The sequence below is a fragment of the Acanthochromis polyacanthus genome, chromosome 17, assembly GCF_021347895.1.
Source record: "Acanthochromis polyacanthus isolate Apoly-LR-REF ecotype Palm Island chromosome 17, KAUST_Apoly_ChrSc, whole genome shotgun sequence".
In the NCBI taxonomy this organism is placed as follows: domain Eukaryota; kingdom Metazoa; phylum Chordata; class Actinopteri; family Pomacentridae; genus Acanthochromis; species Acanthochromis polyacanthus.
In genome coordinates, this window is record NC_067129.1 from 2,724,855 (window position 1) to 3,269,105 (window position 544,251).

Genomic DNA, 544,251 nt, shown 5'->3' on the forward strand with positions numbered 1-544,251 from the left:
TTATTCACTGCTATGCCATGCAGTGACTCAGCAAAGTGACTCAATCATGTTATTCACTTCTTTTCTCGATACTAGGCTGTGAAAAATATACATCACTGTCATATGATCTGGAAAACATTTTAAAAGGCTGCTGAGGAAGTGTCAGATTTGTCCACTTCAGTGTGAAAATAGCCTGAGTCAAAGTTCCTGAGGAGGAGGTTAGTAGTTCAGATGACGGCAAAGTGAAAGTGTGAGGTTTAAACATCCTGACGACAGACGTCTGTGGACTGGTGCTCAGGACAAAAACTGGAGCAAACGACGAAGAGACGCAGATTAAAAAGACAGAAAGGAAGCAAAATAGACAGACAGCTAATGAAAGCTGGTAGCTGTGGTGTAATGCTGCAAGGCCTAAAAGAACAGTAATTATACGGTGTACCGAGTGTATTTATTACCCTCTGTGTTCAAAAGAGAGCATTAGAAAAATCTAATCCTGAGTGTGAAATCGCACAGAGCCGAGTCAGACACGTCGTACATGTCTTCTGTCGGCCATGAAAGCGACGGAGGCTCGACTGTTTCGTGTGTTTAAAACGAACACGAAGGCGGCAGCTGCTGCTCCGCTCATGGCTCAGTGACAGCTGAAGGTTTGGGGTTCGATTCCAGAGCAAACATACAGCAGATTACAAGGAAAATACAGCGTCAGTGCACATCTTACTGCAGTTTGTTTTAGAAGAAGCTAAAGTAAGAGGTGCTGCTAAATGTGCAAGATTCAAGATAAACTTGGTTAAATGATTATTTTTACACATTTAAGCTGTAACTATGTGCGTCTTTCCACTGTTAGCAGCCAAGTAAAACCTTTTCCTCACACTATATTCACAGAAAATCTCATTACTATTTGTAATTTTAACTCTCTGATATGAGTTTTTAAGGCTGCAAAAATTTGCAGAATTATACACTAGTGGTCAAAGAAAATGTCTTACCCCTTAGAATTAGAAATGTGGTCTGAATAACCTGATTTATGTTAATATTTCTTACACATTGATAAGTAGATGATGTAACAGCTGTCAGTTTCACGTATTTCCTATTTAAGGATGGTTTCTGGTGAATTTTTCATTATTATTCCATTTTAAATGATAAATGGAAGCAACATTTCCTTCATAAATGTTCTCTTTGTTATATAAAGGTTGTAAATGCTCATTTAGATTGTTTTTAGGGGATCTGTCAAATATTAGTCAGCTTTACCTTTTTGTTCATGCATGTATTTGTAATGAAAGTCATTATTGAATCCACCATCACAAAGTAAAGTGTTACAAATGTGAAATTTACTTTCTTTGAACATCGGTGCATATCTATAATAGTGTATGCTAATATTCAAACTTTTAATTTGAGATATTAAGATAATTAAATATTGTTTAATTACTGTGCCACAATGGATGGAAGAGCTTTAAGCCCCTTTACATTAGAGGTGGCTTTTATGTACATTTAATGTTGTAAATCTGATTTATGGGTCTGCAGTGACACTATTGTCGCCATTTGTGCTGAAGTTTGGTCACAGCTGTGGTGAAAGGTGAGGCTGGAACACGCCCATCATATGTAAACTCTCTGAGCCTTTCTTCCTCTCTCATCCATCCTGCTCTTAGACGGCTAACGGAGCGTGAAGCTCACAGGTGAACCGTCTGTAACGGCCTGGAACCGGGTGGGAAACCAGCGAGCAGAAAAACACTTTCAGAATCAGTTTGGTCCTGTTTTATACTCTCCTTAAAGGCATTATGGAGGATGTTTTTTTTTTTGTTTAATTTGTCTGATTCACATAAAATGAATATACTGACCTTTAGTGGACTTGTATGTATGGTCTCTAAAAGAATAAAAAAAAAAATATATATAACTGGACATGGCAGGACCTGAAAAACATCAGCCAATCAACGCAGTCGGACCGAGGCGTTTGGTTTGCTCCCTTTCCTGTCAATCAAATCTTCCGTCTCAGGCCTAGTTACGTAGATTACGTACGCCTTGGACTTACGTGTTTTCTGTATGTGTTGCTTTGGTATAGCTTCGTAGTTAGCTGGAGACTTGTTTTGCTCATCTTTTTTTACATAATGGCAGATAAAGATCCAGGGGGACCCAGCCGTAAAAGACAACTTCACGAGTCCTACGCAAGTTTCTGGAGGGGGGCGTTTCTTCGTAAATGTTAAGAGGGGGGTGAGGGAGAGGTTGTACGTTCACATGCTACGTTCAAAGTCGTAGGAAATTAAATCTCCTCTAATGCCTTTAAGTCCTCTTTAACCCTCATGTTGTCTTTATTTACAGGAACCATGTAAATAAATGTTTCCTTGTCTGAAAAAATCCAAAAATTCAGCAAAAAAAATCCCCAAATTTCTGAAAATTGGCAAAACTTTCAGGAAGAAAATTCCAAGAATTCTTTAAGTTTGATTTTTTTTTAAAAAAAACAAACAAATTTGGCAAGAAAATTCTTGCAAGCATTTTCAAAATATTTGTAAAAATCGTCCCCCCAAAAATCCTAAAATATCTAAAGTGATTCCATATATATCAGTAAAACTTCTAATATTTTCTTTAAGAACATTCCCATAAAAATCAACCAAAATCCAATGAAATTTGCTGGATTTTGGTTGACTTTTTTGTGGATGTTCTTAAACATTTTTAACATTTCTTTTTTTCCCACAAAAAAAATGTTCCAAAAATTTCCCATAAATGTTAAAAATGTGGACATCAGAAGTTTCACTGTGAAAATATTTTTTTTTCTGTAAATTTAGGACGACATGAGGGTTAAAGCAAACCAACCAGTCGTCCTCATGCTGTCTCTGGATCCATATCTCAGTCCTCTGTGATAGAAAGTCTTTAATTATCCACAAGAAAATGACTGAACAATTTACTCCTGTTTATGTACGGACTGCTAAAAGCTCCAGCTGTTTGAGGAAATTACTGAGCGCTTTTTTTTTTTTTTTTTAAAGATGAAACTGCACACGTGAGTAGTTTTTAAAGATTTACATCTGTGTAAAGAACAGAGACGTAAATCATGGACAGGATGTTGATTTGGGTTTTTTTTTTTTTTTCGGAATTTGCCAGCAGCAAGATCCTTTTCCTTTTACAGTTTTCCCTGTGTTTGGTTATTATTCCCAGTTTCAGCTGGCAGCCACTGCCAGTGTTGTGACTCAGTGGGAAAGCAAAGATAATTTAATTTGCTCTTAAGTTGAAGCTGTTAGTGTAAAGAAAGATATGGTTTTAAGATGAAGTGAACGAACGTGCAAATCTGTGTAGATATTCACATAAAGCATCAACCACTGATAAATTAACACTTTACCAAGATTTAACAGTTCCCAAATGACAAAAACTTACATGAACATGTGTCATTTCAAACCTGACGTCCCCTCATGTGTTTTTATTTAACGCTCTGATTTCTCCTCCTGCCTCCAGTTCTGATGTTGATGTCTGCTGTTGACATGTGTTGTGTTCAGGTGCTCCCTCTGCCCTCCCGTTAATTTAAACGCATGTTTGTGCCCCGTCAGCTGCTATCAGCCCAGCCTGCAGCCACTGATTGTCTGCAGCTGTTTGAACCGGCTGCTTATCAAAGAGGGCACGTGTTCCTGTGATGTGGCCCTTCAGGCCGCTATCAGCCGAGGAGGGTCGGCCCCGAGACGGCCTCTAGGTGGGCAGCTTTATCAGGCAGGGCTCAGGAGGAAGAGGAGGAGGAGGAGGGAGCGTTTGAACTGAACTACATCTTTTATTCTGTGTTGACTTCACGTTCATTTTCTAAAACAGGTTTGTGACATTTGAACTTGTTCATGGAGACCCAAAGACTCCAAGCTGGTCTAGATAGAAGTGGAACTGCAAACATATGATGCCCTGAAATGTGAAGTTTATCACTTTGTTTGGGAGTTCTGCTGCCTCATGCAGTCCCTATGGAAAGTATGAACCTCTCTTGGAAGTTCTCCATTCATCCATCCATTGTCTAAACACCACTTAATCCTAATTAAGGAGGCTGGAGTCTATCCCAGATTACTTAGGGTGAAGGTAGGGGACACCTGGACAGGTAACAGTCTATTACGCTGACATTCACACCTACAGTCAGTTTAGAATCGCCAATTAACCTCAGCATGTGTGTGTGAATATTCAGCGTCCACATCGTGTCTTCTGGATGCAACAGAAGAAAACGCTCATTCCAGTAGAATCAGCTATGAAAGGCTTTTTTGTTTTAATATGAGATCCTAACAGATCCATGACACACATTCTGACTTATTTTAGAGGCAGTTGGAGCCGTGATATGCTGATGTAGACAAATGGTTGTCTGGACTGTTTTTTATTTTTATTTTACCATAGAAAAGCTGAAAATGTGTTGGATATTTAAACAGATTATACAGAGTGAGAGAAAAAATGGTTTAAGTCAAATCTGGGGTTATAGTGACAGAAATAGTTGTGGTTTTATCTGCTTTTCCTAAAAAAAATTCTCAGCTACATGTTCAGGCTAATGACGGATCACAGTGGGAGGAAGCTGGAGTATCTGTAGAATACAGGGAGAACATACAAACTCCATGCAGAAAGATCCCAGGAAGGCCGTGATGACCGGGGATCTTCTATCTGCAAGTCAAAAGTGCCAACTACCATGCCACTGTGCAGGAAGTTCTCCCCTTTTATATAATACAACATATAAGGGAAAATAAGTGATTGGATTCACCCACATTACTGACCACGTGACTTTCTACCCCATTGGATGTTAACAGGAGCTACGATATGTTGCTTCCAGCTGTTTAGGACTCTTCCCTCTGAGTTTATTAAACATCTGCAGCATCAGACCGCTCCAGTGTTGATATCTTTGATGTCTGGCATGTGAAATGACAAATCAAACTGATGGAAAACACTAGCCTAGCCGCGCTAGACAACCCACGGCAACAAATTTAATTCTCTGCCAGGGTGGGTCTAGTTACCCTCCATAAGGCTCGAGGTTGGATTCTCCTAAAACTGGCCGGACCAATCACCATGAAGTGTAGAGTCAGAAGGCGGGCGTAACAAAGTGACGACAGAGGCGTGACGATTCTGACAGAAACAACCGGCGCACAATAAACAGTTATCTTTCGACTCGGCTTTGGCCACAGCCCTTAAAGATTTGAAGCTAAAATTCAACTTGAAAGATAAACAAAGGACGGCACTGAAGTGTTTCATTGAGAAGAAAGACTTATTTGGACTTATGCCGACGGGATATGGCAAATCCTTAATATACCAGTTGGCTCCGCTGGTTGGGAAGCTAATGGGACTTAGCCACAATCCGCCGGCGCTCTAGAAACTACGTCAGCCTATTCGTTGCGCTGATTGGTTGTATACCTACCCAATTGCTGCAGAGTGATTTGAAAGACAACCTTTTAGCCCGCCTCCCTCCCTGTCGAGTGTGCCTAGACCCTTGTGCCTTCAGAACATGGGGCTAGCGCGGCTAGGCTAGGAAAACACAACTCTCACCCAGTTATGTGAAGCAGTGAAGAAAACACTGGCAGATTGAGTTTCTGTACCTTCAAAGAGAACAAACTGATCGTATCCATCAACTTTACTTTTTAAGAAGCTCGATAAGCAGATGTTTGCTCTAAAACTCACCTGTGAGGAGTTAAAGAGGAGAAGTTTAACTGTAACTGCATTGTATTCTGCTCTGCTTTAGATAACAGTGTGGACATGAGTTATTGGCCGGTCCTCCACAGGAAAAAGAAAAATTCATCACAAGAGGATGATCCAGATATGTCATATAAACTTTTCTGACTCCACAGGTTTAATCTCCTTTCAGTTACAGGAGTTTTGTTCCGCTGTTGCTTCTTCCCATTGATAAATCTGAGCCAGCAGGGTGAGAAACACACCAGGAAGAGGCCTGCGACTCCCAGAGATAAGCCGTGGTATGTCCAGCTCTGATAGCACTCTGCTCTTTGATGTGGATCCTGGAGGGAAGAAAGAGAAAAGGATGACTGAGTGGGAGGGAAACTGAGGGAGATTACAGGAATAGCTTCAGGGACGTCGTTTTGTCCCATGCTGACCACACACACATAATTTCAATCCTTATCAGTCTCCGTCCCTTTCAGGTAGAAAACGACAAATGGCTGCTTTGGACTGATTTTGTGCTGACGATGTTTTGTGGCCAAAGGACAGAAATGAGTGCGGTGTCAGACAATTCTCCTCATTTTCTGTATTTCTATTTGGTTTTGGTGCTTTTGCCGCTTCAGGACTCTAAACACCAGAACATCCAGCTTCTTCCCTCATCAGCAATAAATCATAAAATCATTAGAGACTCCTGGTTCAACACCAGAACAATATCCAGCACATGGATAATCCTTCAACCTCGTGCAATATTGTGATTTAAATCATATTCTAATTTATTACCCTGGTCTTGTTTTACACAGTACTTCTTATACTTTTTACCTATCACATTTTTATTTAGAATTTCTAAGATTAAGTTTTTCATATTTATTCTTTTACTGTCTGTCGTTGTTGCTGAGTACTCTAACTCCGTACACTGTCAGATTCATGGTGTACGAAGTCACTAACAATAAAAGCTTTTCTGATTTTTGTTTAGAAACAGCTTTAAACAGAAAAAAAAAATCCTGGGACCTGCCTCTCACTTTGTCATTTGAGTAAAATCATTCATGATTGTCAGTTTTTACATCTCTGCAGAAGACCTTCATTCCCGTCGTGCTGCATTCCCAAGAGTTTCATCCTTCCTACAGGATGTTATGCTGTGAAATTTGAGCATAGACTTGAGGAAGAAAAGGTGTGTGTGTTTACTGCCTGTAGGATGTCACACTGACCTCTGAGGATGAACCTGGAGTGAATGTGGAGCTCTTCACTGCATCCTGATGCTAATAAGACGCCTCCGTTTGTCTTCAGTGTGTGTGTGAGGAAACCCCGATAAGCGTGTTCGTGTCCGTCTGTGTGTCTGAAGTGTTCTGATAAACAAACGTCTCCTTGAAACTCTGGACAAGCGGCTCTTGGTGCTCGAGTGGAAGGAAGTCCTTCAGCAGACTGATAGCATGTGTGAGGGTGTAGAGGAGACTGTAGCTGGTTCAAAGACATCCAGAGGCAACAATATCCTCATTTTTACATCCACAAACATTCAGAGATATTCAGTTAGCTGCAGTGTTTTCCAGCACACTTTATCCAGAATTTTTCCTCAAACAGCTGTGCAGACGAAGTGTAACACAAGTTTACTTCACTGTTCTGCAGATATCTGAAAGAAAAAAACTATTACAGTTGTGAAAAAAAAGTTTTAAAAAATGTAAAGACAATGCATGTCATGGCAGTCTTGAGTTTCCAGTGACTCTACACGCGTGTGCGTTTTGGTTCTGTCAAACATTTCAGTTTGACAACAGGAAACTTTCCTACCTCATGGAAATCTGCACATGTAATTCCCCCGCATATAGGAGCCTCAAGAGATGACATGATTATCGCCCGAACTCCAAACTGCCCTGCTTAGCAAAAGTGATGGAATCACTGGTAAGCAATAAACTAAAGTCATTCCTCTCAACCTACTCTGTAGTTAGCTCGCACCGGTCTGGTTTCAGAACAAATCACAGCACAATTGGTCACAAATCACATATCAGCAGTGGATAAGAAGCAACACTGCAGCAGTTTGTGGATCTATCCAAGGCCTTTGCTACAGTGGATCATGACATGCTGTTAGTAAACTGTTCAACAAAGGACTGAGTGAAAGTGCATGTGCCTGGTTTCATTACTATTTGTCTGAGAGGCGTCAGTGTATTAAATCAGGTGACACCAAATCAGACTACTTGTTTATCAATAAGGGTGTGCCGCAAGGCTCCGTTTTGGGCCCTGTACTCTTCTATTTATATTAATGATATTGTCCTCTTTTCGACCTGTCCAGGGTGTCCCCTGCCTTCGCCCGGGTCAGCTGGGATAGACTCCAGCACCCCCCGCGACCATAATGAGGATAAAGCGGTGTATGGAGAATGGATGGATGGATATTGTCCTCTTTTAAGTGGTTGCCATGCTCATTTCTATGCAGATGACACCACTGTTTATTGTATTGCAGATTCTGTACAGCTCGCCATCAACAATTTGCAACTTGCTTTTAATCAGCTTCAAAAACCTCTTAAATCTTGAAACCTCTTTTAAATGTTATGCTGTTCTCCAGAGGCAGAAATCCTAACCATGAAACTTTGAATTTGGTTACTATAGAAGGCTCCAGAATTGGAAGAATTAGTTTTTGTGACAACGATGTGAGGATTCATGGAGGAGAGGGAAAGAAAAGATGGAGAAGCGGTTGTAGACAGAATGAGTAATGTCGAGAAACCTGCTTTTGGCCAGTTTAAGGGGATAGAGGAGGAAGAGGAGGAGAACAGCAGCAGCAGCAGCAACACATGGTCCCAATTTCACGGTTGTGGATGGAGGAGTGCCGGCGGATGCGGGGACAGGAACAAGGGTTGCAATCTGGAGACATTAAAACCTCAGTAATAGTCACATTCACTTCCACAACCAGGAAACTGCTCTGGACCTGCCTAAACCTATCTTTGTGAGGACCAATTACAGCTCTGGGCTTCTGGAGGTGAAGAAATTATGACCCGGTTTCAGGGCTGAGGTTGGAGTTACATTTAGGTGTTTAACTGTGGCGGTTCAGGTCGTTGTGGGTACGAGTGGAGTCGTCTTCTGTGCTTTTCTGCTCTAAAACACACCAGGTTTCACTCCTTCGCTCTGACACACACACGCTGAGACAGAGCAGACCATAACAGAGCAGTAAATGCAGCAGGGGAAAGCAGGACAGCGAGAACTTCACTTCCTGAGCTCTTAATGAGACCGTTACAGTAAACCACCACCTCCGCTCTCTGACCAGCTCATCTCCGTCAGACTTCCATCCACCTCCTCTTGCTCTTTTCTTCTCCATCCTCCTCTTTTCTTCTCCATCCTCCTCTTCACTCTTACTTTTGCATTTTGAGCACAATCGGCTCGCTGTGTGTTGTTTAAAGTGGATTTGATGTTGTTAGTCATCCTTTCACTGACTCACAGCATCAGTTTCTTCATTTAATCCATTTGCTTGCTTTAGTGCAGATCCAGCCTTTGGATGTCTTCAGGGATGTTTGCAGGGGAGAAAATAGTTCCTAAACCTTTTTGTAACTTAAGGAATTCATTCCTACCACTTTATTAAATGCATAAGTGCAGTATAGGAGTTTTATTTTACTGGTTTCACTACATTTTGAAGTTGCAAACATGATTTTAATAGGTTCAGTTGACATTTCTGCATTGATTTAAAACTAAAGGTAAGTGAATGAAATTAGCTTGACAACTTGATTTCAGAAACCCTCCCTAAACATGCCTATAATCTGATAAAGGGACATCACACTGAATATTAAGTCTTTTACAAATAAATTCCACTAAAGCAATGAATTCCAAAAGTTTAATAACCCACAATTTTGTTCTTGAAAGTTTCTAAGTGAACAAAAAATATGAAAAACCTGAAAGCTACTTAAGAAAATCTAAACGGAGCAGCTTAATTTTATAAATGTTTGCCAACTTAAAGGCTGAAGTTCATGATTATGTTCATCAAGTATTTCATTCTTTTAAGTAGCATTAAAATACTTGTTGCAACATTTTTATTCCCATGAATAAACAATGAAAAACTGTCGGATCCGACGCTGCAATGAAAACAGAAAAGCTGAAAGAGCCAATTAGGGGCCGTCTCTGTACATACAGATGTAGTGAAAGAGGTCTAAAATGATCCTTTGAGAACAGATTTCTGTTTTTGCACTTGAGCAATAATTTAATTATTAATGCTGGAGTCAGGACAGACCTAATGAGGCAGAATGATAGAAATAAATGTGCCATATTTACTTGAAACGAGAAATAAGTGAAACTGTATCTGAACACTCAGTAGCTCCACTGCTTCTTTCTTTAAAGTCTCTGGTGGAAACAAAGGATTTAAAACGGCAAATAGAAACACAGAATGTTCCTCTAATCAGACTCTTTTTCCAGATATAATGTCGGACGTACGCCGTGTTCCAAACAAACTGAGCACAGATTCAAACTTTCATACGTCAAACAGGCCTCTGTTCGTAGACGGACTTTTTAAAAAACTACTTAGCGGTGAACAGAGACGCACACACGGACTCCTGGTTCTCGGTCAACACTCTCAGCTCTGTGTGTTTAACTGCAGCTCCTGGACTCCACTGGAGGCGTTTCATCAAATGTCAGCGCCGGTTTGAAAACGTCCTCTGCTGGGCCACACTGAAGAAAAGAGCCTCAGACCCGAAGAGCTGCTGAAAGAGACTCTTAGTGCATCAACAGACTGAGAAAAGAGGTAAAGATGGAGGGAGAGAACTGTATGTGAACGGAAAGTAAATCTGATAACGGCAAAAAACTGTGCTTTATCTTCTGCTGCATGAATACACACTCCTCAGTTTCTGTTCAATAAAGTCAGTTTTAATTTGTAATATGCAGCTGAAAAAAAGCGTAATTGCACTAAATTAGACCATGTCTGTGGTGGAGGTGAAGTTTATTAACATAAATATATTTAAGATCATTAAAAAGAATCCCATTCTTTGCATAGGAGTTTATTAGTTGTGCAGCTTTTTCCTGCAGTGGGGAGAGGGAGATGGAGTCACGTAGAGAAAAATACCATCATTAGTCATCTCACAGTATACACTATAACACTACAAAGGTATTCCTGCTTTTAATATTTTAAAGATAATTCTGCTCCATGATGGATCAAAATAACCGTAGATGGCAAACTGTCCCTGATGCAGTTTAAACATCATCATTCCAGGCAGCTAGTTTCTGTTTACTGTTGGTCAGAAATGATTAATCACTACTTTGGAAGGATTTGAGAGGCCTCCACTCTTCACTTTCAGTAAAAACAGTGTAAACTATCATGACTTTCAGCAGAGCTTCAGTTTTTCACTTTTACAGTGGTCAAAAACCTTTAGGAAGCTTTAATTCATCATTATCTCAAATAAAAAGTTGGAAAAAACAAGTGAAAAGTAGCTGCTGCTTCCTGTTTGCTTTGTTTGTTGGTTTTGCTTTACGGCAGTTTGCTAAAAGAAAGTTCTGATCTTTGAGTTAAAGTGGGTAAAGTTTAGGATATTATGCCACAGCACTCCTACGGTAAAGAAAAGAACAGCATACATGCTCGTATTACTCTTTAAGTTGGTAATAAATTGGACTCACACAGGAATCATACATCGGTAATAGTCTATTTTAAGATGTTCAATGATGGTTAAAACACAGACAAATGTGTGGCAAAAATGGTATTAAAATGTCACCAATCATGTTTCCTCCGTCATTTATTCACATTTTATTGCCGTTTTGTGCAACTGCTTGTTTTCCACAAAATAATCTACAAAAATTGTGAATTTACACGTCTAACATAAAATAAGATCAAAAACGTAACTGTGAATAATCATTACATTTCCATATGTGTTCATTCACACTGTTGATGCCTGTAATGAGAATCTACAAAGTAAATAGTCATGAAAATAAAGGAAAAGTGTGTCCAAACTAAATCAGAACCTCTGAGTCTGAGGCCCTCATTCTGTACCAAAAACCAGTGGATTGCTTCCTCTTGTTTGGGGAGTTGTTTCCTCAAGCGAAAGAGTTCAAGTATCTCTGGATCTTGTTCATGAGTGACGATAAATGGAGTGTGATGATGGACAGTTGGATTGGTGTGGAGTCAGCAGTAATGAGGGCGTTGTATCGAACCATCGTGGTGAAGAGGGATCGATTTATCGTCCATCTATGCTCCAACTTTCACCTATGGTCATGAGCTCTGGGTAGTGACTGAAAGAACGAGATCGTGGATAAAGCGTCTAAAATGAGCTTCCTCTGTAGGGTGTCTGGACTCAGCCTTAGAGATAGAAGATCAGACATCTGGAGGGAGCTCAGTACAGCTGCTGATCCTTCACCTCTAAAGGAACCAGTTGAGGTGGTTTGGACATCTGATTCAGACGCCTCCAAGGAGACTTCTTTGGAGGTTTTCCAAACTGGGAGGAGACCTCAGGCTAGACCCAGAACCAACTGGAGGGATTTTATCTCCTCTGGCCTGGGAACGCCTCGGGATCCCCCCGGAAGAACTGGGAAGTGTTGCTGGGAAGAGGAACATCTGGAACGACCTGCTTCAGTATGAACCACCCAGACCACTCAGGTCATCTAGATCAGGTCTTCTAGTAGTTCCTAGAGTAAAAACCAAACACGGAGAAGCTGCATTCAGCTTCTATGCCCCATATACATATATATATATATATATATATATGGAACAAACTCCCAGCACATTTAAGTCCATTCTGAAGACGTACCCGTTCTCAGCTGCTTTTGATTAAATTACTTTATTTTAAATCTTATTTTAAACAGCCCTTGTTTTCTGACTTCTGTTTTTGATCTTTTTACTGTTCTGACCTTTTTTTTTAATGATTTCATAAATGTTTTCTTTTGTTTTTCTTTAAATAATTGTTGTCATCTTCTGTCTTAATGTCTTTGTAAAGCACTTTGAATCGCCTCGTTGTTGAAATGTGCTATATAAATAAATTTGCCTTGCATTCATCTGCTGCCTCCATGACCCGACCCCGGATAAGAAGAAGACGATGGATGGACTGTCATGCCTCCACTGTAACACCTCAAATAAAAACTGCCTCATTTTTCTCCTCTCTGACTTTTGTTACATCCCACCATTGGCCAGTTAGACTGCAGTAGTACTTATGTTCATCAAGAATACAAACTGCCAGATTACTGCAAGTCATGGTTTTCCAAAGAAAGATCTACAAACAGCAAAGTAAGAAACAAAATGAACAAAAGATTGTTTCTAGGAGACCACATTGGCCAGTTACGTCTGTGATGACAGTTAAAGCATTAGGATCACTTTGTGTTATAACTTAACGTTTTAAAGCCCCCCCACCCTCCTCCAACCACATGTGTTCAGATCTCTGTGTGCTGCAGCTGCATCAGTCCGGGTCCGCATGGCGTCCTGAACGCTGCCGCTTCAAACCACAAAACACACACACTGTTCAATAGCTGCCCTTTAATCGAAGGAACCGGCGGACAAACACACCCACGGCACTCGTGGGCCTTTAATGATGAAAATAACCTCCGAACACGGAGCAGAGGAGAGGCCGGCGGTGGGAGACGAGCTCTGAAGTTGTTTTCACGCTTCGGTTCGGTCGCAGAGTGCAACCAAGGATAACATTTGGAGCTTTTTTACATTTAAGAGTTTGATCTGGGCATTAATGAACAAACCAATGAGCAGCCTGGAGGTGTCACAGCTGTGGAAAACAAACGACAAACTACCAGAGCATTAAGGTGTTTCGATATACAACCGACCAGTCTTAAAACGGTCGTACCAGACTTGAATTTCTGGAGGAAACTTGTGCAACTATGTACATTCTTGTAGTGGTTTTATCCACCTGAACATCAAGGGGAAAGCATTTATCAGTGTATCTTGTATTCTTGTTATAAACTTGGATAATCATTGATTTTTACATCAGTAAATACCCTTCATTAAATAATAAAAACACCAAAAAATACACGTTATTTCATGTAGAAAATGGGTTAGCACCTTTTTCCAAGTGCCCACAGATGTTAACAATACTGGAAAAATAGTGATGGTACATTCTACAGATATTTTAATTTGTTTCCATACTAGGCTCCTATGCTCAACACAGCCTGTAGTTCAGCCAAAAAGTCTGAGTATTTATCATGTAACTGCTGGCTACAGCCAATTTGTTAACGGCTTCTCGGTTGCACGAAGTAATGCAGAATTTATGCATAATTTGGTTCAAGAAAATGTTTTGTTTTGGGGAGAATGTGAAAAAGAAAAATGTAGAATATAGTGATGATGAAATATCCCAATTATATCACACATAATTAGTTCAAGGACTGTTGCTCAATTAGTTCAGTGGAAAGTTGAAAGCCTAAAGATTCTTTGTCTGTGCAGCTTCTGGCTCCTAAAAATGTTTATTCTGGAGGTTTTTTAAAAATTTAACAAAACTTTCCAACGAAATTATTCCTTTAGGGTGAAAAACGTTCCAATCAAAACATTAATTCTTGGTTTTATTGAACCAGAAACGCTGAAATTATGCAGAAGAAGAGCATAAGTTTGCATCAAGGTTTCAAAACATAAACTCCACATAGGTATATAAATCCCTCTGGAATTCCTCGATAAGGATCGCATCACGTTGAGAGGAGACGTTGTTGAGCTTCACTCCTCCAGCTGAAGGAGGATCTCTGTATTGACTGACCGTCCCCGTTTCCTCTTAAAGCAAACTCAGAGGTTGTCAGGGGTCGTTAAGGACAGACCGGAGTACAGTCGGGCCTCTATGGAGCTGACACGCTCGCAAACATCACAGCAAGATTTGTAGGTCCGACCTGAAAGCCCTGCTGTCTGTGTGGCTCTCAGAGTGAGGAAAGTAAGCCGCCTTTAACCTCTCACAGTCTGAAGAACCATCTATTTATTTATCTATCAAACAGCTGAGTGTTCAGAGAGGAGGAGCGATTTAAAAGAAAAGGGGCTGTTTGGGGAAGACGTCTGGCTCTAATTTATGGCGCTAATAAATCCCCTCTCTTTACCCTCTAACCCCTGAACCAGCCAGGCAGCTCCCTAAAATCTTAATCGCTCCCCTGCTGGCCCCTTCCATATCCTCACGGGGCGACAGAGAAAGGAAAGAGGGCGAACAGTGGCCATATTATTCTGCTGTAAAACCCAATGGCGTCCTTGTAATCACCCGTCAGCCAGACGGCCAGCGAAGCAGCCGGCCACTGAGACAGTCGGTTATTCAGGGACTCTTACAATCGGGGTTGAGTTATAGACGTCCTTCTGGCTTACGCACAGATTTATCAGCAGTACAGTCTCACTGGAAGAAATCTGAAAAGGCTTTCCCTTCTTTAAAACAGAACTTTTTATTGTGAGTCTGTCTTGGGTCGAGAGGGAGACATGGAGTCTCAGCTTTCTTCAGATTTGCTCTTAAATTTGCACTAAATACGTCCAGACTGGGCAGTTTTTTTTGCACAGTTGGTTCACTTTTTAATAGATTTGTTGTGTCAGAATGGTTCAGAGAACCTTGTGATGATTGAGGCTGGCATTAGGGCAGGTTTTAGCTCCTTATCTCCTCAGTTAGCATAGACGTTTCAATGATCTTGACAGGATGTTAAGATCAATGATCTCACCATACAATGACATTAATCTTATCCAGAGAAGTTGCCTGACAGAACTAATGTCTGTTTTAAGACTCGTATTCAAAAGTCAAGGAAGGATTTTTAAGCAAACCCGACCACACGCAGGAGGTCCTCAGTTCCTCGAATTACATCAGAGTTGATTACCAGTCCTCTGTTTAAGGTACGGGATTTTGTCCTAATGTTGGAACTAGCTGGCGAGAGGAGCGGATGAATACTGTATGTCCGGTCGTCACGCGGCGCTATAAGATGGTTTTGTTTACGTTTGCCGCCACATTGGATTATGCTACATTCACTAACTTCATTATGGCTTTTTTTTAAGACTTGTTTTATTTGCTGTGAACTTCAAACTGTATTTTCCAGCACCTACAGGACTGACTTTTTCACGTCGTTCTGCTCTGCTGCTGTTGACAGTAAAAGCTCCTGAATAAGTCCCTTACTCGCTGGTTTTTCCTCTGACTGACCAGCCGGCGTCCTGAATCCTGCCGTCTGGTTGGCTGTCAGTCTGACTGACTGGTTTGTTTCCTGGCTGGCAGAGCCGTCGTGTCAGAGCAGATTTATGTCGCCTGGCTGCGGTGATAACTCATTTCAGACACACTGAGCTCCCCGTGGGGCAGCAATAAAACCACTCAGTGTGTTAACCTGTTCTCCCCTGAATCCAGTCAAAACACTGGGTCCACTGTCGAGGCCTGTTGGTGTTTACATTCTCAAGATGCCTCAGCACATACAGAAATGACAAACGGTCACGTTAAAGTGTGTCTAGAAGGCATGATTCAACATTTTATAGGATTTTTCTAGATCCTGAAGTGTCAACGCCTCATCTCAAACCAAAGGAAAAAAAAAATCTTTTTAGTCCCAACTTTTGAAGTTCAAACTTCAAATTTAGCAGCACTATCAAAGTCTCTTCATGTCATATTTTCTCATGTTAATTCCAACATTTCAAGATGGAACTAACTGAAACTTTTCAAATTTGAGGGTGAAATTTAGTGTTTTTATTGCTATGATGTTGGAAAAACACTTTTTGCAGACATGTTCATTCTCAGAATTTTGTGACTTGATGTTTAACGTTTTTATAGAAAGAAAACATATTTGCTGCCACAAACTAGTTCTGTACAAGCTCCATTTCGAAGTGACTGGTTTGTGTTAGGGCTGCACGGTGGTTAGTGGTTAACACTTTCGCCTTGAAGCAAGAAGATCCACGGTTCAAATCCCGGCCTGGGTCTGGGATCTTTCTGCATGGAGTTTGCATGTTCTCCCTGTGCATGCGTGGGTTTTCTCCGGCTTCCTCCCACAGTCCAAAAACATGCTGAGGTAAATTGGTTACTCTAAATTGTCCGTAGGTGTGAATGTGAGTGTGATTGTGTGTCTGTATATGTAGCCCTGTGACAGACTGGTGACCTGTCCAGGGTGTCCCCTGCCTTCACCCGAGTCAGCTGGGATAGACTCCAGCACCCCCCATGACCCTAATGAGGATAAAGCGGTGTATAGAGGATGGATGGTTTGTGTTATGATGTGGACAGGAATGGTAAAAATCACATCACATCACAGCATCTTCCTACTAAAGTAGATCAACTCTTTCTTGAGGAAAAACTGCTGAGTAAATTGAACTGAGGTTTGATTGACTGATTGCTGACGGTTCTCGGTTCAGGAATTTATCACTCTTTAATATAATTAGAAATAAGTGGAGATGAGCAGCAGGTGGTCGGACGTGTTCAGTGCATCTCTGAGCTTCTTCCTGCCAGCAGCTTGAGACTTTCAAGGACAAACACACAAAGGATGGAGGCATTTAAGAGTGTGGTGTCTGAGAGACACTCAGTGGAGAGGAAACCGCAGCTGTAAAGACAAAAGAGGAACCCAGAGGTCTCATAAATCACTTTTTAAAAATGCAGCACTCACACCCTCTTTCCTCAACAACAACGACCACTTCCTCCGAGGAGACCACATGTGCCAATAACAGGATTCTTTAAAAAAGAGACGGATGTTTGTGTCATCTGCAGACCGTCCAGAGGGTGGACGAGGCACCGGCATCAGCAGAGTTACAGATCCGATACCTTAAAGTGTCAAAACTACTCTGATTACATTCACAGACACCCTGAAAACAGAGAAGATAAATGCTGATGTTTACAAGAAAGATGGATTCCTTTGTTTGCCTCTTCCTGTTAATTACCTCCGCCAAGGAGGTTATGTGACACCTGGTGTTTGTGTGTCCGTCCGTCTGTTAGCAAGATAACTCAAAAATGCCTGGGCAGATTCACATGAAATTTTGGGGGGATGTAGACTATGGTAAGAGGAAGAGCTGATTTAATTTTGGTGGCAATCCGGAAAGGATCCTGGATCACTTTGAATTTTTTAGTATATTTATGTATGTGGTCCAAAATATGACAAAAACTATGTCGTCCAACAAATTGGAGCAAGGTGTCCAGATAGCTCAACTGGTTAAGAAGGTGATTCATAAGCAGAACTGTGTCAGAGACGCAGGTTTGATTCCAGCTCATGATCCTTTACTGTATGGGTTTCCTGTTTTCCTCTCTATCCTTTGCGGAGGTCTGCACTCTGAGGGCTTTTCTAGTTGCTTCACTGGGTTCAAAATGCATCACAGTGGTTTGTTTTTGTGTTTCTCTGTGCATAAATTAAATCATATATACATTAAAATGACTAAAGTCATTTATACAGGTGGCCTGTCATGTTTCAGATACTTGCTCTTTTGTGTTTGTGCTCAAATATCAGAAATTTTAAACAATTTCTGTGAATCTGAACGTTCACTGCAAGAATGACAGCAGCTGCAGCCTCAGTGAGCTCAAATAAAACAAAAACAAGAGCTGCAGCTTACTGATTAAAAAGTAAAATGTCTGAATGTAATTTAAATTAAAAGACTAAAACCAAAACTAAATCAAAAGCAGGAGCCAAAATAAACAGCACTGTTTTCATTACATCAGTTTGGTGTTGGAACTCATTCATTCATTCATTCATTGTTGCTGCTTGTTGTTTCATTTATGATTTTAAATCACAATCACATCAGTGGAGCACAAACAACAACATATACGTATAAAGTACAATAAATGTAACTTGTAATGATTTAAATAGAACCTTAGCATCCGCTTTTGTCTATAATTCATCACAGTCACCCCTCAGTGATGACGGACCACAAACAAGCAAACACAAAGAGGGACACCAGGAAGAACTGATTACAAACACCAGCCACCAAGACTGAGAGCTTTTTTTGCAGATATATTCAATTCAATTCATCCAATATCCATACATTACTTAATCCTCATTAGGGTTGTGTGGGGCTGGAGTCTATCCCAGCTGACTGAGGGTGAAGGTTCACCTGGACAGGTAACAGTCCTTCACAGGACTATAGACAGAGACAAACACATTCATACCAATGGACAGTTTAGAACCACCAGTTAACCTCAGCATGTTTCTGGACTGTGGGAGGAAGCTGGAGAACGTGGAGAAACCCCACATATGTACAGGGAGAACATGCAAACTTCATGTAGAAATATCCCAGGAAAGCCATGAGACGAACCGGGGATCTTCTAGCTGCAAGGCGACACCAAGCCGCTGTGCAGCCTCAGTTCAGTTCAATTGAAATAACTTTATTGTCCTCAAGGACCGCTTTAGAAAGGGACAACCAAACAAGACACAGTTACATTAAAAAGAACATTTAAGTGCATTTTGTTCCTGATGTCTGAGACAGTAAGGTGCTCTGTTTGTTTTGAAAGTTTATTTTGAACATTTCAACATGAAAAGAAAACAATGAATAAGTTGCTCAAAAAGGAATGGGAAGAAGTCAAAGCTTATCTAATCCCACCCCTTCTCCTTCCACAGTGATGCAAATGTATTCATTCTGCTTCTTCAAAATACTACCTTTTATAAGCAATAATAATAATAATATCAGTGTACATGATTTACAATGAATATACACCAACGTTTGTTTACATTCAGACAAAAAGGACCTAACAGCAAAACAACAAAGAAAAGACCCAAATAATAATACGCATAAATAAAGGAAAATTACTCCTTCTTAATTACTATGTTCAAAGAATGTATGTATTAAAATACGTTCTCCAGGTGTGGTGACGGCTGCTCCTGATTGGCTGAAGGTGGAAGAGAGCTGGATGGCGCCCAATCAGGACCCCCAAAGACAAAGCGCACGGTAAGAACATCTGCAGTCAGACTAACCAATTTTCATATCAGGAAATGTAACGTCACATTCTAGGGGTTCAGTAAATGAAAGTGCAGCTCATTTTAAAAACGGCCCCTTCCTTCCTTTAATAATATGCAGAAGTGTCATTTAGAAACGGGCTGTCTGGGCTTTTTACAGACTCGTTACTCAGCTGATGTGAACGATTACTGCCAGCTGCAGGCCTGTAATCGTTCATGCACGCAGGCCGAGGATGTGACTGATTGGACGTCATTAAGCTGAATGTGCGTCAACAGACGAGCGGATTACAGTCCAACTCCTGCTCAACACTTTCTCCTCAGAGGCAGCTAATGGAGCCCAGCGTCCAGCTAGCAATTTAAGATTTAAACGCTTCCTACTGTAAGACTCAAACACACACAGACGGTGTAAAACTAGGAGGGGTTCATTCTCTCTAGATGAAATGTTGTAGATGCACAGAGTAGAAATTTTTACCCATAAATCGTTTTCTTTTTACTCATGCATCTTTGTCAGTTTGGGGACACCTTTTAAAGACATTTCTTAATGTAATTTTATAAAAAGGCAGCTTTATATTTGTTTATTTATATTAAAGACAGCAGACTCACATTGCTTCTAGTATTTTCTCATTCTGGACAAATAATTCTGAATAAATGAATTCCAAACTTTAGATAATTCATTGGATGTCATGCAGTAAAAACGGATAAAATCAGCACATCAGCGTAAAGCTGAAGGGTCAGAAAGCGCAATACCGTTGAAATGGACCACATATTGAACAAGAAACAGACTAAAAAGTAAAGACCCAAATAATAAAAATAAAGACATTAACACTGCTTTCAATGGACGTGAGAGAAATTGAAGCAAAAATTTGGATCATTTGGTTAAAAAACTAGTTTCCCATGAACATGTTGGAAACAAAACCATTTGGTCTGATAGGGAGGAAATTAGTGTAATTTTCTTCAGTAACCTGCACTGAGCTGATTGTGCAACGAGTATCAGTATTTCCGTGACTTTAAGGCAGATCGTGGCAGCAGGTTTCACGCCGTGCTGCATTCAGGTGCTGCGGTGCGTGAAGAGTTCTCACAGCCTCCTGTAGACCAGAAAACCGACTCCGAGGCTCCAAACACAAATGAACCAGTCAAGATTTTAACTCTGCTTTTCAGATTTGTGGGCGATTTTGCGTCAATCTGTGGTGACTTGATTTAACTCTGCGATATCATTTCTGTTTTGCAACATAAACCCTTAATTCTGCTGGAATTGCTGAGATGCATTTTTGTCTGCTCCACTCCTAATTCGTCTGCATTGTTTGGAAACCCCAGTTCCAGGCTGAGAAGGCGGCGTTGGTGTGATTTATGGGTGCGGTCGTGTTTGTGGTTTATCTCTGGTGTATTGGAATTAAAAACACGTTCAAAGACGACCGACTTCTGCAGAGTTTTACAGCGCCGTGACTGCGTGAGACGCTTTTATGGTTCAGCTTTACAGCACGAACCGAACACAACAAAGAGCAACGAGTAGGACTGTATGTGAACCAGAGAAACCCTGCACCACTTTCTTCCTTTATGAACAACAACATTACACAGCTTTTATCTTCATTACAAACGTCTGGAACCAGCAGCTATAAGAGGCTTTAACCTCTGGTTCTGGTGTGAAAGTGGGTGAAGATTGTCGGTTTCAGGAAGCTACATGTTCTGAACAACTCTATAAATCATTAAATTCTCCTTGTTTTTGCATTTCAACTGTAGGATTCTATGAAAATTCTTTTTTTTTAGCCTATTTTGTATGGGATTGAACATGAGGATTTCATATTACAACAACTTGTGCATATTTAGAGAGAAATTCAGCAAATAGTTAATTAAAAATGATCAAAATAATCTGATTTCTACTGTAAGGTATCAGCATAAGAGAGGGTTTGATAATTGACTTCAACTATATTTATTTTTATACTTTATTGTGAGGTTATGGCTTCATAATTGACTATTTTACCGCTCTGAGGAAATGTCGGTTAATTTTTACCTTTCAGAATATCTAACGTTGATTATCCAATAAACGTTTATTGCAACAAAAAGGACAGTGTGCCGGATCTTTTTTGCCTTTTATGACTACTATTTCCTCGTACACGCCTGTCTGGAAGAGTCGTGGACGTGCACACGTTCATCTTTGATATTTTGCTCGTAATTTATAAAGTTAATTTACTAAAAATGTGAATATTCACAGATTTAAATATTATTAGTGTTTACACATTTGTGTTGACACATTAGGCAAATAACTTTATTTTCCATTGCATATTTACATGTTTAATTTGTTATGTTTGTTAAAGAGAGTTGCATTTATTTAATCACAGGACGAGGAAGTGGCTGAAAATTGTTGTTAAGAAGCTGAACAGTAAATGCGCTAAATTTGTGCTGCTTCTTTTTAGCAAAGTGATCAAAGCACCACATATCAGGTCCACCTGTTACAGCACTAATATTTAAAACAGAACAACAATAAATGCACTTCTATTCTGTCAATAATCATTTATGGATTGTTCCACAACTGGGGGACATTTGGGCATCAAAATGTTTGAAAAAAAATCAACCTTCTCTTTTCCAGTTTTCTGCTCCACATTCATCAATAATAGATAATAAACCATCAAAGGCTTGTTGGACTCAGCTTACACATCAACGGTAGCATTTTTATTCCGTGTTTTCTGTGTTGTTTGCTAACCTTATTCTAATCCATGCTAATGTGATCTTTTTCTCAGCAGTAGAAGCTAGATATTTAGCTAGCTGTTACCAAGAGGACAAACTGACTGATGGAAAACAGTCCGAAGAATGAGTCTGATCCTGATAATGAGGCAGAGAGAGACATTCAATCAAAGCTGACAATGGGATTAATTCTTTCAAATAATGGGCAGTACATCCGAGAAGCTAGGGGTAAATTCATTAAATACAAAATTCTTAATAGATACGATTATACCCCATCCAGACTCTATAAGAGGGTATTAGTGGAAATGATCCATGTTGGAAATGCCAAAGAGCTCCAGGTACTTTGATTCATGCCCTGTTGTTTCTCCAATTTGGGACAATGTCTTAAGTTCTATGCAGGGATGGGTACATGGCAATCTGCCCAAATCATCTAGACTCTGTTTACTGGGAGACAGAAGTGAGGTACCACAGCTAAACAAATAAGCTTTTTTCTGAGTGTTATGTACAGCTTTGGTGACATGTGCTCGCCTCATTTTGAAACTGTGGAAGGACCCCCACGCCCCAACACTTAAACTGTGGAAAGAAAATATGACTGAAAATGTGAGAAGATGCTGGGAAGATTACAGTGTAAGAATGAAGCTGCACTGGAACAATGGGACAATTTTTCTAAGTATCTGTCTACAGCTTGATTTGATCTTCTTTGACTTTTTAACCTCAAGGACTTTTTGTTTTTTTGGGGGGGGTATTTTGTTTTTTTGTTTTTTTTTTGTATGTGTTCATCAAATACAAAATTCAATAAAAGCTGACAATTGGATGAAAACATGGAAAATAGAAGAGAGGACATAGCTTTGCTCTGCCAGAATTTAATTCAGTTTTCTTTTTCTTCTGCCATGATAAAAGTTATAACATGTTGTGGGACATGTTCCATGCACAACAAATAGTTAAAATGATGTTGATTAAATAAAATGTTCCCACAATTACAAGAGACGGTCAGAAAAATAACTCCCCCCCCCCCCCCCCCCCCCCAAAAAAAAAAAAAAAGGGGGGGATTTAAATTTCGTTATAACTGATCAGAGATTCAGTTTGGTCCTCAGGTGGGTGGGAGAAGAGAAAAATGGCATTTTACAAACATTTCTAGACATTCTCCTATATAATTTTTTTAGGTTTAGTCTGAGGACAAGAACATTTACACAATTCCATTCAGGTCGCACCAAAGGAGACACACGGGTGAAATTACAGTTTTGAAGTTGATTAAACTCCCAGAACAGACAGAAAGTTCTTGTCCAGGCTGGAAGTTAAAACCACAAGCAGAACAATCAGGCCTTCAGCTGCGGACAGAAGATGTTTTTTTTTATTATTATTAGTTTCACTGCAAACTGGGACAGTTAAAAGAGTTACTGCATGAGTGAAATGCCCCTTTAAGCCCCGAGAGCCTCTGTGGGGCACATGGAAAAAAAAGAACGAACACAGAGGAAAAACAAAGAAGAAGAATAAGGCTGTCATCATCTGCTGTTCAGCCTTCATCAGTCAAATATGTAATTATGAGTCCGGAAGAGCAGCTCTCCTCCTGTTTAGGTTCTCCTCTTTCCTCTGTGAATGTGTGTGCGTTTGTTTTCTCAGACGCCTTACAATCTTTCACACAAGTTCATAAACACACACCTCTGATCCTCTGAGCCGCCTGCTTTGTCAGGTTTTTTCTTTTAATCGCAAAAGAACAAAAAGTGGCATAAAGAATCCTCCCAACCATGACCGCCTCATCCCTCCGACTCCCACATTAATCAGAATCCACTTTATTTTCCCTCCACCGTCTAACAACAAGCCGGACAGATTTCAGGCTCTGGCTTTGTGGGAAACCTCACACATGACTTCTTCCAAGCCCTGCTGGGAGTGAAATGTTGCGACAGATACTGGTTGGATTGTCATAAAATGCTGTAGATGTTCACGTTGTTCCACCAGCAGGTCAAAGTTTGCAACATTTGTTTATTTGATTGCCACAACTTGGTCCTAAATCGATGAATCTTGACTTTCCACACTTTGATAGTTTCACTTAGCAGACCTTTTTATCCAAACACCTGAGATCCAACACAAGCAAAGATCTATTCAGGAGAAAACAACCCGGATAAGAGTCAGAAAACAAGTTCACGTGTGATAACAGGTCCGTGGTGTCTTAAGATTAAACCTCCACCAAATGTAGACACTTTTAAATCATGTTTACGTTGTGTTTTCTCACGTGCCTATGCATGAAATCTGCAGTGTCTTTAACTTATCTAGAATGTTTACTTTTAAGAATCAAGAATCTTTGTCATTGTGTTTCCACACAGCCAAATTATGATCGTCTTGGACATGAAGTATCTTCTTCTTTTCCTTTCGGCTTTTCCCTTCAGGGGTCACCACAGCGAATCAATTGCCTCCATCTAACCCTGTCTGCTGCATCCTCTTCTCTCACACCAACTACCTTCATGTCCTCTTTAACCACATCCATAAACCTCCTCTTTGGTCTTCCTCTGGGCCTCCTGCCTGGCAGTGGGAAACTCGGCATCCTTCTACCAATATATGAAGTATGCTATACAAATAAACTTGACTTTTGAATTTTATCCAGGCAGTAACTGGAAGCTCTTTACACCAGATACCCGTTGCTGTTTGGTCTGTTCAGTTATTCTGGGTGAAGTGAAAGATGCTACAAATGGACTTGAGTTTTTCCAATCAGGTCAGACTTGCTATCTACTGGTTCTTGTAGTTTTTACCAGGCTGCAGTTAGGTGACCTTTCAACTTGTTAAGTGCTGCAGATCCACTTCCAGATGTGGTCCGGCTCATTGAGCGACATCTTATCACGATTCATTCCACATTCTTTCACATTAACACGCTTCTCCTCATTCAGCTGTCGGGTTTCTCGCTCATATGCTTCACGTCTTGTCGCTAATCTAAAACAAATATTTACAAAACCGGCCCCTGATTGTCTGAGTAACAGAGAGTCATTTCTTTTAGCAGATACTGTAGATGAAGAGCTTGTAAGCCACACACTGCTCGATCCAAACCTGCCAAGACTGATGGGAAACTCTTCAGAAACTGTTTACCAAAGAGGCAAACAAACAAAGCTAACAGCATCCATTGTGGAATGGACAGACTTGAAAACAGCGTTGTGTTTGCGTGCCCTCAGTAAGTCAAACATGTTGCATTCAAGTCACCTGTGTTACAGGATCCAGGAGATAAGAACCTCCCAGGAGTCAGGACTCCTGCCGGGAACCAGAGGGAGCATCTGACTGGTCCGTGGAGAAGGACATTTGCATTTTGTTTTTGCTGGGAAACATTGACTCTGACACATCGTGGATCATGTATGTAAGCAGAGATCCAGACTGGAGGCTTCCCTTCTTCTCCACCTCCTGAGGAGAAAATGGCAGAAGCAGCTTCAACCTTCAACAGCAGGAGGTTAATTAAAACAAACTGCTGTCGTACTGAGATGGAGGTGAAACAACTGGAGTCTCTGCTGCCGGTAATAAGGCCACATCCAGACTAATGTGAAGAACACATCTGAAAATATCATTTGTGTGGCTCATTTTGGTTTATTAAAGGAATAGTCCGACTTATTTTTGCCTTTATTGAATATCATTTGAAGGTCACTCATTAAAACGGCTGTTCAGACAAAATGAGTTTGTGGGTTTGTCTGAAAAATCCTGAGCCTTCATGTTAAACAGAGTCACCTGGCAGTAACTGGTTTTGGTGTATTCAATTTACAAAAACAAAAGAAACAGCCAAAGAAAATTCCCCAATATCAGCTGCAAATATTCCACTTTCAGCACCAGCTGGTTGGAAAGCCGGACCCGTGTTTCACATCAGAGTGAACTGATTTAAAGCAAACTTTTGAAGTGTTGCCAAAAAAAAGATGTAAATCCCTCCAATAATGACAACTTCCCCCATTAAAAACTATTCTTGAGGACATCTTTTTCTAGTAGAGGCCCCAGTTTTGTTTCTTGAGTGTCTTTAGTTGACGGAAACGAGCCACAATTGAATTTTCCTTTGAAAAAAAAAGTTTGCTTCAAATTCAGTTAAATAGAAAGATGACTTGATCTCCTGACGGCTCTACATTGGTAAGTGCTTCAGGAAAACATCTCAGTGAAGAAGGAACTAAAATGCTGACAGAAATTGACTTTAAATCCATCGATAGCAGTGCTGACCTGAACAAACTGTGATAACGTCTGATGGAGGTTCGACTCTGATCTCTGGTTTGTCAGCGTTTGTCCTGCTGATGACGAAGCACCGCTCCTCCTCCTCCTGTTTGGTTGCTTTGTTTGTTTTTCCTTTCATCCACAAACCTCCAGAACAAGACAAGAAGCAGCTGTTCTGACCAGAGGAGGAAGATGAAGGCAGAGAAAGTGAACTAATGCCCTCACAGATCAGCCAGGAGGTCGCAGTTCTTCCAGAGTTAAGTTTGTTCCTGCAAACTTCTACCAATCATCTCCACTGAGACCACTGATGAAGACAAGACGGTACAATATATGACTGAACAATTAAATGCACTAACTGGTGCTGTTTAATGTTGAAATCTGTCCTCTAAGCACACGGTCATATTAAGAATGAGCAAAAGAATGGAAGATTTACAGGGATTGGTGAGAGCTGTTCAATAAAATGTGCTGCTAAAATCTGAAGCTAATTCAGTTTTTTTAATCATCTGATGGAGGAAAAACAAAAAAGGTTTAAACCAACTGATTGAGATTAAAAAGCAAAACGTACGCTTCATTTTCATTGATTGGCTGGTGACACCATTTTATTAATTCCATTGTAACTGATGTTCCCGGTCTTTAAACATCTTCCCACATATGTCAGATTTGGAACTCTGTAGGCTTTATCATTAGAATAGTTTTTGTCCTAGTTCAGTAGGACATTTTTTCCCTTACAGATGGTAGCAGCAATGAGGGGAAAGTTTCATCTTTGAAAGATGAGCATGAAATTCAGACTTTCATATTTGCTCGCCCCTTTTTAAAGACAGCAGCACTCAAGCTGTAAACCTGATGAGTCATGTCATCCCAGCATGGTATGAAAACGTTCCAGAAAGCTTCTTATCACGTCATGTTTGGTTTTATCAGCGGATGTTCAGTGGGGTCGATGTCAGGTGACCGAGGAGAAAAGTCCATGATGGTCGGCACATGTTGGCCGTCAAATCAGAGCTTGCTATGAGGGCTAAAGCTAGCAGGATGTGCTGCTAGAACCAAACGCTACAGGGCTAGCAGTAAGAAAAGGCTATGGAGCGAACTGCTAAAGCTAAAGAGTCACATATGGGGCAACAACATGAATTAGCTAACAAGGAGAACATAAAGTGGCAGGAAACTAGACTGACTAGTGAGGTAGGGAACAGGTCAGTGGAACTAAGTCAACACAAATAGAAAGTACACAAACAAACAGAAAACTCTCCCACTGGGCCTGAACAGACTGACTGAGGTCCAGGCCAACAGTCTGGCAGAGAATGAAGGTTTGATCTGTGGTTTTATGGAGCAGAGATGTAATTGGAGACAGGTGAGCTCCTCCTGAACAGGTGACATCACTCCTGTTGATCAGAGAGTCAATCATATAAACCTGAAAACACCAAACAGAAGAAGAAAGACACTAAACAGAGGCAGGAACCATGTCGCTAAGTTCAGTGTCAGTGTTTCCTCTGCTCAATCCTTCACTCTGGTGATGGAGGAGCTCTGAGGAGATACGCTTGATCTTCAAAGTCTTTTCCACACCCGAGAAGCTAAAGAGGCATTTACAACACTGATCCAAACATGCTCCGCTCTTAATTTGTAGGTTATGTTTTTCCGTGCTCTGCTACACTTCATCGCATGTGTTAAAATGATAAAAGTTTGACAAATGTACAATTTTGTCACATCTGACCTCATTGTGAACTGATTTCTAAGTCAACGTACACGTAGGATCTCACAAACACTGTTCTGCTCATCTGACAAGTCATAAAATACACTGGAAGGTTAAAACAAGACAATGGACCGCTGATACAACTAAACCACGTGTTAGAAGAGTGGAGGGTGTACAAGCTGAGAAACAGGAAGGAAGGCTTACATGAGTATATTAGTACATCTACCTTTGTTGTTGTTTAAGGCTCTCTACACAAAGCTTACACTCAAATAACACATCTTAGTGACCAGAAATGTTTTACACATGTAGGTGAAAGGCCCAATCTTAGATATGTGTGTTTTTAAGGCCTTGGATTAATTCTTCTTCCTAAGAAGTGGTTTTAAGAGAAACAGAAATGAAACAATCAGGATGTGCCTTAAGTACAGACTTTCAGCTTTAAATTGAGGGTATTTACATTCAAATCAGGTGAACTGTGGAGGAATTACAACGCATTTCCCCCTTTTAAAGGGACCTAAAGCGATTGGATAATTGGCTGCTCAGGTGTTCCATGTCCAGGTGTGTGTTATTCCCTCATTATTTCATTCACAAGGAGCAGATAAAAGGTGTAGTGTTCATTTAAAATGTGGTGTTTGGAATCTGGTGATGTTAACTCTCAATATGAAGTCTAAGGAGCCGTCATTAGACTGAAAAATCAAAACAAATCAGCTGTGTGGGACATTCTTGTAAAGAAACACCAAAATATTTATGGACCTGACTATTCATACTTTTTAGTCTCTCCTTTCTGTCTCTATCAAATGAAGGCCTTTACATCTAAGTTGATGCCTTAGCATTTAGTCATCTCTAAATAACAGGATGAGGATAAAGGCACAAATTCTGTGAGCAGCACTTTTTTCCTCGAGGCCGATGCACTTAAACGCTCCCGAAACAGCCACAAAAGCAGCAACTTTATCTTTGATCCCGTCTGTCTCCAGGCTGAAGCCAGCGCTGTGGGGGGAGACAGTCTGGCGAGAGCCCCGGTGACCGGGAGGCTCGGCCAGCCTGACCACACAGCTACGGGTCAGTCTGCAGAGACAGACCAGCAGCTGTCCTCCAGGAGACGTTAATGATCCAGAGACAAAGAAACAGGCTGACAGAAACACCCTGCTGCTGCTGGAGGCTGCAGAGTCGACAACTGCAAATTAAATATCTAATATTATCTGACTCATGACCAACAGATATCAGAGAACTTTGGTAAAACATGAACTCTGATGTGTGATTATGAGCAGAGATCTTTACAAAAAAATCAAAGTTTGCTCCTCTACAACCCAAGAAAAAATTAAGTTGTGTTCTATTTTGGCACAAAAAAACTTCAGGAAAAATCTATTTATTGTTCATTTAAACTTAAATGTCATTTTTTAAGATGCAGTTATTTGTATACACTTTAATCCACCAGCCTTTTCCATCCTGTGTGTGTTGATCGGATGATGTGATCACCAGAAGCAGCAGAAAATAGCTTTTTCACACCGTCTACTTCACTACTTACTGTAGCTAAAATTAGACACTGCTGGCCAGCGGCCTCGTTTATAAACTCATAAATCACAATAGAAATGAGCAGAACAGGTAAGTTCCTGCTCAGCATGGAAACTCGGGCAGACAGAGGCCTTTCTGTCTGAGCTGCAAGGGAGGAAACGCAGGCGTCATGCAGCGCCGCGACGTCCTGACAGGTCGCTCTGAGCAATTAAAAGGTGAGAGGAGAGGAAGAGCAGGATGTCAGCAGCCGAGGCCCAAACACTGGGCTTACTGTACCACTCAGACTGGAGCGTTTGATTTCACCGGCCTTCATTTAACAGAGCCTAGTGTGGGACGGATTTATTTCAATTGTCTACAGTTTTTCCTCAACCACCTTTCAAATCCAGTGCGTCATTCAGCATTAAAATCTGGCAGTTTAATAAAGAATCACGCAATTAATGCACAATGTAGAGTTTCTGCTGGGAGAGTGAAAGGTCAGCTGGTTGTTAAAGCAGGTGGATGAAAACCTTTCAGATGTGCAGAAAATACAGGGATTTTATTAAGACTCAATATAAACACAGAATAAAAATAAATTTGATCTACATATAGCAAAATCTGACACACATACAGTGTTAGTGCTAACATGCTAATATAATAATACTATGACGCTATGACATGCTGATGTCTAACCGCTAAAATCTTACCATCTCAACAATTTCTGGGCATTTCTTGCTTCTTTAACATTGTCATATTAACAAAACATTGATACATGTACCAAAATCTGTCAAATATACAGCGTGAAATAAGCCAGTGTTTGTGCAAACGTGCTAATATGACTATGCTATGACACTGTGCTGGTGTCTAACAGCTATAATCTACCGTCTTAGTTTGGCTTGTTAGCATGCCAACCTGCAAAACCCCAAACAGTTTCTGAGCAATTTTTATTTATTTATTTATTTTTGCTTCAGGGCATTTCTAGCATTGTCATGCTAGCAAAACACTGATCTACATATTGCAAAATCTGACAAATACACACAGTGTAATAAGCCAGTTTTAGTGCTAACATGCTAATTTAAAAATGGTTTGACGTGCTGGTGTCTAACAGCTGTAATCTTTACCATTTCGGTTTAGCATCTTAGCAAGTTAACCTGCTAAACCCCAAACAATTGCTGGGCATTTCTGACTTCTTTAGCATTGTCATATTAGCAAAACATTGATCTACATATAAAAAAATCTGGCAAATATATACAGTGATGTAAGCTGTAAGATGTTTTAGTGCTAACATGCTAATATGACAATGCTAAAAACGCAAAGAAGCAAAAAAAATGCCCAAAAACTGTTTGGGGTTTAGCCGGCTAACATGCTAAACTGAGACAGTAAAGATTATAGCTGCAAGACATCAGCACGTCATAGCATTGTCATATTAGCATGTTAGCACTAAAATTGGCTGTTTTTTTTAATGAGACATGTACAAAAAAGAGATTTTGATGCAATATCATAGGGTTAATATGAGTAGAAATGTTTAAGACTCACAAAAAGCTATGATGACTATCCATAGAAATTTGCATTACTATTCCTTAAATAGTTGTATTTATTCACATTTGAACCAAAGTGTTTGAGAGACCAAACACTGTATGAAAAGAGTTGAGAACGTTTGCATCAAAACAGCCTCTTAACCTAACCGTGCATCTCACTATTAGATCATCATAGGAGGTGGAAGAGGAGCAGAAAACAGCATCAGAGGTGTTAAAAAATGAAGCATCAAAACCACAGCGGCTTCCAGGCAAACCAGCCACATTTGATGCGTGTTTGTGAAGCGTGGAAAGAGTTATTTATTGCCTTGTAAATGTGGTGTTTTGCTGTTTGTGGGTTTTATTTAGTCATTCTGATGAAACACATCAAACCCACCTCCAGTTCTAGAAATACCTCCCAAGAAAAAGCCTGTACTGATGTGTTTTAATGTGGTTCATCACCACTGTTAGTCCTTATTCATGAGCTGTGACCATTTTGACCCTGAGCTCTGCATCTTTGAGGGATTGTTTGGGTAATTATTTGTTGTTTTTGTCATTCCTATCTAAGGTTTTACTGATCAGCATCAAGGTTCCACGTTGGGTCAGGTCAGACTACAGCCTGCAGGGAAATTTCAGCGTTTCAGATCTTGATATGTATCAGCTAAAAGTCCGGATGTTTACCCAAACACACCTCTAAACTGCTGCTGTTGGTTGAACACTTCATGGATTTCATTTTTGCTGAGGATGAGAGAAGTCGGAGTAAATAAACGGCTGACATAAAGGTCAGGAGGTGAAATAATAGAAGGAAAAACATGAGGCAGGATGTCTTAATGCAAAAGTATTAAGAAGTATCCTTCACAGAATCACAGGAATGATGGAGTCCAGCTGACATTAAGCGATAACCACTGATAACCAGATGCAGTCAGTTTATAATCTCCATTTAAGCTGCTCTGCATGTTTTAAGACTGCAGGAGATCAGAACATCCACAGGAAACCTACTCAGGTGAAGCGAAAACAGCCGACAGTTTGCTCCAACCGGTGACCTGCAGCAAACCCATCATCAGTTAGAAGTCCAGAGCAAGTTTGCCACAGATGTAATTTACACAGTTGCAGCAACATTGCGAAAGACTGACCACAAACATCTTCTAAAAACCATTACTGCCAGTAAGACTATCTCTGGCAACCATATACCGGCATGTTTGCGGCTAATGTCAAACTCGCCAGAAGTTTAGTTTGAAGCTATTCATTATTGCCGGCTTGTTTCAGGAAGTTTGGCAAACTTGTGGCGACAGCTTCTGGAAAACTAATGGTTTTGCTGCAAATCAACCACAAGTTTGCTGCAAATCTGTTGCAAACATTTAGCTGTTTTTGGGAAACATCTCCTCTGCCTTGTGTATGTATATAAATATAAAAGAAATAAAGTTTAATGTAGAACAGTACGACACATGTGACACAATCTCAAACATTATCATGAATTATTTGTGTTTTTGTGTTTCAAAAGGCATGGCTGCAATAGACAGGCGTAAACAAATACAAATGATTTTTTTGTTTTGTTTATTGTTTACAAGAAAAACTAGCAAAACTAAATTCTACCAAAATGACCCAATACGCAGAATTTCACATTTTTAGAGAATCAACTGTAAGGTTTCAATGACTTTATTTTTAGGATTTCTTTAGTATTATGGCTGTGATTGTACTAAAAGAAAATGCACTTGAAGACCTAAGAGTGATTCTTAATGCAATATTTCACAAATGTATGGGATGTCCGAAAACTTTTTTTTCCATCACCGTATTATTGTTAGAAAGGAAGGAGAGTGAAAGTCAAATACTGATAAAAGTAGCAGAAAAATGCCATTTCTGGGAGGAGAGATATGCATAACTTGGTTTAATATTTTATTTAACACATTCTAAATAAAATAGACACTAAAATGTTGAGCTTGAAAGAGGAGAAATTCAGCTAAAACATCATTAAATAAACTGAGCACGCAGATCAGTGGCATGAAAGTACATTAACATCAGTCAGAGCGAGGTATAATAACCGTCCTTTCTTTGGCGTTTCGTGGACGTTCAGCTGCGTGGTTCTGTGAGGTCTGGCAGGTCCAGCGGTGATCTGACGGTTTGGGGGTTTTCGGGACAGAAGAGACACTAAAGAGGCTCGCGGTCGTCTTTTTGATGAGGCCAGATGAGACCTTCAGCCACATTCCTCGTCAGTCTCCTGGGCTGCCGCTCGCCACATTACTGCCTGCTGTCCAAACAAACAGGGCCGGTCTCACAGGGCCTCCTGAGCCGTGCCAAGCCGAGCCGGGACAAACCGCCCACCTCTGACGGTCCTAAAATATAGATTCTCCGTTTTTAACTCTGGCAACAAGAAGCTTTCTGAGCTGTTCCACATGCAGGCTGTTGTTCTGACGTCCAGACGCTGTAGGTGTTCCTGGAAGACATTCATCTGAACGGCACCAGGCTCTCTTTTCTGTTGTAGAAAGTGTGGACAAGTTAACTTAACAGACTGTTTGCTAAATCCTTTACCTGAACAATGACACAATAAGCAGTACATAATCAAACAGATTCAGACCCAGTCAACTGATCTGACGGCATCTCAATGTGTCAGATTTATTTGATCTTCGGTAAAAGTTGTAAAAGAAGGCTTACCGAGTTGAACTAGTAAAGTTCTCTATCACAACTACAGCACAAATCTGAATTGCATGCAGTTATATTAATGGATAGGCAAACAAAAGATCATGATATAACTGAGTTTTGTGTGATTTGATGAAGGCTTTTTCCACATTTAAGCACCAGAATTTGTCCATAAACATCACAGAGAGCTAAAGACACAGTTTAGGTGTCAAAATCATAAAACACATCTTCTATTTCAATTTCTAACGATTAGAAATGGAAATGTCCACAGAAAGGAAACTACACTGCAATAAAGATCTGGTTGAATCAATGAGACTCATCAATATTAGTAAAGGTCCAGATTTTAAATTCAGGTTTCCACAAAATGTTGAAGTTTGAGGTTCGTCTCAGGTCTTTCCTCTGAGTTTATTAAACACCCGTAACATCAAACAGCAGGTTGAGTCCTGATCTTCGCCACAGCTGTAGGAATACTTTCATTTACTAGTTTATTGTCTGCAAAGGGCTACTGACATGATGCTACAATCCAATCTGTAGGTAGTTGCTGTATTTCACTGCAGTATCCTCCAAGTCAGGCGTTCAGTCAGATCCAGAGCAGTCGTTGTGTTTTCTTGTATTAGCAAACCAACAAACACCTATTTTGTTGTGTGAATATTTCTGCCTGTGTTCTAAATCCACATTAACCAACAGATGCAGAAACCATGAAGACCCTACAGTGGTCTTCATGGGGTCTGGACAACAACTTAATTAGAATTAGTTAGAATTTCCATCCCTATTATGAAAGGAATCTCCATCATTCATGGATGGATCATTATTTCCCAAGACATCAGAAATCAGCTCCAAACGATCAAACTAAAGGTTAATTTAAGGTTCTATAATCAGATCCTAAAGTTCTGTTCATGCTCTGTGATACTAAAAAGTTGGTCAATATTGTACCCACACAAATGTGATAAGTTCATGGGAAGCAGGTCATATGTAAGCCAGCCTTGCAGGAAACGTTTTGGTCACTTCTTTTAGTCATCTATGGACCCTGGGAGATCCATCCATCCATTATCTCTACACCGCTTAATCCTCATTAGGGTCACGGGGGGCTGAAGTCTATCCCTGCTGACTTAAGGTGAAGGTTCACCTGCACAGGTCACCAGTTTATCACAGGGCTACAGATACAAACAATCACACTCACATTCACACCTACGGAGAATTTAGAATCACTAAATAACGACAAGTAATTTAAAATCACTTGTGCTCTCGATTTAATATTGCAATAAATGAGGATTCACTGTTGGTAGGAAAACAGTGTCTTTAATGTCAATAAATCACCAAAGACTTTAAAATACAACTCAATAATCACATTAAAAGGGAGGAACCCAATGATGGAAGTTCAGAAACCTTCACCAGGACAATCAGTAGCTTCCATTAAGTTCTAAACGCTTAAACCTGCACACAAGGCAAGACTACAAGTTTAAACCACTCTAAGAGGCGACGCCTTCAACTGGAGGCCCCGCAACCCGAACAAACCTATTAAAACAAATACACAAGTATTAATTTTATAAGAAAAGGTTTTAAAAGTTCACTTTACTTGCTTGGCTAGGAGTTAACTGAAGAATAAGGCATAAAATAGAGTTTCCAAAGTTAATCATCAAAGTAAAACCACAAAGTCCATGTAGACAACAGTTCATGCAAGACAAGACTGTGGAACATTCAGAGAAGCTGAGTGTCAAAATTAAAACAATGAGCTTCAGTTTTACTTTCACATCTTCAGCAGAAAGAGACCAGTTGACTGTTTTCTAGCCTCAGACTTGTTTGAACCCTCTTGGAGGTCACGGTCCGATGGAGCAAAGAGAGCCGCATCGTCAGCAAAAAGTCAGACTTCCTCTGCTTCAACATTGTTGTTGTTGTTAATGGCAAAAAGCAAGAACCAGCAGAGTGAAACAGGCGAGCAAACATGTTTCCTGAAAGGGAATGCACTGATTGCATCTTCAGCAAATGGTTTCTTGATGCTTAATTTGCAGTTTTTCAGACGGCGAGGGGCAGGTGGCGACATAAACGGCTTCACCCGCTGGCCTCCCTCCACCTATCACACCATCTCTTTGTCTGCCTCCGTCTCCCAGAGTTCAGCTCCGGACCAGATTCATTGTTCTCCCTGATGACTTGACGTCTCTGTCTGTCACCAAGATGCAGACACAAAGACGACGCACAATAAGACGCAGCGCTGCCTCCGGTGGCGGCCTGGCATCCTGACAGGGTCTCTTTCAAAGGTTACGTGTCAATCCGATCTGACAGCCGTGATAAAGACTTTGGGATTCGGGGCAGGAATTCAGCATCACATGAATGTTGTGAAACGGCACCAAGTTGTGCAAAACCAAGTTATTATTGCAACTTGTTGAACTTGTTTCCTCGTCTTAGTGTTGCAACCTGACACCAAATGTGCCGTTACTGAACATAAACACTGTAAAAGTACAAAGAGACGGTGGTTTTTTAGAAACTCTGTGTTTCTGCGAGGTTGAAGTGTTATTGTCCCTCAGTTTCAATGGGATACAGTAAACTTTGTACACATTCTGAACCTCTAACTGTCACCAGTATGCCTTTCAATGTGAATATTTGGATTTGTTGAGTTTTGGATTATTTTGTTGGGTATGAACCATTATTTTTGAAAAATACTCAAATTTGGAAGGTTAATCTTTTTCAGATTTTCTTTTTTTTAGTATGAAAAAGTATTCATAACATATTGGTCCTTTTACATGGTCTCAATATTGCTGCTGCAAGTGGATTTACATTATGTACGCCTAAAATAAAATATACTGCGATAAGTTTGGAAGCCGTTTTACCCACTGGGTTTCCAGAGGAATCATTTCATAGGATTTTCTAAACAACTTAAAATTAAACATGTTGGAAAACTTTAAAATAGTAATATTCATAATAAATACATAAATAAAGAAATAATTAATAAAAAGTGAGCTACTAGATGCAATAAAGCAATACAGACCACGCTATACTGTCACTCAATTATTATATTAAATCAGCCAAAGTCTGACCCAACGGTTTCAATGTGTTCTGTCCATTTAGTCCAAATCTGGAAACATCTTTTTTAGTTTGGACTTTTGGGGCCAATCTTTCAAAAACATATATTTCATGCATTATCTTTGTCTAACTCACTGATCGTGGGTTTCTCTAATTTTAGCCACTTTCTGATACCACCAATCTACCACGTATTTATCAATGGTTTTCTAGATTTTTAAAGAGATGCCATCCAGAATCACATCTGAAAGGAATTTCGACTCCAGATACGTTATTAATATCTTTAAGCATTCTTTGATAAAAATGTGTAGGTACGCTACTGTTCAGAGTTTGAGGTCACTTAGAAATGTCGTTATTTTTGAAAGAAAAGCGTTTTTTTACTTTGAAGATGACATTAAATGAATGATAAATCCAGTGTAGACATAGTTAATGTGGTAAATGACTGTTCTAGCTGTAAACGGTTGATTTTTAATGGAACATCTCCATAGGGATACAGAGGAACATTTCCAGCAACCATCACTCCTGTGTTCTAATGCTACATTGTGTTAGCTAATGGTGCTGAAAGGCTCATTGATGATTAGAAAACCCTTGTTCAGTTATGTTAGCACATGGATAAAAGTGGGAGTTTTTTTATGGAAAACATGGAATTGTCTGGATGACCCCAACCTTTTGAACAGTAGTGTAGATGAAACAGCCCTAATGATTCATATTTAAACCATTTTGCTACTTAATTAGTGTGTTAACCAATCAGAAATGAACTGATTAATTAAAATATGTCCATCAAATATTATAAACCTGGTTATTTAAGGCCGTCGTCACATCCTTTGTTGTCTTCACAGTCTTGGTACGGAGAAACCAAGACATTAGTTCTTACCAAACATCAGATCTGATCGTTTACACAACAGGACTGGACTTCTCTTCAGTCGCCACTGATCTCCTGTTTGTCTGTCTGCTGTCTGCTTGTGTCTGCTTTCATGTAAATAACATCGTTTGTTTAAAATGTAAAATCCAGCCCATCCATTTGAGATTCAAAGCTGGCTGAGAGGAGCTGCTGGAAACAGAGAAGGAAGAAGATTTGCATGAGTCAGGTGACGTTTCCAGACCTCACCGTGGACAGTTTTCATTAGATCTCAGTCCTGGAAGTGGAGATCCTGAAACCTCTGTGAGTAAAATGGAAACTATGAGCAGCTCTTTGGCTTCTTCTGTCGCCTCAAAACAAGATAACAACTCCAGATCCTCTCAAACAGCGAAGCCCTTCTTTAATATTTCATCCCTGATTCACACTTTCCAGCTGCTTCCTAAAACCCAACGTGACTGATTGTTGTTTAGTCTCCGTCAGGCTGCGGTCAGACTTTTCAGGAAATCAGGAAAAACTGTTTTGTGCTGATTCAGAATCCTGTGGTTTGTGTTTACGGCTGTTTTCTGCCTCTGTTAGATTTAAACGGCGGCCCACACACAGACACAGACCTGTTTTCAAACCATAAATGTATTTAAAGCGACAGAAAAAATAAATGTTCTGGATGTTTTTCTGTCAGCTGAGATGAATTCATGTCAACATGTTTCACTTCACGCTGAGTTTTCTTCATAAGGTCCAGCCATTGTTACGTTTAAAACACACTGAAAACCAGTAGAAAACATAGATTAATGTTATAAACTTGATCGACAAGTTCAAATATTGAAGTGAAGACTTTAAAACATGACTCACAATTATATAAAATGACAACATTATATGAAATACAGTAAGATGAGGGTGAAGTGTTGGACTAGATGAGGCATTTTACAGATATTATTGTTATATTTTGTACTTATTTTACCAAAAAAAATCTTTTTATTTCACTCATTTAAAATACTGCAAAACCACAACCATGAAGAGATACTTCCATTATTTCCTGGTCAATAGTTCACATCATAACATCTCTAATGGTGTGTTTCACTGCATTACTTTGTAAATATTTAAATGGACCAAACTCTGCCGTTAAACTGGAATGGAATGCAGTTTGTACGTTTAATGTCTGTCATGCTTTGGTCTGTTTCATCTCCTGTCTGATTCATCGCTGAATATCTTTGATTTTTCCAGACAGTTTGATTTGATTCTGTCATAAACAACAAACACTGAAGAACTTTGTCTGAAAAATGGGCAAAACCACAACAAAACCTACAGATTTGATCCAGCTGGGGATTAGAAGATAGAAAAAGTCAGAATAAACGTCTCAGGTCTGGTTGACAACTAAAGACTGCAGCATCTCTGCTACATTACAGACTTAAGTAAGAGTTTCTTCATATTGATTCTGCAGAAATGTGGTCGTTCTGAAGCTCTTTTTGTTCCTTAAACTTATCAACAGCGACGGCCAGCCCTCCTGCTCAACACGTTGTATTAGCTGCTAATTAATCTGTGCTTGTTTGTGGTGCTTTTCTATGAGGTGTTGATTCTTTTTTCCTCCCTCCGGCCCTGATTGGTCCGGCCCGTCTGCTGCCCGGGCGCCATGGGGGAGGCATTATGGGCCGGCGGGGGAGTCACTCAGAGCTGAGGGGGGAGAAAAGGGAGGGAGCTGCTGTAGCATTAGGTCATCCCCTCCCCTCTGACAGCTCCCATCATCCAGAGGACCTGCCGGGCAGATTGACAACTCAATGAGGCGACCAGCGCCGGGCTTTTACAAGCACCATTTCACGGCTTCACTCTTTGTATGACCAACCCCCTGCACCACCCAATACACCCTCCACCGCCTCCCCCAGACTCTGTTTATTCCCCCTCTGTCCAATCTTTTCTTTCCCTGCACCGCCTCCTCCCTGTCTGACCGTTTGAGGTGGGATGCAGCAGCTCCAGTCCGCTGGTTATTACTGAAAGTCAAACTGACATCTTCAGAAAAGTGTTTTCACGCAGCGACAGAAAGGATTTAGACTGAGATCAACCTCTGAGAAAGACAAATAAAGTTATTTTCTTCTTTTTGGTGTTCACAAGCTGTGATTTCATGACATATTGGAAGTATTTCAGTCGAAAAATTTCATAGAAAGAGCTAAATCTGACCCCAGTTTTTGCACATTATGCTGTTTTAAAAAATAATTCATGCACCTAATAGCAAATAGACACGCCTTTTTCAAATAACAGCTGACATTTAGGTTAATAAGTTATTGTTTTTGCCTCCAGATATCATGAAACCTGTTTGATAGAAGCTGATATGAAAGAAAAACGACAACTTTCCAGGTTGAAAACAATATATGAAGACTTTTCTCCAATATTCTCTCAGAAACAGTCACAGTTTTGTTGGTTTATTTTTCTATTAGAGCATTTTATTTGGTTTCTGGTTTCTTCTACTGTTACCCACCTGTTATCTGCTGTTTATTACAGCCAGGTGTAACTTATCCAATGCTGTCACCTTCTGACAAAACCATGCGCCGTAGTTTACTGCTTCCAAAGCAGTAAATAGAACAAAAAAAATTACATTTTCTTTCTGTTTACTCCAAATCCGCTCCACTATTATATAGAAATGTGGCTATTATAGAGTTAAAATGCAGGTTATGATGTGGAAATTTAAAAATAATGGCGACTTTTTGTGTCCAATTCCTACAATTTTAAAACATTGACAGTGTCATGTTAAATGGAGCAGAGGTGACTGGTGGTGATGTCAGATTTGCCACACATCTATTGCAGTAATTTCTTGCTATAGGAGTCAATGGATTATTTTTAATACAAATATTGATAATTAGCAATCCACGAGAGTGATAATAGACATTTGGAACTGATATCTTTTTGAAATAAATAAATCCAGGCTTCAAATTTTAGAATAACACAAACTCCAACACAAAACTTAATCAAAATGCCTTTTTTTTATGTATGCGCTACGTACGATATATTTAATTAAAGAGAACTTTTAAGCATTTATCATGTATTTATTTAGGTCATAAAGTGACTACAGATTGACAGTTGGCTACATCAGAGCTAATACGATGCATTTTTAGATGTAAAGTGCCAATAATTAGAAAAATTGGAGGAATACCAGATCCGATAATTGGTCGACCCCAACTTTTGCTAGATCTTGAGGTGAAAACTCGTCTGGTGTAGACGTGATTAAAATGCACTGAAGTCAGGAGCAGAAGGATGAAAAGCTGAAGTTCATCAAAGAGCCACCAGTGGATCAAGAAACTGACAATTTAAAACATCTTCTTTAAAAGTTAAAGTTAAATACTGTCTGCAGGACGTTCAGGTTTTATTAGTTTGTCTATTTTACTTCATGTTGCAGATGTTAAGTTTTGTTTGCTCTCCAGTGGTGCTACTAAAACCCAAATCAAAGCTTCAAACCGTCTCTTCAGAGGACTGGGTGGCACCATAATGATTCATTCAGATTTTCCAATGTGCATGGACAGAAATTGGAAATATTCCATGCAAGGAAACCAAGGAAGGAAGGAAGCAGTTATTAGAAAAATGGGGATTATCAGATCCAATAATCCAACTTTAGCTAAATCTGTGGTGAAATCAGAGGCAGAAGGATGAAAGAAAACAAGCATCTAAAGCTGCAGTTCATCAAACAGCCACCAGGAGTCAATTTAAACTGTCTTCTTTAAAGGTTCAAGGTGAATATTTTTCGCAGGAAGTTCTGGTTTTAGTAGTTTATTTTACTTCATGTTGAAGATGTTAAAGTTTTGTTTGCTCGTCAGTGGTGCTGGAAAAAAAAACAAATCAAAGCTTCAAATTTACCCTTCTGAGGACTTTTGGTGGCAGAAATTGGAAATATTCCATGCAAGGAAACCAAGCAAAGTGAAGGAAAGAAGGAAGGAAGGAAGCGAGGAGGAGAGGGAACGAAGAAAGGAGGGAAAGTGGGAGGCATGGAGGGGAGGGGATACCGTTACGCTTTGGTGCCTCTCAATTGAAGTCTGTACAGCGGCCACAAAACCGGCTCGCTCCATATACCTCATCTTTGCATGTGAAAGGACGCCTCCATTGTCGAGGCCTAACTGCACATTTAACCTGTCTGGAGTGAAAGAAAAGGGAAATTTCTCTGCCTGTCTCTCCCCTCGCAGCCTCTCTCGTCTTAACAAACCAATTAGCCGGACATTTCTCCTGCAAAGACGACTTCTTTACACTCCTGCTAAATAGCGAACAAGCGGCTCTCGGATGTTTAATTTTTAGCCGCAGGGGGAAAGCAGAACTTCTCCAGCTTCGCCTCTTGTTTTGTGCTCAATGTGGGGCTCGAGGATCTCTGAGGCGTTTGTTCAGGAGGATGTGTGTTGGATGCGATCGGTGCAGGACACCCAGTCAGACAGCCATGTCCTGAGTGGTCATCAGATCTGCTGGTTTTGGTTTGACACAGATTTACTTTCAGCTCCACAAAGAAAAACACATGAAGCATATTTCCATTTTGCACCACTTTTTGGTCACGTTTTACAGCTTCTGTTAGTAATATTTGTTAAAATGATGATAAAACTTTACTCACGTGGACATAATTCATCCAATGTTCATTGTAATTACTGCTGAACTGTATTAAAAACAGAAACTTGAGACACCAGGTTGTTTTTGACCAATATTGGGCTCATTTGCCCAGACTAAAGTAAGGTATGGTTGCAAACACTATTTAGATTTTAAATACCATGTGCACATCTTGGTGAAAACGACGACTGTCCATCTACATTTTAGCCCAGAGATTTTGAGAAAACCAGCATTTTACAAGTACATAAATACAGACGTTGCTGTCCTTTGTAATATGACGACACATTTCATTATTCTGCTGGAAGGTAAACAACTTTTTTTTTTGAAGATTCTCACAAGTTTTCATGCAAACATTCGCCCAAAGTTGTGAAATGCAGCCATTTGTGTGCTGAACAGTTAAGTGAAAGCTTAATTTTTTCCTCCAGAGGACCATAATGATCCCAAGCTATTGGCGTCCACAGAGGAGCTCGGCTCACGCTGAGACGCAGAGTGGGGATCGTTTTTTTCTGCCAAAGCCTCCGGCTGTGCTTTGGGTTGAACAAGGAGGCTTGTTTGGCTCCGAAACACACAATCCTGCTCAAAGCCAAGCAGGCCGAGGGTGTGTGTTCCCATTCAGTCGTTATTAAGGAGTTTCTGGTTTATCATTAATCATCACTAAACACTCTGTTGATGCTTTATAGATCTGGGCTTTCAGGATGCCAGTTTGGTGGTAAATATCCTCCTCCAGCAGGACTGTTTGGGATGTTTTGTCTTTTTTATCTAGTTCAGTTTAGATAGATAGATAGATAGATAGATACTTTATTAATCCCGAGGGAAATTCAAGTATTCAGCAGCTTCCATATAACAGAAATAACGAAAAGACCAGACAGGCAGTAACATTAAAGGTTAGAGTAAACTCTAAAAAACTTGTCGTAGTTTCTCTGATGTTCAAGATGTGCAGGTGGAGAAGAAATGTTCATTGACACTGACTTGCTTAATAATAAGTTTATTACAAGGAAGAACAGCATCGACAGACGGAGAGACTGTGTGGGAGAATCCGGCCAAACGAATCTCCCCGAACAGCAATCGGAGATCATATTTATATGTTTTGGACAAGTATGAGGTCACAATATATGTTTCCTAATTAGAAGACATCTGGTCATGGAACAAGACCCTACAGATCAACCCCCTATCATTAAGACACCCAAAGAGTCGTCAGGGAACCAAGGAACAGTTCTATAAAAAATAAAGAATCTGAATCAGATTTATTGGCCGAGTATGTGACTGAATCCAGTGTTTTGTTTGCGACTGAAAATGTGAGTTAAACTACTACGTCCAACTATAGATGTGAGTAAAGAGCATCTGTAAGGTAAAAACAATGAGCATAATTCTCCTTTGATGGTCACTTTTGTGTTCCCATACAAATTTTAAGAGGCAGCAGGTATAGAAGAACAAACAATTTTCCATGCACTTTTCAATCCCTGGTAGTTTTTATCCAGAGCTGTTTGTCAGTCTAAGAGTTAAATCAGTTTAATGTGGGTCTGCACACACACTAGAACTCCTCCAAACCAGAGGTCAGTCGAGGCTGAGACACTGTAAGCGTCCGTGGACGTGGCTGTCAGAGAAACAGATGTGAATGAAGTGTTGAAAGGAGAAGCAGCGGCTCCCCGACGGTCCTCCATGAATGCCGGCTTCCTGAGGAGCCGAGTCCCTGAGAGAGGACGCCGTCTCTGTACCTGTGAAGCCGTCAAGCAGCCCACTGGGGTTTGTTTGTGTCGTCGATCGAGTCGAACCTCAGCAAGAGCTCTCCCAACACAATGTCCGGAGCCCCAACCCGAGGCTGGGCCGAGGGGCCGGCTGTAAGAGCGTCCCAGCCGGGGGCCCGGGGCCGGAGCGGGTCCAAAGGCCTGGTGCTGGGAGGCTCTGACAGGGGCAGCTGCATCCCAGTGGCCCCTCAACGCCCCGCTCATTCTTCTAATTAGACACTTGGAGAATTAACTCCCGCAAAGGCGAGATCGGCCTCCAGTCTCCTGCAGCCAGAGCCGAGTGGAACAACAACAGTGTTCGCTCCAAAAGATGAGCTCTTCAGTCTGGAAGATGTTCATTTCACTAAATAAAGGCTTCAGAGCGTTGGAGGGTTTCAGTGCCTTTAGTTTACTACAGATGATCAGATTCATTCGGTCCTTTTAGAGATGAAGATTAAAAAGCAGTGACTCTCATCAGTTGAATCTGGTTGATTCTCATCAGAGTTAACAGAAAACTGGTTCCAAAACTTTGGTGAAGAAGTCTGAGGTTCTTCTACAATTCTACAGTTTCATTTAGCAGAAGCTTTTATCCAAAGCGGCGTACATCTGGGAGTAGATGCAACACAAGCAAGGATCTAGTCAGGAGACAACAACCTGGATAAGAGCCAGAAAACAAGTTCAAGAGTCATAATAGGACCATGGTGTCTACAGACAGTGCAGGCTTCATGAAGGATTTGGAGCAGAGTTCTGCCCCGGGGTAAAACTGGAACCCCAATGTGTGGTTTTCATACCTGATCTGACTGAGCTCAACTGCTACAGACAGAAATTTAAGACCAAAGACTTTATTTTGTTTAATTCTCCTTCAAATACAAAATGATGCCTTCAAGAGCAGAAAACTGCCCATCAGTACAAAACTTAGAGTATAAAACACACTGCAGCCAACTCCAGCATGGAATCCAGTGAATCTTTACCGATCAGTAGTCTGTGTTTGGTAAACTTTAAACTTCTTTCCTAGCTGAGGTTGATGACGGTCCACAAAGTTCTAACAGCAGAGCAGCATTGTGGAGGAGAGTTGGAGGGCTTCATCTGTTGCTGTTGGCTGAGACTTAAATAAGTTCCTCTTTACTTGACAGAGTAACACCACACATTGACTACACAACGATGAAAAACACATAAATTAATACATTTACCTCGTCTTAATACCTACATAAGCTGCTGAGGTCAGACTTTAGAGTGAACAGAGGATTATCAGATGGAGAACCTCCACCAGCATCCACACGCTCCCCAACGTTAACTCCGTTAGGCTGCTTTGAATGCATGAGGTTGTGGTGTTTTTAGACCATGAAGCTCTTCTGGCAAGGACAAGAGTTTAACGGCTGCAGCATCCACTAGAGGGGGATGGTTTAGGAAACCTGCACAGAAATCAACAGAAATAACAACACAGGTCTAAATGTATACGTGTAGTTTATATGTTCTAACAACCAGAGTTTGAAACTATTGATGATCGGCGTACGTGAATCCGTCCATTAACAACATTACTCAAAAACAGACTGAAGGATTTGGATGAAATTTTCAGGGAAGGTCAGAAATGACACCAAGACCAAATGATTAGATTTTGGCAGTGATGCAGCTTATAGTTTGGATCCACGGATTTGTTAAAGATTTCTGTATCATTGCCAGATAGCATCACGGCGTCACTGTAACCATGACAACCAGTGAACACTACATCAGCTGACTGTGATTCTACTAAAAATCCATCGCTGAGGACTTATCAGGACTTATCCATCAGAAATGATCCAAGGAACAACTGATTAAATTGTGAGGGTGTTTCTGAGCCACCCGCTACATATTTAGATCACATGATTTGGTATCCGTACATAACGTACACGTGCAGAACACATGCCTGGGCTCACCACAAGATAATTACTCTGCCAAGGAACGGTGGAGAGTATCCAGCTTTAGACTGAATAAATAGTTTCTTTTGAGTTAAATTTTTTACCTAATGTTGACAGTCATCATAGTCAGACAGATGAATAGACTGTTAGATCATTTCTTTTTCCAAATTCTTGTCACTCAGTATCTGTGCAAAAGTTAAAGTTTTCAGTGACCAGGAGAAGAGAAGAAGTTTCACAAACACATTAGAAGTCAAAAAAGTTTGCAGAGAAATGAACGGAGCTGTGTGGAAAACAAGACTTGACTGTGCTGTTGTTGTCATGCAGGAATATTATAGAAAACATTTGAACATAGAAAAAAATAATCAAAGAATATGATTGGGTTTTTGTTGTTGCTGTTTTTTAGCTTAATTGACCGTCATTGTGTATTTTGTGTCATCTCACATCACACACTGTGGACCAGCATCCAAACAACATGGAAAGGGAGTGGCATGGGTTTGAGGAAAGTTTGTGATTATACTGTTGTTAAAATGTGTTTCGTATAACGTGATAATCTTAAAATCCAAGTAATATTAGTGTGTTTAGTTTGTCTTCCTACAGGACAATAAACCTAACACATCCCATTTCAAACTTGTTTTCGTGCTGTATTTCTGTGAGGAGAGCTGATGCTGGCTCATGTCTTGTGTTTTTCTCTAAACTCATTGTGTGTGAACATTTTATCGGCCGGTGTTCCCGTCTGACACTCATCGCTGTGAAAGCGCCGCGTCTTAATTAGCGTGGACGGGATGCTGCTTGTAAGGGCAGGTGCAGCTTTAAATGACTTGTTGACATTTTTTGCAGTGTGCAGAAGGTGGCAGGTTGTGATCCCACAACCCTCATCTCATATACATAATCCAGCAGGCAGGCAGACCCCTGCTCCCGTTGAATGGGGGATTCTCCTTCCTCTGGGGACGTTTCAGGGCTGAAAGAGAACCCTCACCACCCGGCTACCGGGGGCCCGTGGGCGCAGTGAGAAAATGAAGACCTCTGCGCCCCTCTAAATCCCCAGGAATTTCTCATTAAGCGCAGGTCCCGGTCTGCCGAGGACCCTCTGGGCCCTCACCCACCCCCCGTGAGGGGTCTCCCTCTCTGGCAGGGAGAATGGAGCTCTCCACTCCACTTTGTGCTGGCTGCCGGCTACCAGGGCCTGTTATTCACCTTTTCCTTTCTCACCAGCACAAGAGCTTTCTCCCAATCATGCTTTCAAAGCCCTCAGGACTTCCTCTTCCTTTCATTCACTTTTTACACAAGTGTGTGTGTGTGTGTGTGTGTGTGTGTGTGTGTGTGTGTGTGTGTGTGTGTGTGTGTGTGTGTGTGTGTGTGTGTGTGTGTGTGTGTGTGTGTGTGTGCGCGTGTGTGTGTGCGTGTGTGCGTGTGTGTGTGTGTGTCCTAAAAGAGAGAAAGGCATAATTGAATTTGACATTTTTTAATGGTCTCCTGAGATATTTTTGTCTTGAGGCGCCAAAGCTGGAATGAAGCGGATTCTCATTTCAAAGAGTTTTTTTTCCCTATTTTTTTTCCACACGTTGTTCGTGAGTACAAGTAGGATTAATGAGGATTATGTATATGAGGAGAGGTAATGAGTTTTGATGAGAGTAGAGAGGATATTTAGTGTAAGATTTCAAAACATCCCAGTGAGTCGGGGCTTGGCAGCATCAGCTCGTGACTTTTCCTGTTTCTGTTGTGGCGTCACTAAAATACACAAGAATAAACGGAGTGAAATTCAAAACTGAAATGACAGTGATGTGTTTTCCAGATCAAAAAATGCAAAAATCAGTTGAAGAAACACGTCTTGTTTCTTTGATTCATGTGAAAAGCTTCTGCTACAACCAGACTTGTGTGTTTGTATAAATATATGTATCTATCTGTAAAAATTTCAAAGCAATATTTTAATAAACATTCTGCATTTCACCATTTCATATTCAAAACTCTAAATATACACTTTTAAAAACATTTTACTGTGTTTTATCATCATTTTAAAAGGATGAATATGCTCATCATATTGGAATTAAATCTATGTTTTGGTGTGATGATGCATTATAGTTCATTTTGTGTAGCACTAAAGTAATATTTCTTACTTTGTCTGCACTTAAACATTGTTTTAACGCTTAAAAAACAACTTTACCATAAATCAGCTATGTAGCTACTTTAATTTCTGAGCTACCTTTTCATTTATTCCCATTTTTTTTAGAGAAAGCACTTGTAATTTCAGTTTCTCATTAGATTTTTATTCTATTATGTGAGAACTGTAACGGGTTCAGCTTTCAGTGACTGTGTAGTGCTTAGTTTTGGTCCCATTTCAGCCCTTTTTGTCCACATGAAGACACTGAATATGACTGAATTATGAGTCCTCTCGGCGTTGTTCGGCTGCTCTGGTCTCTGCAGTTCATCCATCAGCTGTGCGTGTTTGTGAGTCCGTGGGGAAGAGTTGGAACGATCGGCCGACACTCATTACCTCCGCTCTGTCAGCGTATCGGCGCAGGAGAAGCTCCATATGGTTCCTCACTCAGATCAGATGATGGACGTGCAGCCTGACCTTACAGCCTGGTTCCCGTCTCCTCGGTGAGAAGATGATTCAGCATCTGGAGCTGTTGGTCAGCAGTGACTCAGCTCCAGGTGCCGAGATTTCTGGATGTTTGTAGCCCTGAAGAAATGTGCTTTTCCTCTGGTGGCGCGTCCTCGTTTGGTCCTCCCTGAGTGATGCTGTTTTGGGTCTGCAAAGGGAAATTATAACAAGTAGAATGGAAGAATCCGTTGGTTTGAAAAGCTGTACTGTTAAATTATTCTGCAGTTAAAGATGCTGTAGAATAGAGCAGAAATTTGTGTTGCTGATAAGAATAGAAAATATTACTTCTTCATTTTGTTCTGCACGTTAACAAACAGCAGAACATGCATCCTGAAGAACTTCTGTTTCTCTAAACTCTTTTCAATCTGATGTAAAAGTAGTCAGGCTCAACTAACGTGTAATGGTGACATACAGTTATAAGACAGTTCATATTTCAGCTTCATGAAACGTCATGATGAATATGTGATGCTTATACTGCTATTACAGACAGAGTCAATGTGTGTGGAGACTTTCTTAACATATATGCATCAGAAAATAAAGCAAGAAGAACTGTTTGTTTGTTGTATTTGGATGAAGAACACGCAAAAGTCAAGGAAACAAAATGATGTGTGCTACTGCCGAATACGTGGAACAAGTAAGGGGAAAAAAGCAACACATACAAACTTACTTGTTGCAGGTAGAGAATCTACATAGAAAGAAATGTTTACTGGCGCTGTGATGACACAAAGCAATGCTGCCTCTTACAGTTTGTATTAATAAACTGTCAGTTTGCAACAGCAAATACGGCAAAATTTTGAAGTAATCTAAATATTTTAATGAACGTATGTGTGGATGGATCTGCAAACTTGCTAAAGTGACCCATGAAACATATCTTCACAATGTTCGCTGATACATTTCCTACAGTAACAGGTAAAATATCCATCCATCCATCCATCCATCCTGTAGCTACATATGCTGTATCCTGTAGAGGTATAAATCTGCTATTAGCTGCTCATTTCAGTCACTTTTATCCTCGATTTCTGCTGTGCACTTCATGATGGAAAACCACAACAAGAACCTTCAAGCAGCAACCAGCCACACTGGAAATGTAACATTTGGAAACAATTTGGATCGTGCAGTGAGGCAGCACCTGTTTCCAGATCCAGCATCACATTCATTTTCTATGTGAAATGCATCGTGTTGCATGTTGGTCTGCTTGCGGTGTGTTTCGAGCTGCGGTATGGTGCATCTCCCCAGAGCGGGCCAGAGCTCATTTGCATAAAGTAAACTCAGCTTCTACTTTATGCAAATTCGATGCGACTTGTGGACGTCCGACGCGTTTCGAAACTTTCATCAAACGTCTAAACTGGCCGTCACTGACCTAAAACGAGGACAGATTCAGCTACTGCACAGGTATCTTCTCCCCTCAAATGCTTTCAGAAATATTTTTTGCTGAACTGTTTGCAAAATAAAAGGGAAAATTTGCTGCCATGTTGGTCTGACGCATTTGCTGTACTCAAGCTGAAAGCGCTGTCATGTGACCACTAGTGGCCCTCTAGTGACCACCAACCATGCGGGCGATTTTCAGATGCAGGAAAAGCATGTAGGACAAACGCATCTGGTGGACACGAAGCTTTAGAGAGAGCTGATACAAAAAGGAGCCTAATGTGGGATCTAATGCAAAAGACAATGAAATACTATGCTGGCCATGGTGGCAGTGCTGGAAGGCTCCATGACATGATTCGTGAAGGCACCATTGAAGGAACACGTGCAAGAGGAGTGATGACATCAAGAGGTGGAGTGTAACACAGTCCTACACTGAAGCAAAGAAAGCTGAGGAGAATAGACACGAATGGAGATCTGTGGTGGCCAAGCTTCAGAACGAAGACGGCACATGATGATGATGATGAAGAACAACCATACACTGTATATATAGTGGACGTAGCATCTGGCTCCAAAAATGAAGCCCACCTGGAAGTGTCAAAAACTTGCAATATCCCGCCGTCCGCTAGGGTTGGCTCCAAAAAGCTTTTTCTCCATAGACCCCAATTCATTTTTGGAAAAAATAAAATTTGATAGACTGATGTTCTACAGCTCAGGATTTTTTTCCCGTTAGTTTTCATGGTCAAAATGAGAGATCAGGTGGCCGATCTTAAAATAAATCGATACTGAATTTTAAATAAATCGTTAAAGTTGGCGCAGCCAGGGGGCGTGGCTATACTTGATTGACAGTCCCATAGACTGGTCCTGCCCCTAGTTGCTCTCCGGTCCAGCCTGTTTGATGCTTTTTACATCACTGGCTCCAAAAAATCCAAAATGGCGACCAGGAAGTAGCAAAATCCGGGCTTCATTTTCTGCATTGAAACCAACGGGTGATGTCATGGTTAGTTCACGCCTGTGAACAACGGTAGTAATTTCTTTGCTGCAGTACCACTAGTGGCCACCGGATTAGCAGTGAGGCTGATCGTTGCTCCACATCCAACCCTCTTATCAGATCCAGGAGATAGACAGAGAGAGAGAGAGCTGTAAGCATGCAGGCCAGGACAGCTGACAGCTGGGTTCAGCAGAGGTCAGAGGTCGTGGATTGGCAGCAGTGGGGGAGTGAAGTGGAATCTAAAACAACAGGAAGACACACACACACACACACACACACACACACACACACACGAACAATCTTTCCGGGGGAGGAGAAAAGCGTGGGCCTCCGGATCTCTCTCGCTTTCTCGTGTGACGGACAGTTGATTAAAACTTCATACATCAGGAGCTTTCACTGACATGAATCTGTTTACACAGTCACACTCTGGGGCCCGCCTCCATTTTAGGGACAAAAAACTCCCACGTCCCCCACAAGTAAATCATTATGCTTCAGTATGAGGCCGTGGTTTAATGTTGGGACTGTGGGAGTTCTGGTTACAGTCAGGGTTAGTCATGACCAACCCATTAACATCCCTGAAGAGATATGTTAATATTTAATATACCACCTACTGAGACCTTCATAAAGAGGTATTTTATGGCTCTTATCCGGGTTGTTTTCTCCTGTCTAGATCCTTGCTTGTGTCGTATCTACTCTGACGGATTTAAGCGTCTGCTAAATGAAATTGGAGAACTGTAGAAACATCATAAAACGGAATAAAGAAAAACTGACAGTGTAAAAGCTTCATAAAAAGCAGAATTTCTGACAGAACTGGGAAACTGGATCATGTATCATTGCACAAGTGATGCTGCATGCCATCCTCCTCTTAGCCTATATGCTAAGTTTGTCTCTTTAAAAACTTAATTTAATGAGTTGAATGAACTCACAGCAGCAGACTGAGCTCTCGTTCTGAAGTAGCTGACAAATAGAAATCTGAATAAACTTGGAAATTACAGACAGTGACACGTGGAAAATGCTTTTTGAGCTGCAGTGGATAATAAAATATATAAAAAGCCGGTGAGTCTACATCAAGCAAAGCTGGTTAATATCAATAAATGATAAACTAAATGCTGAGGAAGTAGGGCACATATTATCTTTATTTTTTAAAACTTCTATGAATGATTTAGAGCAGGGAGACCATACGTCCTGTGCTGGCTGTCCTGGTTGGTTTTTATAAATTGATGAAAATGTCCTGGTTTTCATTGGGTCACTTAATTAAACTAAAACTAACTAACAAATATTTTTACTAGTTAGTTTTTGTACATTTGTGAGAGCTATTTCTGTTGTAGTTGGATTGCTAATATAGCACAGGTATTTTTAGTTTGTTTTTTTCTAATACAGAAGAGGCATTATTTCTATCACTATTTCATTTGTTATTTTTGAAACTCATCATAATAAAACATGTTGAGTAACCTCTGAGAAGCCTGCAGGAGGCATACTTTAAATTATAAGGCATGTTTGAGTGAACTTTGAGTGTCTAATCGCTGGGCCGAGTGTCCTAGTTTTTGGTAATCAAATTATGGTCTCTCTCATTTAGATGCATTTCTATTTTTTTAATGAGCATGATGACATTGTTTATATGTAAATTATGTTTTTGCTGACATCATTCTCCATTAAATTCTGGTTCCACTGGGGCTTGAACCCAGGACCTTCTGCATGTAAAGCAGACGTGATAACCGCTACACTATGGAACCCACACACTTTACTTCAGACATGCTACTCACTTGCTAGGAAGGTGCGGTTTCATACTTAGCTCATCCATAAAGTTAATTTCTCCCTGCAGCATCTATAATTTCTTCACATGTGAAACAAGTTGCTCATTTAAACATGTATAAAGTGTCTCAGCTCACTGACAGACACCTGCTTTAGTCACATTCATGACACTCATCCTGAACCTCCTCATGTTGTGTGCTGTGCTGCTGCCCCCTAGTGAACAGGTCAAGTCATTACAAAGGATTTTTACAGACTGATGAAGAACACAAAGGGCTTCCATCAAACGAAAAGGTTTTATTCTGAAATGATTAGTTTTACAGTGTGAAAGTTCACTTAACTCTATTAAAATCTCATTAACAAACTATTCTCAGTGGTGGATAAACTGAAAGTGGCACAACAGAATAAAAACAGTCCATTACAAGTCCAAAACTTAAAATCTTAATTTAATGAAAGCATCATGAGCAAAATGTACCTAAAGTATTAAAGTAAAACATAAGGTTTTATGGGACATGTTATCGCTGATGCATTGTTGAATAAGCAGTGTTTTATAGTTGAAGTTAGTCCAGGTTTTTCTGGCATTAACCTGACTTTTACAAATATTAAAGTGCTTAATTAGCTTTATCAAAGTTGCAATATGGCCAAATGCAATATATCGAAATCACAGCAGTTTTTTTGATCAAAAGTTAAGTGTAAAGTCTGAACCAGGCTTAAATATCAGAGGGTGGATGATTGAAAGCAGCTGACTCCACTCCTGAAGTCAGATTTCATTCAGTCACAACCAGAGAGACAGAAAGAGAGAGGAAGAAAGAGAGGTGCCACCATCATACCTGGCCACTAAATATGAAGCTAACTGAGCCAAGCATATGGACAGGAAGGTCTCCTGTCTTTGCTATGCTAAGTCAGCTAACTGCAGCTTTAAGTACGCACATGAACTAGCATGAAGCCGCAACTAACTTAGCCTAACATACACACTGGAAGGCCTCCTCTCTTTGCTATGCTAAGTTAGCCAAATGCTGGATTTAGCTTTAAATATATATATATATATATATATATATATATGAAGTAACATGAAGCTACAGCTAACTTAGCTTAGCATACGGACTGGAAGGCCTGTTCTCTCTACTAGCTAAGTTAGCTAACTACTGGTTTTAGCTTTACATACACACATGAACTAACACAACGCTCCAGCTACGTTAGCCAAACATACAGACTGGAAGGCCTCTTCTCTTTGCTATGCTAAGTTAGCTAACTGCTAGATTTAGCTTTACATACACATACGACCTAACATGAAGCTATACTACAGCTGACTTTGGTTAGACAAAGGCCTCTTTTTATTACTCAGCTTGTTTGGCTAACTGCTGGCTTAGCTTAAATGCAAATATGGACTAACATGAAGTTACAGCTAACTTAGCCTAGCACACGGACTGGAAAGCCTTTTCTCTTTACTGTACTCAGTCAGCTAACTGCTGTTTTTCTTATAATGCACATATGAATTAACGTGAAGCTACAGCTAACTTAGCCTAGCATATGGACTGGAAGGCCTCTAACACACTAAGCTAAGTTAGCTAGCTGCTAGCTTTAATTACAAATATGAACTAATTCTCTGCAAGAACGCACCAAATGTTCCTTGAAAATAGCACTGATGAAAAAGAAGGAAAATATTACTACTAACATTAAACTAATACTAATTGGAGTATTTCTCCCGTTTTCTCTCTTTAGACAAGCTAACTGCTGATCTTTCAGTTGAAAGTGACTTTACACTCAACATAGGTCACCTGTAAGATATGAAGAAGAAAAACTGGTGGAAGATGAGGACTGTGCTAAACCAGAGGTAAGATGTACTTTTTATACTACTTTTGAATAATGTTAAACCAAGGTATGGAAGTTTGGTCACTGGAGCTGGCTTAGCTAAGGAGGTAGTTAGCTTAGGCTTGCTAGCTAGCTAACAGTGTAGCCCAGCTTTTCAAAGGTGAACGTATGTTTCCATGTTTCGTTGTTTGGTTTTGTGACAGACAACACAAACATGCTCTTCAGGTAGGAATATCATGTGTAGTGTCTATTTAATATTGTATTAGTATTAAATATGGTATAATGTTCCTAGTCGGTCTGCAGGTGTTTCTCCTGGTTGTGAATTGTCTGCAAAACACCATTTAATGGTTGTTGCTAAATTTAGTTTTCGGGCAGCTGCAAATCATAATAATGGCAATATCATCTTTGTATTTATATTTATCCTTTTAAAAGCAAAGGTTTATGAAGTTCTTTGACAGACCAAGCAAAACTATCAACAGGAAGCCAGTGACTTCCAACAAAACAAGATGAAATTATGATTGAGTTAAAACAAGAGGGCAAAAATACAATTAAATACAAAATATATTATCTCATAATTTATAAATAAAATAACATAGCAGTACAAACCTCAGTATGAAATTAAAGTATTTACAACCAAATCTATGAAAAAAAATGTTTTAAATAGTTACTTAACAGAAATCAGAAGAGGAAACATTGATCCTTAATGGTACTGATATGGTTTACAATTATGCTGATATCATTCCTGTTTGTTTTAGTTACATGTGCATAGAAATCAGTGATGGACTCAAGAGTGGAATTAGAAAATCTACCATTAATGTACATGCTGGATCACAGTGAAAATTACAACATGGTGGCGAAAAAGCACCCTCAGATTCAATATGACTCAAGATCGATGACTGATGATGGAAATGACCAATAAATTATGGTGTATGGAAAGTGTGCTTGACCTTGTGGTGATGGGAAACGTTTACCAGAATGTATCAGAAGATTATTTAGCAGCTTGTGTTCTCCCTTCAAACAGATGAGTGATTGTGTTACTGAACACCAAACGTCTTCCCTGTAAGGTATCACTAAAATGTTAAATGATTCACAACTGTTGGGTATTTGAGCTTCTGTATAATTCAAAATAAAGAAGCCAGAAGCAACAGACACAAATACACCCTTAATTATTGATGCTCTGTGCTTTTATTTTGTGGTGTTTTGTATGTGTAAATGTATTTCCAGTGACGGATTTGATGCTCAGATGGATTATAACTGTCCTGCACAAATATATGGAAACATGTTACGAGGTGAGAATTTAGTTGTGTACTGTCGATATAGACCTGCGTGTTTGTGTTTGTGTACACATGCAAAGCCAAATGTATGTGAAAATGCATACGTTTTAGTTTATTGTACATGTAATAACTTTATTTTCTAATAACTTTATTCATACAACATTCACAAAGTGCTTTGACAGCTATTATATAGCCAGAGCAGTCAAGTAAAATAAATAGTAAAAATGGCCATACATTAAATGAATAATTAGCTAGATTAGCATGCAACTCAAATAAAGGAACTAGGCAGTTTGAAAATGAAAGAACAAGATTGCGGTTAAAAATTAAAAGTAAAAAAAAACAGAGAATTAAAGAATTAAGAGACGACATCACCGAAGAACCAGGCAGCTAAAAGTAAAACAAAACCAGAGAGAACATCTAAAACAGACAGGATATATTACAGAGCAAAGCACTAAAACTAAGTAAAACTAAAAGTAAACCTCACATACAGGTAAGTCTATAAAATACATACGTATATAATGTGTACACTACCTGCTTATTGTACTTTTTTTAATCTAATGTATTCCAACTTATTTGTTTTTCAGTCATTCAAATGCTTTGAGGCCAAATTTTCCTTCTCATGAATTGTAAATGCAGAAACGGCTACATTGCATATCTGAGCATAAAATAATGGTAATTTATTCTCTGTTTAAACATATAGTCTAGAATGTAGAGAAAAGATAAGACTTTGTTGATGCCGAGGGGCAAAATATGCAAGAAATTACCCGAGATAGAGCTGCGTGTTTTAACTTTCATACAAAGATAAATTATACTCAAATTTTTATATATATATATATATATATATACATATATATATATATATATATATATATATATATATATATATATATATATATATATATATATATATAATGTAAATGTAATAAACATAATAATCAGATATTAGATATTATCCAGTTATTATCCTCCTAAGACCCAAGCTTTGGTTTGGTTTGTATTTTAGTTTTTTCTACTTACTTAGAATAAGGAGTAACCAATAAATATAATAACTCTATAATATCTAATATCTGATTATTATGTTTATTACATTTACATTATATATATATATTTTTTTTTTTACTAGATTTACATTGTTATTACTATTATTATTAGTAGTAGTAGTAGTAGTAGTAGTAGTAGAAGCAGTAATATTAGCATTATTATTAGTATTAACAATATGCCCTTTTGGAAAAAAAAAAATCAAAAAACAAAAACATGTCCACATATGTGGACGGCAGGTCTTAAGAGGTTAAATTTATTGGTTACTCCTTATCCCAAGTAAGTAGAAAAAAACTCAAATACAAACCAAACCAAAGCTCGGGTCTTAGGAGGTTAAATTTAACAGGAATTAGCAAGGGAGTATAATGTCAAAAAAACATTGATTTTATCTAAATGGAAACAAGCTCTTTTATTTTTAATCTTAAAAGCTAGCAGAGCAGAGGACAGCCTCGTCCTGTTACTGAACCAGCGTGTTGAATGTCAGCAGGAGGAGGAGAGAGAAAACATGTGAGATCTCTCCATCTCTCTGCAGAAAGAATGAAGCCTTGTGCTCGATCCTCAGCAGTAAAAAGGCAAAGGAGGGCATCTGTTTAATATCTGCACTCGGTTTGTCAACAAGCTGCACGTTGGGACATCATGAACCATTTAGTCTTGAAGTTCTGACTGCAGGTTCTAGTTCAGAGCAGAAAACATCCACACCACAGATTTTCCTCTGGAATAATTTGACCCTTTGGAAAATATTTATTCTTTTGCTTGTGGAGAGAAAGATGAGATATTATTCTCATATCTGTGAGCCAGATATAAAGCCACAGTTAGCTTAGCTTAGCACAAAGACTGGAAACAGAGGGATAAAGCTAGCCTGGATCTGTGTAAAGGCTATAAAATTAGCTTTTATTAGCACCAGTGTGCGTCAGTGCAACAGTAAAGTTATAGTTTTAAAGGTGGAGTTTTTTGAATGGATCAGACAAGGAAATATTATCCTTTATTTGTCTTTTTATGTTTTGAGCTTCCAGCAATGATTCAGGAATCCAGTAACCAAAAAATTCAGCACACCGTCTAAAATTCAAAGATAAATTTAAAAGTGTTTCAGTGCTAGAAGAGAGAAGCCATCTCAAACAGGGAGTGACTCTAACTTTGGCATTGAATGAACATACTTGGCATACACTAGGGGTTGTTCAATGCCAACAGAAAAATCACAATTCCGAGATTCAAGACTTTTATTTATCATAAACACAATTATATAGAGTATAACACGCAGTGCACCAGTTCCAGACCAAAACAGTACTAATAAGAAGAAGAATAAAGAAAGAAATGTAAAATATATATATATATTTAATGTGTCAAATGGTGCAAAAATATATTTAAGGTGAAAAGTGAACAGGACAGTGCACAGAATTTGCAGGTTAATTGTCTATTTAGTTTGTTGTTCCAGCAGATGGACAGCCTGTGGGAACAAGCTACTCCTCATTTTCTTGAATCTGTCTGTCTGTGGTGCAGGTGTAGAAGTTCCTGAACACCTTGAGATGGAGCTTAAAGTCCTTCAGGTGTCTGAGATGATAGGGATGCTGTGGAGTTTTCTTCAGGGTGCTGGTGTTACAGGACCACGTCAGGTCCTGGTGATGTTAACACTCGGGTACCTAAAGCTTTCCGCTCTCTGATACTAAGTGGGTGGTTTACCCTCTGCTGCTTCCTGCTGTAATCCACAATCAGCTTCTTGGTCTTTTTCAGCACCATATAGGACATTAGAAACATAAATATTAAACAGAGAATCATAAATATTACAACAAATTAGTTTGCGTTGGTAAAATGCTACGATAGAAATGCAGAAAGTCTGCTGCACTCCCAAAGGGACCTAGACTTGTAATTCCTTCCATCCATCCATCCATCCATCCATCCATCCATCCATCCTCTATACACCACTTTATCCTCACTAGGGTCATGGGGGGTGCTGGAGTCTATCCCAGCTGACTCTGGTGAAGGCAGGGGACACCCTGGACAGGTCACCAGTCTGTCACAGGGCTACATATACAGACACACAATCACACTCACATTCACACCTACGGGCAATTTAGAGTAACCAATTAACCTCAGCATGTTTTTGGACTGTGGGAGGAAGCCGGAGTACCCGGAGAAAACCCACTCATGCTCAGGGAGAACATGCAAACTCCATGCAGAAAGATCCCAGACCCAGGCCAGGATTTGAATCAGGGATTTTCTTGCTGCAAGGCGAAAGTGCTAACCACTACCCCACTGTGCAGCCCTAGACTTGTAGGTTCTGAATGAAAATGAGCTTCAAGAAATACCAAAAAAAAAACCAACAACACATAATTCTAGGAGAGAAGAGGTGATCATCTGCTTTAAAACAACACAGTAATGTATTTACTCAGACTCTCCTCTTGTCTAAAATGCAGAACATGTGACACAGTAGCTGAAGTTTCTAATATCCTTCATTTATATTTACTTTGATTCAAAGTGTGTTCTTTAGACTACAGTCTTCTACAGTCATACAGAACTATAAGAAGGTAAAAATGGATGAAGAAACAATCAAATCAGAAGATCAGTTAGAAGACGGAGCAGCGATGACTGTGCGAGCTCTGAGTTATTTGTCAGTTCAGCTGAGTCATGTGAAGCTGTGTCATGGTGCTGTGTGTGGCTTTAGTCACTTAAATGACTCATTGCTACTTTTTTAGCAATCTGAAACTTCTGAATGGCGCGAAAACAAGCCGAGGTGGGACTTTCCTCACTCTTGACCGCTTAAAACCTTGTTCTGATCTAAAGTAGTTCTTATAAATACTTTATATAAACTCTGAAGGGTCACAAAATACACCTGAGATGAATAATAGGAAAGAAAATGCAGCATTAGTGTGAAGACTAGTGGTTTGGAATGTTGGAAAGTTGAATTTCTTTGGATTAGAACTGTTATTTAATTAAAACTTTGAGAGTTTAGATGAAAATCACAATCATAGATCTATGTTGTTGTTTTTTGAGGAGTCCCAGGACAATTAGATGTCTTAATTACTGGCTTAATCCTTAATAAAGCTATTTTAAAGTGGCTATTTTTTGCTCATGGAAGAGTCTGTGCAGTGTCAGTGTGTTTCTAGATATAGAATAACCATGTGCAATAATGTTAATATCTTACATTTAGAGAGCTCTGTGCTGTATCAACAGTATTTACATGTATTTCTTGTTTTTACTGATGTTTTCTGTTCTTTTACAGGACTCCATTTGCTGCTATAGCGCTGCAAATTTCTCCACTGTGGGAAAAGATTATGATATTGTAAGTTTAATGTAAATTTTTAATGATATTAAAGGCAACATGTGAAGTGAAAACAATTTGTATCACCTCATTTTTTAGCTCTCTATCGCCTAACTTTATCGCTCTGGTTCACTTTGTGCTCTCAGTATTATTTTCAGCCACAGTTTATAGAGAGAAAGCTCTAAAAAAAACAGATCTGCACCAAATAGTGAACAGGGAGAATTACCAGACAGCAGGTGAGCATGGTGGTGCATTTAGCGCTTCTTCAGGAGTTGGTAGAGACCAGAAATGGAGTTAAAAGTGACTAAATACTTGTCTTATTTTCATCAAATGGCCACAAACATGATTTAAAAGACTGATAATGCTGCTCTGTAACCAAGCAACTGTTCCTGCTGTGGTTCCTCATATCAGTTTCAAAGATAGTTAATATAGTTTTAATGTAAACTCTAAACGAAAAACTAACTATAGCTTTAAAATAGCAAGTATGTTCCCCTCTGAAATGTGGCAGATGAGCCAGAATACTGAAGTGAAGTGCCTTAAAGCTGTACTGAAGTACACATCCAGTTCCTTCCCACCTCTGCAATGTTCAGGCCTCCAGACTGTAATGAAAACTCAGATTTCCAGGCTGATATCTGTTCTGGTTGGACAGGTTTTAAACAGGCAACTCTCTGACACACTGCAGTGTGAGGATGAAGTTTCCAAGAGGTGGAAAATGAGCTGAAAATAAATACCAGAATATATTATAATACAGCTCTGTGTTTGTACACAATCTGAGATGAGAAGTAATTATTACGCTACAGTATACAGTTTAGGGTTGGAAGTGGACGGTTAAAGGCTTATAGGAATAAATTTCTGAGGAAACACAGTGTTTAGAACACCTGCCTCTGTTCCCTACTTCCAATAAAAACACACAGATTCAAAAAGTCCCCCCTAAAAAGACATTAAAGATGACAGCAGAGTAAATCCTGCTTATATATGTGAAAGAATAACAGAAAAACTGATCTGATTGTGAAGTAGCACAGAATGCCTGCATTATATTCCACTATAGTTTGTGTTTTCCTTCATGCCAACCAACATTTTTACCATGAAAAAAGGTACAAAGTGGTTCGTAAAAATTCACTACGCTGCAGAAAATTCAATGTTTGATGTTCTATATTTTCTGTGGATGACACCAAGACCCAAAATTTAATGTATGCTCAAATGAAACCTATAATAATGGTAAAAGATAGGCTAGAGTAGGTGTTTTACAGAGGTTTTGGCTACTTATATGACCTCTGTTTAACTGTATTGCCTTATGCAGTGAGGTGTTCCTATTATTTAGCCTACCAGACTACAAAATAAAAGCACCAGAAGCTGCAGTTTTTTTGAGGAAATTGACCAATATAACCCTATATATAAAATTATATATAACCTTATATTGCAGGACTGGACTTGTAAATGAGGGTTTAATAATGCATTGTTGCACTTTTTAAAAAAACATTTTGGGGTCATTTAACCCTGCAAAACCCAAATATAGAAAAAATAAATAATATCTATCTATCTATCTATCACAATATATATGTATATAATATACAGATTATGTATATAATGTGTAAAACCCAAAGAAAAAAATAGCAAAATATATATAAGATTTTCATAAAATTTAATAAATAAAATTAGCAAAAATAATATATACATATATAATAAATAATGTAATATAAATATATATATATACATATTTACAGATTATATATATGTTACAGATTATGTATTAAAAACAGAAAAACACTTGCAAAAATATAAATATATTTTTTAAATAAAATCTAATATATAATAGCAAAATTACATATATAATAAATAATATATAGTGAAAGATCATATATATATATATATATATATATATATATATATATATATAACTCAGTGGTGCAAAAATACATCCGTTTTATTATATATATATATATATATAATAAAACGGATGTATTTTTGCACCACTGGGTTTTAAAAGGTTAATGCATTCTTGCATGTCATGTGGCAGATAAAGAGTGCATTAAATGTTTAATCAACGTTATTTTAGCTGATTACATTCATTTTTTTTATAATATGGAGGCTAATAATTTGCCTCATGACGCCTGGTGTTAGAAACTCCACTTGATAATGAAACCACGTTAATGGTAAAGATGACGGAGAAAGATGCGCAGCGCTGCCGACCCGCGGCGCTGTTTTGCGCTGCGCAAACCCGCAGCAGGCCCCGTCCTGTCCGCCTGTCTTTCTCTCCGTCTCCTCTCCTGTCTGTCTTCAAGTGTCTTTCTTTCCCACCAAACCCCTCCTGCCAAGATCGAGGCTGAAAAGGCAAACAAAAAAAAAGCGCATCAGAAATCATCGGTGTCTGAAAAGGGAAAGTGAGCCGATATTCTTTCTGTGTGTGTGGATGCAGAAAATATCCACGCTCGTGTTTTTGTCCCTTTCTGTGGGCTCGACAATGACCCCGTCGAGCTTTCTGCTGCTCTTCTTTCACTTCATTAGTGAATCCACCCAGTGTTTTCCGGAGGAGGGTTGCTTTTCTGCGGCCATGTCGGTTGAACGCCGTTTCCCCACATCGCCTCTCGCTGAATGTGTGTGTGTTTGTACATGTGTGTGTACATGCGTTGTGTTACCGAGGGGGTATTTTTAACACCTGAAAAAGCCCCCTGCTCGCCACCTTTATCCACACTGACACATCGGCTCCAAATCATCAAAATCTGGACGCACAAAACCCTAAAAAAAACGCGCAGAGATCTCGCAGCTGATCACCGGCCGACACTCAGCTGCAGCTCTGCTCCGTGTTTTCTCCTCTTTATGTGCAACTAAACCCGGTCGGCGGTTAAAGTGCATTAAAATGTTGTGTTTTCTTGCAATCAGACGTGCGTTGGGCACACACACTCGTGCAGCAGAGGATCAGTGTGCCTCAGTCTCCCCCCTGTCGTGGCAGAACCAGAAGAAGACAGTGACTTTGGGGAGGCAGAACATGTACAGAGAAAATGTTCCTGCTTTGAGGAAAGAAACCCTCCACAGCTGAGCAGAGGTGCGCTTTGAGGCTCAGTCCCTCCGTGGCTGGATGAACTTTATATCGAACATATATTAACACTTTGTGGCCTGTGTTTTTTTTTCCTCCTCTAAAGGCTGGAGGACTCCATTTTGAAGGGACCGGGTGAGCAGCAAAGAGAGAGAGAGAGAGAGAGAGACTGCACAGCAACTCGTCTCAGGGAAGGAAACCCATCTGTTTTTTCCGGGTACCAGCATTTCACTGCTCCTCAGACGTGCCAGTGGACATTTTTGGGTGAATTCTTGTCGTCCAGGCGCTGCCCCTCCACCTCTGTGCGTCTCGGAAAAGGGAGGATGATGCCAGTTGTTTGGCACAAGTTTGGCATGTGACATGTCAGTGGTGATGGCAGCTTTGGGTAATAATTGATGCTTGTAATTAAGCAGCAGGGGCGGGGCGTTTCATCTGGAGGTGTCGTGTGGTCATCCGCTGGCTGTCAAGCTGATTTTTTTGTATTTTTTTAGAGCGAGATCCACGGCCCCCTCTGTGGTGGACGCAGTGGTGACGCCTGGCAGTGCGCACAGCAGAGAGAAAAGAGTTTTTTTTCAAGGGGCAGGCAAAGAGAGTGTGCAGGCGGGAAACAGAGGAAAGCAAACAGGCACAAGACGGAGAATTTATAAAGTTGTAGTGATCACAAAGCAAGGAGGAGGGGGGGGAGTGTCGCTAGAAGAGCACAACACGCCTGGATTTGTGATCCGGGGGCCGCTGGACCAGGCGTTTTAGCGCATGTAGGGAGCAGGCAGGGAGGGAGGAGGGAGGCGGTAGAGGAGGAGGTGGAGGGGGGAGAGAGTGAGTACGTTTCACAGGATCCAGGCCTAGTAGTGTTGCCGCTGGGACTCTCCTCATCCGCTTTCAAAAAATTGGAAATTGGCACATTTAGACTCCAAAATGAGCAGGTTGAGGGTCATGTTCGCGGTGCGCGACACCGGAATGGTAAGATTCTCGCGACAGATCCCGTGTCATGTGGCGTTTTCTCCGTGATTTTTTGTTGTTTGATGCACACAGCCTGCATCTGTCGGAGGGAAGCCCGTGGAAGTGTGTGTGTGTGTCTCACTGTGTGTTCGTGAACTTGTTGTGTGTCGTCGTCTTTTTTTGCATGCTACGGTGGCGTTTGTGTTGCCGTCTCTCGTGCAATCATTTGGAGGCACAACACAACACGCGCACACACTCATGCAGCTGCAACACACCTTTACATACACCCGCCCGTGCACACGCGCGTCGGACTCACACGCGCACGCACGAGCGGGTCCATTTTAATTTTCAGCGCCGGCGTGTTTGATGTTAACATGACGCGCCGAGCCGCCACCGCTGGCGTTACCGGCCGCATCCATGTATATTTATTTCCGTGCATGTGTGTGGAGTTTACAGGCTGACCTTAACGTTGCTTGATGTCATTTTCATCATATCGCGATAACATTCCTGAAAGGATTTTACAGCCTCGGCTGCGGCGTTTGCGCAGAATCTCTCCCCCAAATAATGTCACATTAGGTCGATCCGCTCGTCGCCAGTGAGTCTGTTTTTATTTTGACACCATATGAAGGCAGGTTGTGTTTGTCTGAGCTCTGTCACTTTTAAAAATATCTCATTAGCAGCTGCCTGGGATAACTTTAGATAAGCTGCAGCAGCACGGTGACATTTTATTGAATGAAAGGAAGGTTGTAGAAACATGCTGCCAAAACATGGGATTTACTGCAGGATTAAATGTGATATAAAATAAGCATGTTATAGCAGTGTTCATGATTTGCTGATTGTCTTCTTCTGTTTCAGGGAGGAATCATGCCAGCATGAGTGGGCCTTACTCCGGCCCTGGCAGGGACCCCCATCAGTCCAGCTGCCCTCTGACCCCTGGCCGTGACCTCTCCACCCCCTCCTCCAGAAGACATGACCACAGGGTCGGGCTAACCATGTCTGCAGCCTCCTCCCTCAAGCATGCGTCCGTCTACGGGTTCACACAAAGGGACCACTCCTCCTCCTCGTCCTCCTCTTCGTCCTACAGCCCTCTCAGGAGGCTGCAGCATCTCACCACCATGGTGAGCCAGCCGGACCTGGTGCTGCCGGTGAGGGAGCCGGAGAGGAGCTGGGACTGGAGGTCGCACAGGAAGGACCGGGACTCCTGGGCGGATCGCACTGGCAGGGATTACTCTGGCAGCCAGATTACAGGCCGAGAGGAGAGCTTCAGCGGCTCCTCTCCTGCACAGAAACCACCAGAGGTCCAAAGTGGAAGTAGAGACACACCTGCAGCCAGTTCAGAGAAAAAGACTGAAGGCTGCTTCTCAAACCCACCCAGTCCGGCCTTCTCTCTCGACAGCAACAGCCCCTTTGCCAACGGCTTGCTGCACTTTGAATCCTCTTTGTTTGAGGACGACGATGAAGAGCGAGGGACCGTGTCGCCCATCAGAGCGGTGCAGAACCAACACGAAAGGCCGGGGAATGTCCTCCAATCCACACCTGGAGATAACAGTGTGAACTCCAAGGATGCTAACCCGTCTTCAGCCAAGGTTGTCACCCGTTCCCAGTCCTCAGGCCAACGCAGGAGATACTGGGACGGCTCGGAGGACGAGTGGGAGAGCGGCAGCGAGCTGTTGCTGTTTGAAGATAGCCTCTCAAGCCTTTCCGTGGCAAGTTTTATCCTCATTACCCTAAGCTAGCTTGTCACCATACATCAGGTTTTCATTTTTTTTAAGCCAAAACATCACTTTTAGATAAAAACACAACTTTGTTTTTGCTGTAGAGACGTCAAAAATGGCCAAAGAAGAGCTGACATTCACCTTGATAGGAAATACTTTTCTATTTACACAATTTTTCCACACACAAGCCATGAACATGACATAACATACTGAACAGCTCACTTCCACTGATCTGTTATAACAAAAACTAGTCATTGTAAATATTCAGTTGACACAAAGATGCAGCTCCACGGTTGTTAGTAATCTAGTTGTTTTGGTTTGAAGAAAACCTCCTGCGGTTTTCAGACCGTCAGGCGAGTTTAAGGGAGGGCGGTGGAGGGAGAAACATGAAACTAAAATACTCCACGAGGTGAAACGGGCCGCTGCATGCCGGTGGCTAACTGATTTGCCTTGCTTATTTAGATCGTCTGCAGTTCCAGCAGCAGCAGCAGAGGCCGTGATTCATGCCCCATGGAGACAAAGTACCCTAAAACCCTCAGTGTTCGAGTGTCCATTTTATGTCAGAAATCACATTTGAGTCGGTTAAATAATTCTAAATCTCCTGAGAACTCCAGAAGTTGCCTGAGAATCGTCAAGTTTTTAAAATTGTATTAAAATTCCAAGTAGTACAGTTGGGGTTGTCAGTACATCAATGGGTATGTTGCTAACAGGACCTGCTAACAGGTAATTCAACATGGTTTTGATGACGCCTGCTTTCAAAAATGTAAACAAATAAGAAAGGGGGCTTAAACTGTAGCCTACAGCTAACTTTGTGGTCCAGTCCCAGTCTTTATACATGCGTACTTTTGGGCACAATCCTTCTCAGTACTTGAGGGTTTAGGTTTGTCCTGCTCTGCTGCAGATCTTTCTAGGAGCTCACATATCTCCAGACTTTCCTGAAGGAATTCATGTAGTTCTTTGGTTGTCCTGTTCCCCACAAAATGCACACCTTCCAAGTGTTGATGATGAACAGAAGAAATGTGCAAAGACGTTTATTAAGTGACGGCACCTACCTGCACATTGTTGGGGTTATTTATTGCAGTTGTGCCTATTTTCACTCAAACGTCCACATATGATTTACAGATGTTCATAGCTTCCGTAGGTTTCTAAAACAGGCCAGCTAACCAGACTGCGAATGAAACTCGAGTCCACATTCACTGATGTCAGTGACGATTCTGTGTTTGTTGCTAAGTCTGGAAGGGTCTAGTACTTAGTGCTTCAGACTGAGATTAAATTCATACTACTGTCCTATATAGTGTGCCAGAAGCAGGCTTTGTCTCTCTCAGTACACACTATGCTAAAACACCAGGATGTCTTACTGCATCCAGTCTCACTTTGCAGCATGTTTTATTTGCCATTCTGACCCACAATCCTCTGTGCAATTACATCACATGTGGCGGTGCCTCATGCACGTATAAACAAGCTTGAACTGCTAAAGACAATAGCTCATTTCCCACCACAGACTCCAATAGCTACACAAGGAAGACTCGTCATTATATCAAAGTAGTATGTCCTAATTGTACGCATGGTACATCAAATGGTATGTACGGAAAGTTAAAAGTGACTGTATGTGATCTGTAATTTGGCCCATGACACCATTATACTTCCTGTCTGCATCTCTAAGAGCATTGTGGGAACTGTAGAAAGTAGTAGAACATGAGTTGAAATGGAAGCATCTGTAAATGAACGTGTATCCAGATCAGAACGCTGTTGTTTTTTATTGTTTTTTCTCTGCTGGCCAAGGCCCATCAGTTTTAATTTCATCAATGGGACTGAACTGATGCAGTCATTCTGGTTTTGCATGTATGAATCTACATGTATGGCCTTGTTCAGGGTGACATTAACTATGTATGACAGCGAGCCAGCAATAGTTTTATTATTTGCATCCATGCTGTTCCTGCTGTTACATGACAAAATGTCTTTAGTTGCAAATAATTTATGGAGTCTCAGGAAAATCATTTATTTAGATGTAGGTCACCAAGGGAGCACATTTAATGGATATTTATAGGTGGTAATTGCAAGTTTACAAGATGATTGCATTGTTTAGTAATTTAGCTTTAATTTAGCTTCCTACAGCTGAAAGTGTTGTCCTTGTCCATACTTCAGTCAGCATGCTACGAAAGGCTAATAACGTCCTGGCTCATTTTTACACTCTGCAAATTAACAATTTACTCCTTTGCCAGTGTCAGGAAGGTCATTTGTGTAAATTTATGTCACCGAGGAAGCTATTTTATTGGACATTTCTAGGTATTGATGACAAGCTGACATTAACACCATGCTGTTTGGAAATTTAGCTTCAATTTAGCTTACTACAGCTGAAAGTATCGTCCTCATCGCAAACTGCAAAAAACTTGTCAAAAGGTTAGTTTGAGGCCTGTGGGTTTTTTTTGACTACAGCTGCTCATTTTTGTTTGTTTATGGATTGTACAAACACAATATAGTGTGTTTCCAGATTTAGAAGTGCTATTAGCTGGGTTTCTTTAAGACTATGGGGCAGAGGCAGGCTAACTGTTTCGCTCTGCTTCTGTTAGCATGCTAGGCTGGGCTAATCATGTCCCGGCTTTAGCTTTATATGACGCAAATTACCAATGCACTCCTTCAAAAGTGTCAGGAATGTCATTTGTGTACATTTCTGTCACTGAGGAAGCTAATTTATTGGACATTTATAGGTGTTGACATTACAAACTGAAATTAATAAAATGTTGTCTAATAATTTTGCTTCAATTTAGCTTCGTCCTCACGTCAAACTGCAGAATAACCTGTGTCAAGAAGTACATTTGATGGCTGTAGTTTATTTACTCACAGTAAAGCCACAACTTCTCATTTTTGTTTGTTTATGGATTATAAAAACACAATATAGTGTGTTTCTATTTTTTTTTAGAAGTGCTGTTGGCTGGATTTCTTTAAGACTTTGGAGCAGAGCCAGACTAACTGTTTACCTCTGGTTTCAGTCAGCATGCTAGGCTCGGCTAATCATGTCCTGGCTTTAGCTGTATACCCTGTAAATTAGCAATGCACGCCTTTAACAGTGTCTGGAAAGTCATTTGCGTAAATTTATGTCACAGAGGAAGCTAATTTATTGGATATTTATGGGTAGTAATTGCAAGCTTACAAGAACATTGTATTGTTTAGTAATTTAGCTTCAAATTAGCTTGTTACAGCTGAAAGTGTCGTCCACACCTCAAACAGCAAACTGCAGAAAAACCTGTCAAGAGGTTAGTTGGAGGCCTGTGGTTGTTTTTACTCACAGTAAAACCACAACTTTTTATTCTCTTGTTTATGGATTAACAAACAAGATATAATGGTTTTCCAGCTTCAGCTTTTTTTTAAAAAAAAATTTTGGGCAAGAGCGAGTCTAGCCGTTTACCCCTCCTCCATACTTTAGTCAGCATCCTAGGCTAGGCTAATCGCTCCCCTTTACCTTTATACCCTGTAAATTCGCAATGCCCTCCTTTAACAGTGTCAGGAAGGTCATTTGTGTCAATTTTTGTCACTGAGGAAACAAATTTATTGCACGTTTCTCGGTGTGACATGACAAGTTCACATTAACACCGTGTTGTTTGGTAATTTAGCTTCAATTTAGCTTTGTCCTCACCTCAAACTGCAAAAAAACCTGCATCAAGAGGTTGCTGTAAAACCACAGCTTCTTGTTTTTGTTTGTTTACGGATTAAACAAACAGGATATCATGTGTTTACAGCTTCTGAAGTGCTGTTTTTTGTAAACTTTGGGGTAGAGCCAGGCTAACTGTTCACTTCTGCTTTCAGTTAGCATGCTACGCTAGGCTAATCATGATTTAACTTCGTACCCTGCAGATTTGCAATGCACCCTTTTCACAGTGACGAGTTCAGGATGAGCATAATGGACGTTATGTAGCCCACAATAAATGTCAACCATAGACAGTTCAGTCATAGTAGGAAAAGCACAGGTAATAATTTTAACATAAACGGTGTCCCAGTTTTGCCCCGTTTTTTTCCCAGTAAGCCATAATAGTTTGACTGTGCCCTTGCATTAATTTTTTTTTCATTTGCACCCGTGCTTTTCTGATTGTGACGTACCAGATTATCTTTTATAGAATCTTAGGAGGGTCATTCATGTCAAAGTAAGACACTAGGAAGCAATGAGCATTTTATTGGACATTTATAGGCTTTGATGACAAGCTAGCAAGAGTGCCATGTACTTCAGTTACTTGGGAAAAACCTGTGGTAAGAGGTGGGTTGGGTGGTGGTGTTTAACCTAAAGTAAACCAATCCATTTTATTGTGTTTTGCGAAGTAAAAGCTCTGAGAATATAAAGCTGCTTACTACGGCTATTGCTCTAGACCTCCCCACAACTAAATAGTCTCCCAGCTTTACTAGACCATATGAAATCCATTCACTGTCTACATCGAAACTAGTTGACAAATACGTGTTGAGCTAAAAATTTGCAGAATTCTGGCCCCCCCGATGCTCGAAGAGAAGGGACTACCTTGCAATCCACAAGGTTTATTTACTTTCTAGAGTTGTTTCTGCAAACTCTAAAATGTCTCAGCCACAAGCAAAACACACCAAATGTTCTGCTGTTGGCAGTTAGAGTGAACACGAGAGTCCTCATGCTCGCCCAACATCTGAGGAACTGAACACCCAGTGGATTACTTTAGGTTTTGATGGCAATGTCGCCACAACAGAAAAATCCTTAGTGATGCTAATGTGGCTAATGGTACCATTAGCTTTGACCGTATGCCTGCAGGTCAGAGCTCTGTGGAAACTGTAAAGCTGGATCCTTGTTTATTGAAACCAATAAACAAGGATCTAGTGGGTTACTATGTTTTTATGTCACATATTGTGCTTTAACGAAACCTAAACCCAGCTGGTTTTTACATCATCAGAGAGAAAGTTGGAACCAAGTCCTGATATCACAAACTCGATTTCAGCTGCCATGTGGTCAGTTTTTTTGCTTAATTTTGTCGGCCACAGAGTCTTTTTCCTGAAAGGGGGTATTGGGACAACACCAGTTTAGCTGCATTTAAAGCTACAGACAGTTCAAATACCTTTTTTTATAGCAGGACTAAAACCAGGAGTTACATTGCCATGGTAAAATGAACCATCTTTGCAGTGTTTGCCTGATAAATCGAAAGAACACATTCTGAAGACATCTGAGACTTTGAATAATTTGCTGAACGAGACCACAAAACGGGACCTTTCATTTTATACCACCCACATGTCGATGCAAAACTGCAAGGAAGCATTTAGCATCTTATTAGACATTCACAGGCATTAATGGCATACTCACAGCAACACCGTGTTAGTCATAAACTCAGTTTAGCCTCCTATAGCTCTTCCTGACCTCAAACAGCTACCTGGAAAAAAACTTTCTTTCTGTTAATTTACGGTAAAACCCTAATCTTCTCATTGTTTTGTTTATTTATGGATTATACAAAAAAGATGTGTGGTTATGACTTCAGAGGAGCTGGGTTTTAAGCTTTGGGCAGAGCCAAATTAGCTTCCCCCCCTTTACTTTCAGTCCTTATCCTAAGCTTGGCTAATCGTCACCTGGCTTTAGCATTGCACTCCTGAAACATTGTTGAGCTTAAGATGAACTTAATGGATGGGATTTTATTCCCTGTACGCCTAAACCACTGACAACTCAGTCTGAGATTAATGCCTGTTGCTAATGTAGCCTCAAGCCACTTTACAGATCTGATATTTTCACTTCTTATTAACGAAGCTTGTTGTCTTTGGTAGTAACTGTTTATGTGATTGCGCAGCTTCTCTCCAGCCACTAAAGGGCTTTTATAGAACCGTTTCCTCAGACCTGTTAACGGTCTTTGATCTTAATCGGCATTGTTTGCCTTTAAGAGACGCATACAAGAGAGACATTAACTTTATCATCCAGCTCTGCAATAAAGCAAAGAAGCGCAGTTCCCAAAGCGTTGGACTTTTCCTTTAAAATGCCTAGGCAGGATTACGTCATAGCAGCAGCCAGCGTCGGCCCTCTGGCCAGCATGAATACATGCCAGGCATAACTCAGGCCTGCTCACGAACCCGCCACTCCACTCAGTTTTTTTGCAATCTACACAAAGAGTGCTGCTTGTGCTGCTAGACTGTCACTGAACAGGAGGCAACAAGCTAAGATTTAACTGCAGGAAAAGCCAGAAGAGCTCACTGTTGGTCAGAAATGTTTGACTCATAAAGTAATGTGAAAGAACTTAATTCTCGCATTTTATCTTTATACACACATATATCTCTGTGCTATTCCATTGAGTAAAACATAATTTTTTCATTGTCCTGATTTCAGCAGCAGAACAGTGTCAAGAAAAAGTCGCTGCCGCCTGTGAAGTTTGTCGAGGGCGAAGTTGTTTGGGCAAAGTTCAACCGGAGACCTTGGTGGCCCTGCGAGGTGACTGTTGACCCCGTACAGGGAAGCTTCCACAGAGTGAAAGGTGGGCCTGAAGCACTGTTGACGCACTGATAAACTAGATGTGTTCTCTGGATTGTTTTGGTCACTAGTTATCTGGCAACTGAGCTGCAGCTGACTAGTATTTTCATTGTTTGTAATTTTTAAATTAGTATTTGTTTGCAGTATAAAATGCCAAAAAGCTGGGAACAAATGACGATCAGTGTTTCCCAAAGCCTTCGAGGACGTCCTCGTGGACTTGTTTTGTCCACAACCCAAACATTTTTACCTCCCTGTCGTAGAGAAGTAAAGAAAGCAGGAAAACTTTCACATTTAAAAAATGTCAAATAAGTTAACCCCTTAAACTTCAGTGTACCACCTGCGGTACACCGACTAATTTGCATAGGAATTTCAAGAATGTCCGACGGCTGCAAACGCGATTATACAAACACTATACGCCGATGGAAAGCTTAGATTCTCATGAATCCGCCGGTATAAACCACTTTCAGATGTGATTACCACAGCGGGTGAGAAAAACACATTTGTCCGACAAAAACGAATATCCATCCATCCGTTCTCGACTTCAACGCACACAGCGCGACTCACATTTCCGGGTTCATTATTACACACAGAAAAAAAGATTCCACAAAAAACGGCCATAATCCAACCTTTTACATCCAGACGACACAAGCCAGTAAACTATTTTGTCCAAAACATGTCCTGAAGTCGGTATAAAATCCACGAATCGGTCGTTTTCAAGGAAATGCACCTTGCGATGGGCGTCCAATATTCCCTGTATTTTTCGTCATTTTTTTTAATTTAAAAATAGAATATTAGCGATTTTTTTTGTACTGAAAACGGCTGGAATTGACTGCAGCTTAAAGGGTTAACTACCAAAATAGTAGTAAATTTATTGATTTTTGACCACTAATAAAAGAATCATTGCTGGTTTGTTTGACAACTCTGGCTGGTTAGGATGAATGGAGATGAACAATTCTTCAAGACGTTGATGTTAAGGCTGTTTATTGTAAACGTAGTGTACAATCATGCATTTTCCTTCTGTTTCTGCTGCTTTATAAATCATAAATACACATTTAAGGACTAAAGATGTAACAGTCCCAGGTGTATTAGTTCCAGTATTGTTGGTTTGGATGAATGAAATTTTCTAATTGTGATTGTTCTGACAGATGGTGTGAATTGATTTGTCTGTTAATTTTTTTTGAAGTCAAGCTTTGTTTTGCTATTCACTGTGCAATGAATTCAAAAACATTATGAAATATAACCACAAGACACCATCAACCATGGATGGCTTAAATTTGTAAAACTATTGGTCAAACAGTTTAAACCTCGGCTCAGACGTGCTGCAAAACGACAGCACTGGGCTTCTCTGTACATGTTGGGCAGCATAAACAACCCCTGAAAGCTGAAATCTACTCAAATTAAATCAAATTTTTATTCCAGAATCATTCTTAGAATCTAATAGCCACACTTTGTACCGCCTTTATGGTTTGCCAATTTCATAGTTTTAAAGCGCAGGTTCGATTTTGAAAACAATTCATTTTCAGCCATAATTCTTTATCAAATTTTAGAGCAAAAATAAATGTATTTTAGCGTAACTTCCTGCATTTACCGTTATCTAATTTTATCTTATTTTAACAGATTGAATGAGAGTAGCATACTAAGTTGCTTATGTTATCTTAAACATGTTTACCTTTGTGAACATTGTGTGTGGAGCATTCACAAACAACTGCAGTAACATCAGGATGGACTCTGTAAAGGTAGATATCTGAGGTGCTTAGATAAGTTTGAGATGTTTCCTCCTTTCGATCCTTTGCTTGTCTCTTGTCCTTTGTCCCCAAACATCTGACTCAGACAAAAAATGTGCCTGTACACAACTCTTGGTGAGTTTTTATTTGCCACAAGTCACACTGGGCCATGCCACTGCCATTCCATATTAAGGCCCAACTGATATGGATTTTTTTTGAGGCCGATACCGATATTTGGCAGACAAAAATACCGATAACCTATGAATTGGTACGGATAGTACCGATAAATTTTAGAAATGTATAATGAATAAGATAACTTATTTTTTGGTCCCTTAACGCTTACAACAACAAAGATATGAATTACAGGCAGAACATTTTACTGTTTATAATACTTTGTCCTTTAGTCCTTTTTTAAACTTTACAACAGAGAGGAATTTTCAAGTACAAAAACATGAAACAAAGAATTAGACCTTAAAAAATAGTCCATCTACAAATGAGTCAAGAAATACATTTTGTCTTGTACTTCTTGTTGCTGCAAATTAGAGGTAGGTAAACAGGTAATTGTGAGAGGAATTTATCTTTAGATTTAGGCCATAGGTGTGTTCTATATATAAGCAACTTAATGGGGAACTTACTAGCAAAACATTATTTATGTAGCCCTCTGATGCTTCCCTTTATTAGCTTTAAATCACATTTTCACACACCAATGGTCACATTTGATTGTAACTTTTTAGAAAGCTCAGCATTTAAAGCTTCCTTTGCTTAGTTGATATGCTGTCTGTGCAGGATGACGTATATAGTTGTAACTTGCCAATGTTGTCGTCTCAGAGCCCAGCGACCGGCCCTGTCGGCTCTACCATGTCAGGACCTTCGGGGAGCCCGTGGAGCTGGTCTGGGTGGAGGAAAAATCAACTCACACTTTTCACGGAGGCTTTGAATTTGAACAGCTCCACCTACAGCACCGGAGGGGGAAGCAAAGGGAGCAGAACAACAAATGCACCGTAATTATACTCATATGAAAAGCAGTTTGTGTGCAGAAATAACTAACTATCCAGTGAGCTGATATGTGTGCAAAGGTTGAATTGTGTTTGTCTTTTTGTCTGTCTGCAGATTGCGAAGCGTTTTCAGGACTCATGGAAATCCAGTGTGGCAGAAGCTGAAGCTGTTCTCCGTGAGAGAACCAAAATGGCTTCCTCCCTCTCTCTGTCAATAGATGACGGCTTCCACGACAGTTCGACACTGGAGAGAGAAAACAAGGCTCATCCAACATTTCCTCCTTCTATTTCACCTGTTCCAGCACTTCCTGAAAAATCGCACATAACTAATGGATCCTTCTCATCCCCAATTACAACTCCAACAAAACCAAGCACTTTAAGGAAATCTCCTGGCAAGAAGAAACAGAGTAAATCATCAAAAGACACGAGTAGTAAACACTCTAAAAATACGCTGCAGAATAGCCCTGACCAATCAGATAGAGACAATGGAGAGTGTCCATACTCTGACCTCGACTCTGTCCCGAAGATTTTGTGTCCTAAAGCACTTGAACGTCACCCGAAGTTAGTTCCGACTGTCACAGTTGTCAAAGAGGTGAAGAAGCAGCCCGAGCTTCAGAGTGGGCTTTGGTTTAGCAAATCATGCAAAGACAGGCGACCCAAAACAACCAGTCCGATGCCGGATCGCACTCTGTTCGGCAAGGTGCCCTGCAAGAAAAAGAACTCATCTGTTGTTAGTAAAAAGACGCTGGCTCCTTGTGGCTCTAGTTCGTCCGGTGGTGGCACCAGTGACCAGTCAGAGTTGTCAGACAAGCATAAACCTCTAGTACCTGCTGAAAGCACTCTGCCGTCTGAACCGTCAGGACATTTGAAGTGTAAAAACGCAGCGACTGCTAGTAGGTCTTTAGCTACAACTTGGAGTCCTGCTGACCAGAGATCTATACTCACTGTTGAGAGTGAGTGTTCAAAGAGTCAGCAACTAGCCAGTAATTCAACTGATACAGTTTCTGGCTCATTGTCTGGTCAATTAAGCAGCTCAGATGTTAAAAAGGCCTCAGAGCCCACCGTGAAAGTCAGTGTCAGTGACCAGTCCAGGTGTTTGGAGAGCGTTAAGAGCGTCAACCGAACTGAGCCTTCTGACCTGCTGGACACTAAAAAGCTTCCGGTAACTGAACAAGAAAACGAAAGGAGCAAAACTCCAGCATCCACTCTAAAAGCTGACACTACTGACTCTTTAGCCAGGCTAGAAAAGCAAAGAAGTCTGGTCTCTAAGTGCAGGCTGCCCTTTGTGAAATTAATACGCAAGGACATCAAAGATAAGAAGTTCCTGAACTCCATGGTAACTTTACATCCCACTGAACAACCCGGATGCACAAAGAAAGAGAAAACACTAGACACTAATGCAATTACAACATCCTCCAAACAGTTAGAGTGGATGGATGACAAGAAACTCACCTCCATAGTCAGTTTACAATCCATAAAGGTTTCAGTTAAGAAGTTAAAGGCGAGTGGTGCGTCCGGTATGCTTTGTCTGTCATCAGAATCATCACACGGGGATGATGTTGTGGTTTCCAGTGTGTCCGTTGATGAATCAGGCGGCCGAGAAGCAGAGAAGATCCCAAATGTAAGTCCAAGCAGTGTGACTTACTCCTCCTGTAACCAGTCAGATCGGTCAGAAGGTCAAAAGACTTCTGCCTCTGATCTAACAAGCAACTCCTCTGAACAGCGAGGCACTCCAGAGCAAGAAATTACATCTGTCACAGCTTGTACTACAACTGTTCAGCCTTCTGAGCGGCAGGAGAGCTCAGTCTGTAGCAATCCTCTGGTGCCCGAAGGCCCGTCTCCTGAGAAGTCCAAGAAGGTTGTCCACAAATCAAAGCAGGTTTTAGTTGAAGTAAATAAAGTCCTACAGGAACAACCTGCCCACCTCCCGGCCAGCAACCGGCTGATGACCAGAGCGCTGAAGGCCATGCACGAGGCGGAGCAGAAGAAGCGTGAAAAATCTCGAAAGGGGGCCGAACAGAAAAAACTCTTGACTCCATTCAGAAAGTCTGAGGACGTCTCATGGAATCCTGAGGCCAAAGCAGACTTTTGCACTAAAACAAAATCTCTGAAGTCTCGATATAAAGACAATGGTGAGTATGATCGGGACAGTTTGTCTAGCTGTAGCACCCCCACTTTGATGCTTTCTGATTCCAATGACTTTGATGTCAAGAGTGAAGATGAAGACCTCTCGATATCTTCCACTCCACCCATGGACTTCATACCTCTTACTTCTAGAGTAAAGGCAGAGAAGAACGGTCATTCCTCCTCTTCTTCACCATCCTCACCGTTTTCTTTTATGAACGCCTTCAAAAACGTGGAGGAGGTCTCCTTTCAGTCCCTAACAAATGAAAGCGATGGGAAACCAGTTTCTTTCAAGCCAAATGCCAACTACAAGTTCAGCACTTTTCTGATGATGCTGAAGGACTTGCATGACACTAGAGAGCGAGAGGGGGCGCCTTTAGAGCTGGAGATTGGCCCACCAAGTGCACATGTTAAAGAGGAACCCTTAGTGATGCCGGGGGAGACTACACCCGCAGGACAAGATCAACAAATTAAATATGTTCACGGTAATTCAGTTTCAAGTCTAAACAAAGCTATTGTCACACACAGTAAAGACGGCTCAATTCAGATGTCCAAGAGGCCCTACAACAGAAGGGGAAGCTCCACCGGGGTGAGAAAGAAATCCAACCGCAGAGTGCCTTGTCGTCCTGCCAGGTCTGGACCTGGTTTCCCAGGACTGGATTCCCTGTCAGGAATGAAATCCTTGCCAGCAATGGACTCTTCATCAAGAGTGCATTGCTCGTCCAGAGTGCTGGGGTTGCAGAGCAGCAGCTGGGAGGGGCAGGCTGGAGGTGGAGTGGTCAGGATGGAGGAGGAGGAAAGGTGGAGCAGAGTAAAGGAGAAGCTCCAGAACATGGTGCCTTTGGAGCAGAGGGAGTGTGATGCTACGCTGGGTTTGCAGCCACCCAACGGCCTTGTTTCCAACTGCATGAAGAGTAACTTGATGTACAGCGCTGGGGGAGGCGACAAGACTACAGGTGAGGCACACACAGAGGCTGATCTGAGGCAGTGGGGGCTTGATAGATGATTTCCAGAAATAAAAAATAACAAAAATGATTATAAATAGCATAATAAGCCACAGTTGCTCCAAGTTAATCTAAACACAAGACACTTGTGCTCCAAACAAGAAAGATGCGCACTCAATGAAGGACCTAGGATCCCTAAACCATCACTATACACACCAGTGATTCCTAACACATCTCTGGGGGTCATCGGGTGGAAAACTCCTTTCAACGGTGTTTGCCTATTTAGTCCCACAACACCTCCAGGAGGCTAGGAATTGAACTCTGGCGCCCCAGATTCCACATTCAGCTGACCCAGGCCCGTTAAGGAGATGCTCCAGGTGGTGACCAGTGCCGATGCTACCGTTTAGCTAGTGCAAGATGCTGAATATAGTGCCAACTGCTAAAAAATTACAAAGAATCTATACACATAGATCCTCCAAACCTGCTAGTCCTAACTCTAAATGTTAATGCTAGCTACAAGACTACTACCATGTCCAGAGCAAACTTACCACTGACAAAGAAACTACACAAGCCAGCTCACCAAACTTGCTAGTGCTACATGCTAATTCTAGCTGCTAATTGCTAAAATATTTCACTACTTCTTCCAAGCTCACAACAGAGACTATCCATAATTTATTTATGCTATTATAGATAAATATAATAGTAATCAAATGCTGCTGATACAGCTAAACGCCACCTGCTGCTGTCATATACTGAATGTGTACTCAGTACTGCAGTTTACACATGGAGATTACTGTGACGGGCGCATTCTGCTACAAGCCTGTAATAAAGCACTATAAAATGATATTATGTTTGCTAGGCTAAAGTGTTCTTTTGTGCTATTGTCAGTCCATGTTTGGATAAGCCTGTCGGTGTGTCAGCACAGCTGTGCACAATATTTGTATGCTTCATTCACCTCTGGGTATAGTGGAGGTTGCAAGTGTTCGCCATCGTTACGCCTCATCTAAAGGAGACTGCAGCAGGAAGCAGCAATGGAATAGTTAAGCATCCCATAGCATGATCCACTTTATAACTACAGTAGTGTAAAAACGTGTTTGGATGCCTCACACATTTGTGAAATATTGCATTAAGAGTCACTTTTAGGTCTTCAGGTGTAATTTCTTTTAGTACAATCACAGCCATAATATTAAACAAAACCTAGAAAAAGATATTAAAAACTTAGTTAGGGCTCGCCCAAATAGCAATTTCTGGGCTGCAGCTATTCGGCCCCAATAATGATGAATATTCAAATGTTTGGATCTCAAAATTAATACTCGGATATCACCATAAAAACCAAATATTCGGCTATTCGGGTCCAGCCCTACTTAAAATTGATTGGTTCCACAAAAATAAGAAATTTTGAGTATTGGGTCATTTTGGTACAATTTAGTTTTGTTAGTTTTTCTTGTAAACAATAAACAAAAAAATGTAATTCATATTTGTTTGTGTCTGTGTACAGCCACACCTTTTGAAACACAAAAATGATTTTAAGAGTGTCCAAAAACTTTTTTCCACCACTATATGCTCATAGTTTACACCACAGGATCCAAACAGAGTGGCACCCACCTGGGGAGATAAACCAGAGTCCCACAGTTTATTTTTAAAGACAACACAATCAATTCTTCAAACTAAAGCATGATACATTCATGGTCTTTACAAATGTGTAGAAACTTTTGTTTTCAACTGTATTTTTAGATGTAGTGCAAAGAAAAAAAACATGACTCTTGATGATTGCTTTGTTGTGTCACACACAAAGAGTACATTTTGGTTCCATCTGCTGAGTTATGCAACTGTTTGTACCTACTGCCCTGTGGCCCCTAACAGAAATACCTCATTCTCTCTAGATTAAACATTAAGCACATCACACCTCGCCGGTTACTCGGATTGCAAGGACAAACAAAGGCTGAGGAGCAAATATCTCCTAAACACATTTGACTTAAAGGACGTATTTACCAAATAAATCCAGCGTAATAAGAGGACGCAACCCCATGATTCTTAGTTATATGGTTGTATATAGATAACAGACAGATAAATTATGGCATAAATCAACTTGAACAACAGTTAAATTAATGTAACACATTGATTCAAACCCTATGACAGACATGTCGTGTGGTCATGGAAAATCTGTGTTTGAAGATCTATTTATAGTTTATCCACAACAGTGCGCATAGTAAACTCCAGGTATCCATAGCAACAATACTTTCTTCCGTTTCTAAATCTTGCAGTCAAAATAAATCTCACCTCTGAGGTGGTGCTGTTTAAGTTTTCTACGGATAAACTTTTAATGAAAACACTGACGGCTTGAAGCCATGATATATAGCATCGTGAAAAAGTATTTGCCCCCTTCTCAAATTTTACATTTTTTTTTGCATATTTTCCCCACTCTAATGTTTAAAATCATCAAACATACGTAAATATCAGACAGAGATAACGCAAGTAACAAAAAAGAACTATTCAAAGCTACCTGGCCCTGTGTGAAAAAGTAATTGCCCCCTAAACCTAGTAACTGGATAGGCCACCCTCAGCAGCAGCAACTGCAGTCAAGCATTTTCTGTAACTGGAAATAAGTCTTTCACATCTCTGTGGAGATATTTTGCCCCACTCTTCTTTGCAGAATTGTTTTAATTCAGCAACACTGGAGGATTTTCCAGCATGAACAGCCTTTTTAAGGTCATATCGCCGTATTTAATCAGACTCAAATCCAGACTTTGACGAGGCCACTCCAAAACCTTCATTTAGTTTTTTTTTTTTTAAGCCGTTCAGAAGTTGACTTGCTGGTGTGTTTTGGATCATTTTACTGCTGCAGAACCCAAGTGAGCTTCAGCTTGAGATCACGAACTGATGGCCGAACATTCCGCTTCAGGATTTTCTGGTAGAGGGCAGAATTCATGGTTCCATCAATCACAGAAAGCCGTCCAGGTCCTTATAGATCATCACACTACCACCACCAGGTTGGAGTGTTGGCATGATGTCCTTTTTCCTGATGTAACGAGACACACACCTTCAAAAAAGTTCAGCTTTCGTCTGGTCAGTCCGTAGAATATTTTCCCAAAAGTCTTGGGGATCATTCAGATATTTGTTTCCTTTATGTTTTTGTTGGTCATCAGTGGTTTTCTCTTGGAACTCTGCTGTTGATGCCATTTTTGCCCAGTCTCTTCCTTATTGTTGAGTCATGAACAATAAGTCATGAACAAGGGAGGCCTGCAGTTGTCCTTTGTGACCTTCTGGATGAGTCGTCACTGTGCTCTTTGGGTCATCTTGGTCGGCCGGCCAGTCCGAGAAAGGTTCACCACTGTTCCATGTTTCCTGCATTGGTGGATAATGGCTCTCACCATGGTTCTCTGGAGTCCTAAAGCTTCAGAAATGGCTTTGTAACCCTTCCTAGACTGATAGATGTCAACTGTTCTTGAATTTCTTTGTATCGATTCGAGGCATTTTGTTGCATCTTTTTGAGATCTTTTGTCTGACTTCATTTAGTCAGACAGGTTCTATTTTAGGGATTTCTTGATTGAACAGATCTGGAGGTAATCAGGCCGCAGGTGTAGTCAGTGAAGTTGAACTCGCTTTCCAAAAAATGTTCTTAGCCACAGTTGATTCATGATTTAACAAGGGGGCAGTTACTTTTTCACGCAGGTTTGGATAGCTTTTTTCCCTTAAAACTTTAAATTATCATTTAAAAACTGCATTTTGCATTCACTTTGGTTATCTTTGTCTAATATTTAGATTTGTTTGATGGTCTTAAATACTTAAGTAGGGGAAATATTCAAAAAATAAGAATTCGAGAAGGGGGCAAATACTTTTCACTGCACTGTAAGTGTGATAATATCAAGTATAACAACATCACTGTTTGTTTCACGCAGTATTAAAAATCTAGTGTCTTTTCCTGTCTTTATCAGCACATAAACGAATAAGAAAGCCAAGCAAGAGGCTGATTGAATGGACTGAAGAATACGACCAGATTTTCTCCACGAGGAAGAAAACCAAAAAGCCTCTCCAGTCGATTGGAAAGGTAAAAATCCTACAAAGTAAGCTCTGCTGTAGTTTTGCTATTACATCTTGTTTAATGTGCATAACTCTCTATGCTATTAAGCAGCCAGTATAACTGTGCGTAGCTGCGTTTGATACTCATTCAGCTTGTTTTCTCAGGCCTCTCAACCCGTTACCTCCGTGTCTGAGTCCTCGGGGTCGGACAAGAACGCACACGACCACCCATCCTTGAATTTACTTCCTGAAATACAGACGCCGCCACCAGAGGAAATCGTTGCGCCGACGCCATCGGAGCTACACATTCCCAGCACTGAAAACCCAAGTCCCCAAGATGCACCTGTGCTCTCCATCGACACGCTGACACCTCCACCTGAAGTAGAACCTTCGCTGTCAGAAGGCCTCGTCAAAGACAACGGTGAGTTTGTGTGGATGAACCCCAGGAGTCATGGTGGGATAATTATTCACTGCAATACAGCCATGGCCATAAGTTTGGACACAAGTACCATGACGCTTGTGAATCTTAGAAAATACCACAAAATTGTCACTTACAATATAAATACCAGTCATAGCCATCAACCAAAATGAAATATATTTCATTTTAGTAGTCATAGCCATCAACCAAAATGAAATATATTTCATTTTAGTTGATGGCTATGACTGGTATTTATATTGTAAGTGACAATTTTGTGGTATTTTCTAAGATTCACAAGCGTCATGGTACTTGTGTCCAAACTTATGGCCATGGCTGTACTTGTCTACTGTCTGCTCTGTATTGACAGAGTTCAACAGTTCAGCCCAGTATGGCTGAAAAGTCCATGAATTTTTGTTACGTGATTGCTTACTAATGCTGTCAGTTGTACCAAGGACAGAAGAAACTTGAGTCTTTTATAGAATCAAGAATAACCAATCAAATATTCAATTTCAAGCTTAGATTTGGTTGATATCCCAACAAAACTGAAATTCACGCTATCAGAAAGTTGAAAATGCAGCAATTCTTTCTGTTTTTAGTTTTGGCCTCTGATACAGGATACCATTTTGTTGATTTTTCAAACTTTCAAACCTGTCGTTGGGCATTGGAATACAGTTAATTAACATAGCAGCATTCAGAAACACTCAGAACATGAGAAAGAACACCTTATTGCCAAAAGTATGTGGACACCAGAACAAAGCTTGCACCCAAACATGACACACATGTTGCTGTTGATAACTTGTGGACATTAATATGCAGCAGTAGCATCAGCTAAACGGTATTTTGAGGTTGGCCATTGATGTAAGTTGATCTGGCCTGGATCATAGTCAGCGTTCAGATTCATCCCAAAGCAGGTCAGGGCTTTGTGGAGACCTGGTTGTGTGCACAAGGGGCATGATTCATGGAAATATGGCCTTCAGCAAACTGTTACCACAAAGCAGGAAAACTTCCCTTTATTGTAACCGAGACTCCCAAACTGTGACTAACAGCCACAAACTGAAAGTATACACAGGTGTGTGGTTGGACAGCGCTTTAGTCATATAGCGTTTACTGCATTGTGTGTGCAGCTATTTGGAGTCTTAGTGAGATATTCAGTCACCATGTGCCAACAGAACAGCTTATACACATCTTGGCAGCGATTCTACGAGTCTTTGAACTCTACTGAAGGGATGAATGGTGGTCTTCTAACAAATGTTCCATCTTTTGTTGTTTCGATGATGAAGGTAGAGAGTGCTGCTTAACATGTTGGTCAAAAGCTTATATATGTGTTTAATTCAGTTGAAATCTGGTGATTGTGACATCTGTAACATACACTGAACATACCAAAAAAAGTTGAAGATTTTATATTGGTGACGGGAGAGTTGGACCGCTGCATAATGTCTTCTCCAGAACATCCCAAAGATTCTCAGTGGTTCTGAAGTCTGGACTCTGTAGAGGACAATCCATCTCATGCTCCCTGATCCAATCATTCTTAATGTGAGCCCCATGAATCCTGGTATCATCATCTTGGAACATGTCCATACCATCAGAGAAGAAAACCTGCATTGATGGAAAGACCTGGTCATTCTTTGGACACATAATGTTGTTGAACCGAGACCTGACCAGCTGCAGCAACCCCAGATCATAACCCTAACCCCCACAGGCTGGTAGGCACTAGCCATGATGTGTTCATCACTTCATCTTCCTCTCTTCTTACCCTGATGCCCCCATCACTTTGGAATAGGGTAAATCTGGGCTCAGATCGCATGACTTTCTTTCTTTGATCCAAAGTCTTATCTTAACGCTACCTACCAAACTAAAGCCTTTTTTTTCTGATTAGCTTCACTGATCAGTGGTTTTCCTAGAGCTACAGTTGTTTAGTCCCAATCTTTAGAGTTCCCTTTGCATTCTGGAAATGCTCTTACTTTCATGTTAAACATAGCCATGAGTTCTGCATTGATTTTGTTGTGGCATTTTAAGATTGAACAAATGATAAAATTAGACAAATAGGATTCAGAGCAAACAGTGATAAGATTGGAAGACCTAAATGTCTACTGAAGTTATGAATCCACTAAATAATCCTGTGGACGGCAACAACCGAACAGAAGCCCATGGACGCCTGATGGTTTCTGGCCTTCCAGAACAAAGACGAGTGTTTAGAAGAAATTTGCATAGGTATAAAAGATGAGGTAATGCTTTGTGTAGTCAGCTAAAATCTGGAGATTTTGCTCATACTTGTTCTTACAGCCTCTGTATTGAATAAGCATTATTTGTATCAGACTGAAGACTCTTTGATTATTCCAACTTTTGATCCAGGATTGATTTTTGACCACATGTTTGACAAAGCTGGCTGATCATCACTGGTCTTTAGCTGACAGACTGAGTCACAACAATGTCCTACGATCATCTAAGAGTTTGTTCCTGGAAGATGATGGTTCTCCACTATCCTTCAGGTTTTAATGATGCGTTGGACGGTTCTTAACCTGATTTTAGTACTTTCATATCCTTAGTTGTTTTCTCTGTTTGATGCAGGCCAATAATTTGACCCTTCTGAGACAGATTAACATCCTTTCCATGACCACAGGATAAGTCTTCCAACATGGTTGTTTAAGAAATGAGAAGCTCCTCACTGCATCAGCTCGGGTTAAAGAAGTTGTTGTCATCACTGCAGTAATTATCCAATGGAAGGATCTTACCCATTTACTTAGTTAAATCCAAGTGGTGACTTTTATTTTGCGTATAATTCACATGGTTTTCATAACATCAAACTGTTCAGTTAGCACTCATTCTCTTGGAGAGGACCGATCCCGTCAGAAGAGAAATGTTTCGTCATTGGATAAACCCAACTGTGGCGTCTGATTTACAGGAAGTGCTCCTGTACTGGAAAAGAAGCGTAAGAGGAAACCCACTCAGAAGATCCTGGAGTACTGCCTGGAGGCTGAAGCATCGACGGGCCCCAAGAAGAAGGTACAACACGGACATCTGCTGTGTGTGCATTAGCTCATGTGTGCATTTATACCGTGAGATACCAGTTTAGACTTGTTCAATCCAGCTCTATTCAGGGCAGGAGCTCCAATGAATCCAGTCTGTGAGGTTTTTTGCACAGTTTTTGTCAAAGCTGCTGCTCCTACAGACCGTCTGTGTTTTACTCTGATGTGTTCTACTATTTAGTGTTTGACGTTTTCATCTTTCAACCACCTCCAGGGATGGTTAGGGTCATATTTTGGTTGTCGGGGGGGCTGAAAAGTTTTGGATTCAGTGGTTGTAAATGTTAACAGTAGTAGTAGTTTGCAGCTCCTCCTCCTTGTAAAGATCTTAACCTTCTTTAAGTGGACCATCTATTGTAGCATCAAGGATGTCTTCATTTAGACTGTTTTCAATAAGACGGATTTATCGTCCTTTAGCCTTGAGTTTGACCTCAAAAGAAAATACTGCAGCCAAGTGCAAACAAGGAAATCAAACAAAAAAAGCATCAGAAACACTTTCAGAAGGTTGTTTATCCTCGTTACTTTCTGGTCGTTTACCTTTTATTTTGTCTTTATTTGCTTGTTTTGTGGGTGTATTTGATGTTTTTTCCATTGAAGCACTTTTAACCGCATTGGAATTATTTGAAAAGTGGCAAATACAAAAATGTCTATATGTTCTTCCCAGTGACGGTTTGATGATCTTTTTTCTGATGATCTTTTTCCTCAGGTCAAAACACTGAAGAACAGTTCAAATCCTGCTCCTCAATCCGGTCAGTGAAGCGTCCATTTTACCATGGTGTATCTGTTAAAATATTAGACATTGCTTTGTGCATCTACTTAATTTTTAAACTTTAATCTAACTTTAATGTTATAAAGCCGAACTTTGGAAACTTACTGAACACCATCCGTAAGAATATTTGCTTTGTGTATGAAAAAATGTGATCCAAAATGACTTTAAACGGAGAATTGCTTCATTTTTAAAATATGTTGATGCATCTCATGAGCCTTCTTTAGTTTTTACATCTCGTCTGAGGTACCTGCTTCTAAAACCGCTTTCTTATCCCCAGATTCTGCCCCACCGTTGTTAAAATCAAAGACTAAACCGCTCACAGCCTCCACTCCCACTACAGTCTCTGAGATTTCCACCAATCCGCCCACAAACACTGTCCAGGCCGATCACAGCACTCCGGCTCCCTCCACCCAACCACCGGCTTCACCTGAACCCAACCAAGAGGAGACGACGCCAGCAGACGATGACACTCCTCAACCAGACGACGGTAAAACTCAGGAGGTCAAGAAGGACGCAGCAGAGTCAGAGGTCAGCCATCTTTACTTTTATTGTTCTGTTTAAATATAAGTTCTATACAACCATGCATATTTGATTTGTCTCTGCAGGGTGAACCGTCCAGCCTGGACCACAGCTTCTCCTCCATGAAGGACGAGTTGTCGCTGTGTGACGAAACACTTTTACCCGCCAGGAAGATCATCGGCGACCGAGGAGGTCCTGCCTCCATGAAGGAGAACATCTGTCAGGTGGGCTTTCAACAATGTACGGATGGAAGAAGAGCATTAGAGCTGCACCCAGATGGTTTTATTTTACACTGAAGACTGGTGACACGAGGTTTGTTTTAGAATTTATTCGTCATGAGAACTTCTCAAACAACCACTCATGCGTCTGGTGTTTGGCACTGAGCTACACATTTAAACGAAATGTTTGTCACATCCATTGGATCATTTTTTTAGATCACCAAAAAAAGCAAAAACAAAAAAAGGTGGCAAATACTGCGGTGTCACTATCATCTACTTTTTAGAACCCCTTTTCTTGTGAATACAAAAACTGCATTGTATCTTGTTATTATAACTCAACATAGGTATTTAGGGAATTATTCCTTCCTGAAAAATAGGTTTGTTTAAATAATAATTACTTTATAAAAACAGAGTTTTTCAAAAAGCTTTAGAGCCAGGCTGACAAATGGAGGATCCTCAGAACTCCAGTGAGGCCAAACAGAAAGGAAAAAATCACCAGATATGACATTAAAGAAAAGGAATTATGGAAATAAGAAAATTATGGTACAATCATAAAAACAAGAGTCAAAAAATCTAAATTGTGTTTTTAAATAAAGTTTTCATTGCTGCTCGTTTACGCAAAGATCCCACAAAACAGATGCAAATAATTTTATTTAAAACTCCAAAAACTGGAGAGAAATATAGGCAAACGCTTTAAAAAATATAAAATGCACAATACAGAATTTCAGTGTAAATAATTGATGCAATAATTGTCAAAAAACGTAAACATCACCAGAAATTCAACATCACATTAATACAAAAGAATAAAATGAAATAAAGTAGAAAGAAAAATGTGATAAAACCATTAAAACAAGGGTAAAAAAATGTAATTAATACATTTGTTTTCAGTGCCGTTTGTCTCTAATCTGGTTTAAACCAAATGAACAGGCTCGGATGTGGATATTTCTCTGTAAAATTGTGTGATACGACATCAGCCAAGTTTCCCTCTAGTCGCTTTAAAAAGTAACAGCAGCAGAAAAACTATATTTCACTGCGTGATGGTTAAACTTTCCATTAAAGCCACGGTTCGCATTAATATCAAACCCTGGACCAAGATCCTTCAACTAGAGTCTTTTACTCACCTGCAGTCGGTGCTTTTCCGACCACTAATGTGCTGAAATAACAAAGAAACACTTGTGAGAAAATAGCTCCTCAGTGTAAGAGTTGCTCTTCATTCCAACAGCGTTTTATTGAGCGTTGAAACCAATCCAGTGTCCTTGTCCAGGAGCAGAACGGAGGGCAGCAGATCTCAGAGTGTTGGTTAATTTTTCATATTCAGCGTAATGTTAGCACTGAAATAGATTCTATTATATCTTTACATGTCTTTCAGTCTGTTATTTCTTATTAAACTCGAGTCTGTGCAGCCACATCTGTCATCATCAGTGATTAAACAAATAACATGATCTGATCTGGACATGTGGCAGCTTGTGTTTATGTATTTTTATGACTGTGACCTGCTTTTATATACCGTTGTGTTTTTTTCTTCCTTGAATTTCATGTCAGATAAAATCAGTGATTGTCAACAGCGAGACTAGAACTTATCGCAGGTGTTATCTGATAAAATCTGACGTTTCCTGTCCTCCCACCTCTGAGTCCACTGACAAGTTGTTGACATCGTCTCGAACAATTCATTTTCTCAATTTAATGTGATGTTTTTTAGCTTAATACAGGGAGCCCGTTCCATTCGTATGGATCAATGCAAGTCGATTTTCTACAAAGAAACAAAAGGTATCTGGAACTAAATGATAATATTTTACTTTATGATCAAAACGGCAAAAGTCAGACAAAAAGAGACAAAAAAACTACAAAAACAAGACAAAATATTACAAAAACGAGATGCAAAACGACAAAAAAATGGACAAACGACACAAGCAAGACAAAAAAGAACGAATAAAGCAAAACACAAAATGACAAAAGTAAGACAAAAAACACAAGCGAGACTAAAAGGAAACAAAACGACAAAAACGTGAGACAAACGGCAAGTCAGACAAAAAGAGACAAAACAACAAAGACAAGACAAAATATTACAAAAGCCAGAAAAAAATGACAAAAAGTAAGAGAAATGACATGAAACAAAAGACCAAAAATTTGATAAAATGGTTACAAAATGACAAACAATTGGTCAAAAATGAGACAAAAAAAATAAATGTGACCAAAAAAACACAAAAGGACACAAATGATACACAAAACAACGAATAAAGCAAAACACAAAATGACAAATACGTGAGACAAAAGTCAGAAAAAAAACATCAAAAACAAGACAAAATATCACAAAAATGAGACAATGAACAATCTAGTATTTTATGATCAGAATAACTTGTCTGGAAATGATTTTAAATTTATAGTTTTACTAATTTACAATCTACAGTTAATGTCTTCTCTGTAATTTTTACACTTTGAGGGCCGGATTGGACCCTCTGGAGGACCGGCTTTGGCCCGCAGACCTCATGTTGGACACCCCTGCTTTAAAGCATCCTGTGTTTTTATCTCAGGTGTGTGAGAAGACAGGTGAGCTGCTGCTCTGTGAGGGTCAGTGTTGTGGAGCTTTCCATCTGCCCTGCATCTCTCTGGCCGAGGCGCCGAAGGGGAAGTTTGTCTGTCCGGAGTGTAAATCAGGTGAATCTGTTTAAACCTCACAGCTTTTAATTTTCCATTTTAATTCTCGCTACAGAAGTCTTACACGAAGAGACGTCTGTTCTTAAACATTCACTGACGGTGAAAAACGCTAGTTGTGATCGATCTGTTGTATAAATCTGAATTAAAACGTGTCTGATAGCTGCTGATTTGTTCTAATAATGTCAAACCTCTGCTGCGTTCAGGCGTCCACACCTGCTTTGTGTGTAAGAAGCGCAGCGAGGACGTACGACGCTGCATGATCCCCGTCTGTGGGAAGTTTTACCACGGAGAATGCATCGCCAACTACGCTCCGACTGCCCCGGTGAACCGAGGCTTCCGCTGCTCCATCCACGTCTGCCTCACCTGCTTCATCGCCAACCCCAACGGCTCCAACATCTCTAAAGGTGACCAGAGGCCCTCAGATGTCATTTTCCCTGTGGTTACCTGTGTGATCTGACTCTTTGTTTGTCTGCAGGTCGTCTGGTGCGGTGCGTTCGCTGCCCGGTAGCTTATCATGCCACAGACCTCTGCATGGCCGCCGGCAGCGTCGTCCTCTCCAACAACAGCATCGTCTGTCCCAACCATTTCGCTCCTCGCCGCGGCGTCAAGAACCACGAACACGTCAACGTCAGCTGGTGCTTCGTCTGCACTGAAGGTACCGAAGTCCAATCTGAGCTTTTGTCTTTCTGCTGGGAGGAAGGCAAACTACCTGGCTTCTGTCAGTTTAGATTTTAATTTGGAGTCTTGTTCAACTAGAGGAAAGTGCTGTGTCATATTCACTCTTCTTTGTGCTGACGTTTGATCATCTGAATCAGGAGCTGCTAAATGTTTCATTTTTCTGTCTCCTTGCTGGCTGTGTCCGTTTCTTAACCCTGTAGAGCCCAGTGTGGCGCTACGACCTCATTTTCATTTTTGATTGGTGGTAGATTTGAAACCAGATTAGATAAATCGATCATTCTTTTTGCATATAACATCTGGGGAGTTGCATGAACGTTTCACTCATTCTCCAGGTCTCAGAGCGCTTTTTGGTTGCAGTGATGGGTTTGTAAAAATACACAATAAAGAGCACATAACAAAAATCCTTATAAATGAGACATTTACAGATATGACGGATACGGCTCTGCAATTTCTGTATTTTGAAATATATGTGAAGAAAACAAAAATGTTTCTTTTTTAGGTTTATTGCACTTTCACGTAGGAATTTCATTTATACTGATAACCGATATGCCGATATCGTCCAACTCTCAAATTCCGATATCTACCGATACTGCTATATGTGGGCTATTTAACTACTTTTAGGTAACACTGCATATCTTCTGTCGTGGAATTATCACATCATGACTCATTTTATTGTGATGCCCCACTGGATGTATTCTCAGATGTAACAAGGCTTTAAAATGTAAATATTGTCTGTGCAAAATAAGAGAACTACTTCAACTTATGTTATGGAAAAGTACCTTTTTTTAAAAAATCGTCTCAAACAACACTTCACACCTTCCGTCCCTCTATGAGTCCGATAAATGTCGGCAAAATCCAGGCATTATTTTATCGGTTTTCATGATAGGCAAAAAACCGATAACGATATTGACCGATAATTCATTTTTATGCCGATATTGGTCCAGCATCCCTATTTTTAAGCAATTTGTTGCAGTAGTTAAAACATAAGTCAATACATATCATTCAATCTTGGGTTGTAAGGGTTATATTGATGCATAGCAAATAAAAAGACTCCAAAAAATGGCACTACAGTAGGTAAAAATGTAAGAATATGTCCAGGCGGATGGTGGGTCTTAAAAGGTTAAACCAAGTCAGTGTTGCAGAATGAGAAAGCAATGAGCCGAAAGAGGCTCTAAGAGAATCATAAAGTGACGTCGCCTGTATTTTACTGACTAAAAATGGAGTTTTAGTGTTACTTTATCGCTGAAAACTACTATATATGGCAGTAAATGAAGCTCTCAGCGAACGTTATTGACCCAAACTTGCTCCTGGTCCTGCAGGTGGCAGCCTGCTGTGCTGTGAATCCTGTCCGGCTGCATTTCACCGCGAGTGTCTGAACATCGAGATGCCTAAAGGCAGCTGGTACTGCAACGACTGCAAGGCCGGCAAGAAGCCTCGCTACAAAGACATCCTCTGGGTGAAGGTCGGCCGCTACAGGTCAGTGATGAGGAACTGCAGACGCGTGAAATGAAACGTCAGAGCTCCTGGAGCATTTGTCTGCCACTGCTGATGTGGAAATTTGCTGTCATGCAACTCAGAAAACACAAAACTCTTTGCAGTGTCTCAGTTTTGGTTGAGTTTTACAGCGACATGGCACCTCTCAGATGAGTAGTTCAAAGACTGGTGGAAAATTGAACATGCAATGGTTCTTTCACCCAAAAGTGGTGTGACTTGGGTAATTAAAACACCAACAATCTGGTGTTCAGAGGGATGAATCCTTTGTTTTTCATTGTTGTTCATTGTGTTTTTTCTGCTCTTTAAAGGTGGTGGCCGGCGGAGGTCAGCCATCCCAAAACAATCCCAGAAAACATCCAGCGAATGAGGCACGATGTCGGGGAGTTCCCGGTTCATTTCTTCGGCTCCAACGACTACCTGTGGACCTACCAGGCCAGAGTCTTCCCCTACATGGATGTGGACGCCAACAGCAAGGAGAAGATGGGGAAAGGTGTCGATGCAACGTACAAGAAAGGTGAAACCATCGTTTAATCAGTGGTTGGTCGTTTCTGCTTGTGAAGATAACTCGACATTACTGAGTTTCTGACTGTTGGTTTCCTCCTCAGCTCTGGAGGAGGCGGCTGTGAGGTTTCGTGAGCTGCAGGCAGAGAAGGAGCTTCGGCAGCTTCAAGAAGACCGAAAGAACGACAGGAAACCGCCTCCATACAAACACATTAAGGTCAGGGAAAAGGCTGGGCTTCACGTCTTTGTTTGGCCCAAAATGCTTCAGTCTGCAGGTTTCTTCAAAAGTAAAGTTTTGTCCACTGAGTTCCAGTTTTGATCTTTAATTATAGCTTTAGCTTTCACGGCACATAGCTGGGTTTTATCCTCAGACTCACTGAAGTCCATCCAAACAGGCCAGTTGGCTGTGTTTAAACTGGAACATCTCCACTGTCCACCTCTGTGAGGCTGTTGTTCTCCGTTTTATTCACTCATTCATGTCTATTATTAACCCAAGCATCGTCAGCTGTCACATAAATGCTAGTATTAGAATAACGGCTTAAACGAAAGCTAAATTTACTCTAATATAAATGTTACAGAGCTATTTCTGTTTGTGCCACATTTTACCATCTGCAGTAGTAAACTGCTAATATTTCAACTCTGCAAGTTGCTTGTACATTCAGTCTGTGGTTGATTATTTTAATACATTTAACTTTTGAAATAGGCCTAAATTATGCACATGAACATTACACACACTACCGTTCAAAGGTTTGGAGTCATCCAGACAATTCCATGAACTTTTATCCATGTGCTAACATAACTACAAGGGTTTCTAATCATCAATGAGCCTTTCATCACCATTAGCTAACACAATGTAGCATTAGAACACAGGAGTGATGGTTGCTGGAAATGTTCCTCTGTACCCCTATGGAGATATCCCATTAAACATTTCCAGCTAGAATATTCATTTACCACATTAACAATGTCTACACTGGATTTATCATTCATTTAATGTTTTCTTCATTGGAAAAAATTATTTGTTTCAAATTAGAAAATGATTCTGACACTGAGCATCAGTATAATGTAAACAATTTAACGTAAGACCATGACAAAAAAGACAAAATCATTGATGTGTAATAAAATATACAAATAAATAATTACTTGAAATATAATTTTTCTGACTACTTCAGGTGAATCGACCAATCGGAAAGGTTCAGATCTTCACGGCCGACCTATCGGAGATCCCGCGCTGCAACTGCAAGGCGACGGATGAGAGTCCGTGTGGGATGGACTCTGAGTGCATCAACCGGATGCTGCTGTACGAATGTCACCCGCAGGTACCTGAACGCCTCCTTAACGCTCTGTAGAGGCTCATAGGTGGTGCGTTTGTGTGTGAGAGATGATTCGACCCAAATATTTTCTGCTTTCACCCACATGTGTCTGTATGTTACCTTTGGAAAAGTGCTGCACCAAATCTCTTGACATTTTTAAACATTTTCCAAGAAAATTAAACATAAAAAGTGCAAAGTTGGATCAATTTGGAGAAGGTTGTGTGGACTGGTTAGAATAGATGCAGTTGATGCGTTTTCGTTTCTCTTGTGTCAAACTTTGTAAAGTTGACAATTGTTAGAACTGGTTTAAAAAAAGCAGTTTTTCTTTTTTAAATTTAGGATTTTGATAATGCTTAAGTTGGAATTGTGATTTCTTTTTTTAGTTTTGCCTCTACAGTTGTGGGAGTGTTACTGACTGAATTTGGCATTTTTTCAGGCATAAATGAAAAAAAAAATGTCTACAACCTTCCAAGTTTCTGTATCAGTGCTGTTGTGGAATCTTTTCCTTGTCCGTGCAGTTTGCAATCAGACAGTTCCTTTAATGATCGATTCTTCTGAGGAATAAACACTTAATAAAGGTCTTTGAAGTTTTGTTTTATCGTTCGTCCTTATCGAGGAGAAGAGCAGGCCTTTCCATACATCAACTAAATATCGTCACAAGTCTCAGCATCATGCTGCTTTCTGATTCATGTTCAAAAATTCTCCGTCTTGCTTTAAAAAGTGACATTTCGAGGTTACGTGACGTCACCTTATCCCAGAGTACGATCCTGTCTCCTCCACAGATGATTTCAGCCACTTGTTGGGAAGATGTCGCACACGTAGAAGCTGTAAAAACAGTTATTGTCTCTGAAAACCGAATGAATAGAATTCACTGTCTAGTTGTCTGTACTGACGTCTGAGAGAAAGATAATCTTGTTAGCAGCTAAAATGCTTCATTACAGCAACAAAAAGTTAGTTTTAAGCAGAAAAAAACACTTTGTCCTTTCCCCATGAGCTGAGGTTTCACATTCTTGTTTGGATGCAAACAGTTTGTCAGATTAAAATGTAAGTGCGAGGCTCGTTTAAATGCCAGTAAATCAGAGCTTTTAGTAAATAATTCTGCCTCCTCGTGCTGCTGCTGCTGCTGCTCTGTCAACTCTCCAACCCTAATGGTGAAACTGACATCTGGCCTCGTCCACGGTTCCTGGAAAACGTTTTCCTGCTAATGAAATAAGCTAAAGATAATTCAGTTCATTGGGCTGCACAGTGGGCTAATGGTTAGCACTTTTGCCTTGCAGCAAGAAGATCCCCGGTTCAAATCACGGCCTGGGTCTGGGATCTTTCTGCATGGAGTTTGCATGTTCTCCCTGTGCATGCGTGGGTTTTCTCCGGGTACTCCGGCTTCCTCCCACAGTCCAAAAATATGCTGAGGTTAATTGGTTACTCTAAATTGTCCGTAGGTGTGAATGTGAGTGTGATTGTGTGTCTGTATATGTAGCCCTGTGACAGACTGGTGACCTGTCCAGGGTGTCCCCTGCCTTCAGTCAGCTGGGATAGACTCCAGCACCCCCCATGACCCTAATGAGGATAAAGCGGTGTATAGAGAATGGATGGATAATTCAATTCATTTTTGTCTTCATGACTTCAACCCTCTGGACTCTGAGCGCTTTCCTGGCTGTTTTTTTTTGTTGCTCCGGTCACATTTGCACTCACTGTGGGTTCATTTTTCACTGCAGTATAAAATCCTGCACCTTTATGGAAACAGGACAACCATGAATAGAAGTTAAAGGAACTCAGGAATGTCTAAATAAAGTCATAATGACATTAATCATTTTTAAAAAGTACAATCTACATGGACAACATTTGTGTTACCTGTGGTGTAAATAACTGGGTGCTCCTTATGCTACAGATCAACTGTTTAAACTTTACAGCCTCTCCAAACCACTCTGCACCTCAGCTCTAGAAAGAAGTTTCACCGTGCTGAATGTATCCTCCAACAACTTACTTTGCATTTTTGAAACCTGCTGCATTTATTCTATTGATTGAAGAATGTTTGTTTCCTCTCCTCCCTTGTGTTGTTTCTCGTACCTATTTTCTGTAAACTTTAGCAACTTTAACTCATTTAGAACAACTTTAACTCATTTTAAAGCAAGTTTAACTGATTTTAGAGCAAACTGAACTCATTTTAAAATGACTTTAATTCATATAGAGCGACTTTAACTCATTTTAGAGCAAACGTAACTAATTTTAAAACAACTGTAACTCATTTAGAGCAACTTTAACTATTATAGAGTTGAAGTTTCTGTACATTAGTTAAAGTTGCTTTGTGTCTGGTGACCCCAAACCTTTGAACCGTCATGCAGGTCAACTTTAACTGATATAGAGCAACTTTATGTTTTTGGCGAGGTCTTGAGTGTGACATGTAGGATAGAGTGGTTTTGGATGAAATCTAACAAGTTTAAGTTCAGATTTGGACATTTTTTTTCACATATCGTAAATAAATGGACCCTGTGAACTTCCAGGTTTGCCCGGCTGGTGAGCGCTGCCTCAACCAGGCGTTCACCAAGCGTCAGTACAGCCAGGTGGAGATCTTCAGGACGCTGTCTCGAGGCTGGGGGCTCCGCTGTGTCCACGACATCAAGAAGGTAACTGTGGTTCTGCCATCGCTGGTTCTCTGCTCGTTTCCCACCAGAAGCTGTGTCTAAACCACGCATGTTTCCTGTGTTTTTCCCTCAGGGTCACTTTGTGAGCGAGTACGTTGGGGAGGTGATCGACGAGGAGGAGTGCAGGTCGAGGATCAGACATGCTCAGGAGAATGACATCTGTAACTTCTACATGTTAACTCTGGACAAGGTAGAGCTCAGAGCTTCAACAACATCTGGAATCAATTCATTTAATCTCAGAAATACAAAAAAAATGGTCAAAATTGTTTGATTGAGGATGTAGAATAGAAAAGGACCGTTTTTATCTTGATCAGAGGTGATTTTGGACTCCAGAGAGATTCGACAGGAATCAGAACAAGAGCCAAATGAAAGTCAGCAGAATCACCTGTTTTTTGTTTTTGTTGGGTTTTTTTTTAGCTTCAATCTACAAACATATATCTGCTCTCCAGAATACCAGATACTTTCTTTGCACTTCTTAATTTGAACCTCCCACCTGGACATGCTTCATTTCCAGACAGGACAAGCAAAGCAAATTTGAAGTTCCAGCTTCTCAAAGTGTTACTAAAGACACGAAGATTGAGGCCTTAAATGTGTCCTACTGTATTCTTCATACAAACTCTACCGTTCCAAAGTTCAGGGTCACTTAGAAATGTCCTTATTTTTGAAAGAAAAGCAGTTTTTTTTCCAATGAAGATACCATTAAATGAATGATAAATCCAGTGTAGACACTGTTAATGTGGTAAATGACTATTGTAGCTGTAAACAGCTGATGTTTAATGGAATATCTCCATAGGGGTACAGAGGAACATTTCCAGCAACCATCACTCCTGTGTTCTAATGCTACATTGTGTTAGCTAATGGTGCTGAAAGGCTCTTTGATGATTAGAAAACCCTTGTGCAGTTATGATAGAACATGGATAAAAGTGGGAGTTTTACTGGAAAACAGGGAATTGTCTGGATGACGACAAACTTTAGAACAGTAGCGTACAGACACAGTTAAGTAACTTCCTGGAATACAAAGCAGAAATCTAGCTAGAAGTTTTTATCATCATTTGTTTGTTTTTCAGGACCGGATCATCGATGCCGGGCCGAAGGGGAACGAGGCTCGTTTCATGAACCACTGCTGTCAGCCCAACTGTGAGACCCAGAAGTGGACGGTGAGCGGAGACACCAGGGTGGGGCTGTTCGCTCTGGTCGACATCTCTGCAGGTACGCTGCTTCTTTTCACATGGAACATAAAGACAGACACTAAAATCCCAGAGTTTGTTTACATCTGCAGCTGCTGTAGTGTGTGAGGAAACGGTCAGTTTAACGGAAAAACGTACATTTATAGACATTAAAACTCTTCCTTTTGTATGTTTTGCAGTATAAACTTAAAAAACACATTTGAAGTTAAAGGATTAATGTGATTTTTTTTTTTTTTACTTCTTTTTCTACACCATAAATATATTTAGTTGCTGTATTTGCGAATCAAATTGTCTTACGATTGTCAGATTTACAGTCCTGTTCCGTCTAAAAGTGCTTTCCAAAGCATCAGCTGTATGTTTTTGACCTTTCAGGCACAGAACTCACCTTCAACTACAACCTGGAGTGTTTGGGAAACGGGAAGACGGTCTGTAAATGTGGAGCACCGAACTGCAGCGGCTTCCTGGGCGTCAGGCCAAAGGTGAGGCAAACGATGCTCAGTTATTAAATAAAAGTTTATTAGTACAGCACATCTTCAAACGTCATGTGTTCACCAAAGTGCTGAACATGTTTCAACAAAAAAATATGTGCAAAAAGACAGAAAACAGGATAAAAACCTGAAAAAAATTAACCCGGTGCGCTTCAGTGTCCCGCCGGCGGTACACCTACTAATTTGCATAGGAATTTAAAGAATGTCCGACGGCTGCAAACGCGATTATACAAACACTATACACCGATGGAAAGCTTAGATTCTCATGAATCCGCCGGTATAAACCACTTTCAGATGTGATTACCACAGCGGGTGAGAAAAACACATTTGTCCGACAAAAACAAATATTCATCCATCCGTTCTCTATACACGGCTTCAAAGCACACAGCGCGACTCACATTTCCGGGTTTATTATTACACACAGATGAAAATATTCCACAAAAAACGGCCATAATCCAATCTTTTACATCCAGACGACACAAGCCAGTAAACTATTTTGTCCAAAACATGTCCTGAAGTCGGTATAAAATCCCCGAATCGGTCATTTTCAAGGAAATGCACCTCGCGATGCCCGTCTAATATTCCCTGTATTTCTCATCATATTTTTATTTACAAATAGAATATTAGTGATTTTTTTTGTCCTGAAAATGGCTGGAATTGACTGCAGCTTAAAGGGTTAAACCAAAATAAATAAAAGAAACTAGAATATGAAGACCACTAAGAGCAACCAGGAGCCATAAAAACATGTTTTTCTCTAAAGTCTCGGTGGAGGAGGAACATTTGACTGAAAGAGGAACGCTTACATGTCATTTTGAAGTGCAGAAGTTTTTCTCAAAGCCACAATAAATAAAAAGCTTGGCTTCTCTCTCTTGTCCAAACCAGAACAACCCTCCATCTGACGACAAAGGCCGGAAGCTGAAGCGGAGAGGCCACGGCAAGAGGAAGAAGAAGGTGGTGCTGACCAAAGAAAGGGAGGACGAGTGTTTCAGCTGCGGAGACGGAGGACAGATGGTTTCCTGTAAAAGACCCGGATGTCCCAAAGTTTACCACGCAGACTGTCTGAACCTCACCAAGAGACCTGCAGGTCAGTGTCTGATCCACCAGAACCACGGTGTTCAGTTTGTTCGTCTGTGTCCTGCTTCATTCTGTTACTCCTCTCTCAACACCAACTGGTAGTTTGTGACCTTAATGTTCTTATTTATTGACCTAAAACTCTTACTTTTATAAACTCCACCGTTTGTTGTGGTCCTTGAACTGGTTTGTGACGATTGTTACTGATGTGTTAGAAGCATTTTCTGTTTGGTTTTATATACACAGCACCAATTCACCACATGTTAAATCAAAGTACTTCAGAAAAATGATTTGCAGTGCCTTTTAGCAAGGCAACCAAATACTGGTCTTATGTTGTAGTCGGTCAAATTCAAGTTAATTACTCCGCCAAGGAACACGGCGGAGTTATGACGACTGGCGTGAATCCTTCCTTCAGTCTGTGCACAACATTACTCAAAAACAGACTGAAGGATTTGTTGGCTGTTTTTGTGGTAGTTTAGTGTCACATTTTGGTTGTTTTATGACAGTTGGTGGTCTTTGTTTGACATTTTGGCCATTTTGCATCTTTTTACGTCCCGGTTTGGTTGTTTTTCATCATTTTTTTGTTGTTTGGGGCCATACTTTGGTCATTTTATGTCTTTATGAGTTCATTTGGTGTCTCATGTTGGCTGTTTTACATCATACTGTGGTAGTTTGGCGTCACATTTTGGTTGTTTAATGTCATTTTGTGATTAGATTGTGGCAGTGATGCGGCTTACAGTCCGGATCCACGGATTTGTTGAAGATTTCTGTATCATTGTGAGATAGCAGCACGGCGTCACTGTAACCATGACAACCAGTGAACACTACATCAGCTGATTGTGATCCTACTACAAATCCACCGCTGAGGACTTATCGGTCAGAAATGATACAAGGAACAGCTGATTAGATTGTGGGGGTGTTTCTGAGTCCCATCAGTTCCCACCTCCTGCTACATATTTAGGTCACGTGATTCGGTATCCGTACATAACGTGCACATGCAGAACACACGCCTGTGCTCAGTGCAAGGTCACGGAATGGACAGCCGTGGTGGAGTACTGCGCTCTCTGAGTGCTTTTCTTGTTTTAATGTTGTGATTATTTGTGCATCTTCTCTTTAATTTCACTCTAAAGTTTATTCTTCTGTGTTTGCCGCTGCCGTTCTTGTTCTTTGCTGCAGGTCGGTGGGAGTGTCCATGGCATCAGTGCGATATCTGCGGTAAGGAGGCGGCGTCCTTCTGTGAGATGTGCCCGAGCTCCTACTGCTCCCAGCACCGTGAGGGTCTGCTCTTCATCTCCAAACTGGATGGAAAGCTGTCCTGCAGCGAACACGACCCCTGTGGCCCGGAGCCGCTGGAGCCGGGGGAGATCCGGGAGTACGCACCCGAAGCCAGAGCCCTCCCCTCGGGGCTGGGGATGGCTGTCATCCCCCCCACCGCCTCCAGCGCCACCAGCAGCCAGACTCCCGCCTCCAGGAGGACCCAGGAGGTCGGCTCCGGCGCCGGCACGAGTACTTCCGAGTCATTTCCCGCCTTTTCCATCCCGGTTCCCATCACCATCCCCGTCGCCGCTCCCGCCTCCTCGCCTCCGCCCAGCAGCTCTGACGCCCCCAGCAGCCCTCATGTGTTCGACCTCCCGCACTACTCACCCATCTCCTCGTACGAAGAGGAGAGGGACGTCTTGGAGGAGGACGAGGAGGAGCTGCTAGCCGAGGAAGACGAGGAAGAGGAGGAGGAGGAGGAGGAGGAGGAAGAAGAGCTGGTGGAAGAGGGCGAAGTAGGGAGGCAGAAATCAGACACTCAACAAGAAGACGGAGAGGAGGAGGAGGAGGAGGATGTGGGGCTGGAATACCTGGAGCTTAAAGACGAAGAGGAGGACGATGATGATGATGAAGAGGAAGAGGAAGAAGAGGAGGAAGAGGAGGAGTGATATTTACAGTCACTGCAGATGAACGAGTCGGTCACTGTCTTCAAATCATCAGCTGGATTTCTGGAGAGGTTTATAGGACAAAACATAAATAAACTGTGAGGTTTATAAATAAGTAAACAGCATCAATACTGTATAGATTTATACATGCATATATACACACTGATACATATTCAGCAGTGTCACCGTTTATTTATTCTTGTCCTAGTAATCACTCCCTCAGCCTCATGAAACCACACATTTCACTTTGATGCGCTTCTTTTCTCACTTCTGCTCCGTTTGTCCTTCAGGTGTCACAAAGTTCACCTGCAGGAGGTTCAGAACAGTCGTTTTATGCTAGAAAAGACTCCAAGTGCATCCTCTTTAGGACCAACAGAGTCACGGTGGTGCTCAGCCTCACACTTCTACTGGCTTCTGTTTCAATCAAACCATGTTTACATCGCTGCAGTTGGAGGGCGACTGACTACAAAAAGTACCAGAAACGATATTTGTATTTGTCTGTAATTACACCGGTTGAGTTTGTTTATGCTGAACGAAACACAAGCCTCCACTGGACTTCAGTACACATTCAACGTCCATCCAGGACCTGAAACACAGGAGTCGTTTCTTCCGTTAAATCCAGTCTCTCCTCCCGTTTCCGTTGTCGGTCGGTGCTTCAGGATCAGTGCAGATATGCTCGAGGAGCGGCTGCCTGGAGTAGCCTGAACCACACAAACTGACTCTTTGTTGATCAATCATGCAGTTTTAATGAAATTAATTTGTTTTTAATAGATAGGGATAGACTTGAGTTGCGGCTGCTGCTTGGCAACTCACAGGAAAACTCTAGATTTGAACATTTCATGCCAAAAAAGACCCCAGAGAGTTTAGTGTTGTACTAGTAGTGGTCGTCGTGTCAGGGTGGCAGTGAAAGCGTTTCTGCCACCGTAGGACAATCTCATAGGCTAGTTAGCAGCTCCACGAGTCAGTCTGTGTTCAGTTGGACTGCAGTTTCCACAGACGGACTCTCCTGAAGGTCACATCCTCCGTTATCTGACGTGGGGCGACACCAAATGGACGCTCGGCCTCGGCCTGTGTGGCGGTCAGACGTAGCACTCCGTTGGCTCCAGCGTGTATTCTGTGCTCTGTAGTCATTATTTATATGCTGTTCTGTGACGCACAAATGGTCAGGAGGGAGGGCCGTGGCGTCGGCGCTGCCTCTCCTCACTCTTGACTTTCCACTGAGGGGGAAACTAAAAGTCTCTGATGGGAAACAAGACGCTTGAAACGACGGACTCCTGCGATGATGCTTGCACTTCAGTATGTGTTCTTGCCACGTGTGTTTCGCTCTGTCTTCAAGCTTAATATCGTCTGTGTGTTATCTGCCAATGCCTTAGAGTGTATTTCTTTGGAGATATTTTTAAGGAATGGTTTGGCGCCTGTGAAAGCCAAGTTTCCCTACTAATGCCTTTTTACAGTCGCCCAAACGAGTAATGTTTCATTCCAGTGTAATTATGACCTCTAGGATCTCAACCATTGACCTGTTAAAACAACTGCTATATAAATATATAAGAAGAAGAAGTTATGAATTAAGCACCTTGTATGTGGTATCTTCTTTTTTTTAAATTTTAGTCTCACATGAAGCTTGATAGCTAAAATTAAAACCACAAAGACAATTTTAAATCCTATTATGCGTCTTTAAATGTATATAATTAAAAGAAATTACATAATCCAACAGTCCAAATACAGTTATTTTACCTCTCAAGTGGTGTTTGTCCAACAACAGCAGCTCCCACAACTTTATTCTAATACTAAATGCTAATTAACTTTTATGGTTTAGCACAGAAAACGGGCACAAAACTCCAGGACAACTGATTGGCATGCTAAATGCTAATCCGCCACGATAGGTAAGTTGTTGTTAAATGTCAACAAAAGCATTGCTGGTGTACCATTGTGAAAATGAGTGTTGACAATTAATTGACCAGTGTAGTAGTAAAGACACATTTATTTCAGAATATGAACAGTAAACTGCTAAAACATTAATTGCGTTAATTGTGTCCAAAGCTAATTAGCCTCACTGGTTGTAGGTTGTTAAATGCTAAGAGAATAATCACTGTATTAGAAAACTGTGTGACGCTTACATTAACTGGTGCTAACAACAGCCTTATTGTTTTATCTTGGCCAAAACCATGTTGTTTTGATGTTTATTTTGCCAGTACAGTAGTAAAAACCCATTTGTCTTAGTATATGGACAGAAAGCTCTCGAAAAATGTTTAATAGCATTAGCATGTCAGTTGCTATTTAACCTGACAGGAAGTATGTTGTTAAACACACAAAAATAGTTTCAGAATATTTACATATAGTTTTTTTCTTTCTTTTTTATTTTTTTGCATTTAACTGAACCGAACAGTAATAAAAATCTGTTAAACTTACAACATGGACAGAACACTCCAGAAAAATGTTCAGCTTGTAGCATGTCTAATTAGCATTAGCATGTCAGTTGTTACCTAACCTCACAGGAAGTATGTTAAACATACACAGAAAGTATTTGTATAATATTTATATATAGTTTTGCATATTTAACTGAACCAGACAGCAATAAAAATCTGTTAAACTTACAACATGGACAGAAAATCCCAGAAACATGATTGGAACAACTGATTAGCAATCAAATGCCCCGTGTGCCCCCCCAAAATTTTCTTTCGATTTTCAACAATTTTCGTTGTTGTTTCTCCAATTGCCGACGCTCCTAAATGCATCTTCGTTGTCCGACTGCACTTGAATGCACCAATGACGTTAGTTTGATCTTTTCATTGTGTTTCGTTTGGATTTGAAGAAGCTTTGAAGACGTTTCCTGATGCTGGAGGAGAAGACGAGCAGCTTTGGACCTTTGCAGTAAGAAGACTGTGGCCGTTTCTCAGTATGTAACTGTCTGTACTACCTGGTTCTCACGTACTCATGAAACGTCATCAGCGAGACTGCATCGGACCAGACTAGTGAGTGTAGATATGTATCAGCAGATAGGACCATAGATATGAATCAGTAGATAGATCTCTGTGGCTGCAGCTCGCAGTGAACAGGAGGGTTTTATTAGAGGAAGTCAGACAGTCACACAGAGAAACTTTAGAGCTCACACTGAAACGGAGCTACAGCTCTGTCTTGGACAGGATTTATTTTCAAATCTACATGTGTGACGGTAATAATCAACCAGAGCAGACCTCATTAGCACTTCCACTGGGTCGGCTAACTTCCGGTCACTCCATGGATGCTGTTGTCGGTAATGCAGCCAGAATGTGGATTAATTTTCATTTGGGCTTGACAAAGACAAGAAAAAAAATATTTAGAGCAAGTGGAGCAGCTAGCTAACGCTTATTACAGTTTGATTTACGTTTTCAAAGTCACATTTTTGAAATCATGTCATTTTTCCATAAAACAAATCACGGCTTTTATTTTGTCAGAGAACCCTGGAAACGTTGTTTATCCGTAATTCCACTAATGACTGAACGTGGGCTGCAGTTCCCGTTATTTAAACATCAATATGATGAATAAATGCAGATGGACGTCATATATTTCACTATGCAGGCATTTTTATTGATGTCCAGTTTATTTTTAGACATAAACAAATTTGATAGAAATATTACAAATTGATTTCAGTTTCCTCATAATAATTGAGTTAATGCCATTAAATGTTCATCAGTGATTCATGTTTAGTGTGAAACTTTTACTTTGCAGCTATATTTTTAAAAATGTTGGTCATTTTAAGGTAAGACATTAAAGGATGGTTTTCTTAGGTAAATGAATTTAAGGTTTAACTGACTGAAATCTTTCAGTCAATGTTGTGTTTCTTTCAATTTGAAATATCTGGATTGAATTAATACAGCTCAGTCAGTTCCATTTTATATTATTAAGAATTTTTATCCAGTTTAACACTAGATGATGCATCAGTTCATTGAGTATTTCAGAGCCACTTTTATTTTATTTTCAATTATCTGGATTTAAAGTGATATTATTAAAATATAATTGAAATGAAACAGCAGCAACATAAGAAACGACCAAATATACAAAGGAAGTGCAGCTATTTAATATAAATAATGATCTATCAGAACATGGTGAAAGTGCAGCTAAAGTTAAGTTAGCAAAACTACTAGTAAGCAATGTTTCCTTTTACTTCTAGAAAATAAAAGCCTCATATTTGCTGTTTATTAAAAAATCACTAAAAGCAACAGTTCCAGTTTGTTTTAGTTTGTTGGTATTCATCAGTGGAGCAGCAGCACATTTTCCACACACAGTTTTACTGTCCGTTGTCTTGTTTTTATCAGCTTTCAGTTCAGCAATTCAGTCCTTTGGCTGATTGGACCAACAGACACTGAAGGACTAATAAAATAATAAATGATAATTTACTGATCGGTGCTGGTTTTAATGAACTTTATGTTCAAGTTCAGAGTCAGATATAATGTGAGCAGTGAACCACAGGAGTTGGTGGAGTTTATTTGTGTGTGTTGACCAGAGAAGAGAGTTAGCATCCAGTGAATATTAGCTTTAATGTGAATTAGCGATGCTAACCGAGCTAGCTGAGCAGTCCTGATTAGCAGCTAAATGTAGCATCAAGCTAACGATGTTTGTGTTGTTTCTTGTCAGCAGCTGAAGTGTGTCGTGTTCCTGTGATGTGGTTCATTAAGTTCATTAAACTGTGGCTGGTTGACGTTAATGTAACGTTTAGGAAACTTAAATGTGATTAAAACAGTAACGTTAATGTTCTAGTTGTCAGGAATCAGCTTTAATTTGACACTAAAACAGACTGTGATAGTTTTAAATGACATCAGTTTCATGAATTTGTTGAAAATGGTTTCATTTGTTGTTGTGATGTTGCTGCTGATTCATTAAAACCAGATGATCCGTGTTGAAGACACGTTTAGTTCTAGTATCAGAAGTACAAGAAGGAAAATGGAAGTTTAGTTCTGCTATGTCAAAGATTTCAGGAATAAAATGACTAAATGAGTCTTTATGCCTCCAACTTTATTTTACAATAATGAAATAATCACAGATAATAAAAATATAAACTGTAGAGAAAACCTGAGAGAATCATTTTCCTGAAAAGTCTGTGAAGGAAAAGCAGCTTTTTCTCCTGAAAGATCAGAATCAGCTCCAACATCTGCACCTGACAGCATCAAGTCAACCAGAAAGAAAAGAAAAGAGAAAATGACTTCTTTCTGCTCACATTCTTCACCTTTATAGTCCACTTTTAAAAGTTCAGCAGACAGGTGCTCTGCTTTGGAGTGTGACGATGTGGAGACTGAAGTTTCTGTTTCACCCACAGCGAGCTTTAGGACACCCGGGTCGGATTTAACTGTCTGCAGTTCTGTTTTGATGGATGTTAAATTTTCACTCAAAGCCTCCAGGAGCTGAGTTTTTAAAATAACCGCCGTCTGGTTACAGAGTGAAAGCAGCAGTTCCTCCTTAAGGTCAGAGATTGCAGCATCTGAGGGCCTCTTCAGAAGAAGACGTAGTTGATGAAGATGTTCTGGAGCAGGAAGACCACGACCAAGCAGCCTGGAGATCTGAGGCAGCGTCTCCCTCAGGTGGGTGTCAGCGGTGTTCACGGTCAGGTCTGTGGTAATCCTGTCAAAAAAAACAAAACAGAATAAAATCCAGATTATAAATCAACATGTAACAAAATCATTCTGTGTATAACACCATAGTATGGGATGTAGTTCAGAAAATGTCAAAGTATAGTTTACTTTTCAAGAATAACATAGTATGGCCTGTAGTTCATAGTGTAGCACGTCAGCAAAAAAAACACAGATTATTATGTGGTTCAAAAAGCACAAAATGATAGGATGTTTCCTAAAACTGTCATGTATGATGTGTGGTTCAATAAATATCATAGTGCAGTTTATTGTCAAAATAGTATGTTATTCAAGAAAACATCGGAGTATAATATGTGGTCTAAAAAATGCCATAGAATAAATAGTTCATTGCACAAGTAAAAGTATAGTCATTTTTAAAACTGTTCAAATTCATATATGTTGCTAAAAAACAACAAAAAACTAAAACAAAAAAGCCATCATCGTAATATGTCAATTAAAAAAGCCTGTAGTATAGCAGAGTTTAGCCTTTTTTGCTTCAGGACTTTTATTGTTTAGTTGCTGATGTGGTCAACTTGAAGCTGTGGAGCGCATTAAAATCCTCCAAGACAAATGTTACAAAGTGGTTGCTGGAGTGATTTCAATTATGCAGATATTTATGGAAAATACTGAAATGTGTCGTGCTCATCCAGCCACAGAACTTTCATCCATATTTTACCTGAAGAACCGTTTTCAATACTGCCTGCCCTTCTTCTGTTTTTTTTTTAAGCTCAATGTTTTTTTTTATTATTATTGTCCCTTAATGTTATCTCTATTATAAGATCTTAACAGGCAAAATGCTCTTACATTACACTAGAATGCAGGAAATAGGATCAATAATTTTCAGAGCCAACATACCCCCCTATCAGCATCCCACACAAAACCAACCAATCTCACTCTAAGGCTGGCAGCCCTGTTGGTTAGTCTGTGGCTGTGCTGGTACGGAGTCGTCCACAGGTGTTCAGGTTGGGGCTGTTGCTCGCTCAGCTGGTAGCTCAGGTGTTGTGATTCACCTTTAAAGTGGAATTTAAAGGATTCTGAGAGCAGCAGGATGAATGTTCTCTGATCTGATGTGGCTGAACTGATTTCCAACATACTTTTTACTCTTCCTTTATTGTATTCAGCTCCACTAATATGTTTTGCGTAGATTGTATATTCAGTCTGTAGTTTTTACCTACAGGAAAGTCTTGCCACTCTGCAGCCGTTTTGTTCTCGCTCCGATGGGGATGGAGCCACAACTGCAATTTTAATGATCATGAGACATAAAACCTGCATGTTGCACAAATCAGATTTAAAAAATACTCTCAAAGTTTGGTGACTTTGCCCCAAAATAACGTCCAGTCAGCATTCAGTGGATGCCTCAGCCGTCATGTCAAAAACTGGAAGTTCTGTTGATATCAGTTTATCTACTTCGTCTGCAGCTGCTTTTAACTGGTCACAGCGTGCAAACACACATAACTGATACTAGTTCATAACTAATATCTGTGGTGATAGCAAAGCTGTGTCTTTGTGAGATTTTTTGTAATCTGATAATCGTGACCAAAGAAATGTTGGCAGTTTATGGTGTAATTTACCCACGAGTTTTAAATTATAGGCAATACTTTGGTATTCTATGTGTTTGGTATGTCTAACATCCATATTTATACTCAGAAATTAGACTTAGGAACACGCTTAGGGCCAGAATCAAGTCGTTTTCATGCATTAATAACATTTAACAGCAATTTAGTGGCATTTTAAAGACATAATTCAGAAGAGATCATTCCTGTATGTCTATTTGACCCAGATAAAAGCAGCTGGATATAAACTGGAGCAGTCATGCAGACTGCCATTTGTTTTTGGTTTGACAGGTGATTGTTTTTTATGGTGGAAGGCTAGTACTCTATGAAGACTTAAAATCTCTGGTTTGACCCCAGAATGGCTGTTAGAATCAGGCTTCTGCATTTATACATGTAATGACTACAAGTGAGCCTTTATATTGCAATTATCCACCTTGAAAGCACAAAAAGATCAAATACACACAAAGTTAATACAACTGAAGATCTATCAGTTTTCAGACATTCTTGGAAGAAGCTCTTTATTTTACAGAACGTATTTGGACACCAATCTCTCTTTGATAGCCTCCATAAAAATACTGTGCATCAAAATATCAACACATCGAACGTCAACACACCGAAGCAGCGACAAGGAGGAAACCGTTGATTTCCCCGAATGTCCGTCTGGCAGCACAACTTAAAAGGCAATAAATTAGAGACTCGAGTCTTAAATATAGCTGTAGATACTGCTCTGAGAACACTGAGAGATGACAGTTTAACCCATATTACGACATTTTCCCATGAGGCTTTTTCCTGTCGGTGAAATCCTTTTGTCACCACAGCGGAGGGGAACGTTTTTTTTTCCAATGCTCGACGTTTGATGCTTGAAACAACTGAAGATTTGACAATCACATTTTCATTTAGGATTACAAAACTGAAAACTAAATGTAGAAAAGTACTTCTCCCTCAAATTTTCCTTGCCATGCAGCTTATTGATCTCAGAAATCTGGGCATCATAGGAACCAACGTAAAATCATCTTATTTTTCTAAACTTTGACAAAATCATAGCTTATGGTGCAAAAACGGAAACGATCGGATATGTGCCATCACCATGGATGTATAAGACTTGTTCTGCTCATGTGCATTAGTGTTACTCCTGCTGTATATCACCACTCTGATCATAGATGTTACTTTGAGATGGTTTGAGTGCTTAAAATGAGATTTTCTGGGCTTTGGGAAAACTTTACAAATATCAAACATTCACATTTTAAAAATTCATAATCATATTTCATCTTGTTGGTCTTTGGGGATTTTTTGTTGTAGTATCACAAGTGGCCACTGGGGGATTCTATAGACCGTATATAAAAGATGAATTCAGCGACCAGCACCTCTTGGTTTGTGGGCGATGAATTTGAAGGCTCAAGGTTGGCATTTGGCCGGCGACATCTTGCTCTTTTGAAACCAGCTAAAGCTGCTTTGTTGTTTGTTTTCCTTAAAATGGGACCATAACTTACTAAATAGTCATCATGCTGTATTAGTGGAGACTTGAATCGAGCGGTTGAAACCATAACATCATTAGGAAAATGTTTACTGAGGTAACAAATTAAGTGAGAAGGAGCTTAATTTTCTTATAAACTTCTATAAATCAAACTTCAGAGGAGTCTCCCCCTGCTGGCTGTTGGAATGAATGTAATTTTAGATATTATTCCAAATTGGCTTCACTTGTTTTAGGCTACATCCATCTTTTCTATACAGTCTATAGTCAGAGCAAGGCCGAGTGGTGGAGGCGTATTCGACTCTTTAAACACATCCATGGCTGTCACAGCTAAAGTCGTGGTAAACACCAAAGAGCTGAAGCTCAAGAACATAAACAAGCACAATCCTGCCATTTGTCCTGTTGGTATGAAGGCCTCTATGAAGATGACGGCTAGCATTTCATTCATGTGTTCATCCAGCAAAGTGTTTCATTTGGGTTACGTAGTGGGTGTCTCGTTCTTTGACACACATCTCAGCTTTTCTCCATGACGTGCAGGCTTCCACAACAGGGTTAAATACAGTTGGAGGTAAACAAAATGAACAGCTGTAAACAAAAGATTCATCTTCTTGAACAGCGTTGCTGCCAGTCTGGGTTCAGTGGGATCCCTGTTTTCTGCCAGCACTGTTTAAACCTCTTCACTGCTGCAGGTCGTCTTTCAGACCGACTGTTTGACTGCAGCTTCCCTGTGAGTGACAGAACAGTGACCGCTTGATATGAAAAGTCTTTAAATCCCTCCCCACCCAGCTGCAGTCATAGTAAATCCTTTTCCACAGAGTCTTGCAGCCCTCAGGTCTTTATGGCACAAAAGAAACTAACATATGTAAAAGGTATAAACAGCGCTGTCTGATTCTGAGTCACAGCCGTCCAGCATATCCAGGTCTGACTCCAGCCGAGGGAAGGCCACCGCTTTGGTTTCCCCTCCTGTTGCGCAGCATCAGTTGTTATGGCAGCAGGAGTAGAAATATGAGTCTTTCTTCTGGCCCAAGTCGACACCTGGTTCCTCTGCTGGAACAAAGACGGCAACATGAAACCTTTGAATGTTGAATGTGGCAGCTCTGAGATCAGTTTAGGGACATTAACACGTTACTTTGAACACTTCAAACAAATAAGACAGAACAAAATGTTCCTTAGTGAGCTTTACAAGTTTGACAACAGTCACTGTGCTAAAGCTAACCTCACCAGCTGCAGGTCATAGCTTCATATTGACCAGTATGAGTGGTTTTGATATAATCATCCAAATCTCAGCAACAAAGTGAACAAGCATCTTTCCCCAGCTGTTTAAATCTTCATTTAAGTTCCTGTTTTTGATCTGTTAGTGCTCAGAATAGCTTGTTTCCGATGCATTTAGAGGAGCTTCTACCACATCTGCTAAACCTTATCGGTGGTGTTCCCCAGGGATCAATGTTAGGACCACCGGCCAAAAAAAAAGAAAAAAAAAGTCGCTAATATTTTTGTTGGACCGCCTTTAGCTCTGAGTACGGCACTCATTCACTGTGGCATCGTTTCCATAAGCTTCTGCAACGTCACAGCCTTTATTTTTCACCAAGATCTTCTATCGATGATGGGAAAGTCGGACAAAGTCTTCTACAGAACATCCCAACCCCCCTTTTTATTTAATTCTTCACACAACTACTTCTGCCACTTTTGCACAACATCATGAATGCCTTCAAGGATAAAAATGTGACTCTTAACACCTACAGCCTTTCTATCCTGAACACCTACAAACCCTTTGGCCTTCTGACATGTTTGGAGTGAACATATCATTTGTTTCAGTCTTCACTATCTTGTAGAAAACTCCGTAGCGATCCCGTAACGCCTCAACCCAACTACAAACCAGACGTAACACTACAACGAACAGACTGTACGTAAACTCACCTGTCATGTACTGGAAGGCAGTGCTGTTGTAATCCTCTGCAACTTTCTGAAACAGCTCATCTGGAAGGCAGAGGAAGAATGAGGTCTGTCAGCTTCCATCAGTTCAAAAACAGGTCCTCTCACATTCACAATGCCTGCTTTACAACACATAGTAATTATGTAACAACCGATGAGGCTCAAAACCTGCCTCCATTAATCCAGCAGCTCTTTCACCATAATAACAACCAAGACCCTGTACGTCTTCTCATGTAGAAACCAAGAAGACTTTAGTGTGTTTTAGTGCCACACTGTGTCCCAATTAATCAATTACACCTTCTTTGTTCTCGTAAAATGGAAAGAAATCTCAGGTTCCAGCATCTTAAAAGTGAATATTTCATGTTATTCTTTGTATCAAAGTAACTAAATATGTTTGGGTGTTTACTAATCATCCAATACAACAAGCATCTGTTGTATTTACCGCTTCAGGTTCTGAGAAGTTACAGGTTATTTTAAATCAACGTAACATTATAAGTTATAATATATCACATTCACATACAAAAAGAAAGAAAATTACACAAAAAATCACCAGAAAGTGGGTGTATTTAAGTGTAAGGATAACAAACTTTAGCATAACAAAGCAGGTCTGGACTTTTATGTAGAGAAAAAAAGTGTAAATATGAAAAGATTCTGATGAAAGGGGATGCTAAAAAAATACGTTAACTATCTTTAAGTGTGTATGTTTGTGTTTCCTGACGTGTGAAGCTTAAAACAGGTTATAACAGGTTGTGATTTGCTGTTTGCTGCTGGTCGATTGTTTGTCTCTAATCTTGTTGTTACGACTCTTCGGGCTGAATTGTTCTGATTACTTTTCTGCCCGTCCTGACCTGCTACTTCTTAGCATCTTAACTGTACCTGCCGTGTTTCTGACAATCATCTATTTCTCCGGCACGTTTCTGTACCCACATTTTCCCACATTACGCCTCATTTCCTCAGTCAACAAAGCGTGAATAAATAAATCCGTGATCCGTGTTAAATGTGGTCTGCAGATGATGGAAGAGGGAACTCACCCACGTTGCTTCCTGTTTTACTTGAAGTCTCAAAATGCTGTGCACCGATCTCTGTGAACACAACGGTTAGGTTAGACATCAGGAGCTACAAACTTGCGTAAAAGGAGTTTTGCTTGTGTTGCAATTAACTCTAGTAGAAGTCAAACATTTCTTAACATCCTTTAGCCACATCCAGCGTGTCAGAAATGATCGTGGAAATGGATAATCCGTTTTTTCTCAGATTGAATAACTAGTTTCATGATAAGTTTCACATGAGAAAGACGAGAGAAGAAAGAGTCCTCGTAGGATTAAAAGCTAAAGTGTGATTAAGTTAAATAAAACTTAAACTCAACCTCTAATCTAGAACTAGGATTATTTCCATGACTGAAACATGTGCAGTCGTCCCTCACCTTATCACTGTATCGCCGATTTTTAAATTGTATTTGGTATCGCAGATCTTTTTTTGCAAGCTATATAGGTATTTTTATATATTTTGCCATAATAGGCACGTTCTAGCCTCAAAAAATTGAAAACAATATAAAAAATAAGATATTAATAACATATTAAATCGAAATAAAATGCTTAGCGTACAGCGCTGCGTAGGTTTGTGACTGTAGAAAGTGTTTCAGAGCATAGGAAGTGTTTGTAAGACTGTGCTGAGGGTTTATAAAGCCTTAAAATATATATAAATAATAAAATAAATATGGTCCCTACTTCGCAGATTTACGGCTGGAACGTAACCCCCGCTACAGACAAGAGACCGCTGTGTTTATAATTCAACCAAACATGCACATTGAGAAAAAAAAAAAAGACAGATTTACAGCTTAGGGAGCTATTTGTGTCCGACACTTCGTCAGACATTAAACACAGATGGTTTGTGACGGTTAAACAGAATGAACAGCACCCAACCCCTAAAATAACACGGGAAACGTCCGACCGTCTGCCTACTAAGGCACGCAGAGAAAGTCAAAGACGACCGGCTGAACATTTACAGGCAGCTAAAACGGTTATTTGTTGTCCTGTGAGAGCTGTGATTGTGAATATGTTACTTTAGGCTCGAGGGATCTAAATCTAAACTTGGCACCTAATATTACGACACTGTTTTCTACAAAAAAAAAACATGCACGGAAACAAATGTGTTACCAAAATGATCAGCTGTCAGCACACCTCTGATCAGGCCACCTTGTCCACTGACTGTTGAGAGAATATATCAGCATGTGATCTAGAGCTAAACTCACCTTCAGCAAAGTCCTGAGCGTCGTGGTAGTCGATTTGACGCAGGCTTCGGTCTCCTTCGATCAGGTCGTTCTTGGTGCCACACAGGTAGATCTTACAGTGCTACAGGACACAATACGAACATGCAACTTTGAATTTTGGCAGTTTCCTGTGAGTCCTAATGAATGTGTTGTGTGAAAAGCCAGAAATGCAGCCATATGTGGGGATATAAACAACACAGAATCTGCAGACCACGCTGAAACAGCAAAGAAACCTTCATGGTTGTGCTCAGACATTTAGAATTAGCATTTTTTTTTATGGTAAAGTAATTTTGAGGAAATATGACAACTTTAAGCTCAACTTTAGTCCAGTTTTCTGATGGAACGGCGTGAGTAGTTCAAGGAGCGTTGGAATCCAGAGAATCCAGCAGCTCTCTTTGTGTTCCCAGTTTGCAGCGATGAAAAATGTTGTTATTTTGGCTTTTTTTTTTTTAAAGTAACATGGCTTTTAAACACTCAGATACAAACATATTGTCCTTTACAGGCTGCAGTACAGTACTGCTGAAAAGTTTGGGTCACCCAGGCAATTTCATGTTTAGTTAAAGTTGCTCAAAAATAAGTTAAAGTTGCTGTATATTAGTCTAAAAATGAGTTAAAGTTGCTCTATATGATTTAAAGTTGCTCTAAAAATGACTTAAAGTTGCTCTATATTAGCTGAAGTTGCTCTATATGATTTAAAGTTGCTCTAAAATGAGTCAAAGTTGCTCTAAAATGAGATAAAGTTGCTCTATAATGAGTTGAAGTTGCTCTAGATTAGCTAAAGTTACTCTAAAATGAGTCAAAGTTGCTGTAAAATGAGATAAAGTTGCTCTCTCTATTATTGTATCTTATTTTCAGTTAAAAACTGCTTTTCTTTCAAAAATAAGGACATTTCTAAGTGAGCCCAAACTTTCGAACAGTAGTGAACTTTTAAGGAAAGTTCTTGTAAAACTGCTTGTGTTCACAGGACATTTAACATCTGGGAAATGTTTCTCTGTGGACGACAAAGTTTTATATTTCTCTCAATAAGGCACTAAAATCATGGTGACTACGTACACAGATTTGCAAACAGGACAACTAAACAAAATGGGGCCACACACGCTTAATGCTCCTTTTATTAATTACAAGTAAGAAGATAGATTATTGTGATTATTAGACACAAACCTCCTCACAGTTCTGCAGCTCTTTCACCCAGAAGCGAGCTCTCTGGAAGCTGCTGCTGTCGGTCAGATCTAAAAGACAAAAGTTACAAAAACAACCCCGTTTAGTCGCCAGAAGCAGTCTGACTCTGTGTTCAGGCTTTTTAGTATTCCACATTCTCCTCAGGATGTACAGCTGTGTAATATTATAGCAGACAGTGGAACAGACCACCAGGAAATGCTGGAATAAAAGCACCAATGTTTAGCAAACAGGATATTGTGGTTTGTACTCAGAGGTGAAATAAAATCTACAGAAAGATGGAAGTCAAAGAAGAAGACAGACAGCCGGTGTTAAATAAAACATGACAGCAATCTGAGTAATCCACTGGAAAATACCATCACACAAGTTCCCCAAAGTAAAACAGAGAAAGAGAGAAGCTGCATGGAGCTTCATCTGTTTTACTGTGATCAGATCCACAAGACGAACATTTGAATGGCTTCACTGAAACCCATTGTCTTTCTCTCCTTTATGCTCTCATTGTTCGTCTCGTCCTTCCTCTGGTCTTAGCTCGACTCGTTCTTGTTGCTTTATGTTGATCTTACAGCAGCAGCTCTGACGTTCTGTGAGAGCTGGGATGGAAAAGTGATTCTCTGACTCTTCAGAGTAACATCAGATGGGCTCAAGTTTGCCGTTACATCATCAGTACTTTCCGAATGTACGGATTTTACTTTTGGGTGCAAGAACGTGATCTGGAATGTTTATTAGTTGGGTTTTTTGGGATTTGTGAACTTTGTATTCACATTTTTACCACTTTGGCAGAGAATGGACATTTCAGCCATGTGTCTTTCTTTAGCTTTTGTGCTTCACTGTTTTTACTTGGTTTCAATTTAGGCAAGTGGAGTTAGAAGGTTGGCTAGATATGTGTACGATCACACCAATTAACCCCAAGTGCTTAAGTAGAAGGTAGCTGGAGTTCTTCTTGGTTCTTTAAGATGTTTTGTTTCTCAGGCTTGCTCAGTTCTGACTGATTGATGGAAGGACCCCGATATTTTTTGGAGCCACATGTGGGTCATTACTCACTTTAGTCGATGGTTAATTAGAGACCAGAGACTCATGGGATTTAAGGTGTGAATGGTGGTGAGAAATCTCAGGACATAAGTACCTGATAAGTGATGCAATAGACCCCCTCCTCTATTTAGATATGGCTGTTCCAGTTTAACATAGGTGGTCTCCTTAACTTCTCTCTTAAAACTTAAATCTGTCTTCTCTCTCTTGAACATGTCTGTCCGACAAGTAGCGTCTTTTATCATTACGATTAGATCCTTTAGGTAAATTAGCTGAGTTACTCAACTGTCTTGCAGGTTTTTGTCTGGCAGCTACAGAAATATCCCATCCATCCATCCATCCATCCATCCATCCATCCATCCATCGTCTTCCTCTTATCCGGGGTAGGGTCATGGAGGCAGCAGATGAAGCAGTTCATTCCAGATGTTCCTCCTCCCAGCAACACTTTCCAGCTCTTCCTGGAGGATCCTGAGGTGTTCCCAGGCCAGATGAGACACATAATCCCTCCAGCGGGTTCTGGGTCTACCCTGGGGTCTCCTCCCAGGCGGACGTGTTCAGAAAACCTCCAAAGAAAGTGTAACTGGAGGCATCCGAATCAAATGTCCAAACCGGACGCCCTCCTCACCTCGGCTGCACCTTGAGATCCTGTCCATGAAGACCACGAACAAGATCGGAGGGGCAGCCAACACCCACAGGTGACATGTCTGACTTTGACTGAGCAGAGTCTCTTCACAAAAACACTCTTTACTGTAGCTTCAGATAAATTTACTGTAGCTACAAACCAATTAGCTCTCTATCAGCCTCACAGGATCCACCGTACAAAATGAATTCAGCTGGGATGAGTTTCAGCGACGCAGAGTTCACAGCACAGACAGCTACCTTGAGCAGTTCAGATCTTTAAGTTCTCCATGTGGTGAACCTCTTGGTTTCTAAAAGCAGCCAGCTGTTCTCAGCTGTCGTCGCCGTATTTTAAATGACTCACCGTAGCAGACGATGGCGGCTCGAGCTCCTCTGTAGTAGATTCTGCTCATGGCTTCGTAGCGCTCGGATCCAGCCGTGTCCTGAACCAGAGACGGAAGAGAAACAAACTGAGACCAAACTCATTTTTGTTCAAGGTCACATTCAGCCCAGTTAGATCTCCAGTGGGCTAGAGCAGTAAAATCAAAGCATAATAACCTATAAATAACCACAACTCTAAATGTTTCCCTTTGTTTTAGTGCAAAAAAGTAAAAACATGCTCCTTTTAGACTCCTTTCTGTTAATCTGATGTCATCTGAGCGTGTCGCTTTATGTCTGAATGAACATAAATTATCTAACCATCTTTCCAGGTCAGACCTCGTAACATTTCCGTATCACTTCTGTAACAACACAAATCTGAACCGTGCAGTCGCATTAACAGATAGACACGCACAGAAGACATATTCCAACTTGTCTGAATCAGTTTTACTCACATTTTAGCACAAATATTGGTCAAAAAACCCAAACACTATTATCCCTCACTCATTCAACACAACTTCACTTCAATTACAAACTAAAATTTCCACCAAAAAATCCAACTTTACTGCAGGTCTGGTTCTTAAAACCCTACAATGATGCTAAACAAGACAAAAGATTAACAAGAGCTGAAGTTTAAGTTGTTCTTCCAGCTGTTCAGAGGAGTCTTTTCTCTCAGTTTATTAAATAGGACCTTAGACAGAAAAGTGACCTATATGTGAATGATGTCAGTGCAGAGAAGCAGCAACGCTACACATCTCATGTCTGAAAAGGGCTTAATGTCTGACTTTACAATGCTACACAGTCAGCATTCCTACAACCCCCATCGCAGATTTAAACGCTGTGTAATCCCCAGCAGGAAAAGCTCCACCGGCCAATTTCCCCTCAGTACTATCACACACTGCCATTCCACAAGTCAAACTTACAATCATTTCTCACATTTCTCCTGTTTCCAAAGTCCATTCAAGACACAAGTAAAGAGAAGCAGAGAAAAAACAGGCTGGGCCCTCAACCCTCTGTTAGGGCTGGACCCGAATATCCGAATATTCGTTCGCTACGGCGGTATCTAGATATTAATTTTTGTATCCGAATATTCGCCCCCCTCGTCTATGTGATCACCCCTTCCTCCCACCAGATGAAAATATTTGGAGCTCGTCTCTTCCCTTCGGCTCATCCCGTCGTGTTCGGCTCATCTCGGCTCCTCCGTTCATGTTTCTTACCACCTGAATGTCCGGGTTGCTGCAGACTCTGACGTTACGCTTCACTTCGTTCATAAACACAAGACAAGATGCTGAAGACCTCCGCTGTTTGGGAATTCTTCAGTTTAGCTGAAGACAAAACGAAGGCAAAATTTGGATCCGGGAGACCAGACGAACGGATCCGAATATTCGGGCCGTCTCCGCCACAAGACTCCCCACCCCCCACCCCGTCTGACGTTATGGGGCGGAACCATTGGCGTCACTTTAGCGGGGGACGGTGGGGATGTGTCCCCCCCCACTTTTTGTCAGGGGTCATTTTGTCTCCAACACATTCAAATTCTTCACATGTAAGCCGTTGTAAACCCAGTTATTTTCAGCAGTATAGAAAATTCCGACGCTCCTGAACGCACCATCCGCACTCGGCAGAGAGTTGCACAGACATGCAGCACACCTTCGTGAGGTTATAAACAACCGTGCAGATGCTAAATTTGCGCCCGTGCCAAGTGGAAGCTCCAACCAGAGGCGTGCAGGGGCAAAATTTCGGCCCGGGAGAATTAGTACTATAGCGGCCCACAGACCCCTCTACCTGCATGTACCGATAGCTCAACAGGTTGAGCTTCTGCCTTTGGTGCGGTGGTTGTGAGTTTGAACCCAGCTTGCGGCATTTTGCCGCCATTCTTCGACATTTTCTCAAAGTGCTGTGGTCTCCATCCCCCCCCCACCCACTTTTAAAAACAAACTGACGCCCTTGGGCGGAACAAATATTCGGATATTCGTCTTTAATAGGACCCGAATATCCGGAGACCAGAAACCACTATTCAGGCCAGCCCTACCCTCTGTATCTATTTGGTAGTTAATTATTTATCTCCTCTCACAGGTTTTAAACACCGGGATCATCCGTTAGCGTCTTATACTGCTGGCAGAACTCCAAACCACCTTTTCTCTGAATAATTAAATTCTGTTGTGTCTGCAGCATCCTAACTGTACGCCAACAGGACTAATGCAACCTTCTGATGAGGTCATTTTTTTTAAAAAAATGCAAAGTATTAATATTAGAAACTAACTAAGGAGTTCAGTCTGTCCCAGCACGTAAAACCATAATAAAGTGGTACAGTCATACATTATTACTATATTTCAGTAAATTCCAGACATTATTGTGGTTCTAATTTACTGATTTTTAGTAGTTTTTTGGAGGAAACTGCACTCTGTTTTTAAATGTGATGTGTCTAACTCACCCATATTCCCAGCGTTATCACTTTCTCTCCCACCTGGATTGGTTTGGCAACAAAAGCAGCACCGATGGTCTGTCAGGAAGAGAAAACAGGAGCAGTTAAACTCAGATTTCATGGCTCAAAACGTTCCTGTGGGCTCAGTAGTCTGAACGCTCACGGGCCACAGCATAAATGGACACTAATGGGAGCTCAGATAAATCCACGTCAGACTGGATATCTGGATTAAAATCAGTTGTTGGAGCGAGTTAACGTGTTTAAACCGTGCAATCGAGTTGTTTTCTTTTACATTTTGCGAGAAAAAGTGTCGTGAAATGTTAGCGAATGTTAGCGAATCGGCACACAAGCCACAAAAACAAATCAAAATGTTCAAAACATCAACAAAACAAACAAACAACAAAACAAAGCAACAAATAATAACCCAACATGTCCAAAAACAAAAACTCCTTCTGCATCCCACAGTTATTTATGGACATATTTACAAACAAAATAGAAAATAAATAACAGAAATAAAAGCCTCTCCTCCTCCATGTACCTCATGAAAACCAGATTTTTGTTCCGCTTTTTCAACCGGCTGCTTTAACAGACAAAATGACTTTAATGTTGTGTGAAATCTTCCATGTTTTCATTTGAAATCCCCCCGTCCATTATAACTAGCTCTGAATATTTACAGGAAGTTGGTCGTTTATAGCTTCGTACGTCATTTGTGCTGTTTGAAAACAAACCAGGTCGGTTAATTTTAGTATTTCTGATTCTAAGAAGAGTGAATTTGTGTGATCTCTAGAAGGATCTCATGAAGGATCCCTACTGCTCTTTTTTCTAGTGTTGACAGTGACTGTAGTGAACATTTCCTGCACAGTAACTTAGATGTGCTAAAACCAGTGAACAGTTTTCAAATTTCTGGCTTGAAATGCTAAAACCACAAGCTCCAACTCTAACCCTAAAACGCTCACACATGACCTCTGGATATTCTAACAACAACAACTTCTTATTTTTTGTTTTTAATGTAAGTAAGCAGTAAAATATTTCACATCTGATAGGAATTCTGACCGTACATTTTAACTGTGTCGCTGTGGATTGTTTAAAAGGTCAAACGGTCTGAACATTTTACGCAACAGTTCGATTTCTAAAGATTTTAGACAAGACACAAGACAGACATGTGAGAATCTGTGTTGAAATTTATGCTTCTCTAATGCAGCAGCTCCTTAACCCTCCTGTTGTCTTCATTTACGGGCACAAAAAAATATAGTTTCCCTGTCTGAAGAAAATCCAAAAATTCAGCAAAAAAAATCCCTAAATTTCTGAAAAATTGCAAAACCTTCAGGAAGAAAATTCCAATAATTCCTTAAAAGTTTCCCTTAAAAGTTGTGTTTAAAAAATCCCAAAATTTGGCAGGAAAGTTCTTGTATATATTTTTAAAAGATGAGTAAAAATCTTCCAAAAAATCCTAAAAATATCTAAAGTGATTACACCTATATTAGTATATTTTCCAAAAGAACATTCACAAAAAAAATCCAGTGAATTTTGCTGGGTTTTGGTTGATTTTTTTGTGAATGCTCTTTAAGAAACATTTTTAAAATTTCTTTTTTTTTCCCACCAAAAAATGTTCATTAGAAGTTTCACTGTGAAAATACTTTTTTTTTCCCTCCACATTTTCAAATTTTAAACCGGATTAATTTTGAACCGCAGGACAACACGAGGGTTAATGAAACTTAGGAAGTTTCTATCAGAGGTTTTTTTTGCATTAAGACGATCACAGACTTGAGCTTTTATCAGATTAACCTTCCTGAAGGCTAAATACAGAAATAACGGCTTTCACTTCAGGCGTCGTGGAAACTGCTGCTGACACTCACGTTCTGGTACGGGCCGACCAGGAAGCGGTGATGAACGTATCTCTCCACCAGGCTGGTCTTCCCGACGCTCTCCTTTCCCAGCATCACCACTTTGGCATCGACACGCATCGCGCTCATAGCGACGGCTGGAGAAGCCCAGGAGGAGACGGCAGCAGCAAACAGCGAACAGGAGGGGGAGGTGATTTATCAGGCAGGGAGCTGTGTGGTAAAAACACAGCAGAACAGTTAGAACTGTCCTACAGGAGAAACTGAACTAAACACCAAGCTCTACCCTTTTTATTCCCTCTTAACATCTAGAATTCATCAGTTCCCAACTATTAAATTTAATGCCAAATATTTAGACAATCAATAAAACCCTTTGTTGCATTTTTTTTAATAAAAATGGCAAAAATCTCTAAATCCAGCTTCTTAAATGTGAATATTTTCTTATTTTTTTTGCACCTCTATGAGAGTATGTTGACCTGAAACACATTATGGAACATTTTTGTTCAGTTAATATAATTTCCACCTCTTTTTTGTAGGCAATATACTATTTAGAGCTACTGTTGACTAAATAAACATAAAAACACGGTTAAAATACTCAAAGTGGATGGTCAGTCCACTCTGAGTGAGTAAAGACAAAAAAACATGAAATTCTCACATTTAAAAAGCTGGAACCAGATCATGTTTTCCTCTTTTTCTAATGAAAAACATCTGACCAAGTTCCTGTCCAAGGATTAATTAATTACTGCAGTTTTATCAGTCCTACAGGGTGCTGCTACTGAAACATTCTGTGAAAATGTTTAAATCAAAAGTGAAAATGTCAGATAGTTGCAGCCCTACTTCAAAAAAATTTAAGATCTTCATACATGAAAGTGAAACTATTCTGTCCTACCTGAGTCATAACAAACAGAACTGCACCCAAAGGACTCACTTTAAAAGCATGTAGCTGTCAGTACACTGCAAAAAGAGTTGTTGTTGTTTTTAAGGTAAAATTCCGGCAGAATGCTACTGTAAAATTTTACAGTACAGAAACATATCGATATTGTTGATTTTAGGGTCAAAAACATGCTTCATTCCATATTTTACTGTTAAAAAAAAAACAAGTTTTTACCTTAAAGATTTTGAAAATTAACATGCAAATGCCATATAAAATAAAGGTTGTGTGAGATATAAATATTATGACACTGCTCCATTATCAGCACAACAGTTAGTGTATTTAACATTAAAATTATGGTTAAAGCTGTTGTAAATATTAAAGCATATGTCCGTACATCAATTTGACCGGCACAAACTGTAGTTTTTACGTGTAATACATGCACAAATTGGCATGTCATAAATATTACAAAATGTTTCCACTACATTTTACAGGGAAAAACTGTATTATTTTTGAGAATTATTACGGCATTTTTCTGTTAAACTGTGCAGAAGTTGGGAAATTTTTTTCAAGAGGAAAACTATCTGAAAAACACAGTTTTCTCCTGCTTAACCTATTTATGGTGATTCACTGTTACACTTCTTTTTTTTTACAGTGTAGAGCTGCTGTTTTGTACTGGTCTGCTTTAACCAGGCCAGTTTAGGAGGTTTTACTATTATTGTACAAGGGTGAATTAACTATAAATCCCCTAGGAAGCAGCTAGCTTGAGTTTCCACTACATTAGACTGGATTTAAATATAAAAATAAAATGTTAAAAGGTGCATTTTTAATCGAGTTTGAGCTCTCCAAAAGTTTTACAGCAAGAGAGAGGTGGATTACATGCTAGCTTATATGATGTGTCTGTAGATTGGTGTGTTTTCGTTTAATAAAAGACATAAAATGAGGTTTAATTGGATTACATGAAGCTATAAATCGTCACGTTGGACTGACATGACACAGCAGCAGCAGCAGCAGCAGTCCGGTACAAACAGTCCTAGTCTGTTAGCTTAGCTGCCTCAAGCCGCGTTAAAAAAAAAACCCAAAACACAACACTAAAGCTCACCTGCTAGCTTGACCCAAAAAAATCCTCCCTGTCCGAGCAGCAGACACACCAGGACCGACAGCCGTCTACCGAAGCTGTTTATAGGCGGACACGGTAACGGGCAGCTCGGTTGTCATCTCTGGAGCGGAGCCGGGCGGAGCTGGATGGCAGCTAGCTCCCTTAACGTTGCTGCCAATGTTGCGCAACGACAGAAAATACTGGCGAAACAATCAGCTAGCGAACCGTAGGACACCCACCGGCATCGTCTCCGGTTAACGGGAGGTCTGTCCGCTCAGAGCAGGCTGGACGCCGAGCGGTGGAACGTTTCTGCGGGTAAAAAAAACCTCCAGCTGAGCTTTGTTTGTTTGGGTGGAACCAAAGAGCAGCACGAGCCGTTTCCACCAGAAGGAGGGGACTGAATTACATGAGGCAACCGCCGGATGTTAGGGAAGCATAATATTTTTTCCCCCCACATGTTGGATAAAGTTCACGTCAACTGTGACATTACTTCATCACAACCCAACCAACAGCACGATAACTATGAATAAAATACACAAACAACTTAAACTGATGAGCACAATAAACAATTATATAAAGCAAAATAGATTAATAATTACAATAACTACAAGCATCACAGCTTCATCTGTAAAATGTCCCAGAAAGAGGCACAAAAAAGACCAAAGCACAGTTAAAATGACCACAACAGACACAAAATAACAATGATGAAACTAAAACTGACCCACAGTACATACAATTATTAGTCTCGGTTGTTTTATATGTCTTAGTGGTAATTTTTGTCAGTTTGTGGTCATTACTTAGATCAGTGTTGATGACTAAAGGCTGATAATCAGAGATAATGTAATCGGTGGGTGTTCAAACAAGAACATTGCAGGTTAGAGTTCACTGCATTAATTAGTTATAACTGTTTAACTGGCAAATAAGTTAATCAATCAGTCAACAAAATCAATAAACAATCAGACAGTTAGTGAACTCTTTTCAGTGTTTTGATTTTGTTTATTAATCAAATAAACAAGTTACATAAAATAACAAACTCATTTATCATATGTAGTGTCACTTAAACGTATCACGCATTTCTAAGAAGCTGATTGGTCCAAACAGAAAACGTAAAGTGATGCTGATCGCTGATTGGCTGAGGATTCCTGAACTCTACCGACACACTGACACGGCCTGGTCAGACAGAGAGACGAACATGGCCGAAGTGGACGGAAGCGAGCTGACTTCGGGAGGAATCTTCCAGGAGATCTTCACCTCTCCGCTCAACCTGACGCTGCTCAGCCTCTGCCTCTTCCTGCTCTACAAGATCTTCCGCGGGGACAAACCTCCGGAGTTCGACGAGGCGGAGAAGCCGCTGCCCAAGCTGAAGAAGAGGGACTTCACCGTGGCCGAGCTGAAGCCCTACGACGGACTGCAGAACCCGCGGATCCTCATGGCCGTTAACGGCAAAGTGTTCGACGTGACGCGGGGGAAGAAGTTCTACGGACCAGGTAACGTTTACCGTGAGGCTGGCTGTCCGGCTCTCCTGATGTGAAGTCCAGTTAAAGCGACCGTTAGTTTGGTGTGAACGGTAACAGGCTAGCTACTTTAGAGACTTTATTCGTTAAAATAAATAGTTTTTTTCCGGTTCTCCTGTTCTCCTGAGTCCACTGGCCGCCGCCACACCCCCTCCGGTTCCTCAGATCTCGTTTCATAACAGAGGGAACCAGAGATCGTCTCTGGAGAAGAGCAGCTCTCCGGGAAAAATAACTCGACCAAACCTCAGTCCCTCCAGGACAATTTATTCAGAACTTCAATTTACATTAAAGGAGCTCTGAAGACTTTAATTTCATTCTTAAATTTACATCACAAATACCACAAAAGACACAAAATTACAATGAGGAGACTCAGAATGACCCACAACACATACACAATGACTGCAAAGACACATAACGTCCCAAACCAGACTTAAAATCACCAAAACAACAACCACTGAAAGACAAAAAATGACCCGAAGCAGACACGCTTTGGCTGCAATTTTTAAAATGGCCACCAAAGCGTGATCTCACTTGTGTCTTAGGATAAATTTACTTGTATGAACCTAAGGTACTTCCATACCAAAGGAGACCTTTGCATCATAATGAAGTCAAAAGTCACTTAACCTCCCTACTATAACTGCAGGAAGTTTTTAGGTAAAGTTGCAACCGATAAGAATCAATCGATCAATCAAAGTTTATTTGTAATGCCCTTTACAACAGCCCAAAGAGTGACCAAAGGGCAAAAGAGTATCTTCATTGTCGATTATTATAATTATTCATTCAGTCATTTAGTCTCTGAAACTTCTTAAAAACATTTCAAAACTCTCGTCAACTCAACAGATACTCAGTTTGCTAAAGCGTTAAGACAAGAAAAGGCAGAATTTCTTCATATCTGAGAGGCTGGAACGTCAGATGTTTGGCTTTTTTTTCCTGGAAAACTGTTGTTAATTTATTTTCTGTCCACTAATTATTGCAGCAGATGAAAATCCCACTCATAAAGTCTGAAAACAACATTAATAAATAAATAAACGACACCTTCTGCTGCCGTCTTCCTGTCCTTTCCTGATTCTGTCATGATCCAGAATAAGTCGAGCATTTCTCTTCCAGGAACCTGTTGAAACTGTTATCAGCAAAGTCACGTCAGGTCATGGTGTCTGTAGAGCAGCTCTATGTTCTCAGGCCTCAGAAATTAAAGGTCAAATCAAACGCAGACAAGTTAAACAAAAACCATCTGATCACAGTCTGAAAGTAATGATTTCATGAGCTCAGTGACTTCACTAGAAGAGTCCTCGTCTGAAGTAAGAATCTGACCCGTGAGGCTTCACAGTTACATTTCTGTCATCTAGAAACAGAAGTAGAGTTTGACCTCTCTGTTTTTACACTGAAAGTTTCCACAAAAAGACACAAAATAACAATGAAGAGACTCTAAAGCACTTACACAGCACATAGAAAACAACTGCAAACACGCAAAATGTCCAAAACAGGCTTACGATCACAAAAAACACAACCACTAAGAGACTAAAAATGACCAAAAACAGACACAAAATCACTGCAGAGACATAAAACATCCAAAACGGGGTTAAAATGCCACAATGAGACACAAATTGTCCAAAGACGTACTAGAAACGAGACAAAACGAAACGGTAGACTTACATAGACCAAAAAAGAGACAAAATGACTGCAAAGAGAGACAAAACAGACTTAAAATCATCAAAAAACAACCACTACGGGACTAAAAATGACCAAAAAGGTACAAAATTTCCACAACAGACACAAAACATCGAAAACCAGACTTTAAATCACAAAAAAACAACCACTAAGTGACCTAAAATGGCCAAAAACTGACACAAAACAACTACAGAGAGACTTAAAACAACCAAAATAGGCTTGAAATGCCACCATGAGACACTATTTGACCAAATATGTACTTGAAATGACCACAGAGACAAAACACTAGCTTTAGAGAGGCCAAAAAATACACAAAATGACTGCAAAGAGACAAAAAGAATGGAAAAAAATCTACCTAAAAAGACCTCAGAAAGACAAACACAAAGGGACTGAAAGCAACAAAACTGAAATCAAATTGACAGCAGAGACCAACTGAAAGAGACTGAATAAAAACAAGACATGAAATTATCCAAAAAGACATAAAAACAGCTTTATAGAGACTTTAGACGATCACACAGACACTGAACAACCAAACTCAGAAAGACCATATCTGATTATTAGATCACTTTGTGTTTGATTTTCATCACTTTGAAAACATTCTCTGCAGTTAGTTTATATTGTTTTGTTGTTGTGTGTGACCATTTTGCATCTTGTTGTGGTTATTTAGTGTGTTTTTGTGGTAGTTCCAGAGGCTTCATGGTTCCACTTCCGTCGTGTGAATCAGCAGCAGAGTGGGACCTCTGTGTTTTTATCTAATCTCAGACTGTAACCTCTGTTTCGTGTAACCTCTGCCCAACATGATAGCTCTCTGACATGCAAACATTCTCCTGCTCTGCATACCGAAGCCCTGAAGCCCCAGATCCTCAGTTTACTTTCAGCCAGAGCTCATTTTCACGTCAGACCGCTCAGCTTCAGGTCAGAGCGTCGGCAGAACGTCCTGAACGTTCTGGTCTGATGTCTGGAGGCTCTGGGTGTGAACTAAAGTTCTGCAGCTGAAGCTCTGATGCAGATAAAATAACTTTTCAATGTTACATCCTAGAATAGTTGTCCTTGTTTCTCAAAGCGTTTATTTTTGCATTTAAGAACTTATTGTATTTCCATCTGTCCATGTTTGTTATGGAGTTGCAGCATTGGAAGCAGTTAAACAGCTTTATTATATTTTTCTATTTTTAGCCACATAGTCACAGTTTAAGGTTCCTCTCTTTTAGGCTAACCAGCCAGTAATCTATTAGTGACTTTGCTAATAGTTAGCTGGTGAACGTTGCTAATGGTTAGCTGGTGAACGTTGCTAATGGTTAGCTGGTGAACGTTGCTAATGGTTAGCTGGTGAACGTTGCTAATGGTTAGCTGGTGAACGTTGCTAATAGTTAGCTGGTGAACGTTGCTAATGGTTAGCTGGTGGACTTTGCTAATGGTTAGCTGGTGAACGTTGCTAATGGTTAGCTGGTGAACGTTGCTAATGGTTAGCTGGTGGACTTTGCTAATAGTTAGCTGGTGAACTTTGCTAATGGTTAGCTGGTGAACTTTGCTAATGGTTAGCTGGTGAACTTTGCTAATGGTTAGCTGGTGAACTTTGCTAATGGTTAGCTGGTGAACTTTGCTCTGGTAGATCATCTGGTTGTCAGTGACTCTGCTTTGACCACAAACACCTTTCACCTGGAAAAGGTTCAGGCGTGACTTAATGAGGGTAAAGTTAGTTTAGTGTGGCAGCACGACTCAGATGTTTTTAACATTACAGCCACCTGCGGGAAAACACCTGGTTTTCTCTGCATTCTGACTTTTTTGAGCAGGAGTGTAGGTCAACTAGAGCTAATATAGAGCGACTTTAACTCATCTTAGAACGACTTTAACTCATCTTAGAGCGACTTTAACTCATCTTAGAGCGACTTTAACTCATCTTAGAGCGACTTTAACTCATCTTAGAACAACTTTGACCCCAAACTTTTCAACAGTAGCATGTAATATCCACTGGAAAATGCTGAGCTGATGCACAAAATATCCAAAAATGCTCTAATAACGATACAGATACTCATCATTTAGGCATGAATAATGTGACATCATACTCATCATGCTTCCTGTTTTAGTGTATTTTGGGTGAAACAGCAGAAGAATGTCAGAGGAATGTATGCAGGTAAATGGAGATTAGATTAAACCTTTATTGATCTGGCAGTGGGGAAATTTACAGCAAAGACAGAAGAAACAGCAGCACAGATATAAACAGATACTTTCTCCTTTAAGAGAAGAAATCTAAATGTTTGTAGTAATAAATATATGGTCATGTTATTAAACACATCAGGTTAGTGTCTTCTATCTTACATTCTGAGATATTTCCACTGAAACATGTTACGTTGACCTTTAAATGACTATTATTGGACTTCTACATGCAGGTTACTTTGCATTTATTGTGTTTCATGAGCTACAAAAGCTTTAAAGCCTGTTTTGACTCCATAGAGGTGAAGATGAGAGCAGAGTGTCGGCGATAAATAACACCTTTAGTTCCTCTGCTTGAATCCACCTCATGGTGTGTGTTCTCCGTCTTTCAGAGGGACCTTATGGAGTGTTTGCGGGCAGAGACGCGTCCAGAGGTTTGGCTACCTTCTGTCTGGAGAAAGAGGCTCTGAAAGACGAACCCGACGACCTGTCGGACCTGAACGCCATGCAGCAGGAGAGTCTGTCTGAGTGGGAGGCTCAGTTCACCTGTAAGTGCAGACACAAGATCAAACTATCACTGCAGGGGATGTTCATCCATCAAACTGCTTTTAAAAGTGTGATGTAGCACAAAAAGCTGTCTAAAAACTAAATGTGTGAATTCTAGCAGTTTCTACTATTAATTACTGAGAGCTGTGACTGTTGTTACTTCTGGGTCTCTGATTTTTGATATTTTACAAACTAAACAATCAATTAATTCCCCAAATGAGCAAAATCGATCTTCCAGTTCCTGCATTTTAATCCTTAACCTTTAGATGCTGCAGTGATTGGACCTGACACTCTTCTGTAAGCGGATCAAAGTGACCCGTTTAACGGTCAATTAACAGTTTTTATACCATTTTGGTTCAGAGTAATTATTTGTATTATTGCTTTTATTATATTTTGGCAACACAAGAATGCTTTCATGTTTGAAATATGTTTATTTTTCACTTTATAGCAGATTCTGAACATTTTGATGATTGAAAAGAATTTTACACAGAACAGCAGCAGAAGAATGTCTGCATCCGTTCTGTGACATTTTTCACTCTTTTCCTCCAAGTTTGTGCTCATCACCTTTTCTAATATTATCAGTGATAGAAACAGTGTGATATTACAATTTCTTTGAAGTATAAAAGGGAACTTACAAATTTTAAAGGGATGATATAAGAAACATGATTTTTGATTAGCAGCTGGAATATGAAATGATAAAAGAGATATTGTAAGAAAAACTGATGCATCTAAGGGGTCATAAACACGAGCACAAAAAAAGTAAAAATCTAATTAATTAGAGGCTTTGTAATTAATCAATTATGACGGATCACATTTTTGTCAAACAGCAACATTTGACACAATAAGTAAAGTTTTTCAGCTCAAACCATTTTTGGTTGGCAGGTGAATACATGTGTTTGTAATTTAAAATTTACACAATTATAAAATGGGACATATGGAAAAAAATGATTTTGATTATTTAAAGCCTGGATTTAGTTTAGTTTTTCCGCTCTACGGCACATAAAAGAAAAATAAGTAGTTCAAGGACCTTGAAAAAGTAGAAAATCCACAAATTCATTCTGTTTTCATAGTTTCTGGGTCGGATAAATAATGTCATTTTCATGGTTCTTTTTTAGGAATATAAATTTTTATTTATAAAAAATCATTTTATAAAGTAAGAGTTTATAGTTAAGCTATTAAAAGACACTTATTGTCACATAACTAATGACATAAACATAAAAATGTTAGTTTTCTTTCTATTTATCTGCGTCTTTCATCTGTCGGCTACATTCACAGATTACTGCAAACTGAAAATGCAATTATAGTGATTATATTCAACATTTTGATACTTTTTTATAAACTTATAAACAAGCTGTCATCTGGAAGGTTTTTAAAAGCTCAGTGCGTCTCGTCTTCACTGCAGACCATAGACTGCTGCAGACAGACTTTAGGTTCATTAGCGCCGCCTACTGGTCTGGAGTGTTCATCAGCTGAGAAAGGGGGGGATTAAATGAGTTATTTTTTTACTCGGTTTTTTTTCTGTAAATAATTAATCTAAATTAACGCGTTAATGTCCCAGCCTTAGTGAGAACAAACAGTACAAACACATGGTCTGTTTTCTGAGGGCTTCTGTGATTCATCTGCTTCCTTCTTCCTTCCAGTTAAGTACGATTACGTCGGCAAACTCCTGAAGCCCGGAGAGGAGCCCAGCGAGTACACCGACGACGACGAGGCAAAGGACAAGAAGACGGACTAGAAAAGGAAAAAGCAACTCTGAAGGGGAGAAATTAAGAAATGCCTTAATGTTTGTAATTTGATTCCTGTTGCCTCCTTCTAGGACGATTCAGAGAAAACGCTTTCGGACCAATCCTGGATTTTATACGTCGACTGAAGTCCGTTTATTTCTGCAGACGGCATTAACAGCTGATGTAGAGCTGGGTAGTTTGGTAGAGTTTAGGTGTTAAAAACCAGCCGTGGCTGCATTTCCGATCCTCTTCTTATCTCTGCTGTTGTTTTTTTTTGTGATGCCGCCTGAAAAAATAACAGAAATAACATTAATCTTTCATCTGAGGACCTCAGGCGTCGCTTTTCATTTCATAAAAATATATCAAAGTTCTGCGGCTAGAAGCAAATTTAAAGGAAAGTTCTGGTATTTTTTTGTGTGAAAACATCTACGACAGCCGCTTCAACTACAGTCCAGAGGAGTCATTCCTACATTTTAGGTTCAACATTTCTAAAGCTTTTCAAAATAAAAGCTGTTTTTAAAACCAGAATTTACTTTAAAGAGGAGAGTGAATGCAGTCGAACACGGATGAGCCGAAGTGAAGTTTTTTTTAGAAATAAACACAGCTACAGATCTGCTTTAACTGCTTCTTTGTGCCGAAATGCATTTAATTTCCATCAAACAGCCAAATGTTTGATTCCTTTTTTCCACAAACTGCACAGATGTTTGTGACATTCCCACACATCAGTTTGTTCTGACTGTAACGTTCACGGTGACAATCCAGATGTTTGCTTTGTTTTCTTTTATCTCAACCGTCTCCTCTAATCTCATTGAAATACAGTCAATAAAACATAACCCAGTTCAGTCATCAGTACATTTTTAGTGCGATCTACGGTTTCAGCTTCACAAATTTAAGGATTTTCTTTGCAATTTCTTTTGGGTTTTCGACTGCAGGTCAGACAAAATAAGTAATGTGCGATGATTCTGTGACAAAACAAACAGAAAAAGTGCTAAAATGTGGTGTTTTTAATGTTGATTGCTGGAGGAAAGTGTTCAAGTACAAAACATGGCTTTGTATTTAAACACTGATGCTGCTGGCAAACCGCCGTTTTAAAGATGAAAACACAAGAAATCATATTTAATTTCCCCATTCAGGTGATGATTGTTTACATTCTCATTAACACTAATTGATGGCACTAATCAGCAGCAAACTAACGGTTAATCTCTGGTTTTCCAACTCAAATCACCACATTTTCCTGCGTAAATAAAACGATGAACGTTAAGCTTTTCTTCTTAAATTTGTCCCATCCTGCAGAAACACGTTAATTTATAATCCAGAAGGTTAAATGTAAGGAGGTGGTGTTTTTCCGACTGTTGAAAAATACGTTCCACTAATGTTTTTCATTTTCCGTCACCTCTGTAACTTTCCATATGAACAGATTGAACGTTTTCAGTATGTTTGTACATAATCCTCATAATACTGTCATACTGGTGTAATCCTCAAATGATATTTTGATTTAATAAAAAATACGACAAAATGAAGACTGCATCTCTTTATTTTCATGTCATTGTAAGATTTTTATAGAATCAAATGAGACAGCATGACCTGTTGATCTTAAGAAGAAGAAATGATGTACCTGTTATGCATAAACATTTAGTTAAGGTGGACTGTATTTAAAGTATTGAGGCTTTTTACTCCCTCCAATAAATAATTTTTTGCTAAAAATGCATGCTGGTGTGCTTGAATTCCCTGTTTTCCCTCTATTTTCATTTTTCCTCTTTCTTGTTAGTTCAAATAAATAAAAGTGGCATCTAGCTCAACTACAATTAATTTAAAACTCAGCAGCATGTTTATTAAGACCAGAAAGAGGGCACACATAATATACGTTTGGAGATACACAAGATTTCTTCTTTTATATGCTCATCAGTCTGCTTCAGAATTGATTTTAGAATCATTCCTAAGATTCTCAGTGATCTTGATTGTACCTATTTATCCGATTTGCTTTTGTGGTCTGATTTTTTTTTTGTTTTTGTACAATTACACCGGGTTTCTGCCCTCGTTTTGATTGAACACAATCAAGAGGATAAAAGGTGGGTGTTGTTTTTAGTGTTTTTTCTTTTTGTTCTGTGCTATATTCTGTTTTCATAAAGATTGCTACACAAATAATGTCAAAATACTTTATTAATACAAAAATAACAGTGCATTATTGAATGATAAATGCAACATAATGCCTTGTATGCGTATTTTCAATTAAATTTTTATTTTAGCTTTATAATTTTTGCTTAAATATTTATGAAATAAAACACAAAACGGACCATAACTGACAAACTAGTTGCAATACATACAATTTATAATAAAAAAGCAAATCAGAAATGCTAACATGTTAGCTGCACTAATAAATGCATCAAGCTCATTGTACTTCTGTAGGATTCTTAATGCAGACGTATTATAATCAACTAAGATACTACCACAGTTTATTTGTTGCAGTTAGTTATTTAGTTTTCCTTTTTAGGCAGGAAAAGGTATGTGTCAGAAGTGGGATTCGAACCCACGCCTCCATTCGGAGACCAGAAGTCCCGTCTCAGCGGAAGGAGCTTATCCTTGAGTCTGGCGCCTTAGACCACTCGGCCATCCTGACACGGTGCTAATATATGAACTAACTTGGAATTTTATTTGGCACAAAGCGTACCAAATGAGACGTTGGTCGTAGATTGTATTTGTTGTTTTTACACTTCAGAATAACTACTAATTTTTTTGTATCGCTTGTGCTCCTTGTGTTCTATTAAAGTGTGACTTTGTCCTCCATTTTCATGTTTAAACGTTAAGTATTGTCGGCGCATGCTCACATTGGCAAATGAAATGATGCTACATTCAGAAACATGGGAAGAAGAATTGAACGGAAGAACTTTTGAGCCTTATTATGGTATTATTCAATGATGATAAGCCCGTACTCTGTTATATTTTGCATTTAAAACGATTTTAGAACGGATTTTTGAAACATGTGTCGTATTTTTTACCAATTACCCTGGCAGAAGTGATCTTCGAGTTCTCGCCTAAATTATTTACATATTTATCATGAATGCAACATAACTTCCGGTTGGGTCTACGTGCAGCGGCCATATTATACTTCCGTTCTTCAAGGGTATCAGAAGACACCAGAAGAGGCAACATGTACCGGTTTGCTAAAGCTGCAGTCAACATCAGCAGTAAGGAAACTGTTTTATTATCAGGCTGTGTTGTCTGCATTTATTTAGAGCCAGTGACAGTTAAATATTAGTCGGCACAATGTGTGAAAGTCTGTTTCGTCAGTGACCGCGGCCAATGTGTTAGCTGCTGTTAGCATGCTAACATTAGCATCTCGTTCAGAGTCAAAATATGCTATAAAACACTGTTAATCTTAAAATGAAATACCCTGAATCTTATTTCGTAAGTTAAAATAGTTATTATGGTCTAGTAGACTTGTTAATGTGCTGTTTTTGTCCTCAAGATTCCGTTGCCCGAACTTCTGACCTGTGTGCCTTTATTACAGTTAACTTACTCGTTTGTAATGTTTATTATTTTATTAAATAGTTATGGTTGTTTACTTTATTTATTCTAAATCGCAGGCTACGGTAAACGGTCTAGATAATGTCCATGCATTTTGACTGTGAGATTAATTTATTTGCAAGGGCAAATAAGGACAGTCTGTATTTAGCATCTAGCAGCTGCTGAAATCGTATGTGAAAGGCAGATTTGTTTTCTATATTAGAGTGTCACTATAAAGAAAATGTCTATTATGATCATTAAGTGCTGGAGAACTTGTTTTTTGGAAAGCAATGTAGGGGCAAACATCAACTTACATCTCGATATGGTATTGCCTTTTTAATGCATAAGTCTTGTTTTATAGCCAACCCTTAAGTCTCTTCACTTCCTTTTCACTGAAAGGTTGAATTTAAAAGGGGTGATTTAAGGCCGTCCTGAGTTCACTTTATAACCTGCTGTGTAACTTAATATCCGAGTTTTACTTTACACTAAGGCTGAACATAATGATCATTTTCATTGTTATTTAATGCTGCTCTATAACATGTCAAATGTCAGATCAGTGAGTCTCAAAGCCCAAGATGATGTCCTCAAATGTCTGGTTTAGTCCACAACCCAAACATAATCAGTGTACTCGTATGGAGAATTAAAGTAAACAAAGATATATAAAAAGCTAAGAAGCTGTAATAGAAAAAAGATCAACAGTTAAAAACTCAAAACTATTCAGCCACTTGTCATGTATGATAAAGAAAAGCATAACTCATCAGAGCAACAAATCATGGGCATCTTTGGCGTAAAAACAAAACTGGAATTAGTGATCAATCCCTAAAATAGCTTCAAATGTTAGTTTTCAGTTGATTGAATAATCATTGCAGCTCTTCTTTCATTTAGCCAATTCTGCTTCATTAATTTTCTCTAAAAAGTCATTCTTGTGGCTCTATGACCAGTTTATCTTCGTAGCTCTAAATGTATCATTTATAAGTATATAACAACACAGCTCTGGAAAGCTAAGTTATGGATGTGAATGCTCGAGACGACAACTTAGGACTGAGGACAGTTAGAGACGTTTATGATGCTGTTCAAAGCTTTATTTCATGTAACTTGTAACCAAGTTGCTGCCTGTGATCGACAAGTTGTGCAGAAAAGAGAACGCCTCATCATCTATAAACTATGAAGAGTTTATTTAAAGAAAACTTTAAAAACAGTCAATGATAGTCATAACAGTTGGAGATTATTTTACTGGTCATTAATGACCAAGATAATGATCAGAAAATCCTTCAGAATATACAGAATATAACCTAAAACCTTAACTTAATGCTGCAGTTCAGTGTCTCCCATGAAATCTGTCGTGTGTTTTTCAGGTCAGGCTGCGAGGCAGGTGAGGAATGGATCCACCGTTCCTCAGGACTTCCACTCCAAGTACGGCACAGGTCTGATGGTCGGTGGAGGCGTCTTCTGCACAGCTGTCTGGGCTTACGTAAGTTACATACCGTCACATTTAATGATCATGTGTATAAACTAAACAGACGGCTAGATTTTAATGTGGCGTTTTCAGAAAATGTGACCTGTACCTGGGGTATCAGTGTAGGAGGAATGTCAAAGTGTCAAAATTCTAGAAGGATTACTGAGCAGCTCTATCAACCACTCACTGCCCCTCCAGTGACCTCCTGAACTGAGTTTGCCTTCGGTCACAGTATTGTCCGGTTACAGCTGGATTACATAAACAGTACTGAGTCAGATATCTCAATGTTCTGAGCACAGAAATGGATCAAAACAACTGCTGAGTTCAACAGGAAGGTCAGATTTGGAATAAAGAGCATCTTAAACATAAGAAAAGTGAAAATGTTACATTATTTTTCCAGCGACCACCCACATATTTTATAATCACTAGGAGAGGATAATATTACAAATATTATGTCTGAATTATTTTTTAATCACATCAGCATCTTTACTTATATGATGTAATTGATTTACTTTGCAAAAACAATCTAAAAACTGGCTCCATTTTTCAAAAAGAGTGTTAATATTTGGATTGCAGAAAGCAGTTGGAGTCCTCTTTAAGCCACTGATGGAGTGTGGGTTTGTTTGTGTGTGTTGTGTGTTGTGTTGGGTCTGTTGTTGTCTTTTGGAAGCATTTTAGATCTTCTGTTTGAAAAAGAGTCAAACTATCGACGAGGAAATAGTTGGTTTGATTACCAATGAAATCAGAATAATGAACATAGAAACGCTGCCCGACTTTTTTTCTCTTTCACTGACAGGGTTTGTTATTATAGATCCAGTTATAATTTAGTTTCATCAAAAGACACACAAGACACAACGAACATGTATGTTGGCACGTGTGCTGCTGCAGGAACACGGCTGCTTATTTAATGAAACCTCAGTAGTTGGCTTTGACCACTGGAGGGCGATCAGAGCTCGATAAATGTGAGAGTGTTTCATTATTTTACCACATTAAGGGACTGAAATATCCTCAAAGATCTTTGAAATATAAAAGGTGTGAAATGATTTTAAGATTAAATCTGAAACATAACCTTACTCTTGCAGCTATGAATAAATTTGTCCAAAAAAACCCCCAAAATTATTTGACAGAAAGCAAGTAGAGGAATTTATTAAAATGAACAATTAAAGGTAAGACAGAAAGGCAGAATGACTTCATGAACATTTATTTTGTTTTATGAGCCTAAGACAGAGGTGTCAAACTCCTCTTAGTTCAGGGACCAGACCAGTAAAATCATGACTTAATAATCCATAAATAACCACAACTCCAAATGTTTCCTTTGTTTTATCCCAAAAAATTACTTTCTGAAAATGTTCACATTTAAGAATTATCTTTTTACAAAACATCGTGAACAAACTGAAATTTCTTAAGAAAAGTAAGTTCAATTTCAGTAATAAATGACAAAAGTCAGACAAAAAAACAACAAAAACAAGACAAAATGCTACAAAAATAAGACACAAAATGACAAAGAATTAGACAAGCGACACAAAACAAAACAAAAAGAGGCAAAAAACTAGACAAAAAGTTACAAATGAGCGAAAAATTACACAAATGACAAAGCAGTACACAAACAACAGAAGCGAGACAAAAAACAAAACAAATGATACACAAAACAACAAATAAAGCAAAACACAAGCAAGACATAAAGGAAACACAAAACGAGAAACAAAATGATAAGTCAGAGAAAGAACAAAAACAAGACAAAGCAATCTGGTATTTTACTTTATGATCAAACAACTTGTCATGGTCTAGAAATGATTCTAAATTTATAGTTTTACTAATTTACAATCTGCAGTTAATGTCTTCTCTATAATTTTTACACTTTGGGGGCCGGATTGGACCCTCTGGAGGACCGGTTTTGGCCCGCAGACCTCATGTTTGACACCCCTGGTCTAAGGCGTTATTTTCGATAAATACCTCCACTTTTTTTTTTTGGTGGCTTCTGGTGTGAAAATAGCTTTTCTTTCCGTTAACCTGAAGGTTCTAAAGTACAGTGTCCCTCTTAAATAAAATAACTTTCCTGTCGTCGTTCAGGTCCTGACTCAGACCGGAATCACCTGGAACCTGTCGCCGGTCGGAAAGGTGCAGCCCAAACCGTGGAGAGAAGCTGAGGAGGAGTAAAGAGCCGCCATGACTGACCTGCGTCCATCAGAGAAACGCTCTGGTTGTACAGATGAATAATGAATATCTGCGTGTTCAGATGGCGAATGCCTGTGTTTATTCCAACGTGTTGCTTTGTCCAAATAAATTAATTGTGATTCTACTGAGTGCCTGTGTGTGAATTAATGGCCAGAGAGTGTCAAATCACTACAGATAATGTAAAAAAAAAAAAGATAAAAGATGAACTTCCTGCCTTCTGTCTGTACCTTCACAATATCTGAGGATGAATGAATGAATGAATGAATGAATGGTTTATTTTTCGGTTACAAAAATTACAGCAAACAAAATTACTATTATTATTATTTTTCCTTTCCTGCCTTTTCTTCTCTTACTCTTTCCTCATCCCCTACTCCTCTCAAAAAAAAGATGAAAAAAGAAAAGAAAGAAACAAAAAAATCCCAAACCTCCAGAAATATATATATATATATGTATATACAATAAGATTTTTTTACACGTTCAGTAACCGAAAGAGGAATAGGCAGAAGCCGAAGCTTATTTTGCCTATCCTATACAATCCCTAGAATCACCGAGCATTACAGTAATACATGAAATAGAATGTGGATGAAGGAACATTTAAAACATTTAAAGAAAATATTCTAGTACTACTAAGAGTCCTGCATTGGTTGATTCAAAATCCTAAAAGCATAGTGTTGGTAGCAGAGTGTGTACATATGACCACAAACACAAGTGTTTGACAGTAGATTTGTGATGTATATTGTCATGAGTTGTCCTAATTTTACTGTTTTGCCATCACTTAAGTTGCCTCAGTCTTATGATGCTAATGTCAAAACAACATATGTTTCCACGTTCAACGATGCTCCTTAATTGTGTTAATTGATCAGTTTCTACTGAGGAAATGCTAAATGGGGCGTCTGGTTGATCTTACCACTGGTACCAAAATTAGTGTCAAATAGAGGCCTAGGGTCACATACATATATGTGCTTGTGCAGTAGCATAGTCGCTAAATGATGGTTAGGTTTGCATTTTTATTAGTTCTATTTATACTGAGCAACTTTTACTCATCTTATAGTGTAGTAGAATGAAAAAACAATCAGAATCGGCTTTAATGACCAAGTATGTGCACAACACATAAGGAATTTGGTTTCGACTTTCGGTGTCATCCTAGGAATATAGAAAGAGAACAAATAAAATGAAGGAAACTATAAAAAGAAGAACAGGAAGAAAAACAGTAATAAAAATAAATATAACACAACATATACAGATATTTACAAGCTTGAAGGACTATATAAACACACTAGTGCAAAGTGATAATTGCTACATGATGATACAGTACAATATGTCCCTCTGCCGTGTACTTAAGCAATACTATAAAGTTGCTCAACATTAACGTAAAGTATTTTGAAACAGCAGCAGTACTTGAGTAAAAGTGCTTTAGAGATTTGAATGGAGTTCAGCTGGTGAAGTAATTAAAAGAGGTACGTCAAAGGAATGGCAGCACTCACGCCCAATCAGAGCACACGCTTTCCTCCTGTCTCTGCCAATCAGCAGCCGGGAGGTGTGCTCGGCCCCGCCCCGCCGCAGTTCCTCCGCGCTGCGTTAAGGTCACCGCTGTCATTTGGTAGCTAACAGCCGGAGGAGGCGGAGGAGACCCAGCCAGGAAGGTGCAGGAAAGAACCAGCGAAACACAGCAACATGTCTCTGTCTAACAAACTCACCCTGGACAAGGTGGACGTCAATGGGAAGCGGGTCATTATGAGGTGAGCGTTCATTAGCAGCTAGCCGTTAGCTTCTGCTAATCAGAAATGGGATTATTTGACGTTAGCTTGTTAGCTGACATCTCCGAAATGTAATATCCTCCCCCTTCCTACGGTAATAAACAGTTTGATAATTATAATTCCTCGTGTTGAGACGCAGAAGGGATGGTTAACGGTTTCTGAGTCACTTCAGAGCAGCGGGTAGAGGACAGGAAGTGAACTTGTTGCCCGTCATCCATGTTACGTGCCTGTGTGAAGATGCTGCATGGATGGACCCTGCATCTGAGGTGTAGCTGGAGTCACGTCCTTAGACTAAAACACACCTTCAGCATCATCTTTACACCAATCCAGCCTCGTTTCCTCTCATAAAATATCCTACCTTTACTGTGCTATGTGTTCAGATGTTTAATTTTTGATTCAAGTGTCGATAATGTGATTAGAAAGTCTGAAAACCTGTTGAAAATGATGATAAATGTCCATTGCTTAAACTCTAAAGGCAGTCTTGAAATTTAGCATCGACTGAGGTCATTATTTGGTCATTATTTAATGAAACGTAGCGTCTGGGACCACCCCAAGTTGTTATTAATCATAATTTTTACCTTATTGATTATTAAATGGGATATTTCCGTGATTATTCAATGAAAAAAGTCAACATTTGACATCTTACTCATGCCTATTTGCCTCACCAACACTCCAAATCTGAGAAATATTTAGTTTACTATAGGGGTCCATTGATAAGTACTTTTCTAGGGTTGATATCAACCAATTATGATCAATCAAGAAGATGGAGAAGGAGTATTGGTAGCCAAATAAAAACCTTTGCGGTGAAAATGAGAATCTGATTGTAAAAAAAAAAAAAATGGAATAATACCAAGCTTTTGTTGAAATTACCTTTTATAAAATGTTGTTTTGCATATTTTTGGTTAATAGAGACCTTCTCTGCAGTAGTCCTTAAAGGCTATTATTATTATTACAGGGAGGACATTGCTCAAGATCTTATACTGGTGATTATAGATGGAGAAACCTATTGGTAATTGAAAATATAGTGAATATTGGCTCTGATAATTAACCTGTGATATAAAACACAGAAAAGAGAAGCTGTATGTAGACAGTTGAAGGTGTTTTGGATGCGAACAAATGAAAACTGGAAGAATTTAACTAATTTAATTAGCGAATAGTTACTGCTTACATTTATTTCATCATTTCTACTTGGTGAACTTCTAAACGTGTAGATTACCTTTTCAAGATTAATCCAAAGTGCAGTCATGTTGCTTTGTTTCCAAATATTATTTGGCTTTTCTCTGCATGTTTCTCCACTTTGTGAAGGCCAGTGGTCATGGAGGTGCACTGGAAACCGACACCCTGTGTGGAAATGTCAGCGGTCCATGTGGGTTTGCTCGGTTTGGTGATGCAACGTTAGGAGGGATAGGACAAGGTTCACTCTCAGCCTGGTCTGCTCGGCGTTAGAAGGTCAAACTTCACCTCATGTGAAGTTAATCTGTATCTGGAGCAACAACATGCTGCTCTGAGACAACGAGTTTCCTCACATCACACCCTGGACCTGTCGTAGCACGTCGCCTGGAGGTGTTTTATGAACTTCCGCTTCACATGGAGACAAAGAGCAGGCGGCAGATTTAGAATTTAAAAGAGGAAGAGCAGGATGTTGTTTTGGAAATCTGTGCAGACGCCAAGAAATGACTTCCACACCATTTATTTTATCACATACCTCTTGAAATACAGAGTTTCTTCAGCATTAAAGATTAAATATGTACAACCTTTTAAGAAATGCAGGCTTTAGTTAGTCTCTGGGAATATTTTTCTGTTAAAATTAGTGTGAAACCCAGTGGAAATGATAAGAAGTAAGAGGAGAGTGAACATCATGTTTTCCATTCATTGTATCCTTTAGCGCTCTGCAGCAACTTGAGTTTATTTAGAGTTTAAAATGTAAATGTACAAGCATTTCTTAGAGCTGTTTAGACCTATTTAGTCAGCTGTATAGAGAAAATTACAGGATACGAGATTCTTCTTCGTGGTTTCAGTTTGCCATCACCTAACAGAGGGACATAATTCACTCCTCTGTTGTTTGCAAGTTTGACTGATCAATACTAAACCAATACATGCAGCTTATCTGCACATTTCTAGCTTTAATTAATTGTGAAACATGATGTTCTCACGGTTAAGTGGCTTCATTCACTGAGTTTTAACTCCTCCAGTGAGCTTATTTCTGCCTCTGAAGCAGCTTTGCCTTTTGGGAGTCCTAACATACGGAGTCACATTCTGAAGCAACAGGTGGAACAAAACGAGAGCAGAAAACGACTGCAGTTGTGGCTGAGCGCCGCCGGCACACGGCTGCCTGCTGTTGAGCCTCTGAATTGCTGACCGTTGGGTTTCAGGCTAAGACTACAATGGGGTGTGTTCAGGCTGATTATGTGTGTCGGTGCATCAGACGGAGGGAGGGGAGGTGGTGATGTAACGGACTACGAGGGATGCAGCATGTTCTCAGCTGCTGCCTGCGTGCATCGCTGCACGGTGGACGTTTAACGGAGAAACACACGGCGATAGCGATGCTGTTGTTGAAGGGAGATCTTGTACAAAGCTGCAGCTACTGATTGTTTTTAGTGTCATCTAACCTGTTTATTTATGTTTATAGATGTAAAAAATGTCAAGGCAACGTCCTCAAATGTCTTGTTTTTGTCACCAACTCAAAGGTATTCAGTTTACCGCCATAGAGGAGGGAAGAACCTGAAAATGTTAGGCTTTAAGAAGCTGGACTCTAATTTATTATCCCCCGCCTCCACGAAGTGGAAAAGGGGGATATAGGTTTGGCCTCCGTCCGTCCATCCGACATGAAGGGGACAGCTTTCTCGGAAACTATTACAGCTAGGATTACGAAATTTAGTGTGTAGCTTCACACCATGGACACCTTGATCAAGTTTGAAAATGATACCTGTGCAATAATATTTAACAGAGTTATGGCCCTTTATCACTATTTTGGATATAGACTCATAGACATCACCTGTGGCAGGGGATATTGATGACCATGTCGTCTTGTTTTGACTTTTTTTTTCTTAAAAATCCTTCTCAAAGCAATTGCAGTAGTTGACAAGTAATTAAGGCCACTCTTCTTTTAAACCCTAATGTTAAATCTTCTGATATATCATAATTGTTTAGCTTTGATTCACTCTGACCGCTCTAAGCTCGCTGCCATTTTCAGCAAAAACTAAGTTTAGAAAATCATCCACCTGAAAAAATTAAACTCAGTTGACCGTTGAGCAGCTAAAGATTCAGAAAGTTTGCTTCCAGTTCCCATCTTTCTTCACCATCCATGTTATTGTCATTGGATTCATGTTGTAGTGCTTTATATATTTTTTGAAATCAGCCCTTTTTTATTCTTTCTCAGTAGATGACATGAGCAGCTCGTCAGCCGTGGCTGGATCTTTGCTTATTCTTTCCCATTCGCTGTGTTTCTGGAGATGATGCCTCTGTTCTTGGTTGTTTTTGTAGTTTTACTGTTGGAGCATCTTAATGCATTTCTCAGCTTTTGTCAACTGGAACAGCCTCAGTTGAATGCCAGTTGGTGTCTTGTTTAATTTATCCATCAGACATGAGCCGCCATCGCTAAAATCCCTGTTTCTTCTGTTTCAGAGTCGACTTCAACGTTCCAATGAAGGACAAGCAGATCACAAACAACCAGAGGTAAAGTTCTTATCATTCTGCAGCTTCTTTTCTCTTCTCTCAGTAAAAGCAAACATTATTTCTTCAATGCTGCAGGCAAATCTGTGTTTATATTCTGACAAAGCAATAAAACAATCAACATTTCAGTCACCTTGTTGTCTTTAAGGCAATAAGGGCCGTGATAGAAATGAGGAAAATGAGTTAATGGGTTGTGGTTGTTTCTTAGGATCAAGGCGGCCGTTCCCAGCATCCAGCACTGCCTGGACAACGGGGCCAAATCTGTGGTTCTGATGAGCCATTTGGGCCGCCCTGATGGAAACTTTATGCCTGAGAAATACTCTCTGGAGCCCGTCGCTGCTGAGCTCAAGACCCTGCTGGGGAGGTGAGTAGATGGACTAAATGACCAGTTTTTAGCATATACAGGTGGTTTTAAACATCTTAAAAAGAAGGAAGGGCTTTCAGTAGTCATGGAAACGGTGGAAATCACTAACAAATTCCTATAAAACATATAAAACACACTAAATAGACTGAATGACTAGTGTAGAAATAGTAGATTCAAAAAGAGGCTTGATTTAATGACAATCTGAGGAAGTTAAGTTTTAAATTCAGTGTTTGTTGCTCACTAAACAAAAATTAACTCTCTAAAATAATCTGAATCTGACAACAAAAAGTGCCAGAACAAAATCTGTAATATAGATTTAAAAAAAAGATAATTAACCATGATTAATCAGAATTAATCCAAAGGAACCCTGTGATTAATCAGAAAATTTGAATCGTTGCTTCCCTGAACATATTTCTGTCCAACAACTCCAACAAAAGTACGTAACCAAACACTGCTGGGATCGCAGCATCATTCTTAAAGGACGAGTGGACAACGTTTCGTCTGTGTAGGTCGTAGAATAAATGAGAAAATCCTCCTGACTCGTCCTCTGGCTCTCTGCAGGGACGTCACCTTCCTGAAGGACTGTGTGGGTGCCGAGGTGGAAGCTGCCTGCGCTAACCCCAACGCCGGATCCGTCATCCTGCTGGAGAACCTCCGCTTCCACGTCGCCGAGGAGGGAAAAGGCAAAGACGCCTCTGGGAACAAGGTGAGCCTCCCAGCAGATGTTTTCTTTAGGCTCATGTCCTGTAAATATTCCAGTTTGAATCTCGAATCTTTCTAATGAACCACTTTAGTGACATGACTCAGCAAAACGACCCTCATCTGTTAGTGTGGAGAAAAAGCTAAACTAAAAGCCCTTTTAATGGTAAAACCAGGAGTCCAGGATGAAGCATTTCCTGTGTTTCCTGCTGATTTAACACTTCAGATTGGATTTTAATCTTTGCTAAACTACAGAATAGTCTGTCAGAGGCCTTAAAATGCAGCAGGACAAAGCAAAACAGAAAGCCTATAAAGGTGAACAAAGCTGTCCAGAAATGACAAACAAAAGCTGCTTCAGAACTCGCTCTAGTTTCATTAATATCAGACTAATTTTCTCAGAGGAAAACATACAGTGGCTTCAGCTGCAGTGTCTCCTGAAAAAGCTGCGTCACCGTCTGATGACGTCCAGACAGAAGTGGTGCAGAGACTTTATGTCCTCCAGAACACACTGTCCATTTAATTCAACCACTGGATGGTGCTGTTAAATTTACCTCAGTGATGATAAACCACAGATATGTGTTAGATCTGTGGGAAAAAAGCCACAAAAGGATGTGACTTCATGTGTCAAAATATCCCCATATGCACCGCAGACTATAGAGGAACTAGTGACTAGTTTTATGCAGGAAATCAGAAGTGGGAGAGCATTTACTTCACATTTCAAGGTTTTTAGTGCAGAGAGCATCTCTAAATGAAATGCCATTGTGTAAATTAGGGCTGGACCAGAATGTCCGAATGTTCGCGACGGCAGTATCCTGATATTAATTTTGGTATCCGAATACTTGCGCCCCCGCGCCGGTCTGACGTTACCGGGCAGAACGAATATTCGGCGTTACTGTCTTCCCTCTGCGTTCGTCTCACATCGGCTCATCCCGTCATGTGATCACATAAACATATCCACGTATGTCTATGTGATCACCCCCTCCTCCTCAGACGAAAATAGGAATACTCGGAGCTCATCTCTTCCCTTCTCCTTCGGCCCACTTCGGCTCTTCCATTTGTGTTTCTTGCCACCACCCGAATGGCCGGGTTGCTGCCGACTCTGACGTCACGCTTCACTTTGTTGCATACACACAAGACAAGATGCTGAAGACCTCCGCTGTTTGGGAATTCTTCAGTTTAACTGAAGGCAAAATTTGGACCCGGGAGACCAGACGAATGGATCCGAATATTAGGGCCGTCTCCGCCACAGTTCGCCACATCCCCCCCCCCCCCCCCTTTATCTAGGCTACTGTGGGCCGTAACCAACGCCAGAATAACTAGAAAAACCCCATAACTTAGCTCCAGAATAACTAGAAAAATCCATTACTTGGCTCCAGAATAACTAGAAAAATCCCATATCTTGGCTCCAGAATAACTAGAAAAATCCATAACTTAGCTCCAGAATTAGCCGCTGTCCCCAGCTCTCTCTACTGCTGACTGTCAGCCAATCAGAGGTGAGCTAACTAAACATGGCACGTTCACTGACATCAGGTAAATCTGGAACTGAACAATAAACATTGAAGCCTCAACATTAACAACAATAATCTGTTTTTTTCTTGTAAAATGATTCATACATGCATGAAAGTTGTTGATATTCATGACTTTTATGAAGAACTGATCAATATCATGATGCACGGAACGGCTTTGTTTACGTTTTTGTTTACGTTTTTGTTCCAACTGAGGGCGAAAATTGGCTTACATCAAACTGTAGGAACTCTGATGTAAGTTGAGGACACCCCATAATACAAATCAGCAACACAGCTAACATCATCTAAACCCACATAAAGAGGAGAATTTCAAATTTAGTTTAAAGAGAAGTTAAATTAAAGAGCAACAAGGGGTTATGAAACGTGTAAAAATTCACAATCCAGACACAATACATCTCCCCCAGCCTGTCAAATGTGTAAAATCTAATTAAAATAAGCAATAATGGGAGCCCATAAATTCATAAAGGAACCTAAGTTCAAATGGAGCTTTGCCGTTTTTTTTTTTTTTTTTTTTTTTTTTGTCAGTTCTAATCATGTTGGTGCTAAAACTTCTTTAGTGGTTGCAAAAAATGCATCAATACAACAACAAAAACCCCAAACTAAACCACTTAATCTGACCTCTAGAATCAACACAGACTGGACTTCCTCAGCATAACCTCCTCCTTCATGCTGAGATGGTAAAACATGAGTTCAGATCCAGACGGTGGACGATCCTCAGACGTTTGAACGTCGGTCCGTCCTGCAGCAGATCAGCTGTGTTGACCTGCTGACATTTATGCTGAAGGTCAGCGGGCTTTTCCTGTCCTGAGGCCTGGTTGGAATGCTGGTCGGTTCCTACTGTACTGCTGCACTGTATCACACGGGACCTTTTTATTTTTAGTCCTTTATAGAAACTTTATTCATAAACGCAGCTGAATCGATCTCACTCAGCCTGTTGGAACAGTCTGTATTCTGTTTTCTGTGACTCTGAAAGTCTGTTAAGGTTTTCTAAGATTGGATTTAAAGGTGTGATTAATTAAAAAAAATAGGCTTTGAACTGCATTACTGTAATTGTATGATGTAAATTTAAAGTTTAACCCACGATAGGGTCCAAAATCCATCAGTTTAACATTTTTAGCCGTTTTAAGGAAGTGCAATGTTACTATAAAGTGGGAGCAATCAATCAGATAGTTTAATTAATAATAAAATTAACCTTCAAACATTTTGATGATCAGTTTTTCAGGGAAATTATTCCTTGATTGCTGCTTTGCTTTTCCTTATGTAAAAGCAACCAAAATATTTGTGTGTTTTTACTTTTTTCCTGACAAAAATGTCCCCAAACTGAACTCAGGATTCCAGTAAACTGTATGATAAGTCTTTTTATCGCCCACCTCCACTGAGTGGAAAAGGGGGGATATAGGTTTGGCCTCTGTCTGTCCGTCCGACATGAAGGGGACAGCTTTTCTTGGAAACTATTACAGCTAGGATTACGAAATTTACTGTGTAGCTTCACACCATGGACACCTTGATCAAGTTTGAAAATGAGACCTGTGCGATAATATTTAACAGAGTTATGGCCCTTGATCACTATTTTGGATATAGACTCATAGACATCACATGTGGTGGGGGATATTGATGACCATGTCGTCTTTTTTTTTTTTTTTTTTTTTTAGTCAGAAGCTAATCTTTTGTTCCTAATTCTGTTGTCCTGATCTGGTCTTTCTTCACAAAGCGTTGGTTTATCTGGTTGAATAAAGGTTTGAAAAGCCTTTTAACCATGTTTTAGGACATTGTGAAGGACATTTTCTCTCTTCAGTCATTTTATAGACTGAACAACCAAATAATTGGGGGATTAATTGATGGAAATATTTATTTAGTGGCGGCTGAGTGTCCTAACGTTCAAAGTATGGATTAATTTGCCTCAAGAGGCTTTACAGTTTACACAGAATACAACATCATCTGTACTTTGGATTAAGAAAAACTCCCACAAGACTCAAAAGTCAACTCTATTTCTAGGTTTTCATGCTGAGTTAATTTTTATGGATTTTTTTCCTGTGTAAGCTGCTATTTTTAAGTGTTTAATGTAGTTAATTTCCACTTTGGAATGGTGTTATGTAGGGCTGGACCTGAATATTCGTTTGCTACGGCGGTATCCGGATATTAATTTTGGTAGCCGAATATTTGCGCACCCCCACCCCTGTCGGACGTTACCGGGCGGAAAGAATATGCAGCGTTACGGTCTTCCCTCCGGCTCCTCCCGTCCTGTGATCACATAAACATATGTCTATGTGATCACCCCCTCCTCCCCCAGACGAAAATATTTGGAGCTCGTCTCTTCCCTTCGCCTTCGGCTCATACTGTCGTGTTCGGCTCATCTCAGCTCCTCCATTCGTGTTTGTAAACACCACTTGAATGGCCGGGTGGCTGCAGACTCTGACGTCACGCTTCACTTCGTTGCACAAGAAAAGATGCTGATGACCTCTGCTGTTTAGGAATTCTTCAGTTTAACTGAAGACAAAACGAAAGCAAAATTTGCCTTACCAAATGAACGGATCCCAATATTCGGGCTGTCTCCACCACAAGCCCCCCCCCTCCGTCGGATGTTACGGGGCGGAACGAATATTCGGATATTCTTCTTTAATAGGGCCCAAATATTCAGAGGCCAGAAACCACTATTCAGGCCAGCCCTAGTGCTATGTAAACAAGCACTACTAAAGTAGGTCAGAACATGTTTTTGCAGGATGAGGTGAGGATTATTATCATTATTATTTGTTTCTAAGTTAAATCTGTCCTGCAGCTCAGAGGGGTGAATGTAGGAAGCAGTGACTGGACTGTAATCCGACTGTGTGACATTTGCTTGACCTTTTTCTGCCCTCCAGTCTCACAGTCATGACCTTTGTTAAAGTGCAGCAGAAACCTGATCCACAATGTAGGAGCTGAATCGTGATGGAGAAATTTACCCATTTGATCAGTGGCCAGATAAGTGGAGATTCTATGAGGATCGTAGCGAGCATGACGGTGTTTGCAGCCACAGATAAACAAACGGCCTCTAATGTGCTGAAAGTGATGCAGCTTAATTCATTGTTTCTGTGTTTGTCTTCTCATTTTTAATCCCTCAGACTAAGGCCTCCCAGGAGCAGATCGACTCCTTCAGGGCGTCTCTGTCCAAACTAGGAGACGTTTACGTCAACGATGCCTTCGGTACAGCTCACAGAGCTCACAGGTGAGAGGAGGAAGTGATGATCAGTGAGCAATCTGTAAACGCTCGTACATCATGTTTTATTCTATAACAGGAGTTTGCACCTTGTTTTTGGAGATTAATCCATAAGAATGACTGTTTCCGTTGACGCTGATGGTCTTCGATAAAGCTTTCAGACTGAAACGGTTTTCTTTTGCTGAATTCCTTGTCCTCATTTCCAGCTCCATGGTGGGAGTCAACCTGCCTCAGAAGGCAGCTGGTTTCCTCATGAAGAAGGAGCTCGACTACTTTGCCATGGCTCTGGAGAAACCTCAGAGGCCCTTCCTGGCCATCCTTGGAGGGTGAGAACAGATCGTTTTAATAATTCAGGTGTGAATGTGCTATGGAGGTTCAGGCTGCAAACTTTACTGCAGGAAAATCCTTCAAGAAGCTCAGTTTCCCCAGAAAGTCGAGTATGAGCAACAGAATCTTGAATTTTAAGACTTTTCTATTCAGCGGTTTCAGTACTTACACACAGGACATTTCAGGTTCTACAATAATAGACCAGTAATGTATGCTTGCACGTATCTGACTTTGCAGGACAGATGCACATTTTTTGACATCTTCAGGGCTAAGGTTTGCCTTTATAGTGATACGGGAACGTTTCAGCCCCACTCAACATTAATTCAGAACCTCCCAAATTGTGTGGCAGCTGGATGGATTAAAATCACAAACCCTGAGGGTGTTGCCGTGTGTCTGAAGCTAGAACAGTTCAGTTTCTACTCGTAATTCCTCCTCAGAGTTATGGAGCTGAATCGACAATCGCAGCAAACATGAAACGACTCAGTTTCAGACACACGAAAGAAGTTTAAATGCATTCGGAGCTTGTTTTTCCTCTCATAACATGAAAATATTTAAACTTTTAAGACCTGAGCTCTGGTTGGGCTTCCACTTTAGATTTCTTCTACTTATTTGGGACAATCGGTAACAAATAAATATAATAATCTGATATCTATCTAGTCTCTCATTATATCTTATTGTATTTCTATTATTAGGAGGTTAACAGGTAGCAGCATGAATACCACATTGTAGCAGAGAAAAACTCATCTATCCTGCTTATTATTTATGTTTAAGCTGATTCCAGTCATTAAGATGAATTTTACAGACTTCCTAAAGGCTCATCTTTGGCTTTAGGAAACACTGATGGGCATTTATTGACATTTAAAATTCTGTTTTGTTAAGTTTCTGGAAACCAAATGATTAATCCGTTGACCTAGAATGAAAAATAATTGTTAGTTGAAGCCCTAAAATGGTAGAAAAATGGCTCTTAATGTGTGCGCATTAATTATTTATTGTTGACATTGAGATGGAAGTAAAATAAAAAGCTCAGCTGATTTGTTTCAGTCTTTTTAATGTAGTTTGCATCTAGTTTAGTGGACAATTGCATGTTAAAATAAAATTAAAGACGAGTTTTTAGTCTGCAGGGGCAGCATCTGGGCATGAATGAATGACATCATATTTATAATAATTACACATACATGAGAGCGTTGGAGTACTGATGCACAATGCAACGGGGGGGGGGGTGGCATTCGGATACCAAAATTAATATTTGGATGCCTCCGTAGCAAAAGAATATTCGGGTTCAGCCCTAAAAAACAGCAATAAATCTTTTAGAAATTTGATTTTAAATGATGTCTGCTGGATCTGATGCTCTCCCTCTGCTGCAGTTCAGCCTCTTTAAAATAGCCGCCGGTCCATCCAGGAATAGAGAATAAGCTCATTAAATCTGTAATCTGTGGTGCTGCTGCTTTGTTAAAGACACTATTACTGCTCAGAGAGGTGACAGAGGTCAGAAGTCACACGTATGTTGTTGGAATGTTGCATTAAAGTGTCGGATTGAAATGTTACTTCATGGTCACAGGAATGTTTTAGGATATTCAGACTTTTTGTTTGAACTTTCGGTACATTAACTGCTTTATGCATTAACACTAAAAGGCAGTTTTGGTTCATTTTACAATGCAGATGGCTGTGAATCTGCAGCTGGTGTTTATCATCACGCAAAGACACAAGTTTCCCTGCAGAAATGTGCCTCATATTATCGTGTTTTATCACACAGAATCAATCACAGCAACAGAAAGGAGTTAAACACGTTTTAAATCAGGTTGGCTGTTAAATTCTGTCTTTTAAAAGCCTGTAAGAGAAGGTCACAAACTATTTAACTAGTGTAAAGTGTGATTTCTTCAGCAGTCTAGTTAGCAATGTGTTTATAACGTTTTCATATTTAGAAGCAACAAGGACGAAATCAGAAAAAAATATTAAAGTTGTGCCTGATTAGTATTTTCAGCAGGTGATGAGTTAACCAACAGTCCCTGAACGCACCACGAGCTAACACCACCCTGCTTCCTGTTGGTTTGTGTCTCTGTGTTGTTTCAGGTAGTTTTTTTTTTATTATTATTTAATTCAATGTTTCCTCTTCAGCAGGATGACTGAAGAGGAAACGGTGCTTCGCTTAGCTGCTTTTGGCCTCGTGTCAGAGTCCGTTTTAGCCTTTTAGTTCATTGTGCAACTCGCAGTCTGCACCGATCCGTCCTCCAATCACCTCCTCACAAATGGAGGACATCCACCGTTGGCGTGTAATGATCAGCTAGACGGCAGGAAATGCTCGTCAGTTATTTGTCGACGTCTTCAGTGAGTAGTGGGAGTTTTTGTCCGAATGGTTCGTCACAAGAAAGTTAAAAAACCAACTAAATAAATAAATCCCCTCTGTGTGGAGGAGTTGCTTCAGATGGCAGTAAAGTGATGAAATAAAACCCATAAGTCTAGTTTGAGTTGCACATTAATGCAGCTGAGAGGTTTTATAACAGAGACAGATTTTACAAGTCTGAAAAGTTTTAACCGCGGCATCTGTTTCATCTGTTTCATCTTTAGAGCTGCATATTGATTGATTAGTCCACCGTTCTGATAATCAGGCAATCCTTTGTTGTTTTCAGAAAGTAAAGTTGCCTGATTATGTTTCTTATTATAGGGTAAACTAGATATCTTTCTTTTCTGAAGACCAAATGATTAATCGGTTTGCCAAAACTGTAAAAAAAAGTGTTTTTACAGTAAAATTCCGATTTACGGTAAAGAAACGTATTGATATCATTGATTTTAGGGTTGAAAAACATGCTTCATTCCATTTTACTGTAAAAAAGAAAAGTTTAACCTTTAAAAATGTGAAAATTTACATGAAAATACTGTCTAAAATACAGTTTGTGTGATCTATTATAAATATTACATAAATATTTCCATTATCAGCACAGCAGTTGGTGTATTTATCATTAAATGTGTTTTTAGCAAAAATTGTGGTTAAAGCTCTCATAATACTGAAGCATATGTCTGTTGTTAACACAAAAGTACATTAATTTGACTGATACAAACTATAGTTTTTACATGTAATAAATACAGAAATTGTTCTTATAAATATTGCTGCATGTTTCGATTACTAGTACAACAATAGGTGCATTTAATTCTCAAAATAATTTTGAGAATTAAATGCAAAAACTACAGTATTTTTACACACTACGGCATTTTTCATGAAAAACTGTGCAGGAGGAGAAAATAATTGTCAGTTGAAGCCGTAAAATGGTAGAAAAACAGCATTATTATTGAAAAGTAGTCGACCAGGACTGTGTGTTCTCGGGGGGGGGAAAAACATTTCAAGCATCACAGGAGATCAAAATATCCATTTTAAAACCACAGACTTTAACCGTTTTATTTCCCTAGTGAACATTCATGAACACATGAATGAAGCTCTGGCGTGTTTTCTGCTCTCTTCTGTCCACTTTTGCATTTCTTATCTGTACTGATGTTCTGTGTCGGTGTTTCAGAGCGAAGGTGAAAGATAAGATCCAGCTGATCAACAACATGCTGGATAAGGTCGACGAGATGATCATCGGCGGCGGAATGGCCTTCACCTTCCTCAAAGTCCTCAACAACATGGAGGTGAGGAAGACGACACGGAGAACACGAGAACAGAACAACATTAAAATCAGTCACTGAGATGTACATAGATTTAAAGGATCTCTGTCTTTAACCGTATAGCTCATTAATACCAAAATGTGAAAAGGCTCCTTTGTAGGGAGTTTCAGCTCATTGTTTAGTTTCTAACTGTGACTTTCCTCTTTTGTTTGACTCTCATTGCTCTCAAAAAACCTCTAAAAACCCACTTTATGTGACTCGTTAAGCACTAAACAGCGTAGAGACGAAGCATTAGCAGCCAAAGAAGGTGGTGGAGACCAAAACAGGAGCTAAAAAAAAGACAAAATGTTGAACTTAACTTCACCGAGTCGACAGAACTCGACTCCAAATTAAAGCTAACGTTGCTCCGTCTCTGCTGGATGTGTTAAAAAGCAACTTTTTTCTTACAGATTCGAGTTGTGAATGCATTTTAAAGAAACGGAATTACGCATATTTATCTTCAGTAATTCTTCAGTATCTCTTAAAGTAGGAGGTAATTAGCAAATACAGCTAACTGTTAGCTTCCACACCTCTCTTATGTGTGCTGTTCGAGTGACAAGAACAAAACAGACCAAAACCACATTTCCTTTCATTTTACCTGATGAAATCTAAACCTTTCTAGTATGATGCTTTTACATTTAGCTACCAATAAACTACATTCATCTGTGGTTTTTATGCAGGAGGAGCAACGAAAATTAAATGTTTGACATATTTTTAGCATCGAAGAAGAAATAAATGAACAATTAGCAAAACAACACAGGACTGGAACTTGGAAAACGCTTTTTTTTTTTTTTTTTTTTTTTTTAATGTTCAGCGAAATATAAACAATTTATCTTGTAGAAGCAACACTCTTTACAGCTCAAGTGTATTCACTCAGAAGTTTAGGCAGCCGCCATCATCCTCATAAGTGGAGCTACAGGCTAAAATCAAAACCGCCAACGTGGCAGTTTGTTTGACATCATGCCTTGGGCTCAGAAATATTGTCAAATACATATTTCAAAAGCACAAGAGTCATCAAATTAATGCTTGGACACAAAACGAAGGGGATTTTTCAATGGCGGCGATGTCAACCTTTAAATTTATCCAGTTTTTCTGCTTTGTCTCAGCGGAAATCGGCAACAAATTCAACTTTGTACGAATGTTTAGAATCAGTCTGGTGGTTGGTACTTACTCACTATTAAAGCAGATTTTATATTTCTATGACGTTGGTGTGAAAAGTTGTCTAGAAGGAACTGTAGTGTTTAATTTCAGAAGTTTCATGGAGTTGAGAACTTTCTGTTGAACGTTGGTGTTTGAACAGACTTGTGAAACTACTTTGTCGCCACAGAGGTTCAGAATCTTAACCTAAGTTTGACCTCTAAGAGAAAGATTTTGAAAGAGCAGCTTTTGTTTAATGTTTGCCATTATCCAAAGTCAACAGAACAGGTTTGGTTTTACTTGCACAATGGTCACAATGAAAAGATTGCATTTAAGAGTTCATCAGCTTCTGTTTGAGCTCTGGGTTTTCAAACTGAGGTAAAAAAAAAGTAGGAGTGTGGATGGAGATGAAGTGTGTCCATGTGAGCTGAGATTATTTCTGAAAGCAATCGAAAAGCTTGTGTTAAAATGAAAATCTGTTGGTGTTGATGAAGCTTTAAGTTTGATGCAACTTTGAGGTTTGTTATTATCTCTGATTCATGCATTAAAGCTACATAACCATAGCCTAGCCGTGCTAGACCCAGCTCTTAAGACACAAGGGTCTAGGAACGCTTGACAGGGAAGGAGGCGGGCTAAAAGGTTGTCTTTCAAATCACTCTGCAGCAATTGGGTAGGTATACAACCAATCAGCGCAACGAATAGGCTGACATAGTTCGTAGAGCGCCGGATTGTGGCCCATTAGCTTCCCAACCAGCGGAGCCAACTGGTATATTAAGGATTTGCCATATCCAGTCAGCATAAGTCCAAATACGTCTTTCTTCTCAATGAAACACTTCAGTGCCGTCCTTTGTTTGTCTTTCAAGTTGAATTTTAGCTTCAAATCTTTAAGGGCTGTGGCCAAAGCCGAGTCGAAAGATAACTGTTTATTGTGCGCCGGTTGTTTCTGTCAGAATCGTCCGCCTCTGTCGTCACTTAGTTACGCCCGCCTTCTGACTCTACACTTCATGGTGATTGGTCCGGCCAGTTTTAGGAGAATCCAGCCTCGAGCCTTATGGAGGGTAACTAGACCCACCCTGGCAGAGAATTAAATTCGTTGCCGTGAGTTGTCTAGCGCGGCTAGGCTAACATAGCCATGAATATGTTAAGAAATCAAAAAGACAAGACAAGTTTCTGATTATTTTTAGTCACTAATATACACATTGTCTGTATTCAGTCTGAGCAGAGAAGAAATTGAACAATTACTGTTGTTTACAGACAAATTACCTCGTTTAAATCATCTTTGTGTTCCATCAGAAGCTGCCAGACGTTCATGAAACTTCGTAGTCTGTTTAGTTGACGCTGAACCTCTCCATCAGGAAAACTTTCGAACGTTTTTCGTGAATCCAGTTACTCAACTTGGATCTTCTTGAATCCACAGTTCTGTTTTTAGCTTCAGAAGACTCTCGCTTGATAGAATAGTTGGCGTCTGACTTTCACCTGCAGAACTTGCTTGAAGTATCGTGATTTTTACTTTACTTCTTTTCTGTAAAAAATTGATCCAATCGCAGCCGTTTTACTTGAGTAGATGCTAAATGCTAACGGTGGATTCAACATAAGTTAAATGGCGCTAGTTGGTCAAAATATAAACGAGATAAGCCTCTGATGAATCCTGTTCTTACAGAAGTCTGCTCAATCTTGTAAATGTCTTTTGTTTCTTCCCCAAGTCTGTTCCATTCACCTCCATTCTCTTTGAGAGGAAGCAGGAATCTGTCAGAACAAAACTATCTGCAGAGCTTCATAAACTCTTTTGTAATTTAAATAAACTTTTTCAGAACCTTTTTGTCAAGTGTCGGGGTAAAGGTGAGGTTATGAATGTGAATCGTGAACTAACAAAGCAGCTTCAGGAGTCTGTTTGAACACCACCACGGTTCCATTGTACCTCAGAGTTTAACCGTGAACTCTTGGACCACCTCTAGTATTTCTACATGAAGGAAAATACCACTTTTCTGTCAACTGGAAGTGAAATGTGATGTCTGATGTTTTTAATGTCCCTCTAGAATGCAGCTTTACGTCGTGTAATGTCTTTCTTTTCTTTGTGGTTTCCTTCTCTCCCTCGTCAGATCGGTACCTCCCTGTTCGACGAGGAGGGTGCTGGCATCGTCAAAGACCTGATGGCCAAAGCCGAGAAGAACGGCGTCAAGATCACGCTGCCCGTCGACTTCATCACCGCCGACAAGTTCGACGAGAAAGCCGCCACCGGCACCGCGACCGTCGCCGCCGGCATCCCGGCCGGCTGGATGGTGAGAAAAGAAGATATTTTGATTTGTAACTGCAAAAATTCAGGCTTCAAACTCCCTAAAGCTCCTAAAATTCTACTGTCTTAATGCGTTTCCTCTGTAGGGTTTGGACTGTGGACCAGAGAGCTCCAAGGCCTACGCCGAGGCCATCTCCAGGGCCAAGCAGATCGTCTGGAACGGTCCAGTCGGTGTGTTTGAGTTTGACAACTTTGCCCAAGGAACCAAGAACATGATGGACAAAGTGGTGGAGGTGACCAAAGCCGGCTGCATCACAATCATCGGTAAGAAAGACAAGAAGAGGGGAGCTTTTTTCCTTTTTGTTTGTTAGTAGCAGTTCATTCACTGTTAGCTTGGTTTAAGCTTCTCCTTTAAAATAGGGGTGTCCAACATGAGGCCCGTGGGCCAAAACTGGTCCTCCAGAGGGTCCAATCCGGTAAAACCATAAATTTAAAATCATTTCGAGACCATGACAAGTTGTTTTGATCTGAGATTGCGTGTCGATTGAAATGTTGAAATATTTGTTAGATTTGTTTGTTGCATTTGTACAGATACAGGATTACATATTTTCATGAACTGCACCTTTTAAAACCCGAGGTAACGTCAATGAAGATGAAGAAGGATACTCAGGAAGAACACTGAACAACAGAATACTTATATCACCACATATATCAATATATTTTGGTGAAAATGTGTAAAATAACCTTTAGATGATCTTTACAGAGATCAGTGGAGTACGTTGAGTTATTTGAAGCCGTTTTCTTAACTCATGTGACTGTTGCATGTTCTGTCCAGGTGGGGGCGACACCGCAACCTGCTGCGCCAAGTGGAACACAGAAGACAAAGTTAGCCACGTTAGCACAGGAGGAGGCGCCAGTCTGGAGCTGCTGGAGGGTAAGTGAAGAAAGAAACACAAAGATCACTCCCAGCTGTTTTAGTTTAGACCGTGATGCTGATGAAACTCTGTGTGTCTTCAGGTAAAGTCCTGCCCGGAGTCGACGCCCTGAGCAGCGTCTAAACCCCCCATCAGCCGGAGTGTGTGTCGGTGTGCGATTGTGTGTATGAGAGGTGGGTAGCTGCTCGGCCAGACTCCTGTTTCCTCCTGAAACATCCCACAAGTGGAAAAAAAAAAACACACACACCACCTTTTTCCTGCAGCCTTTCCATCCTCAGTCTTTGTTTTTTCAAAATAATGTGACTTAAAGGAGAATAACTTCCTTCATCTCAGATCTAGAGCAGTCTGCTTTATTTAAACACGCTTCTACAAGTCCAGCTGGTCTTTAATGGTTCATTTTTAACCTCTAACATGATAAAAGATCACGCTTATTGATTGAAGTGGAATCGGTGGAAACGCTTCCCGTAGTTTTTCTTCACGTTCCTTTAAAACAAGACGAGGATCCGTCACCCCTGAGAAACTCGATCTCTGGCTCTTGTGTGTGTCTGTGTGTTTTTCTGCGTCACTTTTGCATAGCGACACTGGGATCGTCACTGCACCGCCCTGAGTGTGTGAACCTGCAGTATATATATCTATATATATGTATAGAAACGGTTAACGTGGTGCGTGTCTACATGTTACATTTTTTCTGTTGGGCTCTGGTCGTCTGTCGGCTTCGGGCTGAGACGTCTCTAACGGCTAATAAAACCGTCTCTGTGGAAAAACTCTCCTGTGGCTGACTCCTCATTTAACGGCATCATGACTGCTGGGTGTCTGCAGATCGGTGTTTACAGGTCGGAGGGTAACTCATGTCAAAATGGTGGCTAATAATTACACGTTCTTCTGTGATATCTGCACGAAAAATAACTTTATTTGAATAGCACTTTTAGCCCTGTAAAACCCAGTGTTGTAGAAATTCATCATTTTACTATTTTTTTTTTTTACGATTTATAGAGAATTTTTGCTAATTTTTCCATATATACCTCTGTATATGGGTAGATATGTGTATGCATGTATACTCAAATATATATATAAAAAAAAGCAAAAATCGCTTTTTTTTTTTCTATAGAATCAAGAATCTTTCTTGTCATTGTTTCCACACAGCGAAATTATGATTGGTGACCCCCAGCCATGGATAAAAAAAGTTAAAAAAGGCACACTATATATACAAATATGTAAAGAAAATACTTAAGAGATGTAAATATGTAAACAGAGTTGGTGCACATGAGCTGTGAAAGAGGAACTAAAATAAGCATGTTTTACTGTTTTCTTAGCGGAGCCTGTGAGTGGTTCCATGGTTGTTGTTTTTCTTTACTAATGATGCTTTATAGGTAAATATCATCCACACTCTGGATGTGCACAATGATACTGGAAGTATCGTAAATATCTGCTTATAAAGTCAAAAAGTTACATAAAACTACAGATTGTTATACTAGAACTGGTTTAATTAAATGTTTCTAAATGCTATTATTACCATTTTGAGACTTAAAATGCATTTTGTTGGGATTATGTGTGTATTTTGACTGACCTCAGCTGACAGTTCAGGCTTCTATTTTGGTGGAGAACGTTTTAAAATCTGATATTTTTATTCTTACTTCCATTACAGGAGTACAATGTTACTATAATGTAAAGGTAAGTGAGTTGTTCTAAAGATGAACAAACTATTTTTTTTTTCCCATTTCAAGTCCATAATCGCAGAGAAAATGTGACTCTTAAATGTAAATTTCAACATTAAAGCAGCACATTGTTGCTCATTAATCACATGAAGGCAGTCATTTAGTCAACATCCTCTTTAATACTCAAAGTCACAAAGAATCCTTCAACATTTAAAGTATTCAGAGAGAAAAACTTGCGCAGACAATCTTTTGTACACAGCGTTTTAAAGTGGCGTCGTTTCACCACTAGATGGCAGCTTGAGTTTTTACAGCTGAAACACGATGGAGGTTCATTTATACACACAGCTGTCCACATAATCTGCTCATCACAGGTTTACAAAAACGGCTTTTTACTTCAGTTTTGCAGAAAGAACTGAGCGGTGCCGGCTGAATAAATCCACCCACTGATGATGTGTTCAGTGGTACTCTGTTTCGTTCACGTAATCCGGCTCACCTGTTGTTTTAAAAGGGAAAAAAAAAAAAAAAAGGTGAGGAAGAGTTAATGTTGGAAACAGAAAATGTGGAGGTGTTGTTGATGGTTTATATAGCAGCTTAGGTAAAAAGAAGCAACTTAAACAGCTGCCTGATGTTTGGAGATGTACTGTATATTTATTATGATCTGTCGTCTCTAAAACTGAATTTGTTTATAGGTCCATTAATCTCACAGTAGAGATTAAAAAAACAGTGCTTCTATACACACCACATAGCACAGCAAGGACACACAAAATGACAACTACTAACGCAAAACAGCCACAAAGACGCAACTTAAAATTAACAAAATATTCCAACATTGTCTCAAATACACATTAAAATGCAAAAACATGCAAACTCACTTTATCAAGATGCAAATGGATGAACAACAAAGAGACAAAAACACCCCATAAAGATGGAAAACAGCCAGAAAGAGATGCAAAAATCAACAAAAAATGCTGCTAATTCAACACCAATGGACGTAAAACCACATCAAAGACGCACAGAAGGACCACTACTAGATGCAAACTGGCTGCAAAACAAGTGTAAAGGCGTCTAAACTAATAAAAACAAATGCAAAATGACCACAAAGGCATAGAAGCTGGCTGAACAACGGATGTAAAATCAACGTCGGCAGAAACAAACACCAGCAAAGATATTAAACCTGACTAAAGGAGATACTGATTCAATGCAAACAGATTAAATTGTCACTATTGGATGCAAAATGGCCGGAAGGGGCACAAAACGAGACCAGGAAGGGATGCAAACTGACTGAAAAGAACTACAAAGAGACACCAAAGGACTACAAAATGCAACCAGACAGAGACAAACCAATGGAAATGAGGTGCAAAATGAACATAAATAGGCGCTAATTCAATGCAAACTGATTAAACCACCTCTAAGATACACTGAAGGACCACTACTAGATGCAAAACAACCCTGAAGAGACTCAGGAACTACTTCAAATAAATCCAAACTAATAAAAACAGACACAAAACTAACAGAAGCAAAACGGATGCAAACAGACCAGAACAAAGACACACAACAAACACATCAGCTCACAAAAAGTCCTTGAGGATGGTAAATAAAAGCCTTAAATGTGACTTACTGTCCTCCAGCTGCTCCTTAACTTGGTTCAGGTATTGAGAGTTTTCGTAGTCGTCCTCGTCTGTTTGGTGAAACAACCGTTAAATGAGTCGACTTCTTATCTCGAACCGAATCAGACTTTAGAAAACTTTACCAACCTTCTGCTATCGGCAACGATGAGAAAACGTTCTCATAGTCTGGTGGAGTCTGGTTATTATCTGGGAAAATGTGACACAGATGTAGTAAATGTTCGAAGCTTTCTTTGGAGATATTGGTGATTAGATGTAGAAACCCTCACCGGCCGTCACGTCTTCGATCAGCTCATTGGCGTACACGGATACAGCGATCGGTGCTCTGGAAAACAAACAAATACGACATTTTTTACTCATCAATGGACTCATGTTCTAGCAAAGTCTTTATCTAACAAAGATTGGTTTAATAACTGAAAGACTTGTCCAGTTTATTATTATTTTGACCTCCACAAACTGCTCTTAGCACTACTCACGGTGCCGCTTAATTTAAGTTATGTAGTCCTCTGTATGTTTGTTTTCAGACCACCTTCACTTTATGTTTTAAATGTAATTACTAATTGATAAAACTGCCATTTTTCGATCAATCTACACAGTAAACCATGATAACATAAAAATCAGTTGTGTTTTTTCTAAGGCTTTACAGTCTCTCATTTGCAGAAGTATTCACCCCCTTTGGTAATGGTTACAGCTTCCTGTCCTCTAAGCCTCGACAGACTGTTCAAACGGATTGAAACAGTCTGTTTAGTGCTTTGAGAAGATCTTCTCAAGCTTTCATTAGGTTTACAGTATCGGTGAACTGTCATTTAGGTCTTTCTACGGATGCTTTATGTGGTTAAAGTTCAGGCTTTATCTAGGTCACTGAGGAGCTTCACTCTTTCGTTGTCTCGGCTGAACGCTTTTGTTTGCCGTGGATCTCTAATGTAGCCTCAAGGCTCTGTACTATTGACCTTTTTTGTATTTGCATTCATCCTACTTTTAGTTCTGATCACTCTAAATGTTCCTGCTGCTGAGAGGTAGCCTCATAGCATGATGCTGCCACCACCATGCTTAACTGTAGGGGTGCTATTAGCAGTGCCTGGTGTTCAATTCATAGTACACGTGGTGAAGTTTTGCCTCATCAGACCAACATCCTATTCCTTGCGCCTTTATAAACTTTTAAATGCTGAAAAATAGCCGTAGCATGATGCTGCCACCACCATGCTTCACTGTAGGAATGCTATCTGTAGTATGTGGTGTTCAATTCATAGTGCAAGAGGTCACATTTTGTCTCATCAGACCAGTATTTTATTCTTTGTGCCTTAAGAGTCCTTGCAATGCTGAAAAATGGGCATAGCATGATGCTGCCACCACCATGCTTCCCTGTAGGAATGCTGTTAGCAGTGCCTGATGTTCAGTTCATAGTACAAGAGGTCAAATTCTGACTCACCAGCGTCTGACCAGTATCTCATTTCTCACACTTTGAGTTCTTTAAATGTTGTTTGATAAACTGCAAACAGGCTGTGGTGCGTCTTTCTCTAGCTGCTCTACCGTAAACGTTGGATTCCTGCAGAGCTTCTGAGATGATCGTCCTCCTCTTACAGTGACTGCTGTGGTCTTGGTCACCTCTCTGATGATCGACTTTCTTGCTCAGTTACTTTGTTTTTCCAGACGGCCGACTCTCAGAAGAGCCCCACTGGTTCCAAATTTCTTCAGTTATTGAGGCCACAGTTCTCCTGGGAACATTTAGAGCTTCAGAAATAGTTCCATGCCCTTGCCCTGATCTTTGCCTTGTTGCAGTTTTATCACAGAAGTCTGCAAAGAGTTTTTTGGTCTTCCTGGCTCAGTTTGTGACCTCAGATTCAGTATGAACTGATGGATCCTACATACTCAGGTGGAGCTTTCTAAACTTTGTACAGTAGACTGTCTAAGGGGAAGACTTCAGTCGACTTGAAAATGTTTGCAAATGAGAGATTTCAGTTTTGGTTTGTTTGATCAGTTTGTCAATTGAATGCAGCTTGATGAGAACAAAATGAAAATTAGACTGTGTGCAGCAACTAAAAGGGTTTCAATACTTTATGAAGTGGCTGTATATCTGTGTCACTGCAGGTTTAAAAAAGTAAATAACATTTCTATTCTGTGCTGTTGTATTCTATTTAAAAGAGGCTGAAGGTGTTACTATGACAAAGTTGAGTCTAAGTGGAGCTTTCACGTAAAACATAAAAAGTATATTTCCGTTAAGTATGTGTTGCTTTTTCTGTATTTTGGTCTTTGAAAAAAGAAAGTAAATGACAAGAGTCTCAGCACACTTACACATAAGTGTGTTCCAGACTCGAACTGACTGTTTGATCTGCAGAAAACACACAATGAAGCTGTTACATGAAGGCGGACGCAGAAATATGCAGTTATACATCTGATAAAACTACAAATACTTTTTTACTGATAATTTCATAATAATTAAACTTAAACCTCGTGTGATGATTCGATCACATCAGTAATCAGTTTGTGCAGAAACACTACCATTCAGAAGTTTAGGGTCACTTAGAAATGTCCTTATTTATGAAAGAAAATCAGTTTTTCAATGAAGATAACATTAAATGAATGATGAATCCAGTGTAGACGTTAATGTGGTAAATGACTATTGTAGCTGTAAACGGCTGATTTTTAATGGAGTATCTCCACAGGGGTACAGAGGAACATTTCCAGCAACCATCACTCCTGTGTTCTAATGCTACATTGTGTTAGCTAATGCTGCTGAAAGGCTCACTGATGATTAGAAAACCCTTGTTCAGTTATGTTAGCACATGGATAAAAGTGGGAGTTTTCATGGAAAACATGGAGTTGTCTGGATGACTCCAGACTTTTGAACAGTAATGTATATTAGTCTTCCTTTTTTTGTTTTTAATGAAACGTGTCAAAAACACATGAAGCTTACCTCCTGGAGTTGCAAATTCATCTGGACTTTCACTGAAAAACATTTGAAATGTTGTCTGTAACGCCACATTTGAGTTTATTTTGGATAATGTGCAACAGAGACACAGAACTGCATTCACATTTTAATCAGATTTTTTGAGGAAACTGACAATTATTTGCTTCTTTTTTGTGAGTTTGACAGATAAACTGCTATTTTCCAGGTCTAGTACAACGTTGTCCCTCTGCATTTGCTAATGCTAACTCTACCTGCAGCTGTGTGGCACAAACTGAGGCTGCTGGCAGTCGATGTTCTGCTCTTTATAGCTGGTATCAACATGCGGAATCAACAGTCTTAATTAGTCACTGGTAGGACCTGAGAATGAACTTTCATGTCCTGTCAGATGCAATTCTGAACAGAAAAGTCACATTATTATCTATTACAACACAATCTCCTCCTGTGACCAAATACACTCTACAACTACTGTATAAATGCGACAACACAACATGCAGACTAATATTAGTATGCTGCTGTAATAAAGGTCAGTCATTAAACTCGTACGTACGCTGTGGTTGAAGTCATCTGATTGACTCTGGTGACTGTAAAAATAAAGCAGAAACAAATGTGAGATATTTTTTAACTTATGAGCTACAGACAGAATGTGAGGCTGAGCTGTCGTTGGTTCACTTTACCTGTTTTTGATTGCATCACTGCAAATTTACTTCCCCCACGTTGGCTGTTAGGACAGAATATTAATGTCAAAATGAAAGAATTTTAGCAAAACTTTCAGCTCTATCCGTCTATCCATCCTTCCATCTGTCCATCCATCCATCCATCCATCCGTCCGTCTGTCTGTCAGTCCAACCATTCGTCCATCCGTCCGTCCGTCCATCCATCCATCCGTCCATCCATTCATCCATCCTTCCATCCGTCCATCCATCCGTCCGTCCATCCATCCGTCCATCCATCAATCCATCCATCCGTCCGTCCATCCATCCGTCCATCCATCAATCCATCCATCCATCCGTCCATCCATCCATCCGTCCATCCATCCATCCATCCATCCGTCAGTCCATCCATCCGTCCGTCCATCCATCCGTCCATCAATCCACCCATCCGTTCATCCATCCACCCATCCGTTCATCCATCCATCCATCCATCCGTCCACCCATCCACCCATCCGTTCATCCATCCATCCATCCATCCATCCATACCAATCTTATAGATAACAAACATATGATCTTATAAATAATATCAAGTCATCAAAACCCCAAAAAGGGTTTTTAAAACAAATTTTAACACTCACAATGTCTGTGGGTCGTATATCTGACGCTCCACCTCTTTGATCTCTGAAACAAATGAAATAACAGGAGCTCAAAGTTGAAATCAGATAACATATGTGTGATATGTGATGTTTTCTAAAGCAACTTACGATACAGAAAACAGAAGAGCAGCAGTAACTGGGCTTCAGTTCACCTCAGAACTGACTGAGGATAAAGGTGCAGATCGATGAAAGCGTAACAAAGTGCATTTTAAGCAGACCGAATGACTAAATTATTTCCTACATAAAGGGGCAACGGATGAGGTTTGATTGAAGTTAACTTTTAGTCCAGACAGAAAACGTTTCAGCCACGTATTTTTAGTCGTCCGTCTCACAGATACGAGTGTTCAGGTTGGCCTCAAGCCGTTGTTTGTTGTGAAAAACTTTAACGAGCTTTTTATGTGGCTGTCGCTCAACACGCTGCAGCTAAAACACTGCATTAGTATGATGAGTTAAAGGTCAGTAAGGGGAAGAAATGTGTCTTTTTGAGTCTTAGTAGGTACAGGTGGGTGTAAGTATCAGGTTTTTTGCATTACTCACAAAACAAAGACGCATAACAAAGTCAATTTCTGTGTTAATTCAATGTAAATTTCCAGAAACGTCCCGTAGCTTTGACTTCCTTTAGTGATATATCTGTACAAACCTGGATGTACGTTTCAGTAATTCTGCTATCAGCTCTGTGAAAGCAAACGGAGGCTGAACTTCTGTCTCACGCTTTTATGTTTCGTTATTTCTTCACTCGACGGCTTTTCACAACTTTTCACGCTAGAGCTGCTCAGAGGAGAGTTTCTGAGAACGTTTGTCCTCAACGGTCATTTCTACCATTAACTGACTCTCAAGCTTTTTAAAAAATAGATTTATAAGCAGAACAAAATGCTCAACTTTCAATGTCTGATCATACATCTTAGAAGTAAAAGAGCTTCAAGGAACCTTTTGTGGAGTTAATGGTTCCATTTTAAAAAAAAATTTTTTAATGTGGGAGTTTTTTTAACCGACAAACATAATAAATACGTTTATGTTTTTTAAAAATTTGCAGATGTTCCTAAATCTAATAAAATTAGGAGATTTTTTTTTTACATGTAGGGAAAATAGGAACTTTGACATTAGTGGTGAAAGTCTAGAAAGATCCATAATTTGCCCAAATGTACAAACCAGTCTCTAAAACATGCATTTAATAGGTAACAGCTTCAACATTGTTCAAAAGAGTCTTTAATCCCAAAACACTTAAAATAATTCCCTAGTATGGTTCTCACTATGTTTAATATTTGACTATATTTAAATATTATAATACTGTGAGATTTGTTATTCCTTTATCATAAAATAAAACATTTTATATACTGGTGCAGTATACAGTCAAACTAAGATTTAACCCTGTAAGACCCAAATGTAGAAAAAAATTAAATAAACCCAAATGTAGAAGAAAAAGAGCAAAAAAATAGATTTTTTAGTAACTTCTTAATATTATAGAATATACAGGCTCTGTATATTTTCTACTGAGGCCTAACTCATGATGAGGTTTCATGACAAGCAAGTAAAACTAAAAAATGTCCAATATTATCGGCCCGATATTGGCATAAAAATACAATATCAGTCAATGTCGTTATCTGGGATTTTTTTCCTGTCATGAAAACCGATTTTAAAAAATGCCTGGATTTCGCCGGCATTTACTCATAGAGGGAGGGGGAGTGTGAACTGTTGTTTGAGACAATTAATATATATATATATATATATATACATATGGCATTCTTTCCACAACTTTAAGTTGAAATAGTTTTATTTTGCCGACAATGTTTAAATTTGAGGATGCATCCAATGGGGCATCACAATAAAATCAGACATGATGTGTTAATTCCACCACAGGGGATCTGTGATGTTACCTAAAATTAGTTAATTAGCCCACATATATTGGAATCGGAGCTGCACAGTGGAGTAGTGGTTAGCACTTTCGCCTTGCAGCAAGAAGATCCCTGATTCAAATCCCGGCCTGGGATCTTTCTGCATGGAGTTTGCATGTTCTCCCTGTGCATGCGTGGGTTTTCTCCAGGTACTCCGGCTTCCTCCCACAGTCCAAAAATATGCTGAGGTTAACTGGTTACTCTAAATTGTCCGTAGGTGTGAATGTGTGTCTGTATATGTAGCCCTGTGACAGACTGGTGACCTGTCCAGGGTGTCCCCTGCCTTCACCCGAGTCAGCTGGGATAGACTCCAGCACCCCCCATGACCCTAGTGAGGATAAATAATAATAATAATAATGCATCAAATTTATATAGCGCTTTTTTGGTCACTCAAAGACGCTTTACAAGAGTAATAATGGTTACATTTATATAGCGCTTTTCAAGACACCCAAAGCACTTTACAATGAATCCATTATTCATTCACTCACACATTCTCACTCTGGTGGTGGTAAGCTACATTTGTAGCCACAGCTGCCCTGGGGCAGACTGACGGAAGCGTGGCTGCCAATCTGCGCCTACGGCCCCTCCGACCACCACCATCATTCACACGCATTCATACACCAGTGAAGAGCACTGGAGGCAAGGTGGGTAAAGTGTCTTACCCAAGGACACACAGCACATGACTAGGCGAGAGCGGGAATCGAACCGCCGACCATTGGACGACCCGCTCTACCACCTGAGCCACAGGTGTATAGAGAATGGATGCATGGATATTGGAATCGGTTGATATCAGAAATTGAGAGTTGAACAATATCGGCATATCGGTTATTGGCAAAAACGCCAATATCAGACATCCCTACCTAACCATACTAAGGATTGTTTTCTGGCGTTAAATCATAGAGCTCATATAGACTTTTGAGACTGATCTTGTGTTTTTTGGTGAATTAAGATCTCGTCCCTTCATTTTATTTGGAAACAACAAAAAAAATCATAATAATAATAATAAGTTCAAAATGGAGCCTCAAACTCTACAAAATGAGTCCTTTAACAACATTTCCGACAGGTGATGAAGCCCAGACAGCTCCTTGAGGCTCTTCTAGATCTAACAACATGATCTAAAGCTACGGAGGAGATATTTTCTTGACCTAAAAGCTCCGTGTGAGAAGCTTCCTGCAGACTTTATGTGGTTGAACGAGCAGAAGGAGGCCACATGTAACTCGGTTGTTCTTATTTACTGCGGCCACGACAGCCTCTGAGATACGATCAAACGATCAAATGCTGGTCTGAGAAGCTCACTTACTGGATTTCCTTTTGCATCGCAGACACATCAGCGACAGCAGACTCAGAAACGCCACTGAGGCCACAGTCAGGACGACCACCAGCAGACTGGAGCTCACTGTCATACCTGGAACAGATATAACTGACCTCAGAGCAGCAGAAGAACAGCCTGCCTGGTGTTTGTTCTGTTAACTGGTCAGCAGTAATCCATCAGGCTGAAGCTGCTGCGGGTTTCCTGTTAACAGTCAGAGAATCAGAGGATGTGGTCGGACAAAACAAAACTGAAACTAGTGTCTGTGACTCACACCAACATGTGCAGCCAGAAATCAGTAAAACCACTCAAACAACGGAAAGTTCATCTAAACTCATCTTAGTTCAGGTTAGGTTTTAATGAATTATCTTTTTACATCTGAGCAGATGAAAATGGCATGTGGAGTACCTCAGGGATCCATCCTGGGGCTTCTCCTATTCAACATCTACATGCTCCGCTCAGGTCAGATAATAATAATAATAATAATAATAATTATTATTATTATTATTAATTTAAATTTTATGTCATTTTATTTTTTGCTCGTTTTGTTGTATATATACATATATTTTTTTAAATTTTTTGCTCTTTTCTCTATACATTATTATTATTTTTATTAACCTATTTATTCTTTAATGTTTTGTGTTTTTTTAGAGGATTTTTTTGCTCATTTTTTGACAGAATTGTTTTTTTGGGGGGATTTTGTTTTTTTCACAAGTTTTTTCTCATTTTTTCTGTGCATTTTTTTTTCTTTTAGGGTTTTGGGTTTTTCCTGGTCAGAGTCTTTCTGAAGACGTTGTTTCACCAAACCAGACCAACAGCCGCGTCTAAGACGGTGGATAAAACTACTGCAGATGTAATCAGGCTGTGAGAAGCTAAATGTTTCAAGAAGGTTTTCGAAAGCAGGAAAGCTAATCTGTGCAGCTCCACACTGGGTTTAATTATTAAACGCTACATGTATTATTTACAGCGACGTGTCGATACGTTTATTATTTTATAAATTACATCAGATTCCCAGGTAATAAAGTGCTTGAAGGCGCCTGGGCTGCATGTAAAGATAATTTCTTACAAACAAAAGTAAATTATCGAGAAGAAAAACATGTTTTTATTTACATGAAGAAGCTAAATATTATTTAGGAGCACAAACCTGCTTCATCTGGAGTAAAAAATATGATACAAGACATTTGTCTCGTGTTGAGTTACATGTTTTACTTTAGTCTTCTTACAAAATGTGATGTGAATTTTTTTCATGAAAAACGTGTAAAAATGGAACCTGAAAGAATATTACAGTCCGTAATATAGATTTTAATCAACAGATTCATTAAATTATCAACTAATAATCATTTTCCTTCATGTTTTCCTTGATTATTATTTTCTAAAACTGCTCATTTTTGGAGAAATTTTGAACATAGAGCTTGGAAAATTGATCTGTGCAAATATAAATAGTTAAAATTGATCAACTAGGTGCACAAATTCTATTGTCAATCAATAATAAATGGTTAAAATCCAAACATTTACTGCAGCTTGACCACAGACAGCAAAATGTAAAGACTCCAGTGATATTTGGTGCAGTTTTCTGTTGTGGTTTTTATGTGATATATATTTTTTTACTCTCCTAAACCATATGAACCCGGCTGGCTGTGTTATTTATTCAGCTCTTAGTTTAATTTTTCCCCTTTCTCTGGGTGTCGGTGGTGGTCTCAGTGGAAAGTCCAGTAGGCGGTTTGGTTTCCATCAGACTGCAGCTCTTTTTCCTTCATGCTGCAGCAGAAAAACATTTCATAGAAGAAATGTTGTCTGTTTGTGTTTAGAAGAAACGTTTCTGTGGGTGAAGCTGCGATCGATGAAGATTCACTCGACAGCATGAATCCTGCAGCGTTTAGACACCAGACTGAGCTTTCTTTGAGGCCTCCTCACTGAGAAACGACGGTAAAGTTGAATTAAAATGAAGGTAAAGTTGAATTAAAATGAAGGTAAAGTTGAATTAAAACGTCCTTGAAGGCAGCAGGACTGTAAGGTTGGACTTTAGGTGGAAATTATTTCATTATGACGACTTACAAATGTGACTTATTCTCATCAAAAAGTTGTGAAAATCTGGCAGCAATTATGCAAAAAATGTTTTTAAAACAGTAGAAAACCGTAACGTTCAAATACTGGGGAAAAAATGGAAATTAATGGCAGAAATCTTGAAATAATGATATTTTTATCTGATTTAAATACAGTAAAACAGTTTAACTTTACCATCAAATTTTGATCTGGATGTTTTTTGTTTTTTTTCCCCGGGCTGCTCAGTGGAGTAGTGGTTAGCACTTTCGCCTTGCAGCAAAAAGATCCCTGGTTCGACTCCCGGGGTGGGCCTGGGATCTTTCTGCATGGAGTTTGCATGTTCTCCCTGAGCATGCGTGGGTTTTCTCCAGGTACTCCGGCTTCCTCCCACAGTCCAAAAACATGCTGAGGTTAATTGGTTACTCTAAATTGTCCGTAGGTGTGAATGCGAGTGTGAGTGTTTGTCTGTATATGTAGCCCTGTGACAGACTGGTGACCTGTCCAGGGTGTCCCCTGCCTTCACCAGAGTCAGCTGGGATAGGCTCCAGCACCCCCTGCGACCCTAATGAGGATAAAGCGGTGTATAGAGGATGGATGGATGGATGGATGTTTTTTTCCCACTTCTGGCCTGTTTTTTGTTGTTGTTTTTACTTTTTGTTGCAGATTACATGTAAATTAATATTTTTCCTAAAATATTACCGTCTGTAAATCAACAAAGCATGTCAAATCTGTGAGATAACAGTTAGAAAAACTATTTCAAGAATCAAGTCTTTATTGTCATTTTGTTTTTGCAGCAAAATCTCAATTGTTGACTCCCAGCAATAGATAAAAAGTAAATTATTTTTCATTATATTTTTGATATTTGCCATATATTTATAACTTCATTTTATTTTTTTCTGCTGGTGTAAATGCAATAAAAACAGATTATGATTAAACATTCATTAATGCTGATGTCGTCAACGGTTTTTGCTTTTTTGGTATTTAAAAATATTCATTGCTACTATTTAAAGAATATTGCCGTGCCGTTGTCAGACATGTGCTTGTTGTTTTTTAAATTATTTTATTTTATATTATTTTTTCATTTTTTAAAAATGTGTTATTCATTTATTTACTATTTTTGAATGTATTTTAATTCTAACTTATTTTTAAATTTTTTTTGGTATTTATTGCTTCTGTTTTACATCTCTGACACCTTTTTTATCGACTTTCTTTCTCTTGCTCTTTTTTTATTGCGCTGCTCTTCGCCTACCTAATCGCCCCTCATGAATAAATGATGTTTTTTTTCTGATTCTGATGATTTTACATATATTTTAACTGCTTATTTTGGATATTTCTTCTTCTAATTCTGGTTTTTACTCTAACACTCACTCGTTTCTGTTTCCTACCTTCCAGTCTGGACTCCATTTGGCCGAACGTTTTCAACAAACACGTCACAGATTTAGGCTCTGAAGGCTGAATCATCTTAAAATAAACTTCATTCTTAGACTGTACTAGACGTCAAGCTTCTTTTTCAAACTGTGCCTGAGCCATTTGTCTGTTTATCATCATTTTTATTAAACTGGGCGTTGGCATCTAAACTTCCAGAGTTTGTCCTGCACTTCCTGGTTGAACATTTATGAAGTTAAAAAGTTCCTTTTCTCTTCTTCCCTTTTGTTCCCTCAACTTCCTCCTTTCTGTACACTTCTGTAACACTTCTCTAATACGTGCGGGTGTTTGTGGTGCAGTTTGAAGCATTGCCAAATAACTTTCAGGTTCCATAAAAACACAGAAATTGCTCTGAATTTATCGCCTCTTTAAAATCAGAACTAATAAAATGAAGAACTTTGATTTGTCTGTTCTGTTTTACGTTTTACATGAGTGAAAACAGATGAAATCCTCCTGCATGGTTTTATGTGCACCTCTTAGCTGCTGGAGATGCAGAAAACTTTAACTATGCCAGCTCTTGAACCGTTTTAAGTCTTCTTTTTATGAGCTGGTCACATGTTTTCTGTGCCAAATCTTAAAATGTCAGAAGTAAAAGTGATTTTTACGTTTAAATGTAGTGAAGCAAAAGCGTAAAATTAACATAAGTACAAATAAATGTGCTTCATCTTAACTTAAAGAACAGATTTTGCTGCTTTTGTCTGATTTTCTTTGAACACCTCAACACAAGTTCTCACATTAAAGGCACAAATAATGAGGTGGATTTGTCACTAATCTAAATAAAAGGCGTCTTTGTGTGATGCGTTACCTTCAGCGGTCCGGCCGTCTTCATTCTTCTACAGCTTCTCAGCAGCAGAGCGACTCTGAGCCGGGCTTCCTCTTACAACACCTCCCCACATCCGTCAAACACTCGTCTGTAACCTCCGTGTGGTTAGAGGTGGACAAACACTCACAGAATCAGGCTCATCAGCAGCTCGCCTCAGCGTGTTAAACGGCACAACAAACTGCTTCCACCTGCTCACATCTGATATTTCTGGTCCAAACGGAGCTAAGATCACTATCTGATGCACGTTGCTGCCTCACGTCTCTGCTTTTTACTGTCAGATAAAGACTCAAACATACTGCAGCAGTAAACAGCTGATTCTAAAGGACTGAAGTCAGACAAAAGAGAGAGAATCTCACTGAACTAGATGCTCTTCTGCTTTGTCTGATAAAGAACAGCTGTTAGAGAATCATTTATTAGAGCTTTATCTGAACAGATAAGATCCGCAAATGTAAGAAGAAAACCAGGAGCAGTTCGAGATCTGAATAGAATAGAATAGAATAGAAAGGTTTATAATAGAATAACATAATAAAATAGAACAGAATAGAATAGAATTGTCTATGATAGAATAGAATAGAATAGAATAGAATAGAACAGTCTAGAATAGAATAGAATAGAATAGAATAGAATAGTCTATAATAGAATAGAACAGAATAGAACAGAATAGAATAGAATAGAATAGAATAGAATAGAATAGAATAGAATAGAATAGAACAGTCTAGAATAGAATAGAATAGTCTATAATAGAATAGAACAGAATAGAACAGAATAGAATAGAATAGAATAGAATGGCCACTTTACTGTCATTCCTAACATATACTAGCTGGTGCACATTTGATGGGAATTTCGGTGCATTTATTCACCATCAGGTTGGTAAATAATAATAAGTACAATTAATTGTGCTTCATCTCTCTGTGACGTATTTGTTTTGACATGAAGGACAGATTTAGATTTTTTAAAACAGTTCAACCGTAAAAATATATATGGATAAAATATCACAATATATAAAATGTAAAAATGTAGGTGAAGTAATATGCTAGGTATATAACGTATGTTAAACATGATACTAGATCTTATTATTGTGTTAAGAAAGCTAAAGTTCGGTGCACGGCCTAAAAACAAAGCTCAGGTAGACTACTGCTCAAAGCTTTGGGGTCACCCACACAACCTCATGTAAAAATAAATCTGTAAAATGTATTTTAATGATGGAAACTGCTGTATTTTTATGAACGAATTACTTTCTGTACTTGTAACTGTAACAGACTTTCATAGTTTTTATTTTTAACTTGTTTTCATCCAGCAGCTGCTGAACCAAACATTTGCTGGTTTCAGGCCTTTAAATAGAACAAACTGCAAACTGGAGTCCTTCACACCTTCAGTGGTGCCAAAACTTTATTACTGAACACTTTTATAACTCCTGTAGCTGCTTTTATCAGCATTATTTATGTATTCATTACACAACTTTTACACAAATGCAATAGCTCACTTTTTTTTCTAAATTTTCTTCTTTTTTATGAACTAAACTAAACTAAATAAGGTGAATGTCTGGAACTGTGTCTGTGAACATGATTTCAATTAGTAAGTATAAATATATCTTCCTTTTATATCTACACTATCGTTCAAAAAAATAGGGTCACTTAGAAGTGTCCTTATTTTAAAAAGAAAGCAGTTTTTTCACTGAAGATACTTCTTCAGTCTAGTCTAGTTAATAAAAAAGAAGAAAATGTACTAAAAGTCTGTGACATACTGCATTTGTGTAAAAGTTGTGTAATGAATCAATAAATAGCGTTGATAAAAGCAGCTACAGGAGTTATAAAAGCGTTAAATAATAAAGTTTTGACACCACTGAAGGTGTGAAGGACTCCAGTTTGCAGTTTGTTCTATTTAAAGGCCTGAAACCAGCAAATGTTTGGTTCAGCCGCTGCTGGATGAAAACAAGTTAAAAATAAAAACTACGAAAGTCTGTTACAATTACAAATACAGAAAGTAATTCATTCATAAAAATCCAGCAGTTTCCATCATTAAAGCACATTTTATAGATTTACTTTTACATGAGATTGTGTGTATTTTTTGGCGGGTTATAACCTTTAGTTAAGGATATTTACATTTCTAAAAAACAATAAAATGACTTGTTATATAAAATAAGATTAATTACATACAGTATATATAGTATATATAAAAAACTATATTGTGAAAAACCACCAATGCTTGGAGATATTCTACGCTGCTTAAACTCACTCATTCAACATTTTTTTTGATCTGCTTATGTAAAATTATAGAAAAAATACTTAAATTTCTGCTAAATGTCACAAATTATATCTACTTTTAGACATTTATTTCCAACATTTAACTTGAATGAATTGTTACAGTTTTATGTATTCCTTAAATATTGAATAAAACTAAAATTACAATACAAATACAAAAGTATTAATATATAATTTTATAGTTATTTAAGTTATGATTAAGGTTTTCAAAATAGTTTTACATTAGATATGTAAATTCAGTCTAATTTTCTAAACTAATTTACATTTTTTGTGATTTTCAGTGGAATAAAAACTAAATTATCCATCCATGTACGGTATATTGACATAAACTGAATTCACAGATTTATCTATTCATTAAATATTAAATGTTTATAAAATTACAACACATCTACAAAAGTATGAATATGCAGAGAAAATTGATTTAAAAAGAAATTAATTTTAGAGTCATTATATATATATTTGTGATATATGTTTGAAAATATCTATATAATGTAGCCGTAAGGGGACACAAGCCAGTGTCTTATTGTGCCGGTCCCAAGCCCGGATAAATACAGAGGGTTGTGTCAGGAAGGGCATCCGACATAAAACTTTGGCCAAATCAAACATGCGAATCAAATGTATGACTTCCATACCGGATCAGTCGAGGCCCGGGTTAACGACCGCCATCGGTGCTGTCGACCTACAGGGTGCCGGTGGAAAATGGACGACTGTTGGTCGAAGAAGGAGGGGAGGAAGGTGTGTTCGTAGGAAGAGAGAGAAGAGGAACACCAAGAGTCTAGGACTGAGAGTAGGGACTTTGAATGTTGGAACTATGACAGGAAAAGGTAGAGAGCTGGTTGACATGATGCAGAGGAGGAAGGTGGACATACTGTGTGTCCAGGAGACCAGGTGGAAAGGTAGTAAAGCTAGAAGTCTAGGAGCAGGGTTCAAGTTGTTCTATCATGGTGTAGATAGGAAGAGAAATGGAGTAGGAGTTATCTTGAAGGAGGAGTTTGTTAGGAATGTCCTGGAGGTAAAAAGAGTGTCAGATCGAGTGATGAGCCTGAAGCTAGAAATCGAAGGTGTGATGTTCAATGTTGTTAGTGGGTATGCTCCACAGGTAGGATGTGAGCTGGAGGAGAAGCAGAAATGAGGGAGTCGTCATTGGTGCAGACTTCAATGGACATGTTGGTGCAGGAAACAGAGATGATGAGGAGGTCATGGGCAGGTTTGGTATCCAGGAGAGGAACGCAGAAGGACAGATGGTGGTTGACTTTGCAAAAAGGATGGAAATGGCTGTCGTGAATACTTTCTTCCAGAAGAGGCAGGAACATAGGGTGACCTATAAGAGTGGAGGTAGGAGCACACAGGTAGACTACATCTTGTGTAGACGGTGTAATCTGAAGGAGATCAGTGACTGCAAAGTAGTGGTAGGTGAGAGTGTAGCCAGACAGCATAGGATGGTGGTGTGTAGGATGACCCTGGTGGTGAAGAAGATGAAGAGGGCAAAGGCAGAGCAGAGGACCAAATGGCGGAAGCTGAAAAAGGAAGAGTGTTGTATGACTTTCAGGAAAGAGTTGAGGCCGGCTTTGAATGGTCAGGAGGTGCTTCCAGATGACTGGACAACTACAGCAAATGTGATCAGGGAGACAGGTCGGAGAGTACTTGGTGTGTCATCTGGAAGGAAAGGAGATAAGGAGACTTGGTGGTGGAATGAGGAGGTGCAGGAGTGGATCCAGAGAAAGAGGTTAGCTAAGAAGAAGTGGGACACTGAGAGGACTGAAGAGAGTAGACAGGAGTACAGGGAGATGCAGCGTAAGGTGAAAGTAGAGGTGGCAAAGGCCAAACAAGGGGCTTACGATGACTTGTATGCTAGGTCGGACAGTAAGGAGGGAGAGACTGATCTGTATAGGTTGGCAAGGCAGAGAGACAGAGATGGGAAGGACGTGCAGCAGGTCAGGGTGATAAAGGATAAGGATGGAAGTGTGTTGACAGGTGCCAATAGTGTGATGGGAAGATGGAAAGAGTACTTTGAAGAGTTGATGAATGAGGAAAATGAGAGAGAACGAAGAGTAGAAGAGGTGACTGTTGTGGACCAGGAAGTAGCAAAGATTAGTAAGGATGAAGTGAGGAGGGCATTGAAGAGGATGAAGAGTGGAAAGGCACTTGGTCCTGATGATATACCTGTGGAGGTATGGAAGTGTCTCGAAGAGGTAGCAGTAGAGTTTCTGACTGGGCTGTTCAACAGGATCTTAGATAGTGAGAAGATGCCCGAGGAACGGAGGAGAAGTGTGCTGGTGACCATCTTTAAGAACAAGGGAGATGTGCAGAGTTATGGCAACTACAGAGGAATAAAGCTGATGAGCCACACGATGAAGCTATGGGAAAGAGTAGTTGAAGCTAGACTAAGGACAGAGGTGAACATCTGTGAGCAGCAGTATGGTTTCATGCCAAGAAAGAGTACAACACATGCAATATTTGCTTTGAGGATGTTGATAGAGAGGTACAGAGAAGGCTGCACAGTGGTCTAGTGGTTTGCACTTTTGCCTTGCAGCAAGAAGATCCCCGGTTCAAATCCCGGCCTGGGATCTTTCTGCATGTTCTCCCTGTGCATGCGTGGGTTTTCTCCAGGTGCTCCGGCTTCCTCCCACAGTCCAAAAATATTCTGAGGTTAATTGGTTACTCTAAATTGCCCATAGGAGTGAATGTGAGTGTGATTGTGTGTCTGTATATGTAGCCCTGCAACAGACTGGTGACCTGTCCAGGGTGTCCCCTGCCTTCACCCGAGTCAGCTGAGATAGGCTCCAGCACCCCCCGTGACCCTAGTGAGGATAAAGGGGTATATAGAGAATGGATGGATTGTTGATAAAACTGTTTGTCTGCAGATGTGAACTCAGCTTGGTTCATGTAGTCGCTGGGTTTCAACAAAAGGAAGATAAAATTAGCTGAATTTACCATAAAAGTCTCAATCTCTTTGTCTAATTTTACAGCTATTCAATTATTCTTTGTTATTTATTTTAGTTTTGTGCGTTGCTGTAAAACCTGTGAATCCTTTCTGATCCTCTATGTTTTACTTCCACAGAGTTCCAGTCAACAGACCTGAACCCAGCAGCTTCTCAGAGCGATCACTTCTTTTTCACGGGCCTCGTTTATAACGGCCGGACAGCTTGATGCATAATGAAATTCACTCTATCGACCAGGGAGATCTCACACTCTGTTTACTTATATTTATATATATTTTGTTTTCCCACTACAGGCAAACAGGCATGATGAACGGATGGCCCTGCTGGGACACAGAGCTGGTCTGAGATCAGGCAACTTCCAGCCTCTACTGTAAAGTCTGGAGAGGGAACATTTTATTCCGTTTTATCTCAATGTGACAAATAAAGGCTCTTTTCTTTAAAGTGCAATCTGCAGATGGGAAGAATGTGTTAATTTCTTTGCAAAATAAGGTGTTAAAACGTGCAAAGTCACATGTTTTGCTACAGACACAGCTTAGGTTGTGAGCTGTGGCAGGGCTCTCTCCTCCTCGGCCTTGCTCTCTCTCTCCTACAGGTGTGTGCGTGCTGGTGAGGAGTCCAGGTGTGTGTCATCTGTCATCAGCAGATCATGTGCAGGTGGAGGCCAGCTAATCAGGGTGTCCTATAAGAACCATCAGTCGTGGTTTGATGCTGGACAGTCTTTGTCCCTCCATGCTGACCTCTGCTTGCTTTTGGTTACCTGACTCCTCCGGCTCCTTGGTCTGCTCCTGGTCTTCTGTGGATTCTGCTGGGTCAAGGAAAATTGTATGTTTATATACGATCCAGGCCAAACGTGGGGAAGCTGGATCACATTTATGCCCAAAAAAATGATCATACCTTCACTGGTAGAGCAAAAGAAACATGATTATGATATGAAGGATTGCTCATCTGAATACATCTCTACTGTCACCGTCAGGTACCTAGCTGTCGGTCGGTAGCTGTCGGTGTCGCTCCACGCTGACACCTGCTGGCTCTTAAAATCATTACAGGTAAAATTTAAATTTAATTAAATAATTTTTAAAATTTAAGTGTAAAATTTAATTATAATAATATATAATTGTAGTAAAAAAGCCAGCAAAAATGGTTGTCATCATTTTCCCAGAACAGAATACTGCAACCAGAATGAGTGCAATCAAAAAGAATAAAGTGACTGGTAAATGGAGGTTATTTAATGGTTCATAAATCCGACAGCTGAGGGGAAGAAATTGATTTTGTGGCGGGAGGTTCTGGTCGGTATGTACCATAGCCTCCTGACAGAGGGAAGTGGCTTGAAATGTTTGTGTCCGGATGATGAAAATTTATCACAATGCTACGCAAAGATCTGAGGGCGTGGAAATGGCGATCACTGGAATTTGACAATTCCCCACGAATTCGCCATGAAACAGGAAATGCTGTATAACTGCCCTGAACATGCTCTAATCTGCCTGAAACTTTACATGTATGATCACAGTCCTTCCCTGATGACGTTTACATGCTGATATACAGTCTCAGTCATAGCACCACCTAGTGGATGGAAAGAAATGCTCTGTAACTAGCCTGTACATGCTTTGATCTGCTTGAAACTTTACATGTGTGATCAGAGTCCAATCCTGATCAGATCCATAGGTCAATGTACAGTTACAGTCATAGCACCACCTACTGGATGGACAGGAAAAGCTCTATAACTAGCCTAAACATGCTCTAATCTGCCTGAAATTTTGCATGTGTGATCACAGTCCAGTCTTGATGACATCCATAGGCCACAATACACTCTTGGTCCCAGCGCCAACTGGTGGACATGCATGGATTCGTTGACCAGCAAGGATGCAAGGACCCATCAAACACTGCTTGCAGCTTTAATTATTTGCTATATATTTAGGGGGAAAATGGAAAAGAGAAATGTATTTTTTTCAAGCCTCAAACACTTAATAAAACGGAACAAGTTTTCTGTGGGATATTTGTTGCTGTCAGTAAATTGGGTTGAATAATATATTTAAATTTTTCAATTATTATATATGTTATTTATTATTTATATATTATTTTTGCTCATTTTTTTCTAAATTTGAGTTTTACTGATTTTAAATATGTTAAATATATATTATGTATATGTTACTTTTGCTAACTTTTTTCTCCTTATATTTGGGTTTTACGGAGCTAGACTTTTACTACTTCTCGCTTCAAACTTGACGTGATGACGCAACACGTCAGAGCACGTACGTCCCAAGCACCTCACGGCACCAGCTAACGTTAGCCAGCCTGCTAACACCCGTTTCAAATGTCCAACGTTCACTAGCTGCCGTGTGCTCACGGTTCCATCCCCGGAGGCGGAGCTCCACTGCCCCCGCTGCGGCCCCGGTGAGAGGCGGGCTGAGCTCCGGCGGCCGCGGCTCGAGCCACACCCTCCTCCGCTTGTTGTTGTCGTTCTCACCGACAGCCGCGCGCCGTGTGGCTCGTGCGATCCTCCCCTTCGTCTCGCGCGGAGAGCCGGGCCCGCCGCGCGCATGCAGCAGAATGGCTCGAGCGGCTCCAACGGTTCGGACGGCTGTAGCGGCGGCGGCAGCGGTGGCGGAGGCAGGGACCGACAGGCGCTGTCCTTCAGCCCCCTGCCCGCCGCCACGACGAGGGTGAGACGGTTCATTCAGGAGAGACGGACACTGCCGCTGCCCAGAGTGATGGTGGTTTTCTCGGCGGCGGGGGACACCGAGAAACCGAGCGATGCCATGTCCAGCTCGGAGTCTGCGGAGGATGAGTTCCGAAAGCCGGCCTCCCCGACACCGAACCTCGCCCTGAGCAAGCCGCTCCGGCCCCCGCTGGGCAGCCAGGAGCAGGAGGTAGGCCGCTTTAAACCGGGGAAAAAATTCGTTAAACCACTTTTACAAGCTAGCAAACAACACAGAGGTAATATTTAGCTCCAAACAGAAAAAAAAACCCGTTAATACTGTAAACCCACATTTAAACTAGTTCATAGCCAGTTAGTCAGACTTGCCTAAAGAAATAAGCTAAAAGATAATGTTTTTATTATAAGCTTTTTATCTTTTTGTCAAATTTTTGTACTGTGTAATTAAGAGCCCAGTTACTGACAAGTGTTGAAATTAATTGAGATTCAGTTAAAGAGCCTCCAAAAAAAAAAAAAATCACTTTTACAAGTTAGCAAACAACACAGAGATAAAATTTGGCTTCACATTTCCACGTTTAGACTACTTTATAGTTAGTTAGTTATACAGATGCAAGTGTTTGCTAAAGGCAGAGCTAGTCATTTTATAAATATATGAATACAGACTCTCAACATGATCTAAACTGGAGTTGTGTTTAAGGGCACACACAGATATAATATTTATCTCTACACAGAGAAGTTTACGTGTTAGATTGAGAGTCATGTAAACTAACTGTTGGTGTTATTTTATTTATATGCATCACAATTATTATATTTTACAAGCAGTGTTTGTTCTACTTCCATGTTTGGGATGTAATATGGTTTTCTGAGACTGTACTGTGATTGAAAAAGCCCAACTACTGACTGCTAGCAAGAGCTTTAAACTTTCAACGTGCTCTTAGGTATAGTTATGTTTAACTGCACCTACAACAAACATGACAAACTGCTTTTACAAGCTTGCAAATGGTACAAACAGAAAGGCTTTAACACCCAATATCCAAGTTTGTATGAGTTGATAGTTAGCTGCATCTTCGCTATCAAATAAAAAATAAACTAAAATAGAGAAACTGCAAATACGCACTAACTAAATTGGTTCATCTGTTGATGCTTCCATTAATTATGACCTTAAAACATAGTATTACTACCCAATATTTGCACTGGCTGCTCTGTAGGGGTATTTTCAGAGGTCAGAGGTTGGTTGAGCTGCTGAGTCCTGATTGGCTGACAGCTGTCACATGACTTCTGTTAATGAGTGCGCATAGGATGGATTTAAAGATGGCTACAGAGGGTTTATCCTCTTATTTCTGCAGCCTGTCACAATAAACACTCAGCCGCCCCTCGCACAGAGCAAAGACCTGTGAAATATCGTTTTTGTTTAAAGTGTGCTCTAGTGATCTAGGTCGTTAAACTGCAAAGGGGCCATGGACCCCCAGAGATCCCAACAGTCACTCCATATTATTTAGGTCTGTGTCAGTGGAGGAATCACGGATTTGTCACCAGTTTGAACCACAGTGTCGGCTTTGACAGGCTGTCCATTATCAGTCTTTTAGAGGGACACTGTCAGAACCAGGTTTAGGAAGTTGTTTTAGGTAGTTCTGAGCTCATTCGTTAAATATGCTTTTATCGGACAAACAGAACAAACACATCAGCCAAGGTAGTATTAGTCAAACAAAGGAAAAATGAAAGGTTTAACCCAGCAAAAACAGACTGATAATGCCTCAAAAAAGCAATTGACTGTATATCTACAGTATCAGTCTTCATGTCCTAGAGCAGAGGAGTCAGACTCATTTTATTTCATTAGCCACATTCAGCCCAATTTGTTCTCAAGTGGACCGGACCTGTAAAACCACAGCAGAAAAACCTATAAATGCAACCAACCTAGAAATAACCACAACTCAAAAATGTTCCATTGTTTTAGTGCAAAAAAGTAAATCCTGAAAAGATTTACATTTAAGGAACTATATTTTCATACTGCGTTATGAACAAGCTGACAAAATTTGTTTTTATGGTGTCTGGAAAACATCAGTTTCACATGTTCGTCCGTTTTAAAGTTTCCAGAGGTGATCTCTCTCAATGTCGGGGGAACGTACTTCACCACTCGCCTGTCCACGCTGCGGCGCTACGAGGACACCATGCTGGCGGCCATGTTCAGCGGGCGTCATTACATCCCACGTGATGCTGAGGGGCGCTACTTCATCGATCGGGATGGAGCGTATTTTGGGTGAGTAGCACTGGGAGCAGCTAGAACATCCAATATCAACATTTTATTTATCCAAAATCAAAAGCTGAACCTGATTTAAATTTGGCCACATTCCCCTTCTGGTAGTTTGTTTGTGCAGGTGAACACAGCTCCCAGAGCTCCTGTAACACTTCTGTCATTCCCTGGAAGTCCTTTTAAGAACTTCCAACTTCCCACTGAAACGGCAGCAACAGCCGTAAAAGTCTACGAAAATAATGACCATGAATTGTTTCCTGTTTTTTAACGTAGAGGAGAACAGATTTTTCAGTGTCTCCCCAATGAACAAAAGCTGCTCTCAAAGCTGTTTTGGAAAACTTTGACAGTGAGGGACTGAATTTTGACCTTTTACATTTGGTATTGACCTGGGCACATTTGTGAGTATTTGAATGAGTATTTGAGAATTGATAGCAGTCTTTTCGCTTGAAGTGGATGACATTCCACATTTGGGGTCATTTGAGTGTCAAAACCCAGAAATCGATCAGGTTCAGGTAGTGATTTAAACAGGGAGGATATCGAATGCGGTGTTAAAAATCAGCTCTCATCCGTGGCTTTTATCATTTGGAGATTTTCAGATAATAGTGTGGATATAAACTTTGAACTTCCATTATTCTATATTTACCAAAACAAACCAAAGATCTCCAATATTGTCCAAGCAAGCAGCTGTAAAATAAATCTGCCAAAGTAGCTTAAATAGCAAAATTTGGTTTAAATCAGGAACTAACTCGTCAAAGAACAGGTAATTTGTTTTCATAACCACACATTTGATGCTAGCTTTCAAGACTTTGTACCAAAAATGTTGCTTTTGATGCTCTTATCAAGAATTGAAATGGATTTGTGCTCTGTTGGTGTAGTTTTATCTTGGTTAGTAACCAAAAGGCTCTTCATGGAACTGTTTCTTTGTTCAGTCTTTACACTTATGCATTTTTGTGAGATTTTAACAATCTTGTACGTCCACAGCTCGCAACGCTGTACGACATGAATCTAATAATCTTTGGGCACAACGTGAAGTTTGCTCTGTTCAGACTGGCGATGAAAACGCAGCTGAATCTCAGCCTGCGATGAACGTGAGTGAATACGCAAGAATAAAACGTCATCAGCGTGCGCCGTCCATCCATGAAAAATAAACAACAAAAGCATAAACGGAGCTCCTACAATCACAGGGAAACTAGAGGAACATGAACGAAGCCCTCGCCCGGCTGACATTTATGTGTTTGGAGAGAAATCCCAAAATAAGGAGACTAACCTGGGAGCTTCTGTATCCTTCCATGCTTTGTCCTTTTTTGTCCAGTTGTGATAAAAGCTGAAGGACACATCTAAAGGGCTTCTGCTGCCACAACTCTACTAGGCTGTCTTCTCTGTTTAAATCCCACATACTTGTTTTGATGCGTTTTGTCTCCACAAACATCTGTTTGGGTTTAGCGCTGATCATCACGTCATTTTATCCTGCATTTCTGTGGTTGGTTAGTTGTAGGTCCAGCAGCATCACACTGTGAGACGATCACCCCAAATTTCTGACACTTTGAGAATTTTATCATCACAGCCGTCCTTGAACCTGTCTCTCAGTGTGATGTAGGAGCACCGATTTAGAGACAAGGCCAAAGATGTCACCACCATTCTCTCATGATTGTTGTCTTTCGTCTGGGACGGTTGAAAATCAGTGTTTCATGGCCTTTACACGCATGAAACACCGTCTGTGAACAATCCCACAACTTTTTGCTCACTCCTCGTATTCCATTAGTGGAAATGCAAAGGAGTACATCATCATTATTCTCATGATTGCTATTTAAAATATGTACAGCGCTGCTTTCTCATGAGTATGGCAGAAAGGCGTAGAGGAGGGTTATGTGTGGGAGGAGGAAGTTTGTAAATGGCAGCATAATGAAGGACAAACTTTTAGTTTCTGAAAAGGTTCACGCTCTGCAATCTGAAAGAGGTTTTCAAGCAGCTGAAGGCAGCTCATTATATTCTGATAGGTATCCATGAATTAGGTATTCTGTCAAACAAATTGTTCTCTTCTGCCAGCACTCTGAGCTTATTTACATATCTATTTCTGCTCTGCTGCTTCGTCTTATTTGTTGCTTTTGCCGTGGTGGAATAAAAATTGGCGCCCGTGTCTGAACGACGACACAGTGACCTTTAGTTTTATTCTGTAGCTCTGTCATTCTGCATTACAGAGGACAGGAAAGTTATCCTCAAAGCCGATGGAAACGCACTGAAAAGATGCAGCTAATTAAAAATAATAAGTTGTGTGGGTAGTTGTGCAGCCGTCTCTCATTTCACCAACGGCATCAAAGTTTAACAAAGTTTATGTCAGACCTGTAAACGCTGTCAGTCCACAATGCAACAAATACTCAACCCAGGAGGATACTTTTTTTAATTAGTGCTATACAACAAACTAAACACTATCTAAGCATTACAACACAAAAGGGCTAAAAATTACACTGTACAGTAATAAAAAGCAGGGGTGTCCAACATGTGGCCTGTGGGCCAGAGCCGGTCATCAAAGTGTAAAAATTCCAGAGAAGACATTAACTGTAGATTGTAAATTAGTAAAACTATAAATTTAAAATAATTTCTAGACCATGACAAGTTGTTTTGATCATAAAGTAAAATACTAGATTGTTCATTGTTCTTTTGTGTCTCATTTTTGTCATATTTTGTCTTGTTTTTGTTGTTTATTATAGAGAAACAAAATGCAATCGTCTGAACCAAATTTCAGTCCTCAAGACATAAATACTTTTAATCAAAACGATAAATGTCAGCCTCATAGTCGTGCTTGATTAAATAAATAAAGGGATCACCTACAGAAAGATCTATCAGTCTGTGGACGGCATCATCCCCAGAGCCACGCCACTAGAGCGGCTAGAAATGAAAAGCAAATAGCTTTAAATATGGATGTGATGGCAAACAGAGTAGATTATTGACTTATGTAAGGAGTGGGCTGGTCTGAGGTCAGTGTGAGGGGGTGTAATTAAAGATTAAACAACAAGGATCCAGAAAGATGAGCTGGAACATATGGAGCTGAGTAAAAGAATTTAAAAACTTCCGACTCTCTGCAGGCTTTTTCATTTGGGATGTTTTTAGCCAGCGCTGTGTTTTAGAATCTATTGTCTTAGAAGAAGAATAAATCTTCTTCATTGTTGTTGTTGTCTTGTGCAATGCAGCAAATTTCCCTCCAGGAGATGTTTGTGTTTTTCTGCATTTATTTTATCCACTTCTGTTTACAAGCCCTCTGGGTTCAGCTGCAGAGAAACAGAAGTCAGCTTTAGTGGCCAAATATGCCAATAAGTACAAATGTTTGGAGTCAGGAGCTCTCAGTAGATCTACGGTCAGTGCTGAGATTTATGATTAAAGTATAGCCACAAAATTAAGGATATGAATATGTAGCCAGTGTTTACAGGCCAAAGATCAAAGTCAGTGCTTTTTAAACATGATAAACATTTTTCATATCATGATATCGTCCATATTCCTGCATGTCTGTGTCAAGACTTCATCTAGCAGCAGCATACCTGGATAAAAAGTGAAATTAATATGTGATATTTTTCCTCAGCCGTGGATGATTTAGTAGCAGAAGTTCCATCCCGTTGATTCCCAGCCATAATTACTAGATTTATCATAATTTATGAAGCAAAATTTGTCTGATTTCACCCGGCTCTCTGTGATTGATTGATCACATTAAAGGTTTTTCACTCACATCTGGTGGGATTGTTGCTGAAGTAAAGCTGCATTTCTGCCACAAGAAGCGAATCCAGCGACGAGGAACCTGTAGAGGATGTCAGCAGGTGTCTTTCCACTGTAGGAACCCAGGGCAGATGTGAAGCGGTGCAAATGTTTCCAAGAACATCCTCCTAATCCGCCCTTTCAGCCTTTTTTTGAGCCAACAGCTTAACTCTGAGCGTCCCAAAACAACGACAAGAAATTACTCGACATAACTCCAGAGAGTTCGGAAAATGATGTCTTCAGTGTCTTTTATGAGTTTAGCTAATCAGGAGTTGTTCCAGGACTGTTCAGAAGTTTTTACCTTGGAGAAAGGACTTTTTTCTCTCCAGAAAACAGTCCTGAAAGAGGTTCTTCATGGGGGTTTAATGCCGTAGAAGCAAAGGTTCGATCACCTACGGTTTCCCACAGTGGAAAAACGCTTCATGCATTTTCATCACAGAGATCAGGATCTAATTCCAGGCTTGAAAAATCAACATCAGCACAACTTTAACCTTCTTCATGCTTCCTGTTGTTGCCTGTCCCTCATTTTATACAGTGTCGTTGTTGTGTTGTCATCTCCATCACCACCGCCTGCTAGACTGTTGCAGTTTGTTTTCTGCATAGATGACACGTAGAAACAGCCGTCACTATCAACACAATATGTTTGGGTTTTTGGAATGTTGGTAATTTTTGATAACAAAAATGGAGGAAAATGCATCATCTGGCTGCTGCGTTTATGAAGTTTCAGGGTTTGTTTTCTGATAATCTTCCATCGATGCATCTTAATAAAGCTCAGATCCAACACCACCGGCCCTCCTGACATCAGAGCAGACTTGTTTAAAGTATGATTTATCAGCTGGAACTCCAACTCTCCTCCCTCTGTTTCGATCCAAAGGGACATCCTGAACTTCCTCAGGGAAGGAGAGCTTCCTCACCGGGACCGAGTCAGAGCGGTGCACAGAGAGGCTCAGTACTACGCCATCGGCCCGCTGCTGGACAGCCTGGAGGACATCCAGCCGCTCACAGGGGAGAAGGTCCGACAAGCATTCCTCGATCTGCTGCCCTACTACAAAGGTAACGGCCTGCATGACGGAAACCAGCACAGTGCAGACAGAAAGGAGGAAACTGACCGTAAAGGCGTCACTTTGCTGGGATTATTACAAGATTACAAGATGTGATCTAAAGCAGTGCAAAATGACACGTAGTTGTGCCGCATTATTTAGTTGGAAAGCCTTCTGACTCAAATAATTAGCCCAGTAAGCACAGAGTAGTCCAGTTTTATTTTGCATTTTCATATGGAAGCATCACCTGGCAGTTTGCTGAACCACATTAACTCGACTCTCACAGTGAGAGCTGAAGAGCTGAAGAGCTGCCAGTGTCATTCAGATAGACGTGTGTTGGCGGCTTCGATAGAATTTAGTGAAGTCTCAGTCGGCTTTTTGTAGCCAAAAGTAAAAATAAATCAAACATTAAATTTAGACAACAGTATAAAATGAAAAAAAAAAAACTCTAGTAGAAACTACTTGATGTGTGGATATTCATTAATAAAAAGATTGGTTTCATATAAAGAGAATGTAAATTAAAGTTTTGATTTAAAAAACATACAAAAGATGAAACCGTAGAGACGACATAATGTTTGCAGGAAGAGAGCTGCAGGGTGACAACCTGTACAGAACACAGTGTTTTATTTAGAGATGACAGAAACATCTAGACTCTGTGTTCTGATTTCACCGTAAATAATTAAGTCAAGATTTGATGCAATTTTCTTTCCTTGTTTTATTCAAATAAATATTTATATTAAAAGTGGTGCCTGAAGCTCTTTACAGACCTGCATCATAAGAAGAATAAAGTCGATGCTGAGCAATAGCCCAGAATAAAATGACAACAAAACAAAAAACAGACACAGAACGGTTGTTATAAAGCAGAAGAAAAACAGGGACTTTGAAGATTCATTTTGAAAAGACAAAGGAAAAGGACGTGAAACTTTTCCAGAGTTGTGGAGCAGCAGTGGAGAACGCTCAGTCACCGGGTAAGTGAACAGCACGAATAAGTGTGGAAACATCTAAAACTGCATTCATAAATCCAGCTGTTTTCATTGCAGACAATCTGGAGCGCATTGTGGAGATTGCCAAACTGAGGGCGATGCAGAAAAAGGCCAGATTTGCAAAGCTAAAGATCTGCGTCTACAAGGAGGAGATGCCCATCACGCCGTACGAGCGTCCTCTCTTTAACTCTCTGCGCTTTGAGCGCTCGGACAGCGAGGCCAAACTCTTTGAGCATCACTGCGAGGTGGACGTCACCTTCGGGCCGTGGGAGGCGGTGGCAGACGTCTACGACCTGCTGCACTGCATCGTCAGCGACCTGGCCGAGCGAGGCATCGCCGCCGAGCAGCAGTGCATCGGCGTCTGCGACAAACACCTCATCAACCATTACTACTGCAAGAGGCCCATCTACGAGTTTAAGATCACGTGGTGGTGAAGCTCCAGGAGACGGTCGCAGCAGATCGGACCAAAAAGCAAACAGAGGGACGTCTCACTTTTACTGCAGCTCGGCCGATATTGGTTTTGTATCGACGTTGCCAATATTTTGTGCTGATGTCTTAAATGTGACCCTTTAAATCACGCTGTAAGTATTTTCTGTTTCTCCCAAATATTTTTCTTTTCCTTCCCGTTAAAGCGACAGAACCTCTGAAGGAAACAATTTAAACCCTTCATAGTGAATCCAGGGTAATAAAAACTCTGCTGCTACTTTACAGAGCAGCTGAACTAAACGTCCTGTTTCTGCTGACCTCCACAGGTTTAACTGCTCACCTCGATGCAATGATGTACAGGTGTCCTCAGGTGCCTCATGACATCACTGTTAGGTGTAGTTAGAGGTCAACTTCCTGCACCCATTCGTCATGAAGGAGCTTTCAGTTGGAGAGGTCAGACAGTCTCTGCTGTTCAGCCTGCCAGTAAGTTATTTTATTTTAAATGAGGACACATGATTTAACTACCTTTAAGTCCAGCTGTGTTTCTCAGTCTCCACAGGAAGCATTCAGCCACAGTACTGTTCATAGAAGTAATCAGTAGTTATGCATGAAAAGGCTATAAGATAATATATATGCATCAAGTTTCAGCTTTGCACTTACAGCAAAAATAAAATTCAGCTTCTGTGACTGGTTTGATGAAAACCGAAGCTCTTCTGTTCTGTCAGACACACATGAAACTCACAAATTAAAAATCTGACAGAGAGACGGTGGAGCAGGAGGCGTTTTTGGTGTCTGACCATCTTCACTTTAAATCAAAACAGCGTTTGAAGTAAAGACTTTACCCCTTTGATGCACATTATGGGTCAAAAGATCCCCACATTCAATGGAATATTCAATGGAATATGGGGATCTTTTGACCCGTGTTGTGAAAACTGAAAGTTCTAGGTTCTTTGGTGCAACTGTGAAGCTTTTAGTGACCAACAGTCACATGGCAAGAATTCAGGAGCTTTTCAGCTGAACTGCAGGCAGTGTTTACACAGAGCAGACAGGAGACAAGTCTGGAAACGCGTTAAAAGTGGTGATTTTGTTGTAGGATTTATGGCGTTTTCAGTGTATCGTAGAGTACAGCCAAAAGCAGGTTTGAAAGACGTGTTATCTTTTTAAAAAATGTCAGAAATTGCAGCATTTATCAGCAACAGAAACTGTAATAAATAGAGAGAATTGTCTAGAGTCCAACTGTTGGGGAAATCTGCCAAATTTAAACTTAAAATTGTGATATTTTGTAAAAATCACCTTGTCCTACTCATCTTGTTTTTAACAAATGCCAAAAATGAGCAATATGCGTCAGCCAGATTGTGCAGAAAGAATCAAGATTTTAGATTTTCTGACGAGTGTAACCAATCTAAAATCACTTTAGTACAATATGTCTTTGTATTGACCCTTGTTGAGCATCAGAAGGTTAAATGAGGCTGTTTAACTTTTACAGAACAGCAGCTAGCGAGTAAAATGACTGATGTCAGTTTTCTATCTGTGTTGTTTAGCGAAGATTAACCACCGTAAGCTGCCAAAATGTTTTACTTCTGTTTTCATTTAACTGTATTTTCTCCAGTTTCAGAAGTTACATAGTCCAGTTTAGAGGCTGTAACCTCAAACCAAAATGTGTTTTTGGGCTTGAAATCCATGTAGTTTCAGCTTTGGCATGTAACTTTGGTCATTTCTGTCTGATTCCAGAGCTTTACTGTGGCTGAAAGCATCGATGAGGGACTGAAACTACAGCTGATAGCGTTAAATTAAACATCTGAATGTAAGAATTGTGCAAAAAATCGGAAGTGGGTGACATGACTGTATCTCTACTTTAAAAGCCATTTCAGCCCATTTCCCTTTCCATCCTTCATATATTATTGTTTCTTCATGTCTGATTTATCAGTGTAAGTGTAGCTTCGCCCTGATGTGGATGGATTGATGGATTCACCACATTTCCAGAACTTCACTTGAAGAAACCACCTTGTAGTAAATATTGAATATTGTATAAGTAAGTAAACTGAAGTAAAATCTGTATATTTTAGGACTAAGTTTTGTTTCAGAAGTAACCGTGAGAGTATATTTTCCTTATGCAGCCTCGTATGAAGCGTGTTTTTACAGAGAGTAGCTCAGCTGTGGAGGACTGAAGGAAGCCGGACTCGTTGCACACTAATGAATATTTACAGTCGTCTGAGGAAAACATGACGTTTTTTTATCGTCACTGTCAGAGATCTTTAATCTAAAGTCATTATTTTTCCACCTCTTTGGACATTACTTCTCCTACTGTACTTGATAAAGCCTGAGCACCTTGTGTTTGCAGCAGAGATGTTTTATTTGTGCAGTGATCGTTCCAGGTGTGACCCTCAGTGGTAAGAATCACTTTTCTTCACTAAGAAGCCGTCATGCTTATTTTGTTCACGTTTCTTTGATCAGATGATGCAAAAGAGACGCTGCCGCCTTCCTCCGGAGCGCTCTCGATTATTTACGATGTTATGTTTGCGTTGTTTCTAAAGTTTTTATATGGTTATTTATCTGTTTGTGTTAGCTTCTAGGAAGCTCTAGTTCTATAGTTGTCTTCAGTTTGTTTGTAGTGACGAAGCAACGTGTCGTTTTTATTATTTATGGTAAAATTAAAACTGTTGAAAGCACCCTCAGTGTGTTGATCCTTTATTTATCTAGTGAATGTTGTTGATACTTTATTAATCCCAAGGGAAATTCAACAGTCTTAACCCTCCTCTTAGATTCAGGAAAAAAATGTTCCTGGATCATGTTTAATTATCAGAAGTGTCAGAAGCCAAAAATCTCCATAAACATTGTTTATATCTAATTATTTACTCCTTTATTAATAATTTCTATCAGTATTTAGTGCAGTGGTGTTCTTTACCTCTCACAGATCATGAGGATAATTCACTGATTTTTCCGTTAAAAAATGCATGTTAAAGCTTTCTAATATACGTACACTGGAAAGATTTTTTTAAATTATTTTACATTAGATTTTTTTTCTTTTCATAGAGTTGATAAATAAACACAAAACATCTCTTCTGTTCAGGGTGGGTCTCTAAATATGTGAAATGAACCATACGCCAACCAGAAGTCTCACACTGAAAAAATAATTTCCACAATTTATTTTATTGACCTTTTTTTTTACTTTAAAATGAGTCAATCTGACCTGCAACATAACAGGAGGGTTAAAGTTTCATTTTTCTTTTCTTGTCAGCCTGTTTTGATTTTGAAATTTGATTTTCTTTGTTTTTTTGTTTGTTTTTACGGTAAAATCATTCTGTTGACCACTACAGTGGACGTGCTGGAAAATCTAAAATTCTTTTTTTTTTTATTGTGAGTTGTGGTTTTAGCTCCAAAAAGGCAGGACATCGCAAAAAAAAAATCGAATAGAAAGATCCTTTTTTTCCTCGGTTATCAGGAGGATTTTAGTGAAGGTTGGTGATGCATATTCTGCATTCAAGTCCATTAAAATCCTAATAAAAAATAAGCCCTGGGACAGACAAGCTGCTTTAAATACATCCTAAATTATCCTAAGTTAAGTCTATGCTGTTTGCTAACTGCATTGTTTCAGATTGCCAGCAGCACGTGTCCTCGCTGAATAAATAAAGTCTGAAAAGTGAGTCTGAAAATGACACTGTGAAGAAGTGGAGTTAAGAAGAAGGTGGTTTCTCTGCAGCTCCTCATCTGTGCTTCAGGTTATGGACCTGCTGCAGCTACAGAGCAATGATCACATTTATAGAGCGGCTTTTAACCTCAAACAGGTTCTACAAGAACACGGAGGATTTGTTTCATAAATCCGGGTCAAAGTGCTTCATGTTTACTTCAGCTACTGGAGGGAGCTGCTGTCTGGTTCTCAACACTTTACATCTTTAGTGTCTTCTTAGAAACTGGAAATATTCGTTTTAATAAATGGCTCTTCGATGCTACTGTAATGGAATGATAAATAATGTCTAAATGCTTCGTTATGGATGAAGTTCACAACGACCAATTACGAAATGTTAAAAAATTATCATCAATCTGCTTTGGGGCTGCACAGTGATGTAGTGGTTAGCACTATTGCCTTGCAGCAAGAAGATCCCCGGTTCAAATCCCGGCCTGGGCCTGGGATCTTTCTGCATGGAGTTTGCATGTTCTCCCTGTGCATGCGTGGGTTTTCTCCGGGCACTCCGGCTTCCTCCCACAGTCCAAAAATATGCTGAGGTTAATTGGTTACTCTAAATTGCCCGTAGGTGTGAATGTGTGCGTGATTGTCTGTATATGTAGCCCTGTGACAGACTGGTGACCTGTCCAGGGTGTCCCCTGCCTTCGCCCAAGTCAGCTGAGATAGACTCCAGCACCCCCCGTGACCCTAGTGAGGATAAAGCGGTGTATAGAGGATGGATGGATCTGCTTTGTTCCCATCATTCACATCATGTAAACGTTAAATGATCTGCACTTATTTAGCACCTTTCGACTCTACAAAATGCTTTACAATCTGTATTTATTCATCCATGCACACATAGCGATGGTGTCAGAGCTGCTAATTTGCTCAGACTTGAGGTTCGATGCTTTTTCTGGGGATTCTTTAACACTTAGAGGAGTCTGGGATCAAACAGCCAACACTGCAATTAGCGGACAACCCATCCGAATATTTGGATCTCAAAATAAATACTCGGATCCCACCGTCACGACCGAATATTTGGATTTTCAGGTCCAGCCCTGTAAGTCACTTGATTTCTTTTGTGGTAGTCTGGTGTCCCATTTGGTAATCTTACGTCTTTTTATGTCCCACTTTTGGTCGTGCTGATCTCCTGTCCAACATTTATTCTCTTTTGTACTGAACTGTATACATCTTTCCTCTTTTGCATATGTTGGAATTCTTATTATAGTTATTATTTATTGTTGTTAGCTTGTTTCAATGCACCGTCCAGAGGTAGCTACTTCATCATACTCCCATGTATGATGACTATAAAGCTATTCTAATTCTGATTTTTAGAGTAGAACTATGACTTTTTCTGCAGTAAACATTTTGCATTTCTGTTTCTAACATCATCCACACTTTGCACACATCCTCTTTCTTTGTCTTGCCAGAATTTAACTCCAACATGAGACAGTAACAGATTCCTTTGTGCTGATTATTGCCGGTCGGTTGGATTTGCATCTCGGATCGATTTATGGGTCTCACTGTGGGAAATGTAGGCGCCTCAAACCACCGGATGCCACTTGAGTCATAACAGACAAACTGTGAGTTATATGAAGAGGTCAGAGCTTGCCGCTGACGCATCTCTGACCTGGAAACCGCAGAGATTCTACGATAACTTCCTTACAGATCGGAGATGTCTGGAGCTTCCCACTGATGTGCAGAGATTCAGGTTCAGCACCACGGAGAGCACCGAGGCTCATTTCCTGTCTGTGGAGAGAACCAGAGACAGAAAACACCGGGTTTTATACGGGTTTAGTTTGTTCTGGAGGTCAAACAGTCACTCCCTCTTATCATTTGCACGACAGACAATACTGCCATGTCACAGCTCGAATACAGTATAATAACCCAAATCTTAAATGGCTGCCTACTTACTTAAACTGTCATTAAATCTCATAAGATATTTCCAGTTTTAAAGACATACATGAGATTCTTATGTCTAAATGTCCATGTTCTGTTCAGGATGTCCATCCAGCTGAGACGTCCATTCTGTTGTGTCTCCTTACGTACTGTAGGGTCTTAATCTTAATGTTTATTTTAGTGGTAAAGTTGTATTTTATAGAATATTGTAGAATCTAAACCATAGTAGAGACTTTAGACATTAAACTGTCTGTTCAGGATGTTGTCTCCTAAAAAGATTTTTCTCCTCTCTCTCCCTCTTTCCTTTATGTCTCCCTCTCTTTCTTTCCGTCCCCCACTCTCTATGCCTCTCTCTCTCTCCTCTTTCTCTGCTCCCTCCCTCTCTGTATATGGCTGTCTCCCTCCTTCTCTCTTTCTCACCCTTCTCCCCCTCTCTTTCCCTCCCTCTCTCCCCTTTCTCTCTCTCCTTTTCTCAACCCTTCATTCTCTCTTCCCTCCCTCCTCTCTTCTTCCATCTCCTCTCTCCTCCTTTTCTCTCTCTCTCACCTCCCTCCCTCCTTCTCTCTCCCACCTTTCTCCTCTCCCCTCCCTCTCTCTCTTTCTCTGCCCCCCTCCCTCCCTCCTTCTGTCCCTCCCTCTCTCTCTTCTCCTTTTTTCTCTCCTCCTTCTCTCTCCTCCCCTCCCTGTCTCCTCCCTCGTTCTCTCTCTCCCTCTCTCTTCTTTTTTTCTCTCCCTCTCCCCTCCCTCCCTCTCCCTCTCTCCTTCTCTCTCTCCCTCCTCCCCTTCCTCTATCCACCTTTTTTCTCTCTCTCTCTCCTTCTCTCTCTCCCTCTCTCTCTTCTCCTTTTTCTCTCCTCCCTCTCCCTCTCTCTCTCTATTCTCTCTCCTCCCTCCCTCCTCCCCTCCTTCTATCTTCTCCCTCCTCCTCCTCTCTCTCTCTCTCTCTCTCTCTCTCTCTCTCTCTCTCTCTCTCTCTCTCCCAGCTGAGGGGTGGAGGCTGACGGCCGCTGGCTGCTGTGAGGAGAGGATGGAGGAAAAGGGGATTTAGCGTCTCTTCTTCTATCGGTCTTCGCAGAAGCGTCTCGATAATCAGCGGCTCCGGACTCAGCGGAGCTTTTTCATGGAACAAACCGGTTTAAAATGACCTGGGAGGAGCTCAAAGATCTGCACCAGGTGAGAACCTCCGTCTTTCTATTCCTTTTTCCTTTCAGCGCCGCTTGTTGCGATCCCGCTGAAGGCTCGTTAAAAGCACTCGTGTTGTATGGGGGGCGGTGGGGGTGGATAGTTACATAACAGAGCAGCCACACATTAATTAAGACAATAATCAGCATGATGAGGATGAGGAGGATGATAATGATGGGGGGGAAAGGCGCATGTGGATGTTGCGCTTTTAACGCTGGAAGATCTCCGCTTCTCTCCGGTGACGAGATGCGGGAAAAGCAGCCGGTTATAGACGGAAGGAAAGTGGAAGGTGTTGGAGGAAATGTTCCAGGCTGTGGGAGCCTGCAGGCCCGGCGGCCTCACGGCACCACGGGACACGGAGGAGGCTAATAAACGACCGCTCTGCTGCATATGAAGGCAGAAAATGAAGCGACATTAAGAGGCTATTATTATTATCTGGATCACCCCCATCTCCATGACAACGGGAGATCTCCAGCCCGGTAGTTTGCCCTCTCCTCCTCCTGCAGATGCACCTGATCCCAACAAAAATCATTTAGCCTAGCCTGCTCCACAACAAAACCCTGCTGCTGCAGTTAACCTGTATTCTAGGTAAATCTGAGCTGCTTCTCCTCCAACCAGCTGAGAAAAGTTGTTTTCAGATAAAGGCAGATGCTCCATTTGTCTGAATTATGTGCACAAAAATGGCTCTTTTGGGGGTAAAAAATCTTATCTAGTTGTCCACAGGTCAATGACATAAATCCACTAAATTAGTAAATGAAGCTTAATTTAATGAGGCGGATCCTTATCAAGAAATATTAATAATACTGAGCACTATTCTACAGCCAGAATAATACGTGATAAAAACATATTGTTTCTTTTAATCTTATGTAATCCAATATTTCAATAAGAAATGTTAGAGATAACTTTTCATAAACTGGGCTTAGCACATTATGAAGCTGATTATTGGTCATAAGAATCACTAAAGTAGGTAAAGAAATGTAAGTTTCAGTAAAATCATGTACAGATATGAACCTGAAATGGCTTCAGGTCGTCACATAAAGGCACTTCAATAATTTATTAAACTTCATTTCATAAGACAGTCTCATTAAAATTGAGGTCTCTGTCCAGGATTCTGCTCAAACAGATGTACAGCTGGACGGCTACAATCCACAATCAGTTGATTAAAACAGCTGTAAAGGTAAAATATATTTTAATTTTCTTCTAATTGTATGTGAATCCATTATTTAGGGAAGGATTGTGAGTCATAACTGCTCAAAAACAGGGCTCAAGGTGACAAAATATGGAAATGATTATTGGTATGAGATGTGTCATTCAGTCACAGATCACAGTTCATGATCTAATTAATTCATTAAACTTCATCTAATGAGACGCTCAGATTGAGCTCTTTGTCCAGAAATATTTATAATTTATAAACAGATGTACTGCCAGACGACCAGAAATGACAAATAAGTGATAAAAACAATTGCCAAAGTCACAAATATATATATATATATATTTATGTCTATATGTATATTTATATATCTAATATTTCGAGAAGCCTGTTACTGGTAACCTCTTGTAAACTGGACTGGGGATAGGTGATAAAAGTGACAATAATTAATTGATCATTGGAGATAATAGTTATATCTTAGTATTTTTGTAAATTAACAATAATCCCACATTTCATCATTACTGGATATTTATGTTCACGTATTAAACTGGCAATAAATTGCTTTAATTAACTATTTTAACTTAAGAAATATTCAGAATTCTGCAAACCAGCATGCAGACAACCACAGTTAATCATAAACTGATTTAAAAAACGACAAAAGTCAAATGTATTTTTGTTTTCTTCTAACCTTATGTACGTCCAACATTCAGAGATGTAATGGAAGTGGAAACGTCTCGCAAACTGGGCTTGAGATGCACAAACAGGGTGACAAAATCTGGAACTTTTAATTGACTCATCTGATAAAAATTGTCAAGTATTCTGATAAGCGATCAGTCAGTTTGAAAAAGAGTAAAAAGTCTTAATTCTCTGACAGCAGCTCCTTAAATGTAAATATGTTTTAGCTGTTTTTACTCCTCTGTGGCAGTAAACTGATCATTTAGTTCAGAAAACAGATTATCGAACAATGAAAACAATCATGAAAAAGCATACTGTTTGGTTTGTGGCGCTTCAGCACAATAACGTTCACCCATAAAACCGAAATTAATCGGTTCAATTAATTATTTAAGCCTCATTTAATCAGGTAACATTCAGAATCCTCCATAACCGGCATCCAGACAACCGCAAATGACAAAGAATTTGATAAAAACCAATTAGAAAACATCAGATAATAAAGCTTTTGAACGCGTCCAACTTGGGGGCAGATCGCAGCTAATGCCATTGAAAAGGTGCTTATTACCTGAAACTAGCACATATGAGATGTCAGAGGATAAACGGTTATTAGATTTTACTGTATTAAGGTGTAAATGAGAGGAGAGGAGTTTGGAAGCTCATAATAACCAGCAGCTTGTGTCTGTCTATGAAATACCTGATTATTAGTGTGAAAGGGATGTTTTCCTTTAGGATTAGAGATTGTTTATTCAGTCAGATTAGTCAGTGTGGGCTGTAATCTCTTGTAAATACAGTTAATCTCCAATGAAACCAGTAATTCTGATAAAATGAGTTGTTTTTATCTCAAACCAGATGTAATTTAACTCTATATCTGGTAATAAAAGCAGATTTTTTTCCGATAAAACCTGCTAGAGCGCAACAAAAGATGGCTGGCTCTTTAACAAAGCACAGTTGTTGGATTTAGGAGTTCTTAAATCAGACCAACAGAGGTCAGTTTTGGTGCTTTGTTCTGATACCTGAAGCTGTTCAAAGGTTGAGTCCTAAAGGTAACATGATCCAACGTTGGTCTTCCTCAGTTTCATTGCGTTTTTCCGAGTCGTGAACCAGTAGCAGCCGTTTTAAGGTTAACTGGAGCCTCTGAGTGCGTTTGTTTGGAGAAAATTTGGTTTGATGGCTGGAAGCGGTGCCGTTTCCGCTGGGGATGGAGGATATAAACCCCCCTTTCCTCTCTTCTCAAAGTCCTATTTTGGTCCCGTCACTCTCACAGGCTAATTGTAGGCCACTACAGTCCCAGTTAGGGATGTCCAGATACCAGAAATACCAATACGAATTTTGGCAGGCGTCGACTTTGTGCAGAAGTATGGCTTCTTGTGGCTTCCCTCGTCCCCCTCAGCTGTTTGAGTTCAAATTAGACAACTTATAGTGGATACTTATGCATCTTTAAATTATAACTAGTCGCACCAGTACAAGTATTTACGGCTTTTAGCATTCCATAAATACCTTAAATTTGATGCTAAGGTTCTTCCTAAGCAGCCATTATATCTATCTAAACCCTTTGATGCACAACATTGGTCAAGAAATGCTTATTTTCAATTGAATATGGGTCAGTTTTGGCACATGTTGTGCATCAAAGTGTAAACTAAACATCCAATAATTACAGTTTTAGAGGCAAAAAGTTGTATAGTTTATAAATGTAGCTTTGTTTACATTATGCCTGCATACACTGAGAAATGTATTTCAGAGCTAGCATTATTCATACAATAATTAGAGCTAAATATCTGATGCTACTTAAAGGCATTATGGAGGATGGGTTTTTTTTTGTTTAATTTGTCTGATTCACATAAAATGAATATACTGACCTTTAGTGGACTTGTATGTATGGTCTCTAAAAGAATAAAAAAATAAATAAATAACTGTGGACATGGCAGGACCTGAAAAACATCAGCCAATCAATGTGCTCGGACCGAGGCGTTTGCTTTGCTCCCTTTCCTGTCAATCAAAAATCTTCCGGCTCAGGCCTAGTTACGTAGATTACGTACGCCTTGGACTTACGTGTTTTCTGTATGTGTTGCTTTGGTATAGCTTCGTAGTTAGCTGGCGACTTGTTTTGTCATCTTTTTTACATAATGGCAGATAAAGATCCAGGGGGACCCAGCCGTAAAAGACAACTTCACGAGTCCTACGCAAGTTTCTGGAGGGGGGCGTTTCTTCGTAAATGTTAAGAGGGGGGAGGTTAGAGGGGGGTGAGGGAGAGGTTATATGTGCGCATGCTACGTTCAAAGTCGTAGGAAATTAAATCTCCTCTAATGTCTTTAATCAAACGTTCCTAGCATAACATTTTATAGTTTCAGGTATGTTCTGTTATCTGTTATAAGTCTTCAAAATATACGATTATTAAACAACATTTATCAAAGTTTAGGTCGTATTATTTGTGAGCATTTTATCTTTTTAGCCAGCAAACATTAGCGTTGTCAGATAAGTGTTTCAGGGTGTGTTTCTCCGTGTAGAACTTGTTTGCATAGTTAATTTATGGTGTGTAAATTCCACATGGTCAAAAAACTAGCTTACAAACAAACGATAGAAATACTAAATGAACACATTAAGTTCATCTGATTGCTGTCGCTGTTCCTGAGCACAAAGCAGTCACCTAAATGGCAGCAAAAAGTGCTATTTTTGCCCTACGTTTTGCCTCTCAGGTAGCATACTACTATATAATCTTTGTTTTTCAGTTACTTCCAGGCAAACTTTGCGAGGATTTTGCCATGTTGTCCTAACCACATTGCCATAACTTCCATGTTTATCATGTGATGCACATTGAATGTTTTTCTGATTTCACGAACTTTATGAGCTCATCTTTTGATTTTCCAAATTTAATTCTCAGTCCATGTTCTTCTGGAAAGTCAAGAAAAGACGTATGATTACTTTAGTTTGTTGCTTTCATGCAGGCCAGCAGAAGGTCAATCTCCTCCTAGCCAAAAAACCACATTAGTATGAGGAAGTCTGTTGAAATGTGGCAGACATTTTCTGGAGTATGTTCTATTAACCAACAGGAATGAATCAGGCTCCATCTTTGAGAGCAGAATCTATTGTTGTTCTTTTAAATACATCCAGAGGCTTCTAGCCTGAAAGAAATACCTGAACTCACAAGAGAGAGAAAGACCCGAGAAAGTTTTTTTGAAAAGTGCTTTGTGCTCAGGAACAGCGACAGCAATCTGAACATCAAAGATCAAACAGCAAAACAGTAGAGCTATCTGTTGTAAAGATGAATATCCACAGGGTTCATCATTTTAACAATAAATAACTGAGTCTGACTGTCCGGAATTTACATTGCTGATATCAAAAACGTCCTTTTTGCTCTGTGACTAGTCAGGGTTTTCATTCAAGGTGGTCTCAGACAACATCATGACTAGTACGAACCGTTGTGCTACTCGTTGAATGTTGACATAGCAGAACATTTCAACAGCTTTAGAACAAGTAATGGCAGCTGCTGTACTGGATAAAAAAAGCCATGAAATAGGAAAAACTCATCAGCATGGAGTTTGTGCAGAAGAAGAACTTCATTCCTCAGAGACTCGTGGTCAAAGTTTACTAGAACTTCGGCCTCAGGCTTTGACATAAAACATCTTCTGTGGTCACAGTTGCCGTATATATGTTTAAAAAGTAAGCAGCCTCCACCTTTGTCTGTCTTTTGCCGTACTTTGTGATGTAATTATAGAATCTGAAGCATCATTTCACTCAGCCAAAACTCAAATTCAAGATTTCTGTCGGTATATTTTGACTACACAGACTAGCAGTTTGAGATACGTACCATTTAATTCCGACTAATTCAAGCTTAATTTAAAATATCTACAAGGACATGATAGATATTCTGATTTTAGGTGAAGCAAAAGATCTAAAGTTATGAGTGAATTAGCAACTAGAATTAAAGTAATTAGAATTAAACTGTGTCTGAAATTGGAATTACAATTAGTTATGATTCAGTTGTATTTATTGTCGATATCTGTAATGAGAAACCCAATTGGCATGAATGGTCAAAGCGATGTCATTTGCCTCAAGAAAAATGTTCCTTTTAATTAGGAACAAGCAAATTATGGATATCTGCTTTACATATCCAATCATATATTCATATCCATATTTATAGATAGGATTAATGCATAACAAGACAGATATTTATAGCTATAACAAGGCATTGAGCCATTATTATTCTAATGATTAAACACAAACATTAAGATTTACACTACATACATGTGGTGAATTTTATTGTGGGACTTTATGACTCACCTTGTTATAAGTCAGTAAACAGCAGAAGCTCCATGGATTAGCAAACCCATTAACAACGAGATTGTAAACTCCATTTCGAAGGTGATTACTCACCATGTAGTTCTTTAAATCAGTGTGGAGACCCTGAGTCCTCAAATGTCCTCTCCAAAGTCAGCTCATCAATGATAAATAAAGCCATTAGCCTTGATTAACGACTTTCTAACAATCACTGAAGACCTGATGAGTTACTTCGGTGTGATAAACTCGATCCCTTTTATTGAGAATTTACTAAGCAGGCCTGTCTTTCCTCGTGACTCGACCAAAACACATGAGATTAGTTGAGGAGAAAAGCTGTGAAAAGATGTGGAAATTAATTTGTATGTGACATCTACGGCGCCTGTGCTCAGCTGTTCGGATGCCTAAAAATAGCTTTCGTCCCCATGCGGCCTCAGCTTGACTTTGGGCACATCTGGATCCGGCTACCTGGTCAACAACGCAGCAGAGAGGCTAAAAAAGAGCCAAAATCTGGATCCCAAACAGACATTTACACGTGTCGTCAGACTTCAGCCTTGGAGCTGACGTTCATCCTACGCCATACGTCTTCATGCGCCACATCCTGCTGCAGGCCAGATCTGCTTTCCAGCGCTTGTGTAACCATCAGTGGAACGGACCATCTTATATGCAGTAACCTCCGGTGATTCTGATTGTAAATTTATGAGGGAGCTGGTTTCCGCTTTTGGATATAAAAGTCCTATTGGTTTACTTATAAACAGTGTTGCATGACCTCCTGTTGGAACATTTGTATGGCTTGGACAAACATAAAACTCCCCCAGTTAAAACATTAGTATGAAAAATTAAGAACTGTGTCAGAAATACTGTGTCAGGTAGAAGCTGTGTAGACGTTTGAAATTCTGTTGTGGCGGGAGAAAGTAATGTTATGAACTGAAAACACAATCAGCAGAATGCACCAATTAATTGTTAATTTCTGAGTGAATTAAGCAACTGTACCGATGAAGCATTTTGAATTTGCAGCTGCAGGGATCCTTGCTTTTGACTGACCTCTTTTCATGGCAGCAGCACCTGAGGCTCATGTCTAATGTAATGTCTAGACTCGTCCTCATGCCAAATTAACGGATAAAACATGATCGAGCAGAAACGATGCCAAACAAAAAATGGAATTACCAAAAAAACTTAAATGCGCCGTGTCTGATTGGTTTTTCCATTCCATCTGACACTTGAATAGTTATTTTCTCTTCTTTATTTTCTTCAACCAAGGAACATAAATCTGTTTTTGTTAATGAATTGGAAATATAGAATTGGAAAATCCCACCAGCCGCCCCACACATCTCTAACTGTTCATAGCTTAGCTGTGAATGCTTTAAGGTATTTAAGCTCTAAAAAAAATCATTGTTCTCTGTTTAAAGCTTTTTGATTGTTGTTTTTATTTTTATCTTTTTCAAAAAACGGCAGAACACCAACAAAATTTTAAAGAAAACATTAAAATTAGGCCCGTTTGCCTCATTGTTAGCTGCTAATGCTAGCATGCTAACTAGCTTACTGCTACTCGTTGAAAGCCAACCTTTCTTCTCTAACCAGCAGTTAGCATATTGCTAGATTAGTACATTTTTTTGTAGTTTTACAGTATGTAGGCAAAATAACTGTCTTTTAGGACAATAGCATGACTTTCTGAAGTGAACTGTAGATGCTAATTTAGCAGAGATTAGGCTAACGTTAGCAGCAGCTTTGTCTGGCTGTTTATTAGTTTCCCACTAGCTTGCACTTATATCTTTTCTTTTTTTGAAAGTGACGGTTACTGAGAAAACAAACAATTTAACTTCTGCAGTGCTTTTTAATCCATGATCTTTCAGAATATTAGTTTTGTTTATACTTTCTCTGTGGATCTGATGAAGATGCTAACTTTGCACTGAGGATGTTTAACTGTAGGCTCAATATTTAACCATAATATCACATAATAGCATAGCTGTTAAATGTGTTTTTAGACCTTTTCTTCTTTTACATGTTTCTTGTTTTTTAAAAGAAAGTCAAACCAACTCGTTACTTAGCATTAGCCAACTAGCTGCAAGCACTAAACTCAATGGTCAGTGGCTTAAAATGAGAAGTTGCCTTTGGTTTCCTTCTGTATGAAATTAACAACCTATTGTTTTAAAAGTGAACATGAATTTTGAGTGGTAATTTTGCCTATGTGATAACTAGAAACTCCACATTTAATTAAAAAGCTTTTTATGTCACCAGATGCTCCTTCTTCTTACGTCTTGGAGCATAGTTCTGAGACAAATACAGAGACTTCAGTTGTTTTGAGAAGATGGAACCAGAAATTTTGACTTCTTTTCTTCCATTTTATTACATATTGGAGGACATAGACGTTACATATAACCTTTAGCCACTAAAGTTACAGTTGTGGAGCTCCTAACCATCATCAGCGTTTTGTAATCCGGATTTGAAAGAAAATTACAAATGTGATGGCCTTCGGTCTTTGAATGCAGTCTTAGAAGGATGTAGTCCCTAAATTGTGCCCAAACCATACATTTTAACTGCAAAGACCTTCTAAAATATGTGGGCTTCCAATGCTAAAGGAGTTCCACCAGTATAGTAGTACTTAATTCTGTGGTTTACAACGCCACCACTGCTTTTTTTCAATTGATATCCATATATTTATGATGATCATAAAGAGTTTTTCTTCTTCTGTTTGTATGCTCATCTACTTTAAAGTTCAGGTAGTGAAAGTTTGGTATCTTACTATAGTTACCCGTGACTATCTGACACAAAACTAGCCTCACTGGGTTGAGAATATTTGGTGCAGGTGGTCTAAGGTGGTTTTTGTAGAACCTCCTTTGCTAAAAATCAAAGGAGGCGTCAAGAAACAGTACATTTCACTGCACATTATACTATGTATAATTGTGTTTGTGATAAATAAAGGTCTTAAATCTTGAATCTTCAATGAACCAGAAAGGTAAAGTTGCCGGTTGTGGAACCAAAACAAAAAGCTGAGAGACGCTACAGCAGTTTATGGAGCTGGAGAGGAACTGCAGTCGAGTGATAATTATCTATTTGCTGGAAGACTCATTTTTCACATGTAATTGTCATCAATATATGAATACGAACTATGCAAATTCAATTAAACGTGAAAGAATAAATGTGAGAGTTAGCAGCACTAGTTCAGATTACAAACATCCTCTTGGCAGGCCTGTGTTGTAGCATTTTAATTCACAGATATTCAGTATTAGGGAAAAACAGCTGTTCCATGAATGGCAGCTCCACACACAAAGCACATCCAGTACATTGTTCTTCCTCGGGCCCGCTGAAACAAGATGAAACAGACAAATGTTATCCAACGCCGTGGCCTCATCCAGCACATTCCTGCTATATTGTGAGCACTTGGTAGACTGAGCTGTGCGTTGCCATGGAAACCAGCGCTGCTCAAGCTCATAATATTCCCCCGTGAATGGAGAGCAGAACGGCTTGAACACAGCCATTTGTTCCAGTGGTAGAAACACTGATGGTGGCTTAGGAACAGCAGAGGAAATCTGCTCTGATCTCAGGTCAGTCCACCGCACAGCCGGAGGGGACTAAGGAAAAAAAAACAACTACTTTTAATGTGACAGCCACAACAGAACGATCACGTAACAGTTTTTTACTCTGTGGTGTCTGGATCGGCTCCACATGCACTATAAAGGAGCATTCAGTGGTTTACGTCCTCCTCAATATTTACAACATATGTGTTTGTTCCCCCGATAAAAGCATGATTAAAAAACAAAATCGTGTTACTAATAGATGCAATCATGACCTAGACAGTGGCTGATCTTTTCTCTTTCGCACCTGGTCTTTTTTTACCGTCAAAATATGAATTATGAGCTGTTCAACCACTGAATCTATTGTCGAAAATTTAATTAGATCCTTCTGTATTCCAAAGGGATGTTAATAATTAACAGTTAATCAAGTAATTACCATTTAATAATTTCGCTGCAGAGCACAAAGAAATATATCATAGATTAGCTGTAGGTCCTGATTGCACCACCAGGTGGAGCTTTTATACTGTAGTGACCTGTGGAGCCGCCATGATGAAGTCTTCTGTGATGTTTAATGCCTCCCGATCAGATCATCAGTTATTCTAAACAAATCTGTTAGCATCCTACAGCCCGATGGAACGTAAAACCAAACCGTATGCATGTCTGTTATCAAACATTATCACATCAGCATATGGAATTATAGTCACTTTACTGAGTCTGTGTTCTGTTTTAACTGATTATAGGTTACGGAAATGTTTCAAAATTTGCATCCTTGATGTTCGGTTATATTTTGAATTGTCACTTGGTGCCTGCAATTAGTGATTTTCTTTACAAAAAAGCCACTAAAACTTCTAATAACTGCAGGTACCTTTAAAATAGTGATATTATTCATTCAGTGTCTGTCTGCCTGTCTGTCTGTCTGTCTGTTAGCAACATTACTCAAAAACAGAATAACGGATGTGGATGAAAATTTCAGTGAAGCTCAGAAATGACACAAGGACCAAGTGATCAGATTTTGGCAGTGATGCGGCTTCTAATCTGGATCCACGGATTTGTTCAAGATTTCTGTATCATTGTGAGATAGCAGCACAGCGTCACTGTAACCATGACAACAAGTGAACACTACGTGATCACATGATTATGATCCTACAAATCTACCGCTGAGGACTTATCAGGACTTATCCATCAGAAATGATACCAGGAACAACTGGTTAAATTGTGGGAGTGTTTCTGAGTCGCCCGCTACATATTTAGGTCACGTGATTCGGTATCTGTACATAACGTACACGTGCAGAACACATGCCTGAGCTCAGCACAAGATCATGTTGTTTGTAGGTACATTTATACTAAATGGTCACATTCTATGTTGTCGTGATTTCTGCCACTAATTTTTTCAAGATTTAGCCATCGGAAATGATATGACTGAGCCGCCTTGGAGGAGTACTGCGCTTTCTGAGTGCTTTTCTTGTTGCTAATTTAAATACGATAAAAATTATGTAATATTAGAGTCAACCACTGTAAATGAACAAAATGTCATTGGTTAAAAAAAACAGACTTTTGAAGTACACATTATTTATAGTGTCCTTTTCCGGTTTAACATGTAAATGAATACCTTTTTTCTGTGATTTTACTGGGGAACGTGCAGTAAATTTGCTTTAAATAATTGTCTTGCTGTGTGTTGTATAGAATAGTACTGTATGTTGCTTTTTTTTACCTTTCTTATTCTTCCAGTTTAAGCATTTATTGTCTTTTCTTGTCCACAATTCTTCCAAAGCACTTACAGTGAATGTTATATGAATATTTTATCATTGCAGAACTGTAGTGTTCTTGCTTTGAGTCCAGCCTGGGACCTTTGTTACACCCATGACTCCTTCCATGTTCACGATTAGTGGCCAATAATAAAATAATAACAGGCGGAAAATGCCCAAATTATAATGTAAATAGAGAAGTAAATCCTTACAACAGGCTATGAAAGCAGCATCTGTAACCAGGACTGAACAGTTAATCCATTAAAAATCATCAAGCTTTCGATGGTATCTCGCCTCGTAGTGCTTCATCAAATGTTTTAATCAAACAAGACGACATGGTCATCAATATCCCCCGCCACATGTGATGTCTATGAGTCTATATCCAAAATAGTGATCAAGGGCCATAACTCTGTTAAATATTATCGCACAGGTCTCATTTTCGAACTTGATCAAGGTGTCCATGATGTGAAGCTACACTCTAAATTTCGTAATCCTAGCTGTAATAGTTTCCGAGAAAAGCTGTCCCCTTCATCTCGGACGGAGGCACGGAAGCACGGACGGACGGACGGAAGCCAAACCTATATCCCCCTTTTCGACTTCGTGGAGGCGGGGGATAATAAACATTAAATATTGAACTGAAGCTTGACCCAGATCGTTGGGCCGTATCCAAAAACCCAAAACGTCCAAATGCACATCAGTTTAAAGCACAAAGCCTCACGATTCAACCTATTTTATGACGCCAACACCGCAGCAGGAGTAGTTCTCCACTCCGTCGGTTGCATGAATCACTATTTGCTGAACAAATGCTCCCAAGTTTTTAGTCTTTAATAGTGAAACATGTAGTGGATGTAAAGGGGCTGAGAAATGTGATGCTTTAAAGATGGATTTGAGGGTTTTGTACAATAAAGAGGTTGTTTAAAACCCGTTCGACCCTCTGACACAGACTAAACAGTACAGGAAGCTGTAAGGAAAGCTAACTTATCGAGGGATAGTGTGGGTGGTGGAGAGAGAAGCTGCAGAGTGTCGTTGCATTTAGTGACCTCTTACTTAAACTAAAACTGAGTTGAAATTTTAGATTTCAGGAGAAACAGCAGCAGCTCATAGAAAGTCCCAATCTGACTCTCCGGACAGAAAGCGAGTTAAACGCAGAAGTGGATGCGGTTCAGGTGACTCTGCTGTTATTCGTCTTTGTGATCACCTCACGCCATGGCTTCCCCGTGGGTGCTGAGGAGCTCCCGTTCACCCACGAAGCATTACAACCTTAATTCGCTGTTACACACTCGCTCTGTGCTGCATGAGCCGCCGTGACAAAGTGTAGTTTGCTGTTTTTCGCGGCGTGGGTGTCGACACGTTTTCCCTCGGCAGCGAACCGTAGCTGCACAGTTTCATGCCGAGACTGTTTAGTACTACTGCTGGAGAATCTGCGTACTGGACTTCAAACAATGGCAGAGTAGGAGGTCTATTGTTTATGATATTATCTGCATGCGTGTCTTGTTTGCGTGGATGCCAGTCAGTCTGAGAAAAGCCGGTTAAATGTGCACACCTTCCAGACTTAAACATCTTTCCTCACTTCAAAACAGAGCTTTAACGAGACGGTTTGTTAGTAAAAATGCAGAAACAAGCTTGTGAACGGGCTGTCTGCTAGTACTGAGGCTGAAGTGAATGTAGGATTCTTTGTGCTTCGTTTCTGTTGCATCAAATTTGGTAGAATTTTTAGCACAGGTTCAATAACGTTGGTTTCACTGACTCATTGTTGTACGGCTGTTATTTGCTCCTCGAGTGTTTTTTTTTTCTTTCCAATCTTTCAGGCCTGGTGTTGGATACGGGAGATATTCTGGCGTCACAGCTGTGGATGCCGTTGTTTGATGCTGAATTTAGGTGTTTTTACAGGCACAACTTCCCAAAATTGCCTCGGGCTTATGTGGTTGAATGTCGATAAACCGAACCCACACTGCAGCTGTTCCTGTAAACCTGAATTTTCAGTTTCGTTGGGGGACGCTGTGCTTATGAAATGAGGATTTTATCACTGCAGCAGCTTGGGAATGAGGTTTTTTCCTTCGCTCCTGTTTCATTTTTATTCACTGAGAGCTCATTTTTCACTGCAATATGAAGTCGTGCAGCTCCATTTAAACAGCAAACACAAGCAGAAGAACTCAAACGAGTCTTTTATGCAGTATTTCACAGTTATAATGTTATAAATCATTAATAATTCAATAAGGAACATTACTATTTATTATTTATTCTACAAAAATAACAACTCTGTAACCAACATGTTCAGAATTTTTTTCCAAAAAGGTGTTAATGATACTTAAAAAAAGAAAAAAATACTATAAATATTCGACTATTTACATTTGAATTTGTTTCCCTGCTTGTCTCATTTCTGCTCGGTGTAAACACTGCCTGCAGTTCAGTTCAGATCAACTCAAAAAAAAAAAAGAACACAACACACAGTCAAAACTATTTCTGAATAAACTCATTTTATTATTGTTTTGTTCACTAGAAGGTGGTTAGTATTAAATTCGTTGACATTTTAGTGATATCCAGTCATTTTTGTTAATAAGGGATTGTTTCCATAATAAATAATTATGGAATTTGTAAAGACATGATCATAATGAGCGAAAAGTTATAGACTGACCCGGATCACGTTGCAACCATAGAACTAAAATGCAGTCAGTCTGGCAGCGTTACGCCTGAAAAAAGGGTGAAGAAGAAGAGGCGTAGAAGTTTTCATGTTGTTCAGTTCTTCAGACTGTTGGCAGAGGTCTCCATAAACACAGTTGGGATGTGATAATTATGAACCCAGAATGAGTTTATTGTGTATTATTGTGCTCAGTGGTGCAATAAAACTTAAAATGAAAACTGATGATTCTGAACAAACTAAGAACCTTTAATCAGCATTAATGCACAAACAGCACAACGTGACGGTTATTGAATATCTAAAATATAATGCATATTTATTGGTATAAATACTTTAATATCTACTTCTGAGCTGAGTGACTTTTTTCACATCTGGTTTGTTTTTTAATACTAGAAATCTGATGTCAGTATGAATAAAGGCCTGGTCCTTGAACTCGAAGGCAGCTTCTGGGTCGTTGGGTCTATTACATACAGAGTATAGCAAAATAATAAAATGATGAAAAAAAGGAAAGTTGAATTTCTTCGATGATTGTCTTGCAAACATTTCACTTTGACGAGATCAACAGGCACAAGTCCTGGAGTTTTTTTGTCGTGTGGCTGTTGGTTACAGCTGAGTTAATGCCAAATTATTTTTACAGAATCTGGTTGGGGCAAATGGTATTTTTTGATAAAAGTTTTAATAGGACGTGTAGAATGAAATGATTTAGAAGTACTATAACAAGTTTAAGCATAGGCATAGGTTTCTTCAACACGTCACTCAAGATTAGGTCACAGATTGTGAAAAAGTTACAGATACAATGATTTTTTTCTTCTGTTTCTGCAGTTTATGGTTGAAATAAATGGTATAAATGTTGGGAATTTTTAAATAAAACATGCCTTTCAAACTTGCTGGGATGCTTTGGAGTACAAAAAAAGTAGTATTGGTCTTTTTAATGCATGATTTTCATTTTATAATAACAATCATACATGAAAGTCAGACATATGCTACCATTCAAAAGTTTAGGGTCACTTAGAAGTTCTTATTTTTGTAAGAAAAGCATTTTTTTTCAATGAAAATGCCATTAAATGAATGATCAATCCAGTGTAGACATTGTTAAAGTGGTAAATGACTATTCTAGCTGGAAATGACTGATTTTTAATGGAATATCTCCATAGGGGTACAGAGGAACATTTCCAGCAACCATCACTCCTGTGTTCTAATGCTACACTGTGTTAGCTAATGGTGTTAAAAGGCTCATTGATGGTTAGAAAACCCTTGTGCAGTTATGTTAGCACATGAATAAAAGTGGGAGTTTTACTTGAAAACATGAAATTGTCTGGATGACCCCAAACTTTTGAACGGTAGTGTCATTATTTTATTGTGTTAAATTGCATTTCTTTGAGGGATATTTTAATTAAATAGTGATGAAATTATCATAACCTGTATCTCTGACCCTAAAGTCTGATCATCTGAACTTACCCTAACAGGATTCCTGAGCTTGCTGTTGCTCACAGTCACTTTCCTTTTTCTGCTCCGACAGGCTTGAATCCACCCAGAAACCCCATGGAGCAGGATGTGGAGAGCCCAGCCGTCATCAGAAAGCCCAAGCTGCCGAAGCAGGCCCGGGAGGACCTGCCCAAACAGCTGGCAGAGGTGGACCGGGCCAAGAGGATCCAGCGGTACGTCCAGAAAGACGGGAAGTGCAACGTCCACCACGGGAACGTCAGGGAGACGTACCGCTACCTGACGGACATCTTCACCACGCTGGTCGACCTCAAATGGAGGTTCAACCTGTTCATCTTCGTGTTGGTGTACACGGTGACTTGGCTCTTCTTCGGCTTCATGTGGTGGCTTATTGCGTACCTGCGGGGCGACCTGGACCACTTAGCAGACAACCATTGGACTCCGTGCGTCGATAACCTCAACGGGTTTGTATCAGCCTTTCTGTTCTCCATTGAGACGGAGACCACCATTGGTTACGGATACAGAGTCATCACGGACAAATGCCCCGAGGGGATAGTTCTGCTTTTAGTCCAGTCAGTGCTGGGATCTATCGTCAATGCCTTCATGGTGGGCTGCATGTTTGTTAAGATCTCGCAGCCCAAGAAACGAGCTGAGACACTAGTGTTTTCCACCAATGCGGTCATCTCCATGCGAGATGGACGGCTGTGCCTGATGTTCAGAGTCGGAGACCTCCGAAACTCGCACATCGTCGAGGCTTCAATCAGGGCCAAGCTTATCAAGTCTAAGCAGACCAAGGAGGGGGAGTTCATCCCTCTGAACCAGACGGACATAAACGTGGGCTACAACACGGGAGACGACCGGCTCTTCCTGGTATCGCCGCTCATTATCTGCCACGAGATAAACCAGAACAGCCCCTTCTGGGAGATCTCGCAGGCCCACCTGGCCAAAGAGGAGCTGGAGATAGTTGTGATCCTGGAGGGAATGGTGGAGGCCACAGGTGAGTCGACACGTCCATGAAGTCAGAGGCGATGATGGTGTTATTGTGAACAGAGTGATTTAAAGTTGCTCCAAGATTCTTAAAGTTCATCCCACATGAGCCTTCACACACATAAATTACTGTAAAATATGAGAAAAATAACAGAATGTAGCCTTTTAAAAGACAGCTTGTTCATTAATTTCATTCAGTTTAACAAACAATACAGTTATATAGTCACAATATTTCTATCCAAGCTAAAAGCACGGCTCTAAAGGGTTTTTTTCTCTACATCTCTGTGGTTCCAATCAAAGGAAAAAAAAAACTGCTATCATACGATAATTAAGCCAACTGTATACTGTATGATCAGTAATTCCAAATATTCCTAAATGTGCAATGATTTCAACACTTTATTTGTTTAGTTTAAAAATGTTTTTTTTCTGTGAACGTCTAATGAAAAAGAGCTGAATTGGAACCAGGCAGATTTTTTTCACTCAACATCAGTCTTGGCAGTAAAGTATCGTTGAAAATATTTAAATTATTTAAGCCAACTTTAACTGCTGTGATGTGGTTGAAAGCTCTGAAGAACTTTGATTTTACCATCGGACTTTTTCATTAGCGCCATCATATAAAGTCCAGTATTTTGGTTAAACAAATAGCTTCAATGCTTTATCCATACTTTTTGTTTTTAATGATAATCAGCCAATGTTAATGTGAGAATGTTTGTTCATTTTTTGAGACAGAAGACAAACTACTTCTCTCACATTAAGCTGTTTATTGTTTAAAATCAGTGTCTCAACATAGTCTTGATCAAGGACCTTTTCTGTTTGGAACATTCTTCTAGAAAAGGATAAAGTCTGATATGAGCACAGCATTTTATACAGTATGGTGAAATGTGATTGGCTAAAGGTGGGGACAAACTGTGGTTTGGACTTTTTTCTCCCTATGGTTGGTGCTCAGATATGTCCTTTTTTCTTGGCGCACGAGTCATCCAATCTTCAAGAACCGCACACTGTAAAAAAAAAACTCCTAGAACCTCTTCCTGTTCTCTAACTGTTAGTCCTTTGTTAGCTGTGACGTGATGCAGCTACTGAGGATTATTGTGGTTTCCACCCTTTAAACAACCTTATGTTTGCAGTTTCAGTGGAATTAGCTGTTACTTTATAACCTCCTGAGAATCAAGGGGAAAAAGTACCTTTCAATTAAACTTTTTTGTGATTTTCTGCCGCTTTTGAAGCTAAAAGAACAACCCACAGTTTAGAATTTTATTGAAAATATTTTTAATTTAGATATTACAGCATATCCACTGTAGTGAACAACAAAATGATTTTACTGTAAAAAAAAAAAAAGCAAAACAGCGGCACTTCAGCATCAACATAAGCCGACAAGAAAACAAGAATGTCAGTCTGTTTTCTCATGAAACTTTAAGAGACTAAATTAAATAACAACAGTGTAAAATTTACGAGGTTGAATGAAACATGGTTATAAAAATAATTACATTACATACATTGTTTATTGCCCCACAAAGAAATGTGTTTTGGGGCAGAAATTTGAACGTAAACAAAGAACTAGCATGCTAGCTAGTTAGCTTTTAGCTAACCCCATTAAATGGTTTTGGTGTCTGTAACAGTTAACATTCATAAAGAGGCTATAGGTTTCACTAAACTCTGACTACAATTTATAATTCCTGACATGTTCCTGAACAAGATAACATTTGATTACTACAGGTAAAACAAAGATCTTTTAACAATATTTGATCTAATTTTTCTCTTTTCCTGACCTTTTTGTCTCAGCATGAAAACAAAGTTCCCTCGTCCCATCCAATCATGAGATATCATTAGAGAGACCAGGATGTCCTCTATTAAACACATCAGGATTTAGTACGGCAGCTAAAATTAGTGACCAAATGTTGATAAAAAACAAATGTCCATTACAGAGGACATACCTGAATGGGCTGGGTCTCTGGAGGATAAGGGAACAGGAATATACTGTAAAGCAAAGCCTAATCTCTCTATCTTTTTGATGTGAAAACTATCCAGCTTGACCTGTCCCTGGTTGTTGTATTTATCATGTATTCATTCCTGCAGAGCCTGGGGTTAATACTTGAATCTCTCCCTTAAATTAATATCAATATTTTACCACTCATATGTGATATCAGTTTAAGTGTTAAGCTAGCAGCGCCTTTGAATAAATAAATCCTAACATCAGCACCCTGAACTAAGATGATGAAACTTGTAACCACCGTACCTCCTAAATATGAGCTGCACCTGGACTCTCTTTGATTCATTTATCTTCACCACCATCTAGCAGCTTCTACAGAAACAACATTCACACATTCTCGCTTCCATAAATGTCCTCCAGAGGGAATGTACAAACAAGAAAAGAGAGCTTTACGTTGTACAATTGTCAAGGACAGCGGGTCTGGACTCGAGCAGGGAACCACGCCACCGAGGCAAGATATCGGAGAGAATCTGGTTTATTTGACAGTGGGATGGATGGATATGGACTGGGAGATGATCCGGGGGAGCAGCAGCGACGGTGGAGTGATCCGGCTGCTGAGGTGGGAGGGAGCCGGGGGATCGGCGGCTGTGGAGGGCTCCAGGGGGGAGCAGAGTGTGGCGGCAGGACAACGGATCCCTGGCGGCTGTGGATTGTAGGTAGTACTCGGCGGGCAGGATTCGGAGCGGTCAAGACGGGTCCAGGGAGGCACTAGGAGGTGATGAGGGTAGGGGGGAACCAAGGAGGGAAAATCTTCGGGTGACGCAGTTTGGTTCTGGGAGGGAGCAAGGCACGGAGTCCGGACAGCAGATCTGGGTAGGCAGAGGAAAAAAACCACGTTAGCTGATTGCAATACACGGCAGAACAAAAGCTTAGGCAAGACAGCAACTGACTGTAGAGTCTAGCGCAATAATCTGGCGGAGAATGGACAGGTGAGCCGGTCTTTTATTGTTGAGGTGGTGATTAGTGGAATCATCATCAGCTCTCCGGACTCCACAGACACTGATTGCGCAATGGAGAGCAGCTGATGGCTGTGTTCTGCGTCAAGCCCTGCAGGTGAGAGAGTGAGGAGAGGGAAAAAGGAGGAAGAGAAAAAGAGGGAGAAATGAAGGGAGGAATAAAGGAGGGAGAGGGGGTCTTGGGATGCCAGGTGGGAGAGGGTGAGGAGGGAGCCCTGACAACAATAGCTCGACCAGAACAAAAAGTGAACTACAAACTACATGAATAAATAAAATATTCCAAGATATTGTAGTTGGAGTCACAAATTATTCATAAAACACGGCGTCCAGCTGCACACAAACCTGTCGGTGTTCACAGATTAAGGCAGGAAAGTTTTTAAAAATGCATCTCTGAAATGTAAAAATGTTAACCCTTGTTTAAAGCAAATTAAAATAAGCAGAGCAAGAAAGATGTGTCTGTTCCTCAGAGAATCTAACACAGAACATGCCCTTCTATGGAAAGATGTTTTTAATTTTGACACCTGCAAAAACACAAAAGCAGCATTATTAAGAGTATAAAATAAAGTATAAAACCACAAACAAAATAAAAATCTCTGCTTCACTTATTTACTGCAGAGCTCCAGTCTTTCCTTTACACCATTCATGATTTAGATGGTTTTCTAAAGACTAAAACAGGCTTTAGCTGCTATCTAAGAACTTTGGTAACACTTTATAATAAGGGTACAAATCTTATACTTAGCGCATGATGAAGCATTAATTAATGTAGGAAGTTTCATAAATTCTTATTGCTCACTGTTGCAAATGAAGTTATTCTGATTTCATGAGATTAACAGATCATTAGATGCGGTTTATTTTCATTTACTGACATACAGCCAGATCAGCTTGATTTATATCAAACTATTCATTCTGTTATGTTTATTTTGTAAATGTTTGCATCGATTGAGAGGTTGGAAAAGCTCACTGTTCTGCTTTCAGAGAAGCCGAGCACATACAGGGGCTTGAAATAAAGTTTTATGTAACTGAAATCTACTTATAGTTTACTTGTCAGCAGTGTGAACCTGGAAAGGTGAGCACAAAGAAAGAAAACATACAGTTTGAGCTCCAGACATTTAGAAAGAGCCAAATTCAATTCAATTCAGTTCAATTTTATTTATATAGCGTCAATTACAGTCAAATCGTCTCAAGACGCTTTACAGAACCCATATGCCTGACCCCCAGAGCAAGCCCAAAGGCGACAGTGGCAGGAAAACACCCTTTTAACAGGGAAGAAACCTCGAGCAGAACCCGGCTCTATATAGGGGGGACCCATCTGCCTGCTGGCCGGGCGGGTTGAGAGGGACAGAGGAGGGCAAGGGGGAGGGATGGGAGAAGAGGGAGGGGTGGGAAAGCAAGGAAAACACAACACACATTTGGATACATGTATGACAGGATATGTGACACAAACAAAGTATAAGCTAACATTGAAAACTGACTCATAGTTTACTCTGACATTAAACATACTCCATATATAGCTAGCAGTAAAATTCAAGCAGTATGTAGATTAGCATAACAAGTATAGTGAAGGCGATGCAGAGTTGACTGGTGGAAAAAGGGGAGTTGGAAGCAGAGGGCTGGAGGAAGGTCAGCAGCAGCATCCCACAGTGGACATGATGGAGACAGATGCTAACCTGTACATGCTGTAAGCCCCCCAAACCACTCCTGCTGAAATATGCTATGCAGATTGCTCAACAAATACAATGTTGTCTGACAGTTTCTAAATACTTCAGACCAGAACTGTACATTTGTAAAAGTTCAACATTTCTGGGTTTACAACAGGGCTCAAAACTTTCCATACACTTGTAAAGACCCAGTATATCATAACAGTCCTTCTACAACTCTTAATTTACTGGGATGGAATCATTGAAACCCACAAATCAGTGTCACAAAGACCATCATGCATTTGGTGTCTTTCATAGATTTATTAAAGGTTATGGATGGATGGATGGATGATGAATGGATGGATGGATGATGGATGGATTGATGATAATGGATGGATGGATGAATGGCTGGGTGGATGGATGGATGGATGGATGGATGAGAATGAATGGATGGATGGATGGATGGATGGATGGGTGGCTGGATGCATGATAATGGATGGATGGATGGGTGGCTGGATGCATGATAATGGATGGATGGATGGGTGGCTGGATGGATGAATGGATGGATGTTGGATGGAGGGATGGATGATAATGGATAGATGATGAATGGATGTTGGATGGATGGTAGGTGGGTGGATGGATGGATGGATGGATGGATGGATGGATGTTGGATGGAGGGATGGATGATAATGGATAGATGATGAATGGATGTTGAATGGATGGATGGATGGATGGATGGATGGATGGATGGATGGATGTTGGATGGATGGATGGATGGGTGGGTGGATGGATGGTTGGGTGGATGATGGATGGATGGATGGATGTTGGATGGAGGGATTGATGATAATGAATAGATGATGGATGGATGGATGATGGTCCTGATCAGAATGATAGCGGCTGCAGAATGAAGGAGTTTTAACTGAAACAAAGTCAAACGCTTAAAGTCCTGATCTACAGAGCACAGCTGTAGCAGGATGACCAAACATCTGGAAGGTCAACAGCAGACATGTGGGAGGTTCTCAGTACACCGTCCTCAAACTACCAGATCAAACTACGTGCTGATAGACCAGACCAGACGTTGCTGAGATGGTTTTGTGTTAGAATCTATCAGCCTGGACAAAATGAAATGAACCAATTACATAACGGTGAGTGACGTGTTCTGCAGCAGCTGCTGGAGGCTCACAGAGGACTCTGTCTCCTGCAGACAGCTGAGCCAACGAGCTCGCTGATAAATAGGAAAACACAAGTAAACGCCGTTGGAAAGTGATTACACTTTGATGGTTCCAGTTAACCGACTGTGGAGGAAATGTGCTCAGATTAGCGACGATGGAGAGACGGCAGCGAGCTCTGATGAACTCATGTTCATGGATGTCTTACAGGAGGAGACAGAGGACGGCGTGGTTAATTTCACTTCTTGAAATTTGGTTATTGGGAACATGATACGGGAGAACGTTTAGACGCACGACTTATTTAACTCTAGTTCTGCTTTTTTTACTCACTGTGGTGTCATTTTTCACTGCAGTATAAAATCCTGCACCTCTGTGGAAAAAACACAACCATGAATTAAAGCATTCAGAACGAAAAACTGTCTTTTGTGCAGAATAACAAATTTAGAAAGTCATGAATCATAAAAACAGAGAAAAAAGATTTAATTTCTTTGATTATTTATTACTAATCCTAACCCTTAATCCATACAGAAACAGGCTTTACCAAAAACAGTGACTGTACTTCCTATAAATACTTAAATTCTTGTATTTTTACAGCCTCTACAGACCTTTTCTCTGTGTACTGTTCATGAGCCATGCTGCATTTATTTTTTTGATCAAATATGTTTTATTTTCCTCTTAATTGCTTTCATTTGTTTGCATACTTTTGCTTAAGCACAGCCTGCAGTTCAGCCCAGTAACCCCTCAGTGTTTGTTGGTCCCATCTGAATGCAAAATTTTTAGTTTTTTTAGAGAATTTATTGCAGATTGTTCATTTTAATAGTGGTTTTTAATAAAATATTACAAGCTTTAGCTTAGTTCGTGACAGTTCAATGAGATGTTTTAGCTTCACGGTTGTACAATGGGAGTAAGTGGTGGTACGTCATCGGTCTTTATGTTGATGCTCTGAATTCATATCCATTTATAAGTTTGAGAATATCATAAAGAAAACAGTGAAAGAGGAATGTCAGTGTTTTTCTTGAGAGGTCACTGTCCTTGAATAGTTGTCGATCTGTTTAATTGTTTAACCGTTTACTGTTTATTCACGCTTCATGTATCTGTTTTATATGACTTTTTCAAATTTCGTACGGCTGCTACCTTGGCCAGGTCTCCCTGCAAAAGAGATTTTTAATCTCAATGGGACTTCCTGGTTCTTTCTATCTATATATCTACAGTGGATACGGAAAGTATTCAGACCATTGAAACCTTTCACTCTCTGTGTCATTGCAGCCATTTGCCAAAATCAAAAAAGTTCAGTTTATTTCTCATTAATGTACACTCAGCACCCCATCTTGACAGAAAAAAACAGAAATGTAGAAATTTTTGCAAATTAATTAAAAAAGAAAAACTGAAATATCACATGGTCAGAAATATTCAGAGCCTTTACAGCGACATTCATATTTAACTCACATGCTGTCCATTTCTTCTGATCCTCCTCGAGATGGTTCTGCTTCTTTATTGGAGTCCAGCTGTGTTTAATTAAACTGATTGGACTTGATTAGGAAAGGCACACACCTGTCTATATAAGACCTTACAGCTCACAGTGCATGTCAGAGCAAATGAGAATCATGAGGTGGAAGGAACTGCCCAAGGAGCTCAGAGACAGAATTGTGGCAAAGCACAGATCTGGACAAGGTTACAAAAGAATTTCTGCAGCACTCAAGGTTCCTCAGAGCACAGTGGCCTCCAGAATCCTCAAATGGAAGAAGTTTGGGACGACCACAACTCTTCCTAGACCTGGCCATCCAGGAAAACTGAGCAATGGTGGGAGAAGAGCCTTGGTGAGAGAGGTAAAGAAGAAGCCAAAGATCACTGTGGCTGAGCTCCAGAGATGCAGTCGGGAGATAGGAGAAAGTTCCACAAAGTCAACTATCACTGCAGCCCTCCACCAGTCGGGGCTTTATGGCAGAGTGGCCCGACGGAAGCCTCTCCTCAGTGCAAGACACATGAAAGCCTCATAGAGTTTGAAAAAACACATGAAGGACTCCCAGACTATGAGAAATAAGATTCTCTGGTCTGATGAGACCAAGATTGAACTGTTTGGTGTTAATTCTAAGCGGTATGTGTGGAGAAAAGCAGGCACTGCTCATCACCTGCCCAATACAATCCCTACAGTGAAACATGGTGGTGGGAGCATCGTGTTGTGGGGGGGTGTTTTTCAGCTGCAGGGACAGGACGACTGGTTGCAATTGAAGGAAGGATGAATGTGGCCAAGTACAGAGATATCCTGGAGGAAAACCTCTTCCAGAGTGCTCAGGACCTCAGACTGGGCCGAAGGTTCACCTTTCAACAGGACAATGACCCTAAGCACACAGCTAAAATAACAAAGGAGAGGCTTCACAACAACTCCGTGACCGTTCTTGACTGGCCCAGCCAGAGCCCTGACCTAAACCCAATTGAGCATCTCTGGAGAGACCTCAAAATGTCTGTCCACCAACGTTCACCATCCAACCTGACAGAACTGGAGAGGATCTTCAAGGAAGAATGGCGGAGGATCCCCAAATCCAGGTGTGAAAAACTTGTTGCGTCATTCCCAAGAAGACTCATGGCTGTACGAGCTGAAAAGGGAGCTTCTACTCAATACTGAGCACAGGGTCTGAATACTTCTGACCATGTCATATTTCAGTTTTTCTTTTTTAATAAATTTGCAAACATTTCTACTCTTCTGTTTTTTTTCTGTCAAGATGGGGTGCTGAGTGTACATTAATGAGAAATAAAATGAACTTTTTTGATTTTGGCAAATGGCTGCAATGACACAGAGTGAGAAAACTTTCAAGAGGTCTGAAAACTTTCCGTATCCACTCTATCTATCTATCTATATAATAAATTGAGTCTATGGTTCTTGTGGACACTTTAAGAACAAACTTTAATAATTGTAAACTTCTTCAGAGCAAATTAAACTTCCTCATGTATCCGGTAGCACAGCTTCTATTTACCTTCATCATCTTTAAGTGCATCCTTTTGTCATAAATACAGCAGAGAGAGACTTCTAATTAGCTGCAGCGCTGCTTCTACGTGAATGCTAACACGCTAATTTGTACAGTATTCATAATCTTCGTTTACTTTTCACCACTTAGGAGTGCAGCTAATTAGCACCAAACTCAAAGCTGAAGAAGTGAGGATGTGTTTAGATTTACAGGGATTTAGTGTTTGTTGGATGAGAAGGCAGAGCAGCAGACAGGAAACAAAGAGAAAAGAGAAAGTCCTTGGCTGCAGCGCCAAAATGTTGACCTGAAGATGTTGTTGGATGAAAAGTCTGAAGATAATTAAAGCTGTTAAAATTCATCCTGTAGGAGGCATTAAGCATTTCACAGCGAACCAGCAGCTTTATTAGAGCAACTCATGGAATAAACAGCGTCGGTGACCGGCTTTGGAGAAACCTTTCCACCTGAGAAATGATTGTTCTGCCTGAGGAGGCAGAGAACAGGGCTGAGCTGTCATCTCTGTACAGCCGGCTGCCTGAAAACTTGAAATGCTGCTGATTATTTCCACCGAGGAGTTGAAGCGAGGTGAAAGGTGGAGGCATCAGCGAGTTAGTTATTTCACTTCAGTTTGACGACTCGTAATGTTGTTTAAAAGCGCCTGATTGCAGAGATTTGAAAGTTGAGGATAAAATGCGTGAGGGGGATAATGGATCAGAGTGAAGGATGGACCTCTGATCCCCAGGAGACCCTTAGAGAGGACGAGGGAGGGTAGATGGACAGCAAGAACGACCAGGCGTTCAGTGCAAGAAGGGGTTCAAAGACGTACGACAGGAAGAGAAGCTCAGCTGAAATCTATCCGTCTCTCCGATGTGTGTCACGATCACACCTCTCCTCTGAGTCACAACTCGGTCACGTCGTTTAGATTCAGTGTGATTTACGCTTCCAGAGGATCTCGTTTACTCTCAGATGTCAAACAAACACTCAGCACAGGAATCTGCTGAGTGATCGAAGGAAAAACGAAGATCCTCGTAGCTGCAGGACTTCCAAGAGAATCATCTTGTTTTTAAAGTTTTTTGTCAAGATGAAAGGAAAACAGGAATACTTGTTTCTACAGAGATGAAAAAGGGAGATGCTGAGAGCTTACTGAGTAATAATGGTGCAAAAATGTGAATAAATACAGACTAAAAACAAAACCTCATGGGCAATGTCAGGGTTGGGTTATTTAGCTAACTGTAGTCGGCACAGATTACACTGGAAAGAAGAGTTTAGGTTACAGTTTGTCAAGAATTATTCAGTTGTATGCGATTATATTTTTAAGATATGGCCAAAAATATGTCACTTTTTCATCAATAGACATTTTCAGGCTGCCAGCTTTGTAAATGGAGACTTAACTAATGTTTGTTTTTTTATGGAAATGTTAGATGAACATACTCAGTGCAACATCTCCATGTGGCCTCTGAAGCCCAGAACCCACCAGCAGGTTTTAAAGACTTGTTGTCTTTTTTTGTAAATCACCAAAATTACACCATTGATCAGAGCCAGAAAGCAAACTGTGAAATCAGAACAGATCAGCAGATTTCAACTTTCAAGACGTCCTTGAGCGACTCTTCTGTGGTGTGAAGTTCTGGCATAAAGATCCACCAAATCTAAACTTAAAATTGTGAGATTTTATTAAAGTCATTTATTCTACACTTAAAAACAGTTTGATCTAATCTGATTCTTTGATAAACAAAAAAATATTCTGATTCCTCAACAAAACCGTGAAGCCATCAGAGACCAACAGTCTCCATCCATCCATCCATCCATCCATCCATCCATCCATCCATCCATACATACATACATACATACATACATACATACATACATGCATCCATCCATCCATACATACATACATACATACATACATACATACATACATACATACATACATACATACATATATGCATACATCCATCCATTTATCCATATATCCATACATACATACATACATACATATATGCATACATCCATACATCCATCCATACATCCGTCCATACATCATCTATCCATCCATCCATACATCCATCTATCCATCCATACATCCATCTATCCATCCATCCATACATCCATCCATCCATCCATCCATCCATACATACATACATCTATCCATACATACATACATACATACATACGTCTATAACCTCTTCCTCCTGTCTTCTCCACAGGTATGACATGTCAGGCCAGGAGTTCGTACGTCAGCAGGGAGATAAAGTGGGGTTACCGCTTCACGCCCGTCCTGACGCTGGAGGACGGCTTCTACGAGGTCGACTACAACAGCTTCCACGACATCTACGAGACCAACACACCCACCTGCAGTGCCAAAGAGCTGGCCGACATGGCCAACCGAGCCCGCCTGCCCCTCACCTGGTCGCTGGCCAGCAAGCTGAGCCAGCAGGGGCTGCCGGAGTCCGAGCAGGAGGGTCAGGAGACCAAGACCGGCCTGGACCCCCAGAGCAAGAGCCAGCAGACCGAGAGGAACGGGGACATTGCCAACATAGAGAGCGAGTCCAAAGTGTAGCCAGTAGGAGGTCCGTTGGAGGTCACCGGACTGGACTGTAGGTCTCCTGCTGGGGGGGGAACCGCACAATGAGGACCAACGAGCACAGTAGACCAAGAACCCCTGCACCAAGAACCGCTTTTTCTCAGTGATCCACCCCAAAAACAACTCAACACGTAGACATGCGGCCCACCGCTGGACTCCAAACCCTCTGCGGCAAGTGCATGTTTCAATCTAATGTGATGTCCTCCTGATGAGATTCCTATTATTTTTTCTATTAAGATATTCCTAGGGGCATTTGCATAAGTATTTTTGTATATACTATAAAACGTTTTGAATTCTTTGTTTTGTTGCCGTGTGAATATTTGACAGATGTTTGATACTACTTCCTTTAGGTTAGTCCTGTATATATTCTCTGCCTTACTGTATGTATAAAGCTTTCATTATTTGTTTTTCAGAAATATATAAGCATGTATAAACATTACCTGCAGTTACTTTATCTTGTATTGTGTATATACTGTACGACGATAACGCTACAAGGAAAACGTACATCTCAATGGATGCAAACTCTAGTTTAAACCAATGACAAATACTTCCCCAAATGCTAAATGTTTGTTTAAAGTAGAACTACAGGAAGCCATGACTCGCTGTTTACAGCCGACTGACTTCAGACTATGGCCCTTTAAAACTGCATTTTGTCACTTTTGCACACTGGAGGCCTCTGGTGGAGAAAGTTAGTCGCTATTTCGGTCTCCAGGAATCCCTCACATGTCACCTAACAGTATCTACAATAAATAAACAGTAAGTTGCTTATTATGCACTCCATGAGACTTTTGTTTTTTTTCTTCTTTTCTGAAGTTGCCACGTCACTTTTTACACCACTGGACCAGACATTTATTTAAGTATAATTTCAAGGTATTTCCATTTTTGGTTGATAAAACTGTTAAACTTTTTGCCTCCGATTCCATTCATTTGACGGTTATAGTTGCCTTTTTAAGCAAAGGTTATGGTACCTCAAGTTTTTTGCAACCTTTTAACGTTTGAAAACGAACAAAAAAGTTGTGAAGATTTATTTTTTATTTAATCTTCTAGCTTTTCCTCTTTATATATATTTACATATTTATTCTTTATTTTTAACAGATTTATATTTTTTGTTTTTTATTTATCTCTCTCTTATTTCCACATTTATTTCTTGTTTTTTAAACATTTATTTTTTTACTTTTTTAAATGTATTCTTCTTTATATTTACAAATGTATTTCTTTATTTTTTCACAGATTTACTTTTTAATTTTTTTATTTATTCCTCTTCATATTTACACATTTATTTCCTTATTTTTCCTTATTTAGCTTTTATTATGGCACTCCTGTGATTCCATGTGTGCAATGTAAATAGTCCAAACTCCAATAAGTACACAAAAAACACTACAACAAACCATAAATAAGAAGCTTTTGCCCCAGTGCATTCTGGGATAGTTCCAAATACAGCAACATGCTCCGTATTTCAGCTCTCTGCTCAGTTTGTTTTTATGTTAAATTGAAGATAACTTCATCTGGGAGCTACAAATAAATCCTCAGACTGCTTTCATGCCTCCAGATCAGCTGGATGAATGCTTGAAGGATTATTTTAGCTTCATATTAGCATGTTAGCCTGATGAGTGGAGACACATCTACAGAAGAGGCCAATCATCGGAGCTGATCAGGTACTGTTTCTGTCTCTAAACACTAAAGCAGGGCTGTAGGTGATGAGTATTTTCCTCTGTTTGTCTCTAAAATGTCTGATGATTTTCTAAACAGTGTCTTTAAATGTCTGCTTTAACAAAAGTCTGCTGTGAAATCTGATGTTCTGGGATCAAAACAGGTCAGCGAGACAAAACTAGAGGCTGGTTCTAGCTTTTATTTCATGTTCAAAGAGCCATTTGAGTCTTGTTTCCTGACTGCCAGGTGGAACTCGTTGCCCAGGTGTTTCTTTCTGCACACATAAAAGGACGGAGGGTGTTGAGGCTTCACTTCAGTCCATCTTTTCATGTGTCCAGACTGGAACTGGAGCCAGAAAGCAACGAGAAGAGCAGAGGGCTGACAGTAAGAGCAGCTCATCTGTAAGAAGAAAAGAAAACACTGAGATCCGACACAGGAAGAAGTGGAGCAGAGTGGAAAGTTCTGAGGATAAAAGAAACGCAGGACAGGTTGAACACAGGTTGATGACAGAAAGAACCTAAAAATGAAGAGTGGTGGAGGGAAACGATCACAATCCAGAGAGTTACGGAGGTTAGAGTGGGAGAAAAGTGATAGAAAACCTGAAAAACATGAAGATTCCCTGATCCAAACAAATCCAGCTCATTAGTAAAACACTGGAGGTCAATTCTGACTTCTGGAACCGATGACATCTGCAGGGTGAATTCAGAAACATACGGACGAATCTCGTTTGGTTCTAAACTACAGGCTAAACGTTTGGAAGCAGGATTAAATTTGTACAAAAAAAAAATCAGAATTTCATTGGTGTATTTTACAGCAAAAATAAACATGATTATTATATAAAGAGTCGCCCATCAGAATACATTTTTACTGTAATTATCAGGTATTTGTACTCTTGTTTCTTTATCAGCTGGTTCTTTCTGTGGTACTTATAGAGATTTGGACACAGCTGAGATTTATTGGGATTTTTTTCCTGCAAACTCTCAAAAGCCAAAGAGCTAAAGTGAAGAATGTCAACCGTGATTTGTTTTTTACTTTTGCTCTGAAGTCTTGTACGATCTTCTCAACCCTAAAGCTAAGGTCTTCAGCGTTTATCTGGTAACATCATTATATACCTGAAGATAAACAGAGGAAAATGGTGCACATCAATGAAAGCAAAGTCTGATCATGCAGTAAAAACATCCCAGATATCCATAAGTTTTATTTTTACCTTTTAAGAAAGACGCTGTGAACAGAAAGTTCAGAATGAAGTTGCTTCCAAGTGTTTGGCCTTTAGTGTTTCTGTACAAATCACTAAATTAATCTCTCTGTAGGGACCTTTAATGATCCCAAACCACCTGTTAGCCCTGAACGATTTGGAGAAAACATCTGATTGAAATTTTTCTGACAGCTACCGTAATTTGAGTTGCTATAGTCTAGTTTCTGTTCAGTAGTCATTAGAACATTTAACCCTGTAAAGCCTGAATAATCAAAAAATAACCAAGAAATTCAATTTTTTTTGGAGCTGAAATGTTAAATAACCCTTTTAACAAAATCCCCCATAAAAACAAACAAAAAAAACCTGCCATATCATTTTGCTCGTGATTTACTTTTGTATCACATTGGGCTGTTTTGGCACCTTTTTGCTCACAAACATGTTGACTTTCTGAGTAGTTCTGTCCTGTTAATTTAACTATTTCTCATGATGATAAGATGGAGGTCTCAGAAACTCACGTAGCAAATACGATACAAATGGTTTTATAGGGGGCTGCACAGTGGGGTAGTGATTCGCAAAAGGCGAAAGTAATGTTGCTTATATTAACTTTGCTGGATTCAGAATGGCTGCCAGCATTGTATTTCAATCTGAAAGCAATTAATTGTTCAACTTTCCTGGCTGATTTTACCTGCTGAAGACAGAGAATGAAGCAGCTCTGGAGGCCTGAAAGATGCTAAACATTAAGTTATGTTTGTTGGTTTTAGATTAAATTCAGTTGCTCAATCAAAGAGTTGTGCAATTTTCCTTTTCTTTGACATTTGCACCTATAAAACACAAAAAATGACTCTTAGTATAGAATAGCAAAGTATTGGTGCATGTAAAAAAGAAATACAAGCTAAAATCAGTCTTTACTTGGGTCCAGTTCTCTAATTTTTCGTTCAAATTCAGTTTCCTAAAGAAGTACAGCTATCGACTTTCACCCTCTTGCTCACTTAGTTTGTATATTTGTGTAAAACAGATAAAATACTCTGTAATAATAAGCTGTAAAAGGGAGGCATTTTCAGTCATGCTTAAAAAAAGGATCAAAATAATACATTATCTCCCTGTCCATCCACTAATTGATTAATTTACAGCCGATTAAAGCTTTAAAAAAATATATATATATATATTCATGCGGGATTTTAGTGTCTTTATTTCACTCAACTTAAAAATTCACTTATTATTTACATAATTTTACATCAGTTAGCATCATCCACCACAGCAACCTTTAATCTGTGTTAATTTGTTTGTAAATCATAGAAGGCCAAACATTTTATTGGCATTTTTAAAAATGAACATTTAAATCATTCAGTGTTAACTGGCATGAAGACCGTTTTGTAGTTCTGTCAGAATTTGCTTAGTTTCTTATTTCACATTTCTGAAAACATTTGGAAAATATTCTGTATTTTTGTTACACACTTAAGCTGTTTCTTAAGACATAAATCAATAACATTTTTTTTAAAACGAGACATTTTCATAACAGTTGGGCACTGTAGTTTTTGGCAAATGTTACTCAGACAGAAGTAAACAGTGTATTTGGTTGGGGACTATTTTCAGTGCGGATTAATCCACATTTGGTGCTACCTAAGGAGCTCTGTGGCAAACGGTATCAAAATATATTTGACCAAAACTTTTAAAAGGATCAATGAAGTGTCAGTTTTGACCTCAGGAGGAAAAATGCCGAATATCAACAAACATTTTCTTTAATGTGGTTCCTTAATTTGAATTATCAACTAGCAAAACGTCAAGTTCTGCTAATTAGCACCTGTTATCTAATTGGAGCGCACACGACAAACGGAACTCTTTAAGTTTACATTCATCAAACATCTGCAAAGCTTTTTTATGTGACGTCGCTTCTCTGCAAGTTTGTGGAAGAATAGAAATGTTATTGAATTTGAAATGACTCTAAAGTAAAAACAGTTTCAACAGTCAACACCAGCCTGTTTTACAGTACAAATACAGTACATAGTACAGTACATCACAAAATGACAAAACAAATCAAGATTTACAACACATTATTCAGTATTTTTTCTGAGCAGTGGATCAGGTGGTAGAGCGGGTCGTCCAATGATCGAAGGGTCGGCGGTTCGATTCCCGCTCTCGCCTAGTCATGTGCTGTGTGTCCTTGGGCAAGACACTTTACCCACCTTGCCTCCAGTGCTGCTCTCACACTGGTGTATGAATGCGTGTGAATGTTGGTGGTGGTCGGAGGGGCCGTTGGCGCGATTGGCAGCAACGCTGCCGTCAATCTGCCCCAGGGCAACTGTGGCTACAAATGTAGCTTACCACCACCAGAGTGAGAATGTGTGAGCAAATAAATAATGATGGATTCATTGTAAAGCGCTTTGGGTGTCTTGAAAAGCGCTATATAAATGTAACCATTATTATTATTATTATTATTAAATCCTGTGCATATTTCTACACTGATTCATTATTGAGGTCAGTGTGCAGAAAGGCTGCCAAAATACAGTAAATTCAAAAAACACAGAACAATGTTAAAACATTAAAAAAAACTTTTAAAAAATGAAGTGTTTTTTCAAGTTTCATGTATGACAATGACAAGACAATGTGTCAAAGTGGTTCTGTTGTTTAAAGGATTGAATTTCTGCTCTGCATAAATATTTAAAGCAGCACAAAGTTAGATTATGTTGTTATTAATTTTTAGGTCAAACTGGCCTCAGACAAAAACCCAAACCACCTTTATTCAGTGCCAGATTTGTGAGGTACCTACAAAAATCTGAAAACCATAAAGGCCCGCTCACACCGACAATGGTAATCTAATAATCAATCTCCTTTATGTGTTACTAGATAAAACTGCATTTACAATAAAAATAAAATCTCCCAAAACTGCACAGAGTGAAATCTATTGATGGAAACTTAGCAGACAGAATTTTATCCTATGTTTAATAGCCTGGCTCTACCCTACATTAGCATTTAAACATTAGCAAACAGGAGCAACATCCCATCTAAAACTAGCATTAAATGCTAGTCAGCTTGTTGTATATGTTGACTTTGTGTTTCTCAATTAAATTTAATGAGTACATTTTATGTATATGTTTAGAAGGCAGAGTGAAGACACTTTTTAGAGGCTCTACTATAATCTGTTCTACATGGTTTTATAGGGGCTAACGAACGTTAGCTTCTCACACAGCTAGCATCATTTGCGTTACAAGTACTCATAACATGATTGTATTTATCAAGAAAGAAATTTGATAATTCTATTTAGTATCTAAATGGTATAAGACAGTATTTCTTTCACATATAACAAATAACAATAAAGAAATATTTGTCGAGTTTATTACAGCTAGACCTTTTGTGTGCTAATTAACAAACTACTAGTGAGCTAGCTAACTTGCTAGCATCACTTACATTAGCTTTCCTGGCTTCAGATGATTAATGCTAACCTGCTAGCATGACTTATATTAGCTGTCCCGCTTAAGATCATAGACAGTATTATAAATCTTTATTATACAGTCTATGCTTCAGATGAATGATGCTAACTTGCTAGTGTCACATATATTGGCTTTCCTGGCTTCCGATGAGTAATACTAACTTGCTAGCATCACTTTTAGCTTTCCAACATTCAGTTGAATAATGCTAACTTGCTAGCATCACTTATATTAGCTTTCCCCCCTTCACTTGAGTAATGCTAACTTGCTAGCATCACTTACATTAGTCTTTCATCTTCAAATCTTTTTATTTTTTTAAGAGTTGTTTAAGAGGGAAAAGTAATTTGAGCATCTAAAAAGCTTTTATCTTTTTACAGACGATAAGTAAAAGTGTTTAGGTGAAAACTGTGCATAAGCTTCAATAGCATCTTCCATTTGGGCCTGTAGATTTATTTTTTAAATGCACTGATTAAACTGACATCACAGTGATATTTAATAGGGTAAATGTTGGTGTGAGCAGGTCTTTGAGGTGCAGAAGCTCAAAACTACTCAGGAGATTTTGTGTTAAACTCAGGCAATAAGCTGACCTTTTAAAGTAGGAGTGCTTTTGCTTTATGTGAAATGTGTTTCCCCCTTTGTTTGGCTCCTCTACCCAGCGAACACCTGGGGCGTGAGGGGCGGCGGCAGGTTCTCATTGTCCATGTTGTTGGCGTCAATAGCAGACACGGTGCAGGGCATGATCTCCAGAGGATACTTCTCCAGGATGTCCTGAACTTCCCGCTGCACCGTCTCGGGCCAAGAGAGCAGGTCGGCCTGGAGGCTCTGAGCCGCCTCCATCAGCGTCTCCTGCCGGCCGCTGAGCTCCGACAGCAGCTCCAGGTTGTTGTTCAGCTGAGCCAGGACCGGGTTGGTGGTGGCCGCCGGTCCTGATCCGGAGCTGGGCCAGTCGCCCTCAGAGCTGCTGTAACGAGGTGAAGCTTGGCCCGACATGTAGCGCTCAAACTCCTCCGGGGAAAGATTGAGAGACTGAGCATCCAGCTTCTCGATGAAGGTCACTGCACAGCACTGAAGAACAACAAAAACACACCAGGTAGAAGTCAGGTCTGAGAATCTGACTGCAGATTCACATCAGACTGAGTCCAGATGGCTTCACTGGAAAAGGAATATTTTGGGAAATATTGTGGGAAATGGTTCTGACGTTATGTCAACCTGAAGTGAGCTAAATGTTGAGTCTTTTCAGAATGCAAGTCCAAAACAGAGATGTAAACAAACATAAACACACTGTATTCAGGCACAAACAAACATCATATCAATACGTCCGAGCACGTTTACCCACATGAACTCTGGAGATAAACAACTCCAACCTCAGATCTTATATTAGTTTATTAAAAGACAGCTGCCAGGCTTTAGCTTAGCTTAGCATAAAGACTGAAACAGAGAAACAACTCTCTGAAGGTCATTTACCAGCACCTTTATAGCTCACAAATTCATATTATTATTACTATGGCTCATTTCTTTTAATATTTGTACAAAAACTGAACAGTTTTAAAGCAAGTTTTATGTCAAAGAAAATACTTTCATTTTAAAGCTCCTGAAATCAAATTCTAAACATTAGTTTGACAAAAAATTTCTGACTCAATAAAGTAACAAGGACGAAGAACTGTTTTATATTATTTCTTAAGCGTTTAGCAAACAGAAACTATTATAAACAATTATTCTCAATCTCATTTTATGAATGAATCTGTTTGCCGATGAAATGTCAAAAAAATGTAAAAATTGCCAGTTAGAATTTTCCATAGTCCAAGATTATTAATTCATAGTGGTTGTTAATAATCACCATGTCCAAAATGCAAAAATATAATCAGATATGGCAAATAAAAGCATCCATCCATCCTCTATACACCGCTTTATCCTCATTAGGGTCGCGGGGGGTGCTGGAGTCTATCCCAGCTGACTTGAGCGAAGGCAGGGGACACCCTGGACAGGTCACCAGTCTGTCACAGGGCTACATATACAGACAGACAATCACACTCACATTCACACCTACGGACAATTTAGAGTGATCAATTAACCTCAGCATATTTTTGGACTGTGGGAGGAAGCCGGAGTACCCTGAGAAAACCCACACATGCACAGGGAGAACATGCAAACTCCATGCAGAAAGATCCCAGGCCCAACCCGGGATTCGAACCGGGATCTTCTTGCTGCAAGGCGAAAGTGCTAACCATGACGCCGCTGTGCAGCCCGCGAATAAAAGCATTATATTTAATTGTTTTCTAATTTTAGAGGCCTTAACTGGCAAATGTTTTAAATCTTTACTTGATTATTGATTGAAATATGAAATCAATGATCATTATCCACCACGAGTCTGATTCAAAAGTCATTAAAATACATTAAATCACGGTTTTTCAAGTGAAATACTCAGATTTATCAAATGGAACAACCACATGAGAGACCAGCTGTTCCCATTAGACAGATTTCAGTCGGCAGCTGCAGGTAAATGTTTGATTTTCTGGAGGTAAATATACGTGAGTCTACAGATAGGAAAAGTTAAACTACAGCAGAAAGATCCACACAGTTGATTAAACACGAGGCTCAAACCGGCTTTTAACGAGAAATGGACTGACCAGGTTGGTGAAGTAGTATCCATCCTCTCCGGTCATCAGCCGGCTCGGGTTACAGAAGCGGGTGATGTACTGGATGTTGGACTGAATCCTCGGAGGGTTCGCCTTGAGCACGATGTAGATGAGCGCAGGCAGGAAGTCATCAGCGGAGGCCGGCTCGTTCTTCGTGATCCTGATCGCGCTGAAGATATGTTTGCTGCAGCGAGTGATGCAGGCCAGTTTGTCCCGAGGAACCCTCTTGGAGTCCATCTCAATGACGTCTGCAATGGAAACACAGGAAGACAATTAGAGGCTGCACAGATCAGTGGAGTACACTCCCAATCGAAGTTTTAAAACCACTAGAAAAATTGCAAGAAAATGTATTTTGCACCGTTGGAGCTTAAGAAGGTTTGCGGTAGAGCTTCAACATGCCAAATGAAGAAATGGGAGTGAGAGAAAAAAAATTGGAGCATTTAAAATCAAACATGCTTTTGTCAGTTGATCAAAAGTTTAAGATCACAGCCTTAAAAAGCCAAAATCTGCACAAACATTTAGATTCCATGTTATTTCCTGTCAGGTATTCACAGTCATGACCTCCTGATGGCAAAGCTTTCTGTCTTTGAAGGTGGTAGGATTGTTGAGGCCTCTCCAACGCTGAGGGTGGACACAGTAGGACGGTCATTTTGAATTTCATGAAAGATCTTGAGGGTTATGGAGCAAATAAAGTCAAGGTAGACCCAAAAAAGTTCACCAGTGCTGAACTGGAGGATCTGATTGGCGGTCAGTCAAGACAAGATGATCCTGGACCCAGATTGAGGTCCTTACTCGTGCTGACTAAGGCCCAATAACCATCAGACAGCATCTGGGTGGGAAGGGCTTAAAAAATAAAAAATATCTTCAACGTCTACATCTCTGTCAGCGCCACTAAACTGTCTGTTTGGACTTTCCAAGGAGCACCAAACATGGGACACTGAAAGGTGGAAGAAAGTTTTGTTCTCTGACCAGAATGAATGTAACTTTGAAGGTCCTGATTGGATTCCAGTGTTACTGGATGACCAGGAGATCCACTGGAGATGTTTTCTACATGGCACAATGGAGGGGTACTATCATTCACGGATGGATGGATGGATGGATGGATGGATGGATGGATGGATGGATGGATGGATGGATGGATGGATGGATGGATGGATGGATGGATGGGTGGATGGAATGATGGATGGATGGATGGATAGGTAGATATTGTATTAATAATGATCTGGGAGCTTTTTCCATCAATGGAACAATGGAACTTCAGGTTGTGCAGGGCTTCAAACAGCAGCTGAAGATGTTGAACCTGGTATCCCTCAAGAGGACCTCGTCTGTCGATGATGTCTGGGTCTTTCATGTCTAGGTCTTCATCAGGACAATGCTGCAGTTCACAGTTCACGACACTAGCCTGATGAAAGACTTCTTCCAGGAGAATAACATCACTCTTTTGGACCATCCTGCATGTTCTCCTGATCTAAATCCAGTTGAGAACATTTGGGGCAAGGGAAGTCTACAAAAATGGACGTCAGTTCCAGACAGTGGATGTCCTTTGTGAAGCATCTTCACCACTTAGAGCAACGTTCCCACCAGCCTAATGGAAACATCAAGCATGGCTCAACAGCGATCCACAAGAACGGTGGAGCTCCTCACTGAGTTCTATTCTGACACTTGTGTTTCTGTTTTGAGGGTTTTGTAGGTTTTTTGAGCTATGGTCTTGGGCATTCTGAAGTTCTAATTAGAACCTTCTTAAGATCCAACAGTGCAAACTGCAACTTTTCAACTGGTCTTAAGACTTTCATCAGCATTGTCTAAACCATATGGACCACTGAATGTGTCCTAGACCTGAAACAATTAATTAATGGATATTTTTAACCAAAGAATGACACTCACTGGATTTCTTTGGTGTTGGACTGTGTGGATTAATAATTAAATCATGACGTTTATCGATTAGACAAGAAAACAACAAGCAGATGAATTAGTAATGAAAATAAGTGCGTGTGGTGAATGCTGATACTTGTGGTTTTGTCTCGCTGAGATGTCTGCCTTTTGTTCTGCTCTGAAATGAAAATATATGAGCTGAGACGACTTCCAAATGATTCAGACTGCCTGGCACTTACAGAACATTTTCTATTCACAGTGGAGCTTCTGTCTTCACCACCTGCAGCAACAGAAGTCTCCCAGTGCTGCCAGTTTCTCTGCAAGTTTGACTAATTTCTACACTCAAGGGAAGTTTTGAGGTTTAGTCGTGAATGATGTAATGTTTTATTTTTAGTGTTTTTAAGTTAAAATCTGAAATGTTTCTGATTCGGTAACTTTGGTCCTGGTACTGGATTGGAATTTAATACCTTTTTAACAGTTATACCAGTGAAAAGTTTAGCATGTTTAGCTAATTTCTACATTCAATCCAGGTTTAGTCATGAACATTTATTGGTATTATTGAGGTTTGATGTTTCTTTTCGATGTCTTTTGTTAGTAGTGCTAAAGAACAAGAAACAAGATGGCGTCTAACTGGACCAAAGTGACGATCACAGATACGTTTACAAGCTATCACAGTTAGTTTTAGTTCCTGTTTGAAAGTCACATAGATCAGTTTCAAAAAAAAAAAACTCTCCAAAGACAAGCTAAACTTTTCCAAAAACATACAAAATGACTTCTCAAACGAGAACACGTTTACAGAGATTCACAGATAAACAGATTTTAGCTGGACTTTTTCAGATTTTTCTGGGTGCTTGGGAACAAACAGCTGCCTGGAAAATTCCAGTATTTACCCTCTTTAAGCTCCTTCTTTGGTCTCTACCAAAAAAATGAGCCACAACAGTAAAGTTGTTGACCAGAGAGCTGAACAATGAATAAAAAGCTGCCATCGACTCACGTAAAACCAAAGGAAGCTCCAGTTTTTCTGTAGGTTTCACCACGACAAGCGACTGCTTTCATAACAGCTTCAGACTGTGTTAAAATATTGATTATAGCTGCTTTAAATCAGCTCCACTGTAAGTCGGAGTTCTCTCTGACCTGTTATTGCTTTGACAACATTCTCAGAGACTTCAGGGATTTCTTCATCCATGGAAACACAGAGCATCTGGATGGTCACCCAGTGGAGAGCCCTGAAACAGAGTCAACGTTCACTGGAGTGAGTCTGAAGCTTTTTGTTTCTGTCTCCTCTTTATACATAGATAGATATGTAAGAAAAACACTAAAACTAATCTAAAAATAGCCGTTGTGTCATCAACTGCACAGACAGACGTTTTCACAGACGGTTGAAGGTTTTAGACGAATGTTGTGCAGTGAAGCTTTCTGAAGAACTCAATAAGACACGTTTCCACCAGACTCTCTGCTGATTACCCAAAATATAAATGACTTCACCTTATCCTGTTCTGCGTGGCCAAGTCCTTCTTCTCATCGTCGGTGGTTTCAGGACAGAAAACGCTCTTGTACAGACGGGTCATGATGTACTTCTCCACCTGGTCCATCACCTGCTCCACGCTCTCTGAGGAACCTGTTGATCAGACGTTCATCAGAGTTACTGCTTCTGCTGCCATCTGGTGGCTCCTGCGTTCTGTTTGATGTCAGACTTAGAAATAATTGTTAGATCCTCTGAACAGACCTTTATAGTGGCTCATCAGGCGGTCGGCCATGCCCTGGTAGAAGTCCTGAACGCACTCCGACAGCTCATCAGCGCTCAGGTCCTGTCAGGAGAAGAAGTTAGAGAGTCAGAAAGTGATCAGAATATTGATCAGATGGGTGGAGCATGACGTTAGACTGCTGGTTTAGAGCAGGGGTGTCAAACATAAGGCCTGTGGGTCAAAACCGGCCAATCCGGCCCTCAAAGTATAAAAATTACAGAAAATATTTAGACACTGAACATCGTGTGACATGATGTGAGTCAGCAGCTTCAGTAGACAGAGTTTGGTTTGGTTGAACGCTGTCATTGATGCACCGCCACAACTTTTCTGCATTTTTGTGTATACATTTTAGACATTTACAAGGCAGGGGGATAACTTAACATTCTTCCTTAATAGTTCCTTCGTTAGTTTGAGAAGTTTGAAAATTTAAAATCATTTCTGGATCTTGACATGTTGTGAAATACTTCGTCACTCAGTTCCAGATAAGTGTGACTAAATGTTGTGTTCCTTTGTAAACACTCTGTAAACAAGTTGCAATGGGAAATGATAAAGTGAGGTATAAGGTTGTTGAAATTGCACTTATTTTTCCTTTAAAAACTTCAGGTTGTTCATAATATTTTGTAAAATTGGTAGTTCATTAAATGTGAACATTTCTAGGATGTACTTTTTTTGCACTAAAACAAATAAAACATTAGGTGGTGTTATCTTATGATTTCACTGGTCCGGCCCACTTGAGGTCATATTAGGCTGAATGTTTCCCTTGAGCTAAGATGAGTTTGACGCCCCCCTGGTTTAGTGAATCTAAGTCAGACTTTTTAATGTCATAACCCTTTAGATCGCCATGGCAACTGATGCTGCTCAGTTAACCTGCTCTGGACGTTCTGTTCAGAGGTTTAGATTTAAATCTGCTGTAACAAGCTTCTCTCTTTCACCAGTTCTTCTACGAGCGATAGCTTCTCATCTGAGGGAACACATTAGCTATTTATGCAAACCTGTTGCTCATCTGTAAGTTAGTAGTGCCCCTGAATGAAGCCGTGCAGTCACAGTCAGCAAACCGTACGCATGCATTAAGTTTTACTACAGAAGATGCAAAAATTTGTGTTGAACGTCCTTGATCCTAATCACTTTTTATTGCTTGTATTGTTGCTAATAGAACACGATAGAAAATTGTAGCCTAGCCGCGCTAGACAACCCACGGCAACGAATTTAATTCTCTGCCAGGGTGGGTCTAGTTACCCTCCATAAGGCTCGAGGCTGGATTCTCCTAAAACTGGCCGACGAATCACCATGAAGAGTAGAGTCAGAAGGCGGGCGTAACTAAGTGACGACAGAGGCATGACGATTCTGACAGAAACAACCTGCGCACAATAAACAGTTATCTTTCGACTCGGCTTTGGCCACAGCCCTTAAAGATTTGAAGCTAAAATTCAACTTGAAAGATAAACAAAGGACGGCACTGAAGTGTTTCATTGAGAAGAAAGACGTATTTGGACTTATGCCGACGGGATATGGTAAATCCTTAATATACCAGTTGGCTCCGCTGGTTGGGAAGCTAATTGGACTTAGCCACAATCCGGCTCTCTCGGAACTACGTCAGCCTATTCGTTGCGCTGATTGGTTGTATACCTCCCCAACTGCTGCAGAGTGATTTGAAAGACAACCTTTTAGCCCGCCTCCCTCCCTGTCGAGCGTTCGTAGACCCTTGTGTCTTAAGAGCTGGGTCTAGCGCGACGAGGCTAAGAAAATTGATCACCTTTTAATATTTATTACACAGAATATTCCATCAATAACGTTAATTTTGCCATTTCTAAATGTCCTTTCATTGTGGGACAGACCTGAATTCACTTCTTGTGACAGTTTAAGAGCTGAGAGTGCACAGAGTGGTAAAATAAATATATTAACTTACACAATTATCACTTCTTCTACCGGCATTTCTCTCGCCTTACCGCCACTTTTTGCCGTCTTTACATTCTTCATAACTCTCCCTTATCACAACCTGTCCTCCTGATTAAAGCCATCCATCGTTTTTGTGCAGAAGAAGAGGAAAATGATTCGTTAAATGCCCCCTATTATGAGAGAGTCAGCTCATTAACAAATTCTAAAGGCTTCAGTAGAAGGTTTTCGGTTTGTGGAGACAGATAATGTTCAAAGCTGAAAAAGAAAGAACCAAAAAGTCCAATTGAGTTTTTCTGAAGCTTTTAGGATTATTATGACCTGGATGACTGGGACAGACTTACAGGTTTTCTGATTGGGGTTTTGGGTTTTTGTGAAGAAGTCCTTGCTGTGCTTCCAAACACTCCATAACCTATTATTAGTATTTAACAGCTAGATGTCTAATCGACTCCTGGCTGAAACACACCTTCTTGCTCGACATGTTCACAATAAAAGCTCGGCTCTGCTTGTGGATCTCCCTGCCGGTTTTCTGCAGGTTTTTCAAGAAGTCCACAAAGTCCTTGGAGACCTGGTCTGTCTCGAAGCTGGCGTGGCGGCTGATGGACGGGCTGGGCGTCTTACCCTCCTGGGTTTCTGATGAGGAAGAAGCACATTTGGAAAAAAAAAATAGTGACACTTCTGGCTTCCCTCCTTTTCCACAGTCTGCATTTAGCTGCTTCCACGTAAATCCCCACAGACCTAATAATCCCACTACGAAACCCCCTAAAGATGATATTTTTACATTAATAAACAGATTAACTCTCAAACTAATGGGTTGTTTACATTCCTAGCAACCCGACACTGAGCAGATACGAGGCAGATGAAGCTATATTTTAAAATCCTGTTGCTTGTAATCTTCATAGAACGTAGTATTAACATTAACAAACACTCAGGGTTATATCAGTGTCAGGTTTTTACATTTATGAGTGCTTCTCCGTGTAGACAAACACATTACATGTTTATAGTGTCTTAACCATCTGCTGTGACTTCTTATTAGTCAGTAGGGATAGATAGATAGATAGATAGATAGCTGGGTAGATAGACTATAGATAGATAGACTATAGATCGATCTGTCTGTAGCTTCTGGAAGTTGTGGCTGCAGCATCTGAATGTCAGTGTTTTCCAGTGAGCTCTTCTGCCTTCCCAAGTTAAACTAGTCCTAGAAAATGATTTGTGTGTTTGTGGGAGCAGCATGGAGGCAGCTGAGCTAACTGTAGAGCGTTTCCTCGTCAGGCCTACCGTCTCTCGGAGCTGCTAATCTGACGTACTTTGACGTGTGACGGATGTTTTGTCATTTTCATGCTCCACTTCTGCTTTTAAATGATCTGACTGATGACTGGTCATCAGCAGTGGCCTCCAGTAGATGTGTAATTTGCAGAGATGCAGTGATCAAACCCTCCAACGTCAAACAAAATGCTGCTCTGAAGCAAACTTTAAACTCTGCTGCGGCTGCTGCAGATTTCTATTTGTTTTAATAAACAGTGAGCACAGTCCAGTGCACCTTTCTTAGAAGCAGTGCGTGATGACGGGCTGAAGAACTTCTTCACGGTGGTCACTTTCCTCGTCTTCTCGTTGGTCTTCTTCTCCTCAAACTTGGAGAAGGGTCCCAGAGAGGCGTGTCCCGGCTGCTGCGGAGGCGTCGAGGCCTGAGAGTGGGACTGGGTCTGCTGTCCGTGGCTGCTGGCAAACGCTGCCTCCTCCTCCCTCTGCAGCCTGAAGCCCAGGAAAGATGACAAAGTGGACCAACAATGAGTTATACCGAGCAAAAAGCTGCAATGAGCATCTCTGGATAGCTCACAGTGTGACTGATGAAGCTGTTTGTGGAGTATTTGGTGTAAATGTTGGGCAGAAACAACATTTTTACCGCAGCTAATTGTCAGTCTAACTGTTTAAGTGGTACTATGAGATGACTTCAGCTGGGTTTTTTTTCTTCCAGTATGAAATCCTGCACCTCTTTGGAAACAGAACATCCACAACTAGAACTTACAGATATTTTTGTGCAGTATAATAGGGTTATAATGCCATAAATCATAGAAAAAATGAAAAAAAAAACCATTCAATTTCTTTAATTATTCATTATACATTGATTAAAAAACCTGGAATCAGCATGTACTAAATTTTTCCAAGCATCCAAATGTGCAACCAGTACTGGAAAAAACCCAACGGCTTTACATACTATAGAAATGACTGCTAATATATTTTAAATAGTTTTCCTATCTCTGCAGTTCAGCCCAGTTTAGTCAAAAACTCCCTGAATTTTGGCTGCATGACTGTTAGTTACAGCTGAGTCACTGATGACTTCTCAGTTGCGCCGAGCAGAGCAGAATTTTTTGCTTTTTACAGAATCTGCTCAGCGCAAATGGTTTCTTTTTGTGATTTATTGAGAAATGTAGAATTAAGTGACTGAGATAAAGCATCTTGATTTTAAACTTAATGGTAGATTTGGTTTCATTTCCCAATCAGAGTTGAAAAATTCGAACAATTTCTCTTGTTTTTACAGTTTCTGGCTTTGTAAGCAGTTTAATTTTGCCATTTAAAAAAAACCCAAATAGCTTCCTTTCAAACTTCCTTTCAAACGATTAAAATATCGTACTTCACAGAATAAAACGTATTGGAAGAAAATTCTAAAAAGGGCTGAAACACCCTAAAAGATGCTGTCTACCATATTCAAAGCTGAAGTTTCTGTTTTAGATGCACAAAAGCTGACATGTAGGAGCTTTGTTTTAGTTGCTTTTCCTCTGGAGATGTTTCAGGAAGTCAGGAGCAGCTGGATTTAATTTTTATTTCTATTTTTGCAGGCCTGTAGACGTCTTACTTTTCTGCCAGGGCCCAGTCGTCCTGGATCTGCTTCTGCCGTACCCGCTGGTACTCCTCCCTCCAGCACTTGGAGCACAGGCCCTGCCATGCCGCGTTGCCATAGTAACCGCATCCCTTTTTGCACAGCAGATCCGATTGGTCCACGTGGATCCCCCGCCGCTCCGTCCGCTGACTCATGGTGCCGGACGACCTGGAATGAAAAATTCATCGTCTGATTCGTCGGTGCGTCTGTTTGTGTGCTGCTGCCTGATGACGACGTTCAGGTTATCACACAGTTCATGAGCACTAAAGCAGACTTTCAGCAACATCTCAGTCACTGGAATTAAAACTAAACCAATAAAAGAACCCTCCAGGTATAAATTATTGCTCTTTTATAACATTTACAGACAGATCATTAGAAGCTAGGTGATAACAGAGCCACCACTAGCTGAAATATCACCAGAATCAGTCGAGTTCCTGCTACATTTGGACTTCATTTTTGTCTTTTCCAGTTTTTGAATGCATCCAAGTTACCTTAACTGCACCCAAATTTCCCTCACTTGTCTTTTTTTGTGTCTTGTTCCATCCAAATTAAGACATGAAGACGGATCCAAGGAAGAGATTCAACTTCACCTGAAGCTGTCGGTCAGATTTTAGCATCTTGTGGTGACTTTTACCAGCATATAGTTTCTATCTACCATAACAGCCACTGTCTAAATGCTAATGAATTAGCACAGAGTTGTTTTTAATTTTCTTTTATGTTTAAAATGTTTAAACCACTTGACAAACCTTTACACTACTCTGTATTTATACTGTTCTCAGATCAGTCAACAGCAAGTAAATTCATCCATCTGCAACGATAATTTATGATATTCTGCCTGTAAATTAATTATTTTCCCATCAGTTTATCATTTAAATATTTGGCCACAGGTAATTCAGTTGAGTCTAATATAATTCATGATACAGATTTACAGTGGAAATAGAAGTCAGTCAGATCTACAAACACACGTTTTAAAAAACTAAATAGTAGGTCTGAAAACAAAATCTTGGTTTTAATCCTCTTGATTTGGTTCTGTTTTTTGTTGTCCACTGGTTCTCCGGTTTCAGTCTAACAACTAGAGTTAAACCAAAGTGCAATTAAAGTAAAATTAAAATAGATTGCCATAAGATGCAATATAACATAATGAGTAAAGGACAAATGTGAATAAAACAATTAAATATATTATTAAGAGGAAGTTACAATGCTATAAAACGTAAAAACAAACCCTAAAATCTAAAAATCATCCAGAAACAGACAGATCAGACCACATCAGATTTCTCACCGTAAAAACTTCTGCGAAGGATGGTCTTTTGTGTTCTTGCTCCTCGGACCAGAAATAAATTGAAATGGAACAATTTCCATGTCAAATGAGGAACACTCAGTTAAGAAAAATGCCCTTAACCTCATTTATAATGCACATTGTCTGTTGTAAACTTGCAGTCCCTAAGCTCATGTTGGAAAAACCCTGATGGCATCACTCTGACATTTCTTGTTCTTGATGAAGCTCCTCCAGAACCACAGAACACATTATATGTTACATTAACACTTTCACAAGCTGCCACCAGAGAAGTTACATAAACAAGATGGTGTTCAGACATCATCCTCGTTTGATATTTTAACCTGCATATGAACTCATTTGTTGACTATGAGGGCAACAGAAACAAGCTGCTCATTTCACCTTTTAAATAGTTAATAAAAAAGTTACTTATTGATGCTTGTTTGCTCCCAAACTGTGTAAACAAGCAACAGATTGCTATTAAGATGACATGTTAATATTACAGCTTAATAGAGACAAAAAACAGAGCAAAAAAAAAAGGAAATATAAGACTTACATTCAGTAGATGGACTGTAATTAATATTGTTGCTACATAACAGCTTAAATGAGTTTCTGTTTGCTAATAAAGTTCCCATATTAACTTGAAAAAATTGTGATTTGATGCCGCTAAACTTTCATAAATTGCCATTAGGTACTGGTAGTGACCAAAAACAGAGCAATTATTAGACTCATACTCTATGGTTGGACACAAACACGACACCAAATGAATAATGTTGCTTCACAACTGTTTAGATCTCTAGCTTTGCTAACAAATTTACCATATTAACTTAAAAGATAATACAGATAAAGATTCTGATATTTTTTGATCAACAGTTGGTAGAGACCAAAAACAGCAAAAAAAGGAATAAACATTGGACTTAAATTCAGCAAATGCACACAAAAATGACTCTAAATTACAGTTAATTTTGCAGTTAAAGAGACAGATGTGTCCTTTAGGAGTTGGTAGAGTCCAAAACTGAGTTAAAAGAAACGGAATATTATGTACATAGTTACAGAGTATTATTACTCATTTAAAGTCTATTTATGTCCACATACTGAATTTAAGTGCAATATTCACTTTCTTTAGCTCAGTTTTGGCCTCTACCAACTCCTAATGGTCATTTTTTGTCTCTTTACCTGCAACATTAACATATTCTATTTTTTAAAGTTAATACGCAAATGTATTAGCAAAAACCTGCTTATTTACACAGTTACAGAGCGTCACTCATGTTCAGTATATGGACATAAATATGACTTTAAATAAACAATAATACTCTGTAACTGTGTAAATAAGCAACAAATTCACCATGTTAGCAGAAAGAATGATTATCTTAGTGTTGCTTTCCATTGTTGCCAAACAGTGAATAACTGCAAGCGTAATACTCTTAAATGACCTGTTTACTACATAGTAATTGCACTGTTATTTCCACCTTAAATGTCCCGCAGAAACACTCCCAGTTGCTTACCTTTCCCAGATAGTAATCCAGCTGCTTTTAGAAGATCTGATAACAACTATTAGTAATAAGGTGGAGCCTCCAGATCAGCTTGAGTGCTTCTGCAGTCTCTCTGATCACACCCTCAAGCTCCACTGAAGTGTTACACACATTTCTAATTTAAAAAAAACTCATTTCGTGTTTTGTAATAGTGATACAGATCTCTCTAACGCCTAAATCTGCCATAGATGATCGATTCAGTTGAGATCTGGTGACTGTTAAGGCCACAGCATGTGATCCACATGATTTAAAGGTGAATTAAACCACCCAGTAAGCCTCTCCTGCTATGTGCTGATGTATCTGACTATTAAATAGTCTTTACTTGTGTGCATTTATTCAGATTTTCCTCTAATTTGTCGCCAGTCTGGAGGTCATGGAGCTAAATATGTAGCTATGTTTTATTAGCTATCAGGGATGTAAGCTAGCCATAAAAACAACAGCACTACACTGCCAGAGCAATCACCTGCAGCAGGTTGTTTTTAGGAACAAGTGCTGCACCTCCTGTAAGCCTTTGTTACTCACCTATTGTGTTTTGAGCGATCAGAAGCAGGAACAAACCTCCTCCTCCGTGTTTCTGCCCGGTGTGGTCACCTTACGTCAAAGGTGCCGACAGTGACGTCTACCAACAAAAACACGGAAGTTCGGCGGTAGCATTAATATCTAAAAAATAGAACTTGTTATGACACCAAAGCGAAACCAAAATTATTTTTCGGACAAAATTTTCAACCAGACGGGATTTATTTATTTATTTATTTGCCAAAGAATGTTAGATTATGTCATTATTCGATTCACTTCCGTATCGAGGACAGATTTTAAAGGTTCGGTTAACTTCGTCAGGATGCCCAGTCGAAGGTCATGTGACTGACGGAAAATGCCGAACGTGTTTATAACTACATAGAGAAACTGCACTGAAGAATCATATACAGAAATGACACTCTGTATAAACATTGTACATATAAGCTATACTGTATATAACGGCTATATACAGAAATTGCATAGCATATAAATATTATGTACCAATTCTGTACTCTGTATAAAGATTATATACCAAAACTATACTCTATATAAGGATTATATATATAAACTATACTGTATATAAAGACCATATACAGAAACTACATATTTTCTAAAAATCATAAACATAATCCACACTATATCAAAGGATTACAGTGGTGGAAAAAAATTTCCGGACGCCCTTAAAATTCTCAAATATCATTAAATATTTGTGGAAAAATCTTTTTTGTGTTTCAAAAGATGCATTAGACAGACACATACAAATACAAATGATATTTTTTGTTTATTGTTTGTAAGAAAAACTAACAAAACTAACTTCAACCAAAATGACCCAATATTCAAAATTTCCAATTTTAATGGAACCAATTTTAAGTTTTCAATGGCTTTTTTTTAAAGGATTTGTTTAGTATTATGGCTGTGATTGTAGTAAAATAAATTGCACTTGAAGACCTAAGAGCGATTCTTAATGCAAACTACGTGCAAATATATGGGGCGTCTGAAAACTTTTTCCACCTCTGTATATAAAGAAACATGACTTTGTCTGACAACTATGTACAGAAATCAAACTGTGTATAAAGATTATATAAAAAATACACAGTGTAAAGATAAAATACAGATATAAGACAATATATAAAGTGCATTTTTTTAACTGCATCACATTCTTTGTTTTCTATTTTAAGCCATAACACAAAAGAAAATTATACTATAGTGTATATTGTATTAAAAACATCATGTAATCTAATAATTCTTATTGCTGTGAACTGCTGAAAGTAGTCAATGGGGCCCATTCTGCTGTTAACGTAATCTGTAATATGCAATACTGTAATATAGTAATAATACAGTTACGTAAGTGTTATGATTACATAATGCAGTGTAATCCAGTGTTCACGCTTTAACAGCAGTACTAAAGTAATAACAGTGATATAAAATCAGTAATGAGTTATGGCAGTTTTGCATGTGGACTATGAACTCTGTTTATAGTCACAATTATTGAAGGTATTACTCATATTTGAAATGTTACCAAAGAGACCAACAGCAGAGTTTTCTAAAGAGCAGCATCTTAAATTTTTCAGTGAACCGACTGCTCCTTTGTTGACATTAAGGTCAGAGTTCAGTAGCCGTGTTCAAACAACAGTCTGATATTAAAAATGCTGTGATTTCTATTTTATTTATTGCCCAAAATTGGTGGTTGTTCATTCTGTTGTGGAGATGGCGCTTTTTTTAAACAAGAAAAAGTTATTTTTAACTAAGTTTATTATATTACAAGCTGTAGTTGTGTTTTTGGTCAGTAACATAATGCTCTAAGACTTAATGTCACGTAAAATAAACAAAAATATTTAGTTTAATTGCTTGAAAGACAAATTTATAATAATTACTGAACTTCTCATTTCTATCTCCTGCCAAAAATAAAAAAAAATTGAAATGAAAAGCCATTTAAGTCATATATTAGTCATATTAACACACAGACTGGAGGCTTGTGCAGTAAAATGACGTCCAGCCTGGTAAAGCAGAATTTCACTCACTCAGACTCGGGTTCCAGATCATTCCTCCTCAGTTCTTCAGAGCTTGGGGTAAATTTAAAGACCTCTACACACACCACACTATGAGCTTAAACAGATGTGAAACTTTCAACCAGAGGAGGAAGTGACCTTTTCAGCCTGTTGCACCTTTCCTCTTTAAAGACACAGAAAACTGGATTATAAATGAAAAAAAAATCATGCTACAACTGTGAGACAAACTCCATTTTAAACTGCCAACCATCTGCATTTGTTCTCCCAAATTTACACCAGCAGAGAAACAAGTTTGTTTTCATGCAATTTTGTGTTTTACTTGAGCAAATGGGTCATGTATTTGTATTCATAAGATTTTCTATCAATTTACATGAAAATACACTGAATTCTGTTAGTGGTCACTGGAAACCACAATATAGGACATGTATGTATATACATAAAATCAAATATGTAAGGAATAGGGTCAATATATAATTGAGGGACGTTTGAAGTCCATGGGATATATCTTGCATACATCTAGGTTCAGTCCAGGCTTCTATGTGCTGTTAGGGTTAGAAGTGAGGGCCACAGGTCTGAAGTGGTTTGGCTCCCTACGGTTCTTTGTCTTTGTCGTTGTTTCTCTCTCTGGTGTCCATGATGTGCAGGTGAAGGAGAAAATGTCCGTGACACTGACTTTCTTTAAAAGTATTTTATTAAAAGAAAGAGCAGCATCAGTACAGACAGAACCTGCCTGGAAGGAGTCGGCCAGTTGAATCCTCCTTGCTGGACAATGACCAGCAATCACTTTTATAGGTTTTCAGCATATAGGAGGGGTCAAAACAAATGGTTTTTTATTGCCTACCATATGGGGAAAGCAGAGAGCATCCCCAAACAACTCCCCCTTGTCTACAACAGCTGAAGAATCCCTAAATCAGTGTTTTGAACAGAAGAACCCTCATAAAAACACCTCCAGCAGGGCTCTGTAATCAGGAGAACACTTTCCCATGACATGGGTAGAATTAGTCACACATCTAATGCAGGTTCCATCTGTGGTCAGAGACACCAGAACAGACACTACATATAACAAGCAACTCATATCAAATACTAGAACAAACAAAACAGATTCTATACTACTAACTTATTAGGTAATACATGTAACAGATCAGATACCACATCTTTAAGACAGGAACCACACAGGAAGTCTTCCATATCACAGGAATCTTCTCCAGACTCAGGCTCAGGTTGAAAATCTGCAGGAGAACCTGACAGAGCTGATCTGTATGGTCTTTAAGGAGTCTGGAGCTGATTCCATCTGGACCTGGGGCCTTTCTGGTCTTGATCTTTTTTAGCTCACTTCTCACCCGATGAGCTGTTATGGAAAGGTGGTGGAGGAGGGTGAGAGGAAGTGGGGTGATGGTGGTGGAGGAGGGTGAGAGGAAGTGGGGTGATGGTGGTGGAGGAGGGTGAGAGGAAGTGGGGTGATGGTGGTGGAGGAGGGTGAGAGGAAGTGGGGTGGTGTTGGTGGTATAGAGCTAAGGTGTGAAGAAGGAGCTGGTTGGTCAGTCTGTGGTCTCAAAGCAGTCCTGCAGCACCTCATCAGACCACTTCTTCACATGGTGGGGGGTTGTTCCTTCACCATAGGTATGTAAATAACTGCAGTCTCACCTGGTTGTGATCTCCTCCCCCCTCGGAACTGTTTGCCATTTTTTTTGCCTCTTTGTGGCCATTTTCAGTCTGTTTGTGGTCATTTTAGGTGTTTCGTGGTCATTTTGTGTGTCTCTGTGGTCATTCTGCAACTTTTTGTAGTTATTTTGTGTGTCTCATGATTTTGTATCTTGATAATTAAATTTCTCATTGAGTCATTTTGTGTTTTTCTGTGGTCTTTTTGATCATTTTGTGTTTCTTTGTCAGTTTGTGTCTCTCTGTGGTCATTTTTTGGTCATTATCAGTCTGTTTGTGGTCGTTTTGTCTTTTTATGATCTTTTTGTGTCTCATTGAGCCTTTTTTGTTTTTCTGTGGTCATTTTTGTCATTTTATAACACAAACTAAGTAACCGTATCTGTGTCCGACAAATCCCTTTCAACTAAGTTCCCCGTTCCAAAAACACCTCTCCAAGAAGTGTGTTAATTCCAGATCACATGACCTGCTCCACATGATGTCATTTCCTTCTGAAGAAAAGACTGGAAGACTCCAAGGCTTTCTGACTTATTTAATATAAAGTAGTCAACAGGTTTACTACAATAGCTTTATAAACAACTTTTAATTTCAAATTTATTCAGTTGTATATATAATATTTAGAAGAATCTTTCTCTAAAAATGCCACGTGGTGTTTGGTTTTAGTTGATTTTAGGCCTGAAAACAGCAAACGTCAACTATGATACAAAAAGTCCCACAATTATGTATTGACTTAGTAAGTAATAAGTCCACTGGTGTTTCGGTGAACTGTTGATAACGTCTGTCTGCCTGGGGTAAATAAACCCACAGAGGGGTACAAACACAGATAACGCTCTGCTTCGACAGACAGATCCAGCCATGATCCTGACGGGTCGCAGCTTGTGTCTTCCTTCTCCAGCCACCGTCCAGGAGCTTTTCTCCGCTGCTCGAGATGCCAGCATCATCCCTGACATCTCCTTGGATCCCGTCCTCACCACCTTCCTGTCGCTGGACTCCTCTGCAGCGCTGCAGCATCAGTATGACTTCTTGCAGCGGAGCATGAGCCGGGAGCAGCAGGCGGCGTTCGGCCTCAACCTGACTGCAGAGCTGGGCGGCAGCAGGGTCACATATGGAGGAGTCGGGGTCGTTGCTCTGGCTCTGTCTCTGCTTTTTGACCAGGTTGCCCGACAAGTAGGTAAAACCGTTGAGTTTTGTCTATTATTTCTGTTGCATTATTTCACTTTTATGTTGGTGGATTGTTTCTGCAGCCTTTCTTTTCTATCATAAAGCATTAAAATGTGAACAAAACTGAGGTTCATGCATTCCAAATTTGCCGTTTTACTGCCAGATCCGAGCGCAAGACTCGGCAGACGGGCCTGTATCAGCTCACAGATCCCAGCCTGCTATGATTTTTGGCATCAGGACTTCTTCCAGGATCGGCTGGATTATCCACAGCTACCTCGGCCTCGTCCCTGGAATCGCCAACAGCCAGGAGAAGATGGGTGAGACGACGGAGCTCTACGACAGCTGGCTGAAGCTGGAGCTGCTCGACCATTACGAGAGGATGACCACCAAGAAGAGGATGAGTTCGGTGTCCATGCAGCAGTGGCTGGCCGGAGCTGCGTTTCATCTGCACCTGAGGATCCACCAGGTCAGGACAAAAGCGTAAAGTCCAGATGGAGTCACATCACGTGTCTAAATACCAGGCGAAACAGCTGCAAAACTCAGTCAATTAAAATAACTAGTTAAAATAATAATAAATGAATAATTAGTTAGGTTAGCACTCATATCAAATAATGGAACTAGGCAGTTGTGAGGGTTATTTTGAGAATTAAAGAATTAGAGAGATGACATCACACCAAAGAATCAGGCAGCTAAAATTAAAATAAAATGAGAGAACATCGAAAATAAACTGTCAAGAAAGGTAATCAGCATCCGTCTAATCATGCTATGTCTGAACAAAAGAACTCAAAACTACTGTATCAACAAGAAGACATGATGAACGTTTTTGAGCTGACATCCCACAGACGCTCAACAAGATCTGGATCTGGGGAATGTGAACCTTGGGTTAACAGTTGTGTCCTCTGGGCCACTTTTTTAAAAGCAATTTTTAGAGTGTATCGGTGTAATTTGTCCTGCTGAGGATGGGAACTGGCGTCAAGGACTGCTGTTGCCACCGGGGGTTGGGGGTTTGCTTGACCTGCAATGTTTAGGTGGGTGGTCAAACATCCACATGAATGTAGATGGATGGATGGATGTCTAGATGGATGGCTGATAAATGGATGGATGGATGGATGTCTAGATGGATGGATGATAGATGGATGGATGGATGGATGTCTAGATGGATGGATGATAGATGGATGGATGGATGTCTAGATGGATGGATGATGGATGGATGGATGTCTAGATGGATGGATGATGGATGGATGGATGTCTAGATGGATGGATGATAGATGGATGGATGATAGATGGATGGATGATGGGGTTGTTTTTTTTTACCTGCAATGTTTAGGTGGGTAGTACATGTCAAAGATGCAAATGAATGTCAGGACTCAAGGTTTCCCAGAAGAATGTTGCATCGTGACAAGATGATCGATGTTCTTCACTTCACCTGCCAGTGGTCATAATGTTGTGACTGATTGGTGGAGAACATGGATGTATCTGCTATGTGTTGGGTGCTGATGTCACAGCACTTTTCTTCTTCTTTCATCAGGTTCGTCTTAACTCTGTACCGTCAGGATCAGCTGAGTCGCTGCGTTTGTCCTACAAGTCAGGGTTGGGTCTCCTGATTCAGGGCTACACAGCTTATCTACGCAGAAACATCCAGGAGACCGAAGCTCCAGGACCAAAAAAACCCAGAACCGGAGCAGCCGACAAGCCGAGACAAACATCTAGCGTGACAAACGTCACCTGCTCTGGTATCTCTGCTGATAAGTTTAATGACTCCGCCTCACCCAACTCAACCGCAGGATTCAGTGGAAGCTGTAAAACAAACAGATCCAATGAGGACTTTGGTCTCAGTGTGGTGAAAGGAAGCAATGACACCAGTGAAGATGGGATCAGCAGAAACACACTGAACACATCTAGTGGATATAAAGGGGAGGAGGAGGCCAGCGAGCTTGGTCTGTTGGTCATCGAGCCTTTGAGGAACGTGAGTCACAACGTCCAGCATCATCCATGTCAGTCTCCAGCCATCCAGCAAGCTTTAGTGACTCGTATTATAAACGCTCTGGACCTGGAGCGGAACCGAGACTTTTTTCTTTACTCTAATAGAGTCTTTTACAGCCTGCTCAGACAGAAGAATGACTTTGAGCTGAAGAGCAATTAGACAAATGTGCAATCCAAATCATGAACAAAACACAGTGTTACCTTCAGATAGCTACCAATTCATTACGTATTTTATTATTCTCTGTCGGTCAGCAGGAAAATGGGTTCTATTCCCCTTTAAATGACCACAGATATTCTCTAAGGTTTCTATAAGGTTACCACCATTTTCATATTTGTGCACTAAATTTGAAGCTGCATCCACAAGCTATTTAGCTTAGCTTAGCTTAGACTTGAAACAAAAGGAAACACCTGTCTGGCTCTATTCAAATGTAGCAAAATTTGCGGAATATTTACTCATTTACACTTTACATTTTGTCCGGGGACAGAAGGTATGCTATCAGGCAATAAATACACCACATAAAACAACATAATACCTAAAACTGTGTGAGATCATGAATAAAATGAGAAACTACAGTAAATAAAAAGCAATAATTGGTGTTGACAATTTGTCTCTAATGTTTGTGTGTATGGAAGTCCACTTATGCACCTATGGAATGTTTTTTTTAAACTTATGTCAACTAGTTTAACTAACTAGCTAAATGGATGGATGGAAGGATGGATGGATGGAGGGATAGTCCCATGAAATAAATAAAAATAGTAATGATTTTTTTAATGATAGTAAATCTAGAAATAAATGTCATAATTAAATATACTATAATTTTGTAATGTCTCGTTTATTTGTATAAGATTATGTTTAGTTGTTTTATTGATGAATAAAACGGCATTTTCTTGCTTCAACTGAGAAATATATAATACAAACGTGTATATAAATTAAAAATTGATTTACCAACGCCATGTGTCTGACAGTAGGGGGCGCACTCCAATCTGCCACCTGAAGTCTACCACAGAAGAAGAAGCAGAATAAGTAGAAGCCCCTCCTCTTCTTTACGCATCTCTGCAGCGCATCGTGCGTGGCCAGCTCCAAACTTCCGCACTCTAATATGAACAACACAAGCGAAGACAACAGCTGAGCTTTAACTCGACACTTATCTAAAGGTTGGTGTTTTCTAACTGCGTTTTATTTCACTTTAAACCTCCGTAGCATCTGCTAGCTGAGCTACACTCTCGGCTGTGATTGGATTTCGCGCTGAAACAAAGTAGGAAGAAAGTGTCGTAACGAGGCTGGACATGGAATAAAGTGCCTCCACATTATTGGAACAGTATTTATTTATAATATAACTGTGCTGCATTAACAATACAGCACTTTAATTCGGCTCCCGGGTGGACTAACTTTGCTTTTTGAGCGACTACGCAGGTTAGCTGTTAGGCTAGGATGCTAACATTGTTATGAGATCTGGAGGAGCGGCCACAGCCAGCTTCCTGACACGTTATGTTTCACCTAAAACACTCCCTTCTTTTCCGCCTTTTGTTCAAGGACTTTGCCCAGTCACGATCTAGTCCAGATAAAAGCTCCGCATCCACTTAGTGTTGCTGTAACTGCACATTATCAGATACAGCGTCATTGTAAGTATTTGCTAGCTCATCCTATTGTCCTGATTCCAGTTAAAGTCTGGAGTAATGTTCCAGAAATGAAGTCATACTCGTCCAATAAGTTTCGATTCACCACACCCACATGCAGGTAAAACACGGGGGCAGATCTGTGAAACAACTGGAGCATTCATAGCTGAGACCCAAAGCACAAAATCTTGTTGCAAAAATGTTGTTTGTTTTGTTTTTCTTAATTATTTCCATATATGTTTAAAATGTGTGTAATCCAGAAGTAGGAACTAAAGTTAGGCAATGAAGATGCTGGTAAGGAACCAAACCAGGGATTTGAGACAGAACTAGTACAATATAATAACATTACAGTGTACAAGAGTAGAATAAAAGGGCTAGGTGATATATATCTGAACATTACTTCATTATAAAATACTTATTACAGTCAGTATAGTTAATTATTGGTTGTTTTTTATTAACCCAGTTTTCATAAGGATCAGCAGCGCTTAGAATTCACCCACGTAAGCATTTCTTATTCAGAGTAGCAGGTAATAATTTGACAAAATACACACAAATAAATACTTTTATACACAGAAATAGAAGTGAATAAGGTATAATATCTGCTTGAAACTCGTAAGACAAAGAGACTCCATTCTATAGGGATACATGATGCACTTTTTATGACCCAGAGAGGAAGTCGGCGTGTGGTTTCTTAATGCAGCTGAACTTTGTGTTTTTGTTCTGTGCTCTCACAGTGGTTGGCATCTAATGCAGTTAAGAGAAACTATTGATCATTGTATCTGACTGTTTTCTTATTGATTAAGTGTTTATCGCGGGTGCATACTGGTATTATGCCGTCATCCAGGTCTCATAATAAATTAAGCTTTTAGAGGACTATGTTGTTTGGATCAGCTGGTAGAATATAAACAATATAATATAAAGAAGGGGTTGACTGTTAGTCTTAGTAGTTGATATTTGACATTATGCAAAAAAGAAATCACATTATGATTATTTTGCCTGATGGTGTGAGTCATGAATTTAGTTTAATTGGCAGTTTGTGCATTTGTTTTACACCTAAACAGTCGCAGTATTCCATCTTACCGTTTCAATAATCTGTCGAATAATTGTTCAGCAACATCTGGAATTTATACACATTTGAAATAAAAACCTAAAATCTGTGTGTCAAAATTTAAAATAACATAAACTGGCTGGAATGCTTTTGTTTACCAGTCAAAAGTCTGGACACACCTTCTCATTCGATACTTTTTATCTGTTTGTATTATTTGCTCCATTGTAGATTAAACTGAAGATTAACACTGTTTTGTTTACAACAGAATTCCACATGTGTTCTTTTATAGTTCTGATGTCGTCGGTATGAAATGAGAAGGTGTGTCCAGACTTTTGACCAGTAGTGTTTGTGTTTTAAACATGAATACACGTTTAACTTTCAGTGAACTTTTCAACATTTATCTTTCTGCCTGCTGTGAATATTAAGTTCCTGACACTTGAGACAGGCTGATCCGTAACAGAGTTCTGCTTCTGTCTGTTCTGTAATTATAGTGCTGTAAAATAATACAACAACAGTAAAGTAACTGTAATAAAACCAGCAGTGTTTGCTGAAATAGATTCAGAAGCTGATTTTTCGCTAAAACCAATTCAAATCAACAGAAACCTGTAAAATGTACTGAATGCAAATGCTATTTTATTTTATTTTTTACAGAGTTGGACAAAATGTCGGATTCAGACTCTGGTTCTGACCAGAAAAGTTATAGAAAAATGGTGAGTTATTAGCCACTCAATCAAACTAGGATTATTTGTTTGTAAATTGTCACTTATTAACTGTTTTCTTTTTCTTTTGGCCTTTCAGAAAGACGATAACGTCATCACATTTCGACCTTCAGGTAAGGAGCATTTAAATTATTAATACTACTAGAGTTACTATGGTAGCTTTAATTTAAATATTATTCAAATCTTTACTGAACAAACTTCATTTAGTCATTGAAACATTAACGTCAGTGTGGAAAGGGAACTGTAGTCAGCCTGACATGTAAGTATGAGGAACCTTGATGCTGATACTAGTAATATCTCAGTTTAATTTGCATGTTGCACTTTTTCCAGACCCCTGTGCATTTGCACTCTGAAAGTGTGGAACAAAACAGTCAGTCACGACTTGAATGACTTCAGTTCTGTAATTCGATCACAATAAAATCCTTCCGGTCTTCATTGATGGGAAGCTTTTAATGTGAAGCAGCAGCAGCAGGAAGTGTTGGGTTTGCATTTAGAGTGAAAGAAAGCAGCTCCAGTTCAGATGTTTGAGAGTGAATCAAATAAAAGAAGAACTTTAGAGTGGTGGAGAAACATTTAAAGTAATGACTATAAATGAGTTAAAGGCAGACAAGCTGAGCCTTAAATAAGCAGTGAAAATCTCACACAAATGGATTTCACAACACAATCCTCAACCACTGGTGTTTCGTCTTTATGTCGGAACTCATTACGTGGAACTGGTTAACGAGTGCAGCGGATGAATACGTTGTCACGCGTCGCTATCAGATGGCTTTGTTTCCCAGGGTATCCGCGGGGCAGTAAAAGGTAGTAAATGAAATGAGCTCAAATTAAGGCCAGTAAAAGGTAACAAATGCAGTTTCACTTGGTAGTAATTTTTTCATCACCTTTTTTAATATATAATGACATTTCCATTGATTCTGGTTCATTCGTTTAGTTAATATGTGTGTATATGTGTGTGTGTGTATATATATGAAAAAGAAACATACGTGCGAGCAGTGGTCACTCTGATCAGGTCTGATCTGCGCAAAACCGAGGACACAAGACGCGTAGTTGGAACGTAACAGAGCGCAGGACGGCGCATTTTAGAGTGAGAAAACTAACCATGCTGAGAGGTCTGGTCAACGCTGACAAAGTACTTTGTCAAATAATGGCTTACTCATATTCTGAAGAGGAATATTCATCCTCTGATGAAGATGTTCAATCGTCCAGTGAAACAGAAAGTGCCGCTGCGTCTGTGCGTAACGGCAGCAGGTCGGTGCGCCATGACAGCCACAAGCAGCACATACTGGAGCCGAAGCTTTGCTTCACCGGTCCGGGGTGACAGGAGGAGACGTGGTGGGTGTAGCTGGGGTGGTCAGAACACCGCTAATAATGAGAGGGATAGCGGGGGTTGAAAAAAAACGTGGAAATGGCAGCAGACGCTGGAGAAAATGCACTGATAATAACGGTGGAGGCTGCAGTGGCGTTCATGGCCCCGTCGTAAATGACGATGATGATGGCTGGGTTTGCGTGACAGATGAGGAAGAGTATCACAAGTGGATCAGACATTTTGATGAGCCTGTTGGATATCGTGGAGACAGAGATCTGACAAATTCTGAGCCAAACAATGCCATCTTGATCAATAAACATCAATAAAGTTATGTAATCCATATGTCCGCCGCCTGGTGACGTCATAATATGCAAATTAGATGAGTGAATTTACTCCCATCACAAACGTTGGGTCATACAGATGTTTTTTTTTTCATTTACAGTTTGCCTTTATCTCTAACCATTTTCAAGTTACAACCTTTTGAAAAAATGATACCAAAACTGAACATTTTACTGAAAAAACTCTGGCGCCTAAAGGGTTAAGACTCCTCTCTTAACTCATTGGCTGCCAGCTGTTTTCAGAGCAAAGAGCCCCCTACTGCCAGAGTTTTTAAGAATTTTGACAGATTTTGCAAGATCTACAGAATATCAAGTTTTAAGACTACATAAACATTGAAACTACCGAAAGAAAGTGTAGATTCTCTTCTTTCATCAGGAAAAAAAAGTTTGTTTCTAGCATTTTCGGTTCTAAAGTTATCGGCAGCAGAACATAGGGTCGTTTCAGCAAAAACACCTGTTTTTGACCTAAAGACAGAGATAACGAGCTTTTTGTACAGAGAGGCACATCAATCACTTTGATGCCAATATTTTTTGGTTTAGTGACATCCCACACAACTGAACAGTTGTTTACTCACATGAAACAACAAAAACAACTCGGAAAAAGCATTTTGAGGTCAACTTTTTAACCTTTTGTTAGCTAAATCATTTATTTACAAACAAACAACACAAGTCAACATTTTGATTCGGAACAATACATCTTACAAAATATAAACAATCTATTTCTATGTGTGTGTGTGTGTGTTCGTCTAAACTCATCTGACTCGGCTTCGTCAGATGAGCTCAAGAGAGCGGTGGTGGCGAAACCGAAAACTAGCGGCAGCCAGCGGCTGTTGGCAACGGCACTTTTTGCTGTCGCCCCACCATGGTCACTGTCTTTGTCATTCTTTTGGCCCACCGCAACACTGTCACGTTCCAAAACTCCAGGATTTTCACCGACAAGCTCTGACAGACTATCCTGCAGCCCCCCCAGTCAAAAAACATGATTGACGTCTATAGACGTCATTGACAGCGAACGTTCGGATTTTAATTGACGTCTATAGACGTCAATGGCAGCGAATGAGTTAAAATGGAAATGTAACGTAATTTATATTTTGGAGCATGTTCATTCTGCCATTTGATGTTGGTGCTGTTGATGTTATTTAATGTTACTTTACTTTGATGTTGGTTTTAGATGCAAAATGTTTTCCCTAGCCTAGCCGCGCTAGACAACCCACGGCAACGAATTTAATTCTCTGCCAGGGTGGGTCTAGTTACCCTCCATAAGACTCGAGGCTGGATGCTCCTAAAACTGGCCGGACGAATCACCATGAAGTGTAGAGTCAGAAGGCGGGCGTAACTAAGTGATGACAGAGGCGCGACGATTCTGACAGAAACAACCGGAAACAACTAGCCTAGCCGCGCTAGACAACCCACAGCAACAAATTTAATTCTCTGCCAGGGTCGACAACAAAAACGACAACAGTCGTTGAGCTTCATTAGCACCGACTCTGAATGATCTTTCTGTTAACATGTCTGTAATATACTTGAGCTTCACCCATTGACTGTATAAATAAGGCTTCACCGAACTCCCGCATCCTCTGATTTCCGGCGCTCTAGGAGCCTATTCATTGCGCTGATTGGTTGTATACCTACCCAATTGCTGCAGAGTGATTGGATAGACAACCTTTTAGCCCGCCTCCCTGCCTGTCGAGCGGCCCTAGACCTTTGTGTCTTCAGAGCATGGGTCTAGTGCGGGTAGGCTATGTTTTCCCAGCTCTCTTTTCAAAATTGGTTGAATCCATGTCTGAAATATGCATTTTGTGGATAAACTAGCAAAATTGCAATAAAAACTGCCTCATAAAATTCAGAAGTCATTGCATTTTGTTTATATCCCTTGAACAAACAAATATCCTATTTCATCTGGAAGCAGGTTTGAATATTCGTGACATGTCTGATGTCTTGGTCAAAACAGGGTGCACTTATATTTTCAAGTGTTTTGTCTTGGGTGAGAACCCCCCCTCCCCCCCGCCACACACACACACACACACACACACACACACACACACACACACACACACACACACACACACACACACACACACACAAGCCGCTGTTCAATGTCATGTTGGTAGTAAAAATGTTTTGGAGGTAGTAAAATAGTTGTGAAAGGTAGTAAATTCAGATCTTGAATTCCTGCATAAACCCTGTTTCCATTCTTTGGTTGTACTCCACCTTGGATTGTGCTACATTCTCTAACTTTTTGCCCTTTATTATGACTACCAAGCGTAAGTCAGACTCTTCTGATGCTTGGAAGAAAAGGAAAGCCGTCTCCATGGAAGTGAAATTGGACAGAATAAAACACTGGGAACATAAACACCGACCAACATGGGTCAAGTTATAAAAACAGGCCAACATATTGTAGTGACCCTCTGTGATGAATGAGTGAGACTTTATCTGGTTCTCTGCTGGTTTGTTGAAGCCAGAATAACTAGAAAAGCCCCATTACTTAGCTCCAGAATAACTCGAAAATCCCCATAACTTAGCTCCAGAATAACTAGAAAATCCCCATAACTTAGCTCCAGAATTATCCGCCATTCCCAGCTCTCTCTACTGCTGACTCTCAGCCAATCAGAGGTGAGCCAACTAAACGTGGCACGTTCACTGACATTAGGTAAATCTGGAACTGAACAATAAACATTGAAGCCTCAACATCAACAACAATATCAGTCCGTTACAACATTCTGTTATCTTCTAATACAGGGGTCGGCAACCCGCGGCTTCGGAGCCACATGCGGCTCTCTCAACCCTCTGTTGTGGCTCCCTGTAACATTGGAAAATAAATTGTTCTGCTTTTCAGGTGCGTTTCAATGCATTTTAATATAGAGAGTTTTATTGTGAAATTACCGCTCTTATTTTGACGTGTCACTCCACCGGATGTGCTGCTGGGGTTTTCCCCTGGGACACAGCGCAAAGTTGATGCAGAGAGACAACACGGAGCTCCCGATTCCCACACGTTTCGTGCCTTAAAGCTCCACTCCAAGAAAGACACATCTTGTCTTTGAGTCAAAAGTACTCATGAGTACTAGGGTAAACTACAAATAATTGTCTTGCTCAGTATCTACTCTTTGATAGGGTAATACACGTTACTCGCAAGAACACGGCTTGATGTCACGTCCAACATTCAGGCAGCAGGTCAGAGAGTCAGAGGAGTGTCGTCTTGGAAAATAGGGCAGCGACTTACCGGAGAAAAGTTATTAGCTTAAGATAAATAGATAAATAGATTTTACAAGTTAAATAGACATTCGCAAAATATTGATTTCCAGCTAACATTATGTAACATATGAGGTCCAGGAGCAAAAAATGACATTAACCAAGTAAGATAAATATTAGTGGAAGGACACAATAAAAAAATGGATCTATCTAATTAGAGGCTTTGTAATTAATTAATCACGACTGATTAACAAGGGCATAGAGGTAAAAAAGAGATATATGCAGTGATGTCTTCATTTTAAATGCCAAAAGGATTTTGCGGCTCCCGGTGTTTTCTTTTCTGTGGGAAACGGGTCAAAATGGCTCTTTGAGTGTTAAAGGTTGCCGACCCCTGTTCTAGTAAAATGATTCATACATGCATGAAAGTCGTTGGTATTCATGACTTTATGAAGAACTGATCGATGTCGTGATGCACGGAACGGATTTGTTTACATTTTCTTGCGGTGAAAATCGTCTTGCATCACACCGTAGGAACGTAACCTGGACCCCTTTTATTAATGTAGTCTTTTAAGTCATTCTTTAGTGTCTCATGTCTGCTGTTAGTTCACATTCGACATTGTTTTTTAAATGTGTTTTCTGCTTGTTTTTTCATTTTTTTTTTAGATGTGATTTTTGAAAAATGGAACAACCTTCCTCTTTCAATCAAAATAGAAGCTGTTCAGCGGATGAAAATCTGCTCTTTCTGGCTTCCTATTATACTGCAGCGCGAAGATTCCCCCATAGCAGCCTGGGCTGTAGAAATAGGCCTCGTCAACCCAAAGTAAGACTCCTTTTTAATCACCAGCAGTTAAAAAACACTTTACACCCTCAATGTTTCCACTGAGTTTCCTGTATTGTCTCCGCAGGGACACCGAGGATCTAAGTCTGAAGCAGCTGCGGAAAATAGAATGCGTGGAAACGATCATCAGAGCGTTGGAGAGGGGAACTGTAAGTTGAATTAACAGCTTCATGTGTGACCAGTATGTAGTCACGCCCCGTTTTATTGTCCAGGCTAGCTGACAGTTGGATACGGTGAACGAATGAAAGGGGCAAAGTCAATGCCGCCACAAATATTTTTAGAGAGAAATCAACGTAGCAGGAATTTTCTAAGATGCCAGATCAATAAAGAATTAAAAAAAAGTGAATTTTAAATATACCACAGGGTTAAAAGGTTTAGTTTTGTGGGTTGTTTTGGGACATATTCAGACTGTAAATGTGTCTATACCGGTGTAACAGGTCAGTTTGACACACAAAGATTAAGCATGTTAAACTCTTAACTTCTGAAGAAGAAGAACTACGAGCACACGAGGGCTCAGTGACGTCTGTGCATTTCAACGACCCCCACCGATACATCGACCATCGTTGAGTAGTCAGACGAGTCTTGGTATTGGTCGTTGGAATAATAGCCCTGAACATGCTTCACAGAGGTTCAACTCTAGGAATTCCAGCCCTGAGCCCTTTGGCACATATATCTCTGTACCCCAGAGAAGAGCCACTTGGCAGTATTCCCTGGTTTACAGACGCTTTTGTTATGACAACGAGGCACTACTGTGTGCATTACCACTTGAAACCTGGGATTTCAAGTGTTGATCACCAGCCATTATCATGGACAATACTCACATTCCTCAGAAATGGTCCTCATTTCAAAATGAATAGATAGTAGCCAGAGCCATCTGGCACAGTTCTGGGAGTAAAAAAAAACATGGCAAAACCTGGGATTTCAAGTGTTAAAAGCTGAGGCAAAACCAACCACCACCACAACTGAAGAAGCGTCTTGGATGAGAGGTGAAACGTCTTCAAGGAACTTTCTTAAAGTCCAGTGGAAGCTGGAGAAAGCCTACATGCACAAGATGAACATGGAAAGTCCAAGCAGAAAGATCCCAGGAAGGCCGGGATGCAAACCGCAGATCTTCTAGCTGCAAGGCGACAGTGCTAACTGCTGTGCAGCCCTATCTTGCCTAAAAATTTGATGTAATTTCATTGATTTGTCCTTAAATTAAGATGAAATTAATTTTATTGATGTAATCACATATTACATGGGATGTATTTTAGCCTGGAAGGGTTGATTCTGGGCTATTTCAGCCCCCGGGTATAAACTGGGCTGAGCTTAAGTATACTCTGGCCTGTTACACACAGATCTAGTCAATCTTCGTTTAAGCACAAATCAAAGTCAATACAAAGAGGTATTCTACTCAAATCTGTTTTACAGAAACAATAGAAAGCAACACCAGCTGATATGGACTTTCTTTCATAATGTTTTGCTTAAATTTCGATGGTTTTCAATTCAGTTTTTCCTGTAATTCAAACTTTTTTCATTGTAATTATCTTAGGAACATTCTATTTATAGTCTTTCATAATGACTAGCTCTAGACCTCTTTGTAAAAAAAAAAACTTAAAGAACTTAACAGTCAAGATTTTCCCATGCTTCTCTTTATGTGTCAGCAGGTATAAACATGCCTAGGCCAGCATATACCCCGGGATATACTCTGACCCGGGGTCAAGCTGGCCTCTTACACCGGTTTTGTGTCGGGTTTAATAATATGGGAAAACCTACAGAAGACTGAAGAGAATAATTTAACTTATTGTTCCTGCTTTGGTTTTGTCCTGAACTGCTTGTTCTCTTTTCCAGATCTTAAAGAACCAACCAAGACACGTTCTCGCAATAAGCAACAGATTTAATCTGGTAAGTCTGAGAGAAACGAGTTTTAAACAGGCATTGGGTTGCCAGGCAGTAAGAATAAAGGTACAAAAATAGTGGTGTGGCTGTCTTTAATAGCCTAATAATATTATAATAATGATGCACTTTATTTGTGTGGCACTATTTATACATACAACACAGCTGTAGGGGTGGCAATAAAACATGATGATGTCATTAAAAAGGGACAGAAATGGAGGAATCAAACCTCAAGTCAGATTAAATTAAATAAACACCTAAAAAATTAAAGAACTGTCCATAAACTACAATTCCAGGTGAGATGGGATGTCGGTGTAAAGCTGTAAAAATAGGCATGGTGTGCTTTCTTGCTTATTGGGTTGTTTTATTTTGGAAATATGCCTGTATTTTTGGTCATAACTTTGGTCATTTTCGCAGCATAATTGAAAGTTAAAATAACACAAAAAGTGTGAACAACTAAAATGTGGTCTGTCTTTTACAGTTTCACTATTTCACAGTCCCGATAATAATTATTTATTATCCATTACACTTCAAAAAGCCTTTGGTGAAATTCAGTTTATTTATCTGTGGAGTGATTTGCCTTTATTTTAAAAACTACATGTAGCGAGCCTCAGATTAGTGTCTGCCAAATAGGGATGTAACAGAATTTTTATTTGTATTTATTGATTTACCATTATTTAAATTAACTTTATTTCATTTTTTATTAACTAATTTGTTTACGTGATGTTTAAAAATACCGTTTGTCCCCAAAAAGTTAGCATTCCGTTAGCTCTGGTGCTAACAGCTGCACGTTTTACATTGAGGTAATCAGAAATCTCTTTGTTCTACAATTTCAACACAACCAGACTTTTATCCAAGCTAACATCAGGAAGCTTTTTAAAAGAAAACTTTCCTCCCAACAAACTCAGTACTGTCTCGTCTTCTTTCACCAGACTCTCTTGACGTCACTCAGTTCGTACTCTGGACCTTCTTCACGGCTTTAAAAACAGACTTTAGGTTCATTAGCGCCACCTACTGGGCTGGAGTGCTCATCAGAGTTACCGGTGTGGCAGAAATTACCTAAGCCAGGCTAAACTCCTCATATTCCAGCATATTAAATAACTCTTCCTTTGATAAATCTACATTCTGGACACCAGCTGAATGATTCATTCATCAAATATTGATATCAATATTGCAATAAGAGACTAGATATATGTAAGGACTCGGGATGGGAATTTCGACTAATTTCCAAACCGACTAGTCGCTAATTTTATTGGCGACTAGTCGGTTCGGAAAACTTGCAATTTAACCCTTTAAGCGCTAAAGTCGCAATATTGCGACAAGCAACATTGCTGAACATAACAAGCCATGGCTTCAAATATACTGCCTCGTGTGCCTCATGTACTGTACACCAGGAGATGGCGGACATCTGGAACTTCAATCTGAGCATCAGTTGTGGGCGTGTTTTCATTCAAAGTTTTGGAGTTTACAGAGTTTGAAAACCGAGGAGACGAGACTCGCCGTCGGAGCGTATCAGAGCGCAAGACGGCACATTTTAGAGTGAGAAAACTCACCGTACCGAGAGGTCTGGTCAACGCTGACAAAGTACTTTGTCAAGTATTGGCTTACTCATATTCTGAAGAGGAATATTCACAGTCTGATGAAGATGTTCAGTCGTCCACTGAGACAGAAAGTGCCGCTGCGTCTGTGCGTAACGGCAGCGGGTCGGTGTGCCATGACAGTCCACGAGCAGCACATACTGGAACCGATGCTTTGCTTCGGGGTGGCAGGAAGGGACGTGGTGGGTGTAGCTGGAGTGGTCAAAACACCGCTAATGATGAGGGGGATAGCGGGGGTTGAAAGAAGAGACAAGCATATGCTACTGGCAGGATCAACCAGGTAGTCCAGACAGGATGAGCGTGCAGCGCACGCCCGAGCATAGAGCTGCACGGCGGCGCCCGGTCAGGGTGTGAGGGCACACTAGTGTTTAACCGACTAGTAAAATACTAAACGTTTAATAAATGAGTAGGCGGTTAAACGATTAAACGACTAGTCCGCACATCCCTAGTAAAGATATTTAAATATATAATCCAATCTAGGATTTTTGGTTTTCATACATTATGATTTAATTTAAACACTTGTCTTTTCCAGGTTTTAAATTCTGCACAGTTTTCTGAACTTTTTGTGAGAAATGAACTTATTTAGGAAACTGCAAGAAGACATGATGAATGTTTTTGAGCCAGAATTAGGGAACTGAGGAAGGTGTGATCAAATGTGTTATTATTTTGTAATTAATTAATTGAAATTAACACGTCCCAGCCCTAATAAAAACAAATGTAAAATGTAAGGAGTGTCATCCAGGTGAACCAGTCTGTGTGTGTCAGGACAGAGAACTTAACGTGACTTTGTTCCGTCAGCGTCGTCTGGAGGTTATGGACGATGCTTTGAGGTGGTTGGAGGGAACAGAAGAACCTGCGATCCGCCAGCGACTGGAGGAGTTGGGTCATGAAACGACCCGCTTCTCGGCCCTCCGTCTGATCTTCACAGAGTGTAAGTTAGAGTCGCTCTGCTTCTGTGAACTCACAGTGCATCTCAGAGCTGTTTTAGAAAGCGTCTGAAGCTTTTAGCACGTGTTTCCTTCTGGTTTTAATGGTGATGCCGTAACAGTCGTCATTCGTTTTCCTTTCAGTCGCTAAGTTTGTTCAGGAAATGGGCGGCAGCTACGAGAAGACGATGAAGACGCTGTTCTTTGAACCGCTGGACTACCAAGTAGAGGTAGGACTCAAACACCATCTCCTCTCCGTTATATCTGCGTATTAGTGTAGATGTTTGTGTAAGTGAGTGATGGTATGTGTTTTCTCTGGCCTCTAAGAATGTAAGGGAGAATGAAAAACCATATGTTAAATGTTTATTCTAGCTGAGTATGGCGCCAGTAAGTCGAGACTTGGGGCCCTCTCTCCATGTGTCTTAATGTAAACCATATGTAGGTGGGTCCAAAAGACCTATATAAGCTTACTCAGAAGAACATCCATTGTCCATTTACTGCATGATGTCTGGATCACGAGCAGTGAGGATCTGAGCTTCCTGATACATCGAGTAACTCTTAATTCTAACATCTGTGAAACGGACTACAGATGTTATTTCTGACTGTGGAGCGTTTTGCCTATGAGAGGGCACTTCAACCATCGTTTATTTTTATCAGCTCATCTGCAAGTGAATTTACTTTCCTCTACACGTCTGCCTTGTAACGGCGGAAATAAACATTGTGGTTTGTTCTGTTCCTCTTTCAGAAAAGTAATGAGATGAAGAGGAAAGGAAATGAGAGCTTTCAGAAACAAGAGTATGAAGAAGCTGTAAAGTTTTATTCCAAAGCCATCAAATTTTAGTAAGTAACACTGCTGCGCTACCTCTAAAAGTGTCTCTGTTTTGGGTTTGTTTTTATGTTTTGCTGCATGTTTACGTCCAGTTTGAGTAACCAGTTTATTCATGACACAGAAGTATTTTCATATTTGTTGAAGCTGTAAAAACGATTATTTTAGAGGATTCACTGGAGGTTTATTGTGTTCTAGTTTTACCTAATAAACTGGTAAATCTGTGTACTTTTGTTACTGAAGTTAATGTGTTTTCTTTCCAGCCCTGACAACCACTTTCTGTACGGTAACCGAGCCCTGTGTTATATCCGATCTAAAAACTATCTGTAAGTACCAGTCATTATATTATTAATCTATAGATAGCAGAAGTGCAAATAATTTGTGGTAAATCTGTTAAACAAATCAAACATTCGAATGAGTTTAATGTTCTGATGTAATGATGTCTAACATGGAAAGAACGGAAACCCATTTCCGCTCTTATGAGTGTTCAGTCTGTTTTCGTAGACTTGTGTGTTGTGACGAGTTTCACATTTGAGCAGATGAGCTGTGGCAAGAACTCTGCTGGTGTTTGTTCAAGAAATGTTCTGACCCACTTTTTTTTTTTTTTTTTCTGTTTTGCAGAAAAGCGGTTGGTGATGGGAAACGTGCTATTCTGATTAAACCACTCTGGGCAAAGGTACGAGACTCTACTATACACACTGTAAAACAAAGTGAGACTGAGGTAGAAGATGAAAATGGACAAAAAACAGGAGATTAAAGGAGAAATTGAAGAATAGAAGAGAAGAGGAAAGAACAGAGAAGAAACTGAAAGAAAGGAAAGATTTAAAAAGATGGAAAATGGCCAAGTTGAGGGAAAGAAAGACAAGATAGAAGGATAGAACATAGAACTTTAACTCATTTTGGAACAACTTTAACTCATTTTAGAGCAACTTTAATGTAGAGCAACTTGAACTCATTTACACTACTGTTCAAAAGTTTGGGGTCACTTAGAAATATCCGTATTTTTGAAAGAAAAGCATTTTTTTCAATGAAGAAAACATTAAATGAATGCTAAATCCAGTGTAGACATTGTTAATGTGGTAAATGACTATTGCAGCTGGAAACGGCTGATTTTTAATGGAATATCTCCATAGGGGTACAGAGGAACATTTCCAGCAACCATCACTCCTGTGTTCTAATGCTACATTGTGTTAGCTAATGGTGCTGAAAGGCTCATTGATGGTTAGAAAACCCTTGTGCAGTTATGTTAGCACATGGATAAAAGTGGGAGTTTTCATGGAAAACGTGAAATTATCTGGGTGACAAACTTTTGAACGGTCGTGTATGATTACAGGGCAGCCACCAAGAGACTTTATCTTTTAGCCGTCCCAGCTGGTTGAACTAGTCTGGAGTTCAGTCTTCCTGGTTTTGCCAAAATGTTTTAATAGAGCTTTCTTTGTTCTGCAAACTGTGGCTTCTCAGACCTTTTTTGTGTCGACTTATCATCCTTACTTCTCTCTAAAACCGGATTCTCAGCATTTATATTTACAAGAGAGAAAAGATAAGACCTCCTCTGCACTGAGGTCTTTTAGCACAAACTAATGGTAGATAAGAGACAAACCTTCACATGAAACAGCAGATGTTTATTATATAAAACACCGAACACTGATGTAGTTTTAGAGCGTTGTCACCGAGTCAGACGGAAAGACTCGTAGCTAATCCTGTGATTGAAGCTCCACCTCAGTCTGTTTATTCAGTGACTCTCCTGAGTCAGTCTGACGCCTCTTCACCCAACAAACCACCAGCGTGTTGGTGGAAACTTTGATCCATGTTAAAACAAAATCTCTCATCCATTGGCTAAACATTGTGCACCAACATGCCTGGTTTGCAGAATTCATCCTCTGTTGCACTGTCATCTTCACATGAGTCTTTTATTGTGATACTTCATGCAGCTGTTGGTGAACTTTAGATGAACTGAAATAACTTCAATCCTCAAACTTCTTATCTAGTGGCATTAGCGTGTTAGCGTTGATATTGTGAGAACATTTGTGGTCTCAAGTGCAAAACTTTTGCATATAATAAAAAGTTTATTTGTATAGCACCTACAAAGTGCTTTTCAGATGACGCAAAAAAGAAAAGAAGGATACCCAGGAAGAACATTGAACATTTAGTTTATACATTTTTTTAATATTTTGCAGCAAATCTGCATTTTCCATCCTGATTCAGGATGTCTGTCTTTGACCTATTTGCATAAATTGAAGGTGTTTTCTCCGTTTTATTCAAAGTCCTTCATAACACAGTTTACTTCTGACTTTTGGGTGTCTATAATTTAACTTGTGTCCAGTCCTCCAATGTGTTCATATATGTGTCTTGGGGTTAGCCTAGCCGCGCTAGACAATCCACGGCAACAAATTTAATTCTCTGCCAGGGTCGACAACAAAAACGACAACAGTCGTTGAGCTCCATTAGCACCGACTCTGAATAATCTTTCTGTTAACATGTCTGTAATATACTTGAGCTTCACCCATTGACTGTATAAATAAAGCTTCACCGAACTCCCGCATCCTCTGATTTCCGGCGCTCTAGGAACTCCGTCAGCCTATTCGTTGCGCTGATTGGTTGTATACCTACCCAGTTGCTGCAGAGTGATTTGAAAGACAACCTTGTAGCCCGCCTCCCTCCCTGTCGAGAGTTCCTAGACCCTTGTGTCTTCAGACCTGGGTCTAGCGCGGCGGTTGTTTTTCCCACACATTCACAAAAAAATCAACCAAAATCCAGTGAAATTCACTGGATTTTGGTTGTTTTTTGTGTGAATGTTCTTAAAGAAAATAATAGTTTTACTGATATATATTTAATAATTTTAGATATTTTTCAGATTTTTTGGAAGATTTTTACTCATTTTTTGAAAATATTTACAAGAATTTTCTTGCCAAATTTGGGGGATTTTTTTAAATAAAACTTTTAAGGGAAACCTTTAAGGAACTATTGGAATTTTATTCCTGAAAGTTTAGCAAATTTTCAAAAAATTTGGGGAATTTTTTTGCTGAATTTTTTGATTTTTTCAGACCAAGGAAAAAATATTTTTTGGTGCCCGTAAATGAGGACAACGGATCTTAAAGATCTTCAAAAAAATCACCAGAAGCCAGAATTCGAGGGCAGCAGGATTTATTGTGGACAGAATCCAAGAGTTGTTCTTAGCAGTGATTTTAACCTCCCAAGAAAAGGCAAAGATACTGAGCTGTGCGTCGTCTTTTGGACAGTTTTGAGGCAGTTATACCTTTCTAAATCCAGCAGTCAGATCTTGTCGTATCATACTTCATACTTGTTAGATTGCACCCTATAGAGGACATGTTTAGACATATTATGCCTTTATGCGTTGTCATGGTTTTGATACACTGCTTTTAAAAATTATATTGCCTTAAGATTACTTGGGCTGGACCCGAATATCCGAATATTCGTTCGCTACGGTGGTATCCGGATATTAATTTTGGTATCCGAATATTCGTGCCCCCCCACCCCCCCGGTCGGACGTTACCGGGCGGAACGAATATTCGACGTTACTGTCTTCCCTCCGTCTTCGGCCCACATCGCCTCATATCGGCTCATCCCGTCGTGTGATCATATAAACATATACGCATATGTCTATGTGATCACCCCCTCCTCCCCCCAGATGAAAATACGAATATTCGGAGCTCGTCTCGTCCCTTCGCCTTCGGCCCACTTCGGCTCATCTCGGCTCCTCCATTCGTGTTTGTTACCACCACCCAAATGGCCGGGTTGCTGCCAACTCTGACGTCACGCTTCACTTTGTTGCATAAACACAAGACAAGGTGCCGAAGACCTCCGCTGTTTGGGAATTCCTCAGTTTAACTGAAGACAAAATGAAGGCAGTGTGCAAAATTTGCGCCCGGGAGACCAGACGAATGGATCCGAATATTCGAGCCGTCTCCGCCACATCCGCCAGACTCCACCCCCGTCTGACGTTACGTGGCGGAATGAATATTCGGATATTCGTCTTTAATAGGGCCCGAATATCCGGAGACCAGAAACCACTATTCGGGCCAGCCCTAGTTCATACACATCTTGGCTTTATTCTTCAGTTTAGTAGCATTTGCCAGAATTATATCCTCTTTTCCTTTTCGTATATCGCCACAAATGGTATGACCCGACACCTGCAGATGTAAAGGAGCTAAAACTCGTTGGCTAAATCGTCTCGTCTGTTTGTTTGCAGGGTCACTATCGTTACTGCGAAGCATTGTTCTTAATGGGAGAGATTCGCATGGCTCTGGAAGGGAACCGTTTGGCCCAGTCGTTGTGTGACCCCGGGAGCGATGGAATGAGAGACCTGGAGCTGCAGCACGAGAAATTCAAGATGTCAGGAGGCAAGGGTATTTTATATCTTCAGTCCATCTGGAACTAGGTTCTTCTGTGTTGACTGGCTTTAAATGTCAAGAAAAGTAAAGATGTTGGCTGTTTACACATGTAAAAGTTTTTAACATCTGTCCCCTTGAATTTTTTCTTGTCATAAATAGAAGTAACCTATTTATTCATAATCTTTTACAGTTTGTTGTTCTTCAAAGCTCAAACTGGCATTTCTGTGTTTTTCTTTCAACAGGATTTGTAAGGGGAACTTGTATTAAAAAGTAAGTATGCGATGCCTCACACACCTTTACAAAAACATGATTGATTACTGCAGATGAACTCTTGTTTAATCTATTTTTGTTTATTTTAGCCCTGGCACTCATTTTAAAGCCGGCTTAGTGATGGAACGACCGCAACCTAAAGCTGCAAAAGCCATTAGTAAGAACAATCCAGCAACAAGCTCAGCTTCAAAGGTTAGTAACGGTTTATTCACATTAAAATATTTATTTTTTGAGTTAAACATGAGATCTCCAGGTTGTTTTGTTTCAGATCTAAGATGTTTGATAGATTTAGTTAATTGAGAAATTAAAAGTTAGCAACAATTTTTATGCTTCATCAGTCACTGAAACCATTTTTTTTTCTTCCAACCCCACAGTTTTGGAGATTTGCTGCTTTTTTTTGTATTATTGTGATCGTAGACTGAATCTGTAGACGTTGGTTGAACAAGAATTATTTGAACGATACCATCTTGGACTGCCGATACTTGTAAAATGTGACACAATTTCACAAAATCTCAAGTTTTCAGTCTAAACTGTGGAGGAGAACTTTACCCAGAACTCAAATAAAAGAGCAAATGGCAACTAAATTTAATTAAAAAATGAACATAGAAGGAGAAGAATTGTCTTTGACTTTCACATGTTTACATTTCAGTGTCCGGTTTTAAATTCTGCTTTTTGTGTTTAACATTCATTTTTGATTTTTTTTAGATATCTAAAATCCAGAGTGTCTAAATTTTATTTATTCGCCATTTTCTCTTGTAATTTAATTTAACATGCCATCAGTGTCTGATGATCCTGAGATATAAAGATGGTTTATTTTCCCTTTTAAATTGTTGTAGAAACAAAAAATAACCCCAATAATGAAAGAAATCGTTAGTTGCGGCTCTGTTTCAGTCAGTGTGAGAAGCTGCAGGCTATAATAACGTGTAAAAGGCCCTGACAGATGTGTTTGTGTACTTTGTTTTTGTGCCTTCGGTTGATGTTTTTCTGGAGCTTGGAGTTGATGATTAACTTGTGTGTTGACAGGTCTCACAGGGTAAAACGGAGAAGCACTCAGGTGAGTTTTATCACATGTCAGATCCTTATGTTTGTTTCCCAACATTTACAGGTTGCCATTTAAGGCTCGGGCTTAAATTTTGAACATTCCAATAATAATAAAAGAAAACAACAAAAGACAATGAATAACTTGCTCAAAATGGAGTGGGAAGAAGCTGAATCTTATCTAAACCCAACCCTTTCTCCTTACACTAACTTTATGTTCTTGTTTAAAACATCGCATTGTGCTCTGATCAGGTCTCTCTGGAAGTTTTTATGCATCTCCTTCACTTTTTTTTTGGTTTCTGTGTGTCTCAGTTTGTACATTTTGCGCGTGTTTGAGCAAAAATAATCAAATAAAATCTTGGTGTTTTTTGGCCACCAGTAGATTTGTGGAATAGTATGAAAACAGAGACTCCACTGTGGATCTTTTAACGCTTAATGGTCTCTTGTTTGGTTTGTTTTATTATCTATTAGCCCATACTTGTTATATTCGAACCACTCAAAGTTGCTCAGATTAAACAGGATAGATAAAGACACAACAGAAGGTTTGTTTACATCAAGCTGCTGTGAAAGACCAAGGTTTTTTTCCTCCCAATTTAGTCTTTAAAATGCACTGAATTATATTTTGTATTTTAAATTAAGAGTTGTTTTGGGATTTTGGGAATTGTAAGGGACTCATCTCACTATTTTGTGACATTTTTAAGAGTTTTTTCTCTGTTGATTATTAAAGTAGTTTTTGAAAACTTTTTTGATTTTCTCTCTGCAGGAAAAAATGAAAAACATGCACAGAAAGAGAGCAGCGCTAAAGACACTAAATCATCGAAAAGGTTGGTGGAAATACTTTTATTCATGTTTATTCACATTCTGTCAATTTGTAAAGACCTGCTGCTGCTGTTCAGTGTTGTTTTAAAAAATAAATGGAAAGTGAACAAGCACTGAAGACTGAAATGAATAATGTTGTATTTTTAGTCTGTTGGGAGATAAATCCATGTTCCTGCTGCTGTATTCAGTTGCTAGTTCACTTTAAATCTGTTTGTTCTTGCAACAAAATCAAGTTATTTGAGAAATATAAGCGATTAAAAAAGAAAGAAGCCAGTAAATATAACAGTAAATATAGAGGAGAGCCAGTTAACGTTAGCATGAAGCCCACAGTGAGGGGTTTTCTAATCATTGCTGATAATAAATCTGAGTGATAAACCGCTGCATAGAGTACCACCATAATCCAGCACTGATAGAAAAGTTGCTTTAATCTGTTTCTTTTTATAGCACAGAGGAAAGGATTATTTATTAAACTGAGGACCTCCTGTATCATAATGTCTATATAATATGAAAATGAGTAACATAAAAGTAACAATTACCCCGAGTGACTGAAAGGAACACACGAGGCCCCATGATTGAACCTTGTGGGACACCTTTTGCCATTTGCACTAAATAAGATTTAAGGTTTTTAAATCAAAAGAAAGACCTGTAGGTAGTGGTGTGATGGATGGTTTGGCTGCATTTAAGACTGAGAATTCTGTGCTTCCAGTGACATTTCTTCAAAGAACAGTAAAGGGGAAAACCACAGTGCAGTGAAAAAGAAACCAATGAACAGAAACAGTCCGACTAGAGAAGAGGTAAGGCTCATGAGTGTGATGTTCAGACTAGTTTACGTTTTATTGTGTCCAGATTAGCTTTATAATCTTAACGGCATCTGTAGATGAAACGACTGACCTGCTGTGGTTTTTCTTCTGCTCAGAACCAGAAAAAAGCTGAAAGTAAATCAGATGTTTGTGGAAAGTTGAGGTCTTTGGTTCAGGACGCCCACAGCGCCCTGACTGACCAACGCAGCCGCAACGCAGAGCAGGCATTCAGCCAAGCGCTGGCCTCACTGGAAGAACTCACAGCAAAAGTAATCACACACAACACACACCATAAATTATCATTGTTCTACTTAAAACATCCTGACATCCACGTTTTAGCCACAATATTTGTAGTAGCTGGGTTTAGTTCTGCAATTTATAACACTGTATTAGTGAAATTGAAACATAAACATTAACTGTGTAAGGACTATAATCAAGTAAAATAATATTTTATATCATTTTTGTTGGGTTTAATTTCTAATATGTGTAGTACAGATGTATAATCACATCTACAATAACACTACAGGGTCTTAACTGCTATGTTTAGTCTTGTTCTGGACATGCTTTATGAAAACACTGCCTTAATTTGGCTTATTTTATATTGCATATTGGCAATCTTGCATATTTGTTTCCATTATTTGTCTGATTTTGTTTTATTGCAGTGCACTTCATAACTTTGTTTTGCTGTTGTTTTTATTGTTTGCTTCCTCAGGAATTCGGGCTTTCCACGCTGGACGTGTTGTTGTTACTTTTTGGTCGCGTGTCAGCCCTGACAGATATCGGGCAGCCTGAGGTAACTCACAGGAAATGGTAGTCTAGTTGTCAAACCTAAATCTAATCTAATTTATCTGTGTAGCACATTTAAAACGAACTGAGCTAAGCTAAGTGTTGTACGTGTTATCAGACAGGCATTCAAAAAATTATGTGAAAAACATTTAGATGGGATAAAACTGGTAAAATGCTACATTTTTAAATAAGGTAAAAGAGAATAAAGTATTGAAGCAGGTAAAGAAAAATAGCCAAAAGCCACTGAAGACATGTACATCATGAGGTTTTTTGTAAATAAATAAATGAAATATTTTAGCACGAAAATAAAACGGAAGCGTATTGAAAGTTTGCACACAGCTAAATGATAATTCCATCTTTTACTATCCCAAATTTCACCAACCTTTAACATGAAAAACTCATGTTTAAACTGCATCAATAAAACTAGGAAGGCCTTAAAATGATGATTAAAGCTGCGTTTGTCCTGCAGGGCGGTTGATGATAACTTTAATTCATAGATCTGCTTCCACTGTGTGATGTTGGGTTATCGACTTTTATTGTTGTTGTAAAACCACAAAACAGTTTGAGGGTTAAAAGATAAGGTTGGCCTTGTGTTTTTAATGGAAAGCTGGAACTTTAATTCACCTCTCAGTGCTCCCAGACTCCTCCACACGCTGATCGATTAACTATTTAGTGAACTCCCAACTATTTGAGTCATCGATTAATCAGTTTGAGCCATTTTTAAAAGAAAAAAAAGTCCAAATTCAGGGATTCCAGCTTCTTAAATCTGAATATTTTGTGTTTTCTTTTTTCAAATCTCACCATAAATTCACTCTCTTTTAGGGATGTCCAATAATATCGGCCCGATATTGGCATAAAAATGTAATATCAGTCAATATCGTTCTAGTTTGGGGTTTTTTTTGCCTCATGAAAACCGATTAAATAATGATTGGATTTCGCTGGTATTTACCAGTTTGATGAAATCATCAAACTACTTCCAATGGGATATTGCAATGAAATTAGGCATGATGTGTTAATTAAACGACAGCAGATATCCCTCAAATTAGTTAAATAGTCCACATATTTCGGTATCCGTTGATATCGGAATCAGAAATTGAGAGTTGGACAATTTCGGCATATCAGTCACTGGCAAAAAAGGTCAATATTGGACATCCCTAGTGTCTTTGGGTGGTGTACAAAACAAGACATTTAAAGATGCTATATTGGGAAATGCATATGGACAATTTTCACCATTTTCTGATGTTTTATTGACCAAACAGTCGCAGCCCTACTAGCTGGTGTGTAGCCTTTTGGTTCTGCTCCAAACAGTTCAAGAATATAAACTTTAATCTACTAAAACAGTTAAATACAGTAGTTCTTAACAAAAGCTGCTCAGTCAGGACTAATTGATGCTTTTGTCCTCAACTGTAAATAAATATTAAGAACTGTGTCTTCATGTCTGTTTGCTTTTTCAAACGCAGGAACTTACAGAAGCTCAGAAAGTCTTGGAGAAGATGAAGTCCTACGAGGAGAGGACGTTTCAGTGTCTGGTTTACTACTCCATCGGCAGAGTTTATCTCAGAGAAAACAGGTACTAAACAAGAAAAGAGACAAAAAATTGGACAAAAAAGTTACAAAGTGACCAAATAATGTACACTGACAAAACAAAAAATGACAAAAAAGGAACAAAACTAGACACAGAAATAGACAAACACCCCAAGTGAGCCAGAAGGAAACACAAAACAACAAAAACGAGAAACAAAATGAGAAAAACATGCTAGACTCTAGACTACAAAAGTCAAGCAAAATAAGGCAATCAACAAAAACTAGAAAACATCAGAAAAACGAGACACAAAAGAACCATGAACAATCTAAAACAACTTGTCATGGTCTACAATTTATTTTAAATTTATAGTGTACAGAAGTATAAATTTTCTGTAGTATTTTTGGTCACAACTTCAGATTTCAGGCTAAAAGAACGACGTTTAGGCTGTTTTTACTGCTGTCAGATGTCAAAACGGGTCAGATTTGACCCAGATGGTTTATAAATGTTGAACTCTTCTTTTTGTCCTTTCAAACCGTTTAACGAGTGTTTCTCGTCTTCATGCAGGTTTTCATTTGCTCTGCAGCAGTTTTCAGATGCCCTGCAGATGATGAAGAATCAAATAACTCCTGGTAAACTGACCTGGCCGTTAACCAAAGAGATTGTCAGAGAAACACAGGCAGACTATTTTAAGGTATGTTGGAGGTTTGAGTTTGTGTCTGGCAGCTAATTTAAATACATTTTATTCATTATTGATGTTTTGTCTTGTTTTTGTTGTTGCACACTGTACATTAACTTGTGGACAGTCGGTTCCTGCTTGGTCTGACTGGTTTAAACTGATTGTTTAACTGGATTTCTGCCGGTCTTTTCCCCCATTTGTTTTGCGTGTTGTCCTGCAATATAACCGTTTAATAATGTTTTGGTCTTTTGTGGATGAAAATACAAGTAAAAGTGAATGGTTTACTTTAAAATAAAAAGTCTCAGGCTCTGCATAGATTTAAACACATTTACCTGTATCAGTGAAGTGTAAGTTTCGTGTTCGGGTTTTCGTCCGGTTGACTGACTTGAATTCTGCCTTTTCTAGGAGATTCTAGAGGGCGCTATAGAGCTGTGCAGGTTCCCTCCTCCTCCTGATGCCGTCTGTCGCCTTGAGAAATGCCACAGTGCCGTCAAAGCTGAAATTTTCTTCAGGGATCCGGATTTTAAGGTAAATCGGAGCCAGTTTCACCGTTTAGGCATCAGAAAGTTGAAAGCGCTGTTGGGTTTTAAACGCTTCTTTCTGCAGGGCTTCATTCAGTTCTGCTGCTGTCAGAGCTGCAAGGTTGAATTTCACATCGCCTGTTGGAAAACCCTGAAGACGTCGGCCTTCTCCGACAAGAATGAAAAGGTACATTTAGCCTGAACAACAACATGTCTCGGTGTATTTCTTGCTTTTAAATCATTATTACAAAGTTAAATGTGCAGCGAACAGACCTTCAGTTTAAATTCTTTGTGCTGTTTTTATAGGATTTACTGCAGGAAGCGTGTTTGACTCCAGACTGTGTCGGTCAAATCTGTAGCATTAAAATCTACGGTCCTACAGGTCTGGTGAAATGTAAGGTGAGTAAACCTCCTGAGGTGAGGTGAGGGGAGCTTCTTCATAAAACACGTTCAGTTTGGAGTTGAGTGTTTTTCCTTTTTCCAGTTTGAAGCTACAATTCCCAAACTACCGACTCCAAAGGTGCCCAAATTGAATCAGAAGTGTACGAGGTGAGTTAAATTTCATTCGTGTGGTTGTTTCTGTTTCTGGGAACTTTAAAAAAAAATGACCTGCTTTCATATTTGGGTCATTTTAAGATGAACTGCAATAACAACACTGGTTATTTGTGGGTATTTAGAAGTTGAGCTCATCCCGTGGCAGAAAAACTCCAACACACCGTACAGTTAAAGCCAAAAACTTTTCCCTTCCAACCAAACTTTTGAACTCCAGATTCTGGTCATTAAAAGCAGTCGGAGCCATTGTGGTGTTTTCTGCCACTGATTAGTTTTGGCATCTGGATTAAGTAATTCTAGGACTTTTTAATGACCCTGTAATAATCTGTTTTATTCTGTACACTTAGAAGTAACTAAATATCTGCCTTTTGTCTTTTTTTGTTTTCAGTCAGAAGAAATTAAAGTCAAAGGAGGAGCGTAGGCTGAAGAGGAAGCAGCACAAACAGTCATTTCAGGGTAACCAGACGATCAATGAGGAGATTCTGCAGCAGGAACAAAACACGGCGACTCAAAGTCAGCAGAAAGGTACCGTACTGTTTTACTAATACGTTTCTGAAACTGTTTCTAAGTGGCATCAATTAAATCTTTACTGCGGGTTCTTGTTGCTTGTTCAGCGAGATGAGGCCCCGTTTAGACGACAACCTTTCACCTGAAAAGACAAAAGCATTTCCTTTGCTTGACGTCAGCGTTTTTACTGAAAACTCCAGCTGCTCGTTCACATGCTGATGGCAGCTGTTGTGTTTTAGAAAAAATCCACTCTGGAGGTCGTATTCTCAAAACCTTTCATCCTAAAACCGTTGTTGTGTTTAAAATATGAGCCACACTGAAGACTGAACTATTTTAGTGTTTGTTGTTTTTACATCTTAAACTAGTAAAGCACTCAGAGAGCAGCACTCCTCCAAGGCTGCTCAGTCTTAGTGTGATTTCTGACGGATAGGTCCTCGGCGGTGGATTTCTAGTAGGATCACAATCATGTGATCGTCAGCAGCCAGCTGACCTCGTGTTCACTTGTTGTCATGGTTACAGTGACGCCGTGCTGCTATCTGATACAGAATCTTTATCAAATCTCCACATTTGTCTAAAATTATTAGAACTGTGTCCAAAACTTCCTCAAAAAAATCCTCTATTGCTGTTGGCAATCTGTCCAAAATGAGTTAAACATCTAGGATGGCTTAGAAGGTTCCAAAAATGACTAAAAGCTATAAACACGTCCAAAGTGACTTATAAAATAAGTGTGTTCTCAAAATTTGTCAAAGATGACCCAAAGTATGTGCAAAAGGACTAGAAATTACTCAAATGTGTCCCGAACTTGTTCAATAAATCCTTAACTGTCCAAAATGAGTTAATGGTCTAGGATGGCTGAGAAGGGTTGGAAAAAAGTACTAAAAATTGATCCAGAAGAACTTAGAGTGTCCTTCCTTGGTGGTGTAATTAACCTGTAGTAATTCTTTGCCAGGGCTGGCCCGAATAGTGGGATCTGGTCTCCGGACATTCGGGCCCTATTAAAGACGAATATCCGAATATTCGTTCCGCCCCATAACGTCCAAGGGGAGGGGGACGCAAATATTCGGATACCAAAATTAATATCCGGATACCGCCGTAGCGAGCGAATATTTGGATATTCGGGTTCAGCCCTATTCTTTACCAAACTCTAAACACTGGCAAACAGCAGCTCTAACTCATCTTTCCACAGCTGCATTTGAACTTTGTCTCAGCCACATGTCGATCCGTCACCTCTTGTTTCTGCTGCCTTCTCAGCCTGGCTGCTCTTCAGGGACCGAGTTCTCCTGCAGATCAGCCAGCACATGGAGCTGCTGAGGGAGGAGAAGGGCCTCCAGGTTTCTGCTCTGACCAGCGGTCTGAAGCCGTGGCTGCAGCTGGACTCGTCCAGAGGGAACCCGCTGGCCGGCAGGATGCTGAACTGGCAGCAGGAGCAGCTGCAGACTCTGGGTCAGGCTGTGGAGCTGCTGCTGGAGAGGAGGAACCGGGTCTGGGCTCGGGTTTTTATCCAGCAACTGAGTATCTGTGAGGAAGTGAATCCCAAACTGAACAGCTGGGCGTGTCAGCTCAACGATGCAGGTCAGCATCCAGGAGGTTACTGCTGTTTGCATTTATATCAGCAGAGTTCAGGTGACTGAACTTCAGCTGGTTACAAGTGAATATCTGTAGGTTTATGTTCTGTAAAACTGAGGAATTTTAGATTTCAGAACACCTTTAATGGCTGTCACTCTCGGCATAAGGAAAGAGTGTAATTAAAACAAATTATATAAAGAAGAACAGTCAGAATACATCATAATTTTTGTGTTTTACATTCAGGAAAGTTTGTTTTTATTTATTTGATTTATTCAGACAAATCACAGCATCATAAAGGCAAAAGAGAAAATGAAAAACAAACTAAACTAAAGAAAAAAAAACAACCAAACCAAACTGAAAACCTACAGTAATGTCTGAAAACGAGCAGGATGAAGTTTAACTTTCTTCATTTTCTGCACATCTTGTATCTGACTGTTTCCTGTGTGCATTAAATGTTTTACTTTTATACCTCTTCAAAAGCCCCAAACACACATTTATTGTTCCCCGTTATTAGATTTTTCAAACAATGTTTCTATTTTTGTGTGTTTTCTTAGTGTTTTCTTATTGTGCTCATGTTGAGATGATCCTGCAGACGTTTCTATCAGTTTACTCCACTAATAACTACAGATTTTTAAAATTAATTCGTAGATTCTCCTGAGAAGTTGTTTGTTCTCAGGGAGTATTTTGTTTGTAACCGTCTGAAGCCTGACCGACTCCTTCCTGCTCTGTTTAGGTCTGAACGCTGCCAGAACCTTCATCGAGCGCTACTCAGGACACCTGGAGGAGCTGGACTTGGCTCATCTGCTCGGCTTTGGCCCGTTACAGGAGATAATTGTAGAGAAACTTGGCACTAGGCCGGAGTTTTTATCAAGCATTGGCTTGACGGTGACTGAATTCCTAAAACAGGCACCGCCGCATGACATGAGACTGTTTATCTGGACTCTGGAGGAGCATAGAGATGACTATGTCTCCTGCCATACTATACTGGATGAGTATTTTGAAGTGATGGGTGCGTATTCTGGAGCCGCACCGACGTTTGATTTGAAGGCCTTTCCTGTTGCAGCGTGATTTTAATTTGTTCTTTGTTTTTCAGACGGACATTGTTCAGTCTTAAAAAAGTCTGATGAAAATCAAAATGTAAGTTCTTGGAAACCTAATAGTTGTTTTCCTGGGTTGGTATTAGACAGTTGGACATTTTTAGAAATCTTTGATCCTTTAGACTTGTGAAATTTTTGAGCAAAAAGTATGAAAATAATACTTTTTAACCATATCAGTGAGGTGTACAAACAGTCGCCCAAGAGTAAAATTATGTCCAAAATATGCCAATTAAGTCATTCAAAAAACTTACTGATGCATTAAATTAGAATTAGAATCTAAACACCAGCACTCAGTCATTCATTAAGTAAACACGAGACATTTTCTGCGTTATATGGTCAAGAAATCAAAATATTAATTAAAATGAAGTTGGAAATTTTCAGTGTTTTATCAACTTTAGACAGCAATTAAAACAATAACTGTACTTCAGTGACTTCTTTTAATTGCCGATATATAATCAGTAATTGAATTTTCTATTAGCTAGCTTTTCATTAGCTTTAATTAGCAATAGCTTCTCTCCCCCCCCCCCCCCCCCCCCCCCTGCTTCTTTCTCTCTCCTGCTCAGTGTTTTTTCTGCTTTTCTCGGTAACGAAAAGGAGGCGACACTAAACCAAAGTTTCCGAGTTTAACGCTCATTAAACTTGTTTTCTTTGCAGAATTCTCCTTTGAAGACTAAGAGTCGAGGCCGAAAAAAGAAACAGAAAGAGCCAAAGGTCAGAAGATGGATTTGTTGTTGTTGTTGTTTTTTTTTTCTTTTAAACGAAGACGGTTTCATTGCATCAAACTAAACCGTTTCTTCCCTCCAGGGCATTATTGTTTTGTCTGGGATGAGAAGTGGAACTCCAAGAGACGAGAGGGACCAGGACTTTTTTGAAGATGACCCTTTGTAAGTCGCATTCGTATCGTTATTGTTGTAGCTGTGTATATTATCGTGTTGCTGACGACGAGCTTTCTGTCGCAGATCATTCTTTGAGCCTGCTGATCCGTTCAGTGTTCCGAGTCATCTTCGAGAGCAAGTGGCTGATTTTGAGGACCAATACAACGGAACCGGACACGGAGGTCTCTATAAAAACATTTTGGACAACAACCCCGACCCAACAAAAGAGAGTTTGTACGAGTAAGTGGCAGCAACACTTCAGCGTGTTTACATGATTCTGTTCACCGCGTTAAAAGGAAGAAAATAGCAGAAATGATCAGTCAGGTTCAATGATCAGCCACAGCATTATGACCAAAGACGGGTGACGTGAATAGCATCGATCATCTTGGTTCTATGTGACGTTCTGCTGGAAAGCGTTGGATTTTGCCGTCCATGTTGATGAGACTTCAGTCAGTCCAGTGCCTTTCCATTCAGCGATCGTTTCCCTCCATCTAATCTGATCTTTTGTTGATTGTTCCATGATGTCAGTCCGTCTATCATCTTCATTCTGTCTGCCTCGTCCTCTCTTCCCGTTAATTCATCCAGTTGTGATGATATATTCCAGGGTGTCTTTCCTCGTGATGCATTCAAGAAACGTTGCTTGCCGTTTCCTAATTTTGTTCAGCAGCGTATAATTTAATAACTGGCCAATAATTCACAATTAATTGGGAAAACGACAAATATCGGCCACAATAATTGGCCAGGCCTTTAATCGAATGCAAACTTCATGTACAGCTCCATTAGGTAGTGACTTGGAAATGAGTGTGATATTTTAAGAACTGTTTAATAACTTTCTTTAGCATGTGCGTGCTGTAATTTGATGTTGTTTATCTGTTTATATTTAATATTTGCATTTTGCCCGTCCCGCTGCAGCTACTTTGCTCAGATCCTGGATGAACACGGTCCGCTGGTGGCTGAGGACCCCCTGCTGGTGGGTGAACTGGTAAATTTCCCTCCCGTCGCCCAGCAGAAGATCCAGGACGCGGGCGGCTTCGAGTGCTTCCTCCTGGAGTCCCTTCGCTTCATAAAGATGGGCCGGTGCATCGGATTGGCTCAACACGCCGTTTCCCTGCAGCAGGCCGGACACGGAGCCAGTCTGGACGACCTGGACGACATCTCGGACTCTCTCGATAACTCCCCACCTTCTGATATGCTTGTGGATTTTGAGACTGGTTTCCCTGCCTACGATTTTTCGTCCACGCAGCCCGACATCTATCCCATCCTCCCAAATCCATACGCGTTTGGCTTCCAGATGGACGCTGACTCCCTCACACATTGGTCTAGCGGCGACAGTGAGCAAGCCGCTTACTATTTACCCGAGCATTACGAGGACTTTTACCCCTCTGAGGCTGATGGAGTTTTTGGAAGTCGTCCAGGAGAAGTCACTTTAATGGCAACTGATGAAAACTTTTTGAAGAGAGACGCAGAAGTACAGGTAAACATCAACACTTTATCACATTTAAAGCAAGAAAAGCAACATATTTTGGTAACACTTTATAATAACTATACACTATTAAGCATTAGTTAAGCATTGGTTAAGCATAATTTCAGCATTAGTTAATCCTTAAATCCTCATGAACTCATCATGAATTCACCATTAGTAATGCATTACAAAGCATGAGTAAAGACAGTTTTAAATGTTCAACCAACACATTATTAAGCATTAGTTGAACATTAGTAAAGTGCTTAATTCATCGTTAACTCATCATTTGTAACTAATTAGTTATACGTGCATAATTAATCATGAATTCATGATCTGTATGGCATTTATTATGCATTACTAAGCACTTAATAAATCCGGTTAAAATGTTTTGTTGCTCATTGATAATCTCAGTTGTTAATACTTTATAAAGGGTTAGCAACTGTGTTAGTATATGATTTACAAACACATATTCATCCTCAATGAATAACTTATTAATGTGGTTACTACTCATTAGTTCAGTATATTCCGTGAGCCCATCTAAAGTGAGGACTATCTATGCTTTATAAAGCATTTATAAATGACACAGAAGCAAAGATATACAAAGTGTCAGTTTTATTGGTCCCAAACAATACAAGCTCTTTTAAATACACACTTTAAACAAATACAATCTATAAAATTTCAAGTAAACTTGACAAACATCTTCAAATAACAACAGTCTGTGATCGTATAAAATAGAAAAATAAAATACAAGCTCTTTTAAATACACACTTTGCAATCCTTAACATTTCAAGTAAACTGGTGAACTATCTCTTCAGGGCACACACACATCAGAGGTAAGTGGCTGCCTGATTCTGGGATTCCGCCAGTGCATTTCAGTGGTGTGCCCTTGAAGTGCACAAAGTGCTTTACAGTAAAACAAATATACCGTTTTCAAATATTGCAAGATAACACTAGATAATTTCTGCAACCTGTTTGCCTCTACGATCAGCTGCCATCTCCCCAGCGTGATATGGCTCTCTCTCCGACTTCCGCATTTCAGAAAAATTAAAAAAACCCGCGCGGTCTCGCTCTCCAGAACCGCGGAGGAGCTGGGACTGGTAGGACTCTGGGACGTGTAGGACGCTACTGCGCATGCTTTTACCATCAAAAATGCTAGTGCGCATGCTCCAAAATCCCAGAGAGTCCTACCAGTCCCAGCCTCCTCCGCGGTTCTGGAGAGCGAGACCGCGCGGGTTTTTTTAATTTTTCTGAAATGCGGAAGTCGGAGAGAGAGCCATATCACGCTGGGGAGATGGCAGCTGATCGTAGAGGCAAACAGGTTGCAGAAATTATCTAGTGTTATCTTGCAATATTTGAAAACGGTATATTTGTTTTACTGTAAAGCACTTTGTGCACTTCAAGGGCACACCACTGAAATGCACTGGCGGAATCCCAGAATCAGGCAGCCACTTACCTCTGGTGTGTGTGCCCTGAAGAGATAGTTCACCAGTTAACTTGAAATGTTAAGGATTGCAAAGTGTGTATTTAAAGAGCTTGTATTTTATTTTTCTATTTTATACGATCACAGACTGTTGTTATTTGAAGATGTTTGTCAAGTTTACTTGAAATTTTATAGATTGTATTTGTTTAAAGTGTGTATTTAAAAGAGCTTGTATTGTTTGGGACCAATAAAACTGACACTTTGTATATCTTTGCTTCTGTGTCATTTATAAATGCTTTATAAAGCATAGATAGTCCTCACTTTAGATGGGCTCACGGAATATACTGAACTAATGAGTAGTAACCGCATTAATAAGTTATTCATTGAGGATGAATATGTGTTTGTAAATCATATACTAACACAGTTGCTAACCCTTTATAAAGTATTAACAACTGAGATTATCAATGAGCAACAAAACATTTTAACCGGATTTATTAAGTGCTTAGTAATGCATAATAAATGCCATACAGATCATGAATTCATGATTAATTATGCACGTATAACTAATTAGTTACAAATGATGAGTTAACGATGAATTAAGCACTTTACTAATGTTCAACTAATGCTTAATAATGTGTTGGTTGAACATTTAAAACTGTCTTTACTAATGCTTTGTAATGTATTACTAATGGTGAATTCATGATGAGTTCATGAGGATTTAAGGATTAACTAATGCTGAAATTATGCTTAACCAATGCTTAACTAATGCTTAATAGTGTATAGTTATTATAAAGTGTTACCCATATTTTTATTAGTTAATGATGATCAGAAATCACAGTAACATTTAATATAGATGTACCCACAAATGCTGAGCCCAGGCGTGTGTTCTGCATGTGTACGTTATGTACAGATACCGAATGATGTTACCTAAATATGTAGCGGGAATTGATGGGACTCAGAAACACCCCCACAATTTAATCAGTTGTTCCTTGGATCATTTCCGACAGATAAGTCCTCAGTGATCGTCAGCAGGCAGCTGATTAGGGCTGGCCCGAATAGTGGTTTCTGGTCTCCGGATATTCGGGACCTATTAAAGACAAATATCCCAATATTCGTTCTGCCCCATAACGTCCGAAGGGGGGCTGAATATTCGGATAAATTCGTCTGGTCTCTCGGACCGGAGGAGACCCACCTGAGTATTCGGATCCATTCGTCTGGTCTCCCGGACGCAAATTTTACACACTGCCTTTATTTTGGCTTCAGTTAAACTGAAGAATTCCCAAACAGTGGAGGTCTTCAGCATCTTGTCTTGTGTTTATGCAACGAAGTGAAGCGTGACGTCAGAGTCGGCAGCAACCCGGCCATTCGGGTGGTGTTTATAAACACGAATGGAGGAGCCGAGAAGAGCTGAACAGGATGGGATGAGCTGACGTGGGCCGGGGGAGGGGGGAGGGGGGGTCGGTCGTTCCGAAGATTCGGATACCAAAATGTATATCCAGGTACCGCCGTAGCGAACAAATATTCGGATATTCAGGTCCAGCCCTACAGCTGCTGTAGTGTTCACTTGTTGTCATGGCTACAGTGCCGCTATCTCGCAGTGATACAGAAATCTTTAACTAATCCGTGCATCCAGACTATAAGCCGCATCACTGCCAAAATCTAATCACTTGGTCCTTGTGTCATTTTTGACCTTTGCAAAAAATTTCATCCAAATCCTTTAGTCTGTTTTTGAGTATTGTTGCTGACAGACAGACCAACGCTGATCATCATGTATATCCGCTGTGTTCCTTGGAGGAGTAATAAATCAGATAGAATGTGTAGAGCATGTGCTTAAGTGTGTTTGTTTTGTTCGTGTAGACGTGTCCGGAGGCCATGAGGAGCGTAGCTGTAAATACTGAGCTTAATGAGCGTTTTGAGAGCTGCCAGGTGAGTCACATTATTTAATCACACAAATATGTTTTTAGCATCACCACACATTAATGTTTCACACAGATATCCCAGGATACTGTAAGTTATTTTACATTTAACTTTAGTGAAACCAAGATACACATTCTTTGGGATGTTTGACTGTGTACTAGTGAGAAATGACACTAACGATGTTCTCATTTAATTTGAAAAATGAAATTCCTACAATAGAAAAGACTGTAGAGGATGTCCAGCAATGATTTAAAGTACAACCAGAGACTTTCTTAGCTGTTTGGTGATTTCTAACCAACAGCAACCCCTGAAAGTTTTATTCCATGTTTAAGTAACGACTGGCAGCAGCTTCACAAATCGGATAACAAACGTAGCGACATCAAGGTCCAATCAGGAAGCCATCAAAGGCGAATTTTCAAACTAAAATAGAGCTAGCAGCTTCAAAAAGTCTCTGTTTTGGGTAGTTTTGTGTTTGAATGAAAGCAAAATGACAAATAATAATAAAAAGCAGCAAAAACATCAGTTCATCTCCACTGTTGACGGAGCTTTGAGGGCTGCTGATAAATCCAACGATACGACGACCTTATTCATCGTTTAAGCTCAACATTTAGGCTGTTGATCTCTTCTCCAGGGCGACATCAACAAACTGGAGAAGGACAACCGGAAGCTGGAGAAGCAGATCAAGAAAATGTCCAACGGCTGCAACAAAGTCAGTCTAAGTAACAGAGAAGACATCAGTTTACTGGAGGAGGACATTCGGAAGATCACCGTCAACATACAGGTAGGTCCACGACAGAATTGTATTTATTTAGTACTATTTTTACACTTGTTTTCATGGTTTTGCCCTCTTTTATTCTTAATTTTGGTGGTTTTATTCTTCTATTTCCATCCATTAGTATCTGATGTATTGATTTATTTAGTAAATCTTGTACTTTTGCTGCTGTTCTTCTGTTTCTTGACTGACTTTTTGTTGTTTTGTGGTCTTCCTGAGTGTCATTTCTTCTCTATAAAGTTCTTTGATCTGAATGACTGAAGCGTTTCTGGGTGTTTTCTCTCATCAAGGTGACCAACAAAGAGCTGGTGCTGTTCCAGCAGAAGTTGGAGGAGGAGGTGAGGAAGGACCAGAGGGAGAAGAAAGCAAACCAGGAGGCCCTGAAGGCCCTGAAGCTGGAGATTGAAGATCTGGTGGAGCAGCAGGGGAGGTAAGGACAGGAATCACCTTTAGACATCTCTGTCTGATGTTTTCCCTCCTCTCAGGTCGTTCATTCAGGCCTTTGTACTGATTGTCGTCTGACTCACTGGATGCAGATGTAATCAAAAACCACACACTCAATAAAGCAGAACTGTTTGTTTTTGCTTAATAGCTGTATAAAGAAAATGTTTCCATCGTTTGTTTAAAGGCTGCAGTATTTGGGACAAAAATAAAGAGCTGTTTATTAATCTCAGTGATGTTAATGAGTCCAGTGAGCTCCTGCAGAGATAAAATAAAAGCCTGATGGGCACCAATGATCAAAATGTGTTTGTTATATTTGTGGTTTTTTTCCATCTAGTCTCGCTCGCAGCATCCGAGAGAAGAAATCCAGCTATGACACCAAACTGAATGATTTCCTAGAGCAGGGGTAAGTGGTGAAAACTAGGAAGTGAAACATAAACTATGAACGCACAAGATTGTTTCCCTCACTTCATTTCCATCGTTCCTGCAGAAATCAGTCAGAAGCTGAGAAGTTGAGCCTGGAGGATGAGATTAAACGCTGTAAAGCCTTGTTATCTTCAGCCAAAAGGAGGTCTCAGACAGCGAAGGTAGGTCCTACACCTACAACCTAATTAGACAAGTTCTGATCCAGCAACGTCATTCTGCTTTAATAGGACAGGATCACACTTTTCCAGCTGAAAATTTAATTGTGTACATCTCAAAGCACATAAAGGAAAGGATTTCTTCCAGCCCAGTGTGAGCAGAGGGTTGATAACGTTGTAAATGATTGTTTTAAGAGTTGAAACTGGTGAAGCATCCTGTAGCTCTGCTTGTTTCTGTCCTGCAGCTGCTGGTAATGGAGAGCAACCACGACCAGGGTTTGTACGGACTCTACAGAGAGCAGGCCGACGCCAAGGCTCTACTCACCAAACTGGATGAAGCAAAACACAGGTGAGAGTCAAATTAAAAGAAAATACATGAAGTTGTTCCTGAGTTAAGAAAAACTCTTACGATAGATACTTTTTTTTTAATTCCAAGGGAAATTCAAACCAGATCTACTGCATCCCCACACTTCATATTAGATCTCTACCATTAAATATGATCTGTAGTTTCTACAATTTCATTTAGCAGACACTTTTGTCCAAAGCGACGTACAACACAAACAAGAATTCAGACGTAAGGAAAAACCTGCAGTAAGTGCAAAAAGTGCTTCAAGTGTGATTTTTTTTTTTTTTTTATTTTGTCAGCGCTAAATAAGTGCTGGGTTTTGGACCACCTGACTTATTCTACCACTAAGGTGGAGTCAGATTAAGTGCCTAGGTGTTCTCTGAACAATTGAGTCTTCAGTTGTCTCTTGAAGGCATGGCTCAGTGGGTAGAGTGGCCGTCTTGTAACCAGAGGGTTGCGGTTCGATCCTCGGCCCGTTGTGCTCGTGTCGAGGTGTCCCTGAGCAAGACACCTAACCCCTAATTGCTCCTGATGGGTCGTGGTTAGGGCCTTGCATGGCAGCTTCTGCCATCAGTGTGTGAATGTGTGACTGTGATGTATCTTGTAAAGCGCTTTGGGTACCTTGGAGGTATAGTAAAAGCGCTGTATAAATACAGACTATTAACCATTTAAAAGTAGAAAGGGACTCAGCAGAACGCACAGAGTTTGGTAGATTGTTCCACCATTTGGGAACAACAGAGGAGAAGAGTTTCAGATAACTTTACAGTGTAACTATAGAAACGGTGTAACTTCAGTTCCCTCATCCACCAGCATGGTTCTAATCAGCTCCATTCAGTCTCATGTCAGTGTTTGGTTGATCTTCAGGACACTCCTCTATGAATTGTGATCAACTGGATTCTGACTCCAGGGAGCATTTCTGAATGTTACAGAACCTTTAACCCTTTACGCTTCAGTGCGTCGTAGGTGTACCACCGGCGGTACACCTACTAATTTGCATAGGAATTTCAAGAATGTCCGACGGCTGCAAACACGATTATACAAACACTATACGCCGATGGAAAGCTTAGATTCTCATGAATCCGCCGGTATAAACCACTTTCAGATGCGATTACCACAGCGGGTGAGAAAAACACATTTGTCCGACAAAAACAAATATTCATCCATCCGTTCTCTATACACGACTTCAACGCACACAGCGCGACTCACATTTCCGGGTTCATTATTACACACAAAAAAAAGATTCCACAAAAAACGGCCATAATCCAACCTTTTACATCCAGACAACACAAGCCAGTAAACTATTTTGTCCAAAACATGTCCTGAAGTCGGTATAAAATCCCCGAATCGGTCGTTTTCAAGGAAATGCACCTCGTGATGCCCGTCCAATATTCCCTGTATTTTTCGTAATTTTTTTTATTTAAAAATAGAATATTAGCGATTTTTTTTGTACTGAAAACGGCTGGAATTGACTGAAGCTTAAAGGGTTAAGAAGATCCTCAGATTTAGAAACTTTTTGTGCCATTTACGAAAAACTGCCAGTTCTAAAAAAACGATCATTTGTGAACGAGACTACAGATGGTTTAACGTTCATTTGTGATGTCCTTCATCTTTGCAGACACCCAAACCAGGATCTGGATTTAACCAGGAACAGCTGCAGAGCCAACATTGAGGAGATAGAAAAGAAAATCTCCACCGCTGAGGTAAATGAACCTGAAACACAATTAGGCAGCTCAGGATTCATGCAGGAACCTAATCAATAGATCTTTAGCACACTGTGAGGAACATGTAGAACTGTTACTGTCTGAACTGACATTTCTCCACATTATGATGTTAAACTGAGAATATTTGTTGTTTTTAGTGTGGAAACTACATTAAATGAACCAAAAAGCTTGTAGCACCAATGGTTTAATGTGGTTTGAATCCAAAGTACTGCAGTGACGGTCTGACTACGTTCAATCTGCACTCTTTGGTTTTATTGAAACTTTCTCATAAAATGATTCCACACCCCAGCAGTAAGATTTGTTTTCCTGTTTCACAGCGGCTCTACAAGCAGCAGATAGAACAAGTGAAGAACGGCAGAAGAACCAATGAGACGCCTCCAGTTAGCAACCAGCCTGAACCTGCAGCTTCACCAGTAAGACCAGAGCAGCTCGTTAGCTTGTTTATAGCATTAAAAACAAAGATGTGCCGCTTTTAGACTTGATATTACTGTAGATTTAACCTTTGTTGTTTTTTAGATTCAGTTTATTACTAAAGTGGAAGATCATAATGTTGGAATGATCTAAGATGGATATTTTTACTAAATATACTAAAACAGTTGGTGATCTGAAGGTCATAAAATAATAATATGAATACGAAACACGACGACTGAAGTGAAAGTTAAACATTAAAGATTAACTGCAGAAAGAAACTCGTCTTCTAATAGATTTTGTCTCCTAGAAAGTAGATAAAGCAGAAACATCAGCTGTAAAGTAGTGATGTTTTAACCCTGAAAAAGCCGGGTCAGAGTATACTCGTTACCGTTTACTCGTACGCACAGCCGAAACCGAACATTCTCGGCTCAACACGTGTGACTTGTTTATGATTGCTAAGTAACATAAAATATGCACACTCCAGTATGTTTGGTAAGAAATAAACATTGGCCCCAAATTTGCTGATTTCAAACAATAAAGCCGTGTGAGCCGTTATAACGAAGCTGCAATTAAGAAGCTCTTATCGGGGCGCGTAGCGGCCGAAATTCATTATGGCGAACGTCTGACAATGCGACCTCCCAAGACTTGATCAATATTTTTATGGATTAGGTCAGGGGTGTCGAAATCCGTTCCTGGAGGGCCACTATCCTGCATGTTTTAGATGTTTCCCTCCGACACACCTGATTCAAATGATCAGGCTCGTTATCAGGCTTCTGCTGAGCTTGATGATAAGCTAATCATTTGAATCAGGTGTGTTGGAAGAAGGAAACATCTAGAACATGCAGGATAGTGGACCTCCAGGAAATGAGTTTGACACCCCTGGATTAGGTGGTTTTAGTATGTTTTAGTAGATGTACTTCTCCACAAACATGGCCCTGTAAGGGTTAAGCATTTCCTGGCATCATATCCAGACTAATGTGGGCGTATTTAGAAGGATTAGTTTCAGCTAAAATGTGTTTCTATCAGGCTCTGCAATGACTAATGAAAACCAGCCTGTTGTCTGCTTAAACTACTGCCTCAGAGAAGTTGTGTTTTTTTGTCATTAACAGATTGGTGCTTCTTTTCTCTTGTTGCTTGTGTTTTATTCTCCTTTTAATCAAGAGTTATTTCAGTGCTCAGACACACATTTACCAACATTTAGGTATCAGACTGGACAAAGTACCTGCAGATATCAGTAATAATCGACATTGAACCTTCATCAGGACATCCCTGGTGGTTCCTTGTAATCACTAAATGTATTGATGTAAACTGCTGCTGTTATGTGTGATTGTTGCAGCTTTCTGCCGCTGCTAAAGAGTTTACTCCTCATTTTTCGGCTCAGACGTCCCGCGGCGCCTCCTCACCCGTCCAGAAACCTGCTCCACCTGCAGCTCAGGCCCCGACTGTCCAACGTAAACCTCCACCCAGAACCACTGAGCCTCCTCGCAGCACCGTGTTTGAGAAAGCCATGGGGAGCCTGGCCACCATGTTCCCCGACTACACAAGGTAACGCTGCAGTGGTACTGCTGTGAGTTAACTAGCTGCTCAACGGGCGCTTCTTTGAAGGTTCTGATGCCTCAAATCAACCAGAAAGTCACCTGTGGACGACGACTGGAAGGAAGGCCAGGGAACACTGAGCCCTGAGAATTCAAACCATGTCCTGTGTTTGTTTTCAGGCCAGACCTGATGAGGTTTGTTCAGGAGCTGCGTTCAACCAGCGGAGGAAATCTGAGCAGCATGACGTTACAGGATGTTGTTGGTGGAGCCACTCAGCTGATCCTGGACCACCAGGTGAACTTTCTACTTATTCATTATTAGAGAAAGGTTTCTACACATGTAAATGTTAGAGAACTAATCACAAGGTCAAATGGACTAAAGATTTCTGTTTTAATGTTCATTTCCATCCATAAATACAAAATAATAATAATAATACTCTTGAGCTGCAACCAAGTCAGAGATAATATCTCATTATTTAATGAATAAATTAAATGGTTAATAAAGAGGTAATAACACCATCATACCACTGAAACGGTTCAAAGTGATCCAGAATGTGGTTGAATCTTCAATGAACAGAACATCAGCAGCAGTGAAATACTCATCCAGGAATGAAACGGCAACAATACGGGTTTGATGTCAAAAAACATGATTATTTTTTGTTCTCCTGTGAAGATGTTGGTTTGATTATAAGATGAACTTCTATCTTCTGACTGATGCTCTGATTGGATAGATCGTCCTCATTAGTGATGATGTGAATTTTGACTAAATCAAACTATAAATTCTACATTTGTGCAGCTGCTTGTGCTGCTAAACGTATCTGCTGTGAAGTTCTGGTTGACTTCCATTTTTAAGCTCCTTGATACTTTTTGGTGATGGATAGATTGATAGCCTATAGATAAATAGATACTTTATTAATCCTGAGGGAAATTTAAAGTATTCAGCAGTTTACATACAACAAGAATAAGACAAAGACAAAACAGACATTAAAGGTTTGTGTAAACTCTAAAAAAAACTTTCTCTACAATACTCTAAACAAAACGCTTCTAATTTTAAAATCTATAGAAATTCTAATTGTATTAAAAGCCAATGAACAGTATTTACACCTTTCAGTTCATTTAAAGTGATTTAAGTGGTGATCAGCAGATTCATTCATCTTTAAAACAGCTTAAATAGAAAGATTAAGTTAGAAGTCAAAAAGACAGTGTGACTGTCTAACATACAGGTGGTGCAAATGAACTGGTAGAGTCCAGTTTAAGTGTTCTTTTAGCACTTACTAAGCAAAGGATGTTTCATTATTAACTAATAGTTCTATTGTGAACAGAATTGTTTGTTATTCACACATGAATGCTGTCTTGTCTCTGCAACAGAATCCTTTCATATTTGAACTGATGGTTCAGTCTTCTAGAAGTAACTGTGGCGACTTTTCTTTACTTTCAGGAGCGGCTTAATTCTGCCAGATCCAACATTGTGGGTCGTGGGAGTCCAGCTCAGTGTGCGACCCCCCCACTGCTGAACCCAGTCTGGCAGCCCCTCGGATCCCAGAGAGCCCCGAACCCCAACGCAGTGAGTCCAGCATCATCCTCCATCGGCTGCACCGACACGAACACGTTGGGCGTGAAGCAGCACGGTGCTGCATCCTAAATGTTCTGAAAAAACATCAGCTTCATCATTGAACTGCTGTTTGTAACGATCTGCGACGGCTCAGAGTACAATGATGTGACTCAGGCTACGTTTACACGAGGACCATCTTAACAGAAAACGCAAAAGTGGCGTCCTGTCATTTCACGTTTAGACGAGCGGTTTTGAAGGAAATCTGCGTCTATACGGTGACTCTATAGTGTGTGGAATTCGATTGGATATGCATGCCAGGCAGCTGGGTGGCGCTGTGATAAAACTCCGCCATGTCTACGTGCATGCTTACTATCTCCCTTTTCGATCTCCGCCGTGGTAAATGTTCATGAGTGGAATCTGTACAGATTCTGTACGTTTGTTGGTACGACTCCTGTAATGTACATAGAGCTGCCAGAGCTGCTTGAAGGTACGAAGGATGGAAATAATCACACATCTTTGTTTACTTCCTTGTACCGGCCGGCAAACCAAAGCACCGGCGCACGTATGTGACGTAATCGCGTACGCAACGTGGTCAGATCTCGGCAAAGTTTTGCGTTTTGCTGTTTAGACGGAAACGTAACGGCGGAGCGTTTTCTACTTTTCCACTCTGGAGGCCGGTTTCAAATTTTTGCGTTTTTAGGCCCCCCCCTCGTATAAACGGTAGGGTGTTTTGTTGAAATATTTTGACGTTCTTACCTGCAAGCGTCCTCGTGTAAACGGCCCCTCAGTCTACAAAGCGTAACAAATGGATGAAGCATTTCCATAACAATTTAACAGAATCAGCTCTAAATGAAATCCTCACCTCAGTTTTTACATTTAATCCTGAACATCTGGACTAAACTTTTATGGCCAAACAGCGAACATCTTTAGGAGGCGAAAAACTTTCATCCTGTGGGTCTGAAAGTTTGAGAATGTGGGGAAAAAATATTTTCACAGTGAAAACTTCCACATTTTCAACATTTCTGAACATTTTTGGTGGGAAAAAGAAATTTTTAAAAAAAAAATGTTTCTTTAGAACATTCCCAAAAAAATCAAAGAAAATCCAGCGAATTTCACTGGATTTTGTTTGATTTTTATGTGAATGTTCTTAAAGAAAATATTTAAAGCTTTACTGATATGTAATCACTTTAGATATTTCTACAACTTTTGGGGAAGATTTTTACTTATTTTTTTGTAAAATATTGACAAGAATTTGGTGGATTTTTTTTTTTGCAAAATTTTTAAGGGAAACTTTTAAGGAATTATTGGAATTTTCTTCCTATGGTTTTGCCAATTTTCAGAAATTTGGGGTATTTTTGTGCAGAATTTTTGGATTTTTTTCAGACAAGGAAACATTATTTTTTTGGTGTCCGTACATGAGGACAGCAGGAGGATTAAATATTCGGTCTGTCGTCTCCTAATCATGTGACCTTTAGAACGTCAAATATTTAGCTTTGTGACTGTAAATTATCAATAAACAGGAAGAAATAGTGCGTCGTTGGGGCCCGTTTGCTTTTTCTGTATTTGCATGCCACCAGCTAACTAAAGGCAGTATAACTAGTGTGTGTTCTGACTGTGTGTGTCGATTGCAGCTGAACATGGAGGATCCGTGCATCATCTGTCATGAGGACATGGTTCCAGAGGAGACCTGTGTGCTGGAGTGCAGACACAGCTTCCATGAAGAGGTGAGCAGGAATCCCATAATGCACCTGAGCATCTTCCATCCATCCAGTGTCCACAAAAAGAAGAATGTTTGTAAATGAGGGTTTAAGTTTAATGCTAACTTTGAAAGGCATGCGTGATAGTGAACGTGATGTATTGTACACATACAGTAAAGTACAGGGGTACAGCTCAGACTTTACCTCACAACAGTCAGAGTTGAGGAAGAATACACAGAGAACTTTTAACAGTTAATTCATGATGAGCTGCAGAGTGAATCCTACATGTACAAGAAGTCGCCTTCAGTTGTAACCTGCTGCTGAAGTGAAACAAAACGGTTTTAAAGTGTCGTGTTCTTTCTCTTTGTGTTCAGTGCATCAAGTCGTGGCTGAAAGAGCAGAGCACCTGTCCCACCTGCAGAAATCACGCTTTGCTGCCTGAAGATTTCCCTGTGCTGCCCGGCAGGAGACGCCCCTGATGTCTTAGCGTTCTTCACTAACCTTTACCGACCTTACATTTATGTTTTAATATTTTATCTTTCTTTGAAAATGTTGACCTGTGCAGAGAGTCACCAGTTTATATAACGAGGAAATAAAACTGTCCTGTGTTTGAACTTGTTTCTTGTGTTTGTGTCACACAAAACTCCCAGTAACCCGAACAAGACTACGTTACTTTTGGACAATGATTACGCTAATATATCAAGAGGATGAATATCAGGTATTGTACATGTAGGGTACCCCAGTACTGTACTACACATGTACGATATGTGACATTTTGAACGACAATAAACCATTTTAGTCCAATTTTGGATGACATAGTAAACTATGATGTTTTTAGTCCACTTTTGGACAACATACCAAACTATGACATTTTTACTTTACGTTTGATGATTTCTGTGTAGAAATCTTTATTTACAGTTGAATCTATTTATTTTTCATAGTTTCTTATCTCCAAGTAGTTGAAGAAAGACGGCGACAAATTAGCATTTTTTTGCATTGATATATCAAACTGATGACGTAGTGCTGTACTTTGTCTCTTTTTGTAAGCCTAAAATGCTTTGCTTGGTTGGGGGGTACTTGAATGAAAAAACAGTACACAGGGGGTACGTCACTGAAAAAAGACTGAGAATGTCATTTTTTCAACATGTCGTAAAAACATGCCATATGATGAAATAATGTAAAATGGGCTGTGAAAAACACTATAGAGCAGTTGTCTTTAAAAGAGAAATCATTGGGCACCCGTATAGCTCAACGAGTTAAACAGGTGACCCAATTACAGGGGCTTTTCCTGATGCAGCGTCCTGGGTTCGATTCCTGCTTCTGGTCCCTTGATGTATGTCTTGCCCAGATGCAACTCCCCAACTTCCAATCTCTATTTCATTATGCCTATAAATAAAGAGCTGAAGAAAAGCTGAAAAAACAATCATCATGAATTTTGTCCAAAAAAAACCGCCATACTATATACTATGTGGAAAAAAATGTGATTTTTTTCAACATGTCATAAAAACATGCCATATGATGAAATAATGTAAAGCAAGCCGTGAAAAACACTATAGAGCAGTTTTCTTGGAAAAAAACAATCATCATGAATTTTGTCCAAAAAAAACGCCATGTCGAAAAAAATGTCAATTTTCAACATGTCTTAAAAACATGTCATATGATGAAATAATGTAAAGTCGGCCGTGAAAAACACTATAGAGGGCATATCTGGGAAAAAAACAATCATCATGAATTTTGTCCAAAAAAACGCCATACTATACTATGTCGAAAAAAAAGCCATTTTTTTCAACATGTCGTTAAAAACATGTCATACGATGAAATAATGTAAAATGGGCCGTGAAAAACACTATAGAGCAGTTCTCTTTGAAAAGGAACTCATCAGGCACCTGTATAGCTCAACGAATTAAGCAGGCGACCCATTTACAGGGGCTTATCCTGATGCGGTGTCCTGGGTTCGATTCCTGCTTCTGGCCCCTTGATGCATGTCTTGCCCACAGTCTACTCCCGAACTTCCAATCTCTCCTTCATTATGCCTATAAATAAAGAGCTGAAGAAAAGCCAAAAAAATAATATATGAAAAAAAAATCATATTATTATAAAATGTTGAAAAAAATGTCACTTTTTCAGCATGTCGTAAAAACATGTCATATGATGAAATAATGTAAAGCAGGCCGTGAAAAACACTCTAGAGCAGTTTTCTTGGGAAAAAAAAATCATCATGAATTTTGTCCAAAAATATAACACCATACTATACTATGTCGAAAAAAGGCCATTTTTTCAACATGTTGTAAAAACATGCCATATGATGAAATAATGTAAAGTAGGCCATGAAAAACACTATAGAGGGCATATGTGGGAAAAAAACCATCATCATGAATTTTGTCCAAAAAAACGCCATACTATACTATGTTGAAAAAAATGTGATTTTTCAACATGTCGTAAAAACATGTCATACGATGAAATAATGTAAAATGGGCCGTGAAAAACACTATAGAGCAGTTGTCTTTAAAAGAGAAATCATTGGGCACCCGTATAGCTCAACGAGTTAAACAGGTGACCCAATTACAGGGGCTTTTCCTGATGCAGCGTCCTGGGTTCGATTCCTGCTTCTGGCCCCTTGATGTATGTCTTGCCCAGACGCTACTCCCCAACTTCCAATCTCTATTTCGTTATGCCTATAAATAAAGAGCTGAAGAAAAGCCGAAAAAACAATCATTATGAATTTTGTCCAAAAAAACGCCATACTACATACTATGTGGAAAAAAACGTCATTTTTTCAACATGTCGTAAAAACATGCCATATGATGAAATAATGTAAAGCAGGCCGTGAAAAACACCCCAGAGCACTTTTCTTTGAAAAAAAAAAATCATGAATTTTGTCCAAAAAAAACGCCATACTATACTGTCAAAAAAAATGTCATTTTTTCAACATGTCGTAAAAACATGCCATAAGATGAAATAATGTAAAGTAGGCCGTGAAAAACACAATAGAGCAGTTTTCTTTGAAAAAAAAAACTCATGAATTTTGTCCAAAAAAACGCCATAGTATACTATGTCGAAAAAAATGTCATATTTTACAACATGTCGTAAAAACATGCCATATGATGAAATAATGTAAAGTAGGCCGTGAAAAACACAATAGAGCAGTTTTCTTTGAAAAAAAAACTCATGAATTTTGTCCAAAAAACGCCATACTACTACGTCGAAAAAAATGTCATTTTTTACAACATGTCATAAAAACATGCCATACGATGAAATAATGTAAAGTAGGCCGTGAAAAACACTATAGAGGACATATCTGGGAAAAAAACAATCATGAATTTTGTCCAAAAAAACGCCATACTATACTATGTCGAAAAAAAAGCCATTTTTTTCAACATGTCGTTAAAAACATGTCATACGATGAAATAATGTAAAATGGGCCGTGAAAAACACTATAGAGCAGTTGTCTTTAAAAGAGAAATCATTGGGCACCCGTATAGCTCAACGAGTTAAACAGGTGACCCAATTACAGGGGCTTATCCTGATGCAGCGTCCTGGGTTCGATTCCCGCTTCTGGCCCCTTGATGTATGTCTTGCCCAGACGCTACTCCCCAACTTCCAATCTCTATTTCATTATGCCTATAAATAAAGAGCTGAAGAAAAGCCGAAAAAACAATCATTATGAATTAAGTCAAAAAAAAACGCCATACTATATACTATGTGGAAAAAAATGTCATTTTTTCAACATGTCGTAAAAACATGTCATATGATGAAATAATGTAAAGCAGGCCGTGAAAAACACAATAGAGCAGTTTTCTTTGAAAAAAAAAAAATCATGAATTTTGTCCAAAAAAACGCCATACTATATATACTACGTCGAAAAAAATGTCATTTTTTACAACATGTCGTAAAAACATGTCATATGATGAAATAATGTAAAGCAGGCCGTGAAAAACACCCCAGAGCAGTTTTCTTGGAAAAAAACAATCATCATGAATTTTGTCCAAAAAAAACGCCATACTACACTACGTCGAAAAAAATGTCATTTTTTACAACATGTCGTAAAAACATGCCATACGATGAAATAATGTAAAGTAGTCCGTGAAAAACACTATAGAGGACATATCTGGGAAAAAAACAATCATCATGAATTTTGTCCAAAAAAACGCCATACTATACTATGTCGAAAAAAAAGCCATTTTTTTCAACATGTCGTTAAAAACATGTCATACGATGAAATAATGTAAAATGGGCCGTGAAAAACACTATAGAGCAGTTGTCTTTAAAAGAGAAATCATTGGGCACCCGTATAGCTCAACGAGTTAAACAGGTGACCCAATTACAGGGGCTTTTCCTGATGCAGCGTCCTGGGTTCGATTCCCGCTTCTGGCCCCTTGATGTATGTCTTGCCCAGACGCTACTCCCCAACTTCCAATCTCTATTTCATTATGCCTATAAATAAAGAGCTGAAGAAAAGCCGAAAAAACAATCATTATGAATTTTGTCCAAAAAAACGCCATACTACATACTATGTGGAAAAAAACGTCATTTTTTCAACATGTCATAAAAACATGCCATATGATGAAATAATGTAAAGCAAGCCGTGAAAAACACTATAGAGCAGTTTTCTTGGAAAAAAACAATCATCATGAATTTTGTCCAAAAAAACGCCATGTCGAAAAAAATGTCAATTTTCAACATGTCTTAAAAACATGTCATATGATGAAATAATGTAAAGTCGGCCGTGAAAAACACTATAGAGGGCATATCTGGGAAAAAAACAATCATCATGAATTTTGTCCAAAAAAACGCCATACTATACTATGTCGAAAAAAAAGCCATTTTTTTCAACATGTCGTTAAAAACATGTCATACGATGAAATAATGTAAAATGGGCCGTGAAAAACACTATAGAGCAGTTCTCTTTGAAAAGGAACTCATCAGGCACCTGTATAGCTCAACGAATTAAGCAGGCGACCCATTTACAGGGGCTTATCCTGATGCGGTGTCCTGGGTTCGATTCCTGCTTCTGGCCCCTTGATGCATGTCTTGCCCACAGTCTACTCCCGAACTTCCAATCTCTCCTTCATTATGCCTATAAATAAAGAGCTGAAGAAAAGCCAAAAAAATAATATATGAAAAAAAAATCATATTATTATAAAATGTTGAAAAAAATGTCACTTTTTCAGCATGTCGTAAAAACATGTCATATGATGAAATAATGTAAAGCAGGCCGTGAAAAACACTCTAGAGCAGTTTTCTTGGGAAAAAAAAATCATCATGAATTTTGTCCAAAAATATAACACCATACTATACTATGTCGAAAAAAAGGCCATTTTTTCAACATGTTGTAAAAACATGCCATATGATGAAATAATGTAAAGTAGGCCATGAAAAACACTATAGAGGGCATATGTGGGAAAAAAACCATCATCATGAATTTTGTCCAAAAAAACGCCATACTATACTATGTCGAAAAAAATGTGATTTTTCAACATGTCGTAAAAACATGTCATACGATGAAATAATGTAAAATGGGCCGTGAAAAACACTATAGAGCAGTTGTCTTTAAAAGAGAAATCATTGGGCACCCGTACAGCTCAACGAGTTAAACAGGTGACCCAATTACAGGGGCTTTTCCTGATGCAGCGTCCTGGGTTCGATTCCTGCTTCTGGCCCCTTGATGTATGTCTTGCCCAGACGCTACTCCCCAACTTCCAATCTCTATTTCATTGTGCCTATAAATAAAGAGCTGAAGAAAAGCCGAAAAAACAATCAGTATGAATTAAGTAAAAAAAAAACGCCATACTATATACTATGTGGAAAAAAATGTCATTTTTTCAGCATGTCGTAAAAACATGTCATATGATGAAATAATGTAAAGCAGGCCGTGAAAAACACTACTGAGCAGTTGTCTTTAAAAGAGAACTCATCGGGCACCTGTATAGCTCAATGAGTTAAGCAGGCAACCCATGTACAGGGGCTTGTCCCGATGCAGCGTTCTGGGTTCGACTCCTGCTTCTGGCCCCTTGCTGCATGTTTTCCCCACACTCGACTCCCCAACTTCTAATCTCTCCTTTATTATGCCTATCAATAAAGACCTGAAGAAAAGCCAAAAAAATAATATATGAAAAAAAAATCATCATGAATTTTGTCCAAAAAAACGCCATACTATATACTATGTGGAAAAAAAGGCCATTTTTTTCAACATATCTTAAAAACATGCCATATGATGAAATAATGTAAAGTATGCCGTGAAAAACACAATAGAGCAGTTTTCTTTGAAAAAAACAATCATCATGAATTTTGTCCAAAAAAACGCCATAGTATACTATGTCGAAAAAAATGTCATTTTTTTCAACATGTCGTTAAAAACATGTCATACGATGAAATAATGTAAAATGGGCCGTGAAAAACACTATAGAGCAGTTGTCTTTAAAAGAGAAATCATTGGGCACCCGTATAGCTCAACGAGTTAAACAGGCGACCCATTTACAGGGGCTTATCCGGATGCAGCGTCCTGGGTTCGATTCCTGCTTCTGGTCCCTTGATGTATGTCTTGCCCAGATGCTACTCCCCAACTTCCAATCTCTATTTCATTATGCCTATAAATAAAGAGCTGAAGAAAAGCCAAAAAAACAATCATTATGAATTAAGTTAAAAAAAAACGCCATACTATATACTATGTGGAAAAAAACGTCATTTTTTCAACATGTCGTAAAAACATGCCATATGATGAAATAATGTAAAGCAGGCCGTGAAAAACACCCCAGAGCAGTTTTCTTGGAAAAAAACAATCATCATGAATTTTGTCCAAAAAAAACGCCATACTACACTACGTCGAAAAAAATGTCATTTTTTACAACATGTCGTAAAAACATGCCATACGATGAAATAATGTAAAGTAGTCCGTGAAAAACACTATAGAGGACATATCTGGGAAAAAAACAATCATCATGAATTTTGTCCAAAAAAACGCCATACTATACTATGTCGAAAAAAAGCCATTTTTTTCAACATGTCGTTAAAAACATGTCATACGATGAAATAATGTAAAATGGGCCGTGAAAAACACTATAGAGCAGTTGTCTTTAAAAGAGAAATCATTGGGCACCCGTATAGCTCAACGAGTTAAACAGGTGACCCAATTACAGGGGCTTATCCTGATGCAGCGTCCTGGGTTCGATTCCCGCTTCTGGCCCCTTGATGTATGTCTTGCCCAGACGCTACTCCCCAACTTCCAATCTCTATTTCATTATGCCTATAAATAAAGAGCTGAAGAAAAGCCGAAAAAACAATCATTATGAATTAAGTCAAAAAAAACGCCATACTATATACTATGTGGAAAAAATGTCATTTTTTCAACATGTCGTAAAAACATGTCATATGATGAAATAATGTAAAGTCGGCCGTGAAAAACACAATAGAGCAGTTTTCTTTGAAAAAAAAAAAATCATGAATTTTGTCCAAAAAAACGCCATACTATATATACTACGTCGAAAAAAATGTCATTTTTTACAACATGTCGTAAAAACATGCCATACGATGAAATAATGTAAAGTCGGCCGTGAAAAACACTATAGAGGGCATATCTGGGAAAAAAACAATCATCATGAATTTTGTCCAAAAAAACGCCATACTATACTATGTCGAAAAAAAAGCCATTTTTTTCAACATGTCGTTAAAAACATGTCATACGATGAAATAATGTAAAATGGGCCGTGAAAAACACTATAGAGCAGTTCTCTTTGAAAAGGAACTCATCAGGCACCTGTATAGCTCAACGAATTAAGCAGGCGACCCATTTACAGGGGCTTATCCTGATGCGGTGTCCTGGGTTCGATTCCTGCTTCTGGCCCCTTGATGCATGTCTTGCCCACAGTCTACTCCCGAACTTCCAATCTCTCCTTCATTATGCCTATAAATAAAGAGCTGAAGAAAAGCCAAAAAATAATATATGAAAAAAAATCATATTATTATAAAATGTTGAAAAAAATGTCACTTTTTCAGCATGTCGTAAAAACATGTCATATGATGAAATAATGTAAAGCAGGCCGTGAAAAACACTCTAGAGCAGTTTTCTTGGGAAAAAAAAATCATCATGAATTTTGTCCAAAAATATAACACCATACTATACTATGTCGAAAAAAAGGCCATTTTTTCAACATGTTGTAAAAACATGCTATATGATGAAATAATGTAAAGTAGGCCATGAAAAACACTATAGAGGGCATATGTGGGAAAAAAACCATCATCATGAATTTTGTCCAAAAAAACGCCATACTATACTATGTCGAAAAAAATGTGATTTTTCAACATGTCGTAAAAACATGTCATACGATGAAATAATGTAAAATGGGCCGTGAAAAACACTATAGAGCAGTTGTCTTTAAAAGAGAAATCATTGGGCACCCGTATAGCTCAACGAGTTAAACAGGTGACCCAATTACAGGGGCTTTTCCTGATGCAGCGTCCTGGGTTCGATTCCTGCTTCTGGCCCCTTGATGTATGTCTTGCCCAGACGCTACTCCCCAACTTCCAATCTCTATTTCATTGTGCCTATAAATAAAGAGCTGAAGAAAAGCCGAAAAAACAATCAGTATGAATTAAGTAAAAAAAAAACGCCATACTATATACTATGTGGAAAAAACGTCATTTTTTCAACATGTCGTAAAAACATGTCATATGATGAAATAATGTAAAGCAGGCCGTGAAAAACACTACTGAGCAGTTGTCTTTAAAAGAGAACTCATCGGGCACCTGTATAGCTCAATGAGTTAAGCAGGCAACCCATGTACAGGGGCTTGTCCCGATGCAGCGTTCTGGGTTCGACTCCTGCTTCTGGCCCCTTGCTGCATGTTTTCCCCACACTCGACTCCCCAACTTCTAATCTCTCCTTTATTATGCCTATCAATAAAGACCTGAAGAAAAGCCAAAAAAATAATATATGAAAAAAAATCATCATGAATTTTGTCCAAAAAAACGCCATACTATATACTATGTGGAAAAAAAGGCCATTTTTTCAACATGTCTTAAAAACATGCCATATGATGAAATAATGTAAAGTATGCCGTGAAAAACACAATAGAGCAGTTTTCTTTGAAAAAAACAATCATCATGAATTTTGTCCAAAAAAAACGCCATAGTATACTATGTCGAAAAAATGTCATTTTTTTCAACATGTCGTTAAAAACATGTCATACGATGAAATAATGTAAAATGGGCCGTGAAAAACACTATAGAGCAGTTGTCTTTAAAAGAGAAATCATTGGGCACCCGTATAGCTCAACGAGTTAAACAGGCGATCCATTTACAGGGGCTTATCCTGATGCAGCGTCCTGGGTTTGATTCCTGCTTCTGGTCCCTTGATGTATGTCTTGCCCAGATGCTACTCCCCAACTTCCAATCTCTATTTCATTATGCCTATAAATAAAGAGCTGAAGAAAAGCCAAAAAAACAATCATTATGAATTAAGTCAAAAAAAACGCCATACTATATACTATGTGGAAAAAAACGTCATTTTTTCAACATGTCGTAAAAACATGCCATATGATGAAATAATGTAAAGTAGGCCGTGAAAAACACAATAGAGCAGTTTTCTTTGAAAAAAAAAAATCATGAATTTTGTCCAAAAAAACGCCATAGTATACTATGTCGAAAAAAATGTCATTTTTTACAACATGTCGTAAAAACATACCATACGATGAAATAATGTAAAGTAGGCCGTGAAAAACACTATAGAGGGCATATCTGGGAAAAAAACAATCATCATGAATTTTGTCCAAAAAAACGCCATACTATACTATGTCGAAAAAAAAGCCATTTTTTTCAACATGTCGTTAAAAACATGTCATACGATGAAATAATGTAAAATGGGCCGTGAAAAACACTATAGAGCAGTTGTCTTTAAAAGAGAAATCATTGGGCACCCGTATAGCTCAACGAGTTAAACAGGTGACCCAATTTCAGGGGCTTATCCTGATGCAGCGTCCTGGGTTCGATTCCCGCTTCTGGCCCCTTGATGTATGTCTTGCCCAGACGCTACTCCCCAACTTCCAATCTCTATTTCATTATGCCTATAAATAAAGAGCTGAAGAAAAGCCGAAAAAACAATCATTATGAATTAAGTCAAAAAAAAACGCCATACTATATACTATGTGGAAAAAAATGTCATTTTTTCAACATGTCGTAAAAACATGTCATATGATGAAATAATGTAAAGTCGGCCGTGAAAAACACAATAGAGCAGTTTTCTTTGAAAAAAAAAATCATGAATTTTGTCCAAAAAAACGCCATAGTATATATACTACGTCGAAAAAAATGTCATTTTTTACAACATGTCGTAAAAACATGTCATATGATGAAATAATGTAAAGTCGGCCGTGAAAAACACTATAGAGGGCATATCTGGGAAAAAAACAATCATGAATTTTGTCCAAAAAAACGCCATACTATACTATGTCGAAAAAAAAGCCATTTTTTTCAACATGTCGTTAAAAACATGTCATACGATGAAATAATGTAAAATGGGCCGTGAAAAACACTATAGAGCAGTTCTCTTTGAAAAGGAACTCATCAGGCACCTGTATAGCTCAACGAATTAAGCAGGCGACCCATTTACAGGGGCTTATCCTGATGCGGTGTCCTGGGTTCGATTCCTGCTTCTGGCCCCTTGATGCATGTCTTGCCCACAGTCTACTCCCCAACTTCCAATCTCTCCTTCATTATGCCTATAAATAAAGAGCTGAAGAAAAGCCAAAAAAATAATATATGAAAAAAATCATATTATTATAAAATGTTGAAAAAAATGTCACTTTTTCAGCATGTCGTAAAAACATGTCATATGATGAAATAATGTAAAGCAGGCCGTGAAAAACACTCTAGAGCAGTTTTCTTGGAAAAAAACAATCATCATGAATTTTGTCCAAAAATATAACACCATACTATACTATGTCGAAAAAAAGGCCATTTTTTCAACATGTTGTAAAAACATGCCATATGATGAAATAATGTAAAGCAGGCCGTGAAAAACACTATAGAGCAGTTTTCTTGGAAAAAAACAATCATCATGAATTTTGTCCAAAAAAAAAAAACGCCATACTATACTATGTCGAAAAAAAAGCCATTTTTTCAACATGTTGTAAAAACATGCCATATGATGAAATAATGTAAAGTAGGCCATGAAAAACACTATAGAGGGCATATGTGGGAAAAAAACCATCATCATGAATTTTGTCCAAAAAAACGCCATACTATACTATGTCGAAAAAAATGTGATTTTTCAACATGTCGTAAAAACATGTCATACGATGAAATAATGTAAAGTAGGCCATGAAAAACACTATGGAGGACATATCTGGGAAAAAAAACAATCATGAATTTTGTCCAAAAAAATGTCCATTTTTGGTAGTCATGAACCTGAACATTACCTGTTATGCATATTTAGTGTGCATATTTATGCTGGTGTGTACGAATGGAGTTAGAAAAATAACTTCCACATTTTTGAGATAACTTGTAAGGGCTGAATTGTGCCCACTGAACTTCTGAATTTAATAGAATAAACATACATACTTTCATTCAAGAAATTACAGAACAAATCATTTCACCTCGAAAATTTCCTGGACATACCTTATCTTGAAGAACAAAACTCTTTCAAGCCCTATGTCACTACATAGGCAAGTATAATTACATTTAAAATACCTGCAATCAACTTTTTATAGAACACAGGATGAATTAAAGATACTATCATAAGGAGCAGGCCAGTAATGGGGTAAAACTGAGCATGATGCAGTGATGGTTAGAAGTTTGGACTTTGCATGGCTACAGTAAGAGGATAGAAGAGTTTCTGTGCAAATTTGCAGATCTCTACCATCTGTGCTACATTGACTTCAGGGTCCTTGAAAATGAGGCGCCTTTCATGGGGGGCAATGTTCAGCAGTCCATATCTCTCTAAATAATGAGCCTGGAGGGCTCCCCCTGTATCAGTTATAAGCCAGTCTGGTCTAGAGCAATACTAAATGGTGCTAAGACATTAATCTGTAAGATTTCTGGTATTTTTTAACACCCTTAACCCTACTTGCTCGTGGTTTTTACAAATAATTTATACATTTTGGGCAAGCCCCCCTGCTCTGTCGAGACTTCTGAGTGTGTGTGTTGTTTGTAGGACATCACCAACATGTAGAGAGCTTGGAGAAAAGATTCCAAGTCTCTGTGATACCCAGAAGCAGAGATATAAGCATTTTAAAACCTAAAAATTCCAGGCGAGGATTGGGGGGGGAGGGCATTTCGGCCTCAATTATTAAAATTTGAAAATGCCATAACTCAAAAATTATTGGGAGTATAAGCCTGTGATTTTGCACACAAAGCTTTTTTATCATGATCTTCCACCACCAGCACCCACAGTAAAACTGAAGATGGTGCTGCAACCACCTTCCTGAATATCTGGTGTTTTGAGATGGAATAAGCCAGTTAGGATGCCACTAATAACAATCACCAGCTGTAAGAAATAGAAAATTCTGAATGCACTTTCAAAAAAGGGATTTTTTTTTAATCATCAAATTGAAATATAACTTACAAAACACACTTTTGGTCACATTTATCTACATTTATGAAGAAAAATCTGCTTGTTTTCCTTTAGAATGTACTTAGTGGAGTCACTCGAGTGTCATTTCTTTGTCCGACTTTCAACAGAAGCACAATCGAGTCTTCTGCTGTTGAAAACTCTCAGTCCTGAAGCAGGAACACGTCAAAGTCAGAAGGTCTCTAGTGAACTTATCTCAGCAGGTTCAGACTCTGCAGAGCTTCAGAGGGAAGTTCTCTGTGATCAGATGATCATCATGAAGAACGATGACGACGTTGACTTCAAACTCTGAAGGACAGAAACAAAAACAGGAGCACTTCAGTTCCTACAGGGCAGGAATACAGCAGCAGTAGTGTAAATAACACCTGCAAGCACTAATGAAGAGGGTAATGCTACTGTTTTATAAGACAGAACCTAAAACTTTTGAATATTTTCAAACTCCTCTTTCTTAAATAACCCAAATTACCCTTTAAGGTTTAACAACATCACATAATTCGATGGAGGCCTCTGTGCATTAGAGCTGGAACAAATAACTGATTAGTTTGAGTATTAGGTTATTTATAGGTTATTGTGCTGTGATTTTACAGGTCCGGTCCACTTGAGATCAAACTGGGCTGAATGTGGAACCTGAACTAAAATGAATCTGACACCCCTGTTCTATAACAAACGATATTTTTGTCTAAAACACCTCAATGAGCAACACTGTATTTGTTGAAGAGAAAAAAAAGTTTTAAATTCTTTGATTTGAGCTTCCTAAATTGGAATATTTTCTAGTTTATTCACTCCTCTATGACACTAAACTGAATGTTTTTGGGTTGTGGACACTTGAGGACGTCATCTTGAGTTCTGATTGACATTATTCATCTTTTTTTTCACATTCTACAGACAAACGATCAATCAGTTAACTGAGAAAATAACCTTCAGGTGATAAACGTAACTGTAGACGAGGCGCTACCAACTGACTGGACGGTTTCACTGACCGACTTTAAAGTTGGTGGTCTCCAGCGTGGGGCAGGTGAACAGTCGGGGAAACACCATGTAGATGGGGATAGGCAGGCCGTGGCAGACGTCGCCTTCAGCTATCTGGATGTTCTGGATCTCGGTGGCATCTCTGGCGTAACCTTCAGCACAACCTGAACACACGAGACACTTAGAGCAGCAGAACCAACGGGAGAAAGACTGAACTATGTCAGATGTAATCTCTAGGAGGAGTTCAGTTGTTCAGCTGCTTTGGTTTGTCGCTTCTAAAAATTAAGGAAAATCCAAAGGAGGTCAAGAGACGTAGAAAGAAAACTCACTAAAAAGTCACTAAAAGAGGCTGTCAGGCTGTCAGAAACATCAAACAAACTTCTACCTGCGTGAGTGGAACCTAAACAAACTCTGCTCCCCTAAAAGACCGACTGATCTCAGTGTTTAACTTTCTTTAACTTCTTCAATTTTTACAAAGTGCTCAGTAAAAACATCTTTTGTATGTTAGTTTCAACAACCTGCCAATGCTTAAACCCTCGTGTCGTCCTGTGGTTCAAATTGACTTGTTTTAAAATTTGAAAATGTGGGAAAAAAATGTATTTTCACAGTGAATCTTCTGATGTCCACATTTGAAACATTTTTGGGAAATCTTTGAACATTTCTTGGTGGAAAAAAGAAATGTTAAAAATGTTTCTTTAAGAACATTCACAAAAAAAATCAACCAAAATCCAGTGAATTTCACAGGATTTTGGGTGATTTTTTTTTGTGAATGTTCTTAAAGAAAATATTAGAAGTTTTACTGATATGTATGTCATCACTTTAGATTTTTTTAAGGATTTTTTTGAAAGATTTTTACTCATTTTTTGAAAATATTTACAACAATTTTCTTACCAAATTTGGGGGATTTTTTAAAGAAAACTTTTAAGGGAAAGCTTTAAGGAATTACTGAAATTTTCTCCTGAAGGTTTTGCAAATTTTCAGAATTTTTTGGATTTTTTTTCAGACAAGGAAACATTGTTTTTGGTGCCTGTATAAATGAGGACAACATGAAGGCTAAAACACTCATTGTAAATTAGATGAGGGTACTCAGTGTTAAAAAAAAGAAAAAAAGTAAAAATCTGTCAGAAAAAAATGGTTTTTTTTAAAAGTAAAAATTGTAGAAATACTGACGAATCATGAGATTTTTTTTTCCAGTTTTAAACATAAAATAGTGTATTCTTACGGTCACACGCTGTAAAAGAACAAAACATTTTCTGTAAAAATGCAGGTTTTTGATGGGAATATTATTTACTGGCTTGAAAAATACAAAAACACAGTTGAAAACAGTCTTTTTTTAACTTGAAAAAATGCCAGACAGATTTTTAACGCTTAGAAAACCTAGAAAATGTCATTTAATGTAACGATGTGAGGGTCTGAACTCACCACACGTCTCCACTCGTACCAGCTGCAGTTCGATGCTCTTGATGGCGACGTCTGAGTTCTCCACCACCACCTCTCCGGTCAGCGGCTGGCTGATCACACAGTTGGTGGCGTCCAGATGGCCTCGGATCAGAAACTTTGGCAGCACGTTCCTCTGAAGAAAGAGAGAAAGTTCACACTCTCAGTACGGCTCTAAAGTAAACAAAATCAAGAAACAGAATGAAGAATAAATGTTTCTCACTTCGCGGTTGTTCTGCAGGGTGTCTGGAGTGATGGTGAAGTTGACCGGAGTGGGAACAACTTTAGCTTTCTGTGGCTGGAAATCAAACAACGGAAGATTTCACACAGATCAACACGGCAAAGCTCAAACTAAAGAGCTTGTAGAAGATGGCAACTTATGATTGATGGATGGATGGATGGATGGATGGATGGATGGATGGATGGATGGATGGATGGATGGATGGATGGATGGATGGATGGACGGACGGATGATGGATGGATGATGAATGGATGGATGGATGGATGGACGGATGATGAATGGATGGATGGATGATGGATGGATGATGGATGGATGGACAGATGAATGGATGGATGGATGGACAATGGATGGATGGATGGATGGACAATGGATAGATGGATGGATGGACGGATGATGGACGGATGGATTTGTTGAGAACGAAAAATGTCCTCATTCTGACTACTTTAACGCTCTGACAGTTTGGTTTGAACTTTGATATAATTACACAAATCCTGCTATAATATGCTGCTATATGACTGAAACAAAAAAAGTTCTTATTTACACGATTGTATTTATTTATGTACCGTGTTTCCCTCACCTGACAGTGAACGATGAACTCACAGTTCCTGGTCAGGTCTTTAGCCAGCAGAGAGCGTTTCATGTCACAGCGGAGGGTGTACTGAGGAGAAACAGACGCTAAGTTTACTAGAAGAAAGAACGATGATTCTTTACAAACACAACACCATAAAACATGAATTTTACTAAAGTCAAAGTACAGATGTATTACTAGTAAACTACTCATTCTGCAGTGATGTGGCCACTGGGACTAATTTCAGGGTAATTCCACTTTTACTTTGTTCAATCTAAAAACTTTCCACACTGCTGTATCTTTTTATTTTGCATCGTCACAACAGTCCAAATGATCAAGCTCTTCCATTGTTTGCTATGATAATACTTGTACATTTTATACCAAGGAAAAAGTATGCTGTAATATGACATTTTCATTGCATTTCTTTATTTATTTGGATGGGACAGTGCATATTAATGAACAAACAATCTCATAGTTTTACACAAGACTGCAGTCAATAAGCCGGTGGTAGCACAAGGCCAATTTCCATCCGTTGTCCCAAACATAAAAGAAAAACATACTCACTTTGGCTTCCACATGTGGGTCCATAAAACATTAACGATGCAGGAGAATTTCCCTAAAACTGTCCAATCAACAGAGTTTTTGTCTTTTTCTTTGGTCACGTCGGTTCATTTCTAAAACCTCAGTGTGAACAGAAATTAGACTACAACTAAAATGCGACATTATATTCTGGTTTTCTTGGTCCAGACCAAACAAACTGAACTCCAGGTGTTAAAGCTTCCGGTGCCCAAGAACAAATAGAGTTTACTCCTTACACTTTAAATCCAGGATGTGTCTACCTGCAGGTTCCACATGAGATTCAGACTCACCTGAATGTTGACGAACACTCCGTGGTAGGTCTCGTACAGGATTTTGTTTCCTTTTGTGAGCAGAGGAAACTCAAAGGGGATCTCGGTCTTTCCTCCTGGGATTTTTCCTGCTTTGGCCACTTCGATGTTGCTGCTGATCAGCTGGATGGGCTGAAACAGGGAACAGTTTAAACAATATCAGCAACGATCTGCAGCGTATTTTAAATATCCGTACAGAGCTGTCTGGTTTACTGTGATTTGGATTCTGGATGATCAGAATTTAAGATCCTAAAGGGTCTGATTTTCTCATCTAATCATCACAAAGGCACCCAAACATTCTCTCAGACAGAAGAATCACTAAACTCCAGGTGTTTCATTCTGTAGTTTACCTTGACGGAGTTGTAGAAAGCCTCGAAGACGCCGACGCTCTTGGAGCTCAGCTGCAGGTTGACCAGGCCCTCCATGCTCAGAGAGATGCCGTGGTGCTGCAGCGCCTCCTTACACACCAGAACGATGACTCCAGTCACTGCTTCCTGCAGACAAAACAACACAATGAGAACCTGTCTGCTGCTGGAGGTCAGCGGGAAACAGTTTGCTCTCCAAAATTCATAATTAATGCTGCTGTTTTTGCCCTGCAGACACCATGAGCAACAATGACATCTGTAAATAACTGGCATCTGTTAGGAATTCCGGCTCCACTGCTAATGGTTTATTGTGATTTTTTTTGCCACAGATATTGTGATTTGATTTGTAAAATTATTTCTAAAAGTCAAGCTTCAGTCTAGTATTCGCTCAAACTGCACCCAGCTGAGGGATTTCTCAGAACAAGCATTCATCTTTGGATGTTTCAGAACATATATTAGCTTTATCTAACATAAACACATCATGAACGCAACATTCTGACACAAACATAGTGGTTGTGGTAGATACAATTGCAACAGTAGTGACAGTAGTGTGAATATTTTACTAGTAGTAGCAGGAAAAGTGACAATAGAGCCAGCAGATGGAGTTATTCTAACAGTTATAGGTCTTTTATTGGCATTGACACTAGTTATAGGAGCAAAATAATCAGCAGAAGTGACAATACTGCTAGTAGATGGAGGTTTTCTAACAGTTATAGGTATTTGACTGGTAGTAGCCCCAGTTATAGCAGCAATTGCAGCATTAGAAGTGACAACAGTGCCAGTAGATGGAGGTTTTTATGTATTAATGAGCATTTTATTGTTTTTTCCTACAATAATAGGTATTTTAACAGGCATTTTACTGTTAGCAACAGTACATTTAGTAGTATTAGCACACATTAGCAGTGCCAATAGTGCCAGTAGGTGGAGGTTTTCTCACAGTACGAGGTATTTCACTGGTAGTGACACTAGTTATACGAGCAAAATAATCAGCATAAGTGACAATACTGCCAGTAGATGGAGGTTTCTTATAGTAATGAGAATTTTATTGTTTTTTTTTAACAGTAATAAGCATTTTATTAGTAGTAGCCCCAGTTATGGTAGCAAAATAAACAGCAGAAATGACAATAGTGCCAGTAGATAAACTTTTTCTAACAGTAATATGTATTTTACTAGCATTAGCATTAGGTAAAGGAGCATTAGCAGCAGGGCGAGCAATACTAGTGTCCATCACAGCAGTTTCTGTAACAGTAGTAGGTATTTCACTGGTAGTAGAGCTAGTTATAGTAGCAAAATAAGCAGCAAGAGTGACAATAGTGACACTAGATGGAGCTTTTGAATCAGTAAGAGGCATTTTGCAGTCAGTAGCAATAAATGTCATAATGATAGTATGCATCAGAAATGACAACAGTGCCAGTAGATGGATGTTTTCTCATTGTAATGAGCATTTTACTGGTTTTTCTAACAGTATTAGGTATTTTACTGGTATTAGCACTAGTTATAATAGCAAAATAAGCAACAGAAGTGACTATAGTGCCAGTAGATGGAGGTGTTTTACTTTAGGAAATGGGTATTTTGCTGTTTGTAAGACTAGTTTAGCAGTAAAATAAGCAGCAGAAGTGAGAATAATGCCACGAGATGATGTTTTTCTAACAGTAACAGGTATTTCACTGCTAGCAGCCTAAGTTATAGAAGTAACAGCAGCTGTAGAACTGACAATACGTGGAGCTTTTTCAAGTAATTGGCATTTTACTGAGAGCATAAACACCTATAGTAGTAAAAGAAGCAGCAGAAGAAAAAACAATCCCAGTAGCACCAATTTTTCTAACAGAAACAGGTATTTTGCTGGTAGTAGCATCAGTTATAACATTAACAGCAGCAGTAGACGTAACAATAATCCCAGTAAACTGAGCTAATAACAGCAGCAGTTCAACTTTTAGTATCAGCAATAGTACAAGAAGTGACAATTGCAGTATTAGTATCTCAAACGGTATCAGCTATGACAGCAGTTGTTTTATGTTTTTACGATGTTCACACCGTATAATAGCTGTTACCTCACATGCTGATAACTGCAATATTAATAACTGATAAGCAGAAATGCCACGATCAGTGTTTTTCCAGCAGCTAATTGACTGGAGGAGCAAGCTCTGACAGGTGACGGATTTAGCCGTTACACCTCCTGAACCAGCGGCTGATTCAGTGGAGGAAGAAAATCCGACAGGTGACGGATTTAGCGAATACACCTCCTGAACCAGCGACTGATTCAGTGGAGGAACAGAATGTGATAGGTGACGGATGTAGCTGTTACACCTCCCGAACCAGCCGTTGAATCATTCTAGGAAGAGAATCTGACAGGTGACGGATTTAGCTGTTACACCTCTCGAACCAGCCGTTGAATCATTTTAGGAAGAGAATCTGACAGGTGACGGATTTAGCCGCTACACCTCCCGAACCAGCCGCTGGTCATGTGACGTGAAGCTAACGAGCTAGCAAGCTAATTAGCCAACAAGCTAGCTAGTTAGCTTGCTAGTTTGGCTATAATTCACTGGTTTACTGACAGTTGTGTTGGCAATAAACACACAGAAGTCACTGTTATCATTATCTGAGCATGCTAAAGCAGCTGTTCGCTAGCTGATTGTGTTAAAGGACGGACTCACCCCTTCATGATAAACTTTGTTGGCTCTTTTCAGTCTAATATCCAAAGTAACGCTCATGTCGGACACTTTAATGGATGTTCTGCTGCTCCAGGCTCCTTATTTATTAACCAACAAACAAACAAACAAACCAGCGTTAGTTTTTACATCTACATTAGCTTGGTTTCTGCCCTGCTTGCAGCAACAACTACCGGACGGAATCCTTCACAATAAAACGTAAGTTCATCTCCTTCAAAGTAAAAGTCGACAAAAGGGAAAGCAAGTCAACCGCTTTAGAAAATAATATTTTTCAAGAACATTCAATAACATTATATCAATCTACATTAAAGTGTCTGTTTTCTACAAAATACAAAAATAATATGGCTATAATAGTACTAATATGAGAACATTTACACAGTTATTACTTTAAGCCAAAAACATTTTTAAAAACTTTGGAAAATTCCCTAGTAGTTTAGCAAGATCTGTATGCATCAGAGAGGTTTCTATACAATAATATGAAAAAATAACAGATATATATTATCTCTCTGTTGGTGTCTGGAAATGAACTGGTTTGTTTTTGTGTTCTCAGGTTTTAACACAGTACAATAAAGACAAATAAAAAAATAAAATAAAATAATTAATTAAATAAATCCACCCACCTGGCTTATATGTTTTCATCTTGTCTGAATGTGAAGGAATAAGAAAATATTTTAGGAATATGTGGCTCACAGAGTTAATAAAAATATAAATCACTGGTGTAATTATTATATGTTATGTTCTGACATCAGGAGTTAATTTTAATAGTTTCTAGTAAAGTTCCAGCTGATCAAAATGTCCCCTCTTTGTCTCGGACATTAAAGATCAGCAGCTTAGAGACTGTTTGGACCAGATACAATCATAGTGTTGCCACAACACAAGCTGACATCTAACAGCTGAGACAGTAGAGCTGCTGGTAGTCTGCAACTTCAAGTCTTCTCTCTGTAGCCACATATTCCTGTGGAGAGGCGGATAATTCTAATTTTACGAATTACAACAGTGATTATTACTGATGAGAACTGCAGTGATTAAACATTAGTTGGGAACGAGTCATTCATTACAGACAATTTTGATGCTGATTAATCAGTTTCAGTAATTTCTTTGAAGAATGAAAAATCTCAATTTTGTCATTCTAGCTTCTTAAATCTGAATATTTCCTAGTTTCCTTTTCTATGACAGTAAAGGTAATATCACACAAAATATTTGAGGACGTCATCTTGGGCTTTTGGAAAACACAGATCAGCATGCTAAGCTATGCTAAGCTAACCAGTTCCTTGTTCCAGCTCCACACTGAACATACAGATGTGAAAGAAGCATCAATTTTACCATCAGACCTGCAAGAAATGAGACGCAGACAAGCATATTTCATAAAAATATTTATTTAAATATTCAATTATCAGAACACTGAAACTAAAAAAAAAGTAATTTGGAGACATCTTTACCAAGCACCCGCTATATTCTGGTAAAAAAAGTAAAAAAATAATGTCACTCGTAGGTTTCAGACACAAACCCTCCTTATCTTGGACCCTTTATTAAAACCCCAACCAAAAATAATAAAAAGGGTTATCAGCCCCTCAATGTAAAGCCTTATGTTAGAAGATAACTAAATTAGGATCTGTTAAATTATTCTAAAAACACATGAGAGTGTTTTGCTCTGATGGAGAAGTGATTATGGCACATTATGGCTGAACAGTGACTCTCAACTCATATTTCACTTTGTTTCCATTATTTATCTACAAACAAACAACATCAGAATGATTAAATGAGTAAATGCAGAGAAAGTATCTTCATGTCAGGTTTCCAGTCTGTCTGAAAATGTGATTTCTGATAGACAACGGAATCAGACTTTTACATCATGTGACACAAAGCAGTGTCTGAATCAGGGTTCATGTCTGTGAGGAAACTCTGAGTCTCACATCAAACAGCATTCATGATGAGATCCTGATGAGTCTTTTATTCCTTCTTATAGTCATCCTCCAGTTTCAGCTTCTCTGTGTTGCTGAGTAAAGCTGCGTCGTTGCTCACCTGCACTTTGTCAAAAAAGTTGAAATCGGCCACATAGCGCCCCCCCTTGGTGCTGAACAGCACCGGCTTGAACTCGTGGCCCCACAGGATCTCCTGGGGGACGTAGGAGGTCCGACTCTGACACGTGGCCGCCGTCGACTCCATGGTGGCATTGAGCGTGACGAGCAGCTCGAAGTCTCTGGTCAAGAGGTTTTCTGCGGTGAGTCCAGCCAGAGGACTGTGTTTGTCCAGGACGTGGTAGAAGGTCAGAGGCAGGATGAGGAAGGGACACTCGCTGCTGGAGTCCATGTAGAAGTCCACTGAGCTCTGGTTGATGAGAGTCTTCTCTCCTTCTTCTGTCATGTTAGAGTGGAGCAGCTTCCCGGTCAGCTGGCACTGGATTAGGAGGCTCTTCCTCATGTTGGCCACTCTCACCATCAGACACAGCTTCCCCTGGCGGCGGCAGATCACCGCCAGCTGACTGAACTTGATGGTCTCCGCTCGCTTCTTGGGCCGAGCCAGTTTGGCCAGAAAGGCGCCAGTGACAAAGATCTCAGCCAGGCCGGTGATGACGAGCTGAGCCACCAGGGTGAAGATAGCCAGAGGACACTCTTCCGAGATGTAACGGAAACCATAACCGATGGTGGTCTGGGACTCCAGAGAGAACAGGAAGGCTCCGGTCAGCGTCTGGACATTGGTCACACAGGGGGTGTGGTTGGAGCTCAGACCGGGCTCGTAGTCTCCGTTACCCATTCCGATGAAGTAGAAGAAGACCCCGAAGATGAACCAGGTCATGACGAAGGTGGAGGCAAACAGGGTGAGTTTGTAGCGCCACTTCATGTCCACCACGGTGGTCCAGATGTCGTGGAGGTACAGTTTGACCATTCCCTCCACATTGTCGATCCGTACGTTGTTGTGGCCGTCCTTGGACACGATCCGCCTCTGGACCTCAGACTTCTTGTTGGCCATGTTGCTCCGATCAATTAAAACTGATTTCTAAATGTCAGGTTTTCCTTTATAGCATTGCCAACAGATGAGCTGATGAAAGAGAAACACAAGGATATGATTAGTATCTTACCTGGATCCACAGTCAAAGGGTGAACACACCTGATCATTTGAAGGGTTCTACAAACTTTAGTAACGTAAAGGTCTGATACCAAAAAAGTTAGTATATACTAACCTTTAATTTTAATTTAAAAACCTGCCTGTCCTGTCTTTTTGTTATGATGTTGTATGTGAACTGCTGAATACTTGAATTTCCCTCGGGTTTAATGAAGTATCTATCTATCTATCTATCTATCTATCTATCTATCTATCTATCTATCTATCTATCTATCTATCTATCTATCTATCTATCTATCTATCTATCTATCTATCTATCTCCATTGTTGATTAATCAATTAATTTCTTGGTCTAAAATGGTGGAAAATGTTCAAAAATATTGATTATTTTACTCAAAGCCCAACATGATGTCCTCAAATGTTAGTTTTTCCACAGCCCAAAGACTAAGTTCAAAGAGATCAGTAGATTGACCTTCATTTCATAACATCAGCTTCAATGTCGGTCAGTAAAACCATCCAGTCAGTTTTAAACACTCAACTAAAATGTTTTCACTTCTTTCTACAATTAAAATGTCCATAATTTCTTTGCATGAATTGGTGCTCACTGTGGTAGGGTTTCAGTTAACAACTGTTTGATTGCGATCAGTCTGTCAACCATTTTTGCATAAGAAGTGGTGGAAGAAAATGTGACTCAATCCTTCATTAGATCCTGTATTAGAAGTTAAATGTACATAAAATGTGAAACCTGGGTCTTTCAATAGTTTTAGGCATGTAAAGTTGACAGCTGCTTTAGGTCAAGCCTGATCTGACAATTGTTCTTAGACAGAAAATGAGTTTTATGTACAGAAATGCATGAAAAAACTCATATTGCCAATGTTGTAGATGTTATCATACTTGCTAGGAAAAGTCTTTGAACTCCTACTGCAACACTTGTCAGTGTGACATTACATAATCAGTCATTAAGGAACAATGAAACAGTTTATTTATGACATGTAGATAGTATTTCATGCATAAACTAGCTGTGAGTTTACATCCAAACTCTCACCAATTGGAAAAACAGCGGAAAAACTCTTAAACTTTGGTAAATTCCCTTGAAGTTAAGTAAGATCTGTATGCATCAGAGAAGTTTTGACACAATAATCTGACAAAATACAGACTTAATGAATGAAATATTGCACATAAACCCTACAGTGTCCACATACAGAGAGCTTAATAAAGTTGAAAGTTAACCTCGTAGTAAACCATTGCAGAGGTCCGAGAACACTCGTCGTAACTTTAAATAATCATTTATTTCTCAATAAATCTGCATTATACTCACATCCTGCAGTGCTGCTTCCCTGAATAGTCTCAGATATTCACTCGTCTCAGGATAACAAACAAAATGTGAAAGATGAAGCTGCCCGAGAACATCTAGTCCAGTGTCTTCTTTCTGCTATTGTCCTGAGTTGTGAGCTCTGAACTTTGGCACACTGGTATTCAGGTTAGTACAGAGATGAGGGACAAAGTTGGGCTGTAAACTCTCATCTACATGTGGGTTGGCTTTTATTCCTCCGCCTCCTCTACCTGTCCGCAGGTGGTAACAACAACACCGAACACTTTGCTTTGTTTGGCTGCTTGTGAGGCTGTTGTTGCTTAAAACACACACCCACATTTACAGCTTCCAGTACCTCTCTGAAGGACATTATAAACTCTGTTGGTGCTAATAAACCTGGTGTGACTCTGTTTATTGTAGCTGAAACTAGAAGGAGTTTAGGAGATGTATTTGTGACTTGGCAGTAATGTCTGAAGTCAATGATAAACATATTAAAGGAAAAACAGGAAAAAGTTGATTAAATGGTTTAAAAACTGAATTGTTGACATGAGTTAAAGTGTAACTGCTCAGCTGGGGGAAGATAAAGTGTTAAGTGCTGATTAAGTGCTGAGTACAGAAGTTAAAGCTGGTTTTAAATTAGCTAACGTATAATCTAAAATATATAATCTTCATTTAAGTAAAAGCAGTGAAAGGAGCTTAAGTGTCGGCTGAAATTTACATCAAATAAGAGGAGGTATGCAGATGGAAAACACATAGAAGCCTAGCACCTCATTATGGATTCCTTACCATTCACATACTCCTTGATCTGAATGTGGCTTTTGACACAATCTCTCACAATCTATTATTCCATCTTCCTCAATAGACTGTCCTCCATTGGCATCACTGGACCACTGAACTTTTTTCATTCATATCTCTCAGGACACACTCAGTTCATCCAACTCAAGTCCTTATGTTCCCAGCCCTCCCCCGTCTCTTCAGGTGTTCCCCAGGGCTCTTTCCTGGGGTCCCTTCTGTTCATCATCTACCTCCTTTCCCTTGACAAAATCTTCCGTAAATACAACATTAATTTTCCTTGTTACAGATGACACCTACCAATCCAGTAAACCCAACTCCACACTCCCACCTTCCTCCCTCACCAAGTACCTGTCTGAAATAAAATCCTAGTTCACCTCAACCTCTTAAAACTAAACAGTGACAAAACAGAGATTCTTCTCATTGGATCTAAATCAACACTATCCAGAACTGTCAGTTTCTCCTTCACCACTGACAGTGCCTCAGTTCAGGCCCGGGACAATTCCTGGTGGGCCGGTCTGATGTTTGGGCCGGTGTTGAGTCATGCTCTGGGTTGATCATTCTGCTGCTTACAGCTGTTCCTGGCTGCCTCCACTGGCAGCTTTTTTTTTTTTTTTTTTTTGCAGACGCGGCATGACGTAACACGTCCGTGCACACGGTCAGAGGGGTTTGAAAGATGGAAAACAGGAAGAGCAAGGGTGGTGCGGACCAGGCAAGAATTAAAAAAGAGGAAAGCTCTGGAAACAGACGCAGCCAAATGTGCAGAAATTGGAAAATTTTTCACTAAAGCTCGTGGTTTGAAACGACAAATGAGGATGAGGAAACAGATATGGACTTTGTTGAACTTTTCAAACCACCGTTCAAGTTAATTATCAAATCAATTGAGTGTCATTGTGGCATAAAACATAACGTTATATAATGTAAATAATAGTATGATGCGACCACATAACTGGGAAACTTTGTCCTGTAGCCCCTCAGAGTCAAAAGAAGATCCAGAAACAAGCAGCAGCCAGAGCCACAAGTCCAGAGTGGGAGGTAGGATTGTTCATTGAATGTATATTATTAGAATGAATAAAATAAAAGAGTCTGGTGTAGACCTGCTCTGTATGAGAAGATAATTCCGCACTGCATTCATGAAACTGACCTGACGGCCTTGTAAAAAAGTAGAGATTTGTGCTGAGAATTTTGACCATTTTAAAATGTGATTTAGTTTCAGAGGCAGAGCCAGTAGTGATGAGGAGATTACTGCTGTCAGTATGAAGGAACAGGTGAGCTGTTGGAACAGAGTGAACAAGCAAGCATCAGTTCCAGTACTTTCTATGCCCAAACCATAGCAGTGACCCATTTTATTTTTTATCATTAAAGATAGTAAATACACAAAGCCCACAACTGAAAGGGAATAGGATGAGATAAAAACATTTACTTTCATTATTGATGTTGTCCAGTTTTAATAAAGTTCATGCTGCTTTTATAAAATGATGAAAGTGAATAAATTGTATTTCTGTGATCTGTGTTTGATTTCTGTCCTTTCTCCTCACCCAGATGTTCAGAGGGAGCTGATGCCACATCTGGTCCAGCTGATGGAAGGTGTTGAAGTTCTCTGACTGGCCACGACTGAAGATGGTCCTCTGACTGGATTTAACCCTTTATCGGGCAAGGAACCATATATGGTAACTTCTTTGACTTTGATTTGCAGCCTAAATCTGAAACTTTTTTAAAAGTCAAAAAAGAAAAATGTCCTCTTATATCCACCAATAACACTCCAGGATTGAAATTTTAAATTTCTAAGTATTTCAATGAGTGCCCTATAAAGGGTTAAGGTTCATATGCTCAGGAACAAACTCCACCAATGAGCCAACAGGGAAGCTTTAGGATTATTAAATGTTGCTATGAAGCATGAAGACTAAAACCTGCACAAGGATCCAAAATAAATTGGCTTTGTACATGAGAGCTTTAGTTATTCTTCATCTACTGTCTGAAAAGTTTGGTCAATAAAAAAGACAAAAACTAATATTTTCAGCTGAACTAAAGACAGACTGTGATTTTTCTGCTCACATGTTGTGTTGTTATAAACTTAATCTTTCAAATAAATAGCCTCCTAACCCCCTAAAATTTCCTTCACTAAGCCAGCCCTCTGGACTTCCAGTAACCTGTGTTCCTATTGGCTGTCCAGGTGGCTGCTTGGTGTTATCAGGAACACCTGAGCAGCTCAGTGTCTTCCTGCTTTATGTCTGCAGTCAAACATTTCCTCTGCTTCTCTTCACTGAACCGGGTTTGGTTCTGTTGCTTTAGTTTGTTCTTTAGGCGTTGGCTTGCAGCTTCCAGCAGCAAAATCCTCTTTAATGTGTTTCTTGGTGTGTTTAGGGCTTTGTAATGGATAGTTGTCTTGGTAAATGTGTTCTTTAGCCACAGTTAGCACATGGTGCTAATGTGTGCAGTGATTAGTGGGTTTGGTGCAGCTGAGTTGTGTCTTTATCTTGGCTGTAGTGAGTCTTTAGAGGTTTTTGGTTGTTTGTGAACCAACGTTGGTTGTCCAGAAGGTAAGAGTTCCTGTCCTGATTCTGTTTAAAGAGCTTCTCTGGTAGGCTGCAGGAGACTTTAGCGTTTGGGTTGTGCTCGTTTGGTTTTTGTACGGTTTCATTTGGACGACTATCTTGAGGCCCCTCCATGTGTTTAGTGAGGTTTCTGGAACAGTTCTACAACCTGCAACCTGCAGCAGAAGAGACTTTGAGAGTTTTTAGGAAGTTCTGGAGACCAGACTTTAGAGCAGCACAAACATTTGTCAGCAGTTTGAGCAGGAGAAGGTGAGCTTCAGAGTAGAAATGAGAAGGAAACCTTCAATGACCCGTGTGGTGAGGTCCTGTACCAAGAGTTTGAGCAGGTTGTGAAGAGTCTGTAGTTCTTTGGTCTGAAAGCAGCAGAAGAGCCGACTCATTGAAAGCAAAGGAAGGAGTTTGAAAGAAGTTCAACAGTTGACAGGCATAAAAATCAGTGGAATTGTGAGACTTGAATGAGTTAAATGTCCATGGTGTTTTTAACTCTTACAGCAGCTGTTTAATGTTCCTTCAACTCAAAGAGCTTTATGACCTTGAATCAGTGTTCTTAGCTTTGTTATTAACCTCATGGGTATGATCCACATTCCTGAGGGCAAAGTGTGTGTGTGTGTGTGTGTGTGTGTGTGTGTGTGTGTGTGTGTGTGTGTGTGTGTGTGTGTGTGTGTGTGTGTGTGTGTGTGTGTGTGTGTGTGTGTGTGTGTGTGTGTGTGTGTGTGTGTGTGTTGTGTTCACTTCCGTGTTCCTTGTATTTGTTCTGGACTAAATTTATGGACATAAGCAGAAAGAAAATGTTCCTCCTCACCTGTTGTCATATGTACAAGAGATGATTGGATACAACAGCTTCCCATTTTGTTTCTATAACTAAAACACAGGAATAAAATCTACTTTCAGTACCAACAATGAAAGTAAAATGTTCTCTGTAACTGATTTCTGCTGCTTCAGTGTGTCAGCAGCACTTTAGACTCAATGAAGCAGTCAGGTGGTTTCCAAACTACGGCCCTTCAAAGGTCAAAAATTAAGTTTGTCAGGGCAAAGAGATGATTAATAGTTGAGGATAAAGAAAACAAAGTTCTGATACAGTAAAGCCTCAAAAAAGTTGTTTAAAGTCCCTCTCTGGGCACTGATTAAACCTTTAAGATACATCTGTACGTATACACTACCGTTCAAAGTTTGGCTTCTTCTTAGAAATGTCCTTATTTTTAAAAGAAAAGCATTTTTTTTGTTCATTGAAAATACATTAAATGAATGATAAATCCAGTGTAGTCATGTTAATGTGGTAAATGACTATTGTAGCTGTAAATGTTAATGGAATATCTCCACAGGGGTACAGAGGAAACATTTCCAGCAACCATCACTCCTGTGTTCTAATGCTACATTGTGTTAGCTAATGGTGTGAAAGGCTCATTGATGATTAGAAAACCCTTGTTCAGTTATGTTAGCACATGGATAAAGTTACTACTTGACATTACATAGTGAACCTGAAGGTAATACTGGAGGAATTGAGCCGCACGAAGTGGAAACCGATTCTATAGAAGAAAAATGATCCGGGAAGCCTCACTCTGCAAGCGGACAGAACTGCTTCCTTATTGTTTGTTATGTATGGAAACCATAGAAGTTCGAATCTGTTTGTGAGACTCTCAGTTTCAGGGTGGAAATACTGAGCCATGACTTTAACTGATCATTTAAAGTCAAGAAATGTTGCAACCACAAAATGTAAAGTTTATAGAGTTTTATAATTCATGTTCTAGAAGCTTCACTGTGATTTTTTAAGAACAGAAAAGTGCATTTTATGTCCTACATTTTCATGAAAAGCATAAGTAATCTATACTCATAAATTTAATAGCACAAGCGGCTTCTTCCATATAAACCATTAATGGTGGTTCTATTAAATTACATGTGAAATTATGGCACACTGAACGTGCAATCTGCATGAAGATTAGAGTCCAACTCCATCTAGTGGGTGAAAATATAACAACTGTCTTAGAGGGAATCATAAGTTCTATCAATGAAAAACGGACATCAATGCCTTCTCAAGTGTACCGGACTACGGTCATGTTCACAGATACAAAACTACTGGTCTACCGTGGTCAAAGACTTGTATCTTCAATATAAACATTCCTCTGGATCCCAGATTTCTTCTTCTGGGCCTTGCGGACTCACGCATTCCCTCAAGGCACAAGCGACTATTCAATTTGTTGACTTTTACTGCCAGAAAGGAATATTATTATACTTTTGGATCAAAGACTCTGCTCCCACCAGAGATCATGGCACAATCTCACTATGGAATGTATTCCCAGTGAATACATCACATGTTTGCTTAATTCTTCCACAGATGCTTTTTTCCTCAACTGGGGATCCCTATCTGAAATTCATTGGACCAGTCTTGGCTTCTCGTGTACTTAAAGGATTTCCCTCTAAGTGTGTGGGGTTTTTTGTTGATTTTTTTTCTTCCTTTGGCTGACACTTTATTTATCCATTTTGTAACAATGTCCCTGTGTTTATCTGAGCAATATGTTTGTTCAATTTCTAATTTTAAAAAAAAAAAAAAGTGTACCGCGACTACATTCACACACTTCAGTATTGTAAACGTTAAATCAGGGGTTGTCCAAACATGGAGGCCTGTGGGCCAAAAGTGGTCCTCCAGAGGGTCCGATCCGGCCTCAAAGTGTAAAAATTACAGAGAAGACATTAACTGCAGATTGTAAATTAGTAAAAACTGTAATTTTAAAAGAATTTCTAGACAAGTTGTTTTGATCATAAAGTAAAATACTGGATCGTTCAGCTCCAGATATCTGTGACTAAAATGTTGTCTTCCTTTGTAGACACTCTGTGATCTGGAAGTTTTAATGTGGAAATGATAAACTGAGGATGAATGTTGCTGCAATTTAACCTAATTTAAATTTCAGTTTGTTCATAAATGGTTTGTAAAAAGATACTTTGTTAAAATGTAAACATGTTCAGAACGTACAATTTGCACTAAAATAAAGGAAACGTTGAGTTGTGGTTATTTCTAGCTTATTATGCTGTGATTTTACTGCTCACTTGAGGTCAAATTGGGGCTGATGTGGAACCTGAACGCGACACCTCTGATCTAAATCAGAGAAAAACAAAGCACAAAAAAACTAAGAGAATGACAAAGTTGTTTTTATTTACAGGAACATGTTCCACTCAGGATCCAGGTGTGTTAAATCTACAGTGCATCCGGAAGTATTCACAGCGCGTACCTTTTCCACATTTTGTTATGTTTACAGTCTTATATCCAAACGGATTCAATTCATTTTTCCCTTAAAATTCTACACACAACGACCCCATAATGACAACATGAAAAAAGTTTTTTTGAGATTCTTGAAAATTTATTAAAAATAAAAAACTAAGAGACCACATGTACATAAGTATTCACAGCCTTTGCTTAATACTTTGTTGATGCACCTGTGGCAGCAATTACAGCCTCAAGTCTTTTTGAATATGATGCCACAAGCTTGGCACACCTATCTTTGGGCAGTTTTGCCCATTCCTCTTTGCAACACCTCTCAAGCTCCATCAAGTTGGATGGGGAGCGCCGGTGCACAGCCATTTTCAGATCTCTCCAGAGATGCTCAATTGGATTCAAGTCCGGGCTCTGGCTGGGCCACTCAAGGACATTCACAGAGTTGTCCTGAAGCCACTTCTTTGCTATCTTGGCTGTGTGCTTAGGGTCGTTGTCCTGCTGAAAGATGAACCGCCGCCCCAGTTTGAGGTCAAGAGCGCTCTGGAGCAGGTTTTCATCCAGGATGTCTCTGTACATTGCTGCATTCATCTTCCCCTCTATCTTGACTAGTTTCCCAGTTCCTGCTGCTGAAAAACATCCCCACAGCATGATGCTACCGCCACCATGCTTCACTGTAGGGATGGTATTGGCCTGGTGATGAGCAGTGCCTGGTTTCCTCCAAACAAAACGCCTAGCATTCACACCAAAGAGTTCAATCTTTGTCTCATCAGACCAGAGAATTTTTTTGCTGATGGTCTGAGAGTCCTTCAGGTGCCTTTTGGCAAACTCCAGGCGGGCTGCCATGTGCCTTTTACTAAGAAGTGGCTTCCGTCTGGCCACTCTACCAAACAGGCCTGATTTGTGGATTGCTGCAGAGATGGTTGTCCTTCTGGAAGGTTCTCCTCTCTCCACAGAGGAACGCTGGAGCTCTGACAAAGTGACCATGGGGTTCTTAGTCACCTCTCTGACTAAGGCCCTTCTCCCCCGATTGCTCAGTTTAGATGGCCGGCCGGCTCTAGGAAGAGTCCTGGTGGTTCCAAATGTCTTCCATTTACGGATGATGGAGGCCACCGTGCTCATTGGGACCTTCAAAGCAGCAGAAATTTTTTTGTACCCTTCCCCAGACTTGTGCCTCGTCACAATCCTGTTTCGGAGGTCTACAGACAATTCCTTTGACTTCATGCTGGGTTTATGCTCTGACATGCACTGCCAACTGTGGAACCTTATATAGACAGGTGTGTGCCTTTCCAAATCATGTCCAATCAACTGAATTTGCCACAGGTGGACTCCAATTAAGCAGTAGAAGCGTCTCAAGGATGATCAGTGGAAACAGGATGCACATGAGCTCAATTTAGAGCTTCATGGCAAAGGCTGTGAATACTTATGTACATGTAATTTCTTTGTTTTTTATTTTTAATAAATTTGCAAGACTCTCAAAAAAACTTTTTTCATTTTGTCATTATGGGGTGTTATGTGTAGAATTTTAAGGGAAAAAAAATAATTGAATCCGATTTGGAATAAGGCTGTAACATAACAAAATGTGGAAAAAGTGAAACGCTGTGAATACTTTCTGGATGCACTGTAAGTGCTGCAGACGGATCTGAGTGAGCAGGGTGGGCTGTGATAACTGTATAAACGGCGCACGAAGCAAAACAAAACAGCCAAACTCAGCTGTAACGTTCATCTCACTGTTGCTGACTTCATCGGTTCAACCTGCAGGAAACACGACATCTGAAGGAGCACAGGTTCAGGAAGATGATCGCTGGTCTTGAGCGCCTCCATCAGGGGACCAGAGATGCATTTCCAGCCGGATGTAACACCATCTGAACCGACTTCAGGTGTTTTAAAGGATTTTAATTTCCAAACATCCAGGAAGTTTCCTCGAAGGGCTAAAAGTCTTTCCAGCGCTCCAACGCTCCGGAATGGTTGTGGAATCTGTTGTCTTTTTGTCATCCACAAACTGCACGTAAATGTGACTGCAGATTAATTTTAAACTTTGTGTGTAGCTCTGCGTAGGAAACCTATCAGATGTTTAATGCTGCCACCCAACAGCAGGGGCATTTTTAGGGGGCAAAACAGTCACAACTAAATTTAAAGCTGCAGTAATATTTTGGTGTCATCGGGTCAAAATAAAATAAAATAAAAAAACACAGAATTGTGTTAATTCATGTGTTTTTAGTGGAAACTAGACTTCAGCATTTCCTGTTTTTACAGAATCAAGCTCATGACGGGACTTCAGACAATCTTTTTACTGACAGGAGGTGAAAAAGTACAAAGAGCAGCAGAAGAAAGCCTCTGGTGGAAAAAGATGTGATGGGATAAAGACAAAGGAGCAGATTTAGATCGACAGTTTCCAGATGTTTGAATCCTCGAATCAAGGCGGTGAAAATCCAGACACTAAATGTGTAAAACTGAACATCTTTTTATCTCCCTGACTCCCTGCAGGTGACTGGATTCGCTCTGTCCGCCAAATAAATGCAGACAAAGGTGATTATTTGGGGGAAAAACCTGCAAAACTACAAGCAGGAGTCATCCACGAGTGTTAAACTGCAGCCTGTTGGGGTCTGAAAGAAGACAGAGGATGCATGAAACGCTCAAGTTAAATGTGAGGAACCAGAAAAAGCAGCCGAATGAATGAACTTCCACACAGAGGAATGATATTTGTTCAAATATGAGGAAGCGTTTTCAGTCTCTCCTGGATTCATTCAATGTGTCGGAGTGCTTTAGAGACACGACAGAAGTAGTCAAAACTCTACGTTCTGCTTGAATCTCACCTCAGTTGGAATTGGTCTGTCAGCTGTTGGACCATCTGACCGGCTCTTCTGAAGCCACGGTGTCCACGTCGCCTCAAAGTGTCAGAACAAACGTCTCTCCGATGCTTTTACTGTCCTCTGAGCTACAAAGTTAAAGTTTAATGGCACTTCAGGATGGCTCCGTCCTCTGCGGAGCTTTAATTTGCTCTAAAGGTCGCCGGAATCAGCAGGACTGAGGAGCAGCCGCGGCTCCTTTAATGGAATCCAACCATCGCCACAAACTGAATCCTGTCACGCGTAGGTGGGAATAAATAAGGCGGGCTGAGCTCACTGTGGCGGGGGGTTAGCGGTGGCGGCCTTCAGGATGCCTCGCAGCACCTTGTAGTTGCTGAGCGGCTGGTTCTCTTTGGGGGGTAGCAGGGGCCGCGCTCCGTCGCGTACGAGTAAGGAAACCTCAGAACCAAAGGCCATCAGGAGGCAAAACGATTTCAGTCTGCTCTGGGTGGAAGACGGGGCAGGGAGGAGGACCGGGCTGCACCTGGAGGAAGAAAACACAGATTCTTAGTAGAAACACACCCAGATCCTCCTGAGAACCCCCCCCTTCATTTACGTCCTCTGTACTGGACGTCTGTTGTTGATCGGTATCTTTTGAGCGACCCGACTGAATCATGACGTGTTTAACCCTCGTGTCGTCCTGCGGGTTAAAGTTTGAAAATGTGGAAAAAAAAAAAATCTATTTTCACAGTAAAACTTCTGACGTCCACATTTTCAACATTTTTGGGAAGACTTTGAACATTTTTCATGGAAAAATGAAATAAACGTTAAAAATGTTTCTTAGGAACGTTCATTGTGAACGTTCGAGCAAATGTTTGCAAATGTTTGGATTTTAGAATGAAGCTTCTTTTTCGGATGAAAAACACAAAGAACCGTAAACCGGCTGCTCAAAACACAAAAACAAATCCAGAGAAGCAGAAGAAGAGTCTGAATGACAGTCTGATTCGACCATCAGCTTTTTTTTGTGAAAAAATCAATGAAAAGAAAGTTTAAAACAACAACAACAAAAAGACAATAATTCCTGCATTTCTAATAGAAATAAATGCTTCATTAATTCAGACACACGAATAATGAGCTGAAAACCTGAATGTTATCTTTAGTTTCAATCATCTGAAAACCTCAGGAAAAGCACGTCTCTGCAGAAAACGATCGATGGATCAACAGAATTCAAACCACCAAGACAATGTGCATTGATGTCACCGTATTAATCAAAAATATACCCTAATTAAGCTGAGCTTTAATCAGTTCATTGACTGTAAATGTTTGAACGACAGCAAACAAACTGAGCTGTACTAATGATAGAAGGAGCTCCAACCATCATTGTTATAAATAAAAACGGGTTTAAAATCTGGCAGCAGTGTTTAAATAACCAGTGATCTCAGAGCTGAAACAGCACTAAAAACCATAAACAGCTGCACAAAAACAGCTCCTACAACGTGTTTGACGAGGAAGAAGGCTCGTCTTTGCTAAAATTCTGAAATCCTCGTTAGAGTTTGTTTGTTCGACGGATTTTAAGACAAAATGCTGATGTGCTGCTTTTAAATGCAGATTTAGTGTTTTATTCTTGTTGTTTTTGTTTTAAAACATCAAACTCATCATACCTGCGATGACTGGTCAAAAAAGTTCAGGATAATCTCCTCCCACTCAGCGCAATATTCAGTACAGACACAGTATTTAACCTCATATGCAATACTGTAATTTAAATAATTTTCTAATTTATTAACCTGGTTTAAGCAAATTTGTCTTTTTTTTCCACAGTACTTTTATACTTGTAGCAGTTTTTATTCAGAATTCCTCAGACTCAGATTTTTGTTTATTCTTTTACTGTCTGTTGTTGCTGAGTGCTCTAACTCTGTACAAATAAATTCCTTGTGTGAACTCACTTGGCAATAAAGGCTTTTCTGATTCCGATTCTATAAATCCAAAAAGTCCAACTAAACTAGATTTTACATTTTCCTAGTTGGAGCGGTCGTGTAAGTCAAGACTCAATTCTACAGCAGGGACCTGTATTTGTATTATTTAGATGGAATTATGGGTAAATTATCAACTAGTGCCTCTGATGAGAGTATTCTTGTTAAACATCAAGTGTCAGAATCCAGGATTTGGCCCTCGAGGACAATTAAACCCTAGAAATAGACAGAATTGACAACAAGCTTCCCTCAGTGTTCTCTGACATTTAAAAAGCCAAACAGACAGTCGTCGTTTAACTGATGAAGCGACCATCAGGTTAACTCTTTACTACCTGAGGTTGAGCGTCACCTCCAGTGGGGTGTCAGGCACTACGATAAAAAGGCGAGCCAGCTGGGCGAAGTGGGGCTTCAGGCCTCGGCCCTGAGAGGGGGACGGGATGTAGAGCGGCATGTCGGCGTTCAGCACCCTGGTGGCCGGATCTTTGGCGCCTCCGGGTCCCAGAACCTTCACTATTTTATCCGGACCGCAGCTGATGAAGCGCCTGCCCCGGCCGTCTTCATACTCGAAGCCCACGAACACGCGAGCCATGTCGTCCCTCCTCCGGCTCCTGCCGAGTCCCCGGTGCTCCCTCGCTTCCCAACCAGGGCCTTGTTGGGCGCCGGCCAGGAGGAGGTGCTTCCGTCCAGAGGCTCCGTCAGCCCCGTGTCCTCCTCCGACCGGGAGCGGATCACCAAGTCCCACGGCAGCAGGAAGGAGGATCCTTGGAGGAAGCCCGGCTGCTCCAGGCCGGTGTGGCAGTTGTAGGACTTTGCCGGGCCCAGTTTGACCAGAGACCAGCTGGAGAACTTGGGGAGGAGACCTTTGGAGCAGCCGGAGTGCATCATACCGGGGAGGTACTCCACGGTGGAGGGCTGCCGGTCGATCAGACTCGGCCTCTTCTGCTGGACCTGTGCGTCGGGGCCGTCTCCCTCCCCGTAGGGCCCCAGGCTGTCGGTGGACTGGCCCAGGCTGAGGGCCAGGCTCAGGCTGGTGTCTCCAGGAGTGTGGCTCTGGGCGGTGCTGCCCTCCTTCAGCCTCACGGGCTCTCCGGCCCCGAGGACTCACCGGGGAGCCGCTGGGCCTGGTTGGAGGCCGGCGCCGGGTCAGGAGTGCTGGGCTGGAACACCGGAAACTCAATCTTCTCCAGCTTCCCGCAGCATTTCTCCTCCAGCATCTGTCCAGGAAAAACACAGTTAGAGAATCACAGAAAGCTCCTCACTCTGAAGCCTTCATATGTCTGGTCACTGCTGCTTACTCCCCGTTTCTGTCTTTATGCTAAGCTAACTGCCCACTTCCTGTCATTTTATATTTGGTTTACAGGCATGAAGATGTTCATACAAGAATTTTTACTCCTAAAAAAAGTGTTTGCTAAGTTGGCACAGCGATACAAACTTCACAACACGTCGTCTGCTTAGAGCTGCACATGTGAGACTATGTGATCTGACAGCCTCTGCTCTGCTGTGGTGTGAATCCTGACCTGGTAAAAGTCATAATTAGCTGCCTGGACGTCGAACGGATCCTCGCGAGGAGCCTGTTTCCTGCCACAGTTGCAGGAGCTGGTGGAGCGCCCCCTTGTTGTGGTTCAGGATGGGCGGGTTACGATCCATGTCCGGCTTCTCTCCTGCAGAAATCAGGGTCAGAGGTTACTGCTTTTAGCTGCAACTGTTAGTTTATTCATCGATCAACTGATTGGCAGAATCGCTAAACACTTTGATAATCAGTTAATTGCTGTAGTTATTTTTTAAGCAAAAAATCTCAAACATATTATTGGTTTCTAGCTTGTCAGATTAAGGGACTTTGTTTTCTTTTTCTCATGTTTTCACTCTTTTCTCACATTTCATAGACAAACCAAAAAGTGATTGTTCAAAACAGTAACTGGCAAGAAAGACTGTTAGTTGTAGCACCAAGAGATAAGAACCAGTAAAATCTACGCATGTTTACTCATCACAACCTTATCCCTCCTTCCTCCCTTCATTGTCTTTACATCCATCCTTTCCTTCTTTCATCCTTCCTTCCTTCAACCATCCTTTCCTTATTTCATCCATCCTTCCTTTTTATATATGTGTATAAATGTCATCTACCAGTGTTTTGTTTATGTCTTATCGTCACGGATTAAATGAAGCAGAGGAAAACTAGGAGTCGTTCTGCCTCAAATCACCACATTTTTAGAGCGACTTCTGATTTTACAAAATAAAATATAAGTACTCAAACAGCTATTTGTGAAATGTCAGATTGATAAATGAAACATTTACCAAGATAATTATTGTTAACATTTTTTAAATTTGCCTGTTTTTTTTTCACACAGAAACGTGACGCTCTGTCTGAACGACTTCTCAGGAAAGGTTAAAGCTAAACGTTCACCTGGCTGAGGCAGCAGGTGGAACTTGTGGACACAGTGTTGGTCTGTCAGGCTTCGCTCCTCACACAGCTGGTGTCCGTTGCTCCAGAACTTGTAGCAGTCCTCGTGGAGCTGCAGGGCGTAGCGCTGGAAGGCCACTCCTCGGGCGTGCTGGCTGTAAACCCGCAGACCCTGAGCCAGCTGGTTTTTGTGCACCGTGGTGGTTAGTTATGGGGAGGTTGGACTGGTAGGCGCTGTGAGCAGAGCAGCGCTTTCTGACATCGGTTCTCGGAGAACTTTGTGTCGGCGTCAAGAAAACCCTCCAGAACCTTCACCTGGCTCTGCACTTTGGCGGCCAGCTCGGCCATGTCGTCGTCTGAGTTGCTGATGAGGACCTGATGGAGTCTGGAAGCCACCTGGACCCACTTGGTGTAGGTCGGCAGCTCAAAGTGTGAAGGCTGCGGGTTGCGGCCGACGCTGTCATCGAAGCCTTTCTTGGTCAGAACCAGCTCAACGTGCTGCCAGAGGAACTCCTTCAAGCTGCAGTCCACCAGCTGACCGCCCATCAACATGCCGCTCAGCTCCCCGCTGCTGCCGGGCTGCCGAGCCGAACGTCGCATCTGCTGATAACGCCTCGGCCCTGAAACCGTCGGCGTGGAGTCCTGGTCCCCAAGATGCAGTTTGACCTCAGCTGGCCGAGCAAAGCGCCCACCGGGTCCTCGTCTGTGGACGGGATCACGTACACGAACGCCTGGTTGGCGGGAACGGTGAACAAACAGTTGCTGCTCTGGTTGGTCAGAACTCTGCTTTTAACGGAAGATCCGATAAATCTGTCTCCAGGGCGTGCTGCAGCCGCCTCCTGGGAGAGTGTTTTTAGGTTTGTCTGGGTTCCTCCAGACTCTGAGCTGCTCCCAGGGAGCTGTGGAACAACAACAAAAGAGGCATCATTTTTATTCAAATATAGATTTAACAGCTTAACAGATCTGTCACTAATGAGAACCCGTTCAAACATTTTAATGAAAACATGATTGTTGGTTTTCTTCCAGAGACTGAAATGAAAATAACAGGACTACTCGCATATCTATCCTGTTTGTGTCAAAGTCTCAAAAAAGAAATCAACCAAAACCGTCCATATACAGTTTGCTAAAATACAACAGGTACATGAGCAACATGTTTCTCAGACCACCAAATAAACAAAATAATCTGCTGATATTTTAATTCCCCTGTTCATTCTATATAAAATGTCTGTGGGGTTCAATGAGCCCATTTTATCATTTAAGACTTTTTTAATACAGCGTGAAATATAATTTAATATATTATACTTCAACATACAATATTCTATTTATGTTCAATCATCACAATCCATAGTGACAAATAGGGAAGAATGATTCATCTTATATCACAGTTTTTAATAATCACTATATATTAATCATCCTAATGAATAGATAGAAGCTACAACTCTTGGCATTTTGGATGATATTTAACCACTAAATAAAGTTGAACTGTATCTATCTAGTCTTAATAAAGTATTTGTTTGTGGCTGTGCATTGGAGGAAGCACTCTCTTATCCAATACATTTAAAAAAGCAACTACTTGAGAGGTAATATTTTGAAATTTCCCTCTGGATTAATAAAGTATAAGTAATCTATCTATATTTAAGTGACATGTCTCACTACTACTTGTAGAGTCTAAATGGACATTACTGGACAGATGTTGACTCCAACCAGACCTTCAGGGTTCCGTTCATTCTGGAAGACGAACAGCAGCCGTGGAGGACAGGGTCTGCAGTTCAGCTTCCACTCTTTGGACACCGGGCAGTCCTTGATGGCAGCCCGGATCAGAGGGCAGGACCTTCTGCCGCAGGGCGTCCAGGGCCCTGAAGAGCCGGTCGTAGGTCACGTCAAAGGTGTGGGTTGGGGTGTACGAGCAGCAGGACGTGGCACACGGAGGAACATGTAGAGCAGGTGGAGGCAGTGCTGCCGGTCCAGGCCCTTCCAGAAGTCGTGGGCGTCCGAGTGGGTGGTGGCGGGCGCTCAGGGGACTGGCAGGCCCGCAGCAGCTGCCGGCTGTCACACACGGAGGACAGCAACAGGTAGAGGACCCGGTTCTCCTGGTTGTAGAAAGCCTGGATGTTGCTGTCCGCCGAGCCGCCGTCCTCCGGCCCGCCGAGCAGAGAGAAGATGTTTTTGTCGGCCAGAGTGTTGACCAGAGAGTCCTTTCAGCGGCCCGGGCTGCATGTTGCTCTTACCGAAGATACCGACCACACACAGGCCGTCGTCCCGGTAAGCAGGGTCCTCCAGGAGGTCCGCCTGCAGCAGCAGAGCCCCCATACTGACGGAGAGAGCCATGGTGGCCTCCTTCATGGTGGAGGAGCAGGGGAGGATAAACAACGACGCACTCACTTCCGGCTCTCGTCCTGTTCGTTGCAGTAAAACGTCCGAGTAGCTGCAAGTCCAGCTTTAACCCATAGTTATATATCTATGCTTTAACCGTCCTGCGGGTCAAAATCGGCACGTTTTAATGTTTGAAAATGTGAAAAACTATATATTTTCACAGTGAAACTTCTGATGTCCACATTTTCAACATTTTTGGGAATATTTGAACATTTTTTGGTGGAAAAAAGAAATGTTAAAAAATTTCTTTAAGAACATTCACATAAAAATCAGCGAAATTTGCTGGATTTGGTTGATTTTTTAGTGAATGTTCTTTAAAGAAAATATTAGAAGTTTTACTGATTTAAGTGGAATCACTTTAGATATTTTTAGGATTTTTTAAAAATATTTTTGGTCATTTTTAAAAATATTTACAAGAATTTCCCTGCCAGATTTTTTAAAAAGGGAAACTTTTAAGGAATTATTAGAATTTTCTTCCTAAAGGTTTTGCAAATTTTCAGAAATTTGGGGATTTTTTGCTGAATTTTTGGATTTTTTTTCAGACGAGGAAATTGTATTTTTTGGTGCCTGTAAATGAGCACAACAGGAGGGGTTAAACATGATATATTTTGTGTTCAGGTATGCGCGAGGAAAAACATCACGGCTGCTTCCATTCAGTCACATTTAACTTCCGTCCCACTGGGATGGATTTCAATGTTTTTGAAACGAGAGAGGAGAAGCTGCCAGTGTTGATAAAAACTTTCACTTGAGCCACAGACAGAAAATCTGATCTTCTCCAATTTCAGAAATAACATAAGAATCCTGCAGCCAAGACGTCTCTGAGAGGAAAGGGGGAGTACTTTTGACTCGATTAGGGGCTGTTAAGGCAGTAAAGCGGATTATGTTGGTTTGCTTGGAAGTCATTTTAACCCCTTCCTCAGAGACACCGATCTGAGGTGATGGATCAGAGTCAGATATAGAATCACCAACAAAAGATTAGTATAAAATCTCAGTAAGTCCAGAACATGAGCGTTTCCTTTCCTCTGTGGTAGCTTCTATTGTCTGTGCTCTTAAACCAGGTGGATGTTCTCTATCTGACAACAAGCATCTCTATAATCACAGCTTTCTTTCTTTCTTTCTTTCTTTCTTTCTTTCTTTTCTTTCTTTCTTTCTTTCTTTCTTTCTTTCTTTCTTCCTTCCTTTCCTTCCTTCCTTCCTTCCTTCCTTCCTTCCTTCCCTCCCTTCCTCCTCCCTCCCTCCCTCCCTCCCTCCCTCCCTCCCTTCCTTCCTTCCTTCCTTGCTTGCTTGCTTCCTTCCTTCCTTCCTTGCTTCTTTCCTTGCTTGCTTGCTTCCTTCCTTCCTTGCTTCCTTCCTTCCTTCCTTCCTTCCTTCCGCATGGTAAAAACTTCTGAGAACTTGACTCAGTCAAAATGTGGGACATTTTCTCCAATATTTGGGACAAAGGATAAAAATGCATAAAGTGGGGACACCTGATCAGTGTAGGTGGAGAAGATTTCTAAGCAGCCGCCTCCAGAAGATCAAACTACTTATTAGAAATGGTTTAGATAAAAATATTCCTGGACATCATGGGAGAGCCTCCTCTAGAAAATTCACTAGGACACATCTAGAAGCAAACTACAGTCTGTCTATCTATCTATCTATCTATCTATCTATCTATCTATCTATCTATCTATCTGTCTGTCTGTCCTGTCTGTCTGTCTGTCTGTCTGTCTGTTCTGTCTGTCTGTCTGTCTGTCTGTCTGTCGTCTGTCTGTCTGTCTGTCCACTCCGGTTTAGTTTAACAAACACTGACAGGCCTGAACACTGTGCAGAGACCAGAAGGAACAGAGACTGTAGAAGTATCAGCCCTGCTGGAGGTTTAACCTTTAAGGACAAGAATTTACCAAAAAAAAAAAAGTTCTGGTTTGGATTGATGATCTACTGCGCAAATATATCCTAAATTATACCCATAATATGCTTCAATGATCACAAAGATCCAAAGATCAACTTTAAAATCTAACACCACAGAGTCCTCTAGACGAGAATCACAGGAGATTTATGGGATGTTTTATACTCAGGGAAAAAACATAAAACAGTTTTCGACCACATAATCAATAATGGAGGGTAAAATGGAGCTATAACACCCCCCTGTGGGCCAAAACACGACTCTGGAATTCAAACCACAAGAGCTCAGAATTTATCAATAACATCAGAGATTCATGGACTGAGAAGGACAGACTGACTGGCAGAGACAGCGACCTCTCTTGACCTGTCTGGTTTATCTGTGTTTCTGTTTACAGGTCAGGCCAAATGTTAAATCATATGATGGCCTAAGCTGCTCCATCGCCCTTTAATGGACTGGATCATCTCTGCCCCACCGGAGGATTATTATCAGGAAGAGAGTAAAAACTATCGACAGGAAACCGAAGGACGGACGGAGGGAGGAGAGACATTTAAGGACAAAGATGTGTTTTTGGACAAAGTGAGGGAAAATACTTACAAAAAGCATTTTTAATCTAAAATTCAGAAAAGGTCCAGGACCTACAGGGCTGCAAAAGACCATACCACAAGATGACAAGATTGTGTCTCCAAACCTGAAATATTCACTTTTTAGGGGGACTTTTCTGTATTTTTTGAGGTTTCTGTCCACCTGTTACTTCATCCACTGCAGCAGATATGAGCGCCATCAACACTATAAAAGGGAGAGAGGTTAAAAAAATAAAATTTAGATCATTCTTTTGTTTGCTTTAATGCTGATGTTATCAAAGATTCTACTTTATTTTACGATTATGAACTGAAAAAACATAAATGTAGCACATAACCTTTTAACCCTCGTGTCATCCTGCGGGTCAAAATTGATCCGTTTCATAGTTTGACAACGAGGGGAAAAACATTTTCACAGTGAAACTTCTGATGTCCACATTTTCAACATTTCTGGGAAATCTTTGAACATTTTTTGGTGGAAAAAGGAAATTTTAAAAATGCTTTCTAAGAACATTCACACAAAAAAATCTACCAAATTCACTGGATTTTGGTTTGATTTTTTTTGTGAATGTTTGAAAAGAAAATATTAGAAGTTCTACTGATATATATGTAATCACTTTAGATATCTTTAGGACTTGGGAAGATTTTTACTAATTTTTAAAAAATATTACAAGAATTTTCTTGCCAAATTTGGGGGATTTTTTAAAACAAAACTTTTAAAGCAAACTTTCAATGAATTATTGGAATTTTCTTCCTGAAGGTTTTGCACATTTTCAGAAATTTGGGGGATTTTTTAGCTGAATTTTGGGATTTTTTTTCAGACAAGGAAACAATATTTTTGGCATCCATAAATGAAGACAACAGGAAGGTTAATGTTTATCTTCTCAGTCTAAAAAAAAACAAATAGTGACTGTTGCTGTGACATCTCTACAATAGAATGGATGTCAAATATGAAACAAGTCTGCACTATGTTAGAATGATACTGGGCAGCTCAAAAGTGGAATCATAGACTAGACTGTGGAGACAAATTCAGTGTAAAAAAAAAAAGTTGTTTGTACGGTAACAGCTGTGGTTTCCAGAATGCTACTCTACAATTACAGTAAAAAAAAGTATCGATATTGTTGATTTTAGGGTTAAAAACATGTTTCAGTCCATATTTCACTGTAAAAAGTTTTAACCTTTTAAAAATGTGAAAATTTACATGAAAATACTGTATAAAATAAAATATGTGAAACTTATAAATATTACAGCATTTTTCCATCATCAAGACAACAGTTTGTGTATTTAACCATTAATATTGTTGTTGTTTTAGCAAAAATTGCAGTTGAATTTGTCATAAATATTAAAGCATAGGTCTGTTATTAACTCAAAAGTACATCAATTTGACTGGTAACAAACTGTATTTTTTTTTTTACAAATAATAAATGTATAAATTACCGTGTTATAAATATTGCAGCATTTTTCCATTATCAGCACAACAATATGTACATTAAATGTACATTAAATTGGAAAAAGTGTATTCTTTTGAGAATTAAATGAAAAAATTACAGTATTTTTATACATATTAGGACATTTTTCCATTAAAAACTGCACAGGAGTCAGGGAATGTATTTTTAATGACACCCTTTTTCCTGATTAACCTATTTACACTGATTTATTGTTATATAAACTGCATCAAGCTGTGTTAGAGTTCACAGATTTCTACTGTCATGGTTTGATGTTTTTTCATTGTAAAATGTACAAACATTTTTTACAGTGTGGAGTTAATAAAGTTGCCGATGCTGCTGGAGGAATACTGTCCCGCTTTTCCTGAAGGACTGGGAGAAGTCGGTGGACATTTTCTCATTCAGAGCGTCTGAAACGATTCCTTCAACAACAGCTGAGGACATTCATGTGTCTGATTTCAGCTCTAATTTTTACATGACGGCATCCTGCGTGCCAACAGCTCATTCCTGTTTTTCCTTTCTCATCTGTGGCCTGCTGTTATTTGAATAAAGTTACAATTATAAGGCGGTTGTTTACAGTCGCTGGTCAAAGGAGTGTCTGGTCATGCTCTCTGACCAGGGTTTGGATAACCCTGAAAACCCCACAGCCTGCCAGTGGGTGTGAAAAGCTTGTTTATTTGTATTATTATTAGTTCAAATCAACAAAATGACACTATTTTTCAGAGTCAGAAACTGTAGAGTCAGAAAAAAAATCATAAAATTTATCTCTGACCTACCATTATATCATTAAAATAACAAAATCTAGGCATAAAATTGTGAAAAGTTCATCTAAATCACTTTATTTACAATTATAATTTTAAAAAATATATATAAAAAATGAAAGTATTGGTGCAAAACAAATTGTATAAAAACAAAAAAATTGTGTGGTACTTCACAGAATCAGGAAGACATTAGTAGCTCAGCCGTGACCAACAGATTTCTAAAGAAATTTCGGGATCTTTGGGATGAACTGCAGGCAGTGTTTTATACAGAACAGATAGGAGACAAGTCCAGAAACAAACTGAAACAAACTATAGCACGTAGAGTCACCATCTTTTAGAGTGTTGGTAATGTCAGTGTGCACTTGAAAAATTGTTATACATGTCATTCCATTATTTTTTTTTTACATTTTTTGTAAAACAAAAAAGCTAAACGACACCCTCAGCTGCCTCAACAATCGTAATGATGCATGACGAGAGTTAAGGAAAACTGCACCTATATAAAAAAAGCAAAAAACATTCTCAAGATTCAAATTTGGAAACTATCTCTGTTAAAGTAGTCTCCTTATGCGCTGACACACTGCTCCAAGTGTTCATGCAACATTTGAAATGCTCCCTGGAAAGCCTTAGGCTGGCTACCACCAGCCTGAATCTCAAGTGAGATACAGGCTGGGTACCTGCTATTCATTTTCTTGTAGGGGTGGAGCAGTTTAAAATTTTCCACAGCCGTTGATTGGGCGCTGCATATGTCAGTCAGTCTGGGGCAGTTGAAGCTCACAGCCAATCGTGTCACTGCTAGCCGCTGACGTAAATGCAGAGCGACGGCAGCACCACGAAAAAGAATCATTGCTGTGTTTGCTCATGTGTTTGCTTCTTTCGCCATGTCGCCGGACGATTCTTGCCGTTTATGTAAAGTAAACATGAGGGAAAGTGGACCCCGTGTTTATGCACACTCCACAGATATGTTTGTGTCAAAAACAACGCCGACCATATCAGATAGGTTAGCGATGATGGACCTGATAGTCACCCCGGAGCCGGAGCAGTCAAACAGATGCTGCCAGCGCTGCACCTCCACACTCGGTCGGCTTGAAAAAGACTTTCCTTTATTCAGGCAATGGGAAGAGAACGTCCGGTTAAGCAGCGTATCGAAAAGACAACGTGAACCCACCCCGTCCAAGACACCGAGGACTTTGAAAAAGACCTGCCCAAACCCACCGAGTCCACTAGCTTGTTCCTTCGGAAACACGACAACAAAGGTAACGCTTCTTCTCAAACAACCCATCATGCATTGCGCGTAGTCGCTTAGTGTGCGTCATCGTCTAACTGTCCCTCCCCGTCCTGTGATTGGATCCCTGACTCAGGGACAAATTCAACCCCAGGTCGCCAGACTGCCTAGTAAACGAAATGACAATGAGTGCACAGGCAGTCTGGGTATTCCCAGACTAGGAAAGCCTATTATGAAAACGTATTTTTTGAAAATTGTCACTAGCTGAGCAGCTAAATTTTTGTGCTCAACTGGTTATATTTCACAATTTCCTATTCATAACAATAAGATAAGATCTACTTTATTTATCCTGGAGAAAATTATTTTGCCAGAGTACAATACAATAAACAAAGATTAGTGCAATATACACAATTACACAGAGGTTAGTAGTAAAATATTATTAACAAGGAATAAAAAGCACAAAATGCAAAGTGTCTAAAAGTGTTTGTGTGAAGTGCATTTCTATAATTTATATTTCTATAATTTATATATACATTTATATGATACTAATTTATTTTTAGTATGTGTCTTATGGCTTGTTTTATGATGTTCCTCTGTATTAATGTTTGCTGATTTGATAAGTGTACCAAAAGAGCACTGTGAAAAGCATTTTACAAATAAAATCTGCTATTATGATTATTTTTTTTAGCTTTGTCTCTCTGTCAATAAAGAGGATTATTTTCATATTTGTGCTCCAGGTGCTTTGTCGTGCTACATGCGGTACTTCCACCGGGTCCAGGGTGTTTTCCCCATAGATATGGTTTGTCCAGTGAGCTCTCGTCTCTTTTTGAGGCCACTTCTGTGACGACATCTCCACATTCGGCTCCAGACGTCAAGAGGCAGAGCTGCGTGCGCGCCCCCACCCGGCGCCGTCGTCTCTCTGACGTCACCGCCCTGTGATCATCCGAAATCCCTGATAACGCGGCGCGCGCTCCCGCTCGGCTGTGAATGGGGGCTCAGTCCAGCCTGTGACAGCTCGTCCAGCGGTACGAACCTCGGTCCCGCTGCTCCTGTCGGCTCCGCTGCGCTCAGACTCCCCCCCGCTAGCGAACGGCGCCGCTCCTCCGGTAGTCCCCGTCCGTTCAGGTAGTATGACAGCACTGACAGTCCCACCGGTTCGGTTCGTGTTCTCACTCTTCTTCTCCCCAGCACCGGTTTCAAGTTGGTGTCACTGACGGACGGAGCTGTGTCTGTGTGTCCAGGAATGAGAAATGATGGCCGGCTCTGCAGCAGAGGAGAAAACCTTCCGCCGGTTCCTGGAGCTCTTCCTCCGGGAGATGAGAACGCCTCTGCAGGAGAGCGACCCGCTGCCGCTGCGCCCCTTGACGGACCTGGTATCTGAGGACGAAGTGGAGGGGGAATGCCTCGACCTGTGTCTGCAGCACCTCTACAAATAGTTAAGTGTGCACTTTCTCCCGCTCTGTGTGTGTATGTGCGTGCGTGTGCGTGTGACCGTGCGCCCCGGCCGGGTCTCCATCTATCAGGTACCTGCTTCACATGGCGCTGGGTGTGTCCGGCTGCAAGTTCACACAAGTGTTTACACCAGAGGAGGAATTAGAGGTTAGGAGCTGTGTGCTGCTTCTCTGAACCTGTTGCGGTGTTTGTGCTTCAGGGCTTCAGAGCTGGAGGTCCACAAAAGGTGAACCCCTGGTTTTTGCGTAACAGCGCGACGTCATCGTGGCGTAGGAGGGGGAGGAAGCCATGGCTGCTGAGCGCATCTTCACGAGGGCTAAAAATAACCCCACCGGTTACGTTATTAGCCTCGATGTTCAAATCTAAAGACCAGCACTGAATGAATGATCACAGAAGGAAATGAGGACCATGAATGCAGGGAGAATCTGCCATTTATCCTCCTCCTGATCATCTAAAGGAAAGTCCAGATGCTCCTCTGCAGCATGCATGACTTTAACCCTCATGTAGTCCATATGGGTCAAACTGACCCGGTTTAAAGTTTGAAAATGTGGGGAAAAAAATCACAGTGCAACTGCTGATGTCCACATTTTCAACATTTTTGGTAATTTTTGAACATTTTTTTGGTGGAAAAAAAATGTTAAAAAAATGTTAAACAATATTCACAAATAAATCAACCAAAATCCAGACAATTTTGCTGGATTTTGCTTGATTTTTTGTGTGAATGTTCTTAAAGGAAATATTAGAAGTTTTACTGATATATATATGTAATTACTGATATATGTATATATAATCACTTCAGATGTTTTAAAGATTTTTTTGGGAAGAATTTTAGTCCTTTTTTGAAAATATTTACAAGAACTTTCTTGCCAAATTTGGGGGATTTTTTTAAGTAAAACTTTTAAAGGAAACTTTTAAGGAATTATTGGAATTTTCTTCCTGACGGTTTTGCAAATTTTCAAAAAAAAATTTTGGCAGAATTTTTTTGATTTTTTTCATACAAGGAAACAATATTTTTTGGTGCCTGTAAATGAAGACAACAGGAGGGTTAATTTGACTCGATAATCCAGCGTTTTGGGCAAAACTTGGCGGAAGCAGTGAAACAGAGAGTGGAGCTGCCCTGAGCTCTGCTGCCTGGCCTGGTTTTGAATCCAAAATAGGTGCAGAAAGTGTGCTGGGAAGAGCAGGGTGGAAGGACTCATCTAGGGCAGCGAGTGGCAGGGGGACTGCTACTGCTGGCCGGTCTGCATGAACACGCTGCATGCTTTAACCCGAGTGTTGTCCTCATTTACAGGCACCAAAAATTATCGTTTCCTTGTCTGAAAAAAATCCAAAAATTCAGCAAAAAAATCCCCCAAAATTTCTGAAAATTTGCAAAACCTTCAGGAAGAAAATTCCAATAATTAATTAAAAGTTTCCCTTGAAAGTTATATTAAAAAACCAAACAAATTTGGCAAGAAAATTCTTGTAAATATTTTCAAAAAATGAGTAAAATTCTTCCAAAGAAACCCTAAAAATATCTAAAGTTATTACATATATATCAGCAAAACTTCTAATATTTTCTTTAAGAACATTCACAAAAAAATCTTTTGGTTGATTTTTTTGTGAATTGTCTTAAGAATTTTTTTTTAGCATTTCTTTTGTTCCACCAAAAAATGTTCAAAGATTTCCCAAAAATGTTGAAAATGTGGACATCAGAAGTTTTACTGTGAAAATATGTTTTTTTTCTTTCCACATTTTCAAACTTTAAAACGGGTCAGTTTTGACCCGCAGGACGACACGAGGGTTAAAACATGCGTGTGTGAGGTCAGGATGCTCTCCAGTGACAGGGAACATATGTCAGGTGTTCTCAGTGTGTTTAACCTGCCAGAACACGGATCAATATTAGTTCACTCCACACGGATAGAAGGTCACTGAGCTTCCTACAGCCTTCCTCCTCCATCTTCACACGTCTGTTTACCGTGAGAGACAAAGAGCAGAAATTAACAACTGCAGCTCCTCGTGAAGGTAGCGTGTCTGTGTGAGACTCGTGGGAGCTGTAGTGTTTAAATATTAAATCACATGTTATCAGCAGGTACAACAGACGTCCATTTAGCTTTAAGGAGCACTCTGAGAGTCAGGCTTTCTTTCAAAGCTTTCACACATGAGCAGAGATGGAAGCAGTGAGATTACGACAGAGGGAGACACCAACACCTCTATAGATCACCATTTAGTGATCGACTGGTTAATAGCTACATAATTTTAGTCTCTTTGTGCACAGACACTCTGCTCCTAGTGCTCCTGCAACATGTAGAATGTCTATTATGTGAATTTTGTTTTGGGAAACTTAAAGAAAAGGTAAAAATTCTCAGATTCCAAAGCTTTCAAATGTGAGCAAAGTGGAAGCAGTTAGATTAGCTCTTCATTAAAGGGGAACTTCAGTTTTTTTTCAACCTGGGGTCTGTTTTCATGTCATTTCATACATGTGAGTGATGGAGAAATGAATTTTCGACATAGCTCCAGTATTTAGCCAGGCAGGCAGCTTAGCAGCTCAGCTAGCAGCTCAGCTAGTGAAAAGTATGGGGCAACTTGCCCCCCCGCGTCAAAGTCCGCCCTAACGTGCTTTTTCCCCACACTGACCGGCTCAGATAGTCTCAACGAATGTCCCACAACACACTAGAGATGAGAAGTGAACGAAAACCTCCACATTACCTGGTGATCGCTCTTTGTTGTGGTCTGTATCCAAATCTCAGGACGCTAGAAAGCAAATCTCGTTCCGAGCTCGCGAAATCGCGCGATAGCTCGCGCCATGTGGGGGAAAAAAGCACGTTAGGGCGGACTTTGACGCGGGGGGGGGGTGTAAGTTGCCCCATACTTTTTGCTAGCTGAGCTGCTAAGCTGCCTGCCTGGCTAAATACTGGAGCTATGTCGAAAATTCATTTCTCCATCACTCACATGTATGAAATGACATGAAAACAGACCCCAGGTTGAAAAAAACCGAAGTTCCCCAATAAGACAGAAGGAAACACCAACACCTCTAAAGATCATCATTTAGTAATCAGCTGGTTATCAATGACTAAATTAATCGGCAACTCACTCCTCTATGAGCTGCAACAGTTAATCGATTAGCTGTCATAACGTACTAACTGCTAAAATTAACAGTTTTTTGACCCAATTAATAAGTGGGAGTCATTTTATCTCTGTCAAAGTAGTCTCCTTGTGCAGTGCGCTGATACTCTGCAGTTAAATAATACAGATAATGACTGAAACATGGAGCATAATCATTCCTTTTTTTGCATTTTGATGATACTTCAGGAAAGATTTAAGAGTTATTATTTCACTCCTGAAATATACATTACCGCAATTGACAATACTGACGTAGAACTGAAGCTAAAACGAGGGAGAAGGGTAAGAGCTGGCTGTTATATATTTACTGCATACAGCAAATGAAGCCCACAAGTTAGATTGATGTGTACTTCCTGTCAGTGCTGCCGACCAGCTTTGACTGAAAGCTGAAGTTGGTGCAGTAATTTAAATGGAGTCCGTCCAGTCTGGATGTGAGAAACATCTATTAGCCAAACTCACCAAAATAACAGCAGCTCACTGCCTCGGCTCGCTCTGTGAAATATCCTCCTGTCTGCTTCCTGGCAGAGGTAGTTTCTTATACATTTGGCTTGTTAGAGTCGATGAATCACTCATTGGCTAGTTTCCACGGAGCAGTTTATCCTACGAGACGAATATAAAGAGCTGTGAAGGTCAACGGGGCCGCTCGTTTTTGCTGTTTTATGTACAGAAAGTGCAGCTTTTCAGACGCAAATTTATGATATGACGCTGGAGGAAAGGTCAGCGGTTCACTGCAATCATGAGAAATCATCTGGTGTGAATATCCTCTGGAGAAAAACAAGAGCATCAGTCCTTTCAGCCAACTGCCAAAAGGTATGCTTTCAGAAATAATGACTCTTGTCCATCGGGAGCAGAAGAGGAAGTAGTTTATTACAGAGCCATGAAGTCTGGTTAACGTCGTGAAGAGGTCGGGGTTGATGGTTGGGCCGACAAAACATGAGACTAGCTGAGAAGATAGTCGTTCATTTTCCGTTTTTCACTCAGCTTTGATTTTATTTCAACCAAAACCATGATTGTACCCAAATCTCAATCATCCGTCCGTTAGCGATATCTGCTACATGCTTTAGAGCAGGGGTGTCAAGCTCATCTTTGCTCAGGTTCTACATTCAGCCCAATTTGATCTCCAGTAGACCGGACCAGTAAAATCACAGCATGATAACCTATAAAAAACCACAACTCCTAATTTTCCTTTTGTTTTAGTGCAAGATGTACATTCTGAAATTTAATGAATTACCTTTTTACAAGAAATTATGAACAAACTGAAATCTGTTAAGAAAAATAAGTTCAATTTCAACGACATTCAGCCTCAGTTTATCATTCACACATTACAACTTCCAGATCACAGAGTGTCGACAAAGGAACACAACATTTAGTCACAGCTATCTGGAACTGAACGATATAGTAATTTACTTAAAAAAACATGAAAAACAACAAAAACAAGACAAGATGTTCCAAAAATGAGACACAAAACGACAAAAGCAAGAAGCAAACTGACAAAAAAATGAGCCAAATGACACGAAACAAAACAAAAAAAGGCAAAAAAATCAGACAAAAAAGCTACAAAGCGACACAAGAATGGACAAACGACACAAACAAGACAAAAAATGGCAAAAGCATGAAACAGAACGACAAATATGATACACAAAAAGATGGATAAAGCAAAACACAAAATGACAAAAATGAGACACAAGTCGACAAAAGTGAGAAACAAAATGACAAAAAATGAGACACAAGTCGACAAAAGTGAGAAACAAAATGACAAAAATGAGACACAAGTCGACAAAAGTGAGAAACGAAATGACAAAAATGAGACACAAGTCGACAAAAGTGAGAAACGAACTGACAAAAAATGAGACAAACGACACAAAAAACCAAGAAAGAGACAAAAAATTAGACAAAAAAGTTACAAAGTGACAAAACAATGAACAAACGACACAAACAAGACAAAAAAATGACAAAAGCGTGAAACAAAACGACAAAAACGATACACAAAACAACGAATAAAGCAAAAAACAAAATGACAGAAATAAGGCAAAAAACCACAAGCGAGACAAAAAGGAAACACAAACAATAAAAACATGAGACAAACGACAAAAGTCAGACAAAAAACAACAAAAACATAGCAAAATATAACAAAAATGAGACATAAAATGACAAAAGAACAATCTAGTATTTCACTTTATGATCACAACAACTCGTCATGGTCTAGAAATTATTTTAAATTTGTAGTTTTACAAATTTACAATCTACAGTTAATGTCTTCTGTGTAATTTTTACACTTTGAGGGCCGGATCGGACCCTCTGGAGGACCGGTTTTGGCCTGCAGGCCTCATCTTTGACACCCCTGCTTTAGTGGGTTGCGGGGGCTGGAGTCTGTTCCAGCTGATGTTGGATGAGAGGCGGAGAACAGCCTGGACAGGTCAACAGTCCATCACAGAGCTAACACAAAGAGATAACCGTGCACACTCACATCTACGGCTGATTTAAATCTCTAATTAACCAAACATGAGGGTCTTTAGACTGGGAGGAAGCCGGAGAATCCACAGAAAACCCACACAAACCTCAACCAGATGACAGCGAAGGACCTTTAGCCCCAGTAAAGTAGTTATTTAACCCAAACCACAGTGTTTCACAACCTTAAATGGCTGTAATGAATAATCCTAAATAACAGTGTGCATGTATTGGTGAGCCTACAATGAATCATCACCCGAATATGCAGCTGCCCTCAGCTTTATGGAGCTTTACGCAGGATTTCATGTCATTGTTCAGCTGTCTGGCTGCCACTGTACCGTTTCAGCTCGTCTCTTTGCACTCACAGTGTTGTTTTTGGCAGCTACAGGCAGAAAAATACCTCTGAAACCCACTGTACACTACCTGCCCAGCACCAAATGATAGAGAGAAAGAGTTTCTGCTACTAGCTGGTGAATATAGTGAAGCTTTTAGTAGCTAAAAAAGAGCCAAATGTTTCTTTCAATAGGTGGTTGAGACCAAAACTGGAGCTAAAAGAGTGAATATTTTACTTTAATATACACAACTGGTAGAAACACAAACAAATAATACACAGAACAAGGTGTAGCAACTGGCTGATGAACATAATAAAGCTTTTAGAAGCTAAATATAGTCAGGTATTACCCTCATGAATTGGTTGAGAACAAAGCTAGAGCTAAAAGACAGTGAATATTTGACTTTAATGTACACGGTTGGTAAGTACAGGAATAAAGTATGGACAGAAAAATTTTAGCAACTAAATGGGGGAACATAGCTTCTAGTAGCTAAAAAGAAGCAATTCTTTCATGGGTTGGTTGAGGCCAAATCTAGAGCTCAAAGAGAGGGAATATTTGACCTTAATGTGCACAGTTGGTAGCCCAGCCGTGCTAGACCCAGCTCTGAAGACACAAGGGTCTAGGACCGCTCGACAGGGAGGGAGGCGGGCTAAAAGGTTGTCTTTCAAATCACTCTGCAGCATTTGGGTAGGTATACAACCAATCAGCGCAACAAATAGGCTGACGTAGTTCCTAGAGCACCGGAAATCAGAGGATGAGGGAGTTTGGTGAAGCCTCATTTATACAGTCAATGGGTGAAGCTCAAGTATATTACAGACATGTTAACAGAAAGATTATTCAGAGTCGGTGCTAATGGAGCTCAACGACTGTTATCGACCCTGGCAGAGAATTAAATTCGTTGCTGTGGGTTGTCTAGCGCGGCTAGGCTAGTTGTTTCCGGTTGTTTCTGTCAGAATCGTCGCACCTCTGTCGTCACTTAGTTACGCCCGCCTTCTGACTCTACACTTCATGGTGATTCGTCGGCCAGTTTTAGGAGCATCCAACCTCGAGGCTTATGGAGAGTAACTAGACCCACCCTGACAGAGAATTAAATTCGTTGCCATGGGTTGTCTAGCGCTGCTAGGCTACACAGTTGGTAGAAACACAAACAAATAATAGTCAGAACAAGTTTTAGCAACTAGCTGGTGAACATAGTGAAGCTTTTAGTCGCTAAAAAGAGTCAAGGGTTTCTTTCAATAGGTGGTTGAGACCAAAACTGGAGCTAAAAGAGTGAATATTTTACTTTAATGTGCACATTTGGTAGAAACTTGATCACATAAGACAGAAAGAGTTCTACCAACTAGATTGTGAACACAGGGTGGCTTTAGCAACTAAAAAGAGTGGTTGAGACCAAAACTAGCAATATAATATTTGACTTTAATGTACACGGTTGGTAGAAACACAAATGTAAATGAATAATAATGTTTATTTGTTACTAGTGGATGCAATAAGCAACTGTTTTCAGGCAGGTTCAGCATGTAAACTTAAAAGTCAGTTTTGTTTTTACCTCCAAGTGTCCAAAAAAAAATCTGTCATTTTACCTTAAAGCCTGATATTTTCCTCACCATCCTGGTTTGAAGTGTTAAAAGGAGCTTTGTTTGCAATCCGTCCTGCAGACTCCTTCGCTGCTAGGAGTTACAGAGCACACAGATCGTGTATCAAACTCTCATTCAGTGCCGACACATGATCTAATGTATCACTTAAGCTCCCATTAACGGCGGCCGCGGTCACTTAAAACGGCGATCTTGTGCGCTCGGACTCGCAGTGAAAATGCACAACATTTGTTTGACACTTCTTTACATCATATACGGCAGTTGTCATAGTAACAGCCCAGGCATCCTCGCACAGAGTAATAACGGTCAGTCTGAATACAGCAGGCAGCACCAGAGAGGCTGGCAGCGATTCAGTCGAGCGTCTTTGCATGTGGAGTTTGATAACAGCGCCTCAGGCAACAACACAACCAATCAGTACAACAGCTTCTTTGGACTCTAACTCTGCTATTTAGCTGTTTATGCTTGGGGAAGTTGGGAAACATATAGTATCTTTACTGTCTGGTCAGTGTCGGACAGCGTGAGCAAATCAGTTACTACTTTAAGGCAGTGACGGTTTTAAAACACATGGCTGGGTGTCTTTAAAAGTGCAGAATGTGGCTTTTGAGTTTCAGTAGGTTCATATTTTACTTTAGGAAACCAAACTCTTAAATCAACAGAAGATTTGTTTTGTCCTTGTCTCTATAGAATGATGCAGTAGGTAGAGGAAAAGGAATGAGAGGAAAGAGACAGAAAGAAGAAATTAAAGGTTCATTAAAGCATTCTTGCTGAAAACAGCTGTAAGAAAAAAAACCTTTATTCTGACCTTGTGTTCATGTAATATTCCAGCCTAAATTAGCTGCTTCTGTTGTGTTAGGGCAGTTATTATTCTTCCTATAGAATGAATTGATTGTATTAGTGTTAATAGTGTTTTTTATTTTTATTTTTTTAGCAAGTTCAAAGCTGCAGATTAGAAAACCAAAAACAATGAGCTGAAAGAGGCTAAAATGCTCCAAAAATAGCCATTAGCATTGTTTCAGAAACACATTATTACAGTATTGCAATAGAAATAAATTTTATTACAGCGACTAGAACATGTTATTGGCATTAAACGGACAGCACTGGACTGGTTTAAATCCTACTTATCAGACAGGTTCCAGTTTATGCATGTCAACAATGATTCTTCTGAGCATACTAAAGTTAATCATGGAGTTCCTCAGGGTTCTGTCTTAGGACCGATGCTGTTCGTGTCATACATGCTTCCTTTAGGCAATATTATTAGGAAGCTATGTATTAATTTCCATTGTTACGCTGACGACACTCAGTTGTATTTATCTATGAAGCCAGATGAAACTAATCAGCTTGCCAGACTGAAAGATTGTCTTAAGGACATAAAGACATAAAGAGTCAGGTTCTGCTGAAGGTTTCGTCCCGTTAAAAGGGTGTTTTTCTTGCCACTGTCTCCTTAGGGCTGCTCTGGGGGTTCATATGGGTTCTGTAAAGCATCTTGAGACAATCTGACTGTAATTGGAGCTATATAAATAAAATTTAATTGAAATTGAATTTATGAAAATAAAAAATATCGAATATTTTTTCCAATATTGCGAAGAACCGGTTTCTGAGTTTGATTTTCTGTTTTTGCTTCTGTCCTTTTGTTCGTCTCTAGACTGCATGAAACGGGATCAATGCCAGCTGACGTAAAAGCATAATCACAACTTCTCAGATTGAAAACAATTTCTGAAGACTTCTCTGCATTTTTTCCTCATAGTCGCCAAAGTTTACTTTTTCTTTTTCGAGTGTTTTTCTGCCATGCTATTTACCAGGCGCTTTTTATCCAAAGCGTCGTACATCTGACAGTAGTTTTGATTGTCTTTGTGGCATCTTCTGCTCTGTTTATTCCAGCCATTTGTGATGTTGCCTATGGGGCCACCTTCTATGGATGATCCTAGTTTATTTGCTTTAAGTGGTTAATGGAAATAAGCAGGTTTGTTTTGCGGCATGTCAAAAAATTTGCTTCACATTCACTTGACACTTAACATCTTAAATGTTAGCTCTCCCTTTATCTAAATTAAGACCAAAAGATGTTCTGGCCACTTTGCACAAGAAGAAAAAGCTATAAATGCAACGCTGAGAAACGTCATTTTATGATATACCATCCAACATAATGATTCATTTTGAGCTCCAGTCGACCTGACACGTCTTTTAGCTCTGTTTTTGGTCTCCACCACTCCTCAGGGGAAATATCTGGATCTTTAGCTGCCAAATACTCTCAACTTTATATAACTCTTTTCCCAAATCTAAATTGTGTTTACCTCAATGCCTGGGTAATTTAATGTACGGTACCACGGGGCCATAAAAACTGGCTCAGGATGTGAGCTGAATATTGTGAAGAGGGTGGAGTGGTCACGTCTTGCTGATACCCGATCTGTTGGACAACAATTAGCTGTTAGAAAGTTCTGTAGAGTTAAAGTGAACTACAGCATCTCCATCATGATGAGTTAACCTCAAGATAATGATTCATGCGGCTTTAAATCAGCAACTGTTGCATCAAAGAAGGAATAAAGAAGATTATGAATCAGACAGATTTTGATATTTGCTGCCACGGACACATTTTGGTTCGTTTCCAACAAGTACTGAGGATAAATACGCAGTTGGAGATGACAGAAGTAAAACAATGGGCATTAGCTGAGTCCGGATTTGCTCGTGTCGGACGCGTGGCCTCGGCGGCTAATGGATGAGAACTTTCAGCTGCAGTTGCCGAAGCAGACTGACGGTGTGAGTGTGTTTATATTTGTGTGGTGGCCAGCATCCTACATGGCTGTCTACTGTAGCGATGCTGCGAGTGTAATGATAGTCGGAGGCAGCAGCTCTGGTGATTCATCCCAACGTGTCATTAGTTTGTCTCTGGGTTGAACAGCTAATAATAGACTTCTGCAAGAAGAGAGATCCCCTCTGTGTGTGAGTGTGTGTTCATGGGGGGCGGGTGAAGCACTTGGTGTGCTAGAACGAGTCTGAAGGTGTGGACAGAGCTCGTGTGTGCGTTAAAATGACGCCAGTTAATCCGTTTTCCTCCCGGCAGCTGGGAGTCGCATCTGAAAAGGAGGGGATGCAGTTTGCTCCCTCTAAACACAGTGTGATTTGTGTGTGTGTGTGTTTGGACGGTTCACTCCCAAGTATGACTAAAATTACGCTGGTGTGTGAATAAAACGAGCCACAAATTTAGACAAATCCAGGTTGTAGGCAGAAGTACGTCAGTCCTGCGATGACACCTCATTTGCAAATAATGTGCGTAAAGGATTTTGCTTTCTGGCTTCTTTTGCCAAAAAATCTCGTCATTTAGTATTCAGCTCTTTAACGTAAGCACAAGTACTAACACTCCAAATAAAAATCCTTCACTGAAAAGGCTACTTAAGTGAGAATATGCACTCATGACCAGAATAAAAAAATCACTGCTACAAGTAAAAGTGCTTCATGCAGAGAAACGTGACTGTGGAACACTGATTTGGTCACACTTGAGCAGGATTTTATTGTTAATTTGAACTGTTATAAGTCAGATTATTCTAAGTATGATTATATTCATGATTGGTTCAGAAATGAACAACAACTGCCCATCATCTATATAATGGTTGGTACAATTCTGGACAATTCCGAGGCCTTTGGGGCAACTTTGGGGTCATCCTGGACAATCTTTAACAGATTTTAAACAATCTCATCGTCCTTTACAAGATATTTTTGTCATTTCTGACAGTTTTTGAGTTATTGTGGACAAATATAATCTTATTTTTGATATTTCTTTGTCTTTTGAAAACATTTTTTTGTAACTTTGGGCAATTTTTACCTCAATATGCACAATTTTTGGGTCCGTGTGGACAGCTGTAAATTCATTTTAGACCATTTTTGGGTTATTTTGGAAAAGCCATTTAAATTGAATCTCAAAGCTCCATGAATTGATGCCTCAACAGTTTTAGGTGAGTAGCTTCTGTTTCATTTTAGTCACGCTATGAAGATTTTGGACAAGTTTTTGTCACTGGGTAGACGTTTTGAGTAAATCCCTACACTTAAAAAGCTGGAACTCTAAAATGTTTTAGCTTAAAAATCAAGTCTAAGTAATTTTCTGTCAATAGACTTTGATAATTTAATAGTTCTACTAATTTAAGCTGTCATATAAAGACAGTGTAATAAAAAGTACCTCAAATTTGTCTCCACCACTAAAAAATATAGATATAAATAGTTATTTAAATAAAGGTTATAATCTAATATAATAAAACAAAGGTAGCCCAGTTGTAACCGACATAATTTCTGCTTCAAAAACAAAGTAAAAGTCATGCGCAGGTGTTCCATAAAATTAATTTTACTGTCATGATTCTCCATTCTGAGCTGTGTGCTATAATGTTTCCTGGTCAAAGTAGTTTTAATATTTTGATTAAACCTGCAGTACAGAAGCTTTACTCCCCTATCTGACAGTAACTACAAACACCATCAGCATGTACTGATGTTACATTCGATTGCTGTCTTAATTAGACTGTAGTCTTTCTTCTCAACGCCAACTTTGTGTCTTTTCTTGGATGCTTTCTAGAGATTTCCAACCGTCTTCAGTCCTGACAAATCAATCAGTGCAAGTTTATGTAAAATGTATTCGTACCAGTGGCCCGGTGCTGGAATGTTGTCGCAGAAACCAGATAAAAAAAACAATCAGCAGTCATGAATGTAACAGGCATTCATTTATATGTCACTTATAAGTCCTGCAGTCCAGTTTTACATGATGAATTTCCTCTCATTATAAAGCAAAGAATTGTGGATTGAATCCTCAGTGGTTTGTGATAATTTCAACACCTAATTAGGTCCATTATACGGCTGTTATCATCGCACATAATTTCCATACGTATGAACCAGCAGGGACCTTCTCCACCTTCTAATGGGCCAGAAGACGTCTTTTCATCCTTCATGATTATTTATAAGCGCAAAGTAAAGTCGATAAAGTCAGTGATCGTGTAAAATCAGTGGTGGAGTCGTCAACCTGAAGCTGTATAAAATTGAATTCTGTAAGGATGAACTGATTATCGGCCTGTTTGATTATTGTGGCTGATATTTGGCCTTTTTCCAGATTATCTGTATCAATATTTTTATCGTCAGATTATTGATAAATTCAATGCGCTACTTCAGGTCTCATGTAGCCTTCTCTTTCTGTCTGTCGTCGCCCTGTTTTGTCAGAAATGTTTCTCAAACAGAGACGGAAAAACTGAATAAGAAACATAAGCTTTTGTCTCAAACCATGAAACTAGCTCCTCTCACAGCGGTTCAGGCTACGCTAACGGCTAATGGTTAGCTCGTGGTTATGAGCTAGCGGCTGCGGGCTAGCAGCGACGTTAGAAGCTAGCTACAGATTAAGCTGAAGCAGTCTGGAAAACAATAATTAATTTAAGATCTGGATCTCAGCAGGCAAAAACGTGATGAAAGTGAAAGAAAATAGAGGAGAAAAGCAGAAGAAACTGCAGGAGAAACTGATCAATCTGAGTCGATCCCACATAAACAAATGAGCTAATTGAATCACTCCTATTTCTATTTTACATGTGCAGTTAAAGCCACCCTTATTAATTAAAAGCCTAATTATTATTGTCAAATTCTCTGCTATTACATGCCGTTAAAACATTACATTTCTTATCCTTAGAGTTCTGTATTGAGAGGAGGGAATATTTTAACCCAAAGCGTGATCCTTTTTCAAACTTAGCCGAGTAGTTTTGGTGCTTAAACTTATCTGAAAACTTCCTGAAACTGCAAGTGAACACTGAGAGAAAAACAGTGAGCGAACACAAAAAGTCAAAATGAGACCCAAGTCCAAAAATAATCCTGTAATAACAGTCAGACACGACAAACTCCAGTCTCCTGGGTGAAACTCTGCTGACTCACGCCGTCACCCCACCAACCTCCAAACTTTTGTTCCTCTGGTGAGTGCAAAATTGTGGTTCCGCAACTACTAAATGAGATGATAATAGTCCTCGGAGCCCACTAGAAGGTGCAGGAGGTCCCTACTGCCACATATGTAGAGGATTGATCCGACATTTTAATGGTCTGGAGATGTAAACCGTAAACTGGGGACGTAAGATGCTGATTGCTGAGTCACTTTCTTTGCCACAGCCTGTCTCTCATTTCCTATCGCTTCTGTGCTGCCGACCGTCTAATAACGAGGAGAAATCCCCTGTTTTTTTTAATAATTTACTTATCTTTTTCTGACACCAAACAGGAAACGAACGATGCGATGTGACTGGTCGTTTTGAACTGAAACATACAGTAGATACTGACGCACCGTTTGGTCGATCCAGACTAAAGCCACCAGGCAGTAATCTTACATCACGGTCTGTGTGTACTGACTGCTGATGAATTGATGATGACTTTAAGAGAAGAGGGGGAGTTAAATGACACACACACACGCACACACACACACACACACGCACACACACACACTCTGAGCTGATAGATAGTAATTGAGGGGAGAGCCTTTCTAGACCTCATTAAACACAAACGTCTCCCACAGCTGTAAAGAACTAGGGGGTAGATCCGGCTTCCTCCTGCACATATGACACACTCTAGCATGTTCACACACACACACACACACATACATGCACGCACACACAAACACACACAATTAGAGGAGTGGGTGGTGTTAGAGGAGCTGCTGGTGACGGGTTATTAAAGGATAAACCACAGACTGTATGATGGAGCTGCTGTGTTCGGTTCATGACGGTCTCAGCGACATATCATCTGCTTTATGCTACATGTAGTTTTATTGTTGTCCCACATTTCTTCTCTTCACCCTGTTTGGCTTCAACCTTTATTAGTTCGGACCGGCTCCACCTCGGTTGTTACATAAGACGATACTGAAATTGTTGTGTAACGGAGGATAACATCGAAGCTGCAACCGAGGCTAAATGTAACTAAACTCACCTTCACATTACGATTTATGACTACTTTAACTTATTTAACTTATCAGCTGATCAAGAGAACATGAATTTTCATATTCAGTTAATTGTTTTAGTCATTTAAATGCCAAACATGAGCTGCTGCTGTTTTACTTTAACGTGCATGACAGGCAAAACAAGGTATTTGAAGATGCCATCTTAGGTTCTGGACACTTATAAACGCCATTTTAGTGGACAAAATTTTGAAATGACTAATCAAGAAAATAAGCCGCAGATGAATTAATAATGGAAATACACCCTCTTTGCAGCCCACATGACTGACAGTCTTATTTTTAGGAGGTAAATGCGTCAATCAAGTCTCTGTTTAACATGTTTGTGTTTGCTGTCTTCAATAAAACCACATAGAGGAACATCATTAACCTCACTTCCATTTTCTGCTTATTATTATTGTTTAAAAGTCAACATTAGCTGCATTTCCACTAAAAACATCCAAAAGCTTTTAATTATATCTGGAAAGTTTCCAAGGAAATAAAGGTTTCTTCAGTCCTTCACTGTATTTCCATTGTTGTCTGTTTTTCAATAAAGACAAAAAAACAAGACTAAAGCAGACATCTGTCTTACTATACGGTGTTTTAATATATAACAGAGTTGTAAGGACGTCTTTCTCTGCATTAATCTGCATCGATGTCGTCATATAAAAACACAATGAACAGAAACTTTTTTGCAGTTTTTAAAAATGCAAAAGCAATTGCTAATGTTGCACCAATGCATGGCTGACTCCAAAACTACCTGAACGTAAAACCTCCTTTTTGACAGGTTATGCTACCAAACTAGAACTCAAGTAGCCGGTTAGCTTAGGTTAGACTGGTAATGTGGAAACAATGAGTCTAGGTCCGTCCAAAGGCAACTAAACTGCCTTCCTAATTCAAACAAATGCTTGATTTATCACCACAAACAAAGTTTAGGAGAGATGGTTGTGCTGGACTGTTTTTCGAGTAGCCAGCAAAACACCGTTAAGTTACTGGTTCCAACCAACAAACAATCGTCCAACTTGCATGAGATGGTAGAAAACGATGACATCCTTAATGACATTTAGTCTCCTCTGCATAAATTCGCAGTTGTGTTGTTGTGTCGAAGCACAATAAACAAACCAAAAATGAGCTGGGTTGCAGTACTTCGCCAATCAGTGCTGCGGCCGGAACCTGATAGTTTCTGAACATCCAGAAAGTCCAGCCCCAGGACCAGGGAGTAAAAATGTCAATATCCATACGACTTTACTAAATAGTATATTAGATAGAATATAGTATGCCCCTATAGTTAGGATGTGAAGTTCAGTAAGCCATAAATAAAAGTCTGACTACATCTGGTTGGATTTTGCGGTTTTTAAGTCAGCGTGCACTTCTGACCCACAACTCTCTTCATAGTTACGTCACATAAGTTACACAATACGATTCCAACGGTCAAAGTTTGAGGCCCAATGTTATGTTGAAGTAGTATGTTCCAGTTGTATACATACTGCATGAAACAGTGTGTACTTTGTGAAGGCAGCTGTCGTACATTTATTTAAAAGATCACATATGGGTGCCTAGATATTCAACTGGTTGAGCAGGCAGCTCATAAACAGGGTGTATAATCCCCAACACAGTGACCCGGGGTTGATTCCAGCTCAGGCCTTTTGCCACAGGTCTTCCCCCTGATTCTTCTCCCTACTTTCCTGTCTGGTTCTCTGGTGACCTGTCAAATAAAGCCAAAAAATTTACTTTAAAAACCCCCAAAAAGACCAAGCATGCGACTGGGAATGCAGCCTGTAACTTCACATAGACTCTGGTTCCTGCTGCAGCCGGTTGGTTCCTTCTCCGTTAACACACCTCTGTCTGTCCTCGGCTTGTTTTTAGTGGAAGCTAGTTTACACTCATCCTCCTGCCAACTCAGCTGTCGATCAAACAGGAACACTTTCCCGCCCACACTGAGGCTTCAGTGTTTCTGATGCATCTCCAAAGACCACTATTCTTCCTTTCTGCAGTAAAAGCTAATGTGAACGTAAATAATTAAAAGATTTAAAAGCAATGCGTTTTGAAATCTTCCTTCTTCTTTTTTTTATTCGGACTCTGAGCCGCCACCCTGCTACGCTGTTATTAAGCTGATCAACATTCAGCGGGTGACATTCCCCTGCTTCAGGCCGGGCAAACCTCAGCCATTATGAGTCACGTCCTCCGGTTCAAGGACGAGCTCGCTTTGTTTGGAACAATCAAACCCCTCAAGGGCTTTATTAATGAGGACTTCCCTCAGGCCGTCCTGCATAAGTAGGATGCTGCACAGGAGAGAGGAAACACTGCCAGTACATGAGCGTACAGCAGCACTGATGTCCACCTGCCCACACAGTATTATCACTCCTACGCTCCAGGGGCCGTGTTCACACATCGCCGGTGCTTCTCAAAAATTACTGACCTTTTCATGTGTAGTAACGCACGGCGATCCGAACAGAATAAAAACAGTCAAATCAACGAGCGTTAAATCTGGCCACAAACGAAAACATTCTGTGCAAAGCTGATTAATGATGAAAAACATCAAGGATCTTATCAAAGGATGAAAGATTTATTCCTCGACTATCAAGTGATTTTAATCCTGTCTGGAACAAAATCAAAATCACAGCGTCACATGTGTACGCATTCTACATCACACTTGTTGATCCTCCAGCCTTTAGCATCATCTTCATGTCATCTGTGCACACACAGAGTTTACAGTGAATTTACTCTGTGCACAAATTGTCTTCAGACTGTAATGAAAGAACACACATACTGTGGTTTTATGAGCAGCAGACTGGGGATTGTCTCGTCTCCTGTGAACCATCTTCATTTCATTTGGAGCTGGCTGGCGTGCCTCCGTGTTTTATCACCGGAATTTTAATCATCTCTTGTGCACCACTTGAAATTGTCATTATTTATGATTCTGTTGTGACAATAGATGGTCCTGTGTAGGAGGACGGTGTAGGAAAGACTACTTACAAATCATCCTGTTCGTCAAGACAGCTTAATGTCTGATGTGACGACTGATCGAGTCTCCCAGATAGGAAAAAAACGGCTGCACTGGAGGAAACTAGGTCTGAATAAATCCTAATTTCAGTCCTAAATGCACAGGAAGAGCAGACAAGTGTGAAGTAGAGAGCATTTAGAGACCAATGTTTGGCGACATAAAGCGAGCAGGTATAGAGTGAAACTAATCTCCACTTTGAAGCGACACAACGTTTGGTAAAGTTCTCTTCCAGCATAAAACCTACAACTGCAAACGAGCTCATATTTAATGCCTTGACACACCAACAGAGATGCCGATTTATGCAAAGAAAACTTCCTCAGAATGTCTTCTTGTAGCACTCAGAATAGACTGGCCGATTGGTTAAGTTGTCTTGCATTTTTAAAAACCTACAACTGCAAACGAGTTTAATTGGATTTTGTTTGTTGTGCTTCGACACAACAACCTAAGTGCAAATTTATGCAGAGGAGACGTCCTCACAATTTCGTTAAAGTCTCATGCAAAGTAGATGGTTTTTTCTTGGCTGCAACCAGGAACTACCTGGTGTTTCTGATGGTTACTTGGCAACTGCCGAGAGCCAAAAAATGGTCTGGCACCAATGTCAAATGTTGGAAATGTTGGAAGCATCAAAGCTGACTGATCCTTCTCACCTGCACATTTCACGGAGGACGGAGGCTTTAACCGGAGACTCGAGTTTTATCCACAAGACTGAAGGTCACATCCTGCCATGGACTGATGTTGTTTACTTTCAGTTTTCACTCGCTTTTTGGTTCAGTTGAGGCTCCGAAACTATGTGGTTTGGTTGAGGAAAATATCACGATAGATGGATAGATGGATAGATGGATGGATGGATGGATGGATGGATGGATGGATAGATGGATAGATAGATGGACAGATAGATAATAATAATAATAATAATGGATTTTATTTATAAAGCACATTACATTTGTGGACAAATCTCAATGTGCACAATCAAGAAGACAATAAAAACAATGATAATAACCATATAATATAATTTAAAAGTTTAAATACAGTAAACGCAATCAACAATAAAAATCAATCAGAGAAGACAGTACCAAATAAAAAGGTTTTCAGCCCTTTTTTAAATAGATAGATACTTTATTAATCCAGAGGGAAATTCAAGATGTTTCGTTTAGACACTTTTATACGTTGGAATCTTGGTAAAGGTGAAAACTTGGAAAAATATCATGGGTTTGGGTTAAAATACGACCTTTTCGCTACATGTTCGATGTTCCTCCTCCATTTTTCTGGGTTACCTTGGTGATAAGGTCAAGCCAATCTAACATATAATTGGTCAGCTGAAAAGGAGCGGCAGCAAAGCATTGAAATAAATAGCATGGATATGTTGATTTGTGCATGGATATTTGTGATGTGACTGCAGTTTAGTTGTATAAAGGAGGGTTGTAGTGAACCTGGAAGGTGATGTTTTCTTTCTTGAGTGTCTTTTGGGAACATTTTGTGATCTTTATTAGAGAGTCGTGAGTAGAAACCTGACGGGAAATGAGGATAGAGACGTACAAAACAACTCCCTGACATTGTAGGAGGACATTGTGGTTCATAGTAGGGCAACCTGAGCTTTTCATTTAATGGAAAAAGGTCCATTAGCCTTCAGCCAGCAGGATGAGGCTGTATTCAAGGCACAGGCTCTTGAGCGTTTCTGACAATATGTTCCTCTTTCTGCTTTAATTAGAACATCAAAGGTCAGAGCCACAGCAGCAAGCGGCTTCAATAGCGAGCTCCTGCAATGCCATGAAGGAATGTATTGTGAGTATTACCATAGCAATGATCCACGACTGAGCTGCAGTCGAGACCGAAAAGTGGATTTCATCAGCAGTGAGCAAACGTTAGACGATTTTGTCACTTTACAGCAGACAAATCAGACCATCCAGCGAAGTCCCACAAGCACTGTCTCAGAATGAAGTGACCTCCTTTTGAGCTGAACTAGTTTCAGAGACAATGGACACCCAGCCTAAAACAACATCAGGCGCCCCCACGACGCCACTTAAAGCTGCTGCTGCCCGTTAAAAGCATCGTTGTTTGCAGGTTTAGACGAAAGTCAACAAATGTTCTTCGAGCGGAGAAAGTACGTTTGCATGGAATATTTTGAAAGTCCTACTTTTTCACGCTGCCATCTGTCTGTCCGCTGGCTTCTCACTGTTTAATCAGAGCAATACGAAGCCAGGAGATTTGATCCCCCTGGAGATGTTCATCCTCCGAGGCTTCTGGGAAGTAACTGTATGGCTTTCTAGAGCAGCGCTAAAAATTGACGCTGTTTTTTAGGCTCTGTCAGCGTCCGTCTCTCCTTTAAAGGGGGTTTTTCTGTGACTTTGAGGCATCCTGTCTTGGAAAAACACCGGCCTGGTTGTGCAGACGCCACAAAGTGAGAGTGACCGGCGCTCATCTTCAGCACATTTTTTCGTGTTTTGAATCCGTCCACGCATCCTCAGCCTTGGTTCGTCATACGACTTCCTCTCCTCCCACTCGTTTCCCTCCGAGCTCCGGTCTGGTCTATCCCGGCCTTTGAAATTAGTTTCAGGAGTAATCCCTTAATCAGAGTGTCTCGCTGGGATTACCACCGAGGGCAGCCTCAGTTACTGCCCTCCACCACCACTGGCAATTGTTGAGCCTGCAGTATTTGGTGCGGCCGTGAAGCAGCGATGGTAAACACTTTGTACTAATGTGACCTTGCCTTCTGGAAAGTCCATATAATGAGTCTTTGTTTTGTACCTGGAAGCCATTAGAACAGACTGAGTTTCCTTCATAAATAAAGCCTCTTAATGTCAGACGGTCTGCTCATGTTATTTATTAATTGATGCATTCATAGCAGCGGTCTGGGTAGCTGTGTTGGGGGACAATAAATGCCTCTGTTTGTACCACATTAGTTTTAATACCAGCTCATTGCTTCAGATGGATTTCATTTATCCACATTAATTAATTGCTAATGTAGCTAATCGCTAATATTCTTCTGCTCTCATTACAGTCTGGTGTTAATATTAACAGCCGTTTTCTTCATTAAAGTCTCATTATGCCTTTCTGTTTGTTTTATTAATCTCTTCTTTGGTGAAAACAGATGAATTAACATCAATTGTTGTTGCTCGGTTAATAGATGAATTGACTATTTGTCAACTATTTATTATTTAATTGGTTAAAGTACATTTTTAAACACAAAATACTTCTAAATTTTTCTCAATAAACATATTGTATATCCCTCTGGATTAATAAAGTATCCATCCATCCATCCATCCGTCCGTCCATCCATCCGTCCGTCCATCCATCCATCCATCCATCCATCCGTCCGTCCATCCATCCATCCATCCATCCGTCCATCCATCCGTCCATCCATCCGTCCATCCATCCATGGTTGTATTTAATGTCAGTATTTTCAGGTTTCTTTACTCCAGTAAACTGAATACCTTTAGATTGTGGAGAAAACAAGACTTTGATTTATCATCCTGGACTTTGGGAGACACTGATCAATATTTTTCATCCTTTTCCGACGTTTTAAAGACAAAATGTAAAAGTGAGGAAATGTTTTTCGACACACTAGTTGTAAGTGACTGCTGGCTGGGTGGATGTTTGGTGACCGTTTGTGCAGCTGTCTGCCCACTCTGATGGCTTTTTATCTCTCTAGCACCACCTGATAAAGACAAATATTGGATCAATTCTTGTAAAATTAGTTTCAGACCTTCACAGCATCGTCAAGTTGAAGGTTTAATTTGTTGTCTTAGACCAAAAAACCTGCAAAACTAGTTTTAATTTTAGCTTACTAGTTCTTTGGTGTGATGTCTTTAATTCTTAATTTGGGATTTTTGATTAGTTGCTTTGTTTGACATGCATCCTAATCTAGATAATATTCATTTAACTTATTCATTTGAATTGACTGCTCTGCCTTGTCTCCTTACGTCTTGGTTGATTATCTCAGTGTCGCATGTTTTGACAGTCAAAGCACCTTGTGACCTTGTAACCTTGTGAAGTTATTATTATCATTTTAATCCCTAGTCATGAGTCATTACGGTTATTTGTAATATAAATAATGTTTTCCCAACTTTAATATTGAAATTTGACAGGTAAATTTGTTATGTAAAATGTTGATGCCAGGAATTCACTATTTAGCTCATCAGCTAACTTTGCTACATAAATAACTGTGATTTTACTATTCTAATATTGACATTTTGCATTTTGACATCTTTTATTTTCTCATGTTAGAGTTATCTTTAATGTTCTGGTGCCTTCTGGGCAACCTGAATTTACCGTCCGTTAAAGGACCTTTAAACCCTTTGTTCTAAAAGTTCTATATATGTAAGTTTATCATTGTATTAGCCGTACGTTGTAATTTGCGCCGAATATCAATATCAACTCGTACCTCTGCACCGACGGCTAATTTCTGTTTTCAGTGTATCATCATACCGAAGCACAACCCTGATTAAAAGCTGTTAGTCCAAGACGCTTTGTTCCACCTCTAACGGCATCTTCACATATGGTTAGGGGTGTGAAAAGCCGCTTTGTTTTGCTATTTGTCTTCCAAAGAGAGAGTTTTTGTTTGTTTAACAGTTTTGAAATAATTGTAAAAATATATTCCATATTTCCCATTTCAACACATTTTCTCACTGATATTCAGTTAAAGGCTCTACATACCTACACAAATACCCTATGAACTGTTCTTATCTTTGACCTGTTAAACTTTATTATTGCTTTTACTAATGACCACCGGTATTACTATGATATTTGAACATGTGCCCAACTAAAGTCTACAGTCAACTAAAATTAAAAGCAAAAGGTTATTTGTAACACTAGATCAGAAATCAAGTAATTTGCGCCGATTAGCAAATGTTAGCATGAACTAACATGCTAAATAATATCCTTTATGCCTTTAAAGATGTTTCCATGGCGTACTTTCATGCACATTTGGAGGTATCACATTAGCAAATGTTCATGGAAATGGCAAAAGTCAAACAAACTTCCCCAATTTTACAAAACAGTATAAAAATAAAAGTGTAACGGAGCCTGTACTGCCACTTTCTGATGGCATGCCGCCTCCAGTTTATCCGCTTCAAAGCAGTCAGTGAGAATGATTTTCTGACATTTCTTAAGCTCACTTGACAATTCAAGCAGAGTGATTTCAGAACATTACTGCTGAATACTGAACACAGCCTGTGGATTTATTAGCATAACTACAGACTCTTTAGCACAACAGTATAACAGTAAATACAACAGAAAACCACATTAGTTCTACTGGTGATTCATGTCTAAAAGAAGTAAACTCAGTATATGACAGTAAAGTGTTTAATCTGCTGACATATTGGGGACAGACTGGGGTGGTTCAGACTTTCCCAGCATGCACTGGGGCGACACACAGTCACGAACATGAGTGCCGGTCGGAGCTGTGGGAGGAAGGCAGAGCACCAATAGGCAAACCATGCAAATATGGAAGCAGCATGCAAACTCCACACGGACAGAACCGGGAGTCCTGCTGACACCTGCTTCAACCAGACACGCAATGTTTCTTTTAGCAGCTGCTCAGAGGGACGTTTATCATCACAGCAGTGGAGTCTGTTCCTGAAGTTTACTTTTCACCAAATGAGTCCACTACAGACTGGCTAAAAGAAACTGGAAGTTTTACGATTTTAGCAAACAATGACTCCTTTGTGGGCACAGAAAAAAATCTACAATTATGAAAAAATAAATAAAAATAAAAAATGATATTTTATGAATTTTTTTACTATATTTTTATTACATTTTACTGTACTTTTTCCTATATTTTTTACAATGTTTTTAAAGTATTATTTTTCACTATATTTTAGTATTTTTTTTAATATATTTTACTATATTTTTTTTACTGTATTTTAAACATATTTTACAATTTCTTTTACTCGATTTTTCCTGCATTTTTACTAGATTTTTAAAAAAATATTTTTATTTTGATTTATTGTACTTTATTACACTACCGTTTAAAAGTTTAGGGTCACTTTAGAAAGGTCCTCATTTTGAAAGAAAACCACTTTTTCCCAATGAAGATAACATGGATGAGAGAGAAATTGTGTTTGTTAAAGGCTGCGAATAACGTTGACGATATTAGATCCTTTTCATCGCACTTATTTGAACTTGTCAGTGGGATTTTAGTTTTTTTTTTTTTTACTTCTGGAACACAGCCCAGAAGCTCTGGTGTCACTCTGCATCATGGGATATGTAGGATTCTGTATTTTTGGAACTTGATTCATGCCAGTGACTAAAATTTACTAGAACTTTTGCACCTTGTGGACTGAGATAACTTGTTATCAGTGAGCTAATCGTGCTGTTTTTCATCACTGCTTGACCTTACTATTGCATTGTTAAATAATAACTGCATTTGTACCTGTATAAATGATCTAAATAATGACATTTGATTAACAGATCTCATGTTTTCCTTTATCCAGATGGGTTATCTTGCCTGTTAATGCTCATTTACAGCAGCAAGCATGCTAATCATCTGATCTGCGAATTGGTTTGTCGTTTTAGTAACTTTTTTTATTAAAAGAGCTCAAATTTCTGTGTTTGCATCAGTTTTTTGTCATCTTAACATAGCAAATTTAGTATATTTTGGATTTTGGACAGATGAAACAAAACATCTGATGACATTTCCAACTTTTTTTGTTTTCTGATGTTCCATTGAGAAAGCAAACATAAGAAAAAAATATACAGATGATTTTTATTTAGTTTTAAATGTTCTTACCATATGTAAAAGACTGTCTACAAGATGTGTGTGCGGTATGTGCTACAGTAAGACGTTTATTATCGCTATAATCTCTGCGTTTGTTTAAAACCTTTTATATAATTGCATTTGTGCCGTACAATGGAAGCAATCTGTGGATAGATTTTAGTAACATTTGCGGGAGGATTAGTAGCAGCTGCGGTCTGTATTATGATGATTCGTGGCTCAGCGGCAGTAATGTTGCATGTGGAGTTGCACAAATTACCACAATTGTATTTATTGCTTTTGTTAAAAAGTGAATGAATGAATGAGAGCCAAAACAGCAGCAGCGACTTTTACTTACAGTCCAGTTTCACAGGTTCACGGTTTGTGGCCTCGTAACACCGGACCGTACAGAATGGAGACCAGCCGTGGCTCACATTCATGTCTCTAAAACAGGCGCTTTAATTAATTTCAGCTCTGGAGAGGCCCCATTTTTGGAAGTGCAATGACCTTCAAAACTGTGCAGTGTCCTCCTTTTTCCTCTCGCAGCGTTATGGACACTTTTGCAGAAGCTCTTCCACTCTGCCGCTGCTCGAAAGTGCTGTCTTTGTTCATGCAAGGTTCCCATAATTCAAATGATGAGTCATATGTCTGTGGCAGATGAACTGAATGCAAAGCAGCTCAGCCCACGCTGTGGTCCAGAATCCCTGCTGTCTGACCTTGAGAAATGCATCTTAAAGGTGCTGAATGGGTGAACGAATTAGTGGAAAGCCGCCCTACAAAGAGAGGTTAATTTATTTAAATCTGAAGCAGCACCTGCAGAAGACACAACAAGGTCATGAAGCCAAAGGGTTAAACGCAAACATATTAATACAACTAATGCTTATTCTGCAAATTTATATATACAGTGATGGAAAAAAATTATTAGACAACCCTGGTTTTCTTCAATTTCTTGTTGATTTCAATCAAGAATCAAGAAACACAAAGACAACAAAGATTCTTGATTCTTGATTGAGTTCAATGCCTGGTACCACTAAAGGTAAATTACCTGAAGAATACAATGAACTCGACAAAAAATACTTTATGTCCCGTTTGACATGCTGAAGCTTCATTGTATTTCCAGAGTATATAAGATGTCATTTCATGTCATCATCAGCACTGCACATGTAAAGGTCTAGAGTGGTTTCCTGCTGACATTCAAACCGTAGCACAACTCAGAAGTTGTCAGCTCTCACATAATGCCTAAAACTAAAGACTTATGTGAAGCTGCAAAGGCAGCCATCTTGGCACTGCTGGAATTTAGCATGAGTGAGAGACAGGTAGCGAAAAAACTGAAGATCTCAAGACTGCTGTTCACTACACCAAGAAAAATCAGTCCCTACATGGTTCTACCAAACTGGTAGCTGCTCAGGAAACATCTTTCTACCCACCAGATGACCGTTACTCATCTGTTCCTGTGTCAGGAATCGTCCTCAGACCTCCAGGGACCTTAAAAATGAGTTTGATGACTTGTTCAGTAAGGACAGTTGGAAAGCGACTTGTTGAAGCTGGTCTGAAGTCACACAGGGCAGGAAGAAGCCCTTCATCAAGGAAAGGCAGAGGAAAGCCTGGTTACTCTTTGCTGGGATCACAAGGATTGGACTGTTGATGATTGTTCTAAGGTTCTCTTCAGGGATGGATCCAGTTTTCAGCTGATGTTCACTCCAGCCAACTTACTGGTTAGGAGGAAACCTGGAGAAGCTACAAACCAGACTGTCTGCCCCTACAGTAAAACATGGGGGTGGATCAGAGACCATCTGGGGTAGTTTCAGTCTGGGTGGAACAGGGACAATGAACCAGGTCATGTACAGGACTACTCTAGAAAACAGTCTTCTTCCATCAGCTGGAAAACTCTTTCCTGCCTCCAATGACTGGATTTTCCAACGAGACAAGGTCAGTTAAAGCCTGGATGGAGAACCAGAACACTGGAACCATGCCTTGGCTGCTCAGTCACCAGATCTAAATCCAACTGAAAACCTGTGGAAAATCATCAAACACTAAATAAAGAACCACAAGCCCAAAAGCAAAGCAAATGAGTTAGAATTAGTACAAAAGGAATGGGCTGCTGTGATCAGAAGCTGGTGGAGAGCATGAAGAGACATCAGAAACAGTGGTTATGGATCAGTACTAACTCCTGTGTGGGATCATGGGACTAAAACAGACAGAAAAGAAAACATGGAATCATAAAAGCTGTTTTTGACAGAACAGTGCTACAGCTACTGATGGAAGAACTGAAGAGATTTTGGTTATTATCAAGAAAAACATGGAAAATGTCTGATATCAGCTCTGAAATTAAACTCTTAAGAGATATTTTTGTTGTTATCATTCATTATATTTATCCAAACAAATAGACCTTCAGTTGTAGCAGGCATTAAAATGAACAAGAAATTGAAGAAAACGAGAGTGGTTTAATCATTTTTTCCATGACTGTACATCTACTTTAATCATGGGATCTGTTAAAATGCTATTTGACTGTGGAAAATACCCATCACTATTTCTTTCATAACCAAAATGTGAGAAATAAACTGAGAATTGCTGCAAATATTCACATTTTAGAGGAAGAAAGATCGGCTTCAATAATTAAGAAACGATCATTAATTACTTAAATGTTTCAGCACCACTTGTTATGCAAATGTGTGCATCAATTTTTCAGTACTTATGAATTATCAATTTAATTAAGGTGAATATTAATTTGGAGCAGAGATGACATTTTGACCCGCACCTCAGGAGGAGAGTCAGTTTGATATCGCTTCCGTTAGAATGGAAATTTTGGCCTCGTTACGCCACCGAAAAATGTCAGGGGAGGTCACCGAATACGAGAGCGTCGACTCTCCGCGGACCTCCAGCAGCCGCAGCTGATTTCATGGAAATGTGATGAACCACAGCGTCGGCCTCAGAGTAAAGGTCGCTGCTCTGTTTCCGACCTTTGGAACATTTATTTCTTTGTGTCAGCACACAGGTAAGACAAGAAAACATTGAAGAAGCAGTTTAAAAACACAGAAAATTAGACTAACATGTCATAAATGGAAACAAAAGCTTACAGACAGTCGGGATGAGATGAAGTCAGCATGCCGAGGCTTGAAGTTACATTTCTTTTTGCATTTCTTCTTTAACATCCCTGAAGGAACTTTGTACTGTGTCAAAGTACGATGGACGCAATTAATGGGAAAATGTCAAAATGTTGGTTGTTTTTTCCAAACATGCGACAGAGCAGATAAAGAGGCTGAGGGACTTTCTATTTACTGTCAGTAAGTCCTTCAAAAATCACCAAAACCAACAGCGGAGGATTCCTACTAACAGGAAAATATCCCCAACACTATTTACTCCTGCTAAAAACCACATGGCCCTTTACTGTTGTGGAGAAATAAGTATAATTGTGAGCTGTTTTTTAAGCATCTATCATCAACAGACCTGACAACGTGTAATTAAAGAGGTCACTAGAAGACGCAAAATGACAGAAACAAGACACAAAATGAAAGAAACAAGACACAAAAGACAAAAACAAGACATAAAAACAAAAACAAGACAAAAAACGACAGAAACGAGACACAAAATGAAAGAAACAAGACACGAAAGACAAAAACAAGACATAAAAAACAAAAACAGAACACAAAACGACAGAAACAAGACATAAAAGACAAAAACAAGACACAATATGACAAAAAAGACAAGACAACAGAAACGAGACATAAAAAAAACGGGACACAAGATGACAGAAATGAGATATAAAATGTCAAAAAATGGCACAAAACGACAGAAACAAGACATAAAAGACAAAAACAAGACACAAAATGACAGAAACAAGACATACAAAACAAAAACATGACACAAAATGACAAAAAAGACAAAACGACAGAAACGAGACATAAAAAACAAAAACAGGACATAAAATGACAGAAATGAGACATAAAATGACAAAAATGAGACAAAAAAGGACACAAAACGACAAAAACGAGACACAAAATCACAGAAATGAGACATAAAAGACAGAAATGGGACGCAAAACGACAGAAACGATGCATAAAATCACAAAAAAGCCACAAAACGACAGAAACGAGGCACAAAACAACAAAAACAAGACATAAAATGACAAAATATTCTCCAACACTATTTACTCCTGCGAAAAACCACGGTGCCCTTTACTGTTTTGGAGAAATAAGTACATTTGTCAGCCGTTTTTTAAGCATCTATCATCAACAGACCTGACAACATGTAATTAAAGAGGTCGCTAGAAGGGAAGAGCCCACACACTTGGTGTGTATAATGTAGAAACAGGGAGTTATCATTATTCCCATAGAGAACATGAAATAACTCGCAGTGGAAGAGCTTCTACTGTCCTAGTCCAACCGTCAGTCCAAGGAAGATTAACAGCAGCACTAGAAAACATCTGCTGCTTTCATAAAAAGTTCACTGACGGCGGCCAGAAGCCAAAAAAAAATCACATTGTTGAGGAAAATACAAACACAAACTGCAGCTGAACTCCACTCAGTTTGGAATTCTGGATCGGTGGATTTCACGAGTGTGGCATCATGTTTTGTTCTCAACTCCGCTGCCATGAAGTGTTTGGAGTTGCTTTAATTCACGTCTCTGACTGGCTTCTTCTCCATGGCAACATGTGTTTGTTTGCTCAGACCCTCATTAGCTGCAGCCATTCTTCCTGCTCAGGGTCACGAGCGTCGCAGCTTTTAAAGCTTACAGACGAAACGACGATGGAGTAAAGAAAACCGGTAGCCGTGACACGAACCTGGAGGGTTGTTAGGTAATTTGGGAGAGTTCCGCTTTTTTAATGTTACGTAACACTGGGGATATTGTTCATAGAAAACATTTAAACGGAAATACAAAACAGGGGAAGACCTAGCTGTCCTTCCAGTCTGCAGTTGTTTTCATCTGTCAGCCTCTTTAAGACGTGAACTATTCTCTAGTATTCTGACGGCGTCCAAACGTGTTGGCTTCATGTCTGAATGGGAAAGTAGTGAAGCCAGTTTTACTTCAATGTCAAACAATTCCAGCTTTAAAGTTTAAAATTCTACGATTTTATTTAGCAGACGCTTTTATCCAAAGCGACGGACATCTGAGAGTAGCTCCAACACAAGCAAGGATCTAGTCAAGAGAAAACAATGTGGAAAAGAGCCATAAAACAACGAGTCTGAAGTCTAAACTACAGTAATGGATGGGCTTACATAAGCAGCAACACTTGGAGTCGTGTGAAATGATTTAGAAGAAGTGTTGTCCACATTCCTGCACCAATGTTGCTCCAAAAACAGTTTGGACGTCTTTCTCGCTCTTTTTGCTGTACCATATTCCCATCTTACAACCTGAAATATGCAGAAAACTTCACAGAGAAGAAGACAAATCAGATTAAAGATAATCACCAATAATCAATGTAATTCAGGTTTTGATTAAAGGTTAATAATAGCTGATGTTTAGTTTGTTGCTTTCAGCTGTTTGTAGGAGTTTTTCCTCTGAGTTTGTTAAAAACTGGCAGCAGGATCCATATCAAAGTCAAACAGTTTTCTGCTTTATATTAATCAATAATAGGTAATGAATTATCAAAGGCTTGATTGGCTCAGCTTACACATCAATGGTAGCATTTTTATTCCATGTTGTATGTGTTGTTGCTAACCCTACTCTAATCACAGTAACAGGGTTGCTAATCCATGCTAATGTTAGCTTTTTCTCAGCAGTAGAAGCTAGATATTTAGCTAGCTGTTACTGCTGACCAAGAGGACAAACTGACTGATGGAAAACAGTCCAAAGAATGAGTCTGATCCTGATAATATGAGGTAGAGTGAGACATTCAATCAAGGCTGACAGTGGAATGAGAGACACTCAATCAAGGCTGACAATGGGATGAAAATATGAAAAATAGCCGAGAGGACACAGCTTTGCTCCACCCATTCTTTAGGACAACTCTTTGATGATGTAAATGACAAAAACAAGACACAAAATGACAAAAACAAGACAGGAAACCACAGAAATGAGACAAAACGACACACAAAACGACAGAAATGAGAAATAAAATGAAAAAAAAGACACAAAACGACAAAAAAGAAACAGAAAACACCAAAACCAACAGCAGAGGATACCTCCTGGCAGGAAAATATTCCCCACCACTATTCAGAGAAAGTTAATAATCGTAAAAAGTAACTGCAGATATGACTGTTAGTTTGAAAAAGGAGCAGATATTGAAATGCCAGTGAATCAGTCTTGGCGCAACACTTAATTTCTCACTTCACTCACGCAGACGACACCATTGTTTATGAGATCCTGCTTGAATTAGAGGAGCTTCCAGAGATAGTTCAGGTCAGGACATGATGTGGCTCCCCTATAGGCTCTCACCGATCCACCAATGATCCAGCTGGTGCATTACATAACACCGCCTTAAGGCTTTGTGCAGAGCAGCGCCGGGCCTGCTCAAAAATCTCACAGGGAATTACATGTAAGTTCCCCAGTCTTTCTGTGGAGGCTGAGCAGAGGCTGGAGGCTTATCTGCAAACCGACTACACTTAGCTACAACGGATACACAACCTTCTTCAGATGCATGACACACGCGGAGCTGCACGGCTCGCTTCTTCCCCTGCAGTGTGTCACCTTTAAGTCTCCACTTGCTGTCATGTCTTGTTGGAATAGTAGCCCCGCCGCCTGCACAGCGGTCCCAGATGTACCGAGGGCTGTTAGGAGTCTTGTGGCTCTGGAGGTTTTTTTTTTCTAATTTTATGACAGATTAGACACGCCTCTCTGCAGCCAACATGGTGCACTTCGTCGTAAGTGGAACGTGGCATTGCGAATGCATGGAGCAGAACTCTGTGACGTCCGCAGTCACAGTTGCTCCATCATTTCCACGCTGTTTGAAGCATCAGCAGGGCCTGGAAACAACCAGAGGTGCACTCAGGTTAGGAGGTGGAGCTGCTGAGAGGGCAAAAGCGCCGCACATTTTTTGTCGACATCTGCTAGTCGTGAGCCGTCGGCAAAATCGCAGCGCTCAGGTTTTTACCGTTTGCTGCAACACATTTGCACGAAATCACCTCTGCTCCTCAGTCAGCAGAGTCGTGGCTCATTTCATGCTCAGAATCAAAAGTTGTCATTTTGTCAGTAGATATGTTGTTATTAAAGAGCAACTCTCATGATAATCTGTGTTTTTCTTATTGTTGGCAAATGTTGACGCTCCTAACAAGCATTGTCTCTGCAGCCAAAGCCTCATTCTTCCCTGCCAGAGAGCTCCTTTGTTGTTGGACAAAAGCACATCAGTGAGCCGTACTGTTGCTCTGGTTGACACGTTCCTTCATCGCATACATTCTAGTTTATTTCCAGTCGGTCTCACATGCATCATTCCGCTGCTGCCAAATGAACAAAACTTGCTGTACGAACACCTGACAGAAACGTACATAGGCGCTGTTTTTTTTTTCTCTAGATTTATGAAAAGTAAAGACAAAGTATGGCAGAAATGGATGCTGGTGATGTTATTCGCAATATATGTGGTATCAAGAACCCGCCTCCTTCCTAAAATGGAGGCGCACACCTTTAATACTTAGCATTGCCGACACACACAATCTTGTTGGACAGTTGTAGAGGCTTGCTGTAGGCTAGTTGTCTCATTAGCTTGTTAAATATCAACTGTTTTTTCCTAAGTGTCAACTTCTGGAGCTGAAAAATGAAGCCAATGCAGAAGTTTTGTTTATAATTGGTAAGGACTGTACCTCACTATGCTAAGCTAGCTTACAGCTAGAAGAGCCTTCCTGGCCTTCCTGGAATCTTTCTGCATGGAGTTTGCATGTTTTCCCTTTGCATGTGTGGGTTTTCTCCAAGTACTCTGGCTTCCTCCTACAGTCCACAAACATGTCGAGGTTAACTGTTAACTCTAAACTCTCCGTAGATGTGAGTGTAATTGTTTGTCTCTATGTGTAGCCCTGTGACAGGCTGCTACCTGTCCAGGTATCCTCCTGTCTACACCCTAAGTTATAGGATGTACCTAATTTGACAGAAACCATTTTTTTAGTTTGGGGAACCTTCAACATAAAGTGGGCGGGGTTAATTACCTGTTCTGCCACCAGCCACCAGGGGGCGACTGAAAAATGTTGACTACACTTTTGTACACATTCTTCATATATAGTCTCACAATTTGTCGACAAAAATGACAGCTCAAAGACGACATGTGCCAACTACCAGCTGTAACTAAAGAAAGTAAAGAAGCAGAGAAAGTATTGAAACATCATTACAGAGGCACGGAGGGAGGAGGTCGGGGCGGATGAAGGGTCTTCATGACTTTAACACAGAAGGCCACTGTTCACTGGCTGTTTGAATGGACTTGCTCTTATATAGTGCTTTACTACTCATCAGAGTACTCAAAGCACTTATACAACAATTGCTTCCGTTCAACCATACGCTCACACATTCTCACTCTGGGGCGGACGGAAGCGTGGCTGCCAATCCACGCCTACAGCCCCTCCAACCACCACCAACATTCACACACCAGTGAAGAGCACTGGAGGCAAGGTGGGTAAAGTGTCTTGCCCAAGGACACAACAGCACATGACTAGGCCAGAGCGGGAATCGAACCGCCGACCCTTCGATCATTGGACGACCCGCTCTACCACCTGATCACAGCCGTCCCATGTTGCTGTTTCCATCTGATAGTCGGTTTAGTTTCTTTTACCCGTGGCCACAATTATTCCCTATGATTTCCTAACCGCAACCAAGTGTTCGTTGTTGTAACCATGACAACAAAGCTCCCTCAACCTAAAGTGAAACCTTGATATTTCCACGACTTTAACCGAGCTGTATCTGTGCTGAAACCAAAGCAAACCTGAGCCACGGCGCGGTCGCATCACGAAGCAGATTCATTTAACAGCAGTGGTTTGTAAGAAAACACTCTGACATTAAATATTAATCACTCTGGGATAACATGTAGACGCGTGTGAAGTACGTGTGACGTGTCGTGGCACATTTTGTTTATGTGATGCATAGATCTGGCCTCTGGTTTGCTTCTGTAAATACTACAGGACCAAATGCTCCTCATTTGCCAGCTGACTGTGGTTTGCAACAAAAGCAGACTTTAACCCATTTAGCAACGTGTCGATTAGGAAATTATGAAGCGATTTGTCCAATGAAACTAAACATTTCTAATAAAGAAAGTGCACCAGCTTTATCTGTCAGTACATTGCATTTAGATACAGATATAGAAATAGTACAGAAAACTGATCAGCATGGTAATTTGAGTAAGAGATGAAAAAAATTACATGAGATTTGGAAAGTGATTTTTATTTTAATGTCTGAATGAAAACGAAAAACAAAAGGTTCTGCCCTCGGTTGGGCAGAGAAACATGTACCAAAGGCTTATTTTTTTTGATTTCCAGCCGTTCAGATGCAGCATCAGTGGATTCCTGCTTCTCACCATCAAATGCCAGAAAACCCGGTAACAGACTAAAGCGCCACATGGTGTGTGTGGACCGAGGAGACAAATTAATTCATCAAAGTCATTTGAAAGCCATCTTAAGGGAGAAGCAGCAGTAAAATGCCACGATTTAAGTCTTCCTGGCACACATTGTGTTACGTAATCCTGTTATGCCCTCTTGAGAATACTGTGTTCACATAACCGTAGTTGTTAGGAACGCGCTAATTCAACATTTCGCTTGGAAATGCGGATAAAAAAAAGAATACCAAAGTGAGGCCGGTAACAGCCTGAGGATTTTCTCTGTGCTGCTAGAGAAGGCAGTGCCGTCTTCCAGGTTTAATGTGAGGGATGCCGGCTAGCAGGGACCGATGCCCAAACCAGAACATATCGATGGAGCCCAGCGAGTTCCCGTAGATCTCCACTCTCACCTCCACTTGGCACAGAAAAGGCTCAATATTTAGAATAATGAAGTGGGAGATTATTCTGTGGGTTTGGCAGCGGGACGACTGACACCATTAACTGTCAGTCACTTGCTTCTGCGTTGCTATGGAAACAACCTTGTTGCTCCACTCCGGGGCTAATTCTGTAGAAAAAGAAAAAAAGCTTGTAGAAGAAAAAAAATAAAAGAAAAAGAGAGAGAAAAAACCCCCACCACGGCTGCACGCATGAGTCATCTGCTAACACATACACCCAGAGCTCTCCGGTTTTATCACAGCGAGCCGCCTGTCAGAGCGCCCTGCATGGCTGTAGCTAAACACAGACCACACCGGAGAACAAAAGCAACCACAGACTGAGCCCAGGTCCGCGGGAGAAGCAGTAATCACCTCTGACTCAAGCATACCGCCAAACCCAGCTGCACATTTCAGACCAACGCTCTGAGCTTTCATTTCTAACTGAGGTCCACCAGCGGCTAGTACGATCAGTGAACAGCTAAAGTCACGTTTAAGCACATTACCGGCTATTCCCAAGTGTCTGGTGATTTTTAAGAACTTATTTCTGTTGTAAAAGGAACATATTCCTAAACACACCTATCGTCCCCTAGAAATGTGTTTTTTTGGAGTTTCTAATGTTTTGTCCGCCTCATTTATTAACAACAGAAACACAGTCCAGTACAGCAGCACAGCTATTTACATCTACCAAAGTACCTCATGTACACATTAATACTCAACATACAATGGTTAATCAATTAAATGCCAAGTATTATATTCATCAGCAACTTGATTGAGCAACAAGTCCTCAAACTCATACGACCACACAGGTCGTATGTACGTGCCCCTGAATGCGACCCATGAGAGCGTATTTACGTTAGTGCCCCTACGAGGGACAGGAAGGCATTACGGGATTTAATTCGCGAAACGGCTTTTCCCTCGCGAAACGGCTTTTCCCTCACTTTTGCACGACAGGTTTAAGGTTATGGTTATGGTTAGGGTTAGGTCAAAGTTTGTTCATGGTCACGTTTCAGCTGAGACACCGGAGTGTCGATATTTACTCAACCGCTAGAGGTCGCTTAACTTCAAAACGTAACACTCGGTCGTAATAAGGGCGTGTACAGACGACCTATGTGATTGTTTTTTCAAGGAGGACAGTCTCTGATTAAGAATCATTTAATCGGTTTGTTATGAAAAGAGGTCAGAACCCTCTAAATTTTAGCTTCTGAAATTTGAATATATTGTTGTTTATTTACTACTCTGTGACAGTAAACTGGATATCTGCAAATATTGAGGACAAAATTAGACAATGAGGACGTCATATCGGGTGTTAGGAAACACTGATCGATATTTTCCACTGACATTTTCCTGAACAAACAACTGATCAGTTAACTGACAAATAAATCAACAACAAAAACAAGTGGTAGTTACAGCTTTAATTAGTACCTCTGTTGAAGGTTGAATTTATGGCTCAAGTGACTGCATTACAAGTCTTAAACTGTAGAAGATGATCTGACCAAGTTAAAACACAATATTAAGAGAAGTTTATAATCATTTTTTCGTGCTTTTGGTTTCAAAATGTTTTCCTCAAGTCGTCAGCGACAAAAAAAATCCTAAAATTTGCAGCACAAGGAGTAAAAGCTTGAACAGAATAAAATGAGTCTTTGGTCTCACTGGAGAATAAGTCCAGTTATTTACACTGTAGCTCTTCAGTTTATTTCATTACTTTTAGGGACTTTTTCATTTCAGCTGACTTGGTATTCACAAGGCAATTAAAAAGCTGTAACAGTAAGATTATTTCCAAATCATAGCCTGCATCCAAACCCATCCCCAGGTCACTGCAGGTCTCAGGCCTTGAATAAACCAGAAGTGAGCTGGTCTTATGTCAAAGTCTGATCCCTCTTCAGATAGTGTTTACCTCATGCTAGAATTATGTTTCCCACTGTGCTGTTCTGCTGTTGGAAAAAGCCAAAAACAAGACAAAAAATGACAAAAAAGAGAAACAAAACAACAAAAAAGTAGACAAACGATACACAAAACAGTGTACAATACACTTCAGCGTCTTTGAGTTGCTTGTAAAGCGCTTTATAAATAAATTGATTATTATTAAAACAGCAAATAAAGTAAAGCACAAAATGACAAAAATGAGACAACAAACACAAGAGAGACGAAAAGGAAACACAAAACCACAAACAGAAACAAAACGACAAAAACGTGAGACAAAATTCAGACAACAAAAACAACAAAAACAAGACAAAATATCAAAAACATGAGACAACAAATGACAAAAGAACAATGAGTAATCTGGTATTTTACTTTATGATCAAAACAACCTACCAAGGTCTAGAAATAATTTTAAATTTATAATTTTACGAATTTCCAATCTGCAGTTAATGTCTTCTGTGTAATTTTTACACTTTGAGGACCTGATTGGACCCTCTGGAGGACCTTTTCTGGCCCGTGGGCCTCATGTTTGACACCCCTGGTCTGTATGGTAAAATAGGAAACACAAACAGCAATTTAGAATCACAGCGAATTAGTGAAACGAGATAAGTAAATAAGATAATTGCAGTAACTTTACAAATAAACTGTATATTATTGACCTCTCAGCCTTTAGTGCCTCTCAGAGCTGCAGACTCTCAGTGAGTTTGTTTCGTCCTGGTTGTGGAGGAGTTCCACGTATTTCAACACTATGACTCCAGCTTTTGTTTTCTTTCGGCCTCTTTTGCGTCTCAAACCCGACAGTTTGTTTATTTGGACAAATAAAATGTGGTCAGGATGATTGTGCTCCTCTACAAAGAGCTCTGAGGACACAATCCAGAAAACACACCGAACACCTCAGACACATGAAACACAGCTGAATGTTTGGTCTCATGTGTGTCTTATTGGTTCAGAAACGAGCTGTAAAATAGAGCAGATTGAAATTATTTTTTTTAAAAAGCACTGCTGTGGGTTTATGATTCTGGAGCCCAGTAGAGCCAGTAGAACCAGTAGAAGCAGCAAAACCATCAGCCGTGCAGTCGGTCGTGTCGGTGCAGTGTGATGGTTTGAACTGAGATTAAGCTCCCTTTAATCCTCCTCCGCTCCACATGACCTCACTGTGATGCACGAGCCACGGGGAGCCGCCATTGGTGCGTCACGTCCTATCAGCGCGGCCGGCGGCCAATCGGAGCGGCCCGGCGCAGCATCCTCCCCCCACCGGGACGCCGTGGTGGAGGAGGAGAGGGGAGGAGAGTGTAGTAGGTTTCTATGAATGGAAACATGGAGGAGAGGAGGAGGTGAAGGAACCCAAACAGCTCGTCTCCATCTTCTCCTCACGCTGTAGTCGTCTGGTAATTATCAGAGCAGGAGTTGTAATCTAGTAAACCGAGGTGGAAAGTAACTAAGTACATTTACTCGAGTACTGTGCTGAAGTCCATGTATTTAATGTCTGCTCCACGACATTTACATTTACAGATTCTGCATTAAAACATTATTTAAAAAAATATTAAAACAAAACAATGTTTGGTTCATTAACTGTTAAATTGCATTTAACTTAATTTGGCACGTTAAACGTTGGTAAATTATATTTTTCAAAACAGTTTTTAGCTAATATTTTTGAACAATTTACTGTTATTTTGGTTTTTTTTCCTGTAAAGTAGTAAAATTACAGAAAAATTATTTTAATTTAGATGTTAATCATAAGATACAGGTTAAAACTGTCATTTTTATTGACCATAAAATTACAAAATTTTTACTTCAGTAATTTTTAAATCAGTAAAAGTCTATTATATTGTAATTATTATAATCATTCATAATAAAATGATTGACACATCTGACATTATATGAAAGAAAAATCATGTATATTTAGGATGGAAAAATGGTAAATCATTTTTAAAAATTGTTATTTTACAGATTTTTTCAGTCTTGTTAGAATAAAATAATATCTAGTAAAATCACAGAAAAAAAATAAATTAAAAATGACATGTCAACTGTAGAACAACAGGCTACAATCATATTTTTATTATAATGTTTGAAATTTTTTTCTGCAGCAATCGATCATAAAATTATATTTTTTATTGTTATTAAATCAGTAAAAATGTCATTATTTACACATATCTGTCATTATTTGAAAAATAAAAAAATAGGTATATTTAAGACGGAAAAATGGAAAATAATTTTTAAAAATGGTTATTTTACAGATTTTTCCAGTTTTGTTTTAATACAAATAATATCTTGAAAATTGTCATTTTATTTTTGTAATTCACTCGTTCCACAGTGTAACTGCATTTAAATCATCTAAAAATGTAATTATTTTATAAATACTTGCCACTATTCACAGTTGTTGAACGTTACAGTATTCGGGCATCCTTGCTGCCAGAGTTTCACTTTTTTTTTTTTTTACAGTTTTTCTAGTGTGTCTAATATTACAGGGTCTTACCTTTGATATTTAAATGAATCAAGTAAATTTGTACATCAAATAACACTGTAGAGTCCTAACCCTAATATTTAAACTCGTTAGGTAAATCTAAAACGTTTATCTTCTTCCTCCTTTGATTCCTCTTCTGTTCTTGACCTGTTCGTCAGCCGGTTCTTCTCTAAACTTTGAAGGTGATTTCATTTAGTTTGATGCATTTTTTGCCTTTAGGAATCTGAATCAACATCTTTTCAGGTTAACAGAACACTTAATTCAATCAAGCTGTGCTGTTTTTTTCAGGTGGTAATGGGTGATTTATCATAAATCTGATTATTGTGTTTGGATAAATGTGTTTTTAAAGGCTCCAGGGCAGAGTCCTTGAATATTAATCAACCCAAACTTAATTTGATTCAGGAGGAAAATGCTGCAAGCAGCTAGAACAACATTAAAAGTATTTGGTGATGTTGACTGAAGCTGAAGGTTGGTAGGATGTTTCTGCTTAACTGTGATGAAGTGAATGAAAATATGTGAAGTAGAGGGTTTGAGTTACATGTATATGTGGTGGTACTTCGTTTTTTACATACATTAATGTTCTTCTGCTGTTTTTGTTGCGAGATGTGTTTGTTTTTATGTGATATTTGCTGTTTTTTGCTGGAGGATTGATAACTGTCATTTAATTTCTTTCTTTTAAATGACAATAAGAACTTTTTAAGGCCCAGTGAGGTTGAATTATTCTATAATTCGTTATTCTATAACGTCAAAACATAAAGAATAAAAACACGGACTGGAAGGAACGTACAAAACTAGATTCTCCTCACATCGCTGAAACACTGCTGACCCTCTAATAATCAGTATTAATCAATTTATGTCATATATCATCATATTAGTCACACAAATCATTTTACTGCACAGCTGCTTCCTGATAAAGCTTCTCTACTTTGACTTGAATAGGAAATTATTTCACTAAAGAAAGACTAACTTCTTGTTTTGTGTTTAAAGTAAATGTGTGGCTCAGTTCAAATACTGCTACTAAAACTACAAAGCTAAAAAAATAAACCATTGAGATGGGAGTTGGGAAATATTTACTATCTATCTATAGGTCAGGTAGTGACTTTGCCGTCAGATTTTTACTCAGTTTGTCTTGTCAGTGTCGGTATATTCTGTGATATTTATATATTCTGTACATCTCTAGAGTGACATCGAGATATTCCACCAATACAACGGCCACCTTCTCAAGGAGAGCTTCACCCAGGAGGCTATAATGGTTCCTGCTTATGGGGCCACGCTTTAACTCCTCTGTTCCTCACGTCTCCAGACCTTGACCCAGTTTGAGAAAAGAATCTGCTACATCAGAGTGGATGTAAACGGTCATTTAGAAACGCAGCTGGAAGCAGACTGGACCATCGTTCTTTTCCCACCTCTACAATGACTGAACAGCAGTTTTCCAAACAACTACACAGAAACGACAAGCTCCAGAATAAGTGTAAAATAATACAGCGTGGCACCACTTCTTCTTCATGAGATCACAAACAGCGGCAGCAAAACAAACGATTGTCACTCACTGACGTTGCAAGCATGTTGTTTGTTTTGAAACATGTCAAAAAGGAAATTATCTCACGTTGCAAACATGATGAAAGATCTTATTTTGAGGAAGGAAGAGATGTGAGCTCAACCTGCACTTCTGTGTTCGTACATTTTCTACTTGCCTTTTTCTAAGTGTTTATTGATGAAGCCCACAGGCAGCAGCGCCGCGGGAGGCTAACATGCAGCTGTGGGGGAAAACCTCAGCTTTTCTCTGTTTATTGGCTGTAGAAGTGTTCAGTGGTACCACACACGTCTTCATGCAGACTCTGGAGGTGAGAGGATGCCCGCTACTGTGAAATGAAACACCATGTTAGTGTCGCCTCACCCTGCACCCCCCAGAGGAGTTTTCTGGCTATTTTCTTGACCTCTAATGTCCCGTGTTTTCTCAAAAGGCTGCCAGCATTGCATGTTGGGATCCAATCATAATGTAGGTAGAATGAAAACTGCGAAAATACAAATTAACCTCTTAACAGCAGGCCATTTATTTTTGCTTGAATGGAAACGGTTATTCCAGGGGAACTATGAGGATAAAATGCTCTTATAAGTCTCGATTTTAAGCTTAGCATGTGGCTAAAACAGCCTCGACTACTAGTTCAAACAAAGTGCTTTTCTGTCTTTGCTTGGAAAGATTCAAATTAGAAGAACAACCACTGGGATGTGCTTTATGTCAGATTCCTGCAGACCACCACACTGTAGATCCTGGCAACCACACTTGAATGAAAGTCAAGACTTCTAGGCCTGAGTCAATGTATAACTGAAGGAGTTTAGACATCCGTGGGATAAATCTTGCACACATTTTTATTTAAAGTAAAAAAAAAAATGTTTCTCATGTTATGTTATGGAGAATTTGTCCATAACACAACATAACACATAACAGAATAATATGAAATTTGTCCTAAATGACTTGAAATGTATCCCAAAGACACAAAAATGATCCAAAATGACGAGAAAAGATCCAAGTTGCCATAAAACTTAACAGACAAGAAAATTGTCCAAAATGACTCAGAACTTGTCCAAAATCACTCGAAAATTGTCCAAAATGACTTGAAAATGATTCATAATTACAGAAAATTAGTTCAGAATGACATGAAATTTGCCCTAAATGACTTGAAAATTGTCCCAAAGACACACAAATGATCCAAAATGATGAGAAACAATAAAAGTTGACATAAGACTTGTTGAAAATGAAAAGAAAATTGTCCTGGTCAATATATAATTGAAGGGCTTTTGAAGTTCTTGGGATATTTGATTGTGTTGTTTTTATTAAGTTGAGATAACCATGACAGATATTTCTTTTTTGGCAATATATCAAATTTTAGATGGAAAACAACAAATTATATTACTTTCCACTAAGTTCCCCGTTCCAAAAACACCTCTCCAGGAAGTGTGTTAATTCCAGATCACACGACCTGCTCCACATGATGTCATTTCCTCCTGAAGAAAAGACTGGAAAGACTCCAAGGCTTTCTGAGTTATTTGATATAAAATAGTCAACAGGTTTACTACAATATCTTTAGAAATGTCTTTCAATTTCCTTTTCACTCAGTTGTATATATAACATTTAGAAGAATCTTTCTCTAAAATGCCATGTGGTGTTTGGTTATAGGCGGCCATGTTGGTTTTAGGACTGAAAACAGCAAAAATGTCAACTGTGATACAAAAAGTCCCACAATTATATACTGACCCGCCTAACTTATGGTTGCTTGGGACGTTCTATGAAATGAAACAGATGTGTACTGTGATGTCCACATTGATAAAGGTTTAAACATTATTTGCAAATATGGGACCAATAACTGAACTCACCACCCACCCCTGCAGTCTCAGGTAGACTCTTTGAATAAATGAAAATGAGTAAGATATGCTTGATGTAATAAACTAAAGAAAGGCAAAAAAAACAAAACAACGAAAAGCAAAACCAGTTTGTGTGGTTTGGATGGATACTCAACCCCAGATGTGTCGTGTGCCAATTACTTCCTAATTTTCCACACATTCTCCAAAAACACATTGTCAGTCGTAGCATGAGCTGGAGTTAGCAGAATATTACTGATACAAACCCCAGGAGATGCCTGTATATGTCAGCCACAGTCTGGTATTAATGTCAGAGAAATTAAATATATTAAGCCTCTAAAGCACTTAGTTAAAGATCACAGTTCCAACTAATTGAAAGGCGAACGTTAACAGCGGATCGACATTAAACCTCACTATGTAAAGGTCAGTCTACTGCCAGAGTTAAACGTCGATGCTCGTTGTAAATCTGAGGAGGGAAAGTGACCAATAAGACAAATATAAAGTGTAAACTGTGTCTCTTTATCGATGTAAAGGTCATGAGATTCAAGCCAGTGGATAGAAAACACATCACAGTCTGGATACGTTTTGGTGAAAAGGAGTAATACGTTGCCTTTTTAATACATTTCACAATATCGGTGAGATGATCGTCAGTGGAGTTATTTGCAGTTTCTGTGGTTGCCATGGAGAAGGGAACATTTCGTCGTGTTTCAACTTTCTCCGACGCTATAATATAGTGAGAGAGCGAAAGGAAGAGAAAGGAGAGGCAGGAGCAGAGAATGACTGCAAGTATGAAAGGGGAAGCATTACATGGCGTTGACAACAGTAGAAGCAAAGAAAGGCTCTAGTAGACCTCTAACTGCATGGATGAATGTCTACATGGTGTACTAACAAGATATATGTTTAAGATTATTCCAGTCTGAAGCGGCGTGGCAGCTGCTGATGTAATTCTGTGAGATTTCAGTACAGTCGTGTTGATCCAGGTGAGACTTTTGATTGTACTTATTTCTGATGCTGCCTAAAATATCACCATAATTAGGATCCTATTGGAATGCAAGGAATTATTATATTTTCTTTGTCGGATGGAAGAAACGCATCAGCAACCAGACAAAAAAAAAAAGATATTTTACGGGACTCACATATGTGGTAAAATGGCTCAATAGCGCCACCTGGAAAGTTATGAAAATTCAACAAAGGGATTATTCATTAAAGCATTCAGCAGTTGTTTAATTTTACAAACCTGCCCTTTGGCTAACTTCAGGGAAAAACACTTCCTGGTTTGATCAAACATGTCCATTACACAACAAACAACTGAGCTGTACTTGAACCATAAAAATCCCTAACTGCTTGACAAACTGCTTGACAAACTTCTCACTTCAACTTCAGCTAAATCATTTTAACCTCTGGGCTGCATGTGAGCAAACACACACCAGTGTTGTCCACATGTGTGCTTCATTTATACTCCTGCACCAATCGCAATACAAAGCCACAAATCTATTTCACCCCGGTGACAGTGTAAATAAACCAGAGCTACAACGAACAATTATTTTCATACTTGAATAATTTCATGATTAGTTTTTTGAAAAAATGCCCGTAGAATATCGTCAGTGCTCAGAAATTTGTTTTCAGAAGCCTGTCCAACAGTCTAAAACCTCATAATATTCAGTTTTCTGTCATGCGTGACCAAGAAAAGCATTATCGACTCATCAGCAGCTCTAATAAAAACCACTTCATCCATGAAAAAAAGTAAAAGGATTTAAACTTATCAACGTAACTGGATGGGGCCAGGACAAGATGATATTAAATGCTTTGAGGGGGAATCTGATTTCTTATCCTCTGGTAGGAGATCAGCTCTGAGAGTCTGATCCTCCAATAAACAACAAACTCTAACACAAACATGAGAAGACTTCTGAGAGGATGATCACAGCAAACTACTGAAGAGACTGTGTAATCACCGAGAGTCCAGAGGTTCTGTGAGGAAACTTTACTGAGGAACAAAGTTGAGGTTGTGTGTGGAGGTTTGCATGTGTCTGTGCCGACAGTATTTTCAATTAAAACAGAAATACAGCCAATACATAAATTTGAAGCCACTTAAAAAGCTTGTAACATGCTAATATTAAATGTGGACATAATGACACAACAAGCTTTCAGTTGAAGGAAAAATCTCTCTGAATACAGCACAATTAAACACCAGCCCTGCACAGGTGGAAGCCAGCGCCACAAACATTCACTTACATCTTAATTGGACTCAATTAGCATGGCTAGCGGATGAATAGAGCAGCAATTATCGGCACAAAAGAGGAATGTACATGAAATTCTAAACTGTTTTCCACTGCAGGAACTTTCAGACTGTTTGATTGTGTAGAACTAAGAAAACTGACCCTGGAGAACCTCTCTCAGAGCAAATACTCACTGAACGACCCTGAAAAAGTGCAGCCTGAGTCTCGACACTGGTTGGTTACATTCATAGAGGGATTGATTAAACTTGGAGAAGACCATTGCTTTCAACTCTCTTAATATCCTTGCTGAGTAATACACTAAAACTACCAAGAACAATGCAAAAATCACCATATAGGTTAACATAACATCTATGATTCTGTTTCATGTTCACAGAATTGGAGTTATGGCCAGTATCTACTATTTGTCTTTGTTTAGTTTGACATCTTGTTGCTTCCCCAAGCAAAGGAGTTCAAATATCTCAGGATCTTGTTCATGACTGATGGAAAAATGGAGCATGAGATGGGCAGCCGGATTGGTGTGGCGTCAGCAGTAATGTGGGCGTTGTATCAAACCGTCATGGTGAAGAAGGAGCTGAGTCACAAGGTGAAGCTCTCGATTTACCATCCATCTACATTCCAACTCTCACCTATAGTCATGGGCTCTTGGTAGTGACCAAATGAATGAGATCATGGATACAAGCGTCTGAAATGAGCTTCCTCCATAGGGTGTCTGGGCTCAGCCTTAGAGATAGGGTGAGAAGCTCGGACATGCGGACGGAGCTCGGAGTACAGCTGCTGTTCCTTCGCGTTAGTTGAGGTGGTTTGGACATCTGATTCGGACTTCCTTTGGAGTTTTTCCAAACACATCCACCTGGGAGGAGACCCCGGGTAGACTCAGAACTCACTGGAGGGATTATGTATCTCGTCTAGCCTGGGAACACCTCGGCAATCCGGGCCCGGATAAGCGGAAGAGAATGGATGGACGGGTGGATGGATGGATGGATGGATGGATGGATGGATGGATGGATGGATGGATGGATGGATGGATGGATGGATGGATGGATGGATGGATGGATGGATGGATGGATGGATGGATGGATGGACTGACGGGTGGACAGACGGACGGGTGGATGGATGAATGGATGGATGGATAGTTTGACATCGAGGTCAATGCTGTTGGATCTTACACCACAAAGGGAACCCAGAGGTTGAACCATCATGTAAATACTGGCGCTACCTCATACCTTCTGTAGAAAGCTACCTTATAATAATGTGTGACTTAAAGTAACTACAGTTCCATAGGTGCAAGACAAATAAATAACTGCCATAATAGAGCTCAACTAGCTGCTGGATCTCACAACAAAAACTTTCCTGGACAACATTTTCATACACCGAGAGGGATGAGTTGAAATAATCCAAGCCGTACTGGACTTTTTAATATTCACACTACAAGTTGTTGAGATGTGGGAACTACAACACCATCTCTGTGTTGGTTCATTTACAGAAGTCTCCCCAACTTGAAAATGCCAACTAATAATAAAGCATGTACTACAGCAGACACTATAAAACAAGATTATGTAGGTAAAAAAGATTTAATTCTTGAATACGCAGGTGAACAGATAAATAGACCAGTGTGCAACTCACCCCCTATTTAATGGGTATTTGTCTATACCAAGCAGCAACCTTTGGAGCTGAAAAATGAAGGCAATGTCAAAGTGCAGTTCCTCAAAAGTGAGAAGTGAGTCCATCCTCATAGTGCCTCATGTTAAAATGCCAACTTTACAAGGCAAATAAACATGCTTACAGCCTGGTACAAAAAACAGTTTTGGTCTCTATAGGTAGTTTTTACTCTCACGACAACCGTTCAGTGGATGAATTTTTATATAATTCAAAAAATTTGTGCCTAATTAAAGGTGTAACTGCTTTGAGAGACAGCTGGGTGCTGTTATATACGGTCGATGGACCAAAATATAGTTTGTTGGTGCATCAAAGACCACAGTTTTATGATGCACAGAAACAAGTTGGTTGGGTTGAGGGAAATAGAAGTGCTTGTTTGTAAGGTTAGAGGACAAGATGTCAAGGTTATAGAACTGTTGTGGTCATACATTAAAACAATATTAAAGTGCTGGATGTAAACAGGAAACTAACAGCAGTCGCCTACATTGAAGTCAGATGTTTTGCTGACCCGATCATCCACCCTGACCTCCTCCATTTCAGACTGTGCGTCTAAAATAAGTTCAGCTGACCTCTCAGCTTCGGACTTTGTGCCTCTATAATAAGGTCACCCGACCTCCTACCGCCGTTGCCCTCGTCGTAATTACTGCTCTGTCACTTCACAGTAAATATAATTGTTTTGGGACACAGCGACGGTGGCGGCGAACGTTTTAATTACTTCTTCTCTCATCTTTGTGGAAAAGGCCACATGTCCGTCTGCATCAGTTAACAAGCGTTCGGATGCTACATGAAAATGAGCTCATTTCTCTGCTAGCGAGAGCAGAGCTGGATTCATCAGAGATGTTGAGGCTGGCTGCTGTTGGCTTGAGTTTTCATTGATTAAATTCCTGCTATTTGACATACGAGCCACAGAGGCCCTTTCGCACTGAATTCAGAGTATTTAATTGTACAATATGTCCCTGCGTTGTACTCAGCCATCCCCAGCTCATTTGTTAGGGGGAAATTAAATGCAGTGCAAAGACTACTGTGTTTCTAGTGTCCAACAGAGAGAACCCTGACGATTCATTGGACCCGCTGCTACATTTTCAATTAGTATGAACCAGTATGAACTGTATGTTAAAATACGTGGTGCTCTGAGGAAAATCACAGCTGAGTGTGGCCTAACAATCTGAAGAAGCAATGAACAGCAGTGATTACTGAGGGTTTGAATGGATTAGATCATTGTTAAGAAGTGGGGAAACATTTAGATGAACACTTTTCTGTCATGTGAAGTCATTTGATTTGGAGATTTTTCAGTTTCAACAGGATATTTGCATTAGTGGTGTTATTAGGAGTATGGATGCGTTCCCGTAAATTCATATGCAGAGGGTGACCTAAACATTAAAATAATTACTAAAATGTGGCAACAGATTGCCCAGTAATTAAGTAAAATTAATTCAATTTTCTGTAGTTGGACACATTACCATCACAAATAGAACTTTTAGTGAAATCATAAGGAAACTAGACTATTGGGGAACTTTCTGTTAGTTTAGAGTCAGTCTTTTGTTTATTTATGCATTATTATGCAGCATTTTATATCACTGGATGTTCTAACCTTTTGTCTTTCCATCACTGGGGTGGTTTTGTCTGATTTAAACAGAGAGGAGCATTAATATTAAAAATGACCGATGTCTGAAGCACATAATGCCGCCACTTTAACACACTGATTAAGCAGCAAAAGCTACATATTGCATGTCTGAGTATTAGCACAGTACTCTACAGTCTTCTTGTCTTCTCCATGTTGTCAAATTAATGCACAGACTCAGGTATTGTCTCCTGATCTGAAACTTGATTGTGACCTGCTTACCTTTAAACTTGCCAGTTTTTTAATGTCTTCGTGAACAAACCATGAAACCAAAATCAAAACTCCACATCGCTCCTTCCTGAAGTTTACTCTTCTGTGCATTAATGTTCTAAAGTTTGGGGTCACCCAGACAATTTCATGTTTTCTATGAAAACTCCCACTTTTATCCATGTGCTAACATAACTGCACAAGGGTTTTCTGATCATCAATGAGCCTTTCAACACCATTAGCTAACACAATGTAGCATTAGAACACAGGAGTGATGGTTGCTGAAAATGTTCCTCTGTACCCCTATGGAGATATTCCATTAAAAATTTCCAGATAGAATAGTCATTCACCACGTTAACAATGTCTACACTGGATTTATCATTCATTTAATGGTATATTCACTGAAAAAAACTGCTTTTCTTTCAAAAATAAGTGCATTTCTAAGTGATCCCAAACTTTTGAACGGTAGTGTACATGCAGTCGTATAAAGGGTTTGAGGTGTAACTGGCTGCAGATCATCAGATCACATTAGTCCAGGACAGATATAAGAAATAAAGAATCTGACAGCTCTTTCATTCGCTTTTTTCACGGCGCTGAAGTGAACCTTTGCCCTCACTCCTTCATTAAGAACCCGTAAAGCTAGCATCGGCTCAGTTCGGGTTTATTTTAAACTTAATTTGAGTGTGATGGAGAACATTCAGACGCTGGGTTACCATGGTTACCTGCATCTGGAGGTGGCCTAGTTATGTTGGTGACTCATGTACAGCGAGCCTTCAGTCCTTCAAACGACCCCCTCTTCCTCCTCCTCCTCCTCCTCTTCCTCCTCCCCAACTCCTGTTAACCTTAAGAACAGCGCACCTCCTCCAGCTCGCACACATCTGGCCAGATGTTGTGATGCGCTGCTGCACTGAACACAGCTCTGTGTTTGATCATTTTAGCGTTCTCCAAGGCAGATGCTGGCTCACATATGGTATCTGAGGCCCACGTTAAAATCAGAACAGTTTAAAGTTCATAATGTAGCGTGCAGTGATTAAAGGCCTCATGTATGGGTGCAAGTCAAGTAATCTTTTCCCAGGGATATTATTTGTATTGAAACAGCCCTGTTTTCAGCTTTGGTGTGGCTATCCTCCTGTGGACTTTCTTATGCCAAAATTTCCACTTGCATGCAAGATGCTATAAAATAAATCTACAGATATTCAAATTTCACCATGCTAGCTGTAGGAAGCACAAAACATGCTGCTATGCTGGTGCTTTGCAGACACGTCTACTAGCTGTAGCTGTCTGGTCCCATTTCAGGGCACAAATATATGGAACAGCCAGAAATCTAGGCTAGTCTTGTTTGTGTTGTTTGTCCTTCTGTAAGTCACTGCCTGAAGGGTAAATGTTGAAAAAGCTGTTTTGTTTAAACATATAGAAAACATAAATAGAGGCATTTCAACAAATTCTTCATAAATTTTGACACCAAGACTTCCAGAAGTTCCAGATATCCATTATTAGCATTAGACATAGACTGATTATTGTAGCAGATATTTAGCATTTTTCCTATTATCAGAATTGGTATTTTATTGATCAGTGATTGATAAATGAGCTACTTTGGGTCTAATGCAGCCTCCTCTCTGCCTGTTGTCCCTCTGTGGTCTCAGAAATTACTCTCAAGCAGAGAAAACTGAACAAGAAACACAAACCGATAAATTAGCTTCTCTCATAGTGGCTAGGGCTACGCTAACGGCTAGCAGCTAAGCTAGAAGGCTGCCACAGATTAACCTGAAACACAATCTGGAACTGGGCTGCTGTAACAGCAGGACAATGTCAGAATCTGGTGGAGAGCATGCCAAGACGCTGCAGTCATCAGAAACAATGGTTATGAATCAGTATTAACTCCTGTGTGGATCATGGGACTAAAACAGACAGAAAAGAAAACATGGAATCATAAAAGCTGTTTTTAGCAGAACAATGCCACAGCTACTGATGGAAGAACTGAAGCTATTTGGGTTATTATGAAGAAAACCATGAAAAATGTCTGATATCAGCTCTGAAATCAAACTGTTGTGCGCTATTTTTGCTGTTTTCATTATATTCGTCCAAAGAAATGGACCTTTAGTGGTACCAGGCATTAAAATGAACAAGAAATTGAAGAAAACAAGGGTGGTCTGATCAGTTTTTCAATGACTGTATATAGGGAATATATACATATATATTCCCTATATTCTTGATTCTGTTTGAAACACAGTTATTATAGATAAAAATGAATCATATGTAATCGTGATTAATCGAAATTAATCCACAGCAGCCATGTGATTAATCAGATTAAATTTTTTAATCGTTTGACAGCACTAAAAAAAAAGATAATTGTGCCAGTACTGACACCTGTGATGAGCTAAAACTATCTGCCAGAACTTGTTTGTGTAAAGGCTCTAAGAATAGTGAAGCCACCAGTGTTCTGTTTGTTCCATCCAACACGTCGACACCGGTGACCTACTGTTATCATCCCTGAATGCATTTTCTGTTCAACCTAGATCCTGCTGTCAGTCAAGCACACTGGATGAATGATGGGCGCTGTCCACAGAGGATTACAGTAAGATGATTCTTCTCTCTGACCCATTCATAACCGTGTCGTCTTTGCCCTCCACAGTAACTGCCCCTGCTCCCTGGCTGCTGCCCTGGCCCGGGCCACTGCAGACAGCATCCTGCAGACCGACCTCTCCATCCACCACCTCAACAAAACCGTGGAAGATGGAGCCGACCCGTTACCACGTGAGTCCTCGGGGAGCCCACGAGACCGCTCCCTCACACAAATTAGGTCTCTCTCTCGCTTCATCCCACACATATACGCAGGCATGTAACCACCAGGGCTTTGTCCCAGTTCTCCCCCGCAAACCTGCATCAAGTGGTGTTTGACCGCTAGAGGGCAGAGAGTCGACTTCAAAGCACCGCTCACAGCTGGGAGCCGGGATATACTACCACCACCACCAACACCACCAGATTTACATTAACATGGTCACCGAGCTATGTCTGATCTATTCTGGGTGAAGAAATCTGCAGATAATACATCAGCAAACAGAATGTACTCAGCAGTCAACATCTGATAAAGCTTCACTTACTGTTAGGGTCTGAGCACCAACGGTCTTATACTTCTATTTCAGACGAAAGAAATCCATTTTTGAGGCCCTAAAAGTACCTTAAAACACCTCAAAAGTGTTAGATTTTGGGGGAATGGCAAAATGGCTCATTAGCGCCTCTTGCAATATTATAAAAATTCAGCCCCCGAACCACGTTTCACCTACAGCTATGAAATTTGGTACACATCTGTAGCACATCAGGACGCACAAAAAAGCCTCTGGCAAATACATCCAAAACCAAACAGGAAGTCGGCCATATTGGAAACCCACGGATTTTCTGCCACATTTTAATACACTATGGGCTCATTTTTCACTTTAACGTAAAGTCCTGCAGCTCTATGGGAACAACATAACTATGGCTGGAAGTAGAGAGAACTCAAGTATGTCTGTTGTGCAGGATAACAAAGTTATGATGCAAAAATGGGAAAAAATAAATGGAATAAGTTCCCACAGATGTTACTAATGGTAGAAAGAATGGAGTCTGTACCTGCTATAGATATGTTGTTATTTTATGTTCAAAATTAGTTCAATTCAGTAGAAAAATCACTTTTTTTTGGTCATGTGACTGCTGGTAATGGTTACGGCAATAATGGTTACTCGCTTGAGCTGCAGAAATTGACAATTCTTTTTGTTTACACTGTGCCTGGCTCTGAAAAATCGTGTAATTTTGGGAAGTTTTTAAAAGATAACATACCTTTTAAACCCACTACCAGGTTTTGGGTTTCCACAGGTTATAACTGAATGTCTGTATTTGTGACCTGATTTTAAAGATCATGTCAGGGATCACCGCTCTTTAGGTCCACTGCCAGTCAATGTGAGAAACACCTACACTTCCAATCTTTTTCATCCAGGTGATGAGTCTAAAATAAATCATAAATGCTTTTAGTTTCACAGGCACTCAATGCAGAGTACAAACCATGGCTCTGCATCAGGAGCAGAGGCATAAATTTGTTCACAATAACAAAAATATAAAATACTGCCAGCCGTGTCCCTCGAGCGAGGCCAAATGCAGAGGAAGAATCTCCTCTGTGAATCATGAATTATAATTTATTTTGACTCACCATCATAAACTGAAAGCCAGACACTGAATTTGTAGAGTGAATTAATTAAAAACACGGCGCACCGCTCTGTTCCCTCACATCGTGCTGCAGCCTCCTCTGGTTATCTTGCTTTATTAAGGACAGAAACATATGCTGGACTAACGCATGGTGCGCTGAAGTAGACCTGTGCCACATGTTTCTGCTTCGACAGGCTTGAAGCTCTGACTGTTGTGTGTCTGTCTGTGTGTGTGTTTTCTCAAAGTTCTTGCGTTGTGTAACGGCCGATCGCATCCTGTTTGATGCTGCTTCACTGCACTCTGCTGTTTTCTTCGGCTATTTGCAAGGTGTTATGAGCAGCCCTCCATGCCAGACGCAGCTCCGAAGCGTCTCCATTTGGAGAGAGACGAGGGCAAAGTGCAGTTTAGTACTGGGACGCTGGGTTTGATGTACTTTTAAAAGGTGGAGTGAAGGCAGGAAATGGGACAGGCTGGTCTCTCTGAGTCCATATTTGGAGAGCAGAGCGACAGCGAGAAGCAAACACAGGAGAGACTATTATACCTGCAGCGAGCATTAGTAGGTCAGACTCTCTCGGCCGACGTCGTGGTCGGAGCGCTGATGCCGCTGATGGGCTTCGCTTCGGCTCCACTAACTCATTCCACTGACTGCTTCTTATATTTGCCTTTCTGAAAAAGTAAAACAGGCCCCCGGGGTTTTCTGTCCACAAGGGTGAAGCTTTAAGAGTTTTACAATTCTGATTTTTGACACAGCAGAAAAATGCAGTGTGAGAGGAAGATCTACAGGAGACACCCGGAGCTGAAAGAAAATAATTTCCTCTGCATGTTTTTGGGTCAAGATATTTATATATACAGACAAATTAAAGGAAAGCCAACATTAAGTAAGGCATTGGGCGTTCATATGCTTCCAACAGCTTCAGTGCAAACACCATGATTCCAAAAGGCATTTCCTTTATTTGGGGTTTTAATGATCTCTCTCTCAGGATAGCGAACATAGCATGGAGCTGTATCGATTTGCTTCCCTCAAAAGGGACAACTGAACCCAAGCATGCCCCCTACAGTAAAAAAGAGCCACCAGATTTTCTCACTGTAGGGGTGAAGGATTCAAGCTTTTACTTTAATTTGTCACCCGACTGTATATCTTCTTAAACGGACTAAAATAAGGCAGCAAGAGAAAAGGCTTTTTGTAGTAAAAGTACGACAACAAAAGTAGCAGGTCTACAAATGAAATTAAGGTCATGATAGAGTGCGCAAATAGTGCAGCTATTTCCATTCTGATTCTGTTATTTATTTCTACCTTTATTATGAAAAGCACCAGAATAATTGAATAGTGGTTGGTTATATTGAGGTTGACGAATATGTAAAAACACGCATGAAGCAGCATTAACCTCTGACTTCATTTTGTCTCACCAAAGTGCTGTGCAGCCAAATATATTAAACATTATACCAGAGTACAAAGGTTCTGCTGTAAACTAGACATATGGAGTAAATAGATTAACATAAATTTAAGTATGTTTATGTTACAAGGCTGGATTCTTTAGGGGATACTCTAATTTCTCAGGTTTAAACCCACTGTAAGAGTGACAGCCACTATCCTTCTGACAGCTTTAAGAGCCATGTTTTAGAACTACAACGGTTTTGTTTGATGCTAAAAATATAGTGAAGAAATTAAGAAATTTGTCGTCTCTCCATCCTGGAAGTCTGAACGCTCAATGACCCTTCACTGTTTCACCAACAACAAGACTAAAAGGCGACCTTAGGAAACCAAACGAGCCAAACAGGACGCAGAGAGACTGATTGGTTCTCTGTTTGTGTTCGTCTGTTAGAGTTGGAATCTGTGAAACTCGCCCGGCTGGTGTTCAACAGCCTCTTCGAGATGTGCTGCCTCTGGATGAAGGAGCTGCCGTTCCACCGCCGTCCACAGCCGTACTACGAGACGTCCATCCACGCCATCAAGAACATGAGGCGCAAGATGGAGGACAAGCACGTCATCATCCCCGACTTCAACACGCTGTTCAACGTTCAGGTTGGTACAGCAAAGAAGCTGTTTGAGCACCGAATGTGAAGTGCCGTTTGAACAGATTTCTGAACATTTGTTGTTCGGAAAAGGTCTTGTCTCCTTCCGGAACATTTTTAAATAAATGTCAAGCCAAACAAAATTATTCATAAATGTTGCTCCTCCAAACACCATTTCAGAAAAAGATGGAAACTGCAGAAACATTAACAAAATGTCACTCATCTGTTGTAAGTTATTCGTAAAGATTTGCTAACTTTACTTCATATTTGAAAACTTTGGCTTCACAATCTCCAGTAACTTTAATTCTGCTCATTTTCTAATCAATCTATTGATCATTCTTGGCAAATACCATAAGTTTCCTTGAATGCCAGGGCCCCATTCTCATCTTAGAAGTAGAAGTACACTGCAGACGAACTATTAGCAAAACACAAACAGCGTCTGGCTTCAGGGGGAACACCTGAGCTCAAGATACATAACTTATGAGAAGCAACAACATGCTGCAGTTTCCCAAATCCATTCTCATCTGAGATGCTGCTCATTAATATTGATTCCTCCCAGATGATACAAGACATCCACTCAGACAGTCGGACGCAGGATTCCTCTACTGAGATGTAAAGATGCTTTTATGCAAGCAGGACTTCCTCTCCTCATTAAGAGCTGACCAAATTAGCAATTAGCAGGAGTTCTGCATCAGGGTAAAGTTTGAGTAAAGTGTTCTGTTGTAGTCAGCCAAAAACCATGCATGAGCTAATAGAAGAAGCGCCAAAACAATATTAAAACATGTGGGAAATATACTTAAGATGATGCAGCTCATACACAAGTATTTTAAAGTATTACCACTTTTGGCAACAAAGCTACAACAATGTGACAAGAAATGCAGTCAGCTGCTACACAAAGCTGTTTTTGGAGTAATGCAAACAAGAAAAGTCCTCAGAGAGCAGTACTCCGCTAAGACTGCTTAGTCTTTGTATGATTTCCGATTAAGAATGACCATGCGCTAAGCCCAGGCGTGTGTTATGCATGTGCACGTTATGTACGGATACCGAATCACGTGACCTAAATATGTAGCGGACGACAGGAAGTGATGGGACTCAGAAACACCCCTACAATTTAATCAGTTGTTCCTTGGATCATTTCTGATGGATAAGTCCCGATAAGTCCTCAGTGATTGATTTGTAGTAGGATCACAATCATGTGATCATCAGCAGGCAGTGAACTACTTGTTGTCATGGTTACAGTGATGCCATGCTGCTATCTGGCAATGATACAGAAATCTTTAACAAATCCGTGGATCCAGACGATAAGCTGCATCACTGCCAACATCTAACCACTTGGTCCTTGTGTCTTTTCTGACCGTCCCTGACAATTTCATCCAAATCTGTTTGTCCGTTTTTGAGTAATGCTGTACACAGACAGATTAACAGACGGAGAAACATACGCCGATCGTCACGTAACTCCGCCGCACTGCTTGGCAGAGTAATCAATACAAACAGTTTAGTGTATATGCAGAGATTCATCATTATAATAGCAAACCAAACAACCGATGGTACCACATCATTTACAAGACACGTACCAAAAAAAATCATGATCTTCAAAAATAAGATCTGAACTTGAACCGGCAACAGAGGCTAAACTAGTTGAGGAGTATCTAGAGGCCTTTAAGATGAGGCTTGTATGACATAGCTGCAGGGTTCAAAGGACCGTTTGCCCTTGAAAGTCCTCTGACCTTTTTTAAGTTATTTTCTTGGCTTTATTAGACAGGTTAGTAAAGAGGCAGACAGGAAAGTAGGGAGAAGAATTGGGTGAAGACCTGCAGCAAAGGACCAAGAGCTGGAATCGAACCCAGGCCACTACGTCAGGGACTATAGCGAGGGCTGTTCATGGGTCGCCCAGTTCCGTTATCTGGGCACCAGTCTCTGACCTTCTTAACTGCTTCTATAGAAGGTAACAGAACATCTCTTTGTGGTTCTTGAAGGTGTTTCAGCTTACTTTAAGAGGCTTCTACCTTCTAACTGTTGAAGAATCCCAGGTATTTGTTTTTAAAATGCAAGACTCATGTGTCTTGGGTTGTGAATAACTGTGAAACCTCCATGAAAGGGACGATTCAAGGTGTCACTAGTGGTAAAACTGTCTGAGGAGGGATCTCAGGAAGTACCTGATAAATGGTGTTGTAAACCTGCTCCTCTGTTTGGATGGGTGTTCCAGTTCCTTCCTTCCTCTATCGAACAATCTGCCTTCTTTGTCGAGAATATGATAACTGCTGCCTTCAGACAAGTGTGTAACTGAGGAATCCACTTAGACGAGAGGTGAAACGTCTTCAACAACCAAAAAAGAAGTCCAGTTGTCTTCTGCTGAAGCACTTAGGATTGCCATGACTACAGACAAAACTTTGTAAAAGTAAAACCAATGGCAGAGCTGTTGTATGGAACTAAATTATGTGAATCTACACAGATGCCACTTTGACCTTGTTTTCAGACCATCAAGGATATAATAAAGCCCAAAAAGGCTAAAAAAAAAAAGTCTTCACAAAATAGATTCTTTAAGTGCCTTCACCCACTGTTGCTTGGTTGAGACAGAAAGATTGTTGTCTAGAGGTGAGATGGGTTTGTTTTGTAATTCACTCTCCTACAGTCAGTACAATAAGTCACCGTTTTGCATGTATTTAATGATCCCTTTTATCATGTCTATATTTCTTTTTGATTGTCTCTGGTCTGTTCCATAGGATCAGGAAGAACAAGCCTTCTTTGCTGTGTTCGACGGTCATGGTGGGGTGGATGCTGCCGTTTACGCTGCCAACCATCTGCACGTCAACTTAGTTCGACAGGAATCGTTCAGCCAGGACCCCAGCGAGGCGCTCTACAGAGCCTTCAGACTCACAGACGAATGCTTCGTGAAGAAGGCTTCACGAGAGGTAACCGCCAACAACGAACCCCCTTACTTTATTCACAGTAGGCAACACGGAGTACTAGAAGAGTGTGAAGGAACAATCCACCAGGCTAACTAAAATGTTGTAATTTACTAGAATATATTATGACGATGCAGTAAAACAGGAACACGGTTGAAGTGTCGTGTTGCTGTCTGCTAAGTATTGTAGCACATGTGTGTGTTTGGCAGAGCCTGCGTTGTGGCACAACAGGCGTGGTGACGTTCCTCCGGGGTCGGACGTTGTACGTGGCCTGGCTGGGCGACTCTCAGGTCATTCTGGTCAGGAGAGGGCAGGTGGTGGAGCTGATGAAACCACACAAACCAGACAGAGAGGTGAGACGCACACATCTTCTGTCACTGAGACTGAATGCATGCTTAACTGACATGATAAACAATCCCTGTATTTGCATAAAAGTCAATAAAATAAACAAATTAATGAATATGGATGATAAATTCTTTGCAGCTGGTCCAAAAAACAGGTCACTTTATATGTTGGTGCATCGAACCGTGTTGGAACGTACGCTTGAGATGAAGCATCCCACACTTGATTACAAAGTATTATTACTTTTAGCTTCAGCAACAAGGCGAGAACAACATAACCGGACATTAATTCAACTGTCAGAGGAACCCGACAACACCCCCACAATATAATCAGTTGTTGCTTGTATGTTTTCTGACGGATAAGTCCTGATAAGTCCTCAGTGGTGGATTTGTAGTAGGATCACAATCATGTGATCATGTAGTGTTCACTTGTTGTCATGGTTACAGTGACACCGTGCTGCTATCTCACAATGATACGGAAATCTTTAACAAATCTCCACATTTGTCCAAAATTATTAGAAATTTGTCCAGAACTTGCTCAAAAAAATCCTCTTTTGCTGTTGACAATCTGTCCAAAATGAGTTAAACATCTAGGACGACAGAAGGGTTCCAAAAATGACTAACAAGAAAAACATATCCAAAATTACTCAAATTTGACCTCATAAAATAAGTATGTTGTCAAAAGTTGTCAAAAATGACCTGAAAGATGTGCAAAATGACTAGAAATAACTCAAATTTGTCCAGAACCAGCTCAAAAAATCCTCAACCGTTCAAAATCTGTCCAAAATGAGTTTATCGTCTAGGATGACTGAGAAGGGTCAAAAAATGACTAAAAATTGGTCCAAAATGACTTTAAAATGTCTTCAAACTATTAAAATGTTCTTCAAAAAGTAGGAATTATTCACAGTTACAGTTTTATAAACATTTGTGGTCCTCAGCGGTGGATTTGTAGTAGGATCATGTAGTGTTCACTTGTTGTCATGGTTACAGTGATGCTATCTCACAATGATACAGAAACCTTTAACAAATCCGTGGATCCAGACTATAAGCCGCATCACTGCCAAAATCTAATCACTTGGTCCTTTTGTCATTTCTGACCTTCCCTGAAAATTTCATCCAAATCCTTTAGTCTGTCTTTGAGTAATGTTACACACAGACAGACAAACAGACAAACATACGCCGATCGTCATACAACTCCAACACGTTCCTTGGTGGAGTAATAAATACACATGAAGCAGATGGGTCTTTGCAGGTCAATGCATACTTAACCAGCATGAACCATCGCTGTACGTGCATGGAAGTTGGAATGATGAGGAACTCTTTGCAGCTCAACAAAACGAAAACAACAAAAAACCTGTGTCTTTATATGTTGTTGCATTTTAATTCCTAAGGTTTAAATGAACCATATCTGCACCTGTATTATGTAACGCAACAGTTAGTGTTTATTAAAGCTGTGGTTTAATCAGCAAAAAGAAGCGAAGTGTAAAAATTTGACATTTTACCGAGGGGAATGTGGCAAAATGTTTTTTGGCTCGGAGTAGTTGCCAGGCAACAGACGAAGGCGCCAGAAAATCACTGGTCGCAGCCAAAAAAAATATTCTGGCACGTAATCTCCAGCTAAACTGCAAAACGTTATTCTGTATTTGTTTTTTGTTTTTGAATGAATGAAACAAATGAGGTGCAAACTGTTAATTAGTGACATTTAGAGGTCCCATTTCTAATATTTGTGCTCAGCTAAGCCAAATAAAAGAGCAGTATACTCCCCCTTTTCACAAAATTTTCAACCATTCCTAGAAGATGTACAGCTATTAATTTCCACAAACCAAACTCCTTCCAAACTGTGTGTAGTGTCGCTGTTTTGTCCTAAATTCTGCATCACTAGAAGAAGCATTCAACATTATTTCTCACTACTACCACAAACAGCTAACAGCGTGGCGTAACATCCTTCATTGTTGTGTCCCGGCGTGCTTCCTGCTGTTTTTTAAGTGTGTGCTTCACATTTTCAGTCCAAAAACAGAACCGGTGTTACTCATTTGGAGTGAACTGTCATTTTAAAGTGCACAGCAAAGGCAGGTGAAGTGCAGCACTGAGTCATTTGCCGAGATTATGACTATCGCCGTGTGTTTGCAGGATGAGAAGAAGAGGATCGAAGCTCTGGGAGGTTGTGTGATCTGGTTCGGCACATGGAGGGTCAACGGCAGCCTGTCGGTATCCAGAGCGATAGGTACGGTGGTTGAGATGGACACCCTGATTACCGCATGTATACTACACACATATTCATACACTGAACCAGGGGTGTCAAACTCATTTTAGTTCAGGGGCCACATTCAGCCCAATTTGATCCTAAGTGGGCCAGAGCAGGAAAATCACAGCATAATAGAGAAACAAAATGAGACAAATGACACGAAACGAAGCAAACAAGTGAAAAAAATGGACAAAAAAGACAAAAAAAAAAAAAATCACACAAATGAGACAAAAATGACAAAAAAAGAAACAAAATGGCAAAAACATGAGACAACTAAAACAGGACAAAAAAGACAAAAACAAAAAAGACAAAAATGACAAATATAAGGAACAAAAGACAAAATAGAGAAATAATTTGACAAAAAAATGAGACAAATGACACAAAACAAAACAAAAAAAGAGGCAAAAAAAATTTCACTGAAAACTTACAAAATTTCAAAAAGTGAACAAAAACAAGACAAGAAGACAAAAAATGACAAAAAAAGAAACAGAACAACAAAAAAATAGTCAAACTACACAAGTAAGACAAAAAAACATCAAACAACTCACAAAATAACAGATAAAGCAAAACAAAAAATGGCAAAAAAAAGACAACAGAAAACACAAGCGAGACAAAAAGGAATCACACGACAAAAATGAGAATCAGAACGACAAAAACATGAGACAAACGAATAAAGTCAGACTAAAAAAAACAACAAAAACAAGGCAAAATATTACAAAAGTGAGACACAAAAGAACAATGAGCAATATAGTATTGCACTTTATGATTAAAACAACTTATCAAGGTGAAGAAATTATTTTAAATTTGCAGTTTTACAAATTTATTATTTTTACTCTTTACAAAGCGGTCCCACATGTTTGACGCCCCTGCACTAGACTCTTATATTTGGTCTTTCTGTGTGTGTTTTGATGTGTTTCCTGCCAAAAGTGCCATTAAATTATACATTTCTGAGAGGCTAAATATCATATGAGGCCTCTTGTTGTCCAAACTAAATACAAGATGTGTTTGAATATTTGCTGTCAGGACTTTGAAGTTCTGTAACATCCTTCCTCAGCTCGTCTCATATCCTTAGCTGAGTTCTTTTCAGTGACTAAGTGAAACACTTTGTGAACATTTTGCATATCCAGGCTTTTAGTAATTCCCTGCTGGCCTCGATGTTCTGTCTTTCTGTCTTATTTCAGAACTTTTATTGTTCCAGTAGTGCTTCATTGCTTTTCTAATCTACGCCGTATTAAAATTAATTGATTTTTAATAGTTTCAGAGTCATTTTAATTTGTAATTTGCTGTACAAGTGAAGGTATGATTACTATTATATAAAATGCTAACTGTATAAATATCGAGGCATGCTAAAGTATTCACTCTGAGAGTTTATCACTGCACCATTAATCAGCAGCTGAGTCAGCCTTGCATTTGGCCGACATGCTTTCAAATTCACATCTACAAAATAAGGAACAGACTTGCTGCTGACGGACAATCGACTCATTCCACTCAGATCAGCTGCAAAGTTGCGCAATTCTGCTGTCGTGAATGTCGGTCTGAGCGTCTCCTAACAGACTGACTTCTTATCTGTGCTGGCAGGCGACTCGGAGCACAAGCCCTACATCTGTGGAGATGCAGACCATAGTATCTTCCCATTGGACGGCTCAGAAGACTACCTGATCCTGGCCTGTGACGGCTTCTGGGACACCGTGGGTCCAGACGAGGCGGTGCGGGTGGTCAGCGACCATCTCCAGGAGAACGCCGGAGACACCACCATGGTGGCCCACAAGCTGGTGGCCTCGGCCCGAGATGCGGGCTCCAGTGATAACATCACCGTCATAGTGGTCTTCTTGCGGGACCCTCGCTCTCCGCTGCCCACCAGCACTGAGGAGGAAGAGGAGGGTGTGATGGAGGGGGAGGTGGAGGCAGAGGAGGTGGCAGAGGTGGAGGAGGAGGAGCAGGAAGAGGAGGAGGAGGAGGAGGAAGATGAAGCAGTCAGGGTGGAGCGTGATGGCGGTGAGGGAGGCAGCACTGCGGACATCGGGGGGAAGGGCCGCGGAGGTTGGCCCCTGCAGCAGTGCTCGGCCCCCGCTGACCTCAGCTACGAAGACCGAACGGACTCGTTGACGGACAGAACGAGCCTCAGCCTGCTGGGGCCGTCGCTGGAGGGTCGCATCTCCCTGATCCGGGGTAACAGGAAGCCCTGCTTCAACTTCAGCCCCGACCTCTTCACGGCCTCCCACATCTACCGAGAAGAACGCCCCCTGAAGCGCACGTCCTGTATCCCTTTTCAGGAGCCCAGCACCTCTAGCTTCACGGACCCACTGTGGCCCCAGACAGCCATGCTGTTAGGCCAGGCAGTGAGGCGAAGCCACAGGCCTGGTTATGGTGGTCGCCGGTGGCGCCGGCGGTGGCCAGACAGGTCCAGGGAGCTGCTAGGCCTGTCACCATCCGGCCCCTTGCTGCCCTTCATGCAGCACTACTCCAACCGGAGGCCTGGCGTCGCCGCGCCCCACGATGTCACCATCTGAAGAGGTGACCCAAACCAAACCATCTCCTTCATTTCTTCAGCCCTGCTCCCTGCCCCTCCGCCCCCCAACCCACCCACCTTTGCCTTCAACAACACATCTTTCTTTGATAGTTGGTAGTTGTGGCTCCTGCAGTTGTCGTGTGATTATTGAATCTCTGTTGGAGGAGTGGTGCTCTCTATCCTAAGCCGAAACATTTCCAAATGTAAGCTGGCCCACTAAACACAAGCCCTGCTCCTTAGTGCTGTAGGTAAAACGCAAAACTGCATCCTCTCCATGGTGACCACGGATCAGTCATCATGAAACCAGAGCTGGAAGCGCAGGTTACTGAGATGTGTTCAGACTGAATGTGAAATGCATCTTTGAAGCAGCAAACAGTTTGATGAAAGGACAAGAAGAAACAGGTTATACTAGTGTGAACTGTGCAACTAAACCTAAATAAAAGAGAGTTTACAGGCAAATAACAGAAACAGGCAGAGTCACAGGTACGTTTTAAAATCAATTGGCTGGACTCGCATTGTTAGCTAGCTGAAGCTTAATTCTGCGCTGAACAATGAAAGCTCTTCAGTGCACTTCCATTCAGTCTGTACACACATTTAAGTTTAATTTATGGCCTTGGTCGCTCAGCACTCTTTACACAGATGTTATCCATTTTGGAAAGAAAGAAAAAGTAAAATGCTACAAGTTCTGATGCTCTCTGGTACATACAATACACTACTCAGCCAAAAGTATGTAGACACCTGAAAATTAGACGAATATGTTGAGGATTTGTTCCATTCAGTCACAGCAAGTCGCATGAACTTCAGCTGTTTTTTAGGGTAGAATTGATAGAAGTATTTTCTATACAAATATCTACTGGATAAACAAACTGTTCCTCATGACCTCAGACATATTTTTGGTGTTCCATACTGTAATTTCCTGTTACTTGTTGGATGATATATATGTCCACCACCACCCAGATGCAAATATTAAGGTAATATTAACAGAATATTGGCTCTGAAGATGATTTGTTCATGAACTGTTCCTACAAACTGGAAAAGACATTCTTATCATCCATCACTATAGCTGGACAGTAGTAGTAGTAGACTGAAACTAAACAATCTTGGAGAACAAACACACAAAATACCATTTAAATGGACTATCAACACACATTTTCCTGCGCCCAAGAAAGAAAGTATAAAGAGTTTGACTGTGTGATCGCTTCTCTTTCTTCCCATTTGAAGTCACCTAGGGTTAGGTGACACACATCGTCTTTTGTCTTGAGACAGCTGTCGAGAATGTCGAGCGACCGAGCATTAAATTAAGCTCTAATGGCCCTGTCTGCCTCTTTGTCCCCTCAGCAATCCTTTGGTGGCGGATGAATAACATCCATAGAGGAGGCTGGAACAATTGTTGCTGCTGGTTTCTGGGGCTGAAGGCACATGGTGTTCTGCCCCCTCCTATACAGTCAGTGACCCTAGCCATTATCCAGCCACAATTTGTCTACAGATAAAAGCATTTAGCACAGGATTATAAAAGATTAGCAGTCACCTACCTGAATAAATGCTTCATGTATTCCAGTATTTCAGATGGGGATGTGCTCCTGGGATAATGGGTTTTTTTGGGGGGGAGGGGGAGGGGTATTTAAAAATATATTTTTGTTATAGTTGTTGTTGGGCCTCATAGTTATTGCAAGTATTCCAATTGTATTTCCTTTCACACAAGACCCCTGGAACAGAAATATTTCCCAGCAGGCTTGCGAAGTCCACAACTATTCAATGTTGGGCCAGGATAGTTGAAAGCTGCAGAACACGTGCCTTCCATATGTGTTACCAAGGCCTACTTCCTTCACATTTACCGATCACTAATTACTAGAATCATGTGTTGACATCACCACTGAGGACAAGTCCGGCTTGTACCGGCAGACAAGTCATACTATGACTTTGTGAAAGTTAAAAGGAATAGTTTTGGCTGATTTACTCTTGTGTTCATAGTTTCTTGAGGAAATTAATACCACTCTCATATCTGTCTGTCATAAAAATATGAAACTACAACAAGCATTAGCTTAAATGTTTGATACATGGATGATGATGCCGCAACGCAAAGCTGTGGCTAATTATCCACCAAAGGGTATCAATCAAGATGGGAGGTTCATCTACAAACAAAATAATTATAATTCACAGATTTTGAAGCTGTTTGGTTGGGTATAAATGCCAGAAATGGTTATGTCATACAGGGCATTTGCTTAAACTACAATTTGGTAACATGTACACTCACCTGTCACTTTATTAGGTACAGCTGTGAAATATAATGCAATATGTGATATTGAGGAGGACACCACAGTCCAGTATGACCACAATGTGAAGTGGAATTCTTTGGCAGTCGTGACAAAGAAATCCTAAGTGCTTCAGTGAAAGGCAACTAGACTTCTCTTTGTGGATCTTGAAGATGTTTCACTCATCCAAAATGCTTCTTCAGTTCTACCTTGGTGACAGGAAGTACACCCTAAATAACAAGGCTACTGAGCCTTTAATGATCCAAGATTACTATGTCTAAAAAACTAAGGAAAACCTTTTTTTTCGAACAGCAACATTCACATTTTGGACAGTGAAGATAGACGGTTGGAGAGATGAAGTAAAGGAAACCATCAACGAAAAACTGGAACAGAAATCTCTCAACAGGCGAGGGGGTCTACAACACCATTTATACTTAGAATAGAGACAGTTTTACAGCCATTAACACTTCAAGTTGATCTTGGGTTATTAACAAGCCATTAACCATGTGTTCTGGAGGTGAGACTAAATACCTGAGAGTCTCCATCAGCTGGTTAGAACTGAGGAAACCTTTTGGTTGAGAGATGAAACATCTTCAAGAACCAAGCAGAGAGGTCTATTTTCCTTAAACTGAAGCATTTAGCTTTACTTTTTCCTGGATGGCTGAGAATCCACACAGATAAACTTTGTAAAAGAAGTCTTTATGGCAAAGCTTTTGTATTGGATTGCATTAGACCTCACAGATGTGCTTAATAAAGTGTCCAGTGACTATAATATTTAACATGTACGTATCCTTTGCAATCTATTTCCAAGTATAAGGAAATAAACAAAGACTCAGGCAATGAAAAAGAACTAGAACAAACACTTGTCAGTCCTAGAGTTATGGACAACTGAAAGTAAATGAAATAGTATATTGCTATTATACCAATACAAAGCACTTTTCCTCATCTGGAAGTTACAGCTGTGCTTACAGTCACTGTTAGATTAGGTGAGAGATTGCTTACTGTTTTATATCAAACAAAAAATCACAAACTATAAAGTATTTTAAAACTGTAAACTATTTGAAACGTTATTCTCCTGTGCTTGGTTTTAGCACTTCTTTCATTCGGAGAGCCAAAGGCAGCAAAAATGTGACATTTTCTTCTATTTCAGAGACACATTAGCTTGGATTAGATTAGTGCAAAGATAGCTAGCACAGCTCTATCAAAAGCTAAAACAATAAAATTAACTTCTCCCTCTGTCTTTTAGCATGATGTGTGTATCTACAACTGCACTTGTAAGACTTTTACCAACACATTTAAATGAGACCTTTTTTCATATCAGCCTGACAGTTAGCAAAACAAGCTAGCTAGGGATTTGCGAGCAACAGTTATATAGCTTAAAGACTGTAAGCGGGTGGAAACTGCTAGATTGGTCAGAGGGTTAAAAAACTGCCAACAATTTGTCATTATTTTATATGTTTGTGTATATTTTAAATAAACAGTAAATAATGTGTTAGAATTTGTGGATTTTGCTAGATTTTCACAAAGCCATGCAAGCTGTTTCCTCCTGCTTTCTGTCTCTATGCTAAGTTAAGCTAACGGGCTGGTGGTGGTGTTGCAGTAGCTTCGTATATAAGTTGGTGTACAGATATGAGAATGGTGTTAAACTTTTCATGAAGACGATGAACAAGAGTATTTCCCAACAGCATACAGGAGAAACTGCACATTTTGTGCCTCGGTAGCCTGCGGAAAGAGAGTTATCATGTGTAAATAGACTTGTGGTATTAGCAATCCCTGCGCAGCAACACCACACAGCAAACATCCCTGCAAGATATCTCCCACCATCACAGGATTCCACTGAGGCTGCCCCACGGCCCCACACAGCCTTTATAATTGGATCTGTGTCTGATCTGATACAGATTCTGCATCAGAGTGCCCCTGCTCTGCTGTCTAACATGCTGCATTTCAGCTATCAGGTCAATAGAAATGTTCAAACTCAGTTTTCTGCCGCCTTTCGTAAGGCTAAGACACAAAAGCCATATGTAACCCCAAATATCTACTCTTCTGAGTTCCTTATTAATGTTAAATTATTATTATGATTAACAAACAACTATGTAACCTCCAAATAATAATCCTCCTGCTGATTTATATGACACTATAATGAAAAGTTTCATATTAGACTCATATTAATCCCTTTCTAATAAGTCTAACAGCACTCGTACCCAGTTAACTTGGCGAGTCTAATCTGTGGAGACACTTCTGTCACATTGCATTTAACATGTAACCTCCTGTATCTAACCATGCTTGATGACTGTAACCGAACTATACTGCAAATTTACTATGAAAACTACTATAAAAACCACAGGCAAACACATCAACTTCATAACTGTCAATCCCTTTCACATTTGAAGTCCTAAAATGACACCTGTGACCTCATGTAGTGGAGTTTATCATTATATATGCCACAAAAAAACACAATATTGACTCCATTCCTACACCTTTCTCTTGTGTTTTGGGGTTTGAAAAGGCTATTGAGCAGATTATTATTGTTAGCTATCGTTTACCAGTTTGACTGCCATTTGAACACGTTATTTACTTCTGCAAACTGTAACCCCACTTTTTTGTTTGATGCCGTGAATTTCCAAATGTTGGTGATATTCAGGTTCTGTAAACTGTGCCTCCACTTTCCTGGCCCCCCAAGAATTTCAGATAATAGTCATAAGCGGGTTCCCAGCATCACTTCCCCTTTCAGTCTTGCTGGTAGTTCTCCTGAAACCATCCTGTGGACTGACGTCGGTGAAGCAGAATGTACCTCCTGTCCTAGAATGTCCTCAGAGACTCTGGGAAGCTTTGTGAGGTGGCGTTTCTCTTTGTTTTTAGGAGACATTCGTCTTTCTAGGGAGCATCTAGCTATGAGGAATGTATTGTTGGGACACTCAACAAACTCAAGTCACTGGATCCCTTTGTGGAAGTATCGCCACAGTGTTTGTCTCAAGAAGATGGAAGGAAATCACAGTCATATCAAATATTCCCTTAGGCACGGATGTGTATGTATATTATGAGTACTAAATGTGAGTTGAGCAAGTGCTGGAGGAGTGTACATAGAATAATTCTGTCTTGTAAATCAGTGGTTTTGATCCATGCTCCATAAGGCCCCAAAGCTGGGTCAGATATATACTTTAAAACAGTCAGATGGTGGACTTTCTAAAAGTCGCATCACCGGGCTGAGGTGGCGGTGAACATGCGATGTTATTGAGAAGCTGGTCGAGAATATAAAAGTGTTGAACCAGTCTGGCTTTCACTGGAGAGTCATAGTGTCCTATTGTGGCTTAGCTGCCATTTCACCCGGCTTTCTCACCTGACAGCCTGGGAAAAACACACCTTTTGATTATCAGCTTAAAATTCTGTGCTACCTGTCTGCAATCATTTTGATTTAAAAACAAATTATCAGCCTTAAAAAAAAAACACCTTGCCAATCAAATTATCATTAGTTGGTAGGTTGTCATTCCAGTTCTGCCGGTGTAGGCTGATTAGAGATGAGGAACACATGGAGCTGTTGCACAGTTTTGGCCTCATTTAGAGCCACAAATCAAGTCTTTAACTCGGCCAGAAACTCTAGTGAAGCAGAGCTGGCATTGGAGAACAGAGTTTTGTTATAATGACAAGGTTTTTTTTAAGCAAAACAGACCAAATGTTCAGCAGTTGGCTACGCAAGTTTAAATAATGGCAACGACACCACAACAAAATCCACAAAATCCTTGGTGTTAGCATATTGTGTGGCTAATGTGGCTAATGTTAGCTGTGATTCTATGTCCACTGGTCATTGGTAGTCATGACTTTTCCGAAGAACTGATCGATATCGTGATGCACGTGACAACTTTGTTTACATTTTTGTCGGAGTTCCGACTTGCGGCGAAAATCAACTTGCGTCAGGCCGTAGGAACGGAACTCCAATTTCAGTCGAGGACCCCCTGTATTTTATTTCCATATTTCAGATTGACTGGAATTCCGCGAGTTCTTCTGATAAATACAGGCTTTGTCATTATAACAAGATCTTGTTCTGTCGGCGCGGTGGTTTTGGTAGCTGGTAGCAGTCCTGTTCAGCTTTAGGAACCTGCTCTGTGCAGACAGAAACACTGAAGCAAGTTGTACTTGTGGCCTCCCCTCCTGTGCAGCGCAGCAGCACTTTTCTGTTCTCTGTGATTCAGTTGATTTTGTCAAACCACTGATGTAGTTTCACAGCACCGACATGAAGCTCAGCGCTGCACCGTCTGCACTCTGGAGGGAGAAACGAACCACAACAGAACTCAGTGACAAGGATCGACGGGTCGCATTCACCAAAACCTTCACTAAACCCCTGTGAATTAGTTCTGCGGCGTTACTCATCGTACTAAAAATCCACAGAAGTCGTCACTGTATGAGCAATAAAAGCGTTTGCCATCATTCGTTGTGGTGAATCCTCCACTTTAGCTCAACAAACCCACATCCCCTCCCCCGCTCACGCTCTGCTTGCACTATAAAGTTCCTCTGAGTCGGATGTTTCCCTCCCCTCATGATGAAAGTAAGCAGACGTTCGGTTCTGCTCTCCATGATCACTGTCCAACCGTAAGGCCCTCCATGAATCTGCACTGTGTCTATGTACACGAAAAGCTTCTTCTTTTTCTCTGTAAGCAATAATGACGTTGCATTAAAAGGCTCTCTGCGGGTTTGTCTTCTGCTGAAGGATGCAGCAAAATGTAGTTCTGTCAGCCATACTTGAAAGAGTGTAAATGCTGAGTTCCTGAAGTCAATTTCCCATTCATTTTTCCCATAGAGCACAGGAGTTCTAAAAATACGTCTCTGGATCAGAAGTCTGCTAGTTTTTCAGTTCATTGATGGAAAAAACGAATGTGAAGCTTTCTTCTTTAGAGCGGAGCTCTGATAAAGGAGGCAGGACATTTCAGTTGTATCGGCATTCCTCAGCAGTTTGGACATTTGTGTGCATTTGAAAAGGAGTTAGGACTTCTTGGACCGATGCACGGTTCAATTGTAGATTAGCAGATAATGTGGTAAGAAGGGGGGGTACTTCCTGTCCTCCAGGTGTGAAGACAAACCCCATGATTGGCTCTTCTTCAACATGCAGGTTAGGTAAAGAAGAAAATGTAAAAAAATAGAATAAAAAATAAAACAGCAAAACACGTTGAGTACCTGTATTATCTGTGTTCCTGTAGTATATAAATATGTGTACTGTAACTGGTGACTAATTATGTATATAAAGATTAGACCAAGTCTTTGGCTGATGCTTTTTCTTTCCTGAAATAATGTGATTGTTGTGAAATTGAGCGGTTTGGTTTCTCTCGCAAATTAATCCACCAGAAAAAGTCAAATACCATGCCGCTTTTAGCTAGAATAGTCATTTACCACATTAACAATGTCTACACTGGATTTATCACTCATTTAATGTTATCTTCATTGAAAAAAAAAATTCAAAAATAAGGAAATTTCTAAGAGACCATAACTTCTGAACGATAGTGTGTGTCTGACATCTTAATGTAGTCGCTTATTGAGCCGCTTATTTGTCGACTTATTTAAAGCATCATGAGTTTTAAAGTCTTGATTGTTCTTTTAGCTGAGTAACAGTAACATAGAACTCTATTGGACGTTTTCACCATCAGACCTGCTCAATGATTGCTCAAATATTGGACATGAATGCAAAACTTGTAATTGTATTTCTATATTTTCCCCTCAAAGTGCTCCTGACTGGCCTCATACTCTACATGCTTAAAGCTTCCATTGCTGCCAGTGATCACATAAACAATGTCTGGACTGGATTTATCATTTATTTAATGTTCTCTTCATTGATAAAACAATGTTTTGTTTCAAAAATAAGGAAAGATAAGTGACCCCAAACTTGTGAACAGTAGTGTATATTCCAACCCTACATATGAGGGCTGTGGAAGCAGAGTGGTCTAATCTACTTTCTGCTGTTTTAGAGAAAAATGGGTTCAAAATTTTATGTTTTCAAGAAAAATTATCAAGTCTATGTGAGTTAGTATCCATCCATTACCTATACACCGCTTAGTCCTCATCAGGGTGGCAAGGAGTTGGAGTCTATCTCAGCTGACTCAAAGGATGGGTCGTCAGTCTACCACAGGACTACATATAGAGACAAACAATCACACTGACATAGACACCTACAGACAATTTAGAATCATCAAATAACCCCAGTAACGAGTACCCGGAGAAAACCCACACACAGGGAGAACATGCAAACTCCATGCAGAAATATCCCGGGAAGGCCTGGACCAGGGATCTTCTAGCTGCAAGGTGACGGTGGTAACCACTGATCCACTGTACAGCCCTGTGAGTTAATACATGTCGACAAAAACACTTTCAAGGTAAGAGATTTGAGCATTCCAATCACTCATTTCCCAAAACCCTCTGAAAATGCTCGAGGGTCCATCTTCACTCACTTGAATCTATCCTCAATTTCCCTCAGGATTAATAAAGTATCTATCCATCTTTCAGCGGGCAGTGAAAACTGTCCCTGATCTGTTTTGCCTCGACTTTCCTCTCCTCGCCAGATTTAGTCTTAGTAAAATACTCTTTCCTTGGTTTCTATCTGTTTGTCTTTTCTTCCTGACCAGTTTACACAATTTGGGACTCTTTTCGAGATTTATTAACAGGATTCAACTGGTTAGACCACTCTGCCAGTGAACGGTCAAGCAAAAATCAAGATCTAACATTTAAAACACCACTGTAACATATATCAGGGGGTCGTCAACTTAAGTCAGAGTTCCAGTTTTCATCATAAGTCAGAACTCCAGCAAAAATGTAAACAAAGTCGTTACATGCATCACAATATCAAGCAGATCTTCAGAAAAGTCATATCGACTTTCATGCATGTATGAATCATTTCACAAGAAGATAACAGAACATATTGACCTGTTCTTACAATTTAATCTACTTGATCAAGCTTGAGAGCCATAATGAAGGGCAAAAAGTTAGTGAACGTAGCACAATCCAAGGTACAACTGGAGAATGTCAAGAAAGCCGTCTTATAGTGCCGTGTGACGACGTATTCGTCCACTCTGCTCGCCAACTAGTTTCACGTAACCAGTAACGATGGAACACCGTAACTCGAGGACCCCCTGTCTTAGAGTTGTGGTTAGATCACTTTGCCACTAAAATCTAAACCATACACCATTTCAGAAATTATACAGAACTCAATTTCGTATTGTTTGTGGGTTAGACCAGTGGTTTCCAATCATTCTGCACCACGTACCGTCTCAAGAAAGACAGTCATCATGCACATAAAAAATAATCCTGTCCTAAATGAGTAAAATTGCTTTTTATGACTAAATACACATTTACTTCATACTTACTTCTGTCTCACCCTCTCCCTCCTTGTAAAGAAACTGTCTAGAAACTTTTTTTATTAATTGTGGCAGATTGATGGCTGCATTTAATGGTCGGACATAAATCAAGCACAGACGGAAGTAACGGGAAGCTAATCTAGTCACTTCTCAAAATAAATCACCATGTAGACTCCACAAGAACTAAGATAAGAAAATAATATGTTTCTATTATTTCTGTGCAGCCCGGTACCGGTCCACGATCCAGTGGTTGGGGACCGTTGGGTTAGACCTCTCTGCTTCTAACCCCATCGTATAATCTTGGAAAAACACATCAGTACCTACTAGTTTTTCTAGGTTTCAGATGAGTTTTGTCATTAACTGTTCAAGGTCCATACAGGTCACATTATCCAATATTTATTTCACAAAAGCAAAGGTTGATTTTTTTTCCTTTCCATCTCCTCATAAATCATCTCACACCTCTCCAGGTTTATCTTGTGGCCCTCCTGAGATGGAAACAACGGGGATTTTCTGTCTCCGGTTACTGACTAAGTGGTAAATCCTCAAACATCCCTTCAGTCTCCTGCGTTTGACGTCACACGAGCTCCATCTTAAAATTTAAAACCGAGAGGCAGCCGGTCAGAAAGGCGAGATCGCTGTGACCACCACCGGTCAAACAGGCCCCCGGGGTTATAAGAAGGGGTGATTTTTGTTCAGTTGTAGCGGGTGATAAGGGGAAAACCTGCACAAACTGGGTTCTTCCAGCGGCAGCAGTGTGAAATGCCAGAAGCCACAGTGTGAGGAGATGTGATGCTGTAACAGGGCTTTCATGTGGAACAGTGCTGTCTGCTGTTACATAAACAGCTTTACAAAAGTGAGCAGTCCTCCACATTCTTTCTATAAAAAGACTCATTTCAGCGCACTCATAATCTGGCTTTATTCTCTCCATTCCGCTAGAAATACAGGAAAAAAGGGAAAGAACGTGACGGTTCTTCCTCTGGTGTGGAAACGAGGAAGGAGACGGGTTTTACTGGAACCAGTAGTGAAGGCACAATGAGCGAGGAAAATGAGTTTAAATGTCTTATTAACTGAATAGCTTCATTATAAGTCCATGTAATACATTAATAACATATTTACTGTGAACTAATTGACAGTACAATCCAAAAAGCTTCTATTGGGAACCTCAAACAACCAAGACTCTACGCCTGCCTAAAAGTCTTGAAATGTGGGGTCATTTATGTGTTAGTGGTCATTTTGTGTTATTTTTATCTGTTTTGAGTTTCATTTTAGTTGTTCTGCCACCATTGGCAGTCATTTTGTGTCTCTTTGTGGCCATTTTGCGGCTCGAGTTTGAAGACTTTGCATATTAGCTTAGTTCTTTAGTATCTTGTTCTGCTATTATTTGCTACCTTGTGTGTCTTTCAGTGGCCACTTTGTTTTGTTTTTGGGGTTATTCAGTGACTGTGTTCATTTTGTTTGTATTTGTGGTTAATTTTTTGTCTTCGTGGCCATTCTGCATCTCCTTTAAGGTGTTTCATGGTCTCTAGTGGTCTTACTGCCCTTTGTTTCCTTGTATTTGTGGCCTTTGTCCTTGTTTTGCATCTCGTCTTAGTTACGCTTATTTTGTAGCTAGTTGTGTCGTTTTGTGGCCATTTTTCTTGTATTTGTAGAGATTTAGTGACACTCTTTGTTTTATTTTATTACTTTGTGGTCCCTTTACACTCCTCTTTCTTGTATTTGTCATATTTGTCCTTGTTTTAGTTGTTTTTTTGTCATCTTGTGGTGCTTTTTGCTTGTTTTTGGTTTTACTTCTACTACCCTTCAGCCCCCCCGTCTTCATTTGCATCTCTTTTTAAGTCCAGTTAATTCCTTTGGTACATTTCTAGTTATTTTGCGTCTTTTTTTAGTTTGGATTCTCTGAGGTCTTTGGTCCTGTTTGTGGTTGTTCTGTATCGTGTTGTGAGGTTCTGTGATCGCTATGTTCCTTCAGAGTTTTAGCTTGTCTTTTTTTTTCCCTTCTGTGTTGGTTTTTCTCAAGCTTAACTACAGTCTAATTACTGGCTGTGGTTCAGTCCCCAAAGAAGGGCATTTGGCTCCACAGGACAGCCGTTAGAGACATCTGCTAACATATCAATACCTAGAATCCAATAAGCTAGCACGAAATGTTCTTAAATGGGCCATTTTGCATGATTAGCGCTGTCATTTCTGGTACTTTACTTCAATGCTAACATGTTTATTGTGTTACTTAAAACATTTTGAATGCAGGGCTTCTGCTGCTCTACTTTTCTGCGTAAAAGATCTGAATATTTCTTTCACCACTGCAGGAAACTGGAGCAGTAAGAAGATCAGAAAACAAATCTCTACAACAGACATTTAAAGAGAAAACAAAGGGATATAACATACCGTCTGCTGGAAACATCCATCATAAAACTTACAAACAGAAAGCAAATCTCTGCCTAGACCAAAAATAATATTAAATCTCAGGTAAACCCACTTTGTACCGATATAAATTCTATATTTCTACAGACACTGTGATGATGCAGCATCTGTTATTCAAGTAACATCAGACAGAAGACACGAGAATGTGCTCTGTTGGAATATCGTAAAACATTTTATTTATTACACAAAAAGGAAATGTACACATCAAAACATACCCAGTGCATCCTGGGAACACTCAGAAGAAAAGCAGCTTTTGACACAAGCACAGATGAGAGGAAAGGTCGTCAGGCGGCGAGAGTTCGACCGCCGTTTCCCAAGTGTCGGTCGTGTCCGTGAACAGCGACGGCAACAGAGCAGACGGATCACGTAATCGGCTGGACTGGACTCGTTGAGGTGAAGAATAATTCAAACAACAACGTCTAGAGGTCAGTCTTGGTGAGAACAAGACGTCTGTCCTCCTCCAGATCAGCCAATAAAGCCATGCACTGTCAGGCACATGTACAAGCCGCACAGCAAGCTTAAATACGGACATATTTACAGTGTAAACTAATGACTGTAGACAACATGTTAAGATTAAGTGTCTTTTAGAGGAAGTTATGGCTCAAGGAACAGGAAAGAGTCAGTCAACAGTCGTACAAAGTGCAGAGAAATGTAAAAAGCTGCTCCACTTCCAAACATGTTTGTTTCCTCCCAGTAACTGACTTGTGCAGCTCTGACTTGTGTTTGCTCCGTTTGTCGGGAGCATCGAGGTGAGAAAGAATAAATCCATGAAGAAAAGCCAGCAGCGCAGCAGCGCACACATTACGTAATTACACTGAGGCTTATTAAGCTTCGCTGTCAAGTTCTCTGAGAATTAAAAATGACCTGGAATGCAGAACAACTTAAAGGGTCAGTTCACCCAAATCATGAGGCCATTTCCTCTCTGCAGACGGTTTTAGTCGTTTTTGTCCAAATGGGGGTAAATCCACGGGGCAATCTGTCCCGTTTTCTGTTTAAATAGTCCCACATATTCCCGTCAAAACGATTCTGTGGATTATCTACAGCAGCTACAAAAGGCAGCTTCCATTTACCCAGAAGTGTAAATGTGGTTAATGTGAATAAATATTTAGAATTCAAATCACTGGTGCTGGAATATTTTGAAGAAGGCAAAATGAAGGGTTGTGGTGCTACAGCCTGGACGTTATAACCTCCAGATGTAAGGCAACAAGTCTATTTGGTGCAGACTGCAGCAAAAATAACATTAATTTCAGATGATTCCCTCTGAAAACAAGCCCAATATTGCAAAATCTGTCACATTAATCAGGATATGATGTTTTTAGCCCTAATAAAAAGGTTTCCCGCTTCTTCTTCTTCTTCTTCTTTTAGAGGATTTACTGAGAAGATAAATCAACTCCGGCCCTACATTCACCTCATGAATAGAAAGCTTTCTGTAATTTAGGTGAGCTGACCCATTAAAAAGCAGAATTTGTTCTGCTGATGGAGCGCTAAATACAAACCAGGTATGGAGGTTTTACAGCAGGCAGGTGTTACTACAATAAAGCTGCTTCAGTTTCAAGTTTTCTGCCACCATAAAAAGTCTAAATGTCTGTTTTGAAAAAGGCATTCTTATCTTTTATCTGAAAGTTTCCACCTTTACAGAGCAGCAGTTTGAGAAACTTGGCCTCTATGACAAAGGAAGGGGAGCAGATGGGAGTTTTGTTGCTGTTGCTTTCCTATTTCCAGTCTTTATGCTAAGCTAAGCTAAGCTCTCCAATTGCAGGCTGAATTTTGACTGCACCTACACAGAAAGCAGAGAGGCACCAATCGGCTCATTTCAGTCTCAAACTATTCCTTGGTAAATGTTCAGCTGTGCAGGACATAAAGTGCAGCAACTTTCTGGGGGTGAAACATGTTTCCGTCGTATCTACAGCGACGTTAGAGTTAAAACCTTCATTCTGAGGTCCGCAGCGCGTTTCAAAGTTTCAGCCCACAGACGCTCCCACAGTCCAGCAGCAGTTTTATAATCCAGGTGATTCAGTGATTATTTAGCCTTTTCAAATGTCAGATAAAGACAGACATCCTGCTGCTGCTGTTATTAAGACGGGAGACATTTGCATAAATTACCGGTAAAAACGAGAAAGAAAGACACACAAGGAGCTGAAGCTGCTGACAAGCTGCAGTGTCACTAAAGCGACGTTTTAGCGTTCAGGCTGCAGGGGCACAGGTGAAGGATGTGGAGCAGGAGCCGACCGACTGAACGTATTATAAAACACTCTTATTGACAGGATACAGCTGATGTACATGTGTTTGCTGCAGACTTACAGAAGCCTCGACACACACAGAAGTTAACGGATAAAGTGACTAAATGTCCACGGACCATTCTAGGAAAAGTGAACAGTTTTTATGCCTTAAAGATTTTCAGATTAAATAGTTGTGTTTATCTGTGATGTATAGACTGAACTGATCATGAAATAATGTCCAATTCTAGCATAAAACTGTGACATTTCACTGTATCTACACAATATTACCTCTACAGGTTGCTGTCGTTACCATTAAATCTATGATCGTTCAATTCTGAAAATATCCAGAGCACAAAGAGAAGCGTCTTCATGTCCGGACAAACAGGCAGGTTGTTGCAGTGTCTTCACTTCATGCATAACAAGCAGCGTCTACTCTACAGATCTGTGTTACGAGCTCATGTGTCGTCTCCGGCCGTTATTGCGTCGCTGTGAGGCCTTTGAGGGCAGAACATCGGTCTGACAGAGGAAATCACCTGTCAGCAGGCAGACTCATGTCATCAGACAGAAGCTGCTCTCCTGGAAGAAGGAAGAGGACAAATAACAAGCGGTGCTGCAGAGACGCTCCATCAGTGTGAGCTGGGGTTGAAAAACGCACATCCACACACTAAAAGCATCTGAAAAAGACACGCAAACACCTGCAAGCTCCTAAATATTTCACTAATAATTATTCTTTAATGAACAAAAGCTATTTTTAGATTGAAGAACTTGAATTTAATGCCATGAAAGAGCAACAAACTCACAGAGAATCATCACCAAACTCGGCTCTGAGGAGCTTTTTAGCACGTTTCGACTTCATCCCATTTGTTTTTATGCAAACTTTCAGTCAAAATAAAAAAGTGAGAGCAAATGATGCAAAGTGAGAACAGAAATATTATTCTGCTAAGCTGGAGAATGCGGTGCGTTATCACCAGTAAAATGAAAAACCACAACGGAAAGCAAAAGTAAAATGGAAGAGCAGCGAATGACAACAAAGACTGCAATGTTCTTTAAATGAAATGAACATCAGTGACACGTTTACAGCACAGGTTCAACATCTTCTCAGCTTGGTAGGGAATGAAACGCTGCCTCTTCATGTGCGTTTGTTTCCTGTTTTTCTAGATTTAGTTAAAGGTGGCACCACAGAAACAAATCTGCAACCAGTCAGGGAACAGAGCAGCGCTGAGGAGTCAAATACGTTCCTCAGGATTTAGTGAAACAGAGCTAAAGGAAGAATTAAGGCTGAACAACTCCACATTAATGATGCTGCTGCTACGTAACCGTTTGATGAATGTAGTAAATAATTTCTTAAAGGTGATGATATGACGCAACACTCACAGCTGGTTTCTGCTCTTCTCTGCTTTAGTGGATCAGTCACTGAACCAGCTGATCTGATGAGTTCCAATAACTGACATCCCAGAGAGGTTTCTTATTTCTGTGAAGGTCAGTAAGATGTGGAACAGTCCTCTACTCTCCATAACGTTAGCGACCTCAAAAACTCACCTTAAACAGCTGAAAGTGAACCACTGACCTTTAACTTCTTTGTCTACTTTTTGTTATGTGCTTTTATTGTGAATCTTCAGAGATTTCACCAGGTTTGTCTGAATATTTTCCCGTTTTAACTTGAATCGCCCAAGATGAAACAGTGAAGACGGTCTTAAACGGCTGATGCCTGACCTCTGCTGTGGGTTATCGTTGTGCGTGTTTGCTGTTATTGTGTGTCTTTGCTACCTGTGCAGGGAGGAGTGTGGTTGTCGTAGCGAGAGTTGTTGCTCTGCAGGGCCTCGTCCTCGGTGTCGCTGTCGCTGCTCGTCGCCGTCACAAGAACAGACGGCGACTGATCTGCAGACAACGAGAAAGGAGCCCATCAAAAATGGAAAAGCGTCCTCATATTTGTCAAATGAAAGTCGAACTGTCCAAACGTCTTTGTCTGCAGGCAACAGTGAAATGTGCAGCGAGGGTGAGGAAATTATTATACTTAAGAAATAATCTGTCTCTTAAAATATGTGCTACTTTGCTTTAAGGTGCCGTGTCATGGCAAACTACACGCTGTTAGACAAAATTAGTTGGACACATTATAAGTAAACAAACCCTGGAATAAGAGGACGAGGCAGACAGTGAATGAAGACGATAGACGGACTGACATCACGGCTACACATGGAATCATCAGCAGTCACAATTCAGAAAGCAGAAGATCGGATTAGAAGGAGGGAAATGAGAACATCAATGACTTCCAAGACGAGCAAAATGCAGCCACTAAATATTCATCAAAAAGATCCCAAACTGCAACAAACTAAACGTATACTTAAACAAGAAGTTTTACCAAACTTGGACTGCCGGGGGCAAAGATGACCCCTGTGACCTTGAAAATGAGGTCAAGGTCATCAAATGCGAACTTGACCTGTATCTTATTATGGTACACCTGTGTGCCAAATATGGTGAGGCTACATCAATATTTTATGGACTTATCGTGCGGAAACCAAATTGTTACAGACAAACAAGCAAGACCATGCAGCTAAAAACAATACCTTCCGGAAAACAGAGTTTTTCCGGGCGGTAAAAATATTACTTTGAAGCTGTTTGTAAAAGGTGGCAGGTCATTCAGTTTAGGGCTGTAGCTGCCGATTATTTTAGGAATCGAGTATTCTGGGTGGATTAAACGAAGCCTCGAGTCAGAGAATTTTAATAATCGAATAACTCGAGGAATTGTTTCAGGCCTGATTCAGTTTAGAGCAGCACTGATCCAACGTGTAAATGTGAACCACAGTCGTCCACAGAAAGCCGTGGCTGTATTTAGAAGGGTTTGGAACTGAACGTTAAATACTGTCGATAGGTTTGTTCAGGTCTCTACACCTTCACAGGATTACTCTGGCAGATATTTCAGAGGCCACACAGGCTGTTCCTCATCATCAGAGGCGTGTCGCTGCACATGCTAAACACACAACACACCAAACACAAGCTCCTCAGGGAGGCAGCTACACGGTGAACCAACCTTCATTTGACTGCTGCTGTGCAGAGGGAGCCTCCAGCAAGGACTGATGGGAGTTTCCTGAGCTTTCAGATTCACAGTCCAACATGGCTGCCCTGAGGTGGGACGAAACAGAAGAGTTATGAGTCACCGTTTACGCTGAAGGTGCACATTTCCTGTTTATGATGAGTTCCTGAGTCGCACCCCAGGGCCCTGCTGCCACAGCTCTTGCTGGCAGTCACATAGCTCGGCCCTCCCAAGGAGAAGATGTCGTCCCTGGAGCCCGAGGCCCCGTACAGCTGCTGCTCCACAGAGTACTGCTGCTTGGAGGTGGAGGCCTGCTCTGATGAGGAGCCCAGAGACACCAGGGGCCCCTGGATGCAGTCAGCCTTCAGTACGCCTGGAGCAGAGAACAGCAGCAAAGTCACACAACGGAAAAACACAGGTCTGCTTTTATTTTCTGTTGTTCTGCAGCATAATCCAGGAAAACAAATCCAGGAGGGACCAAACACAGCCGAGTTCAGAAAACACAGAGAGGAGGCGTGTTGGGTCATAAAATACATCCATCAAGTCAGGAGTAGAACTGTAGATTCATGTGCCTGAAGGTTTGTCAGACGTATAGATCCAACACACACTCGTACAACTGAATGAATAAGCTTTATTTTTTGTACTTGGTGCTGTAGTTATTCTGAGCAGAACACCACCTACCACATCCTAGAGGACACAATAGTTATTATACCCACAATGTCACTGAACCAGCATCCTGTCAGCCAAGATTCTGCATGGATATTATTCTAGAAAAATATTTCCGCTCTAAATTAAAAAAAAAAAAAAAAAGAAGAAAAAAGCTTCACATTGTTTTACAAACTACCGAGACGACAACTGCTCCAGCAACCAACGCTGCTGACCCAGTATGACTGCACACAGAGGGGTTTGTGTGCAGGTGAAGCTGTAAAACTAACTGATTTTATTCATCAAATGGAAAGAAACTGGTTTTGTTGTTGGTGTTTCAGGCACATCCTCATAATAGAGCAACAACAAACATGCAAGCATTGAGGCGTTTTACTTGTAGAAGCAGATAAAAACAAACCAAAGCTTTTAAAAATCTTTACTTCTGAAGGTTTTTGAATAAGAAAAGTCTCACATGTGGCTGATGAGGCCAAACCCTGGAGGAAAACATTTGTTCTGTAAAAATATTTCAAAATACAGGGACAGGACCAAACAAAATCCAGTGAATTTCGCTGGATTTTGGTTGATTTTTTTGTGAATGTTCTTAAACATTTTTAACATTTCTTTTTTCCCACCAAAAATATTGAAAAATTCCCAGAAATGTTGAAAATGTGGACATCAGAAGCTTCACTGTGAAAGTATATATTTTTCCACATTTTCAAACGGGTCAATCTGACCTTCAGGACGACACGAGGGTCAGAGTAAGATAAGCTAGAAAACCACCGACCTTCTGCTCCTCCCATCCCGTCTTTAGGATGCAGACTGAGCTCTGCAGCAGCTTCTGCTCCTCTCAGGTCTTTCTCCATCTCCTCTGGACTCCTCCTCTTCACAACCAGAGAGCCGCTGCTGTCCAGGACGGGGGACAGAGATTTCCTGGCTGCAACGAGAAGGAATAAACACATACGCAAATATGTAGTTTAAAAAAATATACTGACTCTGCCAGCAGGAGTCCTGAGAGCCTTTCTGTCTGGAGTCTGGTCTAAATACAGTCACTGAGGAGATCCTGCCTCGTCGTCTCAGGATAAATGCAGAGATAACTCTGAAGATCATGCCAAAAACAGAAACTGTATCATTTTGAACCAAAGTACCACAGACACCAAAGATAAATAGGCTCCAAAAGCCCCCATGAGCTCATTTTAAAGTATGAAAAAGGGCCTGAAATCATCCACTGATGATCCAAATATGAAGAGCTGACTTCTCTTATGTCAGGTGAAGCTTGATTTATGAAGCGATGTGCTGAATCTGACCTTCAGGATCACAGAAACAGAACTACACGATGAAAGGAGACCAAAGCAGCTGTGATTGGTCTACTTTGTGTAATAATATCGATTTGCACACGCATCATATTTCACGTAATATATACCAGGCTGTAATCTATCCCACTAGCCGTTTTCTCATTTTCAAAGCTCTGCCAATCTGACTCGGTCGGTTCTGACGTCTTCTCTGGTTTCTGTATCGCAGCGATTTCAGGAAGAATAACTGTAGTTGGACATTTATTAGCTTCACCACGACAGGATCTGCTCTGTTTCAGCTGTGATGGTTTGAAGTAGAACAACAAAATCCAACCGCTGACTAGACTTTTGGTATAACTGCAAGGAGATGCAGACACATGGTACACAAGTATAACTGCTAATAATGGGACACTAACTGTAGATAGAAAACAGCCCTTTTATCACAAAAAGAGATGCAGGAGGTTGCACTGATGTGGCCATTTTGCTTCACGTGTATCAAACAAGCCTGCTGCGTCGGCTCTAAGGCAGACATGTCAAATTCATTTAGTTCAGGGGTCACATTCTGCTCAATTTCATCTCAAGTGGGTCGAACCAGTAAAATAGCATTCTACTTTATGATCAGAGCAACAAAATTCAGACGAAAACAAGACAAAATATTACCAAAATGAGACAAAATGACAAAAGCGAGAAACAAAATGACAAAAAAATGAGACAAACGACATGAAACAAAACAAAAAAGTTACAGAGACAAAAACTAGACAAAAGACAAACAAAACGACAGAAAAGATACACAAAACAACGAATAAAGCAAAACATAAAATGACAAAAATAAGACAGAAAACGAGACAAAACGGAAACTCAAAACGACAAAAAAACGAGACAATCGACAAGTTAGACAAAAAAAGACAAAATACAACAAAACAACAATCTAGTATTTTACTTTATGATCAAAACAACTTTTCATGGTCCAGAAATTATCTTAAATTTCTAGTTTTACTAATTTACAATCTGCAGTTAATGTCTTCTCTGTGATTTTTACACGTTGAGGACCGGATTGGACCCTCTGGAGGACCGGTTTTGGTTGTCCTCATGCTGGACAACCCTGCTCTAAGGAGTCTAAATCAAGCTTTACTCGTTTCTCTAGAAGCAGCAAATAAAGAAAGACCTTCAGTTTTGCTTTTGGAAAAAAAAGAGAAGTGGAAAGAGCTGGAACAGGAAACGACTGCATGAGGTCTGACTGTCAGACAGGACTGGAGTCAACTCTGAGGATACACATCAGAATTTAAACAAAATCACACAAACAGCAAAGTCATTTAGAATTTACTGATTCCTGGAGGAGGGTTGTAACATTTTTAAAACGTTACAGTATTTTCTGAACACTATACATTGTCTTATTATTGATTAACTAACCCAGCTAATGAATGTGGGACTAAGACTGAGGTGAACCGTATATTTTGTATTTAGATTTAGATCACAGTCGTGACTTTGACTCTTAAAATGCGATGTATCTGAGACAGCTGGTAGAGGGTTAAACCACACAGATCATTCTAAGCAGCCTCACATTTCCATCCTTTGTCCGTACTAATGCAACATTTTCCACCAGCACAAGCTGTTCTGGAACTAAAAGCTTCAAGGTTTCGCTCAGATTGTCGTTTTCGAGGCTTTCTGAAGGTCAGAAGCCCTTATCCAGTTCACTTATTCAAAAATAGATTATTACATGGACTGCTGGATGCTCAGGTTAGATAAAGAGAGGCCTGTCAGGTGTGTTTGTGCACATTTCATGACACGAAACATTCATTAGCAGCGGCAGCATCCTCACCGGGGCGGCAGGGTCTGGACCGGGCTGCAGCCGTTCTCCCCACCAGGTCCAGCTCGCCGGGTTTACGACAGTTTGACAGCTCTGGATCGCCGTGATGCGACGGCAGCTCCTCCACCCCGAAGGCCCCGGACGGGCCGGGCCTGGGGTCTCCGGCGCTCCGGGCCTCCAGCACTTGACTCTTGACGTCGGACATCTTGCTGCGGACCTCGGCCATCTGAGCCTTGAGGCGGATCAGGACCCCCGAGTCCGGAGCGGATCGTCGCACCACCTGAGGTCGACGCTCCCGGTCTTTCCTGGAGTGAGGATGGGCTGAAGAGGAAAGAAACAACAGAAATACAATTATACTTTTAGCATAGCTGCAAACAACTCTCAGACTGCTGTATTTTGGCTGCATGTTTGATGTTGTGATCAGTACTGCATGATGGAAAACAATCTGCACATTTCCAGTGTCTAAAACGTTTTCTGAGGACTGCATGCACGTCTACAGAAGGAGCCCAGATGATGGGGATACTACACAATGCAATTCTTGTCTCCACTTCTCATTTAGCCTTATTCTGTGTTCTGGAATTTGTAAGATCACACGTAAACGCAGATGAATCCTCTTACATTAGCCGATAAACACACACATTTTCTGCTTACATTCAGTGTTATTCAGGAGTTCATGATAGAAAATATGATATGTTAGCCTGAACACATTTTCTGTGTCATACAACATTTTTGAAACCTGGCACACTTTTACCAGCAACTGTTAATCAGTGGAACAGCAGAAAGTAGAGAAGCACTGATGTCTTATTTCAGGGAAGATTATACTCACTATTATACTTTTAACAGCACACAGCCATGACTATTACATGGAATATTAATCTATTTTCATCCATCTATCCATCCTCTATACACTGCTTTATCCTCACTAGGGTCATGGGGGGTGCTGGAGTCTATCCCAGCTGACTCTGGTGAAGGCAGGGGACACCCTGGACAGGTCACCAGTCTGTCACAGGGCTACATATACAGACACACGATCACACTCACATTCACACCTACGGACAATTTAGAGTAACCAATTAACCTCAGAATATTTTTGGACTGTAGGAGGAAGCCGGAGTACCCGGAGAAAACCCACGCATGCACAGGGAGAACATGCTAACTCCATGCAGAAAGATCCCAGGACCAGGCCGGGATTTGAACCGGGGATCTTCTTGCTGTAAGGTGAAAGTGCTAACCACTATCCACTGTGCAGGCCCTCATCTATTTTCATGATTTTGTTAAACATTTTTAAAATACAACTTCTCTAATATGTGAGAGGAAGGTTCAGAAGATAAACCTTTGTCATCTACAGCTGCTGCTGAGCTGTGATCATCCAAATCCTTCCTTTTTTTTCTTTTTATTGAGGGGCTCTGTGTGGGAGCATTGATTCCCAGTTTAGCGGGAATGATTTGTTGTCGGTGAGCTGATTGTGTTTGCAGACCTTGGCTGTGCAGCAGAGACACCGGAGGCCGAGGCTGAAGGCCCCACAGAGACTCCACGCTGCTGCGCTCCTTCAGGTCCAGCAGCTGGATCAGGATGACCGGGTCGATCTCCAGGAGGCTGTTGGTTCCCGGCCCGACGGCACCGCCGGCAGCGGCTCCGCTACCGCCGGAGCTACGACCAGCAGCGGCACTGCGATGTAAAGAACGCACACCGGAGCTGGAGCCACCTGCAGATCAGACAGAACAGAGGTTATACTGTTTATAAAGGGCTGGATGATATGCAGGAAAAAACGCGTACAGTGGTCCTTCATCTATGAAGGTGAACAGGCAAAAATCTGCAAAGTAGCCACCATATTTATTTTATTATTGATACATAATTGAGGCTTTATAAAGCCTCCCCACACTCTAATAAACACCTCCTTTCCTCTGAAACTATGTGCAGCGATCAGACGTCCATGTGAAATGCTGAACACTGCAGATAGAGGAGACCGATGCTTCAGTCCATGAGCCAATCAGAGCCCAGCGCTGGACGCATTTTATTTCCATTTAGTATTCTTTCAGTATGTTCCAATCATATTTTTTTATACTGTTCTCACTTTTTTAGGCTAGAAAATGCTTATTTTACCACAAAAATAATTAAAATAATAAATATACAAAAATCAAATCAAGCTTTGTTGTCCTTTTGCTGCACATACGACAGCAGTACAGGCAAGAAGAGAGAGAGCGTTTCTCCAGGATCCCACAACTTAAAGCAGTTAACAGAAGACATCAACACTTATGATTACACTTGTAATGTAAAACGTCATGCAGTCACACCCCCAACATACACACACATCCCTAGGACGTCCTAACCAAAATTGGCAGAATTTACACACTGATAGTGTCTGTAGCAGCAGCCTGTGATGGAACGTGCACACAGTTAAAGCGAGCTCGTGGACTGATGAATAATTTAAATGCTGAGACTCAAACTGAAAACGCTAAAATTAGATTTAAGGTGCAAATCCAGATCAGCAGTTCAGTATTCTGACAGCTTGTAGAACGAAGCTGTTGATCCGTCAACCAGAAAAATCCGTGATACAAAATTAGATATATGCAATTAAAAATATGCGATACAGAGAGGGAGGACTGCTTTTCATTCCAGCTGACGGTGAATATGGTTTATACGGGTTTATCAAGGTGCATGGTTCATAATTTCAATGTTCAGAAATAATAATAGTAGCAATAGTAAAAATAATAATAAATACATTGCAGCACCTTGATACACACTGAATAAACAGGTCAATGGTTTCCAATAAGAATATTTAAAAGATGCAATAAATATACAAACTCTGATCTTAAAAAGTAAAATGTTTTATCGTCCAGTTTACATACGATTGTTTATTAATAGTTAGGGTTTGGCTAAAACATGTAATTTACAAAAGCAACAAGCAATGGAAATAAAGTCTATGTAAAAAATAATAATAAAAAGGTGGAGTCTGTGTTGATAGTTCAATTCAAGGATTCACTTTAAATACATTTAACAACAGAAAGAAGGCTGTGGTTCCAGTTCCACAGCTCCATTTACTCCTCTGTAATTGTAATTTTATATTACATATAGGCTGATAGCTTCACTGATTTATTTCTAGACTCCTGATAAAATGCAGCCGTTTGGACAGTTCTGGAGTGAGCTCATGTTGTCTAATCTAACTGACATTACTGTAGCATTATGGGTAATTCAAGTGTGTGACTAAATGTGTGTATTTTTCAAGCTTTAAATATATAAATCTAAAGAGAAACTCTTTTGGATCCAGGAGGCAGTGAGTCATTACTTTCTGTACAGTCCACATAGGTCTCTGATTGGCTGGACTCCAGCTGCTGGACGAGTTAATTCTCAGTAAAGAGAAAAAAAAGCTTCAAACGCTGAGTCAGAAAACTTATTCTGGCTTTGCATTCTAAACTCTGCTGTTTTAATATAAACAGAGTAAATGTAAAATGTGGGACTTAAAGAACGTGCAGCTACATTTTGCTGAACTCGAACACAAACTTCCCCACACATGAACACACCGAGTGTTTCTATAACGGCGGGGTGCAGGGGGTAAAGTGCACCAACGATGACTCATCCTCTTCAACACCAACACAGTCAAACGCACTGAAGGAGCCGCTTTGAGGCCCACCACACCACCACTGCGCTCGGCTCGTACGGTCGTCAAACAACACAAATAGATTCTGGAAAATCTCACACAGCGGCCGGAGCTTCTATTCGCCTCGACCGCTGGGAACAGGGTCGTATGCTTGAGGCAGGACGTTAAATATGTCATAGTTACAGCTTCACAAACTTACGGTGGATGCTCTGGATACCTTTGAGGTTTCTACATCTTCAAAATAAGCCACTTTAGCATTTAGTTCCTGATTTTAGACACCGAATGATTAACCAAGAAGATAATGATCAGACTGAACGGTTTAATCGCAGCCCGACTGGTTAACTTTGAATACAAACTGAATTAGAACATTTCCAGTAGGTCAGCAGTTTAATCCCTCCAGTTCCTTGAAATCTCAGAGGAAAGCAGTTCTGGCTTCATTCATGTGAGAGCTCTCCTCCTTATCGCTGTACTGGAGATTAGTACTGGTTACTTTGGGAAGCTGCACAGCAGGGTGCAGCAGAAAGCTCATGTAAACACCCCCCAGGTCGAGCTCCTCGCTGGCAGCCCAGTGACAAACACGAGTCAAAGAGGCTGAACTAGTTATCTACACCCTGCTCAGGTTACTTCTTATAGCCATTCCAGATAAACAGATAAATGTATTTCTAATTTAAATACCTAAAATCCCCTATTTAGTGTCTGTAAGCAGCACAAAACATTTAATAAATACCTGGATGAGGGCATGTTTTTGGTTTCTAGTCACTGATTTAACCCCTACAACTCATCTGTGTATCAAAGTTACACCAGTCAAAGATTTTTACAGCAGATCAATACTGAAGACATCAAAACTATAACAGAATCCATCTGGAATTATGCTGCAAACAAAAAAGTGTTGATCTTCAGTATTAACCTACAATGTAGAAAATAATAGAAATGAAGAAAAAGCATCGAATGAGAAGGTGTGTCCAAAGCTTTTACTGGCATTTAGATGTTTTTCTATTAAAAACATCAAATAAATTATACAGCAAAGATGAATGATTGCAGGAAATTACCAAGAGTACTAAAAATGCTAAACATTGCATAAATGTGAAAAAACAACACTGCTTTCATGCTTTCTGAAGATTTATGGACCAAAATGTGGAGCTCCCTTATTAAATGAAAACCCGGTTGGACTAAAATAAGCAAACATTTATCTGCTCTACTCTAACCAGGACAAAGACCAAACAGCGGACACACACACAGTTCTATTTATAAGACGCTGGCTGTCTGCACAGGAGAGCATGTTCGCACATGTGCAGACCCTGGAGGACGCAGGCAGAAAACACAACGGCACAGATCCTCTGTAGAGGTAAACAACAAAACCGCTCCCACACAGCAGCGGTGGAAAGACTGTACAGTGGGAGTCATGCGTACAAATCCTGAAAAATAACTTTATATTGGTGTGAATTATACCTGTGGCTCCAGCCAAGTCGTCAGGAAGCTCTCCTTCTTCTGTCTCCAGGTTCCCAATGAAGTCGACATCGTTCTCCCCTGACCTGTGCAAACGTTACAGGCAGAGGAAGAGTTCACCTCAGGAATCTGTTAGTGTCCCTCCATCCCTCCACCACAGCGCAGCAAAGAAACAGCCTCAATGTTTTAATACACAACTAAGACGGCCAAACACTCACATGGTCTCCTCGTCGATGTCGTTCTCCTCGGTGTTGCTGGTGGCGGTGGAGCTCCCTGAGGTGCTGCTGCCATCCAGAGGGTTCACCTCCTCCTCCGTCAGACAGTCCACCTCCAAGTCTCCGTCCGACAGCTCCTGAACATCACAGTCACACCACAATCAGTTCAGACTGACGGCTTTCATGTAAAGACAGGAAGGCAGCTTTATTTGTATAGCATCCTTCATCTCCAAAACAATTCAGTGCTTTACATAAAACATTAAGAGGATCACAGTGAGGTGCAGATAGTTAAAAGATACCGAGCAGATTTCATGCATAGGTGCATGAGAAAAGAAAAGCTTTTAACCTGGATTTAAAAGTGTCTACACTTGGTGAAAGTTTAATCTCCACTGGCAGTTTGTTCCACTTGTTTGCAGCAGAACAGCTAAATGCTGCTTCTCCATGTTTAGTCCTGGACCAGCTGACCTCAGTCATTGGATCTAAGAGCTCTGCTGGGTTTGTGTTCCCTGAACATCACAGATGTATTCTGGGCCCAAACAGTTCTGGGGTTTGTAAACGAGCAAAGACATCACAATTTTTTGAATAGTGACTTCACCGGTGTAATTCTGTCTCCAACAGTAATGACATGCTCAGACTGATGCAGTTCAACCAGAGCCAGTGCAGAGAAGTTTCACCTCCACCCAAAATGTAGCATCCATCCATCCTCTAAACACCGCTTTATCCTCACTAGGGTCATGGGGGTGCTGGAGTCTATCCCAGCTGACTCGGGTGAAGGCAGGGGACACCCTGGACAGGTCACCAGTCTGTCACAGGGCTACATATACAGACACACAATCACACTCACATTCACACCTACGGACAATTTAGAGTAACCAATTAACCTCAGCATGTTTTTGGACTGTGGGAGGAAGCCGGAGTACCCGGAGAAAACCCACGCATGCACAGGGAGAACATGCAAACTCCATGCAGAAAGATCCCAGGCCCAGGCCGGGATTTGAACCGGGGATCTTCTCGCTGCAAGGCGAAAGTGCTAACCACTATCCACTGTACAGGCCCCAAAACCTAGCATGCATTCATTAAATAGGACAACTGAAACAACTGCTGACTTTGACGTCAGTCCACAGGATGAGGGTCAGTAAGAGAAGCCTATTAATGTCAATCCCGTTAGCATCCCTTTAAACCACCTCACTGCACTCAGTTATAACAGTGGAACCAAAACGTCTCAGTTTGGCAGCTAAAGGAGACACAAAGCCACCTGAGTTGAACTGAATTCAACTTATTGAAGTGCGTTGGATTCAAAAATGAGGGGAAAAACAACAAAAAAACTTTTATCTACAAGATTTACTTAATATTTTTCCAGCCAACCACACTTAAATATGTTGTTCAGCCCTCAGCATCAGATGTAAAGCGACACACACTGTCTATAGATCAGGCTTTGATGGGGAAAATACTCTACGTTCTCCAGGCAGAACAATAAACATGCGTTCAGATCATATCAGTAATTATGGGATGGCTTGATGGGACATCCTATCTTTGACAGATCAACACTAAATCTACCACGGCACATTCCATCCTTACGTTGGAGTCGTCATGCTGGGTTCTCTCTTCTTCGTCGCCTTTCTTCGTGTTGCTCAGAGTGGTCTGGAGGTCGTCGTCACTCTTTACAGAGCGAGGGTCTCGTTCAGAGGTGGTGGTTCCTGTAGCCAGCCTCAGGTCGGGGGGAGAGGAGCTGCGAGACGTCTGACGGCGAAACAGCTCAATGGCCAACCTCTGCAGTCAGAAACATGAACATTAGCACAACTTTTCCATCCCAAAATAAACAGACACGTTTTATTTATTTCTCCACAACTAAAAAGCTTTAAGGCTGACAGAATCACAAACACTCTTCATTATCTTGATGAAGCTTTTCACCGACATCTATATTTCTCTCACAAACAGAAATATTCAAACGTTACATTATTTTATGTGAATTTCCTCAAAGTGGAACGTTATAATTCTGGTGTCTTTGGAATCTCCAGCTTAACCTGAAGATGTGAATCCAGGTACCCGAACTCCACAAAGCAACTGGACAGACCAAAAACTCAACGACAGCCCCCAGACAGCTCAACTGGCTGAGTGGGCGACCAATAAACAGGCTCGCTGCGTCCTTGGCTTGATTCCAGCTCTCAGTGGATCAATTACTGACTGACAATGATGTGATTACTGATTGGAAACATCATTTAGAGCTTCTATCCTTCTGGGGCAGACTACAGGCAGTTCATGCCAGCAAGCAAAGAGCATCCCACCACAACAAAGACCTGTGAAGTCCAAAAACCTCTGGCCAGAGCCCACATCGTCAAAAGAAATCAAAATTTACCGGGACTGACTTCGTGTTGCAGAGCGGTTGATGTCAATGAGCCGGTTTAGTAACCTTGCCAGCAAGTTGATTTCTCGCGATATTTGTGAGTTCACAAATCTCTCAAGAAACCATCTTGCACCGCTCCCGCTTTCACTGTTCGTACAGTACCAAGTTGGCACGGGCCAATCACGCAGCAGTATTTGTGTGTGGGGCGGGATATCCGGGTGTGACGACGACACCAAGCGCCAGTAGATCAAAACAAACACGGCAACAGAGGACAACGATCGTGTAGATGCTGCTATTAAGTCAGTTTTAGCTGAATCTCGTATCGCTTCTTTGAAGGAAGAACAACGAGAGGCTCTTTGCGCATTTCTGGATGGTAAAGATGTTTGTGCTTTTTTACCTACGGGTTTTGGTAAGAGTTTAATCTACCAATTGGCTCCGCTCGTTGTGAAGATCCCGCGATTGGCTAAAAACAAACCTGTCAGAGGCGGGACATACTGTTGCATTGTCCAATCCGTGCCTCTTTCCTCCAAACGGATTTACATGGAGCGGTCCCAGATTGATATTGTGGAGTACTATCAAGTACTACACAATTATTAATCTGGCTATTGCCAGGTTACCGGTTTAGCTGCTATAAAGACACGTCACTAGTCAAAAAAAGGTCTGCACAGCTTCAATCATGTCAATAATTAATCGATTCATAATTGATTGTACTTTTGACTATCAGTCATGACAGTCAAGTGTTAAAAGTTTGTATCGGGAACCCAAACGGTTCAGCTGGAACGGCCCTGTGCTGCAGCTCTCCCCTCATTCTACTCCCCTACTTTTCTTTCTGTCTCGCAACTTAACCTGTATAAAGTCAATAATGGCCCAAAAACTACTTTAAAATAATAAAAACTCAACGTATTCTGACAGTCACATAGTCACAAGAAAACACAGACAGACGGAGTACCTCTTTGAGGTTGTTGATCTGCTGGATGTAGCCGCTCTGGGCCGACTCCAGCTGGCTGATGTACCAGTACTGATCTCTGCACTTCTGGAAGAAGGTAGGAGAGCGAACCTGGTAGCTGTGCAGCACACAGAAGAAAACCAAACACACTCTGTTACTTTCTAACTCTAAATCAACAGAGTACTGCAGGATAGAAGCTCTACAGAACGATGAAGGTGTTTGAGTGTGAGCCCACCGGAGGACCAGTGTGTCCGTCTGCATGTTCAGGTAGCCCTCGCTGGCCAGAAGGTCCAGTCTGAAGAAGCGGTTGTAGCCCCAACATTCACCGACTTCAAAATCAGACGCAAACTCCCGGATGATGTTCTTGCTCGGGTCGCTGGAGGCCTGATGGACCATCTCCACACGGTACTCATACCTGCTCAGACACAAGGTGAGATCAACAGGCCAAGGAGAAGTTATGCAGGAGGTTGAGATGAAAGAACAGAATGATCCGGATATTTAACACACTTAACTCTGGTTTAAGAGCCTTTTCTAACATATCAAACTAAGCTGCAGACTTCTATGGAACTGTATAATGTTTGTCTTCAGGGCTTCAGTGAGATTTAGTCTGAGCAGGATCTTCTGATTTTGGGATGATTTAGATCAAAATTACAGAATTGGCTGCTGCCTAAAACCTCTCCATGTAAATTAGAGCTCAGAAATCAAACCACACGTGAGCATTTCAAACAACAAAACAGAGCGATCCTGTCTGGTACCAAACAAACAAACAAGGAGGAAATTATTTTAATTCATGTTTTTTAAAAGTCAAGACGAAATAAGAACTCATGGTATGAACCTCATTTTCCAATCATAAATCTGGCTTCAGTTTTTGTGCTTTTAATACTTTTTATGTGCTCAGATTAGTAATTTGCTTAAAAGCAGTCCTGCCATTTCAGTAAAGAGCCCTGTGTTAGTCTTTATAAGTGAATAATTTATGTGTATCATCCTGAATGGATATCATTGTGCCTGCAAATAAAACCTTTTACACAAGATAATTTAACCAGAGCCTGAAGTGGAAGAAAACAAGAAATTTAGAAAGAACTTGAAGGTCAGAGAGTGGAGGCTGAAGGGGAGTTTTACTGAGAGAAGTCTGTGGAAAAAAGGGGGATTTATTACAGAAACAATTCATACTTTGATGTTTCAGGAAGTCCAGCAGACAGTTCCAGGAACACGGACAGATAGTTTCCACGGACGACACCGTTACCGTCCTGAGGAAACACATGATGCATATTAGGAGTTATTAATGCAGAGACGGATCACCGGTTTTCCAATGTTTTCTCTGACAGGAACTAATTATTACTATTAGAAAGTGCAGCCAGGTTTTAAAGGAAAATAAGAGCAGAGAGGAAAAGTGGTTCAAACTCACAGGATAGACTTTGAGTCTCCAGCAGAGGCCAGATATCTGTAGAGGAGGGCTGTAGACCGGGTCTGCCCGCTGCCTCAACGTGCTGCAAACACAGAAACACAAACATTTCACCGAGTGCTTCGTCTACAGCACAACTAGGGCTGGCCCGAACAGTGTTTTCTGGTCTCTGGATATTCGGGCCCCATTAAAGACGAATATCCGAATATTAGTTCCGCCCTGTAACGTCCGACGGGGGTGGGGGGTGGGGTGGCGGAGACGGCCCGAATATTCGGATCCATTCATCTGGTCTCCTGGATGCAAATTTTACACACTGCCTTCGTTTTGTCTTCAGTTAAACTGAAGAATTCCCAAACAGCGGAGGTCTGCAGCATCTCGTCTTGTGTTTATGCAACAAAGTGAAGCGTGACGTCAGAGTCGGCAGCAACCCGACCATTCAGGTGGTAAGAAACACAAATGGAGGAGCAGAGAGGAGCCGAACACGACGGGATGAGCTGAAGTGGGCCGAAGGGAAGAGACGAGCTCCAAATATTCCTATTTTCAAATATTCTGATACTAAAATTAATATCCGGACACCGCCGTAGTGAACAAATATTCGGGTCTAGCCCTAAGCACAACCTCTTTAAACGGCTTTAGATTTTATTTTTAATTATTCTTTATTGTATTGTCGTCTTATTGTATACATTTCCTAAGCACCAAATGGAGCATGATACAATGACAAAAAAGGCTTTCTATTCTATTCTATTTCTTCACCGTCTAGGTTTACATTGCTTTATATCCTTTCACTGTCAAAATGTTTCCTGGTTTGCTTCAACAACATCAGGCTGCTGTGAAAGGCTTTTCATATTTACAGCCTCACTTTCAATTAAGCGAAAACAGCAGCTCTGTACAGCCTACATACACTGCTCTTCACTTTTTTCTTCTTCTTTTTAAAGGTACTGCCCTTCAGAGGACTGCTGGGGCACTCCCAGTTTAACACTTTGAAAGTTTAAAAAGCTCTCCAAACAGATTGGACAGTGAGTGGACCTGCTTCAGAGAGCCCCTCAGCCTCACCGTCCACAGCCACTGGACTCTGTGTTTTCTGCTGTTTTTCATCATAGTGGTCTATTTCTAATCAAACAGCTTTTAATAAACAGGAAGTATATAAATGTTTGTGCTGATGGCTCCTCTTCCACGGTAAGAAAGCTGACTGGGAACTGTGTGTAGCATAAAAGAGATGCAAGTTGTGCAGAGCTAGGGAGCTTTTTATTCAAATATTAATAAACAGCATGAAAAGTTACAGATAAACTTGTGTAGAATTTTTGCCTACAGTCCTAACAGAATAAAAACTGCTAAACTTTAAAGTAATTTCCTGAAGTGCTCTTTCTGATTTAAGGCAAACGATCATCTTTGGTCCTTTACTTCATTCGTGTCTGTATGAATCAATAATCACCTTATGTTTGAATTCTGACATGCTTCAGATACATATAGCTCATGCTAATTGTTTTTACAGTCGCTGTAAAGTTACTTCATCTCCCTCACAGCTGTAGCACATTAATTTCAGTGTGCAATCACCTCATCTCAGGTATCCAGTAAAGGACAGAAGATATTTACGTTATCGTCCAATTCTCTGCTCTACATCAAAAACAAAATCTGCACACAAACAGTCCTTCAATTCTCTCTACTTCGGGCATTATCCGACTCTTCTAAGGATGTCGTTTAGATGTTGGAGGAGTTGAACTAAACGTCCTTAGCAGAGGTCAATAAGAAGTCAAAGAAATGAAGTCTAAGAGAGGATTTACCTGAAGTTGACCAGAACAAACGTGCTGGAGTCATAGGCAGGAACCAGCTCACTGAAAGCACAAACAGGAAGGAAGACTGTACATAAAAACACCGATTAAAGCTTCATTTTACTGTTAATGTCAGGATATTCCCTTTTAGATCATGAGCCGTAACAACGAGGAATGAATTAACGGCAAACATTGCAGATAACAGCTTTATTATTAAACATATGCTGGACAGCGATGCGTTTACCTGGTGAAGTCTGGAGGAACCGGCGTGGTGACGAAGGACTGCATGGGCTTCCGGTGGACCTGCTGGAACATGAGCAGGATCTCTGGGCTCTTAGAGATGAGCTCACTTTTACTGCACGAGTGAAGCTGTTCCACACACAGAGAAAGTCTTCAGTAATGCAGCAGAACGATCAACGATGCCGAGTTGTTCTTGGCCCAGATAAAACAATCTATATCAAGTTTCTGTCAAAAACTGTTTGCTGCATCTGTTTCAATCTGCTGCTTTACATGTAATGAATTAATACACATCGTTCCTCTGACTGCAGGTAGAACTTAGGTTTTTGTTTGGAATTAAACTGGCTGAGGAAATTTTGTTGCTCCTTTCAAACTGCCCACTGGTTTCTATTAAAGCATTTTCTACTTAGTCACTTAATATGCAGACCACAGTTTTCAATCTTTAAGTTACGAATTGACCCTTAAAACGTGCAATATTTCTGACAGTTTCTGTTGTAAAATCATGCAAACGTGGCACGTTTTCTGGCCTCATTTGGCTCTAAATTTTGACTTTAAATAATCTCAAAATGCCAGTCATCATCAATGAATAAACCAAGGATGCACAACATAAAAGGAAAAGTGAATTGACTGCATCAACTCTGCAGCTATCACACTATGGTTTTTTGGCTTAGCAGAAGTGCTGTATAATAACTGGACAGGTGAACACTACCAGTTCACAAATAGAAGTCCAACATTGTAAGTACCTAATGTGTTAAATCTCTCAGCTTGGCCTGATTGGACCGGTTTTGGCGCGCACGTCTTACACTTGACACCCCTGGTCTAGACGGCCTATTACGCCAATATACCATCAAGCGTTAAAAAAAAAAAAAAAAAAAACACACCATATGGACATTTTAACGTAGTAAAAAACTGATTTCCTCCAAAGCAGTTAGAGTACAGGTTTAAATTAATAATCTGATCATTAGTCTGATCGTGGGAGTCACCTCATTATTTAACACAATCTAGCAACATAACACAACAAACTGCTTCTTTACAGACTACCGTGGTCCAGAATCAATGGCTCAGTGTGTTGCTGTCCTGTATGAGGGCGTTATTGAGCTTTAATGCTACAGAGCTAACAACAACGCGCTGCAGAGCTAAATGAATGGAGGCTTTGATCTGCTGCAGACTACCAACCTGATGCTCCACCTCCTGCAGCAGAGACTCCAGCAGCTCCGTCTCCTGGGTCAAGGACGTCTTCTGGCCTGGTGGGGAGGAACGCATTTCTATTTTCAGCGTACTTGTGCTGAATGTCAGCCCTGATGGAGGCTGGTGAGTGTGAGTGGGCGGGTGTACAGGTTGTGTGTGTGGGCGCTGAGTGCATGCTTCCACTCAGTCCACATAAATATTTCATATGTATATTACCCGTAGCTATAAAAAGGGTGGCTCTCGCCGCTTTCAGCAGGGTGTCTGCATATTTTGTTAGGCGAAGGTCTCGACCTTTAGACACATTTTAGCGCCATTTGTGGCGTCTTGCAACAACAGGAGCCTTTTTCAGGCATGGAATACGTAACACTGCTGCTCCAACAATCCTTATTCTGTTTAATACACGCACACAGCTGAATTTATTTAGCTGCTGATTAATGACCACAGGGAGCCTGAGGGTGACCCTGACCGCTGCTGCTGTGGTGAATCTCCAAAGAAATTTTGCAACAATTTAATCGTTCCTTGTGAGGAGAATTGTTCTACTTACTATTTTAATTCCTGCTTACGAACATGCTGTATTTATTCCTTGGACTTTCATGTACATGGCCATAAGTTTGGACAAAAGTACCATGACGCTTGTGAATCTTAGAAAATACCACAAAATTGTCACTTACAAGACAGTACACAACTCCTGAGAACTATATTAAGTTTCATCTTTAAAAAAACATCATAAGAGTTTGGTGTCATTTTGTTATTCTTACCAAATTCGGTTGTGAAAGTACTGCGTTTTTTTTTTTTTATTTTCTTCTAATATGTTTTGGGAACAAAGTTGTTCCAATTGTTGGAATTTATTGATAATATTATATCCCTTCTTGATTTGTTGACTAATTAAACTGGTGCTGTCAAAAATATTAGTTATGTTCTGTAATAGACATCAAAACAGACATAGGAAGTCATGCTGTGTCCAAACTTATGGCCATGGCTGTACTCACTGCCCTACACCACATGGAGAAAACCGTTTAATAATGTGGTATTTGACTTCAATAAAATTGGTTCATTCACAGCATATCCTGATTAATTTAATCCATTTTATTTTCTTTAAGTATGAGAGATAATGCTTGACAAATATATTTTTATTACTGTGATCTCAATGAGTCTCACTGTGTGTTTAATCTTCAAATTAATCTGAGGTCATTCAAGTCTTTGTGTATGTTTTGCTGTATATGTAACCTGTTTATCTTGTATGTTGCCTCTTGACAAGGTCGTTATCGAAAATGAGAACTTCAATCTCACACCGTTTATTGTGTAAAGGCCTCTACACACTGATTTTAACAATCTTATACGTCCACAGCTCGCTACACTGTACCACATGAATCTAATAATCTTTGGACATGACGTGAAGTTTGCTCTGTGCAGATTAACGATGAAAAAGCAGCTGAATCTCAGCCTACGATGAACGTGATCCGACGTCCATCCATGAAAAATAAACTGCAGCATAAACGGAGCTCCTACAATCACAGGGAAACTAGCTGAACGTGAACGGAGCCTTCGTCCTGCTGACATTTCTGCAGTTCCACCGCTACATCCTTCCACGCTTCGTCCTTTTTTGTCCGGCTGTACAAGCTGGAGGTCACGTCTGAAAGTCTTCTGCTGCCACAACTCCACCAGACTGTCTGTTTAAATCCCACATACAGTCAAGCACAAAATTAGCAAATTTTGACTTAGTTACTTTTAAATGTAAATAAAAGCTGAGAAATATTTTTTACGCAATGACGCCTCTTGTACATCGTCTTATTATATTTTGGGAAACAGCTGTGTCATTTCCAATCAGAAAAAAAAACTTGCTGGTTGAATAAAAGTAAGTTAAAGTCAAACTTTACTGTGGGTGTGAATAATTCCAGGCTTGACTGTACTGCAAATCATCTGTTTGGGTTTACTGGTCCCTACGTCATTTCATCCTGCATTTCTATTGGCTAGTTTTGGGTCGTGGCAGCAGTCACACTGTGAGACGATCACCTCAAATTTCTAACGGTCAGAATTTTATGCCAGCTTGTCTTTGGTCACCATGACAACGGCCGTCCTTGGACCCATCTCACGGCGACGTCAGACCACCGATTTAGAGCTAAAACCAAAGATATCGCCACCATTCTCTCATGATTGCTATCTTTCGTCTGAGATGGCTGAAAATCGTAGCGTGTAGAGGCCTGAAGAGAAATGTTTCTGCTCCAACCTGTCACATTATTGTCTGGATTTTTACATGAAACTGGAATGTTCTCACAGACGAGAAAACGCCTGAATAGACGGGTCATGTGCATGTCTGTCTGAAACAGGCGGAAGATAAATTTAAACTAAGGTGAGCTGTTGTTCGGATAAAATCTTCCGTTTCTCCCATTTTAAGTCGTCCCATTTACTAAACTCAGGACAGGAACTGCTGATAAATATAAATGCAGCCATACAACATAAAAATACTTCACTGATAAAAAAAAAATCCCCCTCTAAAAACACACTGCTGCTTCCAGGAGTGTCTGCAGTGTGACAGTCCTACCCATGAGGGTGATGAGTTTGTTCTTCAGCTGGTTGTCCAGACGGGCGATCATCATTTCCACAGCATTCCGGATCTCTCTGACTCTCTCATCCTTCGCTCCCCTGACGGCCTCGACGTTCCTCTCCTGACACAACAAACACACAACCAACACACAACCAACACACACAGGTCACTAACAACCCCCATTTCAATAATTCAGCTTCAACAAACAGCTCAATTATTGAGACGTTAGCGCCATCTGGTGGATGTCAGCACCATAGTACACCCATACTGCAAATACTAACAGAAAATATAACTGATGCAACACATACACATTGACTTTTTACGTTGCAAAGTGAAATGGAAGTTAAATTACATGAATAATGATTGTGTTGGGCGCCAGCTGAAAGTAAAGTGCTTTGCTGGATATTTATTCTGTATTGAGGTGAGACTTCTGGCAGATCACTGGAGCCATTTCTCTGGAGTTTATTTCTCTTTTATACCCTACTACAAGCCAAAAAACTTGTGGTAATTTCTAAGTGTAATCTGCTACATTTGTTTTTAGAAAACAAAACAAGAAGCAAATTTTCTGTATCCGTCATTACATTTAACCCTGCATTGTGTTCTATTTAAACAGTTACAGTCAAGGAAGTGTTAAAGGCATTAGAGGAGATTTAATTTCCTACGACTTTGAACGTAGCATGCGCACATACAACCTCTCCCTCACCCCCCTCTAACCTCCCCCCTCTTAACATTTACGAAGAAACGCCCCCCTCCAGAAACTTGCGTAGGACTCGTGAAGTTGTCTTTTACGGCTGGGTCCCCCTGGATCTTTATCTGCCATTATGTAAAAAAAGATGAGCAAAACAAGTCTCCAGCTAACTACGAAGCTATACCAAAGCAACACATACAGAAAACACCTAAGTCCAAGGCGTACGTAATCTACGTAACTAGGCCTGAGCCGGACGATTTTTGATTGACAGGAAAGGGAGCAAAGCAAAGGCCTCGGTCCGAGCGCGTTGATTGGCTGATGTTTTTCAGGTCCTGCCATGTCCACAGTTATTTTTTATTTTTTTTAAATTCTTTTAGAGACCATACATACAAGTCCACTAAAGGTCAGTATATTCATTTTATGTGAATCAGACAAATTAAACAAAAAAAAAAACATCCTCCATAATGCCTTTAAGAATATCACCATGTCTCATCCAGTGAAACTATGTTCTGTGACAAGGTTTTTTCTATATTAGGAAGCAGGTAAAAATGCATGTTTACTGTCTCTTTGGTACTTTTTTGTACTCAACACATCAAGATAAATCTGCCCAAACGATCAGGAGATGTTTGACCAGATGCAGGAACAAATCCTATGAACAGATTGTGGTGATTTAATGTGTCACAAGCAGTAATTTTCTCACATTTAAAAAGCCTTTTAACCACAAACACATTTCAGAAATGGTTGAAATCTGCCAAAAACACTCGACTGAATAAAGGATTATCATGTTTTAATCTGAATTAACTTAGAATTTGATACAGGAATCGACTTAACTAATAAATAAAATGACCTAATTGCTAACTAAATCTCTTCAGCGTGTCAGCGTCCTCCTCGGTTAATTTCCTGACAGGAGGCAGCTCAGTAGCTGGAAGAGAAAAATCCGTTTTCTGCATCTAAACATGTCAAACCACTGCCTGCAGTTCCCTAACAATACAGCGGGCCTGTCACAGTTCTTACATAATCATCCGATTGTAATTATCAGAGCTGAGCGCGATCACTTTGCATAATCATCACACTCATTTCCATTCAACTGAAAAACAACTGGATGAAACTCACAGAAATGTCACATTATAATCACAGTTTCCACCATTTACGCCCCCTGCTTCCGCTGCAGTTTAACCACACCAACTGCTTCTCAGCATTCTTCACTTCTAGTATTCAAGCAGCTGCATTTTGATGATATTTACTGACATTAACATCATGGATTTACTTGTAAAATCAAACATTCCAACACTGCTGTGGGCACATTTTGGTTTTAAGTCAACTGAGCCCAAAAAGTTTGTCACAAGAAGCACCAATATCACTAATCTAAAAGTAAAAGAGGCACAAAATGAGCAGAGAAACAGCACTACTGACACTGCCAAGTTATCCAACGAGTTCAAACAGCAGAATTTAAAAGTACACTGCGTAAAAAAAAAAAAAATCACATTTTAACCATTTCTGGATGATACTAACAAAAGAGGGTGAAACGTGGGCAGCAGTTATCCCTTTAAAGTTCACTCGCTGAAATAATTTTAAATTCAAACTTTCAACCTTAGAGTGTTATTGGAGGACATAAAACTTTTTTTATACTTCAGTGACATTTTTACGTTGAAATTCACGGTCAATAAAGTCCCCATTTACAATCAAGCGCGGAATTATTTACACTCCGAGCAAATTTTGACTTTAAGTTACTTTTAAATGTAAACAAAAGCTGAGAAATGACTTTTTTTCCCACAATGATGCCTCTTATACGGCGTCTTATTGTCACACCTTTGTTATTTCCAATCAAAAAAAAAAAACTTGCTGGTTGAATAAAAGTCAAAATTTGCTGTGGGTATGAATAATTCCAGGCTTGACTGCATGGCTTCTTGCCAATTAGTGGTAAAAATAACATTCCAAAAAATATATATCACTTAGCACAACTACTCAGCTGTAAAATGTGTGAGTTTCATCAACTAATCATGGTTAGTTTGGACGTTTCGACCACAAACATGGAAGAGGATCAAGCTGCAAGCCTGTGTATTTCCAACTTTGGAGAAAAGAGAAAGTTTGATACATTCCAGGCCTCTGCTGATTGGTCAAATACCACGATGTAATGTGATGTAAGGTACAGTGATCTTCTCCACCTCACTGAGAGGCAACGGCATATTTAACGTGTGCATAAGTTACCAAATATGATCACTTGCCTGACGAAGGGTGAAGATTATGACCGAATCTCATGATTACACACCTCATGAACAAATTAAACTAATCGAATTATGAAAAAATGTGCAGTAAGAGAAGCTTGATGTGTCTGACTTGGGAAAAATAAGCGGGATTTAGGATGAGCACAGAAAGTTTCCTCTTTGTGTAAAGAGTTCACAGACGGCCCAAACAGAAAGGCTTCATCCTCTGCAGAGTAAAAGTGCTGGATAAATGTCACAGCATTCAGCTGATGTAATGATTCTCGTACAGAAAGGAACAAGCCGTCCTCACCACTTCTTGGACCAGACTGATGAGCTCCATGAGGCGGCGGCGCAGCTTGGCGACCTCCTCCTTCACCTTGGTCACGTGCTGCTCGTAGATCTCCACCAGAGGCTTGAAGGTGTGGCCTCCATGCTGCAAACAACACAGGCACTCTCAGCTTCCTGAAGATTTGCTGCTTTCTTCCAATTTAATACAAAGAAAAAGGGAATATTTGGATGTTTTTCACTGGTTTGCAGAATTAACACGTTACCTTGGGTATTAGGAAGTTGTGATAACAATTTTGTGACATTTCATAAGCATAACTATTAAAAGAAAATAAATCAGCAGACTGATCAGTAATGAAAATGATCATTAGATGCAGCCCTAGACTTTAAATGTTACTAATCTGTCTGTTTTGTCTTTGTTATTTGTATTTTTGTATGTAAGCTGCCGAACACTTAAATTTCCCTCGGGATAAATAAGGTATCTATCACTCCATTCATCTATCATCCATCCATCACTACCTGTTTATCCATCCTCCCATCCTCAGAGCACAACTATAAACAATCATCACTGGCGCTCCTTCCTTTACATGCACGTTTTAACATCAAAAATAAAAGCTGTGAAGCCTTACCATTCCTCCCCACAGAGCACACTGGTGGCAGATGCATTTCTTACAGGTCCAGCAGAAAACACTCAGCTTCTCGTGGTGGTTCTCACATCTGCAGAGGGACAAGCAGAAAACACATCAGACAGAGAGAAAAAGCTCACAAGCATTTAGAAATCCACAGAGAAGCTGTGTTCATTCTACACACAGGCAGCAAAGCTCAGGTACCAGTAAGTTGTGTAATGAATTCAATCTCTCTGCATGGTGACAGGATTTCTTTCTTCCAAACAGGACAGCTGTTAAACACAGACTCCATGTTCATACGGTGAACTCATTTGCATCGTGGTGGGCGTTCTCAGTAGGAGTCCTGACTCCCATTAAAGCTGTGGGGACATTTTTATTTTAAGCCGTCCCTCTGGAGCAAGTCTCGCCACTCTGCAGCCATCTTTGCAGCGCCTCCAGGCAGATATTTGAGGCTAACAAGATCAGGCAGAAATCTAAATGAATGAGGAGGGGGCAGAACTATTGATAGAAAAACGGCACGTACAGACTCACCAGTCAAATCTTATGACAAATGCTTTAGAAGTGTTTCCCAAAGTCAGGTATAAAAAACATTCTTCTCCACAAGTTAAATGACATCACGCTGCATGAATGTAGCAACATGACTGCCTGGATGTTTTACATTTAGACTGTTATAAAGCAGACTATAGGAATTCAGAAGAAAAGTGTCGGACAAATTTTACAAAAAAAAAAAAAAAAAAAAACCGCGTTCGGTGGTACAAGACGGTGTCATCTCTTATTTATTTATTTATTTCTATTTAGCCTTTACTTAACCAGGCTAGCCAGGAAACAACAGATAAAATTAACATTAAAACTCGCACACAGACGAGGCAGACCGTAATGATTTCAGCAGAACTTTAAACTCATTCAGTGGAACAAGGGCTTGAAGTTCAGATTATAATTTATTCCAAGCATTCGGAGCACAAAACCTAAACGCTTTCTTTCCCAGTTCAGACCGTACTTTGGGGATGACAAGGTGCAGAACATCCATAGATCAGAGAGTGTCACTTCCATGTTTTCTTGTTAAAAGTCTTAAAACACATATTTTGTAACCCTAACTCTGGCTTTCCATCCTGCATGAGACATTGATTTGATTTGTTTTAGTGCCTTTATTGTGTATTTCTGGTTTTATTTGCCTTGTTCTGGATGTACAGCACTTTGTTTCAATCTGTGGCTGTTTAAAGTGCTACATAAATAAAGTTGGATTGGAAAAGACAAGACTAATAGGAAGGAAAAAGACCCAGAATGGTTCATCTGTCTCATTATTTAGGTGGTGAGTCTCTATCTCCAAACATTGTTGTTGTTTATAGGTGCCAAAGATGGTGCACATTTTAAAGTAAGGATGCTTTCCTGCCACATAAACACACCAAACATAAAACAAAGCCATCCTCAAAATAGAATAAACATCATTTCTTAAATTAATTATCTGCAGCTTTGTGTTTATGGAGAAATCCTGCCAGGAGAGTGATAGGAACAGTTTCAAACTGACAGGAAACGCTTCAGTCCAACAATAAAAGAACTGAAGGCTTTAGGACAGGGGTGTCAAACTCGGTTCCTGGAGCTCCACTATCCTGCATGTTTTAGATGTTTCCTTCTTCCAACACACCTGATTCAAATGATCAGCTTATCATCAAGCTCAGCAGAAGCCTGATAACGAGCCTGATCATTTGAATCAGGTGTGCTGGAAGAGGGAAACATCTAAAACATGCAGGATAGTGGACCTCCAGGAACGGATCTCGACACCCCTGCTTTAGGAGTTGCTCACTTGTCCTTGTCGTTGTCCTCGTGCTTGGTGAGGCTGCAGAGCTGCAGAGTGTCCAGCTGCTGGGTGACCTCCTCCGCCCAGCGACAGTTCACCAGCTCCCTCAGCTGGAGTGGAGCTCTGTGGAGAAGAACGCAAACATATCAACGCTATGCACAACAACTTACATCATAACATGAAGTAAAGGCACCGCAGTCAAACTGGAGCAGAACAGAAACTTATCCAGAGGCTGTTTGCTTCCTTCACTGATGCGGTTTCCACCCATCAATCAATCAACCAACCAAACTTATTTATATAGCACTTTTCATACAGTTAAAGCAACACAAAGAGCCCAGAGAACACAGTAACTGGACACACTGGTATATGACAGTTTTATATGGTTCTAAAGGCATCCCAATGGGAAAGAGTTTTTTGATTGTTTGACTCGGGTCATGTTATGTTTTCATTACTAACATCACTGTGGTGATACTGTGTCCTCAGGCTGTGAACTAAAAGCAGATTTATATCAAACAGGCTGAAACAAAGCATAGCAGAAAGATGAAACTGAGGCTAAACCTGCTGGTGCACAGGTATTTATTAAACAGGGAATAAGGGAATCACATGTGGACTAATTCTGAAGCCTCTGGTGCTCTAATAGTAGAAATGTAGAAGTTCTGTTTTGGCCACATCCTCCACTTTAAAAAAAAAATTACTACCTGTTGACAAAAGAGGCAACAGCTCAGAATCAGAACACAAAATAAAAACTGCAAATGGAGCAACTCATTATCTTCAGCCTGGAGTGACTTTTTCAAAACTGAGACTGTGTTTGTGTGGACAATAGGGCTGGACCCGAATATCCGTTGGCTACGGCACTATCCGGATATTAATTTTGGTATCCGAATATTCGGAGGCCAGAAACCACTATTCGGGCCAGCCCTAGTGGACAAACAACCAAAACACTTAGAAAAAGACATGTTTAAAAACATAAAAACGTATGAGTGGACATGGCCTGAATGTGTTGCGATATGTGAGGCAGGAGCTTACCGACAGTGAGGACACTGGGCTCTCTGCTCCGTCAGCCATCGCTGTCAAACAACAAATTCCAGCTCAAACACAGCGTTGAAATAAAATCAGTGCAAACATGCCATCATTGTCAAATACACACGACTGAATTCAAGAAACAGATTAATTACATGTACAGTTATCGTAACAATGTACTGCTTTGAACAAGTGTAAGTTTAAACAAAGACCAACATATCTGATCCTTTGTTGCCCCAAACTGCACATGTACGTTTTCTTTAACCCCCCAAAACTAAGCCTATATCTGCCTGTTTAATGAGAAATGCAGGCATTCAAAAATATATGCATAATCAAATCCAGAATATGCTAAACGTCTGTTTATATACTTGTCAACAGACGTACTCGTATGCAGCTGAAGCAGCAGAGTTTGGAGCAGTGTGGGCAGAGGCGAGCATCCCTCAGTTTCTCCATGCAGATGAAGCAGCGAAACACCTCAGCGATGCTCTGCACAGGACAAAAAGAAAAATAAAGAGTATTACACTGACTGCAGCAGCAAAAACAGCTGATTTAACATCACTCAGAAACAATGTTAGTAAAAACTACTCATATGTTTCATAAACTGGAACTGCTGATTGTACATAAAGACAGAGAGAGGAGATAAAACATTGTGTACTGCAATAATACAGAAATTAAAGTATTCTGTTACTGCATGTGAGAAACAAACCTCAACACTTTGCTCATCCATTTCAGCCAGTTTGAAGGTCTTGATCTCAGGGACAAAATAAACACGTGGTCTAAAAAGAAAAGATGAAGAATCCATCTTTAGTGGTGCGATTATTCTAGATTTCACACAGTTTTTGACATATATGATATTTAATTGTTTTTTAGCCATTGTTTTACTTAGAATCGATTAAAATCGATGTGTGCTGAAGGACAGAGAATAACCATCACAGTGTGTTCCTCTGCTACTACTAACAGACGCACCTAAAATCTGGGTTTAAGGAAAGTACATTTTGTAAAATCACAACTGATTCTGAAACTATTTATTCTCCAACAGACAGCTGAGGCCTTCAACACAAAGACAGTACATGGAGAATTACCTCTCAGTGTTTTGCATCCATTTCTAAAACTTTCTCACACTCATAGAGTCTGTATTTACCGATCCATTTGACCTTCTTAGTCATTTTAAGTATTTCTGACCAGGCAAAAATATTTTTATTAAACATGAGATACACATTATTATTTAAAATAGACTGTATTTAAACATATTCAAACATGTCTAGAGGGATAAAGTGTTTTTTAAAAGCTCCAAAATGTGTTCAATCAGAACAAGACTACCTGGCAGCTATTTTGATTTTGATGAAACAGTTAACTGCAGTGGAAAGGACGATGAGGTTGCAAACAGAAATGTTTGGACCGTTTCTCTGGGATAATTTTCAAGTTATTTAGGACAAATTTCATGTAATTTTGGAGTAATTTTCCATAATTATGGATCATTTTAAAGTCATTTTGGACAAGTTTTGTGTTATTTTAGACAATTTTCTTGTCATTTTCAACGAGTTTGGATCTTTTCTCACCATTTTGGATCACTGTTGTGTCTGAGATAATTTTCGAGTCATTTAAGACAAATTTTGAGTCATTTAGGATAAGTTTTGAGACATTTTGGACAATTATCTTGTCATTTTCAACAAGTTTCATGTCATTTTGGATTATTTTTGTGCCTTTGGGATAATTTTCGAGTCATTTAGGACAAACTTCATATCATTCTGGACTAATGTTACGTAACTATGGATCATTTTCAAGTCATTCTGAACGGGTCAATATATAATTGCGGGACTTTTTGTAATAAAGTTGACATTTTAGTGCTATTCGTCATTATTTCATTAATAAGTGATTGTGTCCATAGTAAACAATAATGGGATTTGTAAAGACATGATCACAATGAACATAGAAAACATTAGTTGTTTCTTTGGACTTCAAAAGTCCCTCAGTTACATCTTGACCCAGTCAGTGCCAACCTTAGAGGCCCAGCATCAGCAGACACACAAACCACCAACCTGTCCGACAACAGTCATGACAACAGCTATCGTTGGCAGAAAGAGCAGCTATGTGTACGAGCAAACATGACCGGGGTAAGTGAGACTAACCCGGAGAAAACACAGAAAACATTAATGTGGAGCAGTGAGGCTAGCTAGCTAGCTGCTGCATTAGCAAGGTGGCTCACTTACCTCCGACTGTCACACCTGATAAACAGACCGCAGCGAACAGGCTACATTATATTAAACCGTTCCCACCAGTCTCGCTACCGTTAAAAATAATAAAACAGCGATCGGTTCAGCTTCGACGACGCCACAATTAGAGCTAAGCCCCAGCAGGGATGTTAAACGGCTGCTTTCTGCCCTAAATTGAAGATGTAGCGGAGCTGTCCCCTAGCAATAACCAATCAGAAGGCTCCGTTTCTTCTTCTACTCATTTTAGGATGTCGCGTCACTCAGAAAGCTTGAGGAGCTTCACCGCCACCGACAGGACAGTCAATCGTACATCTTAGTTCAGGTTAGTTCCACATTCAGTCCAGTCTGATCTCTAGTGGACCAGGCCAGTAAATTAGCATAAAAACCTATAAATACACACAACTCCTAATGGTTCCTTTGTTTCCGTACAAAAAAGGTTCACATTTAAGGAACTATCTTTGTACAAAACATTTTGAAAAACCTAAAATTTCTTAAGAAAAATAAATTCAGTTTAAACAACTATGCCTCAGTTTATCATTTACACACAACTTACAGATCAGATGGAATCTAAAAAGGCACAACACATTTAGTCACAGGAATCTGGAGCTGAATGACAGTATTTTATTTTATGATCAAAACAACAAAGAAGAAAGAAAATATTACAAAAACAAGACACGAAATGACAAAATATTAGACAACACAAAACCAAAAACCCTAACCCCTTACCCTACAAAAAATTAGAGAAGTAAGTTACAAAGCGATGAAAAAAATGGACAAACAACAAAAACAAAAAAAATGCATGAATGACACAAGTCAAAAATGACAAAAGTGAGAAAAAAGACAAACGACACTAGTGAGACAAAAAACATAAAATGACAAAAACGAGAAACAAAATGACAAAAAATGGATAAACGACAAAAATGAGACAAATTACATAAATGACACAAATGACGCAAAAAATGACAAAATTGAGAAACACAAACAGAGAACCAACACCAGCGAGACAAAAAGGAAACACAAAATGACAGAAACGTGAGACAAACAAAAGTAGGTCAAAAACAGGACAAAAAACAACAAAACAAGACAAAATAAACAAATAAAGAAAAACAAGCGAGACAAGAAAGAAGCAAATGACAAAAACAACACAAAAAACACAAGCAAGACAAAAAGGAAACACAAAACGAAACACAAAAGTCAGAGAAAAAACAACAAAAACAAGGAAAAATGTTACAAAAATGAGACACAAAATGACAGAAGAGCAACGAACAATCTGATATTTTACTTTATGATCAAAACAACTTGTCATGGCCTAGAAATTATTTTAAATTTATAGTTTTGCTCATTTATAATCTGCAGTTAATATCTTCTCTTAATGTCATTATACAGTAAAATAAACCACTTAGTAATATTCAAAACAAGTAAAAGCAGTTTTCCCACAGCCAGCTACAAGATACCAACTTTTGTTTGTGCACCAACAATAATAAAACATTAGCATAATATGTAAAAATTTAACAGTGACACTTTACTTTTACGCTTTAAGTACATTTTTCTGACAATATTTATAATATTATATAATATCTGACAAGACTTTAATTCATTGTAAATTGTGGCATTGCTATTTTACTTTAGTGGAAGATGTTAATAATTCTCTACCAATTTGTTAAATGTTTAAGTTGTGAGTGGAATAATAGATTTGAAAATTAATCCGCGACAAGTTTGATAAGCATTTAGTTATATTTATAATTTTCCTGCTTTATGTTGTATCTCTGTTGGATTTCACATATTGAAGGAAGAAAATGCCTAAAATAATTATGAAAAATCACAAAAAGTTATAACATTTTGAGGGTTTTAACTGTTTTTCTAACCTAAAAAAATCACCTTGAGCTCCGCAAAACCTGTGCAGGGATATTTTTTTAATCTTTCATGCAGATTATTGTTAAACGTTTAAAGAATTTTCTGTATGAGGTGTTTGCAAGATAACAACACAGAGCCACAAATGCAGCTTCTCTACTTTCCAATGCATACTTTTATTTAGAAAGATCATTTAAATGTTAACAGAACCTGTTTTAATTGCTTTATCTTCATCAACAACTAACGAGCAAAACTTTGAGGAAAGGAGTCCCTGCTCTATGGAAGCCCAGTTATGCCAAATTAAAATACCAATTTAAAATTAGACTTTTTTAAGTCAAAGCTCTGACAAAACAAAATTATGACAGTGAGCCAACATCTGGATTTATGAATCAAATTTGACCTCTTTATTTAATCGTTTTGACCTCGTGTGTCAAACATAATGAGCTCAAATATGAAAATCAGGAAGAGGCGGTTAATCAAGAGGCCCCCATGAGCCTCAAACGCTGAGCAGAAACAAGGCAAACACCGTGTTGTTTTCCAAAGCACCCTGAGGATGACTCCACTTGGCTTTTTTGTACGGACACACACGGACACACACACACACACACACACACACACACACACTGTAAATTCGCAGTAACCCCATTGTTATTTTATGCAAACAGTCTGAAGCTGGATAGGACGTACAGAGGCCTATGCAAATCAGCCCATCAGCCAGAGCAGTGTGTACTGCAGAGGTGAACGCTTTTTCACTTAGGAAAATGCTGATGAGGAGCCGTGGATTTCCAAAACTTTGAACACTTGCGTCCTCTTGAATAATCAGGAAAGCAGAAGGCAGCAGGAGCAGCGTGAACGATTTACCTGAGGTAAAACACAAGCTCTTCAATAAATATTTTAATTATTACATGAGTGTTTTTAAAAGCTCCTGTGCAGTAAGAGGCAGACGGAGACGACTGTAGCGGCAACGGGAAAATCTGCTTATGAATATTACAAGTAGGAATCAGTGTGTAGAGTTTGTGTGGCGCTGTGGAGGGGAGGGCGCATTAGAATAAACTCAAGATCATTTTCCTGGGTGGCCTGACTGCTTCATTGTCCCGGTGAAGCTACAATCCTGTAGGAAAATCAGCTATATTTATCATTACAGATATTAAGATGAGCGCGGACGCGGTGGAGCAGTCGGACGCTCCAGCTGACCAGGCAGGTAAGGACGTCTCACCTTCCTCCTGTCAACACGATCTGAACACGTAGATGAGTTTAACAGATAAAAACATCTTTCTTTAAGTCATCTTTACATCTGGAAAGCTGTATTTTCATTACACCTGTTCAATCTGTGTGTGTCACTGAAAAAATCTACTGTTATCTGGATTATCTGAAAGGACAGGTGTGTTTAAAGTCTGCTGCTAAAATATCCTAATTTCAATTTTAGTTAGACTTATAGGGTCAGTCACTGTTTAAGCCTCCTGTTGTCCTCATTTACTGGCACCAAAAAATATTGTTCCTTCGTCTGAAAAAACATCCAAAAATTCTATGAAAAAATTCCCCAAATTTATAAAAATTTGCAAAATCTTCAGGAAGAAAATTCTTTAAAAGTTTCCCTTAAAAGTTTTGTTTTTAAAAATAAATCCCCAAATTTGGCAAGAAAGAGAAATAAAAAATAAAAAAATACAAATTGTAAATATTTTTAAAAAATGAATATAAATTTTACCAAAAATTCCTAAAAATTTCTAAACTGATTACACATATATATCAATAAAAGTTCTAATATTTTCTTTAAGAACATTCAGAAAAAAATCAACCAAATCCAGCGAATTTCGCTGGATTTTGATTGATTTTTTTTTCTGAATGTTCTTAAAGAAACATTTAATTTCAACATTTCCTTTTTCCTCCAAAAAATGTTAAAAATTTCCCAAAAATGTTGGAAATGTGGAAGTTTTCGCTGTGAAAATATATATTTTGTCGCACATTTTCAAACTCAAAACAGGTCAATTTGACCCGCAGGACAACACGAGGGTTAATCATCAACATGTGCTGCAGTATTTAAGCAACAAATTGCTCTTTATGGCCGATATGACACAAAAAAAGTGAAACGAGCAGCCAAATTGACCTGATCTGTGGGCATTAGTGGGGGTTCCTGGATGGATGTATGTTCAAAAGTTTGGGGTCACTAATATAGGGCGATTTTAGCTCATGCAGAGCAACTTTAACTTATTTCTCAGCAACTCTAAATAATATAGAGTAATTTTAATTCATCTACACGCCTGTTCAAAAGTTTGGGGTCACTTAGAAATGTCTTTATTTATGAAAGAAAAGCAGATTTTTTTCAATAAAGACAACATTAAATGAATGATAAATCCAGTGTAGACATTGTTAATGTGATAAATGACTATTGTAGCTGGAAACAGCTGATTTTTAATGGAATATCTCCATAGGGGTACAGAGAAACATTTCCAGCAACCATCACTCCTGTGTTCTAATGCTACATTGTGTTAGCTAATGGTGCTGAAAGGCTCATTGATGGTTAGAAAACCCTTGTTCAGTTATGTTAGCACATGGATAAAAGTGGGAGTTTTCATGGAAAACCTGAATTTGTCTGGATGACTTTTGATCGGTAGAGTAACTAAGTACAATTTTGACGCACTTCTCTTTGAGTATTTCCATTTTATGCTACTTTACACTGACACTGCTACATTTCAGAGGTAATAATTCTGCTTTCTTCTCCACTACATTTATCTGACAGCTTTAGTTACAGTAAAGATAAAGATTTTAAACAACAAACTTTTAAAACACAACCCATTAATAAAGACCAGACCAGAGGTTTGCAATCTTTCACGGAAAACACCCCAAACTTTTGAACGGTAGTGTGTGTGTGTGCGTGTGCGTGTGTGTGTGTGTGTGTGTGTGTGTGTGTGTGTGTGTGTGTGTGTGTGCGTGTGTGTGTGTGTGTGTGTATACTGTGGCAGTTGGTTGCTGCACCAGGATGCACCTGAGGCTGTTTGCTGAGAACCTCTGGCTGCCCAGGGCCTGAAAACGCACAGAACCAGGAACCTGCAACAGAAAATGTGGAACTTTTTAGTGGACAAAGGCTGCGTTTTGGTCAGAATTTGATCACAGCTGCACTCTGATGCTTCATTTCATTCAGAAGAAGCTTTTTTGCTGCTTATATTCACTCGTGTCTTCCGTTTTAAAGGGCTGCTTGACCTAAATTAAAAACCACAGGTGTCTGGATATTTCCGTTTCTTTACATTTTAAGATTAGAATTCTGCCTCCAATCCAGTGCAGTGGAGAGGAATAGAATATCATGTTAAAAATCACATATGTGTCTTCTTTAGTTGAGTTTCAATTACGTTCAGTTTTCAGCTTCTTTCTGACAAAGGAATACCCACTAAAAATATGTGTTATTTCCTGTGTAAATGCTATATTTAAAGGCAGGGAGCACCACCTCCTTTGTACTGCTGCGTGGACAGAAATCTCAGACACAAACTTAAACAAATAAAAGCAAATATATCTGCATGGAGAGTTACCGCTACATGCAAGTCAAAGAGCGTGTTTTGTTTAGTTTCTTTTTTTTGGTTGTTTGTGTGACGGAACTCTTTGACCTCGTGTGGTTTGAGATCCACTGAAAGCAGATCTGCTCCCTTTGTGCGAACCCCCAGAAACTGTGTTCAGCAGACATGGTTTTTTGGATGGATGAAGGGCAGAACGAGAAAACTGTAAGACTCAAATATAGGAAAAAAAAGGGGGGAAAATTTAAAAAAAAACAACAAAAAATATATAAACCCAAAAATAGAAAAAAAGGTGCAAAAAATTTTAAAAAACAAGAAAAATATATAAACCCAAATATAGAAATGAGCAAAAAAAATAAAAATTTAAAAATAGAAATGACAACAATAATAAGAATATATACATCAATCGAAATATAGAGATAAATGAGCAAAAAATAAAATTAAACTTTAAAAATTTAAATAATAATAATAATATACATAAATTCAAATATAGAGATAAATGAACAAAAAATAAAATAAAACTTTAAAATTCTAAATAATAATAATAATATACATAAATTCAAATATAGAGATAAATGAACAAAAAATAAAATAAAACTTTAAAATTCTAAATAATAATAATAATAATAATAACAATATACATAAATCCAAATACAGAGATAAATGAACAAAAAACAAAATAAAACTTTAAAATTCTAAATAACAATAATAAAAATAATAAGAAAGAAAGAGAGAAGAAAATGACCAAAAAACCTTGAAATATATATTTTCATATATATAATTTTTGCAATTTCTCTCTACACACACACACATATATATATATATAAAATGTAAAATAATATTGAAAATAATAATTGAAAAAACTAAAAGTGATGATGTGTTCCTGCAACAGTGGCTTTTATAGAAGAAAAATTACTTTGTTTGTTTTTTTTTCCTTGTTAACGTGTTCATGTGGTGTTTTTTCATGTGCTGTGAGACACAACATGTGAACATCAGCATGGTGGAGCTTTTCCACCTTTGACAGTGTGAAACACATGGATCAGACTCCTGACGTTTCACAGTCACCATCAAATAAGCAGCGCCTCACTGACCACGCTGTTGTTATCAGATTCTAGGAAACCAAACATGCATATGTCAGAAACAAACTCAGAAATATTCATGCATGAAAAACATGTGTGCTCTCTCTTTTTCTCAGAGGTAAAGTATGGCGATGTTCTGCTTTTTCTAATTGAATCAATCCAATTAAAAGACCAAAAAACAACAACAAATTGATCCTACCAAGTGTTATCTGTTGATTTATCACATCAGTCCATAACACCGAGGTTAACTGTTGTCCAAAAACTACTAATAAACACAAACATTGTAGCGTTTTAACGTTAATCCTGCATTCACAGTCCTGTCCGACTGCCACAAACAAACTCCACAAAGCAAGAAATCTAATCGATAAACTCATCCTCACCATAAAGTAGTCCCCAACAGGTGCACTGTGTACTCCTGCTGCTGTTTCAGGACGTCACTCAGTCTTCATAAAAACTCTAAATGTACATTTATGAATATTTTTTACAGATTTCTCTCCACTGGGATGCTGTGGGTTTGGATCAGGGTGTCACATGCAGGGCACAAAAAATGGAAAATATTTAAACATTTAGTTTTTTTTGTGGAATTTGTTGGCGTATACAGAATACTATACAATTTCCTTTTATTTTTACAGCAGAGTAACGCAGCTACATGTTGAATTTTACTTTTTTTTATATCGTAAGCCCTAAAATGTAATATCTGCCAGATAACATATCTTTATAATAACATGACAAAAAGCATTAGAAATACAGAAGAAAGCTCGTTGATGTTAAAAAATGTGGGAAAAAACTAATAATTTCTCTTTATATGGAAAAAATAACCCATGAATCACACAGTGTACATCAAGTTTTTAAAAAAAATACACAATAAATTAAAAATGGAGCCACTTTAAATGTGAAAAAAGTGAATTTATATGGGGTTTGAGTCATTTAGGACGTGTTTTTTTTAATTTTTTTACAATTCCTATTAATTTAGGACAATTTATTTTGGACTTTTTTTAGTCACTTGTCAAAGGCAGCATGCTGTCATTGCATACGGATTCTGACACTATACTGCGATAATTGCAGCATTTAGTGTGGGATCAGGAAAGCACTTCTTTAAAATGTCACACTGAGCCCTGAAGACAAACTGAAGCCAAACAGAGAGCTGAGCCCGAAGGGACGATCTGCTTGTTTTCAGCGGAGTTCTGCTCACTTTTCACGACTGAATTTTAGCAGGAGACAAACAACACAAACGAGACAAAAAAAACCCACAAAACAACACAAGTGCGCAAATAAAACAAAAGACAAAATTACATAAAATAAGACAAAAAACACAAGAAAGACAACAATGAGACACAAAACGACAAAAATGAGACAAACCGCATGAAGCAAAACTAAAAAAGAGACAAAAAATTAGACAAAAAAGAAGACGAACAGACGTGAAAGAGAGAGCTGAGCCTGAAGGGACGATCAGTTTGTTTTCAGTGGAGCTCGCTTCACTTTTTACGACTGAATTTTAGGACAACACATTTTGGAGTGATGTGACTGCCGCAGTGTGTGTGTGTGTGTGTGTGTGTGTGTGTGTGTGTGTGTGTGTGTACGTGTGCTTCCTGCGCTCAGAGCTGATTTGCATGTTTGGTCATTTCCATACTGGAAGCTCGGTCGTGAAGCTGGCTGTGCTGTGGGGGAGGTGGAGGAGGGCTGCTGGTGGCATGCTGAGGGGTTATTGGAGTATTTGCATCGTGTGTCTCCAGCAGCTCACTGCCTCACACACACAGACACACACATAGACACACACACACACAGACACACACAGACACACACATAGACACACACACACACAGACACACACATAGACACACACTCGGAGTCCAAAAGGCCCCATTTGACATTCAAATGATGTGAGCTTATCCAGCACACCTTTGTACTCTCCTCCTCTGAGCTCTCCGTCCTCTCCACACTCAGCCTTCTTGAAAAGACCTGACATGTTTTTGAACGCAGTGTGAACAATCAGCAGTGTCAGAGGAAGGATTCAGAGCCTTTAAAGTACAACTAAAGCATAAAAAAGTGCAGAAAATGAAATGTTGCACACTATGACCCACATACTGCAGAGCTCTTTGACTAAAATGGATGCATTCTTTGTTGGGACTCAGTTTTCTTTAATCAAACTACACTGTAAAAAAAAAAAGGTTGTTTTTACGATAATATTCCAGCTGTGGTCACCCAAATTACGGTAAAACATTTCCCACATTTATGGTAAAGAAATGTACTGATGTTGTTGATTTTAGGGTTAGAAAATGTGCTTCAGTCCTTATTTTACTGTAACTATTAAAATTTGAAAAATGTACATGAAAAAAACATATAAAATACAATTTGTGTGACTTATTATAAATGTTACAGCATTTTTTCAGTTATCAGGACAACAGTTAGTGTATTTAACATTAAATATGTGTGTTTTTAGCAAAAACTGCAGTTAAAGTTGTCATAAATATTAAAACCTATGCCTGCTATTAACACAAATGTAACAAACTGTACTTTTTTACATGTATTAAATGCAGAAATTGCCGTGTTACTTGTTAAATAAATATTGCAGCATGTCTCCAGTAGAACAGTTTATACATTTAACTGGGAAAAACTGCATTCTTTTCAACAATTAAATGCAAAAACTACAGTATTGTTATACATGTAGATGCATTTTTCCATTAAAAACTGTGCAGGAGTCAAGAAATGTTTTTTTTTCCAACAGAAAAAAATCTAAAGAACACACTTTTCTCCTGATTAACTTACTGATGGTGATTCTGTGTTAAACAAACTGTTTTCGAGTTCACAGATTTTTACCGTCATGATTTCACAGCTTTCACCGTAAATCAGAAACATTTTTGTCGGTAAAGGCTGCAGATGAAAATCACTGAATGGCTGTAACACTACCAGAGCGTTTGTTTTCTCTGACTGTTATTCAGTCTACTGTCATTTAAGACCAGCAAAAGCAGCAAACTTTTACCTTTGAGAAGCTCAATTTTGAAAAATATTGTAAATCTCAAGCTCTATAATAATCAACTACTGCTGTCAAATAAATAACTTACAGCCTGAAAAACAGAAGAGGTTCTTAGAGTATTTATTGAGACACAGCAGGTTATTCAAACAGGCTGCTGGTGTTATTCATAGTTCTGGTGATGTAGCTGTTTATGTTGTGCTTTTATCATGACCTGTTTTACGCCTGTCTTTTATTATTGTAACTTGCTAGAATTGTTTGTTTTTGCTTTAACGTTTGAGACTTTTGCAGGGTGCGTTTTAATCAAATCAAATCTAGCAGATGCTAAAATCTCTACAATAACAGATTTTTCAGTAATATTTTGATTTAATTAGAAAAAAAAAGTTTAATTAAAGTCGAGTGACTTTATTTGGAAATTGTGTCTGAAGAGGAAATATGAAGAAACAACGAGATTGTAAGAATTCAAACACCCCTCACTCTCTTCTTCTCTTTTAACCTTTAGAGCGAAACGGAATTGACTTCAGTCGACAAGTAAGTATCAGAATTCCTCTAACTTCTATCAGTTTGTGTCGTGCATGAATGAAGTCTGTGTCATCAGAAAGACGACTCGCGTTGCTTTGTTTAATTGGAGAAACAATTTCCTGTTAGCTCACATGCAAAGTAATGTTTGCTTCCAGCACAGCAGCCGGTGAAACTCGACGGTACGTTTGAAGGGCAGACGCTGATCGTGGCACTTCCTAATCTTAAATAAAAGTAATTTTGTCTTTTTAAATAAATGAAACTGCCAGCTGTTGTGACTAGAAGCAGCAGACGGTAGTAGGAGGATACAGAGAAAGACAAGACTGAGCTCAACTACTGAGATGTTGTTACTTATCTTACTGCTTGGATGATAAAGGAAATTATTTTTACGACTAACAGGCCACGTGTTACAGATGCAGCACTCACTCTGAACAAGCCTTTAAAAATGGTCCTCAGATGCACAGTTTGATACTTAAAAAGTCCAGTAACTTCTTAAAACAGTGAGTCAGTGTAGTTTTTAGTCAACTTTACTCAAATGGAAGCAAAAAGTGCATTTTCTGGCTTCTTTTCTTGGAGGTGAATTGACATTCGGTCATGGATAAATTTATTAGACCACCTTTCTTTACAGATTTTCACCGTAAAATTACCAAAAAATAAATAAATTACAGTGTAGGTAAAGGCTGCAGATGAGAATTTTAGTTCAGGTTTAGTAGCAGAAGATTCACTAAATCATTGTTTAAAGACAATTATATACCCGAGGATGAGGAAACTTAAGTGTCTCTTACTCACAGAAAACAAGTTCCACCCTAGGTCTTTGCATGTGCAGCGCTGCTGATGACATGAAATGACCTCTTACATACGCTGGCAATACAGTTAAGCTTCAGCATGTCAAATAGGACATAAAGTACGATGGAATCAGCTGCATTTTTAGTCATGCTCATTGTACTCTTCAGGTAATAGACCTTTAGTTGCAACAATCAATCAATCAATCCTTTATTGTCATTGAACACTTTCATATACAATGAAGAGGCATTGAAATTAACAGGAAATTGAAGAAAACAAAGACGTTCTAATCATTTTTTCCATGACTGTACATTTGGTGCTTCAGTGAAATAGTTTCCAACCTTTGTAAAGCAGAGCAACAGTCATAGAAACTTTAGCCAAAAGTCACATTCAACAACACATTTGGCTGATCGTTTCTCTGCTAAAATTGAGTTTAAAGGCGATAGTCTTGTACTGAAAAAAAAAAAAAAAAAAAAAGGTTGTCCTCAGTGGATAGCAGCTCCTGAAGATCCCAGAACTTTAGAGATTCAGGCTGCAGCACTGACTGCATTGATCAAAAATGCCAGCATGTTCCATAATTTTACATCTGCACCTTTAAAAACCAACATCTGTCGTTCATTTTATGCTACGATGCAACAATAGGGAGCTACAGAAGACATCCTAAGCTAAATGGATCACACCTTGTCGAGCATTTATGCAGAAAAATACGTCCAGCAGGAGTTTGAGACGACATCCACACAAATACGTTTTCGTTTGTACCCTGTGATGCACAACATGGGTCAAAAGTGACGAACATTCAGTGGAAAATCTCTTGACCTATATTGTGCATCAAAGGATTAAAATGGAGTTCTAAATCAAGAAAAACTATCTCTGTTCAGATAAGCGTTTTAGCTCAGTTGCTGAAGTAATCTCCACGCAAACTAACATGCTTGAAAAGACACATCACATGGCCATTACACTGGAAATGTGCCGGTGTGAACGTGAAGCATCGGGTTGGTTGCACAGCTGTAAACACCGCTGAGGAAGAACAGCAATGGGGAAAAGTAAAAGATCAGTTAGAGAGCAAAAAAAGTCTCCATTGCTGCCCGTCCAGACAACAATCCAACTTTAGAGTTTTCAAATTAAACCTGGGTCAGCAACGTTTCCAAAAATCTCCATTTTAGCAGTCCTAAATCTCTGGGTGCTAGACGTCGACGTAGCAGAAGTTTTGTCTTTTAAAATGAAATGGAACTAGTGTGGATGTAACCTGAGGCTGCGATCCACAATAAGAAGCTCCAAACTAAACGTTGATCGTTGTTTTGCATCGCTGCAGGCTAAAATGACACAGTAGAACAGCTTTTTGAAATGTCAGCTGACTAATTTGCCTAATCTTCGCAGGACTTAAGACTGCAGTAAAAACACAGAACTGAGAGAAAACCACGTCCTTGGAAAGTTCCCGATTCCCTCTTAGATTTGTTTATTTGGATAATTTATACACAACTTAGATAGAAAAATTGTGCAGAAATACATAAAATCTTCTATGAAAAAGGTTAGTAGTTTCCTACAGCGGCTGGACTCCATCATTTTAGGCAAAAAATACTCAAACGCGAGTAAATAGTGAATTTATTGGATGCTGTTTTCAGCTTTAGTTTATGTGAGACTAGGCTATGATGCTTAACGACATTAATTGTTTGTAGGATCAATTAAACGTTTGTTTTGGGTATTTTATGGGATTTGTTGATGATAATAACATATTGGATCCTAGAGCTACGGGAATGGTGATAAATGTACTCTAACTCATAACTCAACTGCCTTTTAGACAACTAACATCCTCGGGATAAACTACCTGCTCACAGATGTCAATAGTTTGCAGCTATTTGGATTCTTCTACAAATATTCCTTTTGTGGCAGGAAAACGTCTCTGTCGGTGCTCGTGTTTTCAGGAAGTGTCTCGGCTTTCAGGGGTTAGTTGGTAGAGGAGTGGGGGGGGGGATTTGCATACTGGCTTGCCCAAAGGGACTGAGAGAGTCTATCAGTCTTTGTATCGTGTTTAGTGACCAAACTGGTCCTGAAGCGACTGTTCATGAGTCTCCATGTGTTTCTTTTTCAGTACGCTGCACACACACACACACACACACACACACACAAACACACACATATATATACAGTCAGACAATGATTCCCATCCTCTCTGCTCTGCAAAACTGATCCTATCTTCTTATTTATTCTATCCCTGAGGAACAGCAGTTGATAGTTTGTTTTTTGTTTTCAGATAAAGACAGAGGACATCAACGACCCGCCTCATTCAACCGCCACGCTGAAGACATGTCACCTGACTCAGAGCTCTCCGGTTCATGGAGGTCAGCTGACGGGGGTAAGAGAAGAACCCACCGAGTCCAGCATTTCAGTTTGTCACAAGGAACACTCTCTGGGGAAGCTTTATCGAGTCTTTTAAACTCACCTTCATGATGCTAATTCTGGTCATATTCTTTATTCTGTATGGAAGTGCAGTAACAAAGTGTTGCAATATCCCTTTAAATAACCCTGCACACTGTCACTCACTTGTTTATAAAACTTCAGGGCGTGCAAGAAGCTTTCAAAAATAGTTTTTTTCAGTCGAGCAATACTATTATATTACACTATTATTAGTATATTATTGAGTTATTATGAAATGATGCAGCAATATGTAAGAAGTAAGTAACCAATCCTAGTATTGTAATTAAGTAGAAAACAGAGGACCTTACATTTTACATCAACAATTTTATTTAATGTCACTAAATAAAAATATTGTACTACACTGTATATAGTAAATATGACTGACGTAAGTAATAGTCTTAATCTAAACTAGCTACTTATACAGTTACTGTTCAGGAATATTGTTTATATTAGCAGAACAATTATTGTTTTTTAATTATTTGTCCTTTAAATTTTTACTTCAACAGTGTTTTCCTAATAACACTTGGTTAATATTACTTGTGTGACACGCTGAATGAATTATTTTTATGTTGTATCGCTACTAAATAGTAAAACGGTGTTTTGTTAAGATTCATTTAAAAATTAGGGTCAGAACATTAATAAATCAATAATATTTTAGCATTGAAAACATTAAAAAATATTGGCAGTTATTTAATTTATTTCATTTCATTGTATTCCTGCATTTTTATATTGAATGTTAATTTAAATGAAATAATAATCTAATAATATTTGGTAATATTTTCTATATAACATGACTAATATTATAATTAATAGCAAATATTTACTTAAAATGGCATGACATCATATTTTTAATACTACAAAATACTTTATTACTGTGTATTTCTCACTTTTTATATAGCTTTGGAATTTTTAATCTGTAGCAAATCATCCTATTTTATAACCTGATGGTTTGTATTGTGTGAAAAATAAGTTGGATCAGAATTATAAAGAAGCATAAAATAAAATATCTCAAAATGTGTGTTGTGTTGAAGTATTTTCAACCACTACAGCGTGTTTATAGAAAGCAAATTCACTTCAAACTCAACCCTTTATGGGCAGATTGTCTCATTTTTGTTCCATTTCTTGCTCCAGGAGCTCACCTCTCTCCACACCATGCAGCAGCTGGTTCTGATGCCGCCTTCCCACCTGTCGTCTCCGTCCCCCTTCCTGCTCTCCCAGAGTCCCTCCAGTCACCAAGGTGGAGCCTCGACACATTCAAACCCAGTCAGACCGACACAAGCAGAAAACACAGCTGCAACCAGAAGCCTTTGCTAACAGCTGGGGCGATGGGGAGCAGAGTAAATGTAGAGATTAAAGCTACGGCGTAAACAGACATTTAACAAGCAGATTGATTTAAAAGACTAGTGGAACATTTTAAAGCACACAAACAGGTAGAACAGCTCACCTGTGTATATCCAGTGGTACCAAAAACTGCCTGACTCTAAAGCAAACTGACATGTTATATCATGTTAGTTTCATACTGGCTCAGATGGATCATGCTGAGAACAAAGTTGACTGAAATCAGGAGAAATGATCCAACGAGTAGCACAGTGATGTGAGCATCGGCAGCATCAATTCTGAGGATTCTCTTCAACTTTATTGAGTTGGAAGGAAGGCCTTATTTAGATTACAACCCAGTATGGAGACAACTTGTCTGCTCCATAGCGCCAGACTAAACAGTATCTAATCATAACCAAGTCTTGTTTTCCTACAGCAGCTGTCTCTCTCGTGTGTCTTCTTTTACACCATCTTCCTACAGCCATGGCCATAAGTTTGGACACAAGTACCATGACGCTTGTGAATCTTAGAAAATACCACAAAATTGTCACTTACCAGTCATAGCCATCAACCAAAATGAAATACAGATATTTCCAGTGCATAAATTTGATGTTTGACAGCAAATATTGACATTGGAATATTAACTGCAAATTGTTGCACAAATTTTGTCATTGACTGACGAAAGTTTTTCATATACTATTCGCTGTCAAACATCAAATTTATGCACTGGAAATATCTGTATTTCATTTTGGTTGATGGCTATGACCAGTATTTATATTGTAAGTGACAATTTTTTGGTATTTTCTAAGATTCACAAGCGTCATGGTACTTGTGTCCAAACTTATGACCATGGCTGTATCTCATGGTCATATTAGAGACAGAGAGAGCCTGAATGCTCCCAGCCTCAGTTTGGGAGAAGCTACTAATAGTATTATTATAGCAAAACTATTTGTCAGCTCATATGTAGAGTTGTCTGTCTGTATTTCAATCTGTCAGAAGCTGTAGTATAATTTGAAGTGATCTATAGGGTCTACAACTTGATTTAAGGTGACTGTAGTTGACAGATGGAACCTGCATGATATTCTGGGATGTCTTCAGCTAACAACTGCGAGGAAATACCTCAATAAGGGGGAAGAGAGTAATTTCTCTTCAAGGAGCAGCGTCATGTTTGCTTCCCTTCTGTCCAAGAGTTACATGGAAAAACTGACATCCCAGATCTGCATGTTCATGTGGAGCCACAGTTAGCTTAGCATCAAGACTGAAATCAGCTGGAAAAAGCAAGTCCACATGCAAAATTTAAAAACATGTCTTGTGGTTAATTAAGCAACAGATTGTAACTAATCTGATTAATTATAAAACCAACAGGAGGATAAATACGTGATTCATTTTACATGCTGGGACTATTTCCTGACAAACAACTCTTTAACATATGCTTTTATTCTGCCTCTGTTTTCCTTTGCAGCTCTTCTGCAGCAGAACTTGTCTCTTCCTAGTCACAGTCAGACCAGTCTCCTCCCACACCAACCTGGACTGGCTCTGACTCCACAGGTAAACTTCAGACCACTAAACATGAAGTATACTGCACCCAAGGTAGGAGAGAAGAAGGCTACGAATGAGGAAACAGGGCTGTAAACAACACGCGTATCGAAATACCAAAAACATCTGATTCATTTCTGAGGAAGGAAATAAATTCACCACATTTGGTAACCAAATAGACCACGTTTCAGCAACATGGAGCTTATTTTAAGCAGCAAAAACACACATCTGATGTTTGAGAAACATCACGTTTAGAGAGGCAGTTTTTCAATGAAGACTTCAACACATGAACAGCAGTGGTAGGTTTGTAAGAGTATGTCAACTCACTCCATAGTTATAACATCCACACTGTTAGTTTCTACACTTCTAGCACTGCCTCTGAATATAGATCATATCTTATTGGGGATATTGTAGCTTTTCTGATCAGAGTGAAAATGAAACAATGTCAGAGTGGTGCACAAATGGCTTCAGTACTACACAGGCGAAATGTAGAATTTAAAGCAAACAATATGTACACAGCAGATCATACAGCAACTTTGGTTTAAGAAAAACTATCTGAGAAACTCACTGTACATTAACAAATGTCAAAAGAAAACTTAGCGACTAGCTGGTGATCATGATTGAGTAGTAACCTCTAAAGACTGAGATATTTTCATCGTGGTGGAGACCAAAATCAGAGCAAAAAGAAAGCGGAAAATGGACTATGGTAATAAAGATATAGTGAGACTGAAAAAGTGAGACTGTCCTCCTTGAAAAAATGACCACATAGGTCGTCTGTACACGCCCGTATTACGACCGAGTGTTAGGTTTTGAAGTTAAGCGACCTCTAGCGGTTGAGTAAATATCGACACTCCAGTGTCTCAGCTGAAACGTGACCATGAATGAACTTTTACCTAACACAAACCCTAACCATAACCATAACCACAACCCTAAACCCGTCTTGCGAAAGTGAGGGAAAAGCCGTTTCGCGAGGGAAAAGCCGTTTCGCGAATTAAATCCCGTAATGCCTTCCTGTCCCTCGTAGGGGCGCTAACGTAAATACGCTCTCATGGGTCATATTCAGGGGCACGTACATACCACCTGTGTGGTCGTATGAGTTTGAGGGCTTGTTGGAAAAAGTGTAGTCTTTTCTGGAAAAAGAATAAAAATTGACTTGCTTGCAGGGTATTGTACCTATATGGGAAGGTGTGTTAATGACAAACTTTTGTACTGCTGGTGGAACAACTCTGCTTTTTTATCCAAGGGCGCATTGTCTGTATTCTTATTTAAGCTACCATCACTGTCTGAGACCAAAAGCTCTGGACACCAGCAGAAATCTGAACATCAAGTAAAGACTGAGTCCTGCTGATAAGACATAGGATCTATAATAACCGACGATACCATAGGACTGTAAAAAAAAATAATTTTCATCTTACATCATGTGGAAAGTGAAGATTTGTTTCTCTGATGTTTGTGATCCAGGCGATGAGCCGCTCTGGTCTGGCCGGACCTTCTATGGAGACCCACATGGACATGTCCCACCTGCAGATGCCCAAACACATGTCAATGTCGGCACAGGAAGAACCCAGTGACCTGGAGGAGCTGGAGCAGTTTGCCAAAGCGTTTAAACAGAGACGCATCAAGCTGGGATTCACTCAGGTAATTGAGAACCCTAGGAACACCGTGGTTCCACTCTGAGGCTCTGCAGACTCACATTCTCAGTCAGCTATCAGCTATCTTATATTGATGCGTATTTTCTTTTGGTTTGAACTGAACTGAGTTGGAAAAAAGTACACACCAGTTACGATTTAGCAAAATGTGAATGAAAACTTGATGACATTTGTAGGTTTGGTGGCTTACAGTAAGAACTGTTAGTTAAACATGAGCAAATCACATGATGAAGCCGATTACTTTTTGAGCATTTATGTCAATCTAAACAAGCAGCAGCTTATATTCTTCAGTTATGTAAATGCAAAGATAAGAAGTATTTAAGTAGCCTAGCCGCGCTAGACCCATGTTCTGAAGGCACAAGGGTCTAGGAACGCTCGACAGGGAGGGAGGCGGGCTAAAAGGTTGTCTTTCAAATCACTCTGCAGCAATTGGGTAGGTATACAACCAATCAGCGCAACGAATAGGCTGACGTAGTTCCTAGAGCGCTGGCGGATTGTGGCTAAGTCCCATTAGCTTCCCAACCAGCGGAGCCAACTGGTATATTAAGGATTTGCCATATCCCGTCGGCATAAGTCCAAATACGTCTTTCTTCTCAATGAAACACTTCAGTGCCGTCCTTTGTTTATCTTTCAAGTTGAATTTTAGCTTCAAATCTTTAAGGGCTGTGGCCAAAGCCGAGTCAAAAGATAACTGTTTATTGTGCGCCGGTTGTTTCTGTCAGAATCGTCGCGCCTCTGTCGTCACTTAGTTACGCCTGCCTTCTGACTCTACACTTCATGGTGATTGGTCCGGCCAGTTTTAGGAGAATCCAGCCTCGAGCCTTATGGAGGGGAACTAGACCCACCCTGGCAGAGAATTAAATTCGTTGCTGTGGGTTGTCTAGCGCGGCTAGGCTAGTATTTAAGTGCATTTGTTTTCAAACTGGAAAAGTTTTGTATTAAAGGTATTTCTATTGCTGTTCCATCAGGTTGTATTTTTGAGCTTTCAGCAGCTTATTTAAAGCAGTCAGATGATCTGACAGGATTTTAAATAAACCTCCAGGTTAGTCAAAGTAGGTCAGAACAGAAAACAAAGGTGGCTATTAAAATTAGAATTTCCTGCTTTAACTGTAACCTACTGCACTTTTGTTCAATTAGGGACTATTAGCAACAACTCAGGCGTGATCACCAAAGTGGTTTACATAATGTGGGCTTGTTTTCAACCTGTCTGCTCATCTTGCTTTTGTTTTCCCAAATCTGAACAATTTCTTTAAGAAGTACAAGAACTGATAGAAATGGTAGGCAAAAACAAGATAACAACAAGCTGCAATAAATTAGAGTTATCCTTTAATAATAACTGGACTTTAGATTTCGAACTGTACTTTTTTTGCTTGGATCTTTAATATATTTTAAATGTGAATTTTATTCTTGATTTTTTACTAAAAGCTTAACTGCAGGTCTACCTCAAGGAAACTCCATCCACTGAGGATGACCAGGAGACCAAAGTAAATGTCTTGTGCTTGCAGCTACTTTGAGGTTTGCATATGTTTCACGTGTTTCTGCTGCGTTTGTGTCTCATCACAGGGAGATGTGGGCCTTGCGATGGGAAAACTGTACGGCAATGATTTCAGCCAGACCACGATCTCTCGCTTCGAGGCGCTCAACCTCAGCTTCAAAAACATGTGCAAACTCAAACCTCTGCTGGAGAAATGGCTGAGCGATGCAGGTACACCACTGGGACGGTCATTTTTATTTTATCTGCAGAAAGTCAATTACAGTGAGTTAAATGCCAGAGCTAATAGAAGCTATAATTAAAGCTTACTAAATTAATCTCCAACCATTTTGATCATTAATTCATTAAAATTCTCTAATCCAGCTTCCAGTTTTGTATATTTTGTAGTTTCTATACTCCTCTGTGACAGTAAACTGACAAACTTTAGGTTGTGGAGAAAACAACACATTTTAGGATGTCATCTGATTACCATTTTTCACCATTTTCTCATATTTCATAGACCAAACACTGCATTAATTATTTGAAAAATAACTGGCAGAATCGTTGGCACTGAAAATAATCATTAGTGAGGCTACTATGAGACCTGCTGTATCTGCAATTTAAAATCATTTTATAGACTGAGTGATGTGCAGTAAAGTTCTCTTTCATTACTACAGTAAATCAAAGATAGAGTACATAGGATTTATGGGTGCACTCTGGAAGGGCTCCCATATTTAAAGAAATATTTCTACTTTACTGCAACTTGGCCTTTGCATTTAGAGTTTCCCCCATCATTTTGATAAGTAATATGTGACTTTTAACTTAAGCACAGTGCAGAAAATATAATTTTCCACTGCTCAGTAAGACACCCTGGGCCTAGATCTAAAACACCTGATCAGAAAGCAGATTCATTGATGTTATCAGATACAACTTTGGATTTCTTGCAATGGCAAATTATGTCAGAACTAAAACCCCACTGCAACACAAAATAAGGTCTAAAAATTAGGGTCCTGCTAAAAGAACGAATCTATTTTCGTGTGTTTGTATTTTCTACTAGAAAACTCGCCCTCTGACTCGATGAGCAATCCGACCTCTCTGCCTCAACTGATGGAAGGCTACGGACGCAAACGGAAAAAGAGGACGAGCATCGAAACGAACATCAAACTGACTCTGGAGAAACGTTTCCATGATGTGAGTCCAAGACTGACTCAGTATTAAACCAAACGCTATCTATCTATCTATCTATCTATCTATCTATCTATCTATCTATCTATCTATCTATCTGAGGCAGTGAATGTAGCAATTTAACATGATTTTAGCATCTTTCCGATCATTTCAAACCGTAAGCTTTGTAATAATCTTTATAGTATTTAAAAATGTTTGATTGCGTTTAAAGATGAAGTCATCAACATTGTTCGTTTTCAGAATCCTAAGCCCAACTCCGAGGAGATAACCCTGATCTCAGAGCAGCTGTCCATGGAGAAAGAGGTGGTTCGAGTCTGGTTCTGTAACCGGCGTCAGAAGGAGAAGAGGATCTTCTGCCCGGTGGCCAGTTTACCTGTCAAATCCCACAGCTACAACTCCAGAATGGTTAGCTATGTGACACATTCTTCTCTTCCGCTAAATTCTATCAACACTAACAACCAAAGGCACTCGTCTGCATGTTTATATTCATATCAAACTCTGACACACAGAGCCTCTTACCTCCATGTCTGTTTAGGGTATTTGTTTCTTTCCATCAGTGCAATCCCTTCACTAACACTGACCCATAGCTTGGAAAATCCAAACTGAATCTCCATGTTAGGAGATACAGGAGAATCAGTTTGGCATTGGGCGAATTGAATCCCGTTTCCCTCCCGGGAAAGTTTGGTACGACCAATCATAGCACGGGAGGGGGGAGTTAATGCTGCGTCATCTTCAGCGCCTGGATTACCCATAAAACACCTGCGCACCTCCCGTAACCAAACACCGACTTGGTTTGGCTCCGATTTAAAGTTATTCCTAACACCGCTAATCGTTCGGAAGGAGTCTTTTGTTGCGTAGCCTTTTCAAAAATAAGTGTTGTACTTGAGAGTACCCCATGTATTCGCAGATTTTTGTGACAAAAACGGCAGTAATCATTCACCGCGACACTTTCTCAGCTGCATGCCATTGTTGTTTGGACTACATGGACTACAAGGTCGATTCGTTTGTGCGTCACATCCGTGTTACGCTGATTGGTTCTTTCTCGTTCAAGCTGCATTCGTTAGCCCCTCCTTTTTGAAATCGTCTCTTATCATCACAATGCCAGACTGCCTTTATTTGTATTTATATTAATACATAAATAAAGTCAGTCTGGATTTTCCAGGCAACCTGACCCACCCAGAATCTCTGTGTAGCATCTCTGACTACAATACAATCAGTGGACATGGTTTTCTTTCATTGTTTAGTACTCAACTTTGTCAGTCTGGTTTGATGACAAAACTCAACAAGACAGGAGCGTTACTCATTCAGCGTTCAGAGGAGGCATAGTTTCACAATCCCATAGCATTGTCATGAGAAGGGTGTGCTCCAGTGTCATAGCGTAGGCCAGAAAAAGGTTTAGACTAACTGCAATGCAACAAATGCAGGATGTCATATTTACACCTGGTTTCATTTTGCTGTGTGCAACCCAGCATGCTTCTCTGCCAGTTCTGACCCACAATCCTCTTTGCATCGGAGGATACGTCATGGTGTCCCACTTTTGTGACAAGCTTAAGCCACCTAGAGCGTACAAATGGGTCATTTCACACTGAATGCTGCCACAAATATATAAGCAAGACAGTCAAAGCTTACAGCACAATAATGTGACAGTGTAATATGTTCTAAATGTATGCATGAAGCAGTATGCACTTTGTAAGGAAGCTGTAGTATATAGCAAAAGGAAATATAAACATTGTGTAATTTGGATTGCAGGCGAAGATTATAGAGAAGTTATCTGCAGCCTAAATTAACTTATATAGGGGTCAGGTAATACAAGACAAAGCCTTAGAGTTACGGCATATCAGAGTTCTTGTTGAAGAAAAGTAAGATGTAAGACGGCAAACATCCCACTGTGGATTTATAACTACAGAAGCCATCAAATCAAAAAAAAAAAAAAAGAGCCAATAATAGATGAGCTCAAACAAAATAAATGTTAAATCATAAACATATAAAGGAAAAATGTATCTGACCGTCCAGACACACATTCTTAATTTCAAATCAGATAAAAACTGCTTTAACACTTATTAACGCTTTAAATACTCTTTGTAAGAAAACAACAAAAATACCTTTTTGTTCAAAAGACAGCAAGCTAACACTAGTGCTAGCTTACAAGCTAGTGTTTAAATAACAGAAAGATATCAGAAAATTTTGCTCACAGTAATGTTAGCTAACGTAGATAAAACAAGCAACTCTCACTATTTTACAAGTTTACTGTGTCAAACTGTTATTATGGTGTTAATTAAGAATAGTTTTTCATAGCTCAGAATGCTGTTATCAACACAGTTAGCAATGATTCAGGAGCTGCCACTGAGCGGTGCTGCTGTTACCATGGTTACCGCGGAGTTCTGCAGTTGGAATGAACCAACTACCTTAAACAGAAAGGGGGGGGGGCATGTTTACAAGTAGAGGATTGGATACAGATATAAACAAATAGAGAAGTGCCTCTGGTTTCTACAAATTAAAATTGGAGTACACTAATACATTTACTGTGAAAATAGAACTGAACTATTTCTATCACCATCCAGTTTAAAGGGGATTTACCCCCTCAAGCTGAATGAGCATGGCCTGTCTGTTAACAAAGCTGTTTTGCAAAGCCATACTTACTCAAACAAAACAACAAATGATCTGTTTTATATTTTAGTTTACATACACATTAAAAATAGAACATTTGGTGTGTTAGGTGCTTCTCCCACTAAAAAATGAGGTCATATGACCAAATGTAATGCAGTTTTTACATGATTAAACTTCGGTAAAGGTTCATGCTCCACTATAGGATTGACAGCTCGTAAATTATACCTCAGTTATTCATGTCATGATTAATAAAACAGATCCTGGGGCGTTAATCCATCATCAGGCTCGTACAGTTTATACTTTAGGAGACATTTAGACATCGCCACTGCTTTTACTGCTGACATTAACACGCCTGTTCCCTTTGAGCACATGTGATTTAAAACCGCAAAAATGCTCTTTCTGTTAATGGAATAAATACTGTTTACTGTCCTAACATCCATTTTGGCACTGTTTCAGGCCTCAGCATCCAGATCCTACAGCCCTCTGGCTTCAGGCGGAGGCAAGTATTACACTGCTGTACTACATTTAGAGTGGCCTGATTGTGATTCAGTTCATTTTGACTAAAACTGGGTGGAACGGTGTGAAATAATGCTGTTCCCCTATTTTGACCATGTATTTTATTTACAACATGTTACAGCCAGTCTCCAAATAGTTACACAAAACACACACTAAAAACACATGGTGATGTTCTTGTATGTGGGTATTTGCATCTGTGTACCTATTCAGTAATGTTTTTACCTTTTCCTTCCAGTTTCATCAAATTCCTCCCCAAACAGTGCGAGTCGTGAGGCTTCTCCCAACAACCTGTCTGCAGCCACAGCCTCCCTAACATCTCAGGTCAACCCAGCTTCCTACAGCACACCAGGGTGAGAAACATTAGCGTGAGCAACTCATATCTGTGAAAGACATCACCGCATGAAGCCTTTTACTTATTAAGAAAAAAGACAACTACATGTGAAACAAGAAAAGCCCCCAGAGAGCTCAGTACTCCGCCAAGGCTGCTCTGTCTTTGTATGATTTCTGGATCATTGTCAGATAGCAGCACGGTGTCACTGTAACCATGACAACAAGTGAACACTACATCACATGATTGTGATCCCACTACAAATCCACTACTGAGGACTTATCCGTCAGAAAATGATCCAAGTAACAGCTGATTAAATTGTGGGGGTGTTTCTGAGTCCCATCAATTCCCGCCGCATGCTACATATTTAGGTCACATGATTCGGTATCCGTACATAATGTAAACGTGCATAACACACACCTCTGCTCAGCGCAAGGTCATTTTTATTAAAGATTTCATCCGTCGGAAATCAAAGACCGCACAGCCTTTTGTGCTTTTCTTGCTCGTCTAAACTATAACCTTTTGTTTCTTCAGGCCCTGGTATCGCACATGGAATCCTGCCACATATCACCACTGAGAAACACAAACTGTATCATATGAAGCGTTTTAGGATCGTTGTGTCTGGGAGGAATGTACAGTGAAGGCCGAGCAGCACAGCGGGGCTACGACTACAGGCTAAACCCTAAATGGACACCAGACAAAGCAGAGGAGTGCAACACAACACACTGCTGTCAACACGCAATTCATCGCTCATGCAAGTCCCAACAGCCACCAGCTCTTTGGTTTGTGCTCATGTGACTCTTTATTCTGCTGCAAAGACGAAGCAGGAAAACGAAACACACAAAGTTGAGAAACACTGGTGGGAAATCTGGTGTTGAAGCCTGTTTGATTGTGGCTTTAACTGCCAGGACTCAAATGAATTATCTGAATGTTGACTCACTAAATGTTCCTTTTACCTTCTTTATGCTGGGCCACAAAGACTCCCAACTGTTGCTGTTATTGTATGTTTTTATGTTCTCATTATAGCTAGTATTGTGTTAGTAAATTTGAAGTGATCCTTCAGTGCCTACTGCAGGCCCGCCTAAATAAATATGCAGTCAAAACATGGGGATTTAGGGATTTTCATTTACAGTTTAATAATTGGTGAGAAAAAGCTTGTATGTATACATTTACACTACCAGTCAAACATTCGGGGTCACTTAGAAATGTCCTTATTTTTGAAAGAAAAGCAGTTTTTTTCTATGAAGATCACATTAAATAAATGATAAATCCAGTGTAGACATAGTTAATGTGTTAGATGACTATTCTAGCTGGAAATACCTCCACAGGGGTAGAGAGGAACATTTCCAGCAACCATCACTCCTGTGTTCTAATGCTACATTGTGTTAGCTAATGATGTTGAAAGGCTCATTGACGGTTAGAAAACCCTTGTTCGGTTATGTTAGGACATGGATAAAAGTGGGAGTTTTATGGAAAACATGAAATTATCTGGATGACCCCAAACTTTGACTGGTAGTGTATAAATATATACATATAAAGAGAGCGACAGCTGCTCATTCACTGGTACTATTAGTGAGAATTCGATAAATTTCAGTTGATACAACATGGTTATTTAAAGTTACAGCATTTGTCTTTCTGAGCTGAGAAATATTACAATAAAAGGGGTCAAAAACATCATTATACATTCAGAGTTAGAGGGAAAACGCAATTGGAATGCACCTAAATGATACAAAACACATCATAATGTTAAATAAGTAGTACAATAAACTTTATTTTCTCTTCCAGATAGGTTTATCTAAGCTGGAGGTTCATCAGCTTGCATGTTTCTTGACCTATTGGACTCCTTTTAGTGATGAGAATAACATGACAAATACTATTTCATTACTAGGAATCATGAATACAACTTTGTAATATAAACTCAATTTGTAAACTTCTCATTCATTTCTGACGAAGTCTGAACTAAAATTTGTGATGCCAGATGTGTAGCGGTTCATTGTCATTCAAACTGAATTCCCGCAGTCTTTTCTTTCCTGGTGTTGACTGTTTAACAGTCATAACAGCCTCCTCCAGGTTTTATCCCGCTATCGCTCTTTTCTGCCTCTTTTGTGTGTCTTTCCAGCTTTGCAGAGGTGATGAATTGCATGGATGATAACGGCACTTGTTCAAACAGACGTATCTGACGAACGGTTTAGTGCAGTTTATTGTGAATTCTTTCAACTTTCAGACTGAAAAAGGTTAAACTTTATGCAAATCGTTTCCTAGGAGCTGTAGCAATGAAGTGGGCACAACCAATCATGACTGTTTTTGCACAAAAGTACTTGAAACAAATGGAGGGAAAATGGAAAATAAATGGTTTCCACATTTGGTATAATTTAAACAAGAACACATGGACTCAGTAATTAAGAAAATAGCTGATTGATCATAGCAGAAGATACAACAATTCTAAATAATCTGCTTGAAGCTTCAAAAATCAAATGTAACTCTAAAGTTTAGTTGTTTTACAGCCCTTGTTTGAAGCACACTGAGGCTTTTCTTCCAAGAAATGCAATAAATTGTGCAGCTATGTTTGTAATCTGAATGGTTAAACGTGGCTGTAAGATGGAAGATAATTCAAATTTCCTTCATGGTAGTTCACGCATGTGAGGAGAAAGGTTTTCTGTCAGGTTTATGAAGGCCACCAGGTTAAAGAATTAACCAACAAATCCTACAAAAAGACCAAAACTGTGTGTGGCTAGCCTTTAAAAAACATGCAGTGACTTCCTAAAACAGCTGCATACTGTAGTTTTTAACAGACATTTCTCATACAAGAGTAAACGCTACATTTCCTGCGGACTACTTTCAGCAGCGGATGAATACACAGTTTGTCCCAACAGTTTCCAGATGATGGTGAAGCTCTGTGGTAGGAAATTAGAATCTATAGAATTTGTTGACGATTAGAAACTCTAAAATAACACCAAACTTAACTCTGCAGGTCCAGTCATTGCTTCTGTTTACTTCCTGCTGTGGGTTGTTGTTCGGTTTCATAGAGACACTCTTTCAGTCCTACTCTGGTTAAAGTCTGACCGCTCGTGTTTGTTTGGTTGTGTAATACCCTTTTTAAAGCTTCGTTTCTATTGAGTGTCTATTGTATATTAAGATTTTTTTTCCCTGTGGTACAAACCTCTGTTTTCATCCATTCAACAAAAACAACAAACCCAACCACTGTAACTATGTTCTATAGAGCCACATTTTGATGGATATAACTGAAGATAGTAAAGGCTGACAGTGCTTTGTGATGCTGAGTCTCAGGGATCATTTGTCTTTACCTCCTGGAAACCTCATACCTTTGATTTTCTGCCATTAAACAGAGGACGACCATGTGTGTGTTATGGGTTTGACTCTCTTTCTTTGTCAAGATAAAAAATCCAGCTGTTGCGCTCAGTTTTTTTTGTGAATTTCACCATGAAAGACTCGCATAAAGACACATTTCTAGCTTTAAAATTTACACCCAACTCTGTCACTTCTCTGTAAATATGCTGTTTTACATCCTCAGCCACAATGCTCAGATTTGCCACATACAGCAAGAACCTTACATTTATCCATTTGTTTTTAGTGTTTATAAGCAGAAAAAACACATTATAATGAAGTTGCAAGCCGATATAAGGACCTTTTTGTGTTTATTAGCGTTCAATACTTACCACTGCACAATTTAACTTCTTATATAAGGTGCAATTTTTTAATTTGTAATAATTATTCTTACTGTGCTGTCATTCATTATACAATTGTGAAGCATCCACAGGTAGAACTGTATGGAAATATATAATAAACACTTATACTAATATTGCTCACCAGTACATTATAGAATGATACAAAGCAGTTATTAAATGTTTGCATGACGATGATAAATGCTAGAAATAAGGTTAAAATTAGATGCTACCTTTAACCTTTTCTGACACTAGATGTATGTTATGTACTACAAGATGTTATTAAAGTATCTAATGAGGTAGACTTAGTATAAATTTAAAATATACAAAGAGGATGCATCCCTGAATATTTTGAATTCTGCTGATCTGCAATGTGAGGGATAAAAAAACATTTTTTTTTCATTTTTATAAACTGATGTGACATAACACCCATAATTCCTGATCTTATTTTCCACCAAGTCATAAAACACTCTGTCATATGAAATGCTGTCATACAGTGAAGACACAGCCACTAAGGAGACATAAAAAGACCAAATTAAGGATAAAATGTACAGTATATACAGTTTAATGATAAAAGAGTATTAAAACAAAGCAGTCAGAATGAGAAGGTTAGTCATAAAAAAGCTTCTCTGTCTTAATACAGACATAAATCTCTGTTTTACAATAAAAAGTCTTCGATCTTCAGCTCCGTGCCCTGAATGTTCCACTGATGTCTTGGTTTCCATTCAACCATCGGTCCGCTGAACGGTGAGGTCAGTTTAACGTTGTTCCCTCCTCTGAGTGTGTTTGGTTTGATTGTAAGAGTTTTTCAGATTTCCTTGAACCTGCAAGAAAAAGTTAATGTGTTTTTGTGAATCTCAGTCTCACGATTTTGGATTTTTGCTCAGATGGAGTCAAAGAAAAAAGTCATTTGTGATGCTGTTGAATTAAAAATGTATCCAAATTTTAAAAGGAATAGTTTGACAGTTAAAGGAAATAAATGCATTGGTAGAGTTTGATGAGAAAATTAACACTGTTGTCGTACACCGTAGTCAGGTGTAAGCTAGGTTAGCTTAGCGGAAAGACGGGAAGCAGCGGAAACAACGTGCAAATAAACATCTCAACCACTTCCAGTAAAATCAGTAATTGTCTTTCTATTAAATGACTGCTTTGGCACAGATCAAACAAGAAACATTTATGAGCTTCACAGGTGCCTGTATGTGAATGTGATTCATTTTGGTCGGCTAGGTGTTTCCACTGCTTCTGGCCTTAATGCTAAGCTAAGCTAATAACCTCCAGACTCTAGCTCAATTTATGCAGAAACATTAGAGTGTCGTTGTTCTCGTCTTAACCTGGACTTTCAGTGTCTACATATTTTATTGGCTGGGTTAAACATGTTTAAACAGATGACTGTTTTTGTAATGCTAGCTGTTTAAAAATATGACTTCCAGAAACGAATGTAAACAAAGGTAATTTGTGATGCTGTTACTTTAACAGCATCACAAATTACACAAATTTTAAAGGAATAGTTTGACAGTCAAGAAAATACATGTATTGGCAGAGTTTGATGAGAAGATTTATATCATTATCATACACTGGAGTCAGTAGAGTGCTAGCTTAGCTTAGCAGAAAGACGGGAGGCAGAAGAAACAACGTGCAAAAAAACATCTCAACCACTTCCAGTAAAACCAGTAATTTTCTCTGTATTTTATTACTGCTTTGATATAGATCAAACAAGCAACATTTAACAATTAATGAGCTTCACAGCTGCTGGTATGTGAATGCTTTGTTTCCACTGCCTCCAGCTTTAATGCTAAGCTAAGCTAATAACCTTCAGACTCCAGCTCTATTCATGCAGATTCAGACATCACACTGGCATCGTTCTTCTCATCTTACCTGGAGTTTTACATATTCAACATGTTGAACCTGTTCAATCAGAAGATTGTTTTTTGTAATGCTAGCTAGTTAAAAATATGACTTAAACGACTTCCAGAAATGAATATAAACAGAGGTAAACGTGGTGATGGTGATGATGCTCACCCTCTGACTCGGGGGACTCGTCCACACCATCCCAGAGCTTCCTTGTATACAAGTCTGGACAAAAACTGAAAAACAAAACAGCATGTAAGTCAAGGCGTCGGTATAAAAACAGGAGTTAAATTGGGATATTTAATGAGGGAGCACCGACAACAGGGACTGAACAAGTCTTTCAACACGCAAAGGCATTAATAAAGTGCAATCCCAGAATTATTACACAATTTAACAGACTGTACATAAACTATAACAAGACTATATGACAATAGAAACAGATATTACTTGTGTCAAAGCTAGGAAATGACTACTTGCTTGCTTTACTTCACCAAAGTGTAAAAGCTGATATCCTGTTTAAACCGTGCTAGCTATCTTAACTACTTAACTTGAACTTAGCTACTACAGTAATGTAACATCTTATCGTAAATACATCTTGGTAAAACACGCTGTCTGAGCAGAATGTCAGACCAGTTTACACTCAGGTATGAAACAAAATGCCAACAGAAGTCTCTGCGATAGTCTGACCTGCTTCTCTCCCTGCCTGTCCATTCATCTTTCCATGACACCTGCACTGTCTGTCCAAACCGATGGTTGATCTGCAACGTGAGCTTGGGGAAACTCACTTCTTGAATCTCCATCAGGACAATCAAAGCATCTATCCATCAATCAATCAATCAATCTATCTATCTGTCTATCTATCTATCAAACAATCTATCTATCTGTTATCTATCCATCAATCTATCTATAGTCTGTCTATCTACCTGTCTATAGTCTATCTATCTATCTGTCTATCTATTGTCTATCTACCTATCTATAGTCTATCTATCGATCCATCTATCTATAGTCTATCTATCTATCTATCTGTCTGTCAGTCTATCTCGCAATCTATCGTCTATCTATAGTCTACTTGTCTATCTATCATCTATCTGTCTGTCTATCCATCTATCTATCTATCTATCTATCTACCTACCTATCTATAGTCTATCTATCTATAGTCTATATATCTATCTATCTGACAGTATGAAGGAAAATCCAGAGAGAAGCTGCTGAATTTTATGTACTTTACAGTGGTTTATATATTTTGGACTTACTAGATCTAATAATAAGATTGACGATGTCTTTCAGTCACTCTGAGAAGCCTAAGAATTTCAAAAATATAGATTTAGTTAAAGCTAGTGAGGTTGACGATCACCGATGACAAAACTATCATAAACTATCCATCATCAGTCAAGACAAATCAAAAGTCTAAAACTTGCTTGGCATTTGAATTAGGGACACCAAACTAGTTATAAATCTTTGCTGCTGGAGACTACTGTGAAAACGAGAAGTTGTGTTTCTGACCAGGCAGGCTAAGACATCTGCAGTGATCAGCATGTAGAAGACGTTGTTCCAGCCGGTGGGAGAAATCAATCCGGCCAGCAGCGGACCCAAAGCAGCACCTGGAGAAAACATGAAGAAAACTATTAGTTGGCTCTTTGTTAAGGAAGTAAACTGCTTGAAACTTCAAATATTTAACACTGAGAAGCCAAATGTTAAATGTTAATAACATCAAATGCAAAAAAGAGGAAGGAAAATGGAAAAATAACAATTATTTTTAATAATCTGTTTTCTCTAAAGACTGAAACCTGCTGTAACGCTAAGAGGAACTGCAGTGATAGGATTAAAACGATCCATTGTTAATATTACAGTAAATTATTAGCGTATCTTTAAAGGAGTAACATGAGGATGTCTACAGTACCGATTGATCCAGTCCCGTCAATGATTGCTGTGACCGTTGACAGCGCTCTGGAGTTTCCTCTCAGACTCTCATGTGTTCCCTGTTGCAGCAAAAACAAATATGTGTGAACAGAACAGTGGTTTTAAAGGCTTAATCAGTGGCAGTGACATAAAACAGGTCCTACCAGGTCAGCAGATACAGCAGTGGTGATGAGAGCGTACGGTCCGTTCACCAGGCCTCCACACACTAACAGCATACCTACAGGACAAAAGAAGCTGTCAGTTAAAGAACAGCCACTTCTTTTGAATGGAAATTTATCATTTTCACTCCCAAAGCTACTTTTACATAACGACAGATGAATTTTGTACAGATCTGCTCCGCTGCTTTCACTTTAAATTGGAATCACTGAGGTGCAAATAGAAGTAACCGCAGAAGCACTGATCAACCATTTCTCTCACAAATCTACACTTTATCCAAAGCGACGTACATCTGAGAGAAGATCCAACGCAAGCAAGGATCTAGACAGGGGAAAACAACCTGGATAGGAGTCATAAAACAAATCATTTTAACTCCGGTGTTTTAACTCTGTGCTGATTCTGAGGCCTTTTGAGTGCAAATGAGAACACAAAAATCACACAAAAAAAAACTCAGAACCTACCTTTTACTTTTAGGGTTTTGATAAATTTGACAAATTTTATTTATCAATTACTCTTCTTAGAACTAATTTATTTAATATTTTACTTATGTATTCATTTATTTACATGTTTTTGTCTATTCAACGCACTGTTTATTACTATTTTTTAACAGATCTATAGTTCCACAATTTCATTTATCAGAAGCTTTCATCCAAAGTGACGTATAACTGAGAGTAGATACAACACAAGCAAGGATCTGATCAGGAGGAAACAACCTGGGTAAGATTCATAAACATGTTCAGGTGTGACAATAGGACCGTCTACAGGCAGTGTGAGAGGAAACAGGAATTTATTTTGTATTGTTTTGCTTTTAGTAGCCTGTCAAGTGGGAAAGCGTTCTGTGAAGAGCTGGTTTTAGTCTTTTCTTAAAGACTGAGAGGAACGCAGAAGAACAGAGTTTGGTAACTTTGGAACCACAGAGAAGACTCTAGTTATGGACCGGCCCTGTTGTGAAGGTTGGATCAGGATCGTTTTGTTGAGTGTAGACCTGAATGACAGAGTTCAGGTAGGACGGAGCTGATTTTATCCTAGTTTTGTAGGCAAAAGTCAGAGTTTTGTATTTTATTTGGGCAGCGACTGGAAGCCAGTGAAGCGATCTTAACAGTGCGGTGATGTTTTTGTGCTGCTGCATTCTGGATCATCTGCAGAGGTTTGACCGTGCAGGAGGGGAGGAATCACAGCAGTCGATGCTGATATTAGGAGAGCCTCGACCAGGAGTTGTGCTCATACACTGTATATAAAGATGGACGTAGCATCTGGCTCCAAAAGTGAAGTCCACCCAGAAGTGTCAAAAACTTGCAATATCACGCCGTCCGCTAGGGTTGGCTCCAAAAAGCTTTTGCTCCATAGACCCCAATTCATTTTAGGAAAAGATAAAATTTGATAGACTGATTTTCTACAGCTCAGGATTTTTTTCCTGTTAGTTTTCATGGTCAAAATGAGAGATCAGGTGGCCGATCTTAAAATAAATCGATACTGAATTTTAAATAAATCGTTAAAGTTGGCGGAGCCAGGGGGCGTGGCTATACTTGATTGACAGTCCCATTGACTGGTCCTGCCCCGAGTTGCTCTCCGGTCCAGTCTGTTTGATGACGCTTTTTACGTCACTGGCTTCAAAAAATCCAAAACGGCGACCAGGAAGTAGCAAAATCCGGGCTTCATTTTCTCAGCATTGAAACCGACGGGTGACGTCACGGTTAGTTCACGCCTGGTTGTGCTGCATGTTCAGACAAGACGGTCTGATTTAACTAATGATGCAAAGGGAGAATTGACACGACACAACCCTTCCTTCACTGTAAAAACACAACGTGCTGCTCTGATGTATTAGCAAGGAGCAAACAAGTGATCAATAAATCAATGAGTCACTTACTGAGCCTCATCTTGTCTAACGATCAGTCTCCTGACCACAGCCGAAAAAACCCACATTACCCTTTGTTGTGTGATTTAAAAAAAAAAAGAAAATTAGATAACTGTGGATGTGTTTAAGTTCTAATATCCACCAACGACTCCGAGTTGTTTTCAGCTCAGACTTTAAACAGCAATATATTGAACAGTATTTAACCTGAGCAAACACTTTAAACATGACAAGACGTGATGTAAATATGAAAGTAGGAGCTGCAATTACAAACAACACAGAAAAAAGTCTTACCGATTGTAGTACCGAGGCTCCTTTGTCCAATGTAGTTATAGAGGAAAAGCTGGGAAAAAGGGAAAGAAACAATCAGCAGACATCGACTAATTAGAAAATTATAATCTACTGCAGGTGATAAAATCCGCAGACAGAACTCGGTTTCTACACTTCTGCTAGTTTGTACTGTCCTATTGTGATGGAAAAAGTCTTCCAGTTTAGTGATGCTTCAAGGAAAAGCAGAAGAAATTCCACATTTTTCTTACAGTCATCAATTATTTTCCATCTGTGTATCCAGTGACTAAAATATCATACAATTTTTTCCAAAAACAACAACAGTGACTCACACTGCTGCACAATCATTACCACAATAACAGACTCAGTCACAAACGTGTGTGAACTGGTTTGTGCTGCGGCTGCAATAGTTTCGGGTTTGAGTAAAAAAAAAATCTAGTAAAAAATGCCAGAATTATCGCCTCTGCCAGCCAATGAAGCTACCACTGAGAAGTTTGGGTCACTTAGAAATGGCCTTATTTTTCAAACAAAAGCTTTTTTTTCAATGAAGATAACATTAAATGAATGATAAATCCAGTGTAGACATAGTTAATGTGGTAAATGACTATTGTAGCTGGAAACAGCTGATTTTTAATGGAATATCTCCATAGGGGTACAGAGGAACATTTCCAGCAACCATCACTCCTGTGTTCTAATGCTACATTGTGTTAGCTAATGGTGCTGAAAGGCTCACTGATGATTAGAAAACCCTTGTGCAGTTATATTAGCACATGGATAAAAGTGAGAGTTTTCATGGAAAACATGGAATTGTCCATTTTACCCCAAACTTTTGAACCGTAGTGTATGTAATGAAGATTTTGAAGGAACTTGATACCCAAGATTAGTGTCACCAAATCAGCCAAATGTTAAATACGGTCAGAGTGTCTCTTTCAAAACCCAAGGTATGGCTTCGACTGACGGCCAGAAAAGTGTTTTTGCAGAATATTTTAATGTCACAGCGAAGTTATGTTCATCTTTAGGAGGTAAAAGGTCACTACCCCCTCATTTTATTCTACTGAGTGAAAGTTAGAAAACATGTCTTTCACGAAGTCGCACAAACCTTTGACCACCAAAATGCAATCAGTGTCCTTAAGATGTCCCATTAAATTTTAATTTTACAACATTTTATCTTCAGTCACAGCCGTGTAGAAGTATAAAAACATTCTAAAACATCAGCCTTGTGCTTTAGAATCACCACAGTCCTGTTGTGATTTAATGATCTGACACATGAGACGTCGTTCCTCACCATCGGGGCGGCAGCGACCAGCATGACGCAGCAGGTCGTCGCTCTTCCACCGGTGTAGTCAGACACAAGTCCAGCCATGATGCCTCCTGCAGGAACAAAACACATCCAGTCAGATAACAGCGTCCAGGCAGCGATGATTAATCACCTCATTCTAAAGCGAAGGGTTGGAAACAGACCGGAGGTTAATTAGACATTTACTGATTATGAGACACAGTGCAGGAAAATTAAAAGTATTGATTATTGACCAGAACATCTTTGCAGCATGTGGTGAAGGCTACAGAAGCAAATAAATGCAATTAAGATCTGAGTCTTTCAGACACTAAATATCCAATTTAATCACCTTACCCCTGACTACATGCATTAATAATATTTGAACAACAATCTGAATTTATGTTGTTTCTGTTACTAGCTTTAATATTTCTTTTGGTGGTTTAAATTTGTATGTTTTTAATCATAAATTCATTAAGAAAGTCAAAGTGTTCGAGACTCAGGAAACTGAATTCAAGACGCTCAAAGTGATCGACATGTAAAGGTGGGACGAAAAATATAAAGAAATCAGAGTTCATTTTCTGAGTTATCAAAGTTCTGTCAAAGAGGAAGGCTCAGATGAATAAAAACACTTTACATTTTTGGCTGATTTTTTTTTTTTCAAATGACAAAAACTGAAAATGTATTGGAGAGGCTTCAAAAAGGGACCGAAAAACTAATGAATTCACAAAGATTGGATTTAAAGTTTTCAGTTTTAAAGCTTTAGCTTTAGTCATATTTAAAGTTCTCCATTAAGAAAGTAATGATTACATTTATTTAGTTTCCACTAACTGCAATAAAAATGTAAATAAGAGCACTATGCGCAATTTGATAAGAATTATTTTCTGTAAACATCCATCCATTTATCCATCCGTCCATCCATTTTTCCATCTATCCATCCATCCATCCATCCATGCATCTATCCATACATCCATCCATCCATGCATCCATCATCCATCCATCCATCCATCCTCCATCCATCCATCTATCATCCATCCATCTATCCATCCATACATCTATCATCCATCCATCCATCTATCTATCCATCCATCCATCCATCTATCATCCATCCATCCATGCATCCATCCATCCATCATCCATCCATCCATGCATCTATCATCCATCCATCCATCCATCCATCCATGCATCTATCATCCATCCATCCATCCATCCATCCATCCATGCATCTATCATCCATCCATCCATCCATCCATCCATCATCCATCCATCCATGCATCTATCATCCATCCATCCATCCATCCATCCATGCATCTATCATCCATCCATCCATCCATCTATCATCCATCCATGCATCTATCATCCATCCATCCATCCATCCATCCATGCATCTATCATCCATCCATCCATCCATCTATCATCCATCCATGCATCTATCATCCATCCATCCATCCATCTATCATCCATCCATGCATCTATCATCCATCCATCCATCCATCCATCCATGCATCTATCATCCATCCATCCATCCATCCATCCATCCATCCATCATCCATCCATGCATCTATCATCCATCCATCCATCCATCCATACATACATCTATCCATCCATCCATGCATCTATCCATCCATCCATCCATCCATGCATCCATTCTTCCATCCATCCATCCATTTATCCATCTATCCATCCATCCATCTATCCATCCATCCATCCATTTATCCATCTATCCATCCATCCTTCCATACATCTTTCCATCCATCTATTCATCCATCCATGCATCCATCCATCCATCTGTCATCCATCCATCCATCTATCTAATCATTTTATTAGGTATTCCAGTGCTTTAAAAATTCAAGTTCCAGGACTAGCAACCACATTAATTAGACGTAGATCAATTACATATTTAGTTTTTAATGATATTTCTCCTGCACTTGACAGAAAAAACTCACCCAAGATTCCTCCGACGTCAAACAACGTCGACATGTCTCCTGCTTGTTTTGGATCAAAATGTGCTGCAAACAGAGAAAAACACACCAACTTTCAGCCACGGCACATTAGTGATAACGTCCTCGTAGGAAAACATAAAGGATGTGTTTAAATACCGACCAACGTTTGAGATGTAGAGAGGAAGCCAGTAGAGGAAAGTGTAGCTGACCAGTTTGGCAAACAGCAGGCAGAGAGAGAACTCCACCACCCCCTGTAGGACACAAAACACCACGAAAAACACGGAATCATCTCAGAAAGTCTTCATTATTAAAGTGCTATAAATCAAAGTTAACAACCTGAAACACACAGCAGAAAATAAGCTAAAGCTGCAACAATTTATTGATTAACCGATTCGTTGCTTATGAAATTTGCTCAGAAGAAAAACTTGTAAAATTAGTAATTTAAGCTTGATTCTTTTATTAAGGACCAAAATAATTGATTAAACTGACCGATTAATCAATAATTGGAGTCCTAAAGTGAATACTCGTTCATCCTTGTCAAAAATAAGGACTGCATTTCGAGAACGTTGGATGTTTTTGGGATGCAACACTTCTTTACACTAGAATTGTATCTTTCATTGGTGCCTGATTTATGAATGCCAGCAAGACCGTTGCCTAAATTAAAAAAGAGTAATTCTAATTGAAGTTTCAAAAGTTCAAAATCATTCTCTCAAATTTTTGGCTTCAGATGTCACGCTTCATACGACCACCAGAGGGTGTCAAAGCGAGCAGTTTCCATGTGGTTCATATTCTGGATTTAAACTCAGCCTGATGTAAGAAAACACAACAATAAAATATGACACAAATTGTCTTACAGGTATGCTGAGAGCTGCACAGAAGCTGATGGCCTCGGTGTGCTCCTCAGCGATATCCTGAGGCTCCGTGGAAATGGCACCGTTGATGGTTCGGTCGGCGCTGGATGAGTTGTGCAGGAGGGGCTCCGTCTCACCGTTCTCCTGATCGCTCTGACAAACAAACACGCCGTTTAAGCAGCTGTTTTTACAGAAACATCAGCAGGTAAAGTTTTGTGTTGCCACTTACATGATGCTGAGGAGGAGAGCAGTTCACGTCTTCAGGTTCTGATAAGATAGAGGACGAAATGTGAGCAAATATGACAGATTTTGTGAATTTTTTTAGATTTGCTTCCACTCTTTGTGCTTTTCCAGTCTGAGAGATATAACTGTATATTTATAAACAAGGTTAGAAAACGCCTTGTAATGAAGCTCAAAATCAATTGAAGCTAAACCGTTCTTTTACTGTTTTTTCCTCAGTACTCAGCTAGAACAATTAAAGAGGAACACGAACAGAAGACAGACAACTTTTTAAAGACTTTCATATTTTTGGCCCGGGGCTCTGGGAGCATCTTAGAGACGACGTTTGAACCGTTTTCTTGTAATCGATGAACAGAAACTCACTCTCAACCAAGAGAAAAAAGCACAGGATCCCAGTGGAGGCGATGATGAGTCCGGGTACGATGAAGGACATCCCCCAGGCCGAGGAGACGAAGACTCCGGCGATGAGGGAGCCCAGGATGTTTCCCACTGAGGTGTGGGAGTTCCAGACTCCCATGATGAACCCACGTCTGATGGACACAGCAGGTTTATAAAATGTTGAATGATTATTCAATAGTTTATCAGCTATATATTAAGTCTGTGTAGATTCTCAGGTAATCCTGGGAGCTTCAGTAAAAAGCAACCAGATTTTTATTTCAGGTGCTTAATTTCTAAAGTCAGAAAAAGATGAATCAAAACAAATAACCGTGAGTTACAGTCAAGCCTGAAATTGTTCATACCCCTAGCAAATTTGGACTTTAAGTTACTTTTATTCAACCAGTAAAGTTTTTTTTTGATTGGAAATGACACAGGTGTTTCTCCAAAAGATAATAAGACGACGTACAAGAGGCATCATTGTGGAAAAAATAACTTCTCAGCTTTTATTTATATTTAACAGTAACTTCAAGTCAAAATTTGCTAGGGGTGTGAATAATTTCAGGCTTGACTGTAACTCACGGTTATTTGTTTTGATTCATCTTTTTCTGACTTTAGAAATTAAGCACCTGAAATAAAAATCCGGTTGTTTTTTACTGAAGCTCCCAGGATTACCTGAGAATCTACATAGACTTTATATATAGCTAATTTCGGGCTTGTTTTGTCCTCATTTCAGTGAGATTTCTTTAGTGCATGTAAACACGATTCACAGCTGTAGACCAGCTACTGAAAAGGTTGTGACCCATTCAGATGCTCACAAACCATCTCTTGTCAGTGTGATTTATCTCTGCCTGCTCTGCTTGGAGTTCTGCTTCAGTAAGAAACAGTTTCTCACTTTCTATACATGTTAAAGGGGCCGCTGAGCTTCAAGATGTGGTCTGAGATTATCCAAGTTTGGTTTCACCGTGCTGTCAAAACGTGACAAACGTGTGTGAGTCAGCCGGCTGCAAGAAAAGCATCAAACCCTGCGCAGTCAGCAGCACAGGACTCTTTTACTCACTTCCCCTTTCCGAACCAGTTGCCGACACAAGCCACCACTGCAGGCCAGCCGGTGGTCTGCATCAACCCGTTCATCACCTGCAGGGACACAAACCAGCCGCTGTTAACTCGGTGTACAAACGCATCATCACTCAGGTGCATCACTCTGCATGAACAGAAGAAGAGAAGTGAGCAGTGGTTCGTTGCATAAGCCCAGATAGCTGGTGCAGTCATGTGATGTGACTAAACCACCATGAGATCTGGGCCTTTTTTAAGGGGATGTGATGATAAATCAGGCCTGTACTGACCCACAGAGCTCCCACTGATCACACCTGCAAATAATAACTAACACGATAAACCAGCGATGGAGGATTCACTCTTAACCATCCTGTCCTCACCAAAAAATATTGTTCCCTCGTCTGATTAAAAAAAAAATCAGAAAGTTCAGAAAAAAATTACCCTATTTTATAAAAATGTGTAAAATCTTCAGGGAGAAAATTCCTTAAAAGTTTCCCTTAAAAGTTTTATTTTAAAGAAAATGCCCAAATTTGGCAAGAAAAAAATTAAATTGTAAATATTTTCAAAAAATGAATTAAAATCTTCTAAAAAAAAATCCGATAAATATCTAAAGCGATTCCATACATATCAGTAAAAGCTCTAATATTTTCTTTAAGAACATTCAGAAAAAAATCAACCAAAATCCAGCGAAATTCGCTGGATTTTGGTTGATTTTTTTCTGAATGTTCTTAAAGAAACTTTTTTTAAACATTTCTTTTTTTCCACCAAAAAATGCTCAAAAATTTCCCAAAAATGTTGAAATGTGGTTTTCACGGTGAAAATTTTTTTTTTTCACATTTTCAAACTTTAAAACGATCATTTTGAGTTAAAAAACATCCTCATAACTATTTCCTCATACAAAACTACAAACTAATAGAAGATCTACTGAGCATGTGTTTGAGGTGTTTTTATTTATAGCGGCAGTAATGTATGCAGAACATATTCTAATTATAAATTATAGTTTTTCAGTGGGTGTAAATGTGTAGCTGGAATCTGACTGCAGGGCTTACAGGGTCATATGATGGTGTGAAGCTCATCTGACGCTTCAAAGCCCTGAAATCACGAGCAAACCACCAACTGCTGGGGCAGTAGCAGACTTCTGAATCACTTTGAATTAAATGTATTATCTTACTAAAGAAGAAAAGGAAGAATGGGGCATTATTTGTAAATATTTGTGGATGCGTGAATGCAATTTCAGGCGGATGAAGCGGCCCAAAACGTTCAATTAGTAGGGAACACTGGCAATTAAACTAATGTATGAATAAAAAAAATCAGCCAAATTGTCAACTGATTAGTCAATCAATAGAAAACTGCATGATCTAGTTACTGGTTTCTGTCTTTTATTTAGCTGGTTTTAGTTTCTAAAATACAAAGATTTGTTTTGAATCACTATAAATGGAGTATCTTTGGAACAACAACAGAAAATCAGCAAAACCACTGCTATTTTTCACCATTTTCTTACAATTTACAGACTAAACAAACAAACAAAAAGGCAAAGAATTATTACTAGCAACCTCGAGGTGCAGGAGAAGAAAGTATTGTGTCTCAGAAACTATTTTTTTTTAATTGCTTTTGAGCTACAGATAAGACGGATAAGACATCAGGAACCAGTTCTAATCCATGTGGTCCTTGTGAATAATATTCCTCCAAGCTTTTCAGTTCCTTTTATCAATGCCAGTATTATTTTCTGACGGCTGCACACTGCAAAACAATGACATCTAACCCATGTGTCTAAGCAGTGTGGCTTCATTTCACGGAAAAGGACTAAAATCACAGTCTTTGCAGTGTCTTTAAAGCAATCATTTCCAGAAAATCCATCATTTTGAGGCTCTATGTGCGAGTGCCACTGCCTCTTAAATGAACACCAAGGGTCAGCTAGTGAAGAGAAACTCACTGCTAGAGAAATATTTAGTCATTTTAGATGATGACAGACGGCTACAGTCCATCAGCTCCAAGCCAGAAAACCCTTTAACATGCGAAGAAACGGTGTCACTGTGCAGCCGTAAAAGCTGAAGTGAAAGATTTGCAGACTTTCTGAGCAGCAGAAACAGCGGAATTTCAGCAGGTTTCCGTTTGCCTGGAGGTTAGTCACCAGTCAGCTGACGTAAAAGCAGGCTGAGCAGCTCTAACATCAGGGAGGAGTTCAACAGTGGAATCTGTGCACACTTTAAGTCACATGCATGTTTTTGTTCTCCTCTGTCTTCACTAGGCTCAGCCCACAGACAATAACAGAGCCGTGTTGATGCTGAAAACATGTCAGCTTGCTTTGTTCCCCTAATCAGGAACCAATAAAGTGATTAGCCCTCCAAGCAGAACCGGTAATAGTGTTGGTTTATTTAAATCTACTCCTTCCTTATTCTTACTCATGTCTGGGTGTGGTCATTACTGGTGCTTTCACAGCAACGGAGTGAAACAAAACTCTGTCAATAATGCTTTTGTCTGAGAGGCTGAGTCTACAGAGGAGGAAACCAATGGAAGCTGGTCTTCAGTCAGCAGAAAAACGCTCATCTGATCTTTGTTTCCCCTTTTTGGTGTATAAGTGTGCAGTTTTGCTGCATGTGTAGTTTCTGGCTGCTAAAATGGATAAAAACCATTCAGTTTACAAATTCTGTGCAAAGTTTAACTGTAAGATTCAAATATAGAAAAACATGAGCAAAAAAATAAAGAAAAAATAATATATACCCACACATACACCCAAATATAGAAAGAAATCAGAAAATTAAAAAATAGAAACATAAAAAATAATAATAATATATATGAAGAGTTCATTTGCAAAAACAGATAACTCTGTTTTGATAAATTTTTAGAAAATCTTTTTTTTTGTTTAATTGAGACAATATCAGTCAAACTGAAGTTGAGTGGATTTGACTCGGTAGAAAAAGACATGACAAAATAGAGAAAAAATAAATTATTAGTGTTATTATTATTATCTCAAGCAAACAATAAAAACATTAGTTTTCTGAAAACGGAGTTAGCTGTTTTTGCAAATGAACTCTTCATATAAACCCAAATATAGAAGAAAATAAGCACACAAAAAACATATACATACATATAATTATCTAAAACAAATACACCAAAAAAATCGCAATATATATATATATATATATATATATATATAAATTGAAAATATTCAAAAAATTATTAAAAGACAAATAAAAAAATTAAAAATGTAAATATAAAAATATAATATTAGATATAAACCCAAATATAGAAGAAAATGAGCCAAAAATGTATATATATATATATATATATATATATATATATATATAAAACTATTTCTGCAACAGTTTTTTAGAGGGTTCAAGGCATGACTGTTAAAAAGACAATTTTAAAAAAAGAGCATCATCTTCAAAATGCAAATATTCTGTATGCTGTCATGTAAGACAAATGAAAGCAGAAATATCCTTTAATCTGAGGAGTTTTTTGTTCATAATGCAAACTGAACAGGTACCAACTCTTAAAACATTGTTTTTTTTGGTGCTACTATGAATTCAAATGTCAGCAGGGCGCCTCTAACCAAAGCACCATTTCTATACCAACCCCAGCTTTCAGATTAGTAATCCGATTCTGGTAAATGTCATGAGGATATGGGTGGTAGCTGCTGATATATTCTGCTGCACTGAAGTGTTGATAAGATAAAAGAGAGTGTCTGATTATCAGATGCTGTAGTTCCACTACTCACCACCACAACAAAAACAGAACGAGGCGACCGTTAATCAAGTTTCCTCCTCTGTTTACAGCCAGTCAAAGAACAGAAGCGGTCTTTGATGGGGTTTACCTGGATGAAGGCGTAGTATCCCAATGAATGGATGTTCCAGTAGAAGCCGAGGCCAAACAGACACGTGAACAATCCACTCATCAGCATCCCAAAACTCAGGTAGTACCGCAGAGGCAGACGCTCCCCAAATATCCCGCTGAGAAGATGAGACGTTATTCTGGCTCAGTATGACACACACAATCAGATAAAAAAAAAAACATAAAAAGCTGATTCAGGAACAACAAACACACACCTGAAAAACATGCCGATGGCGTAGGCGACCAGGAAGGAGTTATCCAGCACCCCGAACAGCGTCTGATAGTTGTCCTGGTCTGTAGGCAGGATACAGATCAAACTATTCAACATATCAACATTTAGAATTCTTTGGTCTTTCCTCCTTATCACAACCATAGACTGTATAATATATTTATTTTATGATACAATCTATGACCACAACGAGCAGGAGATAAACAGAATGAAGGAGCTAAACTTACAATCTCTGTGGTGATGGAAGCATTTGTGTCCCAAAAACAAATTTAAAGATACTAAACAACAAAAGCAATAGCAAGTTGTGCTCTTGATTTAAACGAAGCATTAACGTCTTCATGTCATTAACTACTGCCTTCATGAAGCATGAACATCTTGTTTACACCACCGCTCAAAAGTCTGAGGTCACTCAGAAATGTCCTTATTGATGGTACTGTATATTTTCTGAAGAAATGCATCTCCTCCTGAAAGTTAAGACTGCGATTTTGTAGGAAAGGCTTTTAATTTGAAGGAGCCACAAATCCAAGTGTGGAGGTTGGAGGTCTATCAGCACATCCCTTATTATTAGACCTCATTTTCACTACTTTCCATTTGGTTTTCACTCACTTTTGGATCAGATTTAGGAAAATATCACAGTTTAGTCGACACTTTACCGACAATAACTGCTTGTTCGAAGCTTAAGCACCAAAATGACTTGGTTTGGAAAAATATCATGATTTGTGCTTAAATATGAAATTTTCACCACGTGTTTGAAGCTTTTCCTCCATTTTTTTAGGGGTTGCCAGGTTGGAGACTTCCCCATATAATATACACTTAGAAATGTCTTATTTTTTGAGGAAAACATTTCTTTGACCCCAAACTTTTGAGCGGTAGAGCATGCAGTAAAAGAATTTAGGTGGTTCAAGGGTTTACCATCACTCATGGTGCCGATCTGAACACAGAAGCTTCACGTTTAAATTCAAAACATTTGGGGAAATATGTGCTTTTTGGTTCAGAGTTCAGTTGATATCACTTTGAAGTCTAAAATCTAACAGCTGGTTTATTTCATCTGAACACATGTGGCTGCTGGACTCTTTCTTGGCCCAAAGTTACTGATCAAAAAGTCGTCACTCTTCCACCAAACGGCAAAACGTCATTTTAGGAGATTGTTCTTTTTGTACAAATTATTAAAACAAGATTAGCATGTTAATTATGGAGCTTTAGAGCGATTTGTTGATGGTTCTGTTTGTTTCAGAAGAAAATATCCACGTCATCCCCCCTAAAGAGAGACACAGAGACATACAGATAATGGGTTTGTATCAATCTTCTCACATAACTCTCCACCAGAAAGCATCGACCAAATTTCACTTTAAGGCCTCACACATATTGTTTACAGTCCTGCAGTCCTATCTGTCCACAAAGTCAGGACAGTAATCGTTGTGGTAATGAAAATAACTGAATAGGACGTAAAGGTTCAGCTATAATACTGCAACCAAGTTAGCAACAAGTCAAACTGATTTACTCTAACATTTAACCCAGTTAGTCTGTTCCTGTGAGGCCCGTTAAGATGCTGGTCTGGTTGTCTATAACAATCTAATTTTTGCAAGCTTCCACAGTTCCACAGAAGATCAATAAAGGCGTCAAAGAAAGAACTTATCTCTGCAGACTGTTAACAGTTCACCTAGTTTCTGTCTACAGCAGGTCAGATTTACTCTGATAACATAAAGAACAACTGGAGAAAGCCGCTGTGTCCAAATTCCACGTTAAAGACAGAACAAGCTGTTTGCTATCTCAGTTCATAAACTTCCAGAGCAGCTGGTAAACACACAATCAGCTGACTTCACCGTTTGATGCTAACGAGAAGCTACAGAACACCTCAAGTGACCGTGGAGCTTCTCTTTTTTTCTCAAAATGCGACAAGTTTTGTAGCTGCTGCACAAAGATGTACGCTTGGCTTTAATTTTTTTCAGCTCCTACTCTCACACTATGAGGACACAACACATTAAAAACCTGCTTGGAATTAATGTTTAGTCCTCATTTAGGACCAGGGTTGTAATGATGGCTAAAAACCCTGATAACACAGGGGAACACTTTTTCAGTAACTTTGAGTTGCATTGGATATTTTAACCCTTTAAGCTGCAGTCAATTCCAGCCATTTTCAGTACAAAAAAATCGCTAATATTCTATTTTTAAATTTAAAAAAATGACGAAAAATACAGGGGATATTGGACGCGCATCGCGAGGTGCATTTCCTCGAAAACGACCGATTCGTGGATTTTATACCGACTTCAGGACATGTTTTGGATAAAATAGTTTACTGGCTTGTGTCGTCTGGATGTAAAAGGTTGGATTATGGCCGTTTTTTGTGGAATATTTTCATCTGTGTGTAATAATGAACCCGGAAATGTGAGTCGCGCTGTGTGCGTTGAAGCCGTGTATAGAGAACAGATGGATGGATATTTGTTTTTGTCGGACAAATGTGTTTTTCTCACCCGCTGTGGTAATCGCATCTGAAAGTGGTTTATACCGGCGGATTCATGAGAATCTAAGCTTTCCATCGGCGTATAGTGTTTGTATAATCGCGTTTGCAGCCTTCGGACATTCTTGAAATTCCTATGCAAATTAGTAAGTGTACCGCCGGTGGTACACTGAAGTTTAAGGGGTTAACTGACTCTGAAGGAGTTTTAGGCGCTGATTTCAAATCTGAAATTAGTTTTTCTCTCCAAGCTCTAGTTTGTATGCAATTTGAGGGTAATGAAATTGTACTAATGTGAACTTGCGTAAACCTCTTCCCCAGGCTGAACTGAATGATTTAGTGCAGGATTTAGATTACAAGGCAGAAATCTTGTTGATCACTCTGTTAAAGTATCATATTTCAGAAAGCGTGAGCAGCTTTTTGTGACCTTCTTTTCAGAAGACAGACAGTTTGTTTACTACCATGACATCCCAGGGCTTCTCAAAGAACTGGCTGTTCCTTACTATAGTCCTGCTGAATGGAGACTCTTTTAGACAGTTCAAAACGCAGTCTAAAGTGTGTTCTTTTACATTAAAAAATAAATAAAACTGTCAAATTGCATAAAATCTGTAGCTTGCAGACAAAAATCGACTTCAGATTTGAAATCAGCACTCAAATTGACTATAGAAAAGTCTTTTTTTAAATGCAACACAATGACTGTTCCCCAGTGTAATATTAATGATATCTGTGTGTGTTTTGTTTGTTTTTCGACAACTGAGCTGCACTCAGAACACGTGTAGGAAGCTGGAGCAACAGTGTAACCATAGCTACCTCCGCTATTATAAACATGATATTATTACTTCATTTTTTTAAATTAAAAAGTGCATTGCAACACTCATATTTGGGGCATAACAACTTTTACAAGCTCACCAAGCATATAATCTAAACCCACAGAGAGCATTTCTGATATAGAACCCGATCTGACTTATTTATTTCATCATGGAAAAAAATGGACGAACAGATAACTCAGGTGTAACAAAATTGACATTACTGCGTCCGTATTTGTGTTTACCTTTGAGTTTTGTATCACAACCCTGATGTAAACAAACACATAAATCCCAGATACCCCTTATCTTTATTAGCAGTTAACAGCACCACAGAGGACAGCAGGTTGGAAACAGACGTACCAAAGGGCGGCCAGTCACACCAGGTAACATTGTTGGTTATGTTGAGGTCTGCAGGTCGGATGACTGTGGAGCAGTTTCTGTGCAGCTCGCTCTGTCACAGAGAAAACATGAAATAAAACCGATGAAATGACTCAGACAGAGCAGTTAGGAGCAGATAAGAGCCAAAATTAAACCGAAAACAAGTCAGGAGAGGGTGTTATAATGTTGGTACGACTACACGTGGGTTTAAGGAACTTCTAAGTGCAGATACCTGAGAAGAAATGTAGTTTTTTCAATGTACAAATTGCCATAAATCATCATCTGTCGTTATGTTACCCAAGACTTAAACTTCAAACTACATGTAGCTGTAAAGATATCCAGCACAAACACTCTGGAGGATTGGTCTCATGTCTGTTACCGATCAGAAACACTTTGATGATTCAGATGAGGAGAAACATCCGACTAGAAATTAACCTTCAGCTTTAGTTCAAATGGGCCGACAGCAAATACCACGATTAAATACTTGAACTGGGAGAAAACAGTCCTCTCTGAAAACATGTGATACTCGGGTGATACCGCCTCACACATGTTTAACAGAACCAGATGAAAGTCCTGCACAGATTTGGACTCACTGAGCGGCTTTGAAAGATCTGAAGGGAGTGAATTCGCAGGAGACAGAAAATCTTAAATTGTAGCTGCATTTGAGTTTAATGCAGAGGGAAGATGAAATCATTTAGAATAAAAAGCTTGCTTCTACTCCCTGTAACAGGCAGCGTGACGGTGCAAAGTTTAATGTCAGAACGTTTTCCAAAAATGTACAAATAATTTTAGGTCAACCTTGTTTAACACGCGTTTGCTCAAATCACCTTAACGATGCTGATGGGCTTCCGGGACAGATGGTAGGCCGTGTAGAAGAGGAAGGTGAGAAGCAGAATGAAACCACGATACCTGAAAAACAAGAGGATCAAATTAACATTTTGATTCTAATACTGGTGCCGTTTTCTACATCGTGCACATCAGGGTAATAAATATGGACAACAAAGACAAAAATGTACATGTATGTGATTAGATTTTGTTGTTAGAATTAAAAATGTATTTGTAGAAAACTATCCAGTCATGTCAAAATGTGTGTTTTAGCCTGTAAGACACGAATATAGAAAAAAAAATGAGCAAAAAATAAGATAAGCAAAAATATTATATATATATATATATATATATAGAACATTTGCAAAAAATAACTAACAAAAAAATATCAATAACATTAGCAACAATAATAAAATATATAAAATAAAATCTAGAACAAACCAATAAAACAAAAAAACACATGAAGAGTTCATTTGCAAAAACAGATAACTCCGTTTTGATACATTTTTAGAAAACTTTTTTTTATTGTTTACTTGAGATAATATCAATCAAACTGAAGTTGAATGGATTTGACAAAATAGAGAAAAAATAAATAATTAGTGTTATTATTATTATCTCAAGTAAACAATAAAAAAATGAGTTTTCTGAAAACAGAGTTACCTGTTTTTGCAAATGAACTCTTCACATATAGAAAATAAGCAAAAAAAAAAAAAAAAGAAAAAATACATGAAACAAATATAGAAAAAATTTGCAAAAATTACATATTGAAAACAAGAAAATAATATTTAAAAAGCATAAAACTGATGCTGTATTTCTGTAACAGTGGGTTTTAATTAACAGATGAATAGCACTAGCTTGTCACGGATCAATGTTTGCATACTGGGACTGATCTGAGGCTGATTTATGGGTAAAAGTCAAGTAACAGCGACATAAACATGAGAAGAATGTTCATCTCCAATCACACAGGTGATATCTGCCTTATAATGTGGTTAAACTGAAGCAAGAAAAAGTTAAAATCATTCAATATTTTACCAAAAAACAACATTCTTCCATTCTCTTAATTACATCATGAGCCTTTAGACTTTCCTGTGACCCTCTGAAAAGATGCTATGACCAGTTATAACAGCAGTATTAGTAATAATAACATAATAATGTCATATTTTGTAATGATATATCAGTCACAGGGCTCATTTCTTGTGCTTTTACTTTCTACAGCTGCATGGTTCTGCTTGGAATTGAATATTTGTTCATTGCTGTGTTGCTGTTTTGGCTGAGAAAGAGGATGTAAGCACTTCTTCTATCAAGATCAGCAAAAACTGGACATTAAAATCCTCACAGAGGTTTGACTTAATGCAGGGCTGCTGTCAGAACAGACAGGAAGCTCCACGTTTAGGGCCACTCCAAATCTAATGACGACTCTTCACTTATGATATTTAATAACACAGACGTGGAACATGTCACGACGCTGTGAGAAACTGCTTCAATTAACACAACTCTGATGTGAAGAAAGCACCTCACAACAAACAGATTCTTGGAAATACCAATGAAGGAAAGCAGATAAGACTTTAGGTATGTTCATTTAAAGGCAGCTGGACATTTCTTTTTGGTTATTGATGATGTTTCATCTCTGACGTATTTAGATTTTAGCAAAAGCAGCAACACAGCAACATACAAAGATTACATTTCAAGCAGAACCATGCAGCTGTAGCATCAGTTTAAAGTAAAAGTCCAGTAAAATGACCCCTGTGACTGATATAACAAAATATTACATTATTACAGCTAATGCTAGTGTTGTAACTGGTCATAATGAGGCTAGTTTTATCTGCTACAGCTGCATTTCAGAGGGTCACAGATAAGTCTAAAGTCTCATGAGATAATAAGGGAATAGATGATGATTTTTAATTAAGTTTATTTTTTGGTAAAATATTGCATGGTTTTAACTTTTTCTTGCTTCAGTTGGACCACATTATAAGGCAGGTATCACATGTGTGATTAGAAATGAACATTCTTCTCATATTTATGCTGCTGTTACTTGACTTTTACCCATAAATCAGCCTCAGATCAGTCCCAGTATGCAAACATTGATCCAAGTTTGTTTCTGTTAGTGTTATTCATCTGTTACTGGAGAACCAAAAGGAGAAGTCCAGCTGTCTTCTACTGAAGCTCTTAGGAGGACTAGAGGTTCAACATTTATTTAGGTTGCATGAGAAAGACACGGCTTTGAGGACTGATTAATCTCGTCAGTCACACATCAAGAAGAAGAGCGACTGTTGGACGCCTTCAGCCTCTCAAATATGCTGTGATCCACTCTTTAATGGCCCTCTCAATCAAGCTCATTAATGAGCAGCTAGCTGTATCTACCAAAGGGGTTTTAGTTTTGTTCTTTACATTATCTTACCTTACTTATTACATGCTGTGTATTACTTGTGTATTTTTAGTAGCATGTGTTCTGTTTTATGTGTTGCAGAAAGACTACTTTCTCCCATGGGAGGCAACAAAGTAAACTTGACTTGATTTGATCAAACAAAAAATGCATCTTAAAGGCACTGATTTGGGCTCTGAAAAAGTACAATGCCTATTTTTCCCAATTCTGTGATATTTTACAAACCAAACAGCTGATCAGCAATTGAAAAAAAAAATCATTGGTTGCACTCCTATTCAGATTTTAGCAAAACGGTTTCAAAGATAGAAGAAAATAACTAAATATGTGTTTTTTACAAATAAAAAATATGATAACTTTCAATTATTTCTGTGAAAACAGGACATATTACTAATCTGAGCCAGATTTTTGCAGATAATTAAATAAACTCTTGTCCCTGATTTACATGATGAGACATTCCTAAAATAAACTTGTTTGTTTTGTGAAATTTTGAACCCACAAGTTGGATTTATCGACACAAAATCGACTCTTAAAGGTCAAATCTGTGCAGATAAGGGAGAAGATGTAAAATGGGGATTGAGTCTGGTGGTGGACAGACACCTCTATTAAAACAGACAGTACTTACAGATTAATAGCAAAAATTAAGATATACAATTCGGTAATTACACACTGAACTCTGTAGGTTTGCTCGGTCGAAAACAAACAGGACGTGTTTATCGACGTGAATGATTTACAGCAAGTTAACACACATCAGCAGCGCTTCTGTGAGGAGATAAGAGACTAGAGAACAAGAAGAAAGGAACAGAATGGAGACTTACCAACTATCCCGAGAAAAAGACGTGATAAGGCGGATTCCTGGAGCAAGGGTCGACTTCATTTTCGATTACAACTCGATTAAACTCAGAATAGAAACACTCAACACCTGGTTCCTGCCATAATATCAGTCAGTTAAGGCTCGTAGCTGATAAATAACACAGCTAACTAACACGAGAGTCCACTAACACGGGGTGAAACACAAACGCCCGCTTGTTTGAGGTAAAATCGGACTAAAGGTTCGGAGCGGACGCTAGCTGCTGGTCGTATAAAGCGGCTGTTGTTCGGCTTCCTGGTGGGACAAACCGCCCGAAAACATCCCAAAGAGCTCCATAGTGTGACGATAAGTTTATATACACCGGTCGGGAGAGCCTGCCTACCTCCACGAAGCTCTAACACACGTGTAGATTTAAAAGGGCGTCGGTTATGAGGAGAGGAATATTACTAATATTCGTCCCGGGTTTTGTTTTTCCACAAGATTTTCCAGAAGGAGCGTCCCGGCGGCGTCACGACGCACTGCAGTGACGTCAGACGTCAGCTGAGGTCAGAGCAGGTAGAGCCGCAGCCTCAAGACCAGATAATATCTACTTTATACAGTCTATGATTATTATAACCAAACAGGATAATATCTACTTTATACAGTATATGATTATTATAAACAAACTGGATGATGTATACTTTATACAGTATATAATTATTATATACAAACTGGATAATATCTACTCTATACAGTCTGATTATTATAAACAAACTGGATAATATCTACTTTGTATAGTCTAGAATTATTATCATAAATATCTGCCTTATATATTCTATAGCTATTATAACAAAATGGGAAATATCTACCTCATACAGTCTATAATTATTATCAAAACTAGATAATATCTACCTTATGTAGTCTATAATTATCAGAAACTGGATAATATCCACCTTATGCAGTCTATAGTTATTAACATAAATTTATTTATTTATGCTTGTTTATATGCATCCTAATCTAGCTAATTAGATCAAACAGTAAGTTATTTACTTATCAGTTTTAGTATTTATTTCATTTGATTGCTCCTTAAGTCCTGCTTGATTTGCATGTTTTGACGTCAAGGCACCTTCTGCACTCTGTTCTTCAGGGTGTTACATAAATAAAGTTATTATTTTACAGTTGATGTCACAAACTATCTGATGTCTAAATACCACCTCTGGTCCAGTGAACGTTTTGGCTTTTTGGACGGCCGTACAGTTCATGTTTTCACAGATTTGAACTTCACGCGTGTCTCCATGGAGTTTCGTAGCGCTCATGTAAAAATAACCACATGAAGAGTAACACACAGCACACGCACCAAAATGTGACTATCTGTCAAAAAGACAACACAAAATGGAGATATTGGAAGGGGAAAGTCTTTCAGATTGGAGTCTACAATCTGAGTTCCCACAACAGCCTCAAAAATTCCTGGAAGTAAACCAACTTAAACCAACTCAAAACTGACAAAAGCATGTGTGAAAGCAGAAACCAAGAGCGGAATACATCAAAAAAGCTATATTTTTAGAATTATATTGTCATGTCAAGCAATTTAATGAAGTTCATAAACACATACCGATCTTTATAGTTTGATGAAAAGCATTAAAACTTGTCTTCCTGTTAAGTAAAAATGTGGACCATTTTAAGACAGTAAATATCTCAGATTAATTAAATTATGTTTGAGGCGGCCTGACTCACCACGTCTCCTACTACAGTGACACTGAATGAACACATTTAAATAAAGAAAAGTATGATCCATTATATTTCACATGCAAGCAGTTACCTCATTTTATCTATACTTTTTAAGTTAACACACTGTGTAATAACACAAATAAATTTACTCCATCATTATTTATTACACATTTTACATTTTTTCTTTATACTTTTCTACCTATGGTTATTTTTCTTGGACATACTCGTGTTTATCTTTATATTTCTGTACTGCTTAAATTTCTAAGAATTTGACTGGGAGGAAGTGTAACATAAGCAGGGATCAATGAAGTATTCCTGATTCTGACTGAAGGCCTCAAAATTGCAATATTCTCAGAAATACTTAAATACTGAAAATTCTGTCCACGTGTTGGGATAATTTATGAAACTACAGCAACTTATGTTACAGTAAACAGTTTGATCAGTTACCTGATTGATTAGAGGTCACATTCTGACAACACAGCTGCAAATATCCTGCTGTGGAATGAAAAAACAATTAGATGAAATATTTAGACTTGAGTAAATGGAATGGATTTAACAGTAAAATTGTTCAGCTGAGCAACTAATAACTGATCACAAATCTAAATTAGCAGACGCCCGTCGTATCAGCAGTCCATTTAAAATGAGCAAACACAGGAAGAAAAGAGCGGATGAGAGATCACACAGCCTCATAATAACAGAACAGATCACACCAGCAGGAGGATCACAGCCTTTCACACTCTCATTGTTTCATTAAAAAGATGACAGAATCTTTGTCTCTTAATTTATTATTTTTGTCAAACAGTCCTGAAACAGATCACCATGACCGACAGCAGTAAGGCACATTTATATTTACACCTGATGGCTTAAAATTCATTCTCCTAGTTACATGTACAGAGGAAACTAACACACAAAGTCCTTAATTATCAATAAATAAACACAGCAGTTCATGTGAGGTTGTATAAAACAGTAAATATAGAGAATAAAAAAAGGCCAAACAGTGCTGTAGGGGTCGTTCTTTACACAAAGTAGAACAAGACCGAGCATGTAGAGGCATGCTGGAGGCTCTGTGAGGCTGTAGTGAAGGCACAGCTGATGTTTAGCAGGTATAAAGTAGAAGGTTAATCAATACTATACACAAAGATCAGCTAGGACTGAAGGGAATGTCACACATTTAATCACAGATCTAAAGTGAAATTGATGGAATAAGAGGCCAAAACACCAGCATCATGAGGACACATCATCAACATCTGTACTAAACTGTGCAGCCGAGGTATTTCACAAGAGAAGCTACATTTGGTTCTCCTGGTAGCACGTATACATAATGGGGATTTAACGTCAGGTTTCTTAAAATATTCCCATCCCATTGAGTGTGCGCTAAAACATTTCAGTCTGGAAGCTAAACATCTCCAGGACAGACACAAACGGATCTTCTCGTCTGATTCTCGGTTTAATACCTTACACTGTTTCCCAGCATGTCCGTTCTATCAGGTAGCTTCCTCTGCAGCTCACCTGCTTCCTTCACTGTCGGTCCAAACTCCCCATCGCTGAATGCAGCGCCTGGGCATAAGCTGTGGAAGAGATTGATATTAGTCTGTACTGTCCCACTGCAGCTCAGCAGGATGCGAGGCTGGGTTTTTACCTTTGGGGTTGTTGTGGAAGACACAGTTGTTGGCGCAGGTGTCAGGGTGGGAATCCCAGAAAGAAGAAGCGCAGCAGCAGAGAGGAGGAAGGTCCAGCTTCGCCTGAGAGAGTCGCTCCTTCATCCGAGCCCTCAGAGCCTCGATGAACCTGCAGAGATTCACAGTCAGCCTCTTCATCAGGACAGATTCAGCTTCACTAAGACACTTAAACCCTACCTGCACAGGACTAGTATTACCTGGGGACGTCTAGTGTTCTGTAACACTATCTGTGATCTTTATTCTATGCAATGTTCACAAACTGTGAGGTAGATGTTCCACTAATTACCGACCACATATTTTCACAAACACAGAGGTTCTGTGATATTAGTCTCATGTGAAACAGCATCTTAGTGGGTTGTTTTTTGTGTGTGTGTGTGTGTTTTGTCTTGGCAGTTCTCTTCAACCTCTTTTCCGCTCAACAATCAACAATACAAACAATAGTTTCTGGGGAGGAGTATACAACCAATTAGCTGCAATAAACTGTCCTGAACTGGTTCACTGTCAGCACTATTAACAAGTGGAACAGTCATGAGCTCTGCATTTTAAAACGCTCACAGGTCCAATCAGCGGATGAATAACCTCTAAACTGGACTTTCCACATCACACACACACACACACACAATGGACACCTTAACGCTCTGAAATCCATCCAGTTTCTGTGTGATTTCAGTTCCTGCAGCAGTTATAAAGCTATAGATTAGAAAAAAATGACCAAAAGCAGTTGGATTTATTTGATTATTCATTTTGTTTGCTTCCACACTTGTCTGCTTTGAGTAAACACTGCCTGCAGTTCAACGCAGTTCATGTCAAAATTCTCAGAATTTCTGTTACGTAACTGCAAGTTTGCTAATAATTTTCTGGTTGCATCAAGGAGGGGCAATTTTATTCAGATTTTTTTACAGAATGTGGTTAAAGCACCGGCTGCTCAGAAAGAAGATCCCTGGTTCGAATCCCGGGGTGGGTCTGGGATCTTTCTGCATGGAGTTTGCATGTTCTCCCTGTGCATTTCTACTCCGGCTTCCTCCCACAGTCCAAAAACACGCTGAGGTTAATTGGTTACTCTAAATTGTCCGTAGGTGTGAATGTGAGTGTGATTGTGTGTCTGTATATGTAGCCCTGTGACAGACTGGTGACCTGTCCAGGAGTCAGCTGGGATAGACTCCAGCACCCCCCATGACCCTCATGAGGATAAAGCGGTGTATAGAGAATGAATAGATGGATAGCACACTCTGTCTGGAGCGCAGGTGTAGATTTCACTTGAAGATTAGGAGTGATGTATAAATCAGGAGTCTGGGTGTCGTCCTGTAGGAGACTTCTAACATTAAGAACTTAATTTCTGGCATTCTAGTGATTTTTGGTGCATCAAACTGTGCATTTTCTGGTGGAAATGTCTTTATTCACGTAAGGGAACACACAGTATTCAGACAGAGTGAGTATTCGTTAGAGCAGTTTTTAAAAGTACAATTTTTGGAGTTCAAATGCATCCACTGAGCTTGTACCTTCCCTGAAAATTACTTGTACGCTCCAGCAATACCGATGCAGAATTTTCCTCAAGACCTTTAAACAGACTTCTATGTGCAAAATCAGCTTTCAGAACCAAACCTCCACTGATTACCTTGCAGCTACTTTGCCTTTCTCCTGTTTTCTTCTCCTCTGCAGCTCCACAGCTCTCTCCTCCTCCTCCAGCTTCAGTCTCTCCAGGATCAGCAGCTCTCTCTCCTCCAGCTTCTGTCTGGCCTCTGCAAGCTGCCGATCTCTCTCCAGCCTCCTCTCCTCCTCCAGACGGATCTGTTCTTTCTCAGCTTTGAGCCTTCAGTGCAGACAGGAACATTTAGGAAGAGATTGTCACTGAGGTCTTCTCACTAATAGTACCAGTGAATGAGCAGCTGTCGCTCTCTTTATATGTATATATTTATACACTACCAGTCAAAGTTTGGGGTCATCCACACAGTTCCATGTTTTCCATGAAAACTCCCACTTTTATCCATGTTCTAACATAACTGCACAAGGGTTTTCTAATCATCAATGAGCCTTTCAGCACCATTAGCTAACACAATGTAGCATTAGAACACAGGAGTGATGGTTGCTGGAAATGTTCCTCTGTACCCCTGTGGAGATATTCCATTAAAAATCAGCTGTTTACAGATACAATAGTCATTTACCACATTAACTATGTCTGAACTGCATTTATTATTCATTTAATGTTGTCTTCATTGAAAAAAATGCTTTTCTTTCAAAAATAAGGACATTTCTAAGTGACCCAAACTTTTGAACAGTAGTGCACATGAATTAAAGTTGCTCTATATTAGTTAAAGTTGCTCTATATTAGTTAAAGTTGCTCTAAAATGAATCAAAGTTGCTCTACATTAGTTAAAGTTGTTGTATATTAGTTGACATTGCACTAAAGGAGTTAAAGTTGCTCTATATTAGTTAAAGTTGCTCTATATTAGATAAAGTTGCTCTATATTAAAGTTGCTCTATATTAGTTAAAGTTGCTCTAAAATGAATCAAAGTTGATCTACATTAGTTAAAGTTGTTGTATATTAGTTGACATTGCACTAAAGGAGTTAAAGTTGCTCTATATTAGTTAAAGTTGCTCTATATTAGATAAAGTTGCTCTATATTAAAGTTGCTCTATATTAAAGTTGCTCTATATTAGTTAAAGTTGTTCTATATTAGAGTTGCTCTATATTAGCTAGAGTTGCGCTATATTAGTTAAAGTTGCTCTATATTAGATAAAGTTGCTCTATATTAGATAAAGTTGCTCTATATTAGAGTTGCTCTATATTAGCTAGAGTTGCGCTATATTAGTTAAAGTTGCTCTATATTAGATAAAGTTGCTCTATATTAGATAAAGTTGCTCTATATTAAAGTTGCTCTATATTAGAGTTGTTCTATATTAGCTAGAGTTGCTCTATATTAGCTAGAGTTGCCCTATATTAGTTAAAGTTGCTCTATATTAGATAAAGTTGCTCTATATTAAAGTTGCTCTATATTAGATAAAGTTGCTCTATATTAGATAAAGTTGCTCTATATTAGAGTTGCTCTATATTAGATAAAGTTGCTCTATATTAGATAAAGTTGCTCTATATTAGAGTTGTTCTATATTAGCTAGAGTTGCCCTATATTAGATAAAGTTGCTCTATATTAGATAAAGTTGTTCTATATTAAAGTTGCTCTATATTAGATAAAGTTGCTCTATATTAGATAAAGTTGCTCTATATTAGAGTTGTTCTATATTAGCTAGAGTTGCTCTATATTAGCTAGAGTTGCCCTATATTAGTTAAAGTTGCTCTATATTAGATAAAGTTGCTCTGTATTAGATAAAGTTGCTCTATATTAGATAAAGTTGCTCTATATTAAAGTTGCTCTATATTAGATAAAGTTGCTCTATATTAGATAAAGTTGCTCTATATTAAAGTTGCTCTATATTAGATAAAGTTGCTCTATATTAGAGTTGTTCTATATTAGCTAGAGTTGCCCTATATTAGTCAAAGTTGCTCTATATTAGATAAAGTTGCTCAAAAACCCTAAATTTTGAACGGTAGTGTAAGAAATAAAACCACGGTTTGACACTGTACAGACAGACTTTGGGCCTAGAATCACTTCAACACGATGAAGAGTTTCAGCTTCGTCACCTCGCCGTCCTCTTCAGGTGCTTCCTGTGCTGCTTGTTCTCCTTCACTCGCTCTCTCTCGTTGCTCATGGCGAGGCGGCGGTGCTTCAGGAACTGAGACTGACGCTGCAGAGACAGATGTTCGATCTGTGAGCCGTTGGTCTGACAGGATTGGAACAAGTGAAGTCACAGCTTCGTGCACACGCTACATCTGAAGTCTACCTGTCTTTTCACTTCTTCTTGCTCGTTCAGAGGCCACAGAACACGAGGGACGCCGCAGAGATTGGATTTAACAACTGGATCAGGATGTAATCTGTCAGGACTCCATGAAGCGTGTCCAATTATCTGAAATATAGAAGCAGATAGAACAGAGACGGTAGAAAATAAAGTTAGACTGAGCTCTAATCAGTAAATAATATCTAACAAGCTGCCAACAGAACAAATTCAATCAATAACACAAATCTATAACTTAGCATGAGAAAAAACAAACTACCATGTTAATTAGACCTCAGTAATGATGATACTTTAAGATAAAGAATTGTACTCCATCTGCAAGTTTTCCTCTGTATGAATACAAAAGATTAAGGAGAACTCTGTTGATATTCTATTTTAATGACAACTTCGCAAACAAATGAGCTCCAGTATCCAGCGTTTCCTGCATATTTAAAACATCTGTCTTGTTCTCTGTGCAGCAGAGCTTCATCTTTGCACAAAAACACAATTAAAAACACACCACTGCTTCTACCTTTATTACGATGAACACACTGCAGGTACGTTTGAGTCTTGCTGCTGTAAATACTCACCAACACATCCGTCTTATTGTTTGTTACCGTATGAGTAATGTTTGCGAAGAAAAAAAACACACAGAGGTGACTATTTGTTGTATATGGAGTCACAGGAGTGCCATAATAAAAGATAAGGGAAAAGGTTAAAGCAAAGACAAAATTTACCTTTATATTTCCACATTTTTTCCATTTATTTATAGATTTTATATATTTACATATTTATTCCCTTATTTTTAACAGATTTATTTTTTAATTCATTTATAAATTCCTCTTTATATTTACACATTTATTTTTAAACAGATTTATTTTTTTAAATTCATTTATAAATTCCTCTTTATATTTACACATTTATTTTTAAACAGATTTATTTTTTAATTCATTTATATATTCCTCTTTATATTTACACATTTATTTTTTTAACATTTATTTTTAATTCATTTTTAAATTCCTCTTTATAGTTACACATTTATTTTTAAACAGATTTATTTTTTAATTGATTTTTAAATTCCTCTTTATAGTTACACATTTATTTTTAAACAGATTTATTTTTTAATTCATTTATAAATTCCTCTTTATAGTTACACATTTATTTTTTAAACAGATTTATTTTTTAATTCATTTATAAATTCCTCTTTATATTTACACATTTATTTTTTAAACAGATTTATTTTTTAATTCATTTATAAATTCCTCTTTATATTTACACATTTATTTTTTAACAGATTTATTTTTTAATTAATTTATAAATTCCTCTTTATATTTACACATTTATTTTTTAACAGATTTATTTTTTAATTAATTTATAAATTCCTCTTTATATTTACACATTTATTTTTTAACAGATTTATTTTTTAATCCATTTATAAATTCCTCTTTATATTTACACACATTTTTATAAAGATTTTTTTAAAATTAATTTATAAATTCCTCTTTATATTCACACATTTATTTTTTAACAGATTTATTTTTTTAATTCATTTATGAAGTCCTCTTTATATTTACACATTTATTTTTTTAACAGATTTAGTTTTTATTATGGCACTCCTGTGATTCCACAGTTTCAGGAAATTATTCAGCCTCCATTAGAAATTAGAACTATAACCATTCATTTGTGAGCTTTAAATTTATATGTTTTCAAAAGGACCAAATGATTCGGGGCTAAATGCAACAATCAGGGTAAGAAAGTCAGAAAGCATCAGTTATTTTGGCTTTTCATGGGATATTTGTTGGAAAATACAGAAACAGCGTGATCGTTTATCTGCAGTTTATGGACAGTAAAGATGAAGACTGAGGTCATGGTTGGGTTTCTGCCTGCAAAGTAATCTGAAGCAGCTAAAAGAACTGACCGTGTAAGTATTCACAGCACAACCTTGATGATAAACCCAATTCTGCCTCATTTCCTGACAAAAACTACGTCTAAATCTGCATCAAGGTGTCTAAGTAGTCACAGGAGGACGGATATAAACTGTTGTTTCCTGTTAGCTGGATGAACATGCAGTGAATCACCACATGTTAGAGGGAAGTTAAATGGATAAATTTATCATTAACCTCCTACATGTCATGATCATAACCATCATGTGCTGCAGTGAAACATCTCACCTCTTACTGTAAAACCGGTATAACGTAACTCTGTCCCAGTTTACAGTTATAATTACACTCTGAGCTGTTTGAGGAGAATATCATGATCATAAAGGTTAAACTTTACATTTAGTCTTTACATTCTCTACGTGAGGTTCATCATTTGAAGGTTTTGGCCTCTAAATCTGAATGACTCACAGGACATCTGCTCTGTTGAATTATTATAGTCTGCTGAGCCCAAAGTTAATAATGCGGCATCGCTGAACACTGTATTTACTGTAAACAAACACGCATACATTAGCAGGTTCATTTACCAGTGGGACCTGATGACTGGGTCCATTTAGAAATATGAACTCATTACTGCTGCATGGATTTCTGGAGGCCTGGATGACGACTACATGTTTATATCGCCGCTACCTATGAATGTCTGTAGAATCTATTTAAAGGGAAGCACTTAATTTAAAGTGCACAGTTCTGACAGGGTGAAGGTGAATTTGATCAATATTTTAAATACAAATATAAACTGTGAGGAGACATTGAGATATATATTATGAAAGATTAAATGTAGACATTGATACTTTTTTATTTTATCTACACTTCTGTTCAAAAGTTTGAGGCCTGAGTCACTTTAGATTGTTAAAATTCACCATCATCTGTTTTTAACAAATGGATTAGGTCTTTTTTTTTTTAATAGCTTCGAGAACGATGCTGCTATGTTAAGTGCTGACCTGCTCGTAATTAGTTCTTTACAGGTCTGAAATGATTGTATGAAAGCTATTAGAAGAACAAAATAAACAGGAAGGGTTATTAAAGTGCACTACATTTCTGAATATGATCGTTCTCTTGTTTAATATTTTCCATGAAAACTCACACTTTTATCCACGTGCTAACATAACTGCATAAGGGTTTTCTAATCATCAATGAGCCTTTCAGCACCATTAGCTAACACAATGTAGCATTAGCACACAGGAGTGATGGTTGCTGCCCGTCTTGATGAAGACTGCAGCTCCTGTTAGCAGTCCGCTAGCTTTGGTGAGAAGCTACTTGATTAGTGTCCTGTGTTTTGTTGGAGATGTGTGCTTTGCGGCACCAGTTTTATTCGGGTAGTCCTGTACACTATTCACTCGTCTGTATTAGTTTCTGTTGTTTGCGGTGGGTGCTGCTATTGTGTTTCGGTTTGGCTCAGCAGTTTAGTTGTTTTGTTTGTGTGTAGCTAGATTAGAAACTCTGCTAGCCTTTATTCAGTTTAATCTTGTTCTTTGATTTAGCAGCACCCACCAGTCTTGTTTTTCTTGCTGGATCACTTTTATATTGAATCTGTCACTAAGCAGTAAATTGTTTTACCTAAACCAACTACATGTGGCTTTTTTTTTTTTACTCCCAGCGACCCTAGTGGTTAGATCCTAACAACAACATATTATATAAAACACCAATGTATTAAAACATTTACACAAAATACATCCATCCAGAGTCCGACAGTGTGCAGGCGCGCGCTTCAAACCGGTGCAAGCAAACAGTGCGACTGCAGAAACACTTCCTTCCCACCACAAATCCTTTTCACAAGAGGTTCTCTCACTCTGAGCTCATCAGGTTTCCCATCTACCATCACTGCAGAATAAAACTGCCTATTAACGTTCCTAAAAGGTAATTATCACAAATAAATCAGTCAAACGTCTGAATATCAGATTCTTACTTTAGATACTGAAGTAAAGGTCTGAATTAGAGCTAAACACCAAGTGATAAGATTTTGACAGTGATGCAGCTTATAGTCTGGATCCACGGATTTGTTAAAAGATTTCTGTGTCGCTGTTAGATAGCGGCACGGTGTCACTGTAACCATGACAACAAGTGAACACTACATCAGCTGCCTGCTGACCATCACGTGATTGGGATTCTACTACAAATCCACCGCTGAGGACTTATCAGGACTTATCTATAGGAAATAATACAACTGAGCAGGTTTGGTGAAGTGTTCAAAAAGTCGACATATTCAGCTATAAAAATCCAAATGACAGAAGAGGAACATTTAAGGGTCGTTTCAGAATTGGAGGACATTTTACATCCCAAATATCAAATAATCCAAAATATTGATGCGGTAGTTGTGTAAATGTTCTTGTCCTGAGACCAAATCTAAAAAAAAAGAAAAAAAAAAAAACTAGGGGAAAAGAATGTTTGAAAATATTTTTCAAACCACCAAATAAGTCCGGAGTTCCCCCTAAAATGACAGTTTTCTCTTGTTTAATATGATTTCTAAATGTTTATCTTCCATGGAAATGTGTACAGTATGAAGTCTGCGTGTTTAACTGAGTTTATTTGAGGCATCTTAAAGGACAAATAAATTATGTTTTCATCTGAATGCACTTTGCGTTCATATGCAGACAATTTGTTCTTATTTGTTGCGTCCCTACGTGTCACCAAGAATAACTGCAATAAAATGAAAACTATCTGCATTGGCAGCAGCTGACATGACTGTGGGAATATCTGTTTATGGAATATCAATAAATGTCTTCATGTTTTAAGGTGAATTTATAAAGAAAACCCTTGAAATCAGAAAACAATAAACGTGGCACACAGCTGCAGTCACCTTCTGCTGAACAAGAGGACATTCATGCTGACTGGAGAACAGAGGATCGTCTCCCTCCTCCTCCTCCTCCTCTTCCTCTTCCAGACCTTCCTCATGAGATTCAGCTTTCTGATGGGCGCAGAGGGAAATGTTCTTAATTATAGTGCAGGAATCGTAGGAAGCATGTGTTTTAAAAAGAGGAAGAAACGTGAGACGACAGACGCTCACATGTCTGGCAGGAGAGACGTTCCATCTGCCTCCAGGAAGCTCTGAAGTCGTTTCCTCGCGTGGGATCATCCGACAGGCGGCCAGTCTGAGTCTGACCTGCCTCATGCCTCCGCTCGGCTGGAAAAGCGTGGAAATAAATAATACTTCACATTAATCACAGTCACATTATTTTATTAGTCACACGGGGGGAACAGGGCAATCATTCTGGCTGCATCGAAAACAAACACCACAGGAAACGGAGACGATGCAGGACATATTAGAGACAACACTATGGTCTGCAGAAGAACTAAAATCATCTCCGGACAGACTTTGATCATCCATGGAGACAATAAGGACTAAATTAAGCTGCTTCTGAAGGAAGCAGAACCACCAATTCTGATAATAAAGACATCTAATAAAAAACAAATTGGCTGGTATTTCTTTCCTAATTCAATTCATTAAAGCATTTTTAAAGGAATATTGTCATTAAGATGAGAACCGAGTAGGACATTGTCCAGTTAAACTGCCCTCTGGTGGACAAATGATGCAACAACAACACCGTTTATAATTCACCTACATCACGATGAACTTCTGAACCAAAAACTACAGACATATGTGTCTGATCAGTACATCAAAACAAAACCAGAAGCAGGTATAAGAGCGTCTACTCTTCTGGAAAAGTAGCCCCGGACGTTACAACCTGGCTTCAGTTTCTTTCCATTTAGCCACAAGAACATTAGAGAGGTCAGACGAAGCTGCAGGGAGGTCCTGTTTATGCTCACTGTTAGATCAACCAGTGCATGAGGGCTCTGACTCGGACTTCTGGATGCTGCTATGAGCTATTTCTGTGAGTTTGCATATCCGCAGACTTTCCTAATTGGCGTGTTTTTCCTGCATGGATTAGGGATGAAATCTGCTCCGACGTTTATATGTCGGCGCCAACATTAGGGTGTTTCTTTTTGTCGTTATTTATCGCAAGTTTGTAGGGTTGTTTGCACTGCTAGTCAAAGGATTTACCGACGTTCATGTCTTTTCTGATTTTGTGAATTTGCTGAATGTATAAAGATGTAACGGACAGGAAGCGATCAAACTGGGAATGAAACACAGGTCTAAATTCACTTAAAACTAATTCCAGGATTAGGTTGTTTCTTAGGTATATAATCACGGAAATTTGTCTTGTTTTCAATAGTAGTTATTAGCTTGAAGTGTCAGTTTGCAGTGGAGTACTTCAGTGTTTAGTTACTAGAGAATGCATGTGAATCTGTTCAGAATCTATACAACGGACAAACATCGCTTTACACAGAGCAGCAGGATGAGAGCTGTGCTGCAGACTCAGAAAGCGGTCTAAAATGCTGACTTCTGGATGACTTTGGAGGCTTTTAAACTAGCACAGACCTGTCAGAAACCTCTACTGCAGCCGAACTTCTCGAAGGTAATTCAGGTTAACCTCGTAAATGGAAGTGAACTCTTTAAGTTGTATCTGCCACTTGACCCACTTCTGACCATTGTTAATGGCTGATGACCCCGTTGTGGGCGTTACCATGGCAATGACATAATGCAGAGTACATCACCTTCAGGTCTGATGAGCAATCTCAGTGATTTTCTGCTTTCTTGGTCTTTTTCCACCATTTTGAGGCCTCATGAATTCCCCACTGTGGTAAGAGGGGTAAGTTCGTGTTCAGGCCTTAGGGTGGATACTGATATTTGGAAAAGGCTTGTTTCACAATCACAGCTCTGTGCACACTGTGAACTTTCCCTTTATCTGATCTAAGGGGCCTAGAACAAAGCTGACAAGTAACCGATTTGTACACTAAAGTATCTGTCTGAACACTCTGTGGCCATCTGGTGCATTTTGTGACGTCGATTCAGATACAGTCAGGGAAAAAATGATCAGAGCACCCTTGTTTTCTTCAATTTCTTGTTCATTTTAATGCCTGGGAAAACTAAAGGTACATTTGTCCGGACAAATATAATGATAACAACAAAAATAGCTACGAAGAGTTTAATTAAAGAGCTGATATCTAGATGTTTTCCATGGTTTTCTTGATAGTAAATCAATGAAGGTCTTCCACCATTGCGCTGCCAAAAACAGTGCTTTTGCACAGGACTACTCCTGAAAACAGTCTTCTTCCATCAGCTGGAAAACTCTTTCCTGCCTCCAATGACTGGATTTTCCAACAGGTCAGTTAAAGTCTGGATGGAGAACCAGAACACTGGAACCATGCCTCGGCTGCTCAATCATCAGATCTAAATCCAACTGAAAACCTGTGGAAAATCATCAAACGCTAAATAAAGAACCACAAGCCCAAAAACAAAGCAGATCAGTTAGAATTAGTGCAACAGGAATGGGCTGCTGTGATCAGAAGCTGGTAGAGAGCATGAAGAGACATCAGAAACAGTGGATATGGATCAGTACTAAGTCCTGTGTGGATCATGGAACTAAAACAGACAGAAAAGAAAACATGGAATCATAAAAGCTGTTTTTAGCAGAACAATGCCACAGCTACTGATGGAAGAACTGAAAGGATTTTGGTTATCAAGAAAAACATGGAAAATGTCTGATACCAGCTCTGAAATTAAACTCTTATCAGATATTTTTGTTCTTATTATATTTATCCAAACAAATGAACCTTTAGTGGCACCAGGCATCAAAAACAAGGGTGGTCCAACAGTTTTTTCCATGACTTTATATCTTTAACCAACTTTCAAACAAAACCTGTAAATAAAACCCGAGCAGCTGAAGCTTCAGGTGTTTGCTTCTTCTCTACCGTCCTCTCACCTCCTGAGAGCTCCTCTCCCTCACTCTGTTCTGTGCAGCAGCTCTGGCAGACTTCAGCGTCTCACCAGCAGACACTCGGTGAGTCCACGCCTGATAATGTTGTTGTGGGGAGCTGCTGTCAGGTGTCACCTGGACAAAAGCACACAGTTTTTCAATGAGGAGGTCGATCAGACAGCATGACTAACCAGAGGCTCAGCCATGCTTCACGTTCCGTGTGTTGAATGTGACTAAGTTTAGCGGTGGCTACATGCAGTTGGTGCTTCTGTATGTTTTATACATGCATTACAAAATGCATATATAAACTATTTTAGACAAAACAAGCAATACACAGCAGTGGAAAATAATGGAAAAGGTTTTACATTTATTTCTGAAAGTAAATTATTAAAGAAAAAAGAACAACTGACATATAATGTTGGTGAAACATTCTGTCTCCTCCCTTCATTTTTCTCATTGATGTTTGCTATCAGCTAAAATAAAGTGATCTTTACCACTGGATCTGTGAGAGGCTGCTGTCTTTTCTTGACGACTCGAGCTCGCTGTGCCACACGGTGGCGGACTTCATCCTGAAATCGTCTGAGGCTTTCTTCATTCTCCCTCCTCTTCTCTGCCTGGAGCTCCTCCGTTAGCAAAGCAAGAGCCTAAAAGAAGACATGAGAAGACAGTTTTTGAAAGCTGCAGGAAAAATATGGACTCTAAACTCACATCAGTCGGCAAGAACTGTTTTTTAAACCTTCACCTGAGAGCTATGAGTTGAGATAAACGCTGCATCACAGTTCACATGAGTGGGACAAAATGAAGAAATTATGATGAAGATATCTGTAAATTTAGATCCCAAAATGAAACTTACAGCAAATGAATAAAGTTTAAAAAAATCAGGAGATCTGTGGAGAATCAGCTCTGATCTTCCTCTGTTAAAAAGCCCCAGGACTTCATAAACACTTTGAAAAATTAACTTATTATTGTTTTGCCACCAAGTTAATTCCAGATATTTCCTGATTTTATGAGGCTTCATTAGAAACACGATTTTGAACTGAGAACTCAATTCAGACGCTGACAACAGCAAAAGACTCACTGATTCTTTACAGGGTTTCAGAGATGATTTATTCATGGAACATAGAATTCTATTTGCTCTATATCTGTGATTAGAGCTGCAGCATTTATCCAAATCATTTAAGTAAGTTCCACAAAGAAGCTGTCAAAAGTTTACTAGCTTGTCAAATGAAGAAATTAAGTTGTTTACTTTCCTAGTTTTCTATATCTACATTAATATAAAATAACACTTTTATGTCTAACAGGGAGTTTTGGATCTCTAGGGTCTAACAGACTCAACAAAATCATTGTGGAAGATATCCTACATTTTAGAGACTCACAAATACACCAGCTGATATCACCAACATGATGTATGTGTTGCCTTATAAGCAGCAACCTACGGCAATAAAAAAATATATAAAACATTAGAGGCCATCCAGACCTTTAGATGGACCAGAAACACTAAAGGATGCAGAACAAACAGAACCACACAGAACCGGGACAGCCACATAGAACCAGCATGAATAAAATACTAAAGTCTATCCAAATCTTTAGGTTTAAACCGACACAATTATCAGCTAAAAACTGAAAACAGAAAGAATCAGAGAAAGATCTCTCTTTGTTAGTAATTTTAATTCAATCATAAAACCATGATTGTCGATCAAAATCTATTTATTCTACATAGTTCTTTTTTTTTTTTTAAATCACCAAAATGAGATAGTTTGCTTCAATCACACAAAGGACCACAAAGAGACAAACTCTCACAAATAAACAAAAAACAGAGACCAAGAGGAAAATCCAACCTGCTGGATCAATAAAACCAATAATAAAACATCAATAAAATAAACACAGCATGGCTCAGCAACAGTGACCAGAGGAGCAAGATGTTGGAGATGCATTCAGCATGGAGAAACATCTAAACAGCTGATGGTGGAACATCTTCTACAGCAAAGTCCTACTAAAACATGCAGCAGCAGGATCAGGATTTGTTCCTGAAGGATTCTAGACCTGGATCAGGTTCTAGGCCTGGATCAGGACTGGTTCTGGAGGGTTCTAGACATGGAAGCCAAACTATTGTAGGTTTGATTAGAGGGCTCTTGAAATAACACGTCAGTGTTATATAGTTTGTGTAGCAGAGGACACAGAGAAGTTTATTTTTACAGTACAGTATTGTTCTAATAAGTGCGTATCTTGGTCCCAAAAGCAGCATAAAAATAAACAATATGACTAAAACACAGGCTCAATCATGTAGATTAAAGAAAAATAAATGAGACAGGTGTTAGCCCTCCTGTGGTGAATCTGGCCATCACTTCAACACATACAGATAATTATTCATCCACATACTGCACTGATTGCACTCATATTTGCTAATACAAGAGGGTCTCGAATTGTGGATATTAATAAAATGTTACTGCAGACAAAAAGGAGAAAAACTCAAACACAAGAGTCACCATTAAAGTCAGTAAAGCCTCCTCCACCCTGCAGCCAGTAACGGTCTGTCAGCAGCCTGGCAACACTCACAGCTAGCTTAGCTCATTAGCATTAAATGCCAAACTCACAGTCGGGTGCTCCAGGAAGTGTTGTCCTCCTTCCACCCAGGCTCCCACCGCCACCACCGCCGGATTCCTCTCGGCCAGCACCTTGTTGGAGGCTCTGAAGGCTCGGTGCTCCTGTCTCCGGCCGACCAAAGCTTTCGTCCTGCCGGTTTTTGAAGCTATAACCTGGCTAGCACTCATTGCTAGCCTCGCTGTCGTAAAGTGCTGCTTAACTACAGCTAATGCTAAATTCGCGTTATGTAGCTGCTGCAGTTAACTACACACTAACGCAGCAGTTACGTTGAATATATTTTGTTCACTATTTAAGCAAGAAAAACCGATAAACACGCGGTTAAATGAAACTCTGCACAGTAAACGCCAGCAGCTTTGTTTGAGTTTCGCTCACTTCGTCTTCTTTTAGCTGTTGTGCAGTTTGTCAAACGGCTCAGTGACTCTTTACTGCCCCCACACTGTCAGGAGGCCGCACTGTGTAACTACATCATATACTGTATATCAACCTGTCCCTCCATCCATTAATAACAATCATAAAATCATGTTCTACATTATTCATCATGGTTAAATATGGATATAAAATACATTTCAAGAATCTATAAATATATAATAAAAACATTAATACATGTATAAAGCTCACAGCAGCAGGTGTGTTATGCTTCAGTGATCTTAGTGACACAGTTTAATAGGCATTGCTATTCTTAGCAGCCTTTGTTACGTCTAAGTTTTTCTGCTCTGTACACAAGCTGCACTAGGCATCTGGAAGATCTGACAGGTGAAAAATGTACTTCATTTTAACCTGAGCTACTACCTACTAATAAAGACTCAACATAACTATAACAACAGTGGCTACAATTGAGTTAATTTTCACAATGTTGACAAATAAATATATCTCTGTTACTATCAAGCAAGGAGGCATATCAATCACATAAAGGAAATCTATTTTAAAAAGAAACTAGAACAAGTCTGAGTTTTGAAGCTATTTAGTCACAAAGTAAAGTTCCAAATCTTGATCTGCTGTAAGATTAAATCAGTCCAAAAACATTCAGACTTCATTTTATAAAACATTTCACTGTGAATCAAAGTGGCGGGCCGAGTCAGCGGCTCTCCACAAGGAAAATGATATTAAAGTATTAATAGTGTTCTTTAATTCAAGAATCAGAGAGATTTCAATCATTACAAAATCTGTAGCTTTTAAGTAAATGCAACTATTTTTAACCTTTTTACATAATCTCTTCCTGTCTGCCCTAAAGAAACACCTACATAGACAGGAAAGGTTTACAGATGCACTAATTCTCTCAGTATGCATTTAATTCATTCATAAATTCACACATTATAAATCAGACTGACATATTCTTTACAGACAGACCAAACTAAATCATTAAGATGAGATTTTATTACCTTTATTTAGAAAATGAAAACATTTACCACATGAAAATAGAGTGAAGTATGGACAGTTTCAGATGTAAAGATTACTCTGGATGTCGGCGGTTCTGGCAAACTTGCGGAGGACGTCTGTGCTGGGAGACGGATCCAACTGAGGGGAAGCAGAAGAAATAGGAGGAGTTAAAACGGTGGAAAAATCTGCATAACGATGGAACATTCCAGGTACATTTTAACAGATATTAATGAGCATTTTTGCGCACAATTCTTTGAAAACTCAATTGAGCTGTGATTTCATGTGGTTTCAGAAACATCAATCAATAGATTAACTGCATTTTAGAGAGTTTTTATGTTTTAAAACCCTTCAACCTTGCTCAGAAAAGTCATCATTTAACACACTAATGAACTAAAGTCACAGTTAAAACGTAAAACTCTCCCGGTCCATCCACCCTTAAACACCTGCGTTGGAAAATTCTTTGATAAAAGCCCCCGAAACTGTGACAGAAGCTTAACAAAGAGCCTGAAGGTGCGCTCTGGCAAGAAGACGTCAAACCAAAAGCTCCGAACTGCAGCGCGTGTCGCCGTCAGCAGGTGGAAGCTGCAGATAACGGAGAACAATCTGCCGCTTGCATCACGTCACCTTTGAATTCTGGGTTCATTTTGGATTCATTTGGCAGCAGTTCTGCTCCGATTTGGCCTCTTCGCCATGGCAACGGCCCTCCAGTCTCCCGGGTGTTGTAGTAATTAGAGGCATCCACTTCACCAAACCGAGGCACAAAAACGTGATCTCCGGGAAACGCAGCTGAAGTAATTGGTCGGCGAAACGTAAGCCTAAGAGAACCGTCACAGGAGGCTCACGTGTTCTTTGTGGATGTTGTTGAAGAGGAAAATCAGATGGCAGTACAGAACATTTTTGAAAGCAGCAGCTCCTCAAATACAACAGCTGTACTCCCATCAGACGAGACACTGGAGGCAACACATGCGGTGGTCAATTTTTAGATTTTGCTTTGCTTCCTTGAACCGTTTTCGTTCTAATCGTGGAAAGAAAACATCAAAAACACACATGTAGGTGTTTGTTTTACAGCATTTTGTCTCCTTGTGTCTGTAGATTTGAACGGTGATGCATATCTTTAAAGGCCGGACAGAAATCTCCACTTCAGGAGCACTTGGATGCAAAAACGTTCCAGTTTTACTCCCATCTACAATCTGCAGGTTTTTACAGGCGAGTTTCTTAAGAGTTTATGGAACATTTTATTCTTAAAAACAAGCTTAAAATTGATTGATTCTGGCTGTTGACAGCATATTCTGATTCACAGAGGGATAAAAGGGGATATCTAAAATTCCCTCTGTGAACAATGTTGACTTTATCACGTCAACAACAACAATAATAACTTTTTATTATCAGCATCCTTAAGAACAGCATTCATATGGTGCTTTGACAGTTAAAACATGCAACACCGAGGTACAGGAGACAAACTGGAGCAGTAAAAATGACAATAAATTAAATGAATAATTACATACTCAAACAAGAGAGCTAGGCACAAGATTGAGGGTTAAAATTAGAAGTTAAAAAAGAGAAGTAAAGAATTAGATGACATCACACTAAAGAACCAGGCAGCTAAAAGTAAAATAAAGCAAGAGAGAAGGTCTAAAATAAACAGAACATAATACAGAATAGAACATTAAAATTAATCAAAGCTAAAAGTAAACTTAAAAAAAAGCAGGCGGATTTTAAGAAGCGATTTTAAAGAAGTTTTAAATAAAAAAAACAAGAATTTTGAGCTGCCAATATGTTATTTTAGACCATATAAACCCTCATTTGCATACTTAAGCATATAATTTTAGATAATTTGTGATTCTCAAAACTCTTTCTATCATATTAATTAATAAATTTGGGAAGTTTAACGCAGGTATCTGTGCACTGTTATCCCGTCCCGCTGTAGTTCCTCCTTTAAAAGCTGCAGTTACATCATCTACTGGGGTTCAGCCAGAAGAGCAATTTGGCAATGTTGGACATTTGTACGTATCCTTTCCTTTGTGACCTTTCCCAAATTCCCCCTTCATATACACAAAGAGAAGCGTCTCACCTGTATGGACCTGCCAAGCCTGGTTAGTGCAAGCTTATAGGTCTCCATGGTGACAGAGTCGGGGCCGATGACATCACTGTAACACTGGTAAACAACGGCGGCGACACGGTGGACCTGGCAGTGGTTCAGGACTGATGAAACAGCACAAAGGAGAAGGATGCAAGGTTAATTTGGCGACGGCACAATAAAAGGAGGCGTGTGGATGCAGGTTCACGTTCTTCATCCTGATAAAACATCTGTTTGTTTGGGCTCAATGTCTCTAAGTGCCCCGACTCCAAAATGACCACATCAGGATGCAGGACTACGTGTGCTGGGAGTGGAGACGGGCCTAATGGCGCTACATTTCATTCGGTTGGCAGACACTTTTGTCCAAAGCGACTCTGTTTGTCCCCACGTACGCACTCCAGCAGCAAACGGGGACTCGTGGCTCGCTCAAGGACACTTCAGCAGAGAGAGGAGAGAATCAAACCGGGATGAAGCTGCAGTTTCAGTCCATAAAACACTCCATGTCATTTTAGTTAACATCTGAGTCCTTTTCAACTATTTTGACTCAGTTTTTTGTTAAGTATCGATAAGGTTTCAGGTATTTTGGACAATTTAAAAGTTGTTTTTTGTAATTGTGGGAAGCCTTGGGGGAAATCTGGAAAAGTATTTTGGTAAATTTCTTCCTCATTGTAGACAAACTAAACAAACACATCCAGAAAACCAATGACTGGCTCTACATTAAACTGCTGGAACCCCATAATAAGTTGGTTATAGAAAACTGATTGGATGTGTTTCAGGTAGGTCAGACAATTTGTTTTTAAAATGGTCGATTTTGACGTCATCTTTGACATTTCTTGGTTGTTCTGCTTCATTTTTAACTCCTTTAATTCAGGTCTTGAATTCCCTCGAGTTCTGAGTAATTCTGGAAACATTTCAAGACATTTTGGAGATGTTTTTAGTCACATCTTGGACACATTCCGAGTCATTCCGTGCAAGTTGTTGCCATTTTGTAAAGGAGCACTTTATCTAATTTTTACACGTTTTCATTTACATCCAGGTAACAAACAGACCGTTGTTATGCAAGTTTAGTTAATTAATTTATAGACGGTGAAGAGAAAGTCTGAGGGTGTGTGTTACTGAAAAGAACTGGGAGTTCCTTCATGATACATGTTGTTGTGGGAGTGGATTTCTAATGAACTTTGGGGTTTAAATTAAGGGTCTGGGGGTCATTTTAAAGTAAACACGAGCATGAAACACTTAATTTCATGCACCATTGTGTGCCTTTTCTGCATCAGTTAAGATGGAACTCTTTCTCTATGTGAAGGAAAACAGAATTCAGAATGCAGTTTGGCTCTCAGATATTCTACATCACTTTCAAAATATTTATCCTCTCAGCTACGAGGCAGAACAGTCTGATATCAAACGATGTCTGAGACGACGTCCAATAGTTTGTCCTCATTAGCATAGCTGGCAAACAAGCCCGCTGTTATCATTGACTTTATATGGAGGCCACTTGAAGATGCTTTCAGAATAAGAAACATGAGGCGTAAAATAACAGCTGTGAGCACAAAGGATGTTAATTAGAGGATGACTTTTCCTTAAAAACAACACTGGGAGAGCAGAAACAACAAACAGCGGCTGTATTTTATCCTATTCTGTCCTTAGATTCACGTAGAAGTAAGATAAATCAAATTCCATTTTTTTTATTGTTTTTGTTTTATTGTGCAGTCTGCTTTTAGTTCTTATTGTTTTTATCTTAGTTTTATTTTTGAATCTTGCTGTTTATGCTTATGTACAGCACTGTGGTCGCTTTTAAAGGTGCTTTATAAATAAATAAATTTGACATTTTGTGTCTTGTTTTTGTCATATTTTGTCTCATTTTTGTTGTGTCTTTTGTCATTTTGCTTTATTCATTGTTTTCTGTATTGTTTTTGTCATTTTGTGTCTCATTTGTGTCGGTTATGTAATTTTTTGTCTCGCTTTTGTTGTCTCATTTTTTTGTTGCTTTAAAACTTAAAGTTTTTTGTCTCTTTCTGTTTTGTTTCGTGTCATTTGTCTCATTTTTTGTAATTATGTTTCTTACTTTTGTCATTTTTTGTCTTGTTTTTGTTTGTCTCATTATTTTGTTGCTTTAAAACTTTATTTTTGTCTCTTTTTGTGCCATTTGTCTGATTTTTTGTAATTATGTTTCTTACTTTTGTCATTTTTTGTGGTTTGTCTGTTTTTTTTCGATTTGTAATTTTTTGGGAAATTTTTTTGTCTCTTTTTTTGCTTTGTTTCCTGTCGTTTGTCTCATCTTTGTGTAATTTTGTTTCTTGTTTTTGCCATTTTTTATCTTCTGTGTCATTTATGAAATCATGCTGTCATTGTATAAAAGCTAAACTGTTTCCACATATTGTCAGTCACGTGCTCAGACTGTGTTCTGTGCATACTGATTCCTTTTGCTTTGACTTGAGAGATGACTCCGAGTGTTCTTTTGAGATTAACGTGAAATTAACGCGTTAAAGTCCCAGCCATGAGTGTGTCGTTAGCCGCAGCTCGGCAAAGATGAAATGTAAATTTGCTGCGTTTGTGGTTACATTTGTGGACTAAGACCGATTTTCCATGATGCATCCGACACCAAAGCGTTCTTCTATCGATCATTCTTTTTGTTTGCAAACAGGAGAGAGGAAGAGAAAAAAGCTGGAGTTGAGCGTACCTGCAGATGGAAGTCCAGTAACGATGTTGGGCTGCTCCAGCGGCTGGCAGACAGGCCGATCCCTGAAAGCATCGGTGTGGAGAGAACGCAGGAACGGAGCCGAGCTGCTGCACAGATAGTCGGCTGTCTTGTAATCAGCCACCGAGCCGTCTGACAGCACGATCACATTCAGCTCTCTGTGCTGCAGACACTCAAACACCTACAACAGAGAGACACAGTCAAAGAGAACACCTCCACCACGATGATCAGCCTGAGAAATGTCTGCATGTTTGGCAATCGTAATGACGTGGCAATCAATGTTTGAAATGTACACTCACATTTCTAATCATCTGAGCCAAGAAATAACAACAATAACACATTTATTCATGAAGCACACATTGTCTTTCTCCTGTTTGGTCTGAAATAGCTAAACCTTCTGATCATTAGGGCTGGCCCGAATAGTGGTTTCTGGACTCAGAATATTCGGGCCCTATTGAAGACGAATATCCAGATATTTGTTCCGCCCCGTAACGTCCGACCGGGGGTGGGGTTGCGCGCGGTGGCGGCGGAGACGGCCCGAATATTCGGATCAGTTCATCTGGTCTCCCAGGTCCACATTTTGCCCTCGTTTAGTCTTTAGTTAAACTGAAGAATTCCCAAACACCGGTCTTCAGCATCTTGTCTTGTGTTTATGCAACAAAGTGAAGCGTGACGTCAGAGTCTGCAGCAACCCGGCCATTCGGGTGGTGTTTACAAACACGAATGGAGGAGCCGAGATGAGCCGAAGAACACGACGGGATGAGCCGAAGGCTGAGGGAAGAGACGAGCTCCGAATATTTTCGTCTGGGGGGAGGAGGGAGTGATCACATAGACATATGTGTATATGTTATATGTAATCACACGACGAGATGAGCCGATGTGGGCAGAAGGCGGAGGGAAGACAGTAACGCTGCATATTCTTTCCGCCCGGTGACGTCAGACGGAAGGGAGGGGCGAATATTCGGATGCCAAATTAATATCCGGATAGTGCCGTAGCGAACGAATATTCGGGTCCAGCCCTACTGATCATATCTGCTATGCTTGTTCGATATTAGATATCTGTATGGTATTACTGTGCTCTTCACAATTACACCATGGTTCTGTTGCTGCCACATTTCTGGGCTTCAGGACTTAAAGAAAACAAATCATTCTCAGCTGTAAAGGTCTCTGCATCCCAGCATAAAACAATAAGTCATCCAGCTGATTTATAGGTATAAATGTACCTTTTCTGTCCACTGAAAGAGCTGGTCTTCTGCAAGGTAGCAGGTCACTTGGCAGATCAAAACCTTTAGGGAAAGGACAACAAACAGTTTAGGCAACAAACTGAAGACACAAACATCCAACTCAAAGACTGAAGCTGCCACGATAGATTCTCCTACAAATAACTGCAATTAACAGTTTAATTGTCTTTATCTTTTCATTTTACGCCTTTATTAGTTTTAGATTAGTAGCATCAGCCTCTTTAATTACCACCTTTTTGCTGTAAATCCAACAAATCGCCTCTTTCAGGTTACTGGTCTCTGCTTTTTCATTTGGCTTCAAACCAAACGGTGTGTGCTGTGGTGTCAATAGACGCTCATGGAAGTGCAGTCAGTCAAATGTTAGACTTTAAACCTCCCTAGATTGATGCCCTTAAACTTAAATCAGAGGATTTCGAAGCATCAGGTGGATCTCTTCAGGTCGGCTCCAAACAGGATTATTCTATACTGTAGAACTGTATTTAGCTAATCATTCAGAAATACAGCAGTTGTGGAGAGTTTTACTGTTTTTCCCACTTTCCCAGAGCAAGAAACTAATGAATACCTCTTGGACAGATCGATTTTAAGTTGTACAAACAGCATTATGAGTCCATCTTTGTTGAAATAACATAATCATGATCACACAAGCAGCCAGAAAAAAAGAAAAGCTAAAGTTAGTGAAGAAACTCAGATGCTCCTTTAAACCACAGCAGAAGACGGGGATGAGGCAGCTGTTTTTACGCAGATGAATGGAAACGATTATGCAAAAAGAGCTCAAATAACTGCGATTATGGAACAATCATGACAGGCCTATCAAAGACAGAACCCTGATATGATAATGAAAGACAAACAAAACAGAAGCAACATATGGAGCTCCGTTTTAACGGCTCAGTTACGACTGGGAGGTATTTTGATGCCCACAGAGAAGGTGGGAGAGATGAGAAAGAGAGAAAAGATGTTTCAGTTGAAGTCATTTAGACAAATTATCACAGGATAATACCATCCTAATGCATGATTTCTTGTTTTATATTGGACAACCCTACCAAGGTTTCCCAAGCAGCATGATTCCAGATGTGCTGCTGCCACCTCACATGCACTGCCTGTCCAAAAAAAGTCGTACTCTAATGATTTCTTGGACCGCCTTTAGCTCTGAGAACGGCACTCAGTGACTGTGGCATCGTTTCGATAAGCTTCTGCAACCTCACTGCTTTTATTTCTGTCCAGAGATGGATTCATTTTCTACCAAGGTCTTATTCTGATGATGGGAGAGTCGGATCAAAGTCTTCTCCAGAACATCCCAAAGATTCTCAATGAGGCTGAGGTCTGGACTCTGTGGAGAACAATCCATCTCCTGCTCCCTGATCCACTCATTCTCAATGTGAGCCCCATGAATCCTGGCATCATCATCTTGGAACATGTTCATCCCATCAGGGAAGAAAACCTCCACTGATGGAAAGACCTGCTCATTCAGTATCTTCAGGTGTTTCTTCATTCTTTGGGAACATAACGTTGGTGAACCTGACCAACCCCAGATCATAACCCTAACCCCCACAGGCTGATAGGCTCTAGACATGAAGAGTTCAACACTTCATCTGCCTCTCTTCTTACCCTGATGCCCCCATCTTCTGGTTTATCTTCAACTCCTCTGAGTGGAAATGCACCAATTATGGTGCAGCTCCACTAAATTTGTCGTCTTTCTGAATTGGTTCTTCAGGTTCTTGATGGTTCTAAGTCAGCACTTTGGGGAGACCAGACTAGAACCTTCATTCCATCCTGATGGAACCATTTCTTTACCTCGTCTGATGTGTGTTTGGGCTCATTGTCTGGTTGAAACATCCAACTGTGTCCAAGATCAACCTTATGCTGATGGTTTTAGGTTTTCCTGAAGAACGTGGAGGTGATCCTCCATCTTCATTATTCTATTTACTTTGTGAAAAAGGAGAATACTACAATATTCAAATGTAAAAACGGGAAATCGTGCTCAAATTGAAGAGTGACGCTCTTTAATTAAGACAGAACTATATGTCCAAAAAAGACAAATTGAACCCTATGGAAAAATGCGCAGCAATCTGAAATAAACGTTCTTCATCTAGCGGTGCGTGGGCTGGATTAGACAACCAAACATCAATTCTAATACTGATTAATAAAAAGATCCTTTTCCATTCATTAGTCAGCTAATTGTTTGGTCTATAAAACACCAGAAAAAATACATTTTCATTTCACTTGAGAACCTGCAAATGTTCGCTTGACTTAAAACAATAAACTGATTATGAAAACACATTATTCCTATTATGATTTCCGCTGACTGATTGAAGCTGCAGCTCTAAAACACACAAAGATTCCCTCATCATGTGTGAACACAGACCTTCGCTGCATTCAATCAGGCAAAAACGCCCCAAAACACACCTCCAAATGCAATTAAATCAGCTTTAAAAGGAAAAAAAAGACGGTGTGATGACAGGGTTTTCTCTGAATCGATGATCGTCTAAATGAAAGCATGTGATTGTTGCAGTATCTCCTGTCCACAGCTGCTCCCGTGTTCCTCCTCTACATTAAATCTCGGCGGCGGGACACTCATGATAAATCTGAAGCCTCCTCTGCAGCCGTGGTGCCATCGAACACGGCCGTTCACAGAGTTTATCTTGATTAAATCACGTGTGGACGACGCACACACAATCAGCCGCTCGGTTATAACTCTGACTTCTGACAGTTTATGCAGCCGACAAAAGATTACCAGGATTCACTTATCCTCCGTGTAACGACCTCCTCTCCAACTTTTGCGAGGTTTCTTGCTTTATTCTTGAAGAGCACTGCAGCAAAAACACGTCAGATCAATTATGATACAATTATGATAATGTGAGACGGAGCCGAAAGACGCAGACGTTGAAATGACTTCTACAAACCATCATCTCTACTTTGCATTCCCCTGTGATATATTCAGATTTTCCCTTTTATTTGCCGTCTGTTTGTAGTGCGACAACAAACCGGGCCAGCCGTTAAAACGTGCCCTTATATAAACCAGTAAACAGCACTTGAGAAATAAATAGAAAAACAGGAGCGAACTCATTAAACCGAGTTTCTCCTCTACCAGGTGCTTTCTGGCGTTAATCAAAAGCAGGCACATTCTGAGGAGCTGTTTTTGGGTTTTTTTTGCTGCGTCTGTCACTCACTGACGGGTTGTCCTTGCGTCGGTGGAAAACACAAGCCGACTCCTCGCTGTTTTGCCCGGTTACAGCCCGACTCCTCTCGTTCCACACCGATGCGTGTCCGACGGCGTCCCAGTTTGCAGAGCTGAGGACGTACGCTGACAGGAAGCCTGCGAAGACAGATCCTCTCAGTATTCAACAACCGCTCACACGTGGACGCAGCCTTTTCCTTTTTCACAGTTTACCTTTGTGACACGGTGAAATTTGCATTTATATGAACTCCTGTTTGCTTTGTTTAGCAGGCGACAGCACATTCTGTGTGAGAGCTGAGGAAAAAATCCAGAGCTGAAACAACGAGCGGACTAATCTACCAGTTCATCAACAGAAACCGAACTGAACAATTAACAGATTTCAAATGAAAACCGCAATTTTAATTAGTGCAATTAGAGAATCACAAAGGCAGTTTATGATCCACGGTATGACCCAGAGTTTAAACTGACGATTCAGTGGTTTTATAAATTAGACAGTCACTCTTCTCTGATATCTAATGCTGTGACATACATACATATATATATATATGTATATATGTATATATATTCTTATTTGTACTTTGCATCACAAGAGTTGTCATTTAATTTTGTTGTGTGTGTATAACGACAATAAAAAGTATTCTATTCTAATGCTCCATTATGTGTTTAAAACCTATAAAAGCTCTATAATTTTTACATAATCAGATATATTATAAAATATTATTGAAGTGCAGCATGACTTTAAGACATTTAAAATGCAAATCACATCAAATATCGCTCAGAAAAATTACAATTAGATATTTTCCCCAAATGGTTCAGACCTGTTGGATACTATTTTGTTAACCTGTAAAACCCACTGCTGCAGAAACACAACAGGAGTTTTATGTTTTTAATTATTTTATACACACACACACACTAAATTTGTGCAAAAATCTTTGTTCATTTTTTTCTGCATTTGTTTTTCTTCTTTGCTCATTTTCTTCTATATTTGGGTTTATATATGTCACCGTCACCTCCCTGGTCTCTGCATCAGCCCCACCTGACCTCCCTCTCTTCTCCCTGTCCCTCCTTTTTCTGTTTCTTCCCTATTCTGTCTCTTCATTCTCTCCCTCTCTCTCCTGTTTTGTGTTGCTCCACTGTTCTGCCCTCTGCAGCAGCTGCAGCTAATCAGCTCATCAGTAGAACTCCAGGCAGCTGTGGCACAGCACACCTGACATCTCCTCCTCTGCAATAAGAACTGGCTTCACTCTCCACTTGCTGCCAGATTGTAGCTTCAGCTCAGATATCATCCGCTGGCCCACGCTGCATTCCTGCCCTGCCTTACATCTGGACCCCCTCCCGGATTCTCCCCAGCCTAGTCTTCCTACCACCTCTCAGACACTCCCCGGCCTGCCTTGAGATTCCACCAAGCCTCACTCAGGGGACCAGCTCCCCCCAGACATTCTCCAGACTCCCAGACCTCCACAGCCACTCTCTGCCACCACCGGTGCTGTGCTCCTGCCCCCTCCCCTTTAGTCCAGCCCCGTCTTGTGAGTCAGTTTATTCCTGGCTTCCGTTTCATCGACCTTCTCTCCTTTGGTTTAGTTCTTCATCTCCCCCTTAGTTCTTCCTGTTTGATATAATTTGTGCTTAAATAAATCCTGGTTTTCCACCCAGTCCTGCTGTGAGTCTGTGTGTTCTCAGCTTGGGTTCACCACTGCCCTCGTGACAATATACTATTATTATTACTCATACTCTTTATTTTTTTTGTATTTGTTAATTCTTTATATTTGGGTTTATGTAAGTATATATATATTTATGTTTGTTTATTTTATTGCAATTTTTTCTGTATTTGTTCTATTTTTTGGCTCATTTTCTTCTATATTTTTGTGTGTGTGTGTGTGTGTGTGTGTGTGTGTGTGTGTGTGTGTGTGTGTGTGTGTGTGTGTGTGTGTGTAGATCCTTTTTTTTCCTATATTTGGGTCTTACAGGGTTCAGCAATTAACTGTTCACCTGTGATGAATTTTGGCTTTTCTTAGTCCAGTGTGATGTAAACTGAATATTTTTATGTTTTAGATCATTCATCAAACATTGTATATAGACATACTATTCTGCTTTAGACACATACAGATGAAATAATCAACAGATTAGTTGATAAAGAATAACAATAACCAGCTGTATCATTCATGGTTTCCTGTATGACACTAACAGCAGGATTTTAGCACCATATCCTGTTGGCTGCACAGTTTATCATCTGCTCTGCGGACTCCACTATGTTCCAATTTCGAGACAGCAATCATTAAAGATTCATTTGTTCTGTAATAATATTGGGTGTGCGGTTAAATGGACCCATCACAGGTGATGTAGCGTACAGGCGAGTTGGCAGCTACTCACTGGCAGCGTTGTGTCCCACAGCCAGGATGAAGTCGGAGCACTGCAGCTTGTTTCCAGACCTCAGCGCCTCGGAGACTTCAGGACTCCAGTGCAGACCAACCTCCCTGATGAATGGTGATGTGGGTCAGAGAAAGAGGAACAGTTTTAGGATATTTGCTGAATTCCACCTGGGACTAAGTGCAGGTGTCCGCAGTTAGCTGGAAGGACAGAAATGCAGGTGTGTTGTGGGAGAAAATGACCGGTACGGATAAAAAGCAAAGCCAAGTGTTTCCATGTGGGTCTGGAAAGCAAGTTTTCTTCATATTTTATAACAAGAAAAGCACTGACAGAGAGCAGTACTCCTCCAAGGATGCTCAGTCGTTGCATCATTTCCGATGGATGAATTTCTAATAAAAAATGGCCTTGTATTGAGCACAGGTGTGTGTTATACATGTGTACCTTATGTGCAGATACTAAATCACGTGACCTAAATATGTAGCGGGAGGCGGGAATTGATGAGACAATTTAATCAGTTGTTTCTTTGATCATTTCCGACAGAAAAGTCCTGATAAGTCCTCAGCGGTGGATTTGTAGTAGGATCACAATCATGTGATGTAGTGTTCACTTGTTGTCATGGTGACAGTAACACCGCGCCGCTATCTCACAATGATACAGAAATCTTCACATTTGTCAAAAATTACTAGAATTTTGTAGGGCTGCACCCGAATATTCGATGGTGATATTATATTTACATTGCAATTTCAAACAAAATAGTATCTTTTTCCTGCATACCGTTTAGCTTAATGTTGCAGAGGAGGTAGTTGCTGCCATCAGTGTCAGAAAATATTGAAGTACATCGACTCAATTAATTATAACTTTTAACTTAGATGAAAATATTGTACGTTTTGCTCCAGATTATTTTGTTAAAGACTGTTAAATCCATGGTCTCCATCTATTCTGACAGAAAAATCTAAATAAAACTGTCCCTAGCTGGAAGTTCCTGTCACAACATTTATGAGTTGATTTTCCCTCTAATATTGTCATACGGTCTCAAAAAATTATTTTGTCTTTAAAAAAAGACAACTACGCAAAAATTAAAAAAAAATTCATATTATAGTCGAGTCCATAAAAGAAGTATACATGTGAGCGGTAGAATTTACTAAATATTTAATCACTAGTTTTCAGGATTTTAACCCTTTTAAATGCAAATTAACTGACATTATACCACTGTTGTTTAAGAATAAAAATAAACCCAAAAAATATATTATCACTGAGAATAAGCACTGCTAACTGGATGTTGTTATTTCTACATATTTATGTTTTCATAATTTATTTGATTATTACAGATTAGCAACAACTGTCTGTTTTATTATTGTTTAGTGCCGTCAAATTTTTTTTTAGAACTCATAGGACGTTAAGAACAAAAACTCATTATGAAAAAAACACCAAAGAAATTCTATAATAATCAAATTTTCAGCTGTCACCGAGTTTGATTTTTAGCCAACATCAAGTCCTGAATGATGACAACTAGCAAGTATTCCTTCATTTCCAGGATTCTTTAAAAGTCACACACAGGACCTCTTGCAAAGAAGGATAACATCAAAAAATATTATATATTAATATCATTTTCCACTTTCACTGAGTTAGATTTTTTTTTAATCAACATCAGTCCTGATCATAATCATTAAATATTCTTTCATAGTTTTCAGAATTTTAACCTTTTCAAATGTCAGTTTATTAACATGGTGCCACTGTTGTTTAATAAGAAAAATAAAACCAAAAATATACAAAATTTTCCAGAATAATCAGTGCTAACTGTGTGTTTTTTATTTACATATTTATATGTATTTATTTATTTGATTATCACAGTCTGGGACCTGTCAATGACTACCAACAACATGCAGTCTGATGCTCTATTAAGATGTTAAGGACAAAAAGGAATCATGAAAAAAGTACCATCAAAACATTTTACAATAATATTATTTTGTCACTAATTTTTAACCAACATCAGTCCTGAGCTTGACCACCAAATATGAATTCATTTTCAGGCTTTTAACCTTTAAAACACATCTTAGGCAAATTTCATCCCACAATACAGTCAGTTATTAAAAATAAATTAATAAACAATCATGAAAAGGACAGAAATGCCTCTATTGTCACATGAGGGGGCGTTGAAATGAAGTGAAACTAAAATTTCATGTGTCATGTTAGCTCAGTTAGCTCAGCCTGATGTCTATCCAGTAGCTACGTGTGGTACAAATTAATTTCAAAAGGTGAGGATGAGGTCCACAGATATCTACTTGTCTATTAAATATAAATGTCACTGTTTTCTGTTTGTGTATGTGACTAATTTACTATCTCATCCCTTCATGCTGTCTGTCTCCATGCTAACTAGCCAGCTAGCTCATGTTCCTCACCTCTTCTGCTCTAGTTCTCGGCGGATTTCTTCATCTTCTTCGTTTTCCTCTTCAACGTCCTCCTCTTCTTCCTCCACAGCCCGAGAATACACCGACAGCACCTCACCGAAGAACGTCGCCATCACCGCCGTGTTTCCAGAACAAAGTGAAAGTTCAGCTACAGATTGAGACCGGCGGCCATGACAGTTACCACCGCGTCCGCTTTGAGAGGAAGCCCTTCAGAATAAGAGCCTCAACTCAACCAGTTGAGAATAAAGGCGTCAAGTTCACAAACGTGAAGGGAATTGATGGGAAGAGGTTTTTTGTAATGGGGAACTTAGTTGAAAGCGATTTCTCGGACACAGATAAGATCAAATTTGATATATTGCTAATAAAGAACTATCTGTGATAATTATCTCAACTCAATAAAAAGAACACATTAAAAACTATTTTTGAATAAGTTAATTTTATTATTGGTTGTTATTAAATTCGGAAGGTTATTTAGTTGACATTTTAGTGATATCCAGTCATTTTTTATTAATAAGTGACTGTTCCCATAATAAAAAAATATGTAATTTGTAAAGACATGATCATAATTAACATTAAAAACATTATTTTTTCATTATAATAAAAATGTATGCAAGATACATCCCATGTACTCCAAAAGTCATTCAGTAATAGATTGACCCAGACAAGTTTTGAATAATTTTGAACAATTTTCTTGTCATTTTCAGCATTTTATGTCAGCTTGGATCTTATTTCATCATTTTAGATCTTTTTTTTTTTTGTTTGGGATAATTTTTGAGTCGTTTAGAACAAATTTCATGTCATTCTTGATTAATTTTCTGTAATTGTGGATCATTTTCAAGTCATTTTAGACATGTTTTGAGTAATTTTGGACACATTTCTTGTCATTCTTGACTAATTTTCAGGAACATAAAATAAAAAAACATTATTATTTCTTTTACTTTTAATAAAAATGTATGCAAGATATATGCCATGAACTTCAAAAGTCCCTCAATTATATATTAACCCAGCTCAGCAGAGAAACACCAACTGGAAGAACAAAGGAACGTGTGTACAGATTGCAGATGCTTCATATTACCTCTAGTTGAACTTTAAAACGCATATTTATTTACACAGAGATATGACTGTGGAGTGTTTTTAGGGCCTTGTGTGAGCAGGAGAAACGATTAGAGCATCAACAGCTGCTTCTGTGTACATAAGGGCACCGGATTATTGCTTTAAGGTCAACTTAAAACATCTGAACCTGTCCTCTGAGCTTGTGTTTACCTTCTAATGTGCAGAAACACCTGAAATGGAGCAGCTCAAACAGGAACACCATCACTCCCGGCATTCCTTGTGGGAAGCTCCAGGCCCTGAGCTGCATGAGCGTCCAACGTATTTCTGCCTGAGCTGTTCACTTAAATCGATGAATGATTTAAGGCTGCGGCTCTCCTGTGAGCTCACATGGTGTGCGGTTGTACAATGCATATCGGCTCGAGCATGACGAGCAATTAGAGCTGCTCCGTGCGCTATTCTGGGCTCCTGTGCCAATGAGAGCTAACGTTGACATGCCACACGACTCCACCGGCTTCTTACTGGTTATACATAATTAACACGAGTGCAGGGAAGCAGGAAAACATCATTTCAAAAGGATTCCGGTGGATGATCTCGGGCTGTAGAGCTCGCTGGAAACACAAGCCAAGTCATGTTAAGGAAAATTGGCCTCAAGTTGACTGCAGAGCATCTCCCCCTTCCATTGTGTTGTATAATTCATTCTCCTGTAAGCTGTGCCCTGGGAGATGAGGGACAAACAGAAATGTGATGATATCAGCACGGCCATAAAAATACTTCATTGTCACCAGAAAATGTCTGGTGTTGGAGAGACAAATTGGATTGCTGGGCGAAGCCTGGAGTAGAATAGAGAGTAAGGCCTATTACCAGTGCAGCGCAATAATGTAGCGGGAGGCCATAAAGTAGCAGCGGAAAGGTTTCCTGTCACAAAATGGAGCAACATGCTAGGAGGAGGCTTCAGGCTGCTGTTAATATAATTGATAGTAGACTGAGGGAGGAGAGAGGAGAGAGAGGAGGATGTTCTGCAGCTTAACAAACACTGAAGCCTGCAGGGCTCACAACGACAACAACAAGAGAGGAATGTCAACAGCAGGACAAACAGGGATGTCACCACTTTACTGTCTGCTAAGACAGGGAGACGACTGTCAGAGGACCAAAACATCCACGACAGGAACATCTTTACTTCACCCTGACAGAGCATGGAGGCAGTTTCTAGTTCCTTCAGCTCAGGGTTTCAAATTCATCTTAGTCCAGGTTCCACATTCAGCCCAATCTGATCTGAAGTGGACCGGACCAGATAAATCACAGCATAATAACCTGTAAATAAATAATCACAACTGCAAATTTTTTCCTTTGTTTCAGTGCAAAAAAGCACGTTCTGAAAATGTTCACATTTAAGGAATTATCTTTTTACAAAACATTATAAATAACCTGACATTTCAAAAGGCAAATAAATTAAATTTCAACAACAGTCAGTCTCAGTTTATCATTTACACATTACAACTTCCAGATCACAGCGTGTCTGCAAAGAAACAACAACAAAAACAAGACAAAACACTACAAAAATGAGACACAAAACGTCAAAAATAAGAAACAAAGCGACAAAAAATGAGACAAGCGGCATGAAACAAAACAAGAGACAAAAAAATGACACAAAAACGCTAGAAAGAGACAAAAAACGGACACAAAGAAGACAAATAGAGACACAAAAAGAAACAGTGACCAAAAACAGAGAAACAACACATGCAAGACAAAAAATACGAAGTGATAAAAATGACACACAAAATAACGAATAAAGCAAAACACAAAACGATGCAAGTCAGACGATAAAAGACAAAAAATAACAAAAACAAGACAAAATATTGCAAAATTTTAACAGTTTTCACTGTCAAAGCTCTTTGTAAACGCTGTTCTTAAAGGTACTATATAAATAAAGTTATTAATATTATCATTTAAAACCAAATTTCTGCATTAGTTGACCTAAAATTGAATTCAAGTTGCTGTAACGTAAAGAAATTGGTCTGATCACTTAATTTTTCTTCAGTTTCAGTTAAGAATTACCAGTACTGGTCCTTAAAAAATTGCATTTATGCCACCAGTTATTAATTGTTAATTAAAAATATCATTAATTGTAGAGGGAAGACTGATTCCCTTAGCTTAACATTGCTTAACATAATTTCTATTAGAAGTTCTCATGACTCAAAAAGACTGATGCAAAAAAACTGTTATTTTTTCAGCCTAATTATTTGTTTTTAGATTGTAGAACATTACAGCAGTTTTAAAATGAAAATCCTCTTCAGTGTGTTTACTGGAGAGGAGGAAAGTCCACACGTTTTAAAGCTTGAGAGGCTGTAATCTACACTAATGAGCCGACTGACCAAACCTCAGCGGTTGGTAGGTTGTGTTTACATTTTAATGGGCTGTGGTTCAATTAAAAAAAACCCACACAATCCTATCATGTGGTTTAACTCAACACACATCATGTCTGTTAATAAATCATGTGCATGGAATAAATATTTCAAACATAAGCGAGTATTTTTCAGCTGATTCATCTTTAAATGTTCTTTCCCTAAAATCTATCACTTCACTGTCAGGGCGATGCCTCCACTGTGGTCCTCCTGGTCAGCTTCACACCAAATATATTAGACCACATGTAGCCAAACACATCTATCCATGTCTCATCTGACTACATAATGTTCTCCCAACATTCACGAGGCTTTTTTCATGTGTTTTTGAAAAGTCTGAGCAAATCTTTTTCCTAAAGCGCTGATCATAGACGTTGACATCATCCTGTGTCTTAACCCGTTTTAAAATTTGAAAATGTTGGAAGAAAATATATTTTCCCAGTGAAACTTCTGATTTCCACATTTTCAACATTTTTGGGACATCTCTGAATATTTTTTGGTGGAAAAAAAGAAACGTTAAAATGTTTCTTTAAGAACGTTCACAAAAAATCCAAAAACCAAATTCCAGCGAAATGTTCTTAAAGAAAACATTAAAAGTTTTACTGATTCATATGGAATCACTTCAGATATTTTTAGGATTTTTTTGGGAAGCTTTTTACTCATTTTTTGAAAATATTTAGAAGAATTTTCTTGCCAAATTTGGAGGATTTTTTTTAAAATAAAACTTTTAAAGGAACCTTTAAAGGAATTATTGAATTTTCTTAAAGGTTTTGTAAATTTTCAGAAATTTGGGGAAATTTTTTTGCTGAATTTTTGGATTTTTTTCAGACAAGGAAACTATATTTTTTGATGCCCTTAAATCCTTAAATGATGACAACAGGAGGGTTAAAACATCTCAAATTAGGACATGAAAGCGAAAATCTATTTTTGAGTGAAAATCTGCAATTTTTTTGTACCATATCTGGCTTATTTTAAGACACCTAAGTTTGACAATCCTGGTAAAATAGAGCTTAAAATAAGTTTTCTTAGCTAATTTTAAGATCTCAATATTCTAAACATCATATCTTATTTTATGAAGTCTCACCAAGCCATTTTTCACTTGTTCTATTGGCAGATTTTTTTCACTTATTTCAAGGTAAAAATTTCCTTAAAATAGTTTTTTTTTTTTCTTGTTTTGAGAGGAGTATTTTTTCCGGTGTAGAGAAACAAACCTCTGAGTGTTTGTTCACCGGGGAGTTGAAGTCGATCCTCTGCATTCTTACTCATGCAGGGAAAACTTCGTTCACCCATCAGACCACCTACTAAACACTCCTCCACACGTAGGAGGGATTTAAAGTGTTCGCTGTGGCCGAGCTGCATGTCTGTGGACTGTGGGAGGAGAAAACCCGGAGGGAACCCACGCAGACACACAAAGAACATGCAAAAAGCCCACACCGACGGAATCAGTTGCTTAGGAACAGAATTGTTCATCGGCTGTGGGTGTGATCGCTTCAGACTAAGGTGTGGGTTTTTATTCATGTGAACGTCACCGGGCTCTGGTAGCTGCCTGGAGGTGGGTGGAAAAGGTGAACCGCTGATGAGCCATCAGCTGAGGAAAGAGGTTCACGTAATAACGAGCAAACCGAGGAGAGAAGAGACGTTCATGTAAAACTGAGGTTTTATCTAATGTGTATGAACAAGCCCGGGGACTGGAGTGAATGTTTTTCAGCTGGAGATTCTCCTTCAAACCCTCCTGTTTCCTCATTTACAGGCAGCAAAAAATACTGTGCCCTCGTCTGAAAAAACCCCCAAAAAAATTCAGCAAAAAAAATTTGCAAATGTATAAAGATTTGCAAAATCTTCAGGAAGAAAATTTTAAAAATTCCTTGCAAGTTTCCCCAAAAAATCCCAAATTTGGCAAGAAATAATAATTTAAAAAATAAAAATTGCAAATACTTTCAAAAAATGAACAAACATTTTCCAAAAAAATCCTAGAAATATCTAAAGTGATTACATACATATCAGTAAAACTTCTAATATATCAAACTGACCCGTTTTAAAGTTTGAAAACATGGAAAAATATATGTATTTTCACAGTGAAAGCTTTCATATTTTCAACATTATTGGGAATTTTTTGAACATTTTTTGGTGGAAATAAGAAATGTTAAACCAATGTTTCTTTAAAATCATTCAAAAAAAATCCCCCACATTTGACAAGAAATAAAAATTAAAAAAAATAAAATTGTAAATATTTTCAAAAAATTAGTAAAAAATCTTGCAAAAAAAAAATCCTAAAATTATCTAAAGTGATTCCATATATATGAGTAAAATTTCTAGTATTTTCTTTAAGAACATTCAGAGAAAAATCTACCAAAATCCAGTGATTTTCAAAAGTCCCTCAATTATATATTGACCTGTGATTCAGGATAAGTAATTGAATCAGGGAAGTCTTTAAAACAAAAGTGATGCTGGAAGGTAAGCTGTTGTCTTCAGGTATCACTGAAGCTGTAAAGAGCAACAGGAACTTCGGACTCTTACTATTTCCTATTCATTTGTACTTAACCTCATTATGATGAACTCAGATACATTTTATATCAGAACAAAAACAGCAATGAATCCATTTATATATTATATTTTTGGGGACTCTTTGAAAAATGCTTTAGGTTTACGTTGTATTAAAAAACATGAGTTTTTGTTTTACATAATAGTTTGTCTTCGATTTTACTTTGATGGACAAAAAGCATTCAGCGTGTTTAAGCTCTACTTTGATTATATCTGTGATATCAGTTGAGGAAACAGAAGGAATTTTGTCGTCAGGACTCAAAGGAACAAAGAAAAATAAAAACTGATAGGACTGAAAAAAGTATACTAAGCAGATATAAGACTTTTTGCTTTGCTGGTTGCTTTCCTACAACTATTCCAACCTCTCATATGAACTAATGTGGTCTAAAGTAAATGCAGTGGTTGGCTGGGTTCTTCTGTATCAATGGAGTCGCTGGATGGTCATCGTTGATTCTCCAGAATTGACGCCCTTTAGATGGATTTTGCTTTTAGTTCCATCAGGGTGTCCAGTCGCCTTCCTCACCCATCTCCAAGAGACTGGTGACAAAAGCGTCTGCTAAATGAAATTGTAGAATTGTAGAAATTGTAGGTGGGAGTACCAGTTAAGTCGCTGGCAGTGCGACCCTGAAGCAGGTAGTACTGGATTACAGGTCACCAGCAGAAAGTCAACAGACCCGACCTGAGTCCAGTTGAGTTTTCCAAGTTGGCTTGACGACATCAAAGAGATCACAGGAAATGGAATTGAGGAGGCTACTAGAGACGATGGAGCTCTCACATTCGAACCACACCAGCATTTACTTCTGCTGCATGACTTCAGAAGAAGAAGAAGAGGTTGCTATCCTTCTAGACCAAGTTTTCTTTGTTAAGGCCAACCTGATCTTAAATGTGTCTTTGTTTTGGATCTTTAAAACAATTTGGATCCTCAAAACAAGTAGCAGATTTGTCATTTAAATACTGAATGACCAGACATGTGAGCAAATGACTGTCAAGAAAGGATTGAAGAACTTGAACGTGTATTTTTCATCAATACCAATTCAATGTTTGGTCTAACACATTTTAAAACAGCATCAGTAGAAACGGTAAACCTGTTCACAGTTTCTCAGGTTACGTGGGAGGTAGGTAGCTCTATGCATCTTTGAAAAATTGCCAAAGTTATCTTAAATTTTCCTCTTTGCCTCTTCATATAATCCAAGACTGACTAGATGATGTTGGCACCATCTGTTCCAGGACTTCTTGCTCTTCCTGTGACTGAAGATTGTTGTTTATGAGTCTTACTGCAGAAATCAGACAGTGTTTTGTGACAGACATGAAAAGGTCCCTTTAATCACCTTCACACTGCTGTTTCTCCGTCTTTTTTGCCAACTATTGCAAAGAATATTAAAGCTGCAGCATTTCTGATAAATTTCTGTAACATATTCAGTAATGCAAAGGAGCCATTAAGTTTCAAACATGGTGCTTTTAAAATCTTTTACATCTGAAACTCTCTTCCTCGACACCTTTCTGAGAATCTCCCTGACAAAAAAACAGAAAAGCATGTCTCACTTGACTGAATGTCTGCTGTGCAAATGTGTTTTTACTGCAACATCACAAATTCCCTGGATAAAAGAGCACTCAACAGTGTACGCCATTTTTCCACTGCTGAGAATTCATTTAATGTGATTCATGATATTTTTTGTGATGAAGAAACTAGCATTTGTTCTAAGACTCGAGCGAGACGAGCTTGAAAGCTGCAGGAACTTCTGGATTGAGTGTGTATCACAGATAGTGTTATGTTCAATGAGAATCTGGGCCCGGCAGCAAAATTCAGGCTCAGTGTAAGAGTTTAACAGGATTTACTGCAGGAATAATGAAGATTGGGCTGGAGAGAGGAGGTGGTTGGGCTGGCTGGAGAATACTGAGGATGGCTGGAGGCTGAGGAGAAGGTTGATGCTGGAGAAAGTGGGACCAGATGGATGAAAGAGGCAAGGAAAGAGTGGCTGACAGGGAAATTTGGGGCAGCAGGAAGGGGTAGTGAAGAGAGACCACTGGCAAGTTTGACAAGTTTGGCTGGTTGAAGCTCTAGGTAGGCTGAGGACAGTTGGTTATTAAAAAAGACAAAAACGCAAGGAAAGATTGAACGGAGCAACAATACTAGAAGACCTCAGCGGAATGCCATAAACTGCAGTTCCTTAAATGTCCACTTGAGGCGGCGCCAAACATGAGTCAATCCCCATAGACCCTCATGTTAAAAAGCAAAAACTTTACAGCAGAAATAAACATGTTTACAGCCTGTTTAAACATATTTATTGGGCTCTGTAGCTTATTTCCCAGCTCATGACTACAACAAGAGAGATGGATTTATATATCACCATCCATCCATCCATCCATCCATTTTCTTCCGCTTATCCGGGGCGGGGTCGCGGGGGCAGCAGGCGAAGCAGGTCGTTCCAGATGTCCCTCCCCCCAGCGACGCTTTCCAGCTTTTCCTGGGGGATCCCGAGGCGTTCCCAGGCCAGACGAGATATATAATCTCTCCAGCGAGTTCTGGGTCTGCCCCGGGGTCTCCTCCCAGACGGACGTGCTCGGAAAACCTCCAGAGGAAGTCTCCCTGGAGGCATCCGAATCAGGTGGCCAAACCACCTCAACTGGCTCCTTTCGATGCGAAGGAGCAGCGGCTCTACTCCGAGCTCCCTCCGGATGTCTGAGCTCCTCACCCTATCTCTAAGGCTGAGCCCAGCCACCCTACGGAGGAAGCTCATTTCAACCGCTTGTATCCGCGATCTTGTTCTTTCGGTCACTACCCAAAGCTCATGACCATAGGTGAGGGTTGGAACGTAGATGGACTGGTAAATCGAGAGCTTCGCCTTACGGCTCAGCTCCCTCTTCACCACGACGGTCCGGTACAACGCCCGCATTACTGCTGACGCCGCACCAATCCGCCTGTCCATCTCTCGCTCCATTTTCCCATCACTAGTGAACAAGATCCCGAGATACTTAAACTCCTTCGCTTGGGGAAGCAACTCCCCCCCAAACCATCACCTGTGTATTTAAATTATATTTGGCATCTAAATCAGGGTTTATCAACCCATTAAATGGCTGTTATATTGCCTGTTGGGGCCTCCTCCACCTCCTAGTAGTCTCAGTAGGTACAATATTATCTGTTCTGATGTTTGAAAAACAGAAATTAACCCAAATAACACTGGTAACCTCTTGATTCCTTGTGAAAAAGTGCATTTGACATGTCATTACCCCAGAGATGTTGTAACAGGGTGTATATGAGCCCAAAAAAGAGCCTTTTCTAAATCTAATCAAATGGTTTTAGTACATAAACTAAACATAACATTGACTGAAAATTCAAGGAAAAGGTGAGTGAATGCCAAAATGAGACTGAAGTGAAAACATAATACTGCAGTTATGTTACAAAGTCAGTGTTAAACTGCTGAATTATCTTCTCCAACTCCTCCAAATTACATATTTGGACTTCTGTTCCTCTTTATAAGTTCAAAATCGCAGCTCCACCACCATTATGTGAGGTGGTAATGGAGCTCCATTAAATACCAGTAAGGGAAGGTTGTCCCTACTGGCTCATATGCATTGGAATGATCTGCAATGATAATCACCATTTAGTTGGCTGATAACTTCAGAAAATGGGAGAATTAAGACGTAAAGATATGTATAATTAAGGTTGTGGCCCATCTTAGCTGCATTCACGCTTCAGGAAACCTGTAGATGATGTCACCACCCAGATGGACTGAACAATCTGGCGACGAGTGGTTGGACAGCCGGTCTTTAAATACAGCTTGCTGATGGTGTGATGGGGAGGAGGTGAGTTGGTTGATGTGATCAGGACTAGAGAATGGAGCAGCATGTTCAGAAACACAATGAAAAGATGGACGCATAAAGGAAACACAAGGAAAAAACTGAATCCTGACCAAGACCATGACAGACTGATTGGACCAAGTCCTTCTGGTCATTGATTAAATCCCAAAAACCGATCTCTGTCTGTCAAAGTTACATATATGTAGAAGTTTTTTACCATAAAATTACATGTCTTCCTGGACTAAAATGTTAAATATACCTACGTACAGTAACATTAAGGAACAGTTTTTTAATTTGTTCCTTAATGCATTGCAGAGCCATTCACGTGTTCAAACTTTTTAATAACTTTAATGTACTTGAAGTGTGTATTATCAAGGAAAATGGCATTGGATAGGGACTCGGTATCAGTAGATGCTGATGATCAAATGACTGGGGGTAAATAACGTTGATTTATAAAACTCGGAAAGTCTTAAAAGACATTTTCAAGACTATCATTGATGTTGACTGTCTATTCTACTTATGATATATCTTTACGCACATTAAAAAACAAACATATAAACATGTCACCAAGGTAAAAAAAACAAAAACTTGATTTTCACCAGAAAGGTCTGTAAATTCCCCCTGGTTCCCATTAGCTGTGCTGCTAAGTCGTATCTGTATTTATAGATGTGGGGATGTGTAGGAGGTTGTGGTACTGAGACAGAGCTAATTGTTCTGTTAAATAATTATATGTTGGTATCCCCTCCAGTACAATTATCATACCTCTCACCTGGCTTTCAGTGCAGTTCCCAAAACCTATTAACACATTCGTCTCTACACACTGTAGTTAGTTTCTCTTTGTTCTGAATAAATGTTGTTTTGTGAATCAAAAGGTAAACGTTTGGACACGGCTTCTCAGTCAGTGGTTTTTATTTAATTATTTTATGAAATGTAGATTAATACTGAAGACATCAAAACTATAAAAGAATACGATAGATACACACGTGGACAAAATTGTTGGTACCCCTCAGTTAAAGAAGGAAAAACCCACAATTCTCACTGAAATCACTTGAAACTCACAAAAGTAACAATAAATAAAAATTTATTGAAAATTAAATAATCAAAAACAGCCATTACTTTTGAATTGTTGATTAACATAATTATTTAAAAAAACAAACTAATGAAATAGGGCTGGACAAAAATGATGGTACCCATAACTTAATATTTTGTTGCACAACCTTTTGAGGCAATCACTGCAATTAAATGATTTCTGTATTTGTCAATGAGCGTTCTGCAGCTGTCAGCAGGTATTTTGGCCCACTCCTCATGAGCAAACAGCTCCAGTTTTCTCAGGTTTGATGGGTGTCTTCTCCAAATGGCATGTTTCAGCTCCTTCCACATATGTTCAATGGGATTCAGATCTGGGCTCATAGAAGGCCACTTTAGAATAGTCCAACGCTTTTCTCTCAGCCATTCTTGGGTGTTTTTGGCTGTGTGTTTTGGATCGTTGTCCTGTTGGAAGACCCATGACCTGCGACTGAGACCAAGCTTTCTGACACTTGGCAGCACATTTCTCTCCAGAATGCCTTGATAGTCTTCAGATTTCATCGTACCTTGCACACTTTCAAGACACCCTGTGCCAGATGCAGCAAAGCAGCCCCAAAACATTACTGAGCCTCCTCCATGTTTCACCGTAGGGACAGTGTTCTTTTCTTCGTATGCTTGCTTTTTGAGTCTATGAACATAGAGTTGATGTGCCTTACCAAAAAGCTCCAGTTTGGTCTCATCTGTCCAAAGGACATTCTCCCAGAAGCTTTGTGGCTTGTCAACATGCATTTTTGCAAATTCCAGTCTGGCTTTTTTATGAGTTTTTTTCAGCAGTGGTGTCCTCCTTGGTCGTCTCCCATGAAGTCCACTTTGGCTCAAACAACGACGAATGGTGCGATCTGACACTGATGTACCTTGGCCTTGGAGTTCACCTTTAATTTCTTTGGAGGTTGCTCTGGGCTCTTTGGATACAATTCCAACGATCCGTCTCTTCAATTTGTCATCAATTTTCCTCTTGCGGCCACGTCCAGGGAGGTTGGCTACTGTCCCGTGGGTCTTGAACTTCTGAATAATATGAGCCACTGTTGTCACAGGAACTTCAAGCTGTTTAGAGATGGTCTTATAGCCTTTACCTTTAAGATGTTTGTCTATAATTTTTTTTCGGATGTCCTGGGACAATTCTCTCCTTCGCTTTCTGTTGTCCATGTTCAGTGTGGTACACACCTTTTCACCAAACAGCAGGGTGACTACTTGTCTCCCTTTAAATAGGCAGACTGACTGATTATGAGTTTGGAAACACCTGTGATGTCAATTAAATGACACACCTGAGTTAATCATGTCACTCTGGTCAAATAGTTTTCAATCTTTTATAGAGGTACCATCATTTTTGTCCAGGCCTGTTTCATTAGTTTGTT

The 544,251-nt window shown here is 39.6% G+C and overlaps 20 protein-coding genes, 2 long non-coding RNA genes and 2 other non-coding genes across 43 annotated transcripts; 10 read left to right on the forward strand and 14 right to left on the reverse strand.

Moving 5' to 3' along the window:
• Positions 1 to 52,124: 52,124 nt before the first annotated feature.
• Positions 52,125 to 52,197, reverse strand: trnav-uac (transfer RNA valine (anticodon UAC)). The gene has a single exon. It is a non-coding gene; the product is annotated as a tRNA-Val (tRNA).
• A 9,923-nt stretch (positions 52,198 to 62,120) lies between these two features.
• Positions 62,121 to 102,143, forward strand: nsd1b (nuclear receptor binding SET domain protein 1b). 5 transcript variants are annotated; one of them, XM_051937295.1, is made up of 25 exons: positions 62,121 to 62,636; positions 62,734 to 63,012; positions 64,422 to 65,272; positions 71,595 to 71,739; positions 74,288 to 74,460; positions 74,570 to 77,534; positions 81,458 to 81,570; positions 81,708 to 81,963; positions 84,863 to 84,963; positions 85,690 to 85,732; positions 86,030 to 86,280; positions 86,358 to 86,495; positions 89,021 to 89,144; positions 89,348 to 89,548; positions 89,620 to 89,799; positions 91,142 to 91,298; positions 91,625 to 91,830; positions 91,922 to 92,034; positions 92,987 to 93,133; positions 95,629 to 95,751; positions 95,843 to 95,959; positions 96,837 to 96,978; positions 97,329 to 97,435; positions 98,327 to 98,528; positions 99,692 to 102,143. In XM_051937295.1, the coding sequence occupies exons 2-25, from the start codon at positions 62,988 to 62,990 to the stop codon at positions 100,438 to 100,440; spliced, it is 7,629 nt and encodes a 2,542-aa protein (XP_051793255.1). In that variant the 5' UTR covers positions 62,121 to 62,636; positions 62,734 to 62,987; the 3' UTR covers positions 100,441 to 102,143. The 5 variants fall into 5 exon arrangements, with proteins under 5 accessions (XP_051793255.1, XP_051793256.1, XP_051793258.1 ...); XM_051937296.1 differs by having other exon boundaries at positions 71,598 to 71,739; XM_051937298.1 differs by having other exon boundaries at positions 62,734 to 62,844.
• Positions 102,144 to 108,080: 5,937 nt separating this feature from the next.
• Positions 108,081 to 123,085, reverse strand: rab24 (RAB24, member RAS oncogene family). 2 transcript variants are annotated; one of them, XM_022195066.2, is made up of 9 exons: positions 122,697 to 123,085; positions 120,739 to 120,936; positions 118,892 to 118,960; positions 116,447 to 116,525; positions 114,424 to 114,491; positions 113,245 to 113,344; positions 112,028 to 112,078; positions 110,982 to 111,041; positions 108,081 to 110,108 (listed from the first exon to the last, which is right to left on the reverse strand). In XM_022195066.2, exons 2-9 carry the CDS (start codon positions 120,853 to 120,855, stop codon positions 110,041 to 110,043), a joined length of 612 nt encoding a protein of 203 aa, XP_022050758.1. In that variant the 5' UTR covers positions 120,856 to 120,936; positions 122,697 to 123,085; the 3' UTR covers positions 108,081 to 110,040. The 2 variants fall into 2 exon arrangements, with proteins under 2 accessions (XP_022050758.1, XP_022050757.1); XM_022195065.2 differs by having other exon boundaries at positions 108,081 to 110,111; positions 122,697 to 123,084.
• A 761-nt stretch (positions 123,086 to 123,846) lies between these two features.
• Positions 123,847 to 131,816, forward strand: pgrmc1 (progesterone receptor membrane component 1). The gene is made up of 3 exons (XM_022195064.2): positions 123,847 to 124,180; positions 128,419 to 128,574; positions 130,213 to 131,816. Exons 1-3 carry the CDS (start codon positions 123,886 to 123,888, stop codon positions 130,305 to 130,307), a joined length of 546 nt encoding a protein of 181 aa, XP_022050756.1. The 5' UTR covers positions 123,847 to 123,885; the 3' UTR covers positions 130,308 to 131,816.
• A 986-nt stretch (positions 131,817 to 132,802) lies between these two features.
• On the reverse strand, positions 132,803 to 132,913 carry trnal-caa (transfer RNA leucine (anticodon CAA)). Its single transcript has 2 exons — positions 132,876 to 132,913; positions 132,803 to 132,848 (listed from the first exon to the last, which is right to left on the reverse strand). It is a non-coding gene; the product is annotated as a tRNA-Leu (tRNA).
• A 425-nt stretch (positions 132,914 to 133,338) lies between these two features.
• Positions 133,339 to 137,555, forward strand: LOC110951817 (cytochrome c oxidase subunit 7B, mitochondrial). The gene is made up of 3 exons (XM_022195063.2): positions 133,339 to 133,481; positions 135,156 to 135,271; positions 137,327 to 137,555. Exons 1-3 carry the CDS (start codon positions 133,355 to 133,357, stop codon positions 137,411 to 137,413), a joined length of 330 nt encoding a protein of 109 aa, XP_022050755.2. The 5' UTR covers positions 133,339 to 133,354; the 3' UTR covers positions 137,414 to 137,555.
• Positions 137,556 to 138,970: 1,415 nt separating this feature from the next.
• Positions 138,971 to 157,675, forward strand: pgk1 (phosphoglycerate kinase 1). The gene is made up of 11 exons (XM_022195061.2): positions 138,971 to 139,170; positions 142,813 to 142,863; positions 143,069 to 143,224; positions 143,786 to 143,930; positions 148,548 to 148,651; positions 148,849 to 148,968; positions 152,476 to 152,590; positions 155,842 to 156,021; positions 156,122 to 156,299; positions 156,811 to 156,909; positions 156,993 to 157,675. The coding sequence occupies exons 1-11, from the start codon at positions 139,106 to 139,108 to the stop codon at positions 157,031 to 157,033; spliced, it is 1,254 nt and encodes a 417-aa protein (XP_022050753.1). The 5' UTR covers positions 138,971 to 139,105; the 3' UTR covers positions 157,034 to 157,675.
• A 1,049-nt stretch (positions 157,676 to 158,724) lies between these two features.
• si:dkey-183i3.6 (LAT2 domain-containing protein) lies at positions 158,725 to 172,142 on the reverse strand. 3 transcript variants are annotated; one of them, XM_051937850.1, is made up of 11 exons: positions 171,879 to 172,142; positions 167,597 to 167,701; positions 164,387 to 164,429; positions 163,773 to 163,816; positions 163,646 to 163,679; positions 163,105 to 163,136; positions 162,483 to 162,519; positions 160,460 to 160,515; positions 160,320 to 160,376; positions 160,184 to 160,243; positions 158,725 to 159,058 (listed from the first exon to the last, which is right to left on the reverse strand). In XM_051937850.1, the coding sequence occupies exons 2-11, from the start codon at positions 167,697 to 167,699 to the stop codon at positions 159,021 to 159,023; spliced, it is 504 nt and encodes a 167-aa protein (XP_051793810.1). In that variant the 5' UTR covers positions 167,700 to 167,701; positions 171,879 to 172,142; the 3' UTR covers positions 158,725 to 159,020. The 3 variants fall into 3 exon arrangements, with proteins under 3 accessions (XP_051793810.1, XP_051793809.1, XP_051793808.1); XM_051937849.1 differs by having other exon boundaries at positions 160,320 to 160,379; positions 167,597 to 167,809; positions 171,879 to 172,127; XM_051937848.1 differs by having other exon boundaries at positions 160,320 to 160,379; positions 171,879 to 172,124.
• Positions 172,143 to 179,333: 7,191 nt separating this feature from the next.
• kctd7 (potassium channel tetramerization domain containing 7) lies at positions 179,334 to 190,865 on the forward strand. Of its 3 annotated transcripts, none has more exons than XR_002595753.2 (5): positions 179,334 to 179,966; positions 181,840 to 182,009; positions 186,622 to 186,800; positions 187,828 to 188,679; positions 189,928 to 190,865. XR_002595753.2 is itself a non-coding variant. In XM_022195060.2 (4 exons), the coding sequence occupies exons 1-4, from the start codon at positions 179,637 to 179,639 to the stop codon at positions 188,202 to 188,204; spliced, it is 1,056 nt and encodes a 351-aa protein (XP_022050752.2). In that variant the 5' UTR covers positions 179,334 to 179,636; the 3' UTR covers positions 188,205 to 190,865. The 3 variants fall into 3 exon arrangements, 1 of the variants encoding a protein (XP_022050752.2); XR_002595752.2 differs by having other exon boundaries at positions 187,828 to 188,351; positions 188,523 to 190,865; XM_022195060.2 differs by having other exon boundaries at positions 187,828 to 190,865.
• A 3,602-nt stretch (positions 190,866 to 194,467) lies between these two features.
• Positions 194,468 to 223,436, forward strand: kcnj6 (potassium inwardly rectifying channel subfamily J member 6). Of its 2 annotated transcripts, none has more exons than XM_022195059.2 (3): positions 194,468 to 194,932; positions 210,453 to 211,373; positions 222,277 to 223,436. In XM_022195059.2, the coding sequence occupies exons 2-3, from the start codon at positions 210,476 to 210,478 to the stop codon at positions 222,627 to 222,629; spliced, it is 1,251 nt and encodes a 416-aa protein (XP_022050751.2). In that variant the 5' UTR covers positions 194,468 to 194,932; positions 210,453 to 210,475; the 3' UTR covers positions 222,630 to 223,436. The 2 variants fall into 2 exon arrangements, with proteins under 2 accessions (XP_022050751.2, XP_022050750.2); XM_022195058.2 differs by lacking the exon at positions 194,468 to 194,932 and adding an exon at positions 207,625 to 207,752.
• A 1,046-nt stretch (positions 223,437 to 224,482) lies between these two features.
• rabgef1 (RAB guanine nucleotide exchange factor (GEF) 1) lies at positions 224,483 to 243,389 on the reverse strand. 3 transcript variants are annotated; one of them, XR_007937025.1, is made up of 10 exons: positions 241,227 to 241,486; positions 239,924 to 240,115; positions 238,610 to 238,821; positions 237,536 to 237,702; positions 235,158 to 235,239; positions 234,917 to 235,049; positions 234,566 to 234,657; positions 231,551 to 231,807; positions 229,511 to 229,988; positions 224,483 to 224,702 (listed from the first exon to the last, which is right to left on the reverse strand). XR_007937025.1 is itself a non-coding variant. In XM_051937079.1 (9 exons), the coding sequence occupies exons 2-9, from the start codon at positions 240,100 to 240,102 to the stop codon at positions 229,572 to 229,574; spliced, it is 1,539 nt and encodes a 512-aa protein (XP_051793039.1). In that variant the 5' UTR covers positions 240,103 to 240,115; positions 243,275 to 243,389; the 3' UTR covers positions 224,483 to 229,571. The 3 variants fall into 3 exon arrangements, 2 of the variants coding, with proteins under 2 accessions (XP_051793039.1, XP_051793038.1); XM_051937079.1 differs by lacking the exon at positions 241,227 to 241,486 and adding an exon at positions 243,275 to 243,389 and having other exon boundaries at positions 224,483 to 229,988; XM_051937078.1 differs by having other exon boundaries at positions 224,483 to 229,988.
• A 4,067-nt stretch (positions 243,390 to 247,456) lies between these two features.
• LOC110951810 (uncharacterized) lies at positions 247,457 to 250,681 on the forward strand. The gene is made up of 3 exons (XM_022195055.2): positions 247,457 to 248,100; positions 248,258 to 248,560; positions 249,623 to 250,681. The coding sequence occupies exons 1-3, from the start codon at positions 247,789 to 247,791 to the stop codon at positions 250,235 to 250,237; spliced, it is 1,230 nt and encodes a 409-aa protein (XP_022050747.1). The 5' UTR covers positions 247,457 to 247,788; the 3' UTR covers positions 250,238 to 250,681.
• Positions 250,682 to 251,088: 407 nt separating this feature from the next.
• On the forward strand, positions 251,089 to 294,210 carry ttc3 (tetratricopeptide repeat domain 3). 3 transcript variants are annotated; one of them, XM_051937291.1, is made up of 46 exons: positions 251,089 to 251,232; positions 253,394 to 253,452; positions 253,541 to 253,574; positions 258,958 to 259,114; positions 259,200 to 259,281; positions 260,963 to 261,016; positions 263,404 to 263,536; positions 263,676 to 263,761; positions 264,277 to 264,371; positions 264,621 to 264,683; positions 264,979 to 265,033; positions 268,568 to 268,724; positions 268,952 to 268,979; positions 269,069 to 269,171; positions 270,003 to 270,033; positions 270,781 to 270,841; positions 271,543 to 271,630; positions 271,753 to 271,905; positions 272,349 to 272,429; positions 273,883 to 273,992; positions 274,512 to 274,638; positions 275,029 to 275,151; positions 275,230 to 275,331; positions 275,451 to 275,543; positions 275,629 to 275,693; positions 276,085 to 276,221; positions 277,455 to 277,775; positions 278,503 to 278,778; positions 278,863 to 278,906; positions 279,521 to 279,577; positions 279,671 to 279,750; positions 279,826 to 279,981; positions 280,654 to 281,215; positions 284,481 to 284,549; positions 285,172 to 285,321; positions 285,603 to 285,742; positions 286,091 to 286,159; positions 286,244 to 286,340; positions 286,580 to 286,683; positions 288,296 to 288,380; positions 288,719 to 288,814; positions 290,149 to 290,357; positions 290,528 to 290,642; positions 291,786 to 291,911; positions 293,531 to 293,623; positions 293,971 to 294,210. In XM_051937291.1, the coding sequence occupies exons 2-46, from the start codon at positions 253,405 to 253,407 to the stop codon at positions 294,073 to 294,075; spliced, it is 5,220 nt and encodes a 1,739-aa protein (XP_051793251.1). In that variant the 5' UTR covers positions 251,089 to 251,232; positions 253,394 to 253,404; the 3' UTR covers positions 294,076 to 294,210. The 3 variants fall into 3 exon arrangements, with proteins under 3 accessions (XP_051793251.1, XP_051793253.1, XP_051793252.1); XM_051937293.1 differs by having other exon boundaries at positions 290,194 to 290,357; XM_051937292.1 differs by having other exon boundaries at positions 268,568 to 268,718.
• Positions 291,881 to 304,282, reverse strand: LOC127530482 (uncharacterized). 6 transcript variants are annotated; one of them, XR_007937059.1, is made up of 5 exons: positions 304,162 to 304,282; positions 301,350 to 301,510; positions 298,527 to 298,687; positions 295,483 to 295,643; positions 291,881 to 291,994 (listed from the first exon to the last, which is right to left on the reverse strand). It is a non-coding gene; the product is annotated as an uncharacterized LOC127530482 (long non-coding RNA). The 6 variants fall into 6 exon arrangements; XR_007937057.1 differs by lacking the exon at positions 291,881 to 291,994 and adding an exon at positions 294,295 to 294,996; XR_007937061.1 differs by lacking the exon at positions 291,881 to 291,994 and adding an exon at positions 300,075 to 300,197 and having other exon boundaries at positions 295,009 to 295,643.
• Positions 304,283 to 306,098: 1,816 nt separating this feature from the next.
• Positions 306,099 to 313,489, reverse strand: vps26c (VPS26 endosomal protein sorting factor C). Its single transcript, XM_022222138.2, has 8 exons — positions 313,280 to 313,489; positions 310,611 to 310,754; positions 310,243 to 310,392; positions 309,383 to 309,463; positions 308,788 to 308,862; positions 308,550 to 308,700; positions 307,139 to 307,291; positions 306,099 to 306,446 (listed from the first exon to the last, which is right to left on the reverse strand). The coding sequence occupies exons 1-8, from the start codon at positions 313,334 to 313,336 to the stop codon at positions 306,364 to 306,366; spliced, it is 894 nt and encodes a 297-aa protein (XP_022077830.1). The 5' UTR covers positions 313,337 to 313,489; the 3' UTR covers positions 306,099 to 306,363.
• Positions 313,490 to 314,654: 1,165 nt separating this feature from the next.
• Positions 314,655 to 318,995, reverse strand: kcnj15 (potassium inwardly rectifying channel subfamily J member 15). Its single transcript, XM_022222140.2, has 2 exons — positions 317,675 to 318,995; positions 314,655 to 316,333 (listed from the first exon to the last, which is right to left on the reverse strand). Exon 2 carries the CDS (start codon positions 316,262 to 316,264, stop codon positions 315,245 to 315,247), a length of 1,020 nt encoding a protein of 339 aa, XP_022077832.1. The 5' UTR covers positions 316,265 to 316,333; positions 317,675 to 318,995; the 3' UTR covers positions 314,655 to 315,244.
• Positions 318,996 to 326,496: 7,501 nt separating this feature from the next.
• smg8 (SMG8 nonsense mediated mRNA decay factor) lies at positions 326,497 to 333,985 on the reverse strand. Its single transcript, XM_051937611.1, is given in 22 exon segments — positions 326,497 to 327,431; positions 327,434 to 327,475; positions 327,478 to 327,575; positions 329,312 to 329,592; positions 329,595 to 330,070; positions 330,073 to 330,193; positions 330,497 to 330,593; positions 330,595 to 330,640; positions 331,381 to 331,583; positions 331,585 to 331,623; positions 331,625 to 332,027; positions 332,030 to 332,168; positions 332,170 to 332,191; positions 332,193 to 332,246; positions 332,248 to 332,276; positions 333,087 to 333,104; positions 333,106 to 333,201; positions 333,203 to 333,274; positions 333,276 to 333,305; positions 333,307 to 333,390; positions 333,393 to 333,575; positions 333,577 to 333,985. Coding segments are annotated over 22 exon segments (2,766 nt in total). The 5' UTR covers positions 333,721 to 333,985; the 3' UTR covers positions 326,497 to 327,342.
• A 6,536-nt stretch (positions 333,986 to 340,521) lies between these two features.
• ppm1e (protein phosphatase, Mg2+/Mn2+ dependent, 1E) lies at positions 340,522 to 410,217 on the forward strand. The gene is made up of 8 exons (XM_022194339.2): positions 340,522 to 340,766; positions 340,883 to 341,076; positions 391,161 to 391,282; positions 394,528 to 394,727; positions 397,441 to 397,629; positions 397,833 to 397,976; positions 400,095 to 400,188; positions 401,788 to 410,217. The coding sequence occupies exons 2-8, from the start codon at positions 340,892 to 340,894 to the stop codon at positions 402,717 to 402,719; spliced, it is 1,866 nt and encodes a 621-aa protein (XP_022050031.1). The 5' UTR covers positions 340,522 to 340,766; positions 340,883 to 340,891; the 3' UTR covers positions 402,720 to 410,217.
• Positions 410,218 to 414,871: 4,654 nt separating this feature from the next.
• trim37 (tripartite motif containing 37) lies at positions 414,872 to 448,456 on the reverse strand. The gene is made up of 25 exons (XM_022194342.2): positions 448,232 to 448,456; positions 446,728 to 446,797; positions 446,406 to 446,507; positions 446,028 to 446,068; positions 445,008 to 445,124; positions 443,210 to 443,297; positions 442,606 to 442,728; positions 439,401 to 439,524; positions 436,847 to 436,914; positions 435,678 to 435,802; positions 435,446 to 435,496; positions 433,668 to 433,749; positions 433,433 to 433,509; positions 432,498 to 432,677; positions 432,266 to 432,380; positions 430,551 to 430,742; positions 428,976 to 429,109; positions 428,761 to 428,843; positions 425,191 to 425,418; positions 423,726 to 424,034; positions 421,402 to 421,551; positions 420,150 to 420,345; positions 419,970 to 420,061; positions 418,709 to 418,819; positions 414,872 to 417,517 (listed from the first exon to the last, which is right to left on the reverse strand). Exons 2-25 carry the CDS (start codon positions 446,746 to 446,748, stop codon positions 417,471 to 417,473), a joined length of 2,856 nt encoding a protein of 951 aa, XP_022050034.2. The 5' UTR covers positions 446,749 to 446,797; positions 448,232 to 448,456; the 3' UTR covers positions 414,872 to 417,470.
• Positions 448,457 to 451,237: 2,781 nt separating this feature from the next.
• Positions 451,238 to 472,735, forward strand: pou2f3 (POU class 2 homeobox 3). Its single transcript, XM_022194345.2, has 12 exons — positions 451,238 to 451,294; positions 458,143 to 458,169; positions 461,192 to 461,293; positions 462,487 to 462,592; positions 464,135 to 464,220; positions 465,670 to 465,846; positions 467,421 to 467,562; positions 468,386 to 468,519; positions 468,754 to 468,918; positions 471,577 to 471,619; positions 471,872 to 471,986; positions 472,499 to 472,735. Exons 1-12 carry the CDS (start codon positions 451,238 to 451,240, stop codon positions 472,539 to 472,541), a joined length of 1,197 nt encoding a protein of 398 aa, XP_022050037.1. The 3' UTR covers positions 472,542 to 472,735.
• LOC127530512 (uncharacterized) lies at positions 462,496 to 471,972 on the reverse strand. The gene is made up of 3 exons (XR_007937093.1): positions 471,859 to 471,972; positions 465,624 to 465,729; positions 462,496 to 462,599 (listed from the first exon to the last, which is right to left on the reverse strand). It is a non-coding gene; the product is annotated as an uncharacterized LOC127530512 (long non-coding RNA).
• Positions 472,736 to 476,196: 3,461 nt separating the features above from the next.
• On the reverse strand, positions 476,197 to 499,699 carry slc37a2 (solute carrier family 37 member 2). Its single transcript, XM_022194344.2, has 18 exons — positions 499,175 to 499,699; positions 495,979 to 496,060; positions 495,134 to 495,224; positions 491,499 to 491,577; positions 491,267 to 491,402; positions 487,454 to 487,530; positions 486,382 to 486,548; positions 486,008 to 486,045; positions 485,782 to 485,931; positions 485,088 to 485,178; positions 484,931 to 484,993; positions 482,997 to 483,082; positions 481,718 to 481,766; positions 479,559 to 479,632; positions 479,396 to 479,474; positions 478,999 to 479,096; positions 477,667 to 477,731; positions 476,197 to 476,471 (listed from the first exon to the last, which is right to left on the reverse strand). The coding sequence occupies exons 1-18, from the start codon at positions 499,231 to 499,233 to the stop codon at positions 476,456 to 476,458; spliced, it is 1,500 nt and encodes a 499-aa protein (XP_022050036.2). The 5' UTR covers positions 499,234 to 499,699; the 3' UTR covers positions 476,197 to 476,455.
• Positions 499,700 to 501,641: 1,942 nt separating this feature from the next.
• On the reverse strand, positions 501,642 to 517,081 carry ccdc15 (coiled-coil domain containing 15). The gene is made up of 10 exons (XM_022194346.2): positions 516,670 to 517,081; positions 514,570 to 514,719; positions 514,082 to 514,210; positions 511,324 to 511,440; positions 511,117 to 511,224; positions 506,392 to 506,514; positions 506,192 to 506,295; positions 504,169 to 504,363; positions 502,514 to 502,662; positions 501,642 to 502,442 (listed from the first exon to the last, which is right to left on the reverse strand). Exons 1-10 carry the CDS (start codon positions 516,844 to 516,846, stop codon positions 502,393 to 502,395), a joined length of 1,302 nt encoding a protein of 433 aa, XP_022050038.2. The 5' UTR covers positions 516,847 to 517,081; the 3' UTR covers positions 501,642 to 502,392.
• A 957-nt stretch (positions 517,082 to 518,038) lies between these two features.
• Positions 518,039 to 532,238, reverse strand: psmg1 (proteasome (prosome, macropain) assembly chaperone 1). Its single transcript, XM_022194347.2, has 7 exons — positions 532,011 to 532,238; positions 529,615 to 529,718; positions 527,237 to 527,382; positions 524,052 to 524,114; positions 522,811 to 523,009; positions 520,128 to 520,258; positions 518,039 to 518,194 (listed from the first exon to the last, which is right to left on the reverse strand). Exons 1-7 carry the CDS (start codon positions 532,130 to 532,132, stop codon positions 518,117 to 518,119), a joined length of 843 nt encoding a protein of 280 aa, XP_022050039.1. The 5' UTR covers positions 532,133 to 532,238; the 3' UTR covers positions 518,039 to 518,116.
• Between the last annotated feature and the right edge of the window lie 12,013 nt (positions 532,239 to 544,251).

What these genes read in the sequence shown, in the direction of transcription:
- nsd1b (XM_051937295.1), top strand. Translation starts at nt 62,988, where the DNA reads ATGTCAGTGGTGATGGCAGCTTTGG. An exon ending in AGCAGAACAACAAATGCACC is followed by an intron (nt 74,461 to 74,569) that starts GTAATTATACTC and finishes GTCTGTCTGCAG; the next exon opens with ATTGCGAAGCGTTTTCAGGA. An exon ending in AGGACGCAGCAGAGTCAGAG is followed by an intron (nt 86,281 to 86,357) that starts GTCAGCCATCTT and finishes TTGTCTCTGCAG; the next exon opens with GGTGAACCGTCCAGCCTGGA.
- rab24 (XM_022195065.2), bottom strand. Translation starts at nt 120,855, where the DNA reads ATGAGCGCGATGCGTGTCGATGCCAAAGTGGTGATGCTGGGAAAGGAG. An exon ending in AGCTGCAGAACTGTGAGGAG is followed by an intron (nt 113,345 to 114,423) that starts GTTTGTGTCTAA and finishes TGTGTCCTGTAG; the next exon opens with CACTGTAAGATCTACCTGTG. An exon ending in TAAAACAGGAAGCAACGTGG is followed by an intron (nt 111,042 to 112,027) that starts GTGAGTTCCCTC and finishes TCTGCCTTCCAG; the next exon opens with ATGAGCTGTTTCAGAAAGTT.
- pgrmc1 (XM_022195064.2), top strand. Translation starts at nt 123,886, where the DNA reads ATGGCCGAAGTGGACGGAAGCGAGCTGACTTCGGGAGGAATCTTCCAG. An exon ending in GAAGAAGTTCTACGGACCAG is followed by an intron (nt 124,181 to 128,418) that starts GTAACGTTTACC and finishes TCCGTCTTTCAG; the next exon opens with AGGGACCTTATGGAGTGTTT. An exon ending in GTGGGAGGCTCAGTTCACCT is followed by an intron (nt 128,575 to 130,212) that starts GTAAGTGCAGAC and finishes TCTTCCTTCCAG; the next exon opens with TTAAGTACGATTACGTCGGC.
- LOC110951817 (XM_022195063.2), top strand. Translation starts at nt 133,355, where the DNA reads ATGCAACATAACTTCCGGTTGGGTCTACGTGCAGCGGCCATATTATAC. An exon ending in AGCTGCAGTCAACATCAGCA is followed by an intron (nt 133,482 to 135,155) that starts GTAAGGAAACTG and finishes TGTGTTTTTCAG; the next exon opens with GTCAGGCTGCGAGGCAGGTG. An exon ending in GCACAGCTGTCTGGGCTTAC is followed by an intron (nt 135,272 to 137,326) that starts GTAAGTTACATA and finishes GTCGTCGTTCAG; the next exon opens with GTCCTGACTCAGACCGGAAT.
- pgk1 (XM_022195061.2), top strand. Translation starts at nt 139,106, where the DNA reads ATGTCTCTGTCTAACAAACTCACCCTGGACAAGGTGGACGTCAATGGG. An exon ending in CTCAAGACCCTGCTGGGGAG is followed by an intron (nt 143,225 to 143,785) that starts GTGAGTAGATGG and finishes GGCTCTCTGCAG; the next exon opens with GGACGTCACCTTCCTGAAGG. An exon ending in GCATCCCGGCCGGCTGGATG is followed by an intron (nt 156,022 to 156,121) that starts GTGAGAAAAGAA and finishes TTTCCTCTGTAG; the next exon opens with GGTTTGGACTGTGGACCAGA.
- si:dkey-183i3.6 (XM_051937849.1), bottom strand. Translation starts at nt 167,699, where the DNA reads ATGACAGTGAGCTCCAGTCTGCTGGTGGTCGTCCTGACTGTGGCCTCA. An exon ending in ATATACGACCCACAGACATT is followed by an intron (nt 163,817 to 164,386) that starts GTGAGTGTTAAA and finishes CTGTCCTAACAG; the next exon opens with CCAACGTGGGGGAAGTAAAT. An exon ending in AGTGATGCAATCAAAAACAG is followed by an intron (nt 163,680 to 163,772) that starts GTAAAGTGAACC and finishes TTATTTTTACAG; the next exon opens with TCACCAGAGTCAATCAGATG.
- kctd7 (XM_022195060.2), top strand. Translation starts at nt 179,637, where the DNA reads ATGCAGCAGAATGGCTCGAGCGGCTCCAACGGTTCGGACGGCTGTAGC. An exon ending in CGGGATGGAGCGTATTTTGG is followed by an intron (nt 182,010 to 186,621) that starts GTGAGTAGCACT and finishes TTCGATCCAAAG; the next exon opens with GGACATCCTGAACTTCCTCA. An exon ending in TCTGCTGCCCTACTACAAAG is followed by an intron (nt 186,801 to 187,827) that starts GTAACGGCCTGC and finishes TTTTCATTGCAG; the next exon opens with ACAATCTGGAGCGCATTGTG.
- kcnj6 (XM_022195058.2), top strand. Translation starts at nt 207,683, where the DNA reads ATGCCGAGACTGTTTAGTACTACTGCTGGAGAATCTGCGTACTGGACT. An exon ending in AAACAATGGCAGAGTAGGAG is followed by an intron (nt 207,753 to 210,452) that starts GTCTATTGTTTA and finishes CTGCTCCGACAG; the next exon opens with GCTTGAATCCACCCAGAAAC. An exon ending in GGGAATGGTGGAGGCCACAG is followed by an intron (nt 211,374 to 222,276) that starts GTGAGTCGACAC and finishes TCTTCTCCACAG; the next exon opens with GTATGACATGTCAGGCCAGG.
- rabgef1 (XM_051937078.1), bottom strand. Translation starts at nt 241,351, where the DNA reads ATGAGGTTAAGGGCATTTTTCTTAACTGAGTGTTCCTCATTTGACATG. An exon ending in ACGCACTGCTTCTAAGAAAG is followed by an intron (nt 237,703 to 238,609) that starts GTGCACTGGACT and finishes CTTCCTCATCAG; the next exon opens with AAACCCAGGAGGGTAAGACG. An exon ending in CCTGATGAGCCACTATAAAG is followed by an intron (nt 235,050 to 235,157) that starts GTCTGTTCAGAG and finishes TCTGATCAACAG; the next exon opens with GTTCCTCAGAGAGCGTGGAG.
- LOC110951810 (XM_022195055.2), top strand. Translation starts at nt 247,789, where the DNA reads ATGATCCTGACGGGTCGCAGCTTGTGTCTTCCTTCTCCAGCCACCGTC. An exon ending in TTGACCAGGTTGCCCGACAA is followed by an intron (nt 248,101 to 248,257) that starts GTAGGTAAAACC and finishes TTTTACTGCCAG; the next exon opens with ATCCGAGCGCAAGACTCGGC. An exon ending in TGCACCTGAGGATCCACCAG is followed by an intron (nt 248,561 to 249,622) that starts GTCAGGACAAAA and finishes TTCTTTCATCAG; the next exon opens with GTTCGTCTTAACTCTGTACC.
- ttc3 (XM_051937291.1), top strand. Translation starts at nt 253,405, where the DNA reads ATGTCGGATTCAGACTCTGGTTCTGACCAGAAAAGTTATAGAAAAATG. An exon ending in TAAAACGGAGAAGCACTCAG is followed by an intron (nt 270,034 to 270,780) that starts GTGAGTTTTATC and finishes TTCTCTCTGCAG; the next exon opens with GAAAAAATGAAAAACATGCA. An exon ending in TGGAAGAACTCACAGCAAAA is followed by an intron (nt 271,906 to 272,348) that starts GTAATCACACAC and finishes TTGCTTCCTCAG; the next exon opens with GAATTCGGGCTTTCCACGCT.
- vps26c (XM_022222138.2), bottom strand. Translation starts at nt 313,336, where the DNA reads ATGAGCGTTACTTTGGATATTAGACTGAAAAGAGCCAACAAAGTTTAT. An exon ending in CTTTCTACAACTCCGTCAAG is followed by an intron (nt 310,393 to 310,610) that starts GTAAACTACAGA and finishes TCCCTGTTTCAG; the next exon opens with CCCATCCAGCTGATCAGCAG. An exon ending in GAGTGTTCGTCAACATTCAG is followed by an intron (nt 309,464 to 310,242) that starts GTGAGTCTGAAT and finishes GTTTCTCCTCAG; the next exon opens with TACACCCTCCGCTGTGACAT.
- kcnj15 (XM_022222140.2), bottom strand. Translation starts at nt 316,264, where the DNA reads ATGGCCAACAAGAAGTCTGAGGTCCAGAGGCGGATCGTGTCCAAGGAC.
- ppm1e (XM_022194339.2), top strand. Translation starts at nt 340,892, where the DNA reads ATGATGGCCGGCTCTGCAGCAGAGGAGAAAACCTTCCGCCGGTTCCTG. An exon ending in CTGCAGCACCTCTACAAATA is followed by an intron (nt 341,077 to 391,160) that starts GTTAAGTGTGCA and finishes TGCCCTCCACAG; the next exon opens with TAACTGCCCCTGCTCCCTGG. An exon ending in ACACGCTGTTCAACGTTCAG is followed by an intron (nt 394,728 to 397,440) that starts GTTGGTACAGCA and finishes TCTGTTCCATAG; the next exon opens with GATCAGGAAGAACAAGCCTT.
- trim37 (XM_022194342.2), bottom strand. Translation starts at nt 446,748, where the DNA reads ATGGATGAGCAAAGTGTTGAG. An exon ending in GTTCCTCCAGACTTCACCAG is followed by an intron (nt 435,497 to 435,677) that starts GTAAACGCATCG and finishes TTGTGCTTTCAG; the next exon opens with TGAGCTGGTTCCTGCCTATG. An exon ending in TGTGGCAGCAGGGCCCTGGG is followed by an intron (nt 420,062 to 420,149) that starts GTGCGACTCAGG and finishes GTCCCACCTCAG; the next exon opens with GGCAGCCATGTTGGACTGTG.
- pou2f3 (XM_022194345.2), top strand. Translation starts at nt 451,238, where the DNA reads ATGAGCGCGGACGCGGTGGAGCAGTCGGACGCTCCAGCTGACCAGGCA. An exon ending in TCAAGCTGGGATTCACTCAG is followed by an intron (nt 465,847 to 467,420) that starts GTAATTGAGAAC and finishes GTCTCATCACAG; the next exon opens with GGAGATGTGGGCCTTGCGAT. An exon ending in ACAGCTACAACTCCAGAATG is followed by an intron (nt 468,919 to 471,576) that starts GTTAGCTATGTG and finishes GCACTGTTTCAG; the next exon opens with GCCTCAGCATCCAGATCCTA.
- slc37a2 (XM_022194344.2), bottom strand. Translation starts at nt 499,233, where the DNA reads ATGAAGTCGACCCTTGCTCCAGGAATCCGCCTTATCACGTCTTTTTCT. An exon ending in GCTCTCCTCCTCAGCATCAT is followed by an intron (nt 485,932 to 486,007) that starts GTAAGTGGCAAC and finishes TTTGTTTGTCAG; the next exon opens with AGCGATCAGGAGAACGGTGA. An exon ending in TGGTCGCTGCCGCCCCGATG is followed by an intron (nt 481,767 to 482,996) that starts GTGAGGAACGAC and finishes CCTTTTTCCCAG; the next exon opens with CTTTTCCTCTATAACTACAT.
- ccdc15 (XM_022194346.2), bottom strand. Translation starts at nt 516,846, where the DNA reads ATGAGTGCTAGCCAGGTTATAGCTTCAAAAACCGGCAGGACGAAAGCT. An exon ending in ACTTCCTGGAGCACCCGACT is followed by an intron (nt 514,720 to 516,669) that starts GTGAGTTTGGCA and finishes GTCTTCTTTTAG; the next exon opens with GCTCTTGCTTTGCTAACGGA. An exon ending in AAGAAGAAGTGAAAAGACAG is followed by an intron (nt 506,296 to 506,391) that starts GTAGACTTCAGA and finishes CTGTCTCTGCAG; the next exon opens with CGTCAGTCTCAGTTCCTGAA.
- psmg1 (XM_022194347.2), bottom strand. Translation starts at nt 532,132, where the DNA reads ATGGCGACGTTCTTCGGTGAGGTGCTGTCGGTGTATTCTCGGGCTGTG. An exon ending in CGAGAACTAGAGCAGAAGAG is followed by an intron (nt 529,719 to 532,010) that starts GTGAGGAACATG and finishes ACCATTCATCAG; the next exon opens with GGAGGTTGGTCTGCACTGGA. An exon ending in GACGCAAGGACAACCCGTCA is followed by an intron (nt 524,115 to 527,236) that starts GTGAGTGACAGA and finishes CTTTCCCTAAAG; the next exon opens with GTTTTGATCTGCCAAGTGAC.